This window comes from Gobio gobio, assembly GCF_949357685.1.
Source record: "Gobio gobio genome assembly, chromosome: 3".
NCBI classification, from domain to species: domain Eukaryota; kingdom Metazoa; phylum Chordata; class Actinopteri; order Cypriniformes; family Gobionidae; genus Gobio; species Gobio gobio.
Window position 1 is genome coordinate 23,968,185 of NC_137099.1, and position 530,164 is coordinate 24,498,348.

A 530,164-nucleotide genomic window follows, 5' to 3' on the forward strand; every position below is an offset into this window, starting at 1 on the left:
CAGCTGACAGATTCGCACAAGCTTCTGATTGCCCAATACCAGAAACGACCAGCAGGTTGAGCTAGATTACTGTACATCGGGAGACACTAGTGTTTAGTGGGGGGTGTCCATGAGGGAAGGGAACTACTCTGGATTTTGGTAGTAGGATATCTATGTCCACTAAAGGAGGGAGAGAATTTTCGCATTTGGCTCCTAGACTCTGGAACAGCCTTCCTGATCATGTTTGAGACTCAGACACACTCTCCCTGTTTAAATCTAGATTAAAGACACATCTCTTTAGCCAAGCACTCACATAATAGACCTCCTAACCTTGTACTCCAGTTTAATCTGATGAAATGCACGTATGATTATCTTTTGCTTGAAATGTTATGAACAGCAGCTACGCCGCTAATTATTTCCCATTTGCTTTTCTGTCTCTACCTTGGGAGGCCCATTTCAAGGTATCTAGAGATTACGCCAGCTCCAGTTGGATCCAGACTGTTATGAAGATTTCAGATGCCCCAACACCTGTGAAGAGAGGATGCCAACCCCTGCCAGGACTTTAGATGATGCCAATTTATTGATGAACCAAACATTGTTATTTATTATTAAAGTTTATTCATTGAAAATCTCAATAGGTATAATTTACAGTTTATTTAATTTATATAATTTAAAATGAGGTTCAGCTGATGGGAACCCCTGTAAAATCTCTCATGTACATGATCATATTTACAATGTTATTATAGCTTTTATTTAACTAGCTAAAAGTCTTCCCAGAAGTGAGCTAAATCCAAAACCTTCCTTTGGGACTTTCTCAATTAGAAAGAAAAAAACATAAATAAAGCATTAATATCTTTCTAATATTCTAAAAGTGAAAAGTTTAGGGGTAAAGTTAGGGTTAGTCTACAGCCATTTTAATTAGCTATAAAACAATAGAAATACATGGTATGTCCCCACTTATAAGTAAGCAAAATAAATATGTGTTTGTTAGGTTTGTCTATCATTATGAGAGCCAAATTATGGGAAATGTCCACTCAAATATAGTGAAAATATGTAATAAATAAATAAAAACCTCAGGAAATTAGAAGTGCTACTAAATTTTTGAAAATTTCACAAAATCATTTTTGTTTTACATTTAATAATGTCAGCAGGTTTGTTCAATCCTCTAACCATTGCATCCCCCAAAACAGTGAAACCAATGTGTTCCGGGTAAACCCTATACATTATGAGGTTAAAATGTCTCCACAAAGATGGCAATATCGGAAATCTTTGTCTGTGTGGGGACATTTTTTGGTCCCCATGTGGAAAACTTAGCTTATAAATCAGACTAAATTATGTATTTTTAAAAATGTAAAAATGCAGAAAGTTTTCTGTTATGGGTAGGTTTAGGGGTAGTTTTAGGGTTACGGTAACAGTTTGTACAGTATACAAATGGACAGTCCCCATAAAACATGAAAACAACATGTGTGCCCTTACGGAACAAAAATATGTGGAAATATACTCCAAAATATAATGCAATATATTACATAATACATTTCCATATATGGGAAACTAATGCTTATATTTTTCAATATACTGCAATATTTGACTATATATGGCTATTGATACATATAAAATATTTAGAAATGAAGACAAAAATATCATTACATGTAATATTCAAATACAGTTTTATCCACTTTACCAGCCAACTTAAGGTTTTATCCTTTATTGTGTACATATATTGCACAAACATGTTCCCATATAAACGTGAATGTATGTGTACACACATATATACACACATTCACAGAATGAGTTACATAGATCAGTGATTATAGCAGACTTCTAGTTCCCAGCATGCTTTGCATCTGACTGTTGAAGGAAGCATTGAGACTATATTACTATATTATAAAGTAACAGCTGTGCTGATAGTGTCTTTACTAAATTATTTAGTACATGCAGGTGTGCTTGTGCTACTGTTAACTATAGCTTGTAAATATGAAAAATTGATAATGTGAGGAAATATAAGAAATGTATTACATATATGTATGTTAATTCTCATTATACTCATGCAGCAGTTTATACTGCATGAGTAAATATATCTGCAATATATTATACACATGCATGTATTATGAAATGTATTACTGAATATAAAATTACATACATTATGATATATTAGTAAATATATAGTCACATTTTTCAATATATGAAAAGCGGTAATTCCTTATGTATTATTCAGTAGGCTATATTAATATATTAACACAATGTATTATTCTGTATATTTTAAAATATACCGTTATAGCATTTAATATATTGACCATTCATATGTAGGGAATATATTTTCTTTTCATAAGGGTTTGTGTGTGTGTGTGTGTGTGTGTGTGTGTGTGTGTGTGTGTGTGTGTGTGTGTGTGTGTGTGTGTGTGTGTGTGTGTGTGTGTGTGTGTGTGTGTGTGTGTGTGTGTGTGTGTGTGTGTGTGTGTGTGTGTTACAAAGCATTGTTGTATATAACCTAATAATTTTCTACAAAACAACAATTCACCATTGTCTTATTCAATTGATACAGAATTTATTAATCATCCACTTATGCGCCCAGACAAAAACAAATCACACATCACACACGCCTCCACAGATGTGATGCAATGCATCAATTTAAGTGTTCATAAACAGGGTATTTTAAAGCACTCACACTGCAGGTACTAAGATGGAAAAGACGATTAGTTTAATTCATGAGGTCATGAACAATATTATATCTACGACAAAAGAGATAGAGAAGCATCAGAACACACACACACACACACACACACACACACACACACACACACACACACACACACACACACACAGAGAAAAGAGCAAGGGGATGATGAAAGGAGTGGGGGGTGATAAAAAAAAAGGCAGGGCAAAAACAGGGCAGACATAAATTCTTCGGTATGTGTAACAGCCCTATACAATAGAATCAAGGGTCACCAACATGTGTGTACAAAGATCTATATAGGGCACTAATTACCACCATGATGGGTGTTAGATGTCTGTGATTAACACCAAGTGTGCTAGTGTTCTGTTCCCTTAGCAACAAAGAAGTCCTGAAAATATTGCTATTTTATCTATCTAATCTATATGGCCAGATGGTTAAGCTACGTTATAAAAACATGGGTGTGTGTGGGTATATAAGGTATCGGTCTTAAAGTATATATGTGCTTGTTTGTGCTATGATTTATGGCTGCTTTTGTTTGCTTAATGTTCATGTTATTTCAAACCTTTATTCATCCTGTAATTTACATCCACAATCAAAACTTAACAACATACAAAATCGAATTGCGTCATCCTGTATATGCCAGCACTACACCCACCTATATGTGTTCTTTCTATCCTTCTCTCCATCCTGGTATGATTATGCAAACATTGACCGTGAATACTGTATAAAAGTGGATTGGTTCCTTCATCATTATTCTGAGCTGCTTTCTGATTTTATTACAGTAATAATGGAAGAATGATTGCTATAGGGGAAAACAAAGATTTGACATTTTACACACACACACACACACACACACACACACACACACACACACACACACACACACACACACACACACACACACACACACACACACACACACACACACACACACACACACACACACACACACACACACACACACACACACACACACACACACACACACACACACACACCAGTGGAGTGAGTACAAAGAGGGTAAAGTGAGGACATTTTGGCCGGTCCTCACTTTCTGAGAGGCCTTTCGAGGCCTGTTTGAGAGTCAAGACTTGGTTTTAGGGATCAGGTTATAATTAGGTTTCACGAGTTTACACTTACAGATAAAGTATGCGTATTTGGCATGCTGTCCGAGGAGAGTGCTCCAAGCTCGGTATTTTGGCCCGAACCCAGAGTACTCCCCCGTATCTCTGGTTAGGTTAGTTACCAGGCGAGTGTGAGGAGACAGGGTGGTGGAAGAATGCTGAAAACTGTCAAGGAAAATAGGTGAGTGGGCCATGTATACACGGATCAGGCATAACATTATGACCTAATATTGTGTTGGTCCCCCTTTTGCTGCCAAAACAGACTTGACCCGTTGAGACATGGACTCCATTAGATCCCTGAAAGTGTGCTGTGGTATCTGGCACCAAGATGTTAGCAGCAGATCATTGAAGTCCTGTGGGACGTGCGGTCTCCATGGATCGGACTTTGTTTGTTCAGCACATCTCACAGATGCTCGATTGGATTGAGATCTGGGGAATTTGGAGGCCAAGTCAACACCTCAAACTCGTGCTCCTCAAATCATTCCTGAACCATTTTTTATTTGTGGCAGGGCACATTATCCTGCTGAAAGAGGTCACAGCCACCAGGGAATACCGTTTCCATGAAAGGGTACATGGTCTGCAACAATGCTTAGGTAGGTGGTACGTGGCAAAGTAAGCAGATGTTTCCCAGCAGAACATTGCCCAACGCATCACGCTGCCTCCGCTGGCTTGTCTTCATCCCATAGTGCATCCTGGTGCCATATGTTCCCCAAGTAAGCCAGTCTTTGCTCAACACGTGCATCAATGAGCCTTGGCCACCCATGACCCTTTCACCGGTTCACTACTGTTCCTTCCTTGAACCACTTTTGATAAACACTGACCACTGCAGACTGGGAACACCCCACAAGAGCTGCAGTTTTGGAGATGCTCTGCCTGATCGGTGTATATAGGCCTCATCTCATGCTGATTGGATAGATAATTTGAACGTGTTCCTCCCGAACTTTGTAAATGAAACATCATTAAGGGCAGGTTGAGGTTAAGGGCTCAGGTTAGGCACTTAGTTGTGATGGGTAGGGTAAGGTTAAGGAGCTAGCGATTGCATTGTGACAAAGATAGATGTATTAGAATGTGTACCTGAGTGTGTCTTATTCTGTTGTTCAACAGCTGTTGTCACTCTTCGGTCTACTTGTATTGGTCTCTCAAGGTAAGCACACAGCAGCACTGCTTGAGGTATCATGCATGAACATACAAACACCTGCAAAATCTTCAAATAGCAAATGGACTGATCACACAATGCCAACAATCATATTGTCATCAGACTCATATTATACACAACATGACCAAAAGTATGTGAAAACTTGAACGGCACACAATATATGTGTTCAAAACCTGTGTGACTTTATTTTTTCTGTGAAACACTCATGAAAAACCCACAATGAAAGTCAGTGGGGTTCAAAACAACATTCCACCCTATTGACTTTCATTGTATGTGCTATGTATATCACTTACTGACTGTGTAAAGTTATATAACATTTTACCACTATGACTACAGAGCACTGTTAACCCTGAAACAACTATAGAAATTTAAACCGATTTACAGCTCTAATAATAAACACGTTTTAACAGAAGAATTAGAGAGTTAAAGAAGTGCTTTTATAAAATTATGAGGTCCACCTTTCTGATTTTAAATCCTATCAAAAATTGTCCCCATTCATTGCAAGTACCTCACTGTAACCCTGAAAACCAGGAACAACTCAGTTATCTTTGTGGTAATCAACATTTTACCACAAATGCTGTCGACTGAGCTTGTACTAAAAATGTTCTTAAATTTGTCTCCACTGGAACTTCTGTAAAAGCCAAAACTGTCCATTTAAAATGGTGTCTTCACTTACCTTTGGTCATGTGGTGCATATAAATGTACACATTTTAGTACAAAAAATGAAATTTGCTCAATAAATGTAAGGACTTTTCTTTTTTTATCTTTGCAAACCTGACTCCCCTTTGAAGGATCTGAATCATATCGTGTTTGATCCTCAAGAGCAGCTGAGCTGGTTGTATATGAAAATAATGAGCTGGGTCTGTGATTTGGGCACCACTTCAAAGACATGTGGAAAACCCGTCTCCTCATTTGTGTCTTCCTCAGAGAACCTTATTAAACATGCAACATGCTCACTACTTTCAGCTATGCTGCTCCAGACTTTTCATTGTAAATCACCTTTGGAATCTTCTGAAAACAATATCTGTTTATAACCTCATGTTCAGTCAGGGCCAAAGGAGTGTAGGTGTATTCCACAGAATAAAAATAATTAGCAGATAAAATAGCTATAAAACAGTAAAAGCATTAGCTGATGCTTTTTACAAAATATCTGATAAAGCTTAAATAACTAATAGATGTGCATACTTTGCACGGTCACAGTCCAAGCATGTAAGACCACATTTTAGAGAGACAATATAGCTGATGTTGGTCTTGTTTTTAAACTTGATTTATTCTTCAACCATATAAGTCCATCTTTGTGCAGTAACATGAAACATATTTCAATCCAAGAATTTGCCTTAATATTAAAAAAACCATGCCAGAAACAACACACTTTATCATACCTCCTGACATGCACAGTCCCTCCACAAACAAATAAACCCACATTCACACAGACGCCATATCTAGATGAGACATAAATCTGGAAACACTGCCTGAGAATAACAAATCAGATGCTCACCTATTTAGTAATTCTTTCCAGACATTACCAACTCTACATATAGTCATCAAACGCATCTTTCATCATGCAGTGTCTGTCTCTATACTGTATGTCTCACTCAGTTAATGTCTCTCTCAGTAATTGTCAGGTATCACCAGTATATTTCCATGTCAATCATACATAAGTTTACAAGTAGGAGGTGTCACTGAAGCAAACCATTATGAAAAAGAAGTTTATGCAAGTGTGCTATTTGTACCCTTACGGAAAGAAAATATATTTCCCTATGAACGATATATTAAATGATATAATATATAAATATATATATATATGAAAATATACAGAATAATAAATTGTGTTAATATATTAAAATATATTGAATAATACTGTACATTCATATGTAGGTAATATATTTTCATATATATATATATTCTTTTTTTTTCTTTTTTTTTCGCTTTTCATAATTGAAAAATATGTGACTATATATTTACTAATATATTATAATGTATGTATATACCACTATCACTGTGCTGAAGAGAGCACAGCTGTTACTTCTTTAATAAATTAATTATAGTCCAATATATCGTCAGCCTAACCACTGGCTCTACTCTTCAGAAAAATGGTAACCCCAAAAACTCACACATGCCAGAAACCCTTTTAAATGCATTATGTAATATATTGCCTTATATTTTGCAGTATATTTCCATATATTTTTGTTCCGTAAGGGTATATACTTCTTTTAAAGTATTTGCAATACTTTTTTCATAGTTCTTATAAATACACCTTTCCAAAACTGCAGCTCTTGTGGGGTGTTCCCGGTCTGCAGTGGTCCAAGGAAGGAACAGTGGTGAACTGGCGACACTGTCATGGGCAGCCAAGGCTCATTGATGCATGTGGGGAGCGAAGGCTGGCCCATGTGGTCCGATCAAATAGGCAAGCTACTGTAGCTCAAATTGATCAAGAAGTTAATGCTGGTTCTGATAGATAGGTGTCATTCTGTCTTAAAACGCCTCGGTTACGACTGTAACCTCGGTTGACTGACGCTGAGGGAACACTTTGCATTATGACGTCTTGAAGCACATGTAATATCAGCCCAATGGTGTGGTGGAACGTCAGAGGCAGGTGACGACACAAACCAGGAAACTATAAAGCCTGCACCAAACACAACAGCACTAGCTTCGTAAAAGTCTGAAGTAGTCGCTGACAGGCACGTAGGAGATATGACAAGGGGACACAGCGTCTCGTTACCGAGGCATTCCCTTTCAATGGAACTCGTGCTGCGTTGATTGGCGGTGAGGGAACATCTATACCAATGCCACCATACGAGAAGTGTCTGTCTAGTGTGAAATCGAGAAGAGCAGCCCTAAGACAAGATTATCTGGGACCCTAGTGTAGTTTCCAAGTTCAAAGAGTAGAATCTTAAGAATGTGTGCGGTGAGGACCACACCACAGCATCACAAACATCTTGGAGAGCAACTCCTGATATAAGGACCTTGGAGGCCGCCACACTCCTAGTAGAGTGGGAACAGACAGCCATTGGTGAAGGCTGTCCGACCGACTCATAAGCAAGTGAGATAGCCCCGACCAGCCACTTGTTCATTCTCTGCTTAGATGCAGGAGACTCTTTGTTAGAGGGCCCAAAAGGAAACATGAAAAGCTGTTCAGATTTATGCCACAGGGCAGCTCTGTGGACATAGGCATCTAGCGCCCTGACTGAGCCTGGTCTAGGATGAAGAAACGCTTTAACCATGCCAGTCGCAAATTCCAGGCATGAGGGTGCAACCGACAGTGCTTGCAGATCTCCTATTCTTTTAAGATATGTGATGGAGAGGAGGAACAAAGCTTTCAAGGTCAAAAACTTGGCCAGAACCTCCTCCAATGGCTCGAAGGAGGCTAGGGAAAGGCCCTGAAGGACAATAGCCAGATCCCATGACGGCACCCTAGTGCGAACTTCAGGCCTCAGCCTCAGAGTGCCACAGAGGAAACGAAATACCAAAGGGTCTTTACCCAGACACATTCCACCCAAAGGACCCACCCAATACCACACCCAATACCACACCCAAATGTGGTAAGCACCTATAGCCCCCACATAAACCAAGTGTACGGGGATAGACCTGCAGTGAACCGCTCCTTTAGGAACTCCAGCACTTGCGAACGTCTCTTCCACTTTTGGCATCTCCCCATTACCGTAGTTAGATGTTTGTACACAATACACTCTAAATGATACTGGTTTCTCCTATGATCTCGACACCTCAGTTTGGAGATCAGGGAAAAACAGTATGCCCTGGCACAACCTCAACCAGCTCCTCAAACCAATGAGACTGAGGTGGCGAGTCCTCAGTATCTCTTACGTCGACACTGACAACAACCAGTTCCTCACACACAACCTAAACTGCTGCTTGCTCGCCATTGCTTAATATATACTGTATGTGACAAAGAACACCAAATAAGACAAATACTGTTTCACAGAGCGCTACAGAAGACACAGAAGCTAGTGTTGTTGTGTTTTGGGCAGGCTTTATAGTTTCCTGGTTCGTGACGTAACCCGCCTCTGACGTTCCGCCACACCATTGGACTGATTTTACATGTGCTTCAAGACGTCATCACGCAAATAGTTCCCTCAGAATCAATTGATGCAGCCTGAGTTCCCTTAAAAGAGAACTTGCGTTGTTTGAAAAATATTGATTTATAAAGAAAACAGATATGTTCCTAATGTTCCTAAATGTTCCTTCTGAGTATCTACATTTTTGTGTAGGCTAATCCGCTTGTAGTGTTTACTTCAAATCTACTTCACTCTTTCCCCACCACTGACTGAATTTTCCAACTGAATTTTGGCTACAGGGGAAAAAGCAAGTAATTTAGTGATGTCAGAATGTACTAATACGTACATTAAGCAGTTTGTCCCTGTGGGTACATTTGAGAGATCTCTCTGCCAATGCCCGCATCAGCCAACTGCAATCTATACTGACGCACCATGAGGGGGAGAGGGCCAGTTATAGAAATGCATCTCAACCATCTTCTCATTAATCCCTTTCTTTAGATTCTGAGTGCTAAAAATTTTTTATCAGTGACTGCTAGTTTGAGTGTATGTGACTTTATTATGTTATTTTCTAGAATGTTTTCTGGAGAAAAAAATAACCACAACCAACAACAAAGTTTTACTGATCCAAGCCATTCTTTTCCACTTTGAAAATATATGAATGAACCGTGAGCATTTGGAAGCAGCCCTTTTCTCTCTTTCGCTGCCAGACAAAGAAACAGAAACACTTGGAGCCATCATTAGAGCAAGTGATTCAACACAACAGACGTAACACACATAATGAGAATGTCTGCATTGCTGCGCGTTCTCTTCTCTCTCCCTTTCATACATTTGAAGAGAATTCTTACCTCATCCACATACATCTAAGATTTTTTAATGGTGTTGTGTGGAAATGATTAATGATGGTCCTCTAGACTGCTGCTGCTGTGAGAGCTTTCTAGTCCAACATTATTAACCAAATAGATTAGATACAACCTTAATGAAGTGAGCTCATAATGGAGAGGACGAAGAGGGGAACAGAAATTCAAATGGGCTTCTTAGTATCTTAAGAGACAGTGCTTTCATAATACCAGCACCATATTTTTGCTTGGTATGTTCAGTTTCCAGTCTCATAACTGTCAGTGTGTGTGTGTGTGTGTGTGTGTGTGTGTGTGTGTGTGTGTGTGTGTGTGTGTGTGTGTGTGTGTGTGTGTGTGTGTGTGTGTGTGTGTGTGTGTGTGTGTGTGTGTGTGTGTGTGTGTGTGTGTGTGTGTGTGTGTGTGTGTGTGTGTGTGTGTGTGTGTGTGTGTGTGTGTGTGTGTGTGTGTGTGTGTGTGTGTGTGTGTGTGTATGCTGAATATGTTCATGTTAATCTGACATTTGTAGGTCATTCCCACTACATGAAAACCTTCCCATTTTTTTACGAAATAATCCAGATGGATCCTTTTTTATACCTTTTTCTAATTTAGACAAAAAGAAAAGAATGTAAATGTTTTCTGAGAAAGAGTCTTCCCTCTAGGAAGCTCCATTTTTGGAGGGAAAAAAATATTAGCAATGGCTTTTATGAATTCAGTGATGTTTTATGGTAGTTCCATCATCAAGATTATTGTAAATTTGAAAAAAAAAATATGTGTATATATATATATATATATATATATATATATATATATACAAATGAACTTCAAGTAATCTAAACCACCTGAATTAATACCTAACTAACTTTTGCGCTTTATTTCCATCCTGTTCCTATTTGACTTGATGGGAACGTTTTATTGCCATTATAAAGTAAATAACTCTAACATGCTTGTAAATAATCTCTTCCAATTGAGTCATATTAACAATCAGTTAATTCAATAGCAAACAGTTCAAGATATACAGTTGCAATCAAAATTATTCAACCTATACTTTGGGATGGCTGTCCTTCAGGAAAGTCCATTGATCATCAAGCTTCAGTCTCTGCACCGAAGGCATCACCATCTTTACCAAAATGGCTTGATACTTTAAAGAATTGATGATGTCCTTTATACAGTCAAGATGTTCACTTCCTGCAACAGCAAAGCACCCCCATATAAGAGACTGGACTGCCTTTGTGTTTGACCATGGAGATGGTGTTCTTCTGCTCATAAGCTTAAAATGTTTTTCAGAACTCCACAGGTCTATCCAAATGAATTTTAGCATATTCAAGTCGGCCTTTTATGTTCTTCTTGGTCAAGAGTGACATTCAGCAAGATGTCACAACATGAAGGCCATGTTGGTCTTGTATTCTTATACTCTCAATTGAAATGTTTTTGTCCTCCTTTCATCAAGTCATCTTGCAAGTCTTTGACAGTAAATTGAGTGTTTTTCTCAGTTACTCTGATCAAACATTTTATTCCCCTTATTGTGCTTTTTCTTCAAAACCATCAATGGTTTTCTGGTACAATACATTTTAAACTCATGAATTAGGCTGCCAGCTGAGTCTCTAGGAACTTTTAGGGTTTTAAAAATCTTTTTGTAGCCATAGACTTTCTAATGTAAGAAAACAATTTGTTCTCTATAGCTGTCACAAACTCGGCCCCTGTGGCTCCCTCCGATCGCCACCAGAGGGCTCCCTCACCTGAATACTGATCTTGCTTGACTACACTTCCCATCAGCCTTCACTCGAGCTCATCACACACACACACCTGTTTCCCATTACCCGGACTATTTAGGCCAGTGCTCACAAACGCTCATCGCGAAGTCTTGTTTTGCCACGGCTGACATCTCTGAGCATTCTCCCTGTTTATTGTTACTATCGTGTTCTGGACCTTGGACTGTTTTCGACTATTGTGAGTGTTTTCTGCCTGCCCTGAACTCTTGCCTGTTTCTTGGATTACTCTGCCTTGTCTGCTGCCTGTCCTGACCCATTGCCTGTTCCTGTTCACGATCTGCCTTGCCCTTGATACTGTCGTTGCTGGTGTTTGACCCTTGCCTGTATTACGGTTACTTCTTAATAAAGCTGCTGATGGATCCCACTGAGTCTCCCGCCTCGTCACAATAGCTTTTGTGAGCATGCTTTTGATTTGGCTGAATCTGCTACTTAGCAAATGTCTATGAGCTAAATGTATGTGTAACAGCTTAGTTTCCAAAGGCTTAACTGTGTTTTAACACAATTTTGTACCATACCATACAAATAAGTGACTTAAAAACAGCAGTGCTGAATAGGGGTTGAATAATTATGACATATCTGCATTACAAAATAATCCCGTAACTCAAAAGCATTACATACTGACGTTATCACTTTTTATTTTTATTTTATTTTTTTTATAGTCTATTTTTATTATGGTTTTCAAAGATCAAAAACAGACGACAACAACAGACAACGAGACCCTTCATTCAACAGAAATCTGTGCAATATTAAAAAAAAAGGGGAGACAATACACGAAGCAAACCTCTGCTACAAAGTATAAATCACAATTGCAGAAAGTGATTATTACAGATCTTAAATAAATTAGTCCTTCTGGCTCGACAAAAAAGTAAAAACTGGTTCCCACATTTTGTCAAATTTTGCAGAATTCCCGGAAATGGAGTATCTAATTCTTTCCAGATGTAATGTAGAAGTTAGTCCAGTTAGCCAGTCGGAAAAGAGGGGCCTAGTGTTTTTCTTCCACAAAAGCAAGATAACTTTCTTAGCTATAAGCATACCATATTGAACAGGAAACCGTACTTTTGGACTGAGAGACTCCAATGAGTCTGACCAACCAAGAATTGCTATCATTGGGTCAGCGAGCAAAACACAGTTATAGACCATGGCAAAAAACTGGAACATTTCTAGCCATAAAACTCTGAATTTGTGCACAGTCACTACTTATTAACCACTAAACCAGCTTAACACTTATCGCATACTATAGGGGAGACCGAAGAATAGAATTTGCTATGCTTTATTTTAGAATAGTGAAGTCTATGTGATACTTGTACTGAATAAGTTGATGTCTTGAATTTATAGAACAAGAGTAAACAGATAAAAGGCATTTGTCCCAATCAGTCTCAGAAACCTGAATCCCTAAGTCTTCTTCCCAAGTATTTTTCAAATGAAGTGAAGACAAGTCTGCATTATCTTTAAAAGCATTTACAATAAGGATAGTAGGCCCTTGGTATTAGGAGAGTTAGAAAATAAATCAAAATTTTACATTCTGAAGGCAACATTTCAAAGTGTGTAATATTTATACAAACATAGTTCCTGATTTGAAGATATCTGAAGAAATGAGAAGAGGGAAGGTCAAATCTCTCTCTAAGTTGAGAAAAGGAGGGAAATGCATTATTAACATATAAATCCTTCAAACTGAGAATTCCTTTACCTTGCCATTCCCTAAAATCTATCTGTAAGCAAGGGTTTGAACGCATGATTATAAAAGATAGGAGTAAATAGGAAAGTACTTGGTAACTTAATTATTTATTTGGGAACCTCTTTGCTAGGCAAAGGTGCTTGAAAAAGCAGAGCAGAGAGAGATGAGTGGATGGTACTTTGTTCAATCGCTAGCCAAGAGGGGTATCTATTTGAACAGTCCCCGGAAAAGAATCCCGCCAATACATTATTGTTCTGCAGTTTGCTGCCCAGTAATATTGTTGAAAGTTCGGGTTTATACACATGAGTTTTGGATATATGAGCGATTTTGAAACCCCAGATGAAAGGCATAATAATGGAATCAAGAGTTCTGAAGAATGATTTTGGGTTAAAAAAGGGCAGATTTAAGAGATATAAAAATCTAGGAAGGATCACCATTTTAATTACATTAATGCGGCCGATCATTGATATGGGGAGTGATCTCCATCTTTCTATGTCCTGCTTTAGGTTTTCTAGTAAAGCAAAAAAAATATTTTTAATTTTACTAAATCCTTTGGATTGTTAGGTACCACCACACTGAGGTATTTTATCTTGTCCAAAGCTATTTTAAACGGCAGGCTCTGCATAAAAACTGGATCTATATTGTTGCTGACATGCATAATTTCACTTTTTTTTTCCAGTTAAAAGAATAACCAGAAAAGCTACTAAATGAGTTTAATAAATCCAACAGAGGGGGAATAGAGCACTCAGGATCTGAAAGGTACAAAAGAACATCATCAGCATAAAGAGATATTATATGATCTACCTGACATAAGCTTAGGGGCGAAATCTGTGGATGATGTCTAATGGCTATTGCCTAAGGTTCTATGGCAATAGCAAACAACAGGGGTGAAAGTGGACACCCCTGCCGTGTTCTCAAATTGCAGCGATCTATCAAGATTAGTTAACACTGATGCGCAGGGATGGTGATACAACATGCTGACCTAGGAAGAAAACCTATTTCCTAAATTAAATTCTTTAATAGTGGTTAAGATGTAATTCCATTCAACTTGATCAAAAGCTTTTTCTGCATCTAATGCAATAATTGCCCATTTAGAGTGGGAATTTAAACTTAGAATAGATTATATTCAGGAAACGTCTGACATTAAAGAAGGAAAGTCTTTTAGGGATAAAGCCAACTTGGTCGGGGTGAATAATAGTTGAAATACATTTGTTTTAGTGAACACTTTTAAATCCGTATTAAGAAGAGATATTGGACGAAAAGAAGACACATCAGTCTCATCCTTACCTTTCTTTAAGAAGTATAGAAATATTGGCGGAGTATAGAGAGGAGGGGGAATTTCTGCTTACTAAAGGAATGATTGAACATCCATAACATAAGAGGTACAATTTTATCTGCAAATTTCTTATAAAATAAAAAAGTAATCAGGGCCAGGGGTCTTCCCGTTAGCAAAGGCATTAATTGCGTCCATTATCTCTTGAATAGTAATATCAGCATTCAAGATTTCCTGTTCAGCTTCACTTAATTTTGGGAGGGAAAGCGAATGAAGAAAGTCTAAAATTACCTCAGATGATAAAGACGACTTGGATTCATACAAATCTGCATAGAATTCCATAAAACGATTATTGATATCCTTTGGATTAGTCAATATTTTACATCTTTGTCAGAATGGATCTACTGGCATAGGAATCCCTTAACTGTCGAGCTAAAAATGTATCTGGTTTGTCGACAATTAAATGCTTAAAATGCTTAATTTTTAATAACATCTTATTCACCTGATCTGACATGATCTTATTATATTAATAATTAAGTGACATGATGTCATTTAGAACACAAGAGTCTGTATCCCTATATAGTTTTTCCAATTGAGAAAGACGAGCATCTATCTCCAGTAAGCGTTTCTTTCTAAGTTTCTTTACTGCGGAATAGTAACAAATGATATGTCCCCCTCCTCATTACAACTTTTAAAGTTTCCCATAACACAGAATCGGAAATATCTCCTTAATCGTTGATCTCTATAAACTCTGTCAAGGAATCCAAAACATGCTGGCAAAAGTTCTCATCTAAAAGGAGGCAAGTATCAGTGGTGGAGGAAGTACTGAATCTCAGTACTTAAGTAAAAGTACAAATAACTAGAGACATATTTACTTTAGTAAAAGTAGAAGTACCACAATGACAACCCTACTTAAGTAAAAAGTACCTGATTTTAAATGTACTTTAAGTATTAAAAGTAAAAGTACTTTTAATAAAACAATTTATTCTCTTAATGTCTATATTATAATAATAATAAACATGGGCTGTGGCATTTTAATTAAGTTAGTTTTGGGTTAATGTAATTGTGCTTACCATCTGTGGCCCAGTTTACATTCTGATTTACAATTATGGTTATCTATCAGGGTAATCTGCAGAGTTAAATATCATTATGAAGCAATATTCTCACCAGTGTTCAATCTGCTTTGACGTATTTAAATCTGCATATTTATGATATTTGTACCTTTTATAAAGGGCATTTTTTCCCTAATCTTATAGGCAATGCTTCAGCTTCCCTTTTATATTCTTAAATTTGATCAACACATTAAATTAGAATAAGACACTATAGGACTGTTAACAATCAAATTCAATAATTTACACTGAAAAATTACAACTGCATTAAATAATGTTATGAGATTGTTTTAAATATTTTTTGGAATACAAATAATAAATGTTGGAAAGAATGTTTAAACATGAAACAAACTGCCAGTAGCTGGCGAATCATTGAGTCGAATCGTTCAAACGGCTGATTCGTGAGGCAGCCGTTTATGAACAGGTCATTGAATCTTTGATTCAACCGATTCGTTCAAAGCGCTGAATCATTCAGTAACACACTGTTGCTGTGCCTGTGAGATGCGTTACGGTTCTGATGTGATCTTGGAAATATTTTCGCTGCTGAAATAGAACAAAAACAGTCAATATTGCATCTAAAATGTAAGTGACTTAATGTTAATTAATTGTTCATGGAACTGTTATATGAAATCAGTCACATTTTCAATCATGATGGTATTCAGGAAAACAGCTCTTGGTCGTGTGATGTTTTATAACTGTAGGCCTATTACGCGTTAATGTCGAGCCCTGAAACTGATCAGAAAATGTAACAAAAATGTAACGGAACGTTGTAAAAATGTAGTGGAGTAGAAAGTATAATAATTGCTGCAAAATGTAACAAAGTAAAAGTCAAAAGTATGCACTATTGATTCTACTTAAGTAAAGTACAGATATGTGAAAAATGTACTTAAGTAAAGTAACAAAGTATTTGTACTTCGTTACATTCCACCACTGGCAAGTATTAAATCTCCAATTATAACTTGGCTTTGCCCATCCAGGGCACTGTGGCGATTAGATTAGGACCCCCATTCCTTCAGTCACTGACGTAACTTGTATGGACTGACTGAAAGGGAACATCTCGGTTACGTATCGTTCCCTGAAGGAAGGGAATGAAGACGTTACTTCCCGATGCCACGCTCAGCCTCGGCTCCTCAGCAGGTAACATACTGCGAGATTGCCGCAGCTCCTTATATACCCATGAGGTGGGGCGGAGTTGCGCTATGCAAATTACGCAGACCCATGGCATTGTCATCCCATTGGCTCTTTAGAAATCGAAGGCAATTGGCTTCTAAGCGAAACTCCCATTCTGTCAGTCACTGACGTAACATCTCCGTTCCCTTCCTTCAAGGCACAAGGTTTACATATGTAATTGAGACGTTCTTTAAAGCTGATTTAACCAGCAGAAGACACTGGCCGGGTAGATGCGCAGATGGGGCATGTTGTAACACTGCGTTACAATGTTCCCCTATTAGAACTATGCTATTCTATTCTATACTTTTATGAATTCTATTGGGAAACCATGAGAAAGAGTTGAATAAAGACTGAGAGTCAATGTTCAGAAATGATTGATTATTATTATGTTTTGAACTGTGTTTTGTGGTGTGTTTGTTGTCAAACTTAAAAATTTGTCTATTTTTAATTATTAATTGCCACTATTTTACATGAAAAAGTTAATAATGGTATTTTTCTGAAAAAAGATTTTAGTTTGTCTTGTATATTTTTTTTTATTAGATCAGATAACATTTTAAGCTGTCATATGGTCATGTTACAACGTGCCCCAACTATGGGAAAATAGGTGGGAAAAAAATAAATACTCTGAACCCCAAGTGGATTTACACAAACTGAGAAAATCAAAAGGTGTTAGTTTGTGCCGCGCTCTCCCCTACTCCAAGACAGACTAGAAAGCTGGACAGCATTGTCTGAGATGGTCCTCAGCTGGTTTAGATAATATTTAGAAAGCAGGGATTACAATTTTAACAACTATAAATCTGAGAGGACCTCTATGAACCATGTAGCCTGATGCTTGTGCATCAATTAACTGAATTAAAAACACATAGTAAAAATCCATCCATTATAAAAGTAATCCATACGGCTCCGGGGGGTTAATAAAGGCCTTCTGAGGCGAATCAGTGGGTTTGTGTAAGAAAAATATCCATATTTAAAGGGCACCTATTATGCTCCTTTTTACAAGATGTAATATAAGTCTCAGGTGTCCCCAAGGTGTGTCTGTGAGGTTTCAGATTCCTAACAGATCATTTAATATACCATTTTGAAAATGCAAATTTTTGGGTTTGAGAAAAATGCAAGTAGGGCTCGCTGCAGCCTGCGGTGGATATCCAACTCCGCCCACATCCAAGTGTGACGTCAGAACTCCCGCCCTGCAGCTAATTTCATTGGTTACAGTTACGGGTAGGTTTAGAGATCAGTGTTTGCTGTAGGCAATTAGTACTTAATTTGTTACTGTGACGGGTAGGTTAAGGGAAAATAGTTTGGTGTAGGCAATCTTAATTCGTTACAGTGACGGTTAGGTTTAGGGAAAAGAGTTTGGTGTAGGCAATCAGTACTTAATTCGTTACAGTGACGGTTAGGTTTAAAAGACTTTGGTGTAGGCAATCAGTACTTAATTCGTAACAGTGACGGGTAGGTTTAGGGAAAAGAGTTTGGTGTAGGCAATCAGGACTTAATTCGTAACAGTGACGGGTAGGTTTAAAAGACTTTGGTGTAGGCAATCAGTACTTAATTCGTAACAGTGACGGGTAGGTTTAGGGAAAAGAGTTTGGTGTAGGCAATCAGTACTTAATTCGTAACAGTGACGGGTAGGTTTAGGGAAAAGAGTTTGGTGTAGGCAATCAGTACTTAATTCGTAACAGTGACGGGTAGGTTTAGGGAAAAGAGTTTGGTGTAGGCAATCAGGACTTAATTCGTTACAGTGATGGGTAGGTTTAGGGATCAGTGTTTGGTGTAGTAGAGGCAGTCTCTAATGTGATTGATATGACCAATAAAATCTTAAAAATCGGCTGCAGGGCGGCATTGGCCTGGCCTCTGACGTCACACTTGGATGTGGGCCGGGTTGGACATCCACCGCAGGCTGCAGCGAGCCCCTTCTCGAAAAATGAGCTGTTTTCTGTGTGTCTCCTTTAAATGCAGATGAGCTGCTGCTCCCCTTCCCAGAGGGCGGAGCCTTCACAGCTCGTGAACAATGAAAACTGAAACATGATATATGTTTGTTTTGATGATCATCTCTATGGCAGACACGCTCACAGGGACATTGCAGTTCTTCATCATCATGAAATATTATCATCTGCATGTGTTTTAAAGCCTTATCACTCTCAACTTGAGCACACCTCGATGCATGCGCACAGAGAGCTGGATGTTCAGTGCGTCTGTGAGTAGGCTATTAAACAGACTAGTTCTGTTTCATGTGTTATTGCGATTAAACTGTCAAATGCACACAAGATTATGTCAGAAACACTCAAAGTTCACATGAAAACAGTTGATTATGTCTGTGCACATGCAGCCAGTACAGAAATCCCTGTATATATCCCTGTGTATTAGATCTGTGTACTAAAGTGAAAGCGGTGTAATATACAGTACCTACTGCCATATCTGCTGTTAATATGAATCAAACAACAGAAGAACGACAGAAAATCACTCACTGCTCTTGACTGAATAACTTAAGTAGCTTTATTAAGAACACATTTCTTATTTGAATGCTGCTGTTAATGCTCTGGCGAGGAGATAAACATGGCGGACTATGTACTGCTCTCTGAGGGTGCGGTCGGCAGTGTCCATCAACACTCGTGGGCGGGGCCTGTGAACTGTGACGGCTTGTTCTGAGACAATCCTTATGATTTATGGGGATGAAAAAAAAGGAGTGGGTGGATTTTTACCATTATAGGGTGGTTATGTACACACACTGTCAACACACATTTATGTTCAAACACCTTATAAAAATTAATTTTGCAGACCGCCTTCCGTATTCAATTTATGGAAAAAGCATAACAACGATGATGCTGGACAATTTACAAAGAAAGTGTAGCGCCTCTCACCGTTCAAAATACTTATGCTACATGAGCATTTTGAACTGCGAGAGGCGCTACACTTTCTTTGTAAGTTGAATATGGAAGGCGGTCTGCCGGAAGCTTGATATTTTACTTTATTACATGTTAAAGGAACTGTATGTAAGAAATGTATTTCAATTAATCATAAAATGGCCCTGATATGTCACTAGACATTAATAAATCATGTTAATTTCAAATACTTATATCACTGACAACAGTTGTCAGGCCAAGATATTGTCATTTTAAAAGTGAAGTTGCAGCCCTCAACTGATGTTGATGTTGACATGTTGTGTCATGCCTGAAGCGCCACCCTCCACCTATCTACCAATCACGAAGTCAGTAGTGTTTCTGCATTCGGGTTGCCAGCTCTGCTCTAGTTACCACAGCTGCAGCTACAAACTTTTTGGATAAACAATGTCTAACTTTACGAAACCTAAACGGCCTCGTTATGAATCAGAAAAACGTTGTAACAGTGTCCGAGATAAAACAAGGATTTGTATAAGAGATGCCTTTGAAAGATGTAGACGGCTGAAAACGGAGAATAATTTGAAGACTGATGCCAACGTTGCTAATTTTCTCCTGGACAGGTAAGGTTCATCTATGTTTGGCTAACTTGTACTTAATGTAAATGGACATTTCAAATATTCATGACAGTCGAAAAAAGTTATGCATGTTAGTGCAAAGTAACGTTAGGTTAGCGCAGATGGAGGAGGTGGGTGATTGAATTGAAAAGGTAACATTAAGGAATTGTTTGGTAAATAAAAACGGCGAGTCGTCATTGCTAACATTAGTAATGCATTATCAGAGCCCTTTTCTCTGTCATTATGCTGGGACGCTGAGGAAAACAACATTAGCACGCCTATATATGGCAATGTGAAAACGTATTTGAGACTGTAGCCTAACGTTACCTCAGTAAAAATTATTCCTCATTCGTTCTTCGCATATATAGTGGACAAAACATGCTGCAAGTGGACCTGTATGACCATTGCTAATGTTATTTAGCTTTGCTGTAATTTTACTATAGTATTTTTTCATGTGGGAATGTACTGTCACATATATACGAGCGTTCATATTTACGATTATATTTGGCTAATCGCCATTAGTAAATTTTTGCGATTCATAATTACTTCACAAAACATCGCTCTTGAAGCATAAACATAATTAACAGAAAGAAAAAAAACTTACTGTGTACGACACGTCACTTGCCATTGAAAGCTCCGTGTAGCAGCCTACGTTCCTGCTGGGTCCTGCAGCCTAGCTGGCAACCTCGAGTCAGGGGGAGGGGGAGAGGGGATACACCGCTCTACAGTAATTTGAAAGTGATTGCAGTACCAGTTTTGGCCACAGTCCTACATACAGCTCCTTTAAATATAGATATTTTTCTTGCACTATTTTTTTTAATACAACTTCGATTGTATTCGTCTGAAAGAAGAATGTCATATACTCCTAGGATGGCTTGAGGGTGAGTAAATTACTATATTATATTTATAATTTTAATTTTTGGGTGAACTATCCCTTTAAATTAGTGGTGGGCATAGATTATTTTTTATAATCTAGATTAATCTAGATTAATTCCAAGATTAATCTAGATTAAAATGGCTCATTTGAATTCTGCCGAAGGCATTCAGAATATGTGTACTCGTAAGTGATCGTTTGTCTTTTTGTAGTTTGAATAATAAATAACTTCTGACCTGACGCACGCATGGATCCCACTGTTCCTGTGAACTGTTTACGACTGTATTAAAACTCACCAAGATGGGCATTGAGACATTTTTGAGTGTATTTGACCATTAATAAGCTGGAAAAAGGAGCTAATTTTTGCACTTGTATGTCAGAGGCGGCTTTATTACGGTATGTGTGTGTGCGCTTTCGATGCGAGCGCGAAATCTGCGGGAATTAGTAGAATTAACGTTATGTGCAACCCAGCGCGAAATTCAGACCGATCACACCAATACTAGAAAATTAGTATTGTATCGTTTCAGATATTTCAGTATCGATACATAGCGAAATATGGATATTTTTGACAACACTAGTAGACATACACACAGGTTCGAAGACTCATTCTTTCGCCCCCTACAGTGCAATTCGGCTAGGTATACATCCGCGCTAAAATATCAAGGTGAAAGTCATCATAGCTTGGGTAGTATAGACCCAGCTCCCAACCCAACTTTGTGAATAGATTAACGGGGATATTTTTTTTATCGCCTGATAAAACGGCGATAACGGCCCACCACTTCTTTAAATACACAGAGAAAACAAAAGATCAAATGAGAAAATTAAAGAGACAACAGGTGAGTGGGATCATTAATCAAACACAAAACAGAACCAAAACACAATAAAACATAGTCAAAACAGACCTTAACTAAATATATCCGTTACAATTTTGAAGGAATTGACCATATTTGTTTTCAAAGGTGTTTTACACGTTTTTGGAATTACGCATTGCAATGTTGTTGTGTTTTAGGGTTAAAGGGTTAGTTCACCCAAAAATGAAAATTCTGTCATTAATTACTTACGCTCATGTCGTTCGACACCCGTAAGACCTCCGTTCATCTTCGGAACACAAATGAAGATATTTTAGTTGAAATCCGATGGCTCAGAAAGGCCTCCATTGGCACAATGCACTGTACACTCTCAAGACCCATAAAAGGTACTAAAGAACGTCGTTACAAAGTCCATCTCATTACAGTGGTTCTACAATAACTTTATGAAGCGACGAGATTAGTTTTTGTGCGCAAAAAAACCTAAATAACAACTTATATAGTGATGACCGATTTCAAAACACAGCATCGAATCATGATTCGGATCGCGTGTCAAACCGCCAAACTGCTGAAATCACGTGACTTTGGCGATCCAAACCGCTGAATCGACTCACTGATTCATAACGCTTCGAAGCTTCATGATGCATTGTTTTGAAATCGGTCATCACTATATAAGTCGTTATTTAGGGTTTTTTTGCGCACAAAAACTATTCTCGTCCCTTTATAAAGTTATTGTAGAACCACTGTAGTGAGATGGACTTTGTAACAACGTCTTTAGTGCCAATGGAGGCCTTTCTGAGCCATCGGATTTCACCTAAAATATCTTCGTTTGTGTTCCGAAGATGAACGGAGGTCTTACGGGTGTCGAACGACATGAGGGTAAGTAATTAATGACAGAATTTTCCTTTTTGGGTGAACTAACCCTTTAAAGAAAATGACCGTAAACTTAACAATGTCTTTAAGGTTAAGTATAATGACCTTTTCTATTTTTTTTGTTAAATTTTTTTCTCTTCTAGTGTTTTATGGATGCTTTTGCATGTGACTGTTATTGAGATAAGCGTCATATCTTTGTCAGATTTTATCAGTTTTTTTATCAGATTTGATTTACAGTACTGTATCTGACAGTAAATCAGTATCTGTCAAGCAGTTATGACAAAAACAGAGAGAGAGAGAGAGAGAGAGAGAGAGAGAGAGAGAGAGAGAGAGAGAGAGAGAGAGAGAGAGAGAGAGAGAGAAGAGAAAGCGGGGACGTGAGAGTGTGTCTTGTCATGTGATTTTGTTTTGACAACGTAAATACAAACTACAAAACTGCCATCAGAATATTAACCGTTCCTAAAACCACAAAATCTAGGTGACATATAATACTTTCATTCTCACGTGTACCCTTACACACAAATAAACATGTGTTTATTATGCCAAAATCCTTCTTTTCATTAGAGGTAAATGTGCACTTTTTCCAAGTAATTTTTTTACCATTAAAAAACATTTACACAAAAAAAATATAGCATTTTTTGTTTCCATAGGGAAAGATGCTTTTATTACAGTTTATAATAATCTGAGAGAACACAAACTCGAAATAAATATGCTTCAGGGTTTTGTTGTGTTTTTTCTTCAGGATGAAAGGCAGCTGTTTCATATACTTAGTGACAGAAGAGGAAAAAGTTGTCTATAAGAACCACAACGAAATGTCTACCTCTTGTTGCTAAGCAACAGATGTTGCCCAAGTGCCGCTTAATTACACCCAATGTTTTAGAGCTAATTGGAAATGTGAGTTTGTAAACTGTAGTATCTTGTCAAGTTTTGCATCATAAAACGAAGCCTGCTGTGTGACGTCTTTTGTAATGGTATCTATTGGTTCATTCTCAGTGACTGTCGTCTCTGCTCCTTGTTGTTAGTGTAGCTCATGGCGGCTGTCAGGAGTGTTTAAGTGCATGAGGCTCAAAAGTGAAGAAGAGGTGACCATCCTCCCTCTGGTCAGACTCATCCTCACATTCTTCACATCCTCTCCTATTTCTATTTCCCTTCACTCCATTACCCTTCACACTTTCTGTCCAACTGTCCGACATTTCTGTTTGATTAGTAGCCAGCTAGTGATGAATGACTAAAAAATGTATCAACTCTTATGTTCAGGAAATGTTGCTATAGGTGATTTTTTCCGTCATTAAGATTTATTCGGTCATCAGCATTTTCCATATGTACACATACTGTATATAGTTGTTTATTTCAAAATAGACAAAAAAAGATGATAAAATATATTTACAACTTGAATTTTTGTTTGCATGTCCTCAACCCAAGCACACTCTTTTAACAGAAACTATTTTAAACAACACAATAGAACATTAATCATTAAACAAGTCTTCACATTTTCTCATATTTCTAAAAAAAACATTAAAATATATATTTTTAAACACTTTATTTCAACATAGAGGGTCCTATTTTAACAATCTGAGCACATGGTTTGAAGCGCATGGCGTAGGTGCACTTAGGGCGTGTCTGAATCCACTTTTGCTAGTTTAACGATGGAAAAAAAACAGTCTGCGAGCCAGACACATGGTCCAAAAGGGTTGTACCTAATCTCTTAATGATTCATTGTGCATAACGTTACGTGCAAAAAAACAATCCGAGTGTCATCTCCCATTCCTTTTAAAAGCCAGGTGCGCTTGCACCATGGCAGATTCGCTATTTACGGCGGAATTTGCGAGCGGAAAGACTGAACGCTTCTCCAGAGAGGAATTCTTTTGTTCCTATAGACGCATTACTAACGCGCCCTTTAAAGCTACACTATGTAACTTTTCCATCCACTAGAGGTCGCCTGTTCAAAACAAAGGTGTAGTTTGATGATGCCACGTTTGAGCGCAGAATCTTGGGACATGTGGTATTCACCTGACAGCCGGTGGAAAAGAGTCAGGATAGGACCCGGGCAGAAATTATGTTCATGGGTGCGATTATTAAAGGGTTAGTTCACCCAAAAATGAAAATTCTGTCATTAATTACTTACCCTCATGTCGTTCGACACCCGTAAGACCTCCGTTCATCTTCGGAACACAAATGAAGATATTTTAGTTGAAATCCGATGGCTCAGAAAGGCCTCCATTGGCACAATGCACTTTACACTCTCAAGACCCATAAAAGGTACTAAAGACGTCGTTACAAAGTCCATCTCACTACAGTGGTTTTACAATAACTTTATGAATCGGCGAGAATAGTTTTTGTGCATAAAAAAACCCTAAATAACGACTTTTATTGTGATGACCGATTTCAAAACAATGCATCATGAAGCTTCGAAGCGTTATGAATCAGTGAGTCAATTCAGCGGTTTGAATCGGCAAAGTCACGTGATTTCAGCAGTTTGGCGGTTTGACACACGATCCGAATCATGATTCGACTCGCTGATTCATAACGCTTCGAAGCTGGACCAATTTGCAAAAACAAATCTGAATAAAACTGAGGTGTTTTTTCCTCCTCGGGTGTGAGCTCCATATTTTCCCATATCATATGAGCCATAAAATTCAATTAAATTCACATTTATTTGTATAGTGCTTTTCACAATACATATTGTTTCAAAGCAGCTTCACAGAAAAAAATGCAGGCGTCTACATTACAATTTAAAGTGATTTGTCCACGTTATGCATTTCAGAAATGCACATATACAAAGCACACAGATTAGCTAACAATGTATTATTAATCAATATAATAATTAAGGCACAGAAATAAGCGAAATAAGAATGCATGTTATTAATGATTAGGGTATAGAATTGAGCATGGGTGCGTGTTGATGCAGAGCTGTGTTATCTGAAGTCCTCGCAGGAGTTGGAGTCGTCTCTTCACAGGTGTTGGTCATCTGCAGTCTTTAATAAAAGCCGGATGTATTAAATATGATACATAAAAGGCTACTGAAAGTCCCCTGTCAATAATTGTATCCCTTAAAGTGGTCATGAACTGGCTTTTTAATTTTTTTATACTGTTGTCTGAGGTCAACTAATCGTCAACCACATTCGCATGGTTTTTACACTCAAAAACATCATAAAGAACAAGTAATAGGCAATTTTTTACCTTGGTTTTGAGCCTCTCTCATGGAACGCTCGGTTTTTTTGGGCGTGTGGCACTGAAGACTTGGACGTAAACGCCCACTGCTATGATTGGATAAGCTTTGCGTATTATAATGAGCTCCTTCTCCCCCGCTTTTGAAAACAATGTCTTTATCAAACAAGCACAATGATTTATTTCTCATCCACCTGCAATTAATTGGAATGTTATTTTTATTACTTGGCCCGCCCGATCGGTGGATATAACCGCGGACCGTCCATCACTAACACACACACGCACACGCACGCTTGCACTGCAGAGTCAGACAAATCAGCATGATCAAAACTTCCGCAATTGTTTTTTAACAACGCACATCAAGAAAGGAATGTTATTTCACTATTTAAGATGGCCCGTCGGCAGGCTGCCTTACGTTTTGGTAGCCCGTCTGGAAAACACATAGTCCCAGGATGTTGGGCTTTGCAAGCCCTGGCCCATACATGTTCTAGTCTGATCCCGAATCGCATCACAATGAATCAACCACATCTCAAATAAAGGATTCTCCAGCCTGTGATATGTTGTGTTCTGTTAGACACGTACACATAATCAATAGATATCAAGCGATCTGTAACAATGCAATACTATCACATATAAAAATAATTTACTCACATAAGTGTGTTGCTTCATTCATTCATGAATAAAGCTTGAATATAACTCTACACCCTTGCTTTATTTATAGTATAATCGGATTCATGAATGCAAATTAATCCCCACCTCCATTCACACCAGCTTGGACTACCTAATCCACTTGGTTAACTTTACTGTAGTGAATGCTACACGATGACAAGTGGAAATATGGGATAAATTCAGCCATATACTGTATATTTGAACCAGAAACTGATTCAGAAGAAGAAGGGGAAGAGTAAATTATACAGGCTGCTCGATGTGTCAGAATGGTAATTTTATTTATCGCTCTCTATACGCACATAACGGAAATTAATATAATTAGCCATTGGCTTGATTACGTTATCAAACAGCTAGTGTTGCTAATGTTACACAAAAACCATGTTCCCGTTCTCCATATCAGAGTCAGACAACTGCCTTCTAAAAATCAGCATCCTTCCAAATGCTTTGAACAACTTAGAACGTCAGAGGAAAAAAGGCATATATATCACACCACATAGACATATAAAAAACATTAAAAACTTGATTTTCACAACAGGGTAAAAAAGAAAAGAAAGAATCGACTCTGAACTAGAAAATACATAATGCCTGCCTATGTCGACCAGCCCTCAAACGTCATTTTACTGACGACTACTTCTCTCTGAGTTAAAGTGGTGATGAATTGAGAAATCAACTTTCCCTTGAACTTTTGATATATAGAAGGTCATGATGATATAAGAATATCCTGTAAGTTTCAGAGCTGAAAACTTCCTTGTTTGTCAAAGAAAAGCTTTTATTGACACCAGGCCCAGCAAACGATCGATCTCATAATGTCCCCGGCTATGACGTGAGAGTGTAGTGAAGCACCGCCTCAACAGTAGAAGAAAGAAGCCTGATTCTGTAGCCCCGCCCACCGACTCGTGCCACTAACATGACAGCTAAGAGCAGCATAGAGCTAAACAGCATTGAATTTCTAAGCAGTAAACATACCACATAAGCTTTTCGGATTCGGATTTCTAAGCATTCGGATTCCAATATTATGAATACATGGATGAACTTTATTTTTAATGAATATTCAGCTCACGTGGGGAAGACATTGCACATATGTTCATTTAACCACAGAGTCGTTTGTAAACAAGAGACTGGATTTGCAGACAGGATGAGATTACATGAACGAATGAAGCAACACAATGAAGCCAGCGCAAGTTCTGCCAGGAAGACTCAATCGTCACGTCACTAATTACCTGCTCATCTATCCAATCATATCCTTTTCTGTAGCATATAAAGGTAGTAATTACTCGTGTCTGAGTTCGCAGATACTGTCGCTTCAACACCACCATCCTCCCCACCACCACCAAGATGGGACCTTTCCTCCAATCGGGCCCTCCTATCATCCTCAACCACCAGATGGGCTCTCCCCTCTACCCCAAAGACTTCAGGATGTTCTCTTCCTCCATCTACCACATCACCACCAGATGGCCCCCTTCCTTACTTTGAGGGGGGTGGGCTGCGCCCCTGCCTTCGTCTTCAGGCAGGATACGCAGATTCCGTACCCTCGGAATGCGAATTACGAATGGGGCCTACGCCAAAGCACTTAATTGCTTGCTGAGCTCCTAAATAAATGTTATTGTTACAGCATTAATTCTCCCGAGTCTTTCTGGTAGAACTAATGTGAGTAAAAAATGTTTTTTATATGTGATAGTATTGCATTGTTACAGATCGTTTGATATCTATTGATTATGTGTACGTGTCTAACAGAACATACCTTAGCACGCTGTCACAGGCTGGAGAATACTTTATTTGTGGTGTTCTTGGTTCATTGCTGTATTGATGTGCGTTGTTCACTCTCTTGACTCGATATTTGAAGGGCGCGCACGCCCGCGCGTGTGTGTGTGTACGGTTCGCGGTTATATTCATCAATCGGGCGGGGCAAGTAACGTTAATAAAAAATATAATTCCAATCAATCACGGGTGGATGAGAGATGAATCATTGTGTTTGTTTGAAAAATAAATTTCGCAAGCCCTGGCTGTGGGCTGGGCGATTCATTCCGGTTTGCTGTTTGCCACACGCTGTCACTTACAGGGGGAGCAGAAGCTCATTAAATATGCAAATCTTATCCAATCCTAGCCGTGGGCATTTACGTCCAAGTCTTCAGTGTGGCACGCCTATCAAAACTGAGCGTTTTTCAGAGAGCCTCAAAACCAGGTCAGAAAATAGCCTATTACTTATTCATTATGATGTTTTTGAATGTAAAAACCACGCAAACACAATAATTTGACCTCAGACAACAGTCAAAAAAAAAAAGCCAGTTCATGACCCCTTTAAATGAGGGATTTGCAAAACGCTTGCTCTAGAAAGATGGGTCAGTACCCAGTTTATTTGGACCAGCTTGGTCCTCAGAATCACAACCTGTAAGTATGATTAATTGTTGATGTATATATTTTCTATCAGGTGTTCAAAATATGTAGTTTTGTGTTTTATATAATTGTGTACGTTTCTGGCTGACCGGCTAACTCCCGTTATTACTGTCTTTCTTAAATACTACTGCTAAACAGCTGTGGGCCACTTTTACCTAAAACTGTGTCTATTAATGCAGATTGTCATTCATTTTTACTACTTTAAGTTAAAGATGAAGGATGGAGAAAGATTTGTTCTGCAAACTTTAATGTTACATCAGTCATTCACGTTAGTGTTATTGATACAGTTCCCGCATGTGCACCGCAATAAATTAGAAATATACACATGGGTTTGTTGATGGACGCACACTTGTTAATGCTGATGGTGAGGAATTACAGTTGCAACATCTCATAATGTACCTCAAAATGAGTGACGTATCTTCTCAGAAACGTCCTGCTCAAGTCGTCCTTGCAATGGAGGTTTGGGTTGAATAACTAATCCTTCCACCATCGGACTCGTGCTCGGATTGATATGGTAAAATCAACGCCATCGTTGCGGTCTTGACTGTGTGTACAATCGCTGAGCTTTAGAAAACCTCCGGAGCTGAAGTTTATGGTAATGGCCATTTGTTTCCGACATGTGCTGTAAGCCAATCACCAATCACAACAGACTGGGTCATCTGGCCAATCAGAGCAGAGCAGGGTCAAGGAAAGGAGAGATTTAGAGACACTGATTCATCCATCGAGTTGTTTGAGAATCATTGAGAAATGTGGTGATGAGCAATGTATATAATGAGAAAATGAAAGTGTTTTTTGACCTTTGATGCTTGTAAACCTGTTGTAGGAGACCTCCAAAACAAAATGAGGAAACTTTAAAATAGCATAAAAGGGGCACTTTAACATAAAACAAATATGTAAACTTTTATTTATTTATTTTGTTTTTATTTAAAGGCTCAATAAACTGTTCAATTGCTTCACGGTTAAAACAAATGTTAAGTGTGCATAGCTAAACACATTAGATATGGACTAAAAGCCACAGACTGGGGTCTTCAGTTTGCTAAAGATAATTATTTTTTCCCCCTCAAATGAAACAGCAGAGATCCAGATAAGATACAGAGCAACAACAAAAAACTCATGAGTAGACCAAATACCATAACATGCATTTTTACATTTCAGAGGTCATACTACAAAGAAATGTTGTGTCAGTGGTCATGTGCTACAATGCCTATCAGAGAGAAAAGATCACTGCACTCAAACAAATATGGATGAATTTTGATATAGTGCACTGCAGAACATCGTTATAGATTTGATGCGTCTGAACGTAACAAAGAGACACAATGACAGAAATCATGAAATAAATGGCATCTAGAGAAAGAGCAATATAAAAACTAGAACATCACTGCAGAATTCACAGGATATCCACACTTGCAGTAAAATATTCCATTAAAATACAAAACACTATGTTCCTTTTGAATTTCACAAGTATACGAATTCCAACAGACAGTTGGAATATTTAGAATGAAAACAGCAGTTTCTGGAAATACATATTTCATTTTTGCTTGTTATTTTCCCAGCACACGATTCCCCCTTGATTCCCTATAATGGTGGCAAGAGCATCAGCGCTCACTTACACTTCAAAATAAATAAATAAATAAGTCAAATGTGTTTACTTGTGTCGTGATATTTTTGTTGCTCCATTTCTGGCCCTGTGTCGCTAAGCTCTTGTGGGAAGTTAAAGAGCTTTCTCACATGCTGAAAGAAAAAAAGTCTTCGTTTTTAAGATATGCATTTTTGCTTACTTGTTTGCACCAGCATCTGTGCCATTTTGAAGGCATCTTTCAAATAGTCTAGATCAAAATCAAAATGTCTTCTGAGCTATTTTCAATGTGGACAAAAATTGTAACTGAATTAAAGTATTAAGATTATATAAAGTATTGTTTTAAATGTGGGGAGGATGCATAACTCAAGCCACATATACAAGATTATCCGGAAAGAAAAATTGCTTACTTCTGCTCTGACAATGTTCAGATCAAGACCTTGCCATGGCCATCACAATCTCCAGACCTGAACCCCACTGAAAACCTCTCTAATGTAAGCAAGAGGGTTACCAGCCATTAAATAAATCCAAGCTGCAGGAGTGGCATAAAGTCGCCCAACAGCAAAGGGACCGACTTATCTATTAATATTGATTATTAACTCTTCCTAAGTTAAAACATTAGTATTGTGTTGTTTACAAATGAATATAAAAAAAACTTGTTTTATTTGTGTTCGTTTTCAGCAAATAAATGCTCTATATGACAATATTTTTAATTTTAAATTTGAAAGAAATGTTGTAGAATAAAGTGTTTGTAGAATAAATAAAAAATTTTCATTTTACTCAAACATATGCATATAGATCATACATCCAGAGAACCAGATAAACTGCTAATTTTGCACCATATATATACACTCACCTAAAGGATTATTAGGAACACCTGTTCAATTTCTCATTAATGCAATTATCTAATCAACCAATCACATGGCAGTTGCTTCAGTGCATTTAGGGGTTTGGTCCTGGTCAAGACAGTATCCTGAACTCCAAACTGAATGTCATGGGAAAGAAAGGTGATTTAAGCAATTTTGAGCATGGCATGGTTGTTGGTGCCAGATGGGCCGGTCTGAGTATTTCACAATCTGCTCAGTTACTGGGATTTTCACGTACAACCATTTCTAGGGTTTACAAAGAATGTTGTGAAAAGGGAAAAACATCCAGTATGCATCAGTCCTGTGGGCGAAAATGGGCCGACTGATTCACGCTGATAGAAGAGCAACTTTGACTGAAATAACCACTCGTTACAACCGAGGTATGCAGCAAAGTATTTGTGAAGCCACAACACGCACAACCTTGAGGCGGATGGGCTACAACAGCTGAAGACCCCACCGGGTACCACTCATCTCCACTACAAATAGGAAAAAGAGGCTACAATTTGCACGAGCTCACTAAAATTGACATTCAGATGGTAGAGTCAGAATTTGGCGTAAACAGAATGAGAACATGGATCCATCATGCCTTGTTACCACTGTGCAGGCTGGTGGTGGTGTAATGGTGTAATGGTGTGGGGGATGTTTTCTTGGCACACTTTAGGCTCCTTAGTGCCAATTGGGCATCGTTTAAATGCCACGGCCTACCTGAGCATTGTTTCAGACCATGTCCATCCCTTTATGACCACCATGTACCCATTCTCTGATGGCTACTTCCAGCAGGATAATGCACCATGTCACAAAGCTCGAATCATTTCAAATTGGTTTCTTGAACATGACAATGAGTTCACTGTACTAAAATGGCCCCCACAGTCACCAGATCTCAACCCAATAGAGCATCTTTGGGATGTGGTGGAACGGGAGCTTCGTGCCCTGGATGTGCATCCCACAAATCTCCATCAACTGCAAGATGCTATCCTATCAATATGGGCTAACATTTCTAAAGAATGCTTTCAGCACCTTGTTGAATCAATGCCACGTAGAATTAAGACAGTTCTGAAGGCGAAAGGGGGTCAAACACATAGTATGGTGTTCCTAATAATCCTTTAGGTGAGTGTATATATATGGTACATTCTGTACACAAAAAGCAGTTCTGTAATTCTGTAGTTTCTGTAATCTGTAATTGATCATTCTGTGATTATGTTGTTGTGGTAGAACGAATCAATCAACAATGTTGGGAAAATTCCAACAATAGCACATGACAGTCTGCACAGCAATAGAGGAGCTCGATAACAACTTCAATGACCCTCTATTTATCATTCTGCAAATTCTGATTGTAAATTATTGTGACACATACACATACACCGATCAGGCATAACATTATGACCGGTAAAGTGAATAACACTGATTATCTCTTCATCTCGGCACCTGTTAGTGGGTGGGATATATTAGGCAGCAAGTGAATATTTGGTCCTCAAAGCTGATGTGTTAGAAGCAGGAAAAATGGCCAAGTGTAAGGATTTGAGTGAGTTTGACAAGGGCCAAATTTCAGTATCTATCAAAAGGGATCCAAGGAAGGAACAGTGAACCTGGCAACAGGGTCATGTGCAGTCAAGGCTCATTGATGCAAGTGGGGAGCGAAGGCTGGCCTGTGTGGTCCAATCAAACAGGCGAGCTACCGTAGCTCAAATTCATCAAGAAGTTAATGCTTGTTCTGATAGAAAGGTGTCAGAATACACAGTGCATCGCAGTTTGTTGCGTATGGGGCTGCATAGCTGCAGAACAGTCAGGGTGCCTATGCTGACCCCTGTCCACCGTTGAAAGCCCCAACAGTGGGCACATGAGCATCAGAACTGCACCACGGAGCAATGGAAGAAGGTGGCCTGGTCTGATGAATCACGTTTTCTTTTACGTCACGTGGATTACTTTGACACGTACTCTGAAACGTACCACCTAAGCATTGTTGCAGACCATGCACACCCTTTCATGGAAACGGTATTCCCTTGTGGCCTCTTTCAACAGGATAATGCGCCCTGCCACTAAGCAAAAATGATTCAGGAATGGTTTGAGGAGCACAACGAGTTTGAAGTGTTGACTTGGCATCCAGATTCCCCAGATCTCAATCCAATCGAGCATCTTTGGCATGTGCTGAACAAACAAGTCCAATCCATGGAGGACCCACCTCGCAACTTACAGGACTTAAAGGATCTGCTGCTAACATATATGTGCCAGATACCTCAGCACACCTTCAGGGGGCTAGTGGAGTCCATGCCTCGACGGGTCAGGGCTGTTTTGTCAGCAAAAAGGGGCCCAACACAATATTAGGAATTTGTTCATATGTCATAATGTTATGCCTGATCTGTGTATATAAATATTTTTGCTCTCACAAATTCAAATGTTAGTCTAAAACTAAAACTTCAGTGACCACAATAACCATAAAACAACATTGGCAATAAATAATAATAATTCTAATATTGAAGGAATAAATCTAAAAAATATATTGACAATCTATCAGTAAGTGACAGCATCTCAAACATAACATGTAATATTCAAGTAGAGGTAATTAATATCATTAGCAAATTATAAATAGCAAAGCATCTTTATGTTCAATTACAATCATAATTCATCAATGCAGAACTACATTGATAAAACACTCTAAAAGTTCTGGGTTATTTCAATCTATGTTTGGGTCAAATATGGAAAACCTAAACCGTTGGTTTTTAAAAATGTAATTTGAAAATTTGAACAAATGGTTTGTCCATATTTGACCCAAACATTGGATGAAACAACCCAGCATTATTTAGAGTGTACTGACACATTCCTATGTATGTTTGTGTGTGATGTGGATTACGGGAGAGTAGCAAAACAAAGCAAACAAATCAAAGCAAAAAACAAAGTGTTTAAAGCAGGGGTGGCCAATCCTGCCTAAAAAAGTTTCTAGCACCCCTACAGACCTGGTTCAGGACTGAGCACTGCTGGCTTCAAATGAACCACTGTGAGCAATAGCACAACAGCCTTGTTTACACTCACAGCGTTTAAATGGCTGGAGGTTGCTGGGCCACTCTGCTCAACTTTGTCACATCACCAACAGTCGCTGTCACTTGTGTCGTCAGAAATTGTCCGTTCTCATTGAAAAAGAACCATGTCAGGTCACTTTATTGCTGCAAATTGCTGTCAGTGTGAGAGAAAAAAACAGCCCTTTACTTCCTGCAGACATGGTTTGTCAAGGGATAAATAAGAAGAAAATCAATTTAGTTTAGGTTTCAACACTCAGAACTCAAAGAAATGAATCCAGTTCAGAAACAGAAGTTCATTGTCTCTTAAAAGTAACATCTGACATTCATTATACATTTAAATCCATTTCTGAATTTGTGACCTCTTGGGCTTTGCATTAATTTCCATTTCTTCTTTCTTCACTGCAATTCAAGCACACAGCAGGAAGAATCTGAATGATCAAAGCTCAGCCCACTCAACGGAACCTTGTACGATTTCTGTTATGTCTTCCGACTCTTGATCCCAATGAGCCCTCACTGATGTGGGACATTGGATGTATCCAAGTAATGTATTCAGCATCCTCTCTTGATTTTGTATATACAATTTTACAATTATACTGTAATACAGAGCTTGGAAAGTAGTCGCTTTCTCACAGCATAAGTGATATCAATATCAATCGTTATGTCTACTAACAACCCCTCTTATTTTAAAAGCACATTTTTTAAACTAAATCTAAAGAGATGTTTTATTAAGTGCATTTTACAGAACACAGACACGAGTGTCACTTACAAAACTGTACTAGAGATCTAGGCTACTAATTTTCAGTGACATCTTGGACACATCCGTGTGAATAGTCGACATGGCAACCATGTCATATTCATTCTCCCGTGCTGACACAGACTTGCAGAGTCGGAAACCTCGGAGGTCACGCTGGAAGTTGCGGTTCAGGAACCCGTAGAACACCGGGTTTATGCAGACTGAGCACATCGCTGTTAGGTGACACAGCGAGAACAGGAGGTTGTGGGTACAGTTCATAGCCACTTCATGGTTCCAGTCGATGACGGCATTGAAGACGTTCAACGGGAGCCAGCAAACTGCAAATGCCACCACAATGGAAAAGAGCATGATGTTTATCCGTTTAGTCTCACCGCTACGGTTTTTGTTTTCCCGCATTCTGTCCATCATGTTATTACGCCGCTGCAGACGAGTGTAGATCTGAGTGGAAGAGAAGAGGGGGACAGACAAACAATCATTTATACATTTTTGGCCCTGTGGACAGTTAGTCAATTATTTATATAATTTATCGAAAATTATGTATTTTCATTTGCTAAGTAATGACAATTTCCAGCACATATCAAACAATGTATTGTGTTAAATACCATAAGCACTTTGGAAATTGTATCTTAAACATTTTTGGAATAAAGTGACTTCTTTGTCTTTCTAAGGCTAAAATCAAAATATTTGTATGTATTATTTTATTATTATTTTAACATTTTATTTATTATTTTATTGCATGTAGAATTGTATGTATCCTACACACATAATGTTAATTAGAGTTTCGTAATTTAAATGATAAATTATTACATGGTTTTCACCATGTAATAAATCAAATTTTTATGATGGATTATCATCGTTTATGACTAAAAGTCTGGATCTTGGAAGAGGGTAAAACATTAGTTTATTTGACAAGTCACAAAAATAATGGTCTAAAGCTTCCAGGGGGGGTTTAAAGTGCCACATATTATGCTTTTTCTGATATCACCTGTGAATGTAAGAGGTCTGCACAATTCATGTTTGTATTTCTGTAGTTCCCCTGTTCTATTCTAGTTGTCATTTGCTTCTAGTTTGTTCATTAGTTCTGTTCTCCTCTGTTCCCTGCATGTTGGTTACTCTGTTATATTGTTACTTGGTGACACAACTACTGAAGAACCGATTCCAAACTGCCTGAAATGTGTCATCAGTATTTCCAGTCTTACTTCCTGCTCAAACCTATGTAGTTTTGTAACACATTTGCATAATGCCTGCATATCGTCTTCATTGGCTGCCCGCAAACAACATCAACTTTGAGCCGCCAGTCACAACCAATCACAAAAGACTGGATCATTTGATTTTGACCAATCAAAGCAAAGTATAGGCTCTTGGAAAGGTGGGGTTGAGAGAGACCGAATCCTTTAAGCATCGTTCAGACTGTCAGTCCAAATCTGATTTTTGTGCATATCCGATTGGAATCCACTTATATTTAGCAAGTGTGAATGGCAAAAAATGCACATGAAATGCGAACTTGCATGTTGTTCTGTGCTAGACATGCAAGTTCCATCAAAATGAATGGGAATGCTAATACACAAAAAATTATTTTTGCCTCTTGTTCAGTTTAATTAATTAAAATGAGCTAAAGTTACATGATTTTTAATTTACTTAATTTCATTGTATTCAATCTACTTAATATACTTAAAACTGTGTTAAAACTATATAAATATTTTTTGTTGACATAACTGGATCCGTAGTTCCCAGCATGATTTGGAAGGGACTGCATCAGGAGGCTAGAATGCCACGTGGCTTTATCCGAAATCCGATCAGATCAGTCAGTCTGAAACGGATTTCCAGAAATGCAATTTGAATAGGATTTCAAACTGTACAAATGTAGCTTGAAATGGATTTTAAAAAAATTTCATGTGATTTTTTTGTAGTTGCTAAATCTTGCTGAATCTGATCGGATTTCAATCGGATATATGAAAATCGGATTTTGACTGACAGTCTGAACGTAGCCCTTGTCATGTTGTAAATAAAACAGCATCTGTATTCCAAAACCCTCTATGTTGCAGTTGTTGTTTTTGTTTTGTTACGCCATACCAATGCAACGTGCTAATGGACAGACAAATCGGATCTGAACAGATGTGATACACAGTGTGGACAGTTCACAAGTTCATGCTTGCAATGATTAGATGATTTAGAGTAAAAGAGTATGCTCATATGGCGTGCTGTCTGGGGAAGGGCTCTGAGCACGGAATGTGGATCTACAGTACTCCCCATAAAAGTCAATAAACTTGGGACAGAAGCGGGGAATTAAACTAACCCCCAAAAAATGTGTGCAACGAATAGGCAAAATGGTGTTGGCGGGGAGGAGCTTGGTTGGGAGGGCTCACTCGTGCAGCTCACAGCATTGGAAGGACGAGCCCTGCCAGCAGTCGAACAGGGAGTGAGTGATTTCAACCACCCGACCAGGAAACCTCACACGGCATCTGACGGTAGCATGCAGCTCGAAGCATCGGACGTGTAATTCTTGCCAGCCGAACTTGGGTGCGATTGATTTAAACTGCACGCAACAAACAACAGGGAGCCTGCAGCCCATGGCACTAACGTGATTCTAGCTGTCTATCTGGGTGGGCTCGCACAGCATCCAACGGGAGCATGCAGCTCACGGCATTGGATGGGCGAGGCCCACTAGCCATTTGGGTATAAGCAAGTTTGAATGCCGACCTGCCAGCAGGTGAACGAGATATGCATAAATCCATCCGTCCGGGAGGGCCCTCGCGTTATCCAACGGGAGCCTACAGCTCAAGGTATTGAATGGGTGAGCCCAGCCAGCGGGCTAACAGGGTATATTTGATTCCAACTGCACGACCAGGAAGGCTTGCACGGTGTCCGACTGGAGCCTGCAGCTCAACACATCGAATGGGTGAGCCCAGCCAGTGGGCTAATTGGGTGTATTTGATTCCAACTGCACGACCAGGGGGGCTCACACGGTGTCCGATGGGAGCCTGTAGCTCACAGCATCGGACAGACGAACCCCGCCAGTAGAAGAGAGGGGGTATGAGTGATTCCGACCGCCCAAATGGGAGGGCCCCCACAGCATCCTACGGGACGCTGCAGCTCACAGCATCTGACTGCCCTGCCGGTCAGTGACGGGAGATTGAAGAAGATATACATGAAATGGCCTTTTTTGGTTTGATCTGTCTTGCTTTGTTTAATAAAATAAGAAATTGTTTCGCCCTCTAAAACGGATATATCTGAAATTGGAAGATGGACTTTTGGGTCAAAATTGGAGGTAATGGCGAGTTTGAAGCACCTGAGAAAACTGAAGAAGGCTAAAATGAACATTGCGTCGAGTGTGAGGGTGGAGTTTGAAGAGTGATACCCTAAGCAAAGGGTGGAGGTACACTTAGTCAGAATTTCCAAAGTTATGGGTTTTCTGGCATCCATATGAGAAGGTTGAGATCTCTGAATACCTTTGATAAGGAGGGAGGTCTGTACTTTGTTCAAACTGAGAAACTAACTGTGGATTAATAATTGGACCCCATTTAAGTAGCCTATAGTGTAACCTGCTTGGAGGTTCTTGATGCCATTTAGATAAGAAATAAATAAAAATGGAAAGCCGGGAAAAATAAGGAAATGGAGAAGGAGAGCGATGATTTTCGGCAGCAGAATCCGAGGCACAGCCCAGGCTTGCTGAAGGCCTAACCAGGGACTTTGCTCATGCGTTTTTTTCTTTGGGAGTGGATCTAGGAGAGGGAACCGCAAACTGTAAGGAGATACAGTTGCGCTTTGTTCAAAATCCTGGAAAACTGCACTTCTGCATAAAGTAGTGCTCGTCTAAATCCAACACCTGTCCATTTTTAAATAGTTTTAATGAAGATGCCGAGGAGGATGGTGGATTTCTCACTGGCGGAGGCTGGTAAAGGCCAATTTATACTTCTGCGTCGAGTGCACGCAGAGGGTACGGCGTACCCTACGCATAGACGCGTTGGATACGCCGTACCCTGACGCGCACCTCTCCAAAAATGTAACAACGCGTCAATTCTACGCGGACCGCAAGCGCTGTGATTGGTCTAACAGAACCCTTCCCTCAGGTCAATAAATAAATAAAAAATCTGCGATAGGAGTGTGTGTGTGTGTGTGTGTGTGTCCAGAAATTGGATGATAGTTCCTTACGTCTGCTATAACACAATATTTTGCAGTCCAGCGATTCTTTATGGTAGTAAATAAATACATAGATCCGCTGAGTATAGTTTATTTATTTTCTCATTAAAACCAAAGATGTTAATCAGTAATTGTATATCAAGAACAGGGACACATTAGGGTACATTTCGTGAATGAAGTCTCCGCAACAGCAATCGATTGCTCGAGCCACCGCTGCTGAAAACAGCGCCACGAGCTCCGCATGATTTCACAAACACATTCCAGCGCCAGATCGCCTTATTTAACTTTACTAATCAACTAGAGATGCTTAATTTGTATTAGATACAACAACTCAAGCTGCAAGAAAAGCCGCTCTCTCACTGCTGCTGATAGTCCGACATGAATGTACAGATTCTACACAACAAGCTGCTTCTTCTTCGGCTGTTGTCTTGATTACACCAACATGCCGCCCCTAGGACACTACCTACTAGCGTCTGCATGTGTAATTGCACATTGACGCAGACAACAGCGCAGAAGTATAAATGCTCACGACGGTACACTACGGCTTACACTCGACGCAGAAGTATAAATTGGCCTAAAGCCTCGGATGGTAAGCCTCGTCATTTTGTTGGACAGGAAGCAGTACGGGCCAGAATACGGGAATGATTTATAGATTTTGACTGACAGTGTGAACATAGCCTTATTGAACCGTTTCAGACCCTGTGAGAAAAGAGGTGATGCTGCAATGTAAATTCTGGGAAAATGAAAGTGTTCTTTGATCTTGGATGCATGTAAACCTATTGTAGGAGACCTCCAAACAATATTAGGAACCTTTAGAATTACATAATAGGGGCACATTAATGTGATCTTCATCAAAAAGGTAGTACACATCCACATTTAGTATATATTTTAATTATTTTAATGCAGTCTAAAATCAACACCCTCCACCAACAACTACAGTACACAACCCTATGACATGCTTGCCAGAGCTCATACACTATAGCTGACTTGAGGGCAAACCATTATTAAGAACACAGTAGAGGAAAAGGCTGCTCTGACATTTCAGTTGATGATCTGAGTATGTGTGTGTGTGTGTATATGTGTTTTCAGGCTCTATGTCTTTTATATCATTGAGTCAACACAAACTAATGGAGAGAATACAAACATGGACCTATTTAAGGGCTGCAAACACAACGTTGCAGGCTAAATAATGGTCATCATTGTGTTGTCACAGAATGTTAAAGGTCCCATGGCATGAAATTTTCATTTTATGAGGTTTTTCAACATTAATATGAGTTCCCCTAGCCTGAATATTGTCCCCAAGTGGATAGAAATGTTGCTCGGTGTAAACCCGAGTTCTGGCTGTCTTTCTCTGCCTTTGAGAAAATGACAGGCCAGACGAGCCAATCCTGAAGTCTCCTGGTTTGACGTCCAAGCAGGAACGGTTTCCTCCCTTTCCTCCGCCCAGAGAATCTGGCACGCCCATGCAAACGCTATATTATTGTCCTCGGCTTGTGAACGAGTGAACGCTGGCAGTTTCTCAGTGTTTGGAAGCACAAATGAAAACAGAAGTCTTTTTTCAGTTCCTTCTGATCTGTGATCAGTGATTTCTGATGTGTAGCTAATTATTTATTATTCGTGCAAACACTGCGCCTTCTCTCTCTCCCGACATAACGGTGTTTTCGTGTTATCTTGTGAGTCAGTGTTTTTGTACGTCCTCGTCGCGTCTATCTGTTCTAAAATGTGCATACAGTCATGAGTTTCTGCTCAACATCTTTAGAGATAAACCTCACACACGCCGAAGCTCGGGCTGCACTGGCCGGTCGGCCTTCAACATCCCCGACCCCCAGTACTGCATCTGGCCCACAGCAGAGGCACCAAACGCGGCGTGAGATTAAGCAGAAGGGGGGTAAGCGTGAGCATATCCGGGCTAGCCAGCCTAGCCCCACAATAAACTGGATTACAATCGATTACTGCTGTTGTGTCTTTGTTTGCGCTGTGTACTCAACGCGCGTCACTGACACTTTTATTTTATTTTAAAAATAATGCTATTATCAACACTTACTTTTAACTCGTTCATCTCGACAGCTGTAATGGTACTTTGCATGTGTTACAAAGTTGGTAATAATGATGAAGACGGACTCGGTGTGACTGGGACTCGTGTTTATTCAGAACTCTCAGATACAAACACAATAAACTCGCGCTGACTGACAGCGCTCTCATAACTCAGTAGTTACTATAAATAACTTTGTTAGCAATCGCTGAGCTCTGACTCTGGTACATTAAGGCCCGGGTATACTTCACTTACCGCGCCCGGACGCGTCACGCGTGCAGCCCTGTCCGCGCGTCTTTCAAAGTATACTACACAACGGATGCGCGTGGAGGATCGCGTTCGACACATGCGCAGTAAAAAAGTGTCTATGCTCCACCAGACATCGGAGGGCAGCACTGAGTCCTGTCATCAACGGGACATTCGCTGGGCATGATCGGAGAAGAACTGTAGTGCATCCACCATTGCTACATAATTTGGAAGAAACACTGAAGAATCAACAATTCTCTCTTTTTTTTCCAAGCGTGTTGTTTTTAAACCGGTCTTTGCACACTCTTCTTCGACGGCTGAACACTGTGCTCAATACTGTAGGTGTTTCTCAATGTCAAGGATCCTTCCTCTGTAGGACTAGTCCTTCCAAGTCACTTCCTTCAGAGGCTAGGCGAGGCTCCTCTTTAGCATTCGGAGAACAAGTAAATGGAACAGGCTTTCAAGTGCGCGTCAGCCTCATTACGTCAGTGAAAAGGTCCGTTAGTCATCAATAACGTCATTTGTATAATATCAATACGGTTGTAATTTGTACTGGCATTTAAAAGTTAAACTTTACTTATATTTACTACGGTTATAACAAATGTTTGGTAACGTAAATACTTACACTTGAAAGCATATTGCCCCGCAAACGTCCGATATTTTGTATTTTTTGAACAAGATAGCAAAGCTGCGCGCATAGGATTGTGGGTGATTTGAGAACGCTAAGTGCGCGAAGTCTACTCGTATGCATCCTTTCCTGTATATGGCATATTTTTCAAACGAAGGACTCAGACCTTGGTTGAAATTCCGAGGATCCTTGTCATTGGAACAGTCCTTCGACGGATGTCGATGACGTAGCATCCTCGGAATTCTGGCTTCCGAGGATCCTTCCTTGACATTGAGAAACGCCTTGTGTTTATTGCCACCTAGTGGACTCTTCTGTACTGCTGGCGCATGCGCTGTTGCACGCGGACCGTCCGCGCGGTCACAAAATTTGGGCTGCGCGCGGACGGGGTGTGCGGCCGGCCGCGAGCCCTCCGAGTGACGAAAATTACGTCATGCGGGCGGTGCACGAACGCGGACGGCCGAAGTATACCCGGGCCTTTAGTGATGTCCGGTTCGCGAACGATCTTTCTTTTGAACCGGTTCTTTTTAGTGAACCGAATCAGTTCACCAAATCGGACTGAATCGTTCTAAACGGTTCGCGTCTCCAGTCAGCGCTGATCCATAATTTACTAAAGTTACTAACTTTCTGACATGAGTGACAGTCCCTCCAACTAGAAATAGACTAATAACCTGAAGTATATGCTGTAACTACAACAGTTCAGACATGCTGAGAACTGATGTGAAGTGAACTCAGGTCCATCCGTCTCTCTGGCAGCAGCTCGTGCCTGCTCCTGCCTCGTAGACCTCGTTAAACCACGCCCCCTCCGCTCATTTAAAATGCAAAGATGTCAGCCAATCACAACAGTGGGCGTTTTTACTGAAGTCTCACAGCAGACACGCCTCTTGAAGCAGGGCATTCAGCCACAGGGCAAACAGCAGTATAGACAAAATGCCTTTTATTTCTAAATTATGACATTTTATGATGTAAAAGTCATACTAACAATATAAGTATACCTCAGGAAACATTATAAAATAATAGAAAAATGCCATGCCATGGGACCTTTAATGTGCCTCAGGAAGAACACTGAACATGCCAAAAACAAATCAAAGCAAATTCTTGGAGATTTCTCCTATTCCACTCTAACAACAAACAAGACAGGTAAAAGGAAAAAGAGGAACTGTCATGGTTTTGAAAAACTATGTTTTCCATAAAGTGCTAATCAGGATTCAGGGGCTTTCCAGTGTCCATGCGCTAGACATGCAATTTCCATAGAAATAAATGAGAATGCTAAAAAAAACGTTTTACCTCTTATTCACTTTAATTAACTAAAATGAGCTAAAGTTATATTTCCTTTTGAAATGGTTCACTCGCATTGCATCAATTTTAGCTAACACTTATGGGGAAAAAATCCAGTTTTCTCAGAATCCTGAAGCCTGAAGCCCAAATAATTACCCCTTAATTAAAAAATACTTACAGTATAAATAATTTGCTAATTTTCCTGGTGGTTACCCCTTTATTCCCCAAATATGACATATTGTTCCCTTATACCTACACATACATACTTTATAATTACACTATAATTACCGAAAGTTGCGCTGTAAATTTGTTTTACTTACGCAGTACTTTCCGGGCTGTAATCTAAAGCGTGCGTTACCCAAAAGTCTCATCTTTCTTTCCTAATGATGTAAAAGCATTCTGTCCGCTTACAACAGAACATCTGTACAAGCTCCACCCACCGTGTGTGCACATGCATATGTATGCAATAGCTAGACAAGATGGATTAATTAATCATTAGTTCATTAGATGCCAACAGATCAAAGTCCAGGCTCCAGACTTTTCCCTCCTTCTTATTTTTTAGCTCTACTTTCCTCTGTTTTTGTTCTCTCTCTTTATTTGATGAATGGCAGCACTGGCACAGTGTCCTGTGACCTGAAATAACTGCATGACACAAAACCCAGAGGCAGAGAGAGAGAGAGAGAGGATGAATACACAGATTGAGATGCAAGTGTTTATCTACAACTTATTATTTACTTCAGTTCACATTTGAAAGCCAGCATTAGCCAGACTGGAATAGTGAATTTGTATACAGTATACAGTATGGTATATAATTTGTAGGTTTGTCTCCAAATAATTTTCCATGGAAAGCTGTTTTGTTTTGTGGGCTGATTAAATGTGATTCTAGGTCAATTTTACTGACAGCTGAACATAAAAAAAGTCCCTCAGTCATTAGGACTCATAAAGTCGTTGGCTCATACAGAAAGAGACTGATCTGATTCAATCCGACAGTTGCTGCCCTGCCTGGACAGCTAGAATCTTTGTTGGCATCACATTCTGAAGTATTGGACCATGGGATGGTTGGATGCCAGTAGCACCTAGGGATCCAACTGAATATAAATGCTTTAGTCATTCTCTGTGGTAGTGATAGACCAAAATATTGGCCAGGCCAATTAATTGGCTGGTATATGGCTATTTTGGACTGCAGTGAAAAGTGCACTTTATAATTTTTTTTAATACTGTGTTGTGAATTTACACTTATTTTACATTAAACTATTTGTTGCTGTTTCTTTAACTTACAGTAAATATGGGTCTTGAAAATGATTTACAAAGCCTTCATCATTTCTATTTGCTCCTTTTGATTAGATTTCATTGTTTTACCCTTGTTCCTTTATTTTCAATCTTGAAATATGAAAATCCTATTTATTATAAAAAATATGATTTATTGCCTGTTTAAAACCATCTAAACAAAGAGCAAAATAATCATGAACCATTTCTGTATTTATTGTGGAAACTATTTTTATCAATTACAAAAAAAATAAAAAAAATGTACATCATACAAAAAGGAAATTTCCACACAATAAAGGTAAATATCACATGAGCATAACATTGTTTTTGCACATCATTTCCAAATATGCTTTAGAAAATTATACAAAAAGTGTAAAAAATATTCTATTTAAATTTAGGATATATTAGAAAGGTTAGATATAAAATTAGCCTTTAAATGAGACAAAAAATTATTTCCATCGCCATTATTTCCAACACATATCAAACACACTACATTATTTGATATGTGGTGGGAATTTTCATGGCTTTTTTAAAGAAAAATTACAAAATTGCATCCATGTCCCCTGCTGAAATAATTAGCAACTATAGAAAAGTGAAATAAACTAGCAAGAGTATGAAAAGTGCTTTTGTTATTCTGTGGTGCAGTTTGGTTCAAACCACATAAAAGCTAAACAAAAAAAAGGGCAGCAGAGATGGAAAAAACAAGTGATGAAGAAGGAAAGAGAGAAAGAATGAGACGAATATGGATATGTGTGCATGTGGGTGTAAGTGCTGTTCCATTTTTGAACCAACCACCCATGGTTAATTGGGTGTAAAAGTGACAAGCATCCTTGACAAAATTCGGTCATTTCACTTGAACACCAACAAACGCTCAACAGCACTTGACAATCTGAACAGCGAACACTCGTCACAATGACGGCAGAATGCTCATTCTGTCACCCCACACACGCATTTTAATTTGTACAACTCTATTAGCATAATAATCTCCATAATAAACCCATTGCTGGGAAGCTGGAGCTTGTCACATGAATCTTCCTTTTCATTTACGCTGTTCTTTTATACATCATAAAGTTCTGAATCCTTTGTATTGTCGCATTTCTCCCCGTTTCTTTATTATTATTACTATTACTATTTTTGTACCCTTGGCAGGGGAGTGATTATGACTCATTCTTGTGAGGTCTTTGAATTTTTAAATGACCAGTTTTTTGCACAAACCCTTTCTTCTCATCTTCTGTCTCACTCTCTTACTCATTTATTCTGCCATTCTCTGACCAATCCCACCCTCTCTCCCTTCTCTTTCAAAACCTGCAGTACTGGGTTTGTGTTGGCAAAGAGCTGATGTGGCAGGTCATGTTGGCTGCTGGTCATGTTCAGTCAGAACATACACTCTGTTTCACGACGCTATGTCCAAAGCCACTGGATTCTGGGACAAAAATCCTCAGCAATAATACAAAGACCAGGAGAGACATGCCTTTTTGTTCGTTTGTGTGTGTGTGTGTGTGTGTGTGTGTGTGTGTGTGTGTGTGTGTGTGTGTGTGTGTGTGTGTGTGTGTGTGTGTGTGTGTGTGTGTGTGTGTGTGTGTGTGTGTGTGTGTGTGTGTGTGTGTGTGTGTGTGTGTGTGTGTGTGTGTGTGTGTGTGTGTGTGTGTGTGTGTGTGTGTGTGTGTGTGTGTGTGTGTGTGTGTGTGTGTGTTTGATTGCATTTCTAAGACTGCTATTCTATTGAAGTAGTTTTGTGTCTGCACTTGTTACTTGAAACAAGTAAAATGATTGTAACTTGTGTTTTGTTAATGCGTTACCCCGAACACCAGTAATGAGCAGCATTTAAGAGTAAAACTCTTGATTTTAATAATTTTGGATTTGACTGGATGATGAAACGAGAAGATTTACAGAATAGTCAGACCAAATGTGAATTTGCTGGTTAATATTTTCCAATACACGACCAATGGCCATGGCCTATAAGGGACATCAGTGAGAAAGATTTTGATTAAATATTGATCAAATTTAAGACAAACTAATAATATGCACTGAAGAATAGTTTACAACAAGACCATGAGCGTGTATAGTACATAACATTTTTATTTCGAGTTGACTTTTACGACCTGCCTCAACTCGGTATTGAGTCGCACTAAGCAGATAATATAGTTGATGGAATAGAACAGCTTTAAAATATATGTCAAATAATGGAGCTTCAACTGAAACTATTCACAGCAAGGTGCCCGCCCTTCCCCTCCCCCGTCCCACACACACCAAAAAAGTACACAGTAAAAAAGAGTAAAAGATCATACTTACACAATCACACATTGAGTTCAATTTCAATGTGAAATCAAGTCAGTCATTCGCATCACCAGACACTAGGTCAAACACTGACTGACTTATTTGCACTTTTTGCTCAAGGCTTTATAAAGTGTCTTGTTACTGGAATGTATAACGCATCATTTACCATGGCAGACATTTACTGTGCATGCAAAATGCTTGGGAGTAAGTGGAAAACTTAGTGTATTTTAATGTATTTTAGGGCTGTCAAAATTAATTTAAGATATCAATTAAATATCTTCAACACTAAATTCTTTAAAACATTTAACAAATTTGAAATTATTGTTTTATTCTGATTTTTTAAAGGTTTATACATCTGTTTTTTTTATCATGTTACTCAGTTTATCACCTTACCTTTAGACTACATGTTTGCCTTGTATGCCTCTTCTAACGGATAACTACAATTGAAATCTATGAAGTATGCTAGCTTAACATTTACGAATAAGTACTTAGATAAGCCTGAAAAAATGTCATACTGCAAAGCTCTCGGTGACATCTCACAGACCCCTAACCTCGCTGGTCAGACAAAAGCTGAACTCCCCAGTGACATGAAAAGAGCAACAAACATGTACAGCACATCTGCTTGAATATCATAGTTATTCAACAAGAGACGTGTACTAGGCTGTGATACAACAGTCAGGATGTTGTAGGAGGGATTTGTTCTGTTCTGTTCAGAGTCAGACTAACATGGGAACATAGAATAAATTGGACTCTCCACAGCCCACAGAGAGTCATGACAGAGAATTGAGCATTCCTGCCGCACCCCTAAAATGATTATTTAGAGTTAAATTATGTTACATTATTCAGTGTCATGGGAAATTGTATTTATTTCTGTTTTAACAGAAATAAAATCAACTTCAGTTGTTATTCTAAAGTAAATAAAGAAAAATAGTATATAGTATAAGACTTCTATAATATTGTAATATTCCAATTGCTGTCACTTGAGATTGGAGAACAAATGGAGACTTTACTTAAAGGAATAGTTCACATTAAAAACAAATCTTTTTTCATTACTCCCCCTCATCGTATATTTATTTTTAGAGGAAGATAAAATCTTTTCCTTTTCCATCAAACAGCTCTTCATAGTGACCACAGACTTTAAGCTCCAAAAGAAACAAAAAGCACTATTAAATTGGTATATGATTCATGCACTATATTAGAAGTATTCTGAAGCCATTTGATAGCTTTTTGTGTGAAACAGGCCGAGATGTAAGTAAATTATTCCCAAATATAATCTTGATCCCGGCAGCAGCTCTCAAATCAAATATTTCGCCTTTGATGATGTCAAGGGTTTAACATCACGATGAATAAATGATGTCTAATGCCACTGACGCCCAACATGCATATCCGATTAGTGAATTCGATCAGTGAATAATGACTTCAGCACGAGGTCAATATAAACTTGTATTAAAATCACTGTATGGAAAAGATCTACATTCATGTTCTGTATAAAAAATGTTTTACAGCAAATGGCAACATAATAGTGACCATTTTTCTAAAATTTCATTACATCTAAAATATTCTCAGTATAAATGGACAAAAAATACAATGGAAGTCAAAGGAACTTAAACTGTTTGTAACCAACATTCTTCAAAATATATTCTTCTGTGTTCTGTAGAAGAAAGAAATGCTGTAAATGATGATATATTTTGCATTTTTGGGTGGAATATCCCTTTAACCTGTTACCTGTTAGATGTGAACTTAAATAGTACAACTTAATTAGTGCGTATGAATACAGTCATAAGGCTGGTCTCTTTTTAAAGAAGACACTTCCCAAATTATTGCAGAAGTGAACACACTTCAAAGAATGAAAAAGTTTACATTTAACATAAAGCAAATGTACTGAACTAAACCTTTTTTATACAAAATATATCTTTTACAAAATGATTTGGACTTAAATAATAGCTAAATCTAACCAAGTTGTGTTTCAAATTTTGAGTTAATATTACAAAGTTTAAGCCTGCTCTCGTTTCCATGAGATCACAATGTCCAAATTTAACGGGATGAATTTTGAGTGTTCTAGCTCACTTTATTGTGTGTAGATGTGAAAGGCAATCAAATCCAGCTACCAGGACACTGACAGTTAATATTTTTGTGGAAACTGCAAAGGCGTCACTAGGCCTTTTTTAGGGGGGCTTCAACCCGTCAGAAGCAGAGGTGTGTGTGTTGATCTGAGCCTCATTGGTCTGTCACCGCTCGTCAATGTCAAAATATTTGAGAAAACCAATCAAATCAGAGGTGGCCTTTATGTACTCACAGATGCTACTGAGGCTGAGCGCCAATTTTAGCAGCAGGACTCAACGTCAAGTGTGAGACATGTAAGTAGCTAAACTAAACATTTCATATTTGACAGCTGCTTCTTTAAATCCGAAATGTTAAACCAATGACAAAAATATTCAGGCAAATTAAAAACTTTTGTCTAATTTCGCCATTTTGAATTGAAATAGGCCTATGTAATGTCATTTATAATATAATTAACAAACAAGAAATATTAACAAAGCCGTTTTCTTCAAATTAGTCATAAGATTAATAGTAATGAATGTGTGCATATTGTAAATTTATATAATTCCATTTGTAGCATTCAGTAAATAAAAAGCTCAGCTTTTTTCAGCCTGTATTGGGCATAGTATAGGCCTAATGAATGTGTGCATATTGTGAATTAATTTAATACATTTAGTTACCTAGCTTTCCTGGTAGCCTTCAGTAAATTAACATGTCTACGAAAATTATTCATAAAACATAAATATCAGTTAAACATATGTTTTACTGTCTTCACTGACGAAAATGGAAAAACTTCATCAGTCATATCTGCCCACTGACATGGTTTTCAAGCTATTGTTATCTAACTTTTTGGCATTCAGAACATCTAAAATTGCACATATGTTGATCATGTAAATCAAAATTTTCTCAGGGGAGCAAGCCCCCCAACCCCCCTGACTACCTCACATTTGGGATCTCTGATTATAAACCTGCCTACATTGTATGATTAAGGGATGTACAATATGGTCATGCAAAATAAGGCATTAATATTTGCTTTATAAGTAATAATAAACAGCCAATATCCTAATATGCATACTAATAAGCTACTAGTTAATAGTGAGAATTGGACCCTAAACTAAAGTGTTACCATATTTTTTCATACCCTCACTGGGGGCTGAGCTGCCCTATAATGAAAATCCTAGAATCGCCCCTGGGAAACTGTATTACTTTTTTTCAGAATTCTTTGAACAGCATTTATTTTTTTGTAACAATATAAAAGTTACTTAATTGTCACTTTTGATCAATTGAATGCATCCTTGTAAATTCATATTATACATAAGTCCATATTACCTAGACCAGTGTTTCTCAACTGGTGGTTGAGAAACACGACTCGAAGTGTGCAGTCAAACAAATTACAACAAATGTAATTCTATGTTTTTCTGATCCGAGACTTTTATTTTGAAAGACGTGCGTGAAAGCTGTTGACACTTCTGTCAGACACAGTTTGAAGGGTTAGTTCACCCAAAAATGAAAATTAGCCCATGATTTACTCACCCTCAAGTCATCCTAGGTGTCTTTCAGACGAATAAAATCAGTTATATTAAAAATGTCCTTCCAAGGATTATAATGGCAGTAACTTGTTGGGTAATTTTTGAAGTCCATAAAAGTGCATCTATCCATCATATAACTGCTCCACACGGCTCCAGGGGGTTAATAAAGGCCTTCTGAAGCAAAGTGATGTGTTTGTCTAAGAAAAAGATCAATATTTAAAACTTTATAAAGTAAAATTTCTAGCTTCCGGCAGACCGTCCTCTGTATTCAACTTATGGAAAAAGTGTAGTGCCTCTCGCAGTTCAAAATGCTTACGCTACGTCTGACGAGTGTAACTGGTGTGCAATGTCATCAGACGCTACGCATTTTTGACTGCGAGAGGCACTACACTTTTTCTGTAAGTTGAATACAGAAGACAGTCCGCCGGAAGCTAATTTTCATTTTTGGGTGAACTAACCCTTTAAGTCAGGGGTGTCCAACCCTGCTCCTGGAGAGCTACCTTCCTGCAGATTTCAGTTCCAACCCTGCTCCAACACACCTGTCTGTAATTATCTAGCACCCTGAACACCATGAGTAGCTGGTTCAGGTGTGTTTGAGCTCAAATCTGCAGGGTGGTAGCTCTCCAGGACCAGGGTTGGACACCCCTGCTTTAAGTAAAGAGTGCCAGGTGAAAACGTGTTGTCCGTTTTAGTATCTGCAGCTGCGGTCAGATGAGATGTTGTCAGGCTACAGTATATACCAGTGACATTATTCAAACATAACTTTCATAACTTGTTACGAAATAAAAAGTCTCTCACCTCAGAAAAACAAACTTTCCTGTCCTGTCAGCCATTATACTGTGCTCACATGCACTCTGCGTGCTGTTATCACTTCATTATAAATTAATTACGAGCATGCAATGTCATATAGTTATGTTGTCTATTAGAAAGTCATGAAATTACCAAAAAGAACCAATAAATCACGTAACTGGTACTTTGTGTGGTAGCTGAGAAGGATTTGAATGCAGATATGATGTTCATTCTATTCATCAGGGGCAGTATTTATGTAGATTTTTATATATTTTTTTAGAAATTAGGTCCTAAAAAAAAGGGTCGCAGTTAATGACCATGGGAAAATGAGGGTCCTATGGCCAAACCGGTTGAGAATCTAGAATCTCATCTAGACTATGCTATGTTGTACATGAATATTTATACTCTTACAGTATGTCAACAATTAAAAAAAAAACAATCAAATATATGACCTTTTTTTGCTCGTCGTTCTGCTCTTACCTTCAGGTAACAGATGAAGATGAAGGTGAGAGGAGTGATGTACTGCAGCACCAGCATGCCAGTGGTGTAGGTGAGCTTGATTTCTCTGGAGGGCCACTCTTCCACACACACCACCTTTCCCCTGTACTGTTCCTGAAACACTGAGGGCAGCTGCTTCAGTGGGGCGTCTGTCACCCTGGAAAATAACAGAAAGGGTGTGGCAGTGAGGGCGGCCAGGGCCCAGGTGAGGCTGATGCCCAGACAGGCATGATTCAGGCTGGGCCTCCATCCTCGCGGGTGCAGGATGAGCTGGTGCCTCTCAATGGCAATCAGAACCAAGGAGAAGATGGACACTGAGACAGAGCAGCACTGAACCAGGCTGTTGAGTTTACACATGACCGCCCCAAACACCCAGTGGTCCATGAAGGTGTAGATGAAGGTAAAGGGCAAACACACTAGGGACATCAGCAAGTCCGAGACGGAGAGGTTTGCGATTAAGACGTTTGTGACGTTGTGAAGTTCCCGTTGCCGAGCAATGACAAGGATGAGAGCAAGGTTGCCCACAACACCCAACAGTACCACAGCACTGTAGGCAATCGCCATGATAACAAACAAAGAGTGGCTCCCGTAGCACTCATCGGCATATGCAATTGCGGAGAGGTTAGCGAAAGAGCAATTGGATAGATCCAAGGAACAGTTCAGAGCAGTGAGTGGTGGAATTGGTGGAGACAGGGCGGAGTCTGGCATTGTTCCGCCTCCTCTGCAGTTATTTGGTGTAGGTTTAAATCAGGTGATCTTAGACTCCTTCCCTCCAGGTAACAACCTTTCCAGGACCACGTTTTCGTGATTCTGACAACATACTGTGGGGACATAAGAAAACATTTCAATCAATACTCACAAAAGACAAGACGTCTCTGCTGTCATGTTTGATTACGGACCAATCCAGTTATAAAAATCAATAAATGTTCCTTTCAGTTTTATTTAATAAAGAGTTATTTTAATCTTCTTGCATCACCTTTGTTATTGACCTCATTTTTAAGACTTATATTAGACTTTTAAAGGGCAAGTCTCTCTAAAACAGATTTTAATTGTGCAATAATAATTCATCATCCAAAAGCATTTCTCAGGCGATGTATTAATATAAAACATTTTTAAAAATAATGTTTCCCATTTCTAAAAGCTAAGCCTGCGTCGGTGTGCATGGAATTGAAAAGTTAATTAAGATTTTGGCATTTGATTAATTTTATTTGTATATTTAAAATTAAGCCATCAAATAGTCCTGGCTGAGCTACTGATAATAATATGAATAAAGCAATTTGATTTTGGCGCATTGCCTACATACACACACGCACATGCTTAGGCATTTTCCATTGACTTCTATTGTTTTCATAATAAGCTAATGATATATTCTATCCCCTAAACCCTTTCTGCATGTTTGCATATGCATTAAGACATTATTTAGTATGTTGATTAAGCCATTTGCAATCTGACCCACATATTTCTATTTTCTTCTTTAATATACAAGATGAACACACACAGACATCATAAAGATGTCGTAATTTTACTTCCAGGCATAAGCACAGACACAGTCCAGACATAAACTCCATGAATGACTCGTATTGGTCTATATATCAGAGTGTGAAGCAGGTTGTCAAGGTAACAGAGGTGACAAAGCCTCTCTGGTCCCTGGTTCTTTCATCTCCCTCTTCTTCTGACTCTATCAGCAGCCAAATTCAAGTCTCTAATTTCACTGGCCTATCATTCAGCATGTTCAGTTAGTGTGAATAAATTGAATGAGAATGTATTTGAACGGCAGAGACATTACAGGAAGCCCAGCCGTGAATCTAACCTTTCTTATTCATAGCAGGCCAATTCGCTTACAGTATAATAGTCTCCTGCACATGAACTGCAATGGGATGTGTAGACGGTGGATAATCCCAATAGACTGAAGCTAAATGGCAGGCCAGTCACATGCTCTGTGTAGAGTATTCCCTTGACAGTACTTTTCTACAAAGTGACCTTAAGAGTAGAGTGGGCTACAAAGGGAATATGCAAGCATTTCAAGCAGGCACTTAAATGTCAAGATGAAGTAGGAGTCATTCATTTGTCTTTGCGTGCTTGTAAAGGGAAAAACTAATTCACTGTGCAGCGTATTAAAAATTTATTCCAGAGATGTTAAATTAGATACACGGCTACTGAGAAATCGCTCAGAATGTCACTTAGCACCCAAGGAATGTGCAAAGGTATAGTTAACAATTATCATAAGAATATTTTATGGACAACATATGGCTAATGCTATGACAAATATTACACCTTATTGTTTAATGTTCCAGCCGAGCCTCATTAATACATAAACTGTATGAATAAAAGTCTCTTATCGCACTGACATTTATCTTTAATCATTTAACAGACTCCTTTATTCAGTGTGACTTACAAACTAGGAGCGATTCATCCTAAGGAGGTGGTGACATGAAAATTGCTACAATACGTTCCAAGATTGTTCCGAGAACTACACACTAGAACTATATATAGATAAAAGCGAAAAGTGGTGAAAGATACTTTTTTTTTTTTTTTTTTTTTTACGTGTTATTACAATTGCAGGTTTGAGTCGAGTGCAAATGGAAGAGATGTCTTTAGATGTTTTGTGAAAGTTAAAAGACACTTGGCTGTTCGGGTGTCTTGGGTATTTAATGCATGCATAAAGCATATCTGGGTTATGTTTACTTGAATAGAGCATTCACTGAAAGACAATCCGACAGGTCTGTTTGTCTTTTTAAAAATATGTTAAAAGCCATGATAAAACCTTCCAGACAGCATAAAAAGGAATCTATTTTCTAAATGCATGTTATCGATCTTCTTATGAACAATTCATCCATGCATATGTTTCATTTAATTATTTGACCTTGTAATATTTACAAAAAAATGTTGATATTATATAGTGAAACAACACTTATAGACTCCTACAACATTCGTCATAAACTCCGCCCTTTTTTACAATCTAGTCCTTGCATTCAGATCTGCCTCCATTCAACAACTAGTGAATTGAACCAAGTACCAAACTTTTTTATTTTTTGCTTTTTTATCTTTTGTATTATTATTTACTTTTTTGTTTTCAGAAATTATCTGTTGCTACTTCCATTACATCGTGACTTTAATGTAACATGGTCCAGTGCCCGGACCTGTTTCAGTTTTCCTTTACCATCTTTCACTCTATTCTCAAAAAAATATTTTGCAATTCAAACACAATGTAAAAACTTAAGTTAAGTTGCTGCCTTAAATTCCGAAGTAGGCCTACAATCAACTTTATAAGTCTAAATGGCAGTAAATTGACTTGAAAAATGGAATGTTGACTTAAAAAAGTTGAAAATTGTTTAAAGAATGTAACTCTATACCCTTGCTTCATTTAGTATACATGGACCATGAATATGAATATTAGTCCCTGCCTCCACTTAATCAAACCAGCTTACCTGATCCACTCGGTCAACTATAAACGCTGTACAATGGCTACTTGTATAATATATTGGTTAATAATTCAGCCATATATGTCTGAACCAGAAACTGATTCAGAAGAAGAGGAGGAAGAGCAAATTATACAGGGTCACCTACAAGTCATCAAGTAGGCCCATTAGAATGGTAATGTGTTTTATGTATCGCTCTCTACAACGTCGGACACATAACGGTAATTGATATGATTAGCCTTGGGCTTGACTACATTATCAAACAGCTAATAATGTGTTGCTAATGTTGCCCTAACGAGTCAGACCGCTGCATTCTAAAAATCTGCATCCTTAGAAATGCTTTGAACATCATAGAATGTCAGTGAAGAAAGGCATAAAATATAGTTCATCATAACAAAAATGAATCTGATTTTTCTTGTCCCTTCTTAAAAGTGTGCTCACTGTGGAAAAGCCCCAGGGATTGGTTACGTGTTTTGTGCAGGGGTGGTTTCAAATCCTGCATCTTTGGTACACTAGAGTTTTGAGGAGAAAATACTCAGCAATGGTATTGACTTATATTGATGAGTTAAAGTAATGTAAAAATATATGTTGTTATGACTTACTGATCATATAATTTTTTTTACAGTGTACACAAATTTTACATTCAAGCCTAAATATTTTTAGAGTGTAGTGTCTGTAGTTCTTGTATTGTTGATGGTCACAAAGTTATTTCCCAACTGTTCTAAGTAGGCCAGTAGTCCACATTACCCAGAAGTTAGTCAGTTCACCCAAAAATAATAATGCGGCCACTATTTACTCGCCCTGAAGTTGTTCAAAACCTACATGCTGTTATTTTTTCTGAGAGACACAAAATAAAAATGATAAAGATTCTTGATGCACCATAAGGCTGTGTCCACCAAAGCATTTTTTCACACAGGCATTTTTTTAGCAGAGCGCCTAGTGTTTTCAGCTGGTGGACACACAGCCTTAAGTAGTTAATTCATATATATATTCAAAATGATACAGTATATCAAAGACTTTAGATCTACAAACATGGTGCAATCATATTACATTAGCTGCGTCTCATTTCAGAGGCTGCGTCCTCCAGAGGTCACATTTGAAGGCTGTATACATCGATGTCTTATTTAAGAAAAGTAAAGGTAATACAATTGACGGTTATTCTTTATGAGTTGTAAAATACTGTAATTTTTTCGTACTTTTCTTACTAACGGTTACTTTTCTTACATGAGACCGTCTCGATGATTATATGCAGCCTTCAAATGCGACCTCTGGAGGATGCAGCCTTCGAAACGAGATCCAGCTTATGTATGGGAAAAAGTGCAACACACAATAATTCCCGCCTTCTAAGTAAACGAGCCAATCGCTAATTGGTAAAGTCATGTGCACTTATGACTGCACTGGTCCAGCCTGAAAAATGCAGTGAAATAACTCGCCTTAAAGTATATATTCAGAATTTCTGAAACCAAATAAAATTTCAATCAGTTGATCCGGTTTAGAAATCAGACTAAGTTGTTCACAAATCAGACTGATCTGGTTCAAGATGAAGTTCGACTCACTGACTCAATGATCCACTTGCAGCTCAAGATATCGAAAAGCCCACCGGAAGTAAAAAATCAGTGAATACATTTTTTTTTGGCCTGTTTCTCACACAAAAATAGCATATGGCTTCAAACAGCTTGTACTTTTTTAGAGCTTTTGATATTTATTTATTTTTTCTTTTGTAAGTCACTTTAAATAAAACAGTCTGCTAAATGATTAAAATTCAATTTTAATGAGACAAGAGACCGTTATTCTCACTGTGTATTAATGAGGCTCCACTGAACATTCAATAGTCACAGAATTTGCCATATGTTGTTCATAACAATAAAATAAATCCAACTCTTATTCTATTATACTATTATTCACACATTGTATTTGTTACCGAGGTTCCACATGAAAATTAAACAGTAGGGTGTATATTTTTGCCATTGCATTGTCCATATGTCCATTGGACATAATCTGCGTTTGAATATAAAAAAGGTTGTGTGAAGATTCTTCACAGAATTATCTTCTGTGTTCTTCAGACAAAAGAAAGTCATACAGGCTTTGTAAAACCAGGAGGGTGAGACAGAACTGTCAGTGTGTTAACTATTCCTTTAAGATAAATTATGGCACTGATTTGTCTCAGAAACTTGTGATTATTGGCAGCCCAAACAATATCAAATTAGAATGTATGGTCAGTACTGACCAGTTTTTTTTAATGAGTTGATAAACTAATTAGTTAATTTGTTGTCAGTGAATCATCACCATGACAATTAGGTCATTGACTGTGGTCTTTTTAGAGCCCCATGGAGAAACTCGTTGAAGAAACTATGTGCGCATAATGAAGATGATATGAATGGCATTCAAATCAAGTATTTTAGCCTAAACAAGTTTCAAACCTCTGAAAAAAGAAAGAAAGAAGATATGCTCCCATTCAGTGCTGCAAATTGTAGTCAGTTACTGATTCTAAATTTCATGACAAAAATTGTAGTTAGTAAGGTATTCCATTACATTACACAGTTAAGGTAAAATAATCAGACTACTTTTAGATTACTTTTGACCTAACTCATTTATCGCATTGATTTCAATAGGACAATCTTCTACCATAATGATATAAAATACAAAGAATACTTTTTTTATTAAAAACTTTAAATATTACATTATGTCCTGGTTTCCCAGACTGGGGTTCGTGCAGGGGTTTGTGAGTTTAATGTAAAGCTAAGAAAAATCTAAATAAAACAGACTAAATAAAAAAGATTACAAAAATATTGTATTTGTTTACCTGCATGTCATATGACCATTAAGTGACAGAGAAGCATGAAATTAATGTATTATTAATATTGACTTAATTTTATTATTGACCTAACTTATTAACTCAAAATATCATTAGGTCAAAGAGTTTCAGCTGATAAAAAAGTTGGGCAATCCCTGCAAATATGAAATGATGTGAATTTGTTTTGTGTTTGTGTTTGAAAGACAGAAACCTTCTAAAGACAGCAATATAAGACTTCAGATGGAAAAAAAGATGGAAAGTCCGTCTGACATTTTTCTTTGAAATTCGTTTTTAATTTTACTTTTATCAGTGACATTTCAAAAAAAAAAAAAAAAGGCATTTCAATAACTGACTAATAACCTTTTCATTGCCATTAAAGTGAAATTACGGAACCTAACATAGGAGCCTGATATGCTTGTGTAAAACTAAAATGTCAGTCGGTCTTATCAGTTTTTGCATCTGAAGCCTTCACATGGTTAAATGACTCACTGAGTGACAATTAAAATAATGTTCGTCAGGAGTTGATTAGATTAAATGTTGCAATGTTGAGAAAAGAAGTAAAAAGTTAAATGATTTTTGTAAATCCAGTGGGTCCAAGTTTCAATGATAGGCATGACCAGTGGCTGGTCTGTGTGTGCAACTCCACAAACCTGGAAGACATATTTAAGGAAGGTTGTAGGCTATATAAGAAGTAGGGCTTTTTTTAGAAAGGAAAATTTTAAAGATAAAAAGTAGTTTGGAGAATCAATGAATTATGAATAATTCACTACCATTGTGAGTATAACATGTAATCATGTAATCAATAAAAAAGTGTATTTTCTGATTACGAGTATTTTAAAACGTAATTTTTGGAATCAGATCATAACCCGGATTGCATGCAAAGATTTACTATCCACCACTGCTCCCATCACAATTTGAGTTTATGACAAAAAATGACACAAAATGTTCTCCAAATAGAGCTATTGGGAGCCATGGGAACCAAACGAGGGAGAGAGACTGTACAGGTGAAGAAGGAGAAAGATGGAAGAACACAGTGACATATCACTGACAGAAGATGCAAAGAATAAGATTGGGAACGAGAGACAGAGAGGGTGGAAAAACAACTGTTATAAATTATATCTGATGCCAGTGTTTTAGTAAAACTGCATCAGATTTTAAAACTGATTTGTGTAGGCTCATTTGGGGAATTAATAAAAAAAAAAATGTATATATATATAATATTTTTTTAAGCTATGAGCCAGTTGCAACTAAATGCCTCTAATCATCCAAATTTAGCAAGAGAGAAAACAATATATATATATATATATATATATATATATATATATATATATATATATATATATATATATATATATATATATATATATATAATTATTATTATTATTATTATTATTATTATTATTTTTTTTAAATATAAAAATGAATTCCCCAAATGAGCCAACACGAATCAGTTTTAAAATCTGATGGAAAAATATATGTCTTTCATAACACAGCACCAGACATCCTTCGGCTTGAATGATGACACAAAATGAACTTTGATATTTTCAGTCTGCACCAGGAATTTATAGAGCACCATAAAAGACAAATTCACAGAGAAACAATATACTGTGTAGGCTATCTAGTGTTGAAATACAATGTTGACTGACAGGACACAAATATTGATTTGAGCTCGCCAACACATTACCTTAATGTCTTCTCTTAACAATCTGAAATGTGCCATTAAATCCTAAAGAGAAAGATAAGCCCGTCCAAGGAAAACATTTAGGCTAGGTGTGCGAGGCATCTCCTCACTGTCCTCTCGTTCCCACAGCTTCAATGAGAGCATTACAATCAATTATTGCGCGTTTTTAGCCTTCAAACTCCTGAGTTAAGTGCTTTCATTGAGTGTATCGTAAACAGGTCAAAGTCCTGCAGGTAGGCTACTTTAATCCTCATAGCCTAATGATCCATTTCTTCTTAACCACTAGCTGAGCTCGGTATTTCGCTTTTGGGTGCTCAAAGTTTATTTTACAACGTATAATGAAATCAGTAGAATCTATGTATCCTATATTTCAATGCGTTTCCCCAGATGCCAAAACGTGTTAAATCGCAACTTAACAGACAGAATAACATCAAACATATAAAGGGAGAATAGACCGCATTGCGTGGCTGGCTGCCCTTAAATAATATGACATTTTCGTAAACGGAAAAAGCAGAGGTTATTACGATCGAGTGGAGAGATCCGGAGGGTCTCCAATTAAGCGCGTTCGAGGGTCTTACCTGAAGCGCTTCACGCGCGGTCGGACCTGAAGGCACACGCGCGTCTCCATCAGTCTGAGTGAGTGAACGTGTGTGTGCATCACTGACACTTCTCCGCGCACACTGAACTGACAGCTGGCTCAACTGCGCCTCTGCACAAGCGTTACTCACGCGGGGTCCATGGCTGTCCAAAAGCACCAAACGCCACAGATTCACAGCGTGCCATCGTGATGCGTGACACGTATTGAAGAGCTGGTGAAAACATGTCTCCAGATCGTTTATTATGAGCAAATATATCATTTGACGAGGTTCTTTACTGGCAATATTGGTGAAGAAGAACATTTAACATCCATGGACGGAACCATTCCATTGCACAAAAAGCTTCAGTCCCACTTTGCAGAGGTGGGACTAAGTCATTGTTATGCAAGTCACAAGTAGACCTAAGTCTTGTGTATCATTGGTTTTTAGAAGGTATAGCCCATAAAGACTTTCCAAGTCACTGATAGCATACATATCCGGGCCTCATCTGGGCCACTGGCACCTTGCCACTGCCAGAACAGAGCCAGATGTGCCATGGTTGGCTCAGATGAGGCCCGGATATGTATGCTATTGCCAGCCACACTCAGGTTGAGTCATCGCCGTCATTCCATGTGGGCCTGAAGAATGTGGGAGATGTGGGCCACAACTGGGCCAGATGTCATTTGCTATCAAGTACAAGTCTCGAGTCATTGTTGTCTAAGTCTTGTCTTCTTTGATTATGAGTCGAGTCGTAAGTCCTCAAATTTGGGACTCAAGTCCAAGTCATGCGGTCAAGTCAAGTCCACAAACCTGATATTAAGTGTCTTTAATTACTACGTACTAACATTTCAATTAATTACATTTATACACAACACACTTATAGTGTTTTTACATTGTACTTTTGAAATAAAAAAATACCTACATAGCAGCAAAAGTGTTCTGCATTACAGCATTATCACAACATGTAGCTATATTCTGTAATAGCATATGATAATAGCTATTTTTGCTATAGCTGTTACACTGTTTAAATAGCAATAGATTCTATTTACACTAAGTGAAAATAGCAGTATATTTGCAATACGTGTAAATAGTAGTAAGATGCTATTCATACTTATAAATATTGGCAGATACTATTTGCACCTCAGTGTTGTTGTACATTAAACGGTTTGCAATAATAACATAGAGTGTAAATTATTATATTTATTACAATTATTAAATGGATGCCGCCTTATTGGGACAATAAAGCCCTCCCTACACCTACCCCTAACCCTAACCGATAAACACTTTCTCATTAAACACACTTTATTTCCACTTTTCAAAGATTTACTTAATTTTTATTGAAAATAAATGCCTTTCCAATCTGATATGCGATTGGAAAAGGGAGCAGAGCGGGCAAAGGGCAGACACAAACTCGGGTCGAATTGTGGCAAAACGTTCTGCCACAAGCCTTAAACCTACACTATTGTTACCGTAGACAACCCTGCGTCTTCTGTGATTTTGTCTGGCCCAACCAGACGTCAGTGGGCGGAGTTAGTGTAAATAGCCTTTGCCAGCAAGGCGGGCTATTTGCATTTAGTGCAAATAGACACTCCGATAAATAAATACAGAATAAATACAGACAATAGTACCACAAGGTACACAGAGTAAAAACAGAATGTACAATTAAATATAAGTAGGTAAATAAATGGTTCTTTTAAGAACTGTTTAATACGACGGCAGGCACGACGCAAGTGTTTTTTTGCTATTTTTAGGCAACTGAAAACGACTGCGCCACTGACCAACAAAAACCTGGTCTAAAGTCAATAGCGCAGTATTTTTTGTGTTATTTAAAGGATGCGTTAGTAATATGCGCCTATAGGCGCGTGCACAATGTGTGTACACTCTGCTTATTACACACACAAGGACGCAGCTAGCAGCTATCACAAAAATATGAAGGGCCCTATTTTAACAATCTGAGCGCATGGTCTGAAGCGAATTGCGCAGGTGCACTTATGGCGTGTCTGAATCCACTTTTGCTATGTTTAACGACGGAAAAAAAGGTCGGCAAGCATCTGGCACATGTTCCAAAAGGGTTGTGCGCAGCATCACACAAACATAATATTAAAAATAAAAGGATTCCTCTTTGGAGAAGCGTTCAGTCTTTCCGCTTGCAAATTCCGCCATGTAAATAGCGAATTCGCCATTGGAGTAAGCGCAACTGGCTTTTAAAGGGAATGGGAGATGAGACCAGTTCAAATGCACGTTACGCCCAAAACACACCTATGATTCATTAAGAGAATAGGTAACATTTTGTACCATGCACCTGGCGCACAGACTGTTTTCTTCCGTTGTTAAACTAGCAAAAGTGGATTCGGACATGCCCTAAGTGCACCTAAGTGGCGCTTCAGACCATGCGCTCAGATCGTTAAAATAGGCCCTTCATATTTTTGTGATAGCTGTAGGTAAACAAGTGAACACTATAAATCCCACTGGCATACACTCAGGCACGAGTCAACTATGTAATGATGATAGATTTTAACCGAAAGGTTGAATTATGTTCTCAGGAGGACAAAGACATTTTTCATAAATGTCAGGTCAGGGCAAGTTGTCACATACATTTTAATAATAACTGTATATACCTTTATATACCTTTAACATTTTGCTGCTTCATACATTTTTTTGTGTTTCTTAATTGCTTTACTGTTACCATCTTGCTGAAAAGTCTATAATTTTCACAGTGACAGCATGCCAGGAAACTGAGGCATGTTTTCACAATGTCAACTGTGTTTACTGATCTGAATCTTTTTCCTGGGCGATAACAGCGGAAATGGTCAAAATATCTTTTGCTAGCCAAGACTTTCAGTCTCTGTGGAATCAGTTGAAACCCTGTAAAACGTTCCACTGCAGACTGTATTCTCGTATTCTCGTGAATACAGCAGCGCCACCTGGTGGAATAAAGTAAAATGGATTCACTCTATTTCAAATGTTTAAATTTTCTTCCAAAAGAAATGTATTCGGGCATATTAGACCAACTACTATTCGACTATTACTATATACACATACAGGGTCACATTCAAAGTCATTGTATTTAATAAACTTTTTTTCCCGTTTTTTTTCCTCGTTTTTACATGAAATAGACATAAAAGTTGGTAAAACTATGTTTTCCAATAAATGGAAGTTCACAGGTCTCTGAAGAGGCTTTGAAACACTCTTCTTACACACAAAATGACAACTAGACAGAAGCTCTATAGATTTTTCTGCCACTTACATTAGCAGTAGCTCTGGAGCTCAAGCTCTTTTAAATGTCAGTGAACTTTCTCTCTGACCTGTTTGTGCGAGCTGTCACTTTTTATCTGCATGGTTCTTTTTCTCAAACTTCTTTAAAAGGCCTAAGTCAGTGGGGAGGTCAAAATGGACGAACTGTGAGCTGTTATTCATCTGTGTGTGTGTGTGTGTGTGTGTGTGTGTGTGTGTGTGTGTGTGTGTGTGTGTGTGTGTGTGTGTGTGTGTGTGTGTGTGTGTGTGTGTGTGTGTGTGTGTGTGTGTGTGTGTGTGTGTGTGTGTGTGTGTGTGTGTGTGTGTGTGTGTGTGTGTGTAATGAAAAATGTGGAATGTCACGAAGGAAGCTGAAATCTACAAAGTATGGTTTTCAGGGTGCAATGGACAGTATAGGAAACAGAAACAGATACATCTTTTGGGTAGTCTTCTTTTATGTCCCATGGGTTGATTTTATTTAAACAGATTTATTAAAGCTGTATTTACATTGTTATTAAATATGACTTTTTACAAGTCTTGCATAATTTTTCTGTACAGTTTGACCCTTTCAACCTTAAAATAAAAAACCCATGACATATAAATGAAGAGTAAGACAAACATATGTATTTCAATAAATATTCCCTGAAAATGATTTTTCAAAACATTTCCACCACAATGAACATATGTGATTGTGATCGAGATATTTTTTTTCTAATAATTAATTGTCTTGTTATGGGAACTTTATATCTAGCATTTTGTTTGGTTCATCATATCTTCACACTGTTTGGTTCATTTGACATTGTATAATTCATTTACAGTTTAGCTAGGCAAATCAAATAAACAACAGATGTAACAGATAAGACCTGAAAGTCCAAAATGGTCTCTATTTGGTCAGATACTAGTCTAAATAATAATTTCCCTATTTTAAACTTGTCACAATGTTTTGTTTTGTTTTTTTAAGTTTAATAACTCCCAGTTATTAAAAGTTCCTAGTATTGTTATGACTATTTAGGTGTTAATGAATTACTTTACAGCACGTAAAACAGCACGTAAATACGCTGGCCAGTATAGACCAATCACAGCAGTTTGTGAATATATACTGACATTTTTTTTAAAATAAATATTGCAAAAGATTCACATTTGCATGTTAGATAATATCCTTAAAATTTGTAAATTTTACGAATAATATTTTTAGTGTAGCCTAAGCCAACAAATATTTACAGTAAGACAAACACGTCCTGAAGTAGCCTTTTTGTAGTGGTGAGTTTTTAGAAACTCTAAATCATTATGATTTAGGCCTTCTAAAATTACAAATATTTTTTGTTTGTTTTCTAGCAACGCTTATGAAACATGGGCTGAATTCGGATCCGCACACTACTCTTACTATTTCTGCCATAGAAAGATGTGGTAAAAGTAGAATGAGTAGCCTAGTATATTAGTATCCGGTTCGTATGACTTGCATTGCAGTTCCAGAATTTAATTTATCTGTAGGGAAAAGGATCAGTGATGAATTATCTGTTTATACAGGGGAAATGATTGCAATATATTTATTAATATTGCTAATGCAGTGGATAGAGGAGGTAAGACCTATGAAATCAATAATTTGTTCAGACTCAAGTTCATCATTGGCTAGCTTACATTATAGTCACTCAGAGAGTAGACCGGACATTTTAATCGAAATACAGCAAACATTATACAGAATTCATATGATGGGTTCATCATGGGCTCATATTGGTGTCTAAAGAAATGAAATGGCAGACAAGAAAGCAAAGGAAGCCATTAAAAACAAAGACATTAGTTTATCAGTTAATTTGAGTAAGAACGAAATCAAGAGTAGGCTATTATTAAGAAAAGGTTGAAGGAAAGGGGGCAAAAACAGTGGGATCAGGAGAAGAAAGGTCGATGGTTTTACAGGATTCAAAGGAAAGTAGGAAAGTAGGAGAGATGAGAAGTGCAGGGAAAAACAGGAGGGATGAGATAATAATATCAAGGATGTGATTTGGACACACAAGTCTAAATAGTACACTTTATAAAATGAATAAACATGATACAGGAAAGTGTGAATTTTGTGGGCAAGAAGAACCAGTGGAACATGTTATGTTATACTGTCAGAAATATGAGACTGAAAGAAGAGTTTTAATAGAAAATCTAGAAAAAAGAAAAATGCGGTTTATATTAGGAGATATTTTACAAAACAAGTCAGGAAATGAATGTTATAATTTTATTTTTCAATATTTAAAAGTGGCTAATTTATGGAATAGAATATAAAAAGGGAGGAAATGTGTAATTTTGATCCACACTCCATACCAGTCGGTGGCGGTAATACACCAGTTCGTTGTTTGTCAACCGCCAATAAATATCGAAGAAGAAAAAGACTTGCATTGCACGTGCTGTGCAATAGGTGGCGACCATAGAGGTGGCGACACATTATACTTTCAAGAGACAGAGACGTCTTTTTGACGCACGCGAAGAAGAGTAGTGTTGTTAGTGGAAAAATGGCGTCGTCCATGGGCGGAATGTTCACTGGTCAGCAGCCTTCTGGATCTCACCCACCTACTGGTCCTGGCGGTCCAGGTCAGCCAGGTCTTCTCACAGGACCTCCCGGTAATAGAGGGGCAAATAACACTTTAGTAGATGAGCTGGAAGCTTCTTTCGAGGTGAGATCAATAAAACTGCTGCTGCTAATGCCAGTGATGGTTTCTGTGCAATTATTTATTGGTAGATACCATCAACTGATTATGCACGCATTGGATTATTTTTTAAATATATATTTAAAATGAATATATTCTTGTTTCATACATTCAGTAGAAATTAGTAGTTTGCTTGGTTATAGATCGAAACGGTGTCATTATTATCAATGGAGTTATAATATACCGAATGTGTTATTAATCTATATTTTTTCTTTAATGTTTTTAATTCTCCCAGGCTTGTTTTGCATCTCTTGTCAGTCAAGACTATGTGAATGGAACCGACCAGGAAGAAATTCGCACTGGTAAAAATGTTTTTTATTCTTCTGTTGTTCCTTATAAAAATGTCTGTAACCCCTGGTATGATATCAGATGATAATGCAAGGGAACTTTAATAAATACTTACTACTGAAGGATTACCATATTTTTTTATAAATACCATATACTACAAGCTGCTTCAAAGAATTCCATATTTTCATAGTGCCATGACCGAAACATGGTAATACCATTGAACAGTTTTACACATTTACAAACTTACTGATTCTAACCTTAGTTTAAAATGCATTTATATATTTAATTTTAAGCCACAACACTACAGATTATTACTAATAGATATCACCATACTTCCCCAGTGGAATAATCACAGTACATTAAGACTATTGTCTTGCATTGCAAGTTTTCTGAAATATTATTTTGAATTTGCACACTGAAGTGGAGATTTTTGGCTCAATGAGAAAATGGTTGTAATGTAAATCTACAGATGCAAATATTGTCATTTGGATGCTTTCTTTCCACTTGTCTGAAAAACATTTTATGAAAGCAGAAAGCCCAAAATCTATTTAAAAAAAAAGTCCAGTGCATGAAAAAAACCCAATGGTTTTACCTCTAAATGTCTTGCCATAATTATTTTGCGTGTTGTGTATTCCAGGGGTTGATCAGTGCATACAGAAGTTTCTGGATGTGGCCAGGCAGACTGAATGTTTCTTCCTTCAGAAGAGACTGCAGCTGTCTGTACAGAAACCAGAACAGGTGGAAAAAGAGGTAAACTCCAATCTTTGCCTTTGAATTCTCTGCAGCATTGTTAAAAATACAGCCATACATTATTTAAACCAATACCACCTTATAACCTTTTACAGTTCCATTGTGACATTTGAAACATGGTATAGGGGAGCGTGGGGCACAACCTAACGCGGGGTTAGTTGCAACACACGTTTTAACCCTTTCCACACATGCCAGAATGACGAAACTTAGTGTGTTTACTAGTTGCCATATCAACATTATTTAGAGAAAAAATAGCGCCAAAATTAAAAAATCTCTGGAAGATATTACTGAACATGTATTTAACCATAGCAAAAGTAAATTTCTTACTTAAGTTTAGTTTTCATCTCTGTTTTTTGTGTTTATTTAAAACAAGACAAATCTGATATTATTTTAATCTTATATCTGTTATTTAACAGTTGAGATCGTTCTTTAATGCTGATCTAACAGCAGAAGACACGAGCAGCGATTTAAATCCCAGTTGTGCAGGTGTGGTGCGTTGTAACACTGCGTTACAATGAGCCCCTATTAGAAATATGCCATTATATTCTATACTTTTATGAATTCTTTTGAGAAACCATGAGAAAAGGGTGAATAATGACTGAGAGCTAATGTTCAGAAATTATTATCTTTTTAACTATGCTGTATAGCTGTATTTTGCAATGTGTTTGTAGTCAAACTCAAAAATGCTTATATTTTTAATGAATGCCATTATTTTATTTTAAAAAGTTAATAATTGTATTTTGTTGACAAAATATTTTAGTTTGTCTTGTATATATATTTTTTATTATATCAGATGACATTTTAAGCTGTTATTTGGTCATGTTACAGTGTACCCCACCTATGGGGCATGTTGTCACATTTCACTTCCATTCTTTCAGGATAAATCAAGAAAAAAAAGTATACACAGTATTAATGAAACAAAACCACATAATTGTACTAGACATGTGTGCAATTAATGTGGGAAAAAATAAATACTCTGAACCCCAAGTGGATTTACACAAACTACATGTGCTGTTCGGTCTTTCAGGATGCATCAGAACTGAAGAATGAACTCCAGAGGAAGGAGATGCTGATTCAGAAACACCTCGCTAAGATCCATCATTGGCAGCAGGTGTTGGAGGACATCAACGTCCAGCACAAGAAGCCCACAGAACTGCCACAGGGTCCACTGGCCTTTCTGGAGCAGGCATCAGCAAACCTACCCGCTCCCATGAAACCAAACTGATGCATGCACAGAGATCCAGAACCAGACTGTGTCCCAGGGGCCACTTCCTCTCTCCGCCCAGAAAACCGGAAAAAACGAAAACTGCCTTGTTGTAGATTCTGTTGTGAAAATGCGTTTCAAGAGCTACTAAAGGACATTACTGCCTCTTATCTATCATGAGGGGCTTGTAGGTCTGCCAGAAGGTGGTCCTTTGAAAGAACTCCAGACTCTTTAACATTTAGTTGGAAGCATACTTAAGAATTAATTTGATGACAAGTTAATTTAAAGTACAGGTGTTGTGTAGAAGAACTACAATGACCAGAAAGAGCTTTAGTTAGACAGAATAAAGTGGGCTATGAAGTTTTCCCCACATTGTTCTTATTTTATTAAAAACACCCTTTGTACAGTTTAAAATAAACATGTTTTGTCAATCGAAAATGTGTATTTTTGTTAAGTTATGTTTGGTCTTCATGTATTTCCTGGCATGGCAGTCCAGCGCTGTGCATATTGCTTCTTTTACTCAGTGCTTTATATTTTCTCCCTTTATAACATGCTATATCAATATAAGCAGATTTTTCTCAAAAGCCATTAACTTTTTCATTTGAATATTTAAGTAAAGAAGAAAAAAAAGGCCTTTGACACATTTTGGCAACAACAAAACAAATCCGTAATCAATTCATTATTAAATGGCTAAATCTGTAAATGACATGCTAAAATTTCACATTATTTCATTACAAAGTCAAACAGAAAGTAAAAAAATGCATTACAAATTTTAGAGATTATATAAAGAAAAACAAAGCCTACTTTTCAGACCATCAAGATTTTAGCATTGTGACGTTCATGACATTTTCCCCCAATGTTTCAAATGTAACACAATAAATACAAATAAAAACATGAATTTGGAGGATGTAGACAATTGAGAGGATTTGGAAAATGTGCATAATTGTCATAAAATGAATCACCTTCATTATAACAGTCCTGCTTCTATCATGTGCAATCAGATCTATCAATATAATAAAGCAACCATTAGCCTACATGTGCAAACATACAGTGAAATGAGGTCCATTATAGTGTAAACATGACTTTTAAAAAGTGTATTAATTCAAATAGAAGTAAAATATAGTGAGATATAATTGTATTCCCAATAACATTAACATAACATTTTTGTGCTAATATTGCTGTAACATTTCAAGTATTTTTTCTATCCCTCCCTAATATAAACAATATTTCTTTAGGTTATTGTAGCTGCATAACCTGTATAAACAGCATAATAAATCTCTCTTTTGCAGTATTAAAAATATTTAAAACAGCAGTAATTTTATATTTAAAAAAACTATAATGTTAAAATACTCCACCAAAGTTTATCTGTACATCACTTGCTCTTGTCTTAAAAGGGTTAAACCTTTGAAAATGCAGTCAATAATGCCCCAGATAGAACAAGACAGAAAGCAACAATGAGGACAATGTAATTTCGCCAACCCTAAGGGAAAGAGAGATTGAGATGGGGAGTTCAATACAATATAAAAGCAATAGACAGTGGGAGCAGAACTCATACACACAAGTATTTACCTTCACTTCTTTGAACACTACAACACCCCAAAGAGCTGCAATTAGTCCAGGAACCTGGAATGGAGCAAATACACATTATTTTAAGAGGGGGGAGGGGGGATAAATAAAAATGTTGACTTTTGAGATCTGTCACTCACTGTGGTGATAATAGGGAAGCTCACTACAGCACTGAGATAGTGATTGGCCAGGAACCAGCAGCACGTGGCCACACCCCACATGATGCCAGAAAGGAATCCTACACGGAAAAAACATCATTCTATACTAAATGACATCAGAGGTATGGGGAAGAAAGATAATAAACAATTCAAAAGGAAGTGCTAATTAAACTGAAGTGATGGTGTTTACCTGGCAGCACTGCTTTTGGAAAAACTTGTGGTTTGTTTTTTTTGATGGCGCAATACAGGAGGAAATACACTGTACTAGTGAGGAAAATCCCACTATATTGTGCGAAGACGTAATCCAGATCTACATAAACAAAATGCATTATAGCTCATATTTAAGAATTCAGCCAATGTGTACCAGATGTGGGCCGACACAATGTTGCTGTCTGGGATATCATGAGGTAATCTGGATTTACCAAACTGGCTAGCCCCACTGTATGGGCTTTCTGGATCATCTGCATGATTTTTAATGTATAGAACTGGAACAAATGATGTTCCGTACAGCACTCCAGCGACAACAGCAAGCAACGTGCCACTGTAAGACATAATATTCAAAGCTCTTATTATACAAATAGTTTATGAATGCGTTATTCTTTTTAGATACAGTATAAGCATGCAGATACTCTAATAATTTAATTAAAAATGAATTGTGGTCTAAGGTTGATACTATATATTATTAGTACAAATGTACATTTACGCAGAAAAAAGGTTATTTTTGATGTTGTAAATCTGTAAAATATAGATGCTTATGCCATATAAAGTAATGCAAGACAAAAGTGTGATGTGTACATACACAATACGTTTTGTACGTGGTTTTAATGCATCCACCCAGGAATCATCTGTTGCCACCACACTTTCTGAGTTCACAGCCTTCGGATTCAATTGATAAAATAATTTCACTGAATAATTTAAACATGCAATATTTAAAAATGTACGGAGCCTCTAAAGAGACATGGTGATGGAAAATGTATGAAATGGGAGGAAAAAAACATTTAGATGCTTTTCTGTTCCCCAAAAAATATTATGTTGCAAAAAAAAAATTTTTTCTCGAGAAACTTTTCTGGGAAATGCAGAAGTTTTGCGAAAACGTTTCTGTGGGAACGCAGAAGCGTCGAAAAATAACTTTTCCTCCGATATCATAATTTTTCCCACCGCCTTGTTCCCTTAGGGGCTCCATAAAAAAAGTCACGATTTTGAATGTATGTCAACATACGTGGTCTATTAGTAAAGGTGTTTCTTCAGATGTTGATGACCTTTGAACATCAGTCTTCACAAAGAAAAAAACAATGGCACTGTAAAGATATACAAAATTAAAAGAATTAAAAAGGGGGAGGAAAAAAGAGAACAGACATTATTTAAAATAATGAGACTTAAAAGTAACATCACATTCTGTGGCATACAAAAAAATTATTATATGAATGCATCACATATACCTAACTAAACAAAGACCTGCTCCACAGGAGTTTAGTACTGGTTTGGAAACGGTCTCAGCCCCAATACCAAACCAGCCAAACCTAAAAACAACAGCAAGAGTCAGTGTATGATATAAAAAAAGAATATCTTAATAATATAAATGTAGCAAATGTAAAATGTATTGGTTGCAATGCCATTTTACAGCATATCAATCAACACAAAAGTTCCTTAAAGGTGCAGTGTATAATATTTATGAGGATCTATTCGACAGAAACGCAATATAATATACATAACTATGTTTTCAGTGGTGTATAAAGACCTTACATAATGAACTATTATGTTTTTATTACATTAGAGTGAGACATTTCTATCTATATACACCATGGGTCCCTTTACAGTGAAGTCACCATTTTGCGCCGCCATGTTTCTACATTAGCCCTAAACGGACAAATTGCTCTACAGAGCGCTAGATACTCTCTGCTGTCTCAGACGATGACATCTTTGTCCTGTGTCTGCCGCCGTAGTTTCTTTAGACTGTGCTTCGAAAGGAAGGGGTGAGCGGTTGCCATCCGCAACCTCACCGCTAGATGGCGCTAAAATTTACACACTGCACCTTTAAACCACAGTATGCAAGTTTTTGCCGCTAGAGGTTACTTATTCATAACAAAGGCGTAGCTTGATGATGCTGTGAATGAGTGTGGGATCATGGGAGTTGTTGTCTTCAGCTCCACAGCCAATGGAAAGGAATCCGACGACGGACTCGGGCAGAAGTCATCTTCATGGATGAGCTAATGTATTAACGATGGAATGAGAGGAGCCGTGGGAGTGACTGCTAATGAAAGACTTCTGCGTGAAACACCGGTCTCAAGACCAGCGGAGGTTTATTATGCTTATGCTGCAGCCGGTCGCTTACGCTCTTTCATTGCATATGTGAGGTAACGCAGTGCTGTTTTACATGGAAAACAATCACACTAAATACTTTTGACTGTGTTGAGAGTTATGTTTTAACGTTATTCGCTCGGTGGCTGTTATGAGAAACTTGTTTCACTTTGCAATATCTAGATCAATATTAGAATATCACATTCATAAAAACAGGATGAATTGTGTCACTAAATGACATGTAATTAACTTTAATATATATTGAATGATGTCAAAGCTATCTCTGATTATGTTATGTTAGCCACTTGACAAAATAGTGTCATCTCTGAGGTATGGTAAAAACATGGTACTTGCGATTCAAACAATAAGACTAAACGTGTGAAGATATATAACTATGATTAGTTTTCTGTTGATAAATGTATCCAAATAGTTGCTTACCTGTCTAATAAAACACATAATATATTAAAGCATCTTTGGTGTTTCCATTGATTCTATGGAAATAACGCGGATATGACGCACGGATTTCTTTGTATTTACAGTAAACATTGCTGGAAACTTTTAGGATAATGTACAGTAAGTGGTTTTTTTTATCTGAAAAAAATCTTACATATTGTGCCTTTAAGTGGATTCTGAAAGACAATTTTGCTTACCGTGAGCTGGCCCAGCCTATGAGCAAATTAAATGAAGCCCATATAAGAAGTCCAAGACCAAGCCCAATAGTCTTTACGATAGGAACAACAGTTATATTACCTATAAAAAAAAAAAACCCACACAAACATGTGACAGAATTTCACACTGAATCATTACTGAAAAACAAAATCACACAATCCATATCTCAAGCAGTAATGATCAAATTATAAATTATACTGGCATATAAAATAATTAGATGTTACCAGTAGCCCAGATGGCTCCTCCCAGCATAACAAGAGGCCAAAATTTTGGACTGTTCAGAATGATGTTCACCACTAAGGAGACTGTCCATATAGCAGCACATAGAATCCACTGGAAAAACATACCTGCACATATACACAGTAGGGAGAACTGAAAATAATGTAAATATTATTGCGCAAACGTTCTCTCTTCAGTGTGTTTTCAAAGCAGTATATGATATCTTATTTCAAGTTAAGTTTCTTTTGACACAGAGGCCCATATCATATTTTTTAGTTTTTCACATATTTCACATAGGCCTACTTTTTGATAATTGGTTCCATAAAAAAAAAAACGGGAACCATATATTAACGTTCGTGTATAACATTCTGTATTTGCTGATGTTTGATGTGTTCCCATCTGTTGAGGTATTGTGGAAACACTACAGATGAACAGCTTATACATTTAAATTAAATATGAGGCACTCTTATGAAACATTTCCATGGTATTACTCTGTTTGTTACACCCTTTTTTTTTTGCCTAGGACTCACAGAATCCCTAGAATCAACACTGAAAATTTGAAAAAAAGTCATGTTACTTCAGAATATAGCTAAAGACCATTAGGATGGGAAACAATTGAGACAATTCTGTCATCAATTACTCACCTTTGTGTTGTTTCAAGCCTGTATGACTTTCCATGGAACACAAAAAGAGATTTTTAGGGAATGACACGTTACCATTTACTTTCATTATCTTTTTTCCATACAATGGGAGTGAATGATGATCTCTTTTTGTGTTCCACAGATGAAACAAACTCAGACAGGTTTGATAGTGGTGAGTAAAATGACTTTTAAAGATCCAATTAAGGTCATTCATGTTGACATTTAGTACCATTAAACATGTAGGCCACTTTGACGTAAAGTCAGTTGAGAATCACTGAGCGCAAACACGTCAACAGGAAGGCAAAAAGAACAAGAGTCGAGAAGAAAAAAAAAAGAAAATATTGACTAACCATCTCCAGTCTCTATCTTTTTCACTGGTACGAAGTTGCTCCCGAAAAAGACTGCTGCCACGGCGCAGGATATGAATCCATAAGTCAGATCAGACGAGTTGGTGCTGTTGAATTCTTGCTGAAGGTGCACGGACGAGTCTGACAGCCCCTCTAATGCAACACAGTTACATTACATTGTGTTTTACTCATTAAAGTCAGCAATAATATATCAGTTATTCAATGCAGTAATTACTTATTTATTCTCTAATGTTACCTGTGTCCAGGTGTTGCGCGGCGCCGGTGCATAGCGCGCAGAGGAGCGAAATGATGAACGCTGCCACGCGAGGATTCATGTTAGACACACACGCAACAGCATTCAAGCAATTGAAAGATATTCATAAAAACCGCTTTCATGCGGAGATCGCTGAAATAATGTATTCCAAGCGAGAGCTGCTCAATGAATAAATGTCTAGACTTCCGTGTCAGCTGACAGTCATGATCACATGATTGTAGACGCATGCATCTTGAGCACGCGTGGATGAACCACATGCATTTGAATATGATGATTAGTGACATTTTTACTGTTAGTGGGTGGCGTTATTTGCTGACGGTTGGCTGTTTGAAAAGGAGTGATAAAGAACAACTTTGCATTTTAGTTAAAAAGCAGTTTTATTACTGCTGCTGCCGATTATAGGCCTACTTCTTTTTTATTGTCTTATTTTTATGTATAGGCCTATGTTTTTTTAGATTAACTGTGTGGTTCAGGGGTGCTATGAGCAGTTTTTAGGAGGGGTCCTGAATTATTGTAACTATTTAGTCCGATAAAGTATGAATTATTACAATTGGCCAGTTGATATGCAGTTTTAAATAGTAAGGTTAGGGTCCCTCTCATGGTTTTCAGCTTGACAGGTTGGGTCACCTATAGACCTATAGACAGGTCTCCAGCTGCGATGCCAGACGAAGACAAACCACCTGATTCAGTAGCAGATTGGCCTGATGTTCCTGCAAGATCACAGTCTTGTGACAATGGCAACAACACAAGAGTTACCTTAATTGAACACAGTGAAAAAAGGTATCAAAATTGTACCTTTAGGGGTTCAACAGTTTGTCACTGGGGCAGTACCCTTAAAAGGACATATTTTGTATCTTTTTTTAACTCCTAAAAGGTGCATAGTATTAATTTGGGTACAAATACGTACCTTAAGGTACTACTATGGACCTTTTTGTGGTAGAAAAAAAAGGTACAAATATGTGATTTTAAGGGTAGTCTACTGCCCCAGTGAAAAACTGCTGTAGGCCTACCCCTATTTGTACCATTTAGACACCTTTTTTCTCTGTGAAGAAACTTCAAACTGGTTATAGCCTATATGAAAGTTATTGATGGATCAATGAAAGCAACCGTTCGAACAGAAAGAGAAAACCTGGTGGTTTAATATTACTAAAGGTGTACGACAAGGCTGCGTAGAGCCATGACATTTGAGGACCAGCAATTCTATTCAATGATATTGTTTCTTAAATGCTTGTATGCATGTGATAAACAGGCACATAGTCACGTAAATACCATTGATTAGAGCTACAACAATGATAGGCTACAACAATTACTATAACAGGTAGGCCTATCACAGGACTCTAAACATCCTTAACTGAAGATTAATAAAACAGATGCTCCGTAACAAACATTATTTGTGCATGAATAATCAAAAATAAAACTAGTGCTGTCAGGATTCAAATATTTAATCACGAATAATCGCAAAAGTAGAAGGGTACACATGTTGAAGTCCAACATGTTATTTTCCACATCTGCCAATGGTAGGGGAATTAAGAAAAAAACAAAACTTTTTTTTGGCAATTATTTGACATTTTAGTATTTTACATTATTTTTAGTCAAAATAAATTGTCCTAATGGAATTATTTAGTTGGCCATGATGACACAGATTTTAAAGTGCTGAAATGTACCAAAAAAAAAAAAAACTATAAAACATTAAACTAAAAGTAAACTAAAACAATCAGTGTGAAAAGATAGCATCAGATGCTCAAAACTATAACACTGTGTCCTAGAATTGCAGTCCTGAAACTGCGGTGGTGCAGGATCATTCTACTCTTGCCATCTATGCCTAATCACCACCACTGGAGGGAAGCACTGGTCTTAACAGTACCCTTCTCAGACATATTCAACTGCTGCAAACTACCACATACATTTTCTCACTAAGTATTTTACACATCCAATTCCACAGCATAGAGAGCAAGAAAGACGGATAATCCCAGATTCATTCTCTCTTGTTTTTTAAACCTGTCACCACACCAGCATCTCTCTGTAACAGAGAACTCATTGACTCATTGAGGTCTTGGAAAGGTAAGCAGCACCATTTATCACATTTAGCATCAAGAGTAGAGAATACACAATCTAAGCAGCTCAGGGTCACTTGTAAAAAATGCATGGTGACCAGGCAGGGACTAGTGAAAACAATGCCCTGATGATGAACTGATTGTTATATCAGATTTATTTCTGAATCCTCGTCCTCGGGAGTTCGTTCTCCGGAGTCAAACTTGGTAAGTCACGGACGTAAGTCAGAAGTTCGCGTACGAAATATGTCATAAAACACCACTGCCTCATTTCATAAACATAATAATAATAATAGCCACACAAATGTGGTTCAGGCAACGCGTAGCTAGGCCTACATTGATTATCTTATATATTTATAATAAAACGAAGTATAAAACACCCTGCCTCTTTTCGTTTACATTTTAAAAATAATATATTAAACATTAATATGTGGTTTAGGTAAGGTGACCAGATTTCTGAAATGGAAACCGGGGACATTTCCTATTTGAGAACACAAGTACAGAAAAGAACGCATATGAGAAACGACCAGAGTCTCAGATGTTTCTCCGTCGCTCTGCATACGTCATCTCCCTCATCGCTCTGATTGGTTTTAGGTCTATCCAATTGCGCCGAGAGGCATTTGAGCGACGCCCGTTGGTGACGCCCCTTTGGAAATGATTTGTCTATGAAGCTTTGCCAGACCATAACTCAGTTACTACTGAGAATGGTCTGGTTTTAACCAGGCTAACGCAGCTCTGTTTATCATATTAGATACATCTGAGTGTGTTGAAAATGATGTTATGACGTTACTCTGTGCATACTCTGCTATGACACTTGTTGCACACTGCAGTGAGAGAAAAGCGTTTCTGCAAAAATAAAACCGGAAACCGAGGGTAACGCAGATATGACGCAATCGACAGGCGACTCCCTCACACGTCCCGGTTCCTTGGTTAAAATAGCAATTTCTCACGATTTACAAATAGTTGGAAACATTTGGGATATTGTAAGTACTCAACTGAACAAAATATATAACACTGGCCTAGTGGTTTTTGGATATTTTACTGAAAAAATGTTACTATAGTGCACCTTTAATCTTCGCTAACATTCCCTTGAAAGTCCAGGTAACCAAAAATGTCATAAAGGCATTGTAAAATTAATCCAAATGAATATCACAATTAAATATACGTCTTGTGAAAAGATACAATCACTTTATATAATGAACAGATTTAATTTAGGCTTTGATTTACAGCCAAACAATGATCAACACACATTTTTTGTTTTGAAGATGCCAAAGTCTTATGGGTTTGGAACAACATGACATCCCTTTAGTGATTCCTTAAAACTTTTTTATTAAAATACCACACATATGTATGTCCCAACTATCAGACAGATATCACTGAAATAGATGTTCTGAGAAATCAGGCTAATTAAAACAAAGAAACAATGTGGTGCCCATGCTGTTTTATCAGAAATCATTGATTGCCTTCTGGTTTCCTGTTGTTCGTGTGGTTAAAGCAATGGCTGCAAGTGATCTTTGCGAGGTTAAACACCACTCAATGTTTTACATCAAAAGTAAAATTCGTCTACAATTCATTATTTGTGTTTTTAAAGGTGCTATCCGTCGTTTGTGTTCTAGATTTACAAAAATTATATAATGAGAACGTACAACATGAATCCATTATCCAAACCGTGTTTTTGTCTTACCCTGAACCATTATGGTGCACTGCACTTATAATAAGTGTTTATATTGGGACTATTTCAGGCCAGACTGGTAGGAACCGCTGCGGAGGAGCAAATGTCCCTGCGTGACTCGCTATAGACATAAACAGAGAGAATAAGCTCCGGCTGCAATGTTCTTCCGCAAGACGCATGCAGTTCTGTTTATTAACCGCTAGAGCGCAAAAAGTTACGGATTGCAGCTTTAAATATTATTGAGGAATATTTCAAATGTTGGCACATGTTCTGTAAGATGAAGAAATAAGGAATCCTAGATTAACTTTTTTCCCTTTCTTTAAAAAAACCCCACAACAACTTTATCAATCTTAATTTTGGATCAGTGTCACATTAAACAAATTAAACTCAGGTAATCCAGTAGCAAGAAACAAACAAAACAGGCTAAAGTTTGCAAGGCTAAACACCACTTTCTGCATTTGAAAGTCATCAGACAAACACAAATCACAGCTAATCATGGTCTCAAAAAAGTCAAACCATAAGAATGAATAAGTGTCAAAAAACAAGTGTTGAAAACAAGTCAAGCGCTCAGAAAAAAAGCTGCAGATTTCGAAGAAGCCATGACACACAACTGACAGCAGATTTCTGAAGGGAACATATATTGGGTGCACATTCAGTGACTATTCTGTATGTAAGCATCAGTGCCTTAAACCTTTATGCATGGAGCAACTGGTAGCCAGTGGAGTGAGAGAGTATGTTTACATGCACAAATTTTCATCAATATGAATGCATCCAATTCGATTTCAGATTCTGAACGTTCTGTTTATATTAACCCTAATCTTTGCAATTTAGTTTGCTTACGTGCATAGCATGTATTCTGAACAAAATGTAAGCATATGCGCAGAACCACAATGATAATCACTGAAGCAAGCATATGTTTTGGTAGCAAACATTAGACTAAAATAGTCTAATTTCAGGGACTGTGCTGTATGCTGATGGGACCAGGTCCCCTAGTGGTCATCTCCTGCCATATGTGCAGAGCGGTCCAAAGGCTCTAGTATTCAGATCACCCTCTATGCACTACTGGCTCAGCTTCCTTTGGAAGTCTAGGACTTCAAGACTTTGGAGCCCCTTGATAGTCTGAGGCCCCAAGGCACTGGCCCGGTCCATAATGCTGGATGCCTGGATGGTGTTATTGTTGATGAGCCTAGCTAAACTGTGATGTTGTGATGAATTACCAAGCTGGCTGGAAAGATGGGGAGCTCTGTCTTGGCTAAGCTGAGCTGGAGGGTGGGGGCACTGGAGGTGGACAGGGAGCTGGCGTATAGAGCTCAAAAGAGGCAGGGATGCTGGCCAGAGAAACCAGTGTGGAGTAGATGGTAGGAGGAGCCAAGGAGGATGTTCCTTTATTCAAGATCTGTGCAACCCCTGTGGAATTGTCAGGCAGGAATGGCAGCAGAGCTGTGTATCAGTGCAGCATAGGTAGGAAAACCAATGTGCCTGGTTTTGTATTGAGAAGAGGAATGGGCCCAGCACTGAACCCAGAGGTATCCGATTAAATACAATATGCTTTATAACAAATAAAAACAGAGTGCAATAAATGCATGTTAAAATGTGCAATCATGAACACGACTGTGGTTACAAACTGATACCTCAATTTACTTCGTTAACTGATTTGACGTTGAGCATTAATTGGCTGCAACAGACTCAATTTTGTTTGGCTACAGGAGAATACTGATTTCTTATTGGCCGAGGAAGGTAATAAGGAACTAGGCACAGCAAGAGGAAACTCAACTGCTGAGCTGCAGATGCTATGCCAGTCTGTTCGCCTGGGAGCCTTGCCGCTTGCCTGAAAAGAGACTGTATGTATGTGTGTGTGTGTGTGTGTGTGTGTGTGTGTGTGTGTGTGTGTGTGTGTCAGAACAATAACATGGCATCACCTGAACATCAGGCAGCAGCCACTGGTCTTTCACTTAGAAATCAATAAGAAGGCAGACACACATTTTAGTAATGTTCCTTCTCCCAAAAGATAGTCAGGCAATCAGAAACACTTGGTTAAAATACCATAGCTCGTTTATGAGTACATGGAAGCACAACACTAATGTGTCCCCAGTACATACTGAACAGGGCCACATCTGTTCCTGTGCTACTGAGCTGCTCAAAGCACATTAGCTTGAATCAAACCCTTTTCATTGGCTCAGAACGCTGTCAGTACACAACTCACTATTGGAAAAAGGCAGAGAAAACTGTGAAAGACAAATGTTATTTGTATATTCAGTCTACACAGAGATAAAGATCTGAACAGAGTCCAACATGTTGTTTTCCACATCTGCCAATGGTAGGGGAATTAAGAAAAAAACAAAACTTTTTTTTGGCAATTATTTGACATTTTAGTATTTTACATTATTTTTAATCAAAATAAATTGTCCTAATGGAATTATTTAGTTGGCCATGATGACACAGATTTTTTGGGCGTATTAACTTATGTGAGGAATATCTCAAATGTTGGCACATGTTCTGTAAGAAAAAATAATGGAATCCTAGATTAACGTTTTTTCCCTTTCTTTACAAATATTTATATTTTTTAATCCAATCGCAAGAAACTAACAAAACAGCATGCAGAACACAACACAAAAAACCTGAATGAAATGAGGAACTTAAATACAGAAAAACGTAAAAACGTGCAACCTCGCACTGTAACAGTTCGACTGAGGGAGGTGGTGTAGAGCTTGAAAGAGGCAGGGATGCTGGCCACAGAAACCAGAGTGGAGTAGGTGGTAGAAGGAGACAAAGAGGAGCTGATAGTAAAAAGGGCCCTTGGAGGAGCAGACAGTGGAAGGATCCATGGAGGAGTGGATGGCTGAAAAGGGCCCAGAGCGACCCAGGAGGCCGCCAGGAGGAATGTTCCCCATGGCGGAACTGATGGAGGGAGAGCCAAGGTGTAGATTTGAGCGCGATCGACTGAATTGACGCAGGGAGATGGTGAGGCCCAGGCGAAGTCTGGACCGAGAGACCCGGCGACATTGAGGGACCAGAGGAGGCGGAGTTCTGGGCGACAAGTGGACGAGGTGGGGCCAGAGGACTGAGGCGATGCCGGTGTGAGTGAGGACCGCGGTGGAGCCTGAGGGATGGAGAAGCCCGACGGAGTCTTATGGGTGGAGGGATGGAGCGCAGCAGATAGCCCGGAAGTCTGTGGCAATGGTGGGGTGACGACTGACCACAGTGGGGCCGGTGGGACGAGGGATCCCAGTGGAGCCGATTGGTCCACTGGTGGTACTGAATATAACGACGACGAATATAACACTGTGCTGGACAGGATCAGTGGTGATGAAGAACAGACAGATGGGACTTCCAGAGGCAGAAGAGGTTCGTGGGCAGGAATCAGGAGGGGAAGCTGTTCCTCTGCTTCCCAGTCCATCAGCCACCTTTCATCCTCCAGCTCCACTAATATTCCCACAGGTACGGATGTAATGGCTGCCTCACGCACCTGGTCAGATGGGACCCCAGGCTGCTGGCTGTGTTTCAGGCATTGGCTCAGGCACGTGGTCCATGGCAGGCATAAACTGGGTCTCTCAATCTGCAGTGGCTCTGGTTCCTCATCCGCTCTGGGATAGTAATGACTGATGTTAGGAGTGGCTGGACACTGGGAATGGAATCCTCTTCTACTATGCTCACCGCAAAAGAGGATCCATCCACCCACAGGGCAAAGTTGACGTAATCCCTCAGGGTCCAGCCAGAATTACCACGTGGTATGATCAGACAAATTTCGTTGTCCAGTCTGCTCCAGAATCCCTACATGAGCGCAAGGTCACTGCAGGTGGCGAGATGACATGCGCTGCAAACTTTGAGCCTGATTCCTCCAAGTCGCTGCCTCTTTGAAAAATAAAAATTCCCCAACGGGGCAATATTTATGGAAGCGATATCCATCTTTACTTTTGCACACACATGAACACGAACTGAATGAAATGAGAAACTTGAATGCACAGGGTGAATGAACTCAATGATGAACTTATTAACCAAAAACCAGGGTAACAAATGAAGAGCAGGAAACCGGAACAAAGGAAAACATATAACGGTCTCTGAAAACTAAAATAAACCAGGAAGTCTGTGACACCTAGGATGTGAATTTATGTGAAAACTGAAAAGCTGACATGCTTGTCAACCACCTCTTGTGGCAATGTTTTCCTTCCCATGAAATAGAGTAAAAACAGAATATCAGAGGATTCTCAGTCTCTGTTTATTCCAAAAGATTCCAAAAAATAAAGCAATCAGTCCACATTCCATTTAGAAAAATTCCCACCATTTCATCCCATGGTAGACTTTCCAACTGAAATGATGCTAGTGATGACAAGTCCATTTGTGTGACTGTATGAGAGACAGCTTGGTACTTAGCTCATAGGTTCCCAAGCGTACTCCCAAAATGCACAATATGAGCAATCCTCTTTGTGTGCGTCTGTGTGTATCGGTGTATCATCCAAGATTTTAAGTTATACACATGAATGATTTCTATTTACATGTACAGTACATATACATATAAAACTAATGAACAAGATTTCAGTTACACAGCATGGCATAGAAAAAGGTGATTGGCATATAATTTATCAATATAATTATCAATATAACTATCTGTAATCATCTCCATCTCTTAGTCTTCAGGTCATAACTGGACTAAAAAAATTAAGTTCCTAGTTAACTAATATTAGTGATATACTTAATCATCGCTTTTATAAAAACAAACATAACTAAAGGTTGTCATGCTCTTCACAGTTAAAACTGCATATGGTAGTGCACCTTATTAAAAGTACAATGCATTTGATATGAAAAACAAAACAGGACAAAAAAAGCCAATGAGATACATAACAAACCCTTGAGTATAGGGTGCTAATTTTCAGTCTTTACATTTCCCCAATAAAGAGACAATATTAATAAATGCATCTGAAATGCCTTGACATGTTTTGGCACACTGCAATATTTGGCATTTTGGGATATCGTAATATATTATGAAGTTCATATACAGATCCATCTTAATAATATAACAATTTCAATATATAATCTAAATGGTGAAATGCAGAAGGTACAATATTATTTAAAGTTTTTCTTCTTTTTTTTTTAATTAAAAGACAATTATAAAACTACTGCTTGCATCGTCCATAGGCACAAAAAAAAAAAAAAAAAACGGATCCGAACACAGCGATCCAAAAAATTAACATCACAACAAATCAAACCAGTGAGGAGGAGAAACAAAACTACTCAAATCATTTTGTTTTTTCTTTAAGTCAAGCATTTGCATGGTAACATTAACATCTATTGAACAAAAGTGTACTTATATACATAATTTATTATACATATCTCATATAATAAGAAATGACTCTTCAAACATTTTTAATATATCATGTAGATCGAGTAAACAAAATCACATTTGATGCAGATGTTTCGTGTGCTTGAGTTCTTGAGAATCAGAGATTCCAAAAACATGTTGCTATGGAAACAGGTGTCGAGCTTTTCCCATAGGAATTATTTTCAGTGTGTAACGTTGTTCCTCAGTGCAGCATTGCAATGCCATCACTTACAATGTGAAAAACGGCAATGAAAACCGAAGCAATGGGGCAAGTGTGTTTGTGCGAGTGACTATATGAGCAAAATGAGGTCATATTATAGGTGCGTGTTCAAGTGTGTGACAAAACGAGAACTTGGAGGAAATGGAGTTATGTAAGATGTACACAACAAGACACTTTATAGAAGTGTGGCTACAGAAAGTTTGTGAAGTTGTCTGCATATGTACACACAGCAATGTGCCTGTATACCTTTTTTATGTGTCTGTCAGCATGTTTTTGCAAATGATAGCTGTACACATGACCGCTGGTCAAAATATGATTGCACTGAACAGTAAACATATGTGTTCAAGTGTGTCTATGCATGTATGGATCTGACATCCTGTGTGTGACTTGTTGTATATGGAATAATTATTAGTGTTTATGTTTGTAAGATTATGTACACGTGTGTGGATGTGTATGAAAGTGGAGGTACAACATGCTTGCACCAGTGTGTGTGTGTGTGTGTGTGTGTGTGTGTGTGCGTGCGTGTGTGTATGTATGTATGTAAGGCACTCAGGACATCTCGCTCACACTCAGAGGCATTGCCATGCCAGGTCTCAGGTACGGCACAGCATGGACGGCTTTAGAGAAGTCTGGAGTCAGCACTCGCCCGTTCTCCCCTGTACTGCCCGTTATAGACAACCTGGCCTTACTGCGCATAGCATCTGTGAACGTCATCTGTTACCAAACACACACCCACACAAACAGAATATATAAATACACAGCGATTCACACCCAAATGCACACAGAGAGAGAGAGAGAAAACACATAAACATTCATTAATGTTATACAGTGCATCTTATTATGAAATACAGAATTTTATTTACATCTATTTAAACTGTAGATGTTTATGAGGAGCAGATGGGGTGGAGAATGACTGACAGCTAATGGGTCTCGCACTAAGATGGCGGAGCTTTATATTAAAAGCAAGCGGTGCAGCCAATTCACAAACAACCACAAGCGTCAATGATGATAAACAAACGGAAAATGATGTCACTCCAGCTGAACGAAATGAGCTAAAAAAAAATTATCTATGAACCCTCCATCTTTTATTTCATTCAATACATTTTACCCTCCCTCTATTTGTCCCTTGTCCACCTTTACGCCATTTCTTTAATCTTCAATCTTAAATCACATAACGTGTTTGTAGGCACAGTTAACCAAAACTGTGCTGTCAAACAATAGCTTGTGTGATTCTGTTTTTTTAAAGAGGTCATATCATGAAAAATCTAATTTCCTTTTTTTATATATATATACACTACTGTTTAGGTTCAGTAAGATTTTTTTTAAATCAATACTTTTATTCAGAAAGGATGCTTTAAATTGATCAATAGTGACAGTAAAGACTAGAATATTTTCAAAAGGATCATAAGACGAATCTCTGCCCTCACAGGAATAAATTACATTTTAAAATATATTAAAAAGAAACCCATTTTTAAATTTTAATACCATTTCACAATATTACTCTTTTTATGCATTTTTAAGTAAATAAATGCCTCCTCGGTAAGCTAAATAAATGAATAAATAACGTCCCATTTAATTCTAAAGCCACCTTTCCACTGCTCATGACATTTGGACACGACTGTCAAAAATTTGCCCCCTAGTGGCAAGGCAGTCGTAATGAACTTTCATTGTGATCTTGCGCAGCAACATGAGTGAACTGTAGCTGTCTCGGAAATCTTCCGTTAAAGTCGTCATGAAATCAAAATCTACCCTTTCTTCTTTGTTAGCGCACATTACTAGTCTTGTGATGAACAATTAATCCGTGCAAGTTAGTACACACAAAATAATTTGTTTGTCATGGTAACCTTTAAACAAAATCTGAAAATTTGCCTCCGCTCTGGAATGGCGTTCCTTCTTTTTTTGACGGCTTGGGTTGAATATCCTCCAACCATCAGTTTTTGCTATGAGCATGGGATGGAGAGAAGGTGCGCTAAAATAAATCTCTGCCCTCTATTCAATATTTTGTTTCACTTGGAAATACGTCACAACACTGAACTAAAGTCGGTTGCAACTTACGGGGACTCTTGCGCTAAATGGCAATACTCAAGCTAGGTAGTTTTTTTTTTTTGCCCACTCTGACTTTCAAAATTTCTTTTTGCAAGACCCTTCATCCTCCGAACTTTCACCATGGTGGAACGAATAAATGAATGCAAACAACAGCTATGCATATATAGGACAAATAACCGCCAATAAGTTGAGTGAAAATACAGTGCCAGACAACGTTAAAAAATAAATAAATATTAAATGAATAATTGTTTACTTGTTTATCAATAACCTTGCATTTTTAAATGTTTTTAAATGTATAAAATGTTTCTGGTTAAGTTAAACAAATAATATTAATAATTCTAATTAGATCTACACCGATCTAATTGGAATACATCACATCGGGTCGGTGTGTCGCCTACGGTGTTCATTTTTTAACACATCCAAAGCTCAAATCGCATCCGAAAATTCCGCATCCACAGATGGTCACACCCCACCCAGCCCCTGTGCGACTCTCCATAGCAAATGAATGACTTCCGGTCCATCGCATGGCATTTTTCGTGTGTAGTGGAAAGGCAACTTAAGGGTCAAAGCGAGAATGGAAAACTTGTGTACAACTAAATTATGGCCTAAAATTCTTGCCAGCGGACCTCATGGAAAAACAAAGAAATTATGATATGAAAGTTATGATATGACCCCTTTAAATCTTTGACAAATGGATCCCAATTGCCAACGTGATGCCTAGAGAATCGTGTAGTGGCGATGAAGCGTTTGGCATACGATAAAAAAATGACCAAAAAAAACAAAAAACAGTGAACAAACGACAAAAATATAACCTCTGCCATTCCTACCCCACTAGATCTTAACACTCTCCAGCCCATAAACGTTGTACCCTTCCTTATAAGTAGCAAAATTCTGAGAATTCTGCGAGGAAGAGGAGGGATTTAGAGCCTGAGTCTTGGCAACCTTCATGCGTTTGGCCTCCGCGCGAGACTTGTAGCAGAACTCCACCAGAGCGACCAGCATGGCCAACCCGAGGCCGCCCACCAGGATGTAGAAGACGCCCGCAACGTTACTCAGGCTGAGGGCGCTAGTCTTCTCCTGCAAGGGGTGAAGGCCAAAGGTCAAAAATGAGGGAGAGAAAGGATGACAGTATGTCAATACTACTAATTATCACTGTATATATGATGACTTTTAATTTTAACGACACATTATGAATTTAAAGGTAACTGCTCTAAATAGACTACAAAAACAGTACAGTATTAAATGTGTATATGAGTGTCTAACAGTAAATCACATAGAATACACAGACGGCTACAAAAGTACAACAGGACAGTGCGGTGCAGTGTGTGCACATAAAGAAGGAAAAAAGACGCCACCTACAGAATTGCAATTAAAGACAGCTGAAGTAAAAGGCAAATATACAAACAACATTTACAGCATTGGTGAGGGAGAAGGAGAGACCGCATGGGAAAGAGAAAGAGAGATAGGAGGGAGAAAGAAAGAGTGTAAGAACCAAAAAATAAAAAGTAACAGGACAAGTTGTCAATAAAGCACAAATACAAAGGAGCACAAGGAAATTCTGAGCCTATACAGGTATGAGTATGTGTGTTTGTGGAGGGGAATGTGGATCAAGTAGTACGCACTTTAGTGTATATAAAACATGTCTTCGCTATGTGTCTCTTGCATGCATTACTGTGTGTTTATATCACATCCCTGCTTGTATAGGCATCATTGATTGTATACACAGGTCAGGCTCTGATTCATGCGGTGGTAAATCTGTGTGGGGGACTTGCTTTGACACACACACACACACACACACACACACACACACACACACACACACACACACACACACACACACACACACACACACACACACACACACACACACACACACACACACACACACACACACACACACACACACACACACACACACACACACACACACACACCATAGGCTATAATTCTTTTTTGCACAAGCTTTCTTTCGTATTACTCTCACACTCTTATTCTCTCATATCCACAAAGACCTCCCCCCCCAAACACACACAGTCTGCTGATTTGGATTTGGATCACCCAAACTGAGACAGTGTTCAAACAAGTTTTCATGCATACACACATACACATTCTAGCCCTGCCAGACACACACACACGCACGCACACACGCACGCACACACACACACACGCTCCCTGCAGTGACTGACCTTACTTCCAGAGTCCTTGGCTCCACATTCTCCCTTATCGTACCACCATTTGTTTTTCAGCTTGTCTAAGATGCCTTGCTCACTGAGTTTCAATACTGCAAGGTTTACTGGCGTTCTTCGCGTATGGGAAATAACATAAATAACATTATCAATGTTATTTTATGTTATTGTCAGTAACATTTGCACTCGCTAACAGCGCTGGTAATGATTCAGCCCTGAGCGTGGTGGCGATCAGCAGTCTGCGCTCCATTTGGCATTCGGCAAACGCGGCTTTGCCGTGCCAGATGTGCACAGACTCATCGCCGTGAGCAGGAAGCATAAACAGTGCCCGTCAACGAGCCGTATACCTCTGGGAATGTCTTTTTTTAGGCAGTCTAGATTTTGTTTTAGTGTAGATGTGGCTTACTGAAAGACACATCTTCGTTGACCAATTGATGGTATAATCAAGTTAGTATAGGTGCCTCGGCTTGTTTTCTGGGACCGCTGGTAGTGCTTTCTGCTCATTTGCATTTTGCTCATTTCATTTTTTACCCATATGTCCCAAGCACGGGTCTGACCTTTGACTCCCCGCCTCCGCTGCCGCACTCTCCTTTGTCGTACCACCATTTGTTTTTCAATTTATCCAGAAGCCCCTGCTCGTTCAGTTTTAGCACTGCAAGGTTTACCGCGTTTCTTAAACAAACGATAAAACATACTTGTCAGACAGCATGAGGGGGGGCGGGGCTGCAGCGGGCCACGCCCCCCACAAGTTGCATAGAATGAATGGAACATTGGGTTAGACAATCCATCAATCAATCAATCAAATCAACCAACCAATCAAAATGATGTTAAACAACCCATTAAAATGTAAGGTGGTCGAGCTTTAAGAGTTCTTTTTTAAACTCAAACTCTTGAGGCAGGAGGCTAGAACAGAGGAGGATCAGCAATAGTATCAGTTATTACACAACCGCACATACAGATCCTCAAATCAGTTAGCAGAAAACACTTTAAGCGTTGAGGCAAACAAATCTGGTTAGAAGTATCAAGAAAGACAGCATGCGTAGTTCAAACAGTGCATCATCAAATGCATTCATAATCAAGTTACTGTTTTCAGCCTCTGAATCAGCAGCTTAAACATTCTGTAATGCTTATGGCGACCATTCAAAATCCAAGTGCCCAAACACATGCAGTGATTATTACTGATTATCAATAATAATAGCATTTGTCATAACAACACAGTCTGGTTGCAAGAGGCCATTGCTTCAGTCATTAAGAACAGACATGCATTCAATAAAACAGATGCTAATGGCAAACAGGAGAAGAAGGGGTTACTCTGAAATCAAATTAGCTCTTTTGGTACTAAGTGTAAATCTGGTCTCCAGTTTTTCACTACTACACTATGCTTTGGTTTAGAGGGGGTGGAAAGCTATTTGTGAGAAAGCAATATAGTTAATAACTATATAAATAGTTTAACCGTTTGCCAATGTTTGCTTCATTGAACACATGGCAGTTGATTATCAGCAAATCCGGCGAAAAAAGGCTTCAGAAATTGTAGACTATTGGGGGGGGGAGGGGGGGGGGGGGTACTGAGCTCCATGAGTAGACTTGGTAATTCCTGGAAAAGAATCACATGAACTAATCTATTACGTTTAGGGCTGTCAAAATTAGAATGGTAACACAAGCAAGTAATTAAAATGTTTAACGCGGTTAACGCATTTTTCACATATGTAAGAAAACACGAAGAAAAGAGTGTGTTTCGGCTTAATCACCACTCCCCTGACTCATTTTTGTCAGCATTTTTCATTAATCGGATATCGGTTTTGTAATACGCATCAATGGATAAGTATAGGTTCAGTTATAGTATAAACATTTTATGAGCTGAATTAGTTATCAAACTCAATAAGTATAAAATATCACATGTAAGATTAAGTCCATAAACTGCATGAAAATTGTTACATTATATATTGCAGATGAACATATTTCCACTAATTACCAAAGTCAATAATTACACATATTATCCAAACTTTTCTTTTCTTAAAAAAAGGAATTGAATGTGTTAACGTGTTAACTACAACAAAATATGAAATTAATTCCAAAATATATTTGAATCATCTGACAGCCCTAATATTTTTTATATATAATCTTAATTCATTGTGCATTTTAATATGGTGCTAACTTGCTTCCTATTGAAATCTTAAAACTTAACTTGTTATTAAGCTTATGATAAGAGACTACATTATGCTCCATTTTCTATGTCATCATTCTCGAGAGCACCGGTTGCCAGGTAACCTGCTTGTCAGCTGTCAGCTACACTTTCTAGCCCTCACTATCTCTGCAGTTTCCTTGGAAACTCTCTACACTGCTGTTTATACCTAGGTTACCATTCATCCCTACTCTCAGTTCTGCTATTACCTAGTTTACCTCATTTTAAAAGAGGACCCCCGGCCTACATCAGGGTAGGTGGGATACTATAACAACATGGGCCATATTGTTATACTACTCCACCCACCTTAAAGCAGATCCCTTGGGTGTAGCGATGCCGTAGCCTTTAGAGTCAAGGTTCCCTCCGACCTTCATGGTGTCACAGGGCTTGCGCTGCTCGATGTACTCATTCATAGTGGACTCCAGAAGGTAGGCATATTTGCCTTTGGATTTTCGGACACGCAAAACGCCTTCTACTGTGTTTTTAACAAACACCGATGGTTCTGCACTCTTCATGTACTGCCACATCTTGTCAAAGAGAGCAATCTTGGATCTCTGGATAAAGAAATAGAGACAAAGAAAAGGAAAGATTTAGATTCAGGGTAGGGAGGAAATGAGGGTTAGCATTGTCAACTTTTTCATTCTAGATCTAGTAATTTATTCAAAAATACATTAAAAATGCAATTCAGTATTTTATTTATTTAAAAATATCTGTTATAAAAATAAATAAGTTATAACAAAGATAAAACCTATTCAATTCAATTTAATAAAAACAAATATAATTTTCTTAAAAAGAAAACGTTATTAAGTACAATTGCATAATCTATTATTATTATTTCGTAGGAAAAAAGTGAAGCAGTTTTTCTAAAATATTTGAAAAAACATTTGTCTGTCAAATCAAAGTCATGTTGTGTAGAATGCAGAAACATTTAGAACCCCTAAAGATCATATTGACCCTCGTGTATCAAGGTCAATAAGTCTTAAAATATCAGATAATTTGATCTTTTCATGACATGACAAGGTTAACCCGCAAAAAAAAAAAAATGTATTTATGAATTAATAATTGATTTGTAAAAAATACAATAGGCCACATTTATTAAACAGGGCAAATTAGAGAACACAGACGCAGCCGGAACATTTCCATAATGACCAAAGCAATCTACACAATGAACAGCGCAAATTAGCGTCTGGTTTAAGACATGCTTTTTTTGGTTGGTAAATAATGGCGTAAATACCAGTAAATTGACGAGCGCAAACCTTAGTAAATCACCTTGCGTGAACAGTTAAGTACTCTCCTCCCATAAATTTTGCATCTGAAAGGCAAAGACTTTAAGACTCCTACAAATGCATGCAATAAGGTCAGCCGCAAAAATAAATCGAGCATACTGCGTTAGTTCAGGCAGGCTACGTAGTCAAGCTCCGCTATCAGCTGAGTGGAAATTACTTAATTACTTCCAATTACGCCTTACTTAAGCATAGCTTCACTTCAATTTGCCTGCTTGGACGCTTCTGCTGCACCCTGCTTTTGCAACCCACCTCCTCCCCAGCTCCTCCTTAAACTGTGTTTAACTTAAAGGAACTGTATGTAAGAAATGTATTTCAATTAATCATAAAATGGCCCTGATATGTCACTAGACATTAAGAAATCATGTTAATTTCAAATATTTATATCACTGACAACGGTTGTCCGGCCAATATATTGTCATTTTAAAAGTGAAGTTGCAGCCCTCAACTGATGATGATGTTGACATGTTGTGTTTTGGCCTGAAGCGCCACCCTCTACCTATCTACCAATCATGAAGTCAGTAGTGTTTCTGCATTCGGGTTGCCAGCTCTGCTCTAGTTACCACAGCTGCAGCTACAAACTTTTTGGATAAACAATGTCTAACTTTACGAAACCTAAACGACCTCGTTATGAATCAGAAAAACGTTGTGACAGTGTCCGAAATAAAACAAGGATTTGTATAGGAGATGCCTTTGAAAGATGTAGACGGCTGAAAACGGAGAATAATTTGAAGACTGATGCCAACGTTGCTAATTTTCTCCTGGACAGGTAAGGTTCATCTATGTTTGGCTAACTTGTAACGTTACTTAATGTAAATGGACATTTCAAATATTCATGACAGTCGAACAAAGATATACATGTTCGTGCAAAGTAACGTTAGGTTAGCGCAGATGGAGGAGGTGGGTCATTGAATTGAAAAGGTAACGTTAAGGAATTGTTTGGTAAATAAAAACGGTGAGTCGTCATTGCTAACATTAGTAATGCATTATCAGAGCCCGTTTCTCTGTCATTATGCTGAGACGCTGAGGAAAACAACATTAGCACGCCTATTATGGCAATGTGAAAACGTATTTGAGACCGTAGCCTAACGTTACCTCATTTTCCTCATTCGTTCTTCGCATATATAGTGGACAAAACATGCTGCAAGTTGACCTGTATGACCATTGCTAATGTTATTTAGCTTTGCTGTAATTTTACTATAACATACTATAGTATTTTTTCATGTGGGAATGTACGAGCGTTCATATTTACGATTATATTTGGCTAATCGCCATAAGTAAATTGCGATTCATAATTACTTCACAAAACATCGCTCTTGAAGCATAAACATAATTAACAGAAAGAAATAAACGTACTGTGTAGGACTCGTCACTTGCCATTGAAAGCTCCGTGTAGCAGCCTACGTTCCTGCTGGATCCTACAGCCTATCTGGCAGCCTCGAGTCAGGGGGCGGGGGAGAGGGGATACACCGCTCTACAGTCATTTGAAAGTGATTGCAGTACCAGTTTTGGCCACAGTCCTACATACAGCTCCTTTAATCAATGTCATTCTGTTGTCATCGATGCATACTCTGTTCTAAATGGGGGATTTGCTCTGCCCTCCCAGTTTAAAATGGAAGGTTGTCCCCAGAATCTGTTCCCTGTCTTGGCTTTTCATGGAGCTCATGAAAAGGATGGGGAATTTAGACCATACCGCCAAATGTAAATTTTTTCGAAACATGCCAATAAAAAGTTGACTAAAAGTTTGTCTATGGTGTTTTTGACTTAACTGGACCTGACTGAACTGTGTATATGCCTTTTCAACGCAAATTTTTCACTGCGCTTCTTTAGTAAATCCTGACAGTAGTTTTTTAATGCCAGAAGAGAGTTTGCATTGGCGCTAGGGCTGGGCGATATGGTCAAAAAATTATCTCGATAAAATATTTTCATATCAGTCAATATTGATAATTATTACGATAAATGTCAAATTGTTATTTCTTTCAAATTTAAAGGCAGCTCCCAAGTGAAAGTTGTAGAAACCAGACTGTTAATTGTGGTTTTAAGCTACTTTTTATTGTCAGATTATGACAAACACTTCACGTTTTTGAATTCCTTACACTTTTCCAGTGATTTTTATTCCAGTCAACAAAATACATTTCTTAATAGAAAAAATTAATGTCTTAGTTTCCGCATGTTCTAATAGGTGATATAGTTTCTAGTCATGAAACAGGTTTGTCTTGCCTGACTTTGGCATATATCTTCGGCACAGTTTGCAGAGCAGGCTGCAGTATTAATAATATTACATGTTTTGTCTTAGAAATGCACATTTGACAGTGAGTTGACAGTAGTAGTAGTAGCTTGAGTTAGGAGGATGCAGATGTAAATTTATGTTCATTAACAAAAACATGGACATCTGTAAAAATTCCTTCTCGTGTCGAGTTCTTTGCCAGTAGAGCGTGTACTTTTGATGTGCATGTTAAAAGCTGCACGCTGACTGGTTGTTGTCACAATTATTTCTGCTGTGTGATTGGGTGTTAGAGTAATCCATATAGAGTAAAAATGTCCAGAGTTTATCATCGTTATCGACATCAATTTTATCGCGATTCGATATGATATTGTTTATCGGCCCAGCCCTTTTCGGCGCAAACTGTTAGTGAATCTGGCTCTTAAAAGCATTTAATAACGTTTTTGAAAATGATTATTTGTACACTCATAACTCACGTTAATATTTTTTTACTTGATGGCTGTTTAGGCTGTCTGCCAACCTAAAAATTAAGTCCACTTGGTCCACTCACCCTAAAGAATTCTTTGGTTGAGCCTGCATCCAATGTCCCATAAGCAATCTCGGTCTGTTTGGCCAGGTCTTCAGCACTTTCGATAGGTGACACCATCCTCTCCACAGTAAGAAAGGCAGCCAGGTTAGCCGTGTAGGAGGAGATGATGATGAGTGTGAAAAACCACCACACACCACCAACTATACGGCCAGACAAGGACCTACACACAGCAAACACAGTCAACCACACAAACGCTCACATGCTCCACCAACAGAACCAGCAAAGAAAGAAAGAAAGAAAGAAAGAAAGAAAGAAAGAAAGAAAGAAAGAAAGAAAGAAAGAAAGAAAGAAAGAAAGAAAGAAAGAAAGAAAGAAAGAAAGAAAGAAAGAAAGAAAGAAAGAGAATCCCTTTTACTTTGGAGAAAATGGGGAATATGCAGCCGAAACACGGTACCACTCCAAGAGGGCAGGAAACGGCGACCTTGTGCACTTTACTGTTCCCAGCCGGGTGAGTATATATTTACAGAAGAAATGTTCAACCAAATTTTAAACCACAACTTCGATTAAACATTTCTAATCCTGTGTTAGCTCTTTCTTCTTACCCATGTAACACTGAAGTTACGATAACTTACGATATTTTACAAGTTAAATAATATCAAGATTATTTCCAGTGGAAATGGATACGAAGCAAGAACTGCAGGAGCGTGAACATACACAAACCACGGCAACTGTGGGAAAACTGTTGGTGCACAAAGACGAAAGCACACCCCACGCGCTAGCCAGCTAGCATTAGCGCTCACTGCATGCACCAACCTTGGCGAAATATCGCATCCCTGCTGCATAAAAGCGCCCAGAGAAAACCACAGACTATTAAAGATGCCAAATTCGTTGGTAGATTCGCTAGGGCCCAGCTGCCCATCCTCAAACTCTTCAGTGTGCCACTCGTAAGGGCTGAAGCGGCTAACAAGGAAGAGCACAACGCTAACTCCGATGTAGGCGAATACAATGCACATCCAGATCTCGTAGGCCAATGGGTCCAGAAAAGAGAAGACACCCGGCTTGGATTTCTGTGGTTTCTTGATCATAATGGATATGCCCAGACTCATGAAAGGTTTCGAGAAGTCGATCACCTCCTCTCTGACCAGAGTGATAGTGAGAGGAGCTACAGCTATGTCTGCTTTCTGTCAACAGTAAAGAGAAGAGGAATCAGATTAATGAGAAACATACACACATATAAGAGATATACACTAACAGTTAACATTTTGGATCAGTTAAAATAATTTTTTTGATCAAAAGTACAGTAAAAGCAGTAATATCCTGAAATATTCTCAGTTTGAAATCGCTGGTGTTTCTTACATCACAAACTACCTTCTAACCAATCACATCAACGTACGGGCAGGCAATAACATGTCCTTAAAGTGGTCATGAATTGAGAAATCAACTTTCCCTTGAGCTTTTGATATATGAAGGGTCATGGTAATATAAGAATATCCTGTAAGTTTCAGAGCTGAAAACTTCCTTGTTAGTCAAAGAAAAGCTTTTATTGACACCAGGCCCAGCAAACGATCGATTTCAGAATGTGCCCGGCTGTGGGTGAGAGTGTAGTGAAGCATCGCCTCAACAGTAGAAGAACGAAGCCTGATTCTGTAGCCCCGCCCACCGACTCGTGCCACTAACATGACAGCTAAGAGCAGCATAGAGCTAAACAGCATTGAATTTCTAAGCAGTAAACATACCACATAAGCTTTTCGGATTCTGATTTTTAAGCATTCGGATTCCAATATTATGAATGCATGGATGAACTTTATTTTTAATGAATATCCAGCTCACGTTGGGAAGATTGCCTGTTTGTTCATTTAACCACGGAGTCGTTTGTAAACAAGAGACTGGATTTGCAGACAGGATGAGATTACATGAACGAATGAAGCAACACACTAATATGAGTAAAAACTGTTTTTTTTATATGTGATAGTATTGCATTGTTACAGATCATTTGATATCTTTGGATTATGTGTACATGTCTAACAGAACATACCTTAGCACGCTGTCACAGGCTGGAGAATACTTTATTTGTGGTGTTTTTGGTTCATTTCTGTCTTGATGTGCGTTGTTCACTCTCTTGACTCGATATTTGAAGGGTGCGTGCGCCCATACACGCGTGTGTGTGTGCGGTTTATGATGAACTATATGCCTTTCTGACATTCCAAGCTGTTCAAAGCATTTCTAAGGATGCCGATTTTCAGAAGGCAGAAGTCTCTGAGACTCTGAGATGACGAACGGGAACATGATTTGTGTATCATTAGCAACACATTATTAGCTGTTTGATAACGTAGTCAAGCAAAATGCTAATCATATTAATTACTGTTATGTGTCCGATGTTGTAAAGAGCGATACATAAAACGCATTACCATTCTGATACATCGACTTAGATGAGCCTGTATAATTCTGGTTCAAACATATATGGATGAATTAAACCAGTATTTCCACTTGCCATGTGCAGCATTTACTATAGTAAAGTGGAGTGAGTGGAACAGGTATTCTGAGCTGGTGTGAGTTAGTGAAGGCGGGGCTAATTTGCATTTTAATGTGTCTGCGTATACTAATTGAAGCAAGGGTGTAGAGTTATATTCAAGCTATTTTAAATTATGAAGAATGCTTATTCACAGGATTTTTTTTAAATATGCCATTTTGGTGATCAAAGATGAGTTTTATGGGATAAAAAGGGATACAATTATTAACTACCCTGGGACTTTAATTATTCCATACTTTTGACCTTTAGTGTATGATTAAAATAAAATTTTCCTGGAGCTGGTGTTCACTGTTTCTCAATAGTGCACTAGTGCGAGTAAGTGTATGCTTTACTTCTCACCCCATACACCAGTTCCCCAACCATGCCATTCCAGATCTTGGTCTCAGCATCTCGTGCGCCATACTTTCCATCTGCTACAATCCTCAGCTGATACTTAAACCCACAATGCTTAGCAATCTCAGCGGCCAGATCCACACAGTATCCTTCATAACGTTCATTATCGGTGAATAACTCTGAATTCTTTTTCAGCATTACATACGGTGCCTCCTACAACATGCAGAGAAATATATTGACATATCTACAAATTTAAGTGATTTCAATTGTGTTTGATATGGAATATCATGGAATATATCTTACCAGGATTGTTGTCACAACAACCGTTTTATTCTCCATTCCCATGGTGTCGTTAGGGAAAAGGTCAGATTTCGTCACGGCCATCTTGTCCACCTCATTCCAGTAACCAATCTGAGAAAAAGTATATATTTATGAAATAGAAAGTGCTCTTTTGTTGAGATTACAAAACACAAATAATCAAATGTGTAAGACTGGAGAAACCTTGAGAACTGTAGGAGATTGTGACTCTCTGAGAAAACAAAGGAAATTACCATCTGAACTGTCTCTTACGAAATTAGCATTACCATTCGAGACGCAAATCTCACCTCAGTAAAATCTATATGGTTTAATGTGAGCAAGAATTATACAGTATTATAGATGTTTGGTATCATTTGAAATGTCTCAGTGCGACTGGTACAAAGATCTCATCCCCACAGAAGTAAACCAAAAAGGTAATAAAGGTTTTAAGAGTTTAGAAATATTTTGCTTATTACAGTGGGTGTGTCTTCGGCCAAATGGTCTTTACCTCCTGCCGTCAATACAGGTCTATGGGACAGTGATTCATGTAAATTCCCATTTAGTTCCACATGTCTCCAATTGAAAGAGGTTTCTGTCTTGGTCAGGTATCCATATTTTATTCTTTACTTCAGAGCATTTGATGTTACTTATGGATTATCTTTGAATTGATTATGTAATTGGCATGATATATTTACCTGACTAATAATAAATTGTTACACTGATTTATTCTGATTTACTCTGGAATTATTAACTAACTCTAGTATATTATGAATGGGTATAATTTCAACAAAGGGTTAAACAGAATAATTAAATGTGTAGTTAAACTATTAAATATAAATGACCAAATAACCAATTGGCATTCTAACCTAAATTCAAGATTATGATTAAATGGAGTCAGATAAAAGTAAATTGGAATTAAATTACTTTGCCCCGCTGAAAAGACCGAACGCGCAAGAGACCTTCACCCACTAATCGTAAGCCTTCACTGGGACGATTGGGGGGGGCCTTACAAATGTTTACTTTAACAGGTGCTAAGAGTTGAGGTTAGGAATCAAGAACCGTTAAGTGACTCTTTAATGTCTGTATTTTTATGCAAATGTGGACAGAACACTGTAATAAAATATTCAGACAGTGTTTCCTACATCGCTATTCAGTGGTGCTGTGGCCAGACTGAGTCAACAGTGCCAAAGAAAAATAAATTATGTTTGAACTGGGCTGTCTGCTTGTAGTCTGACTTGAATGTGATGAAATAGAAAGACTGTGTGCAATGAAATAAGACCATAAATTGTCAACACACCTTTATATTGTGTTCCCTTTATATCTTCACAATCAGTGTAATCTGATTCAATAATTACTCTTATTAACCAGTTCTTATAATGTATCACCAACTCATGCCTATCTTTCCTAAAATTATACACATCCCTCACCCCTAATGTGTTCAGTGTTTTATGGAAGCATATTTTTTATTAAGCCTATGTTTTCAGCTACCAATGAAGTGTAGTATTTGGTTAAACACACTTAACCCATTCTGCAGAATTCAGCCAAACTTTTTTTATGCTCTTATGCTCGCAAGGCTGCATTTATTTGATTAAAAATGAGTTATTATAACAATTTATAATAATTATTTTATTTTTTAATAGATTGTAAAATGTAATTCCTGTAAGGAAAAGCTGAATTTGCAGCATCCATTATTATTATAGCCTTCATTGGCTCATGATTATTTCGAAATCCTTCTAATGCACTGATCTCTCATGAACCATTTCTTATTCTTATGAATGTTGAATAGAAAGTTCAAAAGAACAACATTTATTTGAAATATACCTTTTTTAAAGTCTTTACTGTCATTTTTGATCAATTAAATGTGTCCTTGCTGAATCAGTTTCTTCAGTAAAAAACTTGCTGACCCCAATCTTTCGAGTTTAGTTCCAAATCCAATCAAGTACATTATTTGGTATCATTAAGTGCTCTTGTAATCTCAGAATCTCTTGTAAGAATTCTTCAAATTCCCATCCCACTCAAGATCATGAGTCATCAATCTCTGTTACCTTCACAGGGCCACTGTTTTTCAGCTCCATGACATTAACTGTGTAATTCACTCTTCTGCCGTACTGATCGAATTGAATATTTCCTGTCAATCCATCCACACGCACCTGAGCAAACACATGCACACACACACAAATGTTAAATGGTGTAAAGTTCTCATACACAGACAACAGGCATTGGTAATGTGTTGGCAGGGCAAACCTGTTTGAGAGCACGCTCTATCTCCACCCCCTGAGCCCACGGCACCGCAGGATTGGCCAGGCAGTCTCCGTTGTTGCCACGGCGACTGATGTCAATCCTTTGTTTATGTAGAAAGCGGAATGCCTCTGTCATCACTTGCACAGCATCATATGTGAGAGCCGATGTGTACTGCAAGGTAAAGAAATATGAAGACTATAAAAATATATTCTCTTTTGGAGTTTAAAGGCCCCGATATACAAAATCGGAACAAATGGTGTGAAATGGTTCAAACTAAATCAGGCCAAAGTGAATTTTGTATAAAGTTTGTTTGGGAGAAACAGCTTGCCAAAGAGAACTTTGAGTAAAAATTTGCTCTGGCTGGTAAACCATAGAGTGGTGCAGGTATGACATCAGAACCCGGAAGACTAATTCGCCACTGATTCCTTCTAGAATTTTTATGGGGTTTTATAAAGGAGGTTTTCAATTAGTTTTCAATAAGGTTTCATTAGTTAACATTAGTTAATGTATTAACTAACATGAACTAACCATGAGCATAAGGTTCATCTTTGTTAACGTTAGTTAATAAAAATACAGCTGTTCATGGTTTGTTCATGTTCACAGTGCATTAACTAATGTTTACAAGATTTTAATAATGTATTAGCAAATGTTGAAATTTACATCAACAAAGATTAATAAACACGTTATACTGTAAGTGCAGTTCATTATTAGAACCTTATTGTAAAGTGTTACCAGTAAAATAAAGCCCATAACTTGATAATACTTTGACGTTTTGTTCTACAGCGTAAACTGCACAGTAGTACACACTAAGGCCCCGATCACACAGAACGCGTTTTTCAGGTTCGAAAACGCGAGGCACACCACACTGCCTTTTTTGGTTGACGGTTTTTTCATTTAGAAAATAGCAGTGCGCTGCGTTTTTTTAATGTTGCTTGGAAACCCCCGAATCAGCTATCCTGTCAGTCTAATCAAGGTAACGGTCGCCACAACGGAAGACCCGCCTCTCCATTCATTCGATTGGACAATAGAAAAAAAAACACGATGACGTCGGCGCTTCTCCGCTCAGAGTTGATTTTTTTCAACTTCAGGCGCTCAGAGCGCTCCTTCTAAAACGCGAGGCACAGCAGGCGGTTAAAACGCGATGCGCCCGGGGCGCATAAGCAGCGCGCATAACGCTCACTGCCATCAGAAATCTATTCAAAAAAGGCACCTCTCGCTGCAAAAAAGCGTTCTGTGTGATCGGGGCCTAAACTGTTTAATCTAGTTACTTATTAGAAACATACGTTTTCAAAAATGAACATAACAAAATATTCACATTTTCGCTATATGTGCGTAATTACGATGTAGAACAAAAGTCAAAGTATTGTCAAGTTATGTTTACTACAGGCTTTATTTTACACATAAATAAAAATAAATATTTTTTAAAAACCCCATAGGAAAATCTCAAAGGAACCAGCGACGAATTAGTCTTCCGGGTTCTGGCATCATACTGCACCACTCTATTGGTTTGTGGCGATTACATAATAGGTAGGTGTGCTCTGAGGCTCCGTGAAAATCTTCTCCAGTTCATTTCTTTGTTTAGTCCGTCAAGGTCAGACGTCCGCAAGTAAAAACATGAATACACTGGAGAGCCTCTTTATAGTAGAAATTGAAGTTATAATTGTACTTGAAAGAGACACTGACACTGTTTTTTCATGTTTAATTCGGTAAAGCTGCTTGCCTTTAAATAAGCTATAGTATAAAGTTCTTTATAAATAAACGTGACGTGACTTTTCTGGAGTGCCGAATTAGTTTGCCGTGAGTATATCGGGGCATAGATATAATGATAACATCCATAACAAATAGAGGTTTGTTGATGACTACGTTCAAAAATGCCGTGAGCCGCATTTTTATTGCAGCATAATTTAAATATTTGCAATCCCTCACCCTGATTCTGCTGTCTGCTCCAGGGTACTCCTTCTCCTCCAGTGCTTCCCAGCGCTGGTCAAATTTAGCCACAAGCGGGTCATCAAAATCCACTATCTGGAATCCAGATACATTCGCTCCTCCATACTGAATCTTGGACAAATCTCCATCCACAAAGCCCTGAAAAACACAGACACACTTTCTAATGACATAATTCAATTTACACAAGACTGTGAGTTATTGTATTATTAGTATCACAAACAAAAATGCAAACTCACTCATTCTCTCACACACAACACACACACACACTAACAAAAATATGTTCTAAGAACGTTTTGCTAATGTTCCCATTAAGTGATGAAAATGTTATTACTAAATGTTCTCTGAACATTGCACTTTAATGTTCTCTGAACATTCGGAAACAAATAGTAACATTTACATTTCAAAAATTATACGAACATCCAACTAAAATGTTTCAGAAGTTGTATAAACACCGTATCAATACAAAGTTCTGTCATGAAACTCTAGATGGCGCAGACTAATAGGTCCTTTAACTCAACCTGCTCGTAATCACATCGTTATCTATAGGGTACTATCTATAGGGATTGGTTCCTGCTGTAGCAAATGAGCTTGCGTGCGCAACCTTCAAATACTTGGGTAGCATTTGCCTTAGCAGTGCAGCACGCATTCAGAAACCCTCCACCTTCCCCAGCTCCACCTGTGTAGATCTTCTACGGGTAATTCATGTATGCTACATGTATACACTCCGAGAGTTGTCATGACAGAAATAAAGTTTTTGTGTTTTAAGAGTATTATTAAAGACAATATCACTTTCAACAAACGTTCTATTAACATTACATTTGTTCATAACTTTGAGAGAACCTTTTTCAGAACGTTAGCCAAAGTCCTGAGAACGTTCCTGTTAGCAGGGTAGATGGTGAGTAAATGAAGACAACATTTTTTGGTGAACTGTTTCTTTAACTAACAGCAATAAAAAATATATATATTCTTGACAACTTACAAAATTTGCAATGATGTAATGATATCCTTTCACATGTCGACCGATCGTAATGACCTGAGGAGAAGCAGGCAAAAAAATGTCATTCACAAGAGCAAATTTAATTAAAGCGTCACATAATGAATGCTAAAGATGTACCTAATACATCATTCTTTAACTACATTTCTGACCTTACACATATACTGTAATGTGTTTTTAGTACGCCATTCACCTGCTCCATAATGTCCTTGACTTTGTCCTGTTCACAGTCTAGGATGACTCTCCGCTCTTTCTTGTTCTCCAGGTCCTGAAAGAGGGAGCGATATGCCTCGTCTTTCCACTCATCCTTCAGGTTTCCAACGTTTATGGCTGTTACCTGCCATTTCCTCTCTGCTGCTGTGTCCAGCACTGCCTGCAGGGTAGACAGACCTACATAGAGAGAGACACAGCAGTGTGCATGAGAGAGTTTCACATCAAATGTCTCTATAAAATTTGTCATCAATCTGCTCAAGCTCTAATTACCTTTCTAAAGTGAAATTGCTTTAAAACCCCATGTATATTAGCTTCACTGTGTCTTTTTAAATGAGATTCAATCTCAATCACGGCTACTCTCTGTTTTAACCACTGTTCTACTTTAATCAACCACCACTCCAAATTACACCCAGAGACCTTGATATCAGGGGTATTTTTATTGCACTAGAAGGCCCCTTGAGACACCTTTTCTCCTTCATTTATCATTTCTCCTCCTCGTTCTCTTTATTACAACATTCTCTCTTTTGGTCATTTGCCCTTTCATACTCTTCTTCTCTTAAGCTTCTCTCCCCCTCTCCCTCTCTCTTTCTCTCTCGGATGATTTCATATCTAGGTCTTGGGGGAGAGATTTATTTCTCCGCCTCAAACCAGAGATGCAGCACATAACGGACACTCCAGTTAACAGTGAAAACATTCAGCCAACATAGTCGCAATGACAGAAATTCTGACACTGACAAAAAATGTGAGTACGAGCTCACAGAATATGTCCAAGACTGAGTTACGATACTGCAATATTTGTTAGCTGTGTTACAATACTTGTTACATAGAAATATTTATATATTTAAAAGGGATAATTTTTACAGTAAAAAAAAAAAAAAAAAATCTAAACCAAGCTGAAATTGTAGCTGATTCAAAACTTATCTTAAACCTGAACTTATCTGGAAATTAAAAAAATGTGATTACCAGGTCTGGAAAAGTAAAAGTAATTTTTATAGCTTTGCTCTTTATGAGTGCAATAAAAATAATATTGAAAAGGGTTTTATCCAGTAATAAAGCTAGATTTATCAGATAGATCCTGTAAGAACTCGAAAAATCATAGAAATGTATCGGTCAAATAATTTCCGAAACATTTTAAAATATGAAAAATGCCACACACACACACACACGGGGGTTTTTGTGAAATGTGGGGACATTCCATAAGCGTAATGGTTTTTATACCGTATTTTCTATCCCCTTACACTGCCCCTGCCCCTAAACCTACCCATCACAGGAAACTGTGCAGTTCACTTTCTGTGAAAAAAACCTCATTCTGTGTGATTTATAAGAATTTTGAAAAGTGAGGACATGGGGAACGTCCTCATATTTCACCCTCTTTTTGTAATACCTATGTCATACCCATGTCATTATACACATTTGTGTCCTGATATTTCACAAAAACATGCCCACACAGACACACACAAAACATCTTTACATCTATTTACTGCAGTTAACACTGGTGCTCTCATCTGAGAAGAAAGGATTGTGAAACTAGTCTTCAGGAAATGTAATTACGAAATCTTAAGGAAAATTAGCTAAATAATAATAAAAAAAGGCAAAAAAATATTTTATTAGAGCATTGACAATGTTGCTTACTTGAGAATACTAAATATATTGCCCAGTGGTAAATGCAATAATGCAAAAACAAATACATAAGGGCTCATTTTTCGAAACTAACGCCTGACAGAAAATTGGCCGTAGGCTCCGGTTGTTTCGACGCAAAACTTGGCATTTACCAATATGGACGTGAGAGCGATGGAGAGCGATCAAATCTCGTCAAGTCTGTGACCCATTAAAAATGGGTTTCGTGTTGCACAGCAGTTTTACATTCAATTTGGACAGATAAATTGTATGTCAAGAGAAACTTAGGTACAAAGGACAAAACCGGCAAACATACTGAGAGATGAAACTATAATAAACAGGTATGAATAAAGCAACAAAACAAAAAAATTATTGAGTGAATGAGAAAGACAGCGAGAGAGAGAGAGAGAGAGAGAGAGAGAGAGAGAGAGAGAGAGAGAGAGAGAGAGACTGTAATGTGCTTATCTGTAAGCACTCCCGACTCACATGCTCTTTCTCCAAGAGGCGTTTCACCACAAAGTAATAGGACTATTGATTAAATTCTCTAGTGTATGTGTGTTGAAGTGTGTGTGCAAGCAGCAAGCGTGTGTGCAAGCAGCACTGAAAGAGCCTTGCCTGAGAAAAAAAGATAAAAAGTGCATACATTTCTCAAATGAGAGAGCGTGTTTACCTCTGTCGCTGTCATACAGATAGGCGAACTTCTCCCACTTGTAATACTCCACCAGGCTGATGAGAGGGCCTTTGATATCAGGCCTCATCTGAAGAACAAACTGGTTGAGTCCGTCAGCTGGAAAACTGGGCGTGATGAAGGACACGTGCAGCGTCTCGCAGAATGACGTGATGGTGTTCACCGACTTCTTGTCGTAGAAGCCAAAGATGGCATATACTCCTCTGGAAAACTGAGAGCAAACTGAAAAGAAAAGAAAAAAAAAACAGATTGGAAAACAATACCACAATTTTCTCAAATTTTCCCATTCACGAACAAATAATTGACTCACCAAAAAAAAAAAAAACATTCATATAATCTGTAAATGAAGTTGACTATACACACTGCAAGCAGACATGAAGCAGACGTGTTTTCTTGCCCTTTTTTCCCCCCAAGTACATCTTTTTATGTCATCATATATTAAAGCGCAGCTGCTACAATGCAGTACAGAAAATAATTTGAGCACAAAAAATCTATGCAAACATGATATACACACTAACTCAAACCACTGCCAACAACCTAATATATTAAGTCTTTAGTTTATACACAGACTCATTTTGACAAAAGCCACTAAATGATCTAAACTGCAACCAATAAGACAGAAATCAATTGGAGAATTAAGTGTGTTTACTTGTACTTTGAAGGTTCAATTTTAGTCCTTAATGTTGATGGGTTTTTTATGGTAACAAGAATACTTTCTGTAAAAACCTTTTAGACAAACATGATTCTCTACAGTCAGATTTTATCAGCCAATGGCAATTTGGCATCAACTCAGCTAACAAATTTAGATTATATAAATGTTTTTCACCCAAATATAACATTTTAAAATGTTTTAAGAACATTTTTTTCTTGGTTATGTAAAAATCCATTCCCCCCGGGAACATTTCTTCTACTCTTCCATCCATTCTCCACACTGTATATCTAGGATTGCGCTGTTGCTGAAGCCTATCCCAACACCCTGGATGGATGGCCAGTCCATCACAGGCTCACACACAGACAATTTAGCATCACCAATTTACCTATGCTGCATGTCTTTGAACTGTGGGGGAAACTGGAGTACTTGGAGGAACCCCACACTGACACACAAATAACCTGCTAACCAGGGATACATGTCGGATACATGTATTTAAAATACGTATTTGAAATACAAAATACTATACTAATACCAAAATACTAATGGCCTTTGAAAAAAATCTAATGTAATTTGTATTTGAATATATGCACAAGATTATGCATCTTTAATATAAGCACAATAATGTACAATTCTAAAAGTAGTAATTTTATATCATCAGCGTCTGTCAAGAGTTTTTGTCTTGTAATGTTTTATTTTGGCTCTAGAGGTCCCCATTAAGGCTGTCACTTTTGTAAAAAAAATCCTGTTCGATTTTTGAGACACAAGTGTTCATTGAATCGATTCTAAAATCGATTTTAAATGACGTTTTCATTTTCAACGCTAAATATAGCCTACGCCAATACACGGACAACTAACGGGCATTAGGATGAAAGTAAAGAGGGCGCAGCCGTCTTTTCATAAGTGAGGGGGACAGAAATGTCAGGTATAATACCTGTTTTTTTCTGACCTCTGTCTAATTGACAGATTTAATTGATCTATTGCTTTTAATTCAGTAAGATATCAAATACACTGCTGAACAATAACCACTAATATGTATAATATTTTCCCCTATATTTTATACAAATCCTCATATTAGAATGATTTCTGAAGGATCATATGACACTGAAGACTGGTGTAATGATGCTGAAAATTCAGCTTTGATCACAGGAATAAATTACACGTTTACTAGCTCAGTTACATAGTAAACAGCTGTTTTATATAATAAATGCAGCCTTGGTGAGCAGAAGGTACTAAACATTAAAAAGGATGTCAGTTAGCACTGCATTATTCATATACTTTATTGTCAATAAATACCTTGAGATGGCTTGAAAAACACACATGAACCATATAATGTCGAAATCATGTGTTTGTCGTCGCGTTTCATCAGTCATAATTATCTTTATTTAGCTGCTGGTTCAGCGCTGTGAATGCCTTTGGAACGTGATTACTTCTATGAATCCGTTTTGGACTTTTTGTGAGAGGGCGCCCTCCGGCTTCGAGTATGAATTGGAGTGTTGCACAAGAGTGTTAGCACTCCATGGTGTTCAGAGCGCCTTGTTTTTGGATACGAATAAAATGACAGGTCATGTAGATTTATTCACATTGGCTTCTACGTAATCAAACTTGCCCGTGTAACAGACGTAGGCCAGTAAGAGCGGTACGACTAGACGCCGGTTCGAATCCCCCACGGAGCTGGTCGACTTGGACCGGTGAGACTCGGTAAAGTGCGGGGGACGAATTTACGTTTTATTAAAGGTGCGGGGGACACGTCCCCCCCGTCCCCCGCGTAATCTACGCCCATGCTTGAGACGCACAAGTCAGCAATATTTCTGATGATTTATTTTGTGCACAATGACAAACAGGAGTGCAACATTCTGGGAAAAAAAACATTAAGCAGAGTGGACTGCCATAACGTCAAAGAAAAACAAGCTTTAACATGGCTGTGTTTACGATTATAAATTCCACAACAACAACAACAAAATTGTAGCCCATGAAAAGAGGTTGAAAATAAAGCTTAAAAATGTACTAGCATTGAATGTGAAGTTTGTGTGGATAATAATTTAACGTAATTATTCAACCGTTCAAAATTAAACTTTGAATGAACTTAGCTTGCGAACAGGCCATGTGTTTTTTTTTTATTGAACGTAACCGACACTTACGCCGCATTCACACGGGGCTTCGGCGTCAACGCTTGATGGAGGGCGTGGCTGAAGCTTGGTGCCTGACGCGACCGTCATAGTGACAACAGCTAATCTGCCGCTTGGACCACAACACAACACAAAAAAGCGCCTTTTTTGACAGCTAGTCTGTGAGACTATTTTGTGTATGAAAACTGATCACTTTAATATTTGATTCCTCATTTGGCTGGGGGATAGCGCCTATTTGAACCACACATGATATGATATATGATATATCGACCATGATATGATATATCGATATGAGTATCGACCAAGATGGCGGCGCGAGTAGATCGCGAGGCTCAGCGTCTCTCCAGATTCTGCAATTTTGCTGTATTTTTCTTGTTCATCTCGGGTCTGTTCGTACAGAACAGTTGTGCTTTTACATCGTACACCCGTTGTGAGCTTTTGGATATTGGTTTGCGAATTTCCGACAGTTTTATGGACAATCTTCAACTCCTTCCTGAGATCGCTAGGACGCCCGAGGCGATGCGCTCTGCCCGGCCGGGCGGAAGTGCTAGAAGGCGGCGCTGTGATCGTAAACAAAGGCGGGGTAAGCGTGGAGGTCTAAGAGCTAAGCTAAGGCTAACTCCTTACCGGCTCTCTTTACCCAGCATTTTCCTTGCCAATGTACGATCGCTAGTGAACAAAATGGAGGAGATTCGACTCAGCATTACACACAGTAAGAAACTTTTGAACTGTAACGTCCTAATCTTCACTGAAACCTGGTTAAACAGCGGAATACCGGACACCGCTATTGAGCTAGCGGGACGCCACACACTCCGGGCGGATAGAACACTAGATGGCTCCGGGAAGAGCAGAGGGGGTGGATTGTGCATTTATATTAACAAAGCTTGGTGCACAAACTCTGCTATTGTTGGGAGTCATTGTTCAGCTAACCTGGAGTTTCTCATGGTTAAATGTAGACCGTTTTATCTACCGCGGGAGTTCACCTCCACTATTATCACTGCAGCCTATATTCCTCCGGATGCTGATGCCAAGCTTGCTATGAAAGAACTTCACGCAGCCATCAGTAAACAACAGACTGATCACCCGGAAGCTGCGTTTATTGTTGCAGGTGACTTTAATCATTCAAACCTAAAGTCAGTGCTACCCAAGTTTCACCAGCATGTTTCCTGCCACACCAGAGGAAACAAAACCTTAGACCATGTTTACACAAACATGGCTGGCGCTTACGTTGCGACACCCCTCCCCCACCTGGGACAGTCAGACCACCTCTCTTTGTTTCTATCACCCAAATATTCACCCCTCATCAACCGTGTGAAGCCATCAGTGAAGACCATCAAGGTGTGGCCTGCGGGGGCAGACTCCACACTCCAGGAAAGGTTTCTAAAAACAGACTGGAGTATGTTTGCTTCTCAAGCCACCAGTGGCGCTCACACGGACATTGACTCATTCACTTCCTCTGTATTGGATCATATCAATACCACCATCGACAGTGTTACAACCCAGAAACAGATCACCACATACCCTAATCAGAAGCCTTGGATGAACAGGGAAGTTCGACTCCTGCTGAAGTCACGCAATACTGCCTTCAGATCAGGTGATGCACAAGCCTACAGTACATCCAGAGCTAACCTGAAGAGGGGCATCAAAAAGGCCAAGCACTGCTACAAGCTAAAGATAGAGGGTCACTTTTCCAACTCTGACCCTCGACGCATGTGGCAGGGCATCCAGGCCATCAGTGACTACAAACCCACCCACTCCACCCCCGCAGCCACTGATGTCAACTTCCTGAACGAGCTAAATTACTTTTATGCTCGTTTTGAAAGAGACAACAGAGAAACTGCCACCAAGCTCAAACCCTCAGCTGACCACCCACCAATCACACTCTCCTCCACAGATGTCTGCAAGGCACTGAGCCGGATCAGCGCACACAAGGCAGCTGGACCAGACAACATCCCTGGACGTGTGCTCAGGGCATGTGCGGAGCAGCTCGCTGGGGTTTTTACAGACATTTTCAACCTGTCTCTTGCCCAAGCAGCTGTACCGACATGCTTCAAACGCACTTCCATTGTGCCAGTGCCGAAACACTCTAGCCCGAGGTGCCCTAATGACTACCGCCCTGTAGCACTCACACCCATCGTTATGAAGTGCTTTGAGCGGCTGGTCCTGGAACACCTAAAAGACTCTCTACCATCCACATTGGACTCACACCAGTTTGCCTACCACAGCAATAGGAGCACAGAGGATGCCGTTTCCATGGCACTGCACTCTGTGCTCACCCATCTGGACCATAAGAACACGTATGCACGCATGCTGTTTGTTGACTTCAGCTCAGCATTCAACACTGTCATCCCATCCAAGTTAATAGCCAAACTTGGAGACCTGGGCATCAACACTTCAATGTGTAACTGGATTTTGGACTTCCTAACTGACAGACCCCAGAATGTTCGTTCAGGATTCACCTGCTCCACATCCATCACACTCAACACTGGTGTACCACAGGGCTGTGTGCTAAGTCCGTTTCTCTACTCCCTCTTCACCGCCGACTGCAAGCCTGTGTATGGATCTAATTCCATCGTCAAGTTTGCGGACGACACAACGGTGATTGGGCTCATCAGCAACAACGATGAGACTGCCTACAGGGAAGAGATCTAGCATCTGGCCACATGGTGCGCTGATAATAACCTGCTCCTCAACACCACCAAAACGAAGGAGCTCATCGTGGACTTCAGGAAAGAGTCAAGAGGCACACACGACACCATCCACATCAATGGAATGGCTGTTGAGCGTGTCTCCAGTTTCAAGTTCCTGGGGACCCACATCTCGGCGGACATGTCGTGGACGACCAACACCTCCAGCCTGGTCAAGAAGGCTCACCAGCGCCTCTTCTTCCTGAGGACACTGAGGAAGAATCAGCTCTCCTCGGCTATCCTGGTGAACTTCTATCGCTGCGCAATAGAAAGCATCCTGACCAACTGTGTGGCAGTGTGGTATGGGAGCTGCTCTGTTGCGGAGCGCAAGGCACTGCAGCGGGTGGTGAAAACTGCCCAGCGCATCACAGGGACTCCACTGCCTGCCATCGAGCACATCCAGAGGAAACGCTGCCTGCATCGAGCTCGCAGCATCCTCAAGGACTCCTCTCACCCAGCCCACAGACTGTTTTCTCTCCTGCCCTCCAGCAGGCGTTTCAGGATCCACCGGACCAGGACCAGCAGACTAAAGAACAGTTTTTTCCCCAGAGCTGTCTCTTTATTGAACTCAAACCCCCGTTGATCCACTTCCCTCATAAACTGATAACTCTCCTACCTCACATCTTCCTTCACTTTGTTATTTGCACTACCGACTGTTTATCACAGTAACAACTGTTTACATATGCATCTTGCACTGCCATATCTTAACTGGATTATGCTCATTTGCACTGCCGACTGTATTTATAGTACCAATGTTTACATTTGCATTTTGCACTGTACTTCTAACTGTAATATGCAACCACTTTCCACAGATTCTCCAACCGTCTCTGCCACCTCCTTCCAGGTCTGGTCTCTCCAGTTTGTGTCCCGGTATGTAAATAATGATTGGTAGTAAGGACCGGGTGATTATCCACCGCAATTATTAGCTTTTCCTCCATTTTAGATCGTTCTTTACTCTTCATTCGCTCTTCATTCACCGGTGTTTTAAACGAACGCGATTGGCTAGCGTCTGCTCTAGGATATTTGCATAGGGTGATCTGATTGGATGACGCCTGCGTTGGCGCTTGAAAAGTTGAGAAATCTTCAACTTTTGCCGCTTGCAACGCGAGTGAAGCGCCGCGACGGAACCCACAATTCAGTTCGGCAACGCATGACGTCACCCATTCAAAGTAAACGAGAAGCGTTGACGCCGACGCCCCGTGTGAATGCGGCGTTAGGCTATGCGGGCGTTACTGATGAAACGTGCAAATAAGGCTCTATTACAAATTATTGGACAGGAAAACAAGTCTATCAACATTTTCGGGGTCCAGAGCAGAGCGTTTTTTATTCACTATATGCCCAGCTGTTGAGAAGACGCGCTCCGACCGCACTGATGTTCCAGGGGCACTCAGGTACTTCATTGCCAGCTGCGCAAGGTGGTATTTCGAACTGCCAATCTTCCACCACAAAAGCGGGTCGCTGTCAGCTGGCAAAGGTGGTTCCTTTTCATAAATCAACATCTCCATGTGCGGAGCTCCACTCATGAACCGCTCACCGGTAAAACGCAGTCCGCTCAAAATGCCGCGCTGACAGGAACTTTATCTGTACTGTAGCCTACTTGTTGTAGCATTAAAACACATATTTAGTTTTATATGTTAAATATAAATATATTTAATTAATTAAAAATAATAAATATAATAATGTTATGTTTAAATTTAATTTAGGACACCTTGAGTATTCGCTACAATTGAACAGGACACATAAGATGGGAAATATGGGGGTCAGAAATTATTTTGACCACTTAAAGCATTTCTTTAAAGTGAATTTAATTTTATATAAATTGTTTCTTAATTTTAATCAATTGTTTTATCGACTAATATTGCATTGATTTAATAAATAATAAGAAAATATAGCATACAATGACATGGAGGCGCTGGCTCCGCGTGAACAACGGCTTAAATGAACAACTACCCTACTAGGAAAAAAGCTTTAGTTGGGGCAGCCCTATAGCCATTTATTTCAGATAGACCTATATTTGTTCCAGCATGTCACAAAGGGCATTTCGGGTTGAGCGAGCGGCGCTGAGAGGAATGAGAAAGCTGCTCTCCATTCTGGAGGAAATAGCGCTCATTCTTTTCTACGCACACAGCATTGTCACAATATGACCTCATGCAAGTTTTAAAAACATATTTCAACATATTAATAATACCTGTTAATAACTTTTATATTTGTTTAATTCGTTCAAAAATAATAGTGTACATATTTGGTTAAAATCGATTCCCTATTTTCGTTTTCGAAACTTGTGTTGGTTGGTCCGATCGATTGTGCAATCGATTTTCGAACGTAAAGTGACAGCCCTAGTCCCCATAGGACTCATGTCTAAACATGTGCCTTTTGTAATCTGTGCTATTGTTTTCACCTGTTTCTCATTCTGTGCTGTGTATTTAAGCTGGTCTGTTTCTCTGCATCCTTGCTTGGTTATTGTGGTTCCTAAACCTGTGACTGCTGTAAGTTTGCTCTTGTCCCAAGAAGGTTTCTTTTGTGCCTTTTTGATTGTTTCCAGAGTTTGCTTTTTGCTGTTACGGTAACCTTTTTCCTGAGCTTCTGTTTTTGAGATTGTTGACTCTCCTTTTTGATTTTGATATCCTTCTGTTTTTGTGATTGCCTGGAAGAAAGGGCTTTTTGTGCCCTTTTCCTTTTTTTGTTGGTAATAAACACTTTTTGATTCAATTTAAGCAAGTGTCTGACTATTGGGTTCAAACCCCTCCTGTGGCTCAGTTGTGAAATCTAAGACTTTCTCACGAGAGACCCGAGTTTGATTCCCGGCTCTGGCAGAATAACCAAGCCATATTATGAACCCAGAGACGCCGAACCTTCAAGAACTCTTTTCCACAGTTGCTCAGCATGAGTCCACAGTTCAGCGTCATGAGACAGCCCTAGCTCAGCAGGAGACTTTGATGGCTAAACACTCACAGGTACTGACCGATCTCATGACTTCTATCCGTCAGATCTTTGACCAGCTGCCATCCACTCCAGCTGCTGCCTCTACTGCTGCCTCTGTACCCCTCCCGGAGTCTCAAATGCTCTCTCCTTTGGCTGAACCTCGCCTACCTCCACAACAACGTTTCTTGGGTGATCCCAGTGCATGTGATGGGTTCCTAACTCAATGCTCTCTCACATTTGAACTACAGCCATCTTCCTTCCCCTCAGATCAGGCCAAGATCGCATATGTTATCACCCTCCTTTCTGGCAAGGCTCTCTCCTGGGCAACAGCGGTCTGGAAGGCACAGGCGCCCTGCTGTTCAAGTTATTCTATGTTCAAAGAGGAGTTCAAGAGAGTCTTTGACCACCCCCTCAGCGGTCGGCAAGCCTCTAAGAGACTTCTCACCCTCCGACAAGGTAATGGCCGCGCCGCTGAATATGCCATTCAATTTCGGACAGTTGCAGCGGGAAGTGGTTGGAAAGACGAGGCCCTCATGGTGAGTTTCCTGAACGGTCTATCTGAGGCGATCAAGGATGACCTGGCTACCAGAGAACTGGCCCGTGATCTCGAGACTCTTATCGATCAAGCAATCAGGCTAGATAATCGCCTCAGGGAAAGAAACCTGCATCGCCAGTCTGCTTCCACACTGTCTGCCAGCCCGGCTCCTTTTCAAATGCTACCAGTGCCCCAAGATTCTCAAGAACCCATGCAGTTGGGTAGGGCTCGACTGTCTCCCTCAGAGCGAGGCGCTGTTGTCTATATTGTGGACTACAGGGTCATTTTCCCTCCTCTTGTCCCGAGCTCTCGAGAAACGCCCAGTCCCGCACAGGCAAGGAAGGACTGTAACGGGAGTAACACGCACTGCTTCACCTTCCAACGCTGGGTTGTCCCTTCCCATCACACTCACTTGGGGAGACAAGGAACACCAACTCCAGGCCTTTATTGATTCCGGCGCCGCCGGGAACTTCATGGATATTTCCCTTGCCAAGAGTCTCCAGATCCCTACTAATTCCCTTCCTGCCCCCCTAACTGTAACAGCCTTGGATGGAAGACCGTTAGCTCCTGGGAGAATAACCCACATCACCTCTCCCCTTTGTCTCTTCATTAACCAGCACCAGGAGAGAATGCACTTTCACATAATACAGTCTCCAGAGTTCCCTGTTATCCTCGGTCACCCCTGGCTCCTCCAGCATAACCAACACTTTGACTGGTCCACTGGCGCAGTCCTCAATTGGGGTTTCACCTGTCAGACTACATGCTTGGCCCAGAACTCCCTTGATCCTGTTCGCGAGTCTCAGGAACCCTTAGACCTGTCTCAAGTACCTACTCAGTATCACCCCCTTAAGACGGTGTTCAGCAAGAGGAAGGCCACCTCCTTACCTCCACACCGCCCCTATGACTGCGCCATTGAGCTACTCCCTGGAACCTGTCCGCCCAGAGGTCGTATATTCTCTGTCTTCTCCTGAACGAACTGCTATGGACAAGTACATTGACGAACCCCTTTCAGCAGGTATCATCCGTCCCTCCACTTCCCCTGCTGGAGCTGGATTCTTCTTTGTTGGGAAGAAGGATCGCGGACTTCGGCCATGTATTGATTATAGGTCAGAATAAGATTATTCTTAATAAGATCACTGTTCGTAACCGCTATCCCTTGTCATTAAAGCTACACTGTGTGATATTTTCCCCCATCTAGTGGTGAAAAGGTATATGACCATCCAGTGAATTTTAGTTTCTGTTCCTCTCAATTCCGATTTCGTTTCAACTCCTATGGTGGCCGATTTAGTCCAAGATTAACATGGCTTCCAGTTCGACCTCGTCCACATTCGACACGGTGCCTGTGGGATATTCTGTTCGCAGTGGGATGGTTGGAACTCAACTGGCCTAATTATTCGGCTAGAAAGAACTGCAGCTAATCCAGAGTGAACTTTGATGATAGTAATGTTTATTCAGTCATCCAATTACAAGGCATAAACAGGTTTGCGTGGATATGTACATAAATGTGGTTTCTGTGAGAGAACAAATAAGGATGGTAAATATACATACACAGTTAAGAACTGTATAACTACACTTATAAGTTACATTTGTATAATATAACCGTAAACCAGAGCTTATTGTACCATATATAGGCGCTTAAGGCAGCTGCATTAAAAGGAGCGGAGCTGCCGCTGCTAACAAGCGGTGTCTGGTTACAAAAGTGTGTGCGCCGCTTTAACGTTAGCACTGCAGTGCGTTCTGTATAACAATTGTTAATATGCCGATCAGACCTGATACATATTTCCATCAACATACATTACAAGCAAATATTTTCTATAAACGAATAAACATTGTTGATAACAAAATAACTGAATGATTATTCAAATAGGTGAGCATTATGCTATTGTATGTTGACACAAAAATACTTCTGAGGTGACATCAACTGAATTACGCGATGACACACTCTGAAACACATCTACAATGACAATAACTATTATTACTTACGGAGATATTAACGCACAGAAATACCACACAAGGAAAAACAGACTTTTGAGGAATAAACAAGCCAGGAAAACTCCGTATAACTCTGTTACTGGACGCTGCTGAGATGAAAACTCTCTGCACATGCACCAGACAAGTCTGAACAAGTTGACGCGCACATGCGCGAGGCAGAGAATTTTGTACAGTGCCATCGAGTTAAAACCGGTTAAAACGCGAAAAGCGAAGCTTGGATTTACGGGTATGTCCCTCTTTGGCTAATGTACTTTCAAGATGGAGGGGCAACATGGCGACCATCGTTAGATCCCATTACCTTATGTATTTTCAATGGCATATTATAAACTTACGAGAATACTTTATTACTTGAAAGAAGTAAATATACATTAATGAGCACATATATTTTTGAAAGAACTAAGTGTTTTTAGCTAAGAATAGACTAAAAAAGTTACACAGTGTAGCTTTAATGGGCACTGCCTTCGAAATTCTGCAAGAAGCCTCCATCTTCACTAAGCTTGATTTGCGCAATGCCTACCATCTTGTGCGCATCAGACAAGGAGATGAGTGGAAGACCGCCTTCAACACGCCCACTGGACACTATGAGTACTTAGTTATGCCCTTTGATCTCACTAATGCCCCTGCAGTCTTTCAAGCTCTCATTAATGATTTTCTCAGAGACATGCTCAACCAGTTTGTTTTCGTCTACTTGGATGATATACTCATCTTGTTGAGTTCCCTCCAAGAGCATGTGAAACACATCAGTAGGGTTCTCAGATGCCTTCTGGACAACCATCTGTATGTCAAACCTGAAAAGTGTGAGTTTCATGTGACCAAGGTCCAGTTCCTGGGGTTCATCATCAAGCCTGGCCAGATACAAATGGACCCTCAAAAGGGTTCGGGCTGTTGTGGATTGGCCCACCCCCTCATCGGTAAAAGAGGTACAGCGTTTTCTTGGCTTTGCCAATTTTTATTGCATCATCCTGAACTTTAGTACTGTAGCTGCCCCTTTATCTGCCCTCACTAAGGGAAACACAGCCGGCTTTTGTTGGGGGGCTGAAGCTGTGTTGGCCTTCAACAAACTCAAACGCCGTTTCACCTCTGCACCTGTTCTTATTCTACCGAACCCAGATATTCCTTTCATTGTGGAGGTTGATGCCTCGGACATTGGGGTTGGAGCTGTGCTGTCCCAAAGGGGTGAGGACAACAAGCTGCACCCTTGTGCTTTCCTTTCCCACCGCCTTACACCAACGGAGAGGAACTATCATGTGGGGGATCGAGTACTACTGGCAGTTAAGCTAGCGCTTGAAGAGTGGAGACATTGGCTTGAGGGGGCCAAACATCCATTTCAAGTGCTTACAGACCACAAGAACTTAGAATACATTCAGCAAGCTAAGCGACTCAAACCCCGCCAGGCACGTTGGTCCTTATTCTTCAACCGATTCCAGTTCATCTTATCTTACCGCCCCGGCTCCAAGAACTTATATGCAAAGTATATGCAAACACGCCTCATGAAGATTCCATTACTCCTATTATCCCCAGTTCCAAGATATTAGCTCCTATCAGGTGGGAGCTGGAAAAGACTGTAAAACAAGCCCAGGCCCGAGAACCAGACCCAGGAGGAGGGCCAACCAACCTTGAGTTCTTTTTGAAACAATCTTTTTGATTCAATTTAAGCAAGCGTCTGACTATTGGGTTCAAACCCCTCCTGTGGCTCAGTGGTGGAATCTAAGACTTTCACGCCACCAACCCGAGTTCGATTCCCGGCTCTGACAAGTGTCATTAGCGAGTGAGACACTTTTTGCTGATTTTGAAGTCGCTTTTGTACCGACCACATTTTGAAAGCCATTGAAATGTGGAAGGCTTACAACTCAATGGAAGAGTAATCTGTCATTTTTAATAAATAATTCATACATGTAACACAACACATTTGCACTGTCCAGACAGGCCTAATCTATAAACCTTGTCACACACATAGCGATTTCGAAACAATAAACGGCTTAAGTATGTATGCAGCACCTGCACACTCTGGACTGTGCGTACACACTCTTTTATTGTGCTTGAAGAGAAAGAAAATACTTTCCATTTACACATTTAGATTAAATATATGCCATGTATAAAATACATTGGTGGCCAAAATTATTAGAACACCTGACAGATCTGAAAATACTGTACCTTTTTTTGCCTCCAAAACATGACTTCATTTCATTATGTTCATGAAACCTGAGCAGATGGTTGCTCTGACCATCAAATATCAGATGAAGTTTTTATCCACTTTTATATTTTTCTTATTTCCTCTCGGAACTGAAGCCGAAGGCTTTCCTTTGAATGTACAATAGATCTGTCCAGTTTATTTTCCAAATAAGGATGTTGAGGTCTGGAATTTGAGGGGGCCAGTCCATCATTCTCAATGTACCAGCAGATTCCTTCAGTCGCAGGTAGTTCCCGCAATAGTTAGAAGAATTTTCTGGTCATTGTCCTCTTGGAAAATAAATCCAGGCCCAATAAGACGACTCCCAGATGCCAAGTGTTCTAATCATTTTGTCTACCACTAGCTGTATATGCCAGAGTTAAGCACAAAAATTGCAAGAAATCATTATCAGGGTTCTCACTCGTCCTGGAAAACCTTGAAAACCTGTCAAGTCAGAATTGCGAGATATAAAGTCGCAATTCTGACTTTTTCATGCAATTGCGAGTTTATATCTTGCAATTCTTACTACTTTTCTCAGAATTGTGAGATGTAAACTCTAAAAAAGACAATTTTTTTTATCACAATTCTGACTTTATAACAGGCACTTGCTGCGAGTTTATCACAATTATGTAAACTCGCAATTGCAAGAAAAAGTCAGAATAGCGAGATAAAAAGTTGCAATGACCTTTTATATTTTGTATTCCGTGGCAGAAAACAAGCTTCCATAGTCATAATGTATGATTAAGAGCTCATATTAAATATGATAATACATTTTATAGTTGCCATGGCAATAAACTGTACGTCTTTTAAAAACTTAGAGAGCAATATTTAGTGTGAACCTCGTCTTTTACTCCCGGCGTAGTAAAATTGAAAATGTCCTGGAAAATGATCACTGAAAAAGAGTGGGAACCCTGATTATCAAGAAGTTTAAAAATTATATGAATTTAAGGTATAAATATAATGGAATGCCCAGCTTTTGGAATATTTTTCGACATGCTACATTTAAATGCTTTAATGGCAACAATGAGGATTGCTTAGCTGTGAAAATTCTGCTTTAAATTGTGTTCTATATTCAGAAACACAGTCTCAGCTCAAATATTTTTATCTTTTTGGAATAATGTTCAGTGATCCATACTTGACTTGACGATTACCTAGTAACATACATACACTGCCGGACTCGTTCAGCAATCGACCAGTCCTAACAGATGCAATGACAGTACAACCGCTGCGACACAATGTGGCGTTGGTCTCATTAAATGCGCTAGTATTCAAAAGTCTTTGAAAAAAACGCCGAAAAAAAACAACAACACCACACAAATAGCAGAGAACTGACGCTGAACTCTGATGATGCCCTAGTATTCATGCAAATTATGTTTATACTTTATATTTTTTGCTTCTAGCTTTTCAGCACAGTCCTTATAGGAAACCAGTATGCAATTTCCATGACAACTTTTTTGTTTCAATCATTTTAGGTTTCATCATGAATATTTATAGCAGATGTACAAATACATCCCCTGCCCTTTTTTTTAATGGAAAATTGCAATATTCATTAGAAATGATTTATCTGTGCACATCATTGTTTATTATTATTTTGAATTCATGTTCCCCTGTAATATTTCATCAAAATACTTCCCCTCCCTCTTGCGCCGACACCTCTTCTCTGATGACTTGTTTATTGGTGCGAGGGCGGGACAAACTGTCACTCATATGATATCACAGCAATAGCAAACCACAACAATCCAATGATCCAATCAATTCCAATGGACAAAATCAAGTCCCAACCTGAATTGTTTCTTGTTTGACAAGCCGTTTTACTCAGATCACAAGTCAAGAGAAGACTATCGCAAACCTTCGTTTCATGGTGACTTTAAAATACTGATTACTTATCTGAATATTATAGGTAGCGTTTATAATTCTGTATTTTAGATATGCACTGAAGGGGAAAGCATATAATCATATATATATATATACATACACCGATGAGTCAAAACATTATAACCAATGGTCTAATATGCTGTTGGTCCTCCGCGCGCTGCCAAAACAGCACCGACCCAGTGAGACATGGATACAAGACCCCTGAAGGTATCCTTTGATATCTGGCACCAAGATATTAGCAGCAGATCCTTCACACGTGTCATGTCCACATGAATGGCCAGACCCAGGGTTTCCCAGCAGAACATTGCCAAGAGCATCACACTCCCTCCATCTGCTTGTCTTGGTCCCACAGTGCATCCTGGTGCCATCACTTCCCCAGGTAAACGACACGGCCACGGCCATCCACAAAAATGGGATTCATCAGACCAGGGAACCTTCTTCCACTGCTCCACAGGTACATTGCCGACGCTCTTGTGCCCATTGTAGATGCTTTTGACGGTGGACAGGGGGCACTCTGATTGATCTGCGGATTAGCAGCTCCAATATGCAAAGTGCAATGCACTGTGACTTGTGCCACAGTAGACCTTCTGTTGGCTCGGACCAGACAGGATAGCCTTCGTTGCCCTCTGGCACCGATGAGTCTTGAGCGCCAAGCACCCTGTCGCCAGTTTGTGATTTGGTGCTTGGTAAATTCTCACCATTGCAGACGGGGAGCAACCCACAATCCTTGTCATTGCAGAGATACTTTGACCCAGTCACCTTGCATAACAATTTGGCCCTTGTCAAAGTCACTCAGATCTTTATTCCTGGCCATTTCTCCTGCATCTAACAAGTTGATTATGATAACTGATTGTCTGCTTGTCTAATCTACCCACGCCTTAATATGTGGCCTTGTTAAAAGATGGTCAATAATATTTGTTTTACCTGTGACTGGTCATACTGTTTTGGCTGATCGGTGTATGTATATATAGGTCACTTATGCCCTACTTATATGCCCTACTTTGCTTATGTAATTCCATGTGTATATGTAGGGTGTGTGCTCATAGAACTATGAAACATATTCATAAACTGTGCTGCAACTTGTGCTCACACAGTGTGATCTGCAGATAGTCTACATGCAGTCAGAAAGCTAAATATGAGACTTTGATCAGCAGTCACACAGAACAGTAGAGAGAGCCTGCTGCTCCTGCTGCTGTGTCTGAGCTGGCACTGCCACACATCAGGGCTTATGGGATATGCCTGTGTGTGAACATATGTGCACTGGGGATTCATTTGTGTGTCAATTGCTCTAGCTGTCTAAACGTCTTGTCAGTACAGTAGGGAATTTCAATATGGCAATTTGTAAGAATCGTGACCACAAATATTTCAAACAAACAAATGTCCGTTCTACACTCTAAAAAACTGGTTCTTCACACATAGTAACAGACTTATTTAGAACATATTCATCCTGAAGAACCATTTTATGCTAAAATTAGTTTAGAGTTCTTTATTCTTTTAAATCCTTTCAAAGACTCTTATTATTGGAGATCAAGCATCCAACTAAACTGTAAACACACTCTCAACAGGTACTTGATATCTTTCTTAAAATGTATTATGCATATTAGTATTGTAAAGTGTTACCTGTTTTTTTAACAGAATATGTGACAAGCTTTGTTAAGTTGAGGACACTTCTATCTAACCTAACGAATAGAGATATTGAATTTCTGATTTATATCGTTGGAGTTTTCAATTATTACTTGGGTTTATGCCTAAACATGCCCAGTCACAAAAAAAACCTTTTATCCCCTTATCCTTTAACATTGCGAAGGGCTCACATACTGTCTATTCACAATGGCTGCTTTTGGCCTTAATTAAACTTAGTTGCTTTTACTTAAACAAATAGTTAAGAGAGAAACAGTCACTCAATCACACCAAAATACACACATAATAATGGACATTAAGACATCAAGGATTGTGAAGATATTTCACTGTAACTTGCCCTTCATTAAATTGACTTTGTGTTTCTGTTTTGTGTTTTATTACTTTATGTATTTATTCTAGTGCTGCAAACGCTTAATCGTGATTAATCGCATCCAAAATAAAAGTTTGTGTTTACATAATATATGTGTGTGTGCTGTATCATTATTATGTATATATATGAATACACACACATGCATGTATATTTTTTAAAAATATTTGCATGTATATACTGTAAATATATATATATATATATATATATATATATATATATATATATATATATATATATATATATATATATATATATATATATATATATATATATATATATAATCTATAAATTTAACATTTTGCTAAAATATATAAATGCATGTGAGTGTGTTTATATATACATAATATTTACATACACATATATTATGTAAACACACACACCCTGTAAACACCATTTTGGATGCAATTAATCATGATTAATGGATTGCCCAGCACTCATTTATTCATGTTCAATGTCAATTATGTTAGAGCACTGTCATTTTTGGTACAATTTCTCACATCAATAAAAATAAAAACTGACACAACTTACTGTTGTTATTTCTTTTTTTTAAATGAAAAACCCATAACAGAGGCTAAAAGGTATTATAAGAGCAGGTAGATATTTATATTTATAGGGTAAAAAGCATATTAATATAATATATGTAATATTATATACTCACCTAAAGGATTATTAGGAACACCATACTAATACTGTGCTTGACCCCCTTTCGCCTTCAGAACTGCCTTAATTCTACATGGCATTGATTCAACAAGCTACTGAAAGCATTCTTTAGAAATGTTGGCCAATATTAATAGGATAGCATCTTGCAGTTGATGGAGATTTATTGGATGCACATCCAGGGCACAAAGCTCCCGTTCCACCACATCCCAAAGATGCTCGATTGGGTTGAGATCTGGTGACTGTGGGGGCCATTTTAGTACAGTGAACTCATTGTCATGTTCAAGAAACCAATTTGAAATGATTCGAGCTTTGTGACATGGTGCATTATCCTGCTGGAAGTAGCCATCAGAGGATGGGTACATGGTGGTCATAAAGGGATGGACATGGTCTGAAACAATGCTCAGGTAGGCCGTGGCATTTAAACGATGCCCAATTGGCACTAAGGGGCCTAAAGTGTGCCAAGAAAACATCCCCCACACCATTACACCACCACCACCAGCCTGCACAGTGGTAACAAGGCATGATGGATCCAAGTTCTCATTCTGTTTACGCCAAATTCTGACTCTACCATCTGAATGTCTCAACAGAAATCGAGACTCATCAGACCAGGCAACATTTTTCCAGTCTTCAACTGTCCAATTTTGGTGAGGTCGTGCAAATTGTAGCCTCTTTTCCCTATTTGTAGTGGAGATGAGTGGTACCCAGTGGGGTCTTCTGCTGTTGTAGCCCATCCGCCTGAATGTTGTGCGTGTTGTGGCTTCACAAATGCTTTGCTGCATACCTCGGTTGTAACAAGTGGTTATTTCAGTCAAAGTTGCTCTTCTATCAGCTTGAATCAGTCGGCCCATTCTCCTCTGACCTCTAGCATCAACAAGGCATTTTCGCCCACAGGACTGCTGCATACTGGATGTTTTTCCTTTTTCACACCATTCTTTGTAAACCCTAGAAATGGTTGTGCGTGAAAATCCCAGTAACTGAGCAGATTGTGAAATACTCAGACTGGCCTGTCTGGCACCAACAACCATGCCATGTTCAAAATTGCTTAAATCACCTTTCTTTCCCATTCTGACATTCAGTTTGGAGTTCAGGAGATTGTCTTGACCAGGACCACACCCCTAAATGCATTGAAGCAACTGCCATGTGATTGGTTGATTAGATAATTGCATTAATGAGAAATTGAACAGGTGTTCCTAATAATCCTTTAGGTGAGTGTATATATGCATAACATTATATATGTGCATCCTGTTTCCACTGATCATCCTTGAGATTTTTCTACAATTTGATTGGAGTCCACCTGTGGTAAATTCAGTTTATTGGACATGATTTGGAAAGGCACACATCTGTCTATATAAGGTCCCACAGTTAACAGTGCATGTCAGAGCACAAACCAAGCTATGAAGTCCAAGGAATTGTCTGTAGACCTCAGAGACATCGAGGCACAGATCTGGGCAAGAGTACAGAAATATTTCTGCAGCATTGAAGGTCTTAATGAGCAGAGTGGCCTCCATCATTCATAAATGGAAGTAGTTAGGAACCATCAGGACTCTTCCTAGAACTGGCCGCCCGGCCAAACTGAGCGATGGGGGGAAAAGGGCCTTAGGGAGGTGACCAAGAACCCGATGATCACTCTGACAGAGCTCCAGCGTTTCTCTGTGGAGAGAGGAAAACCTTCCAGAAGAACAACCATCTCTGCAGCACTCCACCAATCAGGCCTGTATGGTAGAGTGGCCAGACAAAACCACTCCTCAGTAAAAGGCACATGACAGCCCACCTGGATTTTGCCAAAAGGCACCTGAAGGTCCAACACCAATAGATATATTCCAAATCATGGATTCTCAGACCATGAGAAACAAAATTCTCTGGTCTGATGAAACAAAGATTGAACTCTTTGGCCTGAATGCAAAGCGTCATGTCTGGAGGAAACCAGGCATCGCTCATCACCTGGCCAATACCATCCCAACAGTGAAGCATGGTGGTGGCAGCATCATGCTGTGGGGATGTTTTTCAGCGGCAGGAACTGGGAGACTAGTCAGGATTGAATGAAAGATGAATGCAGCAATGTACAGAGACATCCTTGATAAAAACCTGCTCCAGAACGCTCTGGACCTCAGAATGGGGTGAAGGTTCATCGTCCAACAGGACAACGACTGTAAGCACACAGACAAAATAACAAAGGAGTGGCTACGGGACAACTCTGTGAATGTCCTTGAGTGGCCCAGCCAGAGCCCAGACTTGAGCATGATTGAACATCTCTGGATATCTGAAAATGCTGTGCATCGACGCTCCCCATCCAACCTGATGACGCTTGAGAGGTCCTGCAAAGAAGAATGGGAGAAAGTGCCCAAAATAGGTGTGCAAAGCTTGTAGCATCATACTCAAAAAGACTTGAGGCTGTAATTGGTGCCAAAGGTGCTTCAACAAAGTATTGCGCAATGGCTGTGAATACTTATGTACATGTGATTTTTTTTCGTTTTTTATTTTTAATACATTTGCAAAGTTTTCAAACAAACTTCTTTCACATTGTAATTAAGTGATATTGTTTGTAGAATTTTGAGGGAAATACTTTGATGCACTGTGTATTCTGACACCTTTCTATCAAAACCAGCATTAACTCCTTGAACAATTTGAGCATTCCACTTCAATTCCTCTGTTTGATCAGACCACATGCCAGCCTTCGCTTCCCCTTTTAAGCCCAAAAGAGCTGCAGTTTTGGAGATGCTCTGACCCAGTTGTCTAGCCATCACAATTTGGCCCTTGTCAAACTCAAATCCTTACGCTTGCCCATTTTTCCTGTGTCTAACACATCAACTTTGAGAACAAAATATTAATTTGCTGCCTAATATATCCCACCCACTAACAGGTGCTGTGATGAAGAGATAATCAGTGTAATTCACTTCACCTGTCAGGGGTCATAATGTTATGCCTAATCAGTGTGTGTGTGTGTGTGTGTGTATATATATATATATATATTGTTACAAGCCAAAAATCCAAATCTGGTGTATTATATAGTTTGAATGCAAAAATATACATAAAGAATATTTTTGCTTGAAGTTTTATGGATTTTCAGATTTAAGATAAGAGGGTAAACTGTCAACTGATTGGATCTGTCGGCTGTTATTGGCATAAACATTAAAGTCAATTGATAGGACAGCCTATCCATCAATCAGTGATAATCAGAAACAATGGGTGTTTTTACATGTGACCTTGAATGAGGGAGAGATGCACCAACATTTGCATTTGTTCCTGGGCATTAACATATCACTCTACCCCTGTCATTTTTAATTTGAATATGCAGATGTTACTGAGACTTTATGAAAGAAAATGCACTTCGCTCTAGTTTCAAAGTCTCTCCTCATAAGTTCATAGTGAATATTTCATGAACATTCACACATTTCAAAGTAGGGATTATATAAATGAAATTGTGCAATGAAAGTTGAGACCATTCGCTACAGACTTGCATTCCGCTCACTGATCATATAGATTACAGATATATGATTAGCCTATTATAGATCAGTTTTTAAGTTTTGTTTAAAATCGGGTTGCTCCTTTCACTGTCACGACTTGTGTATCATTAAGAATTCAGAGTTTCCCACTTGTAAATACAACTTTGCTTGGTCATTCATATGCTCAGAACTTGCAAGTATTCTACTTGAAAGGCACAAAACTTTTTCCCCCGATCAAATAGTATGTTATCAGTAACGTCATTACTACTACCAGGTGGCGGCTCTGATCGGTTATTGTTCACACAGAATCAAACCCCAGAGTGAATATAGCTTGTGTTCGCGAGTTCCAGACAGTCTGTGTATTAGTGGCTGCTACTCTGGGTATTTTTAACCAGGGAGGACATAATCTAGTATTACTGGATACACGATTGAGATTATGTAACGTGGATGTTCTGTTTAGTTTTCTCTCAGTTCCTGTTTGCCCGTGTTCCTGATCATTAGTTAACTAATACTACACATGTTTCTGTTCTTCCAATTCCTTCCAATTACTGTTATTTAAACCATGATTTCTGTTCAGTTCATCATCTGGTACCGTCAGTGTATTGGCAGCCTCTTCTTCACCACCTGCGAGCTCGAGGCACCCACTGCCTTCAGAGGCCCGGAGTTTATGTGTGCTGCTCAGACCATCCCATATCCAGGAGAGGATCTGTGCCTTATAGCTCTATAGACCACGGATCCAGTTCCCACCCAAGTCCCCACCCTCTAATCTTCGCAGGAAATCCCCCTCCTCCGATGTTCTCACCTGCTTTCCTAGTCCTATCTCTTCTGCTGGTTAGTCCTGGATCCGTCGGCTCGGATAGCCTGCTCTTCCCCGGCTTCACCTCAAGCCTCCAGGGCCATGTCTCCACCCCAACCTGTCAGCCCGTCGGCTACGCAAGCTCTGCGTTCCCTCGGCTCCACCGTTGCATAGGACTCCTCCGAGCTCATTCGCTCCTCCGGCTCAATCTCTGTCAGTCGTCACTTAGCCTCTGCCCCTACTTCCAGGTCTCCGTCTGCGCCTCGACCCTCCACCCCTTTGGTTACACCGTGCTTCTCCTTCCCTCTGGCAGCCTCCGTTGTACTCACTCCCTCCTTCATCGCCCCTTCTGCCAAGCCCCCATCTCCGCCTCAGTCCCGCGAGCCAGCAGCTCCACCTTGGGCTTCCAGGCCATGGATGTCGCCTTGGTCTGTCGGCCTCTCTGCTCCGCCGGATACTCCATGACCCTGGTTCCCCCTGTCCCCGGGGTTCCACCCAGCCCTTCAGCCAAAGCTCCACTTTAGCTCCCTCCAACCATCTGCTCCACCACTGTGTCTGTCTCTACTGACTCCTCCTGGTCCATGTCCACCATCAGCTCCACGCCCACCTCCAAAGCCCCCTTCCCTTCCTCCACAACTGGTTATAAAATGTTATAAAGACTTGTAACTCATCTTCTTCGTCATATGCTTGTATACAGTCATTCTGTGACCGATTACTAAGCAACTCAGGAAATAATGAAATGAGATTCCTCTATGATTTTATTTAGAAATTTAAATATGCTACTTACCTGACAAAAGCGTATTGCAGACAGTTTCAGATGAGCATTGAGTCACCAGAATTGCAGCCCATTAACGGGCGATGCAATGGAAAACAAACTTACATCTTTTTAGCTATTACCAGACAAATAAGTTACAAAAATAACAAAATAAAACGCAACACTTGGATCTCGGTGCATATATAGAGTAACAAAACACAAAGGTGTTTATTCACTCATCTCTCACATATGCATTTCATAAATTGTCAGTAGACACATAAGTCTTAGTAGCAGACCATGCTGAATAAAAGGATTCCTCTCTGGAGAAGCATTCAGTCTTTCTGCTCGCAAATTCCGCAAGTTAAATAGCGAATCCGCCATGGTGCAAGCGTAACTGGCTTTTAAAGGGAATGGGAGATGTCTCTGATCGGTTTATTGCATGTTACGCCTAAAACACACCCATTACTCATTAAGAAACTAGGTACAACCCTTTTGGACCATGCGCCTGGCGCACCAACCGGTTTTTCCATCGTTTAACTAGCAAAAGTGGTTTCGGACATGCCCTAAGTGCACCTGCGCCATGCACTTCAAACCATGTGCTCAGATCGTTAAAATAGGGCCCTCTATCTTTCTCAACCATTCTTCCACCTGTCTCTCTGTCCTAGATACGCTGCTTCTGTCATTAAGAGAGGTATCATACCACTTCCATAGACATATTACTGGGTCTTCCTCAACTGACAGTATAACCTCTCCCTGGACTTGAAGTTGGAACTTGCTAGTCTCTTTCCCATTTCTGATCATCATATGTCTTGACATCATTTACTTCATTCTTACCCAAGCTGTCACATCACCAAGTTTCTCTAGGATCCACCTAACTTGTACATGGTTTGAAGTTGTTATAGTTAGGTCATCCATAAAGCCTCTTATTGGAGTTTGACAAATGTTGAACTCCATTAAAGGCCCTCTGGATTCCTTCCCTGCCACTGTTATAAGCAGGTTCATCCCCGTGATAAATAGAATATGGGAACTAGAACAGCCCTATATAATTCCCTTTTCCAGTCTTGAACCGAAACGTAAATCCTCCAAAGTAGCTGGTGATCATTCCTCTGGCGTGATGGGGATAAGGTAGTGTTCCATGTCTGGGTTAATAAGAACATGGTGAAATGACTAATATGCATTAGCCAAATCAAGCCAGACTACTGTGAAATTGCCTCGGATCTCCTTGGCCTCCCAAATTTGCTGACTGAGGGTACCCATATGTACCAAACACCCAGAGAGGCCTGGGATGCCACCCTTCTGAATTAGTGTATCAACCAAGCGGCAACCTCCCGCAGTTTCTCTTGAAGCCAATACGGAATTGACATATACTGCAATTCATCGACTGGTCGCTAGAGACAGGCTCCAGAAGGGAGCAGAATCTCTTTGAGCCCCATGTTAAAATGCCCAACTTCACAGCAGATTAAAACATGTTTACAGCCTGGTAAAAATTGTGGTTTTGATCTATACGGCTAATTTTGCCCTTCATGAAAACTGTGAGGGGGGTGAATTTTTTAACTCATTCGTTTACATTATATAAAGCATTAAAGTTCTGCATAATTAAGGGCGTGGCCACTTCGAGTGGCAGGTGGATAGCCATTTATCTGCTGTCTGTTAGTCATCGTGTCACCTCAGCTCCACCCACGTCCCGCCTCTTTGCCCATTTTCTGTTATCCAGGAGTGACGCGCGATGACGCACTGCCAAGATGGCAACGGCCATCTTGTCCATACTTTGCGCTTCAAAACTGCTCATCAGAATCATATGGGTGACGTCACGGACACTACGTCCATATTTTTTTACAGTCTATGGTATCAACATACTTGTACTCCACCATGTAGGTAGTCATCCTTCTGGCCAAGACAAAGAAAAAAAAATATTTCCTTCAACGCTAAAGAGAAAAGAAAACTGGCTAATCTCAGAAGAGCCCACTTCCTTTGGTATGAAGCAGCCCTCTGCTCTTTTCCAGGACAACGGGATGATGCCTTTTGTATATATCCTACGCAATAGTTTCCATAACCTGCAAAGTAACATCTTTTTAGGACATACCACTTGTTCCTGAAGCAGATGCTGATCAGGGTTTCTGTCCAATTACCTGGACTTCTCTCCATTTTGCTTCACAAACTGAGCTTGCTTAAACTGAGCTCGCTTGTCCCCCTTCTCCTTGCTCAATCTCTGAGACCTTTCTACCCTTTTCCGAGTCTTTATTTCTTTTATCAGATGCAATATCTCTCTCCCTGTTGGGCCGTTTTCCAGATGATCCATTGATCCCCTTTCTCTCCTCTGTGCCAAAGCATTCTTTGGTCATGCTGAAGATGATTGTTGTCATACAATCAATTTTATTCTCAGCGGTTCCTACTAATGCTGCCTCTAGAACTCTATCAAGGTCCTGGTCTAGCTGTTTCTATTGTGTTTTATTATTTGCTGGGGGCCATTTCACTCTCTCTCTTGCAGGCTGGGTGTCTAGGGTAGCATCAGGAAAGTCCCTCCTGTGGCCTCAATCTGAGATAGATGCTGAGAGGTCTCCTGTACATTCTATACAAATAAATGTGAAATAAATTGAACTGAAAGAAATTTCATTGAATCATTCATTTATCTGATTCGTTCAAATCACTGCTTTATTCAGGAACTAAACACCACTACTGTGTTGCTCGGAGACTCATTTCTGCTTTGGCTTAATTTGAAACTTTTCATTGGCGAAGCGAATGTAGACAAAGTATTCAGCAATATTGTGTTTACAAGGTAAGTTACTCAATCCTAATTTTTGTTTATTGAACTGAAAATCAATACCAGCACAGCTGTTCCTATTGTACTCAGAACAATAACTTTCTTGTGTGATTTTGATTGAATATAGTTATTTTTGCTGGAAATCTAATGATTTTTTAATAACCATGTGGCACTGCCTATTTTTTAGATAACTCAGATCATTTAAAAATACAAATTACAATATTTGACTCTTTTTTTTTTTCTCGAACTTGATAGTTGCTAACCAAAACACACGATTATTAATAACAAATGAACTGTGTCTGTGATGGCACATAAATTGAGTTATATACTGTATTAATGAACCATGTTGTGACATTACTCGACAACCAAGGACATGTGCTTGTGTCACACCCCTTAATAACAAGTGATATCTTGTTTTTTCACCCACTACTTTCTTATTCTTTCACTTTTGAACTGATTGATGGCTTCATTCATCTTCTGACAACACACAATCCTCTTTAACCTTCAAAAACATGCATTATGATCAGGTTATCCTTGCAGGCACACACACATTAATGAGTTTAAAACAGCCATTTTCTCTCCAGAGCTCCAAATCTTCACATCATGCACATTCCTCATTCAAATGTCGACTGCATTCTCCTGATTAATTAACATCTTTAAATGAACCCATGCTTTTCTTGACCCCCCTCTCTCTCTTTTTGTTCCTCAAGGTGATTGCAGATTGTTGGATTGAAGGACTGTCAGTAAAGGAGAGAAAATGCTCAGTCACTCGTTTTTCATCCTGTCTTCAGCACTAAATTCTCCACACCCCCTTCTGGACGCGCTGATGTGAATATCTTTAATATAAGTATAGCGCACACACATACAACACACACACCATCATCATGCTGCCTTCAACAAGCTGGTGGTTGTTTGAAAGAGATAGCAGAAGTTACATAGAGATCGTTTTAAAAATGCTGAGTATATTACAGTATATGTGTGCCAGCAGAAACTGTTATTTTCATGTGTCACATATAGTTTACAAAAAGATTTACAGAATTCTTCATCTGTGAGATGAATTATTACTTGATTCTACTGAGAGCTACAGTTTCATGTTTCTCTCAAGCTTTGTACATATAAAAGTAATCTAGTAGTGGGTAGAAAAAATATATGTATTTATAAAGTATTATTTTTTCACAGTATAAATTGAAATACATGTATGAATGTTATGTCCCTCCCTCAAAAGATCATCTTGTGTCATCAAAAAGTTTTTAAAAACCCTGATTTAAATAACTGAAACGGAGCTTAGAATGACTCAATGAATTCAAAAGTTTGGGGTCTGTAAGATTGTCGAAAGTCTATTACGCTTAACAAGGCTGCATTTATTTGTTAAATTGTTTTCTATTTTAGTATACTTTAAAATGTAATTTATTTCTGTGATGGCAAAGCTGAATTTTCAGTAAAATTACTCCAGTCTCCAGTGTCTTTCTAATATGCCAATGTGGTGCTCAGGAAACATTTCTTATTATTATCAAAGTTGAAAAAGTTGTGCTAAAACAGTTGTGTCAACATTTTTGTGGATAGTTTATATAATTATTTTCAGGATTCTTTAATGAATAGAAAGTTCAAAACAACAGCATTTATTTGAAATAGAAATCTTTTGTAACATTATGCATTTACAATTACTTTTGATCAAATGAATGCACCCTTGCTGAATAAAAGTATTAACTTCTTTAAAAAAGAAACAAAAAAGAAGAAGTAATGTGCAGTCAGCCAGTGATTATTGCAGAAAAGACCCTTATAGGGTGATCTTATATCACCCTGAAGGGGTTTCATTTTTAATAATGACTGGCTGACTGTACGTTATGCCATTTATTACAGAGCTATTTAACAAATAAATAAATAAATGCCCATAAATATTGATCTAAGTTCTATAATGTGACAAGAAAGGATCTACTGAGTGATATTTGAGGCATGAAACAAGCATGTAAAAAATCAGTTGCCTGGTAAAACAGACAAATAAGTTAACCTAATAATGCTGCGATTAACCAACCAGAATCAAATAATCCACAGAGCTGTGGTATGTTACAATTGTTGGTGCGTCACAATGGAGGGTTGTTGTTGTATAAAGGGTGGTGGCATGTCATATCTGGCGAGAACCTGGAGGCATAGTATAATCAGTGTTAACATTAATGCGTTATTTAATCTGACTATTGAAGAAAAGCTTCTGTGTTCCAGGAACACAAACTCTAACATCATCAAGGAATATGCATAAGCAAATGGGACTATCCAAAAACAAACATGCCATTGAAAGTGTTTGAAGAGAATAACAGAGACTGCTGCACACTGAAGAATACACAACATATAACAGCAACAACAATGCTAAAACCTTTCTAGGGCACATATCTGTCAATAGAAGATGGGTCTCCGATGAGTCACTTCAACCACCTCAAGGCTACAAACAAGCGATAACAGAGTGCATGTTACACCATAAATGTGTTTTTCGCCACGGCAGACCATAAACTGTCTAAATAGTTGGCTTTTCTGCCAGTGTTTTTCTTATGATAATGCTTATATCTTTCAGAGAAAATCCTGCTCAGTGCAATCTATATATATCTGCATGTGAATGGGCTTGGGTGACAACTAACACCAAAGGAAATCCCTTGTGTGTGATTAACATACAACATTATAGGTCTAAGCATGTTTGCATATAGCATGACAAAATAATAGGCCTATTCATATTCATCATGCTCTGAATAGAGATTTTCTATATTTGCAGTCCCAAACCAGTAAACGCAGCCCTCCATTCCACACACAATCAAATGCCTACGCAATTTCCATAATGTTTTGTATGCGTACCTTGGCCTGAAGTATCATTGAGTTTTTGTGTGCGTGATGTGTGTATATGTGGGACGGGTATGTGGGAGTGGGCAGGCCATTCACATGAATCAGCGGATGTTCAGGCCACTGAGACAGACTTGTCGCAGTGAAGCTCACATTGTGAAGCATCAGTGTTTGACATCAAAAGGAGCCATGCCGACCTAGAGACAACTCATTCAGGTTATTGGATTGGGTGAAAACTGCACTAACGAGGCCAAACCATGTCTCCACGGCTCAGATTTGCTCGATTCTGTCTCCAGAGAGCTCAGTCAAGCAATGTGTTTGCTTGCTAAAGTAAAAAACTAGAATTTTCATTGCATAGATTTCTATTTAGAAATTATGTCTTACTAACTATATACTGTACAATCGTTAAACAAAACGTAACATATCTATACAATATTAATCATTCACCAAAAGCCTTTTGTTAGATTCCAAAGCAGGGATGAGAGGTCTGACTGATTTTTTTTAATCGGATCTTGTCAACAGTTTGTTTCAAAAACGTGGTTAAAAAAAGATTAAATAATTTAATTGCGTCATGATGTAAATATGTCGTAGCAGGGTTTTTTGACATTTCGATGTGACATATTATAAATGCTCTAAAATGTACGTATCTAAATGTATCTAAAATGTAATGTAAATTGTTTTAATGTTTTTTCCCATGATTCAGCTCATGAATATATATCACATACTGCGTGCAGAATTATTAGGCTCGTTGATTTTCTGATCATATTTATGTTCAAGGCACATTTTACCAATTCCAAACCACATTCATCTTAATAACTACTATTCATTTTGTATTTAATCATTTATAAGTGATATATAATTGTTCACAAAGACTGGAAATGAATAACACCTTATATTCAGGTCTGTGGCATTATTAGGCACATTTTCTTTTACAGATAAAATGAGCCAAAAAAAGAGATTTAACTCAGACTGAAAAAGTCCAAAATTATTAAATGCCCATGGGAAGGATATAATACTAATGCAATACAAGAAATTGCAGTTAACGCATGACCATTGGACAGTGAAATGCTCATTGGGTCAGCAGGGTCAGACAAAAACAGGTGGCGAAAAAATACACATGTTAACTGCAATTAAGAATTAAGGTGAAGAATTAAGGGTGAAACCATCAGGAACCCTTTAGTCTCCAGCGCCACCATTTTCCAGAACAGCAACCTACCTGGAGTCTCCAGAAGTGCAAGGTGTCAGGATCTCAGAGACTTAATTCAGGTAAAGAATCCTAAAAAATGACCCCCACTTAAGAAGAATAAGCTGAAGTGTTGTGAATACAGAACACAGATAGGTTGAGAGTGACTCTTGAAGGACCAGCACCACATCCTCTTGTACCACTGTTTGAAGAATTCATCTTCCAGAATCTGGCAGTAAGTTTTGGGAGTTCATTTTTAGTCCATCTCTGCAAACGGACTTCAGGATAGGAGATGGACTAAAAATGAACTCCCAAAACTTACTGCCAGATTCTGGAAGATGAATTCTTCATACAGAGGCACAAGATGATGTGGTGCTGGTCCTTCCAGAGTCACTCTCAACTTATCTGTCTATAAAGCCTATAAAAAAAACAGTCTTCATGTATTTTACAACACTTCAGCTTATGATTCTACTTAAGTGGGGGTCATTTTTTAGGATTCTTTGTCTAACTGAAGTCTCTGAGATCCTGACACCTTGCACTTCTGGAGACTCCAGGTAGGTTGCTGTTCTGGAAAATGGTGGCGCTGGAGACTAAAGGGTTCCTGATGGTTTCACACTTAATTCTTCATCTTAATTATTTTGCAGTTAACATGTGTATTTTTTTTCGCCACCTGTTTTTGTCTGACCCTGTTGACCCATTGAGCATTTCACTGTCCAATGGTCACGCCTTAACTGCAATGTCTAGTATTGCATTAGTATTGTATCCTACTCATGGGCATTTAATATTTTTTGACTTTTCAGTCTGAGTTAAATCTCTTTTTTTTGGCTCATTTTATCTGTAAAAGAAATTGTGCCTAATAATTCTGCACACCTGAATATAAGGTGTTTTTCATTACCAGCCTTCGTAAACAATTATAAATCACTTATAAATGATTAATTACAAAATGAATAGTAGCTATTAAGATTAATGTGGTTTGGAGTTGGTAAAATGTGCCTGGTACAAAAATATGATCCGAAAATCAACGTGCCTAATAATTATACAGTATATATACAAAATAAAACAAATATAAATGGAAGCTTTAGCGTAAGTTCTGCCAGGAAGACTTAATTGTCATGTCACTTTAATTTTATCTATCCAATCACATGCTAAATACCTGGGTATAAAAGATCGGTACTTACTCATGTCTGAGTTCGCAGATGCTGACGCTCCCATTCACCGCCATCCTCCCCACCACCTCCAAGTCAAATCCTTCCCTACATCCACCCCACCACCACCAGGATGGTCCCTTCCATACCTCACGTGGGGGTCGGCTGCGCCTCTGCCTTCGTCTTCAGGCAGGATATGCAGAGTCCGGACCCTCAGATTGCGAGCTACGGACGGGGCCTATGCCAATATACTTTATTGCTTGCTGGGTTGTTAATAAATGGATAATTGTCACAGTATTTATTCTCCCGAGTCTTTCTGGCAGAAATACAAGTAGTGATGGGAATGTCTGACTCATTTCTGTGAATTGGTTTGTAAACAGTTCATTTCAAAGAAGTATAATGCTCTAAAACATTTTTAAAAATCTATATGTAGCATATATTGCTGTTTTTTCAGTCTGTTGCAGCCATGATTCAACTCCTAAAAACATAAATTCATTTATATCAAATTGAATAAAGCTATATAAATATAACATTTATATTAAAACTACTAAAAATCTCCAAGTTGTTTAATTGTAAGATTTCTGCAACGTCAGTCCCTTAACCCAAATGATCTTGCTCATCGGTTCTCAGCTCATTATGAATCAGACATGTTGGATAGAGACAGTTCTCAGTTCAGTGAATCAGTTTTGTTCGGTGTGTTTGACTTGAGGCGGTACTGCACAGAACGATCGGTGTATTACATCAAAGTACTGCGAGAGCGATTAGAGAGCAGGCGGCTCTGTATGATTTTGAATCGCTCTTGTGGTACTAATTTGTGAATAAATTGTTCAGGCCCGAATTTTTTAATCCATTGAACAGAACCACTCAATTAAAGGGATAGTTCACCCAAAAATGAAAACCCTAACCCTATCCCATAATTTACTCACCCTCAATCCATCCTAGGTGTATATGATATTCTTCTTTCAGACGAATACAATTGGAGTTATATTAAAAATATCCTGGCTAATCCAAGCATTATAATGGCAGTGAATGACAGCCCAAAATATGTAGCCCAAAAAGTGCATACATCCATTATAAGCTAGATATTTTACTTTATAACATGTTAAATATGGATGTCTTTCTTACACAAATGCATTGCTTCGCTTCAGAAGGCCTTCAAATTTTGAGCTGCCATTCACTGCCATTATTATGCTTGGATTAGCCAGGACATAATTTTAATATAACTCTAATTGGTCTGAAAGAACAAAGAAGAATGTCTTATACACCTAGGATGGCTTGAGGGTGAGTAGCCTAAATCATGGGGTAATTTTCATTTTTGGGTGAACTATCCCTTTAAAGAGATCTTACTATAACCAGTCTGGATGCGATGCAAGACCAACTATTTTAAAGAATCATGTGACACAAACTCAAACGCACTAATAATTAATCGCATTTTCAAGGCGGTTAGCGTTTAATCGTTCAGTAGCCTCCTGGTCTTCATGCCTCAGATGTAAGATGCATGGGGGAGGGACGCGCGCGAGGTCCATTTTTATGCCCTCGTGCCTTGCCAACGTTTGTCAAAAACCCTTTAATTAGGCTGTCGCAAAATCTTGAAATTCAATCGTAAAACGTTCAGCGAGAAATGACACAAATACTTTCGAAGGAGGCAACCTGCTGTTTCATTCGCCATCGAATTGTGCAGATGCTGTAAAACGGGGCCATCTCCTCTCCTCCGTTACTGTGGAAACCATCATCATGCTGCTCCCGCGAATGCCAATTACAACCCCCCCCCCCCCCCCCCAAAAAAAACTGGTTTATATAACGACCATCTTCCCAACGCATAGTTTACACAACCAGACAGACAGAACCAAAATGTGCCACAGTTCAGACTCATTACAACCTAAAGTGCTTGAATGATAAACCGAGAGACTGCCAACATCCAGCCCCCGGTTCTTTCATGGGTTGCGTAAAGGAATAAACAACACACCAGCGTTAATAATAGAACATATGTATGCAGGCGATAGCTATCCTCTGTTAACTCAAATATGAACAACACATAGATCCTGCCATACAAGCTCCTGTAATATTTAATATGGCATGAATGCGGAATGAATTAATAATACAGGGAGGGAAACTGCCTATGATCACACCTGTGCATGGGTAGGCTCATTTATAACAGCATCTAGATTGGTATGTATGGGGAATTAATTCGTTCAAGCGGTAAAAACTCCATGTTGACTTACAGCAATTTGTTATGGCGAAGCTGTTTGCCACCTCCAGGTTATCAATGTGAGGAGTGAGGCGGAATTCGGCCGTGCCGAACTGGACCATTCCGATCCGAAACGCGCTGTACTCTTGATCTGCTCCTCTGGGGAACAGGCCGCCTGAGAAAACAATACATTCAAAATGATTTAACATTAAATCGTAAGAAGAATCACGGCTCATATTCCAAAAATAGACTAATTCATATCGTTTTTTATTAGGAAATTCTCACATGGTACCCAAGTAAAGAGGACGTTTATAGCCTAATTTAATTTCTGTGATCAGACGCATCAAGTCGAGATTTGATGAGCGTGATCTAAAAGGCGTAGACAGGTGGAGTGCGCTCACCGATTTGGACGCTCGGAGATCCGCCGAGCGCCAGTCCCCATAACGCGGGGAAGAGGAGACCCGACAAAATCATCGTCTTCTGCTTATCCACGCGACCACATCCACCAAACGCGCACTGTTCACAAAACAGCGGGAACCATATAGAGTCGACACATGTTAGAATTAACCAGAGTTAAAGCGCAGAGGCTCTCGTTAGTCCGCGGTGCTGGTGAGGGAAAGAGCGGGCGCGATGATGCGGGAGTCTTGCCCTCCTCCTTTGCGGCTCCGTCCCTGAGAATCGTTTCAACTCAGTGGACACGGTAAGAATACTGATGAAGACGAAAAGAGCCGAGCGAAGCCGAAGCTGCTCTTGTTTTGAACGCGCGCGCAGAGAGAGGCACGCGCTCGCTCTTGGACATCGGCTAAGCTGCTTCAGGAAATAGAATTGCGATTCGTGGACCTTATTCATTTGTTTAATACATGTCCTGTGATTTTCTTATGAGTTTATTGAATTAGAAAAGCTAATGTGTCCACTAGAGGCAGAATGGTGACTGATGTTTCCCTGCAATCCGATAGGCCCATCTTCTGAAATACACACTGAACTACTTAACCACCTTCGCACTGACTAATCAATAACTGACATACACCCATTACACATATTACTATGGGCTCTTCAAGCTTTTTCACGCCAATGACCTCTTGGCCGAGAGAGATGGAGCCAGGATCCCTGTATAAAATTGTTTGCAGTAGGCTATAACATGTAGGCTATTATTATGGTGCTGCTTATATTAAAAGCCATTAGGATTCATATGCATTTTAATGTGGAAGGAAATAAAACATGTAGCTGAATTTTACTTTCTTCACTGTATCGTTGATGTTAACTTAATATTGTATTTTTGGATACAATTGTTGAGGACTTTTGACATTGTGTTCAGAGAAATGAGCCTGAGTTGAATCTGTGCACAAATCTCCATTGTGCTTGTGAGCCTTTTTGCATGTATAAGGTGCATTCTAACAAAAAGGAACTGATTGTAAAATAATGATGCTGAACACATCACGATGAAACAAGTGTACATATATGGGTCAATGACAAATAAAGTTTTCAAGATAAAAATAAATAAATAATTTTAAGTAAAACGGTTTTAAAATGCATTTTTATGTAAAAAAAAAAAAAAAAATGGTGTTGATTCACATTGGTTTTACAGCTTTTAAGGCAACATTAATTAATTATTAAACAAGATTTCTGATTTTACCACCCAGAAAACGTCAGGTGGTGCGACCATATATTCATTTAAAATATGAATCATTGTAGTGTCTAAAATGCATATCACATGGTAAATTCCCTTTCAATTTCTTTATGTATTGCCCTTTTAGTCCAATATAAACAGACACTGTTCTATGTGTTCAAACACCCAATTTTCCATAAGGAGTTTTTATGTTTTGTTTTGAACTGTAAAAAATATTTGTATACATTATATAATGGATAGAGCAGGCGTCCTGCTCTATCCGCGCCGCCCAGACGTCCTGCTCTGCCCAGGCGCCCTGCTCTGTCCGCGCCGCCCAGACGCCCTGCTCTGTCCGCGCCGCCCAGACGTCCTGCTCTGTCCGCGCCGCCCAGACGCCCTGCTCTGTCCGCGCCGCCCAGACGCCCTCCCTGCTCTGTCCGCGCTGCCCAGACGTCCTGCTCTGTCCGTGCCGCCCAGACGCCCTGCTCTGTCTGTGCCGCTCAGGCGTCCTGCTCTATCTGCGCCGCCCAGACGTCCTGCTCTGCCCAGGCGCCCAGCTCTGTCCGCGCCGCCCAGACGCCCTGCTCTGTCCGCGCCGCCCTGGCCTCCCGAAATCTGCGGGCCGCCCTGCTCTGTTTCTCCTGTCCCTCCCTGGTCTGTCCCTCCCTGGTCTGTCCCGCCCTGGTCTGTCCCTCCCATCCCATTACGCCCTGGTCTGGTCTGTCCCTCCCGTTCCACCCTGCCCTGGTCTTATGGAGCGTCTGGTAGCCGCTCCGTAGGGAGGGGGTAATGTCACATGCCTGTCCTGTCTTGTGCTGCACATGGGTGTTTTTGTTATTTTGGGCCATGTGCTCATGTCGTTGTCTGATCCCCCCTCCTTGTTATCTGATTAGTGTTTGATTTCACCCACCTGTTCCCTCCTGATTTATTTCCCTTTATAAGTCCCCTTGTGTTACAGTCTTTTGTCGGTACGTTGTCTACAGTCTCCCGTTCCCCGTGATCCTGTTTTCCTGGTATGTTTCATGTTCTGCTTGGTTTTTGTATTTTCTAGTATGTTTGCCCCCTCGTGGGTTTTTATTTTGTATTTGTTTACTTTGTAATAAATTCCATTAATTTCTCCTGCATATGAGTCCTCACCTCAGTTTTCCTTTGTGTTGACCGTGACACAAATACACATTTTTATAATAACACATTTTCAAAGTTTTCTAGGGGTCATACCACCTGACATGATAAGTTAAATCAACCTCATCATTACTTAAAAATGTCAAATTATCTAATATTTATGGGAGGGTGACTAACATTGTTACTGCAACAAAGGAGTCCTCTGGGGTCTTCTGTGTGTCTGTGTGAAGTCATATTCTGTCACGTGGTTCTCTTACAATAACATTGCATAAAATGGCATTTTTATGTCGGTCGCCCCCCCTGACATTTGGAGAAGTACATTGTTCAGACAAAAGTTTTTGAAGCAATAAAATAGTTTTGAAATAGGACTGATACACTATTTTCCTAGCCTGGCTTCGTCCTCCTACGTACTTCCGCTCAGTTTTCATTTTCCTTCAGTACTCCGTCTGAGACTGTGGTATATTCTTAGGTTTTCTCCAAACAAATTTTAACCGGTCCAATCAGCGAACAGAGGGAGTGACTGAGAACGATGACGTTGATGTTGTGCGCTAGTTTAATGGCGGCGGAGAAAGATGCGAGCGAAGCCATTCATTCCGTTGTGGCACCACTGTCGAATATCCAGAAGTTAAACCTGGAGCAAGAACAATCTTTGCTGAGGTTTGTTGGTGGCCATGATGTTGTGGCCCTCCTCCGGGAAAAAGTTTCATAACTTTATATTTTTAAGATATTAAACTTTACCGTTGTAGTCTCCTAACGCTGACTTTGACTGAATTGCTTTATTTATTGTATAGCTTCTTATACCTTTTACTTATACTTTTATAATTGCTATTGATGATCACACATAAACTGACATTTAACAAAAAAGAGACTGGGTTGTGTTTTGTGTCATATTTAATTTATTACAGTGATAATCATAGCCTATATTATGTGTGTGTGTGTGTGTGTGTGTGTGTGTGTGTGTGTGTTTTTTAAATGTAAACGAAAAGAGGCTGGGTTTTTTATATTTCGTTTTGTTATAAACATGCATTTACGATAATATGCATTACCTGCACTACATATACAAATATATACTGAGTGATACTGTCAAGAACGCTGCTTGTCCATTAGCAGAGTAGGCGGACTAGTCCCGTCCTCGGGAGTTCGTTCTCCGGAGTCAAACTTGGCAAGTCACGGACGCAAGTCAGAAGTTCACGTACGAAATATGTCATAAAACACCACTGCCTCATTTCATAAAAAAAATTAAAAAAAAAATAAACATAAAAGCCACTCGAATGTGGTTCAGGCAACGCGTAGCTAGGCCTACATTGATTATCTTATATATTTATAATAAAACTAAGTATAAAACACGTTGCCTCTTTTCGTTTACATCTAAAAAAATTATATATTAAACATTAACATGTGGTTTAGGTAAGGTGACCAGATTTCTGAAATGGAAACCGGGGACATTTCCTATTTGAGAACACAAGTACAGACAAGAACGCATATTGAGAAACGGCCAGAGTCTCAGATGTTTCTCCGTCGCTCTGCATACGTCATCTCCCTCATCGCTCTGATTGGTTTTAGGTCTATCCAATTGCGCCCAGAGGCATTTGAGCGACGCCCGTTGGTGACGCCCCTTTGGAAATGATTTGTCTATGAAGCTTTGCCAGACCATAACTCAGTTACTACTGAGAATGGTCTGGTTTTAACCAGGCTAGTGGTTCACTGTAATTTGGATGCATTTCGTTAAATGCTGGCAAGTATTTTCAAGAGCAATATATTTCATCAACGCTCAAAAAATAAAAAGAAGCACGTAAACATCTGAATTAAGCCGTTATTTACGGCAGCATTTATTCTTATCATACCAAGCATATGACATTTTATTACAGCATACAATCATATACGGACCACGTGAGCAGCCCGATCACAAAACTCTCCCCTCCACCGTGAATAAATCACAATCCGAATGCACAAGTTTTAGGTTTTATCACTGAGGTGGCATGCAGAATCTGCACAGTTATTTTTAAGGACTTCATGTGAGAAACAAAACAGAGGTGAATGGCGCATTACATACGTCACAACCAAACGTTAGCGATTGGTTATGGCAGATCCAGAGCGGCTCTGGGCAGATCCAATAGTTTTAAACTTCAACAGAGTACCCGCCTTCAAGGAAGTAAATGCTTGTCAAGTGAGAGTGGCCAGACTCTCTGTACAAATGAAATGTACAAGAGTCTGGTAAGACCAGGGTACTATTTTCCCTCATTGATAAGGAATTTAACATATAATCATGCCAAACTATTTGATTAAGAATTTTACTGAGAAAATGAAGCTTTTTATTACATTTTGTTTTCTGCTTGTACGCTCGGACGGACGCACCACCTGACATTTTTGGTCTTTCAAACACCACAACTTCCGAATTTCCAAATAATTAAAAGGGTTTCTTATAAAGGAAATACTGTAGATCAATTTGATATATGACATGTATTTATTAAAATTCTTTTTAGGAAAATAATGAATTCAAAATGTAATGGACACAAAAAAATACATGTCATGTCATTGACCCATATATATATATATATATATAAATGTATTATACGTATCTTTTAAAAAACTACAGCGCAGTTCTAATGAACAAACCCTGAACCCTTGATAAATGATATATTGATAATTATTTAACATATCACAATATTTAGCTGCCTTCATGATTTGTGCTGTTTTTAACAGCAAACTTGTCCAACACAGCCTTATGGCTATTCAAAATCTGAAAGCAGCAAAGGAGTTCCCAGCACGACCAGCAGAGAGCAGTGATGTGCTGTGGAAGCCTGATCCAACACAAGCTGAACCTTCTACTATAGGGGTGTCCAATCCCAATCTTGTTCCTAGAGGCCCAATGTGCTGCAGAGGCTGTGATGTGCATGACTTATAGCGTACTATGAGTATTATAATGTATTATAATGTTCAAAGTTCAGTAATATGCAAATTATGTAGAGGTTAGAACATTTCAAATGAGTATTTGATACATATACTGGGGTTTGACTAGCTGCTTTCTCACATCATTCCAATGCATGTGCTAGTGCTAAACATTTTAAAAAGTAAGGAATACGGTAAGAATATGCAGCCAGATCAAGCAGCAAATTTGTTGAGGCAGTGATCTCCTTAGATGAATCAAATAATTTTGCAGCAATTTTGCGTCATTCAGCTAATTGTATGATTAACTGTGATACTCAATTTACTCAATGGATATGTAGGACTGGGCTTCATTACAAATGTCTTAATTTTCACAGCATAATGATTGACATTTCACATCTACATCTGAGTAGGTCTGGATGTGAACTTTTGCAAAGTGCAGATTATATAGATATATGATTAATTTGTCCTCAGAGAGGAAATGTGTTTCAACACAAACACAACCAATGCGAGAGCGTAGGTTTACATGTCAATGGCTGATTTCTTATTAATTTAAAGCTTGTAAGCTATATAGCTATCTAGGAACCAAAACTCTTACTATAGCTGCTCTACTATAGTCTACACATGCCACCAGAAGGAAGGGGGATGAAATACTGATAAAGCAAATGGTCTGGATCATTTAAAATCTGATGTGCCTTCCGGCGCATAAATGAAATGATACAGTCTGATAAATTAGGACAGACAGACAAAATTTAAGTTTATGGATAACTGTAAGTCTATTTTGACAGCACTAGTGTGCTGATTTTATCCAATGTAATGCCAGGATATCTGAAATGCTCCACCCTTCCAACCATCTCTCCGTTAATGATAATACTGGAAGGATGGATCATTCCTTAGTCTATGAAATTTTTTAAGATGATAAGAAATGATCACCACACCATGCATGGAATTATGCTATAGAGCGTTGATAGTCCAAACAAGAATCATTGTCCTTATTAAGCAGTGCAATAATGGCTGTATCATCTGCATATTTAAAGTAATGAATAGTGGTAACTGGAAATGGGCTATGTACACACCCCTGAGGGGTGCCAGTGTTGAGAACAACGGTGGAAGATAATTATGGCAAGCCGTTTTTACTTTTATTCATTCCCAGGATATGAATTGTTGATATCAACAATTCAATTTTCACTAGTTAAAATGCTAATTCTTGATATCAACAATTCAATTTCAACTATAGTAAAACCTCTCATTCTTGATATCAGTAATTGTACTTTCACAAGTGAAATGTCACCACAGGCCATTCAAATTCAATTGTTGATATCAGAAATTGAATTCTTGATATCAACAATTACATTTCTACTAGTAAAATGTTCATTTTTGATATCAACAATTCAATTGTCACACTGTAAAAATTTTAGGTCTCCAATTTAAAATTTTCTAGTGACTGGTCACATCTAAATGTTTTAGTGGGCCAAATTGAATTTCTGTGAATTAAATTGTATTAATTCACAGAAATTCAATTTGGCCAACTGAAAAATTTAAATGTGACCAGGCAGTCACTAGAAAATTTTAAATTGGAGAGGCCTGCTATTTTTTACAGTGCACTAGTGAGTAGTGACAGTTAATTTCTGATATAATGAATGTGATTGTTACTAGTAAGAAAGCCATTTTAGATATCTGAAATTATATTGATATCAACAATTGAATTATTGACATCAGAAATGATATGCTAATAGTTGAGATTCTTGAGAATTTAATTCTTGATATCATCAATTGAATTTGAATGACAGCCTGTGGTGACATTTCACTAGTGAAATTACTGATATCAAGAATTAGCAGTTTAGTAAAAATGTAATTGTTGATATCAAGAATTCATATAGCCTACTGTGAATGAATAAGAGTAAAAACGGCTTGCCATAGATAATGCGTTGTCCACCTTTACCACTTGTGGTCTATTAGAAAATACATTATAATATGTACTTGATTCTTGATTAACTGCCATGAGCGGCGGAAGCAATAACAAAATGTGGGTGGGTCCTCCCCCAGAACATTTTTACTGGAGTAGATGCCATTTTCGTGTTTTCTGGTGCCTTTTAATTAAACAAAGTTTAAGTAAATCGTTTTTATAGCCTAGTTACCACATAGCTGGCAAGGTTTTCCAACCTTTTGTTTAACACAGCAACAAAAGTCTAGCAAGTTGTTTTGTACAAAAAATACTTACCTCCGCCAAATCAGCTCAGATAACAGCGTTATAACAACATTTATCTGTAATTCAATGCAGCTAGAAAAAAAAGACTACACGATGCCTTTAAAAGCAACAGACGAACAAATAATGAGCATTCACTTCATGAACATTCAAATATCCGCTTGTTTAGTGACAGATGCTAGATATGTCTCGCGGGGGCGAGCAGGCGCGAGTAGTGAATATGGAGTTTAATTTATGGACTCTGAATATGTAAAACCAATATGAATCAACGCCATACATTTTTTTGACATAAAAATGCATTTTAAAACTCTTTTGCTTAAAAATCATTATTTTTTTATCTTAAATTTTTTTCTTTTCTTATTTGTCATTGACCCTTATAATTTATGCAGTGAAGACTGTGAAGTATTTTATAACGTTATTACTTTATAAACATTCCTACCTGTTAGACCGACCAAAAAATCTTACAGCACTGTATACAAGGTTACATGGGTCAAAAACAGTGAAAACAATATTTTTTTGTGAATTTTGACAAAGCAAGTAAAAGTCTCAACTGGTCTGACTGGGCAAAAAAAAAAAACAAAAAAAAAAAAACTGAGCCCTGATATATTGAAGGGCACAGGTAATGTGACATTTATTACAATGGGTTTATGTGAAGATTGTTTTAAGTTAACTTAAATTAAAAGTTTTAATAAAATATTTTTTTTTATTTAAAACCTAATAAATGTTAAAAAAAAAAAATAAGAAAAAGATAGCTTTAGCTGATAGGATAGCTTTTATCGGTGATACTGGCCTTCCTTCATAAATATATGCCAATAAACAAATATTTAAAATATAGGCTATACTGTCTTTATGTTGTGTCTACGTTAATTTGGAGATTAAATGTGAAATTATTACTATATAAAAAATATATTGAAAACTTTAATGTTAGGTTTTATTAATCACGATTAATTACAATTGTGTGATTTAAATAGTAAAATATTTAAATCGATTGACAGCACTAATATTAACACACTAAAATTAAAATGTTCCTTTGTAACAGTTTACATGCATAGAGATTTATAGGTTAATAGTTTACTTAACAGCTATGGATATAATCTTGAAAAATAATGGTGAAATTAATGTTATTGTAATGAAGTCCACTGAAGGTAAGTTTGCTGAATGTGCAGTTTATTAATGTAAAGATAGACAAAATATACAATAAAGAAAGACTTTGCTTGCCTTGAACCATGAACTAAACTTGAACAGAAACAGAAACTCATCAAACAGCGGGTTACACAAACAAAGCTAGACTAAGGAGCAATGAAACATGAAGCATAAACAAAATCCAAAACATGAACCAAACCAAAAAACAACATTACAGTTATATACTGAATGTAATACATCTGTCCACTAATGAAGGCCAGTCCTACAAACACATTCAGTATTTAACAAGTATTCAACTAGATATATCCTGAAGGAAATACCAGTGCTTGCAGGGCAGCAATACTGTACAATTTGAGGTATTCTAGTCTTTCTGCATAAAATGAAATGCTGCAGGGCCGTTGTCATGACACTGATCATGTGTCTTCTTTTCAGGCAGCTGCACACAAGTCAAGAATCACTCTAGTGCAGTGTAAAGGCAGCTAAAAATGTCTACAAATATGCAAGACAGGAGTAATTAATTCATAATGCTAATAGATGTAAGACAAGCAGTTACAACATGATGGCAGTTGGTTACAATTTATGTATAGAGCATTTGACGGAAATAATCTTAAAAAACATTGAAATGTCTGAATGTTATGTTATGAGCTGTGCATTAAGTTGCTAAATTAATTAGAGTAGTGTTTAAAACAAATTCCTGAACAGAATGTCAACAATGCAAACATCTGATCATCCAAAATAATATAGACACGAGAATACAGCTGATGAAGGACCTTTATTGTATGGCTGAATAACAGCAGTTTAATCCCTTCTCATCACAGACTCAATGCAATAAGCCCATTGCCCCGATCTTATTCAGTCCTTTATTCCATAAGCACATTATTGCCTGAGTTTATACACAACTGCTATTTACTGAAGTGTTGGCATGGGACATCATTGAGTGAATCACTATCTAGCAGTTTGGGCCAAACATGGCTGAACGCACACCGTCTGTGAAGTCATGCTGCTCGTATTAAAGACACACATCTCAAAAAGCGACTTACAAGGAGAAATACAAATAAGCAGGACTTTTTAACAGACATCAAAGAATGTAAAGGATGAACATTTCCACACTTTGTTCATGCTTAATCATCACCCTCAACATAAATGCACACGCACACACACTTTGTCATGGTTACAGGTAGACAGACCAGTAAATAACATTGAAGAAGAGGAAAGTGAAAGGGAACAGAGCTCGTGCATAGAGATCAACCCGTTTAGCAGCGGAAGGAATGACGGGTTTCGGAGGTGAGGGCTTTTTGTTGTTCTTGTTCTGCGATTTGCCGGTGGCATCTGTGACCTCTATGGGCTTGCCGTAACAGTCGAAGTTTGAGAGTTCGAAATCTCGTGGGAGAGAGCCGACAATACTGAAATCATTTGAGCGCAGATCTGATTTAGAGGTGCACACCTTCTTACTGCGGTTTTCCACAACCTGCACAAACATGGAGCACAAAAGACATTTAGACATCCATCCATCCATCCATCCATCCATCCATCCATCCATCCATCCATCCATCCATCCATCCATCCATCCATCCATCCATCCATCCATCCATCCATCCATCCATCCATCCATCCATCCATCCATCCATCCATCCATCCATCCATCCATCCATCCATCTATCTATCTATCTATCTATCTATCTATCTATCTATCTATCTATCTATCTATCTATCTATCTATCTATCTATCTATCTGTCTGTCTGTCTGTCTGTCTGTCTAATTATCCATCCATCCATCCAGCCGACATGATTACAGTTGGTTACAATTTGTGTACAGAGCATTATATCAAATCTGTCTGTCTGTCTATCTGTCTGTGTTACTGTGTTAATCTGACAAAGTATAAAGAAAAGTGTATTGTCAATTCGGTCAGTAAATGTAAAATGATAAACGTATGATTGGAACACTACAGTGCATCCGGAAAGTATTCACAGCGCTTCGCTTTTTCCACATTTTCTTTTTTACAGCCCTAATACAAAATGGCTTAAATTCATGATTTTCCACAAAATTCTACAAACAATCCCCCATAATGACAACACGAAAGAAGTTTGTTTGAGAGTTTTGCAAATTTATTAAAAATAAAAAACGAATGTACATAAGTATTCACAGCCTTTGCTCAATACTTTGTTGAAGCACTTTTGGCACCAATTACAGCCTTAAGTCTTTTTGAGTAAGATGCTACAAGCTTGGCACACCTATTTTTGGGAAGTTTCTCCCATTCTTCTTTGCAGGACCTCTCAAGCTCCATCAGGTTGGATGGGGAGCATCGGTGCATAGCCTTTTTCAGATATCCAGAGATGTTCAATCGGGTTCAAGTCTGGGCAACTCAAGGACATTCACAGAGTTGTCCCGTAGCCACGCCTTTGTTATCTTGGCTGTTAGCTTACGGTCGCTGCCCTGTTGGAAGATGAACCTTCCCCCCAGTCTGAGGTCCAGAGCGCTCTGGAGCAGTTTTCCATCAAGGATGTCTCTGTACATTGCTGCATTCATCTTTCCCTCAATCCTGACTAGTCTCCCAGTTCCTGCTGCTGAAAAACATCCCCGCAGCATGATGCTGCCACCACCATGCTTCACTGTAGGGATGATATTGGCCAGGTGATGAGCGGTGCCTGGTTTCCTCCAGACATATGACGCAAAGAGTTCAATCTTTGTTTCATCAGACCAGAGAATTTTGTTTCTTATGGTCTGAGAGTCCTTCAGGTCCCTTTTGGCAAACTCCAGACGGGCTGTCATCATTACTGAGGAGTGGCTTCTGTCTGGCCACTCTACCATACAGGCCTGATTGGTGAAGTGCTGCAGAGATGGTTGTTCTTCTGGAAGATTATCCTTTCTCCACAGAGAAACACTGGAGCTCTGTAAGCGTGACCATAGGGGTCTTGGTCACCCGATCGCTCAGTTTGTCCGGGCGGCCAGCACTAGTAAGAGTCCTGGTGGTTCCAGACTTCTTCCATTTACGGTCATTCTGCTCATTAAGACCTTCAATGCTGCAGAATTTATTCTGTACCCTTACCCAGATCTCTGCCTTGATACAATCCTGTCTACAGACATTTCCCTGGACTTCATAGCTTGGTTTGTGCTCTAACTGTGGGACCTTATAGAGACAGGTGTGCACCTTTCCAAATCGTGTCCAATCAATGGAATTTACCACAGGTGGACTCCAATCAAGTTGTAAAAACATCTCAAGGATGATCAGTGGAAACAGGATACACCTGAGCTCAATTTTTGGTGTCATGGCAAAGGCTGTGAATACTTATGTACATGATGTGATTTTTTTCGTTTTTTATTTTTCATAAATTTGCCAAGATTTCAAACAAACTTCTTTCTTGTTGTCATTTATGGGGTATTGTTTGCAGAATTTTGAGGGAAATAATGATTTTAATCCATTTTGGAATAAGGCTATAACATAACAAAATGTGGAAAAAGTGAAGCGCTGTGAATACTTTCCGGATGCACTGTATATATTTTATTCTAAAAATGACAAGTTTCTCATGAACTTCAGTCTTGAGGGAAGCTATTGCAGTCATCCTTACAAGACATATCTCTTAAATATTGTTTGTAATATGACCTCTACCCCTAACACATACACACATGCAAGTGCACACACACTTGCGAACCCCTGTGCTACTCTGTCATAGCTTCAGGCCTCAGTGCTGTCGGGTCACATTACTCTCAGTCCCCCAGAATCCTCTGTTCTTCTCTGCACCCATGTCCCACTGAGCACGCCCAGAGCAGTAGACTCAATTACATCCATTTCATCTCCCATGTACCCATTAACACACATACACACGCGCACACACACACACGCACGCACACACACACACACACACACACCTTACATAAAGAGAAGACATACACACATCATACATTCAGTAGAGAGAACACAATCACACACTCATATATGTATATGTGAATACAAACACTTTTTTTCACAAAGAGAGCACACATACATGACTGCACACATTCATCTTACTTAAAGGAAGGAATGTGCATACTCACACTGACCTGTAGCGTGCTGACATGTATAGGTGTCCCACCAGTACCATTGGCACTGTTAGCTTTGGCTGGTATCTTGCTCTCTCTTTCTCTTATAGCTTTCTCTTTCCCAGCCATCCTTATCTTTTCTTCCGCAATGCGCTTGGGACTGTTCAACATCACCTGGGACACAGCACAAAGACACTTGGACACTTTAGGGCCAATTACCCAGAACGCGTTTTTCCATTGTACTGCACTACTTTTCGATTGTAAAATGCGCTAGACCAATGTCTTTAACCATTAAACCGTTATGGCTTGCATATTTTGCAGTGTTTCGCGCATGACAAGGCATTCTAAAAAAAACACGGAGCTCAAGTTAAAATAAGTTTAACTTTTAAAAACGCATCTCTAGACCTTGTGATTTTTTTCATTCCACTGACCTGCGACACGTTTTAACCACAAAAATAAGTTGTGTGAATGGCCCCTAAGCCATATTTTTGTATGAATATGAAGTGGCATTTGTTTTAGAGAAATAAAGTACTTTTTAAGCAATACATTTCACAAAAACAATTTTGATATAGACTATAGACTAATCAAGACTAATATAGACTAAACCAGTGTGACTCAATGCCTTTTATGCAATTCCACCTGTTAGAACCTGAGGAAAACTTAACAACATTGTGACCTGTTGGTTAACAGTAATTAAAAAAATGAAATGAAAAATGAAATTCATTCACTTAAGTTTAGCTTAAGTGTCCAAGTAATAGATACATCCAGATAAATGTCCAGTTAAATATAATATTAGTTCCAATGTACATATGGTAGCAGTCTTCTAGCCTCATTCTTTTTCTGTTACATTAATTGTAGAATCAAACATCTTTCTACTGGTGGGAAAAAATGTAATAAATACAATTATATATAAATATTTATTCACACACACACACACACACACACACACACACACACACACACACACACACACACACACACACACACACACACACACACACACACACACACACACACACACACACACACACACACACACACACACACACACACACACACACACACACACACACACACACACACACACACACACACACACACACACACACACACACACACACACACACACACACACACACACACACACACACACACACACACACACACACACACACACACACACACACACACACACACACACACACACACACACACACACACACACACACACACACACACACACACACACACACACACAAAATCATAATATTTGTAATGCACAAGGTTTTCTGTTGTAACTCTAGTTCAGGTCACTTTTCACATTTCTGCATTTTAAGCACGAAACTAAGAATAAATTATTCAGTACATTTCAGGAAGTAAATTGCAGTATTATCTGGCTCTGTGCTCCCGGAGCTGTTACCCTAGTTTTTCAGGATTGATGGACAATGTAACCACAGGAACTGCATATCTGTATCATAGTTCAGAAGGAGTTCATTGCTCCTTAGTAAGGATTTTTCATATGGTTGCTGTTCTGTTTTCAGGCTTTGATTACTGATGTATTTTCTCCTCGAAAAGAGTCCATGTCAGCCTTTTCTTACTTTCCTATTTAAGGAACAGCTATATATATTTATATTGGGTACTGGGATGAAGTTTGAAGAGTCATAGTCAAACACACCTGTATAGAAATCCTGCTAATATGGTACAAAACACATGGAGAAAAGATTGAGAAAACATCAGTATATTGCTACTTGAGCAAAACGATATTATTACAAAATGGATAGTTTAAAGAGGCAAACTACTTAATCAATACTAGCCTACAATTTAAGACCTATATAAAATATATAAATTATTATTATTAATAAATAAATGTTTGTTGTAATAAACATTGTTGTATTTTATTATATTTACAGTTTTTTTATAAAAGTAAAAATCCAGAAATGGTTGTTCCTTGCATATTTCCGGCGATGTGACAACATCCTCATTGTACAACAAAAATTACTGGTATTTATGGACAACAGCAGAGCTTATATTTTTCTGACATTACTTGTAATGTTATTTAAAGTACATTATGATAAATACTTTGCTTGTTACATATACGTGCAACATTTCAGCCGTAAATAAATTATAAATGTAAGCTAGATTGTGTTCATTACTTGTCTAACGATGTATGTTTATGCTGAAATATAATAAAAAAGATGGTTTCTATTTTTAAAAAACATATATTGCGTGTCCTTATCGTTAAGTTTCAGAACTTCAGAACGTCTGTTAAGGGAACATAGTGAGCATCGATGGGTTTTGCAGTGCATTGTGGGAGCGAACGTTTCAGTACACTGGAAGGATTCTGCGATTTAGACTGCCCTTAAAATGGCCGACTCCCTGATCAGTGCCCTGACTACAGAACTAGGGAGCCACACTCATAGTGTATTGAATGGAGCTGTCCATGGTGCTGAACCAGCATGACAACATCATACATAATATACACTCATATTGCTGAATAAGAGATACATACACAAATAAATACAGATATGAGATATAAATATAAAGGTATATGTATATACTATATATATATATATATATATATATATATATATATATATATATATATATATATATATATATATATATATATATATATATATATATATTCGAAGTTGTAGAAACTCCTGGGCAATAAATAATAGCTCTGGAAAAAATTAAGAGACCACTGCAAAATTGTCAGTTTCTCTGGATTAGAGCATTTATTTGCAGAAAATGATAACTGGTCTAAATATAAAAAAAGATGCCATGTTTTCAGACCTTGAAAAATGCAAAGAAAAGTTTATATTATATTCAATCATTTTTAAACAACATAATACTAATCTTTTAACTTAGGAAGAGTTCAGAAATCAATATTTGGTGGAATAACCCTGATTTCCAATTACTCATTTCATGCGTCTTGCTGTTGGGTGACTTTATGCCACTTCTGGTGCAAAAATTCAAGCATCTTGGCTTTGTTTGATGACTCGTTGTCATTTTCAGTAAATAAATGCTCTAAATGACAAGAAATTTCAGCAGTTTATAGAACGAAACAAAAACTTATATTTTACTCAAACACATACATATAAATAGTAAATCAAGAGAAACTAATTTTGCAGTGGTGTCTTAGCTGTGTGTGTGTGTGCGCGTGTGTGTGTGTAAACAGCATTTTAATTATATGTTTTACGGGTAAATACAATGCTACTTCTGAAATAAACCTTAGCAAGACAAAATAATCTTAGTCTTATAGCCATTTTACTACAAAATACAGTGTAATTTTTACCACTGAACGTTTTTTAAATACATATTTTTAAATGAGGCTGAAATGAAAATCACATTTTCACTGTGATGAAAATGTTAATGTTCAGGAAAATGACAAAAAAGCCAGAATTCTCTTGTAATGCATGTTTGTCCACTGTTGGATATTGTTAGCAGAAAAATAAACTAGTGAGTGTGAAATGTGTATTTTAAGCAAGTTTATTTTAAGTAAGTTTAGTAAGTGTGAAACACTCATAAAGTGTGCTGAAGCAGCTGTTAAATCTGTAGTTCTGCAATGTTTCGATGCAAGACAACAGCAGGTGCATACACACCTGAACCACAGCGTACTCCACAAGAGACCCAAAACCATACAGTAAACAGGCAATCATCCAGATATCAATGGCTTTCACATAGGAGACCTTAGGAAGTTCAGATGCTAGAGATGTACACTCAGACGAGAGCGACAGAACAGACAGAATACCTAAAGAGAGAGAGAGAGAAAGAGATGGGAAAAAAAGAAAGACAAATTCATCATGCAGTTGCATTACTACATAAATCACTTCACTGTGCCCTGATCTTGAGCAGATATCTTGAGTTTCCTTTAATAAAACACTTCAATTTTAAAACTGACCTGCAAGTGATAGCCATCCCTGGAATGGACAGATGGACAAATGAGAGAAAGGAATGAAGGAGAGGTGGAGCCTATGAGAGGAGGAATATGGAGAGATGAGAGAGGAAAAACGGGTTGGATTTCAGGTAATCATGGGAATGACTGATGGGTGAAGTTCCCAGTGTAAGTGGAAAGATGTGTCTTTATTCAACATTTTATACATTTGTGGAACATATTCGACAAGGTGTTTTGATGGCTCCCAGTTTATTTAATAAAGCTTATTTTTAAATAAAAATGTGTTTAAAAATTATACTAATTTTGTAATCATTGCGTAAGGTTTTTTTTGTGAGAGTGTGTGTGTGTGTGTGTGTGTGTGTGTGTGTGTGTGTGTGTGTGTGTGTAAGTACATAGTATGTACATGGGGAACAGGACTGTAAAATAAAGTGCAACCAAAATGTTTTATGATTTTTGTCCTCAACATTGATACTAATAAGAAATGTTGCATGAGAATGATTTCTGAAGGATCATGTGACACTAAAGACTGAAGTAATGACTACTGAAAATTCAGTAAAATATATTCAAATAGAAAACTGTTTAAAATTGTAATAACATTAGTGTTTACTGTATTCTTGTGAGCATAAGAGACTTATTTGAAAAACATTTAATTATTAGGGATTAAAACTATTACCAAAGCATGCAAAGCTGATCACCTTGGTCACATGATACCCCATGGCTTATAAAATCATTAAATGGGCAATGTAATGAAAAATAGTATCTCTGATATGGGTCATTAAACACAACACTACAATTTCAGCTCCATTTGAAGGCTGACTCACCTAAGGGGACTCGGGCTGCACTGGCGTCTGGGTTGATCCAGAAGGCCAGCCATGATAGGACGACAATGAGCAGGGTGGGAGCATAAACCCCCATCAAGTAAAAGCCCACCTGCCTCCTCAGAGTGAAGATGACCTCTACACATGTATAATAACCTATACATTTTGAGAGGGGAAACAAGAGAGATGCATAAAATTACAGTATATAAAGTTCTTGAAAACATTGTACCATCTATATAATTCACTTTGCTACAAAATGCTTTTTATGTATAGGTTTTATTGTTTGATGCTTGTCCCAAACTTACACTTTCAATCTTAAAATATAAAAATCCTCATAAAAAACATTACATTTATAATCTTAACAAAGAGTGATATACACAAACCATTGTACTTGGTTACCAAGGAGACAGCAGTGTCAGTGAGGAGCTTAAGATGAAATATGAGACATGTAATATGTTTAGAAAATTCAAGGCACTGCAAGTGTCAAATGTGAACAGAATATTTATATTGGATGTCATTGTCAATCAAGATGTCATTTTGTAAAAATTTTCAAAAAGTGTACAAATACATAAAATACTGAAATTAGCCTTTGTAAGATAAAAAAAGGCCATATAATTCCAAAAATGTTTCCATCACTGTCATTTCCACCACAGAATGTTATTTTAAAAAACAAAACAAAACAAAAAACATATTTTTGTGTGATTGTAGTGGAAATAATTTTTTTTGGGGGGGAAAAAATGACAATAATGAAAATAAAATAGTGAGTTTGAAAAATGTGTTTTCTAAACGTCAAGGTTGCCCATAGTTGAAGAAAAATCATTATTCTGTACACTTCACCAAATGACTGATTCACTAGTGTGCAGTACACATTCTTATATCGGTGCCCATGTGTCAGTGCTGTGTTCGTGTGTGTGTGTGTGTGTGTGTGTGTGTGTGTGCGCGCGCAACCATTTTCAGATTCCCAAAGAGGAGTCATCTGTCTCCTGGGGTCACTGACAGATGTTCAGTGTCCAACAGAGATTTCACAAAGAACCGTTAAATAAACTACAACAAAAACAAAACAATGACACAATATCACACTGAATTAATCAGAGGAGCACAAGCTCTAATTCCCCAAATGAAATGGAGCAGAAATTAATTCATTAATGCCAAGATTTTTCCCAGAAATGCCTTACATTCAATTATTTTCAAATTAACATACTGTGCATACTGTATGGCCATACATATGGATGTTTTTTTGCCTTATGTTCTTTAATTTATATTATTAGCTTTACTATTATTATTATTAGTAGTAGTAGTAGTAGTTATTGTAAGTATATAGTTATTGTAAATATACAGTGCATCTGGAAAGTATTCACAGTGCTTCACTTTTTCCACATTTTATGTTACAGCCTTATTCCAAAATTGATTAAATTATTTCTTTTTTTCCCTCAATTCTACAAACAATACCCCATAATGACAATGTGAAAAAAGTTTGTTTGAAATCTTTGCAAATTTATAAAATTAAAAAAAAAATCTTCCCAATGTTGTTAGGTTTTTCTCTTTTAACCTTTATAGTCACCTCAAAAAAATATTCACAGTGGAAACTTTAGCAACAGGGTTCAAATGGAAACTATTACCAAAGCTCAAATGGATTATGTTTACAACCGCATCAGAATGGAGATAATAAAAAGGTTGTAAAATAATATATGACAGATCGATCTGATTTATTAACATTACTAAAGACATGCATTACCAGCATCACGTATTATTCATTATGTAATACATAACGCAGACACTTCCTGATTACTCTTGGAAGCACAATCTCTAGTGTTCATTTTAAAGCAATATCATCAGTCATACAAATGCAGAACAGAACAGTGCATTTTGAAAAGTAGGGCTGAACCTCTGAATTGTACAGTACATCATGTGGTGATACCATCGTCACAGTGAAAATATAAAAATATGAAACTATGAAAAAAAAAAAAGGCTTTTCTGAAGTGACTATTTTACCGTAAAATAGTTAAAGAGATCATTAAGACCAGACTGATGTACTTTTTATTGTCTTGTTTGTGGTGTAACGGTATTATTGTAAGTGTATGATGATAAATAATGATGATGAATAATAAACAGCAGCTTTAGTGATCATTGGGCATATTTACACGGCAGCGGGAACTAGGGGTGCTGCAGCACCCCCAGCCGACAGCTGTTTCACTACATTGGAATTTAAGATGACAACTTAAAATAGAGTTGTGTAAAAAACGTGTCTCAAGACCTTGCATTTTGTCCTCATTCAAATGTCCACGTCTTGCCTTTTTCCTTTGAAAGTTTTTGCTTTCTGTGTAAACCGGCCCTAACTCCTTAGTGCCAAACTATATTTGAGTATCAAAATGTAAGAGGCAGACTTTTGTGCTGACGCCATGTAGTGAAATATGCAGTGTTTTTAATATTTAATCATGCATTCTGATATGTTTTTAAATAACTCTGTCCACGTTCATTTGTATGTTCATCTGCAAGTGTTGTTCAAGCTGTTTAGTATTAGGATTTTGGGTAACATTTTATTTTACAGTGTCCTTGTTACATATGTTACATTTACTTACCATAGTAATAACAGTAAATTAAACCAAACCATAATCCTGCCTATAATCCTACTATAGTAAGTACAGGTAGGTACTAAATATTACTCAGTACTTGAATATATAATTACACTGTAGCAATGACACCTTAAAATAAAGTGTAACCGGATTTTGTTTAAAATCCTCCACAACAGCACCACCCCGCAATATCAAGCCTTGCCCCCTGATAAAATATGTTCCTGCGGCTAAAGTATTGGGACACCTGACTATTACAACAATAGGAACTGTAATGACATTGCATTCTAAATACATAGACATTTATATGGAGCTATAGCAGCTTCCAATCTTCTAGGAAGAACTTCTGTGAGAACTTTTGTCCATTTATCAGTAGAGCATTTGTGAGCTCAGGCACTGATGTTGGATGAGAAGTCCTGGCTTGTAATCTCTGTTCTAGTTCATCCCAGAGGCCAGTCAAGTTCATCCACACCAAACTCCTCCAACCATGTCTTTATGGACCCTTATGGACTGGGGCACAGTCATGCTGGAATAGAAAGGGCTTTCCCCAAACTTAGTTGAAACAAAGTTGAAATCATAGTAAATAGACATTTGTCCAATATGTATTGGTATGCTGAAGCATCAAGATTTCCCTTCACTAGAAGTAAGGGGCCTAGCCCAACCCTTGAAAAACAGCCCCATTATCCTTGTATATTATACAAGGTGCATTACTGAAACTGTAAGTATGCCTTGCAGAGGAGCATGCTCGTTTGATGCTGGACTGTTTAAATCTGTTCAGGCACAAAACAGCAGCACTGAAACACTTTTAGATATATGGCTTCCTCAGCCGCAGTGATGCAGCGTTAATGAATATGAGACCGTTTCAGCACTGGCTTCAAGACTCGAGTCCTGAGATGGGCATGCCACCACGACCCACATTGCTTGGCCATCACATTGATCTGTCATCTAACTTTCATCCCTTGGTCAGACCTCACATTTCTATGGGCAGGTGTTCCTCTAGAACAAGTGTCCAGGTGTCACCGTCTGCACCGGCACATCAACTGCCTAGAATTGTTGATTGCAATACTGGCCCTGAAGCTGTTCCGTCCGCTGTTTCAGAGCAAGCACATGTTGATCTGAACAGATAACACTGTGATGTACACGCGGGATGGTGTCTATTCCCGTTGCATATCACAACTCGCCAACCATCTCCTTCTCTGGAGTCAGCAGCGACTTAAGTCCCTGCAAGCCACTCACATTCCGGGTGTTCTCAATCGTGCAGCTGACGCACTCTCGCGACAGGTCACACTCTGAGGAGAGTGATCCAGCTATTTTGGGGAGGAAGAAGAACAAGTCCTAATGGTTGTGCCCTACTGGCCCAACCAGACTTGGTTCTCAAACCTCATGCTGATGGTATCGGCCCCTCCCTGGCGAATCCCCCTGAGGAAGGACCTTTTTTCTCAGGGGCAGGGCACAATCTGGCACCTGCACCCAGACATCTGGAACCTCTGTGTCTGGTTCCTGGATGGGATGGGGAGGAATTCAGAGGTCTGCCACCAGCCCCCTCTACCAGGTGGCTATATGCCTTATAGTGGTGCCCTTTCACTTTGTGGTGTTCCTCTCGGGGGGAGGATCCACGAAGGTGCACAGTCGGGTCAGTGCTTTCCTTCCCTTCAAGAAGGAAAAGTTCCCAGTGCACGCTTTGTACACATACCTGGACAGCACACAAAGCTTCTGAAGATCTGATCAGCTTTTTGTCCACTTCGGAGGTGAGCAGAAGGGGAAGGCTCTCTCCAAACAAAGAATGCACCACTGGATGGTGGATGAAAATCGTCTGGCTTACCAAGACGCACCTTGTCCATTAGAGCTCAGAGTTCACTCTACCAGAGGCATTGCAGCCACTTCAGTCCTGGCGGACGGTGTGTCATTGACAGATATCTGTAGAGCTGTGGGCTGGGCTACACCCAACACTTTCGCAAGATTTTGTAATATTCATGTAGAACCAGTTTTGTTCCGAGTTCTGGGTACTAACAGGTAAAGCTTGGACAACTGATCGGGTGTAGTGCTTGCATGAGGACACCTATATCCCCAAGCACTCATCAGTGGTGAATTTGGCGGAGGAATTCCCTACCAGGCACATTACTCATGGTATGCCCCTTTTAGGTGAACCCTTGTAATCTGGCTAGTGCTCCGTATGTAGTAGTTCCCTAACGGTGACCCCATATGGTTGCAAGACAGCATAGCTGCACTTGTCATTTTAGCACGTGAAACGTCAGTTCTCTTGACTCCGTTCATAGCATTGGCTTTTACTATAGGGACACCTAGTGTCATTCAGTGATGGGAATAACGGCGTTATAGATAAACGGCGTTACTAACGGAATAATTTTTTTCAGTAACGAGTAATCAAACGAAATACTGTTTCTCCAGTTACAACGCCGTTAGCTTTACTGAGAAAAGAAATGCGGCGTTACTATAATTGAGCTTACTGAAGCGGTTTTCATCCGATCAGGCTCTCTCTGTCAGTCGAACCTGCAACGTGTGTGTGTGCTCGCACCAGCCATGCGTGTTGGGGGTTGGGTGGGGTGGTACACATAACTGATGATGATTGGTGGGTGGGAGACAAGGTTGAGGTTGATAGGTTGAGTTCACACCTATTTTTTTACGGTCTATGGTTCACACACACACACACACACACACACACACACACACACACACACACACACACACACACACACACACACACACACACACACACACACACACACACACACACACACACACCTATGACACACACGCATATGCACAGTCAGCGATGGCAAGTCCAACAACTTCAAAGGTAGCTTTCGCAAACTGGAAGTATAAGCGCTACTTTTCCCTCGTTGAGGTGAAAGGTAAGAATGTTTATGTAACGTGCAACTTATGCCCAGGAAGAAAGAGTCTCTCCACGTCGGTGGCAAGTAATTATAATCTAATGAAGCGCCTCACATCATCACATGCCGCCACAACATGAGTGGCTAAAAACCCAGGTGATAACGTGAGCTCCACTACCAAAGGAGTAGTATAGTACTGATAATATTTACACAATATTTACACTATAGTAGGTCTACTGATAATATTTACAATAATGTATTGAATTTGATAGGTGTCTCTCACATTGTCCCACAGCAACCTTACAATAGTGTACAATGTTTTATAATAATAATTAATTCTATTTAGTCTCCAATTCATTCATTTAACATATCTAATATTGGGGGCATCCAAGTTATTTGACATATTTGAACATTTGAAGAAAAAAAAAAGTAACACAGTAGTTACCTTCCCTGGTAATTACTTACTTTTATAATGATGTTACTCAGTTACTAACTCAGTTACTATTTGTAAGAAGCAACTAGTAACTATAACCAATTACTTTTTTAAAGTAACGTGCCCAACACTGGTGTCATCACATCGACACCACATCGAAGTGACTGACAGTTACTGTTGTAACCTCCGTTCCTTGATGGAGGGAATGAGACATGGTGTTCCCCCTGCCACAACTCTGAACTGCCCATTGAAACAGCCGAGACACTGTCTCAGCTGCTCAGCAAAAACCTGAATGAGTGGATACACACCACTTATTTATACAGTATGATGGGGGAGTGCCATTTAAATTCCACTCACCAATTCTAAGTATTAGGGTCCCAAGTGCGATCCTTAGTGTCATCACATCAACACCATGCCTCGTTCCCTCCATCAGGGAATGGAGGATACAATAGTAACCAAGACGTTTTCTTTTAACATTTATAGTCAACTGAAAAAATATTCAGAGTGGAAAAAACTTTAGCAACGGTGCAGTGGGTTCAAATGGATTATGTTTACAACAGGATCAGAATGCAGATAAACAAAGTTGCAGGATAATTTGACAGATCGCTCTGATATATTAGCATTACTAAAAACACTCAATACCTATATGTAATAGATAACACACACACTCCTGATTACTCCGAGAAGCTTTAGAGAGTTAATTTTAAAGAAGTATCATCAGCCATACAAATGAAGAACCGAACCGTGCATGTACAAAAACGCAGGGCTGAATTGTACATCATGTTGCGATATCATTGTCACTGTGCAAATATCAAAATATGAAACTATGAAGTAGCACAAAAAGCTTTGAGCTCAGTGTGACCATATTACCGTAAAATAGTTGAAGAGAACATTAAGACCAGAATGATGTTCTTTTTATCATCTTGTTTGTGGTGTAACTGTGTTTGATCATTTATACTGTATATAAGTGTGTGAAGGTACTGCTGTCTATGTGTGTGATCTTAGCGAGTTACGCTCATGCTGTTCTCTTATATAAGAAGTGAATAGTGTATTATGCAACACATTCCCACGGGAGAAATAGACTCCAATATTTCTAAAGCTATACTTTATGTTAAAGGTACAAATGTGAGTGTATTTGTTTATGAATGGGGGGGGTGGTAAGTAAGGGATTATGGACAGTCAGCAGGATATTATTTGAAAATAAAGTTTCTTTTTAATCAAGCTGAAAGGATTTATTTTGCAATAACGACCAGCTGACTATACACTATCCCCCTTTTTACATGGCTAGTGGCTACTTAACAAATAAATAAATAAATGTATAAACAATTTTGATTTGAGTAAAAAAATATATATATTTACTATGTGAGAACAAAGAGATTGTGGGGTGCTGTTTGAATCATTAATTGAGTACATCTTGATTTAGAAACAACTGCATAGTTTAGCAGTCGGATGATCAGAATCCAGTATTCCAGACAGCCATATAAAAAGGGTTAATATTTGCCTGCGCAAACACACACACAAGGCAAAGCAGGACTGCTGACACTTTCTCTTTTTTTTTCAATTAAAAAAATTTCAATTCCCAAATTTGTATCTATTCATGGAATATCTTTAAGGAGTACTTAAGTAGGTTATAGGGGGTTCTATTAAAAAAAGGCTAAAATATATTAGGGCTGTGAAAAAGACTTACCAAACTAAGTACCTTTTACTTCAAATCCAGTATAATAAGTTAAAAGTAACACTTTTAGTTTGGTATTGATACCTTACTGATAGGGTGGTGAGGGTACATACAGTAAGATAAAAAAAGTTGGGAAACCCTGAACTGCTGAAGCAAGGTATTTATACAAGACTGTCAAATATAACTACACGCATTACGTGGCAAACATGCTGTGCACAATCTATAGCAACATTAACAGTATCATTATCACTAACATCTCTGCCAGTCTGCCTCAGGCTCAGAGTGCAGCAGAATATAAGATTATATCTATGATTTGTGAATAAAGCAAAAGATTGGCTATGTTCAGAATCAAATACTTGCATACCATTTGCAATATACTGCACAGTACAGTATATACGTACTAGAGGTAGTATGTGTGACTAGAGGTAGTCAAGTCAAGTTCAATGTATTTTTGTATAGCGTTTTTCACAATACACATTGTTTCAAAGCATCTTTACAAAAAGTCAAAACTGATTTATATAATATTTATCTATAATGCCTTAGTGCTTTACCATTTTTACTAGATTGCTTTTATAGTGTTTTCTTGTATATATTAGTGCCGCAGTGACTTTACAATTTAAAGTTTTAAATATTGGTCAGTATTGTATTTTTATATAAATAGAATTAAATATTGATCAGTTTTGCTAAAAGTGAGAGTAAGTGACTCTCAAAAAGTTTTATTTATAAAAGTATTATTAATACAAATATAATCAAAGTCTGTAATGTCTGATGCACACGATGAGAGAAATAAATTAAGGGATTTAGACAATGGTTGGATTTGTTGTAAGCGAGAGACAGTTCTCAGAAAGCAGCATTGAGCAATAATGATACGATTTGGTTGTCTTAAGTGAAAAATAGCCAGTTGTCAAAGAGTCTGACGTGAGTTTAACTTTCTTCAAATTGAATTAACAGTCATTTAAGCGACAAAGTTAAGAAATACACAGTATATATATATATCGGATGATCATATATATAGAACCGGTCCTACTCGACATTCGAACCAGCATGGGAGGCGGGTGCGATAACAAGGATGCTTGATGACTGCAGTCTCTTGAGGCCAGAGGAATGAGGTTTACATATGCAGCTCTTACTGGCCTATATCCGTTAGATAGATGGCAAATGTCTTCTGGCTATCCCATGCATACAGACAATTCACATACTGCATACTTGCAGAAATAGTATGAGTGGTATGGTTGTATGTTATTCCAATCAAATCCAGGGTATGGGAACATGAATTAGTGAAGGGCATGGGAACATACAGTACCCAAAATAAAGACATGGATCAGGTGTTCAGAGCTTTATGAGAAGATAGAAGGTGCATGCAAGATTTAACATTTAAAAAGACACTTCATAACTATAACATTCATTAAAAAAAGAGAAGCGTGATCATTCCAAGAGTTTAATGCTACAGTAAGACTCTGGCTCTGATGCTGCGGTCATTCTGCCAAGCTACCGATCTCAGAGGTATTGATTCATTTGAGTCTGAATTAGGAGTGTAAAAGAGGTATGAGCTCAGCGATTTCTCACTTGCGTGTGTGTGCTGTTCTTGAGTTGTTGCCTTTCTGAACACTATGTCCTTTCTGTGTTGCGTTGCCCTCCTTCAATATGCAAATATGAGAGTATATTTATGTCAATCCATACCTGTTCCTGAGTAGAACTTTGTGCAATTTCCATACTTGATGTCCTCTTGCTTTACGTCAAACTGTGGCAAAGCAATCTCATCCATCTGAACAGGGTCTCCAGACTGCCACATAAACACCAGGTCCTTTGTGGTGTAGCCAACTATGCACACACACAAAAACACACCACATTAAGATGGCTGTTTTACCTCATTCTCATCTTTATTTCCATCACGTAAAATAAAAATGAAATGTAGAGGTTTCATTATACTGCAGGAGCACCAGTATGTGTATTTATTTCACTCACAGCTCTCTAACTGCATCTTGCAGAGCTGGGTGTCCATAGGAAAGAGTGTCAGATCCAGAGGGCAAGACAGAGTAACAGACAACCTAAAAAAAAGGGAATTTACGTAAATACATGCCTAGTTTAGAAAAGAGGGTATGTGTGTGTGTGTGTGTGTGTGAGAGAGAGAGAGAGAGAGAGAGAGAGAGAGAGAGATAGAGAGAGTATGTAAAGAGAGGATAGACACACACACACACACACACACACACACACACACACACACACTGCAAGGTTCATTAGTCCTGGGTCCATGTGGAGCAGCAGTAGCAGATGAGAATCAGAGAGAGAGAGAGAGAGAGAGAGAGAGTAAGAGAGAAAGTAAAGGAGGCTGTGGGGTGGGATTCTCACCCTAAGGCTCTCTCTCTCTCTCTCTCTCTCTCTCTCTCCCTCTCTCTCTCTCACACACACACACGCAAACACACACACAGACACACATACACATAGCAAAGCAAAAATGTAGCATATTTTCTCATCTGCCACAAAGACTCTTTCAGCTTGAGCAACTAGCCATGGATTCTAACATTCTGCTATCTAAATATGCTGCAGTTAAAGATCAGAGCAGAATAAATAGATAAACAACACGATAAATATATACTGGAAAACTTTTAAATGATAAATGTGAATGTGAGAAACAGATACAATTTCACCAGATCTTTCAGCAGAGGCACATTGCTAGAGGTGCAATAAGCATTTCATACAGTATATGTGAAATACGTAAAGTCCAGGGTCAGATTTGAAATGGAGGGAAAAAACACTGAAAAAAGTTGAAATTTAACATTTGACACATTTTACATTTAACATTATGTTCTATTTTATAAGAAGTACATGAGATTACACAGCGCCTGAAAATAGTCCCCCAGCACTCAGGTTGTCACGTTGGTTATGTTGATGGAAGTTAGCCTATTTTCAGGCCCTGCGTTAATATCATTGCACCGCTGCACCCATGGTACAGCAACAAAGTTCCTTGATTATTACGCAGAAATGAGAATATAGTTCCTAGCCATATCTAGGGTTGCCACCTTCAGTGTGGCAAAATAAGGGACACCCATTCACTACCGACCGTATTGGTTTTATATGGGATGCGTAATTTTGCTTGTAAATACGGGACGATTCCATATTTTACGGGACGGGTGGCAACCCTAGCCATATCGGCCTAGAAAATTGCAACTTTTCATTTTCGTCGTTCTTAGTACACGATGTAATTACAGAAGAGTCAAGTTTTAAATAGGAAATATATCGAAATTCTTTGGTTATTTTTGTTGAGCGAGATGCTAACGGTCTAATCAGATTCAATGATCTATGCTAAGCTACGCTAAAAGTGCTACCTCCAGACCCAGAGATCGGCTGAATGGATTCGAAAACGGTAAAACTCAACTGTTTAACTCTAGGGGAGTTGGAAAATTTGCCTATTGTCAAAAATAGTGGCGTGTTCCTTTAACTCATGTGTCAATGGTAGCGATCTGTCTGCAGCACGCTTTCAGAAAGCATCTGAAATCAATATCTAAGACAAGTGAACACTCTTTTACTCCATATCTCTGTGCATGTTGCATGGTTTGCTTATTTATACTAAATGAACATTTATACAGTCTAATTTAAGCGTTATGTTTAACAGTGGAGTCATTTATTAAGAATATAAGCTGCAGCGTTTCCGCAATTGTGTTTATGCAGCAGCAAGCTGTCCATTGTATGTAATTGCTGTCAAGATATGCCGTCTAAGCTACAGATATGAGAAAAGGTTCAAGTGAAATAAGCCCTTTAAGCACGGGGTTACCATGTTTAGCTGCATAACTCTAATGACGCGTTAATTTATTTCCAAAGGCAATGGTTTCATTAGCTATGCTTGTGTGTGGTTGATTTCAGCTGCACACAGCGTCAGAGCACACCCCTGTATTTCTTTATCGTCTCAACAGCTTTTCACTTATCAATAAGAGTATAAGGATTGTGCTAATGATACATCAAATGATTAAATTATGAATCTTGCTCAGGTGGTTGCTGGGGTTCTTATCTCTATCAGCTTGCAACGTATATCAATTGTTAATGAGAACACGTGCGCATTTCTAGAGTTAAGCCATTCGGCATGGTAACCCAGGCATACATATGGCGCTTTTCCACTGCATGGTACGGCTCGGCTCGCTTTTCCACTGCATGGTACCGCTTGATACGGCTCGGCTCACTTTTCCACTGTGTGGTACGACTTGGTTCAGCACGGCTCGAATTGCTTTTCCAATGCATTTAGTACCGCTTTAAAGGGGGTGGGATTATAGAATGATCGTTATAATTGCGTTGCCTCTACCTCTCGGCATGTTTTTAACTACGAGACAAAGAAGTTTGTTCCAGAGGAGGCTGATGGCAGCGAAACTAAATACTGCTAAAAAAACAAGAGAGTCTCATAGGCTATGAGGAACTCATAAAACAAAGCGCAGACGACAACATCACTTGATTTGCTTGATGGCGCACGAGGGTAAGATAATCTTGTATTTAACAATGTGTTTAGGGTCTCAATCGCTATATCACTGTCACAAAAGCATATAATGGTAGTGGTAGCTGGTAGTGACGATTCTCTCTGACCAATCAGTGATCTGCAGTGTTTACACGTCACATTTTAGTATTGGTACGGCACGCTTGAAACCTCAACCAAGGGGGTACTATTTAAGCTAACAGTACCAAGCCATACCGAACTGTACCATGCAGTAGAAAAACGGCAATAGGTATAGGCCACTAGAGTTATATATATATATACATATCTTATGATTACTAGATTTGAATGATACAATGAGATAAAGTTCCAAGGATGGTGACTGCTTTAAGATTGCATGGGAAGCCCGGATTACTTTAAAATGTAATCAAAAGATGCAGCAATCAATGTCATTCATCTACACTACCATTCAAAAGTTTGGGGTTGGGGATTTTTTTAAAAGTCTTGAATGCTCACCAAGGATTGGTGTATTTATTTGATTAAAAATAGAGTATAACAGTATAATACTGTGAAATATGATTACAAATTAAAATAACTTTTCTATTTTAATATCATTTAAAAATTTAATTCATTCATGTATCAGCAAAGCTGGATTTTAAGCAGTCATTACTCCAGTCTTCAGTGTCACATAATCCTTCAGAAATCATTGAAATATGATTATTTAGTGCTCAAGAATAATTTCTTATTAATATCTTATAAAATCTTACTGACAGCAAACTTTTGAACTGTAGTGTAATTTCACTGTTTTGTGATAGTTGGAGAAGCAGCTTTTATGAACAACATTGCACACACACACACACACACACACACACACACACACACACACACACACACACACACACACACACACACACACACACACACACACACACACACACACACACACACACACACACACACACACACACACACACACACACACACACACACACACACATTAGATTTTTTTCCCTTATTAGTGCAAAATATGGAAGCAGTCTTGAAACCACAGGCTGCTAGTAGTGTAATAGTGCTGAAGATCATGTTATGTTCATCCCCTAATTTCTTATTATAAATCAGATAGTTCCAACTGTTAAAAATCTATAGTGATGAATGCACACGTGATTGCACATTCTATATAATACTATATAAATAAAATCAGTTGCTTGGCCACTGTAAACGGTATAATGACCTATATTACTTGGTGGAGAAATTGGTTATTCTGACTACTATTAATAATAAAACAAGTAATTATTAAAACTATATACTGAACATTAGTTTTTTAATATCATATTGCCACTTATTTTATTATTGAAACATTAATCATGACCTTGACCTACCTCATGCTGATGAGGACGTCTCCATTGCGGAAGATGAACAGGAGTATGTTTTCCTGTGTGACGTCGTGAAAATTAGCATTTTTTTCATTGGCGAAAAACAGATCTGGCTTCCACAGGCACTGGAACATTTTTGGATCAACGGTTAATGCATCCGACTTAAAATCAGCTGGTAATTTTAGCCGTGGGTCATTCCAGCGCTGACGCAGGAATATATTTATACGGTAATCCTGCAGATGAAACAATGTACAATGTAGTATTAATAGAGGTAAGTATATTTTGTAAATCAATCAAATGTACAACAAGATTGTGTGCTTATATGGAATAAAAAATATGCATAGAAAAGATATTGGGTGGATAGAATATAAAGTTCAAGTAAATCACACACACAAACTAACTAATGTTTTTTTTTTTCCTAACCATTGTCGTCTCTTGAATCGACCCAAAGCTGTTGATGAAGATGTTCACCTTATCCTCCACTGGGATACCTGCAAACACATTATAGCAACTCTTTCAGACGAATATAATCATGGACATCAACCATGTGTGTAGGATAAAAGCTGTGTGCTATTCTCAGATTTCCCAAAGTGCAAAACAAATACTCTCAAAAGTAAGAATATTTTGTGCTTCGTTGGATGTAAGAACTTGGAACCGTAGCAGACGCCCATTGATCTAACAGAGTTCCGTTCTGACATTCTTATCCTACTGGGTTCAGAAGGACACATTCTTATTCCACAGGGTCTTGTGATTCTCAGAAACACGATGGGAGAGAATTTCCAATTACTCTGTACAATACACACTCTGCCATTTTCTGACACTGTGATTAAATTATCATTCTAATGAGGTCATCCATTATGTTATTTGTGACTTGCTGGGGAAAAAAAGTGCAAGTACTGAATTTTATGAACATGCCAGAGGTCTGAGAGGTTTGGTAAATAATAAAAAAAAAGCTTCACTAAAATATTATTATAAAATCAAAGACCACTGATCTGAACCTAAAAGAATGATGTCATATGATATTTGCAACCAATTTTACTTCTGTATATTAAAATATTTTGGTAGCACTTAAAACACTGAACTGCTTTCAACTGAATAATGACCGTTTACTATTGTCTTTTTAGAGCAGCTTTACAGCAGAATTAAATTCAGTTTGCATCATTGAATCATTTTCCTGTTTATCACTGTAAAGCTGCTTCGATACAATCTGTATTGTATAAAGCGCTATATAAATATAGCTGACTTGACTTGAATTTACAATAAGGTTCAATTCATTAACGTTAGTTAAGGTATCGTGAACTAACAATGAAAAACCTTTAGATTTTTTTTTTTATACAGAATTTGTCAGCTAGGTTAATTTATAAATATTGCTATTTATACATATACTTATTGCTTATTGTTAATGTATGTTCATTCATAATATATTAACAAATTTGACTATATTATTTCATATTTATATATTAGAAAGATATATTTGTGTATGTAGAAATTAACATTAACCTACAGTATATTAAAAAATGCAGTACAATTTTTGATCATTGTTAGTACATGCCTAATGCAGGGCTCGACATTACGACTGTTCACGTGCTTGTCCTTCGGACAAGTAAATCTGTCATTCACTTGTCCGAGTAAAAAATTTGCTTGTCCGGAAATACATTTTTTATAATTTTAAATATTTAAATCTGCATATTTGTGATATTTTTACCTTTTATAAAGGCATTTTTTCCCTAATCTTATTAAATATAGGTTATGCTTCAGCTTTCCTTTTATATTCTTAAATTTGATCAATACATTAAATTAGAAGAAGACACTATAGGGCTGTTACCAATCAAATTAAATAATTTACACTGAAAAATTACAACTGCATTAAATAATGTTATATGAGATTTGTATGTTTGAATAAACAAATAAGAAATGTTGGAAAGTATGTTTAAACATGAATCTAAACTGCCAGTACGTGGTGGCAGGTCTTAATGGTATTTAGGAAAACAGCACTCTTGGTTGGTAATGTGACATTGCAAATGTATCATATGTTATAAATATAAATAAACTCCACATTTCTACATTTTTACTGCAGTGTGTTAACTGAGTTTCTTTGTGTGAGCGGCGAACACTGTTTCGATTTCTCCTCGAGAGGCTGCGCGAGCATCAACCGCACAACCTTGTTACCGTCAGTTCATTATACATTATATCTTATTATCCACTCTCAATCGCCACTTACACTAATGAATGCAGAATCATTCTTGCATTTTGGTGTTCCCTAGATATTTTTTTGTTATTGACGGACAAGCGGACAAGCGTTAATGTCGAGCCCTACCTAATGCACTAAAGATTATTTTCATTTATTTATAGTTAGTCATTACTCATTCTTACCAATATTATTATTATAATACTATTATTACTATTAGTATTTTTGTGCAGTTTTTTGGTGCGAGTCATTTTGGCTATTCCTTCACTGTAGCAAGGATAATATGAAATGAAACATTTTAATGTAAAAGAAATCTCAGTACCTTTGAAATTTGGTCGTATTCGTGAATCATAGGTCATCAGCAGGCGGTTCAGTATGTTGCTAGTCGAGTTGGCTGGGACTCTGTCCAAGTCCTCGGCTGATAACTGACTGGCAATGTCAAAACAGACACATACACATTATACTGGCAGTACATCACTTATCAAAGTCATACTAGGGCGCAACTTGCCCTGGCAAAGAGTCACAGCCCTCTCAGAGTCAATAACTATTCACTATTCAACACATGATTACTACGGAATAATGTCTGCTATCAGAAATAAATACAGTAAAAAGCAGACAAACTTACTCATGCTTAGTTGCACAGATGGACCACAGGCCTTGCCTATGACCTGAAGCCAATTTAGCTGGATCTGTTAGTATGTAATAGAGAGTGTCGACAAGGACACAGCTGGTCTTGGACCAGTGCTAACAGAAACATCCAGTCTGGCAGGCTCCAAAATGTATCGCCAGACTTATACTCTGATTAACAGCACTGTAATTCTTCATGACTGACATCCTTGCTTCCTTGGCAAACTTAGATGATTATGGGATCAGCACACATGTGTATGCGAGTGTGTGTTACTGCCTGGGGGACTTACGAGGGACAGACGACTTGTTTGCCCTTTTTCCCCTTCTTGGGTTTGCCTCCATCTGCGGTGCTTTCTGCTGAGAACTGAAGCAACAGCATTAACAAGATCAGCCCCTTAAGAACCATGACTGCACACCTGCAACACACAGACACATTAGTCAGCAAAAATACAATGGCTAACCACTTCTGAATTTAACTGTGGCATTAATGAAACTATGGCCTTTACTACATTAATGCCGCAACACATCAGGACATCAGTAATGAATCATTTCACTTGAACAAGTTACTGCTGAATAAATAACAACAATTCTAGATACATGTCATTTCTTTTTCAAAAATATGTTGTGCCAACCCAGTTACATATAAAGTCGCCATGGAAGGTAAATCTTTTTTTCCATATTATGTTACACATCCAAGAGAAACTGCTTATAGAACAAGAAAAAAATGTAGGGTGGGACTTGATGTTGTCCATCAGGAATTGATCGGATTGTTGTGGTTTGCTATTGATGTCATTTCAGGTGAGTGACAGGTTGTCCCGCCCTCACGCCAGTAAACATCTCATCAAAAAAAGAGATGAGGTGTTGTTTCAAGAGAAAGAGAAAGTTACAAATTGTACAAGTTGACTGAGCCAGTATATAGAGGCCAAGGATGTAATATAATATTTTATATATATATATATATATATATATATATATATATATATATATATATATATATATATATATATATATATATATATATATATATATATATATATATATATATATACACACTATATAATATATTGTTATAACATTTTAACCATGATTTAACCAAACAATAATAATAATTTCATTCATCAGCATTTAAATAGAAAGTGAGGGACAAGACTGAAAATGTTAGAATTTTCACAGAAAGCATTAAGAAACTACAAATGGAATGACATCTAAGGCTATATGTTGTATTCTATTATATTTCTCCCATAAATACAGTCACTTATTTTATATGGGAGGCCAAGGTTAGCTGTCTAGCTATTGAACATTTTGCCTGTGATTTCCCAGGACAACAGAAACAGTTCACCGAACACACGTTCAGCTGGGGGCCTGTTGTCATAGTTTTATGGTCTAGGACTAGGTTGTCACAATGAAACATTAAATTCAACCATTATAGGCCTTTCAGCTAAACAAATTAAATAAATAAACACAGTAAAACAGTTAAGGAAGGAAACAATTTATGAAAACTGCAAATGGAATATCAAATCAGTGTTTTCTCCAAAGCATATTGTGTAACACTTAAAACGATGAGCAAAAATAAAAAATGTGTCAACTTTCCCTGAAATATTTATGAAATAGCTATCCTTGTCCTGAGAACACAGTTTAACATTTTGGTTAAAAATCCACTTTCATTAGTTGACCATCTGGGTCCCACTTTATATTAGGTGGCCTTAACTACTATGTACTTACATCAAAAAAAGGTACAATGTATTGAGTTTATATTGTATTGCAGGGTAGGGTTACGTGTAAGGGATGGGTCAATAGTGTAATTATAAATGTAACTACAGAAATGAATTACAGATGTAATTACATGCAGGTAATTTTTTTTATTTAAGTACAATGTAAAAACATGTATGTACACAATAAGTGCATTGTATAATGTAAAGGTTAGTACATAGTAGTTAAGGCCACCTAATAATGTACAGCGTCTGAATGTACACTATATAACAGCTACAATAGCAAAAAATATGATAGCCTATTAGAATTTTAGTTTGGAGAACAGAATTCACAATAATGTATGTAAGAATACAATGTATGGATTAGTTATGAACTAGATGCTTGCTTTTAATATAGGCCTATATTATATAGGTTTAATTGCGTAGATGGAGCTATCTTGAGAGAGCAATGTCTCTTGCTTAAAATTAATAATACAATCTCTCCCAGAACCCCTGGAACAGCTTAATCCTCGCGCATTGATCAGACCTTGAGAATAATGTACAGATTAATTGAGGCTAATAAGAGCTCTCGCTCCAGTGACGGAGTGAAAAACACCCGGGACTGAATCCAGCACTAGAGATCCGCAGTGGGAACACCAGAGAACACTTAACACACCGTCAACCACTCTTACAGACCCCTCAGTGCAGACTCATGCTACAGTACAAACACACCCGTAATAAGTCACTCGTGAGAACTTGCTAAATCATGTTGAAGCGAAAAAAGCACGTCAGGGAAAACACATGAATAGTATAAAGACACGTAGCCTCACCTCAGGACGAAAAGACAGATGATATGAATGCCCCCGCTCAAACACGCTTCCAGTAAACACACATGTCTGTCGTTGTATGTACATCCACACTCCGGGCTCAGTTTCGGTGTGTGTTATGGATTGCGCGTGCATGCACCTGTCCCGCTGCAGTGAGGCTGCTGCTGTGCTCTCGCGTGATATGAAGCAAGCGCTGTCCCGCACCGGCGTCACTTTCTCCGCCTGGCTTTAAGTTACGAAACCTACTGAGCTACAATACCATTAAGTGAATTTGAAGATATAAGGTAGCCTACATGTGTTATGTGAAATCAAGAGTGGTATCATTTCAGCCGTTAAACGTACATAAACACACGCACGTTCAAATAAACAAAGGTGAAAGCTGCACACTCTGATTATACTAAGCAAGAAAGACTTAAGAATTCACGAGATGTTAGCGGTTTTGTGAACAGCTCCGCCTCACCTCGACTTGTCCTTTGTGTCACATTAAATCACAGCCCCTCTCTCTAAACAGATTTACACTGAGCCCACAGAACTAAATGAGGGCATGGGCTGCGTGTGAGTGAGTAAGAGAGAGAGAGAGAGAGAGAGAGAGAGAGAGAGAGAGAGAGAGAGAGAGAGAGAGAGAGAGAGAGAGAGAGAGAGAGAGAGAGAGAGAGAGAGAGAGAGAGAGAGAGAGAGGCAGGAAAGATAAATGATCCCATGTGAGAATGGGAATTAGAGAGAATCAGCAAGATTCACAATAACAATATGAGAATAAGATTAATTATATTGGTTCATTATATATATTTACAGGCCTACATAAATATCGCAATATAAATGTTATCATATATATATCTCAAATATTAATTAGCGTATGTTTAAATTCTATCTATCTATCTATCATAACATATATTTTACATCGAAATAGAATAAGATTAATTATATTTGATGAAGTTTATCTTTCTTTCCCTCTACATGTAGGCTACATATGCACATACACGAAGTAACAGCATATAAAAATTTGGTGCATAGGTGTGTGAGACACCAGTACTTGAAATACAGTGCAACTGGGAAATAAAACACTACAATTGTGTTTCAGAATTTGTGATGCTATTCTGCTCACAGCGTGGCACAACGCCAGCATGCTGCAGAGGAGACACACACAAACTCTCTCTCTCTCTCTTGCTGTGCTCGCACACACTCACTCACTGGACAGCTTCATGATGGTCTTTACAAATTACAAACTTACCTCAGCATTTCAGATGCTGTAAAACATCAGCTCTCAGTGCTCTATCACACACCCACACAAACTTGTCAAATGTGGTAGTTTCACAGGTGAATTAGGCTTTAAATAATACAATTACAGTGAGTGACTATTATTCTTATAAAGTGATCATCACACAACATACTACATAACCGCTCTCTGATACTACAAAACAAGACAGATGCTATGTCGAATATGGGATATGCTTTCATGCCTTCTACACATATCTACATATAGCGCACACACACACACGCACGCACGCACGCACGCACGCACGCACACACACACACACACACACACACACACACACACACACACACACACACACACACACACACACACACACACACACACACACACACACACACACACACACACACACACACACACACACACACACACACACACACACACACACACACACACACACACACACACACACACACACACACACACACACACACACACACACACACAAAACACCATCTGTCCGGGGCTGACAAGAACACAATTCATCTTGTGCTCTGGAACATTTGACCACTATAAACAAAGAATGGAGTTCCCTGATTGGATACCATGTCCAAAGACAGAGCAAGGTTACATATTTTTATTTTATTGCACACCTTCCAGCCAATCAGAATCGAGTATTCAGACAGACCATGGTATAAGTATGATAAAAAGCTTTGACCTGATTTTTTTGCATTTAATTGAAATACTCAAAAATACCTTCATAAAAACGTGTCACACAACACAGGGACACCTAAGATATATGAACCAATAATACATGTTGAATGGAGAGTTCACCCAAAAATGAATATTCTGTCATCATTTACTCTCATGACGTTCCGAACCTGTATGCATTTATTTCTTCTGTGGAACATTAAATAAGATATTTTTAGATATGTCTCAGGGTTTTCTTTTAAAGTCAATGGTCACCCAAACTATTTGGTAACCAACATTCTTCAAAATATCTTCTTTTGTGTTACACAAAATAAAACAAAGTCATACAGGTTTTTGAAAGGCATAAGGGTGAGTAAATGATGACAGAATTTAAATTTTTGGGTGATCTGTCCCTTTAAATCCTCTTTAGAGCATACAGTTCAGCCTCAGAGCAGATATACCACAAAACACAAATAATAATCAGGCTGTCACATGGTGTTTTGGTGATGGTTCATGTTCATTGTTCCTTGTTCATGTTTTAGTTTATCATGTTCTTGCTTTGTTTTAGTGTCATGCACTTCCTGGTTTTGTCATGTTTCAGTGTCATGTGAATCCCATGCCCTCATGTGATCTTGTGTCTTGTCCTGTCATTGGTTCATTGTCTCATCACTGTTCACAGGTGTCACTTGTCTTGTCATTAGTCTGTGTGTGTATTTAAGCCCTCATGTTTGCCATGTGTCTTTGTCAAGTATTGAATGTTGTAACCCGCTGTTGGTGAGTTTTGTTATAGTTAAATGCCAAGTCTTTGTTTTGATTTATGTTGAGATTTATGTTTAATTGTGAATAAAACTGCACTTGGGTCCTTCAACTTGCCTCCAGTGGAATTATGTTACACAGGCTCACATGCTCTAATAATTAGAATTACAATTTTTTTAGCTTATACAAAATGCGGAACTATTAGCCTAAATGTCTAAAGCATTGAGGTGACGCTTAACTTTAAAAGAGAGAGCCATTGACTTTAAATCTATTCGTACTAATAAATTTAAGGCTACATGTAAGGTGAACGCACAGTCAAGCTCATAATAAATGTCAGCACATGGGTGGTTAGATTAACTGTCTTTCTCCTTTTATTAGCTCAGACTGCAGTGCTGAACTCTTGTGGCCAGGCTACAAAACAGCAGATTAAAGTCGATGCGCAATTTTCTCCTATTGAAGTTTAATGTGCAGAGATAACATTCATAAGCTGATTTCCCCAAAAAGTAAAAATGCTGAGGGTTTGTGGTGCTTTCAACATTGCTCTGTGTGTTTGAAAGGCCCAACATAGCAACATCAACTTAGCCAGTGGTGTGAGTTTGGGGCGGGACTACCTGTTTGTACAGCCAATGGCAGATGCAAGTATACACTTTACCTTTAAGACACTGTAGAAGAACATTTTAGCGTAACTATACAGAACATATTTAAATGTACAAAAAAGCTCATACATATTTTCTTTTTTATTCTGTATTTTAAGATAAACATACCATGATTGCAAATTGCTACAATATTTGAAAATAAATAAAAACTGTTTTTGTATTTTCAAAAATATCATCAAAATACAATCATGACTGGCTTTAAAGGTTACAATATAGATCCCACAATATTGATTCTGTAATGACTGACCATCACACATTAACAGACGTGTGACTGTCATCAAATTTGAGAACACCAAATTTCTGTATCTGAAAACAGAAAAGATAAGGGGCACTTTAGATGTTTACAAAAATAATCAGAAACAAATAATCATTAAAAAACTAATATTTAATACCTGTCAGGAATCAGATATGAGAGTATGTGCTATTTTGTAAATAGAAAGGGCACAATAAATATAAATATCAAGCTACTACATTATAAAAATATCAAGGACACCAAAATGTTATTTCATTAAGCAAAATTAAGTGCTAGATGCAGTAGATCTATATATTTAGCTTTTTACAGTGGAAATAAATAAAAACATACAAAAAATGTTTTTGAAATTTTGAAAAATGTAAAAAAAAAAAGAAAACTGTTGAAATGTGTAAAAACCAATTAAAAAAATACTTTCACCCAAAAATTAAAAAGGCTTTCTTTCTTGTGTGTGTGTGTGTGTGTGTGTGTGTGTGTGTGTGTGTGTGTGTGTGAGAGTGTGTGTGAGTGTGTGTGTGTGTGTGTGTGTGTGTGTGTGTGTGTGTGTGTGTGTGTGTGTGTATGTGTGTACTTTTGATTTTAAATGAAAATTTAAAATGTTAAAAATAAATTCTATGTAAAAATGAAAATTTTCAATAAAGCACGTTTTGTGGATTAAATCATTTGTAATTAAAAAAAAAGTATTAAACTAGATAAAACACACAAAAAGAATGATTTTCATTAGTCTCAGACATTTAGCCCCCATTTTATGACTTAACAGCAAGAGATGTTTTTCTCTCATTACCCTTTCTTCTCTCCTTTCTTGCTCTCTCGATCTCAGTGCTCCAGTTGGTCCTGCTGCAGATATTTGGAGCAGTCCGAAACCTTTTTCACATCACTGACATTTAAAGTCTCAGAGCACATGGGACAAACTGACTCTGTCTCTAAGAGCCTGAAACAAGCACACACAAATAGAGAAAAAATCAATGGATGGATGGATAGGTGACTTGATAGGTGGATGGATAGATGGACCCTGAATGGATGAGACTTACTGGGTGAATTGCGAGTAGAGAGCAGGAAAATCACAGTGTGGGCAGACACTCCAATCCTCCTTGACCAAGTGACGACCCTGAAAATGATGACACACACATCTATCAGACAGACTGTGTAACTGTGTGTGTCTGCATTTACACACTAAAAGGTCAAGTCAAATTTATTGTCATTGCTCTCATTACAGTCACAGTCGAGTCACGAATGAAATATTCCACCTAGAGAGGAAGTTAAAATAGGGTCTGTTTTTCAGGCAGAGGGAGAGGCTGATGAACGGTTCTCTGTGACGTCTGCACTGTGGAACTGAAGCTGTAGGTTGAAAGAGCTGTTTGTGTTCAGTCAGTGACGCAGTAGATTAAAGGGTCATTAAAATAGACCATGTGACTCCAGTGGTTCAACCCTAATGTTATGAAGCAACGAGAATAATTGTTGTGCTTTATTCAACAATTTCTTCTCGTCTGTGCCAATCTCCTACTCAGTTTATGTTGTAAATACGGTGAAGTGCTTTCAAAGCGCTACCGCAGAACGGCGGCTTACCATTGGCCGATGCTGTTCATGTGAGCACCATGATGCATGCGTGTGATGCTTACACAGGAGCTAGCCAATAGTGAGCTACCGTATTTGTACTGCATTTACATGTAAACTGCGTAGGAGACTGGCACAAATGAGAAGAAATTGTTGAATAAAGTCGTTATTATGTTTTTTTGCGCACAAAAAGTATTTCTCGTCGCTTCATAACATTAACGTTGAACCACTGGAGTCACATGGAATATTTTAACAATGTCTTTTCTACCTTTCTGGGCCTTGAAAGTGTTACATTGCTGTTTATGTAGGGGTCAGAGAGCTCTCCGATTTAATGACAGAATTTTCATTTTGGGCTGAACTAACTCCAAGTTGTCTGTACTCACTGTGGCGATACAGTAGGGCAGACTGTTTTTGCAGCCAGGACAGAGCAGCTCACAGTCAGCTAGGCTGAAGCTGCAGTAGGGACAGGATGAGCTCTCCTCCTCCACCTCAGAAGTATCTGGACGACTAATGGAAGACGGAAAAAACAGCAGGAAATGTCATACATTACAGTAGTTTAAAGGTTGAAATATTTCTGCATATAAAAATTAACCCTTATACAACAGACTGAAGAAAAACAGAAAACATCAGAAAGCAAAAACTAATCAAACAATTTTACAAAATGTAAAGAAGTTTACTTCTTGTTTTCTACTTTTAAAAGAGACAAATAGACTAGTTCATAGATGGACAGAAGGATTATATGAAAATTAATTTAATGAAAATGAGATTTTTGCTATATTATTATAGTGAAACAAGGAAAAAACTAAAAATGTATGTATGTATGTATATATATAATATTTTTTTCAATACATTTAATTTCATTTAATTATAATCATTTTAGTTACATACTTTAACCCATGGACTGTTCTAGTGTTATTAATACAAATAAAAATGGGGGCTTGAATATTGTTGTGGATAATGGTGGAATTCACTGAAGCAGCACAACGCCATGACACCCTATTTAAACCTATTCAAACCTATTTAAGGTTTTTAATTGAAAAGAAAACAACACAGACACCATGCTCAAATAAACAACACTATTAAAGGAATAGTTCACCCAAAAATGAAACTTGTCTTCAATTACCCAACCTTGTGTTGTTCCAAACCTGCAAGACTTTCATTCATCTTCGGAACACAAATGAAGATATTTTTAAATCTGAGCCAGTTCTGTACTCTTCATTGACAGATATGCAACTACCACTTTGACGCTTCAAAAAGATCATAAAGAGATAAAACTAATCCGGTAACATTTTACAATAAGGCTCATTAGTTAACTACATTAGTTAACATTAACTAATAATGAACTGCACTTTTAAATCATTTATTTATCTTTGTTAATTTCAACATTTACTAATGCATTATTAAAAAAAATTTACATTAGGTAATGCACTGTGAACTAACATGAACAAACCATGAACAGCTGTATTTTTATTAACTAATGCTGAACAGAGGTGTTGTTCATGGTTAGTTCATGTTAACTAATGCATTAACTAACGTTAACTAATACAACCTTATTGTAAAGCGTTACCACTAATCCATATGAATTGAGTGGTTTAGTCCAAATTTTCTGGAGGGATGCATTATATTAAGAACAGATTGAATCTGGCTTTTATTCACATATAAACATTGATCAGCGAACATAAACAGAACCTCATTAGTTCTTGTGGAAGCTAAAACGTGCTGTGTAACACAAGAGAATGAACCTCATTGGTTCTCTCACATTAAGCAAACATGCTTGAGGTTCAGGAACATTTACCGTAACTGATGTGTGAGTAGATGCATGTTAATACGGGAATAAAAGCCTAAATTCAATCTGTTCATAATATAACGCGATCGTGTCTCTTTAGAAAATTTGGACTAAACCTCTAAATTCATATGGATTAGTTATACGGTCTCTTTATGAACCTTTCGAAGCATCAAAGTGGTAGTTGCGTAGCTGTCAATGGAGGGACAGAAAGCTCAGATTTAATGGGCACAATTCATTATTAGTAAATATCTCTTGTAGGTCTTACCGAACCATGGCCTCTATCTTCTTCTTGTATTTGAGATCGATCTTGTTACGATACTCTGGTCTCATCAGCATAGAGGCAAAACTGAAGGCAGAGTTCCTTAGTCCAGCACGATGACATTCAATAACCGCTGATGTGAGGATGGGAACAATGTCTGTAGGCCATAAACACACACACACACACACACACACACACACACACACACACACACACACACACACACACACACACACACACACACACACACACACACACACACACACACACACACACACACACACACACACACACACACACACACACACACACACACACACACACACACACACACACACACACACACACACACACACACACACACACACACACACACACACACACACACACACACACACACACGGTACATTAAAGGTGGATCTGGAGCCTACAACATCAAAAAGGAGCAAAGCTCAGAGAGACCACAACTGCTATTGTGTGGAAACAGCTCATTACTCATCACTGTAGTAAAAGTCTTAAAGCGTATCAAATGATGTCAGGGTCATAATATAATGAGCTTATAAGTGCAAGTGATCTATTATTGACAGTTAAACCAGTGATACAGACATAGAGGTTGCCATCTCCTCTCTATATAAGAAAAGATCTGGTGGATCTGACCGCCATAGCATTACTGAAGTAAGTGTGTGTGGGTGTACAAGAGAGGCTCACGGGATGGGAATTTGCTGATGTTGTTGGACACACGGATAAGCATTCGTGCCCCCTTTAAATGATCTCCCCTTTTAACATGGATCTGAAAAATGAATGAAAAACAAACATGAGGTATTCACTGTTCTGTGAAGTTTAAGATGAGCACACGCACATCGAATCACTTGAGAACTGAGAAGAAAGATAAACAGATTTCTGTTGAACGTGAACGTCTGACATTGACAGAATTCTACACCTCCCTCACCCATTACATGTTTGTTAATTCCGTTTTCTGGGGCTACAAAAAGTATTAAACACTTTTGGTCAGTTAAACCACATTTAAAATGTATGAATTTCAAAAGTATTAGATACAAAATATTAAATCAATTGATGCACAACCAACTGGTATCTAGGTGATTTTTAGGGTGCGTTTACACGACAACGATGCACTGAAAACGAAAAGGATTTTTCTTAGCGTTTTTCGTGTACAGTCGACAACATTGTCAAATCAATCCCCGTTCACACAGATCCACGAAAACCATTAAAAGTGCTGTATTATGCATACCAGGCCAGTAGTTGGCAATGTTAATTTGTAGAGAAAAACTATGCGTCTATTGACTGTATGTATGTGCATGACGTCAATGTTTTCACAAATTCGTTGTTTACACAGACACAATAATGATATTGTTTTCAAAAACGTGCACTATGAAACCCATTTTCAAAAGTTTGCGTTTTCAGGCACCCAAAATGCCGTTGTCGTGTAAATGAATGGCCAAAAAAGCATAAAACATTTTCAGTTTTTAGTTGAAAACGGTGTCATGTAAACGTTTCCTTAGTGGATGTACTGTGTGAAGTACAGTTTCCCTTAAGTGTTTCAGCTGAGTAACCACAGAAGTAGTTCATCACATTAACATTTGACAACCGGAGCATGCTTTTGTCTTAACAATATATTATAATTTAATAAATTAAAAATATTATAAATATAACTATTATAAATTATATATACTCCCGTTCAAAAGTTTGGGGTCGGTAAGATCTTTTAAATGTTAAAGTCTTTTATTCTCACCATGGCTGAATTTATATGATAAAAATACAGCAAAAACATAATATATAAACATAGTAACAAATACTGTCCACTTTTGTTACAATTTAAAATAACCGTTTTCTATTTTGCAATAACATTAGTTCATTTTTACCTGGGCTCACTACATAAATATAAATAATAAATGTTGTAACAGTGACAATGAATTTTTCACTATTTTGCTTCAAATAATGTATGTGAGAATGTTATTGTCCACAGTCAAGAAGGTGTTTCACACCTTCACTAGTATGTAGCTGTGCAGGATCATCAGGTTTGTGGCCATCTCTGCTGGGATCTTAATGTGCTGGGTCTGAAGCTCAGCGTACATGCTGAACAAAACATCATGGGCATTCCTGTAGTTTCCTACAACACATACACACACATTAGTGTGCTTCACAAAAAACACAGGGTGGGAATTCCCTAAGAATGTATTACGTCGTCTTATTTGCAGAAAGTGTCTGGATTGTTGTAGTGCTTAGTTGGAGTTAATAAATTGATAAGAATTATACAATTATAAGAATTATAATTGATACAAATCAGGTAAAGGTGCAGCATGCTCCCAAAAATTTGCGTTGAAAGCAACAACATTAAATGACAATCTGTTGATAATATAACATTATAAACCTATACTACCTGGATAACTGACGGAAAAAAAAGCACTAAAATCAGACCTGCAGATTGCTCCTCTCTAGCGATTATAATAGCTGTTCTCGCTGCCTCTCTGTACTGTTTGAGAGCCATGTACAACCGGAACAGATATTTTGCATCCTAGGAAAGAGCAGAACCAACAAATATTATCTAGTTGATACAATATTTCAGATAAAACTGCTGATACTAAATACAGTACATTAAAAAAATTAGACCACCCAACATCTATACAGAATGATTTGGACTGAATCAAACCATTTCAAACAGTTTAAATAACTACAACACAAACACACACAGTCAGAATATTAATTAATAAAGGAGAGGAACTCTACTGAAACACACACACACACACACACACACACACACACACACACACACACACACAGAAATGCCTTCTGCTGGGTCACCACAAGGGGAAGTATCAGCAGATGCAATGAGCTACTCACGGCAAGAGACTACACACATGCAGTGACACGCAAGAGAGAGAGACATGATGAGTGAGAGATGATGAGTTTAAGGACAACAGGCACCAGACAACGAGAGCTACAACATATTTACAATCAATACATGCTTGTTTTAAATACAGGCACTTAAAGCCAAGGGTTTAATACTGACACATTTTTAAAAAGGAGATGCATTTACTACAAACAAACTGACAATAAATGATAAAGTTAAACTCAATAATAGAGCTCCCTGAAGACACTAGACAATCCTCATGTTTATTATAATTTAATCAACTATTATTGAAAAGATTCTATCCGGTGAAAACCAAGTCCTGGAGCAAGTAGTGGTGATGAATCCAGTGGGATAATGGAACACACAGTAATCAAGTCCAGCAAGTTGCAAAACTACTGTTCAAAAGTTTGGAGGCAGTAAGATGTTTTTTATGTTTTTGAAAGAAGTCTCCTTATTGAATAAAAATACAGTGAAATAGTATAATAATTTAAAATAACTGGTTTCTGTTTGAATACATTTTAAAATGTAAATTCAGCAGCCAATACTATAGTCTTTTAGTGTCACATGACCCTTCAGAAATCATTCTAATTTGCTGATTTGGTGCTCAAGAAACATTTATTATTATCAATGTTGCTAACAGTTGTGCTGTTTAATATTTTAGTGGAAAACCATCATACTTTTTTCCGGATTCTTTGATGAACGGAAAGATCAAAAGAAAAACATTTATTTTAAATATATTTGTAACAAAGTCTTTACTGTAACATTTGATAAATGTATTGCATCTTTTCTGAATCAAATTATATATTCCTTTAAAAACATCTTTAAACTAAAATTAACTATATTTCTTGAAGGAAAAATCAAATTCAAAGAAATAAGTTCCAATTAATGTATTAAACTTAAATCAAAATTCAATTTTAGTTTCAGTTTGATCGTTACGTTTTAAATACCTTTGGCATTCCGTCACTTTCCCCCATCAGATAATCAATAAGTTGATTGGTTAGAGCTTCATCCTTTGCTTCTCCTACCTGTTAAACAGACAGTGATCATCATCATCATCATCATCATCATCATCATCATCATCACAACAATTTTCTATATTTTCAATTACTGCTATAACTAGCTTGCTAACACCTTGATTCTGATTAGGGCATCAATATAGAAATTCTACCTGATACATTAACTATAATTTTTTGTTAAGAAAGATACCCATCATGATGACTAGTCTATAAATCTTTACAATTTTTTATAAAAAGAAAACAAAATAAAAATATAGCCACAAGAAACATTGATGAGCCCAAGCCCTGGCAACTGTGCATGCGTGCATTTAAAATGTGTATCTAAAGCAGGTAAATGTAAAACTATGTCAAAATTGTTTGAATATGCCACATTTACTGCAGCAGCTGGTGCCACTATGACCCTGAACCACAACCGCCACATCCATGAGATCATTTAAATTTCATGCCACAGGATGTCATAGGTCACTTTTAAATCATTGGCAGCTCAATAAATAGTCTTTTAATAGTCTTCTTTTAATTAAAAAAAGGTTAATTTTATTAACCTTATTATTAAACTAATTATATAAAACTATGTTGTCAATGCATTACAAATAAACTGGTTATATTTCTTTATTTTGTCATTAAAACTGATAGAAACCGATCTTAAAAGTGTCATGAAACCCCTGTTTCAGCCTGGGCATTCACACCTCAGAGTTGGAAAAAGGCTCTAGAAATGGGCGTGTAAAGCTGTGGAAAAGTGAGAGTGTAGGGGGATCAGCGGATCGGATCGCCAAAGTCACGTGATTTCAGCAGTTTGGCGGTTTGACATAGCAAAAATAGTGATTTAAAAAATAAATAAACTATATTTATATCAAATATATGTGATCAATTGTGTGAATTGTATGTAGTAAAAAGTGAATTAATGGCTCCCCAGCTGTACTCACTGTCTCAATGGCCATCTCTATGGCCAAACTGTCATCAGAGCTAGGACATTTCAAAAAGTGCTTCAGCGCCTGTGTGCAGACAGACAGATAGAAATATATTAATACACATTTAATGACCAAGGTAATTAGCACAGTCAGTTGAGTAAAGAATCCCTCTGGAGATAATGAGCAAAGAGAGTGGGGCAACCAAGTGTGACGAAAAGTGAGAGCTTGAAAGACAGAGGGAGTGCCCTCAGGCATGGGAGGGAAAGAGAGAAAGGAGTCTAACAGCACACACAGTTCTCGTACCCTGCTGTACTGTCCACACTTCTGAAAGAACTTCCCAGCCTGAAGATGATTCTTCTCCCCCTCAAAATACAGCGCTATGCTCTGATAGTCCTCTATTGTAGCCTCCGAACCTGGACACATGCACATAGCATGATAGAAAATTGACATATTGAACTTATTCATCCAGTACAATTTGAATGAATTAGTATTGTAAATGATGTGCTTTGTAGTTAAATAAAGTAAGTGATTCCTGTAATGAAGCACCTTTAACTTTTTAACTTAAAAATAAATATAAATATATATATGCTTATGCAATATTTGAAGGAAGTATTTCTATAACAGGTTTACCATATTTCTTAGAAATGCACTCTGGTCAAGTTTATGACACTTACCCCTGGTTTCACAGACAAGGCTTAGGTCTAGCCCCAGACTAAAATGCATGTCAAAAATATGTCAGTGCCATTGTTTTGTCTCAACACTAGTAATGTTTTTTCTTCTTAAGAAAAAGTTCTAATTAAACTAAGGCCTATTCCTGGCTTAAATCTAAGCCCTGTCTGTAAAACCAAGCCATAAACTACCTGATTATTTAACAGAACAGAAAGAAAATAAAGAGTTAAGTAAGCCATTGCTAAGTAAAGGATTGAGAGTTTACATGAGGGTGTCAACCTTAAGTGAATTAATATTTTTTGTCAAAAAAAGTTCTGCAATAGTTCCTTCTTTGGCTTTGTTAAATACAAAAGATTAACAGAATGGAAAGTCATGAAGGGTACACAAGAAAACACACATATATATATACATATATATATATATATATATATATATATATATATATATATATATATATATATATACATATACATATATATATATATACATATATATATATATATATACATATATATATATACATATATATATATATATATATATATATATATATATATATATATATATATATACATATACATATACATATATATATATATACATATTATATATATATATATATATATATATATATATTACCAATTAAAACTATATTAAACATTAAAAAGTTTTTTTTCCAAGTCAGTGTAAACCAAAGTAGTCGCATGATATAAAAACACCCATAACTTCACTTAATTGTGAAAACTACTAAGATTTCCATTCTTTAAAAACCCAAGTTTAATATTTTATCAAGACATATTATGTACTGTAGGAATGACCCAAGTATGAGATGATCAGAGAGCTCACCAATGATGTCAGCATAGACCTCCATCTGCCCATGCTGCTGGGCGAGCTGAAAAGCTTCATCGCTGCAACGCGACAAAACCAGGAACTGGATCGCAGAGCCATAATCACTCAAGCGCAGGAAAAACCTGTGCAGTCACAGAACATTTGATAGCACTAACAGAACACCAAGATGAGCAAAATAAATCCTAATAATCTGGGAAAAAAATATATTTAACTTGTTGAGAACATATTTTATAAAAGAATAAAAGTTATCATTTAATTTCCTAGGGACACAGATTTTGGAAGCTGCTCCCTTTACTAACCTGGCAACCATTTTGGCTCCTTCAATGGACTGAGTTTCTCGTACGATGCGGACAGCCTCCTCAGGGTTGTTAAGATTCTCTAGTAGGATTCGTATTACGTTGTCCCAGTCTCGTGCACTTTCATAGGCCATTGCTGCCTCTTTATATCTAAACACACACACAAAATTTGGAAAGTGGCAATTCGGGGGATGTTGGCGTTTCTTGTGTGTTTCTTGAATGTGGTTTTACAGTAGAGTTCATAAAACGAGGAGATACATTTTCCAGGATAAACATCCAGGAAACAATCCTCCCTAGAGGACAAACATGCCACATAACAAACAAACACAACAGTCACAACAAAGAAAACTATTTGTAATGGTCACTTAGAGGGTTGAAAATGGATAATTCATATTAAAAATGGGAAAATTATGGAAAATGCCCAATAAATAAATAAATAAAATATAGCTGCGAGCAGCAATTGTTGTGGTTCAAGCGATTTAAGGATTTTAAGCACATATGCATAAAAGATATTAAGTTTTATTTAGCAAGCATGTAACCACTTAAATCATAGAAGGAAAAGACCATTTACAGTGAAATACCACGTGATTACAGAGGCATAAAAACTTGGCAGATTTCTTTCAAAATTCTTACAGACCTCTAGAGCCATTAGTCGAACATGCTCACCGAGTTTCATTCCAATCGGCCTCTGGTAACCTTGTCTAATAGGTGCTCAAAATTCCTTTGCAGATGGTGACCATGTTTTTTGAGATACGCCACTGTCCTCATAGGCTATCATGGCACTTTGGACAAAGACAGTGCATGCCAATTTTCAATCGGACTAGCGGTTGGGTGGTTATAGTTATAGTGGTATATAGCTTATAGTGCCACCAAGTGGCCAATTGTCAAAACATTTTCCTCACATGACCTGAGATTGAGCTCATACACATGTGTCCCGAGTTTGGGGAAAGTATCTTGTTCCGTTAGCGAGTTATAACCATTTTAGTACAAGTGGCCCTGCCCACATCAAACATTTTGGCTCCAATTAGCGATTGTGAATCATCAGGCCGATCTGGGCGAGCCTTGGTGACTTTGTAGGCAGTTACAATTACAATAGGGTTTCAGCGCTACACGCTTGAACCCCTAATAAATAAATAATAGTATGAAGTTACCTCTGTAAGTCAAAACATAATATAAAGTGAGTGTTAACATTGTTGACTGCATTGCATTTAGTACATACTTGCCATCAGCCTCCTTTGCCTTAGCGTACTGCAGGTGAATCTTTGGGGAAGTCACATGGGGCAGGAGCTCACCCACCTTTGCCCTGACATTAAGAGGTTAGAGATCAATATTAGTTACAAATTTGCTATGACAAGTTTCCCTAGCACAACTTTAAAGGGGTGGTAAACCACGATTTCACTATTCTAACTTAAGCTAGCGTGTAATGTTTGCTTTAGCATAAACAACATCTGCAAAGTTACAACGTTCAAAGTTTAAAGCAAAGGGAGATATTTGCTTTTAAAGAAATCCATTTCTAAGAACTACAGCAAACGGCCAGTAGGCGACTACACACATTCCTCCAGGGTTGGTGACATCACCAGCCCCAATATTTACATAAACCCCTCCTCCGAGAATATTAAATAGGGGGGGGTGAGGCCATTTTGTATCGCGGCGCTGTTGTGGTATAGTTAGGCTGGAGTGTTGTTGCCGCGATGCCGAGGAAACGCTGTTATATTCATCCGGATTGCAGGTCTGGGGTACTTGCTTTGTTCAGCCTTCATAGGGACAGGGGTGCGTTGCAGAGCGTTTAACATACAGCATGTTATATGCACGTGTGTATGAGACAGAAGGGAACAGGCACGTGCGGGGCTCCCTCCCGCAGCACATCTCACGGAGGAAAACTTTCACAATGTTCGCGAGTTCAACACCGGATTTGCACAACGTCAGCTGCATAAGACAAACACTGCCAGTGTGTGAATGCACGATGCGCGCGGGGCTCCCTCCCGCAGCAGTTTTTCACGGAGGAAAACTTTCACAATGTTCGCGAGTTCAATGCAGGATATGCACAACGGCTTGACCTGAAAGCTGGATTTACAAACAGAAGCTGTTCACGGGCCACAACCTGTAAGTCTGATTTATTTTTCATCTATGTGTTTTCCTGTAATAGGTTGTAGCAAGGAAGTAAACAGATGACAACGCTGTTCTGCAAACCAGTCTGTTAAATGCTTATTCATACTTAACGTTATCCGACGAACACCTAACGTTACAAACACTAACGTTAAAATCTCAACAGCGAACTTGGCATTAGTGTAAATGATTCTTTGATTAGAGCTTTTATGTATTATTTATCTACAGGCTTGCTAAACATGGTTCTGTGTGTGATTTGGCTACTATAGTAAAGCCAGTGTTTAGTGTTTTGGGTTAATAGTTCTTGCGACAGATATTTGGCTATAATCGTTCTAAAAATACAAAAGTAACAGTGCCATTCAGTAGCGATCACTATAGATCCGCAGTCTTTACTCATTAGGACTGAACAGGTTCTGCTCGATCATCTTCACTAAAATGTTCTGGGTCTGATTCGGGCTCAGATTGGTGTGGTTTTATTGACGCCATCGTTTCTAATACTGACCAAAGCACAGTGTACCGGTAAGGTAAGGGGCGTGACGTTTCCGACAAACATGCACTGCGGTTAGCGAATCACAACACACTGGGCCAGCTAACCAATCTGAGCCCATTGCGTACTTTTGAGGGACTGGCTTCATACAACCCGGAAAGCATCAGACCGTTTTACAAGGAGGGACAGAGCAGTGTAGAATAAATGTCAAATATATGAAAAATAATGATTTTTTTTTAAAAACGAAGCATTAACACGTTACAGTGCACCCCACAAACACAATCAAGCCTTCAAAACAATGTGTTTTACCACCCCTTTAAATCTGTTTTGTAAAAAAAAAAAGACCTGATTGTATTACCAGTTTTTGCAGCGTATGTAGACGGAGGCAGCTTTGTCATAGAACTGGCCTTTCTCATACAGCTGAGCCGCTTCTGAATATTGCTGCACACAAAATTATCATCAATAATCATTCACTATCTGCTCTCTAACATAGCAAATCAGAGTGATTTGTATGTTAAAGCCCAAAGTATACTTTACTTTTATACACACTTTTTAAGAATGGGCTAGGGTCCACATACAGTGTGCATGACTTGAACATCAGGATTTTGTATGTGTACAGCCCGTATTTTCGCACATGTGGATTACATTTTTTTGACCTAATTAGTTTGTCCACAAGGTGATAACAATGCCCCAGGGCCATTGATTCACAAGGTAGTTGAAGAAAAAATTTAATGAACAGAAGAGACAGAAACCTGTGCAAACTACAACAACAATGGATGGCTATGTGTATGAGAGATTGTGCAAGGAGGTTAGAAAGAACCTGCATTTGTACAACTCCTAGCCTAAAAGATTATTAAGATGTGTAAATATCTTCATGACATATATTCCAATGGTGTTCAAAATTGCTAAAGAGAAGGAGTGCAAGTTGTCGTAATGCATGTGCCGGCCGCCTGGGTACGTGTGCATTTCAAACAGAGTATACTTTGAAAAGCTATACGTACAACTGTGTGAAAAATTTTACTTTGGGCTACATGAACACGCACACGCGCACGCGCACGCACACGCACACGCACACGCACACGCACACGGACACGCACACGCACACGCACACACACACACACACACACACACACACACACACACACACCTTCATGCTTTCAAGAATGGCTCCACAGTCTTTCTTCAGAGCTCTACTGGGGTGTTTGATGGCCTGGTTGGCTCCTCTACGAATGTCACCCATTCGAATAGACATACGAGCCACTCCTGCTAGACAGCTCTCATCATGTTCCTGGAACTGCAAACACACACACACACACACACACACACATCAGGATTCACTGTATTGAAATATGCACCTTGAATATTCACAATTTCTCCTTTTCTGTTCCATGAAAGAAAGACTTTGAAAATGTGTAAATGATTACAAATTTGTCATTTCTGGATCATCATTTGACAAACATGCAGACACTTACCTTATTGTTTCCAGTTATGCCTTTCTCATAGTGCGCCAGTGCATTCACATAATCACCACTAGAGAATGACACAAAAACATATTACATTACATCAGCAATGCAAAGATGTATAGGGATAATGTATTTTTGTAGGCCAAAACCCAGAAACGAGTTAGCATTTTAGCAATTCTATCTTCAAGTCAATAGGTGTGTTCCAGTTTGCATACTTATGCACAATTCTATGCCATTTTGAAGTATAAATAGTGCGAGTAACATTCCAAAAGGAAAGTGCACTTTAAATACACAGATGATGCACTTAAAGGTAGGGTAGGCAATTTGTTTCCTAAAATGTTTTTGCTATTCTGGTTTAAACTCTCTTCACAACCTGATAGCAATCAATAATAGAAGTGGCCTTAATATGAAAAGATTTAATATATTTTCTGTGAAAGCCTCAGGACCCAAAAATGTTCATCCAAATCATTGCATTCGGTCCTGTCAGGTTATGTATCCGGCTGCCTGTCTGCTCGTGCACGTCATCAGAGCGTTCCGTAAGGATATGCAGAGTTGTAGGCAGACAGTCACGAGTGATGCAAACAAACAGCAGCCACCTTTTACAGTTCCTCCTGAACCAAAACAATAAACTTATGCTGCGCTCACACCATGTCGTAACCGTAATTTATAGACGGCAACCCGTGACGTTCTACCCAGAGCAGTTCACGTCCTCAGACTAGGATTTATGAGTTTCTATGTCAACACTCTCAATGCCTAAATTAATCTGCAGCTGTCAGGTGGTACAAGTAAGAGCTATGCAAATTGTTTACGTTCATTATTATTGTAATGTTATGGCTTTTGAGACGCTTTGCTGAATCTTCTCTGGCTGTGCGTGACCTGCACATTCATGTGTTTTGGATGAGGTGTGGCTTCGGAGAGTGCTCTGAAGGGGAGGTGAGATCTAATGCTTTCAAAGCTAGCTTGCTATTGCTATTGCTAGCTATTGGCGTGCTCAGTTGGGGACACTAAATTTTTCAACTAAACATCGAAATAAATCTAATTAATAAACTAAATTAACCATTTAAACTAAATTACTGATCGAATTATTGATCTAAAGCCCACACTGTCACTGTATGATAATTGAAATGAACTGATGACATCAGCGTTTTTTCCAGAATGGCTATACAGCTGAATAAAATTATGCTGCATTATTTTCCTGTTGAACACTGTAAAGCTGCTTTGAAACAATCTACATTGTTAAAAGCGCTATATAAATAAAGTTGACTTGACTAGCCGCTCCAAAATTGCCTACCCTACCTTTAATTAACCAGAAAAAACGAAGTGTGAAATGTTGGACACTTAATGCACTCAAATGTAGCAGTTTTACCCATTATGTAGCAGATGGGGAGGAGCTATTAGACTGAATGACAAAATAACTTTATAAAATTCATATGCTACATGGTTGAGTACATAGTGTTTAAGTGCAGTGTACAGTGTGTCATTTTGGACGCTACTAATGTTTTTTTTATGGGCTTTTGGTTACATTTGATGGGCTTTTTGGTCTGTGGTTTACACAAGCTCAATATATTTTGATGTTTTATTCTACAACATAAAACACATCAGTAATATCCCCTAGTGATTTTTTTAAAGCTTTTACTGGACTTGAAAAAGGCAGTTTGTGCAGCTTATACGTGGCTAAATGAGACTACAGAGATTGTCAGGGACATTATCATGACATGAGAAATCAAATTTACCTTGATCTTTTGACATGTAAGAGGTTTTTGTACCATTAAAACATCCTGCAAGTTTCATAGCTTAAAATTTCCTCCTCATTATAAACAAAGCATTTATTTAATCAAGCTCCAAAAACAGCTTGTTTTGATATTGGGTGACCTGTGATATGTCACACGGGCAAATACCTTTGCATTTGACTACCTCCAGAGCAAGACATTGAGTTATAAGAGTTATACATCATCACACTATAGGCCCTGTCCACTGGCGATCAGTTGCTTAATGGGTGACATTTGCCAACACTGGATGCAACCATCACGTCAAAAACAAACAGAACCCATTAGAATTATCACTGACGCAGTCTACACTGGATACAGTATACAGATGTGCTTTCCGTTTCTAATATGCTTCACGAACTTGAGTATGTTGACAAGACAAGTGGAAGAGTCAAATGTGGTCCAGCGTAATATTGTGCAGCGTCAAGCTCTGAAATTTCTCCGAATTTTTTATTTGAATTCAAGAACAAATGTACAATTTCTCCGTAACCTCAGACCAAAAAGATCTGAACTAGGGTACAATACCATAAAAAAATGGAGGTCTATGTCTGGGCTATTTTAAGTTTAGATTGGTGAATTGACACGTCCAATTTAAACAGCTTGTTTGCATCTCTGTACAGACTTCAGAAGCATCCCAGCGTAGGAAATAAGTGGATGATTTATTTTAATGGCATCCCCGGATCGTGTTGAAGGATTATATGTTTGTTCAGACCATTTTGTTGGAGAGTTCGCAAAGAAACTTTTGTTGAAAGATGAAGCAGCCAACTGTATTGGATTTGACAGCAGCTCCATCACAAACCCTAAGTAAATGATTGCAGCATCTGGACCAATCAGACACACTATTATTCATTATAATTAATAAATAATCCAACAGACGCCTCAAGACCGTAACAAGCAAAGGTCCAAGTAGGCCCAAGCAGGCTCCGAGATGTCTGCTTTCCCTCTGATCATTATCTAGCCCCCGGCTGACACTAGTCCTGCAACTATTGAACCTCAGGAGACATGAATGACTCTTCCCCATTTATTCATAAAAATCCTTGTGATGACAGTATGATGTATGGTGACTTTTGTACTGTTTCTGAGAGTTGATAGACGAGCAATACTGAGTGTTAAGCCGATGAATTGATTGTAATATTAATTCAGCAATATCAAATTAATTTCTTTCAACTGATCCAAATATTTAGGATTAATTATAGTGAGTTCATTAATTATTCATATTTCCATTTTGAGCTAATTTGCTACATGATTTCATAATGCTTTGTCTGTAAATTACAGTTTTATATGGATAATGTTTTCAAAACACTTATTCAGGTGCAATAGCCAGTAGGCGTTGATACTGTTTTCTATGTACTGACGTAAGCCAAACATAACAGTGGGCGTTTACTGATAAGCCTTAAAGGAGCCCCCCCTTAAAATGGGTAATTTCAGACAGAGGGTCAGAATGAAGGTTTAAAATGATTGTTTTTCCGCATTATATATATATATATATATATATATATATATATATATATATATATATATATATATATATATATATTTTTTTTTTTTTTTTTTTTTTTTTTTTTTTTTTTTTGTGCAAGAAACTTTATTAACATTATAAGTGAAAATTTAATTGAGGGAACATATTACATTATAAAAAATCCATGTCATGAACCCTTTAAACGTCATCACAACAAACTGTGGTGACAAACTGGGAGTGACTGTGGTGTAGTTTATTTGTAGCCTACATTTAGCTTTTACTTCTGGCGATTGTATTTAGGCTTTAAAATTCATAAAAGTTGTGTTCGTTTGTGAATCTTATCTCAAAGAATAAAACATGTAATAATCATAAACTGTTGTTGGTCACAGTACTTATTTTCAGCAAACGGAATCCAATGGAAAAATCCTATATTTTTTTTGTTGAGGCAACCTGAGTGATACTAACTTTTAGGTTGGCATACAAAAACACGTTATCACGGCAGCACTCTATAACACCGGCTTTCAGATGCATCTAGTACAAAAACCAAGTCCATGTCACTTATAATCACTTGTAGTAAAATGTGCATGTGACGTGTCTCCAAAACAGCTGTTTTAGATGTAATTAACTAATGTAATGTAGTTGACTTACACAAACTCCAGCTGTATGGCATATTCTTTAGAAATGAATGGGATCTCATCAGGGTCCAGTCTTTTAGCCAGCTGTAACGCACTGTCCCAATGCTGCAGGTCTCTTCTCATCTACACACACAACAGCACAACTGCTACAGTAGTCAATGTGATTTGGGAAGTCAAAATGTGTATATACTTAGGCATGCACACACATGCATGACAGTTCAAATGTATGCATCTACTTTACCTCCAGAGCTGCCATGGGATACGAAGATGTCAGATACAGGTCCTGGGCTCGGTTGTAGTCATTGCAGAACATGGCCAAATGGCCAGCCAGCAAATTTTGATCCTCTATTCCCTGCAGACACAGTCAAGGAACAACACTTCAGATCTTCTTTACTCTGGACAGACAATTTCTATGTTCCAAAACCTAGTGACTTCCCTCACTGCCTAAATAGGCTGCTTCCTTCTATGGCAATATCCTTACTAAAATAGAAAACCTTAAAAAAGACCTGATTTAGAATGTTGTACTGTATGTCATATAAAAGTGCTCCTTATGCAATACGCACAGAATACTCAACATTGATTTCAATACAGGCAACACAATAATTAATAACAATAAATATACATGGCACACACAAATTGTATATTAATTGGTAAAACGGTACAATAAGGTCCCATTAGTTAATGTTAGTTAATGCATTGTCTAACATTAACAATGAGCAATACATGTATAACTGTATTTAATATTAGTTTAAAAAAAACTAATGATTGTTAGCTCATGTTATCTGAGGCCCATTAAATAATATTAATAGATACACCTTTTTCTTTTAATAATGTATACGTAAATATTGAAATTAAAATAAGCATTAAAGCTTTAGAAGTATTTTTCATTGTTAGTTTATGTTAACTAATGTAGTTATTAACTAATGGTAACAAATGAAACTTTGTTGTGAAGTGTTATTCTTTTTTTATTAAAATTTTATTTCACTATTAAAAAAATATATCAATACTTCTCAGTATTGAATGAATTATTATGTTATCATTTTAAAATATTTATAATCAACATATGTTTTGCATTGTTCGCCAACCCTTTTTTTCTCATTGGTTATCACAGTGCAATATTCCATTATTTTCTCCATGGAATACATGCTATGCTTTTATTTTAAACGGCAATGTAATGAGATTTTGGAATAGAAGCTTTAAGAATCAGTGCACATATGATGAAGTCACGATTTAACAGAAGTAGCAAATTATCTTTTATTCCATACGGTGACATATACATCAGAGTAGTACGGATTGTTGAAAAAAAGTAGGATGGGAACTTGATTGGATAGCGGTAGATCTTAATCTAAACTTTAAACTGCTGCCTACTGAGGCAGTACACTACGTTATGGAACAGAGCTAGTGACATGGTGGCACCTTGATGTCCTCTAGTGACATGACCATGCCGACGTTTCCCATCATGCGGTACACTCTAATGGCCAGTTCCACCTCAATGTGGTGCAGACATGCCCTGCCTAGCTCACCCCAGGCCTCGGTTCTGTTGAGAGCTTTACAGGTATTCCACGCATCAGAAAACCTGCACACAAACATTTGACAGAGTTCAGAACATTGCTGAAACAATCAAATGAACCTGGATGCAACCACTGATACTTAATACACTTAACAACCATGCTTTTAGAAGCATTTAGTTTGTATTTGTTTATTTGCACAATAAACTACCAAATCAAACTAATGTAGCATGAAAGTACCTTTTCAGCATGATGGCCTGTTGCAGTAACGACTGGAGTTTCTCTTTGCTTGTGTCACTTTGTGGGTTGTTGAGGAATGAATGTGTGTTTAAAACCACACTGTTAATCTTCCCACTTTGGGTTTGACATGTCAGCTCCCCGTTATGCAACAGCAAGGGCTTATGGGAAAATGGCAACTTGGTGCCACCAACTAGAATCACTTTAGAACCTAGAGAAAAACACGTACAAAAACATGATACTAATGAAAACTCAGTAGTAGTGTAGTCTGTTTTACTGCCCAAATAAAACAAAATGTCTATTACTAGGCATTGATGATTAGGAATGGGAATGGAGAACTTTTAAAAAATAAAATTTAAAGGGTTAGTTCACCCAAAAATGAAAATTCTGTCATTAATTACTTGTTACCCTCTTGTCGTTCGACACCTGTAAGACCTTTGTTCATCTTCGTAACACAAATCAAGACGAGAAAAACGATGAGAATAGTTTTTGTGCGCAAAAAAATCTAAATAACGACTTTATTCAACAAGTTCTTGGGCCATATCAAAGCCGCGAAATTAAAGTCATATTCTCACGCATGCTTCGTGAGTTCATGTCAAAGGCCCAGGCGGAAGACAAGAACTTGTTGAATTAAGTCGTTATTTTGATTTTTTTTTTTTGCACACAAAAACTATTCTCGCCGCTTCATAAAATTATTGTAGAACCACTGTAGTGAGATGGACTTTGTAACGACGTCTTTAGTACCTTTCATGGGTCTTGTGAGTGCAAATTACATAGCTGCCAATGGAGGCCTTTCTGAGCCATCGGATTTCAACAAAAATATCTTCATTTGTGTTCCGAAGATGAACAAAGGTCTTATGGGTGTCGAATGACATGAGGGTAAGTAATTAGTGACAGAATTTTCATTTTCATTTAAGCATAAGTGAATATGTTTAAACAAAGTTCTGGAGCATCTGAATTATTCCTGATAATGTGATGAACAAAATATTAAGTATAACTGTCAAGATAGAAATGAGCGCATTTTATTTTTTGTCGGCTGTGTATGTGAATCAACAATCATCTTTCTAACATTTCTTGCAATTAAAAATAATTAAACTATTTTCCAGATATGCACATGCATTAATGTTCTGAGGCTTATCTCTCCAAGGCACTGTCCATGCTTCCTCAAAAAAACCAACAACAAAACAACCCTAAAACATCTAATACAACCATTAAAGTATCCATCATCATTACATGAAATTAGAACCAATAATACAATTCTCATACCTAATAATGATAAAAACATTCTGCTTTTTAGTTTTACCTTGAATGGTGTCTTTGTGGAAGGCATATGTGTAGACTTTGTCCTCCTCATATGCCACAAACACACCCTTATTGCTGATCCAGTTTTCCCACAACACCCCTTTAATGGCAGGAGAGAAGTCTGGAATCTCAAACACTGAATCATTCACCTACAGGACAAACAGATGTCACTTTGTTTAAGGTTTGTCATTAGCCTCTCAGCAGTGTCATATTTTTACTGCTGCTCATTAAAGAGATAGATCACCCAAAAATAAAACTTCTGACATCATTTACTCCCCCTCATGTCAATCCAAACCTACTTGACTTCCTTTCTTCTTTGAAACACAAAATAAGATATTATGAAAAATGTGTGCTAAAGCTCTTGGCTCTTGGTTACCTGAAATCTGAATTCTTCAAAATATATTTTTTTGTGTTCCGCAAAAGAAAGAAAGTCATTCAGGTTTGGAAAGACATGAATTTAATTTTTTATTTTGGCATGAACTACTCTTTTAAATGTGTTTGTTAGTATGTACCGGACAGTATAGGAAGCCATCACTTTTTTCATCAATAAAAACGAGACGTGTTCCATTGGGGTCGGGAAAGACTTTGCGTATACCCACTGTATGGCGATATTCATTCACACTCTGCCAGTCCTCAAAATAGAAACACTGAATCAACCCGGTCTATAGAATGAGAGACAAAAACATGGGCAGAAAGAACACAAAGAATGGTACATTTAGGTAATAAGGTACAAAAGGCCATCATGTTATATCAGGAATATGAGTCACACTAGGGTTCACATTAATCATGCTTGAGTGCCTTATTGCTTTTATCAAACTACAAAATATTAAGGGCATAAACTTTCGTTAAAATATTATGTTAATAAGCATCCTGCTGCTAGAAGATATAATATACCCTATTTAAATGATAAAACTATAATACATTTTTAAATCGAGTCAATCTTCACTTGCCTCACGAATCAAATACGATTCAGAAGGTAATGATTCGATTATAAAATGATTCTCGATGCATCTTTTGCATTTTATTATATTAATAATAAGGTTGCACTATTTTACAGTACATGCACTAACATGTACTTACAGTGTACTTAGGTTTAGGGGTAGGTTCAGGGTTAGTACCTAGTTATTACCCAGTTATTATAATTAGTATAACAAGTACATAGTATGTACATGCAGAACAGGACTGTAAAATAAAGGGCTACCAATAATAATTACTACATTAATAATCATAATATAGTTTTTTGTTATTTTATCTTTGAGATAAATAAGAACAAAGGTGTAAATAACAAACATTAGAACAAATACAATTAAATATATTTAACGGAAGCATTCAAGAAAGAAATAATACAGAAATAATCAATTGTATAAATAATCACTGTCTTTAATGTATTAATTACAAATACTGTAAAATGATTATTATTAAAGCTACAAGTTATTCAGTCAAGAGCAGTGAGTGATTAACATTATTACACATTACGTTTATTATATAGGGGATATGCAAGTGACGTCATCGTCGGCCGGCGTGACTGTGGTTAAATGGCAGCATTGGTTTTCAGCGTGAATGCCGCGAAAAACACACAAAACACATTTAAAATAGGAAAGAGCTTTGAGATTAACTGTACAAATATATTTGACAAGAAATCTGAGGTATATTTTTTACAGACTGCCGAAAGCTACAGAAAAGAGAAGCAAATGGACCACTGCAATTCACAGAAACAACTGAACTCGAAATTGGATTTGCAGTTATAGTGAAACACCACCTCAACAGAAGAAGAACAACGCCTGATTCTGTAGCCCCGCCCACCGACTCGTGCCACTAACATAACACAGGCCTACATGGAGCTAAACCGAATAGAATTTCTAAACATACCGAATAAGCTTAATTCGGATTCCAATATTATGAACGCATGAATGAACTTTATTTTTAATGAATATCCAGCTCACGTGGGGAAGACATTGTGCGTCTGTTCCTTTACTTAACCGCAGATTCATTTGTAAACAAGAGACTGGATTTGCAGACAGGATGAGATTAATCACACTTATGTGAGTAAATATTTTTTTTTATATGTGATAGTATTGCATTGTAAAAGATCGTTTGATATCTATTGATTATGTGTATGTGTCTAACTGAACATTAGCACACTGTCAAAGGCTGGAGAATCCTTTATTAGTTTATTTTATTTTATTTTGTTGGTTAATTGCGATTCGGGATCAGACTCGGACATGTATGGGCTAGGGCTCGCAAAGCCCAACGTCCCGGGGCTATGTGTTTTTCAAACGGGCTACCAAAACGTAAACCCGGCCTGCTGACGGGCTATCTTAATTAGTGAAATAACATTCCTTTCTTGATGTGCGTTCACTCTCTTGACTTGATATTTGAAGGAAAAATACAATCGCGTAAGTTTTGATCATGCAGTCTGCAACGTACTTGGCGTGTGTGTGTGATGCATGTGTTGCGCTTATATTCACCGATCAGGCGGGCCAATTAATAAAAAAATAACATTCCAATCAATCGCGGGTGAATGAGAGATAAATCATTGTGTTCGTTTGATAAAGATACTTTGCGAGCCCTGTGGGACAAATCATTTTGGTTTGCCGTTTCTCCACACGCTTTCAAAACAATTCCTTGTGTACTCACGGGGAGCCAAAGCTCATTAAATATGCAAAACTGTTATCCAATCCTAGCCATGGGCATTTACTTCCAAGTCTTCAGAGCAGCACGCCCATCAAAACCGAGTGTTTCTTGAGAGAGCCTCAAAACAGGGTAGAGAATAGCCTATTACTTATTCATTATGATGTTTTTGAATGTAAAAACAACACGCAAACGTCATAAGTTGACCTCAGACAAAAATTTAAAAAGCCAGTTCATGACATTAACTTAAATATAAGTAATCACCCAGAGTTAGACTTATACTGCATTTATATAAAGTGTACACAGGCAAATTTGCTTTATGCATTTCCCCGGAATCGAAATCACACTCATATAAACGTCAGGAAATATGATTTCTGGCTGCATTTCAATTTCCATGGATCACTGGAACTTTGGTAAGTTGTAAGGAACATTATAGTGCAACCTTTAGTTTAAACTGATAATTGTTTGTTTTACTTGCGTTTTCGCAGTTTCCCCTATTAACTCCAGTCATGTTACAGGCTCTTTTGCCACTCAGTCTGGCTGAGGCCCCCATGACTGAGAGTGTTCCGTCAAGAAAGTGGTGTCAATGCATACCCTCTCAGGGCTCCAGACTAACTTTTTTCACTAGGAGCACAGTGGCCCCCAACTGAAAATTTTAGGGGCACAACCAGAAAATTTAGGGGCTCACACCGTAAATCAACATGCTAACCAAATCTACTAATGTCCGCTGTATTACTAATAGGGATGGGTATCATTAAGGTTTTAACGATATTACTACTCTTACCGATACTGGTTATCGATCCGGTACTTTAACAGTATTCTTACCGGTTCTTTTTATTATACTGTATTTTTTTTATTTTTATGAAAAAACTAAAACATAATTAAGAACATAATTAGCATGGCTTTATAATCTGAAAAGTCAAATATCTAAAGCAAAAGAAACAGCAATGTTTGAACAAAAATATAAAACATATATTTGTAAATGGACCAGTGCGCTGGTATTCGGAAGGTCTGCTAACATTAATATTAGAAAGAACAAACCTACAAAGAAATCTAATAAAGTAAAGAAATGTAAAATAACACTGCATAGTTTTCACTGAATAAATTGATAGATTAATGCTTATAAAAGCTTAAGTTATTCATTCAAGAGATGTGAATATTTTCTCTTTGATTCTAATTAATGGCTCAATCGTCAGCAGGTTTAACAGACGCTGCCCCTTTAAGACCGAATGTAGAACTAATAATATCATATTCTCCTATTTCTCCAAACTATTTAGCCCATTTAAGATATAAACTGTTAAAGTAATTACTCTCCAATCCGGTCATTTTGACACAGGCTATTTGTTGTTTTTTTAATAGTTTAGATGAGCACACAAAGCCTAAAATATAAAGTGCAAGTCGGTCCATTTCGCAGCACACACACATAAGCCGCCTTGAAGTTGGAAACAGTGTCTCTTGCGCGGATTATTGAGCATTTAATAGCTCTTTATTATCAAACACATCCCGCAGTTTAGCAACAGTAGAGACTGCAGTTTACAACAATCATTGATTCTGACGTTAAGTTTAGGTTTAGGGAGAAATGACAGCGCAGCTGTGAAGGGAAGGATGTCGCGCTCGACGGAACACGGCTATAGGAATAGTTTTACCTCATATCATCTTTTTATAATTCTTGGAAGCCGAAATTGAAAATAAAATTAGATTAATATCACAGCACATCCCTAAAGTTTAAGCAGACTAAACTTTTGTTTAGTTCTCGTGGCCATCGTCACTCATTAAGCTGACTGTGGTGTTGCGTTCGCTGTAGCTCGCCGTGAGAGTTTGCTCAATGTCTCTCTCTCTTCTGGATTGCGAATAGCAAAAATGCATCACAGACAAATGGTTTAATATTATCTCATATAGAAACGGCTGGCAAAGTTAGAATTTGCCAGATATAACGTCTATCAATTATAAATAGTAAGTGTATTTTCTTAATTTCTCCAGTACCGACAGCAGGCAAATTTACTGGTCGCACATGCGCGACTGGACGTAAAATTCAGTCGCACAGTCTCAAATTTTAGTCGCAAAATGCAACCATTTGGTCGCAGTCTGGAGCCCTGCCTCTATTAAGTACTAATGCACAGATCTAATATAACATTACACATTAGATTTTTTTCCCCAACTGTTTACTTTCACTTAAGACATAAACGACTATATTTATGTAAATACTCACCAAGATAGATATTTATTTAATAATTCTGTTTATGTGACCAATTCACCACTAAAGAGAATTAAATTCAGGATCGCATGATGTCTCTGCGTGCACTTCGGGTGTGTCAGTCAGCACGAGTAACGCATAGAGATCGTTTTCGTGGCTTATCACGCTTAACTCCTTTAACATTTAGCACGCCCCTCACTTTATTTAGTCTTTCATGCATGTTCTTTTTGTAAAAACCCGAAACGTGCACAAATATTTGCTTTTAAGAAATTAGGTACATTATCTACAAACATCAGGTGGGGTCAGTTTATCTTGATTGTATGTTTTTCTAGCATTTTAATTAAGTTAGAATATTTTAATAACAATAATAACAACAATTATTTTAATTCATCCTGCGGCTGTTCCTCATCATTTATAAATGTGATGACACCTCTCCCGTGGCCTCATGGCATAGTAAAGTGTCCTTCAAAAGTGTACTTCAGAATCTTAGCAGAAGCAGTAGGTCATCCGGTTTAGTATGTCATATTTGGTTTAATGTTTTATGAATACTGCATATTTGGACATACAGTACTATTCATACTATTAATTTAATGTACTGCTTTTTGCATAGCGTATAGTAAAGAATTATGCAATGTAAGTGTGTTAGCACAAACCAAAGAGCATCCAAGACCATATCTATCAATTTAATAAAATATGGTAAGGAAGAAAAAAATAGGTATTTGTGAATGACTCACATCAGTCCCATAATACAGAAACTCAGAGGTGAGAGCATGACTGAGGATGCGGTATTTCTGATCGGGTTCCGGAAACAGTTTCGTCTGTCTGTCCTCCTGAACAACCTGCTCATCTCCATCAATCTTTGCACACACATTAAAACAAAAAGTAATTAGAAAATGCTGACAGACATATATTTTGAATTTTTACACATTACACGATAATCTTCTTACCACATGCAACTGGACTTTCCCCTCAAACAGAGCAGCAGCATAGTCACAGTTCAGGCACATACTGGCCACTGTCCCTAAATATTCAGTGTCTTTTACACGCTCCACACCTGAAAAACACGCATGCACACTTAAAGGATTAGTTCACTTCAAAATTAAAATTTCCTGGTAATTTACTCACCCCCATCTCATCCAAGATTCATGTCTGTCTGTCTTCAGTCAAAAAGAAATACGTTTTTTTGAGGAAAACATTCCAGGATTTTTGTCCACATAATGGTTTTCAATGGCAACCAACGGGTTGAAGGGCCAAATCAATGCAGTTTCAAAGGGCTTCGAAGGGCGTCAGAGGGCTCTGCACGATCCCAGCCGAGGAATATGGTCTTATCTAGCGAAACCATCTGTCATTTTCTAAAACAAATAAACATTTATTTACTTTTTAACCTCAAATGCACAACTTCTGCTTTTGCGTGACATCATCACGTCAGAAAGGTCAAGCACGGGACGTATGTGGAGGTACTGACCCAGTGTTAAAACGAACGTGCAAAGACTAAATCAAAGGCCCTTTACAAAAATAAAGGTAAAACATCAATGCCGGACAATTTTAAAGTTGGAGGAGAACATGTGATGGAGTTTTTCGGCACTGGGTCAGTACTGATGATGTCATATGCCTTTAAGAAGAACAACACCGTAGTCGCACATTTGATATTAAAAAGTATATAAATGTTTTTTTGGGGTTTTTTTTTTAGAAAATGACAGATGGTTTCTCTAGATAAGACCTTATTTCTCAGCTGGGATCGTGCAGAGCCCTCTGACGCCCTTCGAAGCCCTTTGAAACTGCATTGATTTGGACCTTCAACCCGTTGGTTGCTATTGAAAACCATTATGTGGAGAAAATTCCTGGAATGTTTTTCTCAAAAAAAACAACTGAAGAAAGGAAGACATGAACCTCTTGGATGAGATGGGGGTGAGTAAATTATCAGGAATTTTTCATTTTGAAGTGAACTAATCCTTTAAAGAGGCGGTCACACTGCACTTTTCATTTCATTGACTTCCATTCAAACGCATGCAAATGCATCAGACCGCAAACGCAAGCTCATGTGAAACGTTTTGCATTTCGCTGCATTCCAAAGTTCAAGTTTATTGAACTTGGTTCTTTGTTGAACCGAGTAGATTGTACATTTTTAACATTTTGAGTGTATTATTATTTATTATAGGTTAAATCCATGTATAAAAAAGACGCTTCAGAGCGTGACGTCATATCAGCATCCGAAGAAATTTTGCATACTCAAAGTCTAGTGTGACCGCAGCTTTAGTGTAAAGAAAGCTACTGCAACAAGTCAAAATATTTCCTTTTTTCTCTAATGTGAATTCATACTGTTCCTTTCCTTACTTACCACCATCTCCTGATGCATAAAACCACGCTCTGTTATTCATGCCCACAGCAACATGATATGGTCCCACAGCTATGAAACTAGGCTCCACCTCCACTGCCACAGCAACGGGGGACTCCTTAGATGAGATAAAATGGCATCTAAAAACTATACTTTTACATAACTTTCTGACAAAATCACAAAATGGTAGAGTGCTCTGGGTGGTTGCAAGGACATTGTTATACAGTTGTTAAGGTTATCCGAGTCGTACCAAGGGTGTTGCTAGGTAGTTGCTAGGGTTAACAGGGTATCTGCAGGTTTCACCAAGTCAAATTTAAGACTTTTTAAGACCTTTTCAAGACCATTATGAATTAAATTTAAGACCTATATCACGCAATAAAAAAAAAACGTGTACTGCTGATGATGTGATTTATTCCCGTGATCAAAGCTGAATTTATCATCATTACTCTAGTCTTCAGTGTCACATGACCCTTCACTAATCATTCTCATATGAGGATCTGAGGATCAACAAACATTTATGATTATTATCAGTGTTGAATACAGTTGTGTAAAACATTTTTTTTAGGATTATTTGATGGATAGAAAGTTCTAAAGAACAGCATTTATCTGAAATAGAAAGTAAAAAAATGATTTCTGAAGGACTATGTGACTCTAAAGTCTGGAGTAATTATGCTGAAAATTCAGCTTTGAATCACAGAAATAAATTGCATTTGAAAATATATTGAAATATAAAAGTTATTTTAAATTGTAAAAATAATTCACAATAATACTGTTTTTGCTGTATTTTGGATCAAATAAATGCAGCATTGGTGAGCAGAAGAGACTTCTTTAAAAACATTTAAGAAATCTTACCGTTCTCAAACTTTTGACCGGTAGTGTGTGTGTATTTATATACATTTTTTGTGAGATCAAAATTACTGATTTTGTGGTGGTCATTTTCAGACCACCACATTTTCTTTCTTTTTTTTTCATAATTAGGATGCCACATTTACCATATTATGTTAGATGCACAATAGTCACACATGGCAATAAAACAAACAAAATGCAGGAATCTTGTTTGACAATAGGACAAATAAATACAACTTAAATATACAGACACAAACAGTGCTTTATGTTTAGGTAGGCTACTGTTTGTTTTCCCCCGTTGTTGTTGTTTGATTAATATTAACGACACAGGGGCTATATTGGGTTGCTTTCACTTTAAGACCTACAGTAATGAGCCTAGATTCGCTGACAGGCGGCAAACGCGTGCACAGAATCCGCGGCCAGTCTGACATCGGTCCGTGTGTCAGTACTGTAGCGAATGAGTTCGGGGTTTACATCGCTTTTTAAACTCTTTTTTTTAGTGCTATCGAGCATATCATACTTTTATTAGGTCATTATGCGAGATGGCAGGTAAGAAAGATTCGCCTTTGCTTTCACGATCGCGGAACTGGAAGAACTGGAGAACTGAAAATTCCTAAATGACAATGATTTGGCTATGTCTATTATGTTAAATATATGCATTTGTCATTGAATCATTCATTCAAGAGATTAGTTAAAAAAATGCTGATTCATCCTGTAACGAAACAAGTGAATGTTGCATCCCAATTCGAATACTAGCCATCCTAAATAGTATTCAAAATTAGAATTAATGTGTCCCACATCGTAGTATGTTGAAATTGGTATTCCAAAGATACCCGGCTGATCTACTATTTCCGGTTACAACTTCTGGTGCACACTCTAACAGCTAATATTGCCCACAACCCAGTGGGTGTTGGATGAGGATTCGTCTAGAATTACAAACACAAAAAAAAGTGTTAAAAAACTACAAACACAGCGGGTTTGCGAGACCGGCGGTTAAGTAGAGAGGGGTTTGACTCATGATTAATAATCAGTATCTAACCTGACAAAATAATATTTATTTAATGTTATCCATATTGCATTTTATCTGCAACAGCATTGTGAACTTTTATAAAGGTAAGTTTGGATTTAATTGCATCATTATGCAAACACTTGAGGAGAGTCTCTGCATGAAAGACCCACCACTGCCAGATCAACGTGCAACTAACATTTCTCTCCAATACGGTAGGAAATTAAACTAAATGGAGCTATGGATATGTGTTGCTGTGCACTCAACAGCATTGAAAATGGGTGGGCTACATAAGGTCTATAAGTAGGCAAATTGGGACGAAGCAGAAGTCTTTATGAGTGACTCAATGAATCAATCATTCAAAACTATTTCTTTAAATGATTAATTCAGATTAATTAAATATGTTTTAAATTGACTGCAGAAATTAACATTTTATCAGAACTTCTAGTTAATTAAATGTTATTTGGTTGTATATTCAGAATCTTGATTTCTATTTTAAACTAAAAGAATCGTGATTCTCAATTTATTCTAAATCGTGCAGATCTAATACCAGTAAAAAGTGTAATTCTGATTGCTTAGAAAAGTAACAGCACACCTATTTTCAACAAGTTGCACAATTTGTGGTATCATACACGTTTGTAGCGCCGGATTTAGCATTAGGAATTTGGAAAAAGGTGACTTATAGTTATAGGTGATGCTTTGTGAGCACATGTATTACGATGCAACTCATTTTTTGTATAAGTGTATATGTCGTCTCCTCACCCCTTCCACCTGGTTAGCAACTGTAACCTCCAGTAGGGATGTAAGATATGCAATCCTAGTGCCACTGCTGTCTCCCAATATGGGCAGCTTGGTGAGGAAGACATGCAAAGTGCCCTGCTGAGAAGACACAGCTAAAAGCTGCCCATCATCAGTCCAACACATCTGATCAAGGCCTGAGAAAGACATGCAAATTGAGTGTTCACTGAATATGCACACTTCAAAGAGAACATATGTTTTTTCACACAAAAACAAGCGCATCAATATGCATCAGAAATTATTTCATACCTTTGGTTTCCTCATCCAGCGTGACTATAGCATACATCTCCTTCAAATCAGTCAGGTCATGTATCTTAATACTCACAGAGAGATACAATAGTGTTAATCTTACAGCACAGAAAGAAAATGTAATGTTCAATGAGAGTGGTGGATCAGTGGAGTGTGCGTCTGAGAGCTGTAGGTGAGGTCAATCCTTTAAATCTATATATAATGATGACTTTTGTGTATGTAAATTGGTTTTGACAACTGACCAACTGTCGATCAACTTATTGGGAAAATGTGGCATATGGCATTTATCCAAACATCTATTGTAATAAAGTCCCTTTAAGGCAAGTAATTTCACTTGGTGACCATCTTTGAAACAATTCTCGGGCAGTTATTTCAGTCAAGCTATCTCTTTGAATAGGGAAACATCAAATTCTCCAAAGCTGTTCACCAAACGTACGATTAAATTTAATTTTAAATCATCAATGAGATCTGACAACAACTGTCTCATAAATTTTGTTTCTAAACACTCAAATCCTGACAAAACACTGCATTTTTCAGGCTGGACCAGCCAATGCACATGAACAGTCATAAGTGTCTTTAAGAGTGGCTCCTTTATTTAAAAGGTTGGACTTATTCCATTGTACTTTCTGTAATTCATAGTAATATGGGTGCACCGTCTTTGTATATCTAAAGTCTTTGATACTAGTAAAGACTTACCAGTTGTCCCCACAGGACGCAGCCTTGTTTAGTGACTGTGAGATGGTGATGCTAGTCAGGCTGTCTTTATGATTGTGGGCTTGAAACAACTCTTGGCCAATCTCACGGATATGTGTGGAAATTACCACAAAATAACCATGTGAAAATCCAATCATGATATAGCCATCCCCATACCTACAGATACAGATGTGTTCAGTATATGAAAAACACAATAAGCAATTATGTTTTGAGTATTTTTTTTCTCTTTGTGTTTTGGTTGACTTTTTTTATTCTTTATAAAGGTACATTATAATCATTATAAATGTATTATTATTATTAACACTAATAAAATGGTAGTTAACATTTGCATGGCAACCAGGATGTTTTTTTTTTTTTTTTTTTTAATTCTTAGTTATTGTTTATTTAGCACATTTTTTTTCATTTATCCAAAACATCTAAATTGATTGAAGGAACAGTCCTTCAATCTGTGGTTAAATGTTGTGCAGGTCAAAGAGTTAAAACAGTCACTCGCACATTTTAGTACATCTGTTCGTGTGAGTGCGGGTGTGTGTTTGTACCAGCGGTAGGTGATGATGTTGCCGTAGCGCTGCTGGAAGGCCAGTTCTATAGGGTTATCGGGATCATTAAGGTTAAAAAGAAACAGGGTCTTTTTTCCCAAAGCCACACTCACCTGCAAGTTAAAGATCAACCAGTCAATTTGTATAAATATTTGCTCATTTACTTATGAAACAACGTACAAAATACAGAGCTGGAGAAAGTTTAGTTTTCACTGTTTGTAAAGTAATGCCAGGCATTTGCATCCATAAAGTTTAAAATAAAGAGAAAATAACCAAAAAATTAAGCACTTTACATTAAGTAATTAATTTACAGCAAAAACCCATATTGTGATTATTACAATTATAAAAATGATCAATTTAACACATCCTGCTAAAAGTATTAATTTATTTTAATAAAATATATTTATTTTAATTTTAAATAAATGCAGTTTTTTTTTAACTTTTTATTAATCAAAGAATCCTGAGAAAAATATCTTAGGTTATAAAAACTTTTAAGCGACACAACCGTTTCCAACATTGATAAATCAGTAATATACACTTTTATTTAGCAAAGGTGCATTAAATTGATAAAAGACAGTTAAGATATTTATGAAATAAATAAATATTACAAAAAAGTTCTATTTATAATAAATAATGTTCTTTTGAACATTCTATTAATCAAAGAATCCTGGAAAAAAATATTTTTTTAAATAAAATAATAGCACAAATGTGTTTAATATTAACAACAATATGAAAATGTTACTTTAGCACCAAATCAGCATATTAGAATCATTTCTGAAAAATCACGTGACACTGAAGACTGGAGTATTGGCTGATGAAAAGTCAGCTTTGCATCACAGAAATAAATTACATTTTAAAATATATTACAACAGAAACTAGTTTACTTAAATTTTAATGATATTTCACAGTTTGGCTGTTTTTACTGTATTTTTAATCAAATAAATGCAGCCTGGGTGAGATAAATATATATAGATATACACATTTGTGGTCAGAATAATTGGCACCCCTGGTAAATATGATCAAAGATGCCTTGTTTATCCTTTTGATCTATCATTCAAAAAATTTGCAAAAACCTAACCTTTCATTGAAGTAAAAGAATAGAAAGCCGGGGGGGGGGGGGGGGGGGGGGGGGTCACATTATGAAATAAATAATGTGAAGCACCAACATGGAGCTGGGAATCTGAAGGATCTGGAGAGATTCTTGTCAGGGGTTCTCCAAACTCATCAAGCATTATAGAACAAGACTCAGAGCTGTTATCTTGGCAAAAGGAGGTTGCAAAATGTATTTAATAAAAGGGTGCCAATAATTATGGCCAATGTGTTTTGGAAAGCATTTATTTTATACTGTGATTTACCCCCCACTTTTAATTATTTTACTTCAATGAAAGTCGATTCTCGTGAATTTTTTTAATAAAAGATAAAAAGGATAAACAATGCAGATTTATTTTTTTACAGCCATATTTGATCACATTTACCAGGGGTGCAAATCTTTCTGACCACAACTGTATATATTTCATATATTAATAGTTAATATGAATTTTACTGTGATATAAAATTACTCATAATATAAGATTGTGCCCATATGTTCACCTCTACCTGTAAGTACAATCAGTGTAAAAATCAAGTAAAATGTGCATGTCAACATACAGTGCTTTCTCCTGGAGATGACCTCTCATCTGTTTTCATCACTGAGAACTGAACATCTGCAGGATCTGCTCTCACAGAGGTCTGAAGGCAAGAAAGAGAGTGGGAAACAACATTTCAAACTATACAATCTATACGTCTGCACCAACAGATACGATAATACAGGACCTCGCTATGAGTGATCCTCACGTGCCTGTCGAATGGTGTCTCCCTCGTGGTTGCTGATTGTTATGCTGCGGTCTTCACCACCTAACGCCAGGAGGTTGTGAGAGCTCCAACAGCCACATGTGATTTTCTTTGTGTGCTTACCTACATGTACATACAGTATGCATGTAAAAAAAAAAAAAATTATAGTAGAGGAAAATATACTTTTAAAATACTTTTAAAGTTAAAAAATAGAAAAGTATATTTGATAAGGAGTTTACATTGTGAATTCCATACGGAAAATACTTTTTTTGTGTCTGCCCAAAATACATGTGAAGCATATTACAAATTGTACGGTGAAAGTAATATATATTTTGTTAAATATATATATATATTTTGTTTAAACTTTCTCATTTCAATTGAAACAATAGGATAAGGCAACATTTTCTGTTCCTTTGGAAATGTTTTGTCTATTTCACACACATAATATACAGAGAAATAAATATATGACATGAGAACTATTCACAATTTTTTTGTCTTTTTAAATTCGATTTTACCCAGAACAGGAATCTTGCGTGATGTTTGCTGGTTGTAGATGAGAAGGTTTCCTTTAGATGTGCCAACAGCCAACAGTGGCCCAATTTTGGACCAGAGCAGGAAGGACATCTGGTCTCTGTATCAACCCAAAAATAGCATCCGAAAAAGGGCATAATCTCAAAAAACAAATCTGGTTTATTTACTCAATAACACATTTACTTTCTCATCCCATCACTCACCTCATGCCACTGTCTAGCTGAGAGGTTTTGTTAACATTTGCATCCCACAAGTAAATGGAACTGGACTTTTCAGCAATCACAGCCAAGATATCACCATCTTTATCCCAGTCAAGAGATATACAATTCCTGCACGCACAAAAACACGCAAGTATGAGCAACTGCAGAAAGAGAACTGCCCTTTAGTTATAAAGAAACAATATTACATACAATCTTGAAATATGTTTAACTCTAAATTAAGAGTCTCAGATAGAACATGCCTGAACGCTCACTTACCCAGGGAGATTTAACTCATTGACCTTCTGTCCATGCCGATCAAAGATTTGTACAAAATTGTCAGGGCTGTGGATATATAAAATATTTCACTCAAACGTTGCCTACAAAGATGAACACTTCTTGGCTATATAAATCAGCAAAAAGTAGCTCACCCTGCAACTGCAAGATAGTTTCCTACAGTTTTCTGCCATTTGTATTGCAAACATGATCCAGACCAGGACTTTTCTGACAGCGTGAAAACACGCTGAAAACAAACAAAACAAGTCTCAAATCAAGTCTCAAATCAATACAATACATTAGTAAACTGCAGTCATACAATATCAGGGTAAAACAAATCGACAAACTATCAACAAAGATAATGCAATAACTGCCCAGTCCTTTTGAATAACATTTATGCTATTAGCAGACACAAAAAAGTTGAGTTAAAGTCATACAATATCAGGGTAAAAAAAAAAAATGACAACAAACCGACAAACTATCAATAAAGATAATGCAATAACTGCCCTGTCCTTTTGAATAACATTTATGCTATTAGCAGACACAAAAAAGTTGAGTTAATGCGTCGTTCGCGGTTCGTTCACTTTTATTTAACGTTACATGCATTTATTTTCACTGGTAAAAGACATAAACTGCTGTTGAGCTAACTTAGCCATCGTGCTAACGCTATACGTGATGCTTTTAATAGCGTCTTCGCGAAAGCACATGTACATTTCAAATAGCGATATCCAGTTTAAATGCAATAGGACATTAAGCGGTTTTAAATATAAAAAATATACATGCCTTCATTTTTGTTTGCCGAAAACGTTACACTTCCCAGGGTGCTTCACTCCGACGCGTCTTGATATCTCGTAGCAACCTCTTAGCAACAGCCAGTCAGCTTTCAGCAAAGGGTAAACATGAGCAGAATAATAAATAGTAGAATAATTAATAAGATATTGGACAAATCATTAATAAATACGGTAATAAAATTAATACAAAGGTATACTTGATGAGGAGTACACCAGGGTTCACAGAGATTATACGGCAAATAATATTATATATTATGTGAAGCATAATATAAATAGCTGAAAAATGTATGGTTGAAAAAGTAATATATTTTAATAGAAAATGTATTCTGTGTAAACCTTCACAATTCACGATTACTATATATATATATATATATATATATATATATATATATATATATATATATATATATATATATATATATATATATATATATATATAGTAATCGTGAATTGTTTTTAATATTCTATTAATTATATAATTTTATTAAACTCATTATTAATTTAATATGTATTCATTTAATTCATATACTATGCTTTGATTTAAAATGAAATGTAAAAAAAAAAAAATAGAATAATCCATGCACAAACATTAAAAAGTTGTCTGAGACCAACATCTAAAATCTAGATCTTAAAGAAAGCTAACTTTATTTCCTCATGTTGTCAGATGAAAACCAGGCTAATGAAAACCCTCTAATGCCATTTTTAATAATGTATCAGTACCATGATCAGTACAGATATCAAAAGGTGTCTGTCTCCCCCATGTGGAAGTGAGAGGAAACTGTACTAAACGTCGGTTACGGTGCACGCGATGCTATTTGGAATATGTTCAATTCATGCTGGTTAACATGATCATCAGGTTTCGAACGTATTGAAATGTAACTCCTAAAAAAGATTATTTATTTATTTTTCACACAAAAATAAAATAACTATATCTAAGGTCTATGATTAGTGTACAAATATGCACAAGTAGACTTTTAGTATTTTAATTACTAACACGTACATGGATACATTTCTTCAGAGAAAAAAATTCAGATTTATCTGTATGGAGAAGCCGCCTTCATGTGCAGTATTGTATGCTTTTCTTTTTTACCTGTATTTTATTGCTTATTATGACTGATCATATGTTTGTTATACAGTATATGTTGTGCATTTCATGTTTATTCTGACACCTTCAGCTCTAAGAGTCAAAAATCTGTTTTATAACAGTAAAAACTCCATGTAATTTAAATATTACCTGTATTGTCACGTTTATCAAAATAAAACTGATTATAAAAAAAAACACCTCAATTTATGGTTTTTAAATAGTATATTAAACTTTATTCTTGTACATTACAGGCACTGTATTAAACACTAAAGTACTGAATGAAAGTATTTCTGTTGCTACATCAAACGTCTGAAACTTGACTTTATTTTACTTAACACATCTAATCCACTCTGATGGCACAAATGATAAAATATCAGTGATTAGAAGCACACAAGAAATCATGTGACTGTGGATGACACCTTGAAAAAAGTTACTTGCATGACAAAAGATTTTTTTTTTTATTATAAGTAAACCTCTCAAAGTCTCTTTCTTTTTGTTTACTTTAATGTTTTACTAAAGACGTCATAAAGAGAAACAGAACACTCTTGTGTACCAATGTGTGATAAATCTGCTCCATTCAATTAGTTGCCAGGCTTTCTCTGATATCAATGGTAGGGAAAGTAGATTGCGAATTTCAGACACATTCAGTACATTTCCATATAACAACCAGGTCTGGAGGAAATCCACATGATACTATCCAAAGTATCAGAAGCATTTAATAACATTGCCTTTTTACAAACAAGACAAGAAAATGAAACGAGAGATATCAAGAGAACAGTGAAATAAAGAGGACTTGTTATAAAGATACAGAGAACTGAAAGGTATAAGTAATACATACTACATCATAATAAATGCACAGATAAACATTTTCTAAAGCCTTTTCTTGCTTCTTTTTTGTTTTTGTACAAGAGGGGATTCCACATTCCACTGCCTGGGCACTGGTTTTCTAAAGGGCGGAATAAAAATAAAAATGAAATGTTAACCAATATACCTTCATGCTCCATCTAATATTTTTAAGATATTTGCTTATGGATGTTAAAGTTTAAAAGGTACACTACATAACTTTCCTTTGTTCCAAATTAACAAAATTTCAAATTTCAAAGTCAATACATCATATCAAGTTATTTTTCCAAAACATGTTTTGTCTTACCCCGATTCACTATGGGAAGCCTATTATAAGTATTTATATTTTAGACCTGTTTTTTGTTTTTGTGGGAAATTTTGTACATATATCACTCGCCTGTGCTTTTCGCGTCATCTGTAAATAGAGAATAATTTCTCCGGCTACTTTGACAGTGAGAGTGGCATAGGCTAGTCGAGCGAGAAAGGTTGACATGGAGCAGCTAAATCTCCCATTTTTAAAAAAATCTGCCGTTAATAAATAAATAATTCACGCTGATCAGAGGAGAGTCTGCTGGCAAAAAGAGAATGCAACAGAGCTCTTAAAGGGGAAATTTATTATGCAAAATGTACTTTTATAAGGTGATTGAACACCGACGTGTGTCCGCAGTGTGAGAACAACCAGCCTATAAATGGTAAAAATCCACATACTCATTTTTATATAATTCCCATAAATCAAAAGCAGTCTCTTTATAACCCACTGATTCAGATCCCCCCTGACATCATTGTAGGGAGAGGCCCTGCCCTCTGCTCATTAGCATAGACGTTAGACAAAGCCCTGAGTGAGAAGCACAGAGTCCGCCATTTCTATATCCTCGCTGTAGCAGCTGCAGTTGTAGCTGGAGATGTCAGCGCCAAAGAGGCATTACAAGGGTTGTTTTGGAATGGGCCAATGCACATAAGATTCTCCATAGACTCCCGCCATCTGAGTCGCTGGGGACATTGTGGTTAAATTTCATTTTCTAGGAAATGTCTTTTCAACGCTTCGTGCACAAACTTCAGAGAAGTAAGTATCACACATCATATGTTGCAAGTCCTTCCAAATGGACTTTCTGAAAGAACTTGTTGGCACTCTGCACGGCTAATGTTGCTAAAGCTACCATTGTCTCTGCTTGTTTTCACTGATGCTGCCCTCACATTTAACTTTCCTAGTTAAAAATTGCAAATGAGCGGTCTATGAAGTTGCCCACTTGAATGCAACGAGCTCGTAATCATGACTTCAGAAGTGGGAATGATGAAATTTGTGAAAGCACATGAAGGCACCAAGAGACCAGGGGCCTAATTTATAAACGTTGCGTACGCACAAAAGAAGGCGTACGCCGCTCTCTACGCAATAATTGGTATTTATAAAAAGCAAACTTGACGGGAAAATGTGCGGTCCTTCATGCAAGCTCTGACCCAGGCGTACGCACAAAAACGGGTGAAATGAGAAATGGCGACACCGTCGGCAGATGGAAGAAACACGTGAGATTAGATAGATAGATAGATAGATAGATAGATAGATAGATAGATAGATAGATAGATAGATAGATAGATAGATAGATAGATAGATAGATAGATAGATAGATAGATAGATAGATAGATAGATAGATAGATAGATAGATAGATAGATAGATAGATAGATAGATAGATAGATAGATAGATAGATAGATAGATAGATAGATAGATAGATAGATAGATAGATAGATAGATAGATAGATAGATAGATAGATAGATAGATAGATAGATAGATAGATAGATAGATAGATAGATAGATAGATAGATAGATAGATAGATAGATAGATAGATAGATAGATAGATAGATAGATAGATAGATAGATAGATAGATAGATAGATAGATAGATAGATAGATAGATAGATAGATAGATAGATAGATAGATAGATAGATAGATAGATAGATGTATTAATTGTCCACTGGGGAAAGTTGTTTTCATAGTAAAATTTCTTCATCAGCTACGTTCATGGTATTCATGCATATGCCTTTAGTTTTATTTTTGATAAAATGACGTATGTCTCAACCATTCAGAAAGCTGCAAGACCTTACATTTGCACTGAACTATTTCCCCTTTCCACGTAGATTATAACCGACATCTGTAGCTTGTCAGATTCAATTAAATGGATGGAAATAAAATGCCCATCTCAATGCGTAATGACGCACAATGGCTGATCTTGTGCTCTAGAAGATGTGGCGAATGGAAGGATTCGGAGTGAACGCATCTTCAGACAGCAAGAGGACACACTCTGGCGATGGAGCGCTAGACGCTTTTTTGCCTCGACTTTGATGTCCGACCATTTCTTTTTTATTTCGGCGATGGTCCGAGGTTGTGAGGCTACAGCATTTACGGCGTCTGAAACCTTTTGCCACTCAAGTGCCTTTTTGGCATTAGTAATGCCCACACTGTGCCCTCCAAACAACACTTTTCTTCTCTTTTTAACCTCGCCAACGATAACTTCTACCTCACATTGAGTGAAGTTACATTTTTTTTTTATTTCCTCTCTGTGTTTGCCATGATTTCGCAATCTATGAATATTAACTTGTGGGCGTTTCACGGACTATTTATGGGCAACTATGGGCGTGACATGAAGCCGCAAAAGCTTCGCTACATTTAGAATTGATTGTGATTTATTAAGGGAAAACTGCGTAGGATGTGCGTGCGCACGGTTTTATAAATCCAAATATTTCTGTGCGTACGCACGTCCTATGTTTCATCCGTACGCCACTTCTGACGCAAATCCTACGCAAAGTTTTATAAATGAGGCCCCAGAGCTATGTTGTGTTTTTTATCCAGCCATGCTAACCGTCTGCGCAATTCATAAATGCGCATTTATTATGCACAGTAGAGTCAGATGACTGAACATTTAAGGCTGAACACCGCTAGTGACAGTTTCAGTGTGTAAGATTGTTCAGTTTTGTTGTTGCCAGTATGTCGGAGCATGAGCTTTTGAAGCTCTGTCCTCTTCTGAACAGGGGGCCGGGAGCACCAACTCATTTGCATTTAAAGGGACCTGTTTTTGCTCACCCCCCAAAAAGTGGCAATTTTAACATGCTATAAAAAATAAAAAAGATATGTAGGGTATTTTGAGCTAAAACTTCACACGCACGCACACATCATCAGGGAAAAAAGGTCCCTATTATTAAAAACACAATTAACATTGGCTTGCCTTTTCAGAGATGATGAGAACTAAGGAATTTGAAATGTTGTAAAAGTGACGGAGGGATGCCGTTTTTATTACTCAACAAATTGCCATTATGTAGTTCTGTCAACAGAATTGACTATAAAGCATTATCTATTGTGAAGGGCCATTTCATTATGGTTGTTGTAGCACTGTGCTGGAATTTATTTTCAGTGAAGTACTATGTCTGTTAATGGGTATAGCTACTGTAATGTCTTCAGCTAGTCAGCATGAGATCCTTTCCATCTAAACTAGTTATGTCTCTTAAGCCTAGTAGGGAATGTTTTATGTGCAGTAGGATAATCATATATTCATCCGCGCACAGTCACGCAGAGCCAAAGCACAACCAAAAAGCTGTTCTTTTGCTAAATGAACGCAGTTCTGTTTTTTAACTGCTAGAGGGACAAATATTACATAGTGTACCTTTAATTAAATGAAACACAGTAAATGAACGATATCTATTGCCCTAAGATGAGGCGCTTGTTGCATTACTCATTTTAAAGTCACTTTAGATAAAGGCATCTGTTCAATTAATACATGTTTGAATAAATAATATTTATAATAAATAATTCAGCTTAACTCTGAATGCATGATGAAATGTACAAACTTACTGTTGTTCTGGTGACATCAGATGTAGAACACTCTCTTCTTCCACCTCATCTATGCCACCTGTAACTAGGTATACATTTCAACATATTGACAACCTTCAAAGTACTTGTTGAATGGTTTAAAACATTTGAACACCATGGGTTATAGCTCTGACACCAAGACTAAATGTGAATGACAATTCGCTAAATCTTACCTCTTCTAGATTCATTGCAGATGGCACTGACTTGCTCTCCAAATGTCACTTCATTGATGCTCGCTTTAAAAAATCAGAAAAGAGCTCAATTGAATGGCAGCTCCCCTAAGAATGGACTTTTGTAATTATGGGAGATGTCCAAATGAATTAATCTTACCTTGTGGAGTACTAATGGCTCTCCCTACCTGTTTTCCTCGTCCTGTTGAGTGAGAGTGAGAGTGAGAGAGAGAGATTAAATAATTTTCAACTGATAATACAGATGTTCACAAAAAGCAATGCATTTTTTTGACAGTCCAATTTATATATATCTCAGCTGGTCTTTTAATTTTTTTAATTTTATTGAGACATTATTGTATTATATACATATGTAAAACATATAGAGAATAATATATATTATCTTAAATTCCCTTGAAGTTGTGTGATTAATTATTGTATTGCAGATTTATTAAAAAAAATAAAAAAATAATCACACCAGAAATGGCTGATCTGTGTTGTTCTGTATGAGTGTTGCTGACAAAAGGCTGATTTTGGTTTACCTGTTGAAAACACTGTAGGGGAAGAATGGCTCCTGACTGGAGTTAGCATGCCTGCATATGTGCGGCGCCTGAGAGAACGAATAATTGTTAAAGTGATGTGAATATAATATTCATACATAACACTTGCCTTATTTTTAAAGATATAGTGCACTGTGGATGATATTATTATATTGATATTGGTGATGTCTAACTAAAAGAAATAACAGGTTATCTGTTGTACTTGGATGTGGCTCAGTTTTACCTCAGAGCATCAGCAGATTTAGGGGTTTGTGCAGGTCCTTTATTAGCATGAGGATGTTGAGGGGTGGCAAAACCTCCCCTTGGTGTCTGCCTCCCAACATTTGCTGCCTGGGCAGGAGAAGCCATGCCATTTCCCTAAAGAAGAATGGGTAAGGAAGAGAAACAGAGGAAAGAAAAAGATGAAAGGTCAAAACCAGCTGTAAATGCTGTGTTGTCAAATTTATGCTACATTTACGCATGTGTATGTTAGACTCACGTTTTGTCGGGGTGACATTGTGAAGTTGGCCATTTGGTTTTCCATCTGTTGTTGTTCTTGTTGTTGCTTTTCCTTTTCAAACTGCTTCAGGTTATACTCCACCTCTGCAGCCAACTGCTCATCAGCAGCAAACAGCTCCTTCACTTCTGAACGATAGTCCTGCATGGTCACCTGTAATAAACACATAAACAAAAGGCTTGTGAGAAAATAAAATAAAGTTGAGAGGCAAAAAAGTATGTTTGGCATCTGAAATTAGGAACTGTGTCAAAAACACATGGTAAACTACATCTAATAAAGATTGGTATGAATAAAAGAGTACATCAATTATCAATTACCTCATCTTTTCTCTGGATTTTAAAATTGTCTGGGTTTTTTAATGTACGAGTAAATTAATATAATTTAGGCCTTTTATAATTTTAGACTGGGACTAGGCTTAAGCCTAGTCTGTGAAACCAGGTTGTCATAAATATTACTTAATTACACTTTTTGTGTGCTTTCAATCGGTCAATTGATTAAAACATTGCTACATAAGTACTACAACTGCCACAAGGATGAGTTCACATGTTCGATGAATCTGTGTAAAGTAATAGACCCTTTTCCCAGAAATTAACTAGTTAATGTTACTGCATGGTAACATTAGTTAAAGGGATAGTTCACCAAAAAACTAATTTTTTATGTTTATCTGCTTACCCCCAGGGCATCCAAGATGTAGGTGTCTTTGTTTCTTCAGTAGCACACAAATTAAGATTTTTAACTTCAACTATTGCAGTGTGATAGTCGTATAATGCATGTCAATGGGGATATTTTAGAGTATGAGAGCAATGAGAGTAAAAACACATAGACATACTAATCCTTATTAAACCATGCGGTTTGTGGCGACACATTGATGTCTTAAGACACGAAACGATCAGTTTCTTCGAGAAACCGAACAGTATTTATGTTTTTTTTTTTACCTTTTATCAGACGAATCTAGTCGACATCAAAATCGAATCGACATCTAGTTTTCCCAGCGCCATAACTTCCCGCGAATAAGGTAAAAATACTAGCACGATCAAAGATATATATATATATACACGTAGATGCCTCATTCGACCGATCCTTGCAGGCACTAATGAGGAATCTATGAATATATCTATGATCGCGCCGGTATTTTGCATGTATTTTGACCTTATTCGCCGGAAGTAATGGAGCAGGGATGGCTGATGCAGAGCCCTAGAAAAAAACTAAATACATTTTTAAATATGGATATTTTTCTTACAAACGCATCGATTCGCTTCAGAAGGCCTTTATTAACACCCCGGAGCCGCGTGGAGCACGTTATTTGACGGACAGATGCAATTTTTATGGACTTCAAAAACAGAGCAACTATTACTGCTATTATAATGCTTGGATTAGCCAGAACATTTTTAATATAACTCCGATTTTATTCGTCTGAAAGAAGAATGTCATATACACCTCGGATGACTTGAGGGTGAGTAAATCATGGTCTAATTTTCATTTTTGGGTGAACTAACCCTTTAATGTTACTGCATGTTACTGCATGGCTGGCAGCAAATTTGAGATCTTTCTCTTTTCTGACCACCATAATCAATCGCTCTATAATTTTTCCACTATCATGGACTATCTTCTACTATTGGAGCAATTTGTAACAAAAAAAACCCCCAGAAGTTTACCTAATTGCAATGACTTCTAAGAACATAGAAATGTGAAAATAATTTGTATATATAGTTTTGACTAAACTTGTGCTATTTTCACCTTGATTAAAACTAGATAAATGATACATTAATTGTAACAGAACACCGGGGGGAAAAAAAAATTAGTAGTTCTAGAACGCTGAACTTGACAGCTCCTGTAAAACATGACACTCACAATCATATCTATTAATGTCTATCTGCATCACCTGTAGGTACGCCATAAGATGTTTCAGGACAGGTGAGTGTTGCTCTTCCAGCATTTTCTTCAGACTTGTGATGATAGGAATAACATTCTCCACAAAGTTTTTCTTTTGGACCTGCACATAAAACAGATGGCAAGTTCAAAAAAGATCTGATGAAAGTTTTGACAGCCTCCAGAATCTACACTCACAAAGTTCTCTCACCTGTGAGACCAACTTTTTCTGGGCCACCTGTATAACAGCTTTAGCCATGGCCATCTCATCCTCCTGAGGTTCCTCTCCTGCTGCTGGGCCGCTCATGGCTGTCAGTTTCATCTCCTTCAGGGAGAGGACGTCAAATGTATCTGCAAGCAACTCTGAGCCCTGAGAGTCCAGAGGCAGTTCAGAGTCCACAAAACTGGCTGGAAAAGAGAGGCATCTGTAAGGGTCAAATCTATGTAATCGGGTGGGGCTGGCGCTCTATTCTGAGCTTATAAAGAGTTGGAAAAAGCTTGTTTTAAATGTTATGGTTTAAATGTTTGAAATGTCCTTGACTTTTGAATGTCATCTTTGAAAATCAATGCTTGGTATTTTAATCAATATTTTGGTAGCCATAGGATTTGTTAAAACTGTTCAATTTACACCCAGCCACATAAATGTGTCTCTGCATTATATCTGAAATATAAATCCGATTTTCAATTCCCACACTATATGCAAATTTAACGGAGTTCACGTCAACGAAAGCTACTGATATGAGCAGCATTTCAGTTTATTTATTGTCAGCTAATTTCAAGATCAAAATAACGCAATAGGAGAGAGAGCGGCATCAGCACTGGTAAGATCACAATCTTTAATGCATTTATGATTATTGTATGTTCAGGTCACTGCCACACTTTTTTTCGCCTGATATATAGTAGGGAAGTATGTAATTTCGGATGCAGCCCAAGTCAAGGATCCCCTGTGTTCCGTTCTTTTAATATCTGGAATGGTAAGGCGGAAGAAAGGTGTGATTCTGTTGTGCAAGCGTGAATTTGTACTTCTTTCAAACAAACTAATGCAGATTCAGAATTTATTTCAAATTCATTTTTGCTCTTGGTGTAAAAGGACCTTTCGTCTACAATTATTTTCACATTATCACATAGCCTCTGGTGTGAAGTATTTTTTTTAATGTTCTAAATGTCTTAGGAGTGATCATTAATTTGTTAAAAGCCTATTCTTTAACATTGCAGAGCTAGCCATATATGTACATACATCTTCTCCAGACAGTTTTGTGGAGCTTTTAATCACTGTAATTTGTCCTGCTTAGAAGCCCAGGTTATTTATTTGATGGATTGAACCAGCCTCCTAAATTAGGCAAGCCTTTGCAATGTGCGGCCAATAATGTATGATTTTTTTGTAAGAACATTTATAATTATCACAGTTTATTATAAACAGCTTCTTCACCCTTGAAAAGCACCAACTTGCACTGCTTGAAAGTGCTGGAAAAGTGCTTAAATTTCACTCCTTAAAATCTGTACAAACCCTGCAAACACAAAAGAACCACAGCAAGCGCCTCTCACCAAGAATGTCCTGGCAGATTTTGGTTGAGATATTGAAGCGTTGCTCATCTGTAAAGTTTTTCAATAGGAACCTGTAGATCCTGAAGCGTTTGCCTTGATTCGGCTGTCCTCTCAGAGAAAACCTGCATTTCTCACTGACAGAAAACACATTTTCAAAACTCATAGCATTCCACATCAGTAGATGAAATTAAACATTGTTTCTTGCAAACCACTGAAAAAAATAAAACATATACAGCTTCATACGATGGATAATTTCAGAATGTACCTCTCCGTTTGAGTAAATTTATTGTATTTCTTGTGTTTCTCATAAGAGTTGAAGTGGAAAATGCACTCAATGAAATGCTGGGAAAACATGAGGGGACTCTTCTTAAGCAGGAGGTCAACCAAGCAGTACTCGCAGAGACTAAACAACAAAAACAAACGAAAAAACAACGTTAGATTAAATGGAAAAAGACACTGCAATGTAATACGTTTTTCTTTGTGAGGCCATATTTCTTACTCTGCGATGGCAGGATCTGGGTCCACAAGAGTAATAGCGAACCGGAAAAACAGTGCACCTTTCCACTTTACATATTCCTCCTGTTGAAGAGCAAAACATAATTCAGAATATTTACAGACAGCCAGATAAAAAAAAAGCGAGGCTTGTAGGGTCTGATCACAGGTTTGCGTGAGTACCTGCAGTAAGTTGGTCAGCATAATGAGTGTCTGTTCTCGGACGATGGGCTGTTTGTCTCTCAGACATGCTGAGATGTTTGGGATATATCGGCTCACTGTGTTGGTGTAGCGCACGCAAAGGTCACACATCACCACCACCACGTTACTGCGCACAGCCAGCTCTGTGCCCACTTCCAGCTCCCGCGCAAACACAGGGAGATACTTCAACATCAGTTCCTCGTGCTGCAAACAAAGCTTACCTATGACATAGAGAGAACAATTATTTCACCTTCTGCCAGGCCAGCTAGGTAATGTGCATATCAAAAAAAAGAAAGGTTTGTAAATGTTTCACACCTAATGTGATAACAGCATGAGCACGGACCACTGTTGGCATGGAATTGGGTTTGAACTGAGACAGCGGCTGACTAGCAGGCAGTTCTTGTCCTTCAGCAGGAACTGAAAGAAAACACAGAATAAAAACAAATACATGCAGTTCATGAGAAGATGCAGAAGATGCTTTTAAAGCAAGACCCGGATATTGACACCAGCAGTAAATGCCATAAAAGTTAGTCTATGCTAACAGCTACAGCAGATTTCTGAAAAACTCTTGGTCGTGTGTTTGAGATTTACTGAATTGACACATGCACATGATAAGAATCCGGGGATACATGTGCATCCATACCAAGCATAAAAAACAAAAAACTTCATGGACTCACCTAGCTGCTCTGAGGGAGTTAGAACAGACTGAACCAGAAGGAAAATTCTTTTCCCCACTTTAGATGGACAATGGAGAGAAGTGACACCAAGTGTATAAAGATGTTTCACCTGAGATACAGAGGATAGATTGAAGGGAATGTTATAATTTATCACTTTATATAATGCTTTTAACGAGTTGCGGTCTCTGAGATCAGTTTTTTTAAAAGTTAAATGCAGTCAAAAGTATGTTTAACAGTAATAGTTTTGTGATTTTTCAATATGTAATGAAGGTTTACTATATAGTGGCTGTGACTGAAGGATTGAGTGGTTAAAAACGGTTACATACTACATTAAAACCAACAGCTATTGGTCTGTTTACATCTGGTCACTTCATGTTTTTACTGATGAGTCCATCCGATTTGTTAAAACCGTTCCATTTACAGTCAGCCACATAAATGTGTCTCCGCAAAACAAATATAAATCCGATCTTCAATTCCCGCACTATATGCAAATTTAACAGAGTTCATGTCAACGAAAGATACTTATATGAGCAGCATTTTATTTCAAGATCAAAAGACCGCAATAGGAGAGAGAGCGGCATCGGCACTGGTAAGATAATAGTCTCACTATTTTAATGCATTTATGATTATTCTGTGTTCACGTACAAATTGGATGCAACGCCAAACTTTAGATTAATTTCCGAATCAGAATGCTTGCACACACAAGGAAATTTCTTGGTACTAAATCTTCCAGTGCAAATATACAAATACAAGAAACAGTGATACAATTTAAGAATAAAAAATATAAAAGTATAAAGACAAAGTTAGGTTTAGTCACAATAAACATTTACAGATTGTGAACATATTTACACTATTATGAATAATATGAATTGTGTACAGGTTTTTTTGTTTTGTGTTTACAAGTTTGTGTTAATACTTGACTGCTATTTTCCATGTTTTCTATCATTCCTGCATACTTGTGCATATTTTCCCTTTTAGATATTGCACTAAATAGCGGGGTATTGCACTTACAGGCATATGACTTAAAAAGCATATAACTGTTTAAGAGGGAAATGGCCTGTGGGATGAAGCTGTTCTTGTGCCTAGATGTTCTAATGCCCATTGACCTGAAACATCTAGGCACAAAAACAGCTTCTTTCCACAGGCCATTTGCCTTTTAAACAGTCGAATGCGGCAGTTTGCATGTCTGCTTGTTTAAGAAATGATCAGCAACTCATCTGCGGCGGGCCTTATCTGTGGCGATGCGTGTTGCAGTAGCACTGTTATATCTGGCTGCCGATAGCCTATAATATGCTCTCAAATGTTTATTCTTTACCATTTTGGGAGGAGTAAAATTTACATATGTGGCTTCAACAACCAGATGTATTTACACTTGCCCAGTTTAGTTTTGGAAGAGCACACCAGCAAGAAAAAAACAAAACAGCCTGTTTATCTGTAAGGGTCAGAGAGGGTGGAAAATAATCACGAAGAACTAAATAGATTGTTTGTTTTTGCTGCAAAAACTTCAATGTTATAAGTGGGCCTCAATGAAAAAAGGGTGATTTAACCCCTTTAATAAAGGCTCTGTCTGTACCAGAAGGTCTTCATTGATGTCCATAGCTCCTTTCTCTTGTAGAATGACACCAGACAGATAACTCTCACACACAGAGACCAGCTCTCCACAGAAACGATCCAGGAACCTCTGAAACACACAGACACGCACAAAGAAAGAAAGTATTAAAGTATAAATAAGAGACATCTAATAAAAGATTCTTGGCAATAGTATGATCTTACCAATGTGTCCTGAGTGTTGTCTGATCTTCCAAATCTGACCAGAGTATCCACACAGGAGTTGATCACCTCCAAAGGCAGGCTGAAAGTCTTCAACCAGCCCATCAGATCATCTACACAGGTAAAATGTGCACACAATTTTGCGACTATTTTTAATTATAAATCACAATTAGTAATTTTATTGTAGCATTTACAATAATTGCAGTCCCATTTCAGTCCTGGCTGACACACAACACTTACCTACTATTCTGGCATTGGTGTCATCATTGAGATTAGATGCAATATCACCCATAACGCTCAAGATATGACAGGTCATTGCAACTGAAACAACTGGTGACCTGATAATTAAAACAAACACTTAATTTGAAAAAAAAAAAAATTTAAAAACAAATATTTTAGAACAAAATCACATGCAAAGCAATCAAACACAATTTACACACTGTCCATCAGTTAAAATTAAATTATTCACTATAAAATGATGTACTTTTTGACCTCTTTTCCTTATAACTGTCTGCACCTTTACCATGATGTTTGATGACACAACAAATTCACGTCACTTTCTCAGCTCTGTTTTCTGACCTGATAGTATTCTCCCAGGTATCCAAAACGGTGGTGTAGTTCAGTTTAGGAGAGCAACTGGCAATTTTAGCTAACAGCAGCCAGGCAGCAGCGGCCCTCTCTCCCTCTGTGTGAGACAGCAAACTGTTGACAAAGGCAGGAGTGAACTTCTGCTGCGGAGCCCACACGCTGAAAGCCTTGCTGAAATACCGGCTACAGAAGAGAAAGATGTGGAGAAGGACAAAAATAAAACAATGAAAGCAAAGAAAGGGGGAGACATGTTACACACTGCTAGTCACAGATGGTAAGGACAACATGTAACTGACCTGAGGTCTTGACACTTCTCACACATCAGTCCCAGTAAATCCCAGGCCAGCCTCTGAGAGGTGTCGCCATCCCGATATTTGCCTTGATTCTTAATGTGAGTGATGATGACATGGTCCAGACACTCCAGAGCTTTCTCCTGCACAGAGCTCTCAGAGTCCATGACAGCAGGTAACACTCCTCTCAGCCAGGCCTCCTGCACCTCTCTATTTTCAGGCAGAGCCTGGACACATCATAATTGAAAGAAGGTTATGTTGGATAACTAAACTAGCACTTGTCTTAGTAGTGTGAAATTGAGGTTAAAAGGCCTGTTCGCATGATAGCTAAAATATAACGATAAAGATGGTTTTAAAAATCATTCTAAATGTAAAAGAATAGCAGAGTCGCTATCGCAACTGTTACGACAGAGTCCCTTTAAGACAAGTGATTTCACTCGGTGACCATCTTTTAAACGATTTTTGGGCAGCTATTTCAGTCATGCAAGTACAGCTTCAATCTCTATCAATGGGGAAAATTCTCCAAAGCTGTTCACAAAGCTTACGATTAAATTTCAAATTTTAAATCTGACAACAACTCTGCCAAATGTCTCATAAATATGGTTTCTTATGTTAAAATAGCATAAAAAAGAGACATTTTAAGGCTAGACATGTGCAGTCCTGAGCGCGCTTCTCAGAACGACTGTTTCTATAGAAACAGAGATTCTAACGGCACCTGCAGTGACACGATGACTTTATCAGTCAGCGATTGGCTCTTTTATTAACCAGAACTGTGCGTTGGTGTGGAAGCTAATATAGTTATAATTAACATTCTTAGTGTTAATAGGCCTTAAGAGATATGGCAACCCCTTATTGGCCAGGCCATCACCTATTTCCAGGTGTGAAAGAAAAAATTAATACAATTCATGATTTTTTTTATTAATGATGATATTATTTTGTGTATATTAAATATGTGCAGTTATGAGTACACAAATACGAAGAATATCCTATTTGACAGAGAAAGCTACCATAGCAGCTGAAGATATTAGTGAGGGAAAACGTCAAGTTTGTCAAGTTTTAAAAAGACTAGAATAAGAATTTAAACATGATCTCAGTTAACATTAAAATGCAGTGGCAAAGGTAAAAGTTTGACTGTTTTGACTAAATAATCATTTTATTGGTCATCAAAACAGATAGAGAGAGTATGAATCCAACTGTTAGATGCAGCAATAATGTTGTAATGTGAGTTTGGAAGGGGGGGGCTTACAGCAAGGAGGTCCATAAGGCACTGCAAGGCTTTCTTCTTCACGGACACAGCAGGATCCCTGCAGCGCTCTGACAGAATACTCAGATTCTCCATACTACACGTGATCACCCCATGCTTTAGCAGACTCATGACGGTCTATACAAACACATGAAAGACACACGATCAGGTACAACTGCTTGCTTTATACTGTTTTGACAAATGAAAATGATGGCCTTGCACACAACTTCATTTAAAGTAAGATTTCTGTTTTCTGTTAAAGTTGTTTTATGCTCATCAAGGCTGCATTTTTTTTTGTCAAATACAGTAATATTGTGAAATATTATTACAATTTAAAGTAATAGTTTTCTACTTTAATATATTTCAAATTTAAAATAATTTCTGTGATAGCAAACTGAATTTTCAACGGCCATTACAGTCTTCAATGTCACATGATATTCAGTAGTACACAGGTTACATTGTTACAATACATATTCATTAATACAATAACACATGATTATTCAGTAATAATTCTATTACTTGGTAGCCTAGAAATCTAGACGCACCCTAGCGGCAGCAAATCTAATTTGCAGCCAGGGTTGTCTAGCAACTCTCCGTTGGCTTGCGAGCTGGAAAACCCAAAACTCTGGTCAGGCCAATCACATCGTGTATAGAGTTGGTGGGTGGGCTTAACATAATGACGGCAGAGTTGACATGGTTCCGCGTGCTACTCGTAAACAAAAAATGTGTTCGTGAAAATGAGTTTTGCCGACCGGATAAGGCAAAAGTTTAATATATCAACTAGCTCTGCTTAACGTTGCTCTAGTTGCAGAGGGAATTTGAAAGACAACCGTTTATCCCATCCCTCGGATTGAGCCCTGCCAATGGTGAGTTCCCAGACCCAACATCTTGATGTGGGTCTGGCTTGTCAGGCTAATTATTTGGTGCTATTATATTTGGTGCTCAATAAACAGTTCTGGTAAGTTTGTGGAAACAATGATACATTTTTGTTCAGGATCCTTTGAGTTTGATGAATAGAAAGTTCAAAAGAACAGTATTATTCGAAACAGAATTTATAACAATGCACATGTATTTACTGTCACTTTAATCAACAATGCATCCTTGCTGAATAAAATAATTAATTTCTTTTTTTTTTTTTTTTTTTTTTAAATCTTACTGACTCCAAACATTTAAATGTACTGTATGTACTGTATATTTGATCAGGCCCATTTTACAGAAAACAGTATTTTATTTATTTTTTTAAATTAAAGTATTTACCATGCAAACATAATCTACAATAACAATGCAACAATCCCTCCCAGTCCACAGAGACCATTTATGGAAATTAAGCTGCAAAAATGGGTTAAAAACAACATTTGAATGTGCATGGCTACAGTTTCAGTGGCTTAAAAAAGCTACTTTCTCAAAAGAGTTTTATTGTACAAAACCATCTAACTAAAGTGCAGCATGCGGTCAGCACACTAATTAAATCATCACTGTTAAAAATTTAGAAACTAAAAGAACCTCCAGATTAATTAGTTTACCACACTAATCAATAAGTTGATAGTTGGACGACTAATCGCTCACCGTGACCCAACCCAACTGTGAGCTACATAAGTATATGAAGGTCAAAGATCTGGCAATTACAAATAGTAATTTAGCAAAAAAAGACTATTTTATAGGCCAGAGTGGGTGGAAAGTGGTCTGTCACATACAGTAAAAAAAAAAAATAAGAACCATGTTCTGGTGTAAGAAACATTGACTTGAATATTATAAGTATAATATAAGGAAATTGTGAAATGTTACAAAGTGTACAATGCATTTCCTACCTCCAGTGCACTTTTTCTAGCATTAGTTTTTGGATCACTGACATGCTTTTTAAATAGAGCCATTGTGTCCTCATCTAAAAGTAAATAAAGAAACATTAATAAAGAAATAGTCAGTTATGTAAAATTCTTCTTTGAAAATGACAAGGCCTATTTATATTGAACTTACGCTGTAAGGAAGTATTCATAGTGCTCCTGTGGGTTGTAGTCATGCTCTTGTGTTTTGTAAGCTCAATGGTTCTGAAGGTCAAGGCGGTTTTCTGAACCGTTTCTCTTCTCTTTAGAGTTTCTAAAAAATATAACACAAAGTGAACCATCGCTGACTATAAAAATGCCTTTCCCTAATTTAATTTTAAATGCCAAAATACGATCTTACGCTCAGAACGGGCTGAATCCAGCATAGTCTGAGCACCTGCTGAAAAAAAGAATGAGCTTAATTAGTATTCAAATGTACTGCATGTTACAACTAAAGAATATACACTGCCCGGACAAAAAAAAAGTTGTTTATCAGATTTAAATATGAAAATGCTTAATAGTCTATGATTGGATGATTATTGTAGTGATTATTATGTTTCTAGCATGTTTGGTAACAGTTCTTTTAATCCTAATTGATGGGAGTGTGTAGCTTTTTGTTTCTTTAACAACCATGTAGGAAGACACATAATGGCCATATTCCAGGATGACAATGTCAAGAATCATCAGGCTCAAATTGTGAAAGAATGGTATGGAGGGATCATGAAGAATCATTTTCACACATGAATCTGCACATCTGAGTCCAGACTGTAAATTAATGTGCTGGAGTAGACTTTACAGAGTGCTTGACTCTTGCATTGTCAATATATGATCTTGACAAAAACTTGATGCACCTCTTGATGGAAATAAATGTTGTGATGTTATTTCCATCAAGAAGTGCATACATTTTTGGTCAAAATCTTGGATCCTGGAAAATGGCCAATTGGCCATTATGTGTCTTCCTACATGGTTGTTTAAAGGGAAAGTTCACCCAGAAATTAAAATTCTGTCATTTACTCACCCTCAAGTTGTTCCAAAGCTGTATAAGTTTCTTTGTTCTGCTGAACACAAAAGAAGATATTTTGAAGAATGTTTGTAACAAAGCAGATAGAGCAACTATTGACTACCATAGTATTTTTTTCCCTACTATGGTAGTCAATAGTTGCTCTATCTGCTTGGTTACAAAATTCTTCTAAATATCTTCTTTTGTGTTCAGCAGAACAAAGAAACTCATACAGGTTTGGAACAACTTGAGGGTGAGTAAATGATGACAGAATTTTCATTTTTGGGTGAACTATCCCTTTAAGAAATTAAAAGCTGCACACTCCATCAATTGACCTATCGGTAAGCCCCTCCCCTCGAACGCAGATGAGCCAATAGCAGTTGAGTATCAGTTGCGCTGGGACCGGAACTCTGACATCTTTAGGTGTCAGCCCCATAGAGAAACATTGGAAAATCCGAGCTCTCATCGATTTGATGGTGTTTATGCTACAAAAATGCTAAAATGTCGTGCCTGAGGTACTGTAACAGTGATTCCAGGTATCCTGAGGTGATTTTCTGTTTGTCATACTCTCGTTAAGTTACGATTAAAGTCCCTGCTAACATACAAACCGAAATAACTAACTGTTCTCACGTCATGTAACACTGTAGGTCAAAAACACGAAGGTCTACATTTCAGTGCCTCTCCATATTAAACTGGTTATATGTAAATTAATTTAATTTTAGATATGTTTAAGGTCTACTGTCCTACTAAGGAGGACTCCAATTTTGATGGGTATAATAGTCTACGTGTATTGAAAGGAAGAGCTTGCATGCAGTTTATCGGAGTTGTTTTTCAGATACAAAGTTTACCAGTTATAAACTGCACCCTCGAAAAGGCATACGGTCTGTGTATATGTTTGTTTACTGTTAGTTGTATGAGTGTTTTTGTGTAATTTGTTGTGTATGTTAATGGTAATGCAATGGAGAGAGATAGTTTGTTAATGAGACGTTAATGCGCACTTCATATGCTTTGTTTGTTCAGCTCTTACGATTATTTTTTGGAGTGAAAAAGGACATAATAAACTTGATAAACCATCAGTTAAGTTTGGCCATCATTCGGACGGGATATACGCTACATTCTGTGTCCAAAAACATCTTGGGATAAGGTTTTCACACTGACTGCTGTCATTGTAAGATATAGCAACTCCGTTTGTTTGTCCGAGTTAGCAACAGTAAGTAAGGGGGCGGGGCTTACCGATAGGTCAATTAGGGTTAGAAGAACTGTTGCCAAACATATAACATGCTAGAAACATAATAATCACTGCAATAATGATCCAATAATTGACTCTTTATCATTTGCCTATTTAAATTCAAACAGCTTTTTTTTGGCCGGGCAGTGTAATTCCCTCATATACAAAATACAGTTATTGTACTGTAGTAATATACATACTATTGGAGAACAGCTCATGCACACATTTTGTGGCATTCTGGGAACCCAGCTCCAGACACTGTGCCAGGCAGTGCAATGCGTGACCTCTGACTGTGGGAGAAACGTCATTACGATGATTGTAAACTATATTGTGCACCAGGAACCTGTGAGACAGGAACACGGCCAGCTCAGGGTCCACTGTGTCTTCCACATCCCTCTCACTCTGCTTCAGAAGAACCATGGCAACATCAAGCGCAAACATTCTAAATGCCACCTGAAGAGAAGTTTTTTTAAATAATGAATTATTCAAGAGGAACAGACCAGTGCATTGGCAAATAGCAAATAGCAAATTGTGGTTAAATGAAAAATCTGTAAGGGGCTGTTATAGTCTCACTGTTCACCTTGTTATTTTGGGAGAACTTATAGAGCCACTTAACGATGGCTGCGTAGTCCTGACATGGCATCTTAGCCATCAGCTTCCCAACAGCCAGTGCTCCACTGGTTCGATATTCAGACTTCTCTACCATCTGTAACACACAGAGGGAGTGGCATGGAATTACAAAGATTGTTTTATATTCTTTTTTTATAAATGGTGAAACCTCACAGGTTAGTTCACCCAAGATTGAGAGCTGTTGTTGTTCTGTACAACTCAAAAGGAAAATTATAAAGAATCAATACTGGTCTAATGTAGTAATGTTTGGTCACAAGAGATTTGATTTGAGAGCTGCACATTGACTTGAATGAATGATTTGATATTGAATAATGATGTCTGTTTGTGCATATAGCTTTGGGAAATTTAGAATATAAGACAAGTTGAATAAACTAATTTAGAATATAAGACAAGATGAATAAACTACATTTATGGTTCTTTAATAGTGATTTTTGTCTGTTTTGAAGCATGACAGCTGTGGTAACTATATGCCATATGCAACTGTATGTAGATTCTTATGAAAATCTAATTTTGTGTTTCATGAAAAAAATAACAACATATCAGAAACAACATGAGGATCAAGAGTTAATAATGACAAAACTGAAATAATTAAAATGAAATTATTTATTTTTAAATATTTCTTTAAAATAAAAATACCTGATGGCAGATGTGTTGCACAAGGATCCGTAAAAGTGGCAATGTGGCCTCCCTCTGCTCATCAACAATATGACTAGAACACACATACAGTAATTCAGATAGAAACAACTTAAAGTATCAATGCTGAAGAAATAGAGGGGGGCAAAGTAAATCCAACTCTTTTCCTACATGAAATTCAGCTGGTATGGAGTCACTAACCTAATGAAAAGGATGGCATGGTCTCTGGCACCACAGACAGCCTGAGATGGAGCAAGAAGACATGGCTTGGACCTCTCCTGTGCTTTCATCATTAGAATCACATACAGCAGCTTGCGGAATACTCTGCGACGGCACTGTACAATACAACACACAATGATCAAGCAATGTAATTATGCAACCAAAATACAGGGTGCGTCTCAATCAGCTCCCTAGTTCAGAAGTCGGGGCACTGATCAGGGCCATGACTACTGAACTAGGGAGCTGATTGAGACGCACAGTGTTTTTTTTTTTTTTTTGGAGTAACCCCACCCACCTCATCTCCTTCACCATGAATGGTCGAGCAGAGTAGACCCAGTCCATGATAGGACAGCTCAGGCAGACTCTCTAATTGGTCAACATTCCTGTAAACACACACACAAAAACTCAGAAGGCTGCAGATCTTGATATAAAGTCAATGTATTTGAGTGAATGACTCTTAAGAAGAAATGCATCAGTTTTGATATTTATAACTAAAACAAAAACTATAATTTGTGTTTTTTGTTTTAGCCTGGTTGTTCACACCTCAGCTTCGAAAAAGACTAAAAAAATATGTGTGTAAAGCTGTGGAAAATTGGAAGTGTAGAGGGTGGGTAGAGGGGAGACAACAAGCAATAAAACACAGACCTGCAAAACACTCATTCAGACAAATAAATATTTAAAAAAAAATATTAAAAACAAATACATCTAAAAATAATGTGTAAACATTAGATGAAAAACACATTTGAAAAGAAAAAAAAAACTAAAATATATTTAATGTAGCCTTTTTTTTAATAATAATAATAAACAACATTTTTAAATAAAAACTGAAATAAAAGCTAATTCAAAATATAATGGCATATAATACTAAAATAATGCTGTAATGCATTTTTTCATCTTTCTAATTTTGCATTTACCTTTCCTGAGAGAATGACAGATCTCCAATGACTGGTTCAAAGTTGGTAAGTTGAGTGAAAAGCTGAAAGATTAAAATAATGTAAAAAAATTAAACAACATGTTGGTTTCAATATCAACATGTAAAAGTGTTCAACCATACCCAGATCTATACATTAACAATGCTTCTCTACTGAGACAAATATGCTCTGAGAACGTTATCTACTCTTCAAAGGAAGAAAACAAAAAAGTACAGATGTACCTAATCCCTAACACTACCACAAGAAGCACAAAGATGCTGAGTGAGGCTGACATGCATCATTTACAGACCTGAACACAACTGTCAGCACTCTGAGGCTTGTCTCGAAGCGAAATTCTCTCCAGGAGTTTTAGAAGTGTGCGAACCAGCAACACAATGCCCTCCCTTAGTTTCAGCAAATCCTGTGCAGAAAAGTACATCTCCTCTTCTACATCATCTTCATCATCATCAATCTCCATCTGTTGGGAAACAAAAATATACAATACATGACCACTGTCATCACGATCATTGACAGATAGATTGCGTCTAAGTCTTTGGAGAATGTGTCAGAGTAGGAAAATGCACTTTTAAAGATGAGTGTAAATATCACATATGCAAACAAACAAAAATCGAAATACTATACCTCTGCTGACACTTTCTTTGGGGGTTTGGATCGTTTTCCAGGTTTGGGGTCACCTTGGGAGCTTTTCACAGAATCCTTCTTGCGTTTCTTGCCAGAGTCTTGAGGCCAGCATTTTAGGGGCATGTTCAGACAGGTATCAAAAAGGATCTGATGGTACACTTTATTCGCAACACTACCTGAAGATGGACAAAAAACATTAAATAAACTAATGAGAGACATTCTGACAGTGTTATGTTAAAATAGATGGACCTGACATCACATGTGCTTTTATGTAAGGATTCTGGTTGTGGGTGACATGTCTTTGACAACCTGAAACCTGTTTTTTGCTCTATATTAATAATCTATTGCAATCTGACCTGGTATTTTCAGCAGCAACAAGTACAGAGAGGCTGCCTGTAGACCATGAAGTCTCTGTTCAAGACTGGGCCTTTTGGCGTTAGCACTAAGGATGAAGTAGGACAGGACAGCCACCAGAGTTTTTGCAGAGACACCATTCTCACCAAACACCACCCAGACATTCTACAGGAGAAAAAAAAATACATGATCAAGAAATCATAAGACGGTTACACTGCAGTGAATCACAGAACTGATCTACTATGTTTGTGTAAGCACTTGGTGAAGGAATACAGAAAGAAATAACAGCATCATCAAGTTATACCTGTGTATTGTCATCATCCTCATTAGAGAAGTTCAGAAGCTGCAAGAAAACTGTTTTAAAAACACCAGGGTCTTCCTTTATCTCCTCCTCAATAACAGGGTCAAGAGGGTCTGTGTCGGTGAACTCGAAATCCCACACTGCATCCACCCAGGCTGAAACATTTCAACAAGTCAACAACATAATGTACAATGCGGCTAATAAAGCCTAAACATTAGGCATGCAGGCAAAAAAAAGTTTTCAGTAAGTTTTAAAATAGACAATGATCATGCGATATACACTAGATAACTACATAGTATTACTATGGCAGTTTGAACGGAGAGTTAAACGTTAGATAGAAAAGACAGTGAGTTGGGATATGGCAGAACAAAATATTTCGCTAGAAAAAAACAAAAAAACATCTAAAATTTCACATATTACAAATTATGACCCGAAACCAAAACAAATCCCCGGGATGACAGCGTCATTTGCAGTTCAACATATTTCGAGGTCTAGCAGAACAAAACACACGGAAAGTCTCAAAAATAATTTAGCAATTGTTCATAACACATGCTCGTGACAAAAATCAAACTATACCTGTAGACACACTGTGTAATTTTAACAACTGCAGAGCACGTATTAACTCCATCTTTCGTTCAAAACAACGCGCCAATAGAGCCGCTGTAGTGGGACATCACATATCCCGGCATGCACGGCGGCATACACGGACGACCTCATGAATATTAATTAGAATATTATTGTTTTCCATTTTGATTAAACCTAACCATAATAACAGTATAATAACATGCATATATGGTACTAATCTCCCAAAAGATAATAATAAAACAATTAGACAAAAAGACAAAATCACGTTTCATAATGATGAGGGGTGCCAACTTATTAATATTCATGATCCAAGCCAGTTCCGTTTCGCGCTCAGTAAATACTGCGCATGCGCAGTGCGCAACGCTTAGTTCTGTGACGCGGAGTTACGCGCGTTCCTCAAAAAACTGTGCTCAGATAGAGGAAATGCTTCAGACGGTAATATGTAAAAACAAAACAACAAAGGACTGTCTAGCAAGAATACAAGTAAGCAACCAAACTAGGTGTACGTGTGCACTAATTTCTTAAATGTATAATGTGCCCCTCATATATATGGTTTATTAACCTGTAACTTACTGTATGCCGTCTCTGTTCGATTTGTTGTAACCTTTCTGTCTAACGTTATATATTATTCAGTGTATCAGTAACACACTGTGTGTCTGCCATAAAACATTTACATAAATAAAAAACAGTAACTGTTAACATGTTATTTATCTGTTTCGCTGTCTATTTGGGATTAGAAAATCTCCAACTTTCTTGAGTTAATAATTTCACTATTCATATTACAGCCCGACAATGTCCAAGCATTACAGAAATCTGTTCAGATCTGCTGTATCAGAAGCATTCACTGTATATTTGCTGTTGGACTTGTATCTGCTCACAGGTGACTGAAGTTTTCCTGACCTCATTACTGTCCTCTCTGATGATCACATCACAGAGTACGAGTTAGATTTACTCCAGTGTTTTGAGGCAAGGATGGTGGGGGGAAAGTGGCAGGACAGGCTGAAGTCTGTGGAGCAGAGAGCTTCATCCTTTCAGTCTTCTCCTCTGTGCTGTCCATACAAGCCACGTCTGTCCCGGCCATGGCAGCCCTCCTCTGTCTGGAGACTCTTCCCACGCCAGAACGCTGCTATCGCCTTCATTCAGCACATTAAACAGGTCTAGACATTAGCTGTTAGATATCTGTTTAAGTGAAGTGTATTATCAGCTGCTTTTAAAATGTTATTGTCTCTTATTGTGTCTTTGTCAGGACGTGCACATATTTTCACTTGAGAGGGAAGGCAGTGATGCTGGACAGAGGATTTTCCTAGTGACCAGCTACAGTGAACTTTGGCACTATTACAGGTAACCTTGACAGATATGTAATGATAAATCAGCACTAGGGAAGTTACTCATGGAAAGTAATTGGTAGAGATTAGTTACTTTACACATTACTGATTTAATTTCACTTCACATTTAATACAATGCACATGCACATTTAAAGGCAATGAGAGATCTGTGTCTCTTCAGCACTCACAGACAGTCTCTGATGCACTGCTATGAGGTCATTCTGGAAGGGGCCGTCTGCAAACTCTACTTTGACTTAGAGTTTCACAAAGCCACCAACACACACCTGGACGGCAAGATGATGGTGGCAAAACTAATTCAGGTAAATAAGCTATCATTCAAAATTTTGGGGTATTCAGAATGTTTTTTGTTTTTTTTAAAGAAATTAATACTTTTATTCAGCAAAGACGCATTAAATTGGTAAACGAATGTTAATGTTTAGTCCAACATTTATTCAACATTTGCTAATACATTTTTTGAATGAAAAATTGTATTTGTTAACAATAGGTAATGCACTGTTACAATTGTACAAATTTTATTTTCACTAACACTGACAAAGATTAATACATGTTGTAAAAATATATTTCTCACTGTTAATTCATATTAGTTAATACATTAACTAATGTTAACAAATGTTGTAAAGTACCACAAAAGATTTATATTTAAAAAATGAATGGAAAATTGTATACATTTTTGATAAACTTTGATAAATCTTGAAAAAAAAGTATAACTTTTCCTCAAAAACATTAAGCAGTACAACTGCTTTAACATTGATAATAATAAGAAATGTTTCTTGAGCACCAAATCAGTGTATTATAATGATTTTTGAAGGATCATGTGACACTGAAGACTGAAGTAATGATGCTTAAAAATGTAGCTTTGCTGTCACAGGAATAAATAACATTTAAAAATATATTAAAATAGAAAAACTAATTTAAACTTGTAATAATATTTCACAATATTGTTGTTTTTATTGTATTTTTGATCAAATGAATGCTGCCTTGGTGAGCTCAAAAGGCCTTTTTCAAAAACACACACTTAATCTTTCTGGCGGTTTTGAAAAGTGGTGTGGTGATTTATCTGTTCTGTTTTAAAATGGACATTTAAAACTGGTTTTCATGACTATACATGTAATTTCCTCAAAATTCAATAACAGTATGTGTGTGAGAAGCTAGAGGAGGTTTATGGTCTACGCTGCTCTGCAAAAGACGTCCTTGATCTAGACTCCAGCACCTCTGAGAAGTTTAGTCGCCATCTTATCTTCATGCTTCCCAGTGCTGCATTCAAAGACAACAACCATGTAGGTGAGTCATTGTCTTGTCATCATCATGTGCGTTGAATGACTCTGTTGAGTAACAATATCGGTGGTTAATATATATATATATATATATATATATATATATATATATATATTGTCACAATCTGTGATGGGGATTTTTGTGTGCTTGTTTGCAGGGCGATTTATTCATGATATCCTACATCCTGCTATAAACAGCCTTCAAAAAAGGTGAGAGATGACAAATATAGGAAGAGCTATGATTAAACTCATTATTTAGAACTGATTTCTTTATTTCCCCTTTTGTTTTTAAAAAAAAAAACATCATCCTGTTTCTTATAGACTCATTTTTATGTTATTGCAGTGTTAATACATCCTTCTGTTATAATATAATATTGGCTTGATTTGGTTTAAAGCAAGCCAGAGGCACCAGGAGAGAACAGAGATGATGTGGATGGTTCTCAGGCCAAGAGAAGAAAGTATGAAGAGAAGGATCTTGACTTTCTAGTAGTCAAGAGCAATAATGGGCAGAAACAACTTTTTGTTGACCTGGGTAAGAATTTCTAGTCTGTTCTTTAGTCTACAAAGCCTTGAATAAAGACTTTGGACTAGTCTTAAGCCTTGACTGTGAAACCGGCAATTAATTGCATATTATTTACAATTAAACATAATTTTAGTAGAAACCTTAGTCAGGGTAGCGCCATATTTAATTCAATTTTTGACAAGACAGTGAGGGATAGAATTACAATGTGCTCAATGGATTTTACTGTTGTGAATGGTGAAAAATGACGTGATCTAGGACTTTTATACATTGCGTGACATTGTAAAGACTGTACATGTGTCCTCATTATCATCTGCATTAAATTCAATATGGTGTCTAACCTGGCTAAGGTCTATAGTTTAATTTATATAAAAAATGCATTTAGTTACTTAAGAGTGATTTTTTTGACCCAATTAAGTTGGACTTAAAGGTGCGGTATGTAGGATTGACAGCTAGTGGTCGAAATGGGTACTGTAGTCCTAATTCTAGATATTGGAGATCGTTGTTTCCTCCGCCCCGCCCCTCCTCCTCAGACTTGACGCTCACGCGGTTTGCCAGCTTGAAGGCCACGCAATCGGAGCGAGCGCAATTGACAATAAAAGCCACACTGTAAGTTGATGAGTTGATTTATCTGCGTTTTAATATGCTCTCGTTCATAGAGATTTTTAGATGGATACAGAGGCTTTTTAGGTCGGGTAGAATCTCTGACTATGTCTGTTTGCTGGCTTCCATGGCTGCAACACACAGTGTTTTCCGCCAAATGGCGCCCTGTGGTGGTGAAATACCATTGGGTTAGACCAAAACAAAAACATTCCGACACAGAAAGCACATTTCAAAGTAAAATAACTGGCTGTAGCATTGTTTTTCTGAGAAACAAGTAGGTTTCCTAAATATATGCAAACATATTATGGTATTTTTATGTTTTAGTAAAGTGAAAAGCTTACATACAGCACCTTTTAAGTACATCTTTATATGTAATTTCATAATTACTTAGATTGTCTTTAAAAAAATATGGTTAAAGTGTACTGTAAAATGTACAAATACATTTACTTTATGGTAAATGCTATGCTAAAATATACTTTAATGTTATTTTTATAACTAATTTGTCATGTATTTAAATATTTGTAATTTCACATTTGTAATGATAATTGTGCAATTTAGTACATTTTAAAAACATTTATTAACTTTTAAATATAATGTCAAATAAATAACACGTTACAGTTAAAATTATAATTACTTGTGCTTTATTATGTTAGTTAACACATAATAATAACCAATTAATTTGACATTATTACAAAGTGCGATTTTTAAAAGTGTACTTAAGTGTGTTAGGAAAGAGTCATGAAAGTGTTCTCTTGACACCTTTAATTGTATTAATATTATACACTGCTAAGAGAACACTTGAATCACACATTAGATCTCGATAAAGGAAATATTCCATTTGAAAATCTTTAATTATATACATTGTGCAATTTGTTGAGAACAGAATGATGTGATGTGACTGGTCATTAGAAGCCAAAATAATCAACAAATTGAGGGCTGGATTAAAAATCACACCAAAAATCAAAGTTAAAATTGAAATTACAGGCTGATTCAACTTGAGCATATTATGGTCTGTGCAATTCTCCAAGACCATTACTGACCCACTACCAAACCAGTCTTGCTTCATGATGTTTCAGTCAGCATAATGTTCCCCATGGCAGCTCCAGACTCTTTCAGTCTGTAATGTGCTCAGTGTGAACCTGCTCTCATCAGTGAAGAGAATGGGGGACCAATAGCAAACCTGCCAATTGTGTTCCCTGGCAAATGCCAATCGAGCTGCACGGTGCTGAGCTGTTAGCACAGGTCCCACTTGAGGTCGACGGGCCAGTGCCACCCCTCCCACCATGTGCATCACGCGCTGCGCATAGGGCACCAAGTGCTCAGGGGGGCACCACAAAAAAATGCTCTCTTTTTCTTTAAGTTGTCCTCTTTTATAGACAGCTCTTTTCTTCTTGCTGTGTATTTTTTTTTCAATCATGTAATATTCTGCAGAAGAGAGAAGTGAGTCTCAGTGTAGAGATTGCAAGTAGTTTTTAAGAAATATATTTTTAAGATTTGTACACTACAAGTATATTATTCAAGTATATAAAATTAACCATACTTCTTTTTTATGAGAGTTAATTAAGGTAAAGGACAAGCAAGTTATACCTGATGTTAAAACCATTCCATCTTTTAAAGGTGTCTACACCAAGAACAGGAACTTTCGTCTCTACAAGTCCTCCAAACTGGGAAAGAATGCAGCCTTCAGTGTGGCAGAAGACAACAAGTTTGTCCCAATGCCCTCCAACCACACCACAAAAGAAGAACGCATATTTCTAGCTTCTTTAATCACCAACATCAGGTTATTTATATATTTCTATTGGTGTAAACATGTTGTCCTCACTATGGTGGAGCTAGCTTTTTTGTGATTTTATTTTTGTCTCTCTCGCTTTCACATACACTAACGCACATTTCTGCTTTGTACCAGTTTCACAGGACAGAGGATTTTGACGTTTGATATGCCACAGAAGAATACAGCAGGATCTCTGTGTTCAACCCTGCAGAGAGAGTCACACGGCTCTGGTGAGAAATATAAGTTAACATCACCAAGAGCTTTCAGTGAATTTACTCAGAATTAACCATCTCAGGTCAGTGCTGCAATATGCGCTTCAAGTTTGCATTAAATAAAGTATATAATGTGCATTTATATACAGTATGTAAGGGATAATGTACATCCAGCCAGTTGTTATCGCAGAATAAACCCAGACAGGGGTCGTGCATCAGCCTGTAGGGGTTTATTTTGATATAACAACAAGCTGGATGTACATTATTCCTTACATAATCCGCTTGTTACTCAGCTACTTGCCACATAAGTAAATAATTAGAAACAAAATATTGACTGGAGTTGAAATATTGTATTAGCTCTTTGAACGGAAAGCTTCCGCAAAGAAAGCAGTTGCTAATGTGGCAATTTCAAACTAGATGGACATTTAAAGGATATGGTACAGTCATACTTATTGCACTGCAATTTTTAAAATCTTACCTGTTTGTTATCTTATAATCCATTACAGTGTACAAAGCAATCATTGCAAATTGGCAGCAGCTGCGTTTGTATGAAACGAGAGCGAGTCTGCGATACACGGATGACATATTTAAATAATTGTACACAAAACATTTATTTGAGTTTTAAATTTTCATTATCTCACCAAACGCAAAAGAACACGAAGAACAAACGTTACTAGCTAGCGTATGTCGCTGACTTCAGTTAACCGGATGAGCCTGTGTTATAATTTTTATTTTATTTTTTTCTCCCGGTTGTTATCAGGGAATAACATACCGCTGGATGGAGCGATTGACCAATCAGAATCAAGTATTCAACAGAGCCGTGTAATAAATGAAATTAAACATTCACCAGCCTGGTGGCTGTTGGGCGGGGGGAAATAAGAATTTCCCACCCTTCTTGAATGTCATGCATTACTGTTCACTACATCTAGAGACTTCTCTGCCCTCTCCATATAGATCTGCTAGGTGTACAGAAGCCATCTCCATTTAAAGAGGTGGATGAATTTGTGCTGACACTCGTGTGCAAGGATGGCATTCAAGGAAGTAAGTAGGAGAAAAAAGATCAGTATACTATTTCTTTCAAATTAAATATCTGTCCTTGTCTACTCACTCTCTTGTTACTCAAAGCACTTTTTTTCCCCACAAAACGAATTATTTCAGTTGAATGCTTTGTTAACTGAATGTCACATTTAACCCAAACAGGTATCCGGCGATGGAACTACTTTGCATCTGAACAGCTGCTGGTTTTTGACATTGAGAAATTCCGCTGGTGCCACAATGTGAAGCGCTTCCACAAGAGCAACAACATCATGTGAGTCTCCATCACTGAGACTTGCATTGCTTTACATTCTCTGTTTGATGTTTGCAACAAATTATGAATGCTCTTTATTCTTCTTTTTGATAGAATTGTGGTTGATCTCAAAGAAGAAGTGTGGTATCAGAGATGCCATGACCCTGAGTGCAGGAGACAGAACTACAGATCCTCCAGTACGCTCCATAGAGGAATAAATGGATGATATTGCTCCCAGATAGGCATCTATTAAGATGCAGTGTTGTTATTGTTAAAATAATTTTAGGTCATCAATAAAAGATATCTTCATCTATCTATAGGAATATATATTCATCAGATATAAATATTTGATGAAGAAATGAAAATAAAAGGGATAGTTCACCCAAAAATGAAAATTACCCCATAATTTACTCACCCTCAAGCCATCCTAGGTGTATATGACATATATCAGCCTTCTGAAGTGAATCGATGTGTCTTGCGCAGAAAGTGTAACGCCTCTCGCAGTTCAAAACGCTTATGCTACATCTGATGTCATACGTTGCGCTTTTTTCATTGAATACGGAAGGCGGTCTGGTGGAAGCTAGATATTTTACTTTATAACGTGCTAAATATGAATATTTTTCTTACACAAACCCATTTTTTCGCCTCAGAAGGCTTTATTAACCCCCCGGAGCCATGTGAATTACTTTTATAATGGATGGATGCACTTTTTTGGGCTGCCATTCACTGCCAATTATATACCTTGGATTAGTATTATTTTTAATATAACTCAGATTGTATTCATCTGAACGAAGAATGTCATATACACCTAGGATGGATTTAGGGTGAGTAAATCATGAAGTCATTTATATTTTTGAATGAACTATCCCTTTAAAAATTTGGCCTTGGCAACTAAATGTAACTAACTGATAAAATTAAAACTGAAATAAAAATATATAGAAAAATATAAAAAAATAATACAATGCCATTTTTATGTTCAGGCTTCCCACTGCCTCAGGAGGTCTGCATGAGCCACCTACTGATGGAGGTCAGTCAGGATTCACCTCATCTGGAGATTTACATAACATACATTAGGCTGAGTATATGATTGTGTGTTGACTTGTACACCTTTCTTTATCTTAAGGATGAAGAGGATCAGGCATATTTGACGGATGAACTGGGGAACATTGAGCTTGCCAAGAGCTCTGTACCCATGAGTGCTTCAGCAGAGTCCTCCTCAGCTCCCCAGTCTGAGAACACGGAGGGTTGGGGAGAGTGGCCTGATGACCCTGCTTATCTAGAAGCTTTGCAGGAAGTAGAAAGGACCACTGAAGAGGTACCTGATGAGCTTCTGCTCCAGGCAGTGACTGAGTGTGAATGATGCCAGTATAACCTCAAAGACACCATTAATAACTTACTACAGTGCAATACATTTCTTTCTTTTCTACATTCATTTGTAAAATATGTGCTTAAACACTGTTTCCTTACTAAATGTTCAATACAAAGCTCATTCTTTTCCATTATTATTTTAGATGACTTGGCTTGGGATAATACAATATTACAACAACAGGTTTTATTTACAGAGATATATATATATATATATGTCAATATGCTCCTTTTACTGCAAACTTTAAAAACATCAACAAGTGAAATGCAACTTAAAGGGATGATTCACCCATAAATGAAAATCCTGTAATGAATTACTCACCCTCATGTCGTTCCAAAACTGTAAGACCTTCCTTCATCTTCGGAACACAAATTAAGATATTTTTAATGAAATCTGAGAGCTCTCAGACCCTCTCTGAAATTCGTTATTTTTGTTTGTTTTTTTTGCACACAAAAATTGTTCTCATCGCTTCAAAAAAATAAGGTTGAACCACTGGAGTCACATGGACTATTTTAATAATGTTTTACTACCTTTCTGGGCCTTAAAAGTGATAATTAAATAGCTGTCTATGGAGGGGTCCGAGAGCTCTTGGTTTTTCATCAAAAATATGTATATACTGTAATAATATTTGTTCCGAAGATGAACGAAGGTCCTGCGGGTTTGGAACGACATGGGGGCGAGTAATTAATGACAGAATTTTCATTTTTGGGTGAATCATCCCTTTAATCTCTGAGCATAAAAATTGTAAATACACAACATATTGGTCTAATTGATTGAAATTGTGATACAAGAGCATCTTAATGAGATGCCTTTGACCCCTTTTTCAATTATATTTGATGTCATTTGATGGCCTTTTATTTGTACCTTTTCAACCACTTTCTATTTAAGAAAACGAATTTGAAACTGCAACTGATAATCCATAAAAAGGTATAAATGACAAAAATTATTGTAACAACTAAAATAGAAACATTTAACAAAATGTTTTAACAAGGATTAAAATCTTTAATGGTGTGGAACAAAAACAATAAATACTGCTTTTTGTTACTTTTCTGATTTTATAGAACCATTTTGAGGATAACGATTTTCAGTAAAATTCTTGTAAGTAAAACAAGTCATTAGTCATTATACAGTACACAGAAGTGTCCGTTTTCCTCTTGCTCTGATATTCCACGAGAGGGCAGCATTTGTCTGCTTCTGAAAAGAGATTCAGGACAGGGCTGGAAATGCTTTATGTTGCTGTATGAATTTAAATATGAGAACCTGAGGAGGTCTTCCCCTGGAGGCTTGATTCTTCTGAAGGAAGCACAAGGTTTTTTTCTTCCCTTTCTCTGTAAAGGTTCGGGGCACGCGTGTAACGTTACCGAACGGTTTCCGAGTGCAATCTTTAGCAGTTCACAGTCGGCTTGTTTTAAGCGCGGAACACACTTCCATCCGAGTTCCCACACGAAAACAGTAATTAAGTAATCAGTCCATTTTATCACGAAATTCAAACGATAAATGCCGTTTTGACGCTCTATGTGGCATGACTAGTCACTGATCACAGTTCAAGCGGCCGCGCGATGCGCACACGATCATCTGTGAAGGCGATCCATCATCTCTTCCTAAAGAATAAACATGAATGACCATCTGAAGGTGTGTTGAGGATACATTACAACTTACTGTCATGTATATATGTGGTGTAATCGCTAAATCAGGATTCCAACGGCGGAGAGACGTCAATATAACTGCTTGTAATTACAAAACTAAACAATGTGACGCAGCATCACATTTACCTCAGGCAGTCATTCAGTGTCCACAGAATTTTATTCACTAGAGAAATCAACTCTTTCACTAAATATATGCTCTATATTAGCCGTTATATTCATTATATTCTACCTGTTAGTGATGTCTTGATTATTTCATGTATGTTAAATAAACCTGTCATGAAAATGACAGACACTGTATAAATTATTATATTTCAACAACAAATTGGAGAAGAAAAACTATTTTATAATTAGATTTAGAAGTTAATGCAAAAACTGCCTTATGTGAAGTTTAAATGTTTGCATACAATGTGTTATTTGAGTGTTGATTATTATACCTAAAAATAAATAGCAACTGAATTTGGGCTAATAGTTTGGGCTCTGTTGTTAACCTTTAATATTAATGTGCAAGTAAGGGCTCCCTATATAATTTACAGAATATTCAATAAACTTTTAGATATAATTTAATTCATTCAAGGACAGACACTTTTTTTCTTCTTCAGTAAACCACTGTTAAATATAAAAAATAAATAAAAAGCAATTTTGCAAAACTGCTGTACCGAACCGTGATTTCAAAACCGAGGTACGTACCGAACCGTCAGTTTTGTGTACCGTTGCACCCCTACTGTCAGTCTTTTATTTTTGTGTCATGCGTCACAACACTTCCTTGAGTTCCAAGCTTTTCCGTGTTGTAAATAAAATAATTTTTTTAAATATTAAATGTGTCATTCTCTTAAAGTCATGCTCAGAAATGTGTCATTTGCATATATTAAAATCACAAAAAATCGACTGCTGCAGATTCATTTCTGCATTGATAGTGTTGACATAGAAACTCATAAATCCAAGTTTGAAGACCTGATCAACGTCACAGGTTGCCATCTCGTAATTACGGTTACGAAATGGCGTGAACGCAGCAGAAGCTTTTCGTTTTAGTTCAGGAGGAACTGTTTATGTGACTGTGGCTGCATCCAAAATCGCATACTCTCTTGAGGAGGTACTTAATTTGAATTAGTAATTACTTCACGACCGCTAAAAAAGTATGTTCTATATAGTATGAGTGTGTGTAGTATGAATGTAATCTGGACATACTACAATAACCTCATGGGATATTAAAGTGTCCATCAAATGCACACTTCAGAATCTCACCGGAAGTAGTAGGTCATCTGGGTACTTTTTGCCTACCCTTTTATGAATACTGTGAATCGGACTTACTACTTTTGTCACATGCTGTTTTTCGGATGCAGCCTGTGTGTCTACAACTCTATATAACCTTACGGTATGCTCTAATGACGTGTAATGTCTATGCGAGCAGGGTGTGTGGCGGTATGGAAATACATATGTTGACAGGCAGGTAGGACATTGTATCTGAATGCAATGATTGGACGAACTTTTTTTTTTTGTCCTACCCTACCTTTAATCTTTATTCACTGTTATTTTTTTCAGGTCCATTAATAACAAGCAAAATAAGATATACAACATTTAGTTTTAGTAATGTATTTGTAGGCTAAATGTTGAAATTAACGTTACGTTAGTTCGTTAACTAATGTAGTTAAATGGAACCTTTTTGTACACTCTAAAAAAAAAGTCTCGTAATCATAAGGGAACCTTTTTTAGTGCTATATAGCACCAATTTTGGTGCTTCAGTGGTTCTTCAGAGGTGCTATATAGCACCTTAGTCAAAGAACCGGTGAAGAACCGCTGAAGAACCTCTGAAGAACCGCTGAAGAACCACTGAAGCACCAAAAATGGTGCTATATAGTACTAAAAAAGGTTCCCCTATGATTACGAGCCAAGAACTATTTTTGGTGCCATATAGAACCTTTTTTTTTTTTAGAGTGTAGTTACCAGAAAAAATGTTTTTCATCTTCTTTATTTTTCATGATGTATTAAACGAGTCAGTAAATGAATCACCTATTAATCATTTTATTGATTTTTTTTTTCCTACAATGACCCTAATCGTTCATTCTGAGTGCCAAGATTATGATGATATTTGTCAAGCACTTTTTTATTTATTTATATTGTTTATATTTATATTAATATTGTCACTGGACGTTTGTTTCCTATATTGAAATCCGGCACTTATGGGATGCTTTTCCATAAATATATAACTCATGTACCATAATGAGTTAATATAACAATAATAACTTATTTCATAATGGACTTTATTATCTAACAAGGAAATATGGGTTCATTCTATTCCCATTCCCACAGTATGGGCACCACTGTGAATATACAGCATTTTCAGAGCATTTTATGTTCTTGTTTGGCCCTTGTTTCGTTTAATAGTGTCTGACTGAAGGATCACGTCTTTTCTTTTATTTTAGAATTCACCTTTATCATCAGGTTTAGTCTAGTTTTTGAAAAATTGGGTCAGTGTGAGAGACATTCTCAAGCATGTGTGCATTTCTGGCTTGTCTGTTCTGCTCATAATGAAATGACCACTTAAAGGGGACATATCATAAAAAATCTGACTCTCTCCATGTTGAAGTGCTATAATGGGGTCCCCGGTGCATCTGCCAACCCAGAAAACATGAAAAAGGACAACCCAGTAACTTTTTTTTGGTAAGCCTTTCTATGCAAGCACATTGAAAAATTAGCCGTTCAAATTTCTCTCCCCTTCTGACGTAGGAAGGGGATCTTATTATGATATTACCGCCCCTTAATCTGCACATTTCCACCCATGGCACTGCTATTTTGTTTTCACAAACAAGACCCTTGTGTGTATTTGACAGTTTAAACACAACAAAAAATTTGAAAGAGAAGTTGTTCACGAGACTTGACGCACTGTAAAAAATCCAACTTGCAAAAAGTTGTAATAACTAATATATATTAGTTAACTGGACAAAAAAACTAAAAAAAGTTGACTTGACAAGTGGAAATAAGTTGGTTCAAAAATTGTCTGACCAACTTAATTTGAACTGTTGACTGGACATGCACATGCAAGTTTACATGCACACATGTTGGTTTGGTGGTTGGAGCATGCGTGCTGTGCATGCAGACGGAGCTCACGTGGAACGATAGCGCCATTTTGATCGTCAAAAGTGCAGCACGACATCACGACAAACTTCATCGTTTAAAGTAAGTAATGGTATCTTTATTGTTTGACTGGTTTTGAAAATAAAGTCATAAGTAATGTAGTGTCACTGGACAAGCTTATTTTAAAGCAAGTTTGCATGAACGTTCTTAAGGAAAAAATATGTTGCAATCGAGGTTTTATCTTGCACATCTTAGAACTTCATGTTTTGCCATCCTGGCTATATTTATCACAGTTATCGAAAATAATGTGGGATTTGTCACTCAACTCAAAATATAATCGCGTTGTTTATTACCTCAGAAAACACCGTCAGAGCTCACATGGAATGATAGCGCCATAACAGTACGAGATCACGACAAACTTCTTCATTTAAAGTAAGTATCTTTATTCATTGTATAATATTAATTAGATTGTTAAAATGTTTGTAAAACAACAGATAATAAGCATTTTGTTTAACACATGCAATCTAACATACAATCTAACAAATCTTACTTCAAGTTTTGCTATTCTGGCTATATTTATCACAGTTATTGGAAATAATGTGCGATTTTTCATATAGACTAAACTAAAAATATATGTGTGTTGTTTATTACCTCAGAAAACACGGTCTGAGCTCACATGGAATGATGATAGCGCCATACAGAGATCACGACAAACTTCATCGTTTAAAGTAAGTATCTTTATTCATTTGATTATATTCCTGATTGTTAAAATGTTTGTAAAACATCAGATCATAAAGAATTTTGTTTAACACATGCAGTCTAACTAACAAATCTAACTTCATGTTTTGCTATTCTGGTTATATTTATCACAGTTATTGGAAATAATGTGCGATTTTTCATATAGACTCAACTAAAAATATATTTGTGTTGTTTATTACCTCAGAAAACGCGGTCTGAGCTCACATGGAATGATAGCGCCATACAGTACGAGATCACGTCAAACTTCATCGTTTAAAGTAAGTATCTTTATTCATTTGATTATATTCCTGATTGTTAAAATGTTTGTAAAACATCAGTTTGATCATTAAGCATTGTTCAACACATGCAATCTAACATACAATATAACAAATCTAACTTCATGTTTTACTATTCTGGCTATATTTATCACAGTTATTGGAAATAATGTGCGATTTTTCATATTGACTGAACTAAAATATGTGTGTTGTTTATTACCTCAGAAAACACGGTCTGAGCTCACATGGAATGATAGCGCCATACAGTACGAGATCACGACAAACTTCATCTTTTCAAACTTCATCGTTTAAAGTAAGTATCTTTATTCATTTTATTATATTCCTTAGATTGTTAAAATGTTTGTAAAACATCAGATCATAAATAATTTTGTTTAACACATGCAATCTAACTAACAAATCTAACTTCATGTTTTGCTATTCTGGCTAGATTTATCAGTTATTGGAAATAATGTGCACATTTTTATTTTATTTTTTTCATATAGACTCAACTAAAAATATATTTGTGTTGTTTATTACCTCAGAAAACACGGTCTGAGCTCACATGGAATGATAGCGCCATACAGTACGAGATCACGACAAACTTCATCGTTTAAAGTAAGTATCTTTATTCATTTGATTATATTCATTAGATTGTTAAAATGTTTGTAAAACATCAGTTTGATCATTAAGCATTGTTTAACACATGCAATCTAACATACAATCTAACAAATCTAACTTCATGTTTTACTATTCTGGCTATATTTATCGCAGTTATTGTAAATAATGTGCAATTTGTCTCGTAGACTTAACTCAAAAATATATTTGTGTTGTTAATTACATCATAGAAAACGCTGTCGGAATTCACATGGAATGAAAGCGCCTTATGCTGCGTTCACACCAAATGCGAATAGAGCATCCGGAGCGAATGATTACCATGTTAAGTCGATGCAAACACGCATTGACGCGCGTCTGGATGTCCTGCGGCGCATTTTAGCGTGGCACAAAGGACGCAAATTCGCCTCGTTCGCACGTCCAAGTGGTGCTTTTTGTGCATTCACGCGTTTCAAGCGAATTCGCGCCTGACGCCCAAGTTGAAAGATCTGAACTTTGCCATCTATTCGCGCTGTGTTAACCAATCAGGAGCCTGCTCACTGCTGTCACGTGGTAAAGTGACATGATGAGAATCCCAGCATAATTTAAAAATACTGTTATTGTGTCACAAAATGTAGTTTTAAGAATTTTTCAGGCAAGAATGTAGTTCTTTAAAGCTCAAATCTGTGGTTTATTTGTAATCGCCTATTTGCAAATTGTATCTTGCGGTTTTGGAGTTGTGAGATCCAGGCGATAACCGTGCGCTCGTTAACCCCGGCGAGAGCAGCCTTAACTCGGCCAGTCCTTTTAGCGTTTGCCGCTGGCTCTGATGTCTCTGTAGTGGTTAAACATGATATACAGTATAATTCCTCTTGTGTAGATCTAACAGGCGATCTTTGGGCTCATGAATCTATCATTTATTGCTTGTCAAATTGTTTTGAATGAGGGCAAAGAGAAGTTTCATAACTTTATTTTTTAGGATATTTAAATATACATGCAGTGAAGATAATCCAGGTAGTGCGTTGCCTGGACCACATTTGTGTGGCTATTAATGTTTAATATATTTTTTTTATGAAAATGAAAAGAGACAGAGTGGTGTTTCATGACATATTTCTCCTGGAGCGCCTTGAACACACGTCTATTTAGCTTCAAACACTCGATTTATACGCACGTCCAAAATTCGCTGTGGATGTGCGAATGGATTCAAAATGTTCAAGCATCCAACTAGACGCGAATTTAACGCTCCATTCGCGTTTGGTGTGAATGTAGCATTACAGTACAAGATCACTATTTTTACCAGTTATCGGAAATGTGTGAAATGTGTTGTTTATTAGATCACAGAAAAAGCATGATAAAGTGGGTTAGTTATATTAAAGGAACACGCCGACTTTTTGGGACTTAAGCTTATTCACAGTATCCCCCAGAGTTAGATAAGTCCATACATACAATTTTCATCTCCGTGCCATAACTCAGTCTGATGCACCCACCGCTAGCCTAGCTTAGCACAAAGACTGGAGGTAAACGGCTCCAGCTAGCCTACTGCTCAATAAGTGACAAAATAATGCCAACATTTTCTTATTTACATTGTGTACTAAGACCAACGGAAAATGAAACGTTGCGATTTTCTAGGCCGATATGGCTAGGAACTATACTCTCATTCCTGCGTAATAATCCAGGAACTTTGCTGCCCTACCATGGGTGCAGCGGCACAATGATATTACACGGCACCTGAAAATAGTATCCAGCACTCTCTCTGTGTAAGCAGGTTGTCACGTTGATGGAAGTTAGACTATTTTCAGGCACTGTGTAATATCATTGTGCCGCTGCACTCATGGTAGGGCAGCAAAGTTCCTGGATTATTACGCAGGAATGAGAGTATAGTTCCTAGCCATATTGGCCTAGAAAATCACAACGTTTCATTTTCCATTGGTCTTAGTACACGATTTAACACATCACAACATGTAAATAAAAATGTTGGCGATTGAATTTAGCATTAATCAGCATATTTCAATACACTGTTCTTTATGATCATTATGATCAATGACAGCCTCACTGACAGTCATCATTCAATTGCATTCTGTAAATGATGCAATTAAATATAAATTAGCAGTATTAAAAGAATATGCAACCTTTTATAATGTATATTATATCAAACTGTTACATTCCAACCACTATACAAAGATATGAAGTATGTGTTAGGTGTTTTGTTCATACAATGTAGGTCAATTGGATTAAAAACTTTTATTAACATACAAAAGGACAGTTCAGTATGTACATTGCAAAACTATGATATTTGGTTGTTTCATGTAATTAGTTGTTTTTCTAAATAAAAAAGATACAAAACTGAGATCAGCTGATAATGATGTATTTGTTGTTTCATTAGGACACATCTCCAGCAGACAGACCAGAGTGATGAAAATGGGAATTCTTGCTGTAACTGAGGATGATGTCGCCCCTAGCGTGCTGCCTTTCTTTACAAACTTTGCTGTTGTTTTGGAGGCGGCAATTGTTCTTAAAGACATTTCAGACCTACCATCTGCTCTTTCTTGCCTGTTTGGGCTTATCTACGCCTTGGATTTTGAATACCCAAAAGAACTCAAATATACTTTTGAGATAATCGAGAAGGTGTTTTTGGAAATGGGCACGCACTGCTCTGCAAGGGTACAGTCCTTGAAAACTAAACTCTTGCTGTGAACATTCAAATCTTTTGTGGGCATCTTTGAAGTTGAACAGATATTAAATAGTATCTTGAAAGGATAGTTCACTGAAAAATTTTAAATTATGTCATTTATTCACCCTCAAGTTGTTCCAAACTGGTATGAATTCATTTGTTTTGTTGAAAACAAAAGAAGATATTTTGAAGAGTTTGTTACCAGGCTGATTTAGGCCACCATTGTCTAGTAAATTTATACCAGTTTGGAACAACTTGAGGGTGAGTAAAGGATGACAGAATTTTTATTTTTCGGTGAACTATGAAACATACGAAAGGATTGTTGAACTGTGAATTGTTAAATTATGTTTTAAGAATGTTTAGTTTTTTTGGTGCTATGGAAATGGGCACTTTCTGCTCTGCAGTCTCTGAAAACTAAACTTGCTAGGAACGTTGAAATTTTGATGTGAGCATCCTTTTTAAAAAAACATCGTTTTGTTTTTTATTGATTTTTGACAATATTCAGTATAATAAACAACTTGAAAACTGCAGTTATAGTTTTATTTTTTTACATTGTGCAAATGCTAACTAGAACAAAACATCTTTGTCCGTACAACTCACAGAAAAAAGCTCACATAACAATTTATTGAAACAAACCAACAAGGAATTACAAGTCGTTTTAACTAAAAAAACTGTGTTAGCTGAACAAAAAAGAGTCATGTGACTTTACTCAGTGATTTGGGTTGAAAAAAGTTTACGTAACATAATTTATTGAAACAAACCAACAAGGAATTACAAGTCATTTTAACTAAATAAACTGTGTTAGCTGAACAAAAAAGAGTCCTGTGACTTTACTCAGTGATTTGGGTTGAGTGAACAACTTCGTCTAAAGTTGAGTAAACTCAAAAAAGCTGTGCAGCAAGTTGCCTTGAAATTTTGAGTTGAGTCAACTTTTCATTTTTTACAGTGCGTCTTGACGCCTGACTGTAGTCCAAAATGAGTATATACAATATGGATTTATAAATGATCTGTGAGGTATTTTAAGATGAAACTTCACAAACACATTTTGGGGACACCCGAGACTTAAATACATCTTGTAAAAAGGGGCATAATAGGTCCCCTTTAAATGGATAGTTCACTTAAAAATAAAAATGTTGTCATCATTTACTCATGTTGTTCCAAATCTGTATGAGTTTATTTCTTCTGCTGAACACAAAAGAAGATATTTTAAAAGCAAGTCAGTTGACGGTAGCCATTGACTTCCATAGTATTTTTCTTTCCTATTTGAAACAAAAATCAAAACCTCCCCAGTCCAAAAAGTCAAATTGTTGAAATTTTGCAAACAACATAAGCACGGTTTCATTTCACATACAAAAGAGGCTGTTTACATAAATGTTGTATATATACAGTAGTTAAAAACAGGCCTTTAAAGTCTGCATTAAAATTAAATACACCCAGTATATTTTTTAAATGAATGTTCTAAAACCTATTTGTAAACAACTCATCCATGCAAGTTTAATTTTTTTTGTTAATGTTTTGACCTCATAATGTTTAATCAAAGTCTCATAACTCAATCTTTTGGTCAAAACAATAGACTTCTCTCAGGTGATAACTTCTCCAACCATTTAGTCTGCTTAAACCTCACCCCTTCAAGTTTGCGGGGGGGCGACAATTTGGCCATTTCTAATTATTGGGGGGGGGGTGTCCCCCTCAATGTATTTGGTGGTTACGGCCCTGCTCAAAAGTACGTCACAATTCAGGAGATCTGTTGCTACTTCCGTTTCATTGGAACTTTAAAATTAAGGATAAAAAAAAGGGTGAAAACTAAACTTAGTTTGGAGCAAGAAACCTCAGCTAATATTGCATGTGGACCTCTCTAAATTATGAAAAATATAATGACCTCTCTACAATGGCAGAGAAGCAAAGTTTTAGATGTTATATTCAGGGCATGTTTACAGGACAACAATGTACTAATAACAGTTGACAACGTTGTCAAAACGATCCCCGTTAACACGGATCTGCGAAAATGACTAAAAAGGCTGTATTATGCATGCCAGGTCAGTAGTTGGCGATGTCTCTTTGTCAAGAAACACCCCACGAACACGTAATATGCATGTGTGAAAATGTAATATGCAAGCGCATGACGTCACAATCTTTCAGAAATTCGCGTTTCTATTGTTTACATGCAAAGGTAAAGGCATCGTTTTGCACATTGAAACCCGTTTTAAAAAGCTTGCGTTTTCAGACCCCAAAAACGCCATTGTCGTGTAAATGAACGGCCAAAACACTTAAAAAGTTTACCATTTTCAGTTGAAAACGGTGTCGTGTAAACACACCCTTATATAAGTAATAAAAAAGAGTTCATATAGAATCTTTAGTGGTTAATAGTCATAAATGAACATTTTAATTTGAAATCTGCATTGTTAATTTTTAGACATCATTTATTTAAAGTAAAAGAGGCTCAGTTTTTATTTGCAATAAATATTCAATTGCTCATGGAGCATTCTCATTTTGTGTTTTAAAAAAGAAGGGCAGTGAATGTATACTTGAAGTCTTTTGAAGTAAAAGACAGAGAGGTGAATAAACAGTGAAGTCATCTCAGGGTCAGATCCAGCTGAAAACAGGTGGGCGATGATGTCATGATGAGACGAGGACATCATAATTCATGAAAGGAGAGCAGTGATGTTACATCCCAAGAAGGCGACCGGATCACCTGATTCCATGAAGTGTGTCTCTCTGAATGACCCGAGAGCATGATGCACAACATGTGGTGCGATAGTATGAGTACACACACAAACGAGCCTGGACCACCACCACACAGTTATAGTACATATCCCTGCAGGACTCATCTACAGAGAGAGAAAAGAGAAACATCTTAAAGGTACAGTTCACCCAAAAATGAAAGTTCTGTCATTACGATCATTCTAACCTATGTTTTTTTCCCCCATCAAGAACAACACAATGTATTTTTTTTTTGACTTTATTATTTCATGGCGCTTGATAGCTACAGTCTCCCTTCACTTTAATACATTGGGCCCTATTGTAACCATCTGAGCACATGGTGCAGGTGCACTTGGGGCGTGTCCAAATCCACTTTTGCTAACACGGTCCAGGTGCATGGTCCTGGGTGTGTTTTGTGCGTAACGTGAAAGAAACCAATCAGAGTCTCATCTCCCATTCCCTTTAAAAGCCAGTTGCACTTGCACAATTGCTGATTCGCTATTTACATGGCGGAATTTGCGAGCGGAAATACTAACGCTTCTCCAGAGAGGAATCCTTTTATTTTTAATATTTAAAAATGTTTGTGTGCTGCTGCGTGTCGGCATGAGGGTGAGTAATTAATGACAGGATTTTCATTTTTGGGTGAACTAACCCTTTAATTATACTATTGTAGTGTTTATTAACATTTTAAAATAACTTATATTTTTATATTTTTTACTGTAGTTTTAGTTTAAATAAAGAAAGTGACAGCTGGAGAAAATCTTACCAATCTGTGGCGTGCAGGTGTGTGTGTTACACTTTTCTTGATTTTCAGGTTCAATTGCAGGATCACAGTCATGGCTTGTGGTCAGATCATCTTGCAGACAACGTACCTCCCTCACTCGAAAGCCTCCGTCGCAAGAACGAGAACACTGAGGTAGTTAAAAACATTCTTGTTAAATAAGTTGATTGAAACAGCTTGGTCGAAGTTGCACTGTGTGTGTGACGAACTAACCGAGCTCCACTCTGTCATGTACCACTGCGAACCACAACTCCTCAAATAGCAGGTCTGTCCACTCGGAGGACGGGGCAGGTGAGAGCAGCGGTCATCTGAGGTGAATTCTAATTGGCCATTGTTTTGGATAACACAGACCACACCTCGACTCTGGGTACCATTGCCACATTCAGATGAGCACTGTGACACACACATACACACAAATAAGCAAACAGGGTTTGAGTATTTGAAATCTTTTTTTTTTTAGTGAATCCAAAACATACCGCGGTACCAATGCAGCTCAATTCCAAAAACGAACAAGTCTTATGAGCTTTAATGAATAGTTCAAAATCAGAGTTATTTCAGTTCAAAATATTATAGTATTTTTTAATATTTTAATGTCATCTCCATTTTTGAGCATAGATGTGTAAAGGCTTAAACTTAATGAAAGTTTACTGTAAATTAAACGTATTACACTAAACATTTTACACATATAATTTACTAAATAATTTGAACTCTAAAACTGCTCAATCAAAGCCAAATATCTAACAGAGTTTTGTTCCAAATTTAAAGTTGATATCACACAAATTGAGATACCTGTGAGCTTTTGATTAGGCCCTATGCCAAAAATAGCCACTGGATGAAACTCATTCTCCTGTAACAAATGAATACATTTGTCACAATATCACTTCTATCACAAAACAGTAGTCAATTATGGAACCTTGAGTCTCAGACCTTTCCAACCATATGTGATTTGTCAAGATTAAACATAAATTTGATTATAAAATAGTGCAGTAAATTTTGTAAAATGTGAAACATGACACCGCCCACTAGGGGGAGGAGCCGCTAAAAGGATTTAAGGTACCATTTCCACGGTAATGCAATGTCTAATTTTAAAATAGTTTTCACAGGATGAATTTTGATTGTTTTAGCTTTTGAATGATACCTAATTTTTAATGATTACAAAAAATATGTGACAGAAAAAAACGCAATTAAAAAACTGGCATGAGCACGGGACAATGACAGTTAACAGGTTATAGGTGCACTGTGTACATTTTATCGGCATCTAGCAGTGAGGTTGCCAAATGCAAACGCGAAGCACATAAAGAAGTTACAGTGGCCGACACAGGACTAAGATGTCATCGTCTGAGACAGCAGAGAGTAGCTAGAGCTCTGTTGCAGTTTGTCCGTTTAGTGCTACTGTAGAAGCATGGCGGCGCAAAATGGTGACTTCACTGTAAGGGGACCCGCGGTGTATGTAGATAAAAATGGCTCATTCCAGGCCCGGTTCTACGGGGGTGCTAGAGGGTGCACCCTCAAACGCAAGCAAAAGCACTTACAGTTGAGACTGTAAGAATATTGGCGAAACAAATTTGGCAGATTTGCAAATTTGTGTCCGAGCTCTGGAGAGCGTCAAATGCATCTATTTACAGCGAGTTTTTGCAGCGGTGAGTTGATCTCTTGAACGCGATCAGAATCTCACCAGAGATCAGAGTTTTTATTCAGTGCTGAGTTAATGCAGGCTCATGAAACCTCTCATTATCAAACAAAGTCAAGACACGATGTAAGTAAGAGATTTATTGTTGACATTTTAAAGGAATTTTGTGAGATTGCGATGAACTGACAAAGCAACAGCTTTTTAGTGATCGTATAGGGCCAGTTGTTCAAAGGTAAGCTGATCGGACTTTGGTTATCGGATTGGATCAAATCTTGAAAATGGGTTGTTCAAAAGGGAAAGAAGGGATCTGAAATCAGATTAGATCACGGAATCCAATCCTAGTTTTAATCTGGATCAAACCTTCGGTTTGTGTTGTTCAAAATGTGTCAGTAGGATTTGGATAACTTTGATCCAAAAAAACAGGATCATCCTGATCCCAACTTTCCCAACTTGTAGGATTTCAAGGTGGATTCCAGGAAGAAAATTTTGTAAAACTTTAAAACTGGTCAAAAAATGCAACATTTGTTTTGTTTTTTTATCACTTATAAGACTTTTTACTTCTTATCAATTATAAGAGATGAACCAGTCAAAAGGTTTCTTGGGTGAACGCTACGCAAAACTTTTCTGAGAGAATGCAAAATAATTTTTTTTCCCAACATCATGTCCCTTTAGGGGCTCCGTAGAGCACTAGTAATCCAGATTTGGTAATCTGAAAAGGTGTGTATCTGGATCAGGGTGATCCAATCCAATTTTGCTTTGAAAAACCGGTACAAAAGTAAGATGGATTACCTGATCCTGGATAACAAAACATGTGATTTCAAAATCCAGATCATTTTGATCCAGATTAAATGTTTTGAACAACTGGCCCATGGTGATCTTGGCTCACTTTCGATGCTACAGTCTATAAAATTCATTGAATAAAACTTATTGTTGCTAAGAGGACTGACGGCCAAAGTTTCGGAAGTGACATCTAAATCTAAATGCCACTCTCTCTCAAATGACCCAAAATAGAGGTTTTGCCTCTGTAGAGGACATTATTTAGAGAATTTCTTATTCTTATAATAAGGATATTCTTATGAAATATGAGACATTTTATGAAAATATTATTACACGTCTTTTTACATGACATATTGTCCCAAAACACATTAATATGCAAATTAGATACAGATGCATCACATAGAATGGGAATGGCATTTATGGCCATGTTTACACACATATTGCATAAAGTAAAATGGTATATCAAATTATTCTGTTATCTTTCATAACATTAAGAATCATCTTTATACAAATTTTGGATTAAAAAAAAAACCTTGAAACATAAAAATTGATTGGTGAATGGGAAAAAAAATAGTGGTGGAGCCATTGCTTGGCCTGCACTTTACTAGAGCACCCTCAGTGATTTGATTCTGGAACCGGGCCTGGCTCATTCTAAGGTCATAAAAACGTAACGGTTCATTATGTAAGGTCTTTATACAACAATGAAAACATAGTTATGTATATTATATTGTATTTCTGTCGATAGATCCTCATAAATATTACACACTGCACCTTTAAATTTACTTTTATTTTTAATTTCCATTTAAATTTTTGTACTTTTGTTGTGTGCTTTTATAATGTTTTATTACTTTTTAATTCTATATACCTTTACTTTTATTTAATGTTTAGCTTTAGTTATTTTAGTTCTTCAACTAATCTTTCTGCATGTGTGTGTTTGTGCGGCTGTGTCCATGCACCTGTCCCCAGGGTCCTGTGTACCATTCCAGTCGCTGTGTGCAGGGTCCCAGGTCACACGGCATGAGTTTGTCTGGTTTATCCTCCTCATCGCAGTTGTCCAGTGGCAGTGAGTTGGTCTGACTCATCATACACACCACTGACCGGCTGCGACTTCCTTCCGCACAGTCTGCAGAACACTGCAGAGAGACATAAACAGCTGTTTTAGAAGTGCTACTGGGAAATACTGAAGAAAAGCGCTTGATTTCTCACCCTATCACTCCAGAGAGAATAGAACCAGCTGCTGGCACACACTCCTTTGTCACAGTTCTGCAGGTCCTGTGGGCGAAGGGCCATGTTGCATTCCTCATCATAAACGATGTCACCCAGGTTATCCACACACACGACTTCTCTTCTGCGCTGACCTACTCCACATGGCACCGAGCACTGAGTGAGAGAGAGAGAGTGAGAGACAGAGAGAGAGGTTTAACTGGAATCAGTGTTTTCTCTGAGCACTTTGATGGCTATTGACCTCCAAAGACCATGATCTGGTAAATATGCTGGCCTAATATATCGTATATTGTGCAGGTTATAATTCATAAAAATTCTATCATTTTACATATTCCCTTCTTTTTCACATCTACAATACCGTTTAAAAGTTTAGAGTGAAAGAAGTATCTTATGCTCATCAAGGCTGCATTTATTTGATCAAAAATACAGTAAAATTGTGAATTTAATTTAATTTTAAAATGTCACTTATAATTGTTTAAGTGTAGCCATTACTCGTCTTCAGTGTTACATGATCCTTCAGAAATCTCTAATATTATGATTTAGTGATCAAGAAACATTTATTATCAATGTTGACAACAGTTGTGTAGCTTAATATTTTTGTGTACACCATGATTTTTTATAAAATAGAAAGTTCAAAAGAAGATTTATTTTAAATGTTTTTGTAGCAATGTAAACGTTTTTACTGTCTCTTTTGATTAATTTAGAGGATCCTTGTTGAATAAACGTAATCCTTTGAATTTTTATTTTTTTAAGAAAGAAGAGGAAAAAACACTCGAGAGTGAGAGTGGGGCAAGATAAGCCACAATCTACACTTTACTCTACTTTTCACCAGCACAATTTTTGTTACATGACCATGCTGTGAGCCCAGGCAGTATTTTACTTAAGCCATATTTAAATGTACCTAATACAATTAAATAAAATGTTTTACATAAATGTGGCTTTACATTCAGAAAGTTTTTTTTCTTGTTGGTATTATTATTATTATTTTCATGGCAGGTATTATGACAATGTCCAAATAAACTTACCTTGTTATAAATAATAATAATAAAATAAATCACATCCCTTAAATTTAGATTATTTAGATAGTAATAATGAACAGTGTTATTTAGTATAATTTATGTACTATTATAGTATTTAATAAAAATTTAGAATTAGCTTTTTTTTTTTTTTTTAGTTTCAGTACTTAGTTTAGTTTTAAACTGAGACCTTTATTCAAGTCAATATTTCAATAGTCTGATATGTTATAGATGGCATTCTTTTAATTGTAGATTTTGTCATGATTATGTCTTCTTGCTTCAAGTACTTAAGTAAAAACTGGCTCATCTTATCCCACTCTCCCTACACACAGACACATTCACAAACCTCTGTCCACTCTGAGCGGATCTGCCACTCACTGCAGATCTTGAGCTGGCACACAGTGGTCGTCTCTGGCATTTCTGTGTCGTCGCAGAGGCTGGTCGCCACAACGACTGTGCTATTGCCATTGTGTCCCTGAGCCTGCTGGCAAATCACCTGACGATACTGGAAACCTGGACCACAGGTCTTACTGCACTCAGACCACTCCCCTACATCCCAACTACAAACACACACACAAACACACTGATTGAAGGACAACTGCTTGGTTTTATTTCACATGTGCTTCTCATTTGCACCATCTGAAAATCAAATCCAAATGGCCATTGCCCATATGGACAATTTATTAATGTTCCGAGATGTAGGAATGTAGGACTGCTTGTCATTTGTTGTGTTCAAATCTACCCGTACAAAAAATAAGTTTCTTTTTATAAAGAAGTTAAGCGTGCTATACTTTTTAAAAACAAAATATAAGAGTTTATTTTAAGTGTACTTTACTATGTAATATTATACACAAGTATACAGGTGCTGGTCATATAATTAGAATATCATCAAAAAGTTGATTTATTTCACTAATTCCAATCAAAAAGTGAAACGTATATTATATTCATTCATTACACACAGACTGTTCAGATGTTTATTTTATTTTAATTTTGATGATTATAACTGACAACTAAGGAAAATCCCAAATTCAGTATCTCAGAAAATTAGAATATTGTGAAAAGGTTCAATATTGAAGACACCTGGTGCCACACTCTAATCAGCTAATTAACTCAAAACACCTGCAAAGGCCTTTAAATGGTCTCTCAGTCTAGTTCTGTAGGCTACACAGTCATGGGGACGACTGCTGACTTGACAGTTTTCCAAAAGACGACCATTGACACCTTGCACAAGGAGGGCAAGACACAAAAGGTCATTGCAAAAGAGGTTGGCTGTTCACAGAGCTCTGTGTCCAAGCACATTGATAGAGAGGCGAAGGGAAGGAAAAGATGTGGTAGAAAAAAGTGCACAAGCAATAGGGATAACCGCACCCTGGAGAGGATTGTGAAACAAAACCCATTCAAAAATGAGGGGGAGATTCACAAAGAGTGGACTGCAGCTGGAGTCAGTGCTTCAAGAACCACTACGCACAGACATGTATGCAAGACATGGGTTTCAGCTGTCGCATTCCTTGTGTCAAGACACTCTTGAACAACAGACAGCGTCAGAAGCGTCTTGCCTGGGCTAAAGACAAAAAGGACTGGACTGCTGCTGAGTGGTCCAAAGTTATGTTCTCTGATGAAAGTCAATTTTGCATTTCCTTTGGAAATCAGGGTCTGGAGGAAGAGTCTGGAGGAAGAGAGGAGAGGCACACAATCCACGTTGCTTGAGGTCCAGTGTAAAGTTTCCACAGTCAGTGATGGTTTGGGGTGCCATGTCATCTGCTGGTGTTGGTCCACTGTGTTTTCTGAGGTCCAAGGTCAACACAGCCGTATACCAGGAAGTTTTAGAGCACTTCATGCTTCCTGCTGCTGACCAACTTTATGGAGATGCAGATTTCATTTTCCAACAGGACTTTGCACCTGCACACAGTGCCAAAGCAACCAGTACCTGGTTTAAGGACCATGGTATCCCTGTTCTTAATTGGCCAGCAAACTCGCCTGACCTTAACCCCATAGAAAATCTATGGGGTATTGTGAAGAGGAAGATGCCATATGCCAGACCCAACAATGCAGAAGAGCTGAAGGCCACTATCAGAGCAACCTGGACTCTCATAACACCTGAGCAGTGCCACAGACTGATCGACTCCATGCCACACCGCATTGCTGCAGTAATTCAGGCAAAATGAGCCCCAACTAAGTATTGAGTGCTGTACATGCTCATACTATTCATGTTCATACTTTTCAGTTGGCCAAGATTTCTAAAAATCCTTTCTTTGTATTGGTCTTAAGTAATATTCTGAGATACTGAATTTGGGATTTTCCTTAGTTGTCAGTTATAATCATCAAAATTAAAAGAAATAAACATTTGAAATATATCAGTCTGTGAGTAATGAATGAATATAATATACAAGTTTCACTTTTTGAATGGAATTAGTGAAATAAATCAACTTTTTGATGATATTCTAATTATATGACCAGCACCTGTACTTGGCTTCGATGCAGAAAAGTTAAGTACATTTGTCATTTACTTGTACCTCATTAAGAAAAGCATGATTAAGTATTTGTCAAGTAGTTGTGACAATACTAAGGTACATATAGGCTAAAGTAGGACTTGATTATAACTATTATGTGTAAAGTTAATGTATTTAAAATGTTTTAAAATGCAACTCCATCATTAAAAATTACAAATATATATAATTTGTAGTTTTTAATGATGGAGTTGCATTTTAAAACATTAAATATCGTTAAAATGATCTACTTGTCAGTACGCCTTATCCGTCTTTCAAAGAAATGGAATTAATTATGAAATTACATATAAAGTCCTGCTTAATGGGTCAAAAAGCACTCTAACGTGCAGCTGTTGCATTTAATATAAATTTAAACAATTTAATTAACATGCAGTTAAGTTGCTGAAAACATTAATTTCAGTTCGAACTTAAGTAGGCCTAGCCTATATTGTTTTAAAGTTTAGCCTATCATTTACATAATATAGGCTACGTAGCCTACTCTTTTTAAAAGTATGCTAAACTTTTTTTTCACAAGGGTAGGCTACTCAAACATTTGTTTTACATTCTATCTTATAAAATTAAATGTTCAAGTTTTTAGTAACAAGTCAGTTTTCGGGGTGGAATAGCTAAGAAGAATACATATAGGCCTAAATGGATGTATCTGAACCGGATAGAGAATCGATCTTTTGATGCTGTTTTCAGTTGATGAATCAACAGACATTGTAGCGCGCCTCCCATCCAAATAAATCGCAATACGCATTGTACTTTGTTACTTTTGAAATGAAACGAGTTTTAGATATCATTGATATGAAACAAGTTTCCAAATTCAAACAATTAATACTGTTTTGGCGCTCTTTAGTGTGGCGTGACAGATCACTGTAGCATCTTATAAACGAAGCGGCAGCGCGGAGAGAGTGCACGTGAACAATCTCTTCCGCTTTAGTTATAGCGAAATAAACATGAATGAACACCTGGGGCCCGTTTCAGAAAGGAGGTTAAGTGAAAACTCTGAGTATGTTAACCCTGAAATGAGGGAAACTCTGAGTTTTCTGTTTCAGAATGGGAGGCATGTCAAACCCGAGAAAGCAGGGTAAGTCAAGCCCGTTTCTAAAAGTATTCTAAAAGTATAACTTATACTCAGAGTCAGTTACCAGGGTAACTTACTCTGTGAACCTAACCTGGTCTGGAGCAGGTTTTCTCTGGTAAACCCAGAGTTTCTTTCGGTCTCCTCCCCACAAATGCTTTTCTTGAGTATTTTTGTCGTATTTCAAGTACAGATATCAAAAATTACAAATTAAATATAAATCTAAAGTAAGCGAAGTTTACTAAAAACAAGTTAAATTATCTGCCACTTGACAAAAATACATACAGTGAGGAAAATAAGTATTTGAACACCCTGCTATTTTGCAAGTTCTCCCACTTAGAAATCATGGAGGGGTCTGAAACTGCATTCGTAGGTGCATGTCCACTGTGAGAGACATAATCTAAAAAAAAAATCCAGAAATCACAATGTATGATTTTTTAACTATTTATTTGTATGATACAGCTGCAAATAAGTATTTGAACACCTGTCTATCAGCTAGAATTCTGACCCTCAAAGACCTGTTAGTCTGCCTTTAGCTGGTCAATGACTTAAAAAGAGCTGGGACCACCGTTTCCAAGGTTACTGTTGGTAATACACTAAGACGTCATGGTTTGAAATCATGCATGGCACGGAAGGTTCCCCTGCTTAAACCAGCACATGTCCAGGCCCGTCTTAAGTTTGCCAATGACCATTTGGATGATCCAGAGGAGTCAGGGGAGAAAGTCATGTGGTCAGATGAGACCAAAATAGAACTTTTTGGTCATAATTCCACTAAACGTGTTTGGAGGAAGAAGAATGATGAGTACCATCCCAAGAACACCATCCCTACTGTGAAGCATGGGGGTGGTAGCATCATGCTTTGGGGGGTTTTTTCTGCACATGGGACAGGGCGACTGCACTCTATTAAGGAGAGGATGACCGGGGCCATGTATTGCGAGATTTTGGGGAACAACCTCCTTCCCTCAGTTAGAGCATTGAAGATGGGTCGAGGCTGGGTCTTCCAACATGACAATGACCCGAAGCACAGCCAGGATAACCAAGGAGTGGCTCTGTAAGAAGCATATCAAGGTTCTGGCGTGGCCTAGCCAGTCTCCAGACCTAAACCCAATAGAGAATCTTTGAGGGAGCTCAAACTCAGAGCTCAAAGTGGGCCAAAATCCCTCCTGCAGTGTGTGCAAACCTGGTGAAAAACTACAGGAAACGTTTGACCTCTGTAATTGCAAACAAAGGCTACTGTACCAAATATTAACATTGATTTTCTCAGGTGTTCAAATACTTATTTGCAGCTGTATCATACAAATAAATAGTTAAAAAATCATACATTGTGATTTCTGGATTTTGTTTTTTAGATTATGTCTCTCACAGTGGGCATGCACCTACGATGACAATTTCAGACCCCTCCATGATTTCTAAGTGGGAGAACTTGCAAAATAGCAGGGTGTTCAAATACTTATTTTCCTCACTGTAGTAAGAAAAGCATTTTTTGCAGTGCAGAAACATTCATTCATTGCTCATATTTTCATCATGAGGACACTGTCAAAGTGACAAAAAATGGCATATCCTTTTAAACAGGAAGGATCTTGACGTTCACTTGATAAACCTAAAAGTAACCTAACAATTTGAATTTCCTTAGGATTTCCAGTGGTTGGATGCATTGATGACACTCATATTCCCATCATCACACTTTCTGAAAACAGATTATTGTGTGGAATGGAAGAATGCCAGATGGTAGTCCGAGATATATGCCATAACCACAACCAGCTGTTAAACACATTTATGTACAATTTTTATGGTCAACTTTATTTCCTACAAATACTTTATTCTTTTTCCTGTTGGATGTTAATATTCTTCCTCCATCTCCTCTTCATCTGTCAGTGGTGCTGGTGTTTGGCTGGCCAGAGTAGAAGTCAAATGTTAATGTCATTACCCTGATTAATAAATGTAACAGGTGGGATCAGAGCACATTTCATTATGTGAAAAGAGCATAGACCATTTTCACCTTTCCGGGTTTCTCAGAGCGGAAGTCATCATAGTTGGGTTAAGTTTTATAGCAGTGAATGAGTATAGTACATTAAATATATATTTTTTGTGTCCCCATTTGCTCAAATAGCAAAAGAAAAACTTTCACAACTTTCAAAAAGAGGGAAAAAATAGAGTGAGATTGATAATGGTAGTGAAAATAGAGAAAGATGTTAATTTTTACCATCACTCCCATAGACGCTGTATTAGAAACACCCTCACAGCAGCGGTAACTTTTTTTTAAATATTTGATGCAAAAGTAATATAATACAAAGTATTAGTGTTATAAATGTACATACATAAAAATAAAAAACAACTGAAAATACAAAAAACTTTGCAGGATTTACGATAGATATTGAGAGATTATCTCATTTAGAGATATTGATGACCGTTAAAATGCGTCATCATAGTCTGCGAAAAGGGTCTATTAGACTATGTGGGGAAAAGCTGCTTCACATTGGACACTGAATGATATTTAATATGTCAAATGTTTGTAAAGTCATTAAACCTACACCCATGAACCTGTTATGCTTAAAGCTTTACCTGATTTTCATTTTTAGCTGCTGCCACAATTTTTTTTGCCTTTTGGATACCATGAAAATTAAACTTAATTAAACTAATTAAGAATTAAAGTTGCGTACTGACCCGGAAGTATACAAACGTCTGTTTGTTGGGTGCTGTTGCCATGGTGAATCATAAATTTGGAGCTCCATTGATCGTGGCTTTTCATAGTTGGGGTGCATGTGTTTAACTCAGAGTCAGTCTATTCAGAGTTGATTGAACCGACTCAATTCAGCTGTTCTGAAACCCAAAATTCAGAGTTTCCCATCTCAGGCTAAGTCAACTCAGAGTTCAAGTTTAAACTTATGGAATCGAATCACAATTCAAAAATTTCACGAATCGAAATTGAATTGAAACGTGAAGTTTGTGTCAATACGCACACCTTAACGAGCAAAAATAAAGAAAACGTACATGTATAATTGAACTAACTTTAGTGACTAACCAACTAATCTTAAACTAACTTTAGTTCTGGTTTGTTTGTTTTTTCTAGATGCTTTCAGACTAATTGTCTGAAGATAAAGATGTTCACTCACAAGGCTGGACAAGGCTGTGATTGACACCCTTCTACCTGGGACCCAGAATGACTGGTGTGGCTACAGAGATCCCCCGGTACAGTAGTTTGAGTGGCCCTTTCCACACAGCTGAACACAACCTTACGACTCCCTGGTACACACACCAGACAAACAGATTAAACAGAGACAGACGGGACAGACAAGACATACCATTGTCTTACAAGTACAGTGTCTGCTGTTGGTAGAATACCAATCTATTTTGGTTTTATTTGCAGGCACAAAAGTATGGTTACTCAGGATTTGATTTAGATTTTAAACAGTGAGGACATTATGAAACCTCTGGAATGCGTGAATGTCGTGTGTGTGCAACTATTAAAATTCAGAACACTATTCATTAGACAACACAACAATGTGTTTATATATCTAAGTGCCAAAAACAATTATTTTCTAGCTCTGTCTTGCACATATTTTAGGAAACTTTTAAGAGACCTCTTATTTTACCCAGACCAAATTAAACGAAGAAAAGACCACAAATGCACATTAATGTGGACTAACAATAAAACTACCTGTTCCACAGGTGGCACTGCAGGATGTTGTTGTCATGGCAACCCAGCTGTATTGAGGATCTGGTTCAGGGGTTATAAGGTCCAATGGAACTTGGTTAGGATGAGGGCTGCTCATTGAGCTTTCCCTGTCACTATTCTCAGTATCAGGGAATATTCCATAACTCTCTCCTGGAGGATGAGAGAGAGGAAAAGAGACAGAAATGTATATATTTTGAAATATATATATTTTTTGTAACAATGTAAAAGTCTTTACTCTCACTTTTGATCAATTAAATGCTGATAACAACTATTTCTTAAAAATTTTTTTAAAAAAAAAAACTCTTTTTTGAAGAGTAGTGCACTGTATATGAATTTAAGTGAATTGTATATTAATGAAATACTTACCCAGAGGAAGTACACTAGAGTAAGAATAGGCATCTGAATAAGTGTCAGTGATGGGGTCTTTGGGTAGAATGTATTCATAATAAACAGTTGGATTAGGCTGTTGATAAATCACCTGAAAAATATGAGTTTAAAACTAAAAATCCACAGCGTTACACACTATTCATATGGACTTAAAGGATTAGTTCACTTCAAAATGAAAATTGCTTGATATTTTACTCACCCCCATCTCATCCAAAATGTTCATGTCTTTCTTTCTTCAGTCAAAAAGAAATTAAGTTTTTTTGAGGAAAAAATTCCAGGATTTTTCTTCACATAATGGTTTTCAATTGCAACCAAAATGTTCAAGGTCCAAATGAATGCTTCAAAGGGCTTCAGACGCTCTGCGCGATCCCAGACGAGGAAGTGGGTCTTATCTAACGAAATGATCGGTCATTCAAAAAAGAATATACTTTTTAACCTAAATTGCTCATCTTGCGCTGCTCTGCGACGTGCTAGTGATTGCGCAATCACGTCGAAAACGTCACACTTAGACGTAAACAGAAGTACCGCCCCCGTGTTTACAAAGTGCACATGCGAAGACTATTCGCCCATTATAAATGGCCATTAGCACAAAAAAGGTAAAACAAGTGTTTTTTGGTAAAGGGAGTTTGCATTAGCCCTCGCACGGTCGCATGGGGCGGTACTTCTGTCTACGTCTAGTGTGACGTTTTCGACGTGATTGCGCAATCACTAGCACGTCGCAGAGCAGCGCAAGATGAGCAATTTAGGTTAAAGGTGCACTATGTAACTTTTCCGTCCACTAGAGGTCGCTGTCTGGGATGTGTGAAGAGAGGACTCAAACGCAGAGGATATAAGCAATTGTTTATTGCCACAACAGAAGCTGCATAAAATGACAGGACAAAACAACAGGAAGAGCCGGAGTCACACCCTGAACCTGTGACAATCGCCTGTTTAAAACAAAGGCGTAGTTTGATGACACCGCGTTTGAGCGCAGAATCTTGGGACATGTGGTCTTCACCTCACAGCCGGTGGAAAAGAATCGGGATAGGACTTTTTTTACTGTAGTATGAAGCAGAGCAGGGCCAAGTGTTGTGGAGCTGAGCAAGGCCGCTGGAGCGATTTGTTAATGAGAAGAGCTTTTATTGTGACACAGTCTCTGGTGGGACTTTTATTATGACACAGTCGCCGGCGACACTTCCGGTTTTCCCGTCATGAGTATGAGGTAACGCAGCTCTGTTTATCATATTAAGCCCCGTTTCCACCGAAATTACCCGGAACAATTTGTACCAGGAACTTTTTTTACTGGAACTTTTTTCCCCCAGACCTGCTTTTCCACCGCGGTCTAAAGTACCATGAAGATTAGGCAAATTAGTCTGGTGATGTAGGACTGCGCGCGACTGCTCCTCCCAGTCAGCGACGGACAGTTTGCGTGACACTGTCTGCAACAATAACAAGTATGGAGGAGATTCAAGCAGTGCTGCTTTTGCTGGTTATGTATTGGTTTACTAAAGAGGTCATTAACAAAATGGCGGAAAAGAGACGAGCACTGATACTAAAGCGTATTCTGAGAGCTCGTAAAGTTTTAATAAGACAACGTAGGTTATTATCAACTCTTACGGACATTGACCGTGAGATGGCTGAGACGAACGCGCGCCATCGGACAGAAAGAGCAAGACTGATATTTACTGAACGCAGAACGAACCTAGCAAAAGACTTTTAAAAAATGCCGGTTGAAATAAAAAGCTGCGTGAGTTCAACCAATCAGCATGTTCAGCGCCCAAGTCCCACCCCTGAAAGTTCCTGAACTTTGAAAAAGTACTACCCCGGGAGCAGGGCCGTTCGGAGGGGGAAATATTTTCCCGGAACTTCATTTAGACCCTGGTTCCTGCGGTCGAAACACACCAAGTACCACCCCAAAGTTCCTAGTTCCTGGGGAAAGTTCCTGCGGTGGAAACGCGGCATTAGATAAATCTGTCTGAGTGTGTTGAAAATTATGTTATGACGTTACTCTGTGCGTTCGCTCGGCGACTGCAGGGTAACGCAGATATGACGCAATCGACAGGCGACTCCCTCACACGTCCCGGTTCCTTGGTTAAAATAGCAATTTCTCACAATTTACAAATAGTTGGAAACATTTGGGGTATTGTAAGTACTCAACTGAAAAAAATATATAACACTGGCCTAGTGGTTTTTGGATATTTTACTCAAAATGTTTTACATAGTGCACCTTTAAAAAGTATATTCATTTTTATTTTTTTTTTAAATGGCCAATCGTTTCGCTAGATAATACCCTATTCCTCGTCTGGGATCACGCAGAGCATCTGAAGCCCTTCAAAGCCCTTTGAAACTGCATTGATTTGGACCTTCAACATTTTAGTTTCAATTCAAAACCATTATGTGAAGAAAAATCCTGGAATGTTTTCCTCAAAAAAACTTACGTAAAACGAAGACACGAACATCTTGGATGAGATGGGGGTGAGTAAAATATCAGGACATTTTCATTTTGAAGTGAACTAATACTTTAATCAGAAGTCCTTGTTATCATAAAAACATACTTCCTAACATTACATCACACTGTAAGAAAATGGTTCATATTCAGCAGAACTTTATCAATTTAATTTTCTTTAACCCTAAAACAAAATACGGGTAAAACACCTGTGAAAAATCTATACTGACAATTCCTTTGTATTAACTCAACACTTTTCTTACAGTGTAGATTATCTGCCACACTAAGCCACTTTCTATTAATGTATCTTTAATCAAGGCAGTTTTGTGATATCATACAGTAAGAGTGGTCTCTCACAAAGAGATGCAGCTCCTGATTGGTTGGGCCAGGAGCAGTGATGGATTCTCCCGCTCTGCTGCGTATCTCATTGGGTCGTTTGTATGTGAGCTGAGTGCCCGCGGCATAGAAATGTCCTGGCCTGTCGATTACCCAGTCACCATTTATCACTGATTCACCAGTCGCTGTCCTGAGAGCTTGAAGAACATGAGAGGGGGGAAAAAGATTATGGATGGAAGGAGGATACATGGTTCCATACATATTAACCTTACTGGGAAAAAACCAGGCCACACCAGCTGGTGTCTGGAATGTGGTAGCTGTTATTCTGCTGGTCCAAAGTGGTCTACCAGCTTGGACAAGTTAAAAGAATTTAATATGACTTTGAAGAATAGGGTATAATAGGGTCTGAAATGCTTAATACTATTCAGTGAAAGAAGCTATTTGTTTGTTTTTAATATATATTCTATTCCACTTTATATGAGGTTCGTTACCCTGCTACCAATATTTGGGACATGTCTACATACAGTTTAAAAGCATGATTTGTTCCACCAACAAACATTAAATATTCAAAATTGATAAAATGATATGCAAAAGTATGTATAATTATATAATTATGTGATAAAAGTATATGCATACTGTGCCAGAAGTCCAAGTAACAGGGTTATAGGTTTTTGTATAATTTAAGCTGTACTGGAACCAAATGTTGATTTGTAGTTATTGATAAACCAATTAAGTACGCTACTGTTCAAAAGTTTGGGGTTGGTAAGATTTTATTTATTTATTTTGAAGGAAGATAATACTTTTATTCGGCAAGGATGCATTAAATTGATCAAGGGTGACAATAAAGACATTTAAAATATATTTTTAAAAAAAGCTTTTCTTTTAAACTTTCTATTCATCAAAAAATATATCATGGTTTCCCAAAATATAATAAGCACCACAATGGTTTTCAACATTGATAATAACAAGAAATGCTTCTTGAGCACCAAATCAGCTTATTAAAATGATTTCTGAATGATCATGTGACACTGAAGACTGGAGTAATGATTTAAAAAAATTTTTTTTTTAAATATATATATTTTTCACGATATTACAGTTTGTTTTTTTATTCTGTCAATGCAGCCTTGGTGAGTGTAAGAGACTGATTTAAAAAAAAAAATTAAATAAATAAAACTAAACAAAAACCATACCAACCAAATATTTGAATAGTAGTGTACATTATTTGTTTAATAATTTTGTCTACACTCTTATAATAACAGGATTGAATGGTTGTGCACAACAAATGCAGTCAATACTAAAATATGATTAAAAGTTAACAGAATTAGATTATTTATTTGTATTCTCACCATGTTGTTTTTTTATCTAACATATATTTCTTCGAACACACACAAACGTGTTTTATGTCTCGAATGCTTATGCACTTAACATTAAATTGCACCATTTGAGGGATGTGCCTTGATAATGAGCCTGAAGTAAATGAAAAAGAAGAGCCAGCAGGAGTTCAGTTCCATTACCTAAGTAGTTCCTGGTCTTCTGTGTTTCCTGTATTTTGATTCGTTGAGCTCCAGAGGGGATGTCCATGATCTTGTGGTAGCCAACAGAGAGCACAGAAAGAAAGAGTGTCCCGCTGAACAGCTCACATGAGCTTCCATCCCCTGCGCACACACCACATACATCCACCTGGAAACCCTTACAGCCCTGCACGATAACAACAACAACACACACACACACACATGAGTCTACCTCTAGAGCTGAATCAGTCCTGAGTAATGACTCCACACAGATGAAGACAGGGATTTCACCACTTCAAATGGTAGACTATCTGGGCAGATGTGTTTGCTTGAGATCTTATTAATAAAAAGATTAAAATCAAAATTGAACAGCTAAGATGATTCGATTTCAGAAAATTCATCAACACTGGCTGTCTTATCTAGCAAGAGTTAATCAAAAAAAGCAAACATGTAGCTCTTCAAAAGGGCACGGCTGTCTTTCACTCAAAATGCACTCACATTGAGCTGTATTTATGCTTGTAAATTGCTTTCAATCATTTATAGTTGATATGTAAATGAGCCTCAAAGCACATTAGTGCATATTTCATGAAAATTTTAGGTAACACTTTACAATAAGGTCTCATTACTTAACATGTACAGTATTTATTCATCTTTGTTAACATTAGTTAATAAAAATGCATACTCTTCATTGTTAGTTCATTTTAGTTTAGGTCCAATAAATAATAAAACATACACATTTAGTATTTATTTTTCAACGTTAATTCATGTTTACTAATGTAGTCATCTAGTGTTAACAAAAGGAACTTTATTGTAAAGTTTTAGTATACTGAACATGTAAACATCAAATCCAGTATTCACCCAGACCCGCAGATGAACAAAGATAAATACAGAAAAAAACTGATCAATGAGGGGAGAGACTGTTTGTGTTTGAGATTTACAGATTTGGAAACCCTGCTACTATAATTGCAATGATTTACTGTAAGCCATTTCCTAAAACTTTTTCATTCAAAGCATCATCAGTCCCTAGCATAACACAATAATGAGAAACACACACACACACTTTATGGTCAGACAGGGACCACATCATTTCATGATTCAAACTTACTCACACTGCAAGCCATCACATGCTTAAACTGCTTTATTGCTAATTCCAAAAACATCTATACGAACTGGGATTGATTAAGACTATGAAAACACACCTTTTCTCCCAGTTTGTCAGACTTACAATAAGAAACAGCTTAGTTTTAAGAATATCATTGACAGACTGAAAACATTCTGCTTCCTGACATCAAAACACACACACATTTTTCTATCATGGTGGGGACTTTCCAGTGACTTCTTTTGTTTTTATTTTGAGTTCATGATGTTTTCTATCCCCCAAACCTCACATAAACCTTTCGGCATTCTTTAACAATGTTATTTATACGTTATTTAGTATGTTTATCAAGCCATTTTCCTTGTGGGGACCATTGGCTGACCCCTACAAAAGAGGTGATTTCGGGTTTTACTATAGGGACATTTGTAGGCAATGTAGGCAAAACCTGAGCCCAGAGCTCCCCACACACATCTGTACTGGATAGTTTTGAAATGTTTTGTCCCCCAGTTGATCTTTACAAGAGCCATCAATGTTTGCTCCAGTGTCTACTAAACTGGACTCAGTAGTGTATAATCTACTCACATAACATTCTCACAGTACTCATAGGTTAAGATATATATATATATATATATATATTGTAACAATTACATTTTTGTAAAATGTGAATAATTTTAAAATGCTGCAATGTACTGTTTTGAAATAAACTGAAAATACCAGGACATTTCTAATATTTTTTTTTAAGTCAAGTCATATTTATGTAGATTTCAACATATTAAATTGTAATATATATATATATATATATATATACTGTAGATGTTAAAGTTACCAAGATGTTTTTTTAAAGTGCAAATTTATGTGGATTTCTACATATTGATTTATCCTAATTAATGTATCCCAACACACTAACATATTGTTCTGGATAAACACTGTTTGCTACAGATACTTGCATGCATTCTAGTTCTGCTGACTGGTATCATTTGTTCATTTTCTGCGGTTCTTACCTCTCCAGTGCCGCTGCTGAAGTCGTTGTCCCAGGGAACAGGCTCTGTGGGTGGGCACAGGAGGGAGAGCAAGAGGGTCATCTGGAGGAAATGCTGGATGAGTCTCCACTGGTGTCCTCTCCAGGTTGGCAGTTGCATCCCACAATCCATGAGCAGAATAAAATAGCAAGTGTGTAAATGTGTGTGTATGTTCTGGTCTTAATGAGAACTACTGCAGTGGGGCTGTCTCTGAATGGAGATGTGTGTGTGTGTGTGTGTGTGTGTGTTTGTGTGAGAGAAAGTTTTAGTGAAAGGGGGGTTCTCTCTTTGGTATTTAAGTGTGTGTGTGTGTGTGTGTGTTTGTGTGTATGTGTGTGTGTCTCTCTCACCCCCAGACAGCGAGTCATATACACACTGGCACACATCTCCCTCCTCTCCTCTTTCCACTCACCCCATTTTTTGTTCTTTCATAAGCAGCGAGGATTCCTTCCAAGAAATCTCTCTGTGAGAGAAGCTGTAAAATGCTTAGAATTACAATCACTTTCTGATAGACAGACACAGTCTCTCTATCTTTCTTTCTAACACTCAGAGAGGCTTATTCTGACCTAACCAGAACTAAATCAGAGAATTAGAGCAAAAAAAAAACCCTCTCCCTCTAAAAGCCACTAGAACAGAAAACAAATGTAAAACAGGCCCATTCTGTAAGGCAGTCCACAGCCGTCTCTTTGCATACTTGAGTGTGTCTTGTGGTGTGTAATTTTGTAGTAATGAGGGTGTATGTCACTTGTGTCCAGATGGTGTGTGTGTTTTTCTATGACCTGCACACCTTCTGGAGGTCACATGATCTTCACCTCATCAAACAGTAGAGGAAAGGAGAATATCAAGACATCAGACCTGAAGGAAAAACAGAGAACATTCAGAACTCTTGCACTGAAACATTGGGTCAGTTCTGTTCACAGAAAATATTTTCACGGACATAAACTACTGGAGCTCAGACAGACGCGGCAAAGGAATGTTTCTTGTGGCAGTGGTTTTGTGTTTCTTTATTCCAGGTCAATAATGCAAAGCGACTTACAGTTTTTCTTCATTGCAAACACATTAAAACTGATTCTATTAGCATAAAATCCCAGAGCATTACTTTAGCTCTCCAAACAAAGGCACATTCTTTGAAACTCTAAACTCTATTCACCTGTTTTCACACATGTTCCATTTTATTCCTTTTTTTTTAATCTTCACAAATATGGCCTCATGAACACAGATTTAACCATGTTCTTTTTTAGGAAATCCAAGCACTCAAAATAATTCACTCAGGATCTCAGTTAACACACATTCAAAATTGTTCACAAAAAAAAAAAAAAATCAAGTCACGAAATCAAATAGTGAGTATGTTCTGGAAGAGGCAGAGAGTTGAGAGACAGGACAGAGACCAAGTAGATGATGAAAAGAACAGTTGTCTCAGATGAAATATGTTTCTTAAAGTTCACCCCAAAATGAAAATTCTGTCAAAATTATTTCATCATCTTTTTATGATTGTTTTGAAGCGTCAAAAGTTTTGGGTGAATAGACTTGAAATGCATTGAGGGATGGAAAGCTCAGATTTCCGACATCAAAAAGATCTTCATTTGTGTTCTGAAGATGAATGAAAGTCTTGTGGATTTAGAACGACATGAGGGTGAGTAATTGATGACGGAATTTTCATTTTTGGGTACAATGGAAGCCAGGCCAAATCTGAGCCATTTCATGATTTGCAACTATCACCAAAAACTCTGATGTCCTTGAAAGGGACTTCGCTATCACTCAACCTCAGAAATGTGAACGGGTTACTATTGTAACTAAAATACACACTATTTTAATTCACTGTAGTTGTACAGTATACTCTATTTCTTGTTTTCTGATGTGTACTCTGTACATTGTCAAATCAGGTTACCTTTATTTATATAGCACTTTATACAATACAGACTGTTGTTGATTCAGTTCCATTTTAAAGATCATCAATTATTAAATTAGTTCATTTCATCTATAAAGCAGTTCTGCAGAAACCAGTGATGTCATCGTCCAGCTCAGTTCATTTCTCATCCAATAATGTCGGTACAGTCAAATCAATAATATTGTTGAATATTAAGTGTCCCCAAATAAGCAAGCGAGACAAGGAACCCAAACATATTTGTAATTAAACATTTATAATGATAACGTTGCAATTTACTACATTTAAAATATATTAAATGTCATCTAATCTAACACACTACAAGTAAAATGAGTAGCTGACCTCGTGCTTTAGTATGTTAGTCAACAGATCAAAATAAGTATACTTTAAAGTGTGACAAAATGACAAAAGATTATTAAAACACCATTTAAAATGTACTTTAAAGTAAAACTTTTTAATCTGACAAAAGTGCACTTTTTAAAAGTGTAGCCTACTCACACTTAGTCATGAAAGTGTACTTTCTGAAGTTGCCTTTTATTGCATTAATTTTATATTATCTGCAGGTACAGAGTTTTTTAACCCTCATCCCTCCCTCGCACTTTGTAACAAATCCTTCCTAAGCCCTAAAATTATACTTTTTTTTTTGTCCAGAAAGCTTATTTCATTTTAATGTAAAAATATATTTGTTCTATTTTTAATGCAATTTTTGGGGCGTTTTTTGTTGTTGTTTATTGTTTATTTTGTTTACTTTTAAATGATTAGATTTGATAAATAAATAATAATTTAAGCACATTCTTTAAAGGATTAGTTCACCCACCCCCATCTCATCCAAGATGTTCATGTCTTTCTTTCTTCAGTCGAAAAGAAATTAAGTTTTCGGAAGAAAACATTCCAGGATTTTTCATCATATCATGGTTTTCAATTGCAACCAAAAGTTCAAGGTCCAAATCAATGCAGTTTCAAAGGGCTTTGAAGTGCTTCAAATGGTACTACGCGATCCCAGCTGAGGAATAGGGTATTATCTAGCGAAACGATCGGTCATTTAAAAAAAAATATATATATATATACTTTTTCACCTAAATTGTTCATCTTGCGCAGCTCTGCGAGGTGCTAAGAATGACATAATCACATAGGAAAGGTCACGCAAGACGTAGGCAGATGTACCGCCCCCATGTTTACAAAGCCCTCATGTGAAGACTTATACAAAGGCCCTTTAGCAAAAAAAAAAAACAGTATCGGACGATTTTGAAGTTGAAAATGTAGTGTTTTTGGTAAAGGGCGTTTGTATTAGTCTTCACACAAGCACTTTGTAAACATTGGGGCGATACTTCTGCCTACGTCTATAGCGTGACCTTTCCGGCGTGATTACGTCATCCTTAGCGCCTCGCAGACCTGCACAAGATGAACAATTTAGGTTAAAAAGTATATTCATTTTTATTTTGAAAATGACGTTTCGCTAGATAAGACCCTATTCCTCAGCTGGGATCGCGCAGTACCATTTGAAGCCCTTCAAAACTGCATTGATTTGGACCTTCAGCATTTTGGTTGCAATTGAAAACCATTATATGATGAAAAATCCTGGAATGTTTTCTTCCGAAAACTTAATTTCTTTTCGACTGAAGAAGACACGAACATCTTGGATGAGATGGGGGTGAGTAAATTATCAGGAAATTTTCATTTTGGGGTGAACTAATCCTTTAAATTCAAAATAACTCACAATTGCATGAATAACCCTTTTAATTCAGCTCAAAATATCTTACATTGGGTGTCTTTGCCGACCTCTTGTGGAAAAAAAAAAATTCATGACTCTTGCCACTAGATGGCCTTATATGGAGTATATGGAGTAAATGAGCTGTTCCGCTGGGTCCTAAAGTCTTTCTTGAGTACATTTCAGATACACATGTAGACATTATTAAAAAATAATTGGTAAAGTTTTAGCATTTTTAGTTTAGTTTTATGTGTACTGAAGCATTCCTTGCTTTCCATTCATTCCTAAGAGGGTCAAATTGAATTTGTTACTTTTTTAAATTTCAAGCACAAAAATCCTCAAATCCAGTAAAAGTTTTGTGTGTATTCGTGGTTCAAGTGTGACAAAAGTCTTAGGGTCTCAGACCACTCTGATGAACACTACATTTTTTTTAAATGACTTTCGGGTCAAAATAACCCGATTTGAAGTACAATCCAACCAAGCACACTTCTTTTGAAAATGGAAAATGCGGATTTGTTGGGTTTGATGTTCCCTATATGCCATTTTGAGGTCATAACACTTATCTCAGGACAAAGTTTGGTTGTAATGGAATATAATCTGATATTGATTTACAGTTAGAGTTTGAGTTCATCACAGAAGTTTGAGGTTTGTACAAAAGGAAGAGCAGAAAAGATTGGATTAAATACTCAGATGAAATACCACTAAAATAGTGAAAAACAATCTGATTTAACACCTAGCTTTGTATGGACTTTTTATAACCCTCAAAAGAAAGACTACTGGGTTAAAATCTCCTCTTACTGGCAGTGAACTTTACTTTTATATTAGATCTACTTAGACTGAGTGACCACCACTGATGTTGTTTTTTGTTGTGTTCTGCAAAAAGAGCGCTCTATAAAAAAATATTTTTGTCTGGAAACAACAGTATGAAGCACCGGTTGAGGAGGAAGGAGGTATAGAGGGGCTTTACTCTGATTTACAAGCATAAAACGGACACATTCCCAATCCGGATCCGCACACAGTCGACTGCACACCTGTTGCAGTGCAGTGATTTAGATGACATGTGTATTTGTACATGTGCGTGTATGTTACATGGTCACTAGTCACATTTACTTATCCTTCAGGATGGTAAATAGAGAGAAGTCTATTCAGTGACTGCTTGGCGGAAATCTCGGAGTGACGTTAAATGCAGACAAGCCTCTGACAGCCTTCGTAGACCGTTTTTAAGAAACAGAAACAGATAGCTGGAAACTCGACAGAGACTCATCCAAAAGTACGGGGATTTGAAGAGGAATGTCAGTACTAAGCATACTTAATAACAGCTCTGAGCCCTGCATTCTACATGCCCGCTGTGGATTAGTACGGACAGTAAATAACATAATAACAGTGGATGTCTCCCAAGTGTACTAAATCAAACAACCTCAAATCTTTTTGCTAGAGTACTAAAGGTGGAACGACTTTGTTGAGTGGATGGAAATGCAAACAATCTCTTGTCAATAGAGATCACAGCCTGTGTTATGACATTAGCAGGGGATTTTAACACTGTATTTCCATGACTTTTTAGATGTTTAAACAAATGATACTAGAGTACAAATTAGTGTGCAAATATCTTCAATAAGTCCCTCAACAGACAGACAAGACTGATGTTATCGCACTGACTCGAGGGCAAGTTTACTCTACACAAGCACTCGCAAATAGCAATGTGTAGCCGATGAAATACTTTAGAGAGGAGCATAACAAGAAAAAACAATGCATCTCCCTGTAAAACTTTCCAGGCCTGGAAATCAGAATTGTAACGTTATTTTCGGGTTTTCCATGGCAGTGGGAACCCTGTAAGACAGTCTCTCTCCCGCCATACAAATATTCATACTTCCCTAATATGCAAAAAGCAGTATGTCAGATGAGGATGTTGAAATATGCAGTCTTCATTATACTGGAGGCAAAAATATGGGTAACCTACAACTTCTGAGATTGCAGCCACAGGAGAAAAAGGGCAAATAACTGTGAGTTGAGCTTCTCTTGGTGCTATAGGTCCCAAAAAAGTTGTTTCTAGTGGTTAAATAACACCAGAGTAAGTTATTGTCACTGTTAATAGCACATCATAGGTCAAAGACCTTGTGCTGACACAAGCTGATAAAAACAAATCCCAAAAATGCTGTGCAGAACACACACAACTTGACTAAACGTCTTATCACTTGGGTCATTAAAAACCAAGGCCTTCATTTTATGTGCATTTCTTTACAAGGCAGTGGAACCATAAAATGTTGACATGATAGATGTGATTTATGGCTTTAATGCAAGTGCAGTATCAGGACACTCTGTAACTAATATTACAAGTATTCCTTCCATTCCAAGAATGCTGAAAATTAATCAAGTTCAATTTATGCCACACTTATCACTTGAGGGTTGATAGCGCAACAAATACACATATAACGTTCTATAAAATGAAAGAATTTCTCATCATCCCAGCCATCAGAAAGAGGATGTGACCGTTGTATTACAATGGACATTATATTATATTTATATATATTATATATTTTTTTAAATGTCAACCATGCAGTTCTGAAAGAACACGTTTTTTTTTTTTTTTTTTTTACATTTGAAGTTGTGTCGTGAGTTGATATCTGCCTGATGTTTTGAGTGGAGTTTAAAACAATAAATATGACCAGCGTCTATTATTGGAAAATGATTAGTGATTTTAGGCCAAACTACAGGGTTGTTATTGTTAACTAAAATGAAAACTATTAAAATTAAAAATAAATTTGAGTAATAATAAAATATAAATGGTAACTCTTTACTATAAGATTTAGACTTTACAACAGCATTTAGTAATCTTTGCTAATGTTAAAGCTGCAGTCCATAAATTTTGCCTCTTTGTCGCCATCTCAGAGTGAAACCTGCAATTGCAGTTATTTGCGGAATTATCATCTTTACGTGGGTTGTGCATCGTCACGGCTCCTCAGCGCGGATGAATCTAATGTTTTGAGGAGTAGGCCTATGTGTGGCTGTCAGTCACCGCACCAGTGTGGATACTGTACTTTGAGAATGCCCAAAATAAGAAATTTCCCCGCAAAATGTCATCTGAACAAGTAAGTAACATGTCTGCCACTTTTGTTCTGACCAACTGAGAAAAAAAGCATTACAATAAATAATGCTACCAACGGTGCTTGAATCTAACAATTGTTTAGCTCATATCACATTAAACAGTGCAAATTATTATTATTGTTATGCTTTGTTCTCAAATTGTTAATGTTAACAACAACAGCATTGTGTGACTTCATGTATTTAGTGTGTAATAGCGTTACCTGTAGATTTAAATTTCCGTACAGTCTAATCTTTTGCTTTTGACGATGGGTGAATCTCCAGTTGTCACTAATGATTTTAGTTTGGATCTTTCTGGATTACAATCCGCCATCAAAATGATGTGTTTAATTATTCCAGCTGCTGATAGAAAAGGCTATAAATGATCCACCACCTGCAGCATCCTCACATGCGATATAGCCTAGCCAGACTCCTATGTATATAGACATGACGTAATGACGTTAAGACAAATAGTTTTTAACACTGGCTGGTTACGTACTTGCTCAAAATGTTTGATTTTGGATCATTTTTAACCCAAAAAAGTTACAGACTGCAGCTTTAATATTAGTTCATATGTTAATTAGTTAATAAATAAATAAATTGAAGTACTAAGATTACTAAAACTAAAGATATATTAAAATATAAAAAAAACTAAAATGCTAAATTAATTCAAAGCTAATTCAAAATATTAATAAATGCAATAATAGTATTCAATTAATACTAAAATAACACTACTCCAGAAATGTTCGAACATCTCAATTACATTTTCAGTTCAAACCAAAACGACATGCTTTTTTTTACATTTTATATATCATAATCCATCTCTGCCATGGTTTCCATAAACTTGGCCATGCTCAGCGCTGAGTGACATTTTCTGGCAAGCAATCAGCACATATGCAGGGGCCATAAAAAAAGTACTGTAAAAAAACTATGAACATCTATTTTAACCACAAACTTTTCCCATTTTTCATTATATTTTGACTTTCATGGGTTTAGAGCTATATTTATAGATATATTTATATGTTTGTTTAGCCTGTGTGCATTATATATATAGCTTTTATAAAGCCCCAGTTGGGCTGCACTGAGAACTGGACTAATGAAAAAGACATACAGCTGAAATGGACCACAGTGGTGGAGGAAAGATTCAGATCTGCAGGCAAATCTAGTTCAAGAGGAAACTAGAAAGCTTACAATCATGACCTAAAAAAAAAACTGTCCTTGAGATGAAAATGATCTTGAGGATGGTTAAATAATTACACTTAAGTGGATGACTGTGATTGTTTTGTCGAGTCCAAGTGCTGTGACACATTACTGGGAATGTGTTGTGGCCAACTATGCCAGTAAAAAGCATGATTAATCATTTCTAAGGAATTAGTCAGTGTAAATCAGTGTGAGTGATCTTGTGTGACTCACAACCAAATTCAGTTTCAATAGTGACTGTATGTTTCTTCACTCACATCGTACTGTATCTCTCTTACACATCTTAGCCAAGCCCTGGGGGACCCTTGAGTTTACATACTGTCTGCAAATCTTTAGAAAAAAAAAGGGGGTTTTCTTTCTGCATGTGGGCTGGATTGCCGTGTTTGGTGTTGGATTTATATTTGGCTTAAGTAATCATCTCTCCTGTTTTACTGTTGCAAAACTTTTCAGGCAATAAAAGCTTGATGGCACACACTTTCACATAAACGTCCACACACACACCGAGACGGTCCTGCGTGGCAGAAAAAAAAACATTTGACAGAACAATTGAACAAATCCGTACTCTTCTGGAGCTCAAATATTGTTCTTAACAAAACACAACCCATGAATGTTAAAGGAGGAATTATATAGAACAAGAAGGAATGCGGGATCTTAAAAAGTGAAAAACAGGGAAAGGGAAAGAAATGGCAATGGTTTAACCACTTAACCAGCTGTTTTCTGTCTGTCATTACTGACAGCCCTAAACAACACCTGGAGCTCAAGAAGATAATCACGGGAAAGAGGAGAAAGGCGGGGCGCATATTTTTGACTGAAAGTGAGATTTTAGTTGAACAGACAGATTCAAATGATATTGAAGGTAATCACAGCAGCGCTGATACTCAGATGAACAGCATGATTGCAAGTTCAATAAACAAGAAGCTCATATTGAGGAACTTAACATTGTAGGCAAAACAATGTTTTGGTCCGCCAACGAAAACTGAATGAAGCAAAATGGCAAATCTGACGCAAAAGCAGAATCCACAATTGAGAATATCCGAGTTGCATTCCTGAATGAATCAGCGTTGTTGAACGAATCGGTGGAGTGAATGATTAAATGAGTCACTTGTCGCCACCAACTGGCGTATCGATGTCTGGAAAGTCAAAACAGACAAGTACAGAACAAGCATATTTTATTTTATAAAAATAAATATTGCAGAAATAATGGCTGCTTTTAAACTGGATTTCAAAACACTCCCACATCTGCCGTTGATTAGTCAAACAGATCGTCCCGCCCCCAAACTCATATCATTGGTTAAGCTGGTGGGACGCTAAAATAAACAGAGGAATGTTTTGTTGGTCCCACGTTTTGTCGGTTTATACTTTGTACAAAATCAACCTATCAGTGTTTTAGTTTCCTTTGCATATTTTGCTGGGATATCTTAATTACAATTTCCTTTTTTTTTTTTTATTGACTTTTATTTAAAAAAAGATGTTCTCAAACAGAATATTGAAACAAACAGACTTTAATTTACTCATGATGTTACAGAACTCAGCATGTACATAAAATAAAGAACTCATCATGTACAAGCAGGACACCTGTCACTAAAAAAAACCTTTTTGCTAAACCTACCAAAACTAAGCACTGTTTAATGTCGGCTTAGTACATGAGAAACATTGTAGCCAATGCAATGCAGCCAAGCAATTAATAGTTATTTTACAATTCTGTGAAAGTGAAACGCACCAAACACTGACAGTGGATTTACAATTTCAATATGCATTTGTTTTCCTAATTTATGTATCCTAATTGAATCCACTAAAACCAGATGTGATCCATTTTACGTTCACAATATTCAACAACACTTTAATTGTATTTGGGCAAAAGGTCTGATTTGAAATGATTTGTTTTCCAAGAACAATCCTAAAAAAGCCTTAATTCTGCACATGAAAATGTGGATGGAAGAAGACGGACCAAAACCAACCAAACCAACCAACCTGAAAAAGCCAGTATTTGTGAGGGAATCATATGAAGAACTCCTATTCACATACTTTGGCTTTTTTTTTTTAACTTCTTTTACCTTTTCTTTGTTTAATCTGAAAAAGGTTTTCATCAGATGGATACATGGAAGAATCTTTTGCTGCTTTTTTCTGTCTCTTTTTCAATTTCCTCTCCTTCTTTTTTGTTATTTTCTTTTTATTGTTCTTTTCCATTCCAAAGGTCTTACTCAGCTTCATATTGGCTTTCCCTGTCACGTGAGGGCCCTTTCTGCCACCTCTAGGAAAGTCTGCATCTTCATCTAAAACTACAACTGTAGATTTGTTCTTTTTCTTCTTTTTGGCTTTCTTCTGGCTCTGCTGTTGTGGTATAAACATGCTCTGAGGGGTGCCTTTGCTGTGGTTCCCTGGTGTTTGTGAGTTTTGCTTGACACTCAAGTGTGCTTTCTGTTGATACGCTTGTGGATGATGTTTGGGTGTGTGTGCGATGCGTCTCTTCGGCGTGTGCTGGTTGTGTGGGTACGGAGACTGTTTATAGTGGCTGGTTTTTTGTTTCTTCCTCGGCGGTTGAGGGGTAGATGTAACACCGCCTCCATCAGGTGAAATCAATCCGGCATCCTCAAGTTCTGTAAGAGACACACATGGCACTCAATCTTTAGGTTGATCAGTGTCTATCAATTCAACTTATCAGAAAGATTCCAACAAACCTCTGGCCTTCTTTTTTATTCTGTACTCCCGGCAATTGATGTCCCTTGTCATGTCATAATAGGAAATAAATGGCAGCGAGGGATACGTCCCGTTATACAGTCTCCTCTGAGAGCATTCCTGCAGAAAACACACATTTTAACATCACATATTATTCATTAAAGGATTAGTTCACTTCAAAATGAAAATTTCCTGATATTTTAATCACCCCCATCTCATCCAAGATTCATGTCTTTCTTTCTTCAGTCAAAAAGAAATTTAGTTTTTTGATGAAAACATTCCAGGATTTTTCTTCACATAATGAACTTCAATGGCAACCAATGGGTTGAAGGTCCAAATCAATGCAGTTTCAAAGGGCTCTGCACGATCCCATCCAATTTTTTCCGCGATTTTTGTGGTTTAAAAGTGAATACATTTGTTTTTTTGTTGAAAATGACCGATCTCCGATTTCCCTAGATAAGACCCTATTCCTCGGCTGGGATCGTGCAGAGCCCTCTGAAGCTGCATAGATTTGGACCTTCAACCTGTTGGTTGCCATTGAAGTCCATTGTGTGGAGAAAATTTCTAGAATGTCAAAAAAAACATTTTCTTTTCAACTGAAGAAAGGAAGACATGAACATCTTGAATGAGATGGGGGTGAGTAAATTATCAGAATTTTCTTTTTGAGGTGAACTAATCATTGAACCTTTTTTCTATTTGAATATATTTTAAAATTTGATTTATTCCTGGAATGGCAAAGATACATTTTCAGCAGACGTTACTCCAGTCTTCACTCTTCAGTGTCACATAATCCTTCAGAAATCATTCTAATATACTGATTTGATGCTCATTAAATATTTTTTTATCAATATTAAAAATTGTTATGCTGCTTAATATTTTTGTGGAACCTAATAAATTTTTTTTCAGGGTCCTTTCCATTATAAATGTTCAAAAGAACGGCAATGATTTGAAATTATTTTTTGTAACAATGTATAATTATTTACTGTCACTTCACTATCAATTTAAAGGGTTAGCTCAAAATGAAAATTGTGTCATTAATTACTCACCCTCATGTCGTTCCCACAACACGCAAGACCTTCGTTCATCTTCGGAACACGAATGAAGATATTTTTGATGGAATGAATATTTAGATATTTAGAATAATATTGTGTGAAGAAATTGTTGAATAATTATGTTTGTTTGTTTTTTGCGCACAACAAGTATTCTCGTCGCTTCATAAAAATAAGGCTGAACCACTGGAGTCACATGGACTATTTTAACAATGTTTTACTACCTTTCTGGATCTTTAAAGTGTTAATTAAATTGATGTCTATGGAGAGGTCACAGAGCTCTCGGATTTCATCAAAAATATCTTAATTTGTGTTCTGAAGATGAACGAAGGACCTACGGGTTTGGAACGACATGAGGGTGAGTAATTAATGACAGGATTTAAATTTTTGGGTGAACTAACCCTTTAATGCACTCTCTTATCTTAATATCTTTCTTTCCAAAAAACCTCACTGACCCCAAACATTTGAACGGTAGTGAATACAGTGTGTGCATAATTATGCAAGTCGATATTCTGATCATATTTTTTCCAAGCACATTTTACTAATTCCAAACCACATCAATATTAAAGGGTTAGTTCACCCAAAAATGAAAATTCTGTCATTAATTACTTACGCTCATGTCGTTCGACACCCGTAAGACCTCCGTTCATCTTCGGAACAACAAATGAAGATATTTCAGTTGAAATCCGATGGCTCAGAAAGGCCTCCATTGGCACAATGGCACTTTACACTCTCAAGACCCATAAAAGGTACTAAAGACGTTGTTACAAAGTCCATCTCACTACAGTGGTTCTACAATAATTTGATGAAGCGACGAGAATAGTTTTTGTGCGCAAAAAAACCTAAATAACGACTTATATAGTGATTACCGATTTGAAAACAATGCATCATGAAGCTTCGAAGCGTTATGAATCAGCGCGTCGAATCATGATTCGGATTGCGTGTCAAACCGCCAAACTGCTGAAATCACGTGACTTTGGCGATCCAAACCGCTGAATCGACTCACTGATTCATAACGCTTCGAAGCTTCATGATGCATTGTTTTGAAATCGGTCATCAATAAGTCGTTATTTAGGTTTTTTTTGCACACAAAAACTATTCTCGTCGCTTTATAAAGTTATTGTAGAACCACTGTAGTGAGATGGACTTTGTAACAACATCTTTAGTACCTTTTATGGGTCTTGAGAGTGTAATGTGCCATTGTGCCAATGGAGGCCTTTCTGAGCCATCGGATCTTAACTAAAATATCTTCATTTGTGTTCCGAAGATGAACGGAGGTCTGACGGGTGTCGAACGACATGAGTCCAAGTTGTTCCAAACCTGTATGAATTTCTGCTGAACACAAAAGAAGATATTCGGAAGAATGTTTGTAACCAAGCAGATCTCGGCAGCCATTGACTACCATAGTATTTTTTCCCTCACTATGGTTGTCAATGGCTGCCGAGATCTGCTTGGTTACAAACATTCATCCAAATATCTTCCTTTGTGTTCAGCAGAACAAAAAAATGTATACAGGTTTGTGACAACTTGAGTGCAACTAAATGATGACAGAATTTTCATTTTTGGGTGAACTGTCCCTTTAATTCTTCACCTCAATTCTTAGGGTGTATCATAGACTGTAAAAAAATATGGACGTGGTGTCTGTGACGTCCCCATAGGATTCTGATAAGCAGTTTTGAAGCGTAAAGTAGGGTCGAGCTGGCCGTTGCCATCTTGGCAGCGCGTCATTACATGTCACTCCCGTATAACAGAAAATGGGCGAAAAGGCAGGATGTGGGCAGAGCTGAAGTGACGCGATGACTGACGGCAGATAAATGGCTATCCACCTGTCACTCAAAGTGGCCACGCCCTTAATTATGCAGAACTTTAATGCTTTATATAATGTAAACGAATGAGTTATAAAAAAAATCACCCCCTCACAGTTGTCATGAAGGGAAAAATTAGCCGTATAGACCGAAACCACAATTTGTACCAGGCTGTAAACATGTTTTATTCTGCTGTAAAGTTGGGCATTTTAACATGGGGCTCAATGAGATTCTGCTCCCTTCTGGAGCCTGTCCCTAGTGGCCAGTCTTACCACTGGACCAAACGAACCGAACTACAAGTGTGAACACACCCTTAGTCTCTAGTGCCAACATTTTCCAGAACTGCAAACTACATGGAGTCTCCAGAAGGACAAGGTGTCAGGTTTTCAGAGATTTTGCTACGGCAAGGAATCCTGAAACATGACTTAATAAGAATCACAAGCTGAAATGGCATGTATGAAATCATTTTTTTTTTTTTTTTTAGTTTTATGAACCGACAGGATGAGAGTGACTCTTGAGGGACCAGCGCCAGTTCAAGTCAGACAACAGTGGAGGTGAAGAGAGAGTCATGGTGTGAGAGCTGCTACTAACAATGAGCAAGACGGACCCTGTCAGGGTAGGAGATGGACATAAAATGAACTCCCAAAACTTACTGCCAAATTCTGGAAGATTCTTCAAACAGTGGTATGAGAGGAAGTGGTGCTGGTCCCTCAAGAGTCGCTCTCAAACCTGTCTGTCTATAAAGCCTTTAACAAAAAATCTGTCCATGTATTTCACAACACTTTAGCTTGTGATTCATATGAAGTGGGGATCATGCTTCAGGATTATTTACCATAGCAAAGTCTCTGAGATCCTGACAACTTGTACTTCTGGAGACTCCAAGTAGGTTACAGTTCTGGAAAATGGTGGCACAGGAGACTAAAGGTTTCCTGATGGTTCCACACATAATTCTTCACCTTAAGTCTTTTTCAGTTAACATGCGTCTTTTCTTTTCAACCTGTTTTTTTTTGCGTGACCCAATGAGCATTTCTTGTCCGATGGTTTGCACCCATTTAACAATTTCTGACTTTTCAGCGTGTTAAATATCCTTTTTGGCCCATTTTACCTGTAAAAGAAAACCTGCCTAATAATTATGCACATGTGAATATAAGAGGCGTGTTTTTTTTTTACTTTAAGCCCTTGTTAACAATTATATATCACTTATAAATGATTATATACAAATCGAATAGTAGTTATTAAGATTGACGTGGTTTGGAATTGGTAAAATGTGCTTGGGAAAAAAATATGATCAGAATATTGACTTGCATAATAACAACTATGGACACACTGTATACTTTAGTTGTAAAATTTTAGCAGTGCATTAGCATGTTGTGTATGAAGACAAAATAATGCCAAAAAGATTTGTACACACAGAGGAAGATTTATGAAAAATGAGATCGAAGAATTAAAAAAAGAAATCAGTACAGTATGTTTTGTAAATTGTACATTTTGAAAATGTGTCATTTGGTTTCAGTATGACAAAGAGAGCAGTTTGAAGTGATGAGGGGCCGGCACAGGTATCAAGCAGGGGTTTTAATTTTGATTGTGTGTGGAAATGTGGTATAAGTTTTGCTGAGTGGTTGTTGTGGTTGTTATCCATTGCAGAAAGCAAAAGTGACATCACAACCAGCATACCCATGTGATGCCCATGGATGAGGACGATCCACTTACATGCCCAAAGTGTCCTTTCTTAGCGCAGTTATAGCAGTAAGCAGGTTTCCTGCAGGCCTCTGGATCACTGGACTTGAGGAGAGGTCCCAAAGTGGTCTACAGAGAAACAAACAGATATGGAGTTAGGAGCAAAAGGAGAATGATTACCAACATTGCCAAAATCTTTCAAAGAGAGTTTGACTGCCTCGATATGCAAAGTGTACCAATGTACTCTTGTGTATTTACAGTCTGTCAAAAGAAAAACAGTGAACCAGTTCCTTCATTCACACTCAGTATTGTACCATTTCAAATAGTGGTTGTCAACCTTCTTGACTACAAGGCCGCCCATTTTCCACAACAATATTTGAAGGCCCCCATGCCCCATTTTATGTTTTCAAAGCTTATTTTAATGGGGACTCCTAGTTTCCTTAAATAAAAAAGTAACTAAAACAATTATAATTAAAATGAAAAGTTAATTTTCAGGATTCCAGAAGTTTTAGGAGCCGAATGTTCTTAATCCCATTCTTTTTAACCAATGAATTTACCTCCCAGTCATTCGTGATTTACTGGATAAGGATTTTTACAAATATTTTAACTCACAATTTCAAGCTTGGCATAACTAGAAATATCTATATTCATTATTTAAAAAAATGCCCATCACCTTCAATATTATCAATTCACGTGACTTTTACTGGTCTAGAAATCACACTTTTAATATCAGGCTTCATCGTATATCCAGTGGGAACCCTGGTTCTTCAAAGAAAACCATGTAATTTCATGATTCTTTTGTTGTTATTTTTGTTGTTTTAGGTTAATTTAATGCTTTTATTAATTATTTTAAATAATTTGAAGTCATCTTGAGGCCCACTTGAAAGTTTGCAGAGGCCTCCTAGTTGAGAACCACTGATGTAAACGAATAATTAACAGAAAAATAAACATTCTGTCATTATTTACTCATAGCCTGTGTACACTGGGACGATTATCGCACGATTATCACGCGCTTAATGGCAGCGTTTTTCGGCAAGTCTTTGTGTTCACACTCAAGCGATTCTAACTGGCAATGCGCTGAGTGAACGTGCAAATTAATAATTCGTATTTACATGCTTGCCAAAACCATTCACACACTTTTTGCTAACTGGCAAGCAGGATTAGCAGATCATCTTCTTTGTCTACTTACTTCCTCTTTGTCGTAGCAATGTGTGCTCCACAAGACTGTTTTGTGCTTGGGCGCCACCAAGTTGTGTTTTACTGTAACGTAAACAGCTCTAGGCACGTGAACAAAAGCGCCGAACTGGCGAACCAGTTTTTAACGCGCAGCGTCAAAACAACAAAACGAACCCAAGGCGTTTTTTTTTTTTTTAATTAAGCTTTTATGCCTACCGTTTTGCACGTAGGTGTGCACACTCACATTGGCGCCCTTTGTTTAGTCACGAGCCATTAACCGTTGGCGATAAACACACGTGAAAATCTTCCCAGTGTGAACAGGCCTATACTCCTGTGTTGCAAAACCATCTCTTTTTCCCCCCACAATGAACGAGTCGAACGGACAATTTTTAAAATATACATTATAGTTCACTTTTGACCCTGGTAACACTTTATGCTTTCATAGTGTGGAAAAGAGCAGCTCAGATATTCTGCAAACATCTTGTAACAGGCTACTATACTCATAATAACAAAGGTTGATATGCCCATTTGTAGCAAAAGCATCTACTGTGTGACAAGCTAACAAGCAGTCAGGTCAAGAAACCTCCAATTAGGGTGACATGAATTTGGGTGCAACCACTACCAGAACATTCTCTAAACACACACAAGAATACAACTCCGCTCATGTCAAGTGTGTGAATGCACCTCGGCCCCTCAGCTGTGCCCTTTGTGAGCGTGTGTATGTCAGCGGTGGCGACTACCTGCGTTATATTACTCTTCTTCACTCAATTCCTTTCACTCTGTTCTGTTATTATAAACCTCACTTACATTTCCCATCTCGCAAGTGAATGATGACCCCCATTCACTCTCTCTTTCTCCCATCATCCACTCTGTCTCCTCCTCCCACTCTTTCTCACAGACATTCATATAATCTGTATATTTTTCTTTTCTTAGAGGTGATATAAGGGAGTGATTACCGAGGGTATCAATAAATCCCAGTAATGCGCTGGTGATAAGGCCGCCTTTGGAGTGTGTGTATGTGTGTGTGTTTCTCCATCTGGTCCCGGGGAGCCCAAAGGCGTTTCACGCTCCATCGCCCTCCGTAAATACAGCACGATAAAGAGGGTAAGCCGACTGGTGCAAGCATGTTTGTGTGCGTGTGTGTGCGTGCCCGAAAACTACACACATATTGTCTTTTAATGTCTCCTCAAGGGGGCGTCGAGACATAAACACACTCACATACAGGCATTTTCAATAAGCCAGGACACACAAGGTCCCACTACGTCATATTTTAAACATATCTTCCTCCATTCCACACACTCTCTCTCTTTCTTTCTGTCCGTTTTCCGCTTGAGTGGTTAAAGGGTGGAGGGGTGAATGCTATTAGAACCGTTGGTCATTATCAGCTCAGCGCTGGAGACTGCTCCATCTCCATCACAAAGACTCCACCGGTTACCCCCCAGACGCCCACCCTTCTCTCTCTCCGTTGCTCACTTACTCACTCTCTCTAACCCCCCAAACTCACTGCAAGGTTTCCACTGCCCTTTATTAGTGATATTTGCTAATCAACCATCATTATTGCTCATAGAGTTTTGACCAAAACCCTTAATCTAAGTATTGTACTTCAGTGTAACTCATCCTGTAATGTGCTATGGACACGAATGACACCTCAAATCAGTTGGCTTGTTAAGGAGAGATATGCTGTTACTTTTCCAAGCAACTGCCTGGTGGATGCTAAAAAAAAGAAATAGACATTCAAGGAGGAATATGAGGCATATCTAGGAACTAAAATATCTATAAGAAACTTGGAGGTTTCTTTTGACCTGGACAAATACGCAATTACCAAGCAACCACCCAGAACAACTTGGGATGAGAATCGAAATGTATTGATTTGAATTTTGATTCCACAAAGCAATTATTAATTAAAAATTCATCATTAGCCCTTACTCCAAAAAATGCTAATGAAAAAACTTAAAAAAAAACACAACATTATTTGGTTTGGTTAGTTTTACTGTTTTAAAAAAAATGGTACCTTGAGGAGAACAACAACAAAAATGAATGTATACTACAGTTCAAGGGTCCTATCATACACCCGGCGCAATGCCACGCCAGGCGTGACAAGTGGTTTTTGCTAGTTTCAGCCCGATGCAGTTATCATTTTCACATCCAGCGCCATGTTGTTTAAATAGCAAATCCACTCACGCCCATCTGTTCGCCCGTTGGTCTGAAAATGAGGTGTGTTCAGGCACATTGTTGGCGCGTTGCTATTTTGAGGCAACTGAAAACGACTGCGCCATTGACCAACAAAAACCTGGTCTAAAGTCAATAGCGCAGTATTTTTGGTGTTATTTAAAGGGTGCGTTAGTAATATGCGCCTATAGGCAGCTGCACAACACGCATAGAGTCTGCTTATTACACACACAGGGACACACAGCAGCACACAAACATTTTTAAATATAAAAAATAAAAGGATTCCTCTCTGGAGAAGCGTTAGTCTTTCCGCTCGCAAATTCCTCCATGTAAATAGTGAATCCGTGTGCGCGCGCAACTGGCTTTTAAAGGGAATGGGAGACTCTGATTGGTTTATTTGACGTTACGCCCAAAACACACCCATGACTCATTAAGAGACTAGGTACAACCTTTTTGGACCATGCACGTGGCGCACCGACCTTTAAGCTAGCAAAAGTGGATTCGGACACGCCCTAAGTGCACATGTGCTCAGAACGTTAAAATGGGGCCCCAAAAGTTTGAGGTCAGTAAGATTAAAAAATAAAAAAAATAAAAATTTTTTACTATTACTATTTACTATTATTCAGCAAGGATACGTTAAAATTTATGAAAAGGGACAGTAAAAACATTTAAAATGCTACAAAACATTTCTATTTTAAATAAAGGCTGTTTTTTTTTTTACTTTCTACTGAAAAAATATATCATGGTTTTCACAAAAATATAAACAGCATAACTTTTTTCAACATAGATAATATTGAGAAATGTTTCTTGAGCACTAAAATCATTTAGAATGATTTCTGAAGGGTCATGTGAAACTGAAAACTGGAGTAATGATGTTGACAATTTAGGTTTGCCATTAAATTACACTTCAAAATATATTGTTATTTTTCTATTTTAATATATGTAATAAATAAACTTTTAACAAACAAACTTTTGAACGGTAGTATATATCTTTTTCACATGCTCCCATATGAACAACCACTCAATAATTAGACTGCTTTAAATGTTGGAAGTCTTAAGCACACATAACAGTACACAATTCTTTATCTTTTTGAGTTTAGCATGACAAAATTAACGACTTGTGGTCCAGCGAGTCAGGATCAACTCCAGCTGAGTGAGTGAATGAGTCGCTAGACTGATTCAAACAGATATTTTACTAAATCCAAAATCGGATATTTCAATATTATTAAAAATAATAATCTTGTACGAGTCATTTGTTCACAAACTGGACTGTTCTGGTTTGTTTGTTGTCACATGCAACTGGCAACTTGCATATATATATATATATATATATATTTTTTTTTTTTTTTTTTTTTTTTTTTGAGCTTCTGTATTATTTCGCGGTTTCTCTCTAAAAGCTAAAACATTTTCCCCTGTAGACTCGGAAAATGCTGTCTGGGCATTTTAGTAGGATGTTCCATCCATGCAGATGTTCAAGAACAATTAGGAGATTCTCTACTTCCCAATCCCACTAACAACTAAACATCAATGTGCTAAAAACCACTGACAACCACTTACTACATACTATACCTAACTGCACAAGCAAGCAAATTTTCCTCAGAAAATGCAAAAAATCATGATCTTCCACTTAACCAGCTTTCCACATGCCTGCTTTTAAACCTCCCTTACTCCATCAGTGTTTCTTATGCTCCTCATTACTCACTACCTTGTTATCTTTCTGTTGTTCTTTCAACCTCTGTCTCTCTCTTCCTCTCTACTGTACCTTCACCATCCATCTATTTTTATTTCTCTACACTTTTTCATTCTTGCTGATATCTCATGCAAATTGGTGTTTAGGAAGACCCTCCCCACCATCACACCTACGCTGTGCCCCCCCTCCCCTGACCTTGAGCTCTTGTTATCACGCTTGTGCTTGATTGTGGCGGAAAAGGGAGGAAGACTGACAGGGGGAACAAAAAAAAAAGACGACCCCTCCTTCATCCGATCCTCTGTGCATAAGAGCTGCTCTGTGGCACTATTAATTACCTCTCTTTAGTGTGTGTGTATCACCTCTATCTGAAAGGATTATCGGGGCAGAGGGTGGCCTCTGATATGTTTGTGTTTCAGGGCCAAGAGTCACAGAGAATATTCACACACACACACACACACACACACACACACACACACACACACACACACACACACACACACACACACACACACACACACACACACACACACACACACACACACACACACACACACACACACACACACACACACACACACACACACACACACACACACACACACACACACACACACACACACACACACACACACACACACACACACACACACGACCTTGTACAAAACTGCATTCACAAATATGTGTACATTGCACCACCTTTTTTAGTAAAAGTTGTGACATAAAATGCAGCATTTTTTCCCCCTCATATATATTTGATTTATGCTATTTTAGAGTGAATCTTATTTGTAGCTTCAAAATATATCTTACAACATCCCTCATTACTACTGTAGCATTTGGGTAGTTATGAAAATGCCAAGTAGTGACAAGATGCATCCTACAGTGACATGTTATATTTCATCTAAAAAAAAGTATGCAGCTTTTATGACTTTATATTAATTATATCATTAAAAAATAAATATATTAAAAAAAATGCTACAGTAAATAACATTTAACTTATACATTACATTACATAACTGTACATTATATTTATAACTTACATTTTATTTTATTTATTGTAAGTACCATATTATTTGTTATCAGTGATGTACATTACGGTGTTACAACTCCTTTTTACATTTAGTTTATATTTATAGCATTATTTTAGTCTCATGTGTGTGACCCTTAACACCATGAACTCTTATTCATCATGTGACTTTCTTGCGCCACCTGCATTATTTTGGTGGTTATTATAAGTGCATTTTGAGGTAAAAGGCAGACTCTGGTATATTAACATTATAACTTAACGAAACATGCGGTCAAAAGTTGTAAAATATACATTGTCATTTTTTATGGCAATATTTGGAGAACCAATGCTGCCATTATTTTCTGTAAATTAAAACTTTTTTACAGTATGCATGGAATATTTGCACTTTTTGTTAATTTGTTAAAAGATTTCTAATGAAAGCAATGGAAAATGGAGGAAAAACCATTACAACAATAACTAGAACTGAAAATACACAACGTTTTATGTTTTTTTATGTAATTGATCTGGTTACAATGTTCTCTGTGTAGAAATCTTATTAAATTAGACTCAAGTCGAACTGATTTTGGTCAACAAAGAGTGCAATACAAATTCATGTTCTGACTTTGTTTACACAGTTTCTGGGTTAATTGAACAACATTTATCTTACACTGTCAACAAGCAACCAACACTATATTTATTAAAACCAACTACAAAACAGTTTGAACCATTCAGGCTGATTTATGGACCGGTTGCAATCATGATAGGTGGGCATTATCACATTGAGTAATAAGCCAATCATAATGCTATGAAGGCACTGCCTTCCCTCGCATGACTCTTTTTCCATTTCTCCCCTCATGCTTGGTTTCTACGAGAACATAATGCTCAAGAGAGGCCAAAGAGATGCTGTCTCTCTCTGAAAGCTCATCTGCTGGTGTTACAGTTGCTGTTGGATAGTGTTACAAAGATGAGTGCTTTGCACAATATTTCTTCTTGTTTTATTATTGTACTGTTGATTATTTTCACATCAAATGTTTTAAAGAGGCACCATCTCCCTTGCCTCCTCAAAGAAAATGGTCCTCATGCCCACAAAAATCCCAGATTTAAGCAAATAAAACACACATTTACGCACACACACACACACACACACACACACACACACACACACACACACACACACACACACACACACACACACACACTGGGCATCCTGGCAACAGTACCTCACACCTTGGCTACAGGCGGACACAACCTTAATCCTTAAACCCACATCAAATTCAAACTGTTTCCAGTGTAATCACAATTCAAACATGCACACACAGTGTAAACAGTCTTTGTGTGCTTGGTGGATTAGGGAGAGGTGGGAGATTTGGGGTACATTTTGCATACGTAATAGAAAACTCTAGAGAACCCCCCAGAAGGACAGGAAAGGGATGGGGCTAAATAGAAATAATGAGAAGATATTCACCATTTTCATCCAGAAATGAATTCAATATATGACACTCCACAGAAATACAACACTCATTAGACATGATTAATGAAGAGTACAGATTAAGAAACCTAAGAAACCATAAATTACCTATGCCTCTTTAGATTGAGAGAGTGTGTGTGTGTGTGTGTGTGTGTGTGTGTGTGAGTGAGTGAGTGAGTGAGAAAGAGAGAGAGAGAGAAGAGAGAGAGAAAGAAAGAGAGAGAGAGAGAGAGAGAGAGAGAGAGAGAGAGAGAGATGAGAGAGAGAGAGAGAGAGAGAGAGAGAGAGAGAGAGAGAGAGAGAGAGAGAGAGAGAGAGAGAGAGAGAGAGAGAGATGAGAGAGAGAGAGAGAGAGAGAGAGAGAGAGAGAGAGAGAGAGAGCTGAATGCAAGCAGATCAGGGCTCAATTTGCAATTTGTGGGAAGAAGAGATCCAGAACCTCCCGAATTCCCTTTCACATTACAATCTAATATGTTTTAGGAAAAATGTTGTGTATACGGATGCACTGATATTAAAAATTCTATACCAATAAGCTGATAATTATGATCATGTGTGGACAAATATAAATGGATAAATAGCTATTAAAATTCTATACAGTTTTGTCTAAATAAATATTAAAACACTAAAATCTAAAATCAATTGTTTCAAATGCTACAAGTAAATTTGGGCATCCCGACATTATAATGAACAGTTTGAGAAATGGATATTTAAAGATTTGCTGAAGAGTTTTTAAAGCTTTAACCTTTCAGTGTGTTAGCAAAGGTAATCTAAGGTAACAGCAGCAAAAGTAATTTAAAATCTAAACTCTAAATGTGATAATAGTGGAAATGTCATGCATAATTAAACATCCACTAACAACAACCAATATATATCCAATTTTCACCAATGAAATACATTTAAAAAAATGTCACATAAATGAGGGCTCGACATTAAAAGCCTGTTCACGTGCCAATCTGTCATTCACTTGTCCGGGTAAAAAATTTGCTTGTCCAGAATTTTTGTAAATATAATTTATTCTGAATCAATATTCTCACCAGTGTTCAATCAGCTTTGACATATTTAAATCTGCTTATTTGTGATATTTTTACCTTTTATTTCCATAATCTTATTAAATATAGGTTATGCTTCAGCTTTCATTTTATATTCTTAAATGTGATATATAAATTAATTTAGAATAAGACACTATGTGGCTGTTACCAATCCAATTAAATAATTTACACTGAAAAAATTATGATTGTTTTAAATATTTTTCAATGTACAAATAAGAAATGCTATCATATGAACTGTCATATGAAATCAGTGTCATTTTTAGTCGTGTAGGTTTTCAGGAAAACAGCACTCTCTTGCTTATAAAAACTCCACAATTTGTAATTTTAACCGTGTATGTTAACTAAGTTTCTTTGTGTGAGAGACGCTCATTTGTTTTGATTTCTCCTCCTGAGGCTGCGCGAGCGTCAACAGCCCAAAATGTTCATTACGTTATTATTATCCACTATGGATCGCCACTTATACTAATAAATGCAGAATCATTCTTGGATTTTGGTGATTCCTAGTTATTTTTTTGTTATTGACGTTTTACTCAGCTTGTCCGGTCGGGCAAGTAAAATTCTCTTTCACTTGCCCCTTTAAAAAAATCCACTTGTCCCGGACAAGCGTTAATGTCGAGCCCTGCATAAATATTACAATAAATGCAATATAATATACATAACTATGTTTTCAGTGGTGTATAAAAACCTTACATAAATGTACCGTTATGTTTTTAGAATGAGCCATTTCTATCTACATACACTGCGGGTCCCCTTACAGTGAAGTCACTATTTTGCGGCGTCATGTTTCTACATTAGCACTAAACGGACAAACTGCTCTACAGAGCGCTAGCTACTCTCTGCTGTCTTAGGCGACGACTTTGTCCTGTGTCGGCCACCATAGCTTCTCTGTGTGCTTCGAGTGCACCTTTAATATTGTTTGTAATTTAAACTCCAATTTTTGCTTTAATTGAAGTTGTCAAACGTAATCATAAAATTTGGAAATTGGGTAGTGGATTTCTAGTTCCCACTTCCCAGCATGCTTTGCATAGGACTGGATAAGGAAAATATATCTGTTGAAATTACCTTATTTCGTTTGTTTTTTAGATTAAGGAAAGTCCGGTTAGTGTTTAAAGACCCAAGTTTTTCAAGTTTGTAATGTTGTTTATCTATGTGGTGTTTTTACAAAAACGCAGTTTGAAATCGCCGGTGCAATGGTTTCTGTAACAGTAGCAACAAAATATTAGCTTTTTGATAACATAGTCAAGCTAAAGACTAATAATATTAATTACCGCTAAGTGTCCAACGTTGCAAGGAGTGATACCATCGTGCAGTGTTTACTACAGTGACGTTGAGCGAGTGGATCTCTGAGCTGGTGTGAGTGAGTGGAGGTGGGGATAATTTACATATTTACACACAGTCGTGTCCACCCAGCTTTCAAAGTATACTCAACCGCGGAAGTATGATTAACCGTGCATGCGCTGTTGTATGTGCACCATCTGTGCCCCCTCAAAAATTGGGCTTCACGTGGACAGGGTGTGCGGACGCCTGCGAACCCTCCTGATGACAAAAATTACATCACGCGGACAGCCGAACTATACTTTGAGCTTTAATAATCAACTTAAAAAATTTTGTTTCCCACAAATTATTAAATTCCACTAACTCAGTATATTTTCTTGGTTGAACACAATTTAATTCGAAGTTGTCAAAACAATTTTTTTCTCTACATGTAGGAAAAACTTTAAAACTGACTCAAACCATGCACCTCTATGGAATATGTTAAGCCAAATGGTTTATGTATAATATCATTAGAAAACAATTGTTCAACAAAAAACAAAAATTGTTCATCTGTACTGAACAATTAGTCGAATTTTTTCGGCTATTTACATTATCTGGAAACTTACCACCCCTGTGTACTAACACTATGTCAACCCACCTGTTAACATCCTCTTCATGTTTGTTTCACTCTAAAATATTCCATAAATGAATAGATGCAAAGAAATGCTATGAAGGACGCTCTGACCTATTTCTGGTCTCAGCTGCAGACCGTATACTCTCCCGTCTCTCTCAGTTCAGTAAGAAGTGTGTGTATACGTAGAGGCGAGAGAGGCTAACAGATAAACATTTTTTTTTCTATTTTCATGCCAGCTCCTCTTGCTTTTGTAATTCAAATGCAGACACAGGAAACTGGCAGCCAAGAGGCACACACACTCTTACACGGATGTGCGGCCATACACACACGCCTTGTAATGCTATCGACCCCTGGCCTGTCATGCAATGCCACACACACCGGTCTCTCTGTGCCTGCCTTCCAACTGATAACCAGAAGCCATCGTCCAAACCAGCAGAGGAGTGAGAGACTGTGTGGGTTTGTGAGTTTAAGAGAGACACAGAAACAGAGTGAAAAAAGAAAGTAAACCGGTGCGTAAGCACTGTGTCTGTATCAGTGATTGAGGAGTAGGCATCTAAAGAGATCATAATATTTTCCTGCAGTGATTCCCTAAACTGCTCACGGAAAATGAAAGAGGACATTATATTAAATTAAGATTTCTGCATCATGACATGTAAATGTAATCAAAATACCATAGATTATCAGAGATGTGGTGTTGTAGGAGGTGTCAGAGAACCAATTTCGAATCTGCTCAGGTCTTTCCCAATCCCACACCCCTCTTCTTCCCAATATTACCAGTAGCATTTTCACTTTCATATTTGATAAAAGGCAAAAAGCTCTTAATTTAAAAGCTGGAATTAAATAATTAGTTTATAAAGAAAGCCCTTGCAATGTCTTTAGCTTATCTGAGTTTCAATGAGCGCAACACAACAACAAGGAAGAGATAAGAAATAACTTGCCTAAAGAAGCCACACAAAGAGATGAATGAATGAATATGACAAAGTGAAAAAAAGCACAAAACTGCTACAAAACTAATGTCTACTGAAGCATTTTGAAATTTTTCCCGCAGGTGGCGTCACCACACAACATAGCATGATGACACTTATGACAGTTCATAAACAGAAAAGCAATATATATATATATATATATATATATATATATATATATATATTAGGGGTGTAACAATATATTGTGTCACAATATATCGTAATTCAAAAAAAATTAAACAATATGTATCGTGGATAGTGACAATCTGTATTGTGTAGAGTTCACCCAAAATGAAAATTTCTGTGAGAAAAAAATTCAAGTTTACAGAGTTTTAGTGTCAGTACTACATTACACGACTATAGATGTGTTGAATAAAATGTATAATAATGCAATGGGGGAATATTTGTGGGTCCTGATAATGCCAAATGTCTTTTGTTACCACAAAAAGTGGCCTACGTTATTTTAAATATATCTAGTCAGTGACAGACTGCAAACATATTAGTCTAAAATAACTCTGTATTTTCAGCTTTAGAATCATGAATATTTTAATTCTGGTTTCACCATTTAATCAACAGTACTTTTTTTGTTTACCTTTTACCATATGTCTTGAAGTATCACAATAATATTGTATCGTGAGTGATATGTATCGAATCGAATCGGGTTTCGTTACACCCCTACCATACTAATATGAAAAATGTTTTCATATGAGTGATTTCCACAAAAAGTATTTGCAGCTGTTTTCAACTTTGATAATAAGAAGAAATGTTTTGTGAGCAGCAAGTCTGCGTATTAGAATGATTTCAAAATATTGTTTTCCAGTATTTCCAGTAAAAACGTAAAATAATCTAAGAGACCGCAAACTAAATCCTCAATTCTCGCTCACAAGCACACATCCATATTCATTTCTCAATTGATTGAAACATTTTTCCTCTGAACTCATGCCTTTTAGAGATGGTTCCACACAGAAATCTTAGGCTCTTAAAAAGCAGCATAACAGCTTTATCTGAGCGCTGTGCTTCGACATTTTCCCTGAGCTGTTCCCTTGGGAGTCGAATCGATACAAATACTCTAAATAAACTGTGTCAGATCCTTCTCCATGTCTCACGGACAGTGTTCCTCTTCACTATAAGAGAGAAGTCGTCACACAATTTACACAAATGTCAGCACACACACATTCATAAATGTTTTTCTGCCAATCAGTGGGGACCCTTATAAGTGTTTATGACATTGTGATCCCCAGAGTTTATTGGTCTATTTGTTTCACCCATCTTATACCAGGCAGAAATCGTATTTTTTTTTAAAAATCACCTAGAAAAGTTATAAAAGCAAAATCATATTATTAAATAAAAACTATCATCTGGGGACATTTTTTCAACCATATCGGTCCTTGAAATATGGCTAGATCTCACAAAAACACACATAATCCTAGAACAATGTTCCACTGCTGTAGTACCTCCTCTATATCAGTAGATGGTGCTGTATGTCTATAACACCAACACATACACATCTATGTAGACATTTACAAACCATATACAGTATTTGCTTCCTGTTTAAACATTTGAACAGGCTGATTCAAGCCCTTTCTATCTCCTGATGGCATAAGGTGTAACTAAATGTACAATATATCTGCAAAAAAATATCCTCTATTGTGAACAAGAAATATTAAATGTTCATTTTAAGGTTTTCAGACCATATCTGGCTCGCTTGTGTAGTGTCAAAATAAAATCCAAAAATGTTCATATCATCTCTGATGACAGCAAAACGTTTTTGTTATTGTTTGCCGATGATTTTCTCTTTAAATGAGTTGGATGGCGCAAATTGATCAAAATTGAAAATTGAATGCAAAAACGTATGCTAATGGTTCAATTAAATTCCATTACAGTGTAAAGGATTACTAGGCTGATCAGTTTGTGGAAATGGGGGATTTTAAAAAGAAGTAATTGCTCACCAATATCCTCTTAAAAGGTTTGGAATCCGTATCCCCTTCAGACCCGTAATATCTCAGCCAAAACATAAACGCTATGCAGTGCGCTGCTAAATACACCTAGCCATCATGAAAAATGTGTACAGAACATGGTTAAAATGGTATTTTGAAGATTTTTTGATGTCCTTACTGATGTAAACAGGTCGTGACCATATTATAAAATAATGCGGCCGTAAAGTTTGAATAGAAGAATGAATAGAAATACAGTATCATCGCACCAAACATCACATTAGTCCCAGATGCCACATTTGCTTTGTAAAACTTTCACTCTTTGCATAGCTTCTGTGAACACTCGCACTTCTCTCTGTCGGTCTCCTTTGGGTTTTGTGGCAAACTTAGTAGAGTTGAGTGGTTGTTTGTTAGTGAAGACAGGTGCAGGCCTCATCCCCACACACTCACACACACACACACAGTATAAACAGACCCAGTAGAAAGGGACTGGTCTGACAGAATGCCTTTTCACACCTGACTGGGCCTAGCATAGGGCGACAGGCCAGAGCTCCCAAAGCATGACACACAAAACACACACACACACACACACACACACACACACACACACACACACACACACACACACACACACACACACACACACACACACACACACACACACACACACACACACACACACACACACACACACACACACACACACACACACACACACACACACACGGGTATCTGTACTGTATTTAACTTTGAGCCCTCTAGACTCCAGGATAGTTTAAAGGCCTTAAAGACCGTCTGTTGAGGGTGACTCAATTTAAGTACCTACACACACAAACAGAACCAGGGCAAGACCCAGAGGATGAAAGTAATGCACAAGCAGATGGACTCAGCCCAGCAGAACCGAGTGGACCTGTAGGAAACCATCCCACGCTATTTCACACCAATATAAAGCCTTCAGACTCGGACGACAGTCCACATATGTCGCCCACGCAAACAGCAATTTACTGTGACAGCAAAATGCCTTTTAGCCAAAACAGAACTAATATTTTGTTCTAATTATACAGTTTCCACCGAAATACCATAATTATTTCAATTATAATACTAGAAAAAAAACGTTAATAAAGGATCTTCAAATTGAGTAAAACTCTTTCTTTCTATTTATTTATTTGGTGTTCCTTATCTGATTTTTGTTTCAGGACAAAATATAAATATCAAAATCACACCAACAGTATAAAAGTATCTTAATTAATCTTGCGAAGGACAAATTAAAATGTCCCAATATTAATACAATTTAGAAATTAAAATGCATTAATATTACCAAGCATAAGCCTATTAACATGGAAGATTATTAGCATATAATAATTGAGCTGAATATAAGATTATAAAATAGAAATTATGAACTATAATAAAAATAAAAATGCTCATATTCAGCCTGTCATGTAAATAAGTTTCCATTTATACATACAGTATATATGTGTGTGGAAAATTATCATCATATATATATATATATATATATATATATATATATATATATATATATATATATATATATATATATATATATATATATATATATATATATATATATATATATATATATAATACATACACATTTCGTAAAACAAGAAGAAGAAGAAAAAAAGAGAAAATTGTGGACTTGGGTTTTATTGTAGGAAATTATTTTATGAATCTATTTTAATTCAAATGTTACTTAGCTACTGGCATTCATTTTTCACAGTTTAATTGTAGAAACAATAACTATGGTAGAAACCACGATACGCTTTTCAAGGAAGGATAATACTATCAGTTTCCTTCTTTGTGCTCTGAGCTCAATCAGAACAAACTCAGAAAACACACTTTTTATTCAGCACTGAGGAACAAAACCATAAAGCTGAGAAAAGGTAAAAGATTTTTGAAGACTTTTAACCCTCCACGCAGCTCTTTAACAGCCCTAGAGGCAACATTTTCTTTTCATCCCATCTTTCTTTTTTTCCCTCTCTCTCCACTCTGCCACCCAGCGCACCAGGCTAGCGCTAAATCTGGCCTTTTCATTAGGCAGGCTAGCTAATTAGACTGTGTGTGTGTGACGGGTCGAGTGACTGCTCGGCGCAGCGCGATGCTGGCAGCCCATTTCATGCTTTATCACGTCTTTTAATTGACAAACAACCTGCTCTTTTCTCTTAGGCTGAGGTCTATATTCCAGGACTCTGCGCGGATGTGTGTGCGTGTGCAGATGTTCCAGCGCGCCCCTTGACGTTTAGCTGTGTGTGTGACTGTCACATGCCTTCTCACCCTGGTGGATCTTTGGGGAGAAAATGCTCACTGAGTTTGCCAATTAACCACTTTCAGATTGTTCTGTGACAAAACGCATACACACAGATGCAAATACGGAGAAATGCACAGAGCGACTCAATAAAACTTGTGTATACAAATCATGTAATTTTAAGGAGTCTCAAATTCGCATTTTAAATTCAGTGTATTAACTAACTTTATACACTTTAACACAAAGCCAGTTATTAAAGCAGCCCTTTGCGGCGGATAAAAGTTGATCTCTCCTCCGCTTAGACACACCACCAGGAGTCCACCATTTATACACATTCACACAAAGGCAAACCAGCGGGAGTCTTCTCTCTGCAAGCCACAATCACGACTAATAGTGCTCATGAAGAATGTGTGTGTTTGTATACATGTGAGGTTTTATTAGACACAAATATGCTTTGCCTTTACTTTTTTGTCACAAAGGACTCCAGTCATTTGCTTAATTCAGATGCTTAACACAGTCAGTCACCTGGAATTCCCTCAGGCAGATTCTGTATGCATTCATGGTGTTCGCAGAAGTTGTCTTCACATTTTATATGAGAGACATAAAAACATATGGAAACAAATCTTACCGTAAGATGGTACTGTCTCCAGATTTCTGGGCAGGCCTGTTGAGAACAGAAAAAGTAATTGTGAAAACCCAATGATGTATGCGTTTCAATGATCAGAAACACAAATAAAAATAACCACACAGATGTTAAATGACAATTCCACAAAATCCATGAAGTGATTCAGACATGAAGTTGAGACCTTCCTCTATTATTTCGATCTCTGTTTTTGTTTTGCTATACATTTCCGAGCTTTGTATCTTCATCTTTGATTAAATGTACTGCAGAAACTAACTAGGGCCTATAAGGAAACTATTCATGATCTAGTTGATGTGTATGGAAGGGTTAATAGTGAAAACCAGTTGATGAAAGTACATTTTAAAATGTAAAGTTAAGATGAAAAGGAAATCCAGGAAAACAAGAGAAGATGAGAGAAAAGAACAGAAGGCGGAAAATGAAAATGGAAAAGAGAAAATGTAAAGAACTGAGAAAAAGAATAGAGAAAAAGATAAAGGAAATGGAAAACTAGAACAGGAAAAAGAGAAAAAAAAGGAAGTGGAAAAAGACAATAGAACAGGAGAAAGGAAAAAGAACATAGAACAGGAAAAATGCAAAAGAAAAAGGAAAGGATAATAGTAAGAGAAGAAAGAGGTGCAGTGTTGACAGCTCAAGCCGTCTTAACAGACACTGAGCGAGGGTGGTTAGCGCATTTGCCCTGTGAGCTTCCTACATTTCTGTGAAAATTGAAAGTGCCGAGGGCACAGCAGCCGGACTCATTTATACAGTTAGCTTTTCATTTAACCCCACCTGAGAGCTTGGCAGAGGGGGAGGCAGAGGCTGTAGGGTTACCCTGCTGAGGGTATTAAAGGAAACATTCAAAATCTTTAAGAATCTGCTTTCCTTTCCCTCGCTCGCTGTGACTAGATGGTACACTCCACAGTGCCATATACTAAAAACATCTTTCTGAAATGATGAGTTCTACTGTTGTTTTAGACTAGTTTGAAGGCACCCAAAATGTTTTTGTTCTGGACATGAAATAAAGCGATGGCCATCTCAGTGTTGTTCTGTTTATCAGGAAGGTTTATTGCCTGTTGGTTCTCTAAAACCAGCTTTTGACAAAATGACCCTTTTTTATAGACACAAATCTAGAGGTATAGACAAATATTGAAGCCAATTTGAAGCAAGTTCATATTTTCACATCCAAATGAGATTTGTGGCAAACTACGGCAAATTAAGCACAAATAGTGTTTGCAAGGGAACAGTCATTTTTTTTCCAAGACGCGTTACAAATAGCCAAACATGAGAAAAGTTTAAATAAAAAATATGTTTGCGTAATAAGGAGAACACAAAAATTTTATCCTTTGTAAAAGGCCTTTATAATGGCAATATCAATCTTACATAGTCATGAAACTCAAATTTGAATTGAATATTTGGTCCCACTTTATATTAGGTGGCCTTAACTACTAACATTTAAATGAATAATTTGATACAATGCACTTATTGTGTACATACGTGTTTTACAATGCACGTACATTTGAAAAATGACGTGTGTAATTACATATGTAATTAATTTCTGTAATTACATTTAAAATTACACTGTTGACAGTTCCCTTACACCTAAACTTACCCATACCACCACACCTGTCCCTAACTTTACCAGTATCCCACCTCAATATCAGCAAAAGTTTTTTGCAATACAATATGAACACAATAAGTACACTTTTTTTATGTAAGTGCATAGTAGTTAAGGCTCCTCGCTATTTTTTGAGTTGCACACAATATATAAAAATCGGGGTTCAGACTGTCTGTGCTCGACATTTACATATCCCAAACATGTAACAAATATGTAAAAACGGTGATCTTTCATTATGAAGGTCTATGTTACAGCAAGCCCGAAACCGGAAAGTAAATGGACCGGCTGATATTTGTCAACTCTCAGAGTTCATTAACAAATGCTACATAGCAGTTTTTGAGACTGCTGTAATTATAGATTATAAGCATAATTAAAAGTCATGTTGTGCTGGCGGCGGAAGAATTGTTTGTTCAGTTAACCAGTAAGATCAACTAAGCTCTGTATTCCGTATGTACTACATATTCTAGATTAATCAACTACTAGAAGTCTTAGAGGGATGGTGGGCATTGTGATTGTGATCATGTGATGTGAGAACTTATTGGAGTTTAGATAATCAGAACAACTTCTTACTTTGACTAATAGAATGCCGCAGAATATCTTGCAGCAGCATTGTTTAACTGCACCCGAATCCTAAATGTGTTTGTTTGTCATGTTATGCATGAATGGGGCCAATTCCGTTTCAATTAAAACTATGCCAAAATTATATTAAAACGGTTTCCAAATCACAAGACAACAGAAGATGAACAAACTTAACTAGCTTTTACGGTGAGGGAATGTGTTTTGCGCTCAAAAAAAAAAAAAGCTCATGGTGTGAGATGCTAAAAAAACAAACAAGCAAGGTCAGATGGTCAGAGATGCATGCAAGAAAAATGACCCAGACCCATCCCTAGTTATAAAATACGATTCCAGTCTTTGTTTTTGCAAGCTATATCTTTTCTCTTTCATCTCTCCTGCTGTTTCTAAAAGTCACTCGTTTCTCTTCCTCCCCCATTTCTATCTCTCTCGGTGGGGTTGTTGTTGGGGGTGACGAGTGGAGCGTGTGTCCCACTCACAGCCTGTGAAGCGTCTGTCTTAATGAGAGAAAGAATGGCCCAAGAGATAGATACACACACAAACGAACAAGTAGCACACAATGCAACACAATACACTCCGAAACAAACACACCCACCCAAATAGAACTACTCACGTCAATGAAGTGTCCGTTCATGCCACAGCGGTGGCAGCATTTGTGCCAGTAAGCTTTCTCCAGACAGTCATCAGCGTTGTGGCCAGGCAGCGAGCAGTTAGAACAGTGACGGTTCGGACAAGTCCTCAGTAAGTGTCCCTGAAGCCCACATAATGAGCAGCACGGAAACTTCTGCTCATAAACACACATACACAAGTTCACAGCAAGTCACAATATGTACAACTCTGACAGCGAGAAAACTTATTTTAAGAATGATCTTTAATCATTGTAAATCTCATTGAAGATGTGTAATAGTAATACTAATCTAACTGCACTAAATACCTCAGTTTCCACAGCTATTTTGTGCAAAACAGATTAAATTGTATTAATGGTCACACAAATAACTTAAAAAAGAGGAGTAGTTTTAAAAGAACAGATATTCCTCACATTTGAATTGAATTGAGAAGAATACTTTTCAAGCTCGTTATAGTTTATACCAGGGTTATTCAACCCTTTCTCTTCAATGCAAATGCTTATCATTTTTGTAGCATTTTATAGCATAGTTTGTATAGCATAGACATAATAGTACGGTAACAATATACAAAACAAATTTATTCAGACACCTTCAGTATTTTCTCACATTATCCCAGTTTATTCACTATAGTTTAGAAAATGGTAATAAAATATGACAAGAACTCAGAGTCAAACTGTGTCAGAACAAACTCATATTGATAATGTCAGATAACTTTGATAGTTAATACCATTGCAAGTCAACCAATTACCAAGCAATGCTTAATTTTGTTCAGTCTGTGGTGTAAAAGGTCGCATTAGCAATTAAAGAAAAAACACTTAAGCAAAACATGGTCAGGTCAAAGTGTCTGAATAAGTTTGCTCCCAAATGTTACTTTTACTGGTAGTCCACTGTATGAAGAAATCAGTTTATTTTGCTATCCTCACTTACATACATGAACTATGATTTTTTTTTGACTGCATATATCATGATATTCTTGTGCATGATATGCATTTATTTGATAAAAAAAACAACATTATGAAATATTCTCACAAATTAAAATACCTATTTACAATTTAAATATATTTTAAAATGTAATTGCTATTTTTGACAATCCAGTAAATAAAAAAATTATATATTGTCAATATATAATCACAGAAAAACTCAAAAATGCTTTTTCATCCTAGTTTATCTTGACCTATAAATTGTGAATTTATCCAACTGTCTGACATGTGAAAAACTTGATTCTGATTGGTCAATCGCAGCATTTTGAGACAGTGGCTAAACTCTATAGTTGACAGTTTCTTGGCTAATCCGGTACTATATGTGTCAGCACACTCATTGAGTGGAAATGAGAGGATTTGGACCTTTGCTGTGGGGCAGGTGACTGTCGTATAGTCAGAGTGAAGGGTGTATAATGATGTACCTTGGGTGTGGGGCAGTTTTTGGAGAGATGGCCGGTCTTTCTGCAGTTGCGACACGTGATGGATTTTTCAGTGTAGTAACGGTTTGAGACGCGGTTTGAAACACGCCTCGGGCCAGCCCCTTTATTATAGATCTGAGCCTACACACACACACACACACACACACACACACACAAAATGGTAATCACCTCCTATGAAAAACAATCCTTTAAAATAGCAATTATTTTCTTTTTTTTAAAGTAACTGTAGAAATGTTATAAAATACCAGTATTATCTATTTTATTAATTTCAGATTTGACAAAAATGTAACATTACCCATTTATCCTTTTCCGATACAGTCCAGTTTTGTATATTCCCTCCATCATTTGCATGTTCTACAAAAAAAGATCAGCATATGAGAAAAACAAACTGAAACCATTAACATGGAATTAGATAAAACTTCAATAAGAGATTGTATGCGATTATGTGTGTGTGTCTATAGTACAAGAGGCCCACTCCCCTAATTTGACCTTCCTTTTTTAAAGATCATTCTCAAGAGACAGAGACAGTTACTACAGCAATACACAGCTGCATGTCAACACACACAGCATTAAAATACGCCACACACACACACACACACACACACACGTTTTTTTTTTCACTTTATTAGTGAGAACATTGCATAGACTGCCATTGATTTTATATCAGGTTAATTATATTTTCTATGGCCTAATCCAACCCATACCCCTAAACATAACCCTCACAGAAACGTGCAAAACACTAGATTTCATTAATAACATGCTTTGGCTGATTTATAAGCCTTTTAAACTAGTCAGGACCATTAAAATGCCCGCACTAGTCAGTTGTCATGATATTTCACTATATAAGTAAGCCACACCTGTACATAGATACCAAAAAAAAAAAAAAAACACACACTGAAAAGTCCACTGAGTCCAAAGTAATGAAAATAAACAATACAACTCTCTGGAAAACGACCAGAGCTGACCAGGGTCCTCAAACTACTGATGCTAGTTTAGCATGTCACATTAACTGTACTGAAAAATGATATTGATTCATGAAACAGAACTTAAATTCATATTTTCACAGACAAAAAGAAACATTAAGAGAGACACACACGATTACACATATATGCAAACTAATAAAAATGGTAGTTATGAAAACAAACCTTGTGCGTTCATTAACTTGTGTGTGTGTGCTTTTTAAATCTACGCACACAACACGTCGCAACAATGCCCCCAAAACATCCCTGAGGACCCCAAGTACAATAAACAGGAAACATTTCCTTTAATCCTGATGCCCCCCTTCTGTCTCTCTCTCTCAGACACACACACACACACACACACACACACACACACACACACACACACACACACACACACACACACACCTCCGTGTCTCTACGTGGGGGAAATGCCTCGTCAGTCACGGCCCAGCAATCACACAAAGCCAGAGAAAGGAGGACCTCACTATGGTAATCCTGCCAGGCCTATTCACAATGACAAACGCACACACCAAAGATACTATAATGTAGTTCTCATATGAATATTAGGAATGTTTTCATAAATCCACCTAGTTTTCTTCAAATAAAATCACCTTTATACACTTAAATAAAATAGTGTGTAGTTTTTCCAATTGGCATCTACACAAATTATACACCACCACCAGAGGGAGCGCTAGAGAGCAAGCCATAATCAACATCACAAAAAACCTTGCGCTCACCATACAAGCGAGACCGAGATGGAGGGATGAAAACTAGAGCAAGGGAGGGGGGAATAGCAGAATAGCGACAGATGCTACTTGTACGTCTCATAGGTATGCTAATTAACATAGAACCAACAAATAAAAATAAGAGGTGTGCGCGCAGGGTGCAACTTCATCAGTGTGTGTGTGTTTTAATGAATTCCAGCTGACTAATAGTCTGAGAGAGAAGAAAGCTGGCGTGCGCCCGGCCACCGTCGTTGGGTCCATGGAGAACAAAACGGATGTGTAGGAGAAACTAATTAACCATGAACACAAGCTCCCATTAGAGAGAAAGAGACTGAGATACTATTCTGACTTTAAGAGTACTCTGTGTGTAGGGAACAGGCCATGTGAAGGCGTATCTCAAAACACAAACTGTCTGGGACTCTCCGAGTGTTTCCTCTCACAGCTGAATCACAGTCCTGAACTAAACTGCTACTAAAACTTGTTAATGGGATCCTCCTTGGAAAATTCATTTAGCCAGTTCTAAAGTGAACATAAAGCCACAAAGAATACCATAGTGAACATAAACTACCACTCAAAATGTTGTGGTTGTTAAGATTTTCAACAGGGCAGCATCTGTTTGCTCAAAATATAGTAAAAACATTATAAATAATAGTTTTTTGTTTTAATATATTTAAAAATGTTATTTATTCCGGTGATGGCGACGCTGAATTTTCAGCATCATTACTCCAGCTGTAACATGATCCTTCAGAGATCACACTAATATGCTGATTTGATGCTCAAGAAACATTCCTTATTACCAATGTTGAAAACAGTTGAGCTGCCTAATATTTGTGTGGAAATCGTGATACATTTGTTTTCAGGATTCTCTGATAAATAGAAAGGACTCCTTAATTTAAAACATTTTTGGAAAAACTTTTGTAACATTTAAATGCTGTCAATGTAATACATTTTATTTATTCATGCATGTAACACTGAATAAAAGTATTCATTTATAAAAAAAACTAAGTATTTCACAAATAATTACAAAGAAGTGGCAAGTAACAATTAAATGTGAAATTAGTAGAAAGACTGATTTTTTTTGTGTAAAATGTACTCCAATAATCTTTGCTAACTTCAAAAATATTTTTATAGCATGTATTGTAATTTGCTACATGATTCATTAAATATGTGCAGAAACAACACAGAAGATTGTGATTAATAAATTAATGACACGAAAGTGGTGTGGCATAATGGCGTATCGATTATTTTTTTTTTTTACTATGCTGGTTGAAAGTCTTTTCACATCCTGATAGCATTCACTAAGTTAAGTGGTCTAAATGTATTTATATGCATACCGTATTTTCCGGACTATAAGTCGCACTTCTTTTTCATAGTTTGGCTGGTCCCGCAACTTATAGTCAGGTGCGACTTATATGTCAAAATTAATTCATACTGACTGACAAGAATAAACATTTAGCTACGTCTACAGCCGTGAGAGGGCGCTCTATGCTGCTCCTGTAGCCTACCCCTGAAAAAAAAACTGAAATATTTACTTAAAGACAACTGAGAAAGACTGAACACAAACAAAATGCCCCCCAAAAAGAAAATCCTATTCTGCAAATTACAAACTGCAGGTAGTAAAATATGCAGCCGAAAACGGTAATCGAGCAGCAAAAAGAAAGTTTGGAGTGAGTGAGAAACTTGTGAGGGACTGGCGAAAAGCAGAGGTTACTTTAACTGTAATGAAGAAAGCAAAGACAGCAAAGAAAGCTAACCGCGGACTGAAAGCAAGATGGCTAGAGCTGGAGGAACGAGTCCACAGATGGGTGCTTGAAAAACGCTCTGCCGGGAGAGTCTCAGCTGCGCGAGACAAACGGTGCCAGTGTGGGCTCCCACTCTCCGCACTGCTTCTGCCCTGCCAACGCACTGCTTGCACGTGCGGTGTGAAGCTGGCGTTATAGTCCAGTATAATGCGACTTATAGTCCAGTGCGACTTATATATGTTTTTTTCCTCTTCATGACGCATTTTTTGACTGATGCGACTTATACTCCGGAGCGACTTATAGTCCAGAAAATACGGTATATATTTTCTGTGGGAGGCTTAGCAACATAAAATGTTCATCCAATCATTGCATTCGGTCCGAATGTCCTACCTGCATGTCAACATGTGTATTTTTAGACCTCCGTCCATCTTGCTTGCGCAGTCATCAACGCATTTCATGCTATGCAGAGATAGACAAACGTCCGTCACTGAGCACTGTAACCGAAACAGCTGCCACCTTTTACAGTTCCTATTGAACCAAAACACAGAGTTTATGCTGCGTTCACACCATAACTACTGTAATTTGGAAGAGATAAAAAAATATGATGTTATACGAAGCGACTCGAATTAGTATTAGTATATTAGTGACTCGAATTTATGCGTTTCAATTTCAACATCGAAATTAATCTGCAGCAGTCAGGTCAAGTTCGGGCAAGTTGGGCAACTTCCTGCCTGGAAGTTTTTAGTATGCTTAGTAAAGGCCCAGATATACTTCAAGCGAAATCGAAGAACGAACTGTTGTGCCGTGATTTCGAACAAAATCAGGCCGAAGCAAAGTTCATTTGGAGTTCGTTATGGGAGTTCAAAACAAATTGCCAAAGCAAATTTTCTGGAAAAGTTGTCGGTTAAACACCTTTGTACTACCATTGGTCAGTTGCGATTACATAATAGGTAGGTCTGTGTGGAGGCTCCCCCTTCTTTCACATGAAAATTAATTTGGCCTGTTCAGTCGAAGTCAGAAGTTTGCGAGTGAAAATATCAACACACTAGAGAGCCACTTTATAGTAGAAAATGAAATAGTCCTTCTGATGAAACATGACAATGACACTGTTTTGTCATGTTTAATATGGTAAAGATGCTTGATTTTAAGCTATCTATTGTATAAAGCAGGGGTCTCCAAACTCGGTCCTGGAGGGCCGCTGTCCTGCAGAGTTTAGCTCCAACCCCAAATAAACACACCTGAACCAGCTAATTAGTGTCTTACAAGGCCCTAGTTAGACACTGATTAGCATGTTCAGGTGTGTTTAATTGGGGTTGGAGCTAAACTCTGCAGGACAGTGGCCCTCCAGGTGCGAGTTTGGAGACCCCTGGTATAAAGTGATGTATAAATAAATGTTACGTGACGCACTGAAGTGCCGTAGAGCTTGTGCAAACATAACCATGTTGCTATGATCAGATGCTTTTCTTATGCTTTATAAAAAAAATACTTGCCATTTTCTCAATTTTGTTGTGTGTTTATTTTGTTATTGAGAGGAAAGCGTACAGCACATATTTACCCAAACGTCACTCTCATCAGTGTGGGTGGCATCGGATGATAGCCGGCGGTCACGTATTCCGAACTTTGTTTTACCTCTAAATGATTATGAAATAGAACTTTGCCATGAGTATATCAGGGACTTAAGACCTTAAATAGCTGGTTCAAGTGTGTTTAATTGGGGTTGGAAATAAGCTTTGCTGGACAGTGGTCCTCCAGAAGAAGGATTGGACACCCCTACTTTAGAGCCACAAGGCATTTAGGTCCAAGTGATTGTCTCAAAACTGCCTGGTAGCAGATCTGAGCACCCAAGTGCAAGCAAATATGGCAGTTTTGAACTGCCTTTGAGATGAAAAAGAATGCTAACAGATTTCCTCTAGGGGATTCTTTAGGCTGATGTGTGCAATACCACCATTGTTGTCTCACACAGTCAAACTTTTGACTATTGGTATAAAATTTGGTCTACTTTGTTACTTATAGTTTGCTATTTTTGCATGCACTATGCATTTGAAGGAATTTGAGGCTACCACCATTGCATAAGGCACTTGTAATGAGATATATTTCCAAATGAAGCAGAATATTTAATGAGAACAAAAAAGTGGGACGGGACTTTGATTGATTGGAACTGATTGGATCATTAAAATTGGGTGTTCAATACCATAACGGAGCTAGACCTTGATGTCATTTTGCAATCAGTTGTGGAAACTCTGCCAGCATCTACATTTTGACCCAAATTTGAAAGCTGAAGGTAGGGGTGTGCGATATTTATCATCTTCGATAACATTGTAATTGTTGTTTTAATGAAATGTGAGGTGACATTATCGAGTATGTCACAACAGAAACACATCTTTAGAGTCCAAAAGCATTCACTGCGCTATTAGAATGCAGTTAGAATGCCCTAACAATTAAAGTAATGTGTTTTTATATTTCTAACATATTGATAGTTAATATATAGTAATATCACACCAGCAGGAGCGCAATTGTCCTGAATATTTTACATGTGTGATCACAAATTTGATATTGATTTTATACACCAGTTCAACAGACAAGAAGTTAATACTCAGAGTATTACATTTTAGACACAATATTGTCTGTTTTTGCTCTATTTCGCAAACGAAAATAGTTCCAAAAAAAGCCGGAGCAGATCATTTTTGTACAACACTGTTTTTACGAAACAAAAATAAAGAAATGTTCAGTCCTTCCATTAAGACCGGAAAAGTAATCCATAATTTGTCAAGCAAGTTTGAACTTCTGTTTACCATATTTGTGCACTATGCATGTGGGTTAATACATTTTTATATGTAAATAAAAGCTTAAATTAAATCTGTTTATTATATAAAGCAATCGTGTTTCTTCAGAAGACTTTGATTAAACTGTTCGATTCATATGGATTACTTCAACCATGTCTTTATGCACATTTTGAAACATGGTTTTGGGGCAATGGACAGAAATCTGGTCCATTAAAATATCTTTCTTTGTGTTTTGAAGATGAATTTAAGTCTTATGGGCTTGGAACGACATGAGGGTAAGCAACTGATGACAGAATTTTCCTTTTTGGGTGAACTAATCCTTTAAGTACGTAAAGGAGGTCAATTTTGATTTCATGCTGACTTAGTTACTTCAGGTGGACTGTACCTGTAAGGAAGTGTACTGTAAATCATGTTAGCTAAATGATTACTTGCTTCAAAAGGAATTTTCTACAGCTATATTTGGATAGATCTGTTGTCTTATCACAAAACGGAGAATCTAAAAAACCTCCAGCACATAACATCCCCTGCTGAACCAATGACACAAGTATCAATCCTGAGCACCTCTCTGCACTCGTCTCCCTTAACAACCTCCCTCAAGTGTAACCATTCAGCCTTCTACAGCAGACTCCCCAGCACAGGGAGGGGGAACAAGGGACTGAACCCTGAAAAAGCTGATCAAAGCCTCAAGCAGGCCCCGCCGTTAACCAGTTTTGGGGGATGCAGGCCCTTTGTGCGGTGCTGTTGACTTCTGCCACTGGGCTGGCGGAGGGGACAAAGAGAGCGGAAGAGAGGCCAGCAGTCAGATTAACACAGCCATACATAACAATGGAGCCCGAGTGTGGGCGACCCTGTGTACCTTTGTGTGCGAGGGTGTCCGTTTAAGTGAGGGAGAGAGGGAAGGGAGAAGTTGCTCATGTTCAGCCCTACTTTTGGTTCTTCTTGCAGGGCTCAACAATATAGATGGTCTGATGGCACAGGATCAGTGCAAGTGTTTTGGGACAGCTCATAGAACTATCACTTGACCTACTTGGCTAGCATATACTACTTTTCAAATGGTTAATACTTCAATTCAATAAGAATGCATTAAAGGGTTAGTTCACCCAAAAAGGAAAATCAGCCCATGATTCACTCAACCTCAAGTCATCCTAGGTGTATAATGACATTCTTCTTTCAGACGAATAAAATCGGAGTTATATTAAAAAAGTCCTGGCTAATCCAAACTTTATAATGGCAGTGAATTGTCGTTTTAGAAGTCCATAAAGGTGGATCTATCCATCAAATAACTGCTTCACACGACTCCGGGGGGTTAATAAAGGCCTTCAGAAAGCAAAGTGGTGAGTTTGTATAAGAACAATATCCATATTTAAAACTTTATAGATTAAAATAACTAACTTCATTGCCGTACGCAATTCGACTTACGGCAAAAGAGTAACCCCTGACGCGATGTATACTAACTAACTAACCAACTAACTAACTAACTCAAGCCCCTCTTCTCTTATATCGAAATCCTTATATCGAAATTCATCTTGTTTTAGATTAATTCATGACTGGTGTTTTGTTTTGCTCTTTCCTCTGCGCTTCTGCGTCCGTCAGTACGCGTGTATGCGTCAAGGGTTTCAAGGGTCAAGACTGTTGACAGTAAAGACTGTTGCATTGCTACCAAAAATAGCCATTTCAAATAAATGCTGTTCTTTAGAACTTTCTATTCAAACAATCCTGAAAAGCATGGTTTCCACAAAAATATTAGGCAACAACTGTTGTCAACATAAATCAGCATATTAAAATGATTTCTGAAGGATCATGTGATACTGAATAGTGGAGTAATGGCTGCTGACTGTGCTGAGTAATTTCAGCTTTAAAAGTCATTTACATTTTAAAATATATCAAGCAAAAAAGTTATTTTAAATTGTCATAATATTTCACAATATTTTTTGATCAAATAAATACAGCTTTGTGAGCATAAGACTCACAAAAACATTTAAAAAAATTTTTTTAAACAATACAGACCCTAAACTTTTGAAAGATAATGTAGGTGAGGTTTTATCAAAACTCTGAAAATGAAAATGTCTAAGTATCAAACAAATCAATAATATTTTACAAAATATTCAGAGCAAGGTTATAATTTTCAGCTTATAAATAAAATATAAATACATAATATAAAATAAATATAATATATAAATACATAAAATATACAAATGTTTTATTAAAAATAAAACGCCTCAATTCTCAATTTTTTTGTGCAGGACCAGTCAAAAGAAAAGGCATACTAGAATGTCAGAGGCAGCCAAAAAAAGAAAGAAAGATTGTTTAGCCTTTTATTGACTAAATCAGTGGCAAAGGGGGTCCGTTGTCTCTTGTCAATAGTGAAGTAATGTATGAAGCACAGTTCTCACAGAAGTCACTTTAAAACCAAGCAGCTTTATGTTGGGCACCACAGCAAATCCATGTGACCGATTTGAACCTGTTGTAAAATCTATGTGGGGAAATCATTCATGAAATTCCTGATTGTGTGGATTTTGCCCGGAAATGTAACGGCATGTATGGTCTGTATTTAATACTTAAAGAAAATAAATGAATCTAGTTTCATTTATGCAATTTAATTCAGTGTTTTCCATATAACCCTTCTTAAAGACTAGCACAGCATTATTTAACTGACTTTCCCCCCCTCCACACTGGTTTAATCTATTTCAGATAAACCCGCCTCTAAATGGCACGCAAAACGAACTGTGCCTGGTTGCTTTCTCTCCCTGTCTAAGTGGGCGTTTCTTGGCCAGAATAAGCAGCAATGTGGACCAGAGCATTTTGCCATTTAGTCAAAGGTCTGGCTATGCGAGACTAGCGACAGAGAGAAAGGTAGATGCCCCACAGAAGGGCAGACATGGGGGGTCAGTGGCCCTCACAGACCCCCTGACAAATACTTGACATGGACCACGGAGCAAATGCATTACGTCCCTATTCACCCTGCCTGGAGCAGACCTTAATCCAATCAAAGAGTGATCAAACACACACACACACACACACACACACAGCGTTCGCGCCTGCTTGACCAAAGGCATGTCTTTCTCTCCTCCTGGCCAGCCATTCTCCTGTTCCTCCACTTCCTTCATCAGCTAAATAATCTCCTTGCTCATTCTCATTTCCTGTCGGAATCCATCCCTCCAAAACGCTTTCATACCTTCTGCGCAGCCCTTTCACTCTCTTCATTATTTTTATGGCCTTTTTGCATTTTTATGGAAATGCTCGTTGAGGGAGGACAGGAAATGAATGGGGGCAATGAGAATAAGAAATGTTGCGATCTGGATTCAAACACTCATTACTCACACAAGCCCCAACCGCTAAGCCACAACTCCATCCTCTATGTTTCTTCATGGCATTCTTTATTCGACAACATTGTCTTTGTATCAGTGAGTGTGAAAACCAAACAGTGTGTAACAACGCCACACTTCAAAGACAAAATACACACAGAAGGGTACCTCACTACAAGAGACTGAAGATACGTGTGCTTACAAACATACTCGCTAGCGTTTCACACTCGACTAAATTCAAGCATCCGGTTGGATCACAAACAGAACATGTTGGAAGAGAGGACCAGGACATGAAATCAAGCAGAAAGAGACAGACATGTTGAGACAGAGATGAAATGAGAGAGATAGAGAGAGAGATCTCCCTCTCGGTCAATACATCATGTACAGGTCGATTATGGATTACAGTGGCACATTTCATTTCATTTCATGCTCAGTCTTCATGTTTGCAGCACTGCTGTGGAGTCCTGCAACATGGATTACACTGATATCTCTATTGCACACATACACACAACTTTAGCACCAAAACCCACCTTCACTGAATATGAACACACAAACAGTTTCATTGCAGTGTATGTTGCTGCCATCATATTGTTCACCCAAATCTGAATTGTCATTATTTACTCACTCTCATGTCATTCCAAACACTCATGTGGCACAAAAGTAGAATTTATTGAAGAATCATTACGCAACCCTTGCCAAAGGAGAACCATTAGTGATCAAGAGCTTTGAAGAAAAAAAAAAGACAACTACAAATAAAAGTTCTTTAATGGCATCAGTGGTTCCATAAAGAAGCTTTACATGTTTGAAAAAAACAATTTTCATATTATGTAAATGTTCTTCAAACTAAGAAAAAAAATATATTTTAACAGCTGTGCACTGAAAGGTTATTTGGGGAACCTAGCTCTTTTATGGCATCCCACACCCTTTTTTGAAACACCATAAAGTCCATGGAAATATCATAAAAGTAATCTACACAACTTTTAAGTCATTTTCCCCCATGATGACTTGGAATATGTTGGAATAAGTCTACATGACTGCTTTTATGTTAAATCAGCAAAGATGTTTGGAACAACAAGAGGGTTCATTTGTGGAATGATTAATAGAGAAATAGCTAGCTCATAAAATTACAGTTTGTATTTAGTTAGTATTTTTCAGACGAACCATCCTACGAACAGTCAGGCCCGGCACCAGAGGCCTGAGGGCTCATGGGCATCCCTGTGCCTCCCTACGGACCGTGATTCAACCGAGGAGGACACAAGTATGTGAAAACAATGGAAGTCCTCATTTGGACAGGCAGGCAAACGCATGTTAATGAAGATGTACAGTAAGGATACCCCCAAGTCTGCCAAACAATCTGACTATCAGCCCATATTACACCAACTCTGCAGGTACGACACGATACTGGGGCATGTGGCCAAATCGGTGCCCCTACCCACCATTCGGCATGGCACACAGTACGTGCTGCCACGCTCCTGGCATTCCTGACTTCTCGTTTTAAGGGGGAGGTGGGGCAGGTGGCCAAACCTGTCTGTCAACGTGCCGTTGCCTCTTGCAACCCAGTGGGGGCCCAATTACTGCCCAGCGGGGCGCGGTATGGCAACAGCATGGCAACCACACGGCAACCATACGCTCCAATCAGAGTGGCAGACGGGTAAGTGACAGGAGATAAGGGAAGAGAGTCACATGGGATTGAGAAAATCACATGCACACACTCACCAGGACTCTTTGTACTTGGTAATCTGATGTCAAGTTAAAAAACAAAAACAAAGCCTTCAACCAATAAACAAACAAAAAAATACAGTCCATCCAGGAGTTCACCAAAAATGTAAATCTGCCATCATTTACTCACCCTCCTGTCGTTGCAAACTCGTATGACTTCCCTTCCTCCATGGAGCACAAAAGGAAACATTCTGAAGGATGCTGAAGCTGCTCATTTCAGAACAGTGACCAGAGGCTTACATCCGAAATCTTAACATCTAATTTACAAACTTAGCTATATTCCACATTATAGCTCTCAAATCTCATTCACGTTATTTACAACATAATATTTTCAGCTTCAGAAACCTCTGAATAGATTGTTTTTTATTTATTTAATATCATTATTATTAAAATAATTCTAATAAGTTAATGAGGTATAATAAGTACAATACGTGTAATATTTAGAAGCTTGATAACCTCTGGTCACTGTAAACTTTTGTTTACATGATCAAGAACAGCTTAAATTTGTGTTCCACGGTATAACGTGAGTCACAAGGGTTTGGAATGACATGAAGCTAAACAGTAAATATGCGAAGCTAAACACGAAGCTTAACGAGACATTATGCACAGAACTGTTATGCACTGTAAAAAGCTATATGATTTTGAATGCCAGTTATATACAAAACACACCGGTATATTAAATGTGTATGAACTCTAAATTTAACATCCATTTTCAGTCATTAATCATTAGACTGAATCCTGTAATGTTAGAGAGAGATGAAAAAGACATTAAACCACAAATAATGACGCAAATAACATACTTGATGTAACGTGCACTGATAGAAACAGCTTGTGCGCACAGGCACGCTCTCAGTCTCGCTCAGTCACTCGTCACAGCGCTAGTCTGTGCAAACCTGCTTTAAGAGTCCACCTGAGAAATATGTCTACAGCTTGCCCTGTCATACAAATGATAACAGGAATGTGACACTATGTATATGCTTAGTTATTAGTGATTGACTCATGTTACTTAAACCTGAATAAAGAGGGTAAACAAGTTATAAATACTACAGATTTGCCAATGCAGCAGCTTTGGAGCTAGTATTGGATACATATCACTAATTTCTGAATGTGTGTGAGATGCTAAACTAGTCATAACTTTCCAGTGTGTCACAATGTTCTATATATATTCCAAGACATGTATTTCAAATGTAAACAGTCCGTAATTTTACAGTGTGGTGCATTTTGCTGGAGCATAGGGTCTGATTTTTGTAAAAGCATGGAAAAAAGGGGGGTCATAAATGAATATTCGGGCCGCAATCAGCTGACTTTAGCTTTAAAATATTGGCTAGCTTCTCAAAATAGCAGTATCAGCCTTACATTATTTTGATCAGAGCACCACTATATGTTCTGTATGTATCCTATCTCCAAAAGAACAATGAATAATCAGACTCCGCCTGTAGAGTCTCCACAGATTGCAGTTAGTTTTAAAGAATGTTTTAATTGAAATTGACCCATGCCCATCACAAACACAACAAGCTGACTTAATATTCTAATCTAAACCTTTAGTTTTCCTTTCGAATCCACATACGCACAAACACATGAGAAGGAAAAATGCAATACTTAATAAAACCACGAGCTTGCGACTTCAATTTCATTCTGATGAAAATTCTCCTCTGGGAGTGTTTTTCTATCAGGCTGAGGGGCAGATCGACTTTTCATGATTGTTATTATATGAAAAGAGATAAACACCATCATTAATCGGCTACATTCCCTTTCCCTTATCGCCGTGATAGAAGGAGAGGAGGGCTTTTCTTTCTCCCATCCAACCCACACTGTAATTAGGCCTCCCTTTCATTCACTCACTCACTAAAACGTGAACGCGCACACACAGACACACAGACGCAAGGGATGCGGGAGACAGCCGTGTTCAGCAAATTAAAAATTTGTCATTAAGTGGAATTTACCATAATGCTGTTTTATCTTCCAGCGGTTGGAAGGGGGGGGTGCTGATGAAGTGTGGGTGTGTGTGTGTGTTTGTGTGTATGTTATGGGTCTGGGGTGTTAGTTAGGGGGTGTGTGGGCAGTGGGGCTTCTGTAAATTGAAAAAGCAGAATAATCCTGCCCTTTCTATCGCCCTCTTCAGTCACACACACACACTCACTGCAAATCCATAGCCATTGGGGTAATTAAATAATAGAGCTTTAAGATTCAAATTTTTTTTTTCTGCCTGTAGCCATTATTGGACTTTAGGAAAGGTGGTAACAATATAGGATGGATATAAAACAGGTGGGAACAGAAGACACACACGCACATTAAATATAACCGCACAAATTAGATTAGGACACATAAAGCTGGCATTATTAAAAACGATATCTCTCAGTCTTGAATTATAATGAAAGACAATAGGAATTATTTCTACTGTTCCCACAGGAGAGCCAGAAAAAAGTCCACAAAGGGGGAGGGGGGGTGATCCGGGAGGACTGCACTGTTCAGCTCGGACAACCTGGAATAAAATATGAGTTTGGGTGGGGTTCAGTTCCACAAGATTGACGGCAGGCAGCACGCGTAAAAATAACCGTTGCATTGAAGCAAACACTACAAATGTGGCGTTTCCACAAACGGAGCATCAAGGAATACTTCAATAAAAAAAACTAAATCCCCTGTTGATAAACAGGAAGCAAAAAAAGGCACATTTACCTTTAGTTTCCTACAAAGCAGATGACTAGTCTTTGGAGGAACTGAACTAAACTAAGTGATGATAAAACAATACAGTGAGATACTCCCCTTAAAGAGTTGTACCATAATTCATGAATAGTATAGACAGTTTATTTTTAGTGAGACCATAATAGCCACAAAAATATTTATAAAGTAAAAAAAAAATTACAAATTAAACTTGAAATGGTTTAACTTTAATTTAAAAAATGTTGAAAAAAAATCCACTTACAATGACAGTCTTTTGGAGAAACATTGTTTGCCCCTTAGACTTACACTGTAAGTATGTGATTGTCAACATACTTTGGTTTATTTGTTTATTTATTATTGAATTTTTTTTTATTTTTGGTATTTTCTGTGCATTGAATGCATTACATTAAAATATAAAATTGATAAAAAAAATTAAATATTGTTTAAAAAAAACAATACTGTACTTATTATGAGAAATAGCAGGGTTAAACTGTCAAAAAAAGTCAATTCTTTCAGTTCCCCAACAGATTTAGTATGAATCAGTGTGAACATTTCTTTCGAAATACCATTATTTAGAGTTACTGTAATAAAACCAAGGCACATTTTCCAAAGGGTGATTTGAGTTTCATTAATATAGCTTAGCGTTACTAATAAACGCAGACTGAGACGATATGTCTAATTTTTAAACAGTCACATTAAATTCCATCAAACAAAAAGATTAAAAAAAGGCTGAGAGATGTCAGGCGCGGAGGTGAAGGGAAGGGGAAAGACAGATGGCGGGGCTATGGCTGGGTGAAAGAGGGGTAAAGGGGGGGCCAAAGGAAGCGACAGAGAAAGAGAGAGAAGGTGTAACGAGAGGGTTTGCCTGTCCATCTTCACCTCACTCTCTTCCCCAGGGCATTCCTCCCTTTCCTTCTTGCTCATTCTCCCGCTCGTAATTCTCATTTATCGGGTCTTCCCTTGCTATTCCGAGCTTTTGTTTATTCATTCTGTTGGTTCGCCTGTTTTAGCTGTAATAGTCTGCTCCATTACAGTCCCCCGAACATAGGAGGGCTTTTGTTTGATATTGTTTTTATTTAGCATCATTAAAAGTTCAGTTAAATTTCACACACACACACACACACACACACACACACACACACACACACACACACACACACACACACACACACACACACACACACACACACACACACACACACACACACACACACACACACACACATATATATCGAAATTATAGTGATGATTAATGCACATTTAAATTGAAAGAATAGAATGGTTTGCATAAGATGACAGACAAGGCTGAATTTACTTCTCAGAAACCATTCATCTCTCCACCCATCCATCCATCCATCCATCTCTCACTCTAGTCATCCCTCCATCTGACTTTGTTTTTCCTCAGCCTTTGACAGGTCAAAATATCCCAAAGAGAACCCAACTGACAAGCCCATTTGAATGTGCAATTAATATGATAACGATAGACTGGGTCAGGTCCTCAGACCCACCTGACATCACAGCATCCTGTTCTCTCTCCTCTATTCAGTCCTCCAATGGAAACTCTTCACAAATCCTTTCAAACAATTCAAAGCCATTGAATTATGAAGTTTCTGAATATAAAAAGGTGATGAAACCTACAGTGTGGGTTTGGGGGGGGGGCTCAGATAACAAACATTTTAGGGTTTTTTTTTGTGTGTCATCCATCAAATACTTGGATGGATCTTGAATTAATTGAAATGGTTACTACAGCCTCTAAATGGAGTATAGAATATTGCTTATGTATTTATTTAAATATTTATTAATTGTTAGCAATATGCTTTAAATATCTAGGGCCCTATGAAATTAGTTTTTTTTTTTTTGTCCTTTTTTGGTTCTTGTTTTAATTTTCTGGAATCTGTTTTAATGATTTCATTAAATTTTAACCATCAAAAAGCATGTATAATAAATTAAATTCACAAAACTTTAACAATTTATTAATTTATTAAAGTTTTATCATTAATAGTCCATGTGAAATGTTTTAATTTTTATATTTTATGTCTTTTAAGATTTAATACATTTAATACATATTGATAATCAAAAACTGTGGTAATTAATACATTCATAAAACTTTTTAACTCCTTTACAATAAACAATCTTTACTTTTTACTTTCTGCCAATGTAGTGTTTGGGGGCTGCAATACACCCTTAAATGACACTTATAAAAAAATATCTTGATTGTGTGATATTCCTTAATAGCTGTTTAATAAACTGCATTATTATAATTATCACTTTGAGAAGTACATTTTACTATACAATGTATTTTTGTCATAATTCCAATGTAGAATTCAAATACACATGTTATTAGTGACACCGGTGGCCGTTATGTGAACTGCAGCAAGCAACTTTTTGCTCGTGCTTGCTCGCACTCATGCACATCTAACATATGAGACTGAATTAGGGCTGCCACAAACGACTATTTTTATATAGATTAATCTATCGACTAATTTATCGATTAATCTATTGACTAATTTATTACAATAATTTTCAAAAATTTTACTTAAAAACATTTAATTTGCAACTTTGGCATTCAGTAGTGTACTATAAAAAAGCATAAATGTAAACAAACCCTTGACAAAATGTAAAACTAAAAGAGTAAAAATGTAAAAAGGTACAAATTTGTAAATCAACATAACAAAAGAAGCGAATATCAGCAAATACTTTTTATATTGAATAGTGTTGTCACGATACCAAAATTATGACTTCGATACGATACCAGACTAAAATACCTCGCGCTTCTGGTCAGAGTCCGGCCACTTTTCTGTTGCATTCTTTTCCCTGAGCTGCGCGTATATATTTGACTGTTCTGCTTCCATTGTTTAGTGAACGGTGGAAGCAGAGCTCACACACACGTCCTCACTCCTGCTGTCACACATCGACGCAGATTAAGAAATACTGCTCTTATTAGAGTGCTATCATTTTTAAAGTACTGGTACTAATACAATTTCATATCGTACCCAACTTACCCAGTCGACTAAAAATATTGACGTCGACTAATTGACAGCGTCGACGCAGTCGATTGTATCGACCAATCGCGACAGGCCTAGACTGAATGTGATTCAATTCTCACTGCCAAGTTCTTTTATGTTCTTCGCTTAGAAGAAAAAGTACGTTGAAAATAGCTTTGCAGTTATATAATGTTAACGAACATCCAGATGCTGCTGAGAACGATGTTTAGATTAATATGTAAATATGTACAGTGCACTTTCCTCTCAATAACAAATTAAACAACACAAATTGACAGCGGTGAGGAAACAGCAGTAAAGAAAGTATCTGATCATAGCAATGTGGATGTGTTTGCACCAGCTCTGCAATTCAGTGGCATCAGGCCGACAGACGAGGTAATTAATAATACACTGTTATGATAGTTTGATTATAGGGGTGGGTATTATGACCAAAATCTTAATAATTTTATTTCACGATAATGATATATATATCACAATATAGTTATTTTTGCTTTAAATAAAACTTTTAATTATATTGAACACATGGTGATAAGAATTATGAAATTTCAAAAGGTCCCAAAAGTCAAAAAAAAAAATTCAAGCTTAAAGACAAGTAACAGTGATATAGAAAGAGCAAAGAAAACAAACTACAATAGAACAAAGACACAAATGCAAGACGTACCTGAAAAACTTCAAGCACTAGAAATAAGAAATACTACATAAAGTAATCAAATGTATAAAAACACTGCATTGTCATTACGGTGTACATTAAATATACATTTATTCTTATTGATGTCACAAAAGTGATTAATTTTTTTTCTTGTTGCTTGATTAGCATTAATAACAGCAAGCAGGTGAATGTGGATGCCGTCACTTTAAGACTGACTGCATGGATCCATTATACTTATGCGTTTTCTCTCAACAGTTTAGTTCACTTAGTTAAGACATACATTTCTGTTTACTTGCAAATACATAATTTATAAAAATTGAACAAAGTATTAGTAAACTCACAGCTCAATCCCACCAGGATTAATATATACAAACACACTACCGGTCAAAAGTTTGAGAACGGTAAGATTTTTAAATGTTTTTACAGAAGTCTCTTCTGCTCCCCAATGCTGCATTTATGTTATTAAGAAAAAGCTGTAATATTGTGACACTTCTGTTGTGAACTGTTTTCTACATGAATATATAGTAAAGTGTAATTTATTCCTGTGATCAAAGCTAAATTTATCATCATTACTCCAGTCTTCAGTGTCACATGATCCTTCACTAATCATTCTCATATGATGATTTGATGCAATCATATGACATTTATGACTATCAGTGTTGAAAACTTTTGTGTAAAAATTTTTTTTAGGATTCTTTGATGGATAGAAAGTTCTAAAGAACAGCATTTATTTGAAATAGAAAGTAAAAAAAAGATTTTTGAAGGATTATGTGACTCTAAAGTCTGGAGTAATGATGCTGAAAATTCAGCTTTGAATCACAGAAATAAATTGCATTTTAAAATATATTCAAATTTTAAATTGTTATTTTAAATTGTAAAAAAAAAAAAAAAAATCACAATAATACTGTTTTTGCTGTATTTTGGATCAAATAAATGCAGACTTGGTGAGCAGAAGAAACTTCTTTAAAAACATTTGAAAAATCTTACCGTTCTCAAACTTTTGACCGGTAGAGTGTGTGTGTGTGTATGTGTATATATATATATTATATATATATATATATATATATTATATATATATATATACTAGGGCTGCTCGATTATGGAAAAAATCATAATCACGATTATTTTGGTCAATATTGAAATCACGATTATGTAACACGATTATTTCACATGACTTTGGGAATGTGTTGTATTTATTAAAAATACACCTTTCAACAATTCAATTGAAATTGTTACATTTGTTGTACTTTTTGAACTATTAAAATAAATAATATAACATATATTCAAATCAAAGTATAAAAGTATTCACGTAAAAATGATAATCACAAATAAATAAGATCAACAATATGGTTCGGCTAGATATGCTTTTCAGGTACGTCTAACCTTAGTTTTCAGGTACAGAAATGTCTCAAATGTAAAATAACATTGCATATTTGAGTACATAAATTAAAGATGAATCCTATTAAACTTACAAAAGCTATTCAATCCGGATCGGATATGCGTCGTCTTTATCGACTGTATAAAGTTCACTTAAGGCATATACAGATTATGTCTGCTAGGATACTCATCAAGATGGACATGTTGACATACGTTTTGTGTGAGTTTGTCCGTTCAAGAGCAAGACTTGAAAGAGAACTCAATATTTGCGCGCTGAGAGATGTGTGCGCGCTCTCGGATGAGGGCACAGAGACACATTTCCTCACAGCGCGCGCGGCTTCTCATTCGCGTCTTCTGGCACTAAACCCGGGTGATGACGGTGAAAACGACTGGTCATATTCAAACATACGGCAGCACTCGCATGCATTGAACAAAGTTTACAAAGAGAGAATTATTTGAAAAATATGAGGGGAAAAAGGACGTTTACACGGCACCCCTGCTCTCGTCAGTTTTTGTTTCTTTATTAGATTGTCATAGGTCACTCTGTTTAATTTTCAAGTGGTTAAACAAATTCGTGTTGTTCCCTTGCGTTGCAGCCACTACATGTAGCAAATCTTGCACGTAGCATGTTTCTGCTCGTCGTCTGATTCCTCGAAGCCAAACTGTTCCCAGACAACGGAGTTGGTTTTGCCTTTTTTGCTCACCAAACGCTGCTGTAACTGCCCTCCTTCTGCCATCTTTACTCGCGCCGAGTTTTTAAATTCCAGCGGATGATATGCACACGAGACTCCCGATCTGAGAAAGTTTGTGGCTTCGGGAGGGGCGGATGAGCGCATGCGCGTTTCATTCAGAACGCAAGGCAAAATAATCGTTTTTTCTCGATTGTACTATTTTGGTGATCGTTGGGAGGCAAAATCGAAATCGAAATCGAAATTCGATTAATTGCACAGCCCTAATATATACGATGATAATTTTCCACACACATATATACTGTATGTATAAATGGAAACTTATTTACATGACAGGCTGAATATGAGCATTTTTATTTTTATTATAGTTCATAATTTCTATTTTATAATATTATATTCAGCTCAATTATTATATGCTAATAATCTTCCATGTTAATAGGCTTATGCTTGGTAATATTAATGCATTTTAATGTCTAAATTGTATTATATATATATATATATATATACATCTCATTATGTTAGATGCACAATAGTCACACATGGCAATAAAACAAACAAAATGCATGAATCTTGTTTGACAATAGGACAAATAAATACAACTTAAATATACAGATACAAACAGTGCTTTAAGTTTAGGTAGGCTACTGTTTGTTTTTCCCAAGCCTGTAGTGCTCCAGTCAGAAATTGAAGCTTTCGCGCCTCGATCGCCCCCCGGTGGCCGGTCCCAGTATAGCTCCTAAACCCCGCCTCTCCATGTATTTGAATGGGCGCGAGACACACTAAACAATTTAATTACACTTCAAATAATTGTTTCCTAAAGATGGTTTCTGTCATTTTAGGCAGTTTTTATTACAATAATTTCATTTCAAGTGTTCGTTTTTTAAATAAGCTTAGTTTTAGTGAGTTATTTGATGCTATAAAATATTTGATGCTATAAAATATTCGTCGTCCATATTTTTTTACGGTCTATGGTTTTTCCCCGTTGTTGTTGTTTTATTAATATTAACGACACAGACAGGAGCGGGAATAGGCTAAGCTATATTGGGTTGCTTTCACTTTAAGAACTACAGTAATACGCCTAGAAAGAGAACACATTCGGTACACTCGGGCAAGCGCCGACAGGCACATGCGGCAAACGCGTGCACAGAATCCGCAGCCAGTCTGACATTTGTCCCTGTGTCAGTAGCGAATCAGTTCAGGGGTTTACATCACTTTTTTAGTTCTATAATACTTTTATTTGGTCAGTATGCGAGATGGCAGGTAAGAAAGATTTGCCTTCGCTTTCACAATCGCGTGAACAGGAAGAACTGAAACTGAAGAATAAAAGCCGTTTGATGTGTCTGTGGTACAATCCGAAAGAGCCTCGCGCCAATAACACGAAAGCTGATTGGCTGCAATATAAGATGCATGTTGGTCTCATTTGTAGTAATACAGCAAACTATAGTTGGACTAGCGAAAGAACGAACTACAACACACACACACACACACACACACTAAAGCGCTGCTGATTATTTCAATGAGCAAGAGGTAGCGTTACATGGACGTAGGAAAATTAAGACCCGGTTAAAAATATTTAAGACCTAGAACTCAATACTTCAGCGAATGTAAGACTTTTTAAGGCCTAAAATTTTGATTTTGAAATTTAAAGACATTTAAGACTTTTTAAGATACCGCGGGTACCCTGCTAATTAGACAGCAAAAAGCACTCCAGTTCTCACGCTTTATGAGCAAGCGCCTTTATGCCACGCGTCTCTCAGACAATGCTGAAAAACCTTCTCTCAGAGAGCATGCGCGCATATACTGAAATTAGTTATCTTTCGCTACTTCTTTGATTTAAAGTAAATCTGTTTTTAAACCCCAATGCTTAAAAAGGCATACAAACGATACGCTTTTGTGACTGTGTAGTACAACAACGTCACATGAACTTAACCGTTATAAAGACGATAGTTCAAAATCTCTACCGGTAGACAAATTTCTACCGGTTAATCGTGTCTACCCATATCGCCCACTAGGGCTGAACGATTAATTGCATTTGCGATAATATCGCGATATGATAAAACACGATTTCCTAACCGCAAAGGCTGCGATTACAGTCTGGTCACGTGACACGCGAGAGTAAAGAGAAAAAAGATTCTTCTCCAATGATTCTGGATCGATTCTGAGCTAAGATTTTAACTGCAGGTGTGTGGTGGCGCTGCGTGTGTTTTAGAAACACCCGTATTCTGATTGCTTCCATTATCTCTCTCTTTCTCACACATACACACACACACAATCACACACGAACCATAAAATAATATTTCATAACGTCCGGAACGGTTGACGGCGCGAATCGCAATGACATTCGCAGGCTACTTTGCACAGGATATGCGCTGTGAAAAACTTAGCTTTTATGTCACGCTTACAGAGTGTGTTCTCGCCCGCCGGTATTTTCCTTACAAACGCTCAACGGAGGCTTCATTCATGTCGTTAGGAATGCAGTGTGCTTGTATATTAAAAATAAGTAACTCACTGACAGAAGGTTTTCCATTTCAAATGCTCACGCGGCGCTTTGTGAAGAGTGCTCGCGAGCACGCGTCTGTGTGAGTCTCAAAATGCTTTTATGACGCAAAATTAATGTAAACACCGTCAGTAATGTCTTAATGAATTAATCAGACAGGGCAAAAACATCTTATATTTCAAAAGAGATCTGTGCATTAGTGTGAATGCAGGTCTCCCGCTCTCTATGATGATGTCATGATTAATAATCAAACAACAGTAAAAATGAGAAAGAGAAAAATCACTCACAGTTCAGACACTCTTAAATACTGAAAGCACTCTTTGTTCATTGCTTGTAATATGCTTTTTGTTCCTCTTTATGATTTACTAGCTTATGTTTTGCAGCTATATTAGTTTATATATTTAAAATTATTAACATGCAATTGTTTTAATTAAAATGTTATAATGTCCTAGTTATTTTAAAAAGCTTATAATTACATATATCATAATAAAAAACATTTTAAGTTTTTAATAAATTAATAAGATTAATTAATAAGGAAAAAGTTCAAGAATTGTTTTGGAATCGGATCGTGACTCCCAGAATCGGAATCGGATCGTGAGGTACCGATTAAAGATTTCCACCATTACTAGGGGTGCACCGATCCGATATTAGGATCGGATATCGGCCGCGATACTGACAAAATAGCTGGATCGGGGATCGGAAAAATGAACAGATCCACAAGCCGATCCAGGTGTTTTTTTCCGTCGCAGCAGAACCGACGTCATTCGTCAGCTTCACGTGTGTCGCATGCTAGAAGAGACTCGGCTGTGTGGAGGAGATATTTCACGCTTGCCACGCGAACTAGTTCGCAATGTCTGCAAAGTAACTTAAATGTTTCGAGGGGAGGTGGTATTACTGCAAAGTCAGGGTTTTTCCTGCATTGAACATTTTTTGACGGCCGCCAAAGCCTAATTTGATGAGTTATTGTGATTTACGAGCGATGTAGAACAGATTCTGCGCTCGTGACTGAGTGACAGAGAGACCGATCTGAGAGCTCCTCCCCCGCGCACACTCTCTGGGTCTTCAAAATAATCAGCGTTAGCTCTCTCATATTTCACATATTAATCCAAATCAAAAGGTCGGAAGACCGAAACCATGTTGCACGTGACACATTCGGACAAATTTGTCCTTGAAATCTCGCTGGTTGTGAATTGCGCTCAAAAAACATTGCCTCTTCTCTTACCAGCTGACATAAAGCATACTTTCAATAAACGGGAGACAAATTTTATTCAGTTATGAAGTGTTTTCTTTGTGTTGACATCTTTCGCGATGTTCTTACAGACGGGATTCACACACAACGTGTCTGCTAATGTCCGATTCGTGACCTGATGACTCATTTGAACAGAATCATTTTAACGACTGGCCAGAACAACTGATCTGTCCAACACTGAACTCATGAATCAGTTAATTAATTTACTCAGAACGCATCTGAAATGAGAACACAAGTGCTTACCCAATTAAGCAAGAGTGGGTAGTAAGAATTATTTTTAATTATCGACAGTATTTCAGCTTATTTCTGTTGACAATGTGTAGTAAAATAAATAGGCCTAGCCTACAATCATTTAGACAGGAGGGAGGTGAAACCAGAACAAAGTTGTTATTAGCTAGCTGATCATTTTTATTAAATTGCATATGGCAGAAAATTAAGACTATTTGTTAATTTGTAATGCTACTTTTTAATATTGATATGATTATATACCAAAACAATGATCTGTAGTGTAAAAAATGTTTGGTAACTGTCAGATTACTATTGTATGTTTGACCAATACACTGTTTTTTGTTTCCACTGCTACATTTTATTTATTTAAAGAAGTTTGATTACATTCTATTTTAGATTTGAAAGCACAATTGTTTTTTAAATAAATAAGAATTCAACACTTTACATTCATCTGTTATTTTGTCTTAGTTATGTTTAGTTAGTAAAGTCTGGTGCCTTTAGTCTCTTCAAGGAAGGTATAAGGTGGAAGATATACAGTTTATTATTAATTCAACAATAGTATCGGATCGGTATCGGGTATCGACAGATACACAAAGCCCAGGCATCGGTATCGGTATCGGGACTGAAAAAGTCGGATCGGTGCACCCCTAGTGCCTTTAGTCTCTTCAAGGAAGGTATAAGGTGGAAGATATACAGTTTATTATTAATTCAACAATAGTATCGGATCGGTATCGGGTATCGACAGATACACAAAGCCCAGGCATCGGTATCGGTATCGGGACTGAAAAAGTCGGATCGGTGCACCCCTAACCATTACTATACAATGATGTATTGCTGAATAATACAGAAGATAAAGAGTTTAAAAAATAATCGCATATTAAATCGCAATCGCAATATTGGTTAAAAAAAAAATCGCAATTCGATTTTTTTCCAAAATCGTTCAGCCCTATCGCCCACCCCTATTTGATTATAAAGTATATTTGAGACCATAGACCAGGGTTCCTCAAATCTTGCCCAGGAGGGCCAGTGCCTACAGAATTTAGCTCCAACCCTGATCAAACACACCTGAGCTAATCAAGGTCTTCAGGATCACTAGAAAAATCACAGGTAAATGAGTTTGATCAGGGTTTGAGCCAAACTCTGCAGGGCAGTGGCCCTCCAGGATCGGATTTGAGAAACCCTGCTATAAAGGTGATGATACATGGGGCAACTTTTTTGAGCAATGTTGCTGGGCAATGTTACAAAGCAATGTTGCTTGGCCACTTTCCCATTCGGAATGGGCAACAAATTTCTATCTGGATACTTTAGATCGGTCATGGGCCCTGTGTCTTACCTGGTTGCCCGTTGACAGCAATATTGCCTAGTAACATTGCTGAAAAAGTTGCCCTGTGTATCATCGCCATAGGACTATATAGATCTGGCTATGTGAGACTATACACTCCAAAAAAATATTCTAGCTATTTGCTCAGTTTATTAAAGGGATAGTTTACCCTGAAATGAAAATAAAGCCATCTTTTACTCACCCTGCTGTTGTTCCAATGCCTAAGGTTGCTGAAGGCTCGCACACACTCACAGGAACGTGCACAGAGTAACAGCCGAGCTCAGTATTTTGACTGAATAACACAGTTTCTTTCTCGCGAAACCTTATAGTATGCCTCCTGAACACTTTCCATAAATGGCCCGCGTCTCCCTGTATCATTGCGTGATACTTTTGTATATTTTTTTGTGATGTTTTAGCCTTGTCGCTATCCACTGCCATTATAGGAAGGAGCACGTGCAGGACTATTTAAAAAAAATTCTGCTTTTGAGTTCCGAAAAAGATAGAAGGACATGGGGCATTGGAACAACTGCAGTAAAAGATGGCTTTATTTTCATTTAAGGGTGAACTATTCCTTTAAAATAAAATACGTTTTTATATAAAATAAGACACAAATCTTTAGTTTTTTACTTAATTGCCATTTACAATCAATTTTAAATGAAATTAAATTTGTAACATGTTAAGTTAACCTAAACCATTTGTGTGATTCACTACATGAATCATTTCTGTTGCGCTGACTGAACTGGGCAGTGTATTTCTAGTTCCCAGCATGCTTTGCATAGGGATAGATAAGGAGAGTAAATGTTGAAATTGAGTGCTGTTTAATGTGCTTTTTAGTAAAGGGAAAGACCTTTGTTTGGTGGTTATATTTAACACCTAAAAGAGTTTATGTTATGTCGATTTTTGAGGTTACCATTGTTGTGAAGTGTAGACCTTGTGGTTAGGCTGTGGGTGACTATGTGAAATAAGTCTGTTCTCAATGAGCTGTAACTGCTAATGCCAGAGGGCAAGTGTTTTACTTGATCGTTACATGTATCAAAAGTTACACTTCACTTAGCATGTGAATAAGTGTTGTGTTGGTTATTAATTTTTATAAAACGAAATTAGTTTGATTCAGTTCCCGCAATCTACATTTAGTCATCAGTTACCCCTCTCAAACAATCTTGGAACATGCATGTGTGTGTACGGCAGCTACTCACAACCTAAGCACAAGCTCACCTCAACACCACAATGGTAACCAAATAAATAATAAATCTCTATTAGGCATGGCAAAACTTTAGTTGACATATTAACATTACAGTACAGAATAGCTCTTTCGGCATTATCCTGAACATTGTATAAGCATTCGTTTCATATACGGAAGAGAGTCCCTCGGGAGCATGTGTCTACAGGCTTTCATAGACAACCTAGGAAGTTGGGGGAAGGTATCGTTTTTTAAAAGTTTTTTACAAGCTGTTCACACATTGGCAATAAAAAAGTGATTAATACATGAAAATTATTACATATAGCCCCTTTAAATGAAAATCTTAAAAGTTCATGAAATGAACTCTCAGAGTAGCTCTGGAGATGAAGCTGATGTGGAGCGCCCTCCTAAAGTGAGACACCAGACTGGGAAAACACCATGAGCATCAATGCACGCTTGAGTATGTGCAGTAGATGAAAATTACGATTTAATGACTGCATTCTGCGATCTCTTATGCATTGCAGAAATCATAGGGCCCTAAATATCTGTGAATTCTTGTCAGCCGTAGTTCAGTCTTGACAAACTTTTTAAATAAGCAAAAACTGAGAATTTGTTGGTGATTTTCTTTTTACAGTACTTCAACACAAAGCTTAATATTTGAAAAAATTCCAAAGGATGAACAGGCATATTAATGCCACATTGATATACATTTGATGTGCTGTACAAGTTTTGTACCAAAATAAATACAGCAACACATGATTTATTACTCAAACATCATAACTTTTTTCACCTTGGCCAAACTTCTGTTCTGTAGCTAATGAAGCTCAAACTACTATATTAAAATGTTCACCATTCAAAAATCGAACCAACAGCACTGATGTCATTGTAATATTTGGTGCACAAAAGCAGCATTACATGATGATTCTCATGTACATATAAAAAGGAAGCAAGAGCATTCGCATGGTATTTCCAAAGCCAAAACATTATATTATCGAAATAATTCTAACACAATTCTCAAGATATCTTAGGAAATATTGTGTTGCCAGTGCTAATTTCTAATGCTAAGTTTGTGTGCATTTTTGTTTACAAAGTGACTACCATAAAATGTGCCACAGTCAGAGGAAGCTTTACCAAGTAGGGTGAATATATAATATAACCCTAAAGTGCCCTTGCACCATACATCAGAAAATCCAATTACACCCAAAGGGATCTGCAAATTGAATTGAACGTATTTATATGAACAACAGGAGGTTTCTTTAATACACCTTAACGTATGCCTAATGCCCTTACTAATACCTCTCTATTTGAATGTAGTCACTTAAGGAAAAGCCTTTATGGGAAAAATCTATTAAATATGCCATCAAAGAGTACCGGTGGTTTAGCCTCAAAAAGGATTACATTCCGGACCCCTCTCTCTCTCTCTCGCTTTCGTGCATGACAGAGACAGAGAGGGAAAGAAGCGGAAAATAAAAATATATATATAAAACAGGGGGTTGAGAAAGAAAGATTTTTAGATTAGGCCTAATGCTGAATAAATATGGAGAGATTTGCGGAGGAAAGTCAGTCACGCTCAGTACCTCGTAAACACTCTCCATTTCTCCTTCTGCTGGTCCGCCGGGCCACTAAGCTGGTCAGCAGCGGCAACCCAATTACTATTGATCACCGCACTTCAGGAAAACGAGAGAGAGGAACAGTGCAAGGGGAGAAGGGAGAAAGGAGATAGACAGATAGACAGCGAAATCTATTCAAAAGTGAGCATCACTTTGCCCTCCTCACTCTGGAGGGCGCAGGACATTATGTGCTCATTTGGTACACCCTACACGAAGATGTTCGGCACTGTGACATTAATTTGAATCGGAATGTTACCTTGACTGTAGCAAAATTCATGTACAGCTATTAGAGGTATAATTCTGGGGGATTGACTGTCATCATTTACTCACCCTACTGTCATTTCAAACCTGTTTTACGTTCTTTACTCTGTGGAACACAAAATAAGATATTTGAAAGAATGTTTCAATTAATGTTTTTATACAATGAAAGTCAATGGGGCCCAAAACGTTTCTCAAAATATCTCAGTTTGCAGAAATGTGTACAGGTTTGGAATGATGTGAGGGTGAATGTTGACAGAATTTCCATCTATGGGTTCGCAATCCTTTTAATATATAGCTTTTGGGTAAAATGTGTCAAAACATTTCCATTTCCAAAATATTAGATAAAGTGAAGTCTTACCACAGGTTTTCATTTTAGTGTAGAATTGCCAAACAAAACAGCAAAATTAGAATCACCATAGTCTATACAGTTTGGAAAATGCTTTGGGAAGGGATTCAGGGGCTACATGATCACTTTCGTTTAGAGTTTTAAGTGTGCAGAGAAGAGAGTATTATGTGATTGAAACCATTTGTCAATAAAGAGCTCCGTCCGAAATCGAATACTTCTCTACTATATAGTATGCAAAAAACAGTACGCCAACAGAGTAGTATGTCCGAATTCATAGTATTCGAAAAACAGTAGTCGAAAAGTATCTGGATGACCTACTACATCCGACGAGATTCTGAAGTGTGCATACTATGGATACTTTACTATCCCATGAGGCCACGGGAGACGATTTATGAATGGAGATGATGGGACGCAATTGACGCTGGTAGGTCACATGATAACGACAACATGGCGGATGTAGTACGTCCGGATCACATTCATACTACATTCATTCATACTATATAGAACATGCTTTTTTAAAGGATTAGTTCACTTTTAAATAAACTTTTGCTGATAATTTACTCACCCCCATGTCATCCAAGATGTCCATGTCTTTCTTTCTGCAGTCGAAAATAAATTAAGATTTTTGATGAAAACATTCCAGGATTTTTCTCAGTTTTTGACAGTTTCAGTACAGCTTCAAAGGGCTTTAAACGATACCAGACGATGAATAAGGGTCTTATCTAGTGAAACGATCAGTTTCTGTGAGAAACCGACCAGTATTTATGCTATTATTTTACCTCTTATCAGACGAACGTGATCATCTCTGAGCTCTGCCATAACTTCCGCTAAGTGAGGTCAAAATACGAGCGTGGTCATAGATGTATACGTAGATACCTCATTAGCGCTTGCACAGATCAATAGAATGAGGAATCTATGATCGATATATCTATGACCACGCTCGTATTTTGACCTCACTTAGCGGAAGTTATGGCTGAGCTCAGAGATGATCACGTTCGTCTGATAAGAGGTAAAATAATAGCATAAATACTGCTCGGTTTCTCGCAGAAACTGATCGTTTCGCTAGATAAGACCCAATCTTCTGGTATCGTTTCGTATCGTTTAAAGCCCCTTGAAGCTGTACTGAAACTGTCATTTGGACCTTGAACCGTTTGGAGCCCATTGAAGTCCATTATATGGAGAAAAATCCTGGAATGTTTTCATCAAAAATCTTACTTTCTTTTCGACTGCAGAAAGACAGACAGACATGGACATCTTGGATGACATGGGGGTGAGTAAATTATCAGCAAAAGTTTATTTAAAAGTGAACTAATCCTTTAACGGTCGCAAAGTTCGTTCAAATTCAAATGTAGTACCTACTCACATAGTACGCGATTTCGGTTGCAGCCTAGGTCAAACCACTTGACGTGTATTTTTCTTTTCTGTGTTGATTTATTTCCTTTTGTAAAAGGAGGTTTGGGTGGTATATAATGATGGTTACATCCCATTTGTTAATAGCCAATAGGAATTAGTTCTGTCACAGTCATGAATAATGACTTGCTACTTGCTAATCAGAGGCAGGAGGTATTTGGGGTGGAGGGGGGGTTCTCATTCTAGAGAGCAACTGATTGGATAAAATGTGTAGCGCACAGGATGAGTCATCACTATTTCTGGTTTCTTTTAAATGTGTAGATCTGCTCTACTCTATGGCCTCAAAGCTAATAGACATCTACTATCCAAAAAATCCAGCGCTTCTGTGCATTTTTCTTTTCATGATGATCTGCTAAATTATCATGGGGCTATTGAACTATAAAAGGACAAAAAAAATGCATATCTGTAAGCGTACATGGAGCTGCGATGCTCACTTCACTTTTCAACAGCATTCCTGCTGGTACAGCTATTATTTACTCTGAGAAATGTTTAGGCTTCATCTTATATAATATTATGATAAAAATCCCTGCTTATGTGATAATGAGGATGATAGCTAGCAAAAACATTATTGGATGTTAGTGGAAAGATAAACCGCCAATATGCCTGGCGTATGCAGCAATCGCAGTGACAGAAAATGGGAGAAGAAGTGGAATGATATAAGAGAAATGGCTTCCCGACAGTCGCCGCATGAACATATCGGCCTCATTCCACCAATGAAGCCAAAATCTACACTGCCAGGTTTTGAGCGCCACTGTCAGCTATCACAGCTAAACCAACTGTATGCTTGGGCTGTATTAGATAGCAGACGAAACTCAAAGCTTTACATCTCCATGTCATTACGAGTTATGACTAGAAATTTTCAAGCTTAAAATCCCAGCGGATGAAAGCGGGTTTCATTATTTCTGCATGTTGGAGGATTATTTGATACGTTTTATATCATCGTATGAAATACAGAAATCTATGAGGGTTCCAACGCCTTCAGTGAATAACAATACATCTTAAAACATTAGGCAAGCATTTGTGTGGTTCAAATACATAATGTCACCTTCTAAAAAGTAAGTTACTTAAAGTAAATTACACAGAGACCAAACATTTGTACGAGAAATAAATTATTCTTATAAGCATATCAAACCAATGATCGACCCTCAGACGAGAAAAGCAGATATTAAATTAAAATATTAAATGAGACTAGAACCCTTGTGAAAAGGTGCAAGTCAAAATGCAAGGTCTCAGATTGAATATTTTATCAGAAAAAAAATTATCTAAATAAAATATATTTTTAAAAAACAACATTAAAAAGTAACATTAACCATGGTAACTATGGCAATGTAGACCCAAATTATGGATTTATTGTAGCCCTATTACAAATACCAGTTAACTTATAATGCAAGAATTATGAGAATGTGGTTTATACCTTAAATATATTTTTAAAAATAAATACATTAAAACATATTTTAAAAAATCTTAAAAAATAAATTAAAGGGGCATTAGAAACTGACCAAAATTCAATTAAATAATTTATTTATTTAAAAAAAATGTAAGATAAAGTAAATAAAAATAAATAAAAGTTAAACATTGTAACAATGGTAATATGGAGCCATTGATTTACCTGAATTTACTGTAGTCTAAATACCAGTTAACTCAATTACAATGGAAGAGCTGTGGTAAATATGGTATCTTAAGGAGCATTAATAACTGACAATGTTTTAGGTTCTTTCTTTCTGCCTCACAGCAACCATACTAGAGAAGTAAAGTAGTTGTTTTTGATGTCACGAGATTGGTTTAACAGTTGGCTCAACAAAAAGGAAAACTTTTGCTGCACATGGCGCACTTTCACTCTCTCCCTCACACATACACGATTGAGAGCAACTCCCTCAATATGCAAAAGAGACCCTAATAATAGTGAGGTGGCGTTTTCCGGAAGGTCCCTAAGGGAGTTAAGAAGGCTTGAGAGATTAGTAACAGTGAGACACAGACTGACTGGCATACAAATAGATACACACACACAAACATCCCTCCGCTGAGTGGAGAGATCAGTACAGTCACAGCAAGAGAAATAAATGAGATAAACAAAACATGTCTGTAAAGGTAAAATAAATATCATGAATATGACTTTCCAATGACACTTTTTCATAGTTTCAGAACTTAATCAAGAGTATTTTGGGGTAGATATTTAAGAACCACATCTGTTCAAGTGAATATCAATCATCTACACTGATGCATTTGGAAAGTAATATGGAATACTGTGGTAATATTGACCTAGAAAGTTTTTATTGTAGGTAGGCGGCCATCCATATTTTTCTGAATATCTTTTGTACAGAGATCAGTGTGATAGTAATTTAATTTTACTTTTGGGTCACACTTTATTTTAATGTGTTTGTTACAATGTAATTACACAGATAAGTATTGAGTATTATTAACAGGTTGCTTGTAAATATGCATAATTGACTTATTAATATAGTAAATACATGTAACCTGCATAACTAGGACAGTTTTACCTACTTTTGTACTTTAATATTTCACATAAAATCAGATTTCTTTTGAGAATTGGTTGATAGCGGTAATATAAATGAAGTGACTGGGTCCTGTACAGAAGACAAATCATATTTTTTTGTTTTCAAACATTACAATGATCCGTGCTCTAAGATGCTGTATAACAATATCAGTTTTCTAAGACTTAACCTTTAGAAATACATCCACAAGACCAACTTAACAAAGAGGCCACAAGATTCGTAACACAGGCAGAACTTACCCGCTTCATTTTCTCTAATTAAATTATATTAATAATCTATAATCTAATAGTCTACAGTCTAATAAATACTAGCTAATCATCATATTGGCTCAGCTTTAATAAATACCCCTTACCCAAACACCCCACCCAAAGAGACAGAGTGATTTAAAAGTTACAGTTGTGCTGAAAGGGAGAGAAAAAAAAATTAATCAGGTCTCACCGGGGTGCCTCCGTCCTCTGTCGCTGAGGCAATAATTTGATTTTATATTAAATGACTGCTTAATTATAATGAATTTTATTGGTAATTGCAATTACCTTTCTCCCCTCACCGAAGTTTCTCCCGCACCGACACACAACTTATGAGGGCCAGTACCTCAGAATGATAATCAAGACAGACTATAAAAGACAAGATGAAATGACAATATCCACAGGCCTGGAATTTTTAACCGTAATATCCTGGCTGGGATTACACTTAAATGAAGTTTAACATATATTACAATATTACTCTGAATGTGGATAAATAATATCCTTTTATATTCATTCTACGACCCAAGTAACTCATTTATGTATTTTTGGGGGTTAATTACATCGTTTCAGTGCCATACCAACAGAAGTGGTTTCGAAACCCCGCTCTTATGCCCCTCACCTCTGGACACAAAGCCAAACATGAATTTCCATGGTCTCAATTCCTCTTCTTAAGAAAAACAAAATATGCATTTGCTTTTTTTGACCACCATCTTGTCATCACATTTAAATAATTCTGAAAAAAAAAAAATACATTTGGCATGTGGATTTTTACAACAGAAGCTAGTAGGTGGGGGGGACTTTTTTCCACTACACTTTGTCTGAAAACAGCCCACACAAAATTCTATATTGAAAAAAACGTTCGCATCAAACCAAATGAGCACCTGCAAAAACAAACACAGATGTTGGACTTGAGGTTTTCCGGGACAACGCTGCATCTTTGTGTGGTGAAGATAATCACAGAGGAACAGACACAACATTCAGATTTAACCCGCCATCACAAAATATATTAATAAATACATTATGATAACTTCATTAAGGCATTTATAATCATTGGTGAATAGGTAAATCTTCATACAACAAAAAAACTAAAAAAAAAAACGCTCATTTGTTATAAATGTAATGCATGTATTATATTTAAAATATTTTATAATAGTGTATGTGGGACAAAGTAAAGTCTGACAAAAAAAAGTTGAGTCTATTCACACTAAATACTTATTCGTTTCATACATAAAACTTGCTGAAAATGGAGTGAATAATTCCTCCAACAGAAAAATGACGGCCGGTTTAAATGCACAGACCTGCCGCTCTGCACCAATGACAGAAACTATGACAATGGAGCAAGGCTGGGTACCTCGGCCTTGCCTTCTCTAATCAAACCTGGTGTGTGACCATTTAGTATGAAATTGGGATGGGAGCTTGCCAGCTAACCCCTTCTCAAAAATACACCCCGCACCCCGTAACATGATTAAGGATACCTGCTGTCCCATGCAGAGCCCACCCAAAACGCCAGACGTCCAACCAGGAACACACGCAGACCTTTCAAACAGGATTACACTGCCCACACTCATAGCGTAGTTCACCGGCCATTCGTGAAGAAAGAGCTGATGGAAATGCTCTTTTCTCAGAGAAGCCGGATGTCGATCCGATGAAAAATTACAATCTCTTGGAAAAGTTTGATGAGATTCTCTCGATTTAAGGGAAAAGTTCAGTGAGTCGTTTTTCCACTACTTTTATTTTTTATTTTTTGATAAAGAGAATTGTCCTGACAAAATGGTTCAAATAAGATGTGAAACATTTGCAATCACTTAAGCATACTTTTTTAATGTAAAAAAATATGTGGGGGAAAAAAAATATAATGATACAAATCTGACCATAGGGAATCACTGATATTGAAATATTGAAACTATAATTTTTTTAATGTTAAGCATGACAACTGATACATTGGCAACATTAAAGGGTTTGTAAAAACAAATAAATAAAATACACCCCAAAAAGTAATAAAAGTGAATTTAGGCACTACATACAGTGTGACAGATGGACAACTATACCTTTGTAGATCTAAATAGAGGAAAATATATACAGTTTGAATAAAAATAAAAATGGGGCCTTTTGACAGCTTGTTAGACTGTCCTTGAAAACAGATGACTCCAGTTATAAAATCACTGATCAATGGATTGTAATGATATTTGACTATTATACAATAGAGTTTGTGTGTGCGCGCTCGGAAACAGAATTAGATAAACATGCATAATTAGGTTACAAAAAAAACTATTACAATGCATACAGTTCAAATATGAACAGTGAAAATAATTTTAACATCTCATGTGCATCTAAGTTGAAAGGCTTGATTTATTGGGAAACGATAGGGAAAATTATATTTAACATTTTGAAACGCAATACAGCACCAATATCAATGCAAATAAATAAAGACATACTTATCTCAGTTGATAAATCTTGTGATCAAAATACATACAAATGCATCTATATCTGACAGCATTTAGATGTTTCTCATAAATGTAAATAAGACCTATTTCATTATAGTATAATATTGAGATCATGTTTTCAAGAAAAATTAGATGTGAAAAAGATGAAGTAATTATTCAATATTCCTACAATAAAATCCAACCAATAAACATCTTATCTAAAAAAATATAGATAAAACACAGCCTCATGCTGTGATTTTATGGCGAATCTGTGTGTTTGTGAGGACATGGCGTCTGTTCAAACAAACCGTGTGGAGAAATGGGTGTGGTGTTTCAGATGAAGTGGCACTGCTGTGCCCAGATAAGAGTTGATGCCTATCCCTGCCACACACACACACCAGCATCACTTGTCTTACACACACAAACTTACACTCAAAAAGCCCTCCAATCTCACACACACAGACCTACAGACACATATCACCTCACAGCTGCCACGCCTCTCTCTCACATACACACACACACAGCTGCTAGAATCACGCAGCAGTATGCAGTCTTCACAAATCCTGCAGATAAAACACCTTCACTCTCTATAGCACTCAGAAACAGAAGTTACACAACATATACGGTCTCATTTCTCCAGCCCGATCGCTGCCGCCTCAAGCTACAGCATTGTGACCCATCCATAATGATGCACTTCTCCTCTTCTATTTACTGTGTATTCAAAACAACCACATTTATATTCACTTAGACCTCACCTTCAAGCCCTTCTCAACACACATATTTCAATGTGGAAAAAAGTACATAAAACATAAATATGGAGGAATTAACTTTAAGGTTGCTTATGCGTTTGGAAGGAAACCCAAGTACAGTCTAACGAAACCTTGAGTTAAAGGTTTTATTCAGTTAAAGGTTTTATAGCATTTATTCTACTGAAATTGAATGCAAAATCATTCAATTCAGAATCAAATTCAGATTCATTGTGAACATCAAAATCCAAAATAATGCAAAAATTTGCAGTTTTTACATCCATATCACACAATAAGCAATTTTGTTTTAGAAGTCCATTGGCATTTCCAATATAAATGAATCTACAATATAAACTCATCTACAAAAATGCAATGTTGTATGATTCTCTTTTGCTGCTCTCTCACAGCAAAAAATAAAATTATACATACGTACACACACACATTACTGCTTGAAGATTTGGAGTCAGTATTTATTTAAAGAAATTATGACTTTTCTTCAGCAAGAATGCATTAAATTGATCAAATATGAGTAAATATATTTACATTGTCATTTTAAATAAACTGTTCTTTTGAACGTTCAATAATTATGAAAAAATCCTGCGAAAAAACATGATTTCCACAAAAATATTAAGCAGCACCCCTGTTTTTAACATTGATAACGATAGGAAATGCTTCTTGAGCATATCAGCAAATTAGCATGATTTCTGAAGGATCATGTGACATTCTCATGCTGAAAATGCAGCTTTGCATCACAGGAATAAATTAAAATAAAAAAGTTTTCAAATTGTAAAAATATTTCACACAATATCACTGTTTTTCGGAATTTTTGATAAATAAATGCACCCTTGGTTGCTAAATGGCTCATTAAAATAAATATACTTTAAAGATAAACTTCACAATGGTGCCCATATAAACATTTATATATAGATTATAGCAAAAGTCAAAGTGCAAGGGAAAGGTGACAAAAGTGACTGACAGCTGTCAGTTATACGAGGAAGTCTGGGTGTGGCCTCATTAAAGAGAGTGAGAGGGAAATGGAAGGAAAAAAATGGAGATAAAGAGAGAACGAGGCGATGACGGCAAGCGAAAACGACACCCAATAGGATACGGTGGGCGACAAGGCCACGTTTACCACTTTGAAGATGCCAGTCGAGTCACAATAGACAGAGAATGAGAGCTTAAAACAGAACGATTCACACAAACCGTTACGAACAACACTAAAGAACCTGTAATGCCATTTCTGAACCCTTGAAACAAAAACGAGAGGGAGACGGATAGCTAATGTCTTACCTTTGCATATGCCCTGCAGTATATCAAACACACTCAAAGACACTTCTCTTTCAAACACCCTTGCATTCAGCTTAAACTAATGCCCATCTGCTGCCACTGCTTTAGTCCAACCTAATGACAAAGTTTGGTGTTCACAGGGCGAAAACCCAGACAGAACCAAAAAGGGGAGGGAAAACACTGGGGGGAAAAAAGATAAAAAGGGGGAAAGGGAAATTAAAAAGGCACAAAGGGGGAAGAAAAAAGAAAGTGTGACCACTGAGGAAGGCTCAACAACTCTAATTCAAGTTTAGAGCCCCCCTTTGCTGAGTATTCCCCTCCTTTTTTGGAGGCTCTCATATTTCTTGTCTGTTCCGTTTGAGTGGGGTCCAAGGGCCCCCCTCCGTCCCTCCATCCTAAAGTCAGATAGATTCAGAGACACAACCTGTGTGTGTGCTGGACTGTAAGGGCAAATAGGATATTTGGGAGGGATTTCAGGGATGTTTTTGTCTCATCGTGCCGTTGTTATGCTTTTCCACCCACCCAACTGTCCTCCTGTCAGAGTAGGCTACTATAGATGGATGATCTAAAATATATTATTAAAATCTCGCTTCAATTGATAATAAACACTCGTGTGCACACAAACATTCTCAGGTTTTTTTTGTCCTCTAAATGTGTACCATTCTTCAAATCAACCTCTGTCGATTTGTGTGTGTGTGTGTTACCATATAGTAACAGCAACACTAACAACTGTAGAGAATTGGATTTGAGTGCGTGTGTCTCAATAGGACTGTATGTTGTTCGGCTGACACATCACATAGTTGAGACCTTGCAACTGAAGAGAATTGGATTTGTGCGAGAGTGTGAGTGTGAGTCTGTGTGCTCAAATGAAATTAGTCACTGCTGTCTAAAGCTTTTTACTAGTGTATCACAAACACAATCACACTAAACACAAATTCCTCATCCCCTATGGAGAGTGCATATAGCCATGACAGGACAGGACATGTTAACAAATCAAAATGTGTTTACTTCCCCCTATGCACACTATACTGTGTTTTGGAGGTATTTTTGATTCCAACAGAACAGCTAGGCTCACTCCATCTATATTTACCAATTGGGCTGAGCATTTTAGGCCTCATATTCCAGACTTAGTAGTAGACTGTGTATTCCTATTGCTTATGGCTATATTATACTATATTATATACATGATATATTATATTGCATATCAAATTGAAAATAAATAATTTACATGAAATTCACTCACAAATATTTGAATTTTGTGATTTTAAATAATTATTTAATTATAAAATATTTAGTATATATTATTTAAATATTTCAGTTTTCTAACATTTTTGTTGATTTCTGTCATAGGACAATGCCAATAATCTCAAAGTCAGTCAAATATCATCCAATTTACATTTATACATTTGACAGATGTTTTTATTTAATGTGGCATTTATCAGTTACTGTTTAAGCTACAGAAACGTGTCCCTTCCAAAATATAATTCTAGAATATGGTATACACTATCGTTAAAATGTTTAGGGTCAGTAAGATTTTTTTAAAAGAAATTATTACTTGTATTCAGAAAAATGCATTATTTTTATTGGCAGTGAAGATGTATAATGCTACAACAGATTTAAATTTCAAACAAATGCTGTTCTTTTAAACCATTCATCAAAGAATCTTGAAAAAAAAGTCATGCTTTCCACAAAAGTATTAAGCAGCACAACTGTTTTCAATGTTGATAATAAAAAAAAATATTGAGCACCAAATCCACATATTAGAATGATTTCTGAAGGATCACGTGACCCTGAAGATTGGAGTAATAGCTGATGAAAATTCAGCCACAGATTAATTACATCCTATAATATATTAAAATAGAAAACAGTTAAACTGTAAAAATATATTTCACTATATTACAGTACAGCATTTTCATTAAAACTGCAGCCTTGGTGAGCATAAGAGACAAAAACATTTTTTAAAAATTCAACATGATAAATATATCATGATAAAAATATATTATGGCTATCAATTGAATTTGTGGGGCCTGGTTTAAAACAAAAACAAAACATTGATGGTAGGTATGCGTTTTCTCGAGTCCAATCAACACACATATTTTTTGTAAAAATGTGGTCTCAACCCTCACCTACACTCCCAACTCAACAAGCATCCTTTTGTCCCGCTCTACCACAGTTAAACTGGCAACGGAAACCTCTGGCTTTTAGACGTGTAAGTGCACATGCAGACTGCAACCTCTCCAGCCACTTCCTCCCAGATCCCCTCCCTTGTGTGACCCACATGTTCTGGAGTGCGGGGTCAAGCCCCAGAGATCAGAGACACAGAGGAGAAAAAGAGAGACAGAGAGCTGCCCCTTTCCTCCCTCCACCCTCTGTTTATCCCTCTGTACCCCTCCTCTCTCTCTCTCTCTCTCTCTCTCTCTCTCTCATCCTCCACTGAATCTCTCTCTGGGTAACAAAAGCAGGCCAGGGCAGGAGAAGGCCCCCTCTGCACATGAGTGTGAGAGGCATGACTGACAGAGCAGAAATACCAGCCCACGGACTCCACCACAGTCACCATTCAAATAAGCCAGAGAGAGCAAGAGAAGGAAGGATGGATGGATGGAGGGAAAGAGGGAGAAAAGACACAATGAAATGCTCTGTATTTGAAGGGGAGAACTAGATAAAAAAAAGAAAGAGAGGAGGAGAAAGAGTAGAAAATGAATAATAGGAACAGGAAGGAGTCCACGAATGGAAATGAGGACAGCACATTCAGGGAGGACTGAGGGAAAAAAGGGAAGAGAGGAAAGAAGGAAAGAGAGAAAGAAAGAAAGAAAGAAAGAAAGAAAGAAAGAAAGAAAGAAAGAAAGAAAGAAAGAAAGAAAGAAAGAAAGAGGGAGAGAGGTTTGCTGCTTTGCTGAGCTCTGCATTTTAACCTAATGTGTAGATCTGTAGAGATTTTGCAAAGACATTTTTATTCATCTATGATTAAAGTCTCTCTCTCCCTCGCTCATGCTCCCTGACAGGAGGTTTGTTATGTTTTGTTTGTTTTTTTCCTCTACATACACAGAAATATTCCCTCATTGCTTTTCCTGCATGTACTCACACGCATGCAAATTAACTTTACACACGTAAAGCCAGATGCATGTGCTCACGCACACACCTACTCGTTCAATTGGTACACCGGCATCGTAACTTTATAACAAATAGAGGACGAGACATCAGATTCACTGATTATGCACATACAACCGAGTGCTTTGGGGATAAACACAAATGTGTGCTTATATTAACACAGGTGCTCTGGCCTGCGGACCCTCTAGGCAGCCCATCCACACAGAATAACTAACATAAACACATACTAACAAACACTCTTCAGGTTCTTAACAGTAAACATATATCAGGTTTTTGTGCAAATATGATTCAGATGTTATAGGAGCACTACCCAGGAAATAAAGAAAAAAATAAGAAATGTATTCAATAAAAAATAAAAATAACATTGAAAGACACCATGGTCTCAAATGTCATTTGCCCTTGCCCATATTCAAACCTGGGCTGTCATGAATTCTTACGCCATAGCATATGCATAAGTCACATGGGCTAATTTTATGTAATTTGTTAAGCTTGATAGTCCCTAGTCAGGCATTCATAGTATGGAAAAGAGAAGTGCAAACAAAATACAAAATACTTAGTTCACTTAAAAATTTAAATTGTGTCATAATTTACTCATTTAGAAGAATGTTGGTAATTATAGAGTTTAATGAAAGTACAGGTTTTGAGTGACATGATGAGTAAATGACGACAGAATCTTCATTTTTGGGTGAACTATCCCTTTAAAAGTGCAGTCTGCAAGTGTTTGTTTACATTTCTTTCATTCACCCTTGTGGTTTTGGTCTATATACATGGAAGGCCATTTCCACCTAAAACACTTCATTGTTAGATAAGGTTTAAAATAAGAAATAAAGTTGCATTGTTATAAGTAATAAAAAAAATGCCACTGGCAAAACTTAACCTGGATAATTTTAAACATTCGTCAGAACAACGTTTAATTGTTTCTATGCGTCTAATTTATATGAAATATGATATTTCTCCCAAATGAAAATATGAACATTTGGCTGATAATTCTTTATATTTGAAAGCTGATATATTGGCCAATAAATCTAAATCTAAATTTTAATATAATTTTTGAGAGCCTGTGTTCTCATTATAATTTTATGTAGCCTATATGACAGAACATGTTGCACTTAACTGTATATTCCTTTTTTAAAGTGATTCCAATGATATTTCAAGCAATTCAAAACCATAATGGCGAACAGTGCGCATCTGAAGTGTCTCAGCTGAAAGAAATAATCCATTATTTATCTGCTTTAATATAATCGGCCAAATTTTCTTATCGGGCCGATAACGATAACATTAAAAATGAACATATTGATACCGATATGGTGGCCGATATATCGTGCATCCCAAGCAAAAATTACTGAGTGCACTATTATTTGTCGCCTTAAACTTAAATTTTTCTTACCTGGTTTATCCGATATAGAGAGGTTGAGTTGGATGCTCTTATCTTCATCTTGTTTCTCCCGACCCAGAATCATCCAGTTCTCCAGTCCATCGGAGTCCGAGTCCGAATCCAGATCCTCCACAAAAGGAGGTATAGATTCATCTGATTCAGAATCCAACACCACAATATCATCTGGAGATGTTTGAACTTGTGGTGGACAGGGTGAAGGTAAGCTTTTGGGATGCAACATCCTGTTCCAGAATTTTGATGATTGACCTTTTTTAGCACACACGCTGTCATCTTCCTCTGTGTTGTCTGACACTGTGATACAATCTGTGCCGGAGTCAATCACAATAACATCTACAGGTGGAGCAGGAGGCAAGGAATTCTGCTGTGGCTGAGTCCGTGGTGCTGATGTCTGGACCTCTCTCTGGTCCTCACGGACCTCCTGGATCTCAGCGTTGTAGTGCAGCTGGGAATAGAGCCGGAACTCCAGCTCGCTGTCAGCGTCAGACAAACCCGAGTCCGCCTCATCCGGGTACAGCTCGTCCTCATAGTCCTCCCGCTCCAGATACCCTGAGAACATCTCAAGGCGAGCCTAAAACAGAGAGCAGACCAGCCATAAACATCATCATGAGAAATCATCCAATGGCCATAAAGATTACTTTTTTCATGCCAATATCGGCAAAAATAAATTTAAAAATATTTTTATATTATTTTTAGAAACATTTGTATGGGCCAAAAAGAAAATGTTTTATTTTTTATTTTACAAAACAAAATCCTTGCTAAACAAACAAGATTAATTTGCAATAATAACAGAAAATTAAACTATTATTTTACTTATCTGATTCTTCTAATAGTATCACAACTCATTCTCACAATTTAGCCCGCTAGATACCCTTGTGACATATTTAAAATAGCTGAATTCACATTTCACAATAATAATATCAATTATTTGCCTTGATACTGCAATCAAGATAATTCTGATTATTTGAAAACTTCAATTAAAATACTTGTCCTGTGAGGGACAACTGCATGCCATATTTTTATGAGATCAAATCTACCCACTCAAAACAAGCTGAGAAGAACAGTTTCTGAATTACTCAATTGCGGTTGTATCCCATACCAATACAGTACTTAAATGGTGAACTTAGCCCTTTTAAGAGCACAACAAATAAAACATTATTACCATTTTGAAAAATTATTTTTAATGAGTAAACCTTGCATAAAAATAACTGCTTAATTATGTGATCATTTCATTCGTCGTCATTAAATGATGTTTTACATCACATGAGACATTGAACAACTCAAATATGGGATGAAAGGGAATGTTCCAGGAAGAAACATACATTTAATTCACTGCCCATAAACACCTCGTAACAAGACAAATATTCTCAAAATACAAATTTGGATACAATATACAATATTCCTCTCATTGTTTGGTCAGCATTCACGCAAACCCACTTCAGACCTCTCAACTCTAAAGAGGATAGATAGATAGATAGATAGATAGATAGATAGATAGATAGATAGATAGATAGATAGATAGATAGATAGATAGATAGATAGATAGATAGATAGATAGATAGATAGATAGATAGATAGATAGATAGGATTTTGTTTTCATAACAGTGCAATGACGTAAACATAAGGCACAACTACTGTTTAGTTTTGGTCAAACTGTCAGTTTACTGCTTTGTCTTCTTGAGAATAGCAATTAGGCCAAAACAGTGCATTATATTCCTATTTTGATCTGTTTTGTTGTCTTCTCTAGGTCTCAATTGCCCATAAGGTATACAGCAACAACACGAGTGGATTTGTTTAAATTTAGCCTGTTTGACAGCCACACATAAGTCACTGAGAGAGAGATTTCTGGTAAAATCTATAAAAACGATCCCAAACATCATAAACACAACAGTTTTAACGCATAAACAACACATAGACCACAAGCCATGGAAACTATGCTAACTAGGAACCTGAAAAATTCAGTAAAAACAGGACACTCAGAGTGTTCAAAATAATAAATATATGTATAAAACCAACGAGTACATAAAACCCTTGACCTCTAACAACCTTACTCCAATGAAGACTCGTATTAGACAACATAAATCTGATGAACATGTGTTAGCTTCAGTGCTATTTAGAGCTGCTCAATGACCCACGTGTGTTCACGTACACATGGACGTCGGCAATGGACGTATTCCTAATAAACGGGCACGACAGTGTTTTAAAACATTTGCAACCTTAACTACACAATATGACACGTTTTAACAGGTTTTCAACCAGGCTGAATAAAAATCTGACCTGTTTACAAGTTCCGATTTGCAACACGGGGACACTCGCTTCCGGACTCCGCAGGAAAATTAAATGGTTGGCCAACTATTCTTCATCCCTGGGAAAAAAAAGCGCTATATTTAGCGCACACACTGAAGGTTAGTGGCTCTGAGTCTAGAGTTTGTTTTAACTGTTACTATGCTTGTTCGTAGTGAGAATGGGAGAGGATTTGGACATCTTTGAACTGTTGAATTTCCTGTTGGTTGGAATTCGCACTTATAAGAAACACAAGGAAGCCATTAAACATCGTTCCCTGAAATGTACTGAAGGCATAAGAAAAATATTTTTTACACCTTGTTCAAATAGTGCCATTAATGTTAATGATAATTATTACAATAGTAAAGGTTTGATTTGCCATGGGTATTGTACAACAGCCTCATAACTTGGCTGCAGAAATAAATAAATACATAACAAAACACACGAATGCTATGTGTATGGGCTATATCTGTATGTAGGCCTATGCATGATTTGTTGCCTATTTGGTATTTTTTTAATTTGATTGTTAACATGTAGGCCTTGCCTATACATATTTAAGACAATTTCATTTGTTACAAATAGTTATCCAAGACATTTCAAGATGTTGGCTTTTTACTTGAGGTGTGAACTTCTTGCTATCTTTATAGTGTATAGAAATAACATGCAAGATGTCCTTTAATCAGTTGCTTTGTTTGGCCTCTTCTGAGGTCCAGAATTTACATATCTTAACAGGCAGCATATCTGTCACCAACATATCTAAATATAAATCCCATATCCATTTTCTTTCTTTCCTTCCTTCTTTCTTGTTCTTTCTTTCATTCTCTCTATTTTTGTGAAATCACAGCCTACCTTTATCATCTCCAGAGCCTATGAACAGAGCATGCGACTGATGTGGGAATCATGGTGTGAATGCCATCTGATTCTGAAGACGTCTCCATGCGTGTCAGTGTCAGAAAAGGCCATCAAAGCAGTGGATTGTTTTCTTTCAAAAGGTTACATTTCCTAAATGAAGCCAAAAGCCCACCACATATACCATATTTTGGGAGAAAGCTTTAGAAATAGGGATTGCAGCTGGAGAACGGAATGCCTGGCTGCTCTAAAGAAATTGCCATATTTCACGTATTTGTTGATCGTTATTACTATTATTGTTTTAAAAGGAAAAGGGGAGCGCTTGTTCGTCGGTTAATCTGCACAAATTCAAACCAGTCGGGTGTTGAAGATGGAGTCACAAGCGAGGATGCAGGCTTTCCCATTCCAATATCTGATTCCACATGGCTGTTCTGCATGAGAAAGATTTTCATTTGGGAAATGAAGCCAAATGGCCACCTTCACCTACCCCTGCATTTATATTTCTGATGTCTCCACAGTATGCACCTTCAGTGTGTTATTCAAGTGTAACATTGCCCCATACTGTGCTATGATCAATATTTGAGCATATAATTATCATGGCATTGAAAGTTATAAGTCTATTTGGGTGCTATATACAAACATAATAGCTTTATTGCCGTGTAGGAACCAAGCTATAAGTAAGATATCTGGGGAAGTCATTTATCATATATAGAGAACAAAAAACATTATACATAAGTGTACCGGATAGCACACTAAATAATGGGTTAATAATAAATGTAAATAATAAATTTGTTTTTTTCCCCCAAATGAGGTTTGCTCCCAGTCTTTTGTTTGTGCAGGCAATATAGAGCCTTTGATTCTGACCATTTATTACACAGAGTGATGTCATTCGCCTGTTTGATTTGTTTTTCTTTTTGAGGGTCCACTTAGAATATCAAGGCACAGTTTGACCCCAGCATGTCGCTACACGTCACATGATCTGGAACAAAACATTGAGTGAAGAAACCCATGTCCTCTTTGTGTGGTCTGGTGTTGTGCCAAGTGTTGACATGTCTAGAACTGGCACTATTTCCTGCTGAGGCTTGGGGTTCACTTCTTCTGTAGACATTTTCACAGTTGTTATCAGGTTAAAATACATTACTATAATAAACCACTCAATTAGATAATTCCCCATTTGATACAAATTATTCGGTAATGTTGCCGAATAAGAAAAACTTTAAAAAAGAGAGAAAAAAAAAGATTTTCAGTATGAGGATTCGGTTTCTCTTGCTGACAATCAAAGTATTATCAAGGTAATAATATTCTCTTTTTTTAAGGAAAATAAAAAAGGATACCATATCTGCATTTGAAACTAACAATATTATTTAAATATGGGGGGGAAATGTGCATGTTAACACCTTTTGATTTGTTGTAAAAATATGATTTCACAGATTTGACAACGAAAGCTTTTTTTTATGAGGTAGTTATTATAACCAAACAAATTCCAATTTCAGGTTTTTGGTAGATAGAGATAAGATATGTAAAGTAATTAAGTAGGCCTAATATGTAGAGTAATTGCTTACCAAAATGTACTCAGTCTGCAGAAATACAGGTAGGCAATTGTTGTGGTGGAACCAAAATCAGATCAGTGTAAACAGCTTTTAAAATACTCCTGTAAATATTTTTTTTTACAATTTTTTTATTTATTTATTTTTATTTTAGAAAAAAAAACCGTTGTATTTGAGGAAACAATGATTTTTAAAGGCTACTAAGACAAGTGTCAGAGAGAAAAAGTCAGCCTTTCTTCTGTTATTGTTTTTTCAATATTTAGCCTACTGATAAGACGGGTTTTGAATAGTTTTATGGGAGTGTAGGCTATAGCCTACGTGTAAATATTGGTGGAAAGCATTCGACTATTGGACTGCTATAACACCATTCACAGAGCAAATGAGTTGAACAAAAACAAAGGCGTCATTAATGTTGTTGATTTTCTCTGTGTATTTGTTTACTTTTTATTTTAATTGTCCGCTTTGACTCTCGCGTCTCGGTCAAAAGCGATTATTTCCGCTTCCAGCAGGGCAACAACCAAAATTCCCCTTACCAAAAATTATCCGCGCTTTAATTAGCCTACTTTATTAATTAAATTAAGAAGGAGCCCGAAACCACATTTAGTAATCCTATCACGTTAACACATGGGTGGTGCAATGTTGCCAATCGAAATATTAACAGTCACGATGAAGACCTTTGCAATTCCAGACAACAAAACTCTTTAGAAATGTAGGCTATTAGTTTTTTTCCTATAAATAAATGTATTACATAAATTATTTTTATTTTTTTTACATTTGCATAGGTCTAAATATATTTCCAATCATATTTTAACTTTTGTTATGGTTACAGAGCAATTTAAAGCAAAGCAAATCAAATGTGCCTCGCAAATGTACAATGGCAGAGGTCTAGTTGCTACAGCCATTGTAAATTATATGAGACAGCCTTTCAGCCAAAATATAAGACACTTGAGAATCTTTCTGACGTTTCTTGCCTTTATTTCCCTTTTAGTGGTACCAGCTAACAATAGCCTAACTGTAGTAGCAATATAGCCTACAGTATCATTTTATTTTTGAATAATTCTTTCGAATTTGGCTATTTTTGCAATATATAAAAGCCTAATAATAATGCTGACTTATAGTAGGATACATTAGCTATACAGGCTTACATGTAAAGTGACAGTTTAGGCTATATAGCTATTGTAAGTAAGAGTCAGCGGAAACGGTTCATTGCATTGAACTAATACATTTTTATAATAAAAATCACAGAACTATATGTGAATTATGCCTGTGATTTGGCCATATCGTGGATACCAAATTAAGGACATAAATTCTATTTTTTTAAAGTCTATTATTAATTCCATGGATGCGTGAAAAAAAGGAAGTTCTGTGGTCCCGTGTTAAAGGAGGTGATATGAAGGGAGGAAAGGGAAGAAAGAGTGGACGTTGATGTAAGTTTATGTAGGACAAGCTTGGCCTTTGATCTCGGAGCGGAGAGTCGTGTGTAGCGATGCGGTTACATCGCCTCAGGTCACCGTGACAACAGCCACCTGCACAGCAACACTGGCGCTCATCTCTCGCCAGAGCTTCACACACAGCCAAACTCACAGAGAGCAGTTCAAACTCCCTGCATGGGGTTCATCCTCAAAATACAGCCTCACTTTATAATTCTTTTATTTATTTATTGCAAATGAATAGGCTACAGGCTTTCCGTCATGCGCGAAAAATAGGCTATTGTAATTAAATAATTGACCCCTGGGCCAAAATTATCTGAAACAAGCCACGGGCCACTCAGTGTTAAATTAATAAGGTCTAAAGCTTCATTCATTATTCTGCCTTTAGCCCTCTATCAATGGAACATGGCTTTATGGGGCGCGATTAAATGAGCTACATTTGTTGTTTTCTGAGAAGAGGTCAGAGAGTGTTGAACGGCGCGTCCATCGCATTGTTCGACGCTCAATTGTGTCTGTGTCGCCCATGAACCTAGAGACCTCAAATCATCGCCTGCCGTCATCCAGCGCGTGCATTCACGTGCATTGTTGGTGCTACGAAAAAAAGCAAAAGCATTCTGCATAAGTCTTGTTATGGGTTCACCAAATGATGCTTTAAAAAAGTTAAATCAATGCAACCAAAAGGCCTCAACAATTGAAACGGTCTATATTTGTGCTGTTTTGTATTTGTTTGGTAACACTTGGGCTACTATAAAGCATTATTAGACCTGCATAAATGCATTATATTATAGACCATTCGTGAATGTAGGCTACATTTAGGCCTATAAAATGTAAAAAAATAAAAATAAAAAAAATAATAATATATATATATATATATATATATATATATATATATATATATATATATATATATATATATATATATATATATATATATATATACATAAAATGTATTTTCTTATATATATATATATTAGCCAATATCTTAATAAATAGGCTATAATGGATTTAAAAATAAATAAATAAATAAAGTTCTATTTACTGAATATTTAAAATGATTATAACTGTTATTTGGCTTTCTTACCGTAGCCTAACCTAAATATTCACGCACATGCTTAGAGTGATTATATTATTATTATTAGCTATATTATTGAACTAAAGATTGTGTCCTGTATTTCACTTAGGCCACGAATCCCCTGACGCACTTAAACTTGTCAGAGAGAGAGAGAGAGAGAAAGAGAGAGAGAGAGAGAGAGAGAGAGAGAGAGAGAGAGAGAGAGAGAGAGAGAGAGAGAGAGTTTTCAAGTTATGTTTGAAAAGTGTTACCAACAAATTTTCTGATATAGGCTTATAGGCCTACGTAACCCACTGTCTGAAGAGGGGGAGCTGTTGTATGTGTGTGGGTGAGAGAGAAAGAAAGAGAGAGAGAGAAAGAGAGAGAAAGAAAGAGGAAGAAAGAGGCCATGAGCGCGCGGCTCTTTCTTGACTTTGCCCATAATCGTTTCACGCTTCCTTCAGAGTCTCTTTTCCACCTAAAACGTTTAGTCTCACTCCAGTGAACAATTGCAACGGCGCAACAGGGAGCGGAAGAGTCGCATTATTTCAAAGTACCATTCGTCAAAACCACTGTTACAAAAAAAGAGCAGAGAGAACAGCAACAGAGGATATAGGAGAGGGAACTTTTTTTTGTTCTCACCCCCCCGTTCATCCCTCTGTCCAACCTCTAGCCACGGCATGGACTTGGACCAAAAGGGTCCATCTCTGCGCATCGGACGGTCGGGTAGGGCCTTGTCTGTTTCTCATTCACTTGAACTATTGTTTGTTCAAAGTAGTCTACTAGTAGTCTACTAGTTACTACTAGCTACTCTTTTACAAAACTTGCAGCATTTGTGCACTTGCTAGATGTCTTTTATAAAAACAGTTTTTTTGTAGGCTATTGATCCTTATATTGAGATGAACGTTGGTAGTCCATCTTTTGACACTTTTAACATAAAACACAGACCTAGAAAATCTTACATTTTGGCCACACCTTTACTGACTCTGTGATTTTTACAGCAACGTGTTTTGAGCTTGAAGTTTGCTGGTTTTGGGCCTGTTTGTTCGGCCTATTAGCCTACAGTCCAAAGGAACATAATCAAAATTCAAAACCTTTTTAAAAATAAACAAAAAACAGAACCGGCCTATGCGCGAAAATGGATGAGAAGAACCAATTACGTTTCCAATGGGGGAAACTTTGAGGCGTTTGAGTCCCTGCAGATGTTTTCATTCAGGATCCAGAAGGACTGTTCAGCCCTTGGATTCAATAACAAATATTTCTGTGTTTTCATAAACCTCACCGGTTCACGCGTCACATTTAGAACTCCCAATGAAATGGCGCGTGCGATTGAGAATTTACGCGTTAATTCTGTCGGTGTTGCTGCTGGTTATGGCACAAAGTGAGATGTAACAGCTACACAAATGTAGGCTAATAGTAGCCAAAAATGTATTGTTGACATGTAGAATGTGTGAGTATAAAACTATATAAAGGGAATGTATAACATAATGATAAACAACACGTTCTTAGATTGTTGTGTCAACTAAAGCAGGTCCTTTTATACCAGTTTAAAGGTGGTTCATCTCACCTGCGTCAAAACGGCTACGCCCAGCTTTCCTTGAAGACCAACTCATATTATTATGCGACATCCCAGTATTTGGTTCTCGTGTTTTCATTTGTCTTCTGATTTGTATTATAAACTAAGCTTAAGCTTAAATATCTGCTCTTGCAGTCCTCGAAAAGCAAGTAGATTATTTATGATAGCATATGCATTGTCATCCACCTGATGTTCTGAGGGTTTCATTATAGCGCTATAGGAAATAACTTATAGAATTGATTGAACTCGAATTAAACTAAACAGTAAACTAAACCGAACAGAACATATGAGCGTTTTGGTCAATGGAGTAATTCATTAATTCACCTTGGAGTGGACCGAAAGCCTTGTCCTTGCCTTTGACTCTGATAGGCTACTCTGAACTCTTCAGAATTATTATTAAATATTCAGACAAACCGACATCTGAACCCTTCGTTATTATAGAAAAAGTTCTGTTTTTTGTGTGTTTTTGTTATGTGTGTTTTACTATTTATTATGTTGCCTATTTGTTTTTCTTATTTCATTAATAGCACGACTCCTAACTCATTACTGTCTTCACTAACATTTTCTCAAAGCGTTAAAATAATAGGCCTATCTCAATAATGGATTTTGTTAATGATTTGACAAACACGGTTTGAATCATGATGGAACTTTTATCGAGCCAAAAGCAAACTATGCTACACATGATTAGCTGGGTTTTAGTTTTACTTGTTTTTATATTTCATTTGCTAATTATATGCGGAAATTTGCTTTTGAGCAACTATTATAAGCTAACATTTCCTCAAGAACGAGAATATGAGAGTATTTTATCACGTGGGGTACACACGGGGAAACTGAGAGACAAAAAATTAAGATAAAATAATCTAATAATGTAGACTATTCGTAATGTTTTAATTGTTTAAATCTCTCAATCCTCATAACGTTATAAAATATGTTTGTGTATTTGTGGGCTGCGTGTCTCTCAGGAACAAAAACAACTACACACACACACACAAACTGAGATAGAAATGCTGGTCCACTGAAAGCCTATAAGGCCTCCATTACAGTCATGGAAAGATTCAACTTAATTGTTATTTAAGTAAAAAAACTTAAATGATACAAATATTTAAACATTTTATGAGATTAAACACAGAAACAGCGCTGTGTGTGTGTGTGTGTGTGTGTGTGTGTGTCGTGATGCTTCTTCACAAGAGACCAAAGGTTCGCCCCCTCGTGGCACTTATGGCGCACCACGGAGGAATCTCTTCCTCACAGAATGCACCGAATGTTGAGCACATGCAGTTTGAACATGAACCACAGGATTTCAGTGACTTAAATGTTACATTATCCTGAACAAACAGGCAAACACATGTAATATAGTTGTATCTTTGATCTCTAAGTGTACAATAACCCAGTGACTAGTCGCAGAAGATGCACGGAAATTGACCACAAAATGTTCTCAAACAAAACATAAAAATTGAATTTTCCAAGAGTTAATGTTTGCGTGTTCTGTTCCTTAGGCTATGTTCAGGCAAAGAAACATCTTAATGTAACACATTGAGAAACATGATGTAACAAATTCATAATGTCGTGTTATGTTTTGCCACTTTTTTTTGTTGCAATTTGGCGATTTACGTTATGCATTGGCTATACATTAATGAAGGGCATTCACAAATAAATAAATAAATAAAAACACCGGTAGGCCTAATTATATATATATATAAAAAAATCAACCAATAGGCCTACTAGTAATTCAAGTAAGAATTTTTCCATTTTTTTCGTGTAATAATGAAATGAATCTAAAAAATAATGAATAAACGAACTAATGAATGAATAAATAAATAAATAAATATGCCACATAAATGTTCATTAACACTAACCCCTAATATAACGTTTCTTTTATTTTTATTATTATATATTTTTAGACAGTTTGATGCTTGTTTTTTCTTGTTGGTATTACACGTGCAGATCTAGCACCCCAACAATTATAAAATCCCCATTATTTAAAACACCCTAGATTCTAAGCCAACTAAACTTAACATGAATTAATGTCAAGTGCTTAATAATCTGTTGTAGAGCTGGTAATGAAAAATTATTAAAATTATTATTAAGTGTGGAACACCGCTCGTGTCCGTCAAACATGTAGCCTAGATAGAAATGATTTTTTTTAAGAAGTAAAGGAACCTCATAAATAATAAACGAATAAATGTCCTTATGGATGCAGAATTATTACACTTTTAAAGTAATTTATTAAAAGTACCATTTTAAAACTTTTTTTGTCGAAGATGCTAAACAGCAGTCGTGCAAGTGGGACATCATTTATAATTTCCAATAATGTGCAAATGCGAAACTGAGTGAGAAAATATGTTCATTCATTTTATATGTATCATTAGATTTTATATGCACATGTAGCTCAGTAGAATGCTGCGATGTGTCAGTTATCATAAGCAATTTTTACAGTGGTTTTACAAAGTTTATTCATAATTGAAAACATACTGGTCGCAATACCCAATTATTAACCATTTATTAATTGGATGACTGAAAACGTGCAAACTGATATTTGAAAATTTCAATTTTATCACCTTCCTTAATTGAAATTAGACATGGGATCAGCCAGAGAACCAACTTCGATCCAAGACTCCCTATTTGTCAGCGCACAATTGGGACAGCACGTCACTTTCACATTGGCTCAGTGTTAGCCAATCGGTGTCGTCTTTATCTGAGCGCGACTCAGGGCGATTGTGACGGCAGAGGTGCTGTGCCCGGATAGGTAGACTTATCTTGATTGACAGTCTCGCTCGGGCTCGGTAGTAGATTCAGAGCGCTGTAGCGTTGGCGCTGTCCACACGAGAGCAGGTTCTGAAACGCGCCGTGCGCTCGTGCAGTGTTTGCGCGGCAAGGACTGAGGCTCGACCACCGCTTCTCACCGCCGGAGCGACCACACTGGAAGAACACCGTTCGGCGGACATCAGACAAATCTGAGACTTTCCGTGGATTTTTACGCGCGTCAAAACTTGATAAAGCTTTCTTCTTCAGGACATTTCTTGGACATTTTTTTTTTCAAGTTCAAATGCTTCCCGCGATGGCTATTTATCATTTTCTGTTTAACTTTGGCAAACATTTTGATTCGGGGTTCATACCATGCACTTTTTAATTGCATATGTCCACGGTCGTACGTCTATTGTCTGGGGATCTTCCTACAGTCGGAGTTATCTGCATATTTTCTCTTTTTAAAGAGAGTCTGCGGGCGCGATTTGAGCAATTAGAAGAGCATGATGCAAGGGACGTTTATGTGAAGATACGTTGAACATGAAGTAAATGTTTGGGTTTCTCAGAAACCTCGCCAGGATTTTACAGTTCCCTGGTAGAGACGCGCTCTGACAGCGCGAACCTCAGTCACAGTTCACGGGTCACGGTCAGTGGAGCGAGGATGTCAAGATAGAGCTTGGAAACGAGACTTCTACATTTTTATCTAAAGCTTAAGAAGACTGCTCGGACTATTATTAAAATTGGTACATATCGCCAGGACTTTTCTTTTGATAAATCCCTAGTTCACTCTGGATGTTGGGCCGCAGAAGCAGTTGTGTGACCCTGCAGGGTTGTGCCCTGACCGGCGATTTGCTTGTTTTTGTAGACTAATTATTGATGGAACATATAAATGATTATTTATGAATTATCCTTTTTTATTCCCACCTCGAAAAATCACAAAAACTACGTGTACTCTTGACCCTATAGGCCTTGGGTCTTCAGGGTCAATTGTTTATTTTCAAACCAAAGTTTCTTTGGACTTCCAGACAGCTGAAACTGCGTTTAAAAGAAACATTTCCGAGCAGAACGGACTGACTCCATACGCACAAACCTTTAAAACAAAAAGAACAGGTCCTTAAAGACTTTTTGGCGTTTTTTTCACGAAAGGCCCGTCCTGCTAACCGATGGAAATCCACTGCAAACACGACCCGTTCGCAGCCATGCACAGTAAGTTCCCGGTATAGTCTTACTTTCACTAACTGCTTTCAAATGTTTGATTTCATTCAAAGTTCTGGGAATTTTCTTAGAACTAAATTAACAAAATGTATGATACTCGGATTAAACATAGGCTAATAAAAGCAAAACACTATGTTCATTATAGCTGGTAAACTTTAAAAAGGCAATTGTGGTCTTAAATAAAGGTACAGTTTTTGCTGTTTGGCTTGATTGTTTTGGCATTCTTCTGATTATTAAGAACCGGTTTGCTTTGTTAGAGCTTTTGCCTGCTTGACAATCCCTGGGGGGAAAGAGAGGGGGGACGAGAGCGCGGCCAAGGCCAGCGGCCAGCGGACACAAACTGAACTTGAACCGCGGCTGAGGATATGGCACACAGGCTCCGTAACCTTTAAATACATTGCTTGAGGGTAGCTGTAAACAGGCCACTCGTGAGGTTAAAAACGAAAGCTGAAGTTGCTCACTGTGGCGGAGAGATGTGTGGTCACTCATTCGTGACATGGCGGACACCGGTGGTCCCCCAGATACCAGCGTTAGGGCCCCTTTTCTCTTTCCCTCCTCTTTATTTTTTATTCGTGTTGCCGCCGCAAACAATAGCTTCTACTCATTTGAATAGCCCGCAACACATTTTCATTATGAATTAGCATTTTAAGTCATAATTTATAATATTTTTTCTTAATATATATATATGTATATAATTAGGCTATTGTAAATATTTATGATCTATGATATCATCTTTAATTTGTGAGAGAAATTTTTTTTTTAAAAATGAAAATGCCAATGTCTTTGTTACCTAAACCAAGCTGCCAATCACATATTATGCACACTGAAAATGCAATTGTGATCTCTCTCTCTCCTCCTGTTCCTCTCTCGCTCATTCTTTCTTTCTCTCTCATCGATGAATAAAACCGCAAAACTCAAATATGCGCGCACCCACCCACCCGTACGCGCACACGCACATCTATGTGAAATGACATCTATTGGCACGGTGAATGAAACGGTGGATTAGATGTATACACATTTCAGAAGCTAGAACGAATCACGTTTCCTCTCCGCCACAATATCTCAACACAATCCGCGGGGTAAAACGATTACACCGAAAACGTCAAACGGTGCAAGCCTTAAGAATGCCACGAACCTGCGAGACTTTTAGGAAAGAAACTCCGCTGACTTTGCAGAGGGAGGAAGACGACTTGAGGATGTTTTAAACTTATAGGCTATCTCGTGAATATTAATAAGACTTTGCAGGTTTTAAATGATGATAAAAAGTTTGAACTCTCGTACAATGTTAGTTACAATATGGCCTACATTTAACCCACTGGTGCAGACATTAAATGTTACAGTTGTTATGCCACCAGTTGGTCACATACATTTGTTTAAGTTTTGAATGCGAATGAGAGCGATGAATGCGTAGCCTACTAATATATGGATTTTGCAAAAGATTTCTAACAGCGTTTCATCTGGTCTTCTTATTTAAATACGAATTCATAAATATTCATTGTATCGAAAAAAATAACTAGTAAAGGAGTAAAGCATTGAAGTTTATGCTAAGCATTTAAACAAAAATTCTGAAAAGTGTCGTTGTTTTGGTTCTGTGGTCTGAGTTTCCCTTGGTTGTTTGGTGTAATTTGATAATTTTCTTTTATTTTTTTAAATCAGTATTATTATAATTTTTGTTTACAATTTTACCTTAAGTAGGCAAAAATTTCTTACTAGAAAATAAAACAGGCCCAAATAATAATCAGACATTAATTACTAATAGGTTATGATAGGATATACGTGATTAATTTAAGTAAACTATGACACAATAATAATAATTAATCTGTCACTATTAATATGATGAAACAATTGAATAAAAAACACTTAGTTTGAATCCAGCAATGGATGTTTAAACGCATTTTTAATATGTAAAATAAACCAAACTCCTTTGTTATTTTTACATTTTTATTTCCAAATGCTGCATTTATTTTTCAAAAACAATGCATTTACCCTGAACGAATGAAGGCAGTCCCTTACTTGTTTTCTTCTTCTTGAGTCTGTTTGTTAAAGCACGCCTGATGTCACGTCGCTTTGCTGGCGTTTGGTTTAATCGGAGCGGCCGATAGCGGATCGTAATGGAGCAGCGTCTCTAATCGGGTTTATTTTCTGGATGGGGGAGCATGAATGTCTTTCAGCCGCTCTCGCTATTTCTAAACGGAACCTGCCTCGAAATCAATCAAAGCTCTAGGAACACTTCGATTTATAAGCCAGCAGTATTTGCAGAAGAAACGGAGAAAAGTCTTGGTCAGATCACATCTAGCTTGTTTCGTTTAATCCCCACTGCAGCCTTCTCTCTCTCTCTCTCTCTCTCTCTATGGCACGCACTTATATTCAAACAAACACACATAGCCTACACTTATACACACTTAAACACATGCTTGCTCCATGCACATATTAGCTAATAATATGGTCATAACAATAGCCTAAGTAACTGTAAATCAGTACTTAACTGGTTGCAGTTGGAAAAGTTTCCACTTTTTCTAACTAAAGTATTAGAAATTTAGCATAAACTGATCTAAAAACTCCCTAAATTATGCATTTTTAAAAACTTAAGCCCTTCCACATACATTTTTTTTACTCAATTTTCAAAGCGTTTCTTTGTAGTAGGACACAAATGTGTAAAACATAATAATAATAATCATAACATCTGATCATAAAAAAGTCTTCTCGCCTAATTTTTTTATGTAGCCTACATCTTAAAAAATAAATAAATTGAGCTAGCTGACTCCATGACTTCATCACTTAAGTTTTTAAATAATAAACTGTAACTGAGAGACACAGAAGAAGAAAGAATACAGAGAAAATGAAACCGAAGCCAACTAGCATTGATAGAAAAAGAAAAAGATGGTGAAACTGAAAACGAAATGCATTAAAAAAAAAAATCAAAGACTTACTAACAGACCTCTCAGAAGCCTGATAGGTCAAATCATTCTGTAAAGGAAGTTCATGAAAAAGCAGCCCATTGCCTTGAGAGAATGAAAATGACATGTAGCTGGGTTTTAATTTTCTCTTCGCTGAACTTATATATTTCGTTATGAGGACACAAGGCCAGTTAGGTCTTTTTGATATTGCCTTGCCCGGATGTATTTAAGATCCATTACCCTGTAGCTCGGATTAACAGATCCCCCAGTTCCATTGTGTGTGTAAATGTGTGTTTGTGTGTTCCCCTTCTGAAGCAATCAGTATGTTAATATGACAGATTGACTGGATTACCACATAGACTTCTGCACTGAAATGATGATAAGATACTGAATTCTAATGAATATATATACAGTACAAGAATGAAAGAAAATTGGTATCCAAAAGTCTAAGCCCACCAAGGAGGTCTAGCCCACCACCCACTGTGCAAAAAAGACTCACAATGATGATTATAGGCAATATACAAAAACAAACTTGAGTGAGGAGGTCATGTGCAATTCTCTAGGTGACCACCAGGGGCAGATATTATAAAGAGGAGGGGAAGAGACTGCATAATCGTAACCTTCAGGTCAAAGACACGCGCACACACACACACACCAGGGTGGAACAGCAACACCTTTTGCCTGTTATGTGACAGCTTCTGTATTTAAGGAAGATATGATTTGCTCAGTGTCCTTTTATTGCTGTCTGTGTCCGCAGGGCATGGAGGGGTGAATCAGCTAGGTGGGGTGTTTGTAAACGGGCGGCCCTTGCCTGACGTGGTGAGGCAGAGGATAGTGGAGTTGGCCCATCAGGGTGTACGTCCATGTGACATCTCCCGCCAGCTCCGGGTCAGCCACGGCTGCGTCAGCAAGATACTGGGCAGGTGAGTTTTGCTTATCTTAATAAATTGTAAAACAGAAGCATGTTAAAAAACGGTAACACTTTATTTTAGTGTCCTTGTTACATATTACATAGCCAATAACAGTAAATTATGCATAATTAAATGCAACTAACCCTCAACCAAATCATAAAAGTACATGTTTTTAATTAATATTACTCAGTACTTAAATATATAATTACACTGACACCGTCAAATAAAGTGTAACTAAAAAAACCTCATATCACTAGGAAAATAGGACCAAAAATTTCATATTCTTTTACACATTACTTTGCATATTTTATAAAAGAAAAATGTATATGTCCCATATATTCTGTTTCTGGGAGAATATATTACATTTAAAACATTGACAAATACACTACCGCTAAAAAGTTTGGGGTCAGTACGATTTGTTTGGAAATAAATGAATTATTTTATTCCAAGGATGCATTAAATGGATCATATGTGGCAGTAAAGACAGTTATAATATATATACAAAAGATTTCTATTTCAAATAAATGTTGTTCTTTTGAACGGTCCATTCCAGTCCTCAACTAAAATGTATCACGCTTTCTAGAAAAATATTAAGCAGCACAACCGTTTTCATTGATAATAATAAGAAATGGTTGTTGAGCATCAAAAAGATATATTACAATAGAAAACAATTATTATTATTCACAATATTACCGTTTTACTGTATGCAGCCTTGGTGAGCGCAAGATACTTTAAAAACTGTAAACATATAGACTAGCATTTGAGCTGTACAATATTATAATAGAGTGAATGAGTCTTGAAACTATTGGTGAACATGTGAATAGATATGCTTGATTCCGTATAGGAATGAAATGACAGTTTCTTGAGATATCATATGATTATTTAATATAACAATGTATTGGCGAATAATATCCGGACCCCGTGGATTAGTTCCCACACACAGAGTTTGCCTAGTCCCAGACTGAAAAAGATTTTGAATGGAGAATCTCTATTGCCTGTGCTATTTTATCCAGAAATAGGCTTAATCTTTGCCTGGGAAACCAGCTTAATGTCCTCTATTGCATTCAAACAGTGGGGCCAGTGTCTGTTTGGAGTCTTGCCTTAAATGCTTTCCAACCCCTCCATTCTTTCACCAAGTCAATTTATACTTAATCCATAATAAATATCAATTTCTAAAATATCCATACACTGATGAATGCTAGCTGTACATCTGATATTCCCTCTGCTGTCGGTTCAACTTGAGGCTGACTCAGCGCTTCCTTTCCTTTCTTCCAATTCAAAAATACTGAAATCTCGCACCGAAGCCAAAGTCAAAGCGCCGTCTTTTCTTTCTGTCTTTCTGGGACAAAAAAGAAAAGATTCATCACATTTTACATTTGCATCAAAATGACACTGGCACCATACGTCTCCTGAGGAGGGAGGGATGGCTGGAAGGACAGAGAAAGGGAGAGAGAGAGGAGGAAAGAGAGAAGGAGAGAGAGCAGAGGGAGGAAGGGGTTAAGGGGGAGGACAGAATTTGAATGGATAAAGGTGTGGATTAGTGCTAGAGCCTTTAGCTATATCAAAAAAATGTGTTTCGCATTGTTCTCCTTTGCCTCAACCCTCTTCCCCCAGCCCCGGTCCAACTCACTCAACCGTTACTGCAGCGCTCTGTGTATGTGTGTGTGTGTGTGTGTGTGTGTGGTAATATCTCCCCTCCCTCTTACTGCTCAGGCAGAAAACACACTAATATGTGGGCTGCAAGTGAGGTTTGAGTAAATAAGGCGTATGACTAACTCTGCTCTCTTGTAATGAGGGAATTTTCTGCGCGCTCATTTTGGTGTACGTTTCATGGCTGTGCTGTATGGTTTATATTTGTGTGTAGGGCCTTAACTAAATGCAAGCCATCCAAGCACCTAAAACCCCCTTACCCATGGTAAATTCACTGTAACGCATAGCCTGTCTTGATGCTTTATAAAATACTAGCAAGAGCAACATATGAGATACCAATGTTCAACAAATGTATTGATGTTAATAATCTAAGTTCACATTCATTCATTAATATTAATAATCAGATTTTCAAATGGTTAATAAATGCATTATTGTTATTAATAATTCATTCATAATGTCACTCATATAATATACGCAATAGATCAAAAGCTTGAGGTAAGGTTTTTTATTTGTAAAAAGTATATACTTTTATTGAGCAAGGATGCAATAAATTGAACAAAAGAAAGTCAAAAAATGTATAATGTTACAAAACATTTCTATTTCAAATAAATGCGGTTATTCATCAACACAAATATTAAGCAGCACAGCTATCTTCAGCATTTATAATAATAAGAAATGTTTCTTGAGCACTAAATAAGCATATTACAATATCATAATAATAATTAATCATTTAAAATAATGAATATTCACCACATTTTCTCATTTTCAATATATATATATATATAAAATTATACATATATTAATATTAATTAATTAATATCAAACAGCTATAATGATAATAATTTATTAATTTTACTCATTTAAACCAATGTGTATGGCTTGAATATAAGCTTTTGTTATGTTATTATATCATGTGTTGAGCTGAACGGATTGATCATTTATTGCACGTTTGTAAAAGGTCTGTGTTGTTCTCGTGTATCTGTGTTACTAGTAACCTACTGTGTGCTGACCGCAGGGCACTACAGACCTACAATGCTAGATAAGCATATGTTCTAACTCTCTGTTTATCGTGCCTGGTGAAATACAGCTCTCTATCTATATTCTCCACAGGTACTATGAGACAGGTAGCATCAGACCAGGGGTGATCGGAGGCTCCAAACCAAAGGTTGCTACACCCAAAGTCGTCGACAAAATTGCTGATTACAAACGCCAAAACCCCACCATGTTTGCCTGGGAGATCCGAGACAGACTGCTGGCAGAGAGAGTGTGTGACAATGACAGTGTGCCCAGTGTCAGCTCAATCAACAGGTGTGTGTGTGTGTGTGTGTGTGTGTGTGTGTGTGTGTGCACTGTTAAAATATTTTCATTTAACTTGACACAAAAATGTCTGTGTACTCGAGTGTCAATTGGAGTTTCTTCATCAGTAGTTTAATTAACTTTGAATTCCTTAAAGCTGCAGTCTGTAACTTTTTTCGGGTAAAAAATTAATTATCCAAAATAAATTTTAGCACAAGTACATAACCATCTCATACCCGATTCACAACGGTAAGCTTTTAATAATGTGTTATTAATTTGAGTGGTACTGGTGGGTTTTCGCAGGAAATACGAGCTTCCGTCGTTCGTCTTTGCGTCATTACGTCACGCCTGTATGCATAAAGGAGTCCTGGCTAGTTGGCTATATCGCATGTGAGGATGCTGCAGGTGGCGGATCATTTGTGGCCTCTTCTTACAGCAGCTGGAATGTAATTAAACTTGTCATTTTGATGGCGGCTTGTAATCCAGAAAGTTCAAAATGACAATCATCGTTGACAACTGGTGCGTTGATAGACAACCCAAACATACACCTCAAAACATTAGATTCTTCTGCGCCGAAGATAACGTTGCAAATAACTGCAATTTCAGGGTTCAAACAGAGATGGCGACAAAGAGGTAAAACTTACAGACTGCAGCTAAATATAAGGGAGTACAACCTAAGATTTAACTGTTTAAGATTTGATTGGGTTGACATTGTTTAAAGTGTTTTTGCTATTGCTTTACATGCATAAAGCATGTTTCTGTATTGTGTACACTGTTCAAAACTTTGGGGTTAGTAAGATTTTCTTTCCTTTTTGGGGGGGGGGGGGGTGTTACAAATTTACGATGTTACAAAATATTTCCATTTCAAATAAATGCTATTCATCTGAACTTTATATTCATCAAAGAACCCTGAAATTTTTTTACCGCAGTTTCCACAAAAATATTAAGCAGCACAACTGTTTTCAACATGGATAATAATAAGAAATGTTTCTTGTGCACCAAAGTTAGTATATTCAAATTATTTTTGAGGGATCATGTGGCTCTGAAGACTGGAGTAATGATGCTGAAAATTCAGCCATGACAGTAACAAATTACATTTTAAAATGTAATCAAATAGAAAACAATTATTTTAAATTGTAATAATATTTGACAATATTACTGTTTACAATATTACTTTGTTTTTGATCAAATAAAAGTGGCCTTCTCTCAAAAACATTTCAAATTACTTACCGACCCCAAAGTATATGTGTACAAACCATTATATTTTTGAGAACAAGTTGATCAGTATAGAAAAGGGATAGAGCAATGCATGGAGAAGAGCTACAAAGAATGGAGGGAGCGAGTGGGGGATAGATGAAAACAACAGGACTGAGTCAGTGGAAATAAAAAGAAACACATATTCATGAGCAGTGTCCAGCTCACTGGTTCAACAGCATGTGTACAATGACAACCTTTCTCAGAGAGAGAGGGAGGGAGAGAGAGAGAGAGAGAGAGAGAGAGGGACGAAGAGGAGAGGGGAAAGGTGCTTTGCTTGAGCAGCCATGCAGGAAGTGTGAGACTCTGCTGCCATGTCAGCCTGCATGAGCCACTTCACACACACACACACGCACACACAAACACGCACACACACACGCTTGCATACTTATATTAAAGCATATACCGTACCCACACACCCCTACACTTATCGCCTTGCATGGTAAACCTTAAACACACCATAATGTCTAATTCCTATTTGCTCTTTCTTTGCCGCAGGATCATTCGCACTAAAGTCCAGCAACCACCTGGCCAATCAGGAGCCGTCTCCGCCCATAACTTAGGTAAGAGTCAACTTCACATCTACTTCTGTCATGTTTCAAATTCCTCACAATGCCGAACTTTAGTCCTTGGTAGGACATATTTGGATTTAAAAAATATATAGAAATGTAGCTTCTGGAAAAAAAAGTACATACGCTACCATTCAAAAGTTTGAGGTCAGTTTTGTTTATATACTTTTATTCTGCACGGATGCATTAAATTGATCAAAAGTGACAGTAAATACATTTATAATGTTATAAAAGAATAATGAAAAAAAAAAAAACTATCCGTTTCCACAAAAATATTAACTAGCACAACTGTTTTCAACATTTTCAACACTAAGTCAGCATATTAGAATGATTTCTGAAGGATCAAGTGACTGAAGACTGGAGTAATGATGCTAAAAATTCAGCTTTGCCATCACAGGAATAAATTACATTTTAAAATATATTAAAACAGTTATTTATTTTCATAATAGTAGTAATATTTCACAATATTCCTGTATTTCTTATCAAATGAATGCAGCCTTGGTGATCATAAGAATTAAGCATAAAAATATCCCAAAACTTTTAAACAGCAGTTTGCAGTTAGAAACCAATCAAAAGTATTTGGACGGTAAAATCTGGTACAATACAGGGAAATTTAGAGCTTGAGACATTGTTGAAACATTAGAGGAGATGCGTGTGCGATCATGTGAGATCTCAGAAGAAGAATCAAAAGAACCTAAGCAAAAATATTATTTTACTCTCTATTTAATTTCATTTATTTCCTGAAGGTTTCAATATACCAGTTATCCTATGAAACTTAGGCAGTCTCGTATCCACCATAGACATCGAGGGACTGAGATTTTGAAACATTTACTTTTAGATCTTCTCAATCTTTAACGTTTAATTGCATCCTTGAATCTAGGACAGGTTTGTGACACTCAAAATGCCGCCCCCCAAAAACCTGAGACCAGTCTGAGACCAGTTTAAGAGGAAAACTCCCGTCGGCAGTTAATAAAGTATTGAACGGTGTTTGTCTCACTGTCAGTAATCTTCATAATCGCACACCTCCGCTTAATCTAAATTAATTTCACACGCACAACGCTCGCCAGTTCTCTGTCTCCTTCAGATTATGATGATAAATAGTTCTCATGCTCAGGCGGAAAATTGAAATTTAGGGATTTTGAATATAAAGCGCTCGCTTCGGGTTTCCATTCCTTGACGTGAGGGGGAAAAAAAGTGCGAAAGAATAAGAGAATCAGATAATTGAAACGATAAATCAGGAGTAAAAAATGGATGGATATGCATTCATTACATTTTCCACCTGGTTAGCAAACGAGAGCGGCGGGCGAGCAAAGGCGTTTATCTTTTCTCCGAGCGATTTGTTTTTCTTTTTTCCCACCTTCTCCATTTTAGCACAGTCTGTTGGGATGTGGGATTAGCCTCATCTCTACACCTTAGTGTCCCCTTGGGGCCACTGTACTGTCACTCAGGCTGTACGTCAGCTGACAGGAAGTGAGATAAAGAGGAGAGAGAGAGAGAATGAAGGGTTGACAGAGAGAAGACTTTGTGGCCTCGTCCCCTACTGCCAAGACCTCACAGACAGCCAGACATGTGGAAAAGCTGTTAGCTTGTTAGCATCTTATCCTTGGGCGGCAGCACGCTGCCAGAATAGAGTGACAGCAGGTTTTGGTGAAAGGTCTTTAGCAAGAAGAACGCTGGGCCAAGAAACACGAGAGGAAAAACAAAAACTCAAAAACATACTACACATCAACGAAAGACAATGGGCTGGGAGCTTTAAGCAGGCAGAGGCTAGAATCACATAAAACCTGATGGTGTCAGAGATATTTACACAGCTACACACTTTCTCATTCCATGCATTGCCTGGAAATCTTACCTATGACTAAAATGGACTCCAGGTTGCACCAGTTGTGAACTTCAATACAAAATATTAAATGGATAATAGTTCATATTACAATTTCTGAGCGAGTTGATGACATGATGCTCATTTTCTTCAGGATTTATTCATTTATTTGAATGTAAAATCCGAATTTAAAATGTGGGTATTTTTGCTTGGGGCATTAAGGAAAAGTGTTAGGGAGGTAGAACTGTCCTGATATTGTAATAAAGAAAAAAACCTTGAAAAGAAGGCTTTATTTAGAGAATAGTGTAGATTAATAAATCCGTTCAAATATCAGTTAATTTGACTTTTTTATAACAAAGAAAGCTTAGTTTTGGTTGTAAAATGCTATCAATTAATTGATACATCATAATATTTGAGAAAAAAAGTGTGAGTGAGAAAAATATTAATATATGTACATATTCAATGTACACTCAAAAGAAATGCTCAAATATGTCAAATATGGACAAACCCAACTGTTGAGTTCAAAACTGAATTAACCCAAAGGTTTGTCCATATTTGACCCAAATTTGGGTTAAAACTCAGCATTTTTTAGAGTGTAAGCATTGTAAACTAGATTTTTCTTTATAATGGACAATATGTTCTTTCCAATGTGAATGTCCATCAGCGCAATGAGCAGCAATAATAATATCCACCTTGTTTTAGGACATTAGTGGTCTTCATATCCTCTCTGTAACTTTCTAGCCTCTACAGTGGCAGTGACCCAGGTATCCGCAGTCACAAGTGACGCTGCAGGCTCCTCCTACTCTATCAGTGGAATTCTGGGAATTAGTTCACCTGCCGATGCAAGCAAGCGGAAGAGAGATGAAAGTAAGTCAATGTGTTTTCGGGAACCGAAAATCTACTCTAAACTTAGCTCAAAGTATTATGCTGTTGCACCACAGAGGGAGTTCATTTCATGCAGGACATTTAGAAACTAATGAGACATTCTGTATACCAGCAATTACAGAACAAAAAAAATCAATTACATTGTGTATTCAAGCCTTCTTTCTTTCTTTCTTTCTTTCTTTCTTTCTTTCTTACTTTCCTACGCACAACGTCATCTCAATGCACACACACATGAACACACAGAGCACAGATGGAAGTTGCTGAACATTGACAGATGCATCAGAGTAGGTGGGGGATTGGACACCGCTGGCACGTCTTAGATAAACATCTCTATCCAGGGGAGGCACAGCGTGTGCATGTGGATGTGCATGTGTGTGTGTTCGCACACACGTGTCTATTAAAAAGCCATTGCTTGGCAGACCCCTGCAGTACATGAGGGAACTCCAGATGTCATACACTCACACACAATATGACTTATGAAACACCAGACATCAATTATAGAAGATTCCTTTCTATTTAGTCTGTTTAGTACACTCTCATTTAGCAGTTTAGCAATAATATAGTAATATAGCAAAGAATAAATGTTTTGACAGACAATCTATATTTTTAATTCTCTATCTGTCTGTCTATCTCTCTCTCTATCTATCTCAAATAATACTCAAGGTAAAATGAACAAACTGCATAAACTACAGATGCAATGAAATGTAATAACTTTGCACGCTCACACACACACACGCATACACACACACACACACACACACACACACACACACACACACACACACACACACACACACACACACACACACACACACACACACACACACACACACACACACACACACACACACACACACACACACACACACACACACACACACACACACACACACACACGTTGTGTTTTCATGACTTCCATAGACATCATGATTTTTATACTGTATAAACTCTATTTTATCACCTTACACTAACCCTACCTATAAACCTACCCATCACAGAAAACTTCCTGCTGTTTACATTTTCAAAAAAACATCACCTAATATGATTTATATGCTGAATTCTTTATGAGGACCAAAAAATGTACCCCCCAGGGCTGGGATTTCGGATATTGCCATCTTTGCTGGGACATTTTGTCCTCATAATGTAGGGTTTACCAGACCCCACACACACACACACGCGCACGCACGCACATCAACGTTCATCCAAGCTCCAATTAGGCCGACGTCTGCCACTTTAATTAATGCAACACATCATTTCCAGCAGGGAGGGAGGGGCGACTAAATGAATTTGTGTGTTTAATTGACGTGGTGAAACTGCGGGTGGTCAGCGCTGTGATGTTTTGCAGTGTGTGTGAGTATGTCTGCATGTCCGCCGCGAGGGACGTTCTCATGGGTTTGCTGAAGGTATAAAGTAACATGAGCGATAGGCAGCTAGTAGCCTACACTGCTTGCAAATATTAAGATGCACAATGTACAGGTTAATGAGTGTGGTCATGATTTTGTGAAAATGAGACCAGTATAATGGACAAAAATAGTAATTTACGGATTTTACAAATCACTAGGAAAAGTCACTCTTTAAAAACTCTTCACACAGTGGGTTAAACTGTGGATTATTTATCATTGTTTTGACACAAAATGCAATAAATGACGATATCTTTCAAATGACGAATTCATTTCTCAATCAGACACAAACACTACCAAAATATAACAGACAGGCCAATTTGCGCATGCTTACATGCTCTTTTCAAAACTCTTAACTTGGGTTCAAAACCAAAATACAGCAATTAGCTAAATTCCTAGAGTAACAACATATTAAAATATATTCCAAATCTATAAAATTAAAAACTAGCAAAACAATTAGATGTAGCTGAACACCTACACGTGTTATTCATTTCATTTCAATCTAAACAAAAGAGGAACATTTAGGAATAATGTATTGCAAACATGGATCATGTAACATATACTGCAGTGAAATCTAAACAGTAGAGAGTTGTCATTCTTGTTTGTAAAGAAGTTTTTACAGAAGAAATCACTGTGTAAAGCTGCCTGTTGTTAGTGTGTTTAGGTCATTGTTGTATGAGTGACAAAGTGAAGAATGAGAAGGATTTGAGAGTTGATTTGAAACATGTACAGTAAGTTTTTTGGTAGTTTTAGTGTATTTTGAATGTTACATTTATTGCTGTGCCAAGATGAAAGTTGGTAAAGAGAACTGTGTGAGATTTGAAAAAGTATTGAGGAATGGTTCCTAGCGATTGTTAAAAAAACTACCAAATAATCTAGCTCTTCATGTAAACAAATTCTGTTATATTCTTAAAATCAAAGATCAATCTTTTACTCTATTGATTCTTCAGTGCATTCAAACCTGACTACAGCGATGTCCTTCCTGGAGATTGCCCTTCATTATGCTGAACTAACTCGCTTAAAGGGATAGTACAAAAAACAAATTCTGTCATCATTTAAACCCTCATGTAAATCCAAATCTGTATTATTCTGTGGAACACAAAGATATTTTGAAGAATGTTGATAACGTTGTTTCCATTGACTTCCACTGTATTGTTCAACCATACAATGTAAATCAATGGGAACCAATGTGGTTTAGTTTGGAACAATATGAGGTTGAGTAAATGATGACAGAATTTAAAGATTTGGGTGGACTATCCCTTTAACGGCACAGTAGCTATAGTTGATAATTTTTCAAATGAATAATTTCGTAATGCACCAATTGTGTTTTCTGTGCCGCTTCAGATCCAGCTCCTCAGCAGAATCACAGAAACTGAAATCATATTTTAACTGAGAAGATTCAAGTTTTCTGTCTGTGTTGAATGTGATGCAATAACAAAACATGTAACCCAAAAAAGGGAAGAAATCTTGACTGAGATGCATGCTGCATGCGAAAACAAACATGCAACGCAACCAGTGTCATCAACAATGACTCTTACGAACTGGTTCTTTTTAGTGAATCCAAAACATACATTGCGAACAGCGTTAACCAATTCCTGCAACAAATGACTCTTATGAACCGGTTCTTTTTAGAGAATCAAAAACATACAGTGCGACCTGTGTAAACGGATCCTGAAGCAGATGAGTCTTATGAGCCGGTTCTTTGTAATGAATCAAAAACATACAGTGCAAACAGTGTAGACCAATTCCTGCAACAGATGACTCTTAAAAGCCGGTTCTTTTTAGTGAATCAAAAACATATAGCGCGACCAGTGTGAAACGGATCCTCAATGGAATGAGTCTTATGAGCCGGTTCTTTGTAATAATTGAAAACCTTACAACACGACCAGTGTAGACCAATTCTTGCAACAAATGAATCTTATAAGCCGGCTCTTTTTAGTGAATCATGCAGCACAACCAGTGTAAACAATTCCAAAAGAGAATGAGTCTTACGAGGCAGTTATTTTTAGTGAATCAAAAACCTACTGCACGACAAGTGTAAACCGATTCCTAAAACGAATGAGTCATACGAACCAGATATTTTTAGTGAATCAAAACCACAGCGGAACCAGTGTAGCTCAAGCACTTTTGTTAGCCAGTTGTTTTATGAATAGTTTTAATGAATAAAAGAAGGGTTACTCATTTCAAATAGTCGGAAACAGTGCCCTGTATAATGTACAACATTAGCAGAGAGAGAATTGCTTTCATTTGTTTGCAAAATGGACATATATTTGCACAATGAATTTCAGTCAGCTTGTGAATCAGCATTGAATTGGGAAATTTCTATCGATACCCAGTCCTAAGAAAGCAAAAGTGAGAAATTAAATAAAGAACGTTTTTCATATACTTCGGTAAATTGCGTCTATGTAATACTAGGAATTTCTATGTTGAGTGGTAATGCTTTCAAAAAGGGAGAGGGAGACAAAATGCATGTTTAGTGAAGCAAGACACTATGATTTCCAGCTGCACACAAGCAGGAAAGGAAGTAACAGAGGGTTTGGATGGCTTAGTGTGTGTGTGCGTGCGTGCGTGCGTGCGTGTGTGTGTTTGTGGTGTATATGTGTTTGGGGAAAGCCCACTGGTGCCCTTTGACCCAAGGGAAGTGATCTGAAAGAGAGAACTTGACTCGTGGGGCCTCTAGAACAGAAGCATTGTGTCTGCCCATTCTCTAAGAACGGAGGAGGAATGGATGAGGGGAGGAGTGGAGGAAAGGAGAAATAGAATAAAGAAAGACAGGAGGCCTGTGGTACGGGGCAGAGGGGTCGGACAATGTTCTTTTTGCCCCCCGAAACAACAAAGAAACCTTCCTTTAATGTAAAAACTTCAAAAAGTGGAGGTGAAAAATGTAAAATAGAAAAAAATATATACAGTACATTTGTAGATGTTATTCTGTTTTTAACAAACCAGACCTGGATTTTTGCATCGGCAGTGGACAGGACATCAGGACAGACATGATTTCCTCTGCTGTTTAATATGTTCACTTCTTGTCCAGTTTCATTTCAGCCATTTTTATCTCCTTCATTCGGTGGAATATTTTGAATGGAAGATAGGGGAAATTTTTAATAAGGTGGGGGGATTGTGAAAGAGAGGTGGAGCGAGAGAGAGAGAGGGAGGATAGGGGATAGATGATAACAGTGGGATTTGTTAAAGGTTGGTATCCTCCTTTCAGAGACTTATACTTTGATCTGTCAAGGTTGGCACACACACACACACACAAAGTGTATCAAGTGCACAAGGAATCCGCCAAGCAGTTTTCCCTGCCTCAAAAAACCTTCAACGTCACCCCTGAGAGAAAGAGAGAGGAAGACGGAAAGAGACAGAGGGGGCACAACGGTGATCTCATTGTTGCTATTGTCTCTGCTTTTGAAGCAAGGAAGATGCCTCTCCTCCGTTCTCCTTCTGTGTGTGTTTGTGTGTGAATAGTAGGGTTAACCCTGAATGCAGCTGGGCTGTATTGTGTCTGGTTACAGAGAGTGGTTCCCTATAGCAGGTTCAGAGGCTGAAAGACAAAAGGCCAGAGAAACACCGGCCAACATCTGAATACCTAAGACCAATAATTCTGTTAGTGTGCGTGCGGGTTTGTGGGGTTTGAAACTTAACGCGAGGAAGGTTGGTTAACCGTGATGCTGGTATGGTGTGTTTGTTTAAATTTGGTGAAAAATAGCTTTATTGGCGACCTCTCTTCTTTCTGTCTCTCTTTTGCTCTGATATGGCTGAGTGGGCTTCCAGATCTGTCTGAAATTGCATTTCACACATGGTGGCTGACACTGTGAAAGAGTTACACGCATAACATACACGCGAACAGTCACAGATAAACACGCATTTGTGTGATAATAACAACCACAAAAAAAGTCCATAACATGGACATTCAATGTTTTGACACTCAATGGCTATGTTTTAAGTGATTCTAGAGAGATATAGATGTTTGTGGATGCCTGAAGCTCTAGATTAAGAGGTACAGTACGTTCTGACGGTGTAGTCACATTTACTGTTGTTCTGCAAATTCTTGCTGGTGAAATCCAGTAATTTCAATAGGAATCCATGTGATTGGGAATTTTGCATGAGGTCGAAAGATTTCCCAACGCAGATTTTGTAATGGGCTCAAGTCGACCACGTTGACCAACAGAAAGCTGCTTGGTTTGAAAGTGACTTCTGTGTGAGCTGTGCTTCATACATCGCAAACACTATTGACAAGATCGTGGACATTTTTTGCTTTGCGAAATCTGGTGAAATTTTGCTTAAATTACTGTATCTTTATAGATGTTTCAGTGTGGTTAAAATCTAAGACTTGGTTTATTGAAACATGTAAGGATTTTTATAAGGACATGCAAACAAAGTTATGATGATTTTTTTTATTTTTTATATATATAATATAATAAATATAATATGATCAGGCATAACATTATGACCTGTCCGAGCTGCTCACTAATAGTAAAAGTAATCTATACAACCTAATATTGTGTTGGCCCGTCGAGGCATGGACTCCATTAGACCCCTGAAGTTGTGATGTGCTATCTGGCACCAAGATATTAGCAGCAGATTCTTTAAGTCATACATGTTGCGAGGTGGGGCCTCCATGGATCGGACTTGTTTGTTCAGCACATCCCACAGATGCTCGATTGGATTGAGATCTGGGGAATTGTGAGGTAAACTCAACACCTCAAACTCGTTGTTGTGTTCCTCAAACCATTCCTGAACCATTTTTGCTTTGAGGCAGGGCACATTATCCTGCTGAAAGAGGCCACAGCCATCAGGGAATACTGTTTCCATGAAAGGGTGTGCATGGTCTGCAACAATGCTTAGGTAGGTGGTACGTGTCACATGGATGACAGGACCCAAGGTTTCCCAGCAGAACATTGCCCAAAGCATCACTCTGCCTCCTGCCTTCATCCCATAGTGCATCCTGGTGCCATGTGTTCCCCTGGTAAGCGACGCACACACACCGGGCCATCTACGTGATGTAAAAGAAAACATGATTTATCAGACCAGGCCACCTTCTTCCATTGCTTCGTGGTCCAGTTCTGATGCTCACGTGCCCACTGTTGGACAGGGGTCAGCATGGACACCCTGACTGGTCTGTGGCTATGCAGTCCCAAATGCAACAAACTGCGATGCACTGTGTATTCTGACACCTTTCTATCAGAACCAGCATTAAATTATTGAGCAATTTGAGCTACAGTAGCTAGTATGTTTGATCGGACCAGCCTACGCTCCCCACCTGCATCAATGAGCCTTGGCCGCCCATGACCGTGTCTCCAGTTCACTACTGTTCCTTCCTTGGACCACTTTTGACAGATACTGACCACTGCAGACCGGGAACACCCCACAAGAGCTGCAGTTTCGGAGATGCTCTGACCCAGTCGTCTAGCCATCCCAATTTGGCCCTTGTCAAACTCGCTTAAATCCATCCACTTGCCCATTTTTCCTGCTTCTAACACATCGACATTTTCACTTTCTGCCCAATATATCCCACCCTCTAACATGTGCCGTGATGAAGAGATGATCAGTGTTATCCACTTCACTGGTCATAATGTTATGCCTGATCAGTATATAATACTATACTATACTATACTATACTATACTATACTATACTATACTATACTATACTATACTATACTATACTATACTATACTAACTATACTATACTATATAATATAATAATCACCTAAGGAAAAGGGGATAACCCAATTACAAAGAAATTTCTAAATTTCATGTAAATTCAATATTTATCTGATAATATAACTCTAAAACAAATGTATGAAATTCGAATGCTAAATAAATGCATTTTCACTAGTGATCTCAGATGTTTTGGCCCCTACTGATGCATAAATAAACAACCATGTGCACAAAATATAAGCACACAAACACTCCCGAGAGCTGCGGTTTACAAACAGCCTTTTTAAAATCAAGATCCCACCTTTCAGCCATCTTTTGTGTGTGTGTGTGCCGTCAGTGGACAGTCTTTGAGAAGAGTGGAAAGCAATAAACCTGCTGAAATGGTGCCATCTCACAGACATGATTGATCAATTGAATTCTATCAGACACACTGACCGCTGGGATTAAGAGGGTCAAAACACTGGAGATCATACACTCTCAGTGTGCTCTGTGTGTGTGTGTGTGTGTGTGTGTGTGTGTGTGTGTGAGAGAGAGAGAGAGCGCACAAGCATTTAAGTAAGTCCTGGCGTTGAGGTGTATTAGAGACACATGGGACCTTCTCGCCATCAGCGAGTCAGTGACTAGCAGATCTTTCTTTTAAATAACCACAGGCGGCAGTAAACTGGATCTGAATTCACATTCAAATGGATCGATTTCTGTGTTCAAATGAAGGAGGAAAAAGGAATGTTAGGATAGATGCTTTGTCTGCCTGTAATTTTATCCTTCTATCCCTCCATCTCTCTCTCTTTCTCGTCTTGTGGGGATTGCTCTGGCCTCTGACTCTAACTCCCTAGAATAACCTCTCAGAGGCATTTTGAAGAAATGAATTGGCTCTATATCAGGGATTTTCGTTTCTATTCTTCTTTTTTCATCCCTCTCTCTCTCTTTTTCTCTCCCTGTAATCATTTGAAGGCTGTAGCTTTCTCAGCTCTTATAATTGTCTCTTCAGAAACTCAACAGCCCAGTAATAACTGACTCACACGCTGCCTTAACACTCGCTCAGAGAGGAGGACGCAAGTCCAGGAATCTGTGTTTGTGTGTCTGTATGTGTGCTTGAGTCTCTATCTGTTGGTTTCTAGAAAAGTTCAAGTATTTAGTTCAACTTTATGATCATGACAAAGAGAGAAATAAATCACTATTATAATTTTTTTTCCAGCAAGTAATTAGGAACATAAGTCAGGCCCCGTATCTCCACTTCCCTAGTCAAGTCAAGTCACATTTATTTATATAGCGCTTTTTACAATGCAGATTGTTTCAAAGCAGCTTCACAGAGTTAAACAGGAAAATAATGCAACAGAATTTGATTCGGCTGTACAGCCGCTCTGGAGAAAACGTTGATGTCATCAGCTCATTTCAGTTATCATACAGTGACAATGTGGGCGGATCAGTAATTTAGTTTATATAGTTAATTTAGTTTACTAATTAGATTTATTTGGATATTTAGTTGAACATTTTGTGTCCCCAACTGAGCAAGCCAAGCCAAAGGCGACAGTATATAGCATGCAAAAACTGAAGTGAAACGAGTAGCATGTCCAAATTCATGGTATTCATATAAAACTGTGCGTGAAAGTAGTTGAATGACTTACTATGGTGAGATTCTGATGTTCGCATCCAATGTACACTTTACTATCCCATGCGGCCATGGGAGAGAAGTTGTGAATAGCAATGCGACTGATGCCATAGGTCGCATGACAACGCTAACATGGCGAATGTCATAGGCTATTTTTGTAGTAGTATACAATTTAGGAGCTATAGAGTTTCAGATCCTCACAATTATAACTGATAACACATTAGATTAAAGTGGTTGACTTTGACGCTGATTTTTTGGGACTTTAGCTTATTCACTGTATCCCCCAGAGATAGATAAGTCCATACATACCATTGTCATCTCTGTGCGTGCCATAACTCTGTCTGACGCACCCACCTTTAGTCTAGCTTAGCACAAAGACTGGAGGTAAACGGCTCCATCTAGCCTACTGCTCAATAAGTGACAAAACAACGGCAACATTTTCCTATTTACATGTTGTGATGTGTATAGTTACATCGTGTACTAAGACCGACGGAAAATAAAAAGTTGCGATTTTATAGACCGATATGGCTAGGAACTATACTCTCATTCCTGCGTAATGATCAAGGAACTTTGCTGCCGTACCATGGGTGCAGCGGCACAATGATATATTACGCAGCGCCTGAAAATAGGCTAACTTCCGTCAACATAACCAACGTGACAACCTGCTTGCCCAGAGAGCATGCTGGGGACTATTTTCAGGCGCTGCGTAATATAATTGTGCTGCTGCACACATGGTACGGCAGCAAAGTTCCTTGATCATTATGCAGGAATGAGAGTATAGTTCCTAGCCATATGGGCCTAGAAAATCGCAACTTTAAATTTTCCGTCGGTCTTAGTACATGATGTAACTATACACATCACGACATGTAAACTAAATAAATAAAATGTTGCCGTTGTTTTGTCACTTTTTGAGCAGTAGGCTAGCTGGAGCCGTTTACCTCCAGTCTTTGTGCTAAGCTAGACTAGCGGTGGGTGCGTCAGACAGAGTTATGGCACACACGGAGATGAGAATGGTATGTATGGACTTATCTAACTCTGGGGGATACGGTGAATAAGCTTAAGTCCCCAAAAGTCGGAGTGTTCCTTTAACTCAACGGTTAAAGGGATAGTTCACTTAAAACAAAAACTGTAATTTACTCACCCTTATAATGTTCCAAACCTATATGACTTTCTCCTACGAAACACAAAAGAAAATATTGTTTTAACTATTTACACAAAATTAAATAATATTTTCACACTTTTTGCATACATTTGACAAAAACCTGTCACTCATGAATGAGCATGTCTGCCTGCTGATTGGCTGAAAGTGCATGCTCGTCGGCAACATCAACGCCATCGCCAGCTGACTCTAGGCTTGTTTGAGATGCCTTGGTGCTGCGCAGACCGATCGGCGTATCACAATAAAATACCGCAAGAGCGACTGGAGAGCAAACGACTCCTTATGCTTTTGAATCGCTCTCGTGGTACTTTGTTTTCATCCGTCGATTGGTCTGTGCAGCGCCGATGCATTTCGAACAAGCCTTTAGTGTGGGCCTGAGTGTATCCTGATGACTGATTTTATGGAGTACATGCACACTTGAGTTTTGTTTAATTAGACTATAAAATTTAGATGTTTGAAACTGACCCCAAATCATCCCAAATTTTGTCCACCCACCTAAACCCATTTTTACCTGCACAATCAAATTCAAAACCGCCCAATTAGGCGGGAACCCGCCCAATCTGGCAACACCATTCAGTACTCATTCAGAATGTGTAATAGTGCCCCCCAAAAGTGAAAATATGGAAAGTTGGAAATTTCCGACAATGGCAGGGAAACAGTTAAATGTCCTACTTTTGTAAATGTTACTTTGTATATTATTACTGCTTCATGAAATCTGTGTGAATCTCTCTCCAGCTCTACAGGATTCTCCTTTGGCGAATGGCCACGCCCATTCAGGGCGGGACTTCCTGCGGAAGCAGATGCGAGGAGAGCTCTTTACGCCGCAGCAGCTCGAGGTATTGGACCATGTCTTTGATCGACAGCCCTATCCCGACATTTACCCCGTCCCTGACAGCATCAGCTACAAGCCCGCCCAGGTAAGGGCTGGGGGGTAGGGGTGTGTATCCTGCCACGGTGGTTGTGTGCACCACCTCTGAAAACTCACGCTTGCCCTTGCCTGGCTGCCAATATTGCTTGACCCTGTCCCAACCCTGCTGTTGACCTATGCGCCCCCACACTGAACCTAATGCTGACCTTTCACCTCTCTAAGCTAATTCTGGGGCCTTGACCCCGCTGTTGCTGTGTCCTCTATCGAGTTTTTGGTTGAGGTTAAGTCCCAGCAATGTGTAGAGGTTTAGGGTTAAGTAGCAAACACTTGTTTATTAGCTTGCAAAAGTTACTCACACACATGGCATAATGTTTGTTTATATATCCACAATTATTATTATCAAAAACATATTTTATACTGTATGATATGGGGAAGTTTCATAAATGTTCAGTTTTTATCTTCTGTATATTATAGTGAACTTTTAGGGTTATCAGACACTCCATTTCTTTTAACTGCTGTTCACGTCATACCCCCTTTTTAAACGGGCACAAGTGGCAGTCCTGGGTCGCTTAGTGGCCTATGTGACCCAAGCACCAATTCAGCATATTAGAATGATTTCTGAAGGATCATGTGACTGAAAACTGAAGTAATGGCTGCTGGATTTTCAGCTTTGCCATTACAGGAATAAACTGAATCAAAAATAGCAGTTTTGACATTCTGATAATAACTCTTTTTGTGTTCTATTAGAAAGGAGTCACCCAAGTTTAGAGCGACATGAGGGAGGGTACATGACGACAATAGTTTCAGTTTAAAGCAAATTATCTGCAAATAGTGCGACTCAACTGGACTAGCCAAATTGTGAAAGGAATATTTCTGCTACAGCATTTGAGCCAAACACTTAACATTTTTGGAGAGGGGGATCCCTATGGATCAAAATGGGCCTGTTGCCTCCATTCTGGTCAGTGCAACACATAGCAAATAAGATGCAAAAGTACAGCTGCATGCACTTACAAATGATCACGTTGCATAAAAACTGTCCACAAGAATAGTCAGTCAAAGATGTCACTCAAAAGTCAAATGCTATCACCCCCACATTCATTCAGGCACACACACAAGGCCAGTGTCAGAGTTCTATAGACTTGTCTGAAAGACCCCATAATTCCTCTGTCCATTTCGCCACTGAGCGCTGAGGCTGGCAGGGTCAAAGGCTACTGAGCAGGGCATTAACCCTAGGGTCAATCCACATCCCCTGGGTGTGTGTGAGTCAGGTTTGTTGTGGCACAAACGATCAGACAAACTGAGAACTGGGAATTTGGAGCTGTCTCTTTTTTAGAAATTAGAGTGTGTGAGAGAGGTGTATGCTAAGTGGACTTGGGTGACTGACTGACAGGTTGTTTTCCCTCCGCTGACAGTCTAACCTGTGAATATTGCTGAAGGAGAGAGAGAAATGATAGAGAGCTTGACTCTGTTGAGCGTGTTTGTGTCTATCTGGGGCAAATGAACTTGGGACTTGATTTTGTTATTTTCCCTTTAGCTCCTGATTTGATTAGGTTACATAATAGGGCTCAATTTTATATAAAAATATAATAATGGTGTGATTACATCATTCATATGTTCCTATGTTTGTCTTAGATAACATAAAAGTGTGCTTCATGTAGTAACATCAAAATGAATGAATGAATTATTTAATATGACCAAATCAACCAGAGATTACATTAAGTTAAACAAGCGAAAGAAACTTAAATCAGGTGCCTTAAATGTAACGATAGCAGTTTCACTTTTTAGTGTTCTACAAAACCTACACCAAATCAAAGAACATGTACAATCAATCCCTTTTATTCTCAAATAATCTCTTTATTCAGCACCTCACGTTTTTCAGATTTTTCTCTGCTCTTTTAAAATAGGAGTTTGATGTACTATGAAAAGGAACTGCAACTTTCAGAATTCAAACTTCAAGTCTTCAAAGAAAAACAAGACTTATTCCAAACTTCTGCAACTTCCTGATGTCAGAAATCTTTCAGCTATTTAGAAGCAGCAATAACCAACATTCATCAATCCATCCATCCATCCTTTCTGCAGGGATGACATTTTTTAGGGCAACCCGCAAGATAATATCGCTGTTTCCATTGACAAAAATCAAATAGGATTTCCCACTGTCTTTTAAATTATTGCAGAAAATTCCTTCGTGACCAACAAAAGTTAATCTTACACTTTTACTTTATGTAAAATCCACAAGATGAGTTAGCATCGTTGGTTTCACATTATTTTGATGGTCCCTTTAACACAATCTGTTGATTATAAGTAACGTTGCACCTACCTGTCTACTAACTCTCATTAGAGTGTTAGTAGAGTAGTAGGGTTAAGGTTAGAATATGCTGACATGTAGTTGCAAAGTTACTTATAGTCAGTAGAAAGTCTGTTGGAGGAGCATCACAATAAAGAGTTAGCAGATATTAAGCAGACAGTTAATGAGAGTTAGTTGGCATGTAGTTGCAAAGTTGCTTATAGTCAACAGAATGTTCAAAAGGGACCATCAAAATTAAGTTTTACTGAATAGTTTGTACGAGCGCAAGTATAAACACAATGTGGCTGTAAAAAATACTGGTGAATGGATGAATTTATCTGTTCTGCAAGATGATGTTTAACATCCCAGAAAATCTCTCTAGTCCCATTTAGCCGCTTGTTAGAAACCACCTTTTTCAAGACAAGCTTTTTAAATCACGAGAAAATGTATAAAATGCAATATTATGTTGTCCAATAAAATGTGAAAATAACTTAAGACTAATTCCAGTATTGACTTCAGGGCAGTGGAACCAGAAGTGCAAAAGTGGTGCTTATTTCTGGATTGCTGCCTTCATGTGCTTTCTGAAATGTTCTATGAAGTCGTAATTATGGGTGTGTCACATTCAAGTGCTTTGTTGTCGAAAAGAATCGAGGACACCAGGTTGATTCTTGCCTATTACTTGGGGAATTCTTATTAAAGCCAAAATGTATTGAAGATATTTAGTCAATATCCAGAACATTTAGAATGTTGTGCCCCATTCGTTGGCAACCGTATAAACATTACCCGTGCTATTGTATACATTCATTATGCTAGATATAGTCGGCATGCTGACCATTCTGGCATTTTGGTCAAATAAACGTTTTTTGCTGTATAAAATACATGCAACATGCATCAATTGGTTATTTTTATGTAAATATACATGACTGTAATGGCAAGAGAAAGCAATCTAGATAAAACAAAAAAAGAATATATTAAGTCACTACAGCAATAGTTCTCAACTGTGCCATGTTTAAAGTTTATACGACTTGAGACTCCATTCATGTCCAGTTTGTGACTAGGAAATTCATTTTTACAATAATTCTGATTCTGAATTCACGTGAAGGCAGCAACATTCCTGTGGCACTCTATTAGTAATTGGTCTCATGATATGTATGGCTCAGGTGATTAGCTCAAAAACCTGTATTCGTATGCAAGTGCCCGTTTGCAAATCCTGAGCAAGTTCCATCAAGATCAAAAAGCTTTTTCCAGGATCAAATAAAGTCTTATATATATACAGCGAAAAAAAGTTAATAAATAAATATTAAATGCAATGTGTTTAACAAAATATATGAAGCAAAAACCTTGACTATTTTAAATTGTACTATTATTAATTAAAATTAAAATAAAATGCTAATTGTATTTAAATGTGCGATAGGACCCCAACCAGCTCCTTTAATATGCGTCTAATCCTTAGCAATCTGCTTGCTATACACTTTTATAAAGTCGATGTGGTATGAAAGCATCTGCTAGGATAGTAAATAAATATAAAACGTAATGTTTCTCTTTCTCTCCACCCACACATTTAACATCAAGCAATATCTATTAGATAGTGAAGAAATTTCTTTTTTTCATCTTTCATCCTTCCCCCTGCTCCCTTTCTCCGCCTCTTTTACATTTTTTTCCACTTCTCCTCTCATTTGCTCTCTCCATCTCTCAGTTTGTGGTGCTAGAAGGACCATTAAGCACTGGCAGATCTATTAATTAGTGTCCTGCACTTCAAGGGGGAGCATATAAAACAGTGCATGCTCGTGAGAGTCATTTCATTTGAATTTCCTCTTTCCTTCTCCTTACATTATGCCAGAGATACATCAACAGCCCAACAACCCCTACACTGAACTAATTACTCAGCTACACCAAGAGACGAGAGAGATAAAGGCACTGGAAGATATTCATTCATAAAGAGAATGTGATTGTTAAAAAAAACAAAACGCAAATGCATGCCGTTGCCAAAGCATTTTCCTTTTTGGGGCTTTTGCTTTTATGTTATATGAAAGTATAGCAAAAGTACAATAGTAAGGATAAGATATGGGGAATGGGACATAAACTAGGTCAGACTCAAACCAACCAACACATCATACATGTCCAACATTGGCTAAATCGGACACAGCACCTGGTACAGCACTGGTACAGCACTGCACTTGTGCTGTGGAGCCCTCAGGTATGAGTCCTTAACACAAGTCATGATAATAGAGCTTGTAGAAGCAAGCTAAAATGGCATGGTTGCTTCAGAAAATGCATTTTCATTTTACGTTTTTGTTAACACTATCAGTTTAGGTATAGAGTAGGTGGTATATTCAAATGCAATAGAGCATTAAAGGGTTAGTTCACCCCAAAATGAATATAATGTCTTTTATTACTCACCCTCATGCCATAACAAACCCGTAAGACCTCCGTTCATCTTCAGAACACAAAATGAAGATATTTTTGTTGAAATCCGAAGGCTCAGTGAGGCCTGCATAGGCATCAGTGTAATTTACACCCTCAAGATCCATTAATGTTTTACGGGTGTGGAACGGCATGAGGGTGAGTAATAAATGACATTATTTTAATTTTTGGGTGAACTAACTCTTTAATATTTTAGCGCCACTCATTTCATTTTTCATATTTCATTTCCTAACTGCTGCGATATGTACAAATAACAAAACGAACAAAATTATGTTCACGTTCATCTGTTTACGATAAAACGTATAACGTGCTTTTGGCACCATTCATAGGACATTTCACTCTGAGAGTGTACCCAGACCTGCTAGAAAATGTGGTATAATTTTGCAGAAATGTAGCCATAGACAAATTTTTCCAATGAACCTGTGTTGTGCATGTCTCAAGCAGGTGCTCAGCCCAAAGCACAGGCCAAAATGTTGTTGGAGCCGTGGCAGAGCAGTTACTGATCCTGTTCGCTCAATCAGTTCTCATATACTCTTTCTATATTGTAATAAAAAAAGAAAACGGAAGTGTTTATGTAAAAGTTGTTACTTTGCATAACATATTTTGTATAACAGTGCGGGCAAGTGACAGTTCACCCAAAAATAAACATTCTGTCATAATTTACTAAAGTCTTTCCAAACCTGTATGACTTTCTTTCTTCTGCTAAACAAAAAAGATACAGGGAAATTCACTGTTGTCCAGTGTTGTTTTGGACATCACTTACTTTCACTTCAACATTTAAAAAAAATAATCTTTTGTGATTCTCAACAGAAATCAAATCATTCAGGTTTGGAATGAGAGTGAGTAAATTATGACAGAATTTTGGAGGAACTGTGCCTTTAAATATAAGATTTCACCAAAAAAGTATGGAAACAACGAAAGCATTTAAAATTGTGAGTGTGTGTGTGCCATACACGCTGAGAGCCACGACTCTCTGCTCCAGAGGAGCTCGCCAATAAATGCCTCCCTGCCAGTCAGGCTCATTTAATACTGCATGCACTGCTAAATACCTCCCCCATCACTCTGTCTCAGTCTCACACATACATAGTGCAGTTTACAGGCTCTTCTAGGAGACAATACGTACAAGCTGAGAGAAAAATAGAGGAAGGGAGATAGAGGGAATGGAAGAGAGAAAGAGCGTCTGAGAGGAAATACTATTATGTAAATGCGGCTGCGGGTTGGGGTGAAATTATTTTGGTGTCGCGCGATTAGGGGCCTCATCTGTTATTGATGTGCGCGGAGAGGAGAGCCATTACAGAGGGCCTGTGTCAAAAACGACCCCCGAGAAAACTGTGACCCCAGAGAGAGATTGAGAGAACAAGGAATACAGTTGAAATGGAATTCCACTAAGTTTCAGATAGGCTGTTTGCTTGTTATCTAGTAAAAATCAATAAAAAGTTCCTTATTTGGGGTTTCCGTTTTTCTCCTTTTTCTTCTTTTCATCTCAATTTATTTTACAAACTCCATTCCTTAACAGCCATTTTTTTGCTCTCTCGCTCTTTCCATGTCTGGCCTCTCTCCAATCTTTGCCCCAGCTGTGGTGTGTGTGCCGTGTCTATATGTGAAATGTGTGTGTGTGTGTGTGCATCATGGTCGCTGATGGGTTGCGTAGCTTCAGAATTGACAACATTTACAGGCTAAAATGAGAATCATCCATCTTCACTAGACTGCTGTCAGAGGTAGCGCCAAACTTCATAATCCCCAATTACTAGCGCTAACCTTCCCATCTACATACACACATGATGAGGGGGCGGGTGCGAGCCGCATAAACAGAGAGGAAATGCCTATCTCAGACTGAATGACTGAAACAGAGAGAAATAGACAGTGGGAAGGAGTCAAGGATGGAGAGGGAGAGGGAGAGAGAGAGAGAGGGGAAGTGGACGGCATGAGCTGTGATTGGTAAGGTCACAGTCTACTGCCCTCGCCGTGGTGATGAGCACTGAGGTGTTTAAGGGGTCACTGGGATACACACATACATTCACACACAAACACAAACAAACATCCTGCTTACCCTGTGTATTAGATAGGGATTTAACAGCTGTGGTTTTCGGTTGTAATTCTAGTAAAGAATTATTCCATTTACAATTCTTTTAGGTCGTTTAGAGGAAACTCCCTCCCCCAATAATCTGAGCTAACTATATATTGAACAGAAAAATTGCTTTTTATGAGTCGCACATGACGAAAGCAATGAATTGCAGTTTAGTAAAGAATCTCTTTGTCTGATTCATTGAGTAAATTACTCATTAAATGTTTTTTTTTTCCTGAAGAGAAAGAATGCAAATTTTAAATATGTAACTTTTAGGTGGACTAAAAGCCACAACCTTGAAATACTGTGGTTCCAGCATTTTGTCTCCCCCCACCCCAAATGGAATCAGTTCTGAAAAAGATTACTCCTAAACCCTAGTATAAGAGCACAAACTTACTTATTTATTTACAAGAATGTTAAAACGGATGGCAATAGCTTGTAATGATGTAACTGTACGGGAACAGCAGGGGCAGGTGTATCATCAGGATTTTGTTGGGGTTTAATTCACACCTAATCAGGGTTATTAATAACCTCCTCCTGCACTAAAACAGAAGCGACATCCACTTCCCAAACTCTGCCATCAAACCACATCCACACCTGAGTGACAAACCCCATTACCGCCAATGGAGATAAATCACTGTGGGTGTAAGGTGGGACAGAGATCATTGTAAGTAATTGGTCATGAAAGCACACAAGCAGGGTCAGTGTGAGGTCGGCCACATACATCACCTGAATCTATGCCACCACTACTCATTAGTATTGACTATGTACCTGTGTGCCATTCACAAATTGTGAATCATATTTTAAATACACATGCCAACAGCGAGCAGAACACACACCTACAAGCAAACACAAAGATGAGGGTTAACATACAAAGTCATTTCATGAAGTTGATTTTCTTCCATTATAGCCATCTAATGAAATCTGTTTCCATAGACATCTGATTACTCGGCTATGGCGTCTCTGGCTGGTGGATTGGAGGAGATGAAAAACAGCTTGGCCAATCAGACAGGAGCAGAGTTGGGTTCCACTGTTGCGGGACCTCAATCGTATCCACTAGTGTCCGGTAAGCACACCTGTGTGAAAAACTCCATGTCCTTTTCGCTTCGGTCTTCATCCCAGATGTTTGCTTATCAAAGCAACCCATCCCAGTCAGCACGTCAACCTTCAACACTGAAATATGGTTCACCTTGATCCATGATGTTGATTTACTAGTGAATAAATGTTGAAATGCCAGCTGGGTTAAAGAGGTAGGCCTCTTGGGCTTTCAATAAAACTGGGCTGCCTATACTGTAAAAAGGTGGATAAAAAAAAAACTATGCTGCCTGACTAGAGAATAGAGAAAAAAGGCTTTTGTCCTCCCTTTTGCCAAATAGGTAGGAAAATGTCAACACCCATAATGCACTGGGCATGTTGCCGCCCAAGGCCACTCCCACCAGTCTGCTATGGACATGCTTACCAGAGTCAAATACCGCCTTGCTTTAGAAGGAAATACTTCTTAGTAAACTTTTAGTTATAATGGTGTCGACTTGTTTTGTTCACGGGTGCAAGAATTCAAAGAGTAAATGTTCAGTGGGAGTGAGCTACTATTGGTTTCCAGGAAAGGATCCAGAGCGAACTTGTAGGCAGTGGCCAAAGCCTGCAAAGAATAGTAAAGTGCGTGCTTGTGGTCGACATCTCAAACTTGATGACCATGTGTTTTAGTCCAAACCCCACCCATCCCCCTGAAGTAAAACGCTGTCGCGTACAGGTAAGATACTGGTACTGTTGCCATAGTGGTCCATTTTTACTGTAATGGTGTTTTAAAGGGATAGTTCACCCAAAAATGAAAATTCTGTCATATTTTACTCACCCTCAATTTGTTCCAAACCTGTATGAGTTTCTTTGTTCTGCTGAACACAAAAGAGGATATTTTGAAGAATGTTTGTAACAAAGCAGAGAGAGCAACCATTGTCTACCATAGTATTTTTTCCCCCTACTATGGTAGTCAATGGTTGCTCTCTCTGCTTGGTTACAAACATTCATCCGAATATCTTCTTTTGTGTTCAGCAGAACAAAGAAACTCATAAAGGTTTGGAACAATTTGAGGATGAGTAAATGATGACAGAATTTTCATTTTCATTTTACTTATCAGTGATAAACCTACTCGTACAATAACTGTTTTGTTAATAACCCTCTGTCGATCCGGATATAAAAATGCAGAAGTATAATCCGTACTTTTCAGTCTGTCAAAAGTCCGCCAGATGACGCTAACAAACGTGAATTTCTCGGTCCAGATAACACAGAGAACGAGTAGATGTTGTTCATTTACACATACTACCAACAATACAAAGCGTGTTGAAATCGGTGAAGTTACACTTTAAGAAAATAATTTGTACTACTACTAGTAGTAACTACTATCTACTATCAGTGTTCATGTACATTTATAGCTGTTTAGAAGGTAAAACATTCTGTTTGAATGCAAATAAACTACAAGCAAAAAAGGTAAGGCTTAAAGGGTTAGTTCACCCAAAAATGAAAATTCTGTCATTAATTACTTACCCTCATGTCGTTCGACACCCGTCAGACCTCCGTTCATCTTCGGAACAGAAATGAAGATATTTTAGTTGAAATCTGATGGCTCTGAAAGGCCTCCATTGGCTCAATGGCACATTACACTCTCAAGACCCTTAAAAGGTACTAAAGACGTCGTTACAAAGTCCATCTCACTACAGTGGTTCTAAAATAACTTTATGAATCGGCAACAATAGTTTTTGTGCGCAAAAAAACCCCTAAATAACGACTTATATAGTGATGACGATTTCAAAACACGGCCTCATGAAGCTTCGAAGCGTTATGAATCACTGAGCCGAATGATGATTCGGATCGCGTGTCAAACCGCCAAACTGCTGAAATTTGGCGATTCAAACCGCTGATTCGACTCGCTGATTCATAACGCTTCGAAGCTTCATGAGGCCGTGTTTTGAAATCGGTCATCACTATATAAGTCGTTATTTAGGGTTTTTTTTGCGCACAAAAACTATTGTCGCCGATTCATGAAGTTATTTTAGAACCACTGTAGTGAGATGGACTTTGTAACGACGTCTTTAGTACCTTTTAAGGGTCTTGAGAGTGAACCGTGCCATTGAGCCAATGGAGGCCTTTCAGAGCCATCAGATTTCAACTAAAATATCTTCATTTCTTTTCCGAAGATGAACGGAGGTCTGACGGGTGTCGAACGACATGAGGGTAAGTAATTAATGACAGAATTTTCATTTTTGGGTGAACTAACCCTTTAAATTAGTCAACATGTTTTATCCTAAACAATTAATTAAACAAGTGAGACTAGCTTATTTAATTAATTTATTAATTTGATTTGTCCAACAATATCCAACAGTAAACATACAGGCATACATTTTTTTCTTTCTTTCTCTGAGAGCAATTACAATTCCCACTATGGTGTAATTTCCTCCACATCTCAAATGATGAATTGTTTAATAGCATTCTGTGATGGAAATGATTGTGATGGAAACTACTTTTTTGTGTGTGTTTTGGAATTAAATGGCCAACACCTTAGTTGTTCTAAGATCTATTTTCCACAATTAAATCATAATTTTCATAATCATAATTCGTTTTTTATAGTTTAAGTTAGGAAGTTTGGGATAAAGGTACAGCAATAAAATCTATATATAAAAGGTATGGTACGACGTTTCTAAAGCGGTGTTAATGCGACCTTTTTATAGCAAAAAGAAAAGTAAAAATCAACATCAACCTCTGGAACATATTTTTTTTTTACTACATTACTTCCAGTCTTTTAACAACTGAAGTGCTGGTCTGAGATCCGCAAGGCTTTCCTGTTATTATAGCGGTGTTAAACACGAAGTAGAACCACCTGATCGTGGATCAGCTTGCTGTGGGCAGCTCAGGGGCGTGATGAGAGTGTTATCAGACCTGTTAAACAGAGCTCAGTGATTCAGATTCAGACTCTATATCCTAAGGGACAGAGGGAGTGGATGGAGATCTGTAATTACTATATACACGTCTCCTCCTCTCCCTTACTCGCTCACTCCATTTGGGAGTAAGGGAGCGCTAATTAAGAGCTGCTTGGACAGGAGCCCTAACGAGGGAATCATGGAATTGGGATTTGTGCACCATCTGACAAGGTAGAGCGAAACCTGTAAATCGACATGGTGTGTGTGTGTGTGTGTGTGTGTGTGTGTATATGAGCGTGTGTGTGGAAGGAGAGAAAGACAGAATGGAGCAGAGCTTGTCTCATAATGGACCATGTGAAAAGACTGGATTGAGTTCATGTTTGCATAATGGCGCCCCCTAATGGAAGATCACATATGAATATTTTATACTTACAGTTTTTCTCAATTGCTAAAACACTAAACCCTATTGTCTGAACCAAATGCTCAGTTGCCTGAACCCACTGATTGAATCAATCACTCTTTTGGCAAAACCATAAGCACTTTTCACCTGTTTAGACACAACTTGCCAACACATTTTCATTGTGATGCACCCGTGCTGCATAATGGTGAGCACAGGTGACAAAAGTCAAACACAATTAAAGCACAGATGTCACTACTTGAACACAACAACTCAAAATTGATCACACTTGTGGCTAATGATGTGAGGGAACATATACAGTAAGCCAGTTCAGAGAGCACTGGTTTGTGAGGCCCTACAATGGATAGAAATCTGAGAGGAAGAGTTCGTGTGAGAGGAGGTTGAGGTGGTCAGCGAAGACAAAGAACAGTAATATCTGATGAAATCAGAGCTACTGTAATTGACCATGTTCTTGTCCATGGTATGAGCATGAGGGAGGCTGGACAAAGGGTACAACCAAACATCAGTAGATTCACTGTGTCCACCATAATCCGAAGATTTAGAGAAGAGAACAGGTAATTACCTTTTTTTGACATTATAGTACAGTATGTAAATGTTGACAGCAATTATTGTATGACATACTATATACTGTACCACAGTATACTGTAAGTAAATATGTTTCTGTACATCACTGTACCAATATACTGTAGTATTGTAATGGAGGGTTGGTCTAACTGTTTGTAGGCCAAGTATTCCATGTATATTTTTGTACTTTATTTTTACATGGCTTACTATACACAAGTGGCAAACGCATACAATTTCTGTTTTGTCTTTTTGTACAAGTGCTAAATGAACAGTTTTTATTTTATTTTTTGCAACATGCATTTAGCCTACAGTGAACAATAAACATGTATTTCTCCAGCTTCATGTCCTGAGCATTGTGTTTTCTATTTTTCTACGTAGTGTTTAGTGACTGTTCAGTAGTGTTTTTAATTTTGATTGACGCGGGGCACGATTTGACAACATAGTTCAGTTTTGAGCACAGATTGAATTGTTTTGAGGTGAAAGTTTGGTTTTGCAAGAAGAGTCTGAGGTTTTGTGAATGTAGCTTGAAAATTGGGTTATGTGTTCACAGTTTAGAGAAAAGCAGAGCAGCTTTCAAGAAATGTGTCTTAGCAATCGAGAAAAACTGTAATCAATTTACAAATGATACATTCATGCAAAAACATTTAAACCTAAATGCAGAAATTATGATAAATAAAAAAAATCAACAGACAGAGAAAGAAAATAAAATGAGTTTTTTTTGGCATTTTTTTAAATCTCTGATTAAAAGAGAATGGAATCGAGAAGTGACACAAACCAGACTCAAACTTGCATTGACCACATTAGCACCACCGCACAATGTGTCAAAGCATGTGAACTACCCACCGGGCCCTGATTTTATCTCTTTTGGACAAGAAAATCTTTTCCTGTCTACCCTCTTTCATTCTTCTGTCTTCTGACAATGTCTCTCAGAGGACTAGGCCTTGTCTGTTCTTCCTCTGAAGAGTCCATCTCTCTCTCTGTCCCTCGCTGTTGCCCTGTCCACTGACCCAGAGTGGATTAGTATCCAGTCTTCACTAATGTCTTCCTGTCACCTAACATGGAAAACTCCCTAACATGGCAACCAGCAGAACAGAGAGAGAGAGAGAGAGAGAGAGAGAGAGAGAGAGAGAGAGAGAGAGAGAGACTGTCTGTAACTGCATAAGGTCTGGGCAAGGTATATATTTTCACTGGGGGAAATGGGGCAATATACATTTTAAATGTTAGAAATGTCTGTATCAAACTTTTTACATTTTTGCTGCTTCATGAATTGTTCATTGTTCACATATTGCTGGAAAGCTTGGCTGTTTAATGGCAAGTTCCACTGTATCAATTTTCAGAGGTGTTTGTGACGACATGCAATAGGGGTGTAATGGTACACAAATATGACGGTGCGGTACATACCTCAGTTTTTAAGTCATAATTCGGTATGGTTTCGGTACAGCAGGGGAAAAAAAACCAGATGTTTTTTACAATTAAACAGTGGTTTACTGAACAAACTATGGTTTGTCTTTTAATAAAAAAGTCTGTCAATGTTGCTGCAACTGGCAGCAACATACACTGTAATTTATGGTGCTGTTGTAATTGGGGAAAGGGATATGAAGTGCTTACAATTTTAGATTAAAAAAATGTTAGCAAAATATTTTAGGGCAAGGTTAGAATTATTGCGCTCCAATTCTAATCCGCTTCGTCTATTTGATTCGTACCCCGCACTCATTAATTTAAGTCTGCAAAGTTAAACATACGGTAGACTCGCTTGCTTGTTAGGATAATCCATTATGTGAAAAGGAAATACTTGCATGAATTTGTAACATTTACAGTTCTTTTTACAACTGTAAGATGTAAGTTGTGTGTTGAGGAAAATGTGTCTCAATCTCAAACAAAAAACACATCTGAAAGTAGGGTAAGCCATATAGGTTTATTATTTAGTTTGAAGTGCTTACAGTTTTTCTCGATTGCTAAAACACATTTCTTGAAACAGTCAACCATTTTCTCAGAACTGTAAACACAAAACCAAATATTCAAACTAAATTTCCAAAACCTTTGACTCTTCTGGCAAAATCAAACACTCGCCCCTAAACTATTTAACCTGTGCTCAAAATCAAACTATGCTTTCAGATCATAAACACAACCCATCAATATATAAACACTATGGAGCAATCATTAGACACAACACAAAAAAATGGAGAACACAGCATCCAGGGCATGCAGTTAAAGAAAATGTTGTTTGTTACTGTATACACAGTACGTAAATGCCATTTGCAATAAAGAAAATATTACAGTAACCATCACTTAGTACTGTCAAAGAAAATTATAAATGAAAAGCATAATAAACTCAAATGTTGTGCAACTGAAAAGTCTGTTTTACACAATTCAGTCTGCCTCAGCGTCGCGTCTTCGTGCTGGGTCTGGCCAGAGGACTTCATCCACCTCACAGGCAATGTTGTCCCTTGCCAGGCAACGGGGGAAAAACCCTCTGGTGTGTCGGATCCAGCCTTGACAACATTCCACACCTATGTCACCACAGGCCAATTCCATAGCCTCTAGAAGACTTACCCCGTTATATGGGTTTCGGTCATAGACCTTCCACCGCCACGCAGAGAAAAATTCCTCGATTGGGTTTAGAAAAGGGCTGTATGGTGAAAGGAAAACATTTAAGAATTGCTGGTTGATATTGAACCATTCACGTACACGGACACTCCGGTGAAAGCTGACATTGTCCCAAACCACCACATACACAGCATGCACTGCCTGCTGATAATCCTGGTGCTCACGCTCAAGCAGAACATCCCGAAGACCACCCAGAAAGGTTAAAAGATGTTCAGTGTTGTATGGCCCCAGGGTTGCATGATGGTGGAGAACCCCACGGTTACTTATGGCTGCACAAAGGGTGACATTGCCACCACGCTGGCCAGGGACACCCACGATGGCACGTTGGCCAATAATGTTCCTGCCTCTCCCTCTCCTCTTTGCCAGATTGAACCCTGCTTCATCAACGAAAATGCATTCATGGGGCCTTTCCATGGAATCCAGTTCAAACACTCTCTACACATGTAAAAAAGGATACATACAGTAATTAGTTTACAGTCGTAAGTGATACAGAAAGACAAACTTCTGCAAGTGTATTTGTATACACACCTTACAGTATTTACATACCCTACACTAGTATAAAGGGCAGTTTACAGTAACGGTTGGCTAGTAGCATAGAATTGTACTGTAAGCATCAGAGCTGAAAGTTTCTGAGTGTACACTTACTTGTACATATTGACATCGTAGTTCTTTGACCCGTTCTGAGTTGCGCTCAAAGGGTACTTTGTACACTTGCTTCATGCGTAGCCTGTTGCGTTTGAGGACACGATCAATGGTCGAAAGGCTGACACTGTTCATTCCTTCAAAGTTTGCATTGTCTTCAACAACTCTTTCCTGTATTTCACGCAGGCGGATTGCATTGTTTTGAAGGACCATATCAACAATGAGAGCCTCTTGCTGCTGGGAGAACATACCAGTCCTTCCACCCGCATGTTGTAGTCTTGCAATTCTACAAGAAGGGAAAATGCACTTTCAGTATTACATACAGTAAAGTATAGTGTAAATAGTAATGGACATTACATTGTATGTGTAAAATGTATGGAAAGAAAGGTTATTTCCCCCCAGTAATTTTTCTGTTGACAAAGATATGTACTGGCTCAAATGAATACAGTAAACTTTCAATTACCGAAATGAAAAGAAACATTTACCTGTTTTCTTCTCTGAATGTCCTGACAATGGTGGCCACAGAGAATCTGCTCAAATTGGGTTGAACTCGTAGGCCTGCTTCCCTCATTGTCATACCATGAACAAGAACATGGTCTATGACTGTTGCTCGAAAATCATCTGAAATGGCTGCTCTTGGTCTTCCTCCTCCTCTTCCTCCTCTTCCTCCTCCTCCTCCTCTTCCTCCTCTTCCTCCTCTTTCTCCTCCTCCTCTTACTCTTCCTCTGCCTCTCAGATTGTTTCCCACCATTCTTACATCCACCCAACACACCTGTGCCCTCTGAACTGGCTTATATTCTGGGCAATTGGTTTAATCACATCATTAGAAACAAGTGTGTTCAATTTTGAGTCATTGTGTTTTACAGATGACAACTGTGTTGTAGTTGTGTTTACTGTTTGCCGCGTGTGTTTACCAATTTGCAGCACAAGTGCATCACAGTGCAAAAGGTGTTTAGTGAATGAGAATGTGTTTAGAGTTTTGCCAAAAGAGTGTCTGATTTGACAAATTGGTTTAGTTCACTGAACATTTGATTCAGAGAATGGGGTTTAGTGTTTTAGCAATCGAGAAAAACTGTAATATAAAGAGCGTCTCATGTTTATGACAACATGGATTGTGCACTTATCTGGCAGCAACTCACTATGTGTCCTTTGTTATTTTTCCAGATAAGTTCGCAACATCAAAGATTATCGATTCTGCATGTGCAGTAGTTAAAACAACTCTACATTCGTTTGGTACACATGCGTACCGAAAAGAAAGACCCATACTGAAAATATGTGTACCGTTACACCCTAATAAGCAATATCACTGCAATTCAGCCGAAGGCATAATATTCAGAAAAATAGCTTGATTGTGAGTGTGACATTGCTTTTATACTAACATTCAGTAACTTGCATTTTAGATACAATATTGCATGTAACTTTGTCTGTTTTTGCTCAGAAAAGTAAAATAGTTCCAAACAACGATGAGGCAGAACTAACCATTGTGCGACTCTGAGCAACACACAGTAGGTGTTTAATGTCCTGAATGAATCAGCATTTGTGAACGAATCAGGGGCGGGATTCATGATAGTCCTCTTAAAGTCCTCATGAAGTCAAAATCTGAAAAGTAACTTCCGGTCTGGAATGGCGTTCCCTTTCCGACGATGGCAGTTTGGCGGCTTGGGTTTGAATATCCTTAACCACTCCCCTCCAACCGTTAGTCTGCTATGAGCGAGAGATGGAGAGGAGGAGCACTGAAGTAAAACCCTGCCCTCTATTCAATATTCCGTTTCACTTGGAAATACATCACAGCACTGAAATAAAATCAGTTGCAACTTCCGGTTCACTGGGACTTTTAGAGAGAAGTTAAAGGAACACAACAACTTTTTGGGACTTTAGCTTATTCACTGTATCCCCCAGAGTTAGATAAGTCCATACATACCATTCTCATCTCCGTGCGTGCCATAACTCTGTCTGACGCACCCACCTTTAGTCTAGCTTAGCACAAAGACTGGAGGTAAACGGCTCCAGCTAGCCTAGTGCCGTTTTCTAGACAGATATGGCTAGGAACTATTCTCTCATTCCTGCGTAATGATCAAGGAACTTTGCTGCCGTACCATGTGTGATATTACGCAGTGCCTGAAAATAGTCTAACTTCCGTCAACATAACCAACATGACAACCTTCTTGCACAGAGAGCATGCTGGGGACTATTTTCAGGCGCTGTGTAATATCATCGTGCTGCTGCACACATGGTACGGCAGCAAAGTTCCTTGATCATTATGCAGGAATGAGAGTATAGTTCCTAGCCATATCGGCCTAGAAAATCACAAAATTTTACATTGGTCTTAGTACACGATGTAACTATACACCACAACATGTAAATAAATAAAATGTTGCCGTTGTTTTGTCACTTAATGAGCAGTAGGCTAGATGGAGCTGTTTACCTTCAGTCTTTGTGCTAAGCTAGGCTAGCGGTGGGAGCGTTAGACAGAGTTATGGCACGCACGGATATGAGAATATTTATGGACTTATCTAACTCTGGGGGATACAGTGAATAAGCTAAAGTCCCAAAAAGTCGGCGTGTTCCTTTAAGAAATGATATATTCTATTATATGAAATAGTATATTAAGTTAAGAATGATATATTCTAAGAATATTCCTGCTTTTATTTTTATCTTAAGAAGAAAATTACTTTGGTGTTATCTGATTGTATGGTGGTTTCTTGCTGAAGACTCGCTGATCAATTCAATGAGAAACACCTCCAAGTCCATATTTTGGAGCTGCCTCGTTTTTTGTAGAGTTGTTACTGAATTTCGCATTGAGCAAAAATCATGACCGATCATTGTTTTAACTATGGATCATTGTTATCATTCGGAGTACAATGTTACATCTTTATTAACAGTAATATGTCGCTCTTATATGTAGCTAGTGTTATTTTATAATGCTTAATATTTGAAACAAACCAATAAATTCAGTAAAACATCTTACCTTTGGGTATTTAAGTCAATACACAGGTTATTTACAATAATTGATTTGAGTCTTCTTTTAATTTTGGAAAAAAAAATATTCTTAACTTCATTCTTAGGGGGAAAAAAAATAAGAGGAAAATGGCAGTTTAGAAGATTTTTAAGAATGTTTTGTGAATTCAGCCCCTGTTGAGTGAATGATTCAACGACTTATAAAGACAGATCACTTGTGTTATTCTTGAATGAATAAGCACTTTTGAACAATCAGTTGACTCACTCATCACCGGCATAAAAAGGTATATGCAGAAAAACTGTTATATCAGTGCTGTTGGAACTTTGCTCGTGCAATCAGATTCAAGGACCGGAACTAAGTGTTGTCTGTATATATATTTATAAAACGTATGTTTCCTTGACTGTTATGTGAACTGTGATAGTGCCATTTCAACACTCACATTTTGTTTCGCTTTATACCTGCAAATGTAGAAAAGGTTGCTGAACAATGTGTTTATTTTATCCAAAGGTCACACAGTACTCATGCGCAAAAACTGATGGGTAAATTTCCCTTGTCCGCACTTTTCACCTCTTCCCAATCCTAATGCTCCTCTTCTTCCATTCCTGAGTTATTCTCCACCTTGCCTCAATCTCTCTTATTCCTTCTCTCATCTTCTCTATCACGCTTTTTAATCTCTGATAAAGTATTCAGTTTCCCTCTGTTCTCGCCTCCCTCCGCCTCCCAGGCCCTACAGAGGCTTAAATGGTGACTGTGTTGAAGGGAATGGATGAACTGAGGGTGATGGTGTTTATTATGATGAATGGGCTGCAGTCTACAGATCAGCACCATGTGCAGACTGAGAGATGATTCACTCTGACAGCCATGTCATGTAGCCTAATACAGTTATACATCCATACAACAGAGAGAGAGAGGAGAGATAAAGCGAGAGAGAATTAAATTTAGAACCTGCCCAGTGATCATTGTGAAATGGGCAAGTTAAATCTCTCATTAATATTTTTATTAATCCATCCTTGTTTGTTTTTAATGAACTCTAATCGACAATCTATAAGGTATTGACTGTTGCCACATGCGAGTCAGTTACCTGCGCCTAAAAGATAATTTTTTATTTTTTACTTTCAATTTCACTGACCTGATTCTCTCTTTAGTTCCTTTAAATGTGCCCCTTTATTTAGTGAATCAGGCCTGAGGAAGACACAGGACATGGATTTTTTTTTACACTTAACAGTAGAGACAACCAGACCCTGTCATACATCATTGCATAATTATACGAGAGACCCTATTACTGGGGCAAAGGCAGATTTGTGATCTGACATAAAGTAAGATGGCTGTATTAATCGGGATGGTTATACAGGATGTCGCTAGTTTACCAAGCTCATGAGATGTCACATCTGATTTAATAAGCTACAGCGTAGATCCATGCTTCATTCCCTTTGCTATGTATAACTATTTTTGTATCAGCTTTTTCACTAGTCTTTCATTGAAACTTTATTAATAAGAAACATTGTCATAATTTCATGCACAATTATAAAAAATACTGCTCTGAGCGAGCAAGAGTGCTAATGTACAGTCCAACCTGAGTGTTCTGCAGGTTATATTAATACGCCAATATGTGGCGAAAAGTGACTGTCTTGTATGAGTGAGCCATTGAATCATTCATTCAACAGATTCGTTCCAAAAGCCAGATTCATTTAGGAACATCATTACTGTGTGATTTCTGTCAATTCTGTTTTGGCTTCTTTTGGAAATTTGTTCAGTTGTGGAACAAAAATACACAAAGTAATGAAGTATTTCAGTATTAACCTTTTGTTTATTGCGCTGTTGCATAAAAGCAATATCATACTCGTGCTGTTGGTCTGATTACCAGCCATGCTGAGTGGTAACACTAGAACCAAAATAAGAATCCCTTGGTCTTTTAAGACCAACCTTTGTTGAATTCAAATGTTTTAAGTATTTATTTATCTTTTTTTAAATGTATTTTATATGTTGAAATATCCAGAGATTCCATATAGAAACTCAGGACACATTGTAGGACGTTTATCCAAATCTGTTTGTTAAGTCTGGCGTCGCACGTCATCGTTCTCAAAAACAAACAACAAACAGTGCTAATATACACTCACATGCGCTGTTAAAATATTGTTTTTTTTTTGTTTTTTTTACAGCCAAGCTTAAAAGGTGTTCTATAAATGAATAGTACTCATAAACGTCTGTTGATATAGTATTCTCACTTGAAACAAAGCAGAGGCTTGGACCTGGAAAAAGTATTCCTTTGTGTCACAACTAACAAGCAGATAAAAAGGTTAAAGCCTAGTTAACTGAACAATTATAGGAGAAATTGCTTCATAAATGGTTGTGGTGATTGGAATGACTCACTGACAAGTTAGATCAATAAACTCTTCCCCATGGAGTTGATGCTAATCATGCTAGAAATGCTCTTTTTTTCTATCTTTGCAGGTCGTGACCTGGCCAGCACCACGCTCCCTGGTTACCCTCCTCATGTTCCTCCAACTGGGCAGGGTAGTTACTCCACACCCTCCCTCACAGGGATGGTACCTGGTGAGTCCAAACTAATTTTTAACTGCATTCAACTTCACATAAACTGCTGGTTGAAAGCTTGGAATAATAAAGATTATTTAATGTTTGTGAAAAAAAAAGCTCACCAAGGCTGCATTTATTTGTTCAAAAGTAAAACAGTAATGTTGTGAAATATTATTACAATTTTAAATAACTGTTTTTCTATTTTAAAATGCAAGTTGTTCCTATGATGGCAAAGCTGAATTCTCTGCATCATTACTCCTTCAGAAATCCTTGCTGCTGCATTTTAAAATATATTCAAATAGAAAACGGTTCTTTTAAATTGTAATAATATTTCACAATATTACAGCTTTTACTGAATTTTTTTTAATCAAAAATGTAGCCTTGGTGAGCATAAGAGACTTTTTTTTAGCAACATTTAAAAAACAAGTTTTAACAGTTTTGAACCGGAAGAAGTGCCTTGGATTCTTTGTTCTCTTAGATACAACATTTTAAAAAATCTGAATTATTCCAAACTTTTGATCAGTAGTGTACTCAGACAGAGTACTTTTTCCCATCATAGTGGGGTGAGTTCTGGGCATATTGCTGAAGAAGGGATTGATGACAAAACTAATAGATAGGCTCATTTTCATTCATGTGCCACCCTCATTCTGTCTCTCTCACTCTCTCTCGCTCTTCCTGCGGTAGTCACTCTCCCAATACCCCCTTTTCACCTCTGCTTTATTTCAGTTGAGGTCCCAGTGGGAGGGGGTCTTGTCTTTGCCACTTCCTGTCTCCCCCCATCTGCCAGGTTGACAGCACTCCCAGGGGGTTATGGGATGGAGAAGGGTGGGGGGGTTGTTGGGTGGTTGGCAGAGTGTGGGGCGGGTGGACTGGCTTTGAGTCTTCAGCAGGAGTGGCTGGACTATTAGACCCCAGTCACACAGCTGTCCCTTCTCAACATCAGTAATTTGTTTTTAATGAGAATCATCGCTGACCCTTGACTAATTCATTCATTCTCCTGCAGACTCCCTCGGCCTCCTTTCTTTTAGCTATTTTTTTTAATCCACAGGCCACTTCAGAATCACAGAAATACACATGGATTTTCTCACTATAGGATTCATATTCACAAACACAAATGGCTTTGAATACTGCTCACATAGACGCATGTGGCTTTTTTAAATAATACTAACTTGAACAATCAACATCCAACATCATTTGAAATTAACTGAAAAATACTTATATATTTATTCTTATTAAAATAATATTTTTGTTTTATGTTTTTAATGGTTATTAAGGGCTATCTGATTTTTGTGTTGTCATTGGATCCCATTTAACAGTTTTGCATCACATTTTTGGGTTGATAATTTAGAGTCATTGGTAAATAGTACTAGAGACTTGAAAGAAAGTAGGAGAATTGTAGTCAAAATTGCTTAAAACCCTGCAGTATTTCAGTTGTTGTTGTGTCTCATGTTGAAGGTTGCGCCCTCTGGAGGTCACAATCTTTGGCTGCGTGCGTCATTGAGGCTGCCTCATTACAGAAAAGTAAACATTACATTCTTAAGTATGAAATAAATTATAGCAATTTACGGCTCATTGGGAATAACAATACATTTTTTAAAGGCTATACTTTCCTGAAAGGAGACATGATTTGTTACTGCTTACCGCCAGTGTTTTTGTTTTTGGGTTTTTTTGCCAGCATTTTTGAGAATTTTTACAAAAGTATCATGGCCCCCCAGAATCTTTTGCTGAATGAATATCTGAACATAAAACATATCTAAAGAAAGGCTCAGGTGTGGATTGTCCCAACACCACCAACTCTGGGGTTGATCGTCGATGTGCTCCGGCCTCTGGCTTTGGGATTAACGAGCTGGCTGACTTTGGCATGGCTGTAGGTGGCTCAAGCTCGTGGTCCATGGCAAGAACTGGCTTGGGCTCCGGTTCCATGGCGGGCTCAGGCATTGTCGCTGGGTCAGTGACAGAGGATCTTCCTTGAGTCCCAAGGCTCATCAGGCTGGGAAGATGAGAATTCCTATCTGGAGCAGGCAGGAGATGGCTGCTGGCGATGGTATAGGCCCTGGGTAGTCTGAGTTGATGCGGTCTTCCTCAACAACTTCCACTGTGAAGGATGTGTTCAGATCCACACACCCACATATCATCCACCCCGCTCCAAAAGATGAACTTCAGAGCCTCGTCCCAGCATGCCTCATGGTACAAATCCAGGACCTCCTCTGAGAACTCCTCCAAAGAACGACTATCTTTTGTGTTATAATATTCGTTTTGAGGGTCGGTCATTCTAACTTAAACAGTCTTTATTAAGCTAACAGAACACACTGGACACACTCAGAAGAGTAATGACTTACACTTCACAAATATACTAAGGCCTTTTCTCCACACAAATACGTTTTGGCCTTCTGTCCACACTGAGACAGTGTTTTTGTCCTGCGAAAATGGAGCTTTTTGAAAAGGCAGTTTTCATGTTGTAGTGTGGACTGTGAAAACAGAGGTATTGAAAATGATGACGCATGATTAGTCATGTGACGCATATTGAACCGATAGATATGCATTTTTATACCGCTATTGTGCCTGTTAATTTCTTATTCACTTTCACACTGTTGCTTAAGATATGTTACTTTGTACACTCTTCATATCGCAGTTGCGTTTTAGAGCAAACATCAGTGAATGGTGAGATATTTTGCTTAAAATGTTCCTGCAGAAGAATAGCATTTGAACTTTACTATTTATTTATTTATTTATTAATAATTTACTTTACATTATGTCTGTTCCGTTTGTATCATCTCAGTGAGCTTTAATGAGGTTTAATGCATGTGCAGTAAGAATTTAGCATTTTCTGATGTTTCAGTGTAGATGAGAAACTTTGGGAAATGCTTGAAAACGTTAGCGTGGACGGAGAGCAGTTTGAAACGAAAATGAAGTTTGCAGTTGCATCCGGATTAAGTTAGACGTAGCCTAAGACGATGACCGACAAATAACTAAACACAACAGGCAGTGCGTCCCAATTCGCATACTATCCGTATCTATCAAAAAAATTACGTCCTAAATCGTAGTATGTTGAAATGAGTATTCCACAGATACCCGGATGGTCTACTATTTCTGGTTAGAATCCGAAGTCCAGATCGATGCACACTCTGACGGCTAATATTGCCCACAACCCCTTGCGCATTGGACGAGGATTCGATTAGAACTACAAACGTGGATAAAAAAAAAGTTTAAAAAAAAACTACAAACATGACGGATGTGAGAGCCCGACGGTTAAGTAGAGAGGTTTAGATAAAGGGGTTTGAATGAATAACTAACAGTATCTAACTTGACGAAAATATATTTATTTAATATTATCCACACTATGTTTCATCTGCAACAGCATTGTGAACTTTTGTAATGATACGTTTGGCCATTAACTTTTAAATGCATTGTTATATTTAAATTGCAAACACGAGGAGAGTCTCCGCATGAAAGACCCACGACTGGCAGACCAACGGGCTACTACATTTCTCTCCGAAATGTTTGGAAATTGAATTGAATTGAATGTGGAGGATTTTAACTGTGACCAGATGATTGACAGGGAAGTTTAAACGGTGACAGGATACACGTCACTAAGCGACAGAGTTGTCCGTTAAAGATGACGAGTAGTAAGTCCCAAAGCTTGCATACTCTTCTGCTACACACTCAAAAGTATCTACTTTTTCTTCAAAAGAGTACATACTTTTAGGTTGTAGTACAAGTAGGCGAATTGGGACGCAGCAAGGGACTATATATTTACACAAGGGAACTAAATAAGATATAGGTGTAACTACAGTAATTAGCAACCAAGGAAACTAACAAGGGAATTAACAAGACTAAACTGAAACGAAACACAGGCCCCTTGAACATAACCCTGACAGCAGTACACTGGGCCCTATTTTTACAGACTTTTCTTAAAGTGTAAATTGTAAAAGAATGAAAAATAGTTTAAATCAACTACTGTTCTTTTGCCAAATGTGGCTTACCAACTAGCTAAATTATAACTACAATGGAAACATTTTTTTGGAAGGAGGGATTTCAGTTCCAATAAAGCTCAGTAATGAATTGTTTTTCTCAATGCCTCATAAAAGTATAGGTAACAAATGTGTCCTTGCTTGGCTTCAATATCAAGTGCAAAGTAACACAAGTGGATATAGCAGAAAATCTCTTGTGCAACAAGACAAATAGAGTGGTATAAAAAACAAAAGCTCTGCGATGAAGGATTGTTCGCCAACCCTTGTATCAACTCCCTGAACACAACAAAACAAACCCAAGCCAAAACAACAACAACATGTCTCTTGTCGTGTCTCCAGTCTGTCACGCCGGTGTCTCTGTCGATGCTCTCACCGGTTGCCACAGTGACTCGTAGGGTCTTGTTGGGTCCCCTCTCTTCAGCGCAAGATCCGTAACCTTGTCTCGTATTTCCCTCCGACTGAATCCCCCATGTTTCCCCCACTTCTGACAAGCATTTATGACCTTGCAACCCATCTCTCTCGCTGGGGAGACCCCATCCCTCCATTCCTCTCCATCCATAAGTCATCCCCCTCGCTTTCACGAGCATCTTCCCTAAACAACCTGACACGGTTTAGTCGCTGTGGCGCTAAGTTGACAGAGGAGAGGTAACCATGCCAACAATCCCATTTAAGAGCATGCTGAAGGTTAAGAGTAAGAACAAAGCTCCAGACTTGCACTTTAGATTATCCCATTTCATTTACCTCCTACTATTGTTTTTTTTTTTTTTTCTGGCTTTATGATGTCACATTTGAATTACTTTGACTGCAACATTCTCATAAATCATTTTATGTTATGTATGCCTATTCTTTTATATAATATACAGTATGTGTGAACTTTTTTATATTCATATACACAAATCATTCTAATATGATGATTTGGTGCTCAATAATAATTTATTCTTGATGCAAACAGCTGTTTCCACAAAATATTTTTATTTTGTAACATTATACATGTCTTTACTAACACTTGATCAGGTTAATGTGTCAATGCTGATTAAAAGTATTTATTTCCCCTCATTTATTTCCCTTCATTCTCTGTAGAAAGTATAGTAGTCTCTTAAATTAAATGAGATTAGCTTTTACTTGCTAACTTACTAGCTATTATACTCAATAGAAACATACACATTGTGTTGTTGCTTTAAATAAAAAGTTTTTAAATTAAAGTTCACTTCAGTTGTGGTTAGTTATATATTAGTTATAAATAGAAATTATGAAAATTTGCTCTCTCAATTGAAATGTATAATACTTTAAAGGAATAAAAAAGAAAAATTGTCAATATTTACTCTCCAGCTAATTTCTACTATTTTCTAACTGTATTTCTTGAAATTGTAACTTTATACACTCTTAAAAATAAAGTTCTCAGTGTGAAGAACATTTCATAACCTAAAGAACCTGTTTACAGTATAAAGAACCTTTTGTGCATTGAAAAGGTTCCAAAGGAAGATAATTATTGTTTGAACTTCCAAGCTAAAAAAAACTGTGTGAGTGTTAAAAAATGCTTATTTACAGCTCTCAGATATTATATATTTATATATTTTACTGCCATTTTTGTGAAAAAAATTGATTAGTAGTGCCTTTTCTTCTCTCCTTATATCTCCTGGATCCTCTTCCTCCACTTTCTCTCAGAGTGTATCGCTTATTTCTCCTCTCCTTCGCTTTCGTTCTGTTGCTTCCTCTCTTTCAGCAGGGGGGCTGACACACAGGGGAGGGGGGGCACAAAACCAGCCAGGCAGAACCGACAGAGCGAGAGATGGAGGGAAAGAGAGAGCGAGAGAGAGCTGGGGCCTCTGATTTTGTGACAGCCAGCAAAGGGAAAGTGTTCCCCAGGGAAAGGGAGAACGAGGGAGATGGGAAAAGAGGGAGAGAAAGAGAGATGGAGATAAAGGGAAAACTACACTGAAGCAATGGAGGAGAAAAACGGTCACAAATCGACACTTCCACCTAGCCAATTGAACCTTTTACGCTACATACGCAGTAAAATCCACCTGCAGACTGACGAGTTCAAACTATTGTACATGCATATCTAACATTTCTATTGTCTTTTCTTAAATTTCAGGAGGAGATTTCTCTGGCAGTCCATACTCTCATCCGCAGTATTCGACATACAATGAGTCTTGGAGATTTGCAAACCCCAGTCTACTAGGTAAAAGCATCTGAAAGCACAACATTATGGACAGTGATGGAGAAAACTTGCTCTGCCCATGCTTTTGTAATAATCTGCTTTAAAAGGCATAATTCACCCAAAATGAAAATTCTGGGGGGGTTTTTCACCACCATATAGAAGCCAGTTTCAATAAAATTGTAATTGTGACTTTATATCTCCCGATATAACTTTATATTTCAAATGGCGACTTTCTCGTAATTGCAACCTCACAATGAGACTTCATATGTAACTTCCTACTTTATCTCACAATTACACTTTTAATATGAATTCGATTTCAGGGTTTCAGTGAAACAGGAGATGATCGGTAAATGTAACAACTTCAGTCTGTTCCACACAGAAAGCTTTTGTATAACTTATACACTACCGATCAAAATGTTGGGGTCAGTACAATTTATCTTTTTTTTAAATGAAACTAATACTTTTGTTTTTATTATACTTTTTTCAGCAAGGATGCAATACACTGATAAAGTGACAGTAAAGACATGTACACTCACCTAAAGGATTATTAGGAACACCATACTTATACTGTGTTTGACCCCCTTTCGCCTTCAGAACTGCCTTAATTTTACGTGGCATTGATTCAACAAGGTGCTGAAAGCATTCTTTAGAAATGTTGGCCCATATTGATAGGATAGCATCTTGCAGTTGATGGAGATTTGTGGGATGCACATCCAGGGCACGAAGCTCCCGTTCCACCACATCCCAAAGATGCTCTATTGGGTTGAGATCTGGTGACTGTGGAGGCCATTTTAGTACAGTGAACTCATTGTCATGTTCACGAAACCAATTTGAAATGATTCAAGCTTTGTGACATGGTGCATTATCCTGCTGGAAGTAGCCATCAGAGGATGGGTACATGGTGGTCATAAAGGGATGGACATGGTCAGAAACAATGCTCAGGTAGGCCGTGGCATTTAAACAATGCCCAATTGGCACTAAGGGGCCTAAAGTGTGCCAAGAAAACATCCCCCTCACCATTACACCACCACCACCAGCCTGCACAGTGGTAACAAGGCATGATGGATCCATGTTCTCATTCTGTTTACGCCAAATTCTGACTCTACCATCTGAATGTCTCAACAGAAATCGAGACTCATCAGACCAGGCAACATTTTTCCAGTCTTCAACTGTCCAATTTTGGTGAGCTTGTGCAAATTGTAGCCTCTTTTTCCTATTTGTAGTGGAGATGAGTGGTACCTGGCGGGGTCTTCTGCTGTTGTAGCCCATCCGCCTCAAGGTTTTGCGTGTTGTGGCTTCACAAATGCTTTGCTGCATACCTCGGTTGTAACGAGTGGTTATTTCAGTCAAAGTTGCTCTTCTATCAGCTTGAATCAGTCGGCCCATCCTCCTCTGACTTCTAGCATCAACAAGGCATTTTTGCCCACAGGACTGCCGCATACTGGATGTTTTTCCCTTTTCACACCATTCTTTGTAAACCTAGAAATGGTTGTGCGTGAAAATCCCAGTAACTAAGCAGATTGTGAAATACTCAGACCGGCCCGCCTGGCACCAACAACCATGCCACGCTCAAAATTGCTTAAATCACCTTTCTTTCCCATTCTGACATTCAGTTTGGAGTTCAGGAGATTGTCTTGACCAGGACCACACCCCTAAATGCATTGAAGCAACTGCCATGTGATTGGTTAATTAGATAATTGCATTAATGAGAAATTGAACAGGTGTTCCTAATAATCCTTTAGGTGAGTGTATAATGTTACAAAAAAGATTTAAAAGAAAATTCAGTAACACTTTACTTTAGGGTCCAATTCTCACTATTAACTAGTTGCCTATTAGCCTGCATATTACTAGGATATTGGCTGTTTATTAATACTTATAACGCGCATATTAATGCATTTTTCTGCATGACCTTATTCTACATCCCTTAATCCTACACAATACCTAAACTTAACTACCTTACTAACTATTAATATTTAGTTAATAGTGAGAATTGGGCCCTGAAATAAAGTGTGACCGAAAATGTTGTGCTTTTAAACTTTATTTTCAAAGTATCCTGAAAAAAAAAGGTCTGACGGTTTTCACAAAAATATTAAGCAGCACAACTGTTTGCAACATTGATAAGAAATGTGTCCTGAGCAACAAATCAGCAAATTAGAATGATTTCTGAAGGCCCATGTGACACTGAAGACTGTAATGATGCTGAAAATTTAGCTTTGCCATCACAGGAATAAATGACATTTTAAAATATATTAAAATAGAAAATAGTTTTACTGTGTTTTTGATCAAATCAATAAAGCCTTAGTCAAAAACATGAAAAGAACGTACTGACCCATAAATAATAACAGTTTTCATTTTTGGACGAACTATACTTTTAAATGGAAAATAAAATGCAATGGCTTGGAGTGCTTTATAAAGAATTTATGTATAGTCACGTTTCTAAAATAACTACATTTGCTGTGAAATATTTACTTACTGTTGTATGTGTGTGCACTTTGCTCTTAGTGTTCCAGCAAGAGTACGGTTCTTTACTGGGCTCGGAGAGAGCAGCTTCATCGGGTCTATTCTCGAGCCAAACCCCACAACCCACAGGTACCAAAACACCCATGCCATCACAGGGGGATGTGCGAGTGGTTTGATGTTAGTTTGAAACATTTCTGGGTTAGCATGCCATATGTTTTTGTATGTATGGTGCACCGAATGAGCGGTTTAGAAGAACCTGCCCCGATCAGCAAAACCTCAGACTGACACATCTGTCAAGAGCAAGGTGAAGGGGCAGTGGCTTAAAAACAGTAATATGTGTGTAAGAGAGAGCCAGAGAGCTAACCTTAACATTCCCAATGGAGAAGGCATTCCTTGGAGATTTCACGATTTTTTGCTTTGTGTGTCAAGAAAGAGACCCTGATTTGACAGAAGTTTGACAGTGTTTGTGTAACATGCTGCAAGGCAAAGTTTAGTGTCTATTAGGGCTGGGGTATATTTTACAAACTTTTGACAATGTTTAATTATATTTCTCAATATGTATATATTTGCTTTGAAAATGGCTTAAAACTTTTTTTCTCCTCAATCAGAGAAACCAAATGCAATTTCCACCATAGTATGTAAATTTGAGTAGATTTTAGTAGTGAGACAAGGAAGGATTGGGAAACTAGTCTAGTTAAACTCACTGGGCACAAAAAGTATTTAAATCATTGCAATAATCACAATGTTGCATAATATTGTTGTCAGCAAAATAATTGTGTATATAGTTTAAATATTTGAAATATATCTGTAATATCTATGACAGTGATATACCTCACTCTTAAGTTACCACAACACAAAAGCTACTTAAATCCCATAATCCGTATTTCCAGTGAAGACAAACACACACATCTGCCATATTTCACCAACATATTTCTCTCAATTTCAAACTCTTTACCTCCGGCAACAAAGACTAAGCAGCGTCGCTGTCACTCCACTCCGTTATACCCCTCGCTCATGCCCGCAGTCCCAAATAATTCCTGCTAAAACTAGATATGATACTAAAGACATTACTGGGTCTGAGGGGTCCATCAGCACTTAATGCCAACACAGACTGATCAAGATGGATCATGTGTCTTATAGAGCAGAAATGGTCTTTTCCCAGCAGAAACTGAGCTGATGATGATGGTGTCATTTCAAATTAGAGGAAGGGTGACATGATTGTGGGGGACTGATAAATCAGAAGTACCCTGGGCTGTAAATCCATCATCCTGTAATCATGTTCTTTATTTTGAATGCATTGCTTCTTATTTAGCATTTATTTAATGCGATCTGAAATCAACAGCAGTTTAAGATTATTTTAAGAGGAGGGTGTGGTTATAAAATGAAATGTAGTGTCACAAAATTGAGTTAAAATGGTTGAAAATAAAAAATGTAAAGGGATAGTTCACCTAAAAATCAATCAATTACTCACCCTCATATTGTTCTAATTAAACCTGCAAGATTGTTGTTCATCTTCAGAACACAATATATTTTTTTTTTAATGAAATCTGTGAGCTTTCTTACTCTCTATTGACAGCTACACAATTACCACTTTGACCCTTCAAAAAAGTTTTAACTTTTTTGAAAGAGATCGTAAAACTAATGAATTGAGTGGTTTAGTCCAAACTTTCTGAAGAGACTTAATCGCTTTATATTACGAGCAGATTTCATTTAGGCATTTATTCACATTTAAAAATTGATCAGCAAAAATAAACATAAGCTTAACCGAACCTGCTTGTCACGTGAGGACAAAGCTCATTGGTTCTTGCGGAATCTCAGACGTTCTGCGTAACACACGAGAATGAACATCAATTAGTTCTCGCACATCAAGCATGTTTGAGCTTCTGTTTGCCAAAACTGTTGTGTATTATGGGTTTCACTGTATTTTCCATCAAATAAATGCAGCTTTAGTGAGCATAATGGATTTTCAAAACCCTTAAAAACATTAGCAAATCTTACCGACCCCAAACTTTTGAATGGTAGTGTATAAAAATATATAAAGTAATGTTTAATTTGGTCATTTAAACAGACTTGCAAAACCTGGATTCAATTTAATTAATAGATGGGGGCCACTTGTTAATTTTTTTTTCATATCCCTTATAGGATCTCCATACTACTATAGCGCAGCCACACGGGGAGCAGGAACGGCAGCCACAGCAACTGCCAGTGCCTATGACCGTCACTGACCAGCCGGGCAGAGCAGAGGAGGAATGGTGAAGGAGTGGAAAAAAAAAAAAAAAAAAAGAGGAGCGAGAATGGATTGATAGCGCCCACATGAGACTGCCTACATATGGAAGAAAAGAAGTGGAGGAGGAGCAGGAAGGAGAATGGAGAAAGAAAAAAAAGAAAGAAAGAAGAGGTGACAATGTTTTCCTGCCAATTACAATCAATGGTCCAATCAGTAGCTTCAGCTGATGTGTCTAATTTATATTCATTAGTGGAAAGTATACACCCATTCACCTGTATTCCTGTGGTCTCACCTTACATGGCCCGTTTACACAACACTGTCTTCAACTAAAAACGGAAAAAATTATATGCGTTTTGACACGACAACGGTGTTTTGGGGGCCTGAAAACGGAAACTTTTGAAAACGGGATTCAGAGTGCAAGTTTTTGAAAATTATACCGTTATCGTGTCTGTGTAAACTACAAAAACACAAATTTGTAAAAATGGTAACGTCATGCACATGTGTATTACTTACATGCTCAGTCTATAGGCACATGGTGTTTCTTTATAAAGGGGACATCACCAACTACTAGCCTGGCAAGCATAATACAGCGTTTTTAGTCATTTTCGCGGATCCGTGTGGACGGGGATCATTTGACAACATTGTTGTCTGTACGCGAAAAACACAAAAAGGAAAAACTTTTCCGTTTTTAGTACATTGTTGTGGTGTAAACGTACCCTAAATCTGTTATTACTATGATTTATCCTCTGTCATTAAAGCCTTGCTTATCCTATCGTCTTTGCATCTCTATGTAGTCTGTTCTTATAGAGATGATCAGGTGTTGGGAGTTGGTACCAGACAATCTACTAGTGGCAGCTTGAGATGACCTACATGATTTGAGTTTGATATATTGAGATAATTTTTGAGTCATTTCATCAACTGTGTGAATGTGGCATCATAATCTGTTTTACTAGTCTGCTAAAACCATGAACTGTTTTGGAGAGAACCTAAAGTATCAAGTGAACGGAGATTCAATAGAGTTGGACAGATAACTCAGGTCGGAATATTGGCATTATTTACATTAAAATTAGCCAGCGTGAAGGACAGGCCCATTTCACTATTGATCATGGGATGCTTCCATTTGAAATGGCAGTGTAATTACGGTAGAGTTAGGAGAGATATTACTGAAAGATTCTGAAATCAGCCCTGGTACGCAAGCACAAGAATATTTGAGCCCTAAGTTCTAATCTAGGAACCATTTAAGCATAATGGACTCCTTGAATAAGATGGAAGTTTAGCGTTAGTTGCGATGCGACGGCTATACATGGGACTGTTTGGTGATTTCAGTCATTATGTTGGAAAATAGCAGCATTAAAGCACTGTTGTCATGAATGAGAGCATCTGTATTTTAAAGACTCCTCTCCTTCCTCTGTGTAGATAAATACTATTTACGTATGTACAGAATACGCTTATTCAACTGTACATTAGTAAGATTTATAGCTATTTATGATGGAGAGTAATATATATAATTGTGTGTAAAAGTTTACTGCAGACAAATGCTACAATGCTACTGCTAGCTAAAGATGTTGCCGTGGAATACGTAGCTGGTTCTCTTTTTAAACCCCTGATGTTTCACTCCAAACGCAAATCAGTTGCAATTAAAAGAGCTTGCTGGCATTGAAGCGCTGACAAACTTTTGTAAAGTCGCTACATTTTAGATGCTAATTTCCCCAACAGGAAGTGATGTCATATTGTCTGTCCATTCAAAACGACTCCTTAGCCTCCCCAAAGATACTCTTCAGTAGTGCAAATAGACACTCTTAAAAAGCACAAAGTGGCAAATCTGTTATCCGGAAATGACCTTTTTTTTGTTCATGCTCTTTCTCTATGAGTGCATTTGTTTTTGAATATTCCCTTCATCCATACTGCGCCAAGACAATGCATGAGACCAAGGTGGAGGCCTTACCAAACTCTCTATGTAGCAACATCATGCTGTACATTCTTCCCTATTTGTCTGTCTGAGATATCCTGTACATCTATCACTTACAATGACAAGAGCTTTTGATATCATTATTGACTGATATATTGATATCTAACTTTAGATTCTAGTAGATGAGAAAAGACAAAAAGTGTGCTTTATTTAGCTATTGTCTGTGATGAGTGTTCCCAGTTCTTGATTTCCTTGTTTGTTTTTTTCCAATACACTGTGCATTGCTGAGTAGCTTTCGAAAAAGGAGAACACTGTAGTTTTAGTAGTGAGTCACAAGCACCAAAACTTTGATGTGAAATAAGAAAAAAAAAAAGAAAAACCTATGAATATATATATAGAAGTTGATAGTTTTTATGTTTTTTGTTGTTGCTCTGGACTGTAAAGTAGTAATAGGATTACATTTGTTTGTAGACCATAAGTTGCACGTTATGCAACTCTAAAGAAACCCTCGATGCCGTTCACCACTAATGACTACTGGTGAACTTTGACCTTTTAAACTTTTAGTCTGAGGCATTATGAACCTGAAGTACACCAGCTGAAATCAAGGACAGTGCCTTTATTTTTCTACCGAGTCATCCAGAATGACCACGCGTCACTAAATTGCGAAGCTGTCTGCATGACATAATGAGATCAGAGCCTGACCAACCAATCAATCAACCGATGCCACTGCCCACAATTTTTAATAGCGTTTTTTTACATGCCAATTATAGAATCTAATTAAAACCCAGCAAGCAAACTAGAGAGGCAAAAATTATACTCATATAATCTATTTAATATTTTAACAGCAAGTAAGATATGATTATCCATTAAATAAAACCTTGTTCTATTATATACAATATTGTACTGACAAGTCATTTACACTAAAAACAGATTCAATATGACTTAAAATGTTTTTGTCAACTAATTGCACATTTATTAGCAAAATTCACGTATTCTGAGACACAAAAGCCGTTTTATTTTCTTACGATCAGGGTACTCTCTTAGAAGAAAAGGTTCTATATTGAACATTAAAAGGTTCTGTCAAGCATGTCATATATATAAACTCTTAGGGGTTCCCACCATTGGATAATTTTATGGATTTAGGTTTAAATTTATATTCATTTTAAATTTTTTTGTTTTATGAATTAAACAGCTTGTTAACATACTTTATCACTAGGCAAAAAACTGAAAATGAAAGTATTATGCAATCATTAAAGACATTTCTCTTGAACCTTTCAACCTTTTTGGCATAAAGTGTTCTTTAAAATTGAGTCATGAACCCTAGGGTTCTATATAGAACCCCACTGAAACTTTTTTCTAAGAGTGTACTATAAACTCCTGATTTAAACATTGATTCCTTTCTCTTAAAGAGAACGTTCACACACAAATTAAACTGCCCTCATGTTGTTCCAAACCATTTCAACTGTTTTTGTGAATATACTGAAAGTCAGTCCAAAATAACATTGGACCACTTTGACTTTCATTGCATGGACAATGAAAGCTCTGATGAAATTTTCAAAATATCTTTTGAATACAGGTTTAGAACAATGTGAGGGTGATTTTGGGTGAACTGTCCCTTTAAGCACTGAGAATGAATGTTAGATTAAATATGAAGGGATTGCCTTGCCATTTATCTGACTATTTTTGTTTAAACAGTAGCGGTGTATTTCTGTTGGCTTAAGTAGAGAGATACAAAATTAAATAAACACATGCAGTCCTTTTGTCCTTCGTCAGGTCATGAACACGCAACACACCTCTCCATTGACATGATCAAGACCTGCCGCGCCAGCAAAATCGAACACCCCTTTCTCTTTTCTCATCCCCTCTTATTTCAATTTCTTATTTCCACCCCCACCCCCATTTTACTCCCTTTTCCTCTCTGGTGTTCCTTTAATCTCATCAGATCTTCCTAACCCCTTCCTCCAATCACATCAGGATTAGAAATTTTACAAGTTAGCCATTGATCACCTTTATACAAATCCCCCATTTTCTCTGAGGAGATTATATTGTAATTTAAAACAAATTAATTTAGGTGGCAAGGAAATATCCCAACTTTATTAATGTCTTTTAAAAGCACCTCACAATATTAGCAGTTCATTTATTTTCGCCAATTATTACACATTTTAGTTTAAATCACATACATTTAAGTTATAAATAGCATGCATAAATAATCTTGGTTTTAGATTATTGGCATACAAGTTAATTTAATTAGTCTTATTTTTCTCATTCACTCTCATTCACAAAAATGTGGCAAAATATACACCTGGCTTTCAATTATACCTTAAAACAGTAGTTTACTCTCTAAATATGACTACAACTTTAAAATATTTCCAATGTGGGAACAGCCCTCAATAAGTTAGCATTTCCCAGTTTTCCTCAGTTCAAATCAAAATATCAGAATATAGGACTCAAATGCCATTTCCCAAATAATCAAAAATTGGTTCACAATCCTAAAACAGTAATATATTGGGTGATTGATTCTACAAGCGGTACGTCCACATCAACATTAAAGGTTTCCCAATTAAAAAAGCAGACTTAAAAAAAAAACAGAGGACTTGGTTATCACCTTATTGTGGCCTTCTGTGTACAATCGGAAGCTCCTTCTGTAATTACTTGCTAAGTTTCTTTCCCATTGGGTTCATAAGTATTTTTTACTTAGTTTTTGAAGAAAAGATTAAAGATTTTAAGAAAGATTGAAACGTTTTGACGAATTTGATAGCAGCAATCAGTTTAATTCAAAAGAAAAAGAAAAAGAAAGAAAAAAAAAATCAGATCAATAACATATCTGTAGCATCCACCAAAGTTAGAGATGCCCGGTTTAAAAGTATTCTCTGGTGAGCATAAATATTCAAATTATGAAATAACCAACATGACAGGAAGATGAAGGCAACAGATATTTGCAATGAGTAAATGAATGAACTGCTTCTTTAAGAAATGTGTATGTTTTTTATTGAATTTTCTAGTAGTAAAATACTCTTGGTGTTTTTCTCTGCGTGTCGTGTGTTGTCTTAATATTTGAATGTATTTACTGCGGAACAAAATTTGCCAAAGATATCATGCCACTTGATTTCAATCTTTTTGGTTCTTCATGACTTAGCTTATTTCTTCATTTGATTAAAATCTGTCCACAAGCTGGAAATAAATGTGATTTGATATTGATTTTCTACTGGAATTATAATGTTATTGTTATATTATTATTATTATGATTTTTATTTGTTTGTTTTACTGTTGTTCAGGGTTATTCAATTGTCTGGCATTCCTCCTAATCCCTGATACAGGGTCATAGGCTACTCTGTGTATGTGCATATGAGTGAATGTTGTTTGTGAATTATCAATTTACGTATGTTGTAATGTGAAACTAAGAAGTAATTATTTGTAAATATTGGCCATAATTTTATTGGTTCATCAGAATAAAAGTAATTTTTTAAGTTCACAAGTTGTATTAGTATTAATCAAAAAAGCTTGACTTTTATTATATGCATCTTTCCCCAGTTATGTAGTAGTTCACACAAAGAGGGAAGTGGAAATGTATTAGATATGTGTATAAGATACAGAATTGGGGTTGTTTGTGGTAAAGTGAATGAGATGCTACTAATGCAATGCCATTAATATGGAGTTGCCTACACCATATAACAGCTCCCACTCTTCTGGGAAGGCTGAAGAGTTCCAAACACTGTGCGGCGGGAGCTTCATGGAATGGGTTTCCATGGCTGAGCAGCTGTATGCAAGCCTCACATAAACAAGTGCAAAGCATCGCATGGAGTGATGTAAAGCACGCCTCCACTAGACTCTGAAAAAGTGGAAATGTGTTCTGTGGAGTGACGAATCACAGAATCACGAATCTCTGTTTGACAGTCTGATGGGCGAGTCTAGGTTTGGCAGATGCCAGGAGAAAATTACACACCTGACTGCATTGTGCCAAGCTGCCAACTGTAAAGTTTGGTGCAGGAGGGATAATGGTATGGGGCTGTTTTTCAAGGGTTGGGCTAGGCCCCTTATTCCAGTAAAGGAAAATCTTAATGTTTCAGCATACCAAGACATTTTGGACAAAGCTATGCTTTCAACATTTTGGGAACAGTTTGAGGAAAGCCCTTTCTATTCTAGCATGACTGTGCCCCAGTGCACAAAGAAAGGTCCATAAAGACATGGTTGGATGAGTTTGGTGTGGAAGAACGTGACTGGCCCGCACAAAGCCCTGACCTCAAACCCTTTGAACACATTTGGGATAAACTGGAATGGAGATTGCGAGCCAGGCCTTCTCAGCACCTGATCTCACAAATACTCTACTGCAAAAATTCCCACAGAAACATGGGAAAGCCTTCCCAGAAGAGTGGAAGCTGTTACATCTGCAAAGGGGGGACAGACTCCATATCAATGTATATGTATTTAAAATGCAATGTCATTAGAGTCTCTGTTGGTGTAATGGGCAGGTGTCCCAATACTTTCGTCCATATACACACATACAGACACACAAAGTGTTGTCTGTCTTCTTTCTTACAACAAGCAATGGAGTTATATTGCTACAGACATGCAAGTAGAACTAGATATGATACAGGTTTTAAAAGAAAGGTTTTTCTTTTAAAAGATAACAATGCAGTGTTTCTAAACAAGAGTTGAAATTAATCTACTTCCCTCTATAGAGCTGCATAAACACAACCTCCCCACTTTGTGAGAATGGAGCTTACCAGTGTTTCAATTTTGGCTGGTGGCCTGGTCCACAGGAGGTCTTAACAGGGGGTAATAATGGACCACAAACTGCAATACAACAACAACATGCCACACACACACGAAAAACAGCTTCGGGCCAGCTGGATACACACTCAGCACCAGCTGGGGTTTGGTTGCGTGCCAGGTTACCATGTCTCTCGCACACATTCAGTAACACAGTTTTGGGTCACTGCCCGAATACCTAGTTTGCCAGGTTGGCACTTGTGGTATTTCAGTGCTTGGGCGCATTCCCAGATTAGAAGCACAGTGGCAAACTGTGATTTCTGCAGAGCCTGAGTCTCAGCCAGATAACATGATGAATGAGCACTTCAAAGCAGAGGAGTTCCTCAGGTGTGTACTTTTGTGACTCTGGATACTCTGGATACAGTGGATCATTGTCTCCTTGCAGCCCTTTCTAAAGCTCATTAAAGCATCCAGAGGTTACTTACCTAAATATGCATTTGTATCCCACAAAACATTATACATAACTCCCAAATTGATTCCCCAAATCAAGCCAATAAACCTTTTCTGATTTCTTATAGATATTCACTCAGGGATTACTTAAAATATAATGGGCATAAATGCCAAAGAAATGAACACTCTAAAAAATGCTGGGTTAAAAACAACCCAAGTTGGGTTGAAAATGGACTTACCCAGCAATTGGGTTGTTTTAACCCAGCAATTGGGTTGTTTTAACCCAGTGAATGGGTCGTTTTAACTCAGCGGTTGGTTTAAATGTTTGCTTAAAACAACCCAATTGCTGGGTTAGTCCATTTTCAATCCAATTTGGATTGTTTTTAACCCAGCATTTTTTAGAGTGTACCACCGATGAAAAGGCTGGCCTCCCCATCAGGTTGCATAAATTCCATTTGAGAATCAGCAAGGCTTTAGGAGGTACAAATAGTCACAAATGAGTTATCCACATTCATTAAAAAGCTATTTTATTAATATCAATATAATTTGGTCAAAACTCGATCGTAAAGACACTATCGCTTTATAAAACTGAGCACATGAAGTACCGCAAACATAAACTGGAATGCAAGAAATTTGTTCTCGTGACTCAAGCATGCACAATTGAGCTTCTGTTTACCATATTTGATGTGCTCTATGTACAAGTGTTAATCAGTGTTTATGAAAAAGCCTCAATTAAAACTTATGTCTTTATGTACTTTAAGCTTGACCATTTTGGTTGTATGGACTTTCAATGGACAGGCAAAAATGATGAGAATATTCAGACCAACGGCATGATTAGAAGTGTGATATTGCCTTGTGTTTTGAGTAGGGATGTTAACGATTAATCGGCGATCGATTAATTGTCGATAGTACATACATTTAATCGATAAAACCTATCGATCATTGATTAATCAGGGTCATGTGCGTGCTGCTCAACTGCAAAACATGTAAATCAGACACAAGGAAAAATTAAGCGAACGCACAGGAGTTGGGACCATCTTCATCTTGACTACAAGTTTGCATGTGTATTCGCAACCTTTTGCTTTGTGCAAATGTAAGTTGTAATATTGAGTTATTTTGTGTAGGCCTATCTATATCTGATTTATCTCATGTAGGATGCATCTGGTTAAGAATTAATGCAGTAGTGAAGCATGCCGGTGATCAGCGCCCACAGCAATGCACAACTTATAATGACTATGATTGGGACTGTCATATTACATAACATTATAAAGAAAACAATATTGTAATAAAACATTGGGAATTATTTTGGTTTAGTTGTCGTCGGGTTTCATCGCATTGCTCCAGGAAGAGTGCGTCCACAACATGAGTCGCGTATTCTGAATAGTACTAGCTTGACTTTTAGCACTAGCTTGAATAGCATAACTAATACTGCCTTCACATGCTATCGGAAATTTCCTAATTTCCACTTTAGAAGTCGTGATTATGAGCTTGTTGCATTCAAGTGCTTTGTTGTCGGAATTAACAGGAATCAAGGTGGACACCAGGTTTATTCTTGCCTATTTATTAGGAAAGTCTTATTAAAACTAACATCATATGTAGTGTCCCATGCACTGACAACCATATAAACATTCCAGATAGCCTGCATTTAGCCGGCAGAAAGCAGACTATTTTCGCTATGTATCAAACATACAATACGCTTCAAATGATTTTGATTTTACTCGAAAATATGCACTACATTAATGTCAAGACGACCACTTAACGTTAGCTGTTTTGGGGAAAAAACGAATAAAGCCACAGCAGTAGTTCTCCATGCCGCCATGTTTAAAGTTTACGACACGCCCATCTCGGGAATTTGGATATCAAAATTATTTCCGAACTTCCCAGTGGTAAACACGACATCAGAGGGCGTTCATGTGCAATTTTTTACCTAGGAAACTCGTATTTACAATAATTCCGATAGCACGTGAAGGCAGCATTAGTTCAAGTTCACTTGTACAGTCGTCATTTTGTGCAGATAACATTTTTAATATTATGTTTATTTTGTAAATATCTGATTGATCTCATAGGATGCGTTTCTGTGATTTAAATAACGCGCTAGCAAAGCGCTCCAGTTTACTGGTGTTCATTCAGCGCCTCAGCGCATGCAGCTCAAACAGCAACGCACGACTAATAATAACCATGATTGGGACTGTCATATTTCATAACATTAATGAGAACACTATTGTAATAAATCGTTGTGAATTCACTGGGTCTAGTTGCCGTGTTCAGCGTGTTGTTCCAGGAAGAGCGTGTTCACACATTCTGAATAACAGATCTGAGGTGGCGTTGGTGACATTGTATCAGTCATTATATTTGTTAATTCATTTAATTAAATGATCGCCTTCTCATTAATTTGGTGAGGAACATGGCATTTGAGCAGCATTTGAACATCGGTCATGCTGTTGGCTATAAGCCACTGCTGTAGATCCATATTGTAGCATTAAAGCTAACGATTAATCTATTAATTGAGCGTTAATTTAAATGACAATCAATCATGGGAATTTGTGTAAATTGACATCCCTAGTTTTGAATGAAGTGGTTGAGTAAATTATTCAATGACTCACTCACTTGTAATGATGTAACATGCAGAAAGAGTCCAACACAAACAGTGAAAAGTCCAAGTGGTGTTGGACTGTATACAAGCACTTTTGGAATGACGCTCGTCCATCTAAAACCTTTCATTATGCAGTTGATAACTATATCACAGTTATACAAATGACGTGAATTTAATGTGCTCGGCATGCTTTAGTAAATGTGGAGGGGAAAACATATGTGAACACTATATCCACATTTGTTAATTACATCCACACCACAGCCTTAATAAGACACAGGGAGCTATAATTGAGAGCATACACCAATATGAAGATAAATATAATTCAGAACTGAATTTTAGTCTACAAACTAAAATGAATCATCCGTGTTGGACAAATTTTCTTTCTCTTTATTAGACTGGCTCCTTCAAGCCTGATTAAATAAATAATCATGACATTTTTATTTTTCCTGTCTATTTTATTTGCTCTTGCCCTGTGAGAAGAGTGCGAGTGGGAGAGATAGCCATTAGAGGGCCAAGAAGCCATGCAAATTAACGTCACTCACAGAGCAGCTACTTCTGCGTGTGTGTGAGTGGAAATGGAGGGTGCTGGTAAGGTAATTGCAAGAGTCCTATTAAGACAGAGGAGTGTAAAGCTGACGCGCAGGTGAAGACACTCGCAGGCAACAACACATAGACGTACACGCACACTTACATGAGGACGCACATGTTCTCTCTCCCTCATACACAAGGAACCCGAGTTACTTGATTACTAAGAGTTGCAGTTTCTTTTTCTCTCACATGCTGATGGTTGTGAGTGGGCCTTAAGGGAGGCTAAGAGGTGAACAGTCATTTTCATAAAAGTGAACTCTCTACAGTAATTAGTTTAGAGAAGTACTAGCTCTTATTTAAAACTTTTAAATGCCTAAAGAAGTTAGTTGGTATTAAAGGTCTTTCCATATGTTCTGCAATTGTAAGATAAGGACATTTTCTGGTGAATTACAAAGGATTTGGGATTTTCTGTAGCATGTTTGCAAGACCAAGCTTGTGGGTTTGATTCCCAAGGTGCGTGTTGATGAAAATGTATAACTTGAACGCATTGTAATATTTCTATATTACTAGAAGGCCATTTCTAACTCAGAGAAAGAGAAAAAAGAAGCTTTAAGATAAAGTTTTTAATAAGAAATAAAGTCGCATTGGGAGATATAGTCTCATTTAAAGAGGTCACCCAAAAATGAAAATTCTGTCATAATTTTACTCACCTTCATGTCGTTCCAAACCTGTATGACTTTCCTTTTTCCGTGTAACACAAAAGATGTTTTGAAGACGGGTGGTATTCCTTTAAGAGAAATAAATAAATAATTCATTAATTATTTAAAATTATGAGATATAAAAGGCACAATTGGGAGAAATAAAGTCACCAATTACCTTTTTTATTTACTCTGAGGTAGAACAAAATACAACAAATATACTTTTTTTAATGTCCATTTGATCCAATAACAAAAGATAAAATCCATGATTTCTATGACTTTCAAAAAGAGGGAGAAAAATATATTGAGTGCTTGATTACGGTAGTCAGAAGAGAGAAAGAGTTGTCAAATAAGCTGTCGCTCCCTCAGCCATTATATTAGAAACACTCACTTAGGCAACTGAGATGCTTCTCAAGGCAATATATTACAAAGTATGGTTTTATAAATGTACATCATATTTTTTAAAAAATGTAATTGCTACATTTGCAATGTTAATAACTGTGGAAATGCCAACATTTGGTTCTCATCAACTTGATTTTCATTTTCATCCAAAATTCAACATCTGTCCAGTGTTGGAGGCATACGTCAAGCCAACATTGGGTTGACGTCAACTTGAGTTTTATTTCCAACCAAAATTCAATGTCTGTCCAGCATTGGAGATTGACGTCAGGTAGGGCTGTACGATTAATCGAATTTGTAAACGTGATTACAATAACGGAAGCCCCAATTATGTAAAAAGCTGTTTGCTTAAAGGTGCTGTATGTAAGAATGAAGCTAGTGGTTGAAATGGGTACTGCAAATGGTCCAAATTCAAAATATAGTTTTTTTATAGCATGTTAAAATTGTCACTTTCGAGGGCGGGCAAAAACGTGCCATTTTTGTGTCCCTTTTAAATGCAAATGAGCTGCTGCTCATGGGGCGGAGCTTCAAGAACTCCAGTTAGCAGCTCTGATAACTTTAGGCAGACAGGCAATAAAACTGTTCAGCCTTTTATGTTCAAACCGGAGTTGGACAATGATGGAGAGACTCAAGAATTAGTGACAACATGTAGAATGCGTTTCCATCGTGGTCTAAAGTACCGTGAAGATTAGTCCGGTGACATAGGACTGCACGTGACTTTCCAGAGCCCACTGGATTTAGTCTTCCGCAAATACACTTAATAAAGTCTGAACCTCATCGTTGGTCCACCAGTCGCATTTTTTAAACTTCATTGTTGATTCGAATAGCAAACAACTCTTACTGCACGCACCGCAACTGACTTTTAGGTTGAAATAAAATGCTGGCTGAGCTTAGCCAATCAGCATGTTCAGCGCCCAAGTCCCACCCCCGAAAGTTCCTGAACTTTGAAAAAGTACTACTTCGCAAGCAGGGCCGTTATAAGGGGGAAATATTTACTCAGAACTTCATTTAGACCCCGGTTCCTGTGGTCGAAACACACCTGTGATGTCACTAACCCAGGAGGAAGCTTGTGTAGTCCCTACCAGCCGTTTGTTGTAGTCCTTAAAAAGCCATTTCTATATAAGAAAATATCTCCATTTGCTTTGAACTTTGAGCGTCGTAACTTTGCAGGTGTTGTTTATGCTCAAACAGCAACATTACACACTAACTAAAGTTTAAAAAGTGAAATCATAATCAACCACCCCTTTAATACGACATTACTCACGAGAAGCCAACAAGTTCTTTGTATTGTCCTGCTTTCTCACATGCACACACACAATCTTTCACTCTTCTTTAACATTCTCCATTCCCATTTCTTAAATGCACAACAGAGTAAAAGTTTAGTTCAAGTATTTGAACATTTGTGTGCGCATTAAAGGGTTAAAACAAATGTTGATCTAATCGTCTAACTAATGCTCCAGTGAGCTGTACAATTTCCTTGTCTTTTCCTATGCCTGTAAAACTGACACTCATGACGAGTTGGAAAAAAGAAAGGAGGGAAAAAAGAGGAGAGAAGTGAGCTGACAGGCAAAAGACCCTCTCATCCAGCTGTCTGACCCCCCTCCTTGCTCCCTCTCTCTCTCCGTCTCTCCCAGAGGGTTTGTCCTTCTGGTCTCGTCCATGATGAATGGACCTGTCGAAAGAAACTCATCCTAGACCCAATTAGAGACAGAGAGAGGAAGAGAGACACAGAGAGAGAGAGAGAGGGCTGCTGGTGGTGGTGGTGGTGGTGGTGGGGGGGGGGGGGGTGAGTGAGAGTAAGAAAGAGTGACAGCGAGAGAGAGAAAGAATCCCAAACACAAGTAAGCTATGCAGGAAAGAGCTGTATTATTTTAGTCTATACTCACTTTCATAGCAGGGTTTCTATTGTGTTTCATACACTGCACTAGAATTCATTTAAGCACAAACATGCACAAACAAAGTTAGGGTTTTAAACTTCTTGATGACAAAGTCTCTCAGTTATTTACTTTCATGATTCAATTATTTGAGAATGAAAATATATAAATCGTTTTCTATTTTAGGAGGGGGATCGCAAGAAGATCGTCAGATTTTGGGAGTTTGTATTGTTTATTTACTGAAGGTAAATAATTTACCATTGCGAAAATTATCATTGCATTAAGTTGACAGTGTATCTTTCTGCACATTGTTTGAGTATTGATATATGTATAAATCTTGAAAAAAATAATCAATATTTGATTATTGTTACCAGAGCTTAGAAGGTATTATTAAGAACGAAACTACCAAATTCTGAAAATGTGTTAAAAAAAAATGTTAAGGTAAAACTTGTCCTAACAGTACATATTGTAAAATCTTTCTATTTTTTTTTTCCTGAAGTTTTCCATGGACCACCTAGCACCCCCTACATGCCTACATGATATAGTGTAGCAAAAATTACATTATTAAAACCATGTTAAAAAAAAGAGATTAAAAAAATATGAAAGAAATATAATTGTATTTTGTTTTGTACATAGCATTTTTAGCCACTTAAAAAAATGAAATCAAATATTTACTTAATTATAATTTATGATTCATTTTACCTTTAGATGTCCTAAGGGAGAGGTTTTACCAAATAGAGCTAACTTATATGAGAACAATTTCCCCAAAGTATAGCTAAACAACCAAACACACACACACACACGGATCAGACAGCGACCTGAAAGAGCCACTGGGAGCATTTTGTACAGCAGTGAAAAGAGGGTTTTTCCTTGATGCTTCTCAATTTCCTCTGGGCTTTTGTTGGTTTGGTGTGTTTGTTTCCTGCTTACAAGTGGAGAGTGTGTGTGAGTATTAGTGTTCTGTAGCTCAAAGGCACAAACACACACACACACACATATAGCCCTGAAAGAGGTCTTAGGACTTTAACCTTGTCGGTTTAAGCTGTAATGTTACTGACAAGAAGACTGTCTGTGTGTGTGTGTGTGTGTGTGTGTGTGTGTGTGTGTGTGTGTGTGTGTGTGTGTGTGTGTGTGTGTGTGTGTGTGTGTGTGTGTGTGTGTGTGTGTGTGTGTGTGTGTGTGTGTGTGTGTGTGTGTGTGTGTGTGTGTGAGAGCGAGAGAGAGAAAGAGACAGAGATACAGAGGGAAACTGAGAAAATGACTCAAAGAATTGGAGGGGATTGAAAGACTGAAAGATCGAAAGTCCTTTTTAAAATTTAAAATGATTACCCACTTGTTATAAAACACAAGGGTGAATACATTTGGAAAATCCATTAATATTGTGTAATACCATTTATGTAATAAAAAATAAAATAAAAAAACGCTGAAAACAACAAATTCACTGTAAAAATACAGGTGAAAGAAATTGAGGAATTATGGGATAGGTGCCCATATAATTTTACTAATCAGAAGACTATGTAATATTTAATATGTGTTTATATATAGGTTTTTACTGTAGAATTGTTCAAATAGTTTTTCCATTAAACTAATAAACATTTTACAGGCATGTGTGAGAACTTCCACAATCATGAGGAGTGCTGCCACTAAACAAATTCATCAAGTTAGAGTGAGATAAAGACCTGGATAGTGTACAAGAAGGACAGATGGAGAGAGAAAGGTGAAGATTAGGGATAGGGCCAGACAGATAATGAAAAAGTGAAAATGGCTGAGATACTGAAGGTGAAAAGGGAGGGAAAGTAAGACAAAAAGTCATTCAACGGACAGAATTATATAAAAATAGAGAGGCGGTGAAGAGAGAGAGAAAGATGAGAGGGATAGAAAACAGACCAAGAAGAGATGGAGAAGATGGATGTGGAAGGTAAAATTAAAGACAGTCAAGAGAAAGTGATACAGAAGAGACCAGAAACGGACTGAAAGAGGGGTGAGAATGAGAGTTGGAGGGGGTCAGATACAAGGAGGGAGAGAAAAAGAGAGAGAGGATGACAGCACAATTAGGAATTTTAATTCTCTGCATGACTGAGTAAGTCCAGTCTACATGATAATGAGCAGTTTCAAAGTAATAAATCTTTATGATACACTGACACACACACACACACACACACACACACATTGCATGGCACCGCACCAGGTTTACATTGATCATTTCTCTTTTCACAAATATTCTGTGCATTTTTATACAAAGTAAAAAGACTTGTTAAAACGTGCTGGAAGTTTAAAACATAAGTGGCAGAAATGATCTGCTCTGGTCTCTTAAAGGGATAGTTTGCTTCAAAAAAGAATATTCAGTCATTATTTAGTCACCCTCATGTTGTTCCAACTCTAACTTCCTTCAGAACACTCTCCTGTGCGCTATCCAGCTCTTCACACTCCAGTCCAGTGTTCACCCTTTTTTTTTGTTATGGTGTTTCTAAGCACCAATTTAATTGGGGCATTTCCCCCATTTCACCAGAAGTATGGAGACACAGCAATAGAATGTTTTTATTTTTTACCAAAACTGATCTGAGTAATTGGAAAACAATCTGCGACCAGTATGTGCATTCTTGCTGACACTATTGGTTGTTTTATTTAACATTAAAATGAATACAGTATGTTTTGTCATTTTACTGAACGCACTCAAGTGGCTATTCATTAAATGATCTCCATTTATGTTGTGCAGAAGAAAGAAAACCATATGGGTTTTAGGAACAACATGGAGTATTATCAATGGAGACAGAATTTTGTTTCAGGTGGAGGTTGGCCTGAAATGCTCAGGGACATGGTACACTGTCAGGAGCAGCACGACATTTGACAAGACTTTCCCAGTTATTACTCTTACATCATTTGTGGATAAACGTATTGTGAAAAAGAAGTGCACTTAATTATATTGAATGTGCACTTGTAGTGTACTTCAAATCCTTAAAAAAGGCGGGGGGGGGGGGGGGGGTGTTTAATAGTAGGCTAAAACTTGTTGTTAGGCATTTAAATAAATAATGCTTTATTTAAAAAGCAAAGGCTGTGCACATTTCAGGGATTGTATCTTTGCTAAGTATGCTAAAACATGCAGGTGTGCTATTGCAAACGAGCAGTTAACAGTAAAATATGAGTTAATTCAAACATTCTTTAATGATAAGTTAATGGTTTATGCAATTAAATTAAACATACATAGTGTAACTTTGTAAAAACAAAACTGCATGCATTTTGCGGAAGAACATTGTTTTGGTTGTGCTTCAGCTCAGTGAATGGGCGGATGAATGTGATCCTTCACAATAATGATTTAGAATAAAGAGCTTCATATGGCAATTTATCAATTCAATAAAATATCTTACTCACCTGTTAAGTAACAAAAACCACATCTCCGCATCGCTTTTACAACATTTAAAATCCCTCAGTTCTCGCCATCTCAGAAAAGCCAAGCCAATGTTGACTATCTTTTTAATATGGCCTGCTTTGTCGGGTTCTCTTTTTGTCAGCAGACTCTCATCTGATCGGCGTTTATTTTAAACTGGTGATTCCCCGGAGGTTTAAGATTTAGCGTGCTCCACGTCAACCTTTCTTGCTCGTCGTGACCATAGATATACATAATAAAGGCTAGATGTCTTATGGCGAAGTCTCTAACATCATCACCGGCGGCCATCTTGTCACAGGCAAGCTTTCTGCCGGGCTCTGTGGTACCTAGGGTTGCCACCCGTCCCGTAAAATACGGAATCGTCCCGTATTTACAAGCAAAATGACGCGTTCCGTATCTAACCAATACGGGACGCGATTTGTTCCGTATTTTACATAGGTCCACACATAGTTTAATAAACACACAAGGATTTTGCAGTGTGGAGAATACTGATAGCAAATATAAACAAATCAATTTCACAATAAGTAGTACAGGAGCTCATTTGTGCGTGATTGCGTTTTAGCGGCTTTGTTGTCATAGCGGCGGAGTCTCGAGAACATGCGCTGTGCCAGAGTGTGTCTGTAAACTTGCGCGTTTTTTAAAAAACATGTCGAGCTCGCGTCGCGTACGTCCACCGTTTAAACGCAAGATGATCTCCAGGTATAGAGCTGAATATCAAACAGGCATCAATGGGTCTGTCCAGTAACTCCTGATGAACCTCAGGCCAACTGCACACTTTATGAGAAGCATTTCAGTGTCTCAGACTGACTGACTTAAAGCTGACTTTATGGATAATATATTAATATAATATTCCATACATTATGAGAGCTTGGCAGACAGAATTATTATTTTTTAGACAGGTTAATTAATAGATTATAGCCTAATAAATGTAGGCCTAATTATTAATTTAAAATGTACCTAATCATACATAACCAATAATCCTGTCATATAAAGTTTGACATTTAAAACATGTTTTAGATAAAAATGGGACAAATAATTACATGATAATATAGTCATAATTTAAGTAAATTAATAAAAAAAAATTGGTTCGTGAATGGGTGTCCCTTATTTTGCCACACCAAAGGTGGCAACCCTAGTGGTACCTGATGTAAGGTGAGTGATCTGCACGAATACAAATACTCTTATCTCGCTGAAATCTTGACCGATGTACAAATTTTTTTTTTTTTTTACAAATATTAATAACGTGGCTATAATTCTGGGATGCTTGAACAAATTATGAATAATTATTCATAAGTATGCAGTGTCATAACTACATCTCTGACGTTTATAACAAACCAAACAGTTTGAAAATCGGTAGAAAATTGAGCAAGTTGTGTAACTAAATATTTCATTTAAAGTTAATAAATATACTAAATTTAAACTTCATCATTGCAAACGTGTAGGCCTAATACAAATGCATTTAAATACATGACGCTGACATTACAGTATATATTAGATTACCATAAATGCTTGTCAGTAACTTCAAAGACAATATAATTCATTATAAAATTGGATATAAAAATATCAATATTATTGACCTGACTGCACCGACACTATTGGACGAGAACTGAACTGAACATTGTTTTCTGCAGAACTGCTTTATCAACACTAAACTCACTTCAGCTGAACAAAGTTTTCTTTTAGAACTGCTGTGCAGCCAAAATAAACTCTGCATCATTGAATCATTTTCCCGTTATAACTGTAAAGCTGCTTTGAAAAAATCTGTGTTGATAAAGAGCTATAAATAAAAGTGATTTGACTATACATTAAGTCCAACTTAAGTTGGTCAAAAAACCCCGTTTCAGTTCAGCTAACTGAATTTATCATACATTTAATGTATAACACATTTTCATGGAAATACAATTAACATGCAATTAGGTGTCTAAAAAATTATATTCTTCAAAAGTATATTATTTCTGTAATAAGTAACTCTTTTTAAAAGTATGCTAAAGTGTGCTTCTTTTTTTACTGAATAGGTCGTTGACAAGGAAATGTTTACAGTTATTTGATTATTCATCTATTTGATGTTAGAAGCCGTAATGGAACTAATAGGGAAAGAGCTGCTGAGTTTCATTATGTTTGGGGTTCTGACAAAATCAAAATGTTCATTATATAACCCGTTCCATTCTTGTACAAATAAGCTAAAGTAGGCTAACCTGAAGTCTTTGTATGCTTACCTTTGTCTAAAAAAGGCTTGATATCCCTCAATAAGCAGTAAAGATGTCATTCTGTCTATATCTTCAACTATAATCTTAAACCTTTCTCTAACAGCACATGTACAAAGATCATATCATTGTCCTGCACTGCTGGCATATTTGCCAATAGTTTCCTCAGGCTGAAAAGACATTTCGGCATGAGAATCAAACTCTTCATTTGTTCCTCAACCACTGGAACCAGTCGTCCGTTAACAAAACAACACAGCGAATAATTTTTCCCATTGGAGACATCACACGCCGCCATCTACTGTACATGCCCATTAGCTCTGGGTCTATGTGTGTGTGTGTGTGTGTGTGATGGAAAACCCACATCTCTGGAATATGAAGTCCCCTAATGAACAGGCACCAGACTGCAAGCGGCATCAATGGAAAGCAAAATTCGTTAAAACTGAAGGAGGTAATTGGAAAGTGAGCCGTCACAGTGCAGGCGCCTACTGAATCTGTCAGATTCGTAATGAAGAGAAACATCACTGCCTTCGTTGACCCAAGAAAACACACAGAGACAAGCAGAGGAACACATGTTCACCTCATTATGTTTAGCACCTCAATGGTGTATAAGTGAGAGTAATGCAGGAAAAGACCTGGGGTCATGTGCTAGCAGACTCTTAGTTTAAGGGTATGTGAAATCAAATTCACCGTTTCTCATTTTAGCCTATTTAAGACTACAGATTATTTTGGGTTATGAAGTAATTGATGGAAAAATAGGCTATATTGTATAGGCTACCAAAGAACATTCATAGTGAGGAAGAGCAGAAAGACCTAAAGTTAAACTAAATAAAAGATGTTGAGGGTCTGGAGAAATAGCAAAACAGAAAGAGACGGCTTAAGGAGATGTGAGAGATGACAGCGAGCGTCTGTTCCTGCAGCTGGCCCTTGCCCCGCCTCTATAAAATGCACAGCAGGAGTCATTATCAGTGGGGGGGTTAGTTCATCCCCACATTACCACCTTACCCCCCCATTAACCATCCACCTCCCCAGCAGCTCACACACTTCATCTGATGTCAACTATGTAAGCACTCATATCTGTCACACTAATAGCCATTGTTATGCTGATATGCACAGTAGGACTGACACACAGGTTGCTCCCACTTCAATCATAACAGAACAGTTAAAGCAAGATAATACATGATCTTACCAGCATGTGACATATTGGTTTTACCGACCTACACATGCCATAAAATGGTGGGAGGGGTTTCAGCTATTCAACTTTATTTAATTAATATTAAACAGGCAGTTTGACAGGCTAAAGTGAGGGTTTTTTTTCCTCAAGAGCTACATTTCTTTTTTGTCTTATTTGCATATTTATTTTGTTGAGTAAATCTGACTTGGGTATATGATATAACATGGAATTGAACTTGACTTTATAACATGGAATTGAACTTGACTTTAAAGTCAGACTGAAACGAAACTTCACCTTATCGAAGCGCATGTTACTGATCTTCTTGTAAACTATTCATCCATGCATGTTTTATTTTTACCTTGTAATTTTTTAATTAAAACCACTCTATCTTCCGGTGAAACAACAGACTTGTGATGTAAACTGCTCCAATAGTCTTTTAAAGCCCACCCCTTTCCTACAATCAACCAAAAGTGGTCATTCAGATCTGCCTACATCCAATCAACCGATAGACAGAAGAAAAAGTCCAAACCCTCATAATCCATTTCATACACACGTACGTCACAATACTGAAGAGAATATCTGTTACATTGTGACATTACGCTACATATATGCAAGGGAAGTATTACTATTTTTGTTCTGGTCACCATTTAGGTTCTTTTTAGCAGCTTCCTTATAAATAGTACTGCAATATGGCAAATACATTTTAAACTTAACAAATATTCAATTTTGTTTTCATATTGCAGACAATATGAACACAAAATATTTCATGTTTTGTCTGGTCAACTTCATGTCATTTGTAAATATGCATCCTTTTCTGTCATTCAGACCTGCAACACATTTCAAAAAAAGTTGGGACAGGGGCAATTTAGGGCTAGTAATGAGGTAAAATGGTTAAATAATGATGTGTTTTGAAACAGTTGATGTCAACAGGTGATTGTAATTATGATTTGGTACAAAAGCAGCATCCAAGAAAGGTCTAATCCTTTAGGAGCAAAGATGGGCCGAGGATCGCCAGTTTGCCAACTAATACGTGAGAAAATTAGTGAAAACAATGTTCCTCAAAGAAAGATAGGAAGAGATTTGGATATTTCACATTCAACAGTGCATAACATAATTAAAAGATTCAAGGAATCTGGAGGAATTTCAGTGCATAAAGGACAAGGGCGCAAGCCTAAGCTGAACAACCGTGATCTCCGATACCTCAGGTGGCACTGCATCAAGAATCGTCATTCATCTATAAGCGATATCACCACATGGGCTCAGGACTACTTTGGCAAACCTTTATCAAGTACCCCAATACGTAGTTACATCCACAAATGCCAGTTAAAACTGTACTGTGCCAAAAGGAAGCCCTATGTTAACAGTGTCCAGAAGCGCCGTCGACTTCTCTGGGCTCGGAGGCATCTGGGATGGACCATCACACAGTGGAAACGTGTACTGTGGTCAGATGAATCAGTATTTGAGGTATTTTTTGGGAGGAATGGACGCTGTGTGCTCCGGACCAAAGAAGAAAATGATCATCCAGACTGTTACCAGCAACAAGTCCAAAAGCCAGGGTCTGTCATGGTATGGGGTTGTGTCAGTGCCCTTGGCAAAGGTAACTTGCACATCTGTGAAGGCACCATAAATGCCTTCAAGAAGACGACATCTTTTCCAGGGACGTCCAAGCATATTTCAACAAGACAATGCAAAACCACATTCTGCACACATTACAAAGTCCTGGCTGCGGAGGAAGAGGGTACGGGTACTTGACTGGCCTGCCTGCAGTCCCGACCTGTCTCCAATAGAGAATGTGTGGCGCATTTTGAAGCGCAAAATGCGACAACGAAGACCCCTGTTGCCCACCTTAAGACTTGTTTGCAGGAAGAATGGGACAAAATTACACCTGAAACACTTCATCACTTGGTGTCTTCAGGCCCTAAACGTCTTTTAAGTGTTGTGAAAAGGAATGGCAACATTGCAAAGTGGTAAATGCTTTACTGTCCCAACTTTTTTTGAAATGTGTTGCAGGTCTGAATGACAGGAAAGGATGCATATTTACAAATGACATGAAGTTGACCAGACAAAACATGAAATATTTTGTGTTCATATTGTCTGCAATGAAATACAAGTCAAAGTAAATTTAGAAATCACTTCTTTTTTTTAATTTGCGTTTTCCATACTGTCCTAACTTTTTCTGATTTGGGGTTGTAGAAGCATGTATTAAACTCATTAAATAAAATAAAAAAATATTTCAAAATATGTTTCGTTTAGGATTATGTCACACTTGCAAGGTACTATTTTGCATTAAATAACACATCAACTACCTTTTTTATTTCACTTATAGATGAAAAAAAGATTTGTTTTAGTTTTTAGGTTGCTGTGGGCAGTAAATTGGGATAATGTAAATGATAATAAAGCTGAACTGAGGAAAATGTCTAATGACAATTTAAAATAGATCTGATACAGTGAGACATGTTAAAATATTTATTTAATTACAAGTCAGATTGACATTATTACAAAGCAAACATGGACGAAATGACAGACATCTTGAAATAGGTAATAGATTAGAAACTTTACATATTAAAACAAATAAAACATGACGCTGACACTATATCATGGAGACGAACAAAAAAACGAATATAAGACAAACAAAACATTTGCTGCCATAATGCTTTAGGACTATAGCGTATTGCTAAATTAGAAGGATGTATAAAGTATAAAGAGACAAAGATATTTTTTACATTTTTATCAAGAGAACATAAAATAATACTGCACTGCCTCCCGTACATAAATGATGAAAAATTATGGACATGTTCATCATCTGGAGGGTCATCTATAATGTATATGAAAAATACTACCAATTTAACTCAGGGTGGACACAAGGTGACGTCACAGTGACATCAGATGCTGGAGGAGGACAGGATGTCCTCTACCAGGTGTTTATACACCCATGCGTCACCTTTGATACGCTGTCGACGGATCCCGACCACCTCAGGCTTCTGCAGGATACAAACCTCCAGCTCAAACTGCATGGTCACCTTTCCAAAGTCTGACTGTGTGTGGCATTTTAGAGTATAGCTAACAGAAAAAGAGGAAAAGAGGACATGATAGCATATTAACAACTAAGTTAATTGTTCAGAACAGTGGTTCTCAACCTCTTTGACTCAAAGACCTCCTATTGTCCAACACAATTTCTGCAGGACGCCCCTCTGTATACGGTACAATATATCCAATATTTCTGCTGTGATTATGACATTTTCAAACTTTTTATAGATATATAGAATTAATTAACATGCACATATGTTCTGTATTATAGAACTATATGTGCTTTAATAAAAACAAATTATAGTTATTGAGGGGAAAATAAAATAAATTTGATTTTGGTTTATATTCGTTTGTTTTTTAAAGCATTTTAATTTAGATTAGAGATAGATTTTTTTGTATATTAATATCAATTTATTAATTTAAATGCTTTTAATTTATCTTGAAGTTTGCTGAGGCCCCCTAGTGGGCCCTGCCCCCCTAGATGAGAACCCCTGGTTTAGAGGAAAAAACAAATTTGAATTGCATTTCAGGAACACTTGATGTAAGAGTTTAACTTACCCTTTCTGAACAAAGTCCACATTCTTCTCTGGTAAGAGGCTGAGAATCTGATTGAGCACTTGGTCAGCATCAGTCTGGCTGGTGAGCGTCACATTGTATTGAGCCTGGAAAACATTTACAGTTATGAAATCAGATGTAGCCACAGAGTAAGAATTCATGGTCACTGGCATTCAACTAAATTTGCATTATGGAGAGAGTTCCTGAAATGAAAACATGAAAAAAGGTAAGGACATGAAGCAAATGTTAAAGTGACAGTTCGACAACTTAAATCATTTATCAAGGGCCCTGTTCAAGATGCTATTTGGTCGATCTGATCACAATCAGACGAGGGAGACACATACCCGTTTACACATGGTATTTTAAATACACCACATGAGCGTGTAGACTATGAAAGCAATCCAGTAAAATGCGTTTTTGCCTATCTCTGGAAGTGAATTCCGATCCATTTAGACCCGTTTACACTTGTATTTAACGTCGTCCACTTGTGATCTGATTGATTGATCTTAATACCAGGTGTAAACAGGGCCAATGTCCTTTGAAACCCCTTTTCTTCCATTGACCACAAAATGTTTTCAAGATCATTCTATATGATGAAAGTGAAAGTGGTCATCACAGCTGTCATGCATGATTTGCAATGAATAACGACTTAAAATGCACTGTTCCTTACACAAAACTACCTTATGGTTTTAAAATACAGCACAAGATGTATGGGCTATTTTCTTTATGCTTTAAGGCAGTGGTTTAAGGCACTTAAAAAAAATCAAGATGTTTCTTATTGTAATTCAACCCCTCTTCAACTGTTGGTTTTCTTTGAATAACCAGGGATTCCTCTGGTCGTGAAAAACCTGAGGAAGCCAAATATCTAGACCTGGAAAAGTCCAGTAAATTAAAAAGAAAAATCGTATAACTCCCATTGGAATTTCTATAATTAATATAAATTTTTCAGATTATGCCAAACTAAAATATTTTACAGGGTAGAAATTGGGAGTAAATGTTTTTTAAAGTCTTAACCCTAGTCCCAGACTAAAATGCATGTTTGAGCGGTTTTAACAGAAAGCAACTTGCCCTGACTTATCTTAAAATATGTCAGTGCCATTATTTTGTCTCAAGATGCACAGCAGTAATGTTTTTTCCTAGGACACTTCAATAAAAAGGTACTTAAATGTCCTAATTGAACTAAGGCCCAATCCTGGCTTAATCTAAGCCCTGTCTGTGAAACCAGGCCTTGGTTTACCCTCAGTGATGTGGTGTTTGTGAGAGGAATCACTGTTAAACCAACTGGTTGCAGCAGACTGATAACCATGCAAACTTATAATTCTAAATATTTGGAATATGGAAAAACAAGGGACATTTTAGGCAGTTAAAAGTACAAAGGACAGAAAGACTAAGCGTAAATGTAAAAAAAAAACCCAGAAGAATGATACCTTAATTTTGCGTGGTCCATCTCGAGGTCCTCTCTTCTTGCTGGGTGTGAGCATTGTAATGACTTTATCCAGGCCTCTCTCTAGACTGCCAAACACTTTTCCTCCCTTACGCTTCTGCCCACTGTCCACCTGACAGCCAGCCAGGTCCAGAGAGCGAGACCTGCACATAGGAATGCTGTTTAGAACACAACTGCACATTTCTGTAGTTGTAACACTATCCCAATGCAATATAGGCTTTGCCAAGAGGCTATTACTGGAGAATGGGACAGCAAAATTATAATTGACAGCATACTCCAAGAGTAAGTGCAGCAAGTCCTGTAATTTATTTCACATGCAAATTGGGTATTGACATTGTCAAAAAAGTAGAGCAAATACAAATGTTTCTTGAACACCAAATCAGCATATTAGAATTATTTTTGAAGGATCATGTGACACTGAAGAGTGGAGTAAAGATGCTGAAAATTCAGCTTTCCCATCACAGTAATAAATTACATTTTAAAACATATAAATAGAAAAAGGTTATTTTAAATTGTAATATTACTGTTTCTACTGTATTTTTGATCAAATAAATGTAGCATAAGACTTTTCAAAAACAAAGATATGACTTTTGAAAATAGTGTATATATATATATATATATATATACACATATACACATACAGGGAGTGCAGAATTATTAGGCACGTGTCAGGATCTCAGAGACTTCAGTTAGGTAAAGAATCCTAAAAAATGACCCCCACTAGATAAGAATCACAAGCTGAAGTGTTGTAAAATACATGAAGAAGGTTTTTTTTTATAGGCTTTATGGACAGATAGGTTGAGAGTGACTCTTAAAGGACCAGCACCACATCCTCTAGTACCACTGTTTGAAGAATTCATCTTCCAGAATCTGGCAGTACATTTTGGGAGTTCATTTTTAGTCCATCTCTGCAAAACGGACTTCAGGATGGACTAAAATGAACTCCCAAAACGTACTGCCAGATTCTGGAAGATGAATTCTTCAAACAGTGGTACTAGAGGATGTGGTGCTGGTCCTTCAAGAGTCACTCTCAACCTATCTGTCAATAAAGCCTATAAAAAAAACCTTCTTCATGTATTTTACAACACTTCAGCTTATGATTCTTATTTAGTGGGGGTCATTTTTTAGGATTCTTTACCTAACTGAAGTCTCTGAGATCCTGACACCTTGCACTTCTGGAGACTCCAGGTAGGTTGCAGCTCTGGAAAATGGTGGCGCTGGAGACTAAAGGGTTCCTGATGGTTTCACCCTTAATTCTTCACCTTAATTCTTTTGCGGTTAACAGGTGTCTTTTCTTCACCACCTGTTTTTGTCTGACCCTGCTGACCCAACGAGCATTTCACTGTCCAATGGTCACGCCTTAACTGCAATGTCTAGTATTGCATTAGTATTGCATCCTTCTCATGGGCATTTAATACTTTTTGACTTTTCAGTCGGAGTTAAATCTCTTTTTTGGCTCAATTTATCTGTAAAAGAAAACATGCCTAATAATTCTGCACACCTGAATATATATATATATAATATATATATATATATATAATATAGTTATATATTTGAAAGATAAAACTATATAAGATATAAATGAAAATAAGTTGACATGGGAAAAAACTATAAAAAATATATATGATATTTTAAAGGTGAAGTGTCAATATAATCTCATTTATTTCATAATGAGAACCCCCCCCCCCTCCCCCTTTTGATTGATTTCGAGGTGGAAAATGGAAAAAGGATGATTTAATGTTAAAAAATTCCCAGTTATTCATTTCATTTTGTGTCTCAGAATGTGAATTTCTTGTTTGTAATTTCACCATTGCAACACCATAAAATGTTACTGAAATCGCTGCTCTTCCCCAAATGTGCTGAATCTGCCATTCGGAACACTGTGCTATGGCGAGCCTGAGGGGATAAATCCATAGCCAGAGACTTTTACCTTCATTGGTAACACAAATTAGCCATTCACCATCAAGTATTTGACTTTCAAAAAATTACATCGCTCCCTTGGTATATCAACCAATCATCGTAAAAGCGTAAATTACGTGAACTGCTCCCTCTGATAATTTAGTAGGTATGGGGAGTAGATATTGAATATTTGATTTACCATTTGAGCCACAGCTATACAAATAAAAAATTACCCCATGCCGAAGTTGGACATATAAATAGGCTAGGGTGAGTCAAATTATACGGTAAACTTTATTTTACAGTGTCATTGTTACATATGTTACATGCAGTTACTATAGTAATATCTATAAATTATGCATAATTACATGCAACTAAACCAAACCTAACCCTATAGTAAGTACGGTTACTTTATTTACTTAGAGTCAGTACTTGAATCTATAATTACAGTGTAACAAAGACACCTTAAAATAAAGCCTGACCTTATATTTATATTATTATGTGTATGCTATGCTGTATATCTTTTTTTTTTTGTATAAAAAAAAAAAAAAAAAAAAAACCTTTTGAAGTTTAAAAGGGACCAAAAAGAATTTTTTTTTTCAAATCCTCGGGAGAGGATCCCCAGACAGCTACAATTAATGTGCCTCCTCTATTTTAAAATCTATTTGAAAACAATTTTTATAATCTCCTTTGTTCATGGGGCAGAAGTTACACACTTCACCTTTAAATCCCTCTCCAATCTTTCTCTCCACTGGTATTTCTCACAAAATACAGAAAGATCTCTACCTTCTCTCGGGGCTGAAAGCCAGTATATCCAGTTCACCTTGTTGGCCACTCTGCTGTTGATCCATCTCTCTCCTGTGGGACACTTCTTTAGTGGCACTGCCCGCTCCTGCACACACACAAAGGATAAACACGTGTCACTAAATGCTACATGCTGCCGGAGCACTGGGAAAAGCGACACGTACACCTGTCAGTATGCGCTTCGGGAGTTGTCTCGTACACACGTGCATGCACACATACACACACGCTTCGTCCCCAGTGTGCTCCTGTCCGTTCCAGTGCAGGAGGTGGTGTGTGACAGTAACGAGGTGGACACAGTGGATGTTGGGACATGAAGACTTTTCCCCAGGTACATTGCGCCCATATAGACACACACACGGTCAAAGTGAATCAAACTAAAGATACTAGATGTAGGAAAATCACACAAAACACACACACACACACACTCTTTTTGTTTTCTTTTAAACTACAGATATGCCATTTATGCCTCTGCTGTAGTCACGTTACTGTGCAAAAAGACACCGAAAATGCAACGTTTGCACAAAAAAAAAAGGATTTAGGCTTATGTACACTTTATCAAGAATAAAGTACAAAAAATTATCAAGAGTACTAGAAAAAAAAATGTGTTAAAATAAATGATCCAGGTATTGTCAGAAGTGAAAAGCCTTGATTATAAATTACATAACCAGAGAACTCCAATTTGAGCTTTCATTTTGCTGTCATATACTTTTTATAAAGAAAATAAGTGAAAATAACTCCTCGCCCCTAGGAGTTCATAATGTTAAAATGGTTTTACATTACATAATAAAATATAAAACTAAGTGGTTAGTGGAACATGATATATAACATAATTAATGTGATGAACTACACCCATTATTACTCTACTAAGATACCTGGTGGTATTAGATTATTTGCAGATGCCATTTGGTTTAACATTTTGTGTATGCAATGACCTATATTATGAGAGGTTTAAGTGTCCAAATATGTTTCAGAAACAAATTCTAAATAATTGCATACACTACCATTCAAAAGTTTGGATTCAGTAAGAAATTAATACTTTTATTCTGCATACAGTAAAGTGATTAAAAATGTCTGTAAAGACATCCTGGAAAAAATAAGTTCACACAAAAATATTGAACAGCACAACCATTTTCAAAATTGATAACATGTTTCTTGAGCACCAAAACAGCATAATGGAGTAATAATGCAGGAAATGTAGCTTTGCAATAAGAAATTACATTTTAAAATATATTCAAATAGAAAACATTTCAATTAAATTATTTGTATAGTTAGTTTAAATTGTAATAATATGCACTTCAGATATATAAAGATTACGTTCACTCTGTCAGCCCAAATCCGATTATTTGTAGCCTGACAAGCCAGACCCACATCAAGATGTTGGGTCTAGGAACTCACCATTGGCAGAGCTCAATCAGAGGGGATAAACGCGGTTGTCTTTCAAATTCCCTCTGCACGCAATAGGATAGCGCTACAACCAACCAGAGCAATGAAGAAAGTGAAGCAGAGCTAGTTGATAGATTCAACTTTTGCCGTATCCAGTCAGCAAAACTCAGAACACATCTTCCTTTCTTAAGAATGACTTCAGTGCCGTTCTTTGTTCTTTCCTCAAAGAAAAGCTTTACTCCAAGTCTTTCCAGAGTCGCGGCCAAAGCCGATTTGAAAGATCGCTGTTCGCCAGCTTCTTTGTTTACAAGTAGCACGCGTAACCGACGCAACTCTGCCGTCATTATGTTAAGCCCGCCCACCGACTCTATACACAATGTGATTGGCCTGACTAGAGTTTGGTTTTTCAAGCTAGACGCCTTGGCTGCAAATTATAATTTCTGCAGCTAGGTTTCTAGGCTAGATTATTTGTGTATCCGATTCGAATCTGATCTAAAACTATTGACGTCGTCCACATTGTGTATCATAACTCTTTCATTTCCGGAATATCTGCATTGGTTTCTATGGCTGTTGCGTTGGTAGGCATACACCAAAAACAACAACCGCAGCATAGAGGGACTTGCAATACAGATGTTGTCTTATTTACAAGATGACAATGTGTAGCTTCTGCGCTGGACTACTGCGTCTTATAAGGCAGCAGCAGAAACGTAGGAGGATGAGTGGCTTGAGTGCTGTTATCTCCATCAGAATTTAAACCACATATGAATGTAGCTCGAAACTGATTTGCAAAAATCCTGTTCACACTTGCTAAATCCGGAAATCTGATTTCAAACGGAAATGCTGTTTGGACTAACAGTCATAGACAAGAACATTATTTCAACACAGGATTGCAAAACTGATGATAACGTCAAAAGTCAGTACAACATCAGTTGTACAGTTGTGGTGCCATGATGTGTAATCGATTCATTATCCAGCTTACCTTTGTTTGAGTCGCTGTTTGTATTAGTGATGTTGTTGTTGGGTGTTGTTGCAACAGATCTGTTGGATTTGACCTTTCTGTTGCACATTGGAGTTCGGGGGGCAGGCAGAGCAAAAATATCTCCATCTGTGCCCGTCAAAACATTCTCTTTATTTTCTTTGGTTCTATCACGTCTCTCTGGCTTCTTTTGGCGGGTTCTTCCATGCTCTATGATGGGGGAGTAGCCTATTTCATTCCATTTCTTCTCTGATGCTTCAGAGGTGAGCGTCTGAAGAAGACAAGCATTTCCACATTAAAGGGGTCATGGCATGAAAAATAAAATGTGCTTTGATCATTTGACATAAATGAGGACTTTGCACCATTAAAACATCCTGAAAGTTTCATAGCTTAAAACTATTTGCATATGACTGCCTCCAGAGTAAGACGTCGATGAATAGTTTTACATCATCGTACTGGCCTACACTGGAAAAATCAAACCGATCCCAATATAGATCCCAGAATATAAATCACTGACGCTGTCTACACTGGATGGATACAGTATACAGATGCTCAGTCACTTTCTGACGCATCCACCCGCTTGAATCTGCCGACAAGAGAACAAATGAGTAAACGGAAGCATAAGGGAACATATGGTTCGCTTCGACGCATCCTATTTAAACAGCCCATTTGCTAATTTCTTTAGAGACTTCAGAAGAATACCAGTATTAGGATAAAGTGAATGGTTTATTTTTAATGACGTCATCATGGATCGCGTTGAAGTATTATATGTTTGTTCGACTGCAGATTTTTTTGTAAACGAGGCACAGTGTAATTTAGAGTTCACGAAGAAACTTTTGTTGACAGATGAAGCTGTCAGCTTAAGCTACATGCACACCATAGGTAATCGATTTTATAATGCCATGTCTGTAAATTATAATAATTGAATTGTAATTGATACTGTTTCCTATGCAATGATATTAACCAATCATAACAGTGGCCATTTACTGACAAGAATGTACTTAATCCGTAATAAGTAAAGTTGTTTCTGGGTTACCAAATTGAATATTTCTTTTAATAACGTCAAATAATTTATAAAGTTGTTATTGTGAGCGAGCCACTACAAACTTGAGCATCACGAAATGACCATTATGAACATTATTTCCCACAGAACATTTGGTTATATTGTGAAACATCACATTACCAAAGTTTAATTTGTTGCAATTACAGATTTGCGTTGCTGTATATTGTTAATAATAGAATCACAATGTGCTGATCATAATGATCTGGGCTGAAAATACAAAGGTTGCAAGTTCATAAACTTCCCTAAATAAACATTTATTAAAGGGATAGTTCACCCAAAAATGAAAATTCTGTCATCATTTACTCACCCTCAAGTTGTTCCAAACCTGTATGAGTTTCATTGTTCTGCTGAACACATAAGAAGATATTTTGAAGAATGTTTGTAACCAAGCAGATAGAGCAACCATTGACCATAGTAGGGAAAAAAATACTATGGTAGTCAATGGTTGCTCTTTCTGCTTTGTTACAAACATTCTTTAAAATGTCTTGTCCTGACCAAACACAATCCAGTTATCAACATTGCAGTAATACAGGACTGTTTCTCCAATTGGCGTTCTGCAGTATGTCTCTTTAGAAAAAAACAAAAGTATACTACATAACAAGTAAAAATATTACGAACAAGACAATTAAAAGGGAGCCAGAGAATAAAAAGAAAATAAACGGAAGTGAAAATGTACTGAACAAGAGGGAAGAGCAGACAAATAAAGAGAACATGGAGGCTAACCATGCGTGGAGTGTTTGTGGTCTGTGTGTTCTTGGGTGTGAGAGGGGTCCAGGGATTCTCGTCATCGTAGCAATCAGGGGGGAAGACCATAGAGCCAAGCACCACTGGGTGAACACCATCATCATCCTCACCGAAGCATAGAGTCTTCTTCAGCTGAGACACAGATACACAAAATGAAACTCCTGTAAATGACTGCAACTACACAAACATTTATACATCAAGCAACACCTGACTACAGTGATAATTAAGACAGTATGTTATAATAATTTGTTTTAAAATACACGTGCCCTCATAATCTTTAACAAAATAACTTCCCCACCCTCTTGCAGAAACATCTCGTCTCTTCTCTGATGACGTTTACCGATGTGAGGGCGGGGCAACCTGTCACTCACATGAGATCACAGCAATAGCAAACCACAATGATCCAATTATCCAATAAATTCCCAGTGGACAAAATCAAGTCCCAACGTTTCACTTGGATATACACCAGAAAAGGCTGGTGAGAAAAGACTAATCGCAACTTCCGTTTCAAGCCGAATTAAATAAACACATCCATCACTCCTGTGTGACTTTTAATGAATCTGAAATACTCTTTCAAAAAAGAACCGCAACATTACCATCTCTGTATTATGATTGCATAACTGACCATTATGCAATCATCAAGCATCTAATAATAGCTTTATGGTCCTGATGGTGTGAATATGAATGACTTACTTGTATGTCCCGTAAAGGAGAGTACATGGGGTCAAGCATGGGGCATTGTGCTCTCAGACGCACAGGACGGCCTTGACGCTTCTTAGCCAGCAGTAAAAGGTAGGTGGCGGTCATGTGATCATACTTCCACTGAAGAAACATGCACAAAGCAAAGATTTCTCTTTTGTGATTGATGTATAATTCTCACATTTCAGCAGTTAAAGGTAAGCAGCTTTGGCTGATGTTCTGGAATCTACTGACATCTAGTGGTCATAGTTATAAATTTGAGTCTAATGTTCATTCTCATTACTCTCACGATTATGGTTTGAATCATGACTTGTTTATAGCTGTCAATAAGAATCTTACATTCTTTAAAAATAAAATGTTTTCAGTCAGAGACAAACAACTCACGTTTACAAAGGGACCGTTTGCAACTGTTTGAATTAGTGATTTATTACTCTAACTACATGTACAGCACCATTCCGAAGTTTGAGGTAAGTAAGATGTTTTCTTTTTATTCTTTTTGAAAGAAATCAATACTTTTATTAAGCAAGGGCACAATAAAATGATCAAAAGTGACAATTTTGACATTGTTACAAAGTTTTCTATTTCATACTTTCTATATACAAAGAATTATGATATGATCACACTTTCCTGGTTTTAGCATTGATAATAATAATAATAATAAATGTTTCTTGAGCACCAAATTATAATGATTATTTGAATGATTTCTGAAGGATCATGTGACTGAAGATTGGAGAAATGGCTGCTAAAAAGTCAGCTGTGTCATCACAGGAATAAATTACATTTTAAAATGTATATAAAAAAAGTATTATAATGGTTATCATATTTCACAACATTACTGTTTTTACTGTGTTTTTTATCAAATAAACGGATCCTTGTATAACAAATATTATATATAATAAATATTACATTCATTTTAAATAACAGAAATCACTCAGTAATAGGTCTTGTTTCCCACCTCTGACACAAGTTGGATTGTGCGATGTCTGGACTGTTTAAAGGACACTGCCATTTCAGTGATACAGTCTTCATCTATATGACCCAACTAAAAAAGAACAACATATAAAAGGATATTACACACAATAATGTAGTAAGTTAAAAACTGGGTTGCTTCTTTTTCAAAAGTAATATTATGTATAGCACTTATACACTATTCTCTACTTTTATTAGCTGTATTCATCAATAAAGAATCAAATACTGCTGATCAACAAACATCCGGAGTCACGTTTGATTTATTCATCATGAGGACTAAAAAATATTAAAGGTCATATAGATATAGAGCTAAAGCTTCAAGGGAACAAAAGCAGATATCATAAGTAATCAATAAGAATCACAACAGCTTTTATGCTAAACAAGAGCCATTTTGGCATCACTTGACTAATTGGATCTTGGAGGCATGAGATGCAACTATAAGCATGTTTACAGAGCTCATCTTACAGGATATTTACTGTGCCACTCCACTGGTGTGCTGTATCCCTTCATAACCCAGGGGTGACCAAGCAACTGTCTCACTGTCAAACGCCTCTTTGGATCCACCTGCAGGAGAAAAGAATAAACTGCCATGAAATTGTACCGGCTGCTTAAAACACATCAAACAGACGTACAAACCATGCACAGTACCTGCATCATCTGGTTTAGAAGCAGAATGCTAGCAGGTGAAAGCCAGTGCGGGTTGCTGTATTTTCCTCTCTGTCAATATTGCATAATATGAGAACACATAGTATACAAAACTACTATTATTTTAGTAGCTCAATAAATGCATGGATGAACAAAATGTGGTAGTGCAATTTAAAGCTCAAATGCAACAAACTTACTGTGATTTTTCTGTATAGGACCATGCAATTGTCATCGTCAAATGGTAGGAAACCACACAGTAGAGCGTAAAGCAATACACCCATACTCCATACATCGGCCTGAAACATACACACACACACCCCATACCATGAAAAAAACATTTTTAAATTTAATGTCATTCCTTTTAAATATCCTGAAAAACATATGCCACACTGACCTCAGAGCCGATGTAAGCCTTGCCCTGAATGAGCTCGGGTGCTGCGTATGCTGGACTGCCACAACAGGTCAGCAATTCATAACCCAAACCTCCCTAATAAAAATACATTTAAAAACGTTTAAAATGCTACAAAAACATTTACTCTGAATCTAGACCAGCTTAAATATGTATTTAAAAGATCTGCATTATAGCTGAATTGAATTTGTTTCATAAGTGATGAACCTTGCAACACTGGCACTACTGAATTGAACAATCAATAATGACACTATTGCATGCTGTAGTTTTATAGATGATGAACTTTAACTCTTATTTTCTGTGTTATTAATCTGTATTGTATAACGCGTGATATAAATAAATGTGACATGACTTGAAGGAGCATAATAGAGGGATACACACCTTAGGCTTTGCACAAAGGCCAAAGTCAATGAGTTTCAGGTTATGATCTTCATCAATCAGCAGGTTTTCCTAAGGTCAAAAAGAACAGTTATTGTACCCTATTAAAGTAATAAATTACTGCAAAATGAAATTACTGCCATCATCTAGTCACCCTCATGTTGTTGAACCTGAATATCTACATATACATATTTGCATCCTTTTCAAAGCTTGAAAACATCAGTCGCTATTCAATATAATTGAATGGGGAAAAGGAATGAGCACAGTGTTCTGAATTTCTCTTTTACGTTCCACATAATTAAGTCTAATGGGTTTGGAATGTGATGAGGATGAGTAAAGTAAATCACTTTTCATTTTTGGGTGATCTGTTCCTTTAAATGGAAGTACACATCAGTACACATAAGCTTAAGCTATTTAAAAGTCAAGTTCTCATCAACCAACTTACAGGTTTGAGGTCTCGGTGGGCATAGCCTTGGCTATGAACATAGGCCAACGCAGAGATGATCTGACGAAAAAACACCCGGGTCTCTTCCTCCGATAACCGGTCTTTAGCAATGATGTAATCAAACAGTTCTCCTCCGGGACAGTACTGACAGAGCGACAAGATATGTGCATATAAACATATGAAGCATATTAATCCATTTTTGTTAAGCAGCAGAATCATGGTCAGCAAAACATACCTCAAGCACCATGTAGATCTTGCTTGAGGTCTCAATGACATGGTAGAGACGACACACGTGTTGATGACTGAGGTTCTTCATAGCCTCCATCTCAATCTTTACTCTAGGCAGATCATCCTAGACACAGATAACACACTTTAAAGAGCATTTCTTTTCAAAATCACTCATTTTCATCATGCTAACAATGCTTTTCACCTAAATGCAGAATACATTAAGAACATTCTCCATTCTTCCCCCATAGCCATCAAAAAGTATTCATGCAAATGTTGTTTTATGGTAAGAAAGGATTAAGATCTTACCCCTAGGTCTTTCTTCTCCATTATTTTGATGGCCACTTTCTCACCTGTCAGTAAGTGTCTGCCAAGTTTGACCTTGGCAAACCCACCTGTGGTTTAGAAATAATAAAACATTGCTCTTGATTATGGGTGATTTTTACAACTTCTCTAATAAACACAGTCTCTGAAGCAACCAAAAACGAAGCATAAAAGCATAATCCAGGGGCATTACCTGAGCCAATGGTTTCATAAACCTCATAGTGCTTGAGAAGTTCAGAAGTGCTGTCTACAGGCATAATGAGGACACTTAGACCTGCATCAACAAAAGCATATTTTTTATTTATGTATATTAAGGGGACACGCGTGTTTAAGACCACCGATGAAATGGCACTCATCACGTTTGCAATATCAAGTACTTGATGAAAATGATGATCACAACGGTGTACAAAACACGATCAAAACATTAGATCAAACAACAAAGTGGTTAGCTTTTATATTCAATTTTACTCATTTGATCACTATCTTTAGAGAGAATACCATGATTGTTTTTATTATTAACGTTACATAATGCTCTCGATTAGTTTTCTAATGTGGCAAGACAGTTCGTATTCCCAAAGTGTTATCCATCAGCATATTCCAACACAAATAAAGCTGAACATTTGAAAATGTTACTGCGTCAAACGAACACCAGATAATAAATGAACTGATACAAAACCAAGTCATGCAAAATTGCTCATTCTGACTAACATGTTGAACAATAAACTCACCAGCTGTTCTCCAATGATTCACTTTAAAATGCCGATAAAAGAGTTCAAAACAACAACAAAAAACGTACAATTTAACGTTAAAAAGAGGCAATCGTTTACTCTTTTACGCAAGACTACACATATTTATAATGCGATATGAAATTAAAAGTGCCAAAACATCTTTCAGTCGAACATGTTTTTAAATTTGAATTTCCCACTTGCTACGTCAGAGGAGTTCCTGTTTCCGGTAGCGATAAAAGTCCCTCAGCTCGGCTGGAAGCTGTTTTTCCCAAATTATGTGAGTATATATTTATTACCTAATGTATCAATAAAAGATGACATGTTAATGTGAATGATCTTTATTTTACGTTATTTTGCGTTGTTCGGAAGACCAGGGCTATTTGTCACAATTTATTAAAACTCCATTTCATACATTTTGATTTTTTGACAGTTTATCCCATAGGCTATAGTTAAGTTGTCACAATGGAATAAAAAAAAAAAAATGTTATTGTCCTTATGTACTAAACAGGGAATAGAGCATGCTAAACATTTACAACTTTATGTTGTAAATGATGTGATGTGTGAGTGATGTGCTGTGCCAGTGTAAAAATGAGACAATGCAGGTTATTTAGATTTAATATATTTATTTATTTATTCATTCATATTAAAAAGTTTTAGATATCAAATGAACATGCTTTAAAACATGAATTCATCCATTATATAATTTATACTTTTGAAAAATAGTTAAAATTAAATCACATCCGTAACCTAACCTAATAGAATTTTATTTATTTTGCATTGGGATGTGCTGCCTCATGGGGGCTGTTGTGTTAAAGTTGGTATGAAATGAAAATTCATCTATTTTCTAAATGCATGTTATTAATCTCATTGTTATCTGTGCATATGTTTATTTTATTTATTTTTTGTAAATGTTTTGATGTATTGTTTAATTATAATTCTTTCTGGTGGCAGAATTATTGGCACTCCTGGTAAATTTGATAATATATGGCTGTAAAAATAAATCTGCATTGCTTATCCTTTTGATATTTTATTAAAAACTCTTTCATTGAAGTAAAAGAATTGAAAGTGGGGGGTAAATCACATTATGAAATAAATGCTTTTCTCCAAAACACGTTGGCCATAATTATCGGCACCCTTTTATTAAATACTTTTTGCAACTTCCTTTTGCCAAGATAACAGCTCTGAGCCTTGTTCTATAATGCCTGATGAGTTTGGAGAACACCTGACAAGAGATCAGAGACCATTCCTCCATACAGAATCTCTCCAGATCCTTCAGATTCCCAGCTCCATGTTGGTGCTTCTTATCTTCAGTTTACCCCACTCATTCCTATAGGGGTCAGGTCAGGAAACTGGGATGGTCATGGCAGAAGCTTCATTTTGTGCTCAGTGACACATTTGTGTGTTGATTTTAATGTTTGTTTTGGATCGTCGTTCTGATGGAAGATCCAACCATGGCCCATTATAAGATTTCTAGCATAGGACATCAGGTTTTGATTTTTTTATCTGTTGGTATTTGCTAGAATCGCTTATACCATGTATCTGAACAAGATGTCCAGGACCTCCAGCAAAAAAAAACAAAAAAACAAATAGGACCATAACATTAAAGATCCAGCTGTATTTTTAACCGTGGACATGGGGTACTTTTTAACCTTTCTTTGGCAGCAAACCCACCCCAAAAAGCTCTTTTTATAGATTCATCTGGCCACAGAACCAGGTCCCTTTTGAATTTCCAGTTGTGTCTGACAACTGAATATTAGTTTGTTTCTGGATGAGCATAAAGGATTTTTCTTGATTTTTCTTCAAGCTTGCATTTATCTGTCTCCACTTTTGTGTGCAATGCCCACATCTTAAAACCAATCAACAACTGATGCATAGAACCAAATCCCCACCATATTTTTTCAATAATCGCTTACACTTAGATGTACATCACAATATGTTTCAATACATTTCATTGCAACGTTAAGATAACTTGACTAGCCAAATACCATTCACTTTATTTTAGTAATCCACCTAATATTAGAAAATTTTACTCACTGCATAAATTAGTCATTGCTGGCAATATCACAATAGCACTGTAAAGGAAAATGTTTGCTTTCATGAGTTTGCATATCTGCAGCTAGGCTTCAGTGGTAAATCCACTGACCCGTATCAGTCAGCCAACAAAAATAATAATTCCTGGCTGGACGGTGGCGATGCAAATATATGTTGCCATTGATATGGAAGAGAATAGTGTGAAGTCTAAGTAATAAAACAAACTTCTCCAGTTGTTTAGAAGTCATTTTTAATGCGGGTGAATACTGCATTACAAAGCGGGTTTCATTGCTATAACCATTCATTCACTCACAGTCTTTCAATCATGCATTCATTTTTGCATGCAGCCCACTATTTCCAAGGAATACAGTATGTCTATGGCTTACAGCATGCCTTATAAGAAGAGAGTGCATGGCAGCTTTTTGGTATCAGACACATGTTCTGGTGGGTACATTACTTTGCTATTAATTTAGTTAATTTGATATTTTCTCACATTCAAATTTGTAATTTACCACTCCTGTCACCTTTCAACCATTTTCTACAATAATTTGATCATTGTATGATTATGTGAGCAGTGTTTGTGAAGACACTTTAGGGGGAGGAATTGACTGAAAAGGAATCAGTGAAAAATCAATCAGTGGAACAAAAAATTATAGTTATTTCACACACAAAAATAATCGAATGATCCAAAAAACGTATTAAACTGTAAAGTATATGCAAAAGTCAATGTAAAGTCTTTTTGAATTAATCTGCATTCACTCTGCAAAATCATTCATCCATAGGCTTTGGTATATTCTTCTAAAAGAACATGTAACATTACTGGCAACTCAAGTAAAATATTGTTTGTATTTGGTAAACATTTATAACCCAGGTGATTACTGCAGAAATCTTTCATAACATTCCCTAATAGACACTAGGTATGGCAGAGAGAAGAGAATATACTGTATGTGCATAACATTTGTGAGAATGGTAGTGAGAAAGCAAGCAAAAGAGAGCAATTATGAGAAAGAGAGCAGAGAATGTTGGAAAATATACTGGAAAATCCATGTCTATGCTTTTCTCACGAAGCAGAATAAATTACTGACAACCATAGTACAAAGACTGTTATGGTTTAGAATTACATTCAATACTCAATAAACTCATACCCAATATTTAAATACTGTAAAACAAGCTGTTTAGTACCCTGTTTAGAAATTCTGTTCTCAGTACATTTGTCATTTTAGGCTAATCCATTCAATACATTTAAATGGCAGGTTTCAGTGTCTGTATGTGTGTGTGTGTGTGTGTGTGAGAGTGTATGTATTAGTTCATGCTTATTACTGGTATGCCAGTGCCTTTGGACACTGCCTCAGTATTAATGTTGTATATCTCAACAGGTTTATTTAAACCACATTTGAGTTATTCTGACAGGTTTCTTCCGGTTTTGGGGGAAAAAAAGCTAATGTCCAAATGTCAAAGGGCAGTGAGAGTGCGAAAGAGCTGGGTGAGGCAGAAGACTGAGGTTGTTAGTGCAGTGCATTGGCGAGCCAGGAGTTTAATACTCAGATCATGACAAGTCTTCCTTTCGCTAGCGCTTCCCACAAGCTCTGCCGCCCGTGCAAAGTCTTGAAAAGTTTTTGCAACATTTGCTAGTCCTGTAAGTGCTTGGGCATGGCGCTCCCTGCATCGCTGGCAACTAGAGAAACATGAGCACACAATTGTCAGCTGTACTAGTGAGCGGAAGCTTTCAGACAATGATTGAAGTGTTTCCTCTGGTGTCTGCCCAACCCTGACCACACACTGACATCCAGCTAAAAGCCTCCGAGCCTCTGTATGTAATCGCCTTTTGTTCTCTGAAAAGTGAGCCACACAGGTATCCCTGGGGTGCTCGTGGATCCCATCTTGGTTCTCTATAGCACCAGCAAGAACACTTAAGAGGGTATCCACATCCCTTTGCAAAGAAAGGAATCCTGTTGGTGGTAGGGGATACCGGCGAGTCAGCAGTGAAGTCACAATATCTTCATTAGGGTCTGTTAGGAAGCAGTTAGGAGCATCCAAGGGAGACAGAAGGGGACTAAGCTCTGTAGATGAAGAAGCAGGCAGTACTAGATGAGGGAATGAGGGCAAAGGAGAAGATGGAGAGAAAGATGCAGGGGATGCAGAGAGGGAAGAAGGAGGGATGGATGTTAGCACTGTATTGCCTGTTCCACCCTGGCTTGTTCTGCGGGAAAACTCATAGACAGTGAGTTCATCATCGAAGCTGGCACTGTCCAGAACTCCACTGAAACAGTTGGTGTATACTGTCTGGCAGACATCTAAAGGTGTCTGAGCACTGTCCATTACAGTGTCACAACCCATAGCCAGTACTGAGCTGCAGGTAAGGTCTTGTTTCTTATGTTGATTTGGGCTAGGCAAGGATTGTGGCTGGGCTATGGTAGGTATGGACTGGCAGTTTGGGAAAACCCCATAGCTAGAGGTAAAGTTTTGGGGAGTTGTGCTTGAGGGAGGGTAGCTACATTCTTGTAATCCACTAGATGTTACCACCCCCCAGGGTCCGTTTAGATTTTGTGTGGTAACCACTACAGATGAGGGGCTGACTTGGAGAGATTTCTCTGCCTTGGAACACAAGGGTGATATGGATATTACAGAAAACGCTTTAGGTTCCGTTTGGGCTTTATGCTGTCCACATGCTTGAGGACTAATGTGGCTGACCTCTCTTACCTCCTCAATGACCTCAGTTACTTCTTCCGATACTATGGTAACCACTTTTACCTCTGTTACTTCAGGGGCGCCTACATTCAAGGTCACATCCTCAGTTACCTCTTTTGCTACCTCAACTTCATTTCTTTGTAGTTGTGTTTCTGAAAGTCTTCTCACGGGCTTAACATTGCCACTGCCTTTGGAACTGGGCGTTAGCATTTCCTGGGAACGTGATAAGTAGAGAGGAAGGTTCTGGATCTTTCCCCGCAATGTTGAGGCAGAGAGTCGCCCAAGGATGCCAGATGAACAGGGTGAAAGAAGGAACCTCTGGGCTGGTTCATAAGAAGGAACGCCAGAAGACAGTTCTTGGATGGAATGGTCAGAAGAATGGCCAGTTTCATCAGATTCTGGTCCTATGACTCGCTGGGAAAATAAGTGTCTTGATGGGCAATGTGGTGAACCACTGCCAAATGATGCAGACATGCTCTGACTTCTTGTCCTCTCTGTGGGGTCCACTGAGTGTATTCCCATTCCAGATTCTAGATATACAGTATCATCATCCTTGTCTATATTAGGGCTTGTGGTGTATGATATACTCGGGACATGGAAGTAGGGTAAACTCGATGGGGATATCTGGCCTAGTCTTGGCAGTGAGCTGCTCTTTTGGGTTACTGATCTGCCCTGGAAAGAATCCTCCATTTCTTTGGCTATATGGTCATCTCTTTGACCAAATAAAACACTGCTATCACTCTTTCCACCAGATATATCAAAGAACAAGTGGCCTCCAAACAGTCTCTCAACAAGACCTCCCACTGCACCCTCCTCTTGATCATCTCTGCCTTGGTTACTGGTGCTACCTTTATCCTGTAAGTCCATGTGAGAGCGTACTGCTACTATAGTTGGCGACACAGAAGACATTAGTTCAGAGACTGATTTGAACTCCATGGAATCTGGTTCCATCTCTACAATTTGCTGTTTCCGCTGATATGCTTTGCTTGAGTGTCCCACTTGTGTATCAGTGGGATTGTGTGGTCCTGTTCCATTGACTTTGGATGGACTGATGGGTTTGGATTCCAGTTGTGCTGGTTCTCCTTCAGAATCAGTTAGGGATGAGACTGTTAGACATGGACCTTGATCTGAGCATCCGTCATCAAAACATGTCATTCGGCCAGCAGCATGGTTGACTGATATAGAACCATAGCTTGGGATGCTGTTTCCATAGCTGTTATCTAATTGATCCGGTTCTGGGAATGATACCAGAGATGTGTAATTTGTTTCCATAAATGAGCGACGCTTTTTGGATCTTTTCATGAAATTTGAAAACTTATCTTGTGTAATAATTTTTCCTTCCTTCTTTTGTTTCTTCTCTAGATCCTCTGCTTCTTGTCTACCGACAAACATGCCAGTCTCCCCCAGGCTTAGTGTGTGTAATATGGTGCTTGACTCTGCAGAATTTTTTTATAAAGAGAAATCAGCAAATACACATGGTTAGCAAAACTCTACATCACTATTTTGGGTATGATTATTTTTTAATTGGGTGCAGATAATTACTTTTTCATATGATTAACTTACTTTTTTAACTTCTACAACATTTGTTACAGGAATAATTTGAGAACATAAAACTGTCATACCTCTTGTCATCGAACTTGAGAAGGGGTCTTCAGGGAATGTGAATCTTTCCTGAGCGTCAAAGAACTCATCATCTGAACTGCTGTCTCCAAACCCTGGTGGAGGTTGAAAAATTGGCACTGTTTCTGTCTGATTCACTTTCCCTCCTTCTCGATCTGGTTGTGTTTCTATAGGACCTGGTGGAGAGAGAGGTTGTGGAAGGCTGCGTGCACTGTCAGGGGTAACATTGGAGCAGATATTGTAGTAGTGTCTAGTATCTCCTTGTTCAAAGTTGAACACATAGTCTCCAGGAGGAGGTAGTGTGCTTCCTGGACATTTTGCAGGTGACCCCTTTTCAGGTTTTTCCTTCTCTGGTCCCAACTCCTCACAGTCCTCCTCTTCACTGGCTGCAGGGGGACTAGGTAGACATTCAGCAATATTTGAGAGTGCAGCAAAGCAAAAGAATTGGTCAATATCAGACTCACAATGGGAATCAGCAGAGCACAGGTCACTTTGGGGAAGGGAATCTTTGCTGTGCAGTTGCCGTGGAGACAATGCTGGTGAATAGCGGTCTTCACAGCAGTAAGAGTCTTTCACTGGTAAATGACATGGGCGCCTGGTAGAGAAGTAGGACATCAGGTCATCCTCTTCTAGGGCATCTATAGAGTCGCTGGACATGCTGGTCAGGAACTGTGATTCAGTTTGGTATGAATCAGATGCTTCAGATGAGGGGTCATCCACAATGATGACACACTGAGGTTGTTCAAGCTTTTTCTCTTGCTCTTTGTCTTCCTTTTCTGTGCCTACGCTCTCATCATCTATTTCTACTGTCTTTCCATTATTACCATGTATAGATTCATGGATGGTTTCTTTGTTCTCTTCCTTTTCCTTCTTCTCAACCACCTCTTCTTTGCCTCCTTCCTTCTCCATGTCTTCATCTTTTTCATTGTTTCTTTGTGTTTTTTCAGTTTCTTCTGGTAGTTTATCATTGGGTTTAACTGCTGTTTTTTTGCATTTGGCAGTGCTAGCAACATGAGTAAGAAGAGCATCCACATCTGTGTCTGAGTCTTCGGAGTCACTGCCACAGTGTGACACATAACCTACACATAAAGGCAGAAGCAGAGACAGAATTCAGATAAATCGCATTGTAAAAAACAACAAAAAACAACACGCACAAATAGTAATGAGGTCACATTGGCAGCCTATCATACCTGCTGACTCACTTACCCTACTCTCCTACTCACGGTTAGTTAAACTGTCACCACCATTTTTTTCATAGTAATGACATACTTCACGTCACTTTCACAATTATGCTTAGTTTAATCAAACTTTTAGGGTGTTTACACAACACCGTTTTCAACTGAAAACTTTTTATGCATTTTGGCTGTTCATTTACACTACAGCAGTGTTTTTGGGGATTGAAAACACAAGCTTTTGAAAACGTGTTTCACGATGCCTTTACTGTCTCCATGTAAACAACAAAAACGTGAATTTGTGAAAATGGTGATGTCATGCGCATGTGTATTACATGTCCACGCGTGTTTACAGGGTGTTTCTTGACAAAGAGATATCGTCAACTACTGCTATCTTTGTTTCCTGTTTCCTTTGTTCACGTTTGTCATTTGTCACCATGGTTATTCATCATTTGATTAATTAGCACACTTGTTTGTATTTTAGTTCATTAGCCTTGTATATTTAAGTCCCTCAGTTTGTTCGGTTCATTGTACGGTATTGTTTGTTCATGGCACGCAGTTTTGTTGGTGTTTACTCCCTTTTGGATTATCTGTTTGTTTAATTTAATTAACCACATTGTTATTTTTGAACCATTTCATCCATCTTCATTGGACTAGAACGTGACCCTTTGATTTCATAGACACTGGTAAGATGCAAACAGTTTTCAATGTTAAAAAGTCTGTCTAATATATCACACCTTGCTATTTTTAGGGGTGGAAGTGGCGTTCTGGGAATTTTCCTGATGCATGAAAGATTTTTTTACTATTACAATCATGTAAGCAGTCAGAAATGTAATTCCATGTAAACAAGAATTCATAGTGTATTGTTGCTAATGAGTGGTCTTTGGTTTGTTGTCTGCATTAGGGTATAATTTGTATTGATAATGTTAGTATTGATAGTGTTATTTTTGTGGCTCTGTAAAAATGCCTTTAAAAACATAATTTTAGAATTCTACTTTGTTTTTTTTTTGCAGAGTGGGGAAGGATTTTCAAGATTTTCTTTTAATGTTCAAAATTCAGTAAAACAGAGGTTGCATACCCTCCTCTGCTGATATGCGGTGGCTCTTCGAATTAGTTGACCAGGGGAACACACAGATCTGGGGGTCCACAAGTAGTTTGCAGTATCCAGAAACCAGACACAATAAATCTTTAGCTGCCACTGACTCCATCAGCAACGTTATTGGCTGAAGACAGGAAAAGTGTGACAATGTGAAAAAGTCAGAGCAGAGAGTACAAATAAAGATTTATACTGAGTGTACATGTATGTAGCTGTAAGTATGAGTGCATATAATGTTTACCTTTATATCCTGCAGGTAGATCTTGACCAGACTAACTCTGTCAGACTCGGGTAATAGTTCCACTCTAGTAATGCAGCTGAATTCAGTTAGTTTGGTCATGATGCTCAGTTTATGGTTGATCACCTGACTCACCCCATACTGAGCTCCCACCAACAAACTCACCATTGACTCTCTGTCCTGCAACTAGTTAAATAGAGAAAGAGTGTACAGTATGTGATATATGGAATGGAAAGCAGGGATAAAACCCCAAAAAAACAATAAGATAAACCAAAAATGAACAACAATTATCCTCATCTTTTTTACTTTTCTAACTCTCACCTGTTTTATTTAGAAATACAGGCTATTTGACGTAAAACGGAAAGGTAACATTTGTATGGAAATTAATTAAATAATGGCCCACTTCAGGGCTCAACAAAAATGATAATCTCATATTTGTGATCCTATGCCTTGCAAACATAAGTATTTGTTTTTCTGTGACGTATTGAATAGTGCAGTTATCGATTTGCATATGTCACTATAGTAAAAATAACTACATTTACATTTATATATAAAACATTTATGTGAAATTGCAATATTTATTCGGAAAAAGGGATTTCAAATAAATAGAAATAGTTTTGATATTATTTGAAGTATCAGTTAGAATGGGTTGATAATGATGACATTAGTAGTTTGTGGCATTGTTTTCTAGTAAAAATGTTTATGAATTTATAGCTGCATATTCTTTATGCAGTAATCCAAAGTAGATACTTAATAAAATTAGGTAATTTAATGTTTAGTGAAAATTAAAGATATATTATTTCTCATGTGTATACAGCTGCATCAGTAAAATGTAAAAAGTACACTACCATTAGAGATATATATAAAAAAAAAAAAGAAATTAATACTTTATTAATTTACTTTACCAATTAGGCATGATGTTGACAATAAGCAAGGGTGCACAAAGTGAGAAAAACATAAAATCTTTGACCCCAAACGTTTGAATGGTAGCGTACAGTAGATTAGATTTTTTGTCATGTGGGCAGTGAATCTAAACTACTGGTCCGACTAGTGGAAAATTGTATGAATGTAGAGAGCATGTGTGATGTAGGTCTCTCTGACTCTCTTAAGTGGCATTTTGGTGCTGATGTGTGAGTGGTAGCAATGTGGATGAAAGATGTAAAGCCATTGCATGTGTAAATGCAAGTGGGGTACATTTACTGGCAAATTTTTACTGCAGTTTAATAGATTTCATGTCTGAAAGTGCAGACTCAGAATGCATCTCTTACCATCATTGTGGCACTAAAAGCCTTTCCTCCATAGGACTTGAGTTCAGACATCTCATTCAAGTAGTTCAGTCTAGCATGATTCACTGAGATCACCTATGAAAACACCCCACACATGGGAAGTAATGAAAATACACATAGTACTGTACTTTACTAACAAAGAATATCAAAATAATACATGTTTTGTGCACATGTAACATGGGAATACTATGGTATATTTTTATATGTACCATGACATTATTTCACAGTTTTAAAAAAACATGATAAATGATATAGTATTATTCAGTAACATGTCATCTCTCAAAATACTATCTAAAACCATCACTGTATAATGGCACACTACTTTTTGTATACTATGTACATGATTTACATCCACACAATGCTCAGGACAGAACACAAATACAGTATACACATGCACACACCTTTTGCTTTGGCTGCTGAGATAGAATCTTTTTCATGTGGTAACTGATGGCTTTTTTCAAGTCCTTCTCTCTCATGTTTCGCAGTAAGGTGTGGGACACAAAGCTTTCAATACCCCACTCCTTCCTTCAGACAGAAATAGTACAGACAGAACAGAACAGTGTGACACTTTAGGGTTGTGCAGTATGCTGGCACTACAAAGTGTGAACAAAAAACTGTGAGGCTAATAATGAATTATTGAATCTACTGAAAAATCTAATTTCATCAGAAGCCTAACACGATTTATTTTATGGCTAAGGTATCAACACTTAAGAATCAGAGGCTGGTATCATATCTAGATAATTAAAAAAAAAAATTGGTAATGATCCAACCATAATATGTACACTACCGTTCAAAAATTTGTTGTGGTTAAGATTTTTTTAATGCTATTACCTCAACAAGGCAGCATTTATTTGATCAAAAATACAGTAAAAAACAATCATTGTAACAGTTATGTTCTGTTATGTCCAGTAGTTCCATTTTCACTGTTTGATCCGTTCCTGATTTCTCCTACGTGTTCACATTATTTATTAAAACACTCTTTATTTAACTTGGATTTCATGCATGCTAGTCTACACCTTACAATAATAGTGTTACATATTATTACAATTTTAAATAAATAAATGTTTCTCCAATACTTTACATTACACTAGTCTTCAGTGTCACATGATACTTTAGAAATCATTATGGTGATTTATGATTATGATTATGCTCAAGATTTATTATTATTATTATTACAATGGTTGTGAAAACATGATTGGAGACATTTTATGTTTAATATAATTCTTTAATATAATTAAAATTTTGATCAATTTAATGCAGCTTTGCTAAATAGTATTTATTTAAAAACCAGTCCCTCCAGACAAAACACGATTATGCGATCGCATAATTTAATGCATAATCAGCCAAAGTCCGCATATTTATTCGGGGGCCGCATTTTTTCAAATACGCCGCACTTTCGCCGCATAAATTGCCTATTTCCGCGTGCAAAATATGCGGGGCTAGCATGATTTCATAATCCCCGCATTTTCGTTGCAAAAAGTCATATATATTAGCAGAAAGTTGAAAAATGTTCGTTTACTTCACACAAGAGCCGCCATTTCCCCCTATTGCCATGGGAACGTTTTGAAGTGACGTAATTACCCGACGCGAACGTCATCGAAAAGCTGCAAACCCTGTGGTGAAACCATAGATATCGGTGAAACCATGATGAAGCACGCAAATTCCCATTTGCCAACAAAAATAACAGCAAAAGAACGCGCAAAGCAGTTTCCCGGTGTGTTGACCGATTTAAAAACACAGCATCATGAAGCTTCGAAGCGTTATGAATCAGTGAGTCGAATCAGCGGTTTGGATCGCCAAAGTCACGTGATTTCAGCAGTTTGGCGGTTTGACACGCGATCCGAATCATGATTCGACTCGCTGATTCATAACGTTTCGAAGCTTCATGATGCCGTATTTTGAAATCGGTCATCACTATATAAGTCGTTATTTAGGGTTTTTTTGCGCACAAAAACTATTCTCGTCGCTTTATAAAGTTATTGTAGAACCACTGTAGTGAGATGGACTTTGTAACAACGTCTTTAGTACTTTTTATGGGTCTTGAGAGTGTAAAGTGCATTGTGCCAATGGAGGCCATTCTGAGCAGGGCCGTGCAGAGAGTTCTTCAGGGGCAGGGGCTCAAATGTAAAAAAGGGGCAATATGTAAATATATATTATATATATATATATATATATATATATATATATATATATATATATATATATATATATATATATATATATATATATATATATATATATATATATATATATATATATATATATATATATATATATATATATATATATATATATGCTCATCAAGCCTGCATTTATTTAATCAAAAATACAGAAAAAAACAGTAGCCTAATATTGTGAAATTTTATTACATTATGTTCTTTTTAACTTTTTATTAATCAAAGAATCTTGAAAATAGTATCACAGTTTCAATCATTGACATTAAATCCTCATATTAGAATGATTTCTGAATGATCATGTGACACTGAAGAGTGGAGTAATGATGCTGAAAATACAGCTGTGATCACAGGAATAAATTATATTTTAAATTATTTTAAAATAGAAAAACATTATTTTAATAATATTTCACAATATTGCTGTTTTTTATCAAATAAATGCAGGCTTGATGAACATAAGAGACTTTCATAATGCTGCATAATATTCAAAAATGGTAATATAATAAAGTCCTTTCACGTATCTTCACATAATAGGCCTGTATGCCGGTGGCACTTGGTTTTTGTTAACTTTGATAGTTTCATGAAATGGTAAACGGTGTATCAATATACATAAATACAAGTGAATTTAACACTTACCATTAATGCGACGTTTGCTGCTGCTGCTGCTGTGGTTTTGTGCAGGGATTTGTTTGTTGTCTGTTAAAATCCATTTTGTCAGTGATGCAATTTATAAAATGAGACAAACCGCAGGAAATCGTTCCACAAACGTTAGTTCGTCTGTCCATGTAATTTTCAACCGATTTATGAATAAGAACAGAAAATTACCGTTTCACATCGCCCAATGGAATTTGAACTTGCTTTGCCAGATCACGATTGGTTGGTGTATATACATGACAAACGGGCATTGGTGAATTGTGTAATACTTTTAAATATATAATATATAGCTTTGTAATTAAATCAACACATTAGCTCTGATTATGGATGAAAAAAAATATTGGTTTATTTTTTTTCCCGTAAGGCCACACACTCTCTGAAAGGACCATATTTGGCTCGAGAGCCGCTTCCGAACAGAGGAAAATCAGCTGTCAATCAAAACGCACGCGATCCATAGCAACGCGTTATGGCAACGCCTCAACGGAAATTGTCCGACTTTTGAGCCGTTCGTTACTATTGTATACATTGTCATGTTATAATAATCACATTTATTTAGTTTTGTTGACCACGATATTATCATTGATATTTGTCTGAGAGGGGCACTTTTGATTCATTTTGAAAAAGGGCAGGGGCTCGAGCACCCAAAGCCCCCCCCCCTCTGCACGTGCCTGATTCTGAGCCATCGGATTTCAACTAAAATATCTTCATTTGTGTTCTGAAGATGAACGGAGGTCTTACGGGTGGTCTTAATCATTAAATAATTAATGACAGAATTTAAATTTTTTAAATGAACTAACCCTTTAAAAGATTGCACTTTGTGCATTGGAAGCACTCAAATGTCTGTTATGTATAGCTACCTCTGTAAAACAGGAAGTTATTTATTAATTTTTTCAGAAGTTGTAGCATATTCCTTTTGTTAAGCTACAGAACTTGTTTGACTCAATGTTTTGTAAATTTGAGCCATGTATTTATTAAAGTCTTCAATAAAACAAGATGAGAACTCAAATATTCCCAGCACTTTCTGTGATGTAATGCTTTTTTTCTCTTTTTTTTAAAAACGTTTTTGCAAGTTCCCGCATTTTTCTGGAAGGACTGAAAAACAAATCTTACTGACCCCAAACCTTTGAACTGTAGTGTAATTGCTAAGAAGGCAAACTAGAAAATGCAGCAACAAGCTTTTGTATTTTAAAATATCATGAACACGTATGTGTTATTGTGTGTGTACTCACATCATGGCCTTTAGAGGTGTTTTAAGAGATAGTCCACTGCTGGATAGTTTTTCTTGTACATTTAGAGCAGCCAGTCTGAGAGCTGTATTACATTTCATCTCCACTGCAAACCTTTCCTGCAATACATCACTCACGCTCTACACACACACACACACACACACACACACACACACACACACACACACACACACACACACACACACACACACACACACACACATTGTAATGACTACTGACTAACCTATTTATGAATCGATTTTTGAGGCTTTGTTACAATTAGCTAACAATTTAGTACATACTGGTCTCCAAAATAAGTATACATTTACATTAAAAACAATCCAACATATATCTGTGGCGATATTATTTAAAAAAAATAATGCCTGTATATAGCCTACACACAGACACAAACACACCTGTAAGTATAGATACTCAAAGGCCACAGGATCTTCTTTGAGCATGCTCTTAAAGTCTCTTGGTAGAAAACAGACACGAAACAGACACCTGTAGTCGTGAGTCTCCTTCTTTTCAACCACCTGTCACATATGCACAGAGTGTTAGATACTGTATGTGAGTCACCATTACTGTACAGTTGAGTGTAGAAAGAACTAAACTCTTTAAAGGAACATTTTCACCCAAAATGTAAATTATGTTATTATTTACTCACCCTCATGGTGTTTTAAACCTGTATGACATTGTTTTTGCTGTGGAACACAAAAGGTGATATGAAGAAAATACTATTTTCAATGTAAGGAAAGTGAAAGAGGAAAAGGACTCTCATAATGTAAAAAAAAAAAAAAAGCATTGTGAAAGTATCATAAAAGTGGTCCATATGAAGATGGATTTCTGGAGTCATCCGACAAAAAAGTAAGTCATAATCACTGAAAATTTGGACTGCTTTTTTTACTTTTAGCCCACATCCTTATTCACTTTTATTACATGGTGGTAATTGACCAGTTTATTCTTCAAAAAATAGTTTGTTGTGTTCCAGTGAAGAAAGGGAGTCCCACAGGTTTGTAAATACATGAGGATGAATAAATGATCATTTATTGATGTGTATATTTGTTTGGTCTTTTATGATGTTTGTGTGTGTACCTTTTGAATAATCTCTTCCTCGTGTAGTAGATATAGTTTGCTGATGCTGTATTGTTGTTCAAGTACCAGAGAGAAGTGTTCAATCCGGGTGATTGAGAGTTTTTCCTTCAGAGTCATCACTATGTCCTGGTGGAGAACACATTAGATAATAAGATTATTATTAAACCATGTGAATTATATAGAGGGCATCAATACACAACCTATCAAGAACACCTTCCTTATATGCCACTGTGACCGTACTATTATACAGTGATGGTATTTGATGGTAATGCTTTGGTACTTGGATATATACACAATGATTATCATAATCATGTACAGTTTGGCGTCGTGAACCTTTTTATGGTTTTGAAAGAATCTTACCATCACCACATTTATTTGATTACAAATAGAGTCAAAAAATTGTGAAATATTATTACAATTAAAAATAACTCTTTTGTAGTTTAATATATTTTAACATGTAATTTATTCCAGTGATGGCAAAGCAGCCATTTCTCCAGTCTTCAGTGTCACACGATCCTTCAGAAATCTTTAGTGCTCAGGTAACATTTCTTATAATAACAGTTGAAAATGTTTAATAATTTTGACCGTGATACATTTTTTTCAGGATTGTTTGATGAATACAAAATTCAAACGCACCCCAGTTAAATAATAAAAAAAAAAAAAACAGAAATCTGTAGTAACATTATACATGTCTTTACTGTCAATTTTGATCAGTTTATGCATACTTGGTGAATAAAATTATACATTTAATCTTACTGACCCCAAACATTTTAGTGTATATAGCACTTCCAAAAATTCTCTATACTGCGATTGGAGCATGTATGAATTGAAATTATCTTAGGATGCCAATAAACATCATAAAAAAGCAACATAAATAGTGCTGACTGAAAAATTAACCATCACCTGAAAGACTATGTAGTGAATATGTCTAAAGTACCTTAACAGTGGTTTTCGATTCAAATTTAAAAGCCTTCGTTTGGCCATTCTCCAGATAGACCTTCAGAACATTGGGCAGGAACAGCAGAGAGTTACCCTGGGGGTCAAAGGTGTATTACATTAGCAATGGTAAAATAACTGCCTGTTTCAACAAAGTGTTCAAATAATTCAAGCCAGGGAATATGATCAGTCTCATTATCACATTAAAAAAAGATTAAGCACTCAAAAGGCTGCATACAAAAAAGATAAACAGTTTTATCACTGCCTTAGTCATGTGGTGTGCTTGATAATGGGTTTGCTTAATTAGATTTTAATTAAAAAACATCTTGGGTCGAGGGAGATTAATAGACTCAAGGCACGCCACCTAAATGAACAGCTCACTCAAAAATAATGACAGAATTTTTACTTTTAGGTGAACTGTGCTCTATCATAAATCATAATTGCAGCTATACTATACACCAAGTCAGTTACACAAAGATGATGATTAATGGTTAATTTAATAATTAATATATAAGTAATAAATTATTGACTACTAGAAGGTTTTTACCAAGACTGGGTAGACTGCCAAACCTCTCCCTCTCAATGCCTCTCTATTCTACATCTTTTTTTCATATTCTCCCTCTCATTTTCTTTATCACTTATTCATTTTATCTCCTTTTTGTAAACTAGCGCATGTGAATACTCCATTATTAACATAGCATGAATGAACAGAATGTGTCAAACCTGTGAGTGACCATTGACCACCACCTCCTCTGCAAACCTCACTTTAACAGGGTTTGACTTCAGCTTGGCTCTCTTCTCTGGGGTTATGAAGGATGACTTTGGCCCCTATGGCACAGCCATCATGACAATCAGCACAATTATGGACATGTTTGACCTTCAGTGACATTTTCTTTAAAAAAAAACAACATTAATTGTGGAATTGCACTGGCATTTGCATTGACTGTGATATTTACCTGTCACTGAAAAAAAATTAAGATTTCCAAATAGAGAGATGTTTGAACATCGTGAGACCAAACCATCTGTATTTCCTCTTTATGACCCCCCCCCCCCCCCTTACAAAAAAGGTACTGCGGTGGTTCCATGCTACAGGAATGGTATCAGTAAGAAACATCATGGGACTTTATATATCATGGTACTGAATGATGACCATATTCAAAGACTTATATAGTACATATAATGGAAATATCATTATACTTTTTGTTTTGTTTGAATGTCCTAATTGAATTGCATGAACAAAATAAACCAGAGTCTTTTCTCAAACTTTAGCCATTTACATTATAAGGCATGTTTTTTAAATGAAATTATTTGCTTATATTTGCCATTGTCCTACAGCCAATATGAAGTATTAATTTGCATCAAGTAAATTAAAATGTTTAAATTAAACAAAATTAATTTGTATAGCATCTTTTGGTATAAATATTATTTCAAAGCAGCTTTACAGAAAATATACCATACAACTAGTGTGCAAGCTAAAAACAATAGTGGCGAGAAAAACTCCCTAAAAATAAATATCCCAATTTTTCTTGAACACAAATACACTATATTGCCAATATTGGGACACCCCTCCAAATCATTGAATTCAAGTGTTCCAATCACTTCCATCAAGCACCTAGGCATGCAGACTGCTTCTACAAACATTTGTGAAAGAATGGGTCGCTCTCAGGTGCTCAGTGAATTCAAGGTTGCCCACCTTTGCAGTCCATTTGTGAAATTTCCTCACTACTAAATATTCTATGGTCAACGGTTAGTGGTATAATAACAAAGTGGAAGCAATTGAGAACAACAGCAACTCAGCCATGAAGTGGTAGGCCACGTAAAATCACAGAGCGGGGTCAGCGCATGCTGAGGTGTAAAGCATGCCGCCACTGGACTCTAGAGCAGTGGAGATGTGTTTTCTGGTGTGACGAATCACTCTTCTCTGTCTGGCCATCCGATTGATGAGTCTGGGTTTGGCGGTTGCCAGGAGAACGGTACTTGCCTGACTGCATTGTGCCAAGTGTAAAGTTTGGTGGAGGATTATGGTGTGGAGGACTCAAACTTTTGTCAATATAGTGTATGTTGCAAGGAACAAAATATTCTTTTTTTTTGTAAAATGCTATATGTATATATTTTTTTATTTCTTAATAATATTTGTCTCTTACTTTTTTTCTGCAGCCCCATGAACAATTGAATAAATACTTTTGTTTTGGAACTTTGTTTTGCATCTTTCACCTAGACATGATAGAATAGAGGACCAAAGAAGTGAAAAGTAAGATTGCCTCCATTAATGTAGCTCCCACGGGGAGTTTGCTCAAGCCCAACGGGTCTGTGATTTTAATCTTGCGAGGAAAAGACCTGGATGAGTAGGTGGAGGAGTTCATCGGCATCAGACGGATCCTCTTTTGATGAAGGCGACAAAGAAGAGGATTCCTTGGCCAGCGTCCAGCCACATTCTACATCCATCGTAGAGCCAGACCCAGCATCCACGCCCACTGCGGATAAGGAGCCAGAGCCCACCACAGACCGAAAGACCCAGCCATTACCTGCCACAGACATCAAGCCTGAGCCAAAGCCTGCAACGAAGTCAGTGCCAGCTGCCAAGTCTGTCCTGGATGCACAGCCGAGAGGTCCTGGCTGACCAGGTGAGTGACCCTGCCACTACATCCCAGTGAAAATATTGGTGGTGCTGGATGAAAGAATGGCTGGGAGACTGAGGTAGGGCTCCCCACCCTGCCCACCCACAAACCTTCTAAGTCACTGGTCCCCTCCTGCACTAATGTCTCTTCATCGCCGCTGGTCCTGTCCAGCCTTAATTCTATGTCACCACCAGTCTCAGTCATCATAGAATGTTCACCGTCACCACCATCCCTGTCCATCACAGAGCCTTCCTCGTTATAAATCGAAGGGTGATCGGGCCTTTTCTGTGGCTGGGCCCAAGCTTTGGAATGGTCACCCCTATCATGTGAGGTCTGCTCCTTCATTGGACATTTTTAAATCATTTTTAAATTTTTAAATCGTATTTTTATTTTTTAGCTTTTGAAAACCTGTAATTATTTTTGTATATGTCTGCTTTGTACTCTGTACAGCACTTTGGATCAATCCATATTGTGTTTAAATGTGCTTTATAAATAAAGGTTGTTGTTGCTGTTCCTCCACACCCAGTCTTCCTTTCCTGCACTCTCCACCAAAGCCAGACATTCTCTCGACTCCACCTCTGCTGGCTCCCTTCAGCCCCTCAGCTCCACCATCAGCCCTGCAATGCAGCCCTGATCCTCCTTGGTGCTTCCGCTCCCCAGCCCTACCCTGACATGTCACAGGCTTTGGCTCATCGCTCTGAGCCCTCAGTTCCACCTCAGCTTGTCGACCAATCAGCTCTGCCCTGGCTCCTCGTCCCCTTGCCATCACCTGATATCATCATCTTTCCCGCTCCACCGGGCTCCCTCATCCCACCGGCTTCACCTTGGTCAGTCATTGGTCCACCATCGCCATGGACTTCCAGGCTGTCTGCTGCGCTCCATCCTTCCACCCCTACGGATCTGTCGGGCTTCTCCATCCATCAGGTTCCACCGCGGTACTCACTCACACCAGTGTCGCCTCAGTCCCCTGGCTCCACCTCGGCCACTCGTCGCCAGGACTCCGTCTTGGTCTCCCAGTCCTTCGGTGTCACCGGATCTCTCGGTCCCACGGATTATGCCTGGGCCTCTACATCTCCAGGCATCATTGCTGTTGGTTGGGCTCAAAGGACCACCTTTGCTCCTCCGTCCATCACTGCCACCGTGGGTCACCTCCCTCATGGCCGTCCCCTGGGTCGCTCTGGGATCTCGACTGCCATTCGTGCCTCACTGGATTCTTCTACCATCCACTCCTCCATGGGTCCATCCACCATCCTCTCCTCCATGGTTCCTCCCATCATATCTTCCATGGCTTCTTCCATCGTCTACTCCGTTCTAGTTTCTCCCATCTGCTCCCCTATTGGTATCCAGTGCCTCGCCGGTCCCTCGTCCACCTCATGAACCTTCCCCCATCCTTCAATCTATCCATGCTCCATCAGCATCTGTGTGTTTAGTTTCATTTTAGTTTGTTTGTTACGTGTTCTTTTTGTTCTAGTTTCTCCCAGTCATTAGTGGTCATGGACATTAATTCAGTCATCGCACCAGTTCATAATTTAGTCATCATCACTGTGTATTTAAGTTCCTCTTTGTGTTCCATTCTGTTGTTCTGGTATTGTCATGTCAACAGTGTTTTGTTGCCTTCTTCGTTCCTGTGGATTACCTGAATTTGTTTATATATATATATATATATATATATATATATATATATATATATATATATATATATATATATATATATATATATATATATATATATATATATATATATATATATATATATATATATATATATATATATATATATAGTATATATACTACTACTATGGCCGTTCATGTTGAGTGCGACGAACTGCTTCCCGTTTTGATCTTCTCTCTTCCAGAAATGACTTCTAGGACTCCTGAGAGTCCCTGCGGCAGTTGTTAATTGCTGCATGCCAGTTGGGTCTGTCAATTGCAAGTGCCTCCCAGTTGTCCAGGTTGATGGAGAAGGCCTGAAGATCCCTCTTAATGACATCTTTAAAACGTAGATGGGGGCGACCATGTTTGCGGGGGGCATTTGCCAGCTCGCCATAAATCAAGATTTTTGGGAGGCGGGTGTCCTTCATTCAATAAATATGTCCAGTCCAACGGAGGTGGCGTTCACGAAGAATGGTGTACAGGTCACTGGAACCAGTTCTCTCAAGTATGACAGAGTTTGGCACTTGGTCCTTCCAGCATACACCCAGTATGGAGCGGAGGCAGCCAAAATGGAAAGCGTTGAGGCGATGTTCGTGCCTCCTGTAAGTTGTCCATGTCTCACTTGCATATAGCAAGGTGCTAAGTACACATGCATGGTATACACAGACTTTAAGGAGCAATGAGAGCTAGGTTCTTGTTGTGCCAGACACGCTTGCTCAAGTTTCCAAACACCGATGATGCCCTCCCAATGCGCATTTCAAGCTCTGCGTCAAGGTTATTGTTGTTTGATACTGTGGAACCCAGGTAGGTGAATTTGTCTACCACAGATATAGGTGTGTTGTTAACGTGTTGGGTTCAGGGTTGCTGGTTGGGCAAGGATAACTGTTTTTTTAAGACTAATCTGCAAACCAAACTCTAGACATGCAGCGGCAAAAGATGAGCAGAGTAGTTGTAGATCTGCCTCTGAGTGGGCAACAAAGCCAGCATCATCACCATAAAGCAGCTCACGTACCAGAACATGGCGTACTTTAGTCTTCGCCCGCAGTCTGGCCAGATTGAACAGTTTTCCTGAGCTGCGGGTGTGTAGCAGGATACCCGAGTCATCAGGGAAGGCACGGCGTAGTAGGGCAGAGAAGAAAATTTCGAAAAGGGTAGGAGCAAGGACACATCCCTGCTTTACTCCACACCTTATCTGGAACTCTTCAGAGCAAGTGCCTTCAGACTGTACAGTTGCCTTCATGCCCTCATGAAACTCAGTGATCACCTCCAGTAACTTTGGAGGGCAGCCAAGTCTTTGTAGGATGAGGAAAAGTCCAGATCGTATGACTAACGTAGTCAAAAGCCTTGGTCAAGTCTACAAACACCAAGAACAGAGGTTTATGCTGTTCAATACACTTTTCCTGTAGTTGACGAACACAGAACACCATGTCTGCTGTGAAGCGGCCAGCACGAAACCCACACTGGCTTTCAGGGAGGATACGGTCAGCAAGGATTTGTAGACTTTGGTAGAATAGTGCGAGCAAATATCTTGCCAGCAAGACTGAGCAGAGATATTCCTCTGAAGTTGTTACAGTCTGCACGGTCCCCCTTGTTCTTATAGATGGTGATGATGTTGACATCTCTAAGGACATCTGGGAGATATCCACTCTTCCAGCACATCACAACCAGATGATGTAGGACAGAGGCAAGAACATCACCGCCTGCTTTATAAGCCTCAGGGGGGAGGCCGTCAGCTCCGGGAGACTTGTTATTTTTCAATGCTTTAATTGCAGATTTGACTTCCTCAATGGTAATATCTGCATCCAGATCAGACATAGGGGGGAGCTCAGGAACAGCAGCAGTTATTGCCAGTGTGTTGGCTGTGACAGGCTGAGCATAGAGAAGGCTATAGTGCTCTGCCCATCTCGCCAATTGAGATTCCAAATCAGTCAGAAGTTCACCTGATAGGGAACAGAGTGGAGAGGATTTTTTAGGGAAGGCTATAGTGCTCTGCCCATCTCGCCAATTGAGATTCCAAATCAGTCAGAAGTTCACCTGATAGGGAACAGAGTGGAGAGGATTTTTTAGGGACTGGGCCCAAGGCTTCTTTCAGACCTTCAAAGACTCCTCGAATGTTTCCAATGTATGCACTTGACTCAATACGGTCACACAGTGTGCTCCAGTAAGCCTGCATGGCTGTGCGAGTGACCCGCTGGACATTGCGGCATGCCTGCTTCAAAGCTGCCTTATTTGAGCGAGTGTTATGCTGCAGGTAGGACAGTCTGGCTGAGTGCTTAGAGTCAATTTCAGGTAGCCAGGTAGGAGCAGGCTGGGATGGGTTTTGAACCAGACAGGCTGGGATCTGGATCGCTTTCCAAAGATGGAAAATGCAGCCTTTGTGGAAGTGCTGCCAGGCAGCCGTGATGTCTGCATGAGGAGGTGAGGAGTCAAAGCTGGAAGCAAGTAGTTCCTGGAACGCATGCTGCGACGCAGGAACATAGGTTGCAGAAACATCCAGACGAGGAGTAGGCTTAGGCCTGGCGTAATGAAACTTGTTTGGGACCATCCTTAGTTTGCAACGTAGAAGGGTGTGGTCAGTGTCACAATCTGCTGAGTGTAGTGATCGGCAGTGTGTTACTTCCTTCAAATGTTCACGCTTCACCAGTACATGGTCAAGTTGGTGCCAGTGCTTATAACGTGGATGACGCCAGGTGACCTTATATATATAATATATATATAAACTGTATATATATAACCTATATATATATAAACTGAAAGCATAATAAAAAAAAAGATTTACTAAATTAACAAATAAGAGGTGGAAGACGTGTAGAACTCTGATTATTCCAATAGTTATCTCTTTAAAAAAAAAAAAAACCTTTAGTCACTTCCGCCTGCTGCCATAATGCAGAACAATACCACATCCTCCTGTCATGCCACAATCAGAAGTAACAGTTTGTGTGAGAGAGTCTCTAACTATATGCACACATACACTTACCACGGTATTTCTCAGGACAGTCAGTATTATGGTGTTCTGACATTCTCTATAAATAATTGAAAAAGAGTACAACAGAATTAGTGGTACAGATAGCTAGAGTCACCAGATGTCCCATTTGTTTTCCGAAGATACATTTTAAATTGGGCACATGAAAATGATCTAAATATTTGTTAAAACTGGACATCTGGGAGCCCAGATATTGCTGATTTTGTAGTTTTACATAGACACTCTTACATGCCACATACCTGATGATGTCAGTAGCTTGCTCAGTAGAAAGATCATCAACAGCAATATTGTTTATTTTGAAAAGTTGGTCACCAGGGACAAGCTTTCCATCAGCAGGGCCTCCTATAAAAAATAGACAAACATACCATGTTTACAAGATTTATCAGGGAACCTGTCTTAATTATACTATTTGAGAAAGAATGTTTATGTCGTCCTATTTGGCTGTGGGGTAACCAGATGGCTTCAGCCTTTCCAAGAGTAGGGTTTCCTGTAGACATTGCTCCATGAGCCAAACCAGTCAGCCAACATGTTGCTGTACATGCAGGCAAATAGCAGCTGGGTCACATTTCATTTTTTAAATTGCTTTATTAAAGATAACATTTTTTTTAAACACATTACAATAAGGTCTCATTTGTGAACATTAGTTAATGCGTTAAAGAGATAATGAAAATTCTGTCATCATACTCACCCTCATGCTGTTTCAAACCTGTATGTCTTTCGTTCTTCTGTGGAACACACAAAAAAAGATATTTTGAGTAATGTTGGTACCTAAACCGTTTTGGTTTCATTGACATCCATTGTATAGACAAAAAATACAACGAAAGTCAATGGGAACCAAATGGTTTAGTTATCAACATTCTTTAAAACATCTTTTATGTTCAGCTGAAGAAAAAAATGCGTACAGGTTTGTAACGTAATGAGGGTGAGTTTCATGACAGAATTTTCATTTTTGGGTGAACTGTCCCTTTAACTAACATAAACTAACAATAAGCAATATATTTTTACAGCATTTATTAACATTTGTTAATGTGACTTTTTATAAAAAGTTAATGTTAGTTCATAGTACATTAATGTTAACACATAATTTTTTTATCTAAATAATGTATATTAGTAAATGTTTAGGTTAACACAAAATGCACCACAAAACATTTTTAAAGTCAAAACAAAAAGAAGGGGATTTTTTAAAGATTTTTAAGATTAAGATTTATTATAATTAAGATTTATTCTGATTTGACTCACAGTATGCTTTTTGCAGTAATGGAACCTTGTTTTGTAGCTAATGCACTATAACTGTTTTATCGATTTTCATGAAGGGCTTGTGTGCTGTATAATCAAAATGTAACTTAAAATGTAAATCTCAGCAAGGCTTTATCTTCAGCCTCTTTAGAGTGCTGCCTCAAACATCCTCCGTCAAATAATGCAACAGACCAAGGCTACGTTTCTCAGAAGCATTCTAAGCCAAAGGATCGTGGTTTTTACAACCAACTTAGCTCACGATGCTTTTAAGAAATGCAGTCCTGGTCATCTACTTCTTATTATGATGTCATCTTCATGGAGTTCATGGGCATTTTCCGGCCAGCAAGCTGATCTAGAAATTTTAATGAAGAGATTTTTCCAAAATAAAATCTAATGGATTTAAACTCTCCAAAAAGGATCATCTCCTTTCAGAATTGTTGCCAATGGTCCCCTGCCTGTTACCCCTGTGAGTGTTATTCATGGCATCTAATGAATGCTAATTTGGAAGTCCCACTTTTGAGCTCTAGAGGTAACCAAGGCCACCATGGCTAAGATCTAGTGCTTAGCTTCAGTGCGTTCATTCCATGTGAGGAGGAGGAGAGGTGGATGCCAAGAAGGCTCATAGCAGTGCAGATGTTAAAACCCAAAACATATCATTTAATATAATTAATATATAAGAAATGTAATATATAAGATTTGTGAAAGAACCTTACTATTTGACTTGATGAACATTTTTAGGGATGATTGTGTGTGTAATGTACCTTCTGTCACGTCCAGCACCTGGGGTGGAGTGTTTGTTGAGACAGTGAAGCCATGGGAGTTAAGGGTGGGGTCAAGTGGAATCTTAACAGTGACTCTAATTGGGCAGCTCCTCTGATCCTGGGAGCCATTGTCAGCAACTTGCCCATCTTCTAGCACACGTTCTCTATGAACAAACAGAGAGAGAAAAGGGTGATGCAATTAAAAAAAAAAAATCATAAAAATACTTGTCCACACAATTATTCTTAGATTAAAAGTACCGGCTGATGGACTCTCTGGAGCGGCGAAGCCAGCGTCCCACCACCTGCTCTACTCTGCTGGTCCTGCGAGATGGTGAGCGACTGCGGTCCCGCTCCTCCATTTAGCTACACAAAGGATGAAAGTTCACCATTGGGCCACTATTTATTTAAAAGAAAATAAGGTGATAATTTCAGTGATATTTAAAAAAATCACTCATATCTAACATTAACCGATATACAGATGACATTTTATTTATAATTGATGAATTTACAAATGTATTGTTGAATATGCATTTGCAAATTATCACAATTCTTTTTTTTAAGACTTTTCTGAGTGTTCATTTCAAATATACATGTTTTAGTATATCCTCTTTAGTCAATCATAGTCTGACCTCATTGCATTACACTGTCCTCCCTATACAATTGGAAACATAACATAAGAGTCCATAAAAACATAATAAGAGTCCATAAAAATGCAACTAAATCTAAGATGAACATAATGGTGACAGAACGCCCCCACCACCCTCCTCCGGAAAAGCGCGGCTTCGCGCCGTAACAGATCGACAGAGGGATAGGAAGGGTGGGGGCTCTGGAGGCAGATGAGAAGCTGGCGAAGAACCAGAACAAGGCAGGAGGAGCTGGGGAAGAGCAGACGGTGGAACGAACCCTGAAGGGGCTGAAGCCATGGAGGATCTGATGGTGGAGGGAACAAAGGAGGTGATGGCTTGATGGAAAAGGTGGATGCTCCGAGCAGAGGTGGTACGAAGACCCACAGAATTGATGGTGGGAGGAGCCATGGCAGAGTCAGCAGTCTGATGACCAGTGAGAGGTCTAGAGACCCTGTTGGAGGCGAAAGACTGACGGGACCGTGCAACAACAGAGGTTCTGGAGGGAAGTGCAGAGCTGCAGCGACGAGTTGCCACGGTGGAACCTGGGTGCCGGAGAATCAAGGCGGAGACGAATGACCGAGGGCCCTGGTGAAGCAGCAGGGAAGGTGGAGCCAGACAGAGCCAAAGGGGTGAAGAGCCAAAGTGCAGCAGAAGGCTCGAAAGTCCATGGCACAGGCAGGGTGATGTCCAAAGTTGAAGCCGGTGGGACAAGGAAGCATGGTGGAGCCGAGGGGATGACGGTTCTGGGTGGGGCCGAGGGAGGGAGGAGCCAAGGCAGAGTCGACTGTTTGATGGGCCGAGTTGGAGCTACGGGCGTCTGGAGGTCTGAGGTGGAACCCAGGAGTCGACACACCTTGGCTGAGCTGGTAAACTAGAAGTCCACGGCGAATCCGAGCTGGAGCAATAGAGGAGCTGAGAGACTAATGCCGAGTTCACACTGCCTGATTTTAGCCCCGATTTTGACTTGCCGGCAGGTTTTGCGAAATCGCCAACAAATGACCGTAATCATAGGCAAATCGGTGCTCGTGCATGTGAGTGACAGTCACACAGTGTGAATTATCAAAGACGCGATCAGAGAGAATCGTCAACAAGTCGCCGACGCCTGTGAGCTATTTGGCATGCTAAATATCTAGACTTGTCGGTGAATTCAAACTCCTGCTGTGTGAAATGTGTTCTGACTGAAAAATTAATCGACAATGACCAACAGCCAATGAGAGAGCAAGATACAGAGCAGCGGGAGGTTCAGCCAATTCTCCACACCACAAACCGACACGCACATCTCAACAACCATCACACACACACTCCCCTCCTTCTCTCTGCTCTCCGAAGCAGATGTCTCCAAACTCATCCTTTCCAATCATCCCACTACCTGTCCGCTTGATCCTATCCCCACCCACCTCCTTCAGGCCATTTCTTCTTCTGTTACTCCTGCACTCACTCACATTGTCAACACATCTCTTCACACCGGGACCTTCCCCACAGCATTTAAGCTGGCTCGGGTAACCCCACTGCTTAAAAAACCCTCTCTGAACCCAGCACTTTTAGAAAACTACAGATCGGTATCCCTTCTGCCTTTCATTGCAAAGACACTTGAGCGAGTTGTGTTTAACCAGCTCTCTACGTTTCTTGAACAGAACAACCTCCTGGACATCAACCAATCCGGCTTCAAAAGCGGCCACTCAACTGAGACTGCCCTGCTCTCGGTTACGGAGGCACTGAGACAGGCAAGAGCAGCTTCCAAATCCACAGTACTTATCTTACTGGATTTGTCTTCTGCTTTTGACACAGTTAACCACCAGATCCTCCTCTCAACTCTCATGAAGATGGGCATCTCAGGAACTGCTCTCCAGTGGTTCAAGTCTTACCTCTCAGGTAGGTCCTTCAGGGTGTCATGGAGAGGTGATGTGTCGAAGTCACATCATCTAGCTACTGGAGTTCCCCAGGGCTCAGTGCTTGGACCACTCCTCTTCTCCATCTACATGTCATCACTGGGATCTGTCATTCAGAAACATGGCTTTTCCTATCACTTCTCATTTCAACCAGATGATCCCACGGTTAGTGTGCGTAACGCTGCCTGCCTAACAGACATTTCTGCCTGGATGAAGGAACATCACCTGCAACTCAACCTTGCAAAGGCAGAACTGCTTGTGGTCTCAGCCAACCCAGCACTTCACCACAATCTCTCCATTCAGCTAGGATCATCAACCATAACTCCGTCCAGGACAGCCAGGAACCTTGGAGTTGTGATTGATGATCAGCTAAAATTCACTGACTACATCACTGCAACAACCCGGTCCTGCAGATTTGCGTTATACAACATTAGGAAGATTAGACCCTTCCTATCAGAGCAGGCCACACAACTCCTGGTTCAAGCTCTTGTTCTCTCCAGACTGGACTACTGTAATGCTCTTCTAGCGGGCCTTCCGGCATGCACTATCAAACCCTTGCAACTGATCCAGAATGCATCGGCGAGGGTGGTCTTTAATGAGCCGAAGAGAGCGCACGTCACGCCTCTCTTCATCAGTCTGCACTGGCTGCCAATAGCCGCTCGCATCAAATTCAAGGCACTGGTGCTCGCCTTCAAAGCAACCACTGGCTCTGCACCAATATACCTAAACTCGCTTGTTCAGACTTAGACACCCTCCAGGAGCTTACGGTCTGCCAGTGAACGACGCCTTGTGGTGCCATACCAGAGAGGCATGAAATCGCTCTCACGGACCTTTTCTTGGACCGCCCCCACTTGCTGGAATGACCTGCCTATCTCAATTCGTGCGGCCGAGTCTGTAGCCATTTCAAAAAACATCTAAAGACACATCTCTTCCAGCAGCACCTGACCAATCAAGAATAGCACGTATCATTCTATTCATTTTCTGTCTGTCTAATTTATTTAAAAAAAATAAATAAATAAAAAAACTGTCCTGTGTGTTCTGTGCTAGATTAACTGAGACTTGTTACAGCGCTTGCATATTGTTGCCCTTGACTGTTCTAGTTGATTCTATTGCTCTCATTTGTAAGTCGCTTTGGAAAAAAGCGTCTGCTAAATGACTAAATGTAAATGTAAACCCAGTTAATCCACAATGATGCAAGACAGCATGCAAGCACAAACAATACCGGATCATGACTGAGGGAAACAGAGGAACTTAAATACACAAGGTGATGAACTCAAAAACAAAAACAGGTGTGCTCTACTTCAAAAATACTTCAATTTCCAGACGTGTCTTGCGTGCTGTCGTGTCCGCACAGCTTTCAAATTATACTCAACCGGACATGGGCACGGACTCATGCGCAGTACAGTTTTTTAATACTCTACCAGACATCGGAGGGCTGTCATTTCATCAACAGGACCATTTGCTCGGCAGTATCGAAGAAGTAAAGTAGTGGATCAACCATAGCAACATAGTTCAGAAGAAACAACAATGACACATTTGTATGAGTAACATATATTGTGTGTATTAAGCCTGCATAGAAAACCATTCTTAGGCAAATTAAGCTGAAGAAAAATGTCACAGCCAAATTTGTAGTACTGTGAACACTTATTCATGCAGTTTACAGTGGCCTACAGAGCATACACTGTCATAATGGACATAGCTGTGGCAAGCAAAATGGTGTGTACAGCAGTACTGATAATGTGCGGTCACTCTCTCTGATAACGGTAGGAAATATTGTCTCTTTATGTTGTAGGTTCTGTATATTGCGGTGTTGTTGCAGAATTGCTTTTGATGTAGGGTTGATGTTTATGGTGTTTCTATATCAGGTATTTCTCACTAGGGAATGTGAGAGACAATCTGGAGCCTCATGGTCAAGAGAAAGCCCAACAAAGACGAAGAGACAAATGACATATTGCGACAAATTATAGAGAGAGATCCCAGGAGATCATGAGTCATGGAACCATTATGTTCTCAGATTTCACAGGATTTGGATCTGACTTTCCATTTATTTTACTGCTGTCAACATCGTTATCAATACTGTATAAACCACATCAAAGTCGTTACAGACTGCACTACATTTACCCAGACTGTGCACAATAGTGACTGCCTACTTTTTTAACAACCCTGTTAACATTATAATTATTTTTAAAGATGTTTTTTTTCCCCCAAAATTTTAAATATCATTAAACCAAACCAACCAGCAACATTACATTCATTAATTTGAAGCAAACATTTTTTTTAAAGTTACAAGACCATATAGTCACAGTTATGTTCAGTTTCATTTTCTAATTTTTTTTTAGTATAGTTTTCTTAATCACCATTTGTCTGAGGGTACGTTTACATGTATGATGTACTAAAAACGAAGTTTTTTCTTTGCTCTTTTCGAGTATAGACAACAACGTTGAGGGACAAAGAGGGACGAATGAGTGAGGGAGAAGCCAAGGCAAAGCCGATAGTTTGACAAGCCGAGCTGGAGTGACGGTATCAGCAGCTGGAGGCGGAGCCGGGTTAGGGTTAGGTTAACTAAATTACTGGCACACAAGAGGAAACAACTAACAATGACAAGAAACACAGGCAAACAGAAATAGAACAGAACCAAACCAAAACAGAATATACACATTACACACAGGTCTCCCATCTTTTTCGCTTTGAGTGAGGTCACTACCTGGAACCCCGACTCCTCGGAGGCGGAGCCCTAGTGGCCACACTTGCCTTCTGATCCTTTTGCCAGCTAGGCCCAGCGACAGGCTCAGATGGGAGGATGGAAGGATGCTTGCTGCAGTGAGGAATGAAGCACTCAAACGCCTCTTAACCTTGGCCCTCCGAAACCACCGTCTCAACAGCGGAAGCGCCATTGTATGCAAGGTACTGCCAGCCTGGCTAGTTGGCGCATAGGCTTTACCCACAAGCTCTGATGTGAAATGGCAGGGTTTTGAGGGCAAAATGGTAGCCTTCCATGAAAATGCCGTGCCGGATGAGAGGTACCTAGCCAGTGATGCCTAAATCTGGGCCATCTTCATATACCTGTGCTCCTCCATCCTCTTTATGTTACCATAGTTGGACTTGCTAGGGGGAAAAACACGGGCTGAAAAAAGATTCTCCCTAGACCTCAATACTTCACTATAGATGCCTGGGTGTTATGGAAGGCTCACGGGGACACACACTTATGACCTGCTAGGAAGCACCCGTCCAGCCTGCCTGGAGCACACTCCTGTCTCTCCACTGACCAGCCTTCAACATAAGTTCAACTTAATCTGAACTTAATCCCCCTCAAGAGCTGACGTGCATGCTTCGCATCGAGACAGAGGTAGTAACCAATCAAGATTGGCGTTTAGCACAAGTACTTCAGACACCAGTCACGCTGGAGGCGTTCCCTATAGCATCAACACTAGGGGTGTCGTGATATACCGGTATTGAAAATGACTGATATTTAAAAATTTAATATTGTTATCGTGTCACAATAATATACTATATTGGCGATAACCATAATATTTCAAATGAATAGCACACATATGATAATACGGCACGTAAATTATCCAGCACCAGTATCTGGTTGACATCCCACCTTACAGTAGGAGGCGGTATTGCACCTTAACGCTGGTTGCCATCTGTCATAAAACACAAGTGGACAGCGCGCATCGGCTACTGCCGCATAAACACGTTGTCATTGGATATGACAGATGAGACACTCTACCCGCACTCCAAAAAAAGTTAGTTTGCCAGTGTTGAAGTTTTTTGGATTACGCAAAAATGACTCGAATCACCCGTCTGCAGATTTTGCTGATCAACAGTGAGCGCAAAGGGGAGAAATAACACCAACCTGTTCACCTCGATTATCTTGCAAATTTGGCAACTGTACTGAGAGCAAGTTGCCATTATTTTTCTAGTCCTAAAACGGGAAAATGTTACATTAACCTGTTAACGCCTCTCCGTGTTTTATTATATGTACAGCCCTCAGGGTTTTTAGTCCAAAAGTGTGCTTATTCGGAGAAAACCTTTTTTTATTATATGTATGGATTATGTATAGATTATTGTATGTTTACTTCAAATATCTTTAGAGAGATGTATTTTTCCTATTTTTACCCAAAATAGGATGATGTGAGCATTATGGAGCGCTAAACTCTCACATGTAATACTGAGCATTGAATACTGAATGCCGGAGGGCGCCCTCACACAGAAAGTCTACAAGTTAGACTCATGAGTAATAAGTTCAGACATCACGCTCAGGGACCATTGGCTGAACTTCTGATCTATATGGCACACAAAATTGAAAACACTTCAGGAGTTTTAAAGTCATCATCTGATTGGTTGAATTCTACAGGATTTCTGGAAGACGTGTGTGTCACGTTCTTTGTCACAGTCCGCCTGGAAACAAAGATGCAGTGATGCCAAACCCACTTGTGGAAAAAGCAAACTGTTGTGTTTACAACTGTGACAATGTGTACTTATCAGGATCAACTAAAAGTTTTAAAAACAAAAGTTTTACACACTTATTGTAGGGACATCAACTTTATTTTTTTCACGCCCCTAAACGTGATTGGTTGCTTTGTCAGTCAGACGGCCTCTAGGCAGTCCTTGTCCAATGAAAGCTGCTATGAAGTCCAGACCTTCTGACATCAGTTTGAAGGTCTGGTTACGCGAGACTAGGAAATCCCTAATATGGATAAAGACATCTAGCGATTGCTGTTGCTGAATAAAATGCAAATATAGACATTTTGACTGATTAAACATGAAGACAATAAGCACACTATTGCGACAGTATTATGATTTATCTGTGTTCTTCAAGCCATAGGGTATTTCCATAAGAATAATTATATAGTGATGATATAATGATATAGCCTTTATCACTGTGTATAATACTATAAAATACAATTTCTATTTGACTGATAGCATATATATTTTTTTAAATTTCTACAGATATCACAATATCCGTTATCGTGAATTCTTTTGGTCACGATAACCGTGTAGTGAAAAATCTGATATGTGCCTGTATGTGCTCGCTCACATCTTTTTTTATTGATGTGGAAACTTTATAAAGTAAAGAAAGTGCATTCACACATTTAGAAACATTTAGGAGCTGGTTTTCAACCTCTGTTCTGCCCTGTGAGTTTTATAAATAAAAGAACTTCACTACTGAAAGTTACATTCTATTTCTCAGCAATGATGTGATAACTTCACTGTAATTAAATTAAATGAAATTAAACAATATTTGGCTACTCTCTCTCTCTCTCTCTCTCTCTCTCTCTCTTTCTCTCTCGTTAATTCATTCAAATTCATAAAAATTTTTTTATCTTACAGCACTTTTTTATTTCACTTCAGAATTCTAGATCTAATGAGCTGAATATGAAAACAAGCGAAAATTAACATTATTTTCCTGCATAAATTGGTTTGGTCAGATTTTGTGCTGCAAAACATCCATGACAGCTGTTATCTTGTCCATGCTGGCAAATAATCATGCCCACCCGACATGAATTATATAAATAATTTTAATAGCACGGGTATTCAAAATCAGAGGGTCTACCATGTGCACAGTAAAGCGATCACAGACAATCATTTTGGGCAGGAACTAATGTAAACACAGATATCAGATACCAGTCGTGTCTAAAGTGAATGTAAACAGGCGGGTATGGTCAAAAGATCAGATCTGTGCATTAAGACTTGCAGTATAAATGCCGCCAAAGAAAACCATGACTAGAAACTAAACAAAACAATGAAACTAAACATGACCGTGACACAAGTTTATTGTAAAATGTATAAATATTTAAGTAGTTTAAGAGTCTCGAGTACTCATTACATCATTCGCAATAGTTCATTCAGTAAACATAATTTGGTGAAAATGCAGCTGAAATCACACCCATAGTGTGTGAAACGTGTAGCCTCTACAGAATCAGTGCATAACAACTTCAGAGCTTATGCTAGGTGTGTTTTGAATGGTTACAACGACTAAATCACTAAAAATCAATTTATGTATTGTGAAAAAGAATCTCCCTAGATAACAACTCGACTGCTTTGCTCTAGGCTAAGGTATTTTATTTAACAATTAAAGATTACTGGGACAGAATTTCATTAGTGCCAGGTGCCAATTCTAATACCATTAGTTTAATAAGGTTACAGTTTTTAGATTATCTAATTGTACAGTGAACAAAAGGTTTGAATTCGGCTCAACTGAGGCAACAAAAAAATCGCATTTTAACTTAGAAAAAGTTGCATACCACAGCTGCAACATTCATTGACAAGAATTAACAGCTGATATGATGGCAATCAGGCGAATTTAAACGATTCTGGTTCTGGTTCTGACATACTTTTGAATTATTTTATTTTTTCCCTGATGTAAACCATAATTTCTAAACATAATAAATCCCTTGTCCAAGCAAATAATGCAAGAAAGAGAGAGAGAGAGAGAGCACAGTCAGAGACCACAAACTGAGGAAAATCATGACGAGGTACAGACTGAGTGACCACAGCCTGGCTATAGAGAAGGGCAGATACAGACAGAACTGCCTGCCCAGAGAGAGCAGGTTATGCCTGTACTGTAGCCAAGGAGAAATAGAAACAGAGCTGCACTTCATAACCACCTGCCCCAATTATAATGACAATCGAAAACACTTCTTTAACACCAACTTCAAAATGTTGAATAATGATGCCCAAGCTCAATATTTACTTGGCGAAAAGAGAGACTGCATCTCACTAGCAGCAAAATACATAAATTCCTGCCGCAAAAGGAAGGAAGAGTCGACTAAACAGTGTTGCGTCCATTTACTCACACACACACACACACACACACACACACACACACACACACACACACACACACACACACACACACACACACACACACACACACACACACACACACACACACACACACACACACACACACACACACACACACACACACACACACACACGTTTGTTTTTGTGAAATGTGAGGACATTCCATAGGCGTAATGGTTTTTATACCGTACAAACGGTATTTTCTATCCCCTTACACTGCCCCTGCCCCTAAACCTAACCCTCACAGGAGACTGTGCAGTTCACTTTCTGTGAAAAAAAACTTGTTCTGTATGATTTATTAGCATTTTGAAAAGTGAGGACATGGGTAACGTCCTCATATTTCACCCTCTTTTTGTAATACCTATGTCATACCCATGTCATTATACACATTTGTGTCCTGATATTTCACAAAAACATGCCCACACACACACACACACACATGAACTCACACAAACTCTTATACACACATATATGCAAACACACACACCACATGTATATATCCACCCCCCCTGTTTTTCCACACTTGATCAATACTTCTACTTTGTTCATTTTTGTTTTCATGCTCATATAAATGCTTTGACAATACAATGTACAATTTGTCATGCCAATAAAGCTCTTTTGAATTGAATTGAATTGAATTGAATTGAATTGAATTGAGAGAGAGAGAGAGAGAGAGAGAGAGAGAGAGAGAGAGGGAGAAAGAGAGGGGGGGGGGGAGAAGATCTAAATAGCAAAAAATAAATAAATAAAAAATTCTCTCTGAAGAGTTTCCAAAGCAGTTTGTGCCTCAGGTGGTTTGCATTATGGATAAAGAAAAACACCCCTTGACCATGATGCACCTGCCTTTTTTCCACTGTACTGCAACAAATCAGTTTCTGTAATAATCAACTATTCAGTTATTGCATAATTGTTTCCTGATTAAATATTGATAAGTTTAATAATAAATGATAATAACATATAAGCAGCTATTCTGCCAAAGTACGTTGTTCACTAAAAAAACAATTCTCTATTTCTTTTTTAAATACAAAGGTGTGCAAGGTAGCCCTCCATAGATCCCTTCCTTTAATTCTCTCTTTAAAGCTTAGTTACTTAAGGATACAGATCACCTCCCCTCTCTCACCCCGTCTTCAAGAGGATTAAGCAGCACATATTGTTGAGGTTTTCCTATACAAATCACGTTACTTTTTCAGCACTATTTAATATACTTTATTCATGATATGCTTCAGCGCTCTCTTGATCTATGAGGATCTTCTGTACGTATGTTCTCTCTTTACTGCAAAATCTTAAGATTACATTATAGACTAAAGATAGAGGGATTCAATTACGTTTAGGAGTCTGTGAACTGCTCACTAACATGGATCCAGGAATTAAATCTGTGTTGTAGCATTGAGATAGGGGCCCATATTCAATGAATTTCACAATGAAACATTTCAGTTGACTGCATGCTCTCTCTCTCTCTCTCTCTCTCTCTCTCTCTCTCTCTCTCTCTCTCTCTCTCTCTCTCTCTCTCTCTCTCTCTCTCTCTCTCTCTCTCTCTCTCTCTCTCTCTCTCTCTGTCTCTCTCTTGATTAGATTAGTGGCCTGTAGAGTGGGGTTTAATTCCCCCTCACGCCCATGTTCCCTCATAAAAAAAGGTCTGCTCATGCTTTCTCTGAGAGATAATGGCTGTACTTCATCATTAGCATGGGCAGCTAACGCTAATGGCTAGGTTGAACTACTTAACGTAAGAGTTGTCTACAATTCGTTCACATTCACATGGGAGGATTACAGGCAGTGGACCAGTTAGGACAGACTATGTAACGTTAGCACTGAGCACTGTTAAATAGCTTAAAAATATACACTTAGTCTATCAGTTATAGGATCCTCTAGCTTGTAATAGACATTTAAGCAGGCTAAAAGCGTCCAACACAGTTACATACATCAAGTGTATAACAAGAAGTCTGTCTCACAAAAATCACTTACAGACAGTGCTGACGGTAAGTTTTGTTATATGCTACACTGTAAGAACAAAATCAGGGGCCAGTTACAACTTTGCCTAGTTTTGACGTAAGCTTAAGCACAGCTAAATATTTATGGAAGCCTCTGAACAGGAGTAACAATTGAAATAAAATAGCAGATTGACTAAATTGCATCAATAAGGTCTTGTTTTACCTGTCAGACTTCATTCCTGTAGACATATATGAAAATGTTGACATTTTATATTTTGTTAGCGACTCTTCAACACAAAGCTAACCTAAATAGCGCACTGATGTGTGCATGTCAAATAAAAAGGACAACTTTGTACCTTATCTACCCCTAAATGGTGCAATTTAGTACATTAGTGTAGTAATATGTACCCTTAACTGTCACCGTCCCACAGCTGAGACGCCTGGTGCTCTTTTTTTGATCGCCTTTTTTTCGTCTCATATATTTAAGTAATTATCATAAATTAGGTATCATTTGAAAGCTTACAAACTCAAAATTCATCCTGTGAAAACCGTTTTGAAATCGGACATTGTGTTACCATGGAAACGTTACTCTAAATTATTCTAGCGGGCTCCTCCCCTAGTGGGCGGTGTCATGTTTCATATTACAACACTTATTTTAACTACTTTATAATCAAAATCTTTTCCAATTTTGACAAAACACATATTGTCGGAAAGGTCTGAGTCTCAAGGGTCCATATTTGGTGACTGTTTTGTGATGGAAGTGACATTTGGACAGAAATTTACAGGAAAATGCATCAAAAAAAACAATCAATGGAATTTAAATGACACCCGGTGGCTATTTTTGGTACAGCGCCTAAACAAAATCTCATGGGGACTTCAATTTTGTGATATCAACTTCAAATTTGGAACACAACTTGGTTAGACATATGGCTTTGATTTTATAGTAATTTTATAGTAGCATTTTCTTTGTAAAATATATGTTTTATATGAAATAAAAAATATTCAGGACAGTATTTTTCATTTACAGTAAATTTTAACTTCCATAACATTTTCATACTTTCATATTTTGAATTGCTTTGAATTGAATTGAATTCAGCAATAATCAGCAGAGTGTCTTCTTTAAAAAGAGATCAAACGTTGGTCTATATTCCAAAGCATTCTTGAATTACAGCCCTTTAAGTTTGGATAGTGCATTTTCATGTGTATTCTTATAAAGGGGGGTGACAGTTAAAGGGTTAAGGTACAACTAATATTTTTTATTTCTTTTTTTGTTTGTTGGGGGTGTCTGGTTGGAAGAGTTGAGGGAACATGTAAGTGAGACGTGAGTGTAAGACACTAGGTCTGGTGCTGGTGTAGCACCGGACGCTATCAGAGGCAGACGGTGTGTTGGATACTCCATTAAGGGGTTAGAAAGACACTGGAAGCCAACAGAGGCAGACAGTGTGGAGATACTCCACCCCATAAAGGGGTAGTAAGCCGGGAAGTTGCTAGTGTGTCTCACGAACTGAAGCTCTCTGACTCTTCCATTCAGACAGGGGAGCCTTGGTCCGAACTTAACTGTTATTTTATATTTCTTTTGCATGCTATTTTTATTTCTTATTTATATGTTGTGATTATTTTATGATTATTTTATCTCATTTTCTATGTAAATCACTTTGAATTACCATTGTGTATGAAATGTGATATATAAATAAACTCCCTTTAAAGGAACATCCTGAAAATAGGCTCATTTTCCAACTCCCCTTGAGTTAAACAGTTGAGTTTTACCATTTTCGAATCCATTCAACTGATATTTGGGTCTGGCGGTAGCACTTTTAGCATAGCTTGGCATAGATCATTGAATCTGATTAGACCGTTAGCATCTCGCTCAAAAATGACCAAAGAGTTTTGATATTTTTCCTATTTAAAACGTGACTCTTCTGTAGTTACATTGTGTACACTCTAAAAAAAAAAAGGTTCTATATGGCACCAAAAATGGTTCTTCGTCGTAATCATAGAGGAACCACTTTTGGTGCTATATAGCACCATATCTTAACATGTTCTGTATATGGTAGCGGTGCTATATAGCATTTTAGTTAGCGGTGCTATATAGCACCTTAGTCAAAGAACCATGAAGAACCTTTGAAGAACCGTTAAAGAACCACTGAAGCACCAAAATTGGCGCTATATAGCACTTAAAAAGGTTCCCCTATGATTACGAGCCAAGAACCATTTTTGGTGCCATATAGAACCTTTTTTTTTCTAGAGTAACTAAGGCCGACGGAAAATGAAAAGTTGCGAGCCAATATGGCTAGGAACAATAATCTCATTGCTGAAAACGCCTGAAAATAGGCTAACTTCCGTCAACATAACCAACGTGACAACCTGCTTGCATAGGGAGCGTGCTGGGGACTATATTCAGGCGCTGCATAATATCATTGCGCCTGCTGCACCCATGGTACGGCAGTAAAGTTCGAATCAAGGAAAAACTAAAGGCTGCTTACGAGAGCTTACGACCTAGTAGCTATGGTCCGCCTTAAGAACAAATGGTGCAACTTAAATAAAGTAAAATTAGTTACATACTAGCTAGTAGTTACTAAGCCTCTATTGATACATTAAGCAAGAACTTAACAGAAAATGGGAACGGTACTGGTAATTTTCTGCCAGGACATTTTCTGTAATGTATATAGATATTTCCTTAAAATTCACCTTGAAATAAAATTTGACCATTCTTTTTTTTTTTTTTTACATAATTTGTAAAATGTTCATTATAAATAATTTATTCATGCACATCATTATTTTTTTTATTCATATGTTTATTTCCCCTTCCACTCGAAGCGACGGCGGGGGTAGGACTAAATATCCTATCCACAACTAACTGCAAACTGGCAAGTTCCTACGATCCAAACAATTCCCGAGGACAAAATCAAGTCCCTCTATAAATTTTTTTTCTCATTCCAGAAGCCGTTTCACTCTGATGTACGTCACAATAAGGAAGAAAAGACTATAGCAACTTCCATTTCATGCTGACTTTAACCCTAAAATACAACACACCGTGCAATGCAAAATTCAAATCACGGGGAAAACACCTGTGAAAAAAGCAATACAGAAAATATTCATATTAACACTGGACCCTATTTTTACAGACTTTTTTTTAGAGTGTACGTACACAGAGAGTTACAGACAGTTGACCCTAAGGTTACTGACAAGTATTCTAATTGGATTAGGTTTGTAAAGGCTGGGACAGAGTTCAATTGCGTCACACACACTGAGCCGATCACTGAGCCATATACACACATGTAAACACCCAACATAGACACACTAGTACACACAGACACGAATACACACTTACCTTAAAGTAAGATAATATGTCACCCCATTGAAGAGGAACTTTTTCTTGGACTGCATCACCAATTCTTCAAAGCACTCATTTGATTATTTGGGTCTACTCATTTTTCCAAAGGATTTCCAGTGCCTCCAGTGTCTGTTAAATTGACAGCTAACTTTAAATAAACCTTAGCTCAGAATAAATATGTGCAGTGTAAGGGATTTTGAAGTTTTTGTCCTATCCATTTGCACTGCATCTATGTGGATGTTTTGGACCTAAACATTCGAAGGTTAATATGAGCAAAGAGAAAGATTCAGAAGTCTTTTTTCATCAGTAATGAACTCCAGAGTGTGCAGGCGCTTTGTTTGCTTCTTGATCCAGGGGTCCTCTGCATCAGACATTGATTCTTCTTTGTTGCCATGGTTGGAGCTCCAAGGGGTCCTCAGCGCTGTCAAAAAGACACATATGTTATCTAATGTGTTTTTTTTTTTTTTAAACATGAATTCCCTTATCTCACTATGAGAAATGACTCCTGCCTAACAGACCACACATGTCGGATCACAGTAGTACTATAATTCACTGGCACTATTGCATCATTCTCGTTCCTTCTCAACTTGAAGATAAATGAAGAGTTTATAGATGAGCTGTCATTGTAACATGGCTACACATTATGGGTTTTTTTGTCAGTGTAATGAGCAGAGTCGATTTTGCATGGAGTGAGGAGGTTTTTTTCCCTCTGTTTTTTTTGATCGCTCAAGAGCGTGAGAGCGAATGAGGAGTGGGAAATTTAAAATCTGGAGTGGAGCTGGAGTGAAGTGATTACAAAAATTGAATTGGCATGGCAAATTGGGGTTTCTATGGAGACATTTCCCGTAGTATCTCATTCTTTTAGCAAAGGACAGTGGTTAAGCAGGTAACCTAATGTTTTGACAGGAAAATTAGAATTTTTAACCTGGCTTTAGTATTCAGATTTCTGTTCTGGAAATGTATGCAAATTAGTGCATATTTAATTATAGAATCCCTTATTTGCATATTTAAACATAACATTTCAGAAAACCTGCTATACAAAAATGTTTGCAGTTCTTAATCAGTCAACTGGGGAAATGTGGCTATTTCTTTTAGTTACATTTTTTTTTTTACCCTATCCACCTTGGGTATCTTGACTTAAAATCAAATGCTAAAAGGGAAATTAGACATGACCAAAAGGGCCTTTCTAAAGATCTGGCAAAGAGGTACCAATGAAATGAATAGTCACATTAGGTTGCAATATGTTTGTTTGATGTTCAAAGCTGTTGTTCCACAAAGGATACAGCTCTTTTAGTTTGTTTAATTGAAAGAGCTCTCTCAGTGAAAATCATTTTTTCATGTTTAAATGAGGAACGATATACTGTAACAACAGCATTTCTTTGGGCAATAGACTAAAGAGAGACTATTTTGGTTAGTGTATTGTACTTTGTTTTACTCCATTCTATTTATTTCCAACAACTGTATTATATAAGTGCATCATGTTTTGCCAGTACTGCAGTAATGCAGTAATACTGCTAATAAAGGCTTTCTCTTCTTGTTTAAAAGGTAAATAAGGTATTTTCCTAATCACTGCTTAATGTGTTGTTGTTTAATGGCCAGAATGTAACTCCATCCTTGCAGGCCATGCCATACACCTTTATCCCTTGGCTTGCACACATTAAAAATGCTGTTGTTCAACTTGTTTTTAACCTCTGGAAGTTGTCTCATGCATCTTCCCAGGTCACACTGCAAGACACATCTTGTCTACTTATATCGAACCATAAAACTCATTCTGGCCATAGTAATCTCAGCATCATATGGCCCAAAGACTCTGCATCACATTTTAGCTATTGTCTAAAGCATTTGCATTGCATTCAAGGATAAAATGCAATGAAAATCACGTTTGATCAAAAAGCATCTGAGAAGAAAAAAATCTAAAGAATCTAATTCATTTGAATCCCTGTATGCATAAAGGTTCCTTCATAGCATTTACATCTTTTATGAAGCAAAATATTTGGTTAAAAGTGTGGTAAGTGCTTTCTAAGAAATGCTGTTGAAAGGGGATCAGACAGAGCACTACAACACACCTGTAGCCAATCAGCAGTAGGGGGCATATATCCTCGGGGGAGGAGAGGGGGTGAGCAAGAGGGAGGCTGTGTCTGAAATCGCCCCCTACACCCATAAATAGGGTACTATTTGAAGGGACAGCCATTTGTAGTGGTGTCTGAAATCATAGTGGACGTTATCGAGTGCACTCATTCAATCCCACAATACACTGCAATAACAAGTGTACAACTGATGTACGTTCAATGGCTTGAGAATACCCATAATGCACTGTGATGGTTGCACCGAATTAATTCCCACGTCTGGACAGAAGATGGTGACCGCAGCTGAATCATCTATTCATCCATCCATCCAATGTGGCAGTGTAATATCATACAGGCATAAATTCCTATTTAATAATCAACATTTATATGTATATATATTTATATTTGGCATTGCATTTTATCAGTTCATGCATTTTCTAGGAATCGAACCCAAGACCTTGGCGTTGCTAGCACCATGCTCTAATGTTTAAGTACAGGAATGAGCTACTCCATGTAAATCAAACACATCACATAGTGGAAGATTAGTGGAAAACCATTATTGTAGCTCAAAAAATAAACAAGAGAATGTCACTAGCACATAGTGAATGAGGGTATACGGGGCGATTTCGCGTATAGGGAGATTTCGGACACAGCCGTTGATTTGAAGAAAGACTATAGAAAAAGAGAGATGGCTGAGACAAAAAAGATTAATATCTCTAGGAAAACAATGGTTATGATAACGCAAGAGCTTTAGAATCCTGAGTCATGAGTCTATATGATGAGGAACATTGGTTTTGCATGTTTCACAGAACCAAGATATGCTGTTGTTGTAATGTTATAGTAACATGACAGTTCCTGTTACTATAACATTACAACAACAGCATATTGTTTGTCTGGAGCTGGTGTGCTGCTGGCGACTAACAACAAACTAACCACAAACTCTTGCTTGTATATACTTGTGTACTGTACAGTATGTTCATTTTTTGCTCTTTCTTTTCGTCATCTTCATTGTATTTTTCGCAAAGCATTTTGCTTTGCTTCAGCTAAAGAGACATCCACTCTTGCATTGTGCGTTTGTGCATTTTGGGGGTGGAGCAAATGTGTGTTTGTTTGGGTTGATTTTAAATGTTTCTCAGAAATCGCTTACTGCAACTTTAAACGCTAATGTTCATTGCTGTTTTCTTTTTTTAAGATGAGAATTCATTTTTTATAAATATTTCTATTTAGGAACAGTTCTACTTTTCCTGTTTAATGTTTCTATTTAGTATGCAATGACTTATTCTACTTGTAAAAAATAAATTATATAATCTGATTTTATTAAAAAGATACCTCCCTCTTGAATAGTTAGCTAACTGTTTAGTGCTTTCAAAAGGCTAGTTTGACTATAATGTTCTATTTTGAGTTATGGGAAGCTTATAGAGAAGCAGTTATAAAGTAGCTGCCCTATAACACTGATAAAGTGGCAATGGAGGTCTGAGGAGGAAATTAAGATGGAGAAAGAGAGACAGAACCATCAGGCTTGTCGGAGTCCCCTCTGAACATTTTCAGCTCCTAGCTATTGAATAATTAATGTATTCCAGTGCAAAAACAGAGAACACAGCTCTCTCCCTCCCTCTCATTCGCTTGTTCTCTGCTTTCCTTAGTTTATCCTTCTCTCAGCGCTATTTTCCCCTAAAACCACAGCCTGCCTCCTCAAAATCTTTCAGTGTTATTATTTCATTTTTGTTACTTCTGTGTCTTTCTCCTTTAGTCAAACGAAAGATTTTAAACAGAGCAATACAGAAATGGATGTTGAACAATGAGAGTACAGTTACAATGGATTAATGAAAAAGATTAATCCAATGAAATGTTTATATTTTATTTTTCTTCATGAAAAAATCCTTTAAAAATTGATAGCACTGTAGAATGGTAATGGTTTTGATTGATTTGTTCGCTATATGGGTTGTTTGAGCAGATTTATTTTTATGAGGTTCCCAGCACTGTATGCATCCTTCAAGCTCTCCTTAAACACTTTGGTAATCCTATCATTGCCCTTAAACTCTTCTTTCAGACTTACAGAAAGAAAGAGAGAGAGAGAGAGAGAGAGAGAGAGAGAGAGAGAGAGAGGGAGAGAGAACCACAGAGTGCAGGCTTTAATAATGTATCTAGATAATGCTGCCTCCCCACTCACACACACACAAGCACAACGAAACCGAAAGACAGTGAAAGAGTGGCAGAGCAGCATGATCTGAGCTCTGCATGTCTTCAGAGAGAGCTGAATGGTGTTTGGGTGACTGGGGTTATAAGTAAAGGGTGAATGGAAGTGGGGTTGAGAAAATGAGAAAATATATATAGATAGAAGGGAAAAGAATGAGAAACTGAAAGCTGGGAAGATGATAAGGTTGAAGGATGAGAAATAGATGCTATATAAGGAAAGACGAAGTTGCATGTGATTGTGTATGTGCGTTATTTGTTCTTTGGATCATGGGAGTCACAGCATGACGAGAGAGGTGTGGCATAGAACAGGAAATACATCATCTTTCGTTCTCCATATAAAGAGATTGAGTTATATGTGATCTCAGTGTTCAATTTGACTAGGTATATTGTTTTACCTAGCTTTCCATTTATGCTTAGTATACAGAATTGTTTACTGTGAATAAAGTGACATAAAATATATACAATTTGATAAATGTGGTGCTTTACAATGCAATTAGGGTCGTGTACCACAAAAGTGTACCAAGTTTACCAACATTTAACCAAGTTTTTATAAATGTACTCTCTCGTATTTATTTTAGTTTCATGTGGTTTTTAAAAAAAACTAACTTTTAAACAAAAGTTTCACTTTAATGACATAAAAATGTCATGTGGTCAAACCATCAAGTAAATACAATAACATATTGTTCTTGAATACATGGGTGTGTACAAATCTTAATCAAAAAGTTTTAAAATATATTTTGCAAGGTTTTTTTCAATTGTGTTTTTTTTATAATTTCTTTTGCAAATATCACAAAGTATTCATTCATAAATTGTTAGGTATTTTGGGGATTTGCACCAGATGACATTTTACAACCTGGACTAACATTGCCTTATCATGAAAAGTCAATTTATTTGATCATCTAAGAGACTTGTTGACCTTGAAAGACAGTCTGCAGGGGTCCTCTCTATGATATAATTTCATTTTCTGCATGTTTGTTGGAATAATAATATTTTATCAATAATTTAATAATTAATAATAAAATATTATGCCAAACTACTTCATAAGGTTTTGTTTTTAATACTTTCTTTGTTTTACTTTTCTTTTTTTCTTATGATGTATTTAGACATTAAAAGGTCCCGTTTTTCGTGTTTTTTTGAAGCTTTGATTGTGTTTACAGTGTGCAATATAACATGTGTTCATGTTTCGCGTGTAAAAAAAACACAGTATTTTTCACACAATTTACTTATCTGTATACTGCTGTTTTCACTGTCCTCAAAACGGCTTGAAAGATTTCCCTGTTCTATGAAGTCCCTCCTTCAGAAATACGTAACGAGTTCTGATTCTGCCAGCGGTTCCCGTGTTGTGATTGGACAGCAGCTTAGGGCACGCAGAGCGCACGTTACCGGAAAGGTCACACCTCTTACCATAACGGGGATGCATGCGCTCAATGATCTCTAAGTACAGCGTCCCTGGGAAAGCCAAACAAAGGTGACTTGACTCCGGGATGAAAATAACAGCGTCTCGACGACATGGCGACAAACAAACTATACAAACGCAACACTTCCTCTTATCCACGCGGGAGCAACAAGACCACGCCCCCTTTTTCGCGTACTCTTGTGGGCGGAGGTTAGTCGACATACTGTTCTACTGACGTAATTAAAGCAGGAAATACCAGGATGTAGTCCTAACCGGCCGTTCGCTGTAGGCTTTGAAAGGGAACTTCTGTTAAATAAAATATCTCGCTTGGCATTGAACTTTGAGCTTTATAATTTTACAGGTATTATATATGCTCTAACAGCAACATTACACACTAACTAAAGTTTGAAAAATGGGATCACGAAGAACAGGACCTTTAATACAACTAAAAATAGTTATATAGTTATGTCAGTGATGTGTGCATTGACTATATGCATTCCCTGAAGCATTTATTTTTTTGTAAATATCAATTAAAAATGTGAAGTTTTTTTTTGTTGTTATTGGAAATTGTTAGTAGGAAAAACATACTGAAATCTAGATAATTGACATCAGCTTAAATGGCTAACTAAACTCTATGTCAGGGGTCTTTAACCTTGTTCAGGCCAAGGACCCAAGGCCAAGAGACAGAGCATACATAATGTATAAGTGTTGCATTTGAAACCTCTAAATAAAATGCGTATAGTATCACGCCAATGTATTTATATACTTTGATAGCAAGTGCATTAGAGTCATATATACATAAGCACACACACATCTAGACAAGAGACAGATTAAAAGAAAATTCATGGGATCCGGTGGCTCTATTATGCATTTTGCTGGGATTGTGACTTAACCCATAGAGAGGGAAGGGTCAATGCAAATCAATACAAAGCTGTTCTGAGCGATCACTTTTATCCTATGATGAAACATTTCTATCCTGAAGGGAGTGGTCTCTTCCAGGATGACAATGCCATCCATAGGGCTCAAGGGGTCATTGAATGGTTTGATGAGTTATGCGAATCACATTCTATGTCCTTCTCAGTCACCAGATCTCAACCTGATATGCTAGACAACGCTCTCCACCACCATCATCAAAACACCAAATGAGGGAATATCTTTTGGAATAATGGTGTTCCATCCCTCCAATAGAGTTCCAGAGACTTATACGATCAATTTCAAGGTGCACTGAAGCTGTTCTGGCATAACATGGTGGCCCAACATCTTATAAGACATTTGATATTATATAATAGGTTCTTTGATGTTTTTGCAAGAAGTCTCTTATGCTCACCAAGGCTGCATTTATTTGATCATAAAATACAGCAAAACAGTAATATTATGAAATATTACAATTTAATGCAAATTTTTCAACAGCCAAATGTTACTCCAGACTTCAGTGCCACATGATCTTTCAGAAATCATTCTAACATGCTGATTTTGTGCCCAAGAGCCATTTCTTATTATTATCAATGTTAAAAACAGTTCAGTTACGCTGCTTAATATTTTTGTGGAAACCGTGATACAATATTTTCAGGATTCTCTGAATGGAAAGAACAGCATTTTTTAAAAACAGAATTCTGAAAAATGATAAAGACTTCATCCATCACTTTTGAACAATTTAATGCATCCTTGTTGAATAAAAAAATGCTTTATTTTCAAAAAGATTATTTTTGAACAGTATTGTATATATATATGACTTATTTTACATTTTATTATGAGGGACAATAAAACATTTAGCTTTAGCTTCTCAACTTTAGCTTATTTGGTTGTTGTTTTCAATGGATATTCAGTGGATAGTCTGTGTCTTTGGATGGATGTGTGATTTTTTTCCCCATTCACAAATGTGTGTGCAGCATTTGGTGTCTGTAATCGGAGCTGTCATTTGCCCTGGGGGCTTCAGTCACTTTTATAGAGAGAGCGTAATCAGATAAGTTCCTGTTGGAGATCTCGTACTCCAAGAGCCACTTAAATGAATATTGGCACAAATTGCCCAATTTCAACTGTTAGCTGCTTGTAAAATGCTGCTTCATGCCTGAAAGACAGATGTGCTGTGCAGATGAAGTGTGTGTTATCGTGTAGGGCAAAGATCAAAGTTGCATCAGATGTTTTAAGCATTATTTTAAGTGCTTGCGCCTATTATAGTCATAGCATATCAGATTATTAGGTTTTAAAGCAGTGACAGACATCTAAGAAAGGTCTGTTTTGGTAAGTTTACAATTACAAGGCATCAAGAATTCACAGTATTCAACTGCTCCTAAAAATAACAGCATAAATGAATTATGGCCCTTTCTGAAGCCTGCCTGCCGGATCTCCAGCCTGATTTCTGCCCTTGTTTTCACAATAATTTATTATTATTAGAACTTTGTGGTGTAATGTTTGCCAATAAATGGTAAAAATAAATCAATTACATCAATCAATTGAAGGAAGTTTGAGAAAACATGCTGTGGATGTTGAACAATAGACAGATTTTATACTATATATATATATACACTGTATATTTTAGCATCTCTTAGAGGAAGTACTGAATTCATTTCTCCCTCAAACAAGGTTATCTGGCATTCCCTGAAATTCTGTAAGAAGATAGGCTAATGTAATAATATTGCCTGGGGGGCAGAATCTCTCTATCAGACGTCTAGCAAAGACAAATGGTAATGCTATTACTATATTATTATAGCTAGTAATAAAACATGTTTTCTTAGTCAGACATGAGCAATAAATAAGCGCCTAGAAAATCGCATCTGTAAAAAAAAATCCTGTTTCTATTCAGTTATTACTCTCTATCTCTTAATTACAATATAACATACTGTTAATTTGACAAGTTTCTCGATAAACGCTGATAGAGCGTGTTTCACGGCGCTACGATTGAAAGTGCCATTCGCTTAATTCCCTTTAATCTGTCAAATTCACCTCGTCCAGTCAGAGACGCGCCTTCATTTTAACCTCACAACGTTTGCGAACAGTATTTATTTTCACTCACCTTACATGAAGTGTAACATTTTCATGAACTATCAATCGCCTTGCACCGACAGAACAATCATTGAGCAGGTAAATAAATAAAGTGAAGGAGGGTTAGTCCGATGGAGTTTCACAGAGATGCACTTCAGTTTAACCGTTTAATCTGCTTTCAGCGCTTGATCAGTCTCTCTCTCTCTCTCTCTCTCTCTCTCTCTCTCTCTCTCTCTCTCTCTCTCTCTCTCTCTCTCTCTCTCTCTCTCTCCCCCCCTTTCTCTAGCTCTATTAAGATTACACCGTCGTTAAAACCTTTACATTGACAAAGCGTTAATAAATACCAAATATAAATATTTCACCTTGTGAAGGTTTATAAGCATCTTGTCAGTGCTGCGCATGCGCGCGCTCTCCCTCTTTCTCAATATCAAAGTAGGCTATTGTCGAAGCATTAGTGCATACAACAAAAATAGTAACAAGAAAAAAAATATATAAAAAAATAATAATGTTAATAATTAAAAATTGTATTTGGCAAATGAATTTTACACAACAACTGCTCGTGACGTGCAGAGAGTTCTTCAGTCTTTCAGGGGCTCAAAAGTAAAAAGGGGCATCTATAATTAATTTTGTATCTAATTCAATTTAAAACATAAATGCAAAATAGGCCTATAAGTCCATTGTGTGTTTGTTTTTTGTGTTCAGTTACTGAAGACAACACGATAGAGCTATGCGCTTTGTCTAACTCCATATAGACCTATAAATTCGTTATTCTTAACTATTTTATTTAATCAGTGTATTTTTTTAGACAAACAGTCTTGACTATAAATGTGGTGTGTCTGATTCCATAATTTTCTATGCCCAAAACGTAACTGCCCCTCTCAGATGAATAAGGTTGCATTGTGCTGTTTTGCATTGTTTTGTACTGTATTTGTATGACATACATACAGCCCACCAGATGGCGCTGGCTCTCTTAAGCCCAGAGCGAGATGAAGAGAGGCAGACAAGAAATCGTGTGAGAGGAGAGAGCTGTCATGAAGTACAGCTGGGGTATTTAAAGGGACTGGACTGCGTGCCCACGATCGCACTTCACTGAGGTATTTCTAATCAATGCACGTGACAAAGCACAGATGTATTATGCGCACAGAAGTAGCTTCATCTTGCTATTATGGGCTAAGAGAAGAACTTTGACATCGACACTAGTTGACATTTAATATGGTCACTCTAGCAGCTAATGAGCTAACTGTAAATAAACCCATCCGAGTACAGTAAACAGTATAGTTTGTACGATAAAAATCATAACGCACGGAGTTTACACTTATGCAACGAGATTGTATATGTATATTTCACCTTTATCTAGCCCGTCTTTTCTGGTTTATGTTTTATCAGCAGATTAAGGGAGTGGGCCTGCATTAAAACTCATGCAACTAGACGTTTGTAAACGACAGCCTCAGGCTTGCTGCATTGTACATCCATATTGAATTAAGTGGTAAAATAGGGCTGATTTAATGCCACAAATACGATTAAATAGCGAATATATTCCGAGATTAAGTATGCTGTAAATACACACTGCTTGGTTTAAGGTTTAAGAATGCATAGTCAGGTGATTTGTCTGCGTACAGTTCACATCAGTGTGTATCCGGACCCAAATCATTGTATGAAAATAATTAGACTGGCTATACAGTCAGTCATATGCATGTAAGCTGTTGAACCTTTGTAACACCCAAACTGTGTGGAACACAATAGTTGTGCATGTTTTATTGTGAAGGGGACGTCTAATTGCAAAACAGTGTGCTCTGCAGGTAGATCCTCTGGGAGGCAGGAGGGAGAGGTCAGGATGGCAGGTGTTGGGGAAAGTGCCGTGGCTAACCCTGCTTGTAAGATCATGACCTTCAGACCTAGCATGGAGGAGTTTAAGGACTTCAACCAATACCTGGTTTATATGGAGTCTCAGGGAGCACATCGTGCTGGCCTGGCCAAGGTTGGTATGTTTGTATGTTTATGCATGTGATGGATAGTAAAAGTTCACACAACTGTAATGTATAATAATAATATAAATATAGTAAAATTGTACATATATATATATATATATATATATATATATATATATATATATATATATATATATATATATATATATATATATATATATATATATATATATATATATATATACACACCTCGGTTTTGGGGTCACAGTTCGATACGAGTTTGGAACATCAGGAAAAAGCAACAAATCCTCAATTCTAGGGGTCTTTACATTTAAAGACAGATTAAAGTGCAGATTACAGTTTGTTCCACCTATTGGCATTTAGTCCCCCAGTTGGTACAGTACAGCCTCCTTTAATGTATTTTTTGTAGGGCTAATAAAACAAACAAACAAAAGGTATTTGGTCATAATCAGCTACAATAGAATAATGAAGAATAAAACTGGCAGATATTAGTTTTCTTTGCACGTTCATTAACATGCGGTGACAATGCCAGATACACAAAGTACCATCTACATCTGAGTCTGCTTCATCTTTCCACGAGGAGACAGTAAGTGAAGCGGCACCTGAGGCTTCCCATTTCCAGGACACGCATATTTCATCACTGGACAGTAGTGGTGAGACTTCCACGACTAAAATCGGCACAATGCCAAATGATTTTGTCTCATTATAACAGCGGAAACCACTTAAAATACTCTCTCATTTATGGCATAAATTATGGTCATACAGATAAGAGTGAGACATCAATCGAAACCTATTTTTATTTGTGTACTCTACACTCACAATAAAAACAAAACTTTGTTATTTTGTAAAATATAGAAAGCAAATAGAATGCCGCTTTTTTCCGTCCCGGTTTCCTTTTGTTGAAGTTAGTCGAGCGAGTCACAAAAATTATTAGAACAAGAAGCTGTTGCGTGCCATCTGAACTCTTGTTTTGGTTTGGTGCATAGATAGTCTCTTCTTCTTCTGCTCTTTTTATTGTTGTGTTGGTTAGCAAACAGAGTTGCATTATCACCCTTCTGGATTGGAGTGTGGATTGCTTGTGACTGATTGAGCTGTGACGGTTCGCGTTGAATGCATACTGTTACACCCCTAATATATATGTGTTTTTGTGTGCCCCTAATTCTTACATTAGATCTTAATTATTTCCACAGGTGATTCCACCCAAGGGCTGGAAGCCACGTCGCAATTATGATGACATTGATGATTTTGTCATCCAAGCACCTATTCAGCAGATGGTAGCTGGCCAATCAGGACTCTTCACCCAATACAACATCCAGAAGAAACCACTCACTGTGCAAGAATTTCGTAGACTGGCCAACAGTGACATGTAAGTGACAAACACAAACGTGCACATATCTGGTTCAAAGTAGCATGCTGTTATTCTACTCTAACTACATTTAAACACAGTAGGTGCATGCGGTATATATTCATTGCAGAGTATGCACATTAGAGATAAAGCAGGTTGTTGTAGGTATCAGTTTTGTTGTATCACAAATTCCATTTAAACTCCTCTAATTTGGTTCCTCTACCTAGTTATTTTATTTGTTATGTGCTGGTCTTCTCATGCACTCTGTAATGAGTTCTTTTAAATGATGGATTGACCTATATTCGTTAAGGCCATCTGGAGATGTGTGATTTACCTACTCAGGTACTGCACACCTCGCTACCTGAACTATGAAGACCTGGAGAGGAAGTACTGGAAGAATCTAACATTTGTCTCGCCCATCTATGGTGCTGATGTGAGCGGCACACTCTATGATGAGGTGAGGATGCAGTTGGACCACAGCTCTTGTTCACTGAACGTCCAGCGTAACGTACCTTAAATGGAATGTGAATGGCATGTCTGTTATAACAAAGGATAACCATGTTCTTGACTGGTTGCAGTTCAAAAAAGCGATTTCAAAAATAAGCACTGGTACTTTGTTACTAAATCGAATCGATACAATCCCTCTTATTACTAAATCACACTACAATATAGTCTATTATGCTCTTACTACTGTTTTTTTTATAAAAAGAATTCAACAACATTATTAACCCTTAAACATCAACGTGTACCACAGGATACATAATCTTTAGTCTCTTGTAGGAGGCAAGAGAAATAATTCAGGCTGGATTGAAATGAAATGGATTCAGGCTATCCGGCGGGATGAAGGACCAAACTTCCCTGCTTGTGTCCTACAACCCTTTCAGCGCAAAGCGGCATATAACGCACCTCTGTGGGGAAATATAAAATAAATATTTTTTTAACTAATATTTTTGTGAGAAAGGTCTATATCATAGGCTGCGTCCGAAAACCTAAACCTATAGGCAGCTGACTCATTGCCTCACTGCCTTATCAGACAATGGCTTGTAAGACAGCGTTTGTGCATGAATGCACCTCACGAAACTAATTTTGGACAGACTTCTTAGGCAGTGAAACAGTTTAATGATCAACAGCAAAATGGTGAGAGCTTTGGTGAGAACTAAACAAATAATGAATTACTACATTAGTAATTACTCGCTAGAAATTACATCAGAAGTGGAAAATGTTTGTAAAAAAACTTACATTTACACACAAACTGACCAGCAAACGCAACTTTCGGACGCCATCTTTTTTTTTCAGCTCAACTGTCACAGAATGGACAATATATTTATGGCAATATTTTGGCAACTTTTAGCAATAGTTTATTTAATTGAGAAATACTTGAAGCCAATGTGTTGATTTAATGTGTTACTATTATGAGTACTTAAAATGGGAGTGTGTTCAATAGAATATTATTTGGTATTCATTCAGTTCATTTAGTTATACTTTTGCTGTGATTGAAATTATTATTAATTATTGTGAAATGTCACTGCTTTGAAATATACCGTGAATGATTACCATAATGAATTACCAGGATATTTACATGGTATTTTAAGATAAATCTGAATGTACACACAAAAATATAAAAACACGCGCACACACAAAAAGTTTGGAAGAAATTTGGGAAATTAAAACGCAGCATATCCAATAAAGTCTGGGTAGTGCCATATAGTTGATATACTGTTACTGCCCCTCTTATCTCAGGACATTGAAGAATGGAACATTGGGCACTTGAACTCAATCTTGGATGTAATCGAAGAGGACTGTGGTGTGTCCATTCAGGGAGTAAACACACCCTATCTGTACTTTGGAATGTGGAAGACCAGCTTCTCCTGGCACACGGAGGACATGGACCTCTACAGCATTAACTACCTGCACTTTGGCGAGCCCAAATCCTGGTAGGGCTCGGTGGGGTTTTCTGTGTTTCTTTAGCACGCATAGATTTTTGGACTATTTGGACTGCTTTATTCTTGTACCTCTCCTGAGGACCATGACATTTTTCCATTTATTAATAAATAAATATACCAATTCCACAGGTATGCCATCCCTCCAGAACATGGGAAGAGATTGGAGCGTCTTGCTATAGGTAAAGAGTTTAAAGTAGAACTATAAAGTTGTCTTTTAAAGGAATGTGCAGCATATATATACAACGTGTTGTACTGGGTGTGATAAATGTGTCTTTGTCTTTAGGTTTCTTTCCTAATAGCTTTAAAAGCTGTGAGGCGTTCCTGAGACACAAGATGACACTGATATCCCCCTCTGTACTAAAGAAATACAGCATACCATTTGATAAGGCAATCCACAGTCTTTTGGAATCAATTTACAACTATTTTAGTTTTAAGAATAATTTTGCAGTGTCTCAGTTTTCCTTGGTATTTTTTCACAATAAATTGATATATTATTACAGATAACACAGGAAGCGGGGGAGTTTATGATCACATTTCCCTATGGTTACCATGCTGGCTTCAACCACGGCTTCAACTGTGCTGAATCCACCAATTTTGCCAGTATCCGGTGGATTGATTATGGAAAAGTTGCTACGCAGGTACTAAGAAGCACTTAGTAACAGCTGTTGCTGATGTATATCTGGCAACTTCATGTTACTGTTACTTCACCTACAGCTGGTTTCACACTTTACTTTTGTGGAAAATCTGTCCTCTTGCAGTGTACATGCAGTAAGGACATGGTGAAGATCTCCATGGACCCGTTTGTCAGACGATTCCAGCCGGATCGCTATCAGGCTTGGACACAAGGCAAAGACCCTTGTTCATTGGATCACATCCTGGCCACACCCAGCACCACACCTGAGCTGCAGAGCTGGCTTCAGAGACGTCGCAGGAAAGCACCCTCCACCACAAGGTATTGTCAGGGTTTCAACAAGGGTAGCTATAGCAAGTATTAACGAATACAGCCATCTTCTATTTCTCTTTCATAGACGAGTGATAACTTCTGGAATGAGAAAAAAAATGTAGGGCGAGGCTGGATTTCGTCTTCAGGATCGTTGGAAGTTGGGCATTGCAAACTAAATGGAGCCAAATCCGAATGCTAGTTTACAGTCATTTGTGGATATTTAGTCCCACCCTCCGCCGATACATACATCATGAAGAGAGCAGATGCCGTTTCGAGGGGGAGGGGAGGTTAACATTTTTGAATAAAGATTGCATGCACATGAATAAATCATTAAATCAAATTGATAAATCATTTATAATATGGCAGTGGATATTTCCACTAAGTGCAAATAGCGATATATAATATTTAATATTTAAACTAATATTTTGCAAAAACTGAATAGAGATTGTCGAAATGTCAAACGATTTGTTAGTGATTTAGAGCACAGGAGAACCTGGTCAGATAAAGTCTTATTATGGAAAGTTTCTTTCTAATAAATGAATTTTAAAAGCTATAAAAAGCCGCTATCGGGCAGCAAATAGGTACTTGAAGAAAATGTCTCTGGAATCTCAAATACCTCTCCATGCAGGCTGGCAGTCGCGCATAAAGTTTCATTTCAGCCACTCATAACAGAAGCTCTCAAAGAGAAGCATTTACATTGGGTTTAGAAATACTTTGAAGACTCATTTTTAAACGGTTATATTCATTGACGAATGCTTTGCTGCAATGGATGGTCCAGATGGATGGATTTCTGGATGGTTGGTGAATGGCCACCCCGTTCCAACAAGACTACACCTGCCAGCTCCTTGCTGACATCGATTATTTGGGCTGGAATATTGGGAAGTGAGATGAAAGGTCCCTTTAGGATCCCTGAGGGTGTCAAAATTACTTCTGCAAGATATGTGGAGTTCGTAACTGACCATTTTATGTTATGGTATAAAAAGAAGGATTGTGCCGAAACGATTTTCATGCAGGACAACACTGCAATAAAACAGTTTGAAAAGGTATTTCTACACCCAGTGTAAACAATTCTCTTTGTAAGCTTTGTTTAGGGGTGACTGGAGATGTTCTTGGCACTCCAGAGACACAAGAAGCTTCAAATGCCTGTTGCTAAACATTGGCTTTTTATAACTGCCCTTTTAATTCAAGAAGAACCGGGTTCTTCTGTTCTCTAAATCACTCACAAAACGTTTGACAATCTCTATTCAGTTTTCACTAAATATTTGTGGTTTTCATGCCTTTTGCAAGACATTGCACCATTTCATGCTTTTCATCTTCAGAAAGATCTTTCCTTCTCCCCATATTGCATGAGAACTGTGACTTGCTTAATAATGTGGAACAAGGCATGTCACACATGTTTTTTGCAAGTTTCAGGCCGTCGAAGTTATCATTTTCACGTCCAGCGCCACATCGTTTAAATAGCAAATGCTCTCGTGCTGGTCTGAAAACGAGGTGTGTTCAGGCACATTGTTAGTGCGTTGCTATTTTGAGGCAACTGAAAATGACTGTGCTATTGACCAACAAAAAACTGGTCTAAAGACAATAGCACATTATTTTTTGTGTTATTTAAATAATAATTAATAATATGCGCCAATAGGCGGGTGCACAACGTGCGTACATTCTGCTTATTGCACACACAGGGACATGCAGCAGCACACTAACATTTTTAAATATAAAAAATAAAAGGATTCCTCTCTGGTGAAGCGTTAGTCTTTCTGCTCTCAAATTCCGCCATGTAAATATCGAATCCGCCATGGTGCAAGCGCAGCTGGCTTTTAAAGAGAATGGGAGATGAGACTCTAATTGGTTTAATGCACATTACTCCCAAAACACACCCATGACTCATTAAGAGACCAGGTACAACTCTATTGGACCATGCACCTGGCACGCCGACCGTTGTTTTCTGTCGTTAACTAGCAAAAGCGGATACGGACATGCCCTAAGTGCACCTGCACCATGCGCTCAGAATGTTAAAATGAGGCCCATTTAGTCATATGATTCCCAAATGAAAAACAGAGTAGAGAGGAGAAGACACCCAAATGTCTTCTCTATGAGCATTAAAAAAAACAACAGGTCAATCACTATAGAGATTATTTGTAACAAAAAAATTGTTGTTTACCAACAGGCTCAATTCACAATCTTGAACAGTGGGTGAATTATTATTATTTATTTTTTTTGACAGTCTTCATTATCCACGCACATGCTCCAAACGATTGAAGACTATGGACACCGCACCAGTGAGGGGATGTAGTCGGAGGAGTAGAGGGGCAGCTTTAACATCAAAAGACACGGAAGAGGAAGACTCAGTGAAACATCAAAAAGAATCGCAGTACTCAACTGAATTAAAAGGCTAGTATCTCTACTATTTGTTTTTAAGCTCAAAATACATTCCACAAATCCGAGCCGTTTGCATTTGTTCTCTGATTCAGAAATGCATGTAAATACATTTGCATTTTTGTTTTCTGTGGCATTGATTCTTAAATATATTATATGATTTGTTAACACACTCACATTAAGGACAGATACTGTTTGTGTTCGACAGTAACAGTATCCGACAGCATGAGGTTCAAGTCCTAGTTATACCTAGCTAGTATGCATTAAATTGATCAAAAGGGATAGTAAAATTAATTATAAAATTACAAAAAATGTCTATGTCAAATAAATGCTGTTCTTTTGAACTATCCATCAAAGATTTCTGAAAAAAAAATGCCTCACAGTTTCAACATTGATAATAAGATCTGTTTCTTGTGCACCAAATCAGCATATTAAAATAATGTCATGTGACACAAGACTGGCGTAATGGCTGCTGAAATTTCAGCTTTGCAATCATAGTAATGAATTACATTTGTAAGTATATTCAAATAGAAAATAGTTTTTTTTAATAATTCACAATATCACTGTTTTTAATGTTTTTTTATCATATAAATGCAGCCTTGGTGAACATGTGACTTTCAAAAATATATATATAAAAAAGAAGTGCAACACCTACAGTCTGTGTATAGTTCAGAAAACCTGTTTTATTGCTTCATGACAATTTTTTGTCTTTTTAGGGCTCACTGGTCCATGTCGACAAATGTGTGTTGTTAAAGTAACAAGAGTGGAGAGTGACTTGCTGTCCCACTCTACCTCACAAGTCAAAGAAGCTTCACCTGAGCGACTCTCGACCCCTCCGCTCACCTCCACATCCAGTCAAAATAACCCTGATTCAGGTCATGCAAGCTCCCAGACGTCTGTAAATTTGCATGAAGGTCGAGTATCCACAAACACAGTCTCCACCACACAGCCTGGGCCTGAACCAACCTCAGAGAATGACATCACTGTGGATGTGACTCTGGACTCAGAAAGAACTGCTGAAAGTCCTAATCAAACAGACTGTGAATCTGTCTCAGAAATAAGAGCTCCTTGTGTTCCTGTGACTCATTCACAGAGACGTAGTTCCACTAGTGCTGCGGTTTTATTTTCAGAAAGTGATTCCCAACAGGCTAAAATTGAAACGGAAGAGACGGTAGCCGATATCTTGACTGAGAGCAGCATCGATTACGGCACATCAGCACTTTACAAGGAGCAAAGCTCGATCCGTCTACACTCTGCTCTTCAGGATTCAGAAACCTTTGAGAACAGAACAAACTTTGAAATACAGTCTGCTCCTTTTTGTGAAATGCCTCTTCTAATGCCTGAGCTCACAGAAGAGAGAGTCAATCTTCACTCTCTCGTACCTGAAATGCCCTCGCTCACTCTCGCTGTACGACCCGACACTGCAAATCACAGACTTCACAGTCCGAGCAGTACTGCACCTGTTCTCCATCTGGAAAAGTCACACTCTCCTCCTGTTATAACAGATGATGTGGGGACTTGTTCTAAAAAAGCTTGTCCTAATTGGCCAGTTGTAACCCAAGAAGGTGCGAGCCAATCGCATAACTCAATCTCAGACACCTTTATAGCAAAACCAGCATCTCCTTCTTTTGTGACACAGTGGGAGCCACCAGAGGAGTCCAAACAGGAAGGACATGAACACACATGCCCATCCACAGACCAGAACACTCAACATGAGTCCATTTCGCAGTTTAAAATCACTACTCACAGTATCTTACAACGTTCTACAGTAGCAGACATGGATTTTATAGGTGTCCGCAACTCTGAAATGACCGATAACTCAGCAGAAGGAGGGGACAAACAAACTTCTCTGTCTCTTGAAGAGCAGTCCAGCTCACTCACATCCTCCCAGGGCCCCTTCGTGGAGTCCAAACCTTTCACCATTTGGAAAAACCTCAGCTCCCAGAATCCCGCAGTGCTAATTGAGAGCTTGCAGCCCGAGCTGGTAATGGGTCTTACCACAGGTGTAAGCAGTCTCACAGAATATGCACATGACTCTCTGCCCTACACCATGTGGTCCGAATCAGGGTGCCAACAAGAAAAGTTCCCAGATTCTCCGAACTCTTCACCATGCACCCAGACCTGGACCAACCTAGAGCCCATTCCCATGCAGTGCTCTGGTGCAGACGTTGCTCTGAACACCCCCATAGATCTCAAGCAGCAAAACGTCGAGATGGAACCAGCTGAAACTTGTGTGCTCAGTGAGCAGACATGCTCTCAGGAACCTCAGGAGGAGGAGTTTAAAGGACAGGAGTATTACGAAGGTGTGAAGTCAGAGCATGATGGGTCTGTGAGCGACTCTGATTCATGTGAATCGGGAGATAAAGGTGCTGACAGCAGCAGTGAATCCAGTGAGGAGAATGCCATGAGTGATCCTGAGTATGTGGAAACAGGCCTGGAGCCAGGGGAAGTCTGTACTGTGAGTTCTGGTGCTACACCATGACAAGCAATACATCCTGTATTCTACAGTATTTTATTCTGAGCTTCTTTCCTAACCAACATCGACCGCAGTGACAAGACATTTTGCCAATTTATATCTGTTTTTTGTTGTTTATGTATATTTTATTATTTATGTTATGATTATTTATGGAGTATAGTGTATATATATATACTCTCGATTACTTGCATTGCTTACATTTTTTTTAAGCAATGTAAGACTTTACTGTGTCTTTTGAGCAATTTAATGCATCCTTGCTAATTTATTAGAAGTATTAAAATTTGATTGACCTTGAACTTTTGAATGGTAATGAATATCAATTTGCTGTGAATCCAGTTCAATTTTTTATGAGAATTTTTTTTTTCTGTACACTTACTTAATCACTGTTCACACCTTCATGCCTTGTAAACAAAGTTTAACAGTGCCAAAGCATTAATAAATGTGCACATACTGTATATACACATGTACAATAAAGCAGCAATACTATTTTTGGAAAGTGTACCGTCTCTTTCACTGACCTCCTCTTTGTCTCTCTCTTTTTTGCTCTCATAGTATCACATGCAAACTGTTAAGAAGACTACCAAGAGTTGGCGTCACCCCCTCAGAAAGCCCACAGCAAGAGCAGTACCCAGTGCTGTGAAACAGCAGGCTGCCAGCGATGATGGTGGATGTTTAACCACTTTTATTATGAGCAAAAAATAGCTTACAATTATGGATAAAAAAAAAAGAAAAGTAACATATGTTACTCTTTTTTTGTAACATATTGTTATGGTTTAAAAAATGTGTGTACCATTTATTAAACTGCATGTTGTCGTAGGACAGAATTACACTAATTACTGTTTGTGATATTTTTAATTGTTCATCTATGTACACAAGCAGACTGATGTCTTTGGCTGTTGTGTCCCTCTGTTTTTCAGCATCTCTCACCATGCACGCATGCACTTTTAAGAAGCAGTGTCAAGTTAAAGAATTAATCATACTAAATGAACATGTTAAATTTACAGCCTAGAGTAAATATTTATTTATGTATGTATGTATGTGTGTGTGTGTGTGTGTGTGTGTGTGTGTGTCTCAGAGACTGTAGAGGAGTGTGAAACTAAAGAAGAGGAGCCAGAAACTGAGGAATGGGCAAAGCCTTTAGTGCATCTGTGGCAGCACAGAAAAGCTCATCTTCAGTATGAACGAGAGTACAACACAACTGCAGCTCAAACTGCTCCACACTGTGCTGTCTGCACCCTTTTCATGCCATACTATCAGGTATGTAGACAGATACTAGGTACTAATCTGGTTTTGTATTTGTGTATTGTTTTTCATTTATTTATTGTCTTTGTTTTTTTCTCTCAAAGCCTGAAAATGTAGAGGAAAGAAGGCAAGACGTCTTGATAAATGCTGCCACAGAGTCTCAGGGGTCATGTTCACAGGAGGCAGGCTTGAGATCGCGACCTCTGATCCCTGAAATTTGCTTTGCATACCAGGAGGGCCCATGCCCTTCGAACACACCACTGGAGGAGGATGGATCCAGTCCTCTCCTGGCCTGCAACAGTTGCTGTGTTCAAGTTCATGCCAGTACGTCACTGAGATCACTCAACAACACAATTAACAAATGAAAAAGCCCCCAAAATCATGATCCACTGGCAAGGGGACCCTTTTATAAAATATAAAAATATAAAAAATATTAAATAATATAAAACCAAAAGGCTGTAAGGTTTTTTTATTTATTTATTTATTTTTATATTTTTTAAAGTCTCATGCTCAAAATACAGTAAAAACAATTAAAATGTAATTTATACCTGTGTTGGCAAAGCTGAATTTTCAGCAGCCATTATTCCAGTCTTCAGTGTCTCATGATCCTTCAGAAATTATAAAATGCTGATTTAATGCTTAAGAAACATTCCTTATTATTACCAGTGTTGAAAAAGCTGTGCTGCTTAATATTTTTGTGAGGATATATTATTTTTTTCAGGATTCTTTGATGAAACAAAGTTAAAAAAGGCATGTATTTGATATAGCAATGTTCTGTAACAATTTAATAGTCTTTACTGTCACTTCTGAACGATTTACTCCATTCTTGCTGAATAAAAGTATTAATTTCTTTCAAAAATTGTATAATTTATTTAATTTGCAAGTTATAAATATCAAATATTAATTTAATGTATAAAGACCCATTTATACTATGCATTCTATATTAATCATTCATTTACTTTCTTTTATTTGACAAAATGCTATTTATTAAATTAAATAATTGGCTTTTATATTGCAATTTTTACTAAAGCAATTTATTATCTAAATTGATATTAATATCTGAAAATCTGTAATTTGTATTAAATTGACGGTTATATTTTTCTGCTCACTTATAGAGTAATGTTATAGGATATCTGTTATATGATATGAGTTATGTTTATATAATATATACTCTGGAAGAAAAACACTTTTACTTCAATTATATTTTTTGTACCATGCTTTAGGGCAGTTCATAAAATAAAATAATTAAATTAACCTAATAATTTCTGACATTTTAGAAACCAGAAATCTGAATGTTATTGTGCTAAATGTAATAATATCTCAAGCACACACATTCACTTTGTCAACCCTGAAAAATACATGTTTTAAAAGAATATATAGCTTGGCATAGTAGAGAATGTAACAGTTTGACTGGTCTACAGGTTGCTATGGTGTTGCTGTTCATGATGTTGGCCCAGTGTGGACATGTGACCGATGTGTGAGTGGAGACCTGGCAGCTGTACGTAATCATGCAGTCAGTCGACATTTATGGACTATTTATATGTTTGCTTGCCTTAATAAAATTATGGCTGATATCTCTCTGTTTTGTGTGTGTTTTATACCAGGGATGCAGTTTGTGTAACCTGAGGGGAGGTGCATTAAAGAGAACCTCAGATGATAGGTAAGCTCCCTTATTCTGATACCTTAATACTAATATAGTGTTGTATTAAATACGAAACAGCATGAGTATGCTTTTAACACACATTCTCCAGTATTTCCAATAGACAGTATATAGATATTAGTGAATGATTCAAGTGGCTAATGAACTATACTTGCTGTAGATGGGCCCATGTGATGTGTGCTGTGGGTCTCCCTGAGGTGAAGTTCATAGATGTGGTGAAGAGGGCTCCTATTGACATCAGTGCCATACCTGTACAGAGATATAAACTGGTGAGTAATAAACACACACACACACACACACACACACACACACACACACACACACACACACGCACACACACACACATACACACACATTCTTGAATATGTGGTTTTGGACTCTCCATAGGCATGTGTGTGTAATGGGAAGGTTTAGGGGTAGGGTTAGTGTAGGGGGATAGAAACCGTATATTCTATCCCCCTACACTAACCCTACCCCTAAACCTTCCCATTAAATAAAATTGTTGCCATAAAAAACCCCAACAAAACAAAACACAGTTTAGTATGTTTTTTTAAGCCATTTGGTAAGCCAACATAAACAATGCTTACATTGTTTGTAATACCCATGTCAGGATACACATCCTCATAAACCACATATACCTGTACACACACACACACACACACACACACACACACACACACACACACACACACACACACACACACACACACACACACACACACACACACACACACACACACACACACACACACACACACACACACACACACACACACACACACACACACACATATTCAGAGACAGTAGTGCAAATGGGTCTTAATGGCACATCAAAGCTGAGAAATGTGATGTCTCTTGCGGGCACCATTTTAGAACTAAAGCTAAAATGAATGTTGGTAACTTTAGTTTACTTACATAACACTGGTTCTCTGATAACATAAGTGAGGTTTGGTTTGGTGAGATACCTCACTTCTGTTATCAGATAACCAGGGTTACGTAGGAGCTTTAAATCAATACTATCTATAGGTTAAAAAGGGGGCTGAGAGAGTGCATTAAGGATCACAGACAGATCCCACAGCAGAATTGGTGAAACCTTGAATCCCTGTTCAAGCGCCATGCACCTCTCCTGAACCTGAATACGAGCGGGTGTTGACCTATGATATTTCTGTCAATCCCCACATGGTACGCAGTAATTGCGGCAAGATAAAACTTAATAGTTGAAAAGGCTCTGCCCTTATCCGAAACATAAAATATCCACAACAGAACAGAGAAATAGAACAGTGGCTATGTTTACATGCACAACTTTTGTTTCAATCGGACTGAATTCATTCCGATTGATGAATCTGAATGTAGTGTTTACATGAACGCTAAACAAAGTGATCAGGTTGATGTGCGCATTTAAATTTCAAACGGAATTGATTCTTTGACGTGCGGACACTGCACAAATATACATAGTTTTCCGTTGTTTGCATATAACTATTTTTAATAACAATTTTTTTTAAGCAGCAGACTTAATATTTATCCATTTCTGGTCATAATTTGGAGACAATGAGCATATGGATAAGCAGTATGGCCATACTGCTTATATTTATCACGCAGTAAAAAGGCCCCTCTTCGCGCCCAAAACCAGTCGTCTGTGGATGAGAATCCGAAACAAGTACTGGTGGGACGTTGTTCTGCTCCACTTCACAGGCACTGAGTGAAAGGAGAATTTTACAATGACAGGACACTCATTTATGACACTTTATTCAAAAGGAAGACCAGCTCGTTCTGCTTGTTATACGTCATTACGCTATTTCATTGCACATGGACAGTCCTTTCAGTTTCAGTTTTCAATCCGATTAAGTGTTTACATGTTCTCTCTGTCAGATTCGAAAAGGAATAAACCACCCGTTTCAATCTGATCGAAATTTCATTCAGATCGATTAAGTTGTTTACAAGAGGGCTTTTCAGTCCAACTGAGCCGGAGAGGGGCTGGGAGAGGCAAGGGCTGGTCGCACAGGAGCTGGATTATCTCTGTTAGCCACAATTTCCAGAGCCAGTTCGGGGCGATCAGTATGACTGAGTGACTGCATTCTCTTACTTTTTTTAGTGTTGGTACGATCAGACTCAGTGGAGGAAATGCGTAAAGCAGTGTGTTTGGCCATGGGTGCGCTAGCGCGTCCACACCCATAGGTGCACCGTCTCTTGTCAGAGAGAAGAATAGAGGGCAATGAGAGCTTTCATGAAAGGCGAAGAGATCTTCGACAGCTCAGCCGAACCTCTACCACAACTGGCTCACTACCTGAGGGTGGAGAGTCCATTCTCCATACATGGGGCGGCAGTGGTTCAGTGGTTCATGTAGGTTGTCTACAAACCGGAAGGTTGGTGGTTCGATCCCCGGTTCCACCTGACCAAGTGCCGAGGTGTCCATGAGCAAGACACCTAACCCCAGCTGCTCCCGACGAGCTGGATGGCGCCTTGCATGGCTGACACCGCCATCGGTGTATGAATGAGTGTGTGAATGGGTGAATGTGAGGCAAAATGTAAAGCGCTTTGGATGGCCGTAGGTCTGTTAAAAAGCGCTATATAAATGCAGTCCATTTACCATTTACCATACAGAGGATTCCCTCTGAACAGGAAATCCGACCCCACATTCATTATTCCTGGGACATGCATTGCCCATAATGAATGAAAGTGTTTCATGCCCCACACAATCAATTTTCGTGCCAGACCATTAAGCTGAGGAGAACGTGTGCCTCCCTGGCGATTTATGTATGCCATCACCATTGTGTTGTCTGATCTGATAAAAACATGGTGGTACCTTAGGAACTGCACGAAATGTTTCAATGCCAAAAATACTGTTTACGGTTCTAGGAAGTTTATGTTTGCATTCTGTACAGGCCAGGCCATTTCCCTTTCGCCATCCTGCCCTTGTACACTGCACCCCAACCTTTAAGTGATCCGTCTGTCATCACCACCTTTCTCAGAGAAACTGCGCACAGCACAGTCTCTGACTCGAGAAATGTGTAATCCCTCCAGTGACGGTCCCAGTGGAATAACCAAGACAGTCAAGGCCATCAGTCCCTGAAGAAGTAAACATAGTTTGAACGGGACCTTCTTCCCTTTCTGAAAAAGGAATAAGCTGGGAATTGACCTGATGCGCTCCGCCAACAGAATTGCTTGATACAGGTCTGAGTTCAGTCTGGGATCTAGGTAGATTATCTCTTGTGTGGGCAACAAGCAAGTTTTCTAAATGAGACACAAGCACCTTTCTACCTATCTCCACCTGTTTCCGTGAGAGAGCGCAGAGCAGATCGTCCAAATAAGCTGACACTCTATTTTCAGCGAGCACTTCTTGGGAGGCAAGTTTCAAAAGCCTCTCCATCCTTCTTGCGTAAATCGCACTGTTGACTCAAATTTGTCACTGCAGCACCAAAAGGAGATTTCAGCTCTACAGGGGCATCAAGGAATTCCCTCTCTAACAAGCCTTACAGACCCAACCACATGGCTTTTTCACCCACCAAGCCCCTCATCCATCAACTCTCTCCAGCTGCACCGGGGCTGAGGAGCAACCTCATCTAACACCGTGAGAGGCGTGGAGAGACACAGGTCAGGGACTCGTACACGGTGCTCCAAAGCCCTTAACGGGAAATGAGAGCAGTGCAGGCAGCCTGTCCGTGTCTAACTCCCAAACACACTATACACAGAGGGTGAGAGTCCTCAGAAGAAATCATAGACCTGCATGCACATGGGCGAGAGGGATCTTTTCCTTTTGCTGCACTGCTCGATGGGCTGGCAGTCACCATAACAGAGATGCCAATATAAGGGAATTAACAAGATCACACACATCAAGCCTCTTGATATCATGTCCTATTGGCAATTTTTCCCATAATGCGGCAGGATTGGCCAATCCGTCACACCACTTAACGTGAGTGTATAACTGAGAAAAACCTTACGAGGATCTGCTGAGAATAGCTTCCAAATAGGATCTTCATGGGGAAGAGAACGAGAATGAAGTGGGGACTGCTAGCAACGATATATATTAGGGAGGCGGGACTCCCGCATCACTGTCATGATTGGTCTATCAACTGACAGACATGGTGCTTCCAGAATGGGTTACGCCCAAGGCATATCCTAGCTAGGCATATCCCATAGTGAGATACCGAATGTATGTTTGAAAGAGAACAATTTACTCTCTCATTGCTCTCTCATTTTCAATTTACTCTCTCTCTCTCTCGTTCTTTAGTTTCACTTTCCTCTACCGTTTCTGAGACACACACATAAGTATTTACTTTAGGGCTATCAATTATCAATGTTAATTTAGTATGATTAATTATTTATCTCGACACAGCTTCTTAAAAGTGCATGTGTGCATGGTGTGAAGTCCCATTAGTTTGTGTTAGTTAATGCTTTAACCAACATTTAACTAACAATGAGCAATACATTTGTCACAGTATTTATTCATTTTGTTAAGGTTAGTTAATACAAATATAACTGTTCGTTGGTAGTTCATGTCAGCTCAGGTTCATTTAATAATATTTACAGATACAACTTTTGATTTTAATAATGTATTACTAAATGTTGAAATTAACATTACCGGTGTAAGGCTAGAAGCTTACACTGCTATTTTGAACCAATAGGAACAAAAAAAGCAGTTGAAGGAGGATATGCATAATCAAAGACTCCATTAAAGTTGTTATTCTTTAACTGCTTGTTTTTTAATTAGAGTCTTCCTGGAAAACCTGAACGTTTAGATAACGAAAGTTACAATGACCTTAGCTTTCAACATTATCAGTGATCAAAAAGGCAAAGTTATTTAAGTTACATGTTTAAATACACAGACAGTAGAATGGAACAACATACTGTATAGAAAAACGTAGCTGTAACAAATAATGCACTGCTGTGCAGAAGAGGCCGTAAAAGCAAATGGGCAAATGATCAAGAGGGGGAGAAGTAAATTAACATATTCTCCTCAATGCATCTTGAAGCAATAGTACATTGTTTATTATTATACATTTATATCTCTATTAAGTTCAGCACCTTTCAGTTCAGTTTATAAGCTGTTAGATGAGACCAAACATGACATAGTTACATGTTAGACCACACTAGTAGATAAATGGTTTGTAGTGGAATGCACGTGTTCTGTGAAGCATATGGTACAGTGTCATTGAGGTGTAAACGACTCTGTCTCCCCAGACAGAACCATCCTGTACCTTGAGTGTCCCAAATGTCCTCAGTCAGCATATTGATGATAACTAAGATTAATAAATGCTTTAGAAGTATTATTTATTGTTATTTCATGTTTACTAGTGTAGTTATCTAATGTTAACCAATGAAACCTTATTGAAAGTGTTACCTGAATGTTTCTTACACTGCTCTTTCAGTGTTTCGACATTGGCATTCATTAATGTTTTATCATATGTGTACTCTCTCGTTCTCTGTCTTTGTAGAAGTGTATATATTGCCGTAACAGGATAAAAAAGCTGTCTGGAGCATGTATTCAGTGCTCATGTGGCCGTTGCCCAACCTCTTTCCATGTCACCTGTGCACATGCTGCTGGAGTGCCCATGGAGCCTGATGATTGGCCATATGTAGTTTTTATCACCTGTCACAGACACCAGTCACGGAGCTCCAGTGCTGTGAGTACACTCACTGCTGCAGTACTTCCGGGCAATTCAGAGAATATCTCTAAAATTTCAAGTTAAAAATAATAACACCATACACCTTGAATATACACTACCAGTCAAAAGTTTGGAAAGCCATTAAGGTTTTTTTATGTTATTAAGTCTCTTAATATCACCATGGCTGCATTTTTTAAAATCAAAAATACAGCAAAAACAGTGTTATTTTGAAATATTTTTACAATTTAACTTTTTAATGTTTTTGAAAGTAGTCTCTTAATGTCACTAAGGCTGCATTTATTTGATCAAAAATACAGTAAAAACAGTATTATTGTGACATATTTTTACAATTTAAAATAACTTTTTTCTATTTGAATATATTTTATAATGCAATTTATTTCTGTGATTCAAACCTGAATTTTCAGCATCATTACTCCAGTCTTTAGTCACATGATCCTTCAGAAATCATTCTAATATAATGATTTGCTGCTCAAGAAACAGTTCTGTAAAACATATTTTTAGGATTCTTTGATAAATAGAATGTTCAAAAGAACAGTATTTATCTGAAAAGGAAAGCTTTTGTAACATTGTACTACCGTTCAAAAGTTTTAGGTCAGTAAGATTTATTTTATTTTTTTTGTTACTGGAGACTGGAGTAATGATGCTGAAAATTCAGCTTTGAATCACAGAAATAAATTGCATTTTAAAATATATTCAAATAGAAAAAAGTTATTTTAAATTGTAAAAATATGTCACAATAATACTGTTTTTACTGTATTTTTGATCAAATAAATGCAGCCTTGGTGACATTAAGAGACTACTTTCAAAAACATTAAAAAGCCTTAATATTTTCAAAATTTTGACAGGTAGTGTATATTTTTCAAAACTTTTTTTTTCTACTTTATTTTCCTACTAAATTTTTATATTTAATAAATCTATTATATATAATATATTATACATTATTATTATTATTATTATTTTTTTTTTTACAAATATTGGTAACACTTTACAATAAGGTTTCATTAGTTAACATTAGTTAATGCATTGAACAAAACATTTGTTACAGTTTTTATTAATCTTTGTTAATTTTAGTTAATAAAAATACAGCCATTCATTGTTTGTTCATGTTAGTTCACAGTGCATTAACTAATGTCAACAAATACAACTTTTGATTTTAATAATGTATTAGTAAATGTTGGATTTAACATTCATTTAGATTAATAAATGCTTCAGACGTTTTGTTCATTCTTAATTCATGTTAACTAAAGTAGTTAACTAATGAAACCTTTGTAAAATGTTACCTAAATATCACGAAATTTTGATTTTCAAGTTGATTTTGATTTTGTTTGTTTCATAGGGTTATAGTGTATATAAGGTTTAGTTTATCCAGAAATGAAAGCTCTGTTATCAATTGCTCACCGCCATGTCATTCCAAACCCATTAGACTTTTGTTCATGTTTGAAATACAAATAAGATAATTTTAATGAAACCTGAGAAAAATGTCTCCCTCCATGAAAAGTCCACGTAACCAAATCTTAAAAAAATGGAATCTACAAGAATTATTTAGGATTTTACTCGCATATAAACAATGATCAACACACATTCCTGGAGTAGAGATGCACTGATATAAAAAAATTTGGCCGATACGATAATACTTTTTACCGATAACCGATTATATTTGAAGCGATATCCGATATATTGACCGATAAATCTTAATCCAAATTAGTATATATATTTTTTGAGAGCCTGATGTAAAAAAAAAAAAGTCTCACCATTAAAGGCCATGTCCCAAGGACACAATTATAATGTTTTATTATAATTTTATGTAGCCTATATGACAGACTTGCACTGCGCATGTTGCACTTAACTGTATTTTTCTTTTTTGAAGTGATATCAATCATATTTCAAGGAATTTTAAAACCATTATGGCGAACAGTGCATCTGAAGTGTCTCAGCTTGAGGAAAAAACATGATTTATCGGCTTTAATATATTGGCCAAATGTTCTTATCGGGCCGGTAATGATAACATCAAAAATGAACATGTATCGGCCTATACCGATATGGTGGCTTATATATTGTGCATCCCTAACATAGAGCACATCAAATATTATAAATAAAGCTCAAACATGCTTGATTGACACATGAGAACCAATGAAGTTTGTTCTCGTGTGTAATGCAAGAACCAGTAAGATTTGTTCTCGCATATCAACCAAGTTCGGTTGAGCTTCCATTTATAAATAATTTTTTATATATATATAAATTCATACAGAAATCATCACATAATTGACCTTTTAACATCAATAATTTTTTGTCCCCTCAGAAAGTGAAAGTTAGCAGAAGTGAATTAGAAGTGGGCCAGACAGTGATCTCCAAACACAAGAATCTTCGTTACTACAGCTCACGTGTTACCCAGGTCACGGCCCAAACATTCTATGAAGTCATGTTCGATGATGGCTCATTCAGCAATGATACATTCCCTGAAGACATTGTAGTGAGTGTTTCTATCACTGCTAGCCATTAGTTCTAATGAATAATCTGTGGCATGCTTTCATTAAACTGATGTATGCAAACAAACTTAAACATACAATATAAGCTTACAAATTTGTCAGCCTCTTATTTTTCACAGAAAGTTCTCATGCTTTGGTATGAATGAGCACAACATTTATAATTTTTAATCCTGACATCTGAGTGAAATCTATTCTCTTTCACCCCGCAGAGCAGAGATTGTGCCCAGCTTGGACCTCCTGAAGTGGGGGAGGCTGTTCAGGTGAAGTGGCCCGATGGACTTTTTTATGGAGCCAAGTACCTTGGCTCAAACACTTCATATATGTACCAGGTACACATACTCATAGTCATTCTCTCAAGTACTGCTGCTCTACTACCCCTCTAATCATTCATTATGTCCTGTGTTCTTGTAGGTGGAATTTGAAGATGGATCCCAAGTATTGGCGAAGAGAGAGGACATTTATACACTGGATGAAGACCTGCCTAAAAAAGTCAAAGGTCGCTTGGTGAGTTCTCACTTACTGAAGGCTTTCTTTAAAGGGTCAGTTCACCCAAAAATGAAATCACACTCATGTCGTTTCAAACCCACAAGACTACTGTTCATCTTTGGAACATATCAAGATATTTTTTTTTTTAAATGTTGAACATTTTATTTTCGGATTAAACCTTTTGATTAATATGGATTGCTTTTATGATGGCTTTTTATCCTTTTCGAAGCTTGAACATTTTTGAGCAAAATTGATGAGAAAATATTAAAATATTGACCTTCTGTGGTTTTCTTCATGAATGTTGTATTGATGTGTTTATGTGCTTTGCAGTCCACGGCGTCCAGTATGCGTTTCCAAGATGCGTTCTTCACGACACAAGGTGAAAGGAAAAGGCGACGCACTCCAAATTCTCGATTCCAGACGGATTATATCGCCCATATCAGCCCTCGAACCTTCGCCAGGATCTCAGAAACACGCAGCAAAGCCAACTAATGGATGAATGGAGTTAAAAGAGCCCTTGAATAACTAGAGGGGCTGTTTTCAATTGGGTTTGAAGATTGTATATCAGTGAGATCATGAAGTGGCAGAAATACTCTGGTCTCATAAGTCAGGGACAAGAATGTTTTTCTAAATTAGAAGTTTTTCCTGTTATATTTCAGAGGTTTTTCTTGCCTCAAATGGTATTCTGTAGCATCGTAATCTTGTAATTTCCTCCCAAACACTGCTGAGACTAATTTCACCCGCATGCTTGTTTTGTAAATGATTTGTCTTGTCATGCACCATTCCTAGTCACTGACACTATTAGTGTTGAGCTTAAAATGGTATAAATGCCAAATAAAAAAAAAGTTGCTACTGATGTCCAGCAAAGCACATGTCACATTTTACTTAAAATCATGAATTCTTTATTTATTTTGGGGTTTATTCTTTCTTTTCTATGTGGTGCTTACAGCTGTTGACAAAAATTAAAGATGTTTGCTTTGTGGTCTGTGCCTTGACCTCAGTTGATGAAATGCTTCACACTTTATTTATCTATGTTTTAATTATTTTTTATTTATTGTATATACTAACTTGCAATATAAATATAAATGGCAGTTTTAAATAATCACGATCTGCACTTAACCAGTTCACGGTAAAACAGATGAGGGTCAAGTGGATGGGTAACCAGGACCACAATTTCAGCGAGAGGTTACCCTCACTTCTATGTAGCTCCAGCTGACCTACTGTGGGCATGATGGGTGGAGCAGCATCCCCTAACCACACCCTAACCCTACCCGTAACCCTATCTCTCCACCCATTAAACAGGTTAAGGTCCACCCTTGATTTCTTCAAGTTTTTTCATGAAAAAAACAACAACTTGAATGCTGAAAATCGTTTCTTACGTGTATTGTAATTAATCAAGAGTGAGCACGAGCGCTGCAAGATCTTGAACACAAACATAAGGAGTGACAAAAATGTTATTAAAAGGACATCGACACATTATATACATTTTAAATCAGATTATTTTTGTATTAAAATTGATTCTCGTTTTTCTTGCGAAATATTACTTTGCTTAGCAAAACTAGATGCAAGTGGCACCAATTTACGCTAATACAAAGTATAATGTTACTTTACTTTCATAGCCAAAGTAGCGTAAATGTTACAAGTTATAATTTGTATTATTAACATTAGTGTGAAAAACTTTTTTCATTTTTTTTGTGTGATTTTAATGCAAATGCAACAAACTGTTGCAGCAAACATAAATAGTTATACGTCAACATTGTTTTATTGGAAAGTTCATATACTGTAATATATTGCACATTTGTACGTCCTATCTTGTCATCACTGAATCGATTGAGTCGGTTCTTCGAAA

The 530,164-nt window shown here is 37.7% G+C and overlaps 14 protein-coding genes across 27 annotated transcripts; 4 read left to right on the forward strand and 10 right to left on the reverse strand.

Moving 5' to 3' along the window:
- Positions 1-34,582: 34,582 nt before the first annotated feature.
- On the reverse strand, positions 34,583-60,833 carry npy1r (neuropeptide Y receptor Y1). The gene is made up of 3 exons (XM_079811870.1): positions 60,419-60,833; positions 51,929-52,767; positions 34,583-35,664 (listed from the first exon to the last, which is right to left on the reverse strand). The coding sequence occupies exons 2-3, from the start codon at positions 52,652-52,654 to the stop codon at positions 35,248-35,250; spliced, it is 1,143 nt and encodes a 380-aa protein (XP_079667996.1). The 5' UTR covers positions 52,655-52,767; positions 60,419-60,833; the 3' UTR covers positions 34,583-35,247.
- A 5,299-nt stretch (positions 60,834-66,132) lies between these two features.
- med28 (mediator complex subunit 28) lies at positions 66,133-68,602 on the forward strand (the record flags this gene model as incomplete). The annotated part of the gene is made up of 4 exons (XM_079812027.1): positions 66,133-66,306; positions 66,575-66,641; positions 67,265-67,377; positions 68,405-68,602. Exons 1-4 carry the CDS (start codon positions 66,145-66,147, stop codon positions 68,600-68,602), a joined length of 540 nt encoding a protein of 179 aa, XP_079668153.1. The 5' UTR covers positions 66,133-66,144.
- Positions 68,603-68,746: 144 nt separating this feature from the next.
- On the reverse strand, positions 68,747-74,966 carry tmem144a (transmembrane protein 144a). Its single transcript, XM_079812026.1, has 12 exons — positions 74,736-74,966; positions 74,483-74,632; positions 73,497-73,619; positions 73,254-73,353; positions 71,745-71,825; positions 71,525-71,603; positions 71,105-71,181; positions 70,728-70,846; positions 70,496-70,615; positions 70,288-70,385; positions 70,151-70,204; positions 68,747-70,061 (listed from the first exon to the last, which is right to left on the reverse strand). Exons 1-12 carry the CDS (start codon positions 74,812-74,814, stop codon positions 69,978-69,980), a joined length of 1,164 nt encoding a protein of 387 aa, XP_079668152.1. The 5' UTR covers positions 74,815-74,966; the 3' UTR covers positions 68,747-69,977.
- Positions 74,967-82,671: 7,705 nt separating this feature from the next.
- Positions 82,672-138,728, reverse strand: gria2a (glutamate receptor, ionotropic, AMPA 2a). The gene is made up of 16 exons (XM_079812244.1): positions 138,448-138,728; positions 138,081-138,221; positions 105,306-105,545; positions 102,999-103,195; positions 102,791-102,844; positions 101,791-101,949; positions 99,868-100,035; positions 99,669-99,773; positions 97,630-97,737; positions 97,333-97,539; positions 95,277-95,644; positions 94,485-94,683; positions 90,734-90,981; positions 88,803-88,917; positions 87,002-87,136; positions 82,672-84,727 (listed from the first exon to the last, which is right to left on the reverse strand). Exons 1-16 carry the CDS (start codon positions 138,518-138,520, stop codon positions 84,563-84,565), a joined length of 2,682 nt encoding a protein of 893 aa, XP_079668370.1. The 5' UTR covers positions 138,521-138,728; the 3' UTR covers positions 82,672-84,562.
- Positions 138,729-147,013: 8,285 nt separating this feature from the next.
- glrba (glycine receptor, beta a) lies at positions 147,014-174,910 on the reverse strand. Of its 3 annotated transcripts, XR_013816140.1 has the most exons (12): positions 174,394-174,895; positions 172,166-172,291; positions 171,571-171,677; positions 169,484-169,551; positions 169,067-169,293; positions 165,236-165,318; positions 164,951-165,091; positions 155,747-155,899; positions 154,932-155,002; positions 154,633-154,781; positions 151,043-151,201; positions 147,014-148,477 (listed from the first exon to the last, which is right to left on the reverse strand). XR_013816140.1 is itself a non-coding variant. In XM_079811705.1 (11 exons), the coding sequence occupies exons 2-11, from the start codon at positions 172,279-172,281 to the stop codon at positions 148,181-148,183; spliced, it is 1,494 nt and encodes a 497-aa protein (XP_079667831.1). In that variant the 5' UTR covers positions 172,282-172,291; positions 174,394-174,910; the 3' UTR covers positions 147,014-148,180. The 3 variants fall into 3 exon arrangements, 2 of the variants coding, with proteins under 2 accessions (XP_079667831.1, XP_079667830.1); XM_079811705.1 differs by lacking the exon at positions 154,932-155,002 and having other exon boundaries at positions 151,049-151,201; positions 174,394-174,910; XM_079811704.1 differs by lacking the exon at positions 154,932-155,002 and having other exon boundaries at positions 147,020-148,477; positions 174,394-174,910.
- A 1,315-nt stretch (positions 174,911-176,225) lies between these two features.
- On the reverse strand, positions 176,226-214,140 carry wdr19 (WD repeat domain 19). 3 transcript variants are annotated; one of them, XR_013816159.1, is made up of 38 exons: positions 214,054-214,113; positions 213,426-213,517; positions 213,274-213,339; positions 213,001-213,126; positions 212,782-212,897; positions 212,274-212,389; positions 212,084-212,164; positions 210,437-210,549; positions 209,880-210,053; positions 209,184-209,254; positions 208,899-209,071; positions 206,288-206,402; positions 204,897-205,003; positions 204,684-204,806; positions 199,637-199,786; positions 199,126-199,273; positions 197,826-198,033; positions 197,494-197,653; positions 196,319-196,429; positions 196,091-196,200; positions 192,227-192,284; positions 191,902-192,048; positions 191,113-191,195; positions 189,381-189,464; positions 188,165-188,311; positions 187,863-187,987; positions 186,651-186,760; positions 186,363-186,431; positions 185,371-185,448; positions 183,991-184,087; positions 183,558-183,682; positions 182,263-182,344; positions 181,561-181,711; positions 179,893-180,016; positions 178,987-179,063; positions 178,740-178,886; positions 178,098-178,126; positions 177,499-178,011 (listed from the first exon to the last, which is right to left on the reverse strand). XR_013816159.1 is itself a non-coding variant. In XM_079811911.1 (37 exons), exons 1-36 carry the CDS (start codon positions 214,057-214,059, stop codon positions 178,772-178,774), a joined length of 4,038 nt encoding a protein of 1,345 aa, XP_079668037.1. In that variant the 5' UTR covers positions 214,060-214,140; the 3' UTR covers positions 176,226-178,011; positions 178,740-178,771. The 3 variants fall into 3 exon arrangements, 1 of the variants encoding a protein (XP_079668037.1); XR_013816160.1 differs by having other exon boundaries at positions 177,801-178,011; positions 185,360-185,448; positions 214,054-214,140; XM_079811911.1 differs by lacking the exon at positions 178,098-178,126 and having other exon boundaries at positions 176,226-178,011; positions 214,054-214,140.
- Positions 214,141-215,360: 1,220 nt separating this feature from the next.
- ncapd3 (non-SMC condensin II complex, subunit D3) lies at positions 215,361-238,177 on the reverse strand. The gene is made up of 35 exons (XM_079811675.1): positions 238,061-238,177; positions 237,488-237,639; positions 237,186-237,348; positions 236,830-237,005; positions 236,498-236,665; positions 236,191-236,252; positions 235,572-235,659; positions 235,259-235,392; positions 235,061-235,133; positions 234,375-234,500; positions 233,995-234,247; positions 231,928-231,966; positions 231,721-231,840; positions 231,555-231,628; positions 229,750-229,884; positions 228,510-228,730; positions 228,205-228,396; positions 227,866-227,963; positions 227,629-227,738; positions 227,429-227,536; positions 225,856-225,964; positions 225,494-225,595; positions 225,161-225,399; positions 224,985-225,064; positions 224,751-224,888; positions 224,486-224,619; positions 223,152-223,348; positions 222,954-223,064; positions 221,054-221,224; positions 220,799-220,932; positions 220,558-220,625; positions 220,179-220,220; positions 220,022-220,084; positions 219,831-219,894; positions 215,361-216,091 (listed from the first exon to the last, which is right to left on the reverse strand). Exons 1-35 carry the CDS (start codon positions 238,110-238,112, stop codon positions 216,016-216,018), a joined length of 4,272 nt encoding a protein of 1,423 aa, XP_079667801.1. The 5' UTR covers positions 238,113-238,177; the 3' UTR covers positions 215,361-216,015.
- Positions 238,178-238,447: 270 nt separating this feature from the next.
- primpol (primase and polymerase (DNA-directed)) lies at positions 238,448-246,564 on the forward strand. The gene is made up of 14 exons (XM_079813353.1): positions 238,448-238,552; positions 238,950-239,224; positions 239,316-239,410; positions 239,576-239,714; positions 240,549-240,696; positions 240,848-240,899; positions 241,085-241,221; positions 243,430-243,592; positions 243,719-243,813; positions 244,750-244,836; positions 244,996-245,104; positions 245,198-245,280; positions 246,064-246,110; positions 246,207-246,564. The coding sequence occupies exons 2-14, from the start codon at positions 239,042-239,044 to the stop codon at positions 246,441-246,443; spliced, it is 1,575 nt and encodes a 524-aa protein (XP_079669479.1). The 5' UTR covers positions 238,448-238,552; positions 238,950-239,041; the 3' UTR covers positions 246,444-246,564.
- An 8,435-nt stretch (positions 246,565-254,999) lies between these two features.
- On the reverse strand, positions 255,000-277,911 carry adamtsl7 (ADAMTS-like 7). The gene is made up of 12 exons (XM_079813667.1): positions 277,573-277,911; positions 275,479-275,662; positions 273,986-274,161; positions 271,183-271,294; positions 270,799-270,966; positions 270,254-270,383; positions 263,917-264,130; positions 262,537-262,710; positions 262,287-262,463; positions 259,137-259,316; positions 258,909-259,053; positions 255,000-258,270 (listed from the first exon to the last, which is right to left on the reverse strand). The coding sequence occupies exons 1-12, from the start codon at positions 277,720-277,722 to the stop codon at positions 258,131-258,133; spliced, it is 1,950 nt and encodes a 649-aa protein (XP_079669793.1). The 5' UTR covers positions 277,723-277,911; the 3' UTR covers positions 255,000-258,130.
- Positions 277,912-286,910: 8,999 nt separating this feature from the next.
- Positions 286,911-356,883, reverse strand: zcchc7 (zinc finger, CCHC domain containing 7). The gene is made up of 9 exons (XM_079812033.1): positions 356,838-356,883; positions 354,555-355,131; positions 313,425-313,483; positions 313,112-313,249; positions 311,697-311,867; positions 308,902-308,937; positions 292,702-292,797; positions 288,140-288,257; positions 286,911-288,058 (listed from the first exon to the last, which is right to left on the reverse strand). Exons 2-9 carry the CDS (start codon positions 355,117-355,119, stop codon positions 287,502-287,504), a joined length of 1,740 nt encoding a protein of 579 aa, XP_079668159.1. The 5' UTR covers positions 355,120-355,131; positions 356,838-356,883; the 3' UTR covers positions 286,911-287,501.
- Positions 356,884-362,087: 5,204 nt separating this feature from the next.
- pax5 (paired box 5) lies at positions 362,088-420,661 on the forward strand. 7 transcript variants are annotated; one of them, XM_079811615.1, is made up of 12 exons: positions 362,102-362,446; positions 370,911-371,076; positions 373,825-374,022; positions 375,763-375,827; positions 378,394-378,519; positions 389,096-389,277; positions 396,938-397,067; positions 409,554-409,655; positions 415,704-415,790; positions 416,895-416,951; positions 418,272-418,358; positions 420,372-420,661. In XM_079811615.1, the coding sequence occupies exons 1-12, from the start codon at positions 362,401-362,403 to the stop codon at positions 420,452-420,454; spliced, it is 1,329 nt and encodes a 442-aa protein (XP_079667741.1). In that variant the 5' UTR covers positions 362,102-362,400; the 3' UTR covers positions 420,455-420,661. The 7 variants fall into 7 exon arrangements, with proteins under 7 accessions (XP_079667746.1, XP_079667743.1, XP_079667741.1 ...); XM_079811616.1 differs by lacking the exon at positions 362,102-362,446 and adding an exon at positions 366,091-367,247; XM_079811619.1 differs by lacking the exon at positions 362,102-362,446 and adding an exon at positions 366,091-367,247 and having other exon boundaries at positions 389,096-389,196.
- A 22,167-nt stretch (positions 420,662-442,828) lies between these two features.
- On the reverse strand, positions 442,829-457,319 carry melk (maternal embryonic leucine zipper kinase). The gene is made up of 18 exons (XM_079811760.1): positions 457,092-457,319; positions 456,557-456,637; positions 456,349-456,434; positions 456,050-456,166; positions 455,815-455,958; positions 455,373-455,441; positions 454,977-455,069; positions 454,780-454,878; positions 454,586-454,654; positions 454,403-454,501; positions 453,924-454,010; positions 452,963-453,091; positions 452,249-452,401; positions 450,466-450,733; positions 448,086-448,191; positions 445,387-445,546; positions 443,963-444,066; positions 442,829-443,437 (listed from the first exon to the last, which is right to left on the reverse strand). Exons 2-18 carry the CDS (start codon positions 456,618-456,620, stop codon positions 443,260-443,262), a joined length of 2,025 nt encoding a protein of 674 aa, XP_079667886.1. The 5' UTR covers positions 456,621-456,637; positions 457,092-457,319; the 3' UTR covers positions 442,829-443,259.
- Positions 457,320-459,363: 2,044 nt separating this feature from the next.
- Positions 459,364-506,019, reverse strand: frmpd1a (FERM and PDZ domain containing 1a). The gene is made up of 17 exons (XM_079813638.1): positions 505,820-506,019; positions 497,146-497,569; positions 482,817-482,921; positions 482,559-482,722; positions 480,801-480,903; positions 480,556-480,601; positions 474,031-474,135; positions 473,309-473,404; positions 472,372-472,497; positions 471,693-471,812; positions 471,280-471,416; positions 467,624-467,747; positions 467,205-467,297; positions 465,940-466,122; positions 465,681-465,825; positions 463,433-464,509; positions 459,364-463,246 (listed from the first exon to the last, which is right to left on the reverse strand). The coding sequence occupies exons 3-17, from the start codon at positions 482,915-482,917 to the stop codon at positions 460,575-460,577; spliced, it is 5,292 nt and encodes a 1,763-aa protein (XP_079669764.1). The 5' UTR covers positions 482,918-482,921; positions 497,146-497,569; positions 505,820-506,019; the 3' UTR covers positions 459,364-460,574.
- A 749-nt stretch (positions 506,020-506,768) lies between these two features.
- On the forward strand, positions 506,769-530,164 carry kdm4c (lysine (K)-specific demethylase 4C). 4 transcript variants are annotated; one of them, XM_079812656.1, is made up of 22 exons: positions 506,769-506,882; positions 507,588-507,766; positions 508,928-509,103; positions 509,425-509,539; positions 510,823-511,016; positions 511,155-511,204; positions 511,309-511,412; positions 511,526-511,663; positions 511,784-511,977; positions 514,190-514,356; positions 515,058-516,799; positions 517,370-517,481; positions 517,893-518,074; positions 518,164-518,383; positions 519,481-519,557; positions 519,664-519,719; positions 519,880-519,988; positions 525,152-525,340; positions 527,643-527,813; positions 528,039-528,158; positions 528,241-528,333; positions 528,646-530,164. In XM_079812656.1, the coding sequence occupies exons 2-22, from the start codon at positions 507,623-507,625 to the stop codon at positions 528,805-528,807; spliced, it is 4,515 nt and encodes a 1,504-aa protein (XP_079668782.1). In that variant the 5' UTR covers positions 506,769-506,882; positions 507,588-507,622; the 3' UTR covers positions 528,808-530,164. The 4 variants fall into 4 exon arrangements, with proteins under 4 accessions (XP_079668782.1, XP_079668784.1, XP_079668783.1 ...); XM_079812657.1 differs by having other exon boundaries at positions 506,772-506,882; positions 507,576-507,766; XM_079812658.1 differs by lacking the exon at positions 525,152-525,340.

Coding starts and splice junctions, on each gene's coding strand:
- ncapd3 (XM_079811675.1), bottom strand. CDS start 238,112: ATGGAGTTAATACGTGCTCTGCAGTTGTTAAAATTACACAGTGTGTCT. Junction 235,660..236,190: donor CTGTCATTCTCTCAGGAAAG/GTAAATGCAAAA, acceptor GTGTGTTTACAG/GAATGTTGACCAATTAGAGA. Junction 228,397..228,509: donor GAGAAGTGTCAAGACCTCAG/GTCAGTTACATG, acceptor TCTCTTCTGTAG/CCGGTATTTCAGCAAGGCTT.
- wdr19 (XM_079811911.1), bottom strand. Junction 198,034..199,125: donor CCACAAAGACACCATTCAAG/GTAAAACTAAAA, acceptor GTTTTTCTCTAG/GTTCTAAAGTGATTCTAGTT. Junction 186,432..186,650: donor AGTGTGGACAGTACAGCAGG/GTACGAGAACTG, acceptor GTCTGCACACAG/GCGCTGAAGCACTTTTTGAA.
- glrba (XM_079811704.1), bottom strand. CDS start 172,281: ATGGTTCTTAAGGGGCTGATCTTGTTAATGCTGTTGCTTCAGTTCTCA. Junction 169,294..169,483: donor CGATTCAAGAGACGACAATG/GTTAGGAAAAAA, acceptor TTTCATCTGCAG/GATTACCGTATAAATATATT. Junction 165,319..169,066: donor GACGTCCTCATCAGCATGAG/GTAGGTCAAGGT, acceptor CCTTTTTTTTAG/GTTGTCTGTTACTCTGTCTT.
- zcchc7 (XM_079812033.1), bottom strand. CDS start 355,119: ATGTTCTCAGGGTATCTGGAGCGGGAGGACTATGAGGACGAGCTGTAC. Junction 313,484..354,554: donor CTCTATATCGGATAAACCAG/GTAAGAAAAATT, acceptor CTTTTTTTGTAG/AACATGCAAATGATGGAGGG. Junction 311,868..313,111: donor AAAACTGCCCCACACCCAAG/GTACATCATTAT, acceptor GTTTATGAGCAG/AAGTTTCCGTGCTGCTCATT.
- primpol (XM_079813353.1), top strand. CDS start 239,042: ATGGTGGGGGGAAAGTGGCAGGACAGGCTGAAGTCTGTGGAGCAGAGA. Junction 240,900..241,084: donor ATAAACAGCCTTCAAAAAAG/GTGAGAGATGAC, acceptor TTTGGTTTAAAG/CAAGCCAGAGGCACCAGGAG. Junction 245,105..245,197: donor CACAAGAGCAACAACATCAT/GTGAGTCTCCAT, acceptor TCTTTTTGATAG/AATTGTGGTTGATCTCAAAG.
- npy1r (XM_079811870.1), bottom strand. CDS start 52,654: ATGCCAGACTCCGCCCTGTCTCCACCAATTCCACCACTCACTGCTCTG. Junction 35,665..51,928: donor TCTTCATCTGTTACCTGAAG/GTAAGAGCAGAA, acceptor TCTTCCACTCAG/ATCTACACTCGTCTGCAGCG.
- kdm4c (XM_079812656.1), top strand. CDS start 507,623: ATGGCAGGTGTTGGGGAAAGTGCCGTGGCTAACCCTGCTTGTAAGATC. Junction 511,017..511,154: donor TTTGGCGAGCCCAAATCCTG/GTAGGGCTCGGT, acceptor CCAATTCCACAG/GTATGCCATCCCTCCAGAAC. Junction 528,159..528,240: donor ACACTTCATATATGTACCAG/GTACACATACTC, acceptor GTGTTCTTGTAG/GTGGAATTTGAAGATGGATC.
- tmem144a (XM_079812026.1), bottom strand. CDS start 74,814: ATGAATCCTCGCGTGGCAGCGTTCATCATTTCGCTCCTCTGCGCGCTA. Junction 73,354..73,496: donor AGGAGCCATCTGGGCTACTG/GTAACATCTAAT, acceptor TTTTTTTTATAG/GTAATATAACTGTTGTTCCT. Junction 70,847..71,104: donor CCACGTACAAAACGTATTGT/GTATGTACACAT, acceptor TATGTCTTACAG/TGGCACGTTGCTTGCTGTTG.
- melk (XM_079811760.1), bottom strand. CDS start 456,620: ATGCCTGTAGACAGCACTTCTGAACTTCTCAAGCACTATGAGGTTTAT. Junction 448,192..450,465: donor AAACAGCGACTCAAACAAAG/GTAAGCTGGATA, acceptor GTGTGTGTGCAG/GAGCGGGCAGTGCCACTAAA. Junction 444,067..445,386: donor ATGGACCACGCAAAATTAAG/GTATCATTCTTC, acceptor AATGTTTTCCAG/GCTCAATACAATGTGACGCT.
- pax5 (XM_079811615.1), top strand. CDS start 362,401: ATGGACTTGGACCAAAAGGGTCCATCTCTGCGCATCGGACGGTCGG. Junction 374,023..375,762: donor AGTGTCAGCTCAATCAACAG/GTGTGTGTGTGT, acceptor TCTTTGCCGCAG/GATCATTCGCACTAAAGTCC. Junction 375,828..378,393: donor CGTCTCCGCCCATAACTTAG/GTAAGAGTCAAC, acceptor GTAACTTTCTAG/CCTCTACAGTGGCAGTGACC.
- adamtsl7 (XM_079813667.1), bottom strand. CDS start 277,722: ATGGATTGTGGGATGCAACTGCCAACCTGGAGAGGACACCAGTGGAGA. Junction 271,295..273,985: donor ATCAGGAGCTGCATCTCTTT/GTGAGAGACCAC, acceptor CATATTTTTCAG/GTGATTTATCAACAGCCTAA. Junction 262,711..263,916: donor TCCGCTCAGAGTGGACAGAG/GTTTGTGAATGT, acceptor TCTCTCACTCAG/TGCTCGGTGCCATGTGGAGT.
- gria2a (XM_079812244.1), bottom strand. CDS start 138,520: ATGATTTTGTCGGGTCTCCTCTTCCCCGCGTTATGGGGACTGGCGCTC. Junction 102,845..102,998: donor TCAAGGACATTATGGAGCAG/GTGAATGGCGTA, acceptor GCTTCTCCTCAG/GTCATTACGATCGGTCGACA. Junction 101,950..102,790: donor ATTACATCATTGCAAATTTT/GTAAGTTGTCAA, acceptor TGTGTTTTTCAG/GGCTTTGTGGATGGAGATTT.
- frmpd1a (XM_079813638.1), bottom strand. CDS start 482,917: ATGGAGGAGCGGGACCGCAGTCGCTCACCATCTCGCAGGACCAGCAGA. Junction 480,904..482,558: donor GGTGCTGGACGTGACAGAAG/GTACATTACACA, acceptor TATTTTTTATAG/GAGGCCCTGCTGATGGAAAG. Junction 471,417..471,692: donor TTGAGTATCTATACTTACAG/GTGTGTTTGTGT, acceptor GTGTGTGTGTAG/AGCGTGAGTGATGTATTGCA.